At 42.6% G+C, this 549,518-nt stretch overlaps 5 protein-coding genes, 2 long non-coding RNA genes and 1 other non-coding gene across 22 annotated transcripts; 3 read left to right on the plus strand and 5 right to left on the minus strand.

Moving 5' to 3' along the window:
- Positions 1–841: 841 nt before the first annotated feature.
- Positions 842–102,651, minus strand: LOC129011950 (phospholipid-transporting ATPase IB-like). 2 transcript variants are annotated; one of them, XM_054447357.2, is made up of 14 exons: positions 101,795–102,521; positions 97,568–97,902; positions 97,287–97,431; positions 41,121–41,220; positions 40,558–40,656; positions 39,222–39,267; positions 38,222–38,262; positions 33,486–33,559; positions 31,184–31,253; positions 29,519–29,646; positions 28,163–28,274; positions 20,055–20,220; positions 17,631–17,758; positions 842–1,972 (listed from the first exon to the last, which is right to left on the minus strand). In XM_054447357.2, exons 1-14 carry the CDS (start codon positions 101,932–101,934, stop codon positions 1,883–1,885), a joined length of 1,674 nt encoding a protein of 557 aa, XP_054303332.2. In that variant the 5' UTR covers positions 101,935–102,521; the 3' UTR covers positions 842–1,882. The 2 variants fall into 2 exon arrangements, with proteins under 2 accessions (XP_054303332.2, XP_063506726.1); XM_063650656.1 differs by lacking the exon at positions 97,568–97,902 and having other exon boundaries at positions 102,507–102,651.
- LOC134738082 (U6 spliceosomal RNA) lies at positions 53,452–53,558 on the minus strand. The gene has a single exon (XR_010123623.1). It is a non-coding gene; the product is annotated as a U6 spliceosomal RNA (small nuclear RNA).
- Positions 102,507–277,119, minus strand: LOC129011234 (VPS10 domain-containing receptor SorCS3-like). Its single transcript, XM_054445986.2, has 2 exons — positions 275,849–277,119; positions 102,507–104,610 (listed from the first exon to the last, which is right to left on the minus strand). The coding sequence occupies exons 1-2, from the start codon at positions 276,473–276,475 to the stop codon at positions 104,452–104,454; spliced, it is 786 nt and encodes a 261-aa protein (XP_054301961.1). The 5' UTR covers positions 276,476–277,119; the 3' UTR covers positions 102,507–104,451.
- On the plus strand, positions 251,594–253,305 carry LOC129011235 (uncharacterized). Its single transcript, XR_008493283.1, has 2 exons — positions 251,594–252,464; positions 252,780–253,305. It is a non-coding gene; the product is annotated as an uncharacterized LOC129011235 (long non-coding RNA).
- Positions 277,120–359,138: 82,019 nt separating the features above from the next.
- LOC129011936 (group 10 secretory phospholipase A2-like) lies at positions 359,139–376,883 on the minus strand. Its single transcript, XM_054447348.2, has 3 exons — positions 375,298–376,883; positions 370,971–371,121; positions 359,139–361,513 (listed from the first exon to the last, which is right to left on the minus strand). The coding sequence occupies exons 1-3, from the start codon at positions 375,392–375,394 to the stop codon at positions 361,435–361,437; spliced, it is 327 nt and encodes a 108-aa protein (XP_054303323.1). The 5' UTR covers positions 375,395–376,883; the 3' UTR covers positions 359,139–361,434.
- A 10,106-nt stretch (positions 376,884–386,989) lies between these two features.
- LOC129011430 (nuclear pore complex-interacting protein family member B13-like) lies at positions 386,990–406,734 on the plus strand. 5 transcript variants are annotated; one of them, XM_054446357.2, is made up of 12 exons: positions 386,990–387,427; positions 388,006–388,135; positions 388,264–389,153; positions 392,684–392,812; positions 396,200–396,299; positions 396,463–396,601; positions 400,710–400,770; positions 400,880–400,915; positions 400,991–401,052; positions 401,170–401,264; positions 402,430–402,503; positions 404,270–406,734. In XM_054446357.2, exons 3-12 carry the CDS (start codon positions 389,088–389,090, stop codon positions 405,569–405,571), a joined length of 2,064 nt encoding a protein of 687 aa, XP_054302332.2. In that variant the 5' UTR covers positions 386,990–387,427; positions 388,006–388,135; positions 388,264–389,087; the 3' UTR covers positions 405,572–406,734. The 5 variants fall into 5 exon arrangements, with proteins under 5 accessions (XP_054302332.2, XP_054302333.2, XP_054302331.2 ...); XM_054446356.2 differs by lacking the exons at positions 386,990–387,427; positions 388,006–388,135 and having other exon boundaries at positions 388,720–389,153; positions 396,412–396,601; positions 402,433–402,503; XM_054446358.2 differs by lacking the exons at positions 386,990–387,427; positions 388,006–388,135; positions 392,684–392,812 and having other exon boundaries at positions 388,640–389,153.
- A 16,046-nt stretch (positions 406,735–422,780) lies between these two features.
- On the minus strand, positions 422,781–433,496 carry LOC129011428 (uncharacterized). Of its 10 annotated transcripts, none has more exons than XR_010123531.1 (7): positions 432,841–433,496; positions 431,792–431,952; positions 429,660–429,877; positions 428,830–428,988; positions 426,419–426,590; positions 425,324–425,441; positions 422,781–423,770 (listed from the first exon to the last, which is right to left on the minus strand). It is a non-coding gene; the product is annotated as an uncharacterized LOC129011428 (long non-coding RNA). The 10 variants fall into 10 exon arrangements; XR_010123529.1 differs by having other exon boundaries at positions 426,328–426,590; XR_008493325.2 differs by having other exon boundaries at positions 426,328–426,590; positions 428,830–428,983; positions 432,841–433,388.
- A 49,666-nt stretch (positions 433,497–483,162) lies between these two features.
- PABPC3 (poly(A) binding protein cytoplasmic 3) lies at positions 483,163–485,329 on the plus strand. The gene has a single exon (XM_054446355.2). The coding sequence runs from the start codon at positions 483,293–483,295 to the stop codon at positions 485,201–485,203; it is 1,911 nt and encodes a 636-aa protein (XP_054302330.1). The 5' UTR covers positions 483,163–483,292; the 3' UTR covers positions 485,204–485,329.
- Positions 485,330–549,518: the final 64,189 nt, after the last annotated feature.

A 549,518-nucleotide genomic window follows, 5' to 3' on the forward strand; every position in this document is an offset into this window, starting at 1 on the left:
GCACCTGCTGTTCACTTTCCATCTCCTCGGCAACTCGGAAATGTAGACGGTTCCTGTTTCTCATGTGAGACACGTAGGACTAGGAGAAGTGAATTCACTCCCCTACTCACAAAGCTGGAAAGCGGCAGAGCCAAGCTTCCAACTAAGGCACGTCTGATCATAAAGCCCGCAGTCTTTCTGCTGCAGCACCTGTCTTCCAGCTCCCTGCCCACCTGTCCCAGTCCTTGCCGTCCTTGCTTTGTAATCCTGAATGGCTTGGCCTAGGGAGCTCCTGCACTCACACTGCCAAATCACTGCTCTGCAGCTGCTGCGGTCACACAGACACACAGTCAGGCATGCACAGAGGAACCTGTAACTATTGCTTAGTCCTGAAGCTCACACAGTAGATGCACCTACCTGTATGTAAAATGGAGTGTACAAAAAGCTTACCTGTAGAACTTTCACTGTCACCATTGTGATCCTTCCATCTGATAAGGTTTCTGGAAGTAAGAGAAAGAGCTATGTTGCAATGTACAGTGTGTGCCCTAGCTTATCCTGACCTTTGCCTTCAGGGTGCAATCACAAACCTTTAATGGTCCTGGCAATTTGGCATTATGGTGGAGCCGCTGATTAGTGATTTTGTCTTTAAATTTTACTCTCTTCAACTTGGCCTGGAAATGGATACATCTGACAGGGAAGAAGGCAAGTTATACACAGTGTCTGTCAGGTTACACTATGTACCTAGAGGTGGTAGCATTTTGGTTGTAAAACATCAGTGTCAATGTTGTATCTGGGCAAAGTAATACAGTACACAGTTCTATTTCAGTTTCCAAACCAGAGGAATACAAAGAGCCTATGCAAGTCAATTGTAAAAACACTATTTATTTTAGCAAATGCTTAAAAATGTGTGAATTCTGGATATTATAACAGTAAAATGAAGTTCATTTCTGGCTCATTCTTTTGTAAGACATACTTGCTCACCTTACAAAAGGAATAGAGGTCTGGAGACGTTGACACTTAGAAATATAAATTTAATTAACACCACCTTTATTTTTCACTGTAAATGACAATCTCTTCCCCTTGTAGCACAGCAAATGCAGGCACCCACAGAAATTCAGGGCTATGGATTGCTTTGCTAATCCTGGTATGTCCATGGGCAGGTCTTGCATGTGAGTGAGCGTTGCTCAAGGTGCAAAGAACACCACTAAGCAGCACCGCAGAGCTTTCAAAGAGGGCTTTGCATATTTGCACAGGCTGTTGCAGACATGAGGGTGGTGCTTTGAGCGGGAGCCCCGGGATGATTTGGCCCAGGTGTAACATGGCCCCTCCCCAGCCAAGTGGCAGCCCCAGAGAGCAGAGTGGAAGAGCATATTGCTGTCTTGCTCTACCATGTTTTCCAAAGACATGAAATTTAGTCCATATGTTTAAATCTCTCTTTGGCTGATTGCCTTGTGCAGTTGATACATACAGTACAACAAAATAAAAATTAGAAAATAAATCTGTTTGGGAGCAAACTTGAAGGGGAGAAAATGATGTAGCCCTGTGCAGAAAGCACATGTGAGCATCTAAACACGCCATTGTGTGTGTGTGTGTGAGCATGTGTGTGTTGAGCTGTGCTTCCACTGATGAGGTTCAAAAAGATCCTTTGTTATTGACAAGGAGCCAAAGCACTTTCCTAATTTAGGAGGCCCTCCTTGGGTTGCAAGAGTGAGGACCCAGGCAGATGGCGATGTTGGGATCCAGGGGAGAGTGGGCAGGTCTGGTAATGTCAGGAACAGCATGCAGCTGCCTCCAGGTTGAGCCAGTCTTCAATGGCATCACCAATGGGAGGGGTCTGGAAGGACAATCCGTGGGATTTATTATCCTTTGCTGTCCCCATATGTGTGGCCCTGGGATGGAGGAGTCAGGCCCTCTGGCACAGAGTCCATGAATGTGGCTCAGTTGGTCTCCTTCTTCCATCTCTTGCTGCTGCTCCTACATTTTCATCTATAGCCTAAAATCAAAGAGAAAACAAACTTACTAAGTCACAAAAAACAGAACCTTTTGAAGATAATGCCTTGGTAAGGAGCATCATAAACACTAAAAAGGTCAGAGCCAACAAAGGAAGACTTTTGTGAGCCCTTACTAGGTGTCCCTCACGACTGTGGTTCTGAGGGAGATGCTGAAGAAATGGGCACTCCTGAAGGAGCCGAGCCAAAGCAAGCAGATGAGAGTAACAAAACTTCACATCTGGCCGGATGTGGTGGCTCATGCCTGTAATCCCAACACTTTGGGAGGCCGAAGTGGGTGGATCACCTGAGGTCAGGAGCTCAAGACCACTCTGGCTAACATGGTAAAACCCTGTGTCTACTAAAAATACAAAAATTAGCTGGGTGTGGTGGTGGGCACCTGTAATCCCAGCTGCTGGGGAGGCTGAGATGGGAGAGTCGCTTGAACCCAAGAGGTAGAGTTTGCAGTGAGCCGAGATCACGCCACTGCACTCTAGCCTGGGCGACAGAGTGAGATTTTGTCTCAAAAATAGAAAAATAAAAACAACTTGATGTCCAGTGGACATTTTACATGTGCAGGGCACTGTTCTATGTGCATTAAATATATCAACTTCATTTAACTTGTGCACGCCTATATCACTATCCTCATGTTACATTTGAGGGAACTAAGGTTCAAACTCGTTAAATATCTTGCCCAAGGTCACACGGCTCATAAGTTTGAGAGTGAGGATTTGATCCGGGGGGTCTGATGATAAAGCCTACACATTTAAAAACTTTCAACACATGGCATGTTATATTTCACCTGTACCCCTGCCCACACCCTCCCCAGCGTGCTTTTTTCAAAGCATACAATTCACTGGCTTTTCGTATAGTCACAGAGTTGTGCATTCATCACCACGGCTGATTTTAAAATGTTTTCATTACCCCCAAAAGAAACCCAAGACCCCTTAGCAATCACCGTCCTTTCCCTGCCACTGCCCCCAGTCTCCTTTTTCCTGACACCGCAGCCCTAGGAAACCCTGATCTACTTTCTGTTTCTACAACTTACCTGTTCTGGACATTCATATATAAGGAATCATATAATATGTGGTGTCTTGTGACTGGTTTCTTTTACTCAGCATAATGATGTCAAGGTTCATTTATATTACAGCGTGTATCAATATGTCATTTCTTTATATTGTGGTGTAGTAGTTTATTGTATGAATAAGCCATACTTATCCATTCATTATTTGATGGACATTTGGACTGCTTTCACATTTTGGCCATTTATAATTCTGCTATGAACATTTATATGTGTTTTTCTGTAGACTCATTTTAATTTCTCTTGGGTGTACACCTAGGAGTGCAATTGCTGAGTTACACATGATAACTGTGTTTAACCATTTAAGGAATTACCAAACTGTTTTCCAAAGTGGCCACAGCGTTGTACATTTGTACTAGAGTGTATGAGGGTTCAAATTTCTCCACATCCTCACCAACACTTGTTATTATCTCTTTTTTTTATAGCCATCCTTGTTGGTACAAAGTGCTACCTCATTCTAATTTTGATTTGCATTTCCCTGATGGCCAGTAATATTGAGCATTTTTCATGTGCTTATTTTTCCAGCTATTCTTTTGAAACTAATTTGGGATGTCATTTCATCAATAAATACTCATATAGTATACCTATAGCAGGATAAAGACACTTTTAAAGAACATAACCACAATATTGCTATCACTACCTAAAAAATGTCTTTAATTATTACATATAGAGTCCTCAGATTTTCTTGTTTTCCATGTTTGTCTCATGCTTAAAAAAATTAATTGGTTTAATCTAGATCCAAAGAAGGCCCACACTTACATTTGGTTAATATTTCTCTTGGGGGTCTTGTTTGTTTTTTTCCAGCTCAGGGAAATGGATGATGGGGGGACCCATTCCCCTGAGCTGGAAAAAAAGAAAACAAATCCCGAAATGTTGTTCCTCTGCTCTCATTCCACAACAATCAACACAGAAGACTTCTGTGGCTAGATGTGCAGGGATTTCTCCTCACCAACAAGCAAGGAATCAGTTCTGCAGCAGACACCAGCAGGTGTCCTCCAATTCAGTTCTGACACTGTCTACCTGGAGAGCCCACAGGTTGAGGGCTCCATCTCACCAGACTGCTTCCACTTAAGATGCTTTCACAAGCCTCAGCCAGCTATAATTCAGGGAACCCACAACTCCCTCCTTGGGTTTGATTAATTTGCTAGAGCAGCTCACAGAACTCAGAAACATGTGCCGACATCTACCGATTTATTATGAAGGATATAACAAAGGATACAGATGAAGAAGTGCAGAGGGAAAAATATGGGGGAGGGGGAATGGGGCTTCCATGCCCTTCCTGGGTGCACTACCCTCCAGGAGCCTCCACATGCTCAGCTCTCTGGAGGCTCTCTATACACTGTTCTCCTAAAGCTTGTATGGAGACTTCATTGGATAGGCATTTTGAAGCATGGACAACCATGTAGATATGTGTTTGGACAAAAAGGGTATGATCTAATACTAATAGACTGAGTGGGGAACCCAGCAAGTCCTGTCTCTTCAGATTCTTCTTGGTCTCTCTGTACAGCATTCCTTCCTCCTGGGATGAGGCAGGGCCCCTTCAGAAATGGGGAACTTAGGACCTACCGTCAGACAAGGTAGATCAGAGAAACGTGGGGAAGATTAGAGTCCTGCATTGGGGACAAAAAGGAGCAGGGGAAAAGAAGGTAGGAGAAGGTCAGAAAGAGATTCTGTTTTCTGAGGCCTGCTTCTGAGACCTAAAGTGCCCCCAAAGTTGTAACAAAAGAGTGTAACAAAGGTCATGGGAGTTATGAGCCAGGAACTGTGGATAGAAACATACATATGTACATATGTGTATGTGTGTGTGTCTATGTATATCTCTCTCACAACCCCCTCTCTGGTCATTCTGTTGTTTTTGAAGAAACTGGGTTGTTGGCCCTGTGCAATTTCCCATGTTTGGAATTTTGCCAGTTGTATCCCCATGGTGTCATTTAACATGTTCTTCTGTCCTCTGTATTTCCTGAAAACTAGTAGCTGAATCTAGAGGATTGATCAGATTTAAGTTCATTTGGTTTGGGTTTTGGCAAGACTACTTCATGAGTGGTGCCTCTACTTACTTCCACATGTCTCTCCTTTCATGCTATTGAGATTGATCAATAGATTCAGGTGTTGTTAACTGAATATATATAATTATAAAATTCCCCCATCAGCTTTTTACCTAATACATTCCATAGCCATTGATGAGCACTGCCTAAGTCCATTATCCATCAAGGAGCTGGCTTTCCTCATAACTCTAGTAAATGCCTCTTAAGAGTGCAACAGTGCTTCTTCTATCACGCCCTACTTCCCTCATGTTGCAAAGTCATGAAAATGAGAAGGTATCGGCTATTTTTTTTTTTGAGACGGAGTCTCACTCTGTCACCCAGGCTGGAGTGCAGTGATGCGATTTCTGCTCACTGCAACCTCCATCTCCCAGGTTCAAGTGATTCTCACACCTCAGCCTCCCCAGTAATGGGATTACAAGCGTGTACCACCACGCCTGGCTAATTTTTGTATTTTTAGTAAAGATGAGGTTTCACCATGTTGGCGAGGTTGGTCTTGAACTCCTGACCTCAAGAGATCCTCCTGCCTCAGCCTCCCAAAGTGCTGGGATTACAGGTGTGAGCCACCCTGCCTGGCCAGTATCAGCTATTAAAGGGCCATTTTATTTTTGTATTAATTATGTAATAAGGTACTTAATCCTTCCATGCTAGACTGAAAACTTCCCAAGGGCAGGCACTAAGTCTATTTTGCTAGTTCTCAGTGCCCCCCCACCCCCAACTGGGTCCATGGTAGGATCTTGGTAAGCAGTTGTTCAGTAAGTGAATGACTATCAGGAACTTGTTACAGTATACACTCTTTGAAGATTTCCTGTGATACAAGTGTTGGTGGCATTTTTGCTTATAGCTTTTCAACAACTTCCCTATTTTCAGACGATGCCACTGTTCAACAGTAAACTAGGTGAAACAGGCCGTAACTTAGATATACACACAAGAGACATTTGAAATATCAAATTCAAGCCTGGCAATTCAGAATGCAAGCTCATTTTTTTTTTTTTTTAAACAAAGCCTCTTTTCCCTAATTGAACCAGAAAATATGTGGCCCTTTTCCCTCCCAATGTGTAGCTCCAGTTCTCCTTGACTAACTGAGTAGCTAATGGAAGATGGGGCCTGTTCCTGCTCAGCTTGTGAAATCTGACTCTCAGCCCAAGGCTGTGTGGCTTCATATTTTGGATCTGAAAAGAAAATGCTTTTATTTAATCCTGATTTATTAAATTCAGGTTAGATGTGTTGCAAAACAGGGAAATGTTATCTAGCATCTTCCTGCTAATACTGAATCTTTGGTTCTTCTGAGCCACTGTGTCTCACCAGTCTTCCTATGGAAGATGGCGGGAATGTTTCTAATCCCATTTTGAGCCTGAGTGCTTGCAGCTTATGCAGAAAAAATCACAATTCATATCATAGTCACCATCTGAGATTCACCTCTCATCTCACTCCCTCTCCTACTGATTTAGTTATGCTCATCTGAAGTAAAGCCTGCCTGACTGGGTGCAGTGGCTCATGCCTATAATCCCAGCACTTTGGGAGGCTGAGGCAAGAGGACGGCTTGAGCCCAGGAGTTCAAGACCAGCCCCGGCAACAAGATGAGATCCCCTCTCTACAAAAAACTTAAAAATTAGCTGGGCCTGGAGGCACACACCTATGGTCCCAGCTACTTGGGAGGCTGAGGTGGGGGGATCTCTTGAGCTGAATTGTCAAGGCTGCAGTGAGCTGTCATCACACCACTGCACTACAGCCTGGGTGACAGAGTGAGGCAAGATCATGTCTCAGAAAAAGAAAAAAGAAGAAAGAAGAAAGAAAAAGAAAGGAAAGAAAGAGAGAAAGGAAGCAAAAGAGAAAGAAAGAAGAGAAAGAAAGAGAAGAAAGAAAGAAAGGAAGAAAGAAAGAAAGAAAGAAAGAAAAGAAAAGAAAGGAAGAAGGAAAGAAAAGAAAAGAAAGGAAGAAGGAAAGAAAAGAAAAGAGCTGCCCGCTGTAGCTGAAAGATAGCACTTAGATGCTAACGTGGAATTTTGAAAGCAGGAGACCTTTTTTCAGAAAACTCAGGCAAGGCAGTTGCGAGGGCACAACTCAATGCCCTCGTGAGGCCTCAAATCTCTGGGGCCTCACACAAAGATGAGCTTTATGTGGACTTTACCAGAAGTTCTGGGGATGTGGCCAGCTAAGAGCTGTGGCTGTCACCAATTTGTCATTGATGTGACACTAACAGAGAGAATGTACATCTTACCAAGACAAGGTAGTTCCAAGTTCAGGTTCTGTAGCATCATTCAGCTCATCTGAAAGCTTGTAGTTGATTTTACATATTGCAGCCCATTCAAAAATAATCTTGTAAAGCATAGTGTTTGCTTAAACATGAGACAGCTTCCAATGTGGCTTCCGTTTAGTGTGACACAAACCCGTTGTGGACTCTCTATTTTACCACAGAAATTGTTATAACCACGTCTATTGTCTTCCAGAAGGACACTTAAGAGTCACTTTTAAAACTTGGCCTGTGCTTTCCTATTAAAAACCACTGTTTAAATGGTGGTTTAGGCTCCTGTTTGGTATGCAGTGCAGCTAGATCACCCTGCATTCACAATGCTTAACAGTAAAAAAAAAAAAAAAAAAAAAACAACACTGCTGCAATACCAACAGTTAAAATAAAAGCAATTGCATGAAACACACTGCAAACTAGTTTTAAATTTTTATCTTGATGTAGGCACTTAAGAAAAAGGAAAGGATAAAAAATAGTTGGAGACACAGTGATTCTGAGGGTAACGTCTGAGTTCTGGGGCTTGCACTCTAGTCATTAGGTCTTCATCTAAGCAGCGCTACTCGAACATGTATGAACCACAGTTAAAGCACTATGGCTCCCAAGAAAATAAAACAAACAGATCAGTTTTCCAGATGTTAATTGGAGATGTTTTGAAAGACAGAAGCTTCAGAAGGCAGACAAATGTTAAAGAGAATGTGTCTTTACAACATTCACTCAGCACTTAGTGAGTACCTAGCATGCACTAGGCACTACAGCAGCATTCTCAGACCACTAGTTTTCTAGATCCCCTTTCCATTCATAATAGTCTCAAGATTATTAAATTTAAATAGCCTCAAGATCCCCTTTACATTCTTAAAAATTATTGAGGACCCCAGAGAGTTTTTGTTTATTTGGGGTTATATCTACTGATATTGACCATATTAAAAATTAAAACTGTATATAAATGTTTAAATGTTTTGGCTGGGCATAGTAGCTCATGCCTATAATCCCAGAACTTTGGGAGGTGGAGGCAGAAGAACTGCTTGAGGCTAGGAGTTCAAGACCAGCCTGGGCGACATAGCAAGACCCCCATATCAATAAAAAAAAATTTTTTTAATTAGCTGAACATGGTAGCACACGCCTGTAGTACCAGTCACTCAGGAGGCTGAGGTGAAAGGATTGGTTGAGCCTAGGAGGTCAAGGCTGCAGTGAGCTGTGATTATACCACTACACTCCAGCCTGGGTGACATAGTGAAACCTGTCTCTTTAAAAAAAAATAAAGTTAAATGTTTTAAGTAAAACATTTTAAAAGATTTTATTAATTTATTTAAACACTTCAATAATAAAACCATTGTATGTTAACCTAATATAATTTTATGAAAAATAGCTATAAAAACTTTTATGAAAGGAACGGCATTGATTTACGTTTTTGCAAATCTTTTGTCGGGTCTGGTCTAAGAAGACAGCTAGCTTCTTATATCAGCTTCTGTATTCAATCTGATGCTCTAAGTTGTTTCGGTTACCCCAGATATTTTGTTAGAAAAGGAAAAAGTGTGTTAATAGCCTTTGGAGAAAATCGTGCCTATTCATTCTTTGACATTCTACCAAAACTGGACCAGTAGTAGTTTTTTAAAAGTTAGTTGCATTGTGAAATCTGAAATTATATCAATGACTGATATAATTTTTCACTTGTTACATTGAAATCCATTAGTCTTACTCTTGCATGATTGTGTGAAATCATGCATCATTCAATTAGAACTATTGGTTCACTGAGTTATGTAACTCTTTTGAGCGTTGACACATTTCATTATCTAAGATAAAAAAACCACATTCATTAGTGTCATCACCAATCCTATCAGGAATGCCTTAAGTACTGGGAAATATGTAGACACATTTTCCAACGCTGAGAATTTTCCAAATTTGCTTGAATTTTATCATTGGCCAAAAATACTGTCAGTTCTTGAACCGTCAGGCTCACTGCATTTATTATCTCTGCCATCTTTGGTCTGTCAGCACTTCTTTCATGTAAAGATAACGTTCCATGAAAAAGAGTTGCTGGTTCAGCTCACAGTTGAATCTCAGATGCACATTTCATTGGGAAAACCTTGTGCTTCAGTGTGTACCATGGGTTCTCTGTGTGTGTTTCCCACTGAGTCACACAGAATATAAAAAAGACATACTCAAGGGTTGAAACTTAGTAACGGTAATAATTTTTAGTGCTTTTTAATGACTTTTTAAATATTCTCTTTTTTTCCAGCTTTAATGGATGAAACAAATTATTGCTTTTTTCCCTGCAAGTGTGAGATGGTAAAGAAAATGCAGTGACTACCAGTATAAGCTGATGCCACTACCTTGATCCCGGCTAAGGCACCCGCAGTTTTACCCACTGTTGCTTTTGCACCAAAGGTATAAGTGTCAATACAACAAAGAGGGGCAAATAAAGTCTTAATAGTATGAAAATGATTTGACCTTACAAATCCCTGAAGGAGTTTGGGAGACCCCCACAGGTCTGTAGAACAGTCTTTTAAAACTCCCCACTAGATATACAGTTTGACATAGACCAGACTTTTTTCTTGCAAAGGTGGAAGACAGATAATAAATAAAATACACCGGGGGTGCTGTAACCAAAATAAAGCAGTGCACTGTGACAGAGGGGCTATTTCAGGTTGGATGGCCATGAAAGGCTGTGGAGGCAGTGACGTTGAAGCTGAAACTTAAGAGCAGGTCGACTGGGATAGCCAGCCCAGGCTTGACGGCAAGAGCTCACAGGGAATGTTCTGGGGATGGCAGGAGAAGCCCCTTGCTGGGCATAGTGAGGAGGGGGAGTGCAGGGAAAGAAAAGGTCAGTGAGGCCGTCAAGGTGGGAGCTGGATTTTATTCAAAGTGCAACGAGGATGCCTCTGTAGGGGTGTGAACCAAGGTGAAAGGTGATGTCCATCTTGTAGCCTTAGGACATCTCCCCTCACCCCACTTCCACCTCCATTCTTCTCTAGGGGACCACAACTGGGTTTGAAATTCTAAACCCTAGTTGTAAATATAAGTGAAAAAGAAAATCCCAAAAGATTATATACAGCATGAACCTGGGGGGCGGAGCTTGCAGTGAGCTGAGATAGCGCCACTGCACTCCAGCCTGGGCGACAGAGCGAGACTGTCTCAAAAAGAAAAGAAAAGAAAAGAAACAAGAAAAGAAAAGAAATGCTAATTTTAAATTTTGGGTGAAAAACAGTGGCAACTAGGATAGAGAAGCCCAGTGATTTGAGGGGAAGCATAGAATTAATATACAGAAAATTGGCTGGGCACAGTGGCTCATGCCTGTAATCCCAGCATTTTGGGAGGCCGAGGTGGGCAGATCACTTGAAGTCAGGAGTTCGAGACCAGCCTGGCCAACATGGTGAAACCCTGTCTTTACTCAAAATACAGAAATTAGCCAGCCATGGTGGTGCATGTCTGTAATCCCAGCTACTCAGAGAGGCTGACATGAGAATCGCTTGAACCCAAGAGATGGAGGTTGCAGTGAGCTGAGATCACATCACTTCACTCCAGCCTGGGTGACAGCACAAGACTTCATCTCAAAAAAGAAATATATATATACACACACATATACACACGCATATATATATACATACACACACACGATTTATATTTATATATATATGATTTGATTTCAAGATAATCATTTCACAACCTAGACTAACTCACGATTCTGACCTTGCTGACGGGATTGCTGTGAAGATCAAATAAAAATGCACATCAAAGTGCCTGGTCTACAAATACTGGCTGCTGAAGTCCACCGCTTAAGAGCCATGGCAGTCCTTCAAAAATCTTATCTCCACCCTTACAATCAAATCCAAGTTGACTATCACAATGAATTTTCATATGCGAGTGACCACTATAGTAAACACACCCAAGAGGCCTTTTCTTCAGCCCTAATTAGATGTTAAAAGCGTGAATAGCAGGTGCAGCCAGATGACAGGCACCGGCTCAGCATTCCACCCCATTCTCTGACCAATCCTCACAACAACCCCTTGAATAGGTACCACTGCCCTTCCATTCCCCAAAAACACCCTCACTGGTGATCCCTGGCCAGTTCTTTGTATGGCCAGTTTAAGCCCCTGGACCTAACGGTAAATGAATATAGTTCTTTTTTTTTTTTTCTTATTATTATTATTTTTTTATTTATTATTATTATTTTTTATTATTATACTTTAGGTTTTATGGTACATGTGCGCAATGTGCAGGTAAGTTACATATGTATACATGTGCCATGCTGGTGCGCTGCACCCACTAACTCGTCATCTAGCATTAGGTATATCTCCCAATGCTATCCCTCCCCCCTCCCCCCACCCCACAACAGTCCCCGAAGTGTGATGTTCCCCTTCCTGTGTCCATGTGTTCTCATTGTTCAATTCCCACCTATGAGTGAGAATATGAGGTGTTTGGTTTTTTGTTCTTGTGATAGTTTACTGAGAATGATGCTTTCCAATTTCATCCATGTCCCTACAAAGGACATGAACTCATCATTTTTGATGGCTGCATAGTATTCCATGGTGTATATGTGCCACATTTTCTTAATCCAGTCTATCATTGTTGGACATTTGGGTTGGTTCCAAGTCTTTGCTATTGTGAATAATGCCGCAATAAACATACGTGTGCATGTGTCTTTATAGCAGCATGATTTATAGTCCTTTGGGTATATACCCAGTAATGGGATGGCTGGGTTGAATGGAATTTCTAGTTCCAGATCCCTGAGGAATCGCCACACTGACTTCCACAAGGGTTGAACTAGTTTACAGTCCCACCAACAGTGTAAAAGTGTTCCTATTTCTCCACATCCTCTCCAGCACCTGTTGTTTCCTGACTTTTTAATGATTGCCATTCTAACTGGTGTGAGATGGTATCTCATTGTGGTTTTGATTTGCATTTCTCTGATGGCCAGTGATGGTGAGCATTTTTTCATGTGTTTTTTGGCTGCATAAATGTCTTCTTTTGAGAAGTGTCTGTTCATGTCCTTCGCCCACTTTTTGATGGGGTTGTTTGTTTTTTTCTTGTAAATTTGTTGGAGTTCATTGTAGATTCTGGATATTAGCCCTTTTTCAGATGAGTAGGTTGCGAAAATTTTCTCCCATTTTGTAGGTTGCCTGTTCACTCTGATGGTAGTTTCCTTTGCTGTGCAGAAGCTCTTTAGTTTAATTAGATCCCATTTGTCAATTTTGGCTTTTGTTGCCATTGCTTTTGGTGTTTTAGACATGAAGTCCTTGCCCATGCCTATGTCCTGAATGGTAATGCCTAGGTTTTCTTCTAGGGTTTTTATGGTTTTAGGTCTAACATTTAAGTCTTTAATCCATCTTGAATTGATTTTTGTATGAGGTGTAAGGAAGGGATCCAGTTTCAGCTTTCTCCATATGGCTAGCCAGTTTTCCCAGCACCATTTATTAAATAGGGAATCCTTTCCCTATTTCTTGTTTTTCTCAGGTTTGTCAAAGATCAGATAGTTGTAGATATGTGACATTATTTCTGACGGCTCTGTTCTGTTCCATTGATCTATATCTCTGTTTTGGTACCAGTATCATGCTGTTTTGGTTACTGTAGCCTTGTAGTATAGTTTGAAGTCAGGTAGTGTGATGCCTCCAGCTTTGTTCTTTTGGCTTAGGATTGACTTGGCGATGCGGGCTCTTTTTTGGTTCCATATGAACTTTAAAGTAGTTTTTTCCAATTCTGTGAAGAAAGTCATTGGTAGCTTGATGGGGATGGCATTGAATCTGTAAATTACCTTGGGAAGGATGGCCATTTTCACGATATTGATTCTTCCTACCCATGAGCATGGAATGTTCTTCCATTTCTTTGTATCCTCTTTTATTTCCTTGAGCAGTGGTTTGTAGTTCTCCTTGAAGAGGTCCTTCACATCCCTTGTAAGTTGGATTCCTAGGTATTTTATTCTCTTTGAAGCAATTGTGAATGGGAGTTCACTCATGATTTGGCTCTCTGTTTGTCTGTTATTGATGTATAAGAATGCTTGTGATTTTTGTACATTGATTTTGTATCCTGAGACTTTGCTGAAGTTGCTTATCAGCTTAAGGAGATTTTGGGCTGAGACAATGGGGTTTTCTAGATATACAATCATGTCGTCTGCAAACAGGGACAATTTGACTTCCTTTTTTCCTAATTGAATACCCTTGATTTCCTTCTCCTGCCTGATTGCCCTGTCCAGAACTTCCAACACTATGTTGAATAGGAGTGGTGAGAGAGGGCATCCCTGTCTCGTGCCAGTTTTCAAAGGGAATGCTTCCAGTTTTTGCCCATTCAGTATGATATTGGCTGTGGGTTTGTCATAGATAGCTCTTATTATTTTGAGATACGTCCCATCAGTACCTAATTTATTGAGAGTTTTTAGCATGAAGGGTTGTTGAATTTTGTCAAAGGCCTTTTCTGCATCTATTGAGATAATCATGTGGTTTTTGTCTTTGGTTCTGTTTATATGCTGGATTACATTGATTGATTTGCGTATATTGAACCAGCCTTGCATCCCAGGGATGAAGCCCACTTGATCATGGTGGATAAGCTTTTTGATGTGTTGCTGGATTCTGTTTGCCAGTATTTTATTGAGGATTTTTGCATCAATGTTCATCAAGGATATTGGTCTAAAATTCTCTTTTTTTGTTGTGTCTCTGCCCGGCTTTGGTATCAGGATGATGCTGGCCTCATAAAATGAGTTAGGGAGGATTCCCTCTTTTTCTATTGATTGGAATAGTTTCAGAAGGAATGGTACCAGCTCCTCCTTGCACCTCTGGTAGAATTCGGCTGTGAACCCATCTGGTCCTGGACTTTTTTTGGTTGGTAAGCTATTGATTATTGCCACAATTTCAGCTCCTGTTATTGGTCTATTCAGAGATTCAACTTCTTCCTGGTTTAGTCTTGGGAGGGTGTATGTGTTGAGGAATTTATCCATTTCTTCTAGATTTTCTAGTTTATTTGCATAGAGGTGTTTGTAATATTCTCTGATGGTAGTTTGTATTTCTGTGGGATCGGTGGTGATATCCCCTTTATCATTTTTTATTGCGTCTATTTGATTCTTCTCTCTTTTTTTCTTTATTAATCTTGCTAGCAGTCTATCAATTTTGTTGATCCTTTCAAAAAGCCAGCTCCTGGATTCATTAATTTTTTGAAGGGTTTTTTGTGTCTCTATTTCCTTCAGTTCTGCTCTGATTTTAGTTATTTCTTGCCTTCTGCTAGCTTTTGAATGTGTTTGCTCTTGCTTTTCTAGTTCTTTTAATTGTGATGTTAGGGTGTCAATTTTGGATCTTTCCTGCTTTCTCTTGTGGGCATTTAGTGCTATAAATTTCCCTCTACACACTGCTTTGAATGCATCCCAGAGATTCTGGTATGTTGTGTCTTGGTTCTCGTTGGTTTCAAAGAACATCTTTATTTCTGCCTTCATTTCGTTATGTACCCAGTAGTCATTCAGGAGCAGGTTGTTCAGTTTCCATGTAGTTGAGTGGTTTTGAGTGAGATTCTTAATCCTGAGTTCTAGCTTGATTGCACTGTGATCTGAGAGATAGTTTGTTATAATTTCTGTTCTTTTACATTTACTGAGGAGAGCTTTACTTCCAAGTATGTGGTCAATTTTGGAATAGGTGTGGTGTGGTGCTGAAAAAAATGTATATTCTGTTGATTTGGGGTGGAGAGTTCTGTAGATGTCTATTAGGTCTGCTTGGTGCAGAGCTGAGTTCAATTCCTGGGTATCCTTGTTGACTTTCTGTCTCGTTGATCTGTCTAATGTTGACAGTGGGGTGTTAAAGTCTCCCATTATTAATGTGTGGGAGTCTAAGTCTCTTTGTAGGTCACTCAGGACTTGCTTTATGAATCTGGGTGCTCCTGTATTGGGTGCATATATATTTAGGATAGTTAGCTCTTCTTGTTGAATTAATCCCTTTACCATTATGTAATGGCCTTCTTTGTCTCTTTTGGTCTTTGTTGGTTTAAAGTCTGTTTTATCAGAGACTAGGATTGCACCCCCTGCCTTTTTTTGTTTTCCATTTTCTTGGTAGATCTTCCTCCATCCTTTTATTTTGAGCCTATGTGTGTCTCTGCACGTGAGATGGGTTTCCTGAATACAGCACACTGATGGGTCTTGAGTCTTTATCCAATTTGCCAGTCTGTGTCTTTTAATTGGAGCATTTAGTCCATTTACATTTAAACTTAATATTGTTATGTGTGAATTTGATCCTGTCATTATGATGTTAGCTGGTTATTTTGCTCATTAGTTGATGCAGTCTCTTCCTAGTCTCGATGGTCTTTACATTTTGGCATGATTTTGCAGTGGCTGGTACTGGTTGTGCCTTTCCATGTTTAGAGCTTCCTTCAGGAGCTCTTTTAGGGCAGATCTGGTGGTGACAAAATCTCTCAGCATTTGCTTGTCTGTAAAGGATTTTATTTCTCCTTCACTTATGAAGCTTAGTTTGGCTGGATATGAAATTCTGGATTGAAAATTCTTTTCTTTAAGAATGTTGAATATTGGCCCCCACTCTCTTCTGGCTTGTAGGGTTTCTGCCGAGAGATCCGCTGTTAGTCTGATGGGCTTCCCTTTGATGGTAACCCAACCTTTCTCTCTGGCTGCCCTTAACATTTTTTCCTTCATTTCAACTTTGGTGAATCTGACAATTATGTGTCTTGGAGTTGCTCTTCTCGAGGAGTATCTTTGTGGCGTTCTCTGTATTTCCTGAATCTGAATGTTGGCCTGCCTTGCTAGATTGGGGAAGTTCTCCTGGATAATATCCTGCAGAGTGTTTTCCAACTTGTTTCCATTCTCCCCTTCACTTTCAGGTACACCAATCAGACGTAGATTTGGTCTTTTCACACAGCCCCACATTTCTTGGAGGCTTTGCTCGTTTCTTTCTATTCTTTTCTCTCTAAACTTCCCTTCTTGCTTCATTTCATTCATTTCATCTTCCAGGGCTGACACCCTTTCTTCCATTTGATCGCATGGGCTCCTGAGGCTTCTGCATTCTTCACGTAGTTCTCGAGCCTTGGTTTTCAGCTCCATCAGCTCCTTTAAGCACTTCTCTGTATTGGTTATTCTAGTTATACAATCTTCTAAATTTTTTTTCAAGGTTTTCAACTTCTTTGCCTTTGGTTTGAATATCCTCCCGTAGCTCGGAGTAATTTGATCGTCTGAAGCCTTCTTCTCTCAGCTCGTCAAAGTCATTCTTCGTCCAGCTTTGTTCCGTTGCTGGTGAGGAACTGCGTTCCTTTGGAGGAGGAGAGGTACTCTGCTTTTTAGAGTTTCCAGTTTTTCTGCTCTGTTTTTTCCCCATCTTTGTGGTTTTATCTACTTTTGGTCTTTGATGATGGTGATGTACAGATGGGTTTTTGGTGTGGATGTCCTTTCTGTTAGTTTTCCTTCTAACAGACAGGATCTTCAGCTGCAGGTCTGTTGGAGTACCTGGCCGGCCGTGTGAGGTGTCAGTCTGCCCCTGCTGGGGGGTGCCTCCCAGTTAGGCTGCTTGGGGGTCAGGGGTCAGGGACCCACTTGAAGAGGCAGTCTGCCCGTTCTCAGATCTCCAGCTGTGTGCTGGGAGAACCACTGCTCTCCTCAAAGCTGTCAGACAGGGACATTTAAGTCTGCAGAGGTTACTGCTGTCTTTTTGTTTGTCTGTGCCCTGCCCCCAGAGGTGGAGCCTACAGAGGCAGGCAGGCCTCCTTGAGCTGTGGTGGGCTCCACCCAGTTCAAGCTTCCCGGCTGCTTTGTTTACCTAAGTGAGCCTGGGCAATGGCGGGCGCCCCTCCCCCAGCCTCGCTGCCGACTTGCTGTTTGATCTCAGACTGCTGTGCTAGCAAACAGGGAGACCCCGTGGGCGTAGGACCGTCTGAGCCAGATGCGGGCTATAATCTCCTGGGGCACCGTTTCCTAAGCCCGTCGGAAAAGCACAGTATTTGGGTGGGAGTGGCCCGATTTTCCAGGTGCCGTCTGTCACCCCTGGAAAGGGAACTCCCTGACCCCTTGCGCTTCCCGAGTGAGGCAATGCCTCGCCCCTGCTTTGGCTGGCGCGCGGTGCACTCACCCACTGACCTGCGCCCACTGACCTGCGCCCACTGTCTGCTACTCCCTAGTGAGATGAACACGGTACCTCAGATGGAAATGCAGAAATCACCCGTCTTCTGCGTCGCTCACGCGGGGAGCTGTAGACCGGAGCTGTTCCTATTCGGCCATCTTGGCTCCTCCCCCCGAATATAGTTCTTTTTTGAGCACTCAATTAAATGCCAAAGGCTCTGAAATAGCATTGGAAAATAGTGATTCAACTCACTTTAATACTCACCCAGTTTATGAAAAGGGCTTGGGTATACTTCACAACCTCAAGAGTCACCAGCAGACTGATGGGAATAAGATTGTTGTATAAGATGATGAACGTCAGCAGGTTGTATCCAAAATTATCTGAGGTGGTGTCTGTGGAAGGAAACCAGAGTATCTGAAAGGTGTTCACAACCAAAGTCTATTGGCTCATTTAGAGATTCATGTTAAAATAGTTATTGAGCACCTCCTGTATGTCAGGAACTGTGAGTTCAAAGGCTGCTTTCTGTAGGAGGCACACAGGCCCCACAATGCAACTGCACAGCAGGATGCGTCTACTAAAGAGAGGCTCACAAGACGTAGCGGGAACCAACACAGAAGGCTTTCTAATGGGAAAGTATGGTCATTGAAGGCAATCCAGAAGAAGAAATGCTGGTTTCAAGTTTTGAAGAACAGAGAAAAGAAGCAAACTTTAAAGAATGTAGAAAAGAAGACAGGCCTTTGAAATGGTTGTAAGGAACACTTACAAGCTCACTAAGGTAACATGTATATTGGGGATACTCCAAAGAGCTGGAAAGATGGACAAAAGTGTGAACAAGAGAAGCAGACCAAGAGAGAGAAGGCTTGAGCCCAACTAAAGATAAGAGAAGGGTTATCTGGAGGGAACAAGATCCCTAAGGATGGAACAGGACCCTAGGGGATGAAATCCACAGCAGAGGAAGCATCAGCTCCAGGAGGAACAGAGAATGGGGGAGGGAGAGGGGGACAAGGTCTGGGGGTATCAAAGGGAAAGTTCTTTCCTTGACAGCCATGATCTTCTGCTTGAAGGGTAAAGTAGTGAGATCTTCTTAACTCAGCAAGAGGCTTAAGGAGAAGGCTGCAACAGGGTTTAACTGATATTAAAGCTGTCTGTGAAGGGAACCAGAATGAGAATAAAGATAGCAGAAGGCTAGGATTGGAGGGAGATTGAGAATTTGTAATGGCTCCAAACCATAGTTATTAGGTTTTTTCCCAGGAAATTACATCAAATGGTGGTAGTCTGATTCCGATTTAGAGTTCTGAAGCGTGGCTGTGATGGAAAGACAAGAAGCAGGGAACGTACAGGGGGAGCAGGCATATGCTGGCCAGTAATTTTACCTTTCCACAATCCCTTCACTTCCTACTCACTACCAACCCTTCCACTTTTCCTGTTGGTTGCTTTTCTTCCTGACATATTACTTTGCTCTCCTGTTCTCCTGTAGAATTAAGGAGTTTCTACATAGGATCTCTAAGTTCCAATAGTTACAAATATCTCTAAGGTACAAACAAATATCTACCTGACAATTACAAATACAAGAAATACTAAAGAAGTTCTCCAGGATGAAAGAGATACCAGACAGTAATTAAAATCCACATAAACAAAGGACACTAGTAATAATTCTGTAGGATTTATAAAAGATAGTATAATTATATATTCTCAATTTTAAAAAAGCAATTGCTAAAAGCATCATAAAATTGCATTGTTGAACTTATATACTTGTAACATATACGACAGTGCAAAGGAGTGAGGAGAGAATGAAGATACATGAAGCAAAGAAATGACACTGCTGTTAAATCCAAAGGAAGAAATGAAGAGCAAGACCTGGAAATGGTAAGTAAATATGTTAATATAAAACAACCCTGGCCAGGCGTGGTGACTCACGCCTGTAATCCTAGCACTTCGGGAGGCCAAGGCGGGTGGATTGCCTGAGGTCAGGAGTTCGAGGCTAGCCTGTCCAGCATGGTGAAACCCCGTCTCTACTAAATATACAAAAATTAGCCAGGCATGTTAGCACATACCTGTAGTCCCAGCTACTCAGGAGGCTGAGGCAGGAGAATTGCTTGAACCCAGAAGGTGGAGGGTACAGTGAGCCGAGATCACGCCACTGCACTCCAGCCTGGGCGACAGAGCAAGACTCCATCTCAAAACAACAACGACAACAACAAAAAACACTATCAATATACTTTTTTTCTTTTTTCCTTTAGCTTCTTTAAGAGACACAGATTATTATAACACTGTATTTTGGAGCTGACAACACAGATAAATGGAATGTAACAATGACAGCACCAAGCAGGAGATGAAATGGAGGTACACTGGAGTGACATTTCTGTGTTTGACTAGAATTGTTAGTATTAATCAAAAGTAGATTTGGATAAATTGGGAAATACATTGTAATTCCTAGGGCAACCACTAAGAAAATACTTTAACAAAGAGTTTAAAAATAACTATTTGAGTATAAAACAATTCCCAAATGTTCCCATCTTCGCTTGATCACATGATCCTAATCTCAATTCTCCTTGAGAAGCTGGCATTATGTACAGTAACCAAAGGGAACAGAAGGACGGCAGGGACACCACACATCAACCATGCCTGCAAGAACGTATCAAGAATGGTTTTCTTCCACTGGAACAAGCAACTCACCCCGACACTTACCCATCTTCTTGATGTACCAGTTCTTTTCGCTGTGAGACCTGTTCCAGTACAGGGCCCCCGCCGAGCTCACCAAGGCCATGACCAAGAGGATGACAAACAACACCAGGATCTGCACGTTAGTCACCTTCTCAACGTTTGATCTCTTGAGAGGTGCTTTGGTTGAATTCTACACAACAGCATTGAAAGTCAGTAAGGGTCACAGAACAGATTTGGGGCAAGGGGTTGGGGGGAAGGAGGTAAAACAACCATATTTAACAACCAACAAGTAAAAGACTATTTTTTTTGCCAAATAATCAATGCAATTCAAAAGTGTACCATGCTCCTGAATCAATAGCTAGTTTTAAGTAATGAAGAAAGATGACACACTCTACCAGTTTAAAGAACACATTCCAACATTACATGATTCATTCTGTCCTTCTTATGATTATATCTTAGCATAAAATTGTCACTCTCCTTATCTTAGAACACAACAGGTTCTAAATATAGTCCAGTTTCAAAGAAATCAGAACACTCGTAATCCAAGAGAAACTTAGACATTCCATACCATAAAAATCTAGAGAAGACCTTCACGGTAATAGCACAGCTCTACAATAAATATACAGAGATATTTCTAAAGCACATATTTTTCCTCCTGGAGCTCAGAATTTGAGGAATAAAAAAGACATACACAAACACATACATATCAATAATGCAAAACAGAACATTAATGGGTTTCAAAATAAGTGGATGGATAAAAAGTTCATTTGGAGAACTGTGAACAAGAAGCAGGACCAGGAAGAGTCAGGAAGGGCCTGGGCAGGAGAAAGCTGAGTGGCATCCTGAATGATGGAGACAGCAAAGGAGAAATGGAAGGAGAACGGCAACCTTATCACAGGCTTAGCACCTGCCTTCTCACTGCTGGGGGGAAACCAGCCCAGCTGGAGCCGAGGCCAGTGTTAGCAGGAGAGTATAGAAAGATTCATTAAAGCTGGATTCAAGAATCACTCCAGTTCAGGTGGAACATTTGGGACTAGATCCTCTCAGCCATGGGAAAGTCAACAGAACTGTCTGAGCAAGGCAGTTATGCACCTGAAGTCATTTTATTAAAAAATATCTGAAGGTACTTATGGTGGGCAAACTAATGACTACCCCTCCGCCCAACCAGTAATGCCCACATCCTACTTGTGGGGCACTGCAAGTATGTTATTTTATTTTTTGAGATGGAGTCTCACTCTCTCGCCCAGGCTGGAGTCCAGTGGCGTGATCTCAGCTCACTGCAACCTCCGCCCGGGTTCAAGCAATTCTCGTGCCTCGCCTCCCAAGTAGCTGGGACTACAGGCGCCCACCATCACGCCCGGCTAATTTTTTGTATTTTTAGTAGAGATGGGGTTTCACCATGTTGGCCAGGCTGGTCTCAAACTCCTGACCTCAGGTGATCCACCCTCCTCGGCCTCCCAAAGTGCTGGGATTACAGGCGTGAGCCACCATGCCTGGCCTGAGTGTGCTATTTTATACAGCAAAAGGGACTTTGCGGATGGGATTAAATTAAATTAACAACTGTGAGACAGGGAGAGATTATTCTGGATTACCCAAATGGACCCAATCTAACCACAAGGGTCATCAAAAGGGAGAACCTTTCCGAATTGTGCTCAGAGGGAGAGGTGGAGACAGAGAAATGATCAGAGTCCCCTCTGAAGCCTGCAGAAAAGAGCAGCCAACATCTCGAGTTTTAGTGTAGGGAGTCTACCACTCATAGTAGACTTCTCACCTATAGAACTGCAGCATAATAACTCATGTTTTTTTAAGTCACTAAAACTGTGGAAATCTGTCCCAGCAGCCAGAGGAAACCAGTACAGTAATAACAGCAGGTGGGGGAAGGAGACACTGAAGAGGGGAAAGCCACAGGGGAATTATTTGTAATCCATTCCTGGAGGTGAAATAATTCCTGACTTAAATCAGAAGTCAGGAATTGGACAGGGAGAGGCTCACACAGGAGTGTCAGCCTGCAGGTCTCCTTCCATGAGTCATGGGCCCAGGCTTTTTTTTTTCAGACAGAGTCTCACTGTGTTGCCCAGGCTGGAGTGCAGTGGCATGATCTCAGCTCACTGCAACCTCTGCCTCCTGGATTCAAGTGATTCTCCTGCCTCAGCCTCCCGAGTAGCTGGGATTACAAGTGTGTGCCACCATGCCTGACTAATTTTTTTGTATTTTTAGTAGAGATGGGGTTTCACCATGTTAGCCAGGATGGTCTCAATCTCCTGACCTCGTGATCTGCCCGTCTTGGCCTCCCAAAGTGGGAGGATTACAGGCGTGAGCCACCATGCCCGGCTGGGCCCGGACTTTTAAGAGACAACACCGATTTGCCAAGTTTGGATAATCTGAGAGTTTGTAAGGCACTAACCATAAAAATGGTACCTTGTGCCAAACTTAAGTCAGCATTCTCCTTCACTAGTCTCCATTGATCTGATCATTAAAAGAGCTAGGATGAAAATGTCTCCAAAGATAAGAATACAAATAAAGTCACAATGTGAAAATAAAACTGAGATGAAAACATAAGGCAATTCACTCCTAAGCTCCAAGAAAAATTTATACCACATCACTGAAATTGTTATTTGAATTCTATTGGCAAACCAAAAATACTATTTCCCCACAGTTTTCTTTGGGGGCAGAGGAGTTGGGGGATTGTACTGGTGATTTTGAAAAGCTAAGTCCTTTAAATATCTAAACAACACAGCAGCTTTTTCCTTTATTTCCATTTTTTTCCCTTTTACTTTATTTCTCTAAATTATTCATCCTTTATGGACTTAAAAATCCTCAGGAGTCTAAATGGAAATCCATTAGTAAAGGCCAGCTTATCATCAATCAAATACTGTATCAAGGACAACTGAGACGACACATCCAGGTCTGGCCTCATCGTAAGGGCCAGCAGGCCAGGTCCAGGACTGGTCATCCTAACTCTTAAAAACTAAGCATGATCTCATCATTCTTAATAAATATTCACTAAATGTACAGGCAGGAAAAAAATTATCATAAACCTCATTTCTATACCCCATTTGTTATTGACTTCTGATCTTTTTCAGTGGCTGAATTCTGGCCAATTAGGAGGATTAGAAAACTTTATCTTTCATCTAACAGAGGAGGAACAATCCCAAAACTTCAAACTTCAACATGTGCACTTTGTGGAAAGCCAACCTTGGCCTACTGACTCCCACCCCCTGAACATTTTTACTTGCAATGATCAATGATGAGTTTTCTTTTGTTTTGTTTGTTTGTTTGTTTGTTTTTTGGAGACAGAGTCTCACTCTGTCACCTGGGCTGGAGTGCAGTGGCATGATCTTGGTTTACTGCAACCTCCGACTCCCAGGTTCAAGTGATTCTTGTGCCTCAGCCTCCATAGTAGCTGGAACCACAGGTGCACACCACCACGCCCAGCTAATTTTTTGTATTTTTAGTAGAGACAGGGGTCTCACCATGTTGCCCAGGGTGGTCCTGAACTCCTGAGGTCAGGCAATCTGCCCACCTCGGCCTCCCAATGTGCTAGGATTACAGGTGTGAGCCACCACACCAGGCCCAATGATGAGCTTTTAATGTTAAATTCCTACAGGCATTATAAATTCTTCCATTAAATTCTTAAAGAACCCAGCTACTTCAGTGTAATGGACTTATAAATAGAAACAGGTCAAAATGTCAGATTTTGAAAAAGCTGAAATCAGACCTGTATCTTAGATATTTTATTCCCTCCTGAGAAAACAGGCCATGGAATTCTAGTTAGAGCAGCTGTGCCTAACCTTTTTGGCACCAGGTAATGGTTTCGTGGAAGACAATTTTTCCACAGACTTGGGTGGGGATGGTTTTGGGGTGACTCAAGTGCATTACATTTATTGTGTACTTTAATTCTATTACTCTTACATTGTAGTGTGTAATGAAATAATTATACAACTCACCATAACGTAGAATCAGTGGGAGCCCTGACCTTGTTTTCCTGCAACTAGACAGTCCCATCTGCGGGTGATGGGAGACAGTGGCAGATCACTGGGCATTAGATTCTCATAAGGAATGAGCAACCTACATCCGTTGTATGCGCAGTTCACAACTGAGTTCACGCTCCTATGAGAATCTAATGCCACCGCTGATTGACAGGAGGCGGAGCTCAGGCAGTAATGTGAGGGATGAGGAGCTGTTGTAAATACAGATGAAGCTTCGCTAGCTTGCTTGGCTCTCTCCTCCTGCTGTAGGGCCTGGTTCTTCACAGCCACTGACTGGTACCAGTCTGTGGCTTGGGGCTTGGGGACCCCTGGGTTACATTGACTCTGGAGTTTGACTGCCTGTGTTTTGTTTATTTGTTCTTTTTTTTTATTTTTAATTAATTAATTTATTTATTTTGAGACGGAGTCTGGCTCTGTCACCCAGGCTGGAGGGCAGCAGCACAATCTTGGCTCACTGCAACTTCTGCCTCCTGGGTTCAGGCAATTCTCCTGCCTCAGCCTCCTGAGTAGCTGGGATTACAGGCGTGCATCACCATGCTCAGCTAATTTTTGTAGTTTTAGTAGAGATGGGGTTTCACCATGTTGGCCAGGCTGGTCTCAAACTCCTGACCTCAAGTGATCCACCCGCCTCGGCCTCCCAAAGTGCTGGGATTACAGGCGTGAGCCACTGCCCCTGGCCGGACTGGCTGTGTTTTGAATCCTACTGGTTTTGTAAGCTTGGGTTACTAGGACACTCTATGCCGCAAACCTCCTCATCCGTAAAATGAGCACATACTACCCAGCCGTTGTGAGGAATCATGAGTTGATACATGTGCATCACTCAGAATAGTGCATGATTTGTTGTAATTATGTTTGCTGTAATTAGTGTGATAATCTCTCTTTTTCCCATTAAATCAACCAATAGAAATAATAGACATAAATATTTCTACAAGCAAGTAAACTAAACATGAACTGAAGGAACCTTGAAGGGCAAAAAGCATTGAGGTGAGAGACTTTAAAAAAAAAAAAAAAAAGGTAGAAGAACCCGACAGCAATTGAGTCTCCTCTCTGTGGTCAAGCAGCACAAGCACAGACAAACAATGTTATTTCACAAACAGGATGGCTTCCAGCTATGTGTGTTATATTCCTTTTGAAAGCTCATTATTTTTACCTGTTGTTTCAGCCCTAAAGGCACAGCAGGTCTAGCACAGATGTTTCTGGGGTTTTCCATCATTTTACACGTGAGCAGTCAACAAGCAAGAAGCCTTGCAAAGAGGTTTCTCACACCTAGGGGCAAGGAAAAGTGCCTCTCACACTCACATAATGCAAACTCAGTGCATGCCTTACTCACTGAAGAGAAGACTGGAGCGTTTTAAAGGATAGTTTAATTAACTCATGTAATATTGGTTTTCTAGAGCAAAAGCTATATTACCAATGTATGCTCTAGAAAAACAATATTACAATCTGTAAAAAAAAAAAAAAAAAAAAAAAAACCCAGTGTATAAGAAACATTGGAAAGTGCTTAAATTTATAATATGCACAATCTTAAAACTAGTTTTGGGGCCTTGACCAAATGTGAGCTAGCTACCCATGATCTGTCTGCCACTTCATCATAAAAAACAGAAGTAGGCTGGGAACTGTGGCTCATGCCTGTAATCCCAACACTTTGGGAAGCCGAGGTGGGTGGATCGCTTGAGTTCAGAAGTTCAAGACCAGCCTGGGCAACATGGTGAAACCCCGTCTCTACAAAAAATACAAAAATTAGCCGGGCATGGTGGCGTGTGACTACAGTCCCAGCTACTCAGGAGGCTGAGGTGGGAGGATGGCTTGAGCCTGGGAGGCTGAGGTTGCAGTGAGCCAAGAGTTCACCACCACACTCCAGCCTGGGCAACAAAGCCAGACCCTGTCTCAAAAAAAAAAAAAAAAAACAAAAGCCAGAAGTAGTGATTTGTGGTTAGTGGAGCTCCCAAAGCGTTCAACAAGGGTTACTGACACTGCACTATGGGAGTTAAAGGATACTTTCTAGGTGGCAGGGTACTAAACTATTTTTTTTTTTTTGAAATGGGGTCTCACTATGTCACCCAGGCTGGTCTCAAACTCCTGGTCCCAAGTGATCCACCCATCTCAGCCTCCTGAGTTCTTGCATGGCTAGAGCACTAAACTATTCATCAAGATAAAGTCTTCATATGCAGGCTGCTCAGAAACAATAAACTTACAGCATTGCAGTCAGCCCTTGTGAATGGATAAGGACCTAGCAGGGGGGATGGATAAGGCACACCTCAGATACACTAAATAATCCTGATCCACCCAAGACCTGCCTCTCAGCATTCACCAACTCTTCATTTTTCTAGCTGCCATGGAGCCCTCCCACCTTGCTTCAACACACAAGCTCTGCAACAGGCCACTGCACCTGGGCCCCTACCTTTCCAGCTCCTGAACTTCCCTCTGTACTCCCACTCCCTCAAGAGCTCTCTCCTCCTTGCCTCACACAGTCAAGGACACAACTCCCTTGAGTACCCCCAAGCAGAGGGTGCGCCAGTAGACATCTGCATCCTTTGGCCTCTGAAGGTAGCATTACTGGATGTATATTCAAGACCTGGTAATACTTCTGGACCTTTATTCCTTGGATGCCATGTTAAAAAAAAAAAAAAAACTCACTCATAAAATTCACGCCTTTTGGCTACACTACCTTCTGTCCCTCCCCTGTAGCCAGGCCACCGACCTCTCGGTTGCTCCCTGTCACTCACTGAAGACTTGACAACTGGCTCATGGCATTCCTCTCTGGCCCAGCCTCACCATTATGGTATCTTCAAAATCACAGCGCTGGCCCATCAAATGCCTTAATCTCTCAGTTCCTTACTTGTCAACGTCGAATGGCCTTCAACAGCTCTGCCTTTGTCTTCCTACTCGCACGGGTCACTCCCAGGTCTCCCATGCTAGAAACTCTCTACCCCAGAAATACAAAGACGAGACTCCACCCACTGATCAGCCTGTCACTCAGCAACTCCAACAATCCTCTTCAACTTCAGGGAGTCTCTCAACCCTTCTAATCCCATCTCTCCTCTCTGTCTCCAATGTGTTTACTAGCTGGGATGGCCACCAAGGTCTACTGCTTCAACTCCTCTAATACTTACCTCTTTCATCTGACTATCATTTGACCTCAAAGAGGAGACCAACACAACAGTCTCCTTTCCCTAGCTCAATATCTAAAATGTGCTTCTGCCAGGGGAATCATTCTTAGCATGTAGTCGACTGGCTTCCAGCCTAGGTTGAATGACCCTCCTATAGACACTGACAGCGCTTAGTAATGACACACATTCCAGTATCTCTCTCTCTCTATTTTGTCATTCTATATTACTCCTTAGCCTGACTGGCTCCCTGAGGATAAGCCTGGGCCTTTCACTATTGCAACCATGTGGTCTAGCACTAGACTTGGTACGTGGTCACTAAATATTTTTAAATCAAGAAATACAGCCAAATGTGCATTTTAGAAGTTATACAAAAGAACAGACAAGCTGAAAATCCAATTCTCATTAATAGCCACCATTAGCAAAAATAAGATGCCAAGTGATACCAAACAAATGTAAGAAATGACATACAGGCACACTGATTTCTGTAGAATTTCAAAAGCTGTCTGGCAAAATATGTCATAATAGCAATGTGACTTATAAATTCACAAACAATTATTTAAAAAACATTAACAGGAAAAAGAGCAAAATCATTTTAACTTCACTTTTTTCTTCAGTCTATGAAAACTAAACAGTTCAAAAATAACTGATTTTAAAGTGTCTAAAGTTCAGTTAAATAAGATAATTTGTTATAAAATCCTAATTAATGGGATAAAGAGGAGAAGTAGAAAGAGAAATTTAAAAGTTAGAACTAATTCCCGCTTAAGTCCAGAAGATAGAATAAGTTAGAATTGATTGTTCCCCTAATCCAGAAAACAAAGGCCATTTGTAGTTCAGGCATACGGTAACAAATATCAGATAACAGAACAGAAATCTAGAAAAAACTACCTAAGGAACTAAAATAAAGGCAGTTCTTTCCAAATTTAGGTTCATAGACAAACTTGAACTTCCTAAATGCAACATCTGCATTTTCCACCTTCTAGTCAATAAAAGCAGAAAGAAAAAAAAGACTGAAATCAGCATAGAAATGTTTTACCTGCATGAGTTTGGTGTCATGTCCAGTATAAACAACTATGCCAAAGACCCACTGAGTATTTCTAAGCTGTGTGCCTCTTAATAAGATCTGGTCAGGCCCAAGGGCAAAAAGGCTAAAAATAAAAAACAACAATGATATTTAATGATAGTCTGGAAAATAAGCATGAGTTTTTCCCTTAAACACGAACCCACAATAAATCAAATGTTCCCTTTCCTCCAATTTGAACTACTTCACTGAGAAACACAGACAACAAAGGTTACCATTGGCTTAATCTACCCCAAAAGAACCCACAGAAAGCTTTATTTTACACTCATCACTACAGAAAAAAATGCTTTTTCTATAAAATGTTACAGGGGATTATATCTCTCATGATCCTGTTATGAAAATACCCAGAAAGGAAGTTGCTAAAATAACAACCGAAGCTTACTCATTTGTAGTAAGTATTATTATTGGAAGTATTATTATTATTGTTATTTGTAAAATAAATCTAGTGTATTTTACAGACTATTAGAAAGGAGTAAAATTTTAAAAAGCAGCAACCTATTATATGAATTTTTTTAAGGATGACTTAATGAGTAAATAAAGACCTGAGTGACAATTTAGAAATTCAAAATGGGGAGCCTGTAGTATAGCTATGTATGCTAAATGAAACCAAGAAGCAGTCACACTTAGTTGTCATATTTATAATAATTTGGGTTGATTCCTATGATCAGGTCCTTCCAAGCCTTGGGTCGTCAAAATATAAAGGACATTGCAAGAGGCTGGGTTACAGGGTTGGAGGGGGCATTGGCAAGAGGCTCAAGACAAACATGGCCAGAAGGTAGAAACTGCTCTCCAACATCAGAACAAAAGACAACTCCAGAACAACATAATAAATGCCAGAAGAACAAAGATAACAGAATATAGACAGGAGGGCACTGAATATTCTAAAGGAAGAATAAGTGTTCATTTCATTCAACTTTCTAAAAACAAACAAATGCTTCTTAGAAGTAGGTTAGCAAAAAAAAAAAAAAAAACATACACACGCACACATTTCTGTAACAAGTGTATTAGCTTGTATACACCTCAGATAACTCTCCTCTGCTTTTCTGGACAATTTTATGCAGCTAAAACCATTTCTCCTGCCTGGCAGAGAGTAGGCACAGAAAGAATATGCCACATGCTTTGAGCCTCATCTGAGGCCCTTGGGCTCAGGGTTTTTTTCTTAAATCTAAGGAAGGCTTTAAATTAATTGAAAGGGTATGAAATTTCACTGTTTTAAAATATTACAAAACTAGGAAACAAACATATTTTCCAAAGCTCCAGTAATTCTTAGTCACATAGTTTAAAAGACAGTGAAGAAAAGGCATATAATACCTTTTCCCATCTAAGTTCAAGTTTCCAGTGAAGTCATAGAGGTGGCGGTTGGGCCCTTCACACTCTATAGTTCCAGATAACTTCATCAGAACTTCACGTGTTTGCATGTCAGCAGTGTGACTCAAACCCTGAAAGATTAAACCAAAAGAGGAAGTCAAACACAATCTTCTGTGCTTAGGGACACCATTCAGCATCCCTATGGTTAATCAAAAGGAAAAATAAGGCATCTCTAGTACAATAATTTGGGGGGCTAACAAGTCAAACTGTCAGCCCCTCAAGGCAGACTTTTCCAGTAGCTTTTGCCACAACGATCTAATGCGAAAGTGGCAAAAGAATGTAATGAAGCTAAAAGTTAAGATTCCACCACTGTACTGGAAACATCCGTGCATAAGTAATAATTAACATACCCCAGCACCTTACAGCAAGCATAATCCACTAGCTGTACTCTAACACTGGTCATAAAGATAGAATAGAGTAGCCCTTCAATATTTTACATTATCTAGCGCTCTTCACTTTTTCTTTAAGAGACAGGGTCTTACTCCGTCCTCCAGGCTGGAGTGCAGTGGTGCAATCATGGTTCACTGAAGCCTCAAAATCCTGAGCTCAAGTGATCCTCCCACCTCAGCCTCCTAAGTAGCTGGGACTAGAGGTATGTGCCATCATGCCCAGCTATTTTTTAAGTTTTTTGTAGAGATAGGGTCTTGCTATGTTGCCCAGGCTGTAACTGTTCTTTTAATGGAAAAAAAGTCTAAAGCAAATATCTACAGTAGAAAAGAAAGAATACGGACAGAATTGCTGAATTCAACTTTAAGCAGCAAAAATTTTTTTAAGTGTCAAAATGCTTAAAATGTTTATATGTTAAAGACCATTCTTCATTCTTGGCCGGGTGCAGTGACTCATGCCTGTAATCCCAGCACTTTGGGAGGCCAAAGCAAGCAGATAACTTGAGTTCAGGAGTTTGAGACCAGCCTGGCCAACATGGTGAAACCCCATCTCTACTTTAAAAATATAAAAATTAAGCCAGGTGTAGTAGCATGCACCTGTAGTCCCAGCTACTCGGGAGGCTAAGGTGGGAGAATCGCCTGAACCCGGGAGGCAGAGGTTGTAGTGAGCCGAGATCGCATCACTGCACTCCAGCCTGGGCAACAGAGCAAGGCTCCATCTCAAAAAAAAAAAAAAAAAACCAAAAAAAACAAAAAAGACTATTCTTCATCCTAGAATTAAATATATGGTAAGAATAGTTTTCTTTAAGGCATGGAAGTTTTGTGTCTAATTATATCACCCTCTAGGATTAGAATCTTTATTACAACAATGATGTAAACTGGGGTACCTGGAGCTTTTCTGCTCCATTTGTCCGCTAAGCTGTGTCCTTCCCAGCCACTCAGCTTCATCAAGATGTCCCCTCTCTCCAGCATCACAGCAGAGAGCACAATAAGATGCTATATGAAGGCCTGGCACCCTGCATGACCTAGAGTTTGCTGCAGCCTGCTTTTTCCAGATACATTCTCCCTCATCATAAATGGCATATTCTTCCCACAGATTCCATTAGGGCTAAGGCATAACCCTTTGTGGCTGAATATTTTATTTCTCTAGAAAAAGATATGTGGGGACCACATTTGCAGTTGTGTCTACCGTAACAACACAAGTCATCAGAGGTGACTTTACCTGACGTATTTTAAGGTTCGTCTCCCCATCCAGATTAGCTGTTTCAACATAACACATTGCCTGAGGTTCACTAAGGAGAGAGAAAAAAAGAGCCAAGTTTCATAAGGTCCTTTCCACAAGTTCACAGCTTAGAAAATCTCTATTATGGAATCTGTGTCTGCTGATTGGCCCTTCAAAATAAATTGTTATAAATAACCACGATAGTAGAGTAGTGGATGAAAAAGGAAACACACACTCATCTTTGGGACTCAGCACCAGTAGAGAGTGATTTGCCCAGATGATCTGCCTTTGTAAGCCCCACATAATGACTGCTGAACCTCAAGAAGACAGGAATGAACTGAAGATGAAAGAGAAGGGGAAACATGTGATGTCCCCACTCAGACCCAACTACTGGGTTCAGGCAGTCCTTCAAGTCTGGGGCTGGGCCTGACCAAAAAGGCTGCCCAAGGCATGGCCAGTAGAAACACACATTTTTTGAAGAAAACAACAGCCAGAGGAGTTGAAGGATCGAGGCACAGGCTTGGCAAGGCTTTAATTCTCTGCCATTTTTACAATCTCAAGGCCAACTTTCTAATCAAAACACCTAGCATTAAGGACAGAAAACTCGAAGAATAAAAATAAGCATAACAGATATTATAATCCTATTTCTAATCTTTGAGTTTAGCTAAGTTCACACAGTTAGTGATTAACCGCCCCCTGACTCTTCCAACTAAAAAACCACTAGTTTAGGTAAAAATCCCCTAGCACTACCTTTATGGGCTATATGGCCTTGGCAAATTGTTTAGTCTCTCCGTATCTCAATCTTGTCATGTACAAAGGAAGGCTATCCAGGGTTATTGGGAAGATTAAGTGGGACAACCTCCTCAACACGTTGTTCGGCACACAGCACATACTCAGACACTAATAATGAGCACGCTGGAAACATGACGTCAGCTAAAGCAATCCGGTATTAAGACCAAGTTAAAAAAAAAAACTGGCTGGGCACTGTGGCTCACGCTTGTAACCCCAGCACTTTGAGACGCCGAGGCGGGAGGATTGCTTGAGGCCAGGAGTTCCAGAACCAGCTTGGGCAACATCTACAAAAAAATTTTAAAAATTAGCCTCTACAAAAAAATTTTAAAAATTAGCCAGGCATGGTGGCATGCACCTGTAGTCCCAGCTACTCAGGAGGCTGAGATGGGAGGATCACTTGAGCCCAGGAGTTTGAACTTACAGTGAGCTATGATTGAGCCACTGCACTCCAGCCTGGGTGACAGAGTAAGACCTTGTCTCCAAAACAACACACACACACACACACACACACACACACACTCAATTTTCTAGGGTCACAGCCAAGACTTAAAGCCTGAACTATCAAGTGATCAATATTTTAATATTTCTAAGAGTTTCTTTGTTGTCAATCAATATGGACAAACATAAATCTTGCCCTGTGTTATTGGTTCTTTTTCCCCCTCCATAGGCCTGGAGTCCTATTTTTAAATCTATTATCTCAAGCAGAAAATTAATGCTTAGGCTTAAAATCCAATGAGTGATTAACTTCAATACAAGAAACGCTGTCTGCAATCAAAGAAAATGCAAACAGCATGCATATCTATGATTCCCAACAGTGTATAAATATAGGAAGTTATAGTCCTAACGTCATACAATTTAATCTTGAATTCAAGAATAGATGTCAATTCTTGCCCTAATTTTGGTTTTCTTTCCTAGCTATGTACTTTCGTGTACCAAGCCCAAAAAAAGTCAAGAACTGCACTGAGTGATGATTCCTTCCTAGAATAAAACTACCTAGAGAATGTGAAAATGATACTTGGACAGAAAAGGGGCAAAACATGGGTGGATGAAGAGCAAACACCATCTGCTGGTCACGATTACGCTGAGAAAACACCTGTGGTTCTTGAACAGCTATCAACGTGTAGCACTGGGTTCTGCAGGACAGACTGCTGGCAGGGCCCATCAGGATACAGATTCTGAAATCTCAGATATTCTGCAACCTGACATTAATGAATGGACCACTCCACTGCTCTTGACTCAGTATCCCTATAAATAAGAAAAACCCCCCAAATAGCCAGGAGAGTAAGTGGAGTCAATACACATAAAAGAGTTCAGAAAAAGCACAAAGGAATGAATGTGAGAAAGAAACCAAGGGTCACGGCAGGAGAAGGCAAATGACAAGAAATGGAAGAATGGGACAGAGAGAAGATGGTAGAAGGGAAGAGGCTGCTCAAGATTGCCCCAGGCGCTGCTTAATATTTTATTGTTCTTAACATTGATTGCAAAAAAGGTGCCCACTAGCACAGCTAACCTGGAGGACAGCAGGACCACATCTGCTGGAAGATACTGCCCATTGACGACCTTCACAATGTCTCCCACTGCCACCTAGAGAGACAGGGACGAGGACAGAGGGGCACGAAAGAAAAGAAACAAAACACACATGGTGAAAAAGGTGCTTAAATATTTGGAGAAAAAATTATTATATAACTAAGCCATGAAGTTTAAGATGGAGAAGCCCAAATTATTTTCCTTGACAAGAACAAAAGGAAAGTGCTTCCATGCAGACACTGGTAATGTTGCCTTTTTTTGCAATGATGTTTAATAAAAAAGGAAAGGGAGAGGGAGAAAAGGGCTAAGTCAGAACAGCTACAAAGATCTCGTTTTCTTACAGTTATCCATCCATTTACAAATACTTGAGCATTTCCATAGCTGCACACAGTAGGGTAGAAGGGTCATGCACACACCACCAGAGCCAGCCTAATGCCTGGGCTCAATCCCCACTGCACCCCTGACGAGCTGTGTAACGATGAACGTTATGTAAACTCTGTGTGCCTCAGTTTCCTCATCTATATAATGAGGATAAAGGCACATATTTCATAGAGTGACTACAAGGATATCAACTGAGTTAACACACATAAATTTTTCTCTGTTTCACAAATTGAGGTGCAGAAAACAAAATAACTTGATCACAGTAATACAGCCACTGAGTGTTAGAACCAGGATTCAAAACTGGGCAAGCTGCACAGAAGGCCAATCCTCTGATTAAAAGGCAACAGTAAATTCACCCATGAAAAGTGCACCTAAAAGTCCCCCTGGAAATATACCACATAAAATGGAGAAGATTTGTACAGCCTCAAGAAATTCCCAGAAAAAGGATCATGGCCAAAGTCAGAGAGCACCTTGGGGAACAGACTCCACTAGACAGAAGATCTCAAGCCAAGGAAAAGGGCTGTAGTCTCCAAAATGGCACCATGGCCAAGTGTCCACAGATCCTTTCAGTAACATCGCAGAAAGCACTAGGGTGGAAAGAACGGGGGCTTTCAAATCAGGCAAGCCTAACTCCAATCCTAGCTTTATAGCCGTGTACTAGCTTTGTGATCTCGGCAAGCTGCTTCGCCTCTCAGCGCCCCAGCGTCTCACGTCTGAAACAGGAAAACAGTGCCACCGGCCTTGTAAGGTGAACGCAGTGACTAAGGAAGTATACATGGCACCTGGCATAAAACAGGGCCATATAAATGTCAGTCTCCATCAGTGGGAGTATAATTGAAAGGACATCATGAGTGTGAAGGTCAAGGACATTAGAATTCTCTGATGATACCAGAAGACCATTCCTAGTACAGTAATAATTGCAAAGTTCAAAGTGGGCATTTATGCTTTCTATTTCCTATTCTAACCATGTTACTGTTCTCTTAGAAACCAGGAATTTCAAGTGATACGATACTTGTGAAAAACTGCCGGATCTTATAAGCTAGCAGGTGCCCATGTTTAATTTTCTGTTGGGAAAAAGGTAAATCTACTGAAAAGTATCCTATTGGTGCTTTACGTTGTTTATTAAAGTGTCTGGGGAAAATGCCACAAAGCTGTTTTAACAACCACCAGTACAAAAGCAATGGATGTTATGTGAATTGAAAGTGTTTTTTAAAAGTAAAAAATATTTTGGCCAGGTGCAGTGGCTCATGCCTATAATCCCAACACTTTGGGAGGCCAAAGCAGGCAGATCACTTGAGGTCAGGAGTTCAAGACCAGCCTGGCCAACACGGTGAAATTCCCAACTCACTAAAAAAAAAAAAAAAAAAATTAACGGGGCGTGGTGGTGGGTACCTGTAGTCCCAGCTACTTGGGAGGCTGAGGCAGGAGAATCACTTGAACCCAGGAGGCAGAGGTTGCAGTGAGCCAAGATGGCACCACTGCACTCCAGCCTGGGCAACAGAGCGAGACTCCATCTAAAAAGAATAAAATTAAATTAAAACTATTTCATATGAATAGTTTAATTACATATAAAAATCAGAAGAAGTAATTAGTAAAGAAAAAACACTAGACAAGAAAATTTGTCATGTTTTCAAATTAAAAAAGGCAGTGGATTTTTTTAAATTCAAAGTGGGAGGAGAAGAGAAATTATGGCTTTCTCTCATCTTTACTCTCTAAATAAAGAAACATTCCTATCCCAGTAACCAAGTACTGAGAAGTTTTGTGTACATAAGAAACGACTTACTTGGATTTTGCTTGAAAAAAAAAATTTTTTTTTTGGTTATTTGTTTTCTGTTTTTGAGACAGGGTCTCGCTCTGTCACCCAGGCTGGAGTGCAGTGGCGCGATCAAGGCTCACTGCAACCTCCACCTCCCACCCTCAAGTGATCCTCCCACCTCATCCTCCTGAGTAGCTGGGATTACAGACATGCACCACCACGCCCGGCTGATTTTTGTATTTTTTTGTAGAGATGGGTTTTGGCCATGTTGCCCAGGCTGATCTTGAGCTACTTGAGCTAAAGTGATCCAGCCGCCTCAGCCTCCCACAGTGCTAGGATTGCAGGCATGAGCGTGCCCGGCCTGGAAATGGTTTTAATGTTCTTACATGATTGTTCCTTGTGTGTGCAATACTCCCTCAAAGAATTAGTACAGTGGGAACAGAAATTCTCCAGATCCCTGAATCCACTCTAGCCTCAGAGAGTTCCTCAAGTCTCTTAATTTTGAAGAAGTAGCTGAAAGATCTTCTCGAAGTCAATCAAAGCCACCGAGATCCACCTGAGAGCTGCCTCTTGGCGCTCACCAGTGACTCAGCTACAGCCCAGGGGACAGCAGATCTGAGCTTCAGCACTTCAGATTAGATTATTATCATTTTGGGGACCTTAAGGACAGCCAGCTTCCCCTTGCCTGACATCTCTGCCCTCTCCTGTATTCTCATCCTCACACTGAACTACTCACAGTTCCGCAGCTAGTTACCCCCGATTCACCCTTCAAGAGAGCAATAGAGCATCTCTGGAGGGCAGACTTTCCTGATCTGAACCACTGGGTCTAGGTAGGTGGCCCCTCCCAGTTCTTCCCAAAGTGGAAGCTTTCTCCTACACAAAGCTCAGCAACTGCACTGTATTAGGTTAGTTGCCTCTCTCTCCCAGGACAACTGTGGTTCTTGAGAGTGCTCCCTACACCATCGGCATCAGCCTCAACTAATAATTTGCTTAAACGTGCAAATTCTAGGGCCCCCACCTGAGACCCAGTGAATCAGATAGCCTGGGAGTGGACCCAGCCATCTGGGTTCTAGCAGCCCTGTGGACGGTGACTGGGATGCCCACTGAAGTTTGAAACTCCTTCAGGGAAGCGCTGCGCTTCATTCTTCCCATGCCTAGTACAATCCCTGGCACATGCCAGGAGCTCCACTGAAATAAACCAAGTAAATACATTTTAAATGGAAATAAAAATGCGTGTGGTACAGTATATAACCGGTGTTTCTTTGTTATTGTTGTTTTTCTCCCAAATGAACAATGGAAACAGTCATGAGTTTTAGGAGTCTGCAAAGCCGTCAGCTCCTGGACCACAGAAGACCATCAATCAGAGACCATCACTCCATTTTCTGCTGTTTCAAGTAACGTCAGGCCCTCTGAATCCAAATCATTCTTCACTCTAGCTGATACTGATACCTTTCTGGGGAGTGAGTAACAAGAGGCACCCTAGAGAAATAGAGGGGCAATTTCCCACTGGGAGAACCTCTGAATTCCTTCAGCATTGGGACCATTTCTCCCACTGTGAGTCAAGAATTCCCAACCTCCTGACCAAGAACCATGACCTTTCCAAATGTGCAGTTGATGAACGTTTGCAGCATAGGACTTTAAGATTGCGGCAAAGGTTAAGGCGTTACTGTAAAACACTGTAAAGGAGAAATTTCTTTAAAGGGTGGCGGATTCTCCTAAAACAAAGTAAAGTAAAACGAAAACTAAAGCAAATGCTGCAGTTACCATATCACGGGCATTTTTCAGATGTAAAAGACTGCAAGAGGCATTTAAAAACATTGTTTACTAAATGTTTAGCAAGAAAAGCTATTTCAAGTTACCCTTCTAAAAAGCCGTTTTCTTTTAAAATCATATTAATCAGCTTTGAATGCTGGACTAATGAGAGTCATCCCCCAACACATCTTGTGTCCATTAAGAAGGTCCAGCTAAAACACTCATTTAAAAAGCTAATTTTATCAGATATAAAATACCTAGATGGTATGGCAGATCTCTTCTAAATTTTCTACTCATCACCATAAACAACCAAAAAACCACACCATTCTTCAAACTTCTAAACCTCATACTTCCAGGGACGTGGAAGCAAAGCTTTCCTTGCTACTATTAAGAGCAGCTAACTGCTGTGCTAGAACAGAAAGAAACGGGGTGGTTTCTTACCCCCTTTCCACCACTCTGTAGTTAATGACCTTTCCACCCAAAAATGTTAAAAGTGAGAATCACAAATGCTAAAAACAAAAATAAACTTTAACTTAGGTTAAGACAACAGAGGACCAGGGAAAATGTTTCTCAAATTGGATTTAGAAACTAGAAAATACTTTGAGATTTCAGAAATGTCAATCAGGAGCAATGAAGTTCATAGCTTGAAGTGACACATTGGGCCCTTACTAGAAGGGGCAAGGGACAGAATAAACATGCATCAGGTCTCAGCAGACCTCATAGAAAACTCTACTATGACTAACACAATCTTTATACTGCAATCAAGACCAGCAATTCATTACACGTCTTCAAACCAATAGTACTGGTACATCTTTAAAATTAGTTTTTACCTCTTTCCACATAATGGTATGCCACATACCATTTCTTAACACTGAAAAAGAGAAAAATAAAATATTCGTTAATACTGGTAATAAATTGAATCAGCTTCCTAAAATCCAAAAGCTTTCTTTTAGAATTCCATTTATTAATTCTAACATACCCTATCTTTAGCCACGATGGCATAACATCAGCACCCCTACCTCAAAATGGAACACCAATGTATGGTATGTACCTCTGTAACATACATACATTAATGCATACACATAAATGTTTATGTATGTATGTAAGTGAAATCTACTTATTTTCAGTCCAGAAGAAAAAAAAAGCCTGCTGTTCCACAATTTAAAAAAAACTGAACAGCTGGGCGCAGTGGCTCATACCTGTAATCCTAACACTTTGGGAAGCCAAGGCAGGCAGATTGCTTGAGCCCAGAAGTTTGAGACTAGCCTGGGCAACAAGGTGAAACCTATCTTTACCAAAAATACAAAAATTAGTCGGGGGTGGTGGTGCGTGCCTGTAGCCCCAGCTACTCAAGAGCCTGAGGTGGGAGGATCACCTGAGCCTGGGAGGTCAAAGCTACAGTGAGCCATGATCATGCCACTGCACTCCAGCCTGGGCAACAGGAGTGAGACCCTGTCTCAAAAAATTAAACAAACAAACAAAAAATTGATGTTGTAGAAATAAAACAATGAAAACTAAAAGAGGGAAGTAAGGAGAGATTATAAATGAAGGACGTGAATGCTTAGACTTTTTATGGACATAAAAACTGTCTAGTTCCTGAAAATTACAACCTTTTCTAACATTCTAAAATGCACAAATGCTGTTCAAACTTAATTATTAGAACTAAAATTACGTTCAATTTTTTTGTTATTTTACTATTTCTTTAAAGTATTTTATAGATCATCTTGCCAATTTATCTCAATACCATTCACTACTTATTTAAAATTCCTTAAATGCAGACCTTATTCTTAAGTTTTCCACTGGAAAAAGTGATTCAACCTGGGAGCTTACCTATTGTTTTCTTTTTGTTAACTGCATTGTCTGCCTTGTGTCGCTTCTGTTACAGAAAGAAAAAAAAGTTCTAACATTCAAAAGTTCCACATGAATAATTGAAATAGCAAACAAAACAATCAGGAAATTACAGGGGACAAGGAAACTAACTGCCAATAATGCTCATGCTGTAAAATTCAGTTAGATAATTTTGTGATCTATCAGCACTCCCTAAGTTTAGAAGTGGTCTCCTCCAGTTTCAATTATTTTATTTTGGTTCTAGCACTTGGAAGTACAAAACTTTTTACTCCTTGCTTTAGATCAGACTGAAATGATTATTCAGTGTGATAAACCCAGCAAAAAACAGCCAACTTCATTTTACTGATAAAGTAAATTCGCTTTGACGTGTACAGGTTGAAGATCCCTTATCTGACATGCTCAGGACCAGAAGTGTTTCATATTTCAGATTGTTTCAGATCTTGGAGTATTTGCATATACCCAATGAGGTATCTCCAGGATGGGACCGAAGTCTAAACATGAAATTTATTTATGTTTCATATTCACTTTATGCACATAACCTGAAGGTAACTTCATACAGTGTTTATAATAATTTTGTGCAGCCATCACATGAGGTCAGGTGTGGAGTTTTCCACTTGTGGCATCATGTCGGCATGTAAAAAGTTTTGGATTTTGAAGCATTTCAGATTTGGGGTTTTTGGATTTAGGGATGCTTAACTTGTATTATATTTATTTACATACCTATTCCCAGAAAGATGCATATATGTTTGTGAAATCAAGGTGTGTGTGTATGTAAGGGAGGAGAGGAAGATCCAGAGACAGAGAGACAGCACACGCAAACATATATATATATACACACACACACATACACACAAATATATATGGGGAGACAGAGCAAGAAAGAGAGGGAAAAGGAATATAGTTGTTGAAGCCAGTGAACATGGAGATACACTAGGATGATTGTGAGGGGAGAAGATTCTTGTAAAGTTGCCTCAGGCAGAGCGAGACAATGCTGCCATCCTAGACAACATAGCAATCCTTCATTTGCTGCCCAAATTGGCAAGCTCTAAAGCAGGCTATAAGGAACATCAGTGATAAAAATCAATGGGCCTCCAGAGACCTAATATTTGAAAACAAAGTTTGAACTGTTTAGTGTCACTGTACAGGTATTTAGGACACTCTGAGTATACATTCCCTCCCCGCAAAAATACCATCAGGCATCTAAAGAGGCTGGTTAAACTATAGCCCAATTTCCTGCCTTGAGTATATCACCCGAGGCAACACATAAGTTATTATCTACTGCATACAATGATTTCATTATCCAAAAGCAAAAACTTACAAAATCTTCTACAATCTCTTTGATGCCTGCAATTGTTAAAATAATGATCAATGGCACCAGGGTGGTATATCTTCCTGTTGGAGATACATCTGGAATTTGCTGGAAGATAAGAGACCACAAGTAGGAAGTTGGCACATTAAAAATCCTCTCCATGAACAGAAAATTATGGCAGTCACGCACGGTTCACACTTTTGCAGTTCTGTTCCATTTCTGTTACTCAAAAATAATTACCTTACTTTAAAAACTAGCTATATATTTTACATATTTTTAAAAATTTTATCCAACATTGGTTATGTGTTTGGAACAGAAAAAGGCTTAAAAGTATGGCCCTAAGGCCACTTTTCAATGCCTCTTTCAGTCACTGCAATCATCCTTAAGGCCATACCAAAAGAAATCTCCCTGTATACAAAGTCAGGCTTGTTCACTCTATCAAACAATGACTGGAGGAGGGAAACAAACTATATTCCAAGATTATAACACTTTAGCAGTTAAGGAACTTTTAGCAAAATCTCATTTTACATGTAATTAAAGTGAATTCCAAGGAACTGTTAAAAAACCATTACCTGTAATAAGGCAATGAAGAGAAAGAAGGCATTAGCAGCTCTTCTAATCTGCTCATACAAGAATGGAGGTAGAAATGTCAACACGCTGTACTTGGCCGTACTGTAAGTGCAAAGAAAAATAATACTATCAGTTATAGATTTAAACTCTAAAACACAAAAACAAGACAAGAAGTTTAGAAAGTTTTACAAATGGTTTAAAAAAAAAATGTTTCAAAACTCGAGACAAGGAAATTGCTGTGTCTCTTCTCCTAAAGAGCTTTAGTTTGTAAAATGGCGCCCCGATGAGAAAATCTTCCAATGTGGTCTTTGTTTTCCACATTGGAAGATATACATGTGCTTCTTTAATTTTCACACAACATAAGCAGAGACATCTACCCACCTTCTAGGAGCTATATGCTATGAACAGCAGGCATGTGAATAACAATTCGATGTTCCCTCTGGGTACCCACCACAGACGTTTCATGCTTCAACCACACCCAAATAAATTCCATTCCTTCCACACACCCTTTATTTGATCATGTTTGCTCACACTTTTGCTTCCACCTAGGACATCCTCTCCCTTACACCCTACCTGTCTCTCCATGACTAAAGTGTCCTTCTTTCCACCCAATCTTACATCTTTCAGTAAGTCTGGTCAAATTTATAATGACATTCCTCATGCAAGCCTACAGTACAGTGTTTACACCTATATCATATAGGTGTAATGCTTTGCTTAGTATTTTATCTATCCCCAGAACAGATTATGGGAACAACAAGAATGTTTACTTCAATTCCATATGTTCCTAGCACATAGCAGATAGTGAGTGAACAGTGAAATAACCCAAAGGCAAAATGAACCAAACCAGCTGTGGCTGCTCACACGTTTCATTCAAGTTTGCACCATAAAAGTACCTATATGATTCCTAGCTCACCCTCTGAAGACATCACTCTGAGCCTATTCTTAATTATAATATATTGTAGCAAGATTATCCAGCAGGTTTTCATCATTCTGAGCAAACTATAGCAAGGACAGAAAACCAAACACCGCATGTTCTCACTCATAGGTGGGAATTGAACAATGAGAACACATGGACACAGGAAGGGGAACATCACACACTGGGGCCTATTGTGGGGTGGGGGAAGGGGGGAGGGATAGCATTAGGAGATACACCTAATATAAATGATGAGTTAATGGGTGCAGCACACTACATGCAGCACACTACATATGTATACATATGTATACACCTTCTACCTAAGGTGCTAAAAATGTATGTGATATTATACAAAGACCACTTTTTAAAGAGTCAAAACTTAAACAATATATAACTTGAAAGACTATCCCTGAATTAGCTAGAAATTTGCTGACATGGATCTCCTCCTTGTTTACATGGACCTGTGGCGTAACAGGATGTCACTGTGAAATTTGGCCAGAATCAACAGCTGACATTAAGCTCATTAAAAAGTAGGGAAAATACACAAAACTCATGTATGTGATAGCTCACAATACAAAGTCTTCTTAACTATGGCTTAGGGGACAAAATCAAATGGAATATCATGCATACCTCTATAGCAATCCTGACCACTGAAATAAAGCAACCAACATTTGTCAGCAAAAAACAAAAAGAAAGTTCACATACTGTAAAATAAGAGTGTAGAAACTATCTTGCAAGATAGCTTGATTATAAAATTTGAACCTGAGATTCCATCTGTATAAACCAGATACACATGCACACAGTTGGCACATTACCCCAGCTATATATGAACGTTTTCCACTTGAGCAAAATGCTGACTGTGCTTAAGGACCTACATATCCCTGAGAACCATGAAGATGGAGAGTTGAGGAGGAAAGGAATCTTGCTTGTGGCAAGAAATGAAATATAAGAGGGTAGAAGTGTAGAGGGAAATGCATGCTAACTTTTACTCTACTAGAACTAGAAAAATGAGCCCAGATGCTTGCATCCTGAGATAGAGTAAGCATGATCAATAATTCAGAGAAATTAACATTCATCCAGGAAAAGGTTATTGTGTGGCATTAAAATAATTGCCAAAATATATAGCCATTAGCTGTCATGTTACAGAATTAAAGATATAACACTACAAACAGCTAAAGGCAGCACCTATCAAAATGAGTCTACCAGAATATTGCAGGACAGTACTTCTCGAACACACCAGTCTCCTGGAGAGCTTATTAAAATGCAGATTCTGATTCAGTAGGTCTGGGGTGGGCCTGAGATTCCACATTTCTAACAAGTTCCCAGGTGAGTTCAATGCTACTGGTACAATGACCACACTTTGAGTAGCAGGGATTTAGGATAATTGCTGAGGAGGTAAATTTGTTCAAACTTCCTATTTGAATTTAATTCAGCAGAGCACTATAAGGTGTAATACAATGAGGTTTCTGGTTCCAAAATGGTGGCATGGAAGCAAGCTGGCTTCATTCCCCACACAGAAAACAAAAACCAAATTTACAGCACTAAGGTTATCACCACAAATATTCCAAAACTAAAATATGAGGATGAGACAGTTCTCAGTGCCACAGAGAAGTAAAAAAGCTCCAAGTAGATGGTAAGAGAAGGGGACATCCACAGCCAAGACACCCCTCTCCCCAATCTGCCGGCACCAAACATGTGGAAAATCTCCCCCGACTCTTAGTTTAACACTGGAAAAAGGGAAATCAAGGTGACAGGCAGCTTCCCCATCATCTTGAGTTCCCTGGCAGGATACCTGTTCCTACCTCAACTCACAAGAAGCATGGGGAGTGCCTGAAGGAAGAAATATCCCTGGGGACAGCCAGAGCCAAAGTGAGGAGGCAGGACTACTATCCCCAACTCTGGAAACTTTGCTCTATAAGTTGGCCAAAAGAGATACCAAATTGGAGTGTCTGCTTAGCAGCACCATGCTGTAGGAGGTTCATCCCACAGGTCCCCTGAGCACAAACCCCTAATTCACCTTCCCACACTGCTAGGCTATCCCCTTTGGCACCATTTCTATTTGGGATGGGCAGTGCTCCAATCGTTTATTAGAGTGGAGACAAACCTGGGCTTAAGGCACCATCTAATGCTGAAAAGGAGGCAGTGACCTAATGGGAAAAGAAAGAAATTCAACAGGTAAATTACAATGAATCTCTAAGCAAACATATCCAATAAAAAACAAAAGAATCCAGACAGAGAAGACTGAAATAACTAATTCTCCAATGCAAACATATATACATACATTCATAAGTGACAGCAGCAAACAGGGAACCATGACTTCCCTGAACAAGTGAAGCAAGGATCCAGTGACTAACCCTAACAAGATGTTGATATGTGAGCTCTCTGAACAAGAATTCAAAATAGCAGTTTTAAGGGAACTCAGTGATTTTCAAGATAACACAGAAAAGCAACTCAAAAATGTATCAGAGAAATTTCATGAAGAGATTGAAATAATAATAAAAACAAACAGAAATCTTCAAACTGAGAAATGTATTTGAGGAACTGAAAAACTCATTAGAGGCTGTCAGTAGGAGAATGAATCAAGCAGAAGTAAGAATAAATGAGCTCAAAGACAGGCAATTTGAAAATACACAGAGAAGAAAAAAGAATAAAAAGGAACAAAGATTGTCAACAAGATAAAGGAAATTACCTCAAAAGACAAAGTCTAAGAATCACTGGTGTTCAAGAGGGAGTTAAACAAGAGCAAGGAGTAGAAAGCTTACTCAAAAAAATAACAGAAAACTTTCCAAAACTTGAGAAAGAGATAAACATCCAGGTACAGGAATGTCAGAGAACAACAAACAGATCTGACCCAAATAAGACTTCCCGAAGGCATGTAATAATCACATTCTCAAAGATCAAAGACAAAGAGGATCCTAAAAGCAGCAAAAGAAAAGAAGCAAATAACGTATAAAGAACCTCCAATTCATCTGGCAACAGACTTATCAATGGAAACCAAACAGGCCAGAAGGGAGTGGAACAAAATTTTCAAAGTGCTAAAAGAAAAAAATTTTCATCCAAGAATACTGTATCCAGCAAAGCTGTCCTTCAACTATGAAGGAGAAATAAAGGCTTTCCCAGAAAAACAAAAGCTGAGAGAATTTACCATCACCAGATCCATCTTACAAGAAATACCAAAAGAGGTTCTTCAATTTGAAAGAAAAAAAAAACACTAACATGCAAATAGAAAACATTTGAAGGTATAAAATCCACGAGTAAAATTAAGCATATAGACATACCCAGAATACTCTAATACTGTAATTGTGGTGTGCAATCCACTCATAACTCTAGTATGAAGCCCAAAAGACAAATCTATCAAAAACAAAAACACATACAGCAACCTGCTAAGAAATAGGCAGTATAAATATATCCAAATTGAAGTAACAAAAAAATCAATATGTAGGGGAGATGGAGTTAAAACACAGAGGTTTTTTTAGTTTATTGTTTCTATTCCTTTCTGTGATCTAAGATAAGTTGTCATCTCTTTAAAAATAACTTGTTATATCTACAAGATGTTTTTGCAAGCCTTGTGATGACCACAATGCAAAAACCTATAATAGATACACTAAAAATAAAAAACAACAAATTAAAACCTATTACCTGAGAAAATCACTTAACCACAAAGGAAGATGGAAAAAAGAAAAGAAGGACTGAAAGAAGGAAGGCAAGAAGGAAGGAAGTTACCAAACAATGAGAAAACAAGCAGAAAAATGGCAGTAGTAAGTCCTTACTTATCAATGATAATGCTGCATGTAAATGAACTTAATTCTCTAATTAAAAAATATATATAGCTGAATGGATAAAGAAACAAGACTCAGCTATATGCTGCCTACAAGAAACTGATATCACCTATACAGACACACATAGAATGAAAGAGATGGAAGAAGATATTCCATGCAAGTGAAAACCAAAAAATAGTAGGATTGTCTATTCTTATACTACACAAAACAGACTACAAGTCAAAGACAAAGAAGGTCATTTTATAATGATAAAGGCAATTATAAATATCTATGCACTCAACACCAGAGCACCCAAAAATATAAAGCAAATATTAATATATCTAAAGCAAGAGATAGACTGCAATACAATAGTAGTAGGGGACCTCAGCTTCCCACTGTCAGTAATGGACAGATCATCTAGACAGAAAATCAGCAAAGGAACACCGGAGTTAAATTGTATACTAGACAAAACAAGACTAACTCACATTTACAGAATATTTCACCCAACTGCTACAGAATGCATGTTCTTTTCATTGGTATACAGAACATTCTTTAGAATAGACCATATCTTAGGCTATAAATCAAGTCCCAGCACATTCAAAAAGGTAGAAATCATATCAACTATTTTTTTCTGACCACAATGAAATAAACTAGAAATCAATAACAATAAGAACCCTGGAAACTACACAAACCCATGGAAATTAAATAATATGTTCCTCAACAACTGATAGGTCAATGAAGAAATTAAGAAGGAAAATTTTAAATTTCTTGAAACAAATGGATATGGAAATATAACATACCAAAATCTATGGGATACAGCAAAAGCAATGGTAAGAGGGAAAGTTTGTAGTAATAAACACCTACATCAAAAAAGTAGAAAGACTTCAAATAACTTAATAAAGCACCTTAAGAGATCAGAAAAACAAGAACAAATGAAACCCAAAATTAGTAGAAGAAAAGAAATAATAAAGGTAAGAGCAGAAATAAAATTGAGACTAAAAAAAGTACAAAAGATCAATGAAACAAAAACTTGAATTTTTGAAAAGATAAGCAAAATTGGCAAACCCTTAGCTAACTAGGAAGAAAAGAGAAGACTCAAATAAAACCAGGAATGAAAATGCAACATAAAAACTAAGACCACAGAAATACAAAAAAAAAAAAATCATTAGAGACTACTATGAACAATTATGCACCAACAAATTGGAAACCAAGAAGAAATGAAAAAATTCTCGGGCACATAAAACCTACCAAGACTGAACCGTAAAGAGACAGAAAATCTCAACCAATCAATAACAAGTAACTAAATCAAAGCCATAATAAGAAGCCTCCCATTAAAGAAAAGTCCAGGACCAGATGGTTTCACTGCTGATTTCTATGAAACATTTAAAGAAGAACTAATACCTAGCCAGGCAAGGTGGTGTGTACCTGAAGTCTTAGCTACTCAGGACATTGCTGAGGTGGAAGAATCTAAGCCCCAGAAGTCAAGGTTGCCGTGAGCCAAGATTGCGGCACTGCACTCCAGCCTGGGCAATGAGAGTGAAACTCTGGCTCAAAAAAAAAAAAAAAAAAGTTCCCCTAAAGCCTTGAGAAAAAATTGAAGATCACGGAATACTTCCAAACTCATTCTATGAGGCCAGCATTACCCTGATAATAAAACCAGGCAAGAAAATTATAGGCCAATATCACTGATGAACATAGATAAAAAAATTCTTTTTTTTTTTTTTTTTTTTTTGAGACAGAGTCTAGCCCTGTTGCCCAGGCTGGAGGGCAGTACTGTGATCTCAGCTCACCACAACTTGCGCCTCTTGGGTTCAAGGTAGTCTCAGCCTCCAGAGTAACTGGGATTACAGGCATGTGCCACTACGCCTGGCTATCTTTTTGTATTTTTAGTAGAGATGGGGTTTCACCATGTTGGCCAAGCTGGTCTTGAACTCCTGACCTCAAGTGATTCATCCACCTTGGCCTCCCAAAGTGCTGGGATTACAGGCATGAGCCACCATGCCCAGCTAGTAGATGCAAAAATTCTTAACCAAATACTAGCAAAATGAATTCACCAACATATTAAAAAGATCATTCACCATGATCAAGTGGAATTCTTCTCAGGGATGTAAGGATGGTTCAACATATACAAATCTATAAATGTGATATATGACATTAACAGAACCAAGAACAAAAACCATGTGATCATTTTAGTAGACGCTGAAAAAAGTATTTGACAAAATTCAATATCTCTTTATGATAAAGATCCTCAACAAACTAGATATAGATGGAACGTACTTCAAAATAATAATGGCCATACATGACAAACCCACAACCAACATCATACTCAATTGGGAAAAATTGAAAGCCTTTCCTCTAAGATCTGGAACATGATAAGGATGCCCACTTTCACCACTGTTATTAAACATAGTATTGGAAGTCCTGGATAGTGAAATTAGGCAAGAGAAATAAATAAAGGGCATCCAAACTGGAAAGGAAAAAGTCAAATTAGCCTTGTTCACAAAGGACATGATTGTAAGTTGCAGGATACAAAATCAACATATAAAAATCAGTAGCATTTCTATATGCCAACAGCAAACAATCTGAAAAAAGAAATCAAGAAAACAATCTCATTTACAATAGCTACAAAGAACGTAAAATACCTAGGAATCAATTTCACCAGAGAAGTGAAAGATCTATATAAGAAAAACTATTAATACACTGATGAAATAAATTGAAGAGGACACCAAAGAATGGAAAGATATTCCATGCTCATGGATTAGAATTAATATTATTCAAGTGACAACACTACCCAAAGCAAATTACAGATTCAATATAATCCCTATAAAAATACCAATGATATTCTTCACAGAAACAGAAAAAGTTTATATGGAACCACAAATCTTGAATAGCCAAAGCAATCCCGAGCAAAAAGAACAAAGCTGGAGGCATTACACTACCTGACTTCAAAACACACTACAAAGCTGTAGTAATCAAATCAGCATGGTACTGGCATAAAAATAGACACACAGACCAATGGAACAGAATAGAGAAGTCATTGGGAGGCCAAGGTGGGAGAACCACTTGAAGCCTGGAGTTTGAGATCAGCAACATTGTGAGACCCCTATCTCTTAAAAAAAAAAGAAATAGAGAGAACCCAGATATAAAGCCATGCATTTATAGTCAATTCATTTTAACAAAGTCGCTAAGAACATACAGTGGGGAAAGGACAGTTTCTTCAATAAATGATGCTGGGAAAACTGGTAATTACATATCAAAGAATAAATGTAGACCCCTATCTCTCATTATACAAAAATCAAATAAAAATAGATTAAAGGCTCAAATCTAAGACCTGAAACTGGGAATTATTAAAATAAGACATTGGGGAAATACTCCAGGACATTGGTCTAGACAAAGATTTTTTTGTATAAGACCTTAAAAGCAAGGTTTTTACATCAAGCTAAAAACCTTCTGCAGAATGAAGAAAACATCAACAAAGAGACAACCCAGAGAATGGGAGAAAATACTTACAAGCTATCCATCTGACAAGGGATATATAAGGAGAATATAACCAGAATATAATAAGGATCTCAAACAACTCAACAGCAAAAATAAATAAATAAATAAAATAATATGTTTTAAAAACGCATAAAATATCTGAATAGACATTTCTCAAAAGAGACATACAAATGACCAACAGGAAAATGCGCAACATAACTAATTATCAGAAAAATGTAAATCAAAACCATAATGAGATATCATCTCACTGCAGTGTAAATGGCTATTATAAAAAAGACAGGAAAGATTGAATGTTGGCAAGGATATGCAAAAAGCAGAAGCCTTGTACACTGATGGTGGGAAAGTAAATTAGTACAGCCAGTATAGAAAACAGCATGGAGGTTCCTCAAAAAATTAAAAATAGGGCCAGCACGGTGGCTCATGCCCGTGATCCCAACACTTTGGGAGGCCGAGGTGGGTAAATCACGAGGTCAGGAGATCGAGACCATCCTGGCTAACATGGTGAAACCTCATCTCTACTAAAAAAAAAAAAATATATATATATATATACACACAAAAAATTAGCCAGGCGTGGTGGCGGGCACCTGTAGTCCCAGCTACTTGGGAGACTGAGGCAGGAGAATGGTGTGGAACCTGAGAGGTGGAGCTTGCAGTGAGCCGAGATCGTGCCACTGCACTCCAGCCTGGGAGACAGAGCAAGACTCCATCCCCAAAAAAAAAAAACAAACTAAAAATAGGAATGCCATATAATCCAGCAATTTCACTGCTGGCTATAGATCCAAAAGAAAGAAAATCAATACGTCAAAGAGATATCTGTCTGCACTGTCATATTTATTGCAGCACTATTCAGAATATTTACAATAGCCAAAATATAGAATCAACCTAAGTGGCCATCAGTGAATGAATGGATAAAGAAAATGTGTCATATATACACAATGGAGTACTTATTCAGCCACAAAAAATGAATGAGATTCTGTCATTTGCAGCAACATAAATGGAACTGGAGGTCATTATATTAAGTGAAATAAGCCAGGCATAAAAAGACTAATATCACATGTTCTCACTCATATGTGAGAGCCAGAAAAGTGGATCTCATGAAGAGAGAGGGCAGACTGGTGGTTACCAGAGGCTAGGAGTGGTAGCACGGAGGAAGAGATGAAGAGAGGTTGATTAATGGGTACAAATACACAGTTAGGTAGAGAAAATAAGAGCTGGTATTTGAAAGATCAGCAGGGTGACTATAGTTTACAATAATCTGTTGTACACTTCAAAATATCTAGAAGAGATTTAAGGCATTGGATAGCCCAATTACCTTGATTTGACCCTTACACATTATATGAATGTATCAAATTATCACATGTACCTTTAAAATATGTGTTAATACAACTATTATGTAGCAACTTTTTAAAAATGTAATAAGATGGGAGATGTTTTACCATTCACTCTGCCAGGGGAAAAACATCTCCAGGGGTAAATGGGTGAATGACAGAACTTTCCAACAGGAGAGTTTATTCACCCAAGTAAATAAGCCACCCCTCCCCTAAAGACATTCCTACTCATGGGATGAAATGCATGTGCCAGCATCACTGTCCTCCTGGCTAGTCACAGCAAGGAGGGGCTTTAGCTGCATGGAAACCGAAGACCTTAGAGCTTGGGTGCTGGAGATAAGTGACCAGGAACAAACAGGAACATTTCTCTATGATTCACTCAGTCTTCCTCTAAACATGAGGCCAGTGTTTTCTGAAACTGGGTGACAGGAAGATGACTGGGATTTATCAAAAATCCATCCATCCATCCATCCACCCATCCATCCATCCATCCATCCATCATGTGCAATAGATACTTCCTCAGCCCTAATTATGCACTAGGGCAGTGTGCCAGGCCCTGGAGATACTGAAGGGAACCAGGTGGTCAAAAACGCACACCCTCAAGGAAATTGCACTCTAGAGGAGAAACGAGATTAAAAAAAAAAAATAGAACACATACCAGCATAGATGGTGATGAACACTGCAGAGGAAAACAGATCAGGGAAGGAGGATACAGAAGGGTACACTGGCTGGGGCTGGGAGAAGGATTATTTTCAACAGAGTGGCGAGGGAAAGTTTCACTGAGAAGGTGACCTGTGAACTAAGCCCTAAAGGAGGTGAAGGAGCAGGAGCAAGTCTCACAGATACACAGGGGAAGAGCTTTGCAGAGGGAGGGGACAGCAAGTGCAGAAACGCCCAGGTGGGAGAGCTCCTGTTGCTCCACCTGTAGGAGGGACAGTAAAGAGCCCAATTTGGGCAAACAGAGGTGGAGAAGTATGAAGAGAACTGAAATGAACATGGCAAAGGGCCAACGCATTGGCCTTGTCACTCATGTTGACACACTGGCCTTTTTCCTTTCGAGAGATGGGAAGATCTGGAGGCTTCCCAGGAGAGGACAAAACCTGACAATAATATCTATTCGCAAACGCTCCTCTGAGGAGCCCGACTCACGGGGTGGATCTTGTTACATGTATGTTGGACACGCTCCACTCCATAACTCATAATTAGGCGCATACGGGAAACAATCCATTAGAAAATAGGGTCTGGCAAAATATGGATCTGGGTCTACCTGATCCTCACAAATCACAAGGCACCACAGGAGTCTGACCTCCAGAAATGTGGCAGAAAGCAAGAACCCACAGACAACGCCAGAGTCTGATTTTCCAGCTATGAGAAAAATTGAAGTTGACAGCTCTTCTCCAGAGACCGATCTAAAAGAGGCAAAGTTCAGTAGCTGCTCAAAGTGTAACTTCCCCTTCAAGCAAGCCTCCAGAAACACAGAAATTAAGCTAAAGCTTAACACTCATCACCAAAATGGAAACAGTAAATCCATGTTAAGGTGTAAAGACAGTTAAAAACAATTGCCTTATTCTACTGCTTTCCATGGAAAAACAAATTTCTTATATCTTCCCAACATACAGTAAGCATTCAATATTTACTGAAAGAATAAAGGAGGCTTTAAGCCTCCCCACTGGAAGCTGACTTTGTGAACAGGGCCAGCATTCCATGACCATGTTCTGGAAGCCTTCCATCCTAGCAGGCTCCCAATAGGATATCATTCACCTTCCTCCTCCCAAATAGTCACTCAGCAAGGAGTTCTAGATGATTGGAAGTTGAGGACAAGATGATAACACTAAACATTAAGCAGTTTAATTCACTGATTCCTTAGCAGTGCATTCAACCAATCAAGGGAAAGAACAAGAGCAACACCACCAAATTCAAAAGCCCTCCCCAGTGGCCCTCTGCCATTTCTCTTGATGGACATCATTGCATACCTGGGAGCCACCCCAGAGGACATTCCAATGGATGGCAAAGCCCATGGCCTTCCACATCTGGCATCAATTCCTGAGGCTTTGCCAACCATCCCTCCCAAATTGTATTCTGGAAATAACCTTAAATACAAGAATTCCCACTGATAAATAGAGCCTGTCAGTGGTAACATATGAGCACCTTACAAGAAATTTTCACTTCATTTTATTAATGCTAAACTACTGAAATCTCACCAGTTACAAATAAAAGGTCAATAAGTTCATTTTAAAACACTGCCATTTATATTTTAAACATGTTCCTAATTCTTAGTCTACAGCAGGAAAAATGGGTGTCAGATACTGCTTTATCTCATAGCCTGTTCCCAGAATGTAGTAATTGGACCAGGAGAGGTATTAGTGCTATAACTCTATACAGCCCTTTATTATGGCTCACATAGGCTCTTTTAGACTATCTGTCACAAAACACATCCAAGGAGTGAAATAGAAGTTGACTGCTGACCAATCAACTTACAATACACCTTTGAAGGTAAGTTCATAAATTAGAGTCTACCTATAATTCCTATTAAATAGTGCAACTGTCCTGCTCCTATCAGATTTCCAAATCTGTTCTATTACTCAATGCATTATTCAATAAATAACTATGGACATGAAACACTTTATCTCAACACCTAAATGGAAACATGAGCTGAGGAGAAGATAACATTTTGACCACTGAGCATGCTGCCAGGAAGATCTTCTAGTGAGAACAACTCTTAGATAACCAATTCCAAATGCAAGACATCAGATATTTATGGCTAATATAATTAAATGTGACATTATTGAAAAGCAGGTTTTACCCAGGTGATTTATTCTTTCTTTTTTTTAACTTTAAAAACATAGAACACTTCATGAATGTGTGTGTCATCCTTGCGGAGGGATCATCCTAACTTTCTCTGTATCATTCCAATTGTAGTCTGTGTGCTGCCAAAGTAAGCATGCCCAGGTGCTTTATGAAAAAAAAAAAAAAAATTGTGGCCAGGCACGGTGGCTCATGCCTGTAATCCCAGAACTTTGGGAGGGCGAGGTGGGTGGATTGCTTGAGGTCAGCAGTTCGATGCCAGCCTGACCAACATGGTGAAACCCTGTCTCTATTAAAAATACAAAAATTGGCCAGGCATGGTGGCTCACGCCTGTAATCCCAGTACTTTGGGAGGCCGAGGCAGGCGGATCACGAGGTCAGGAGATCGAGACCATGGTGAAACTCCGTCTCTACTAAAAATACAAAAAATTAGCCGGGCGTGGTGGCGGGCGCCTGTAGTCGCAGCTACTTGGGAGGCTGAGGCAAGAGAATGGCGTGAACCCAGGAGGCGGAGCTTTCAGTGAGCCGAGGTCGTGCCACTGCACTCCAGCCTGGGTGACAGAGCAAGACTCCGTCTCAAAATAAATAAATAAATAAATAAATAAAATACAAAAATTAGCTGAGCGTGGTAGCAGGCACCTGTAATCCGAGCTACCTGGAAGGCTGAGGCGGGAGAATCTCTTGAACCCAGAAAGCAGAGGTTGCAGTGAGCTGAGATTGCTCCACTGCACTTCAGCCTGGGCGAGAGAGTGAAACTCCATCTCAAAAAAAAAAAAAAAAAAAAGAAAGAAAAAATGATGTGAACTTTATGGTACAAAAACAAAAAAAAATGAGTTATGAGATTTATTTAATTTTGCACTGCAAGGGAAGGATCATTTTTAATGAGATTCTTCTCAATTTTCAATTAAAAGAAAGAACAACTATTTGTTATAAAAATATCTGGCCTCAACAAGTACAGGAATCATTACAATTCAGGCCCCATGCAGCCATTGCCCCAAAAGAAATGCAACAGGTCAGTGTGTGAAACTCTAATACTAAAACGTATTGCATTTAAGTATACCACATTTGGCCTTTCATTCAGAACTCAGTATATTCTTTCCAAACAGAGGGAAATAATCCCTACTACAAGGAAAGGTTTAAGGCTGTCCTAAGTGTTGGCATGCTGCAAACCAAGTAAGGAGCAGCAGCCACCCTGAGATCGAGTTATCCAAATGCAAGGGCCTAAACCCATCCTTTTCAGGTCCCAAACGCCTCTGCCCTCAGTCAAGGGTGCACTGGCTCTTGGGGAGGACATACCTTGTCAGAAAAGACACTTCCCAAGGAGACAGGTTCAGGAACTACAACATCAAACATCTGGATGGAAAGCTAAACCGAAGTAGTCAAGCTGGGAGAACATCGGGAGCTGAGATGATTGGTACACAGAGATTTCTAGTATGGAAAACACAAATGTTTGATTTAGGTCTGGGTAGAAAGCCATATCTATCCGTCCCTCATGTTGTAGAGTTAAAAATCTGGGGCGAGCTATATTATTCTATCTTTCTGGATTTCTCACATAATTGTCAAACTTTATTCAAGTGTTTAATTCTAACTGACATTTTTATGTTTATCACGCATATAGAGCAAAGTGCACAAAACCAAAGTGTACAGCTCACATTTTCATCAAGTGGACCCATCCCTGTAGGTGTCTAACTGAAATCCAACATAGAGACATGAGTTAAATAGGTCTGTTATGTGCAGGATTCTAACAGCAGTAAAGACCCGATCTAAAGGCTGCCTAGCTTCAGACGACAATTGTAAAATGTAAACACATTTACCGCTTCTGCCTACAGGGACACCACTACCATACTAGAAAGGAATGTAAAAATATGCAGTCAGTTTAAAACACACACACACACACACAACTAGGAATTGAATCATTAGCTAAGATGTGGGGTTGTCTTTTTTCTAAAATAGACTTCTTTCTGCTTTCGCCAGACAAGTTGAACGTGCCTCCAAGACGCCTTCCGAGTATGAGCTGCAGAGAGAGAGAAGCCCACAAGAGGGGCTGCCGCCTAAGCAAGGGCCCTGGCCTGCGAGGCAGGAAGAACGGGCTCTACCTTCACAAATGGTATCTCAGAAGATATGTCAATCCATTTTTAAAATAATAATGCAGTTGTAATAAGTGTCATTGTGTCAAAGAAACAGAGCCACTAGGTGACATATTTATGATAAGGAATTGGCTCACACAACTATGGAGTCTGGCAAACCCCAACACCAGCAGTGGGAATGGGCAAGAGGGCCAATGGTATGGTTCCAGTCCAAAGGCCGGCGGGTTGGAAACTCAGGAAGAGACTTTGCTTCAGTAGCCCTGAAGGCGGGAAAAGCTAATGTGCCAGTTTGAAGCTTGTCGGGCAGGAGGAGCTCCCTCTTACTCGGCAGAGGGTTGTTCTGGTCAGGACTTCAACTGTTTGATGGGGCCGCCCACACTAGGAAGGCCACCTGCTTTCCTCACTCTACTGATACAGATGCTAACCTCATCCAGAAATGCCCTCGCGGACACTCAGAATAATGTTCAACCGGATGCTTGGGCACCCCATAGCCCTGTCGAGTTGACACATTAACTTGACTATCACAATCATATATTAGGCAGGGCAGAGGCAGGCACAAGCCCAGTGCATTGGAGACAGGGGAGCCTGTGGACAGGAGGGGAACAGTTTCAGCCTGCAGAGTTCAGGAGACTCATGAGACACCAATGATGGAAAAGGGTCTGCGGCAAGCATAGAAAGCAAAAGGAGGTATTTGAAGTCCATACACAGAGGAGCTCACACAGGAAATCAGGGCTAGGAGTCTGGAGGAACCACACAAGATAAACTATAAAGAGTTCAAAGCAAAAGGCTTCATAAAAGAAACATGGTTCCTCTCTCACAAGCCCCCTTCTTCTGGTTACACCAAAATCTTACACAGCCAGGCTGCTACACCCACAGCCAAGGAGTATTCCCAGGGCACCCATACAAACCTCATACACTCATGTCTAAAAGTCCTTCACCGAGAAGTGAGTCTTGCTATCTGGCCTGCACTCACAGAGCACCCCATCATCCTGCTACACTTCCTCTTTGAAAAATTACCAAATATGTGTAGAAAGCCTCCACCACGAAAAAGAGACTTTAAATGAATACAGAAGAAAGGGGAGACCTGAGGAAACAGTACAGCAAACTTTAAAAGAATATTTTAGAGTTTGGAGTAATGCTAATGCTAATATCCTCAGAGTCATAAGATGATAACACATTCACATGAAACAAGAATAAGATGGTATTTCTAAAAAGGAAACGGAATAAAATAGCTATTGGCAATTGAAAGTATGCTAGCCTAACTAAAATATTGCAAAAAAAAAGGAAGTGAAGAATAAAGCTAAGCAAATTTCCCAAAAAGTAAAACCAAAAACACAAGATGCAAAATAAAAGAGACTTAATAGTACAAATACAAGACCAAAATACAAGACTATTAAGAGTTCCACAGAAACCAGAGAAAGATAATATTAACAAGTTATACAGAAAAAGTTGCTAGAACTCTAAGAACAAAGATTTCTGATTGAAAGGGTACACCAAGTACCCAAAACAATGAGACACATACCAAAATTTTTCATTATAGAATACTAAATATTTTTCATTATAGAATGCTAGCTATTTCTAAACCATAAAGATATTAAAAAGAGCCTATTTATAAAGAGAAAAAAATCAAGATGAAATTGAGCCTCTTAATAGCAACACAGACCACTAAAGTGACACTTTAGATTTCTATACCCAGCCAAGCTATCAGACACTCAAATCTACTTTTCACATAAGCTTTTCTAGGAAGCCTCTTACTGCAAGACGTTCTTCAACAATACAAAACAGTAATCAAGAAAGCAACCCCCCACCCCACTCCCCGACAGTGTCTAAATATCAGGGAATACAACTCAAGAAAGCAGTGAGAAAGTTCTGGGATGACCACTTTACAGCAACACATCTACAAGGCAGCCAGTTTATCTGGCAAGAAGATGGCGGGGTGTGGAGGGGAAGGGGTAAAACCAAGAGATTATTCTGGGATATTTATTTTAAAATATATAGAGAGGTTATATAATATAAATGTGTATTGATCTAACGGAAACGATAAAAATTAATATGCAAAAAAATTATTTAAGGAGAAGAACAAGGCAGGAAAAGCAAGTTATACTAGAAAAGAGGCAAACATGATATACTGCCTCACTACTTGGACCTGAAGTAAATAACTGAAATCTGCATCTATAAGAGAGTTCAGAGAGATCATTTCTAAACTGTATTTCACAATGTCGAGAAAACCACATTTCTAAACTTAATTTTGAAATATGGTAGAAACCTCCAAAGAATGAAAAACACACAGAGTTGAAAGTAGTTGCCTTTGGTGGAACAGGACTGGGATGGGAGAGAGGGGCAGAAGAGTATTGATTTTCACGAGAAGCAACTTCTAAACTATTTGAACTTTTAACTACCTACATGTGTTGTTGTAATAATACTTTAATATAAAAAAGTAGTATCCAGATATAACTGTCAAGGGACAGCTGATTATTTTAGCTAAGTTTAGGACTGGTCATACATAAGGAGCTTTTTTTTAGAACATGAAATCAGACTAAAGACCCAGTTTGTTTCTATACTGCTTCCACCACAAAAGAGCTAGTAACTGCTCATATCTGATATCACTCCCCACGATCACTTCCTTTTGCCAGCGGCAATTGACACCTAGATCATGGATAAAAGAAGGGGAAACTGTCATCTGCCCCGTAAGAGTCTAACAAGAAACAAACATGAGTACAGCACTCAGAGTGCAACATTTGTATGTATTCCTTTGAGATGAGCAGGCTGGCTTTCAGCACAGGAGTCTTTACCCTAAAACTCACCCCACAGGGAAATCGAACAGTCCAGTTCTCCCCCTTTAAATAGAAATCACTTTATTCTAAAAAGTATTTGCTCTTATTAAGTTCTCTTGCTTCCTTTCATCCTCTGCCAAATTCCTAGAACATCTTTCTTTCTTCTTTTCATCAAACCACATCCTTCTCCTTTTCTGAGCCAATAGCCCAAGGGGTCATCTTCTTTAACAAGCTTTTCTCTATTCATGTCTACCCAAAGTGTACAATCTGTAATCCATCCATTTATTTCAACATTCTGTGTGTGTGTGTGTGTGTGTGTGTGTGTGTGTGTTTGTGAGAGAGACAGAGAGTGTGTTAGAGACAGAGAGACGGGGACAGACAAAGGCAGGGAGTCAGAGAGAGAAAGAAATTTCTTGTCTTGTACTGTGAGCTCTAGGCTGGTCACATAAAATATTTATTATCTTAACCACCTCTCCACGCCTTGCAGGTTGAACGCTCGTTGTACAACTCACACCAACAACACAGTGCCCTCTACTGGCCAGCCAGCATAGCAGTGTTTTCTGCAAAGTAAACAACATTTGGGGCGTGTGCCAGATGAAGTTCAAGTTCTTTATCAATTATCTAATAAGAATCTTCAGAGAACCGATGTCTAAGGAAGAACTGTAATAGCCGTATTGCATTTGGTTCTTGCATATTCACTTATATCCATTTAATATAAAAACACAAAGTACTAGTATTCATTCCTAAGCAATTCTAAAATGTTTAGTCATCTTTTCATTTAATTTACTCATTAGTTTACCCAGAAATCAGAGAAGGAGAATATTAAATTTTGTGGGGACTGGATGCAATTTGTATACAACACGTATACAATTTGGGAATCTTGCTTTAAGAAAAATACAGTATTACGAAAACAAAATTGGGCACAGAAGTGAAGTTTACTTATAATGAAGAAAACACAACATATTACAAATTCATGAAGGCTGAAAAATACATCATGTTATTCAGAAAACATACTATTTTTATTAAATACTATAATATTAATATTAACAGTCTATAATACTTTCCCCTCCATATTTTTAATTTTATTTGTGTGGATAGTTTCTTAGAAAGTTTTGTAAATAGTTTGTATAGAAAGAACAGATAATTTATTTTTCCTCTAGCTATAATTGATCAATTATTTTTAATTGATCTTTTGGTAAAGCTTCTTTCAGCTCCACAACTTATCAATATATGTCATGTAAATTTTTATGATGGTTGTCAAATTTAGAGGAATTGCCATGAAATTTCCTTCATAAGTGAAACTTAAAATCTAGCTTCTGGCTCCACACATTTCAAACACTGTCTCTCCAATATGACTCACATACTTCAAGCATAATATACCACACTGATATTTTGATACTTCTAGAAATGCTACACCATATCATAACCTCAGGTGCAGAGGTGGCCAGGAAGAATATTTCTGGTCCTTATTTCTATGCTGGGAGAGCTAAAAATTTACCTGTTCACAAAAGTGACTGCACACCATGTAAATACATCTCTATTATTTCCAACTCAACTTTCCCTTACCCAGGTCCCCAAAACATGCCTCCTAACAGAAGAAGGGCGAGAGGGTGGAAGTTTGGGTGAAAAGACACTGTGTTCTTACCCCAAGCAAGGCTCAAGTCTATTAAATTATGCAAAAATAATTGGCCATGTCTACATTGGTAGGGTCCTCCCTGGGGCCCTGGGGCAGACGTTCTGAAGCGTAAATACCATTAGCTCCCAGAAAATCTGCTTCTGTGGATATATGCATCATCTAATACAAATATGTAAGTGATTTACACATGGTTGTTTTAATAACAACCTATATATGTTTCCAAACTTTTCTCCAAGTTTATACAATCTTACATAGATGTCTCAACACACATATTCACAATCAGAGGGTTGCCAAAGTTCCACAAGTATTAGACATTATGCCATTTTCTGAATTTTTTTTCTTTCTCAATAATATTGCAAAATCCTTGCAACCCAATTGTATAATTCTAATTCATCCTTTTTAATGGTGATATAATATTCCATAATTTATTCAGCCATTCTTCTATGATAAGCATTTACTTTATTTCCAGGCTTTGTATGCTATGAGACATGTCACAATAAAGACCCATGTTCATATGTCCATGAATACTGGTGAGTTTAATTCTAGGAGATCGATTGCCTGAAGTGGAATTAATGAGTCTAAGGGTCACGTGGTTGTTAAAAATTAAACTAAAGTCCACACTGCATTCAGATTTCCTAAGTTCCTACCTAATGTCTTGTTTCTGTTCCTAGAGGAGCATAAATTTTAATATATAGTAGACAACATGCTAAAAGGATTTTCAAACTTCACATTCCAACCAGCAATGTGTTGGTGTATTATTTGCATGCATATTCCTGCCAGCAACAGATATTAACAGTTTTTTTTTTTTTACAGTACTCAGTCTTATGTCAAGTAAGACATCACTGTCACATTAATTTGCATTTCCTTGACTGCTAATCAAGTTAAATATATTTTCATACATTTGTGAGCCATATCATCTCCTCATATACTTTGCCCATTTTCCTACTGGTTTGTTGATCTTTCCAGTGTCCCTTTGAAAAGCCTCTTGGAATTGTCTGTTAACTCTATTTTATATTATGTAGTTTACATTTAGTAGTTTTCTAGACTATTCATTTGTATAGCAAGTTTTTAATGGCACCTTTGACATACAAAGAGGTCCTGGACATTGGAAATGTTCCAAAATATTTATAGCACCTTGGTTTAGTATTAAGAAGTTCTTCACCAACCTCATCATATATGTAATGGCTAAGATTGTCTTTACTGACTTTTTTATGTCAGTCTTTAATTTCTGCAATCAGAATTTATTTTCACATGTGATAAAGGATAGAGTTCAGTTCTGTGTTCATCCTGACACATAGCCACTTATTTAAAAATGGTACCAGCATAGCCGGGTGCAGTGGCTGACACCTGTAATCCTAGCACTTTGGGAGGCCAAGGAGGGAGGATCACCTCAGGTCAGGAGTTCGTGACCAGCCTGGCCAACATGGTGAAACTCTGTCTCTACTAAAAATACAAAAATTAGCCGGGCATGGTGGCACATGCCTGTAATCCCAGCTACCCAGGAGGCTGGAGCAGGAGAATCACTGGAACCTGGGAGGCAGAGGCTGCAGTGAGCCAAGATCGCACCACTACACTCCAGCCTGGGTAACAGAACAAAACTCCTTCTCAAAAAAACAACAACAGCAAAACACACACACACACACACACACGAAGAATGGTACCAGCACAATTATCCACTCCACTTAACTGAGATATCACTCTTCAATATATTGGCATATATTTAGTTCTATGTCAATTCCCAACCAATTGATTTACAGTAGTTTTATACCTGTTCTGACTCTTGGTAAGGTAATATCTCCCTCTACACAGTATTATTCCTTACCAAAATTTATATAGAGATATATAGATATACAGATATACACACTCACATTTAGTTTCCTATTTATAAGTTTTATATGTAAAATAAGATATATATATATATATACACATATATATATATATATACTGTACTGTATATATACACACGCAGGTTAAATATCCCTAATCCAAAAATCTGAAATTTGAACTGCTCTAAAATCCAAACCTTTTTGAGCACTGACATGACACCTCTGCTTTCTGATGGTTCAATGTACACAAACTTTGTTTTATGTACAAAATTATTGAAAATATTGTATAAAATAACCTTCAGGCCAGGCATGGTGGCTCACACCTATAATCCCAGCATTTTGGGATTATAGCGTCACAGTGTCACAGATGCTGCTCCCCTTCAGATCCACAGCCGTGTTCCACACGAGGAGAAACAGAGAACTAGGCACCTCAATACGGGAAGTGGGGCTTCCTCAGATGCCCTCAGCTCCTGTCTCATTGGCCAGAACTCTATCTCATGAATGTTTCTAGTTTCAAGGGTTTCCAACTGGGCACATCTGGAACAAAATTGGTGGGCAATATCTGCCTTGATGGCTTTTTCTGAAATAAGCAAATGTCCAAGACATGGCCTCCTGGTTCCCATACGGGAGGTCGGCCAGATGGTACATTTGGCCCTAATCCACCCCTGTAAGGGAGTCAAACTGGGACTATTCTATACCTTGCATAAATAGGAAAGAGCAGAAATATTAATGGTTTGTGTCTGAGGCATGACAAAAAAAGCATGTACCCATTATAGCATCCATAGAAATGAATGACCTAGAATCAGGAGCTAAAAATCCGTCAGCTCCCCTCAAATGAGCCCCGCTCAACTAGAAAATCAACAACTTTCAGCAGGGAGAGCGGAAGAGCTCTCTCATCATTCGGTATTATCTAGGAGAAATATAAAATTGGATTTTCAACAAAGCTAAACATAACGGTCTTTATAGGAAGCTGTAACCAAACACTTGTTAGATCCAATTTCCTCAGAATAACCAAAGCCTGGTCGGGGACACAGAAAGCTGGTTTGTAATCCCAGTGTCAGCTTGGAGAAGCTGCTTGACCTTTCCACACCTCTAGCTCTACACTCTGCAGTGGAGGCCATCATTTTCCTTTCTCTATCACAGATCTTGCGAAGTTGCAGTTAATTTATAATTCTAGAGCAAGAAAGAATGCCTGTATAGGAGAATATAAAGGAAGGCAAGAATATGTCAGATATTAATAATACCTCATTAATATTTAATATTATCATAGAATATGATATAGCATATATTGTATATAATAATAATGTTAAGTCATGTAGAGACATCAACATGGTAGCCAGCTGGCAACAGTTTTGAAAGGGAAATAAGTGAGCAGGCTCTCCTGGTAATGTCCACCAGACCTGCGGAGCGAAACAGGGATGTGTATGTCTTTCTGGATACAGATTCAGAACTATAATATCTCTAGAGAGATAGAGTCTCTAGGTCAGATACACTGAGAATAAAAAATATAAAGGGTTGAGGATGTGATAAAAAGTGAAGGCACTTATATCAGGTCGTGTTTTAAGAAGTCTATGAAGTTAAATTATACATGTGAAGGTGACTTTAACACGTATAACAGTTATAAAACACAAAATGATTTTACTAATCAGACTTTAAAACTAATATCAGACATTAAGGTTATATGAAAAGCAAGAAAGAAAATAATGGTCTTATAAAAGGAAAAATAAATCAAGGGGGTTTATGTGGTTTTGAGAAAAGAAACTGGAAGAATAAAGGGTATATGTCAATAGATCTCTTGAGAGAGAGAGAGAGAGAGAGAGAGACTGATTAACAGGTATTTCCAATGAGTTGTGACCACCACCCCCCCCCCGAAAAAACAAATCCTACTTAACAAGTCTAATAGAAGTTTTATCATCAGCAAACTTGAGACTGGAGTCAAAGCAATTTCAGACCCATTCAATCCAATAATTCTAAAACCAACACATACACTATTTTTGGTAAAGTGACTACTATCAAGATATCTCACATAAGAAAGAGGAAGACAGGTAAGAGCAGTAATTTCCCCAACAACTAAACAATAACTGTAAATTCTCACTAAAAAAATACAATTCTGAGAATACAAACCAAAGTTAATAGCATCCGATGGCCTCAAGCCCGCTGACCCAAGCAAAGATTTAGAAGTAATGAGAACAACAGCCTGGTTTAGGGGTATGCACTCACTAGCAAGGGGACCATAGATCATTATATGTGACCTTTCCCATCACACTATAAAGTGACTCTGTCTGAGAACTGTATACTTTTTTTTTTTTAAAAAAAAAAAAAAAGGAAAGGATTTTTAAAAATTGTTCTCAATAAACAATCTAACTACAACTTCTGAAAAAAACATACGAAATAGATGTTAGATGAAAAACGATTTTAAAATAATAGGGTACCAATCAGTTCTATCTCTTCAAAATCCTATACCAATTACCAATCCACAAATAATTCTATCAACATAATACCTAATCCTCATACCATTTATATAGACAATACTGAATACTAACGGTATTCAATGCAAAACTGAACTGGGGTAGCAGGGTAGTGGGGCACAAAAATACCAATGTGCAACTTTCCACTGGAATGAGGCAGAGGGAAGTGGACTGCAAGCCCCCACTAGATTCCTTCCAACGTGCTCTCCAGTGCACTGCATACCCGTGTACATGACAGAATCATCTCTTGCAGCTCGAGGAGTTCAGACATAGAATGTTACTTTACAGTGCTTGTAAACATTTGGATAACCATTAGCAAAGGACAATCTCCAAATCCTACTGGAGAAGTTTTATTTAAAGATCTACATACCTTGTTTGGCTCTGAGCTGCTATCTTGCACCCAGTGTGTGTGCACACACATCTTTATGCCTCTACCTACCGAATGCCGGCAACAGGCTCAGAGTCACATGCCACACCAAACTTGCCATTAAGGATTCAGGCTTTATCCTGTGGCTTGTTTTTTTAACCCAAGGACCTTAATTTTCTTCACAAATGACTGTATGACTATCCTTTTCAGCATCAGAGTATATGGCACCTAATCAAACTGAAAGATCCACAAGAGAAAATATACAGAGTGTTTAATTATTTTTCCAACATCTTACTCCTTCCAAGAAGGAGTTATTTCTTTCTACTGAGCACATGAGGTCTTGTCCTGGCCCCATGTGCAAATGGAGGCTGAGTTCTTGTGGATTTGGATCCTCCAAATGCCCAAGGGTAGCACCAGTGCCAAGCGTCTCACCCAGAATGCAAATTCCCATCTCAGCACAACTTCTGCAGCTGGAAAGTTCTGTATGAACGCCGCTTCATGGCTTTGTTCCTTGTCAGCATGCTGACCACCCTTTCCAACCTCACGAATAGTAGGGCCATTTCCCTTTTCATTCAGCTCTCTAATAGGCTTCTCTGCTTGGGTATGTCATTGATTTCTTCTCAACCAGTACCCATTTCCACAGAAGGAGACTTGGACTAGGTCTCGATGCTGCACAGGGCAACCAGCAGTCACCAACTCATCACACAACTTTGCGTAAGTCCCTGTTTCAACTATACAGTGAGGGGTGAGGAGCGAAGCCAAGTGGCAGCTCATGTCTCTTCTAGACCCAATATCAGAGAGGCGCTTCCACCCAAGCAGCACACTGATCCCACCTGCCTAGTCCTGGACATTCTGCCCCCGCTTGGACACCTCCACGACAGCACTCTCACCTGGACAGCTCTCAATGCCCAAAAGCTCGGTCAAGTCTTCCCCAAGTGGTCTCTTCTCAAGCTAATAAACAAAACCACCACTCGGGTTTGACAATGCCTCTTAAAATACATAGCAAAACAACATCCATGAAACACCCACCATACCTACAGACTAGAAACCAGAACCCACACAATGCCAGCCTCCAGGTGTGTCAGTCTAGAGCACGGCACACAGACCATGACACCGTGCAGTGCCAAGCACGACAGCCATAACAAGCAGGTGATACGACACGCGCACACAGTCATATCTGAGTCCAAAGGACAAGTAGGAGTGAATTCGTCAGTGTTCTAGGTAGAGGATCCACCTGCTACCACTGTTCTTCTGAATATTATCATAGCAGTTACTATTTGTAGCTTACTATTAGCAGCTTAAAAAGTTAACTTGCCCTGTATCACCCAAAAAGCAAGTGACAGAGGCATGCTTCACACTCCTGTTTGCCCTACCCCAGACTCTAAATCATTTTCGTTGGGTTCTAGTACCCTGTGGGAATCAGATGACAATAATGGACACCCTCCACAGAAGAAATGAACATATGCCCACTGGCAGCATTCTAAGCTTCAATACTTGACAGTAAATTCATTTTCCCAATGACATGATGATGAGGTTATAATGAGGCTCAATGAGGATTTTTCTGAATTAAACTACATAGCCAAATAGCTCCCGTTTATTTCTCCTTTTTCATTGCCAGTGCCATCATGGCTTATTGGAAATCCTCACCACATCACACCTCCTAATTGCCTGAATCTATCCACAATGACACATGACTGCTGTCTGACATGCCACACACCCCGTGATCCAAATCATAGCCAGCATTTGAGAATTTATTTTTGAGGCACTTGACATTACTTCAGAGGGTTGCTTTCTAACTAAGAGTTAGGAAGCGAAGACAGGGTATGGGATCTGAACTTGCATTGTTAATAAATTCATAATGCCTCTCTTGAGCTCCCCAGCCTGTAATTAAAGGGTTCAACATTTGCTTCCACGCATGTCTTTCCAATGGTTCCTCCCCCTCCAGTGCAAACCTCTGCTTCAGACACGCATGTCTTTCTGTGTCCTGAACTCACCCTCCTTTCTTCTAGTCCTACTCCTTTCTGGAAAACCTGGGCTGTTCTACCATCCACTAAGACATCTCCTCAGAGCTCCAGGGGACAAACCCTCCCTTCCCTGAAGTCTGGGAAAATTACCTCGCCCTTCAGCATTGAGCTTTATGCTACCTTCCATTACAAGTTAACCATGGATGTGTGTCTTGTCTGCATTTGATTATAAATAACAGAAGACTTCCCATAACATATTATAGTGTAATAACTATGTTTTCTTATTTTCCCTACCCTACACTCTGGCCCCTGGGGCTTCACTGACCCTGGGAGGGCACTGCCCCTTCTAGGGCTAATTCCTAGAAATAGCAAACAACTTGCCAGGGAATATGTCTTTCACATGCAAACCAAACAATCCAGTCTGTGCTGTGCCTCCCAGCTGCCTCCCTTAAGAAACTCTCACTCATCAAGCCTGCCCTGATCATTCCAGAGCCAGATGCCAGACAACCAGAGAAGCCCTTATGTCCAGAGCTCACTGAAATTATCCGTACCAGCCAATTCTAAACCTGCTCATCCCGCCTTGCCCTTCTCATGGAAACCACAGGGAAGGCCACTGTCCACGCTTCCTAAGCCACCTGGAGCTTCCGTGTGTGGCCCTGGGTGGTGTGCCAGCCTCCTGTTTCTAGGGAACTGTGAGTACAAACTTCTTGATGATGCTCCTTTCTGTGTCTGCAGGTCTTACCATCCTTGATTAAAACCAATCCCAGGTACATTTTTAAACACATGACCTCTGCATCTCTTTCATGCCTCCCGCTTTCTGCCCAACCATACTTCTAAAATAGTATTACATCATCGAGTAGAAGTCAAGTATGTCAAAGAAATACAAACATGGGTTGAAGAAGACAGGCATTCAGGTTTAGTTTTTCAAAAGTGAAAAAATACATAAGGCGTACAAATAAAAAAATGCACAGGGAATATATTTACATGCCTCAAAAATGTAAAAATACACAAACAAGTTTTAACTTAAAATTATATATATTGGTGCCAGGTGGCTCATGCCTGTAATCCCAGCACTTTGAGAGGCTAGGGCAGGTGGATCACTTGAGTCCAGGAGTTTGAGGACAGCTGGTGCAATGTGGCAAAACCCCACCTCTACAAAAAGGACAAAAAAAATTAGTCGAGTGTGGTGATGCATGCCTGTGGTCCCAGCTACTCGGGAGGCTGAGGTGGGAGGATCACCTGAGCCGTGGAGGTTGTGGTAAGCCAAGATCGCACCACTGCACTCCAGACTGGGCAACAAGTGAGACCCTGTCTCAAAAAAAAAATTATATATTGGGCCTCAGTTTACCACTGTTATTAATCTCATGGTCTTTATATTCTGCTTTAATTTCATTTCACTTTAGTTCATTTCTCTAACACTGTATGAGCACTCCACACAATATTATGGAGTTAATCCATGTCTGCAGTGTAACACTAATGCATTGTTTTAATTGACTAAGACATTTAAAACCTTCAGTAAGTTTAAAGGTGTTATTTTAATGAGACAAATCTTACCTGCATATCCTATGATGTTACACCTGAATGTTTCAATTACACCTTCAGAAAAGCTCTACAATAACATAATTGAGTTCACTTGAATTCTCTAGGGCAAACAAGAGCCCTCTCTCCCCAGCAGTTTCTAATAACTTGTGTGGCACCTCGCTCACCCTATTGTGCCTTCCTTCCAAGTCCAGGGAAACAGGAATCTTAGTGATCTATACCATACTTCAAGATAAGAAGGGAGCAGGCAATACATTTATGGAGGGCACTTTGGTAACTATAAAATGAAGGATTTATGAGGAAATAATCTACTCTTCCCCCATGACACACACGCCTTGGTGAACTGTGGGGTTGTCATGTTTGGGGAGTTTCAGCTGTGCTACCCTAGGACTAGAGGGTAGCATAGCTGTCCTCTGCCCTTGCTGTCTTCTCTGCCTGGTATCTTCCTCCCACCCTGCTCTACCTCCTCTTTCTCACACCTTAACACATCATCACTTCCACAGTGAGTTGCCCGTTGGTCTTCCCCCACCCTATCCCAACTTTTCCTTATGTCTCCTGTTTATTTTAACAGCCCTTATTATAATCTGAAGTTATCTAGTTCTTGTGTTTACTGTCTGTTTTCCTAACTGAACCAGCTCAGGTAAGTACTCCACAAATATTAAATAAAAGAGTACACTGGAGAGGAGAACCAGTACGTGTCTTGGCAGAGTTTGAGGTAATAGCCACACCATTCCTGAATGAATAGAATATGATGTCCCCAACGAGAAATTATTGGCATCCAACCTGGTAATTAATATATGTCAGGCAATTGACCTTTAAACAAATCTGCTAGATAAGCACCAACTTACAGAGGTGGAAACGCTCTCGAAGAAGGTGCTGACCGGCCCAGGCTCACGTAGCTAGGCAATAGCTAAACCAAGATTCAACCCCCCAAACATGACAACACATGGTTCACCAAGGTGTCTGTGTCATCAGGGCCAAGTGTGTCTGGCTCCAGATCTCATGTTCTGAAACATTCCACCGGATACAGATTCAGAACTAGGCATTATTTGTGAAGTAGGGTCTTATATATAGCTCTACCTGCAAGTCACACTCAAGACTCACCTCCCTCTAGGTTTGTTTCTGTGAGTAACACATTCACCTTTGCCAAGTCTTCCTTAAATGCTGCACTCAATTTAGTGAGGGTTACTATACACTAGGGTCTGGGCCCATAGTTGGCCTGAGGGAGTACTAACAGGTAATTAGGCCAGAATATAGGGCAACAATGGGCTCAGGACAGAGAATGGATCTTGGGGGCAGTTATCCCCTGCCACACGGAGATTCTATTTTATTGTCAAATATAAGGAATCTCGGTTTTACTTTCCTTAACCAAAGTGTCCATTTCCTCCTATGTACTGATTAGGAAAACACATTAGCACTATTCTGTATATAAACAGTCTCCGGGTACAGGACTCAGTATCCTGCCACCGAAGATGAAGCACAGTGGCTAAAGCATGAGCTCTGCCACTGCACTCTTGGGTCTGCCATGAGCCCCAGGCTTGTTATTTAATCAGTCCATGCTTCACTTTCATCATCTGCAAAACGGAAGTCAAATATTGAGTTAATAGAAATAAAATGTTTATAATGGCATTGGGGACATAGTATGTTCTCAACAAATGTTAGCTCTTCCTAATATTATTTAAACCCCTACCTTCATTTTTACTTGAATACATCTGCAGGGTGTTAAAAAAAAAACTTTTCAGACTAGATTCATGCTATCTAATATCATCCTATGAGCTTGGTGGAGGTAGGGTATTAACAGGATTATCCACATTGGCCAATTCCATGACCAAAAAGACGAGCTTACCTGTTAAGCACATCATCAGTAGCAAGAAAAAGGTAGACTCCACGTCTGACAGACTGAATGTGTAGTATCATTGGAGAATTTGTGACAACCAGAAATAGATGTGCACATGTAAAACAAGCATTCTGTAGAATGGGTGATCATGGAAGGACTCGAGTCCCTTTATAAGGCAGAGCTTACTGATTTATTTCTATCATGAGAAATTTTAAAGGTGAAATATCAAATTCTATTAGTGAGAATCCACTATGTGAAAATCCAAGCAGGCACACAAATATTGCTGCTGTATTTACTGCCTTGATACTGATGTTTTCCTCACAAATATGCATCATTCATAGTATGAGCACCTGTTCATGTCTCCAGCACTGCAAGTCTCACCCTATTGACCATTAAATCCTAACAACGAGCATGACACCTGCCCCGTATTGGGTGCCCAAAATTTTCAACTCATATCTGGAGCACGTGTGTCCACATATATGGGTATACAGCATACGGATCAGGTGAGACAGGCAACAATTATAATGAACAAGTGCTAGACAATGAAAATCTTACTTTTATTATTATTATTATTATTATTATTATTTTGAGACGGAGTCTCTCTCTCTGTTGCCCAGGCTGGAGTGCAGTGGCGCGATCTCGGCTCACTGCAACCTCTGCCTCCCGGGTTCATGCCATTCTCCTGCCTCAGCCTCCCAAGTAGCTGGGACTACAGGCACCCGCCACCATGCCCGGCTAATATATATATATATTTTTTGTATTTTTAGTAGAGACGGGGTTTCACCGTGTTAGCCAGATGGTCTCGATCTCCTGACCTCGTGATCCGCCTGCCTCGGCCTCCCAAAGTGCTGCAATTACAGGCGTGAGCCACCGTGCCCGGCTGAAAATCCTATTTTTAAATAGTTATCTTCAAGAGGGAGATACACTAGGAAAAAGCAGTGGTCTAAATGATAGATATTTGCTTAGGTTGGCTTAAAACACCTTCAAATTCTCCCATTAACAGAAAAATAAACTAACACTGCAGAATCAAATAAACATTCATGCGCATTCATACATTAAAACAGCCTTTATTTTCCCCTGAAATCTGAAAAAGTGTTATCTAAACCAAATTAGATAGTGCAAACTCAATTTTCATTCAGCTATTAAACGTTTTATTTCCCTCAATAGTCAGGAATTTAATAGGCAATCAGTCCTAAAACTAACCATTCTTTTGAATGGTTAAATTAAACCTAAAAACTACTCTGTGTTTAACTCAGTCTAAAATGTGTTGGAGTAAAATATGAAGCCTACAAATTTCACAGAAATAATAGCTCCTTTCACGACTTTAATCACACATAATATTCCTTCTGTTTTTGATACTACTAATGGCCCACCTCAAACTTCAAAGAATTTCTCAAATCAGGTGATTAACCTGTGTTGATCATGATACATCACATATTGTGGACGCCCCACCACCTGTTCACATGAAGAACACGCACCTGCAGGAGGTGACTGGTCCTCTGAGGGCCCCGCAGCCTGCCGAGGGAGTCAGACCCTGCACCTTGGTCTCATTAGCACGATGGTCTCAACACTTCAGCACTGTGCCAGCCAAACATAAGCCATGCCCAGAGCAGCTTTACATCCAAAGGGCTGAATTAACACATCAACCCATGCAAGCAGATTATAATACTGAGATTTCCCATTTCCTCCTGATATTTTAATAAGAATATTAAATACTCTAGTACAAAAGCACAGCAATGCATTAATCCAAAATGTGACCTGCATACAAAGGTCAACTCCACCTGTGCCTCTCTAAGAGAACAAAGTGTTCCTCTAGTAAACAGGATTTTTCTTTAAAATCCTGGGCTATTAGAGATCAGAGCACCTGATAATCATCAAGCCCTGTTACCTTTCAATTTACTGATAAGGAAGACAACATTTCCTGAAAACCCGAAGTGTTCTGGGCACTACGCTCACCATGTGTTTGTTCACATGTATTTTGTTTTTTTGCATCCTTTATTTAGCCTTCAAATATCCACTCCTTTTTGCCAGTGAGGAAATCGAGGCCCATTTAGATTAAGTCACTATTTATTTTTTTCAAATTTCCTAACTAAACTGTTTCTTTCAGCAATTAACTATAATGTGAAAAGAAAGAAAGTACTCTCTCCTCTTCAATGTAGATTTCATGCAGGGGTTCAAAATAAGCCAGACGCAATAGGAAAATGATCAGGTGGTCTAACATCCAAGCTGGAGGTGGCACATGAGCCAGGGGTGTGAGACTCTCAGTTTCCCAAGAGCTGCTTCCATGTGCCAAGATGCTCCCAATCCTTTTTTTCCCACCCAGTCTCCTCTTCAACAATGATTCATTTTAATTACATAATTACATAAAGTCATCAATTGCAGGAATGGCTTCCTACAATTAAACTTGATAAAATAGTCAAGCAAAGAAAGCCCACACCCTCACTCCTTCCACAGGACAGCACCTTTCAAAGAAGTCAGACAATACAGCCAGGTTACCCTCGGGTGTTTCACGGGGAACATCTAGTGTTGGAGCATCCAGCCTGAATGTGCATGAGCCCCAGTGATGACAGTTCTGGTGGATAAACTGCTCAGTTAGTGCTGCCTGTATAAAGATGAACAAGAATCCTGTTCTCTTTGTTCAAAGGGTTTTAATCCAGAAAGATGAAATATATTCAAACCAAGCAGCTTGAGGTGTACAGCTCAGATCAAGGTATACACAGTATGAAACTGTCAGAACAGCCATGGGAAGTACAAAAGTGACTTTAAGCTATAAAAATAGACAGGGGTCTAGAGCAGTGGCTCATGTCTATAATCCCAGCAATTTCAGAGGCCAAGGCAAGAGGATCTCCTGAAGTCAGGAGTTTGAGACCAGACTGGGCAACACAGTGAGACCCCATCTCTTAAAAAAAAAAAAAAAAAAAAAAAGGAAGGCATGCATGGTGGTGCATGCCTGTGGTCCCAGCTTCTTGGGAGGCTGAAGCAGGAGGAGGGCTTGAAGCCAGGAGTTGGAGCCTGCAATGAGCTATGATCATGCCACTGCACTCCAGCCTGGGTAACAGAGCAAGACTCTGTCTCTTAAAAAGCAAAAATAAAACCAAAAAACCAGATAGGTGGGAAGAGAGAGCAGAGAAAAGGTAAGAAAGGGTCCCTCCACCTCCATCTGTGCTTTCCAGCTCTTTCCACACAAGACTCACAACCCCACAACACCTCACCCAGTCCTCATCAACCCTTCCAGATCCAATTCTGCTGCTTCTTGGACTCATTCAAACCCCTTCTCAGCCTCTTACACAGGCCATTTCCAAGGCAATGGCACACTCTGGCCTTTCCTGAACAAAGACAGGTGGTAAAGTGGGTTGGAAGAAGTCCAGCCCCACCCTGGAAGGACAGCAGCAGGAGGTTATAACTGGAACGTTGTCGACTTCCTGTTCTTGTTGCGTTTGCCCAAATGTCCTCAACGTGCTCAGGAACAACAACCAAGGTGGGCTTACATAGGTGTTTGGTTTGGGAGGTAGTTGGCCACAGGGAAATCTGCAGAGACACCTAATTCAGACAGTTTAAGAAGCAGAATCTTAAACAGATTTGAGAGGCAAGAGATGTGAAGAGAAAGCAAGCTGTCACCCAAGGGCTGCTAGCCAGCAGAGGGCCTCCAGGGAACTAGAAGGATATTGCAAAGCTCCGGGCTAGACCCCTAGGTCTGTGTGATTTTGCTGACATCACTGTGAAAAAAGAAATTATTACAAAGTCGAATTCGCTCACAGCTAGAAGGATTCGGACAGAAGGTGTCCAAAACAGTAAAAGGGAAGATGCTGTTAACTGCGTTTGAAAACAATTATAAAAATGTCAGAAGCTTCAAATCAGTTTTTATCCTTATGTTTTCAGTTTTTTAAACACAGATGATGGCCCTGTGAATATCAGAACAACAGCAAAGCACTTCTAAAATATAGATGCAGATACCACAGAGCCTGCCCCTCATAAAAACAAACAAGCAGGCAAACAAACAGAAAAGCGGGCTGTGTCCCCACAGTCTCCTCTCTTTTCATATAATCCTTCCTACCTTCATCCCTGCCAAACAGGCTTTCATACACTTTGCAGCATGGCTTTGTTCCCAGGAAACCTAATAAGATATTTATGAATGTTTCAATATTGGCAGCAGAGTTGGCAGCAGGAGTCTCTGCAGTGGCAGAAAGGTCAAAGCGATCCCTCCAACTACCCCCACCGCCCGCCTTGGAGATTACATCTACTATACACACAATTAAATGCAGCAGACCCAGACTGATCTTTTCCTTGTAATTTTTTTAATCACCAAAGGATTAAGAAACAGAAGTACATTATTCAACACAGCAATTCTAAGTGGGTCCCTTAACAGACATTGACCCACATGTGTTTTCTGATGTCACCTAGGTTCTCGTTGCCACAGACCTTGGACAGCTCCCTCTCCCATGCACCACCCTGGCTCTTCTAACCCTTCTCTCTCCTCAAACTCTCCACCCTACCCCAGCCCCTTCACTTTGAGCACTCTGCCTCCTCCCCATTTCATGGGGTACACTGAAGCTTTAGAGTGGACGTGATTCACCTTGACACCCACACACACAAACCGACTCCCAAAGCTCTTTCCACCCTATTGACAAAGAAGTCTCTCTTATTCTTGCCCAAATCAATAAACATTGCACCTGAGCTCACCTACTGGCAGCCCTCCTTTCCTGGTTAGCCCCTACACCTCCCAAGGCCCCTGTGCAACCTCCCCTCCACATTCCTTTTCCTGACCCTGAAACAGAGATCATCCCTGAGGTTTTCTGCCTTTGGTCTTTATTCAATGCACTGAACCATCTTTTCCATGTATGGCTGAAATTAGCACCAGTGTACTCATCAAATGGGTTATCAAATTCACCCCCAGCTTGGATGTCTACCACAAGCTCTGTCTAGACCAACATATTTAACTTCTCTGGATACACCTACCTGAATGTCCACAGACTCTGCAAGATCAACGTGATGACAACTGATGTCTTCACTTCCGGTTCCTGCGTATGTTTAGTAATCCCACAATGAGCTTTCTCAACCAAGCCAAAGAGTTGAGAAAACACCAAGGAAGCAAAAATAAGAAGCATAAAACAAAAAATATCCTACCAAAAAGTTACACCAACAAATGGTTTAAGCGTCCCCATCAAATGAAAAAGGATCTCTGTGGGGATTTTCTTATGTAACTTCAAAAAATTAAAAACAAAGTTATGAGTAGTCATATAACACAAACATGAGCAAAAAGAAAGGAAAGGCTAAAATAGTAACATCACCACCAAGTTTAAGACAGAAATAATTAATGAGCATAAGGCCAGAGTAAAAATTACAGCCACATTACCACCAGTGTGGTACACTTTATTTTACATAAAATTAAATTTTACTCAAAATGTAAATTATGTTTTACATGAAAACATGTAAAACAACATTCACAAGCAAATGGACCAAGAAAGCTGTAACAGGAGATTGATGCTATTATCAAACTGACTAATTGGACAGGCTAAAAATACAGATTCAAAAAATGTAATTAAAATGTCTAAACAAATGAATTTTGGAGCCTATGGAGAATACATCTTCCTTCCAAGCACAAAGGGAAACCTGGAATAAGTCCCTCGCTCCTCGTGCAGGCACTGAAGCAACAGGGAATGGACCCCACATCCTTGGACCACCTCCATGTCTTGCCAGTTTCTTCTTTTGCCAAAGGAAACTGGGCCCCACCTGCCTCAGACACTTCAAACAGCAGGGGCTGCGGTCACTGTAATAATGAGCCAACAGGTAATGGAAACACTTTCCCCACCACGATCAGAGCACAGCTTAGGGTCCATTCAACCACAGGATTTCAGAATTGAGGGAAACCTTGAAAACTCTCATTAAAGCCCTTCCCTTCACACAGTAGGAAACTGAGGGCTTGTAAGACACAGTGCTACATCTACAGAAACACGACTACACAGGGTGGGAGGAGCTGCACTCAAAGGTTAGAAACAGTGGGAGGGTCCAGACGGGGTCAAGGCTGGGCATCTTGTGATGATGGCTGAGGGCGGTGATGTCCCCAGTGTGTTTCACACCAAGAGAATTTTTTTTGTAAGCAACCCCCTTCTCTATGTGGCAAAATTTCTTTCAGTGATAACTATAAAGAACATAAAATTGACCAAAAAAGAAACAAACAGCAAAAATAGTCTTTATTGAACTTGCATCTAGGCCAGGCACGGTGGCTCATGCCTGTAATCCCAGCACTCTGGGAGGCTGAGGCGGGTGGATCACCTGAAGTCAGGAGTTCAAGACCAGCCTGGCCAACATGGTGAAACCCCATCTCTACAAAAATACAAAAATTAGCCAGGCATGGTGGCAGGTGCCTGTAAACCCAGTTACTTGGGAGGCTGAGGCAGGAGAATCGCTTGAACCCAGGAGGCAAAGGTTGCAGTGAGCCGAAATCACACTACGGCACTCCAGCCTGGAAAACAGAGTGAGACTCCGTCTCAAAAACAAAAAAATAAAACTGCATCTAATCATGCCAGTAAATAAAATAATAAAAATTTTTACAGTCCAAAAAAAAGAGAAAAAAGCACAAGTATTTATTCAATGGTTTTCATATCTATCTATGTAACAACTTGAATTTTGATCCTTTGGTTACAGACTGATACAATATTTATGTCATTAATTGGCAAGTAACTAATAAGTGAAATTTAACAAAACCAATGCTCTGTCAAAGGTATAAACATCTACTAAATCATACCACTAATGTCACATTTTCTTTTCTTGACTTGGTCTTCAATTTTAAAACAATGAATAATTATGAATGAATTTCAATTTTAAGAATCTAGGAAAAATTTACCAAACTAAAATGTGAGCTTACCAAACAAAATATCATACCCTGCAGTTCATATTCTGTTTTGCTGTCTTAAATGTTAGATGTAAAAACCCCCACGTGGTCACATAAAATGACAGAATCGAAGTCACTCAAGTTCTACTTTCTTAGTGTTTATAAACGCTGTACTGTCACTATTTCATCGCTATTATTTAAACTCAAGCACTGGGCATGGTGACTCACACTTGTAATCCCGGCACTTTGAGAGTCTCTGCTGGAAGGATCACTTGAGGCCAGGAGTTCAAGACCAGCCTGGGCAACATAGCGAGACCCCATCTCTACGAAATAATCATAAATAAGTACATAAACTAACTAACTCCAGAATATGTAGCACCATGGGGCTCCTGGAGAGCACTGTGTCCAAAGGGAACTCCGGAGCTGTCCTAACTCTTAGGACCTTGCTCTCAAAATGCACACATACAGTTCAGTTGGTTGTGGGCAATGGAGACAGAGGGTTAACTGGGAGTGCTCCTAATGAATTTCCATGTAGAATATAATGGTCACTTAAAAGAAATAAATCAAGTCCAACAGCACTTTAAAAAAAAAGAAAACGTAAATAAAATAAATATGTGCTACATTGAAGAATATGTGTATATTTTATATATATACACACTATATCTGCTATATACATATGTGAAATCTTTAAAAGTAGCCAGGCTTGTGACTGTAATCCCAGCAACTTGGGAGGCTGAGGTGGGAGGATCACTTAGGGGCAGGAGTTTGAGACCAGCCTGGGCAACACAGCAACACAGCAAGACCCTGTCTCTAAATTTTTTTTTAATTAGTCACGCATGGTGACGTGTGCCTATATTCCCAGCTACTTGCGAGGCTGAGGTGGGAGAATCTGAGGCTGTAATGAACTATGATTGTACCACTGCACTCCAGCCTGGCCCACAGAGTAAGACCTCCGCTCTAAAAAAAAAAAAAAAAAACAACAACAACAACTAAATAGTAGTCATGGCAATTATTTAGAATTTAGTCCAAATGAAGGCTTTTGCAGGGAAGAGAATGTTACTGCTGGTACATGGGGATGATTAAAAGCAGATGGACTTTTAGTGGGTTTAATTGTGTGGACCTTCTTATTGCCTGCACCTCAGGCAGATCACTCCCCAATGCATCCCACACAGCCTGTGATGCTCACCGACTGTACGAACTCAGGCAAGTTATGTAACTCTCTCTGGTGTGTGTCCTTATCTGTGCCATGGAGATGCCAGCTGGGACTGGCTCTGCCTCACATCTGAGGCTCCTGGAGGACTGCAGCCTCAGGTGTGGGAGCCCCGGCTCCTGGTCCGTCCGTGGTGTGCTCTGCGAGGAGAGCTTCTAAGGAAAGTGCTGTGGGAATTAAAGCTATACGGTGGCAGCCCTATGAAGAGTGAAGCACCCACCTTATGGCTCAGGAAAAACAGGTCAGGAGGCTGCTCAGAGTTTCTCTCCCGTAGCTCTTCTTTAAGAGGCTAAGGACATGAGCCAGAGAGCAGGGAGGAAAAAGGGGCCACGAACTTAGCCATGGAAATGGATCGTTCAACATGTGTGTTCTACTACACTTCCCTTGCTCAAATATACCCGAAAAGCTAAGGAGTAACCTTGCAGGCAGAGCCCTCGATTTTCTACCACTGTGCCGCAACACCAAGCACCAAGACAGTATACACCAGCTACTACAAATGAATTTGTCTGACACACAAGTTTTAAACCTTGACCAACATAAATGACTAAGGATGCCAGCTGTCACATTAAATCCCAAATGTACCTCCATTTGAGGGCAGACATCCATCTGCCAAGTCTGAAGAAATTGGCATTAAAAGCATTTACCTCGGCAGCCCCCTTTTAGGAGTAGTTTACATATGAAAGTACAATATCAACACTACACAATACATCAATTTCCGAGGCATAAGTAACTGCACATCACCATGGAGGTTCTACTTTGTTCAATAAGCAATTAAGTGTGAAGGGATATCTGAGAACAACACATTAAGCCAATTCGCATTTTCTGTTCAATTCTGACCTTCGCTTGCAGAGCGCAGTCCTTCAGCAAAGGTTTTCCACTTCCCATTGGCAGGAATTGTGCGTCGTGCTGGGGAGGATGCGAGGGGAAACAGACAGACTTTGTCATCAAGGATGACACAGCAGAGTAGGAGAGTCAGAGATGGATAAAAATAGATGTGGTGCAGCATGCTAAGTTCCAGAGCAAAAGAGTCTGAGAAATGCTGCGGCACAGAGGGGTTGCCTCCGCCTGCAAATGGTGGAGATGCAGGATGAGGAAGAAAATGCTTGCTTACAGAGATGCGACCTGAGCCTGAAAAACAGGGCCCTCCAGGAGGACAAACTTGAGTAGGTTAGGAGACAGTGTTCCAGGGAAAGTGCCATGATTAAAGGCTGCAGCCAGACACAGGAAGAGGAGCCTGGGGAGATGGTGCGGTAAGCCGGGAATAGAACGAGAGTGGCCTTGTGTATCTTACTGGAGACAAAAGAGAAGTAGCGATGGTCCCTCAACAGGGAGAATCACAGTGCCTTGGCTGTTTTAGAACGATAACCACCAGCAATCGGGAAGGTGAAAGGGAAACCCTGTTACAGGTGGAGACAAGAGAGACTGAACCAGCACCAGTGCCATGAAAATGATCCACTCAACAAAAAAGTAGATCTGGTTTAAAATCTATACCCACCCCACCAAGCATCCTCCTGGGCACTATGACTCTGTACCCTGGTCCTGGTGTATCCCAACCTAGCCAGGGTTGTCAGGGAAAGATGCAAATGGTAAAGTCAACCAGACAGCAAAAATGGGGGGTGGGGGGTGGGGGAGTCATCTGAATTTCCTTTAAACGTTTATACCTATTTTTTAAAAAGTGGTGCTTACTGTGGTACACAGCAAGACATGAGATAAAGCATAGAAAAAGGACAAAAACACCACCAAAAATGACCGTGTGATAGAGTACTAAGACTCCTTTTGGTTTTTTTCTTCTTGAGACGGGTATGGCTCTGATGCCCAGGCTGGAGTGCAGTGGCATGATTTTGGCTCACTGCAACCTCCACCTCCCAAGTAGCTGGGACTACAGGCGCATGCCACCACATCTGGCTAATTTTTGTATTTTTCATAAAGAAAGGGTTTTGCCATGTTGCCCTGGTCTCAAACTCCTGAGCTCAAGCAATCCTCCCACCTCAGCCTCCCAGAGTGCTGGGATTACAGGCATGAGCCACCATGCCCAGGCAAGACTCCTTGTAATGGTAAAGTTGTAATTACTATATCAACGAGCAATAAGACTATTACATGAGGGACCTGGAGAAGTCAAATACACAGGGACAGAAAGTAGAATGGTGATTCTCAGGGGCAGGGGCAGGAAGAACAGGGAGTTGTTTAACAGGGACAGAGTTTCAGTTTTGCAAGATGAAAAGCTTTCTGGAGACTGGTTGCACACCAGTGTGACTATCCTTAACACTACTGACTCGTATACTTAAATATAATAAAGAAGATAAATTTCATGTTGTGTATTTTACCACAAAAAAAGAGAAAAAAGAAAGAAAAAAGAGCAACAAGCCTACCCAACCTGTCAAACAGGATGGGATATATGATGTCTACGGCCACTGTACTGTGTCCTAGGCATTTTTGCATCTGAAATCTCATTTAGCTTCCCGACATGCTTTCTAGGGAAGTGTGTTTCCATCAAACAAACAAGGAAAGTCAGGCTCAGCGAAATCATGTACTTGACCTAAGGTCATTCAGTTGGTCCCTGGTAGAGCCAAGACTCGTGTACTTGTTATGTTTTGTTCCTTATACTATAGCTAATTACCCTCCCACTCAGGCTATTACAAAAAAAATAAAAAAGAAAGAGAAAGATTACACTGCAAGTTTTTTCCATTACATGTTTAATAATTTAAAGTTCTCCATGATAACCTCAGGCAAACTAGAATTAATCTTCAAAATCAGGTTAGTGCAAAAAGAAAACATTTCTAGTTTGTTCCTAAAACGCATTCTTCCTATTCGATATGCACCTTACCTTTTAATCTCTACTAATGCAAGTCAAAACCTGTTGTTTTTTTTTTTGTAAAACCCAAGTGGTACATTCCAAAATTGATGGGAGAGTTATTGTCAAACACACTATCTAAAATGCAATAACAGCAACGCAAAATTTATAAATCACTCAGTGAGGTGCTGTTTAAAGTGCCTCATGCATATTAACTCATTTAATCTTCAAAAAATTCCTATGAACTATACATTGTTGCATGAGGGTGACAAATGAGGACCATCTTCAACAAAATCCCCAGGAGTGCTGGCTGCAAACAGAAATCAGAGCCTGCCCCAGACGAAATGAACCTAGATTTTTCTTATGCAATGTAAGGCTAAAACTAAAATACCTGATCTATATATCATGGATTCGCCAACCAAGTTACCTTTATATGCACAAAACAGGAAATGAGAGGTACATGACAGCCTGTGGAATACAAACATGCCAAGAACGAGAACTGGAAAGCACAAGTAAATACTACCACTGACATCATTCTGCAAAGACTCCGCAAAATTGTATTTGAGAATTTTACGGAGAACATAAACCTTGGCAAAAAGGTTTTACAAAACAATTCACCTTTTTAGTTAGAGACTGTCTTTCAAGTCTTACTAAGCAGATCATACATCTTAGCTCATCACTTCTGCAGAACTCAACCACAGCTCTATTCGTTATATTATTACTATTAATATTTTTAATTGAGACAGGGTTTTGCTCCATCACACAGGCTGGAGTGCGGCGGTGCAATCTCAGCTCACTTTAACCTCCACCTCCCAGGCTCAAGCGATCCTCCACCTCAGCTTCCCAAGTAGCTGGGACCACAGGCATGCATCACCATGCTCAGCTAATTTTTTGCACTTTTGATAGAGATGGGGTTTCACCATGCTGCCCTCCGCTGGTCTCGAACTCCTGAGCTCAGGCGAAGCACCTGCCTCAGCCTCCCAAAGTGATGGAATTACAGGTGTGAGCTACCACGCTCAGCCTCTATTTGTTGTAACAATTATTCCACGGGTATATGTGCAGCCATGTTGATGCTGTCCTAATTTTAAAATATTCAATGTATTTCAAACAGTAAGCAGCACATAAGTTTCTTTTAAAGGACTACATATTCTGACGTCTTCATTTTTTTCTAATGGTAGTATCTCAAAATATCAAAATTCATCATGCCCCTTAACATAATAGTTCAAAAAAATGACGCATAATCAATTTATCTTCAGGGTATATAAGAAAACATACTTGGCTGTGAAGAATGCTAAATCAATATCTTTAAACTATTTATATAAAAAGTACTATGGTTTAAAATCCAAGTCAGTTAAATGTCTTATAATCTACTATTCTAAATCTTTAAAAATATCACAGGTTGATTTCTATAAAAAAAGTATTTAACTCTATAGCAAACACCAGCACTGAATTGAGAATAGCTTCTTGTCTACTTAAGTGCATGACACATGATAAAAAAAAAATGTTTGGAATACTGCATTGCACATTGCACCCATCAACCATCCATACAAAATACTAGCAAAGGGACCATAAAACTAGACATAGAAGGACCTCAGAAAGTGAACTAGACACAGGAAAAGACTGTCAGCAGGTAACAGATAGTCCCCAGCTTTCTCAGCATTTCCTTAGAGTTCGTACATACTAATATGGAGTATTGGAGTTTGGGGGTACAATTTTAGGGGCAAAAAATTGAAAGCTTTTCCGACCCTCATTTAAATTTTTGTTGAGTATAGGAGCAATGTTGTCAATTGGTGAAATAAGAAAATTCACTCTTTCCCAACGATGTGATAGAAGACCCAACAACATATGAAGAGGCCACATATGCTCCCTGGGACAGCCCTGAAGAGTCATCTCTATAAATGGGTCTGTGACTATCAAACTAAACATGAAGAGAACTACTAAATTCCTGACAGTCCAATACTAACTCAAATATAATGTGAGAATTAACGTTTTGTTATAGTGATTAAACATGTTTGCAGTTGTTATGGGTCGACTGCCGCTTATGTGTTGGCCACAGTCTAGAACCATTGTCTGGGACTCACAGGAAGCCTCGATTCAGAGGAAGAACTTTCAACACCAGCTCACTGTGGACTAGAATGGTTTCCAGGTGAAATGGTGTGTCCCCCAGGAAGACAGATGTTCATGTGTAGGCCCAGTGAATTATAAGCGTTAAAATATATGGCATGCGCCTATGTGTGTACACATTTAGACAAGCAGTGGAAGGAGGCTGGTAAAAGTACGAAAAGAAATCTTCCCTTATGTTATTTTCTGTCTTGGAGTTTTTTGACTTTCCAATGTCCACAATGTTTGGCTTACAAATATGACTAACCCATGTACAGAGAATAATGGTGGTACCTCCCCAACACACACACACACGCACTATCCTGTACTTAAAATTACTTCCTCTGCTATGTCTAATCTTATACAGTGAACAAAACTTTGTTGAAATAGGTGTAGTGTTGAAACTGCATGACAGCTGACAGTCAAAACAGTGATACTGAGAGAAGTTCACGTTTCTGCCTTACCAAGGCATCGTCATTATGTGAAATTATTCAATTTACTCTGGTACATCGATGTTAGAACGGTTAATGCATTCTAATTTGTAAAGGTAACAGTAAAAAATGACTATGAGGCAGTTTTAACAAAGCTGAGTATTAGAGAAATAATTGTGACACTATTCAGCAAATGGCCTTACTGTTTTAAAATAAAGAGCTCTATTTTTAAACTATCAGAGCTTGGTAACATGTTTCATATGCTAGACAGCAATACTTTCAAAACTTCCACCTTTCACTGGAATAAAAACAAAAGAGTCATATTTTTTATTCAATAATTTAAAGAATATTCCTGCCGGGTGCAGTGGCTCATGCCTGTAATCCCAACACTTTGGGAGGCTGAGGCAAGCGGATCACTTGAGGTCAGGAGTTCGAGACTAGCCTGGCCAACATAGCGAAATCCCATCTCTACTAAAAACACAAAAAAAATTAGCCAGGCCTGCTGGTGGGTGCCTGCAGTCCCAGCTACACAGGAAGCTGAGGCAGGAGAATCACCTGAACCTGGGAGTGCGAGGTTGCAGTAAGCCAAGATCACGCCACTGCACTCCAGCCTGGGCAACGGCGAGACTCTGTCTCAAAAAAAGAAAAAAATTTTAAAAAATAAATAAATAAAAAATATTCCTTTATATCATTGAATCTACAGTTAAGTATTCAGTTTCCATATTATGCACAGTGCCAAGTTCCTCAGAGATATTCAAAGCAGAGCCCCACAGAGCCAAAAAGTTGATGGTCTCAAACAAGATGGAAGGGAAAAAAGGAGGGAGGGTAGAAAGATACAGATGCAGACTTTATAGTCACAATTCAGTACAACTCTAGTCACACATGTGGACCAAGTTTAACGTTTTAACCATTCTATGGTAAAGAATCTTGGTGTTTGTTTGCAGGAGGAGGTGTCAGTGAATTTAATGTGAATTTATATGCAACTGTGTTCTTTCACGACACCAAAAGGAGAAGCCAGTTTCTTGATTTAACACCAATCCACACATGCACACTCTCAAACACGTTTTAGACTCGTCTTATGCTCGCAGTCCAGCCTGCTTGTCCCTAGCAGTTACAGGCTAGAAAACATATATGTACAAAAGACCCTAATGCCCAAAACGTACCTTGTGATTCTTCAGCCTGCACATTTCTCCCCTTGGCAATGTGTAACTCTTGGGCAGAGTAATACACAAGTCCACTTCCCTTTTCCCCAAGTTACAGCTTATAATTGATTGTTTTGGTTATCAAAGAATTAGAAAGCAAAATGAGTGGCAAAGAAGAACAACATCCGTAATAACCAGATAACTGGTGTCAATGAGCAACTCTGTGTGAGTCTGTGAGCTCTTATACAGTGTGGCCTTAAACAGGTACATTCTCATCTAATTATTTTTTTCTTGTAGAGATAGGGTCTCACTATGTTGCCCAGGCTGGTTTCAAACTCCTGGCCTCAAACAATCTTCCTGCCTTGGCCTCCCAAAGTGCTGGGATTACAGGCATGAGCCACTGTGCCCAGCTGTTCTCATCTAATTCTCATCATGCTATAAGCTATGACATTATTCTACTTCCAGTTTACTAACTGCAGTATCTTGAAACCAAACAGATCTAGAGGTAGGGAAAGATCTGTCAAAAGTTTGGTGTCTCTCCAAGACAGCCAGTGTTGCCCCCACCTTGCTGGAGGAAGGAGCTCCATCATGACGCAACCAACAGAGATCACCCCCTACATGTGTATCTCTGCTCCTCTGGGGTGGTCTCATACTGGGGTGAAAGGGGCTTTCTGCTATTCTGAGGTCAATCACCTTGCCCCAATCCACAGTTCAAAATAGTTCAAAACAAAACTCAGAAATACAAGAAATAGCATCAACACCTTCTCCGTCACTAACACTGGAACCTGGAAATCACACTTGCCTAGTGCTCTGTCCACTTACAGCTCCACTGCTAACCATCCCAAGTGCTTCTCTTCTCCTGCAGCAGTATAGCCCTGCACCTCTTCCTGGGCAATGACGGCAGCCTCATGTGCTTATTCTAAATGCAGAGCAGGTGGCTGTGCACATCAAACCCAAGTACTATGCCTTTGTCACTTGGCCCATAAAAGCTTTTCCCGACTACAGCAGCCCGTCTCCAGTAGCCTGGCCTTTCACAGCACTTTGTCCATCATCCCCCTTCTGTATTAGTCCGTTTTCACGCTGCTGATAAAGACATACCCCAGACTGGGCAATTTACAAAAGAAAGAGATTTAATTGGATTACAGTTCCACATGGCTGAGGAAGCCTCACAATCATGGTGGAAGGCAAGGAGGAGCAAGTCCCGTCTTACACGGACGGCAGCAGGCAAAGAGAGAATGAGGAAGATGCAAAACTGGAACCCCTGATAAAACCATCAGCTCTCATAAGATTTATTCACTGCCACAAGAACAGTATGGGGGAAACCAATCATCTCCCACCAGGTCCCTCCCACAACACATGGGAATTATGGGAGCTACAATTCAAGATGAGATTTGGGTAGGGACCCAGAGCCAAACCACATCACTTTCTTCTTCCACATCTTTTCTGGAAAGACACACACCTGGCCATTACACTCTTCTGCACCTCTGCACATGGGGTTCCCCATGTCTGGCCTGCCCTCCCCACCAAGCCTCACCCAAGTTTCCAGGCTGACTCCTACTCATCTTTCAGGCCCAGCTTATTGGTCTCTACCAGCAGCTTTGCCCCATCCTTCTACTTTTCCTGCAGTGCTGCCACTAACCACGCACCCCCAATTCTTGACAGAGAGGGACTGCAATGCTTACCTCACATATACCAAATATACGATTATGAATAGTACTGATCACGATCAGTCTCAGAGTTCCTAGGGCCTAAAGTAAAAGTCAGACTGGGTCTGACCAGATGGCTTTCCTCTAAGGCGGGCCCTAATCAACTGAATTTAAAGCAGGTAGCTCCCAAGTGGGGTTTGGGAAGACACTATCAGAGCTTATATTTATATATACCTCCAAAAAATAAGCTTTCAGAAACATTTATTAAATGCACTGACACTGGTGTCCCAACATAATTCTACGTAATGTGGCTGGAGAGGAACCTCCTTAAATGGGAAGGGTGGGTGGTGCTATGGACTGAACTGTGTCCTTCCTAAAATTCATATGTTGAAGCCCTAACCCCCAATGTGATGGGATGCCACTGTTGGGCCCTTTTGCAGATAATTAGGATCAGATGAGGTCATGAGGGTGGGACCCTCAAGATGGGATTAGTGCCCTTATTAGAGACAGAGAGCTCTCACTCTGTCACTCCCTCACTCTCGCTCTTGCTCTTGCTCTTGCTCACTCTCTCTGTTCTGGGAGGACATAGCAAGAAGGCAGCTATCTGCAAGCCAGGGGAGAGCCCACACCAGAACCGGATCATGCTGGCACCCTGATCTTGGACTTCCAGCCTCTAGAACTATGAGAAGATGAACACCTGCTTATGCCCACTGGTCTACGTATTTTGCTATGGCAGCCTGAGCTAATACAGGGATAACAGTGGTACCCTCCCTGTCTGTCTCTCTCCTTACTACTACACATTTCAATTTCCAGGTCCCAGCTAGGTGGAGTCATGGATCACTTTATCTAATTTAAACTAAATTAACCCTCCCAAAAGAAAAAAATGGCTTAAGAATCATACAACAAAACCACAAATTGGAAATTATACTTATTAATAATGCAATTACAAGAGAATAAAAAGCAGCAGAATTGACACATTCCTAGTAAAAGCTCTTTAAAACCATTTTACTAGGTTAAACATTAGGGTAATTTAATCAAATCTGACAAATCGGCCAAAAGCATTCAAAATAATAGAGAAGACTGTGAACAATATGTACTTACATCCACAACTCTTAACGGAGAATCTTGGTAAATACATACTGGGTCTTCAGATAATAACTAACAATGATAGCACATGTATACGAATGTTTTAAATATACATATCAAAGGTTCACGCTAAAAAATTTTATGGGCTGAGTGTGGTGGCTCATGCCTGTAACCCCAGCACTTTGGGAGGCCGAGGAGGGCAGATCATGGGGTCAGGAGATCGAGACCATCCTGGCCAAAATGGTGAAACCCTGTCTCTACTAAAATACAAAAAATTAGCCGGGCATGGTGGCACGTGCCTGTAGTCCCAGCTACTTGGGAGGCTGAGGCAGGGGAATCACTTGAACCCAGGAGGCAGAGGTTGCAGTGAGCCGAGATCACGCCACTACACTCCAGCCTGGCGACACAGCAAGACTCCAAAAAGAAAAAAAAAAAAAAAGTGTTACAAATGGGACATCCAATGAAAAAGTTTTGGAGACCACTGATATAGACAGAGAACTTACATGAGAGTTAGGTCCACTCTCAAGCCGAAGTCTTTTCTAAGCTGAAACCTGCCAACACTCTCCAAAAGCCTTTCATATGGTATACGTTATACATAGACTGAAGATACATAGAATAATCCATCAGAGTGACTAACACCATCCCAAACTCAACCCAAATCATTTTTAATGACATCTAATAGAAAATAGTAAAGGCTTAAAACCTGTGATTTCAGTTTTGAAGAGCTGGCTTTCATTTAAGAGAAAAGAATGGGTCAGCATTTGAATGACCAAACCCAACCTCATGGATTTCAGGAAATTTCTTTGTTAAACATCCCTACATCCCCACAATGGTCAGACCTCTCCTTTTGTTCTCTCTAAGCATTGTTCCTCTTGAAAGGGTTGCTGATTAGCATTTCTGAGTAAGCTTTTGCTGTCTGTTGAGTGACTCAGCTATAAGTAGTAGAACAAACACTTAGATGCAACTTTCTGGATAAGGACACAGAAGTTCACATGACTAAACTGAGCAGAAACAGCTACCTACTTTTTCAATTTAAGCAACTAGATCAGACATTATGCAAACAAACCCTTGGTGCTGTTTGTGAGCATAGGGAATGTTCTTTGATGCCCCGAGAGCAAGGGTTTTCCCATCTACTCATTACAACAAACATATGAAGATATTGATCCTTTTTTCCTCTGACCATCCTCCCTTCAAAATCATGTCTGTTTCCAATTAAAGACCCAAACATTTACTAAAGTACTCAACAGAAAAACAAGAGTTTAGCATTTTGTTCCTATTCTCAGATACTTCTAGTTGATTTTAAGATTTGTTTAATTTTGAGAAAATAGTATACTTATTTCTTTTTTGAGATGGAGTTTCACTCTCTTCACCCAGGCTGGAGCGCAATGGTGCGATCTCTGCTGATTGCAACCTCCGCCTCCTGGGTTCAAGCGATTCTCCATCCTCAGCCTCCTGAGTAGCTGGGATTACAGGCACCCGCCACCGCGCCTGGCTAACTTTTGTATTTTTAGTAGAGATGGGGTTTCAGCATGTTCGCCAGGCTGGTCTGGAACTCCTGACCTCAGGTGATCTGCCTGCCTTGGCCTCCCAAAGTGCTGGGATTACAGGTGTGAGCCACCACACTTGGCCAAAAATTGTATACTTATAGAAGAGTTGCAAAAATAATAGAGTTGACATCTATCCTTCACCCAGTTTCCCCACAATGTTAGCATCTTACATCACCACAGCACAATTCTCAAAACTAAGAAAGTAATACTGGCACAACACTAATCCAATTACAGACTTTATTCAAGATTCACCAGTTTTTCCACCAATGTATCTTTTCTGTTCCAGAATCCAATTCAGGGACCAACACAGTACTTACTTGTCACGTCTTGGGTCTCTTCCAATTCTGGTTGAATTTTAATTTGTCTCACAAATCCTGATGCTTAATTCTTTTTAATCAAAGAATCATCAATGCTTCCAAGTTCACAGCAGACAATAAGAGTTAACAGAATTTGGGAAGAGGAGAGAGGAGAAATAAATTACTGACCAAAATTCTCAAACCAAATGCCTTTACCTACTTTAAACAGGGGGAATGGCACAGATGTTTTTTTGGTCAAATTCAAACTGGGCTCCATTATCCACCCACACAGGGGTCAACTTGATAAAGAAATCACCATGAAAGTCTGTCCTCTTAGACATTTGCCGTTTCCTTAGAAACACCAAATATAAAACTGGCCCAATGCTGACAGGCTTTTCTGTTTCTAAAAATACTCTTCAAGAAAGCTCACACATTCAATGGTTACCTGGAATGTACTATGCCAAAGCTCCCCCAATTCCAATATTTTCGTCTGCAGGATTCCTCAAAAGACTTGTCCAGGGGTGTAAAGCTGATAACAGTTCTCATTACAAGACTCTTCTATGGCATTAATTGCTGCTGGTACATCGAAAATAAGAACTCAGGATTGTTGTGCCATTCACGTTCAGAAAATACAGTGCCTGGCTTGGAAATTAACCAAGTATATCTGCTTCTAAACAAAAAGCAGCACACCCAGAAGGAAAATCTTGAGATTGTTTTCAACATCAGCAATTACTCTTGATAAGGAATACTTTTACCTTTGCCAAACTTGATAAAGACAGCAGTCTCAAATCAGAGATTATGTAACCTTGGTTTTTAAGATAATGATCTTTACATAAACCAAAAAAAGTTATGATTCTGCCAGGCGTCATGGCTGATGCCTATAATCCCAGCACTTTGGGAGGCCAGGGCAGATGGATCACTTGAGGTCAGGAGTTCAAGACCACCTGGCCCATGTGGTGAAACCCCGTTCTCTACCAAAAATTCAAAAATTAGCTGGCCGTGGTGGCGGGTGCCTATAATCCCAGCTACTCGAGAGTCTGAGGGGCAGGAGAATCGCTTGAACCCAGGAGGCAGAGGTTTGCAGTGAGTGGAGTTCACGCCACTGCACTCTAGCCTGGCCAATAGAGTGAGACTCCATCTCAAAAAAAAAAAAAGTTATGATTCTAGCTAGGATGCTGGTATTGCTTGTTTGCTAAATTGTAAGCAGCTTGTGCATTAAGACCAGATCCTACATAAATTCTGTAGCATTAAAACATTTAGAGGAGAATTCTTCATCCTCACAGTACTCAATGACATTGGATCTAGTACCACATATATAATCTCTCCCCACTATTCATGGACAAATTGGTTATTGAAGATTATTTTGTTCTTTTTATTCTTTAAGACAAAAATATTCTTTTAGAATTATGATCCCATCTAATTAAACTTAAGGGCTTCTGCACAGCAAAATAAACTATCAACAGAGTGAACAGACAACCTGCAGAATGGGAGAAAATACATGCAAACTATGCATCTGACAAAGGTCTAATATCCAGCACCTATAAGGAACTGAAACAAATTTATAAGAACAAAATACTAACAACCACATTAAAAAGTGGACAAAAGATATGAACAAACACTTTTCTAAAGAAGACACACATGCCGCCAACAAACATATGAAAAAAATGCTCACTATCACTAATCATTAGAGAAACGCAAATTAAAACCACAATGAGATACTATCTCACACCACCACCATGGCTATTTAAAAAGCCAAAATATAACATACGCTGGTGAGGTTGCAGAGAAAAGGGAACAATTAAACACTGTTGGTGAGAGCGTAAATTAGTTCAACTATGGTGAAAAGCAGTTTGGAAGTTTTTCAAAGAGCTAATAACCGAACTACCATTCAACTCAGCAATCCTATTACTGGGTATACACCAAGAGGAACATAAGTCCTACTACCATAAAGGCATATGGACTCGAATGCTCACTGAAGCACTATTCACAATAGCAATGACATGGAATCAACCTAAATGTCCATCAACAACAGACTGGATAAAGAAAATGTACATATACACTATGGAATACTATGCAGCCATAAAAAAGAATGAGATCATGTCTTTTGTGGGAACATGGAATGAGGGGGAGACCATTATCCTTAGCAAACTAACAGGAACAGAAAATCAAATACCGCACATTCTCACTTACAAGAGGGAGCTAAATGATGAGAACTCACGAACACAAAGAAGGAAACAACAGACACTGAGGCCTACTTGAGGGTGGAGGGTGGGAGAAGGAAGAGGTGCAGAAAAAACAACTACTGAGGCCGGGCACAGTGGCTCACACCTGTAATCTCAGCACTTTGGGAGGCCAAGGCGGGTGGATCACCTGAGGTCAGGAGTTTGAGACCAGCCTGGCGAACATGGTGAAACCCCATCTCTACTAAAAATACAAAAATTAGCCAGGCATGGTGGCACATGCCTGCAATCCTAGCTACTCAGGAGGCTGAGGCTTGAACCCAGGAGGCAGAGGTTGCAGTGAGCTGAGATTGCACCACTGCACTCCAGGCTGGGCGACAGAGTGAGACTATGTCTCAGATAATAATAATAATAATGATAACTATTGAGTACTAGGCTTAGTATCTGGGTGATGAAATAATCTGTACAACAAACCCCTATGACATGAGTTTACCTATATAACAAACCTGAACACACACCCCGAACCTAAAATATAAGTTAAAACAAAACAACCAAAAAACAAGGTTAAAAAAAATTAGGATCTCAGCATTAATATTATAAACAATGATACTGTACCAACCTAGCATACAGTGCTCAATTCCTTTTTCTGTAAAGGTAATATTCTTTTTTTTTTTTTTTGAGACAGAGTCTTGCTCTGTCGCCCAGGCTGGAGTGCAGTGGCACGATCTCGGCTCACTGCAAGCTCCGCCTCCCGGGTTCACGCCATTCTCCTGCCTCAGCGTCCCGAGTAGCTGGGACTACAGGCGCCCACCACCACGCCCAGCTAATTTTTTGTATTTTTAGTAGAGACGGGGTTTCACCGTGTTAGCCAGGACAGTCTCGATCTCCTGACCTCGTGATCTGCCCACCTCGGCCTCCCAAAGTGCTGGGATTACAGGCGTGAGCCACCGCGCCCGGCCCTGTAAAGGTAATATTCTATTTAAAATTTACCTTGGCAAAGCCAACAAAAATGTATCAAAAATTTATATGAAGTAATTTTCCTTTAAGGCAAACCAACCTGAAGAAATGCAGTAACTTGACAAAGCTCGAGTTATCACTGTAATGAAGTTTTTGCTAGCTAAAACGCCCACCTGAAATGAATGAGTCATTCAAAACTGAGTAACTGTAAACATTCCTAACTAGCTTTGAAGATCTCATTTCAAATATTGAAGAAAACTGCCTTATGGCTTTGAAATTCACTATTTCAAATGGTATGCTGATAATCACATAGAAAGATTACATATGTCTGATAGTGATGACATAAGTATTGCTCATTCCTTTGATCAGCACATTATTTCAAGATTTTTCTGGGGGAAAAAAACATTATAACTTTAAACATTTTTGAAAATTTAGATATATAAAATTAAAAATTCACCACCAGTTTCCTCTAAATAGTGAGCTTTTGTAAGTATTTAATATTTAACTTAAAAGGATATGAGGCTATTTATACAAAATGTCCAGGGAAATCTACAGAAATACAAAGTAAATTTGTGGTTCCTTAGGGGTGGGTGGAGGAAGGGATGGGAGATGATAGCTAGAGTATAATATTTCTTTTGGAGGTGATGAAAATGTTCCAAAATTGACTGTGATAATAGTTGCACAACTCTATGAATATATTAAAAATCACTGAATTGTATACTTTAGATGGCTGAATTATGCACTAAAACCTTTAAAACATTTGAAAGGAGATAAGATTGTACACTTCAGGAAAAGGAGATCTTGTTAGGTGGACACATACATAATCTTACATATGTATATAAACATTGAATCCCATTAATTACTATTCATTTCTAGAGGATGAAGGAAGTTATTATCCTCATTGTTAAGGTCCTAGAAAATCAATCCCTAGTAGAAAAAGACTACTTCATAATTCTCCATCATGATGGTAATCTGAATTCATTGACTTCAATAATGAAAGACTTAATAAACCTACCACAGACTTCAGATCAAACACTGGTGGTATTTTCAGTGTCAAGAACAAGAACAAGGTTTGGTGAGACATCTATATACATAGCACAGTCCCTCCCAAAAATTCAACGAATTGGCCAGAATTTGGAGTTCTCATGTAGTGCATTCCCCTGGGGGTGCTAAGGCCACAGTGGACCCCAGAGGGGACCTCACTCCTGCTTTCTAGGCATTTCCCAGACCCACCCTCTTTCTTCAGTCACGTCAATTCCATTCCAGTAACCTTGGCCCATAGAATTCCTGTCCTGAATGATAGCATGCCGCCCCTCACTGCCCTCCCTTCCTCTGCTTCAAACTCCCACTCCTAGTCAAACGCCAGCTGCCCAGAAAGGCAAGCACAGAGCAACTGCTATAATCCAGAGGGTTTCAAACCAAAACTGGCTTAGGGTTGAGGAAAGTAGGGGAGAGAACTCTGTTCCAGAGAGGACAGGCCTGCCAAGGGGTACAACAAGGTAAGTCAGACAGCCTTGAGTCAGCAGACTAGTCTGAGCCTCATCTATCCCATGTGGTCCCTTCTTTTCCAAAAGCTCAATTTAGGGGCAAAGGAACTGGGATAAACTCTCCATGCCCCTGACTCTAACAAAACCATTAACCTTTTCTCCAGAAAAATTATATTAAAAAACAAATTATTTATCCTTTTATAAAAATATTCCTTTGAATAGCTTCACTAACTTTTAGCAAACATTCATGGCCAAGATAAAAGGCCTTATTTTTAAAAATCAATATTGTCATAAAACTTGAGTTTGGTAACATTAAAGTGCTAAAATAACATGGCTTGACGTTTTCTAAAATCCTTAAACCATAATGCTAAGAAGCTTTACAATCAATTTTTTTTTTGAGACGGAGTCTTGCTCTGTCACCCAGGCTAGAGTGCAGTGGTGTGATTTGGGCTCATTGCAATCTCTGCCTCCTGGACTCAAGCGATTCTTGTGCCTCAGTCTCTCGAGTAGCTGGGACTACAGGCAAGCACCACCACGCCTGGCTAATTTTTGTATTTTTGGTAGAGATGGGGTTTTGCCATGTTGGCCAGGCTGGTCTCAAACTCCTGGCCTCAAGTGATCCACCCACCTTGGCCTCCCAAAGTGCTGGGATTACAGGTGTTAGCCACTGCATCTGGCCTATAATGGATTTTTTAATGAACTACAAGTCACTGATAACCATTAGTAATTCCTATTTAGACACAGAGTCAAGGCGAACCAAATACTGAAAGGCCATTTTAAAGAACATCAAGGACCACATTTTAATTTTTTAGACCCTATCCAGTGCATGCGGAAACTTACACTCACAGTATAAGCCATGAACTCAGAAATTATATGAATTTTAATGTATTTCAACTAATTCAATTATATACTTATATAAAGCTTTAAATACAATAGTTGGTAACTGCCTACTTTATTCCTCACCAACCCACTGTACATCCCCAACTTACTCTGCCTCTCTCAAAACAGTACAGATGAAACCGCACAGCAGGCAGCTACTCGGAATCCCTCTGACTAATAATACAATCAGTCTGGGTCAGCTTTCAGTCTTGATTACAGAACAGGTAGTAAAGCTCCATTATCAGTGCTCTTAAAAATCTTTACCTTCCAGCTGGGCATGGTGGTTCATGCCTGTAATTCCAGCATTTTGGGAGGCTGAGGCAGGTGGATCGCCTGAGGTCAGTAGTTTGAGACCAGCCTGGCCAACATGGCAAAGCCCCGTCTCTACTAAAAATACAAAAATTAGCTGGGCAGGCGCCTGTAATCCCAGCTATCTGGGAGGCTGAAGCAGGAGAATCACTTGAACCCAGGAGGCGGAGGGTGCAGTTAGCCAAGATCATACCACTGCACTCCAGCCTGGGGGACAGAGCAAGACTCCATCTCCAAAAAAAAAAAATACTTTACCTTCCATTAAAACAAAAGAATTTAGAGAAAAACAAAGGCCTCTATTTTTTTTCTCCCAGTCTTAAGCATGCACAAATGGATAACAAAATTAAAGGAATTAATAGAAATTAAGCAAAAATACAACTTGAAAACACACTAAAGTTTAAAAAGAAAAGTAGCTCTTCAAATCCCATATCCTTATACAGTACATATCTTTTAGAAAATCATCTTTTTGAAAGCAATTCAATAGAAACACATATGAGAAGGTGTGAAGAAATGGAACTACATGAGCAGTGCAGGATTCCAAATGGTTTAGGTAAATTCACAGTTGTGCAACCATCACCCCAAATGAAACCCCATCCACATTCACAGTCATTCCCCATTTCCCTCCAACCTTTTCTCTCTTCCTCAGCCCCAGGAACCACTAATCTACCTCATAACTCTATAAATTTGCCTCTTCTGGATACTTCATATAAATGGAATCATGTACTGTGAGGCCTTTTGTGACTGGCTTCTTCCACTTAGCATAATGCTTTCAAGTCTCATCCATGTTGTAGAATGTGTCAATATTTCATTCCTTTTTATGGCCCAATAATATTCCACTGTATGGATATACTTCATCTTATTTATTCATTCATCAGCTGATGGACATTTAGATTATTTCTACTTTGGGGCTATTCATAATAATGCTGCTGTGAAATATATGTGTACAAGTTTTTGTGTGGAGGTAGGTTTTCATTTCTCTTGGGGAGATATACCCAGGAGTAGAATGGCTAGGTCATATGGTAACTTTACATTGAACCTTTTGAAGAACTATCAAACTGTTTCCCAAGGCAGCTCCATCATTTTTACTGTTTTCCAAAGCAGCTCCATCGTTTTTCATCCCCATCAGCAATGCATGAGGGTACCAAGTTCTCTAAATCATTGCCAATACTTGTTATTTGTCTTTTTGATTGGAGCCACCCTAGTTTGTGAAGTGGTAACTCACTGTGGCTGATGCTCTGTATCTTAAACGAAGCCCACACATTCTGAAATGGGGACTCAGCTATTCTTCCAAGTTACACTTTTAAGTATAAAATATGCCCAACTGTCATTCTTAAAACCCAAAATAAAGCTGCATAATCTAACACTCCTTTAATAAGTGAAAATTCCACCTCCATATAATATGCACCATTATTATACCCCAATAATGTCCAACAGCCTGACCTTTCTAAATAAAGATGTCAGGCTAAGTCATTTGTACAAGTGTTAGTGCAGTAGTGGAATACTTAAACATATAACAACAAAGTTTTTGTCTTCCAAAAAAGAACACTGGATTGGAACTCAGGTTTGTCAATAATCTATGTGTAACCTGATAAATCACTGAACTTCTCTATACCCAAGCATGGTGTTCTGAGCAGCTCACAGAACTACATCCTCTGAAGTCTCTCCCAGATACAAAGTTGTTTAAGCCTGAAAGTTTAATGAAATTTGAAAATGTACGAACACCCGTGCTAAAGAACTAGCTTTGCACAGCAGAAAAAAATTTTACCCTTAGTAGTCAGATGGGCTGGGTTCAATTTCCAGCCCTGCCATTTAGGAGCTGTATGACGATAGGTACATTATTTAGCATCTCTATATTCCAGTCTCCTGGCCTGCTTCAAGAGGTTATGAAGATTCACTAAGCTGCTATAGTTAGGGTGTGTGACATAGCGGCCAGCAAAAGTAGACATTTAAACGCTAGCTTCTGTCCATCTTTCTGCTAACTCTGGGCAAAATTTCCCAGCAAATGAAGACCTCTTAACAATTGTGGACCACTGAGAACTGAATGTGAGTCCTTGTGACTTGTGGGATTCCCTTATGAAGCACGTCCCCCATAGTATGGTCTAAAAATTGCTAAAGAGGGCTATCAACTGGCTTAAAACAAGGCTAGAAGGGGGTTCCGGGAAGGAAGCCCAGGGATGAAAAGAGCAGAGACCTCATTTTTGTCGGTGACATTAGAGTGAAAACTTCTCAGGGCTCAGAGGCAGGCTGGGCGCAGAACGGATGCGCAGGAGAGGACGGTGAGGGCTGCATTCGCATGACCCTACTGGAAGCGCGGGGCTGCACCGCGGGCTAGTGGGGTGGGGAGGGGGCAGGCGAAGGCTCTGGGGGAGATGGATGGGGGCCGGCCAGGTGCGCGGCCAAGCCCCGCGCACGAGGACGAGCCCCTTCCCAGCTGTGACTCCACCGCCTTCCGCGCGAGCGGCCGCCTTCTCCTACCTGATCTGGTTGTCGCGGAATTTGTTGAGATGCGGTTGGTTGAGGTAAATGGTGCGGGCGGGTGCCTCCAGCTGGTCTCCAACAGACGTGGCCCTGGACATCTCATCCTCTGCCTTCTTATAGCCCAAAGAAGAACGAACAGGTCCTGCAGAGACAGGGCGCAGGCAGAGAATACGACACAAAGAAGTCAACCGCCAGGCGGGAGGCTGCGAGCGCGGGCCGCGGGCGGGCGGCCACCGGCGGGGAAGGATGCTCGGGTGAGGCGGGCGCCGCCTACGTACCTTGGCTCCCCCTGGAGACGCCGCCGCCGCCCCCGCCGCAGCCACGGCCGGCCCCGCCCCCGGCCCCGCCCACGCCCACGTCCACGCCCCTCGCCGCCCCGGCGCTTGTGGAGCGAGCCCCGCCCCGGGAGAGCGGCCCCCAGCTCCTGCGCTCCCTCCCTGCAGGGACTGGGCCGGGCTGGACGCCCAAGCTGCTTGCCGGGCTGGGGAGGGCGACCGCGCGGGGACGGCGGGGTCGCCAAGGCCAGCGGCACCCCCAGCCATCTGGCCGAGCGTACCCTCTAGTCCCGGGAACTGAGCTCTGGAACTGGGTTTTCTGGGATCCTTTGATCTTCCTTAGGAACAGAGACAGCAGCAATGGGAATGCGCCCTGCAAGCAGCCACCGCAGAAGGAGATGGCGAAAGCACACCTCTGGGCGCTAAAAATGGGCTTCCCAGACCCCAGGGTGAAGAGCTCGCTCCCACCATTGTCTGCAAGGGATCCGCCGCTCTTCTCCCTACATGCACCTGGAGACCTGAGTGCAGTAGCTGTCCCAACCCCAGCTCTGGACCAGCGCGCGAGCTTTCGTTTTATTGCTTAAATTACTGTTTCAGTGGTTACGTGGCAAGCCAGCCTAGCTCAAGATTTGATTTCAGTCCTATGGGTCAAGACTTTTTGGGTGGACCCAAACCCCTGCCCCCCAATAACCTTCACTTGAGACATTCCAGCCTAGACCTAGAGAAGGATCCAGTTATTACTGAAACTGGTACCCGCACATAGATCTTAACCTCATCTCCAACTCCAAGGCAGCATCCCTTGTTAGAAGGGGCTGCCCAGCTTGAGAAGTGACCTTCAGAGGAGAGGCGTCTGAGGTAAAAGATCACAGAAAAATTAATACTCTACAGATGAAGCCTTATCTTGTTTTTCTTAAATAGACATTCGCCCTCTAATACCTGCCGCGCTTTCCAACTATCAAAGAAACGGACGTTGCACATCATTAAAAAACTGACGTCTTGGCCGGGCACGGTGGCTCACGCCTGTAATCCCAGCACTCTGGGAGGCCAAGGCGGGCGGATCACGAGGTCAGGAGATCGAGACCATCCTGGCTAACACGGTGAAACCCCATCTCTACTAAAAATACAAAAAATTAGCCGGGCAAGGTGGAGGGCGCCTGTAGGCCCAGCTACGCGGGAAGCTGAGGCAGGAGAATGGCGAGAACCCCGGGGGTTGGAGCCTGCAGTGAGCTGAGATCGCGCCACTGCACTCCAGCCTGGGCGACAGCGAGACTCGTCTCAAAAAAAAAAAACAAAAAAAAAACTAACATCTTACGCCAAGTAAACCTTCACTTCCCTCTTACAAAGAATACTTTTCACTGTCATAGAGAAACACTTTTAAAGAGAAAGTTTTGGCTACATCATCTTTTTAAAGTGATTAGAAGGATGATAATCCTTATCCTAAGAAAGGGACAAGCAAAATGTAAACTGGTTTACTGAAAGCTGACATATTATTCTGAATATTAAGTAAGAGTTAAGTCTGAAGTGGGCTAAGGCTTCTCCCTTCACCTAGATGGGGACGCCTAGTGGGTGCAGGCTCCGGGGCTCAAGCCAGGTCCCTGGTCACAGGTCAGGCACACTCCAGTTTTCCTCTTGCTTTTTGCGTGTGCCCACAGCACCCTGGCTATTCCTCAGTCAGACAGGATCCCTCATCTCCTTCCCTCCAACCTCCCACTCTCTGGGGTCTTTCTGGCTCCATGGGACACTGCTTGGTCGTCTACTCAACAACAAGTGGCAGCAGAGAGCCAGAATCCCTTCTTCCAGACTGTCTGGCCCACCAGCTGGGGCTCCCGGACTTCAATCAGGGAAGGCCAGGTGTTGGAGCATTTGCTGATGTAAGACAGATGGAGAATATTTTTGAAACTAGCCTATATGGAAGTACTGCTTTTCTCTCTGCCCACTTACCCTGCCTTGTCGTCCTCCACAGTACCAGATATCATCATTACCTGATTTTATTTATGGAGGCTCTGTCTCACTGCACCCAGGAGCCCAAGCTCCAGGACAGTAGGGACAGGCTGGGTTCACTGAACAGTGCATGGTCAAAGTGGTCCATTGCTCACCTAGTGGCTCTCAGTTCCCCTGTGCATTAGTATTACCAGTGCAACTTTCACAATGTATTAGTTCCTGGGCCCTACCCTCTCAGATTCTGTGGTCACTGTGTTTTGTTTCTAAAGCTCACTAAGTGATGCTGATGAGCACCCAGTCAGGATCACTTGTTAGATGCCACTGAGAACACAAAAACAAAAGATCAGGTTCCTGCCCTTGAAAATGTTCCCTCAATTAAGGCATGAAGGTGTAACCATGGTTACTTACCAGTGTGTGACTAAGAGTGGGCCCAAAGGTGCTAAGGAGGCTCAGAGGTCAGCAGCCTCTTTGTGCTGGGAGGGCAGGTGGTGGAATAGATTCTGAGTACAGACAGAAGAGCCTGGCAATGTGGGTGAGGTGTGGACTAGGAAAGGGAAGGGCATTGGAGGAAAGGGAAGGGCATTGTGGGCAAGGGCAAGAAGAGCTTAAGCAAAGGCCCAAGCAGACAAAATTGTATCGGGGCCAACTAAAAAAACGAATCAACCCTGAGGGTCCAAATTGGGAAAAAGTAGAAAAAAAGTTCACCAAAAAAATAGCCTGTGGCCAGACTGTGGATGACTATGCCAAGCAAAGAAGCTTGAACTTCATCCTGAAGGTCACAGGAGGTCGCAGGAAGTTTCTGAGCAGGAGAGAAGAGCATCTGACAGTGACGGCAAAGGGGCAACAGCAGGAGAGAATTTTTAGATAAGGGGACCAGGTAGGAAATTAATTCTACAATCTAGAAGCAAGATGATAAAAGCCTGAATTAAATGGAAGTTGGGATAAAAGGATGGACATGAGAAACATCTGAAGAGAAAACCCTGAGCTGGGCATGGTGGCTCATGCCTGTAATCCCAACACTTTGGGAGGCCAAGTTGGGAGGATGCCTTGAGCCCAGGAGTTCGAGTCCAGCCTAGGCAACATAGCAAGACCTCAGCCCTACCAAAAAAAAAAAAAAAAAAAAAAAAAATAGAAAGAAAGAAAACTCTGCAAGATTTCTGGGGAGGTGAGGTTTAAATGTGTGCACCAGAAAAGGAAGAAACACGAGACCACTGAGGTTTGAAGAAGACTGGGACAGAAAAAAAAAATCACTGATAGAAATAATAACCAGAACAATAACTTTTCCAAACAAGAATTTAGATGTTGGATAACAAATATTGGAGTGAAAAAAATTATTGACACGAGTAAATAGTGATGACAGAATGAAGTGGAATAATGTCTCCCACTTACCTACCTAGCATGCTTCAGGCCAACACAGCTTTCTATACCACAACAGGGAAAACCTTGGGATTTTCTTCCTGGGTAGAAATAGTTATACCACCCCGCACCTGTCCCTAAGATTCAGATAAATTTTTTCTACCTCAGTGGCCTCATCTCGACCTAACCCTGTATTAGAAAAAAAATATTTTCCAAAAAAATTTGTGGAAAACATATTGCCTAAGGAAACATTATACCATCTACAGCAAAGCACATTATGACTAAGGTTTCATGAGATAATTGTGAGTTAATGCATTTTGCAAATACTACCACAGAAAATGAGTATATGCTTACACCTCCACCATTTAAACAGGCGCTGTGTCAGCAGAGAGTGGGAGTTCAATAAATATCTATTAGTTGAGAAAGAAACCAAAGGGAAGGGAAAGAACTGAGAGAACAAGAGTAAGCAAAGAGAAAAGCACTAAATTTGCCCCCACCCTGCAAAGTGGAAATGCAGACAAGACAGTGGAAGGTCAAGGCCGTGAGGGCAGAGACTTCCTCTTGTTCACAGCTCTATCCCTGGATAGAGTGCCCTGGATCATGCCTAGCACACAGTAGACAGTCTGAAAGAATATGTCAAATGAATACATAAGAGGCTAATGTAGTAGGTGCCTTTTAAAGGCACCTACCCAGCCGCTGAACCAGCTGCTCCCTTGTCTGTCTCCCTTGAACCAGACCTCTTTCCTCATACAAGCCAGGGAGCCCATCAGCTGGGTCATACCGTGCAATCCCATCTACTTGTTACAGCTCTTTGGACCAGGGATGGTTACTTGGTCCAAATTGGGCCACCAAGGGTCTCTCTTCTGGGAACTTTGACATGGGAACTAGTAGGGACCATTTCTGCATGTGGCTGGCCTATTAACATATACACACCAGGTCTCTAGATGGCCGTCTTCTACCCTCTGAGTGGACCAGGACACAGAGAAAGGATATTTTTTTTTTTTTTTGAGATAGAGATGAGGCAGCAGTTTTTTGGGTCCTAGGTCCAGTCCTCTCCGAGATCCCAGCTGCATTAGGGGGTTTGGGTTCCATGAGCCACCACTGGATCATTCTATAAACTTCTCATAACCACGTATCTTAACTAGTATGGTAAAGCAGTATGCAGAGAACCTGTTTTTCCCTATAAGATGGAAAAGCAAGAAGGGTTAAAGAGGAGGGACAAACTCCTATTCATCTGTAGATCACCACCAGGTGCCCAGGATTTTAGATAATCTAGCACAGATGCTGTTAAATGCTACAACCCAGACCCAGGAGGCTGAATCTGGCAGAGGAAAGTCTTCACAGCAACATCTGGGCCAGTAGGTTTTGATGAAGCCCCAAAGTGGGTGGGAAGTGCAGGACTAATGAGATAAGCACCCCTGTCCTCCTCCTCCTGCCTTCAGAGTTTCTGCCCAGGGTTGGAGAAAGAACAGAATGTTAGGAAATGAAGAGAGATGGTAGAGAACGCCCACCAGAGACCAGCAATAAGAGGACAGGTGAAGAACAGGGAAGGGCAGAGGAGAGCAGATCAGTTACAGTAGATACACCAGTGACCCACAGAAGCATGAGGGGGTGGAAGGGGAGGGACACGCACTCAGCAGCTCACCTTCCACCAGCTCTAGCTCTCTGGTTGATGTCTCCTCCATGCACTTTGTTCACTTCATTGTACAAAACGTATATTTTCATATTTTCAACCCTCTAACCACATGATTGGTCATGTTTTTCATTTTACTGAATGACTCAAATTCCTCATCGTTTCACTCACTTGGAATGTGTGTGTGGCAATAAGAATGTGGAAGTCACTGGTGAGGAAGCAAGGACAATGATGGACCTCACATTGTCAGGGGAGCAGGTAAAAGTGAGGACAACACCTAATTTCTATCCATTACATAAACAAATTCCATGGAGATGGTTTTGGGGAAGAAAATGAAAAATGCTGACAGGTTTTTGAAATTTGTTCCAATATATTAAATATTATAATAATATGTATGTATTTATTTATGATAACTTTTATGTAACATACATAAATAAAAGCATAAACTAAAAAGGTCAGGGAGTTAAGAACTTCAAATAAGGGAGTAAACACGAAAGAAGGGTTAACATAAGGGCAAATTATTATTGTTTCATTGCCTTAAGTAACACAGAAACAAAATCCTTCACTCCAAACTGCAGTATTTTCACCCTAACTTAATTCAAAATGTTTAAAACTCCAAAAGATGCTTGAGACATATCTAGTCCATTTCCCTGGCAAAGAAGTTTCACTATCTCAAAAAAAAAAAAAAAAACAACTTCGGAAAGAAATACCTTCATCTTCCTTCCTACACCAGCCACACAGGCCACCCTCATCATCCTCCCAATGCCAGTCACACAGGCCACCCTCATCTTCCTCTCGACACCAGTCACACAGGCCACCTTCATCTTCTTCCCAATGCCAGTCACACAGGCCACCCTCGTCTTCCTCCCAACGCCAGTCACACAGGCCGTCCCACGTCAGTCAGTCTGTAACTGTGCTCCATACGCACAGAATGAAAAGTCAAGGTGGAGTCAGACCCGGCTCGGACACTTGTGCAATAATATGTCTGGTCTTTGTCTTCAGTTTCTGTAAGGGAGCCTCTAAATCCCTGGAATTTCGCAGTGATAGGAGCATCTTTGCTATTCATGGTGGGTCCCTCTGTGCGCTCCTGAGTTCCTGCTAAGATGATGACTCATGGTGGATTGCTAGATGGTTTAAGAATGGGGTCCAGCCATCCCAGAAAGGCCAATAATGTGGTTAGAGGGTTGGGGGTTTCAGCCGGGTGATTCAGCCTGACCTTCCAACCTCTGGGGAGGGGAAAGGGGGATGGAGGTTGAATTCATGTGACTGATGATCCAATTAATAATGCCTACATAATGAAACCCCAATAAAAAACTTGTGGACACTGAAACTCAGGGGAGCCTCCCAGGTTGGTGATTCACATCAATATGCCAGGAAGTGACACATCTTGAAGACACAGAAGCTTCATGTTCAGGACCTTCCCAGATCTCAACCTCTGTGTCTCCAATTGGCTGGTCCTGACTTGTATCCTTTGTAATAAAACTGTAACCATAAGTGTAGCATTTTTTCTGAGTTCTTTGAGGAGTAGTAGGAACCTTTGAATGTGTAGCCAGTTGGTCAGATGTGCAGGTGGTCTGGGAACCCCACAGCCTGCAGCTGGTTGTTGAAGCATGGACAGTCTTCTAGAGGACTGCGCCCTTAACCTGTAAAGTCTGACCTCACTCCAGGTAGTTGGTGTTAGAACTGCATTGCACACATTTCTCTGTGAACTCTAGAATGATAGAGCCAAAAGGGAAACCTTATTATCAGTCACAAAACCATATTAGCTCAAATGAAAGATATGATTAGAAGCCAGATCTGCAGAAACTTGAATCCGATTCTCCTTTAATAGAACAGGCTGCTTCTTGTGAGCTTAGGTAAGCAGGCTACCATCTGAGCCTTGGTTTCTTCATCTGCAAAATAGAAATCGATTACATAAATCAAGGGTTGGCAAATTTTTCTGTAAAGTGTCAGTTGGTTAATATTTTAGGCTTTGTGGGCCACATATGGTCTCTGTCTCATAGTCTCCTTCTTCTTTCCCCTCCTCCTCCTCCTCTTCTTCGTCTTCTTCTTCTTCTTCTTCTTCTTCCTCTTCCTCTTCCTCTTCTTCTTCTCCTTCTTCTCCTTCCTCACACATCTTTAAAAACGTAAAAACCAGTCTTACTTTACAGGCCATGGTTTGCTGAGCCCTTATATAAACGAAGTTCTTTTGCAGTTCACAACCTGATTATATCCCAACTCCCATCTCAAGGAAATAATCACTTAAATTTCTATTAGCTGAAATTTCCTGGTAAACATAGGTATTCAAACTGTTACTACATGAGTTAAGAAGTTAGTTATGTCTTTTTCTAATGTTTTAGGTACTTGAAAAGTATGTAAAGGTAGTTTTCTCCTTGCCCCCAGAAAAATCTCTAGGAAAACAGTGCAGTCATTGCAAAACCTTCATAACATGAAGCACGTGTGCATGCATATACCCATACGTTCCGCTCCTCAAGAGTTTCAAGTTCAACTATGGCCTCTACCCCATATTTACAAAGATGTTTTATAATCCTTCAGAACACAGGCACATCAAAAGCAGTTCAGCCACTGGGGAAGCACTGGGCTGATTATTTCTCCTAATCAAACAGACACAATGAAAATGCTGTGTAAATGCAAAATGTGATTATTTTAGCCTTGGCAGACACATTTCGAAGGCCTTTTCAAGACCCTCCTTTGCACAAACCGCATCTCTCCAAATATAGCATCTGCAATCCACTTCTATCCAAGAATTCAAAAGAAATAAACACAAAGGGAAAGCGACACTGATGGGTCAAGATTTCTTATTACTGCAAATACTTGTTGGTTTCTTTCTTTTTTTCAGATCAGAGAAGATGAAAAGAGAAGTAACAGGCCATGGATTCTTTATGATTTAAAATATTGTTGGGTATGGAATGCATTCAGTTATTGAGCACCTCCTAGATAGAAGGCATTTTGTGAAGTAGTGGGTAGGGAGAGGGGCATAAGCTTCCATTTTTACAGCAAAAGAGAGCAAGAAATGTGGAAATTCAAAGCACAAAAGATGGCTGCCAGTCTCAATGGGGGCCAAAGAAACAGGGCGATTTCATTCAGGAAGCCATTTGAAGTAGGCTTATAAGAATGATTATGATTTGGCTGTGCAGAGAAAGAGCAGAGCATTGCAGGTGTAATTGTGTGTGAGCAGGGACACGTGCTGGTGATACTTTATTTACAACCTAGTTGGCTCTAGCACAGTGGGTGAAAGTTGAGCCACTGTAATTTGAAGCCTTGTTTCCAATAAGTACAGCAATATACACTGGCTTCTGTTCCTCAAAACCCATTTTATACCTTAGATGTATTAAATTTATCCTGTAAATTAAATGAAGACAAATGTGCTTTTAAGGAAATGTATTTCATATCTAAAACCAAAAAAAAGAAAAGCTATGTCTCAAACACTCAACTCAGAGTAATTTTTCATGTGAATTGGATTGGTCAAGGTTTAAAAATACAAGTCCAGTTACTTCTCCTTAGCAACTTCCTCTGTTGCTAGGATAGACATTCTCCATTGCTCCTAGGACCCCAACACTGGCCCAAGTTAGGGACACCAATTTTAAAATCTCATTGCTGATTCAATATCCATGAACACCATCTTTGAACAGCTAATCTAGGAGAGGCGCGATTTCCTTTGAAGTTGTGGTTTGCCTGTCCTAAGCATATTTTGTTTGTTTGTTTTTGTTTGTTTGAGACAGAGTCTCACCCCGTTGCCCAGGCTAGAGTGCAATGGTGCAATCTAGGCTCACTGCAACCTCTGCCTCCCAGATTCAAGCAATTCTCCCACCTCAGCCTCCCAAGTAGCTGGGATTATAGGCACCCACCATCATGCCCGGCTAATTTTTGTATTTTTGTAGAGATGGGGTTTCACCATATTGGCCAGGCTGGTCTTGAACTCCTGACCTCAGGTGATCCGCCCACCTCAGCTTCCCAAAGTGCTGGGATTACAGGCATGAGCCACTGCATCCAGCCTTGTCCTAAGCATTTTGAAGACCCACACAGCTTGGCCAAAGGCACATGGCTTCACTGCAACCAACCCCATAGCCAGCCCACCTCCTCAGTGACATCAGTGACCCCTCTCCTGCTGCTCCTGAACCCCACCCATGATGACCTTCTTTCCTCAAGATGTCAGCTCTGTTCCTTCTCCAGAGACCTGGTACTTGCTTTTCCTTCACCTAGACTGTCATTCCCTAGTCTTTGCTAACTCACTTCTTCCTGTCACTCAGGCATCAGCTTAAATGTCACTTCCCCACAGAAGCACTTTGTGACCACGCCCTAGCTACAGCATTCCCCTTCTCACTTATTCCCTAACACCACACATTATTTCTTCCATGGCACATACCACTCCATAAAATGTGTCTGTTCATTTTCTGTCTTCCAGCATTCTCTAGGAGCTCCAGGAGGGCAGGACCCATGCTCATCTTCATCACCTCTGTATCCCCAGGAAATGGGATGCAGAAGTCATTCAGTAAACATGTTTGATGAGTGAATCAAGCGAACACAAAATTTCACATTCTGTCTTAAGTGGACAGAGAAAAATGCAATTCTTTAAATTTAGTCTGCAACTAATCTGACCCACCTCTTAAGGCATCATCCTGTATAGATAGCTGGGAAAAAATGGAAATGTCCAGTTTTGTTTGCAGCTCAGTCCAATGTGAAAAGTTTAAGTAAGGGGTATTCAGTCTTCCTTGAATAAGGACACTTTAGCTCCCAAATCACTTCATCCTCCTCTGGTTTCTCTCTTGAAAATGGTGCTGGATCCATGGAGGGTAGAGATGGGGGCATGGGGAATAGTTGGGATCCTTACACATAAATGCCTTCTGCCTCCTCTGGTCTGCAGAATGACATCCCTAGTCCCCTTGCTGGCATTTGGGTTATGTCTGTGACTGGTCTGGCTTGGCTTTGTCAAAGGGCATCTGTGTTCCCTAGATGGCTCTGCCTCACCTGGGCTCCCTCTGCAGAGACTACAGCATCTGCTGTGCTCTCTCTGCCACCTTCTGTCAGCCTCATTCCACAACCCTACCAAGCCAGGCCCCAGAGAGGCCCCAGGAGCTTTCAGATTAGCTCCTAGACCACATGGGAAGCACAAGTGGGCAGTTCAAAAAAACGGGACCTCCCTGTTGCTCCTCAGTATTATCGTCACTTATCCCACACACCTCATCTCTCCGACTGGGAAAACTTTCCCCAGGGAGAGAAACATCAAGGCGTATCTCATTACATTGCTTTCTTTCCTCCTTCTGCCTTCCACTCCATCTTCTGGAAATCAAAAACAGGCAAGTGTTTTAATGCACTTCCCTCATGCCATTCTTCCGGATTCCAAACACTCCTTAAAATTACAGTGGCTGGAATTGCAGGTGCACCCCAACACATGCAGCTTCTGCAGGGCATGGTGAGTGCACCTATAAATTCCAGCTACTCAGGAGGCTGAGGCGGGAGGATTGCTTGAGCCCAAGAGTTTAAGGCCAGCATGGGCAACATAGCAAGACCCTCATCTCAAAATCAAAAAACCTGCTCAGGTATCTCTTCTTCAATGTGGAAAATGTTGAGAGTCAAGCCATCCAACTCTTGTAAGTGTGAGATATTTATAATATAACTATATAATGCAGATTAATATATACAATTAAGTATTGTATGTATTACAAAGAAGAATTAGTCTACAAAGTCTCCTAGTAAACAAAAGGCTGGCTTGCCTAATCCTGCTATTTTTGAAAGACAAACAATGAAAACGTCTTGATGTTTCTCTTGACATTCCTTCTAATCTTTCTTGGGGAGGTGGAGGCTCCAAGCAGATGGAAGTCAGCAGTCAAGTACAAGAGAAAAACACATTCATTTGCTTCAACTATCGCCCCAGTTTCTCATGCCAATCAGCCTGTCCTGTTTGCTTACAATCACTGGTCATATGAACCCAATGCTCTACTTCCATCAGCAGTCTTAACCCACTAAATACATGCAGTCAGATTTGAGCAAGTCACTACGGAGGCCAGCTCATTCACTTTTGTTCCCAACTCCACTGACACAAAATAGACTTCCCCAGTAGGATGGCTTTTCCTGACTCTCTTGTTGAGTTGACATTTTGTGTATCACGTTTTCTTCTCAGACACAGAAATGAGAAAGTTTAAAATATGAGAAAATCTTTAAAAAGCAAGAGCACTGCCAAAGAGATGCATATGCAATCATCTGAATCCAAGGCCTCCACAACCGACTCAGGGTTGCCAGGTCGATTTGTTGTCTTTGCCATGTCACTAAGGTGCCATAGACAAGTGTGATAAAAAGCACAACTATTGTTGAGCCTACCACTGTTCTAAGCATTCTGTATGTGTAAATCCATCCAATCCTCAGAACAATCATATGAGGAGCATGCTTATTTTTACAGATAATTTTTTAAAGATAATAAAAATGGGGCAAGGAGTAATTAAGCAACCAGCTCAATGCCCACAGGTGCATTTTTTTTTTGTTTGTTACTATAAGAATCATTAATATAACCCTTATCTATATGATCATCGATATGACCTTTTACCTACATAAATCATCTATCTGACCTTTATATAAATGAGAGTGGCATTTCAAAGAGTTTCCTGAAATAGACAATAAAATATCTGTTGACTAACTGAATCTTTTATCTTTATTAGGTTTTGTGGGGTTGTTAAAAATAAAAGTATACTCCTAGAGTCTATGCATTAAAAAGAAATCCCAATAGCCATTCCAGACTCACAGGCTTTAGCGGTGGTAGCAGTGATGGTACCGGGTGCTTAAGCCAGGAAAAGCCAAGTCCCAAATACTAAAGATTAACATATTCTAGAGCAAGCTTGTCCAACTCGTGGCCCACAAGCCACATGCAGCCCAGAATGGCTTTGAACGTGGCCCTACACAAATTTGTAAACTTTCTTAAAACATGATGAGTTTTTGGGGGATTATTTTCTTTTTTCAGCTCATCAGCTACCGTTAGTGTTAGTGTATTTTATGGGTGGCCCAAGATGGTCCTTCTCTTTCCAATGTGGCCCAGGGAAGCCAAAAGATTGGACACCCCAGTTTAAGATAGGAACATGTATAAGAATTCAGTAAGTCAAGGAGGCAGGCAAAAAGGCTAAAGCAGACAGGAAGTCATTCCATCACCAAAAATTTTGGGCATTCTGTGTGCATAACGCAGAAGTTAAAAAACCCTCTCCCTGCCTTCAAAGCACCTGTAGTCTGGAGAGGAAACAGACCAATGTGGAAATAACTAAGACAGCTTCGAATGTGGAGTGTTTCCTTTCACCTGGACTTGCTTCCTCTCCGCCAGTTCTCTGCCTGCCTACTACTCACCCCTTAAGACACAGCCCAGGCTTTCTCTCCTCTGAGATGTCTTCCCTCGTCGCACACTCTCGGGTTGAGTTAGATCCCCCTCCTCTATGCATAGGGCCCCCAGGCACAGGTGGGCAGACAGCAATTCCAGAAAGCACATTTCTTAGTCTCACACGACCAACGTAACCACGTGCAGTGGTCCAGTCTGTGCATTTTCCACATTAGAATTATTCTGCTTTTGTGTCTGCCTTCCCAGTTAACAAGGTGTCCACTTGTGTAAGTGTGGACCGTGCCCTACTGATATTACCATTCTCAGCACCTGTGAGAGTGGAAGAAGTGGAGACAGTGAGAGCTATGGATGTTCAGAGTCTAAGAGAAAGACGAGTACTTCCAGCTGGGGAAAAGGGTGATTGGTTGGAGAGATTTAAGATGCCTTCCTCTGTAAAGTCAGCAGCTGGGATTCATCTAAAAGCTTCCAAAGCAGAGGGTAAAGATGGAGAAGAACATCCCGTGCAGTGAGACAAAGCCATGAGCACATATGCTGCAACATGAACAGCTATGGTCTGGACTTCCCAGAGTGCCCCCTCCTTTGAGTTTGTGCTCTCCTCCACCCCATAGCCAGATAGACACACAATAAAGACAAACCCTCCTAGCTCTGCTTCCCTGCATGACACTTCTCTGAAGAGGAGCGCAAAGAGTAGAGAATGGAAAAACTATATTGATAGACCAACTATAACAAGCCAAAATGATCTAGTAGTGGAAACTTGTACAAAATTACAAGAAAGTAGAATAAGATGTGTTATAACAGATACAAATCAGGTAAGGTGTTCCCACAAAGGAAGGGTCTCTAATTATGAGTCAGAGGGTCTGGGATGCCAAGGGGGCAGCAATTGACCTCAGAGGCAGATCAAAGGAATGAACGAACGGAGTCTGGCAGGTGACTGCTTGGCAGGGATAGGAAAGACAAGAGGCCTGGCATTCTTGGCACTCTTCCTGAATTTATTGAATTTCTAGCTGCCTAAATTATTAGCTCTCCCCTTGAATGAAAGGCTTTTAATATCAATGAGCTATGAAATGAAATGTATAAGTTAATACAACCAAATATACTACCTGTACAGTGTGATATCCTTATGACCCATAATTCCATGAAGATAAGGTATTATAGGCCTAAGTAATAAAAGCATTGTGCTGCTCCTGGGCAGAGCTCACCATCCTGCCAAAGGCACTGCTTACAAATGAGCCAAGTATTACAGAACCCTCATGGAACTGTGCCAAGCTCTCAGTAATGTCTGACATACAATCTTGAATCATAGCTGAGTGTCTATGGCACACTCGACTGTACACATGCTGCCAACGCACTAGCAGCAAGGAGGGCCACAATCAAGGAGTCTCATACTAGGTCCAGAGCTCCCTTTTTCTGTGCTGACAGTCAGATGCTGGGCCACACCCCTGTATCAGGAGACATTGCTGTGGGGGACAGTGAGGGGGAGAAGCAGTAATCAAGGGATTATATCCCTCCAGAGTTTAGGAACACCCTCTGAAACTGAACTCCATGCAAACAACAGACAAAATGGATTTGCTTATAAAATGCGAAACACCAGCCACTCTAACAGAAGATCAGTAAATGTGATGCTCCTAAGACCAGAGTATCTCTTAAAATTCTACAAGTAGTTAAAGCCATTGTTTTGTTTGTTTTTGTTTTTTGAGATGGAGTCTCACTCTGTCGGCCAGGCTGGAGTACAGTGGCATGATCTCGGCTCACTGCAACCTTCAAGCGATTCTCCTGCCTCAGCCTCCCGAGTAGCTGGGATTACAGGTATGTGCCACCACGCCTGGCTAATTTTTGTATTTTTAGTAGAGACGGGGTTTCACCATGTTGGTCAGGCTGGTCTCGATCTCATGACCTCGTGATTCACCCACCTCGGCCTCCCAAAGTGCTGGGATTACAGGCATGAGCCACCTCGCCCAGCCAAAGCCATTGTTAAGAAGGCAACTGGGCCACTGGCTCTACGCTGCCAACCCCAGTATGAGAGGGTCCCATCCGATGGGCAGTGCGGTCTGAGACCTGCCCTGCCCAGCTCTGCTTGCTTCTCTCGTTTCTGTCACAGCCGTCAGATCCACATCGCCACATGAAGGCTTTCTGGGCCCAATCCCAGCCCCTCCCCATCTTCGTCGTTCAGAGAGGTTGTCCCCAGTAAACCTCTCTTACTCCTAACTCCATCTCTGTCTGCTCGGCAGAGGACCTGAGTTGATGCTTCTCCTCTAGCTCCGGCTGACATGTTCACATTCATGAAAAGACAGTTTCTAGTTTGATTTGAATAATGACAACAGCACTTGAGCAACTGCTAGATGGTGGGTTGATGACAGCCATGCCGATGGCAAAGCAAGTAAAGTACACATCACTTCTGCCAAGAGAGAGCCCAGCCACAAACAACACAGGGAGCCAGACGCAAAGAGACCACGCAGTTCACCCCTGAGTGACACATTCCACAGTGCCAGTTTAGCAGTCACAACCTCATTATGACTAACCATCCTACCGCTCATCTATTTCTTTGCTGCCAACTACCAAACCAGTTCCTTTCCTCCCGCCACAGCCCTCCCCACTCATCAGTGAAACCCATAGCTTGTACCTAAACAAGGAAACAGAATTTCAATACCAGCTTCAGGAAAATCTATCAAAAAACACAGATCCGTACCCAAATTCACTGTACCCTAAAGCTAAGTATTAACACCTCACCTGCCTATTTCTTAGCCCTCTGGCAAACTTTCCCCAACCTCCTGGGACTTAGGAATCAAAACCCTGTAGAGAAATTTAGTTCATTTCAGAAAGTTCTTCACAAAATCAAAACACTTTCTTATAGAACATTAGTCTTTCTTTAGAAGCAAAGCACATATTTAGTTTACACTTGTTTCTAATAAGATTAATAGGCTAGATACAACCCCACCTCAGATTAGGGATGAATAGAGGAAAATAAATGGCTGCAGGCAGGCACACTAGTCACTAGTCAGAAATGACAACTCAGGCAAGAACCAGCACAGAAGAACAAAAGCGCACAAGCAAATCCCGAGGCCATAAGCCCTAAAACCCCAGCCATGAAGGCAGCCCTGCTTAGACACAATGTAATCCCTGGCATTCACACTTACCATCTTGAGTCATTAAGAAAAGTTCTCCCAGTACTTTGGGAGGCCGAGGCGGATGGATCGCTTGAGGTCAGGAGTTTGAGACCAGTCTGGCCAACGTAAGGAAACCCCTCTCTACTAAAAATACAAAAATTAGCTGGGCGTGGTGGCGGGCGCCTGTAATCCCAGCTACTCGGGAGGCTGAGGCAGGAGAATCATTTGAACCCAGGAGGTGGAGGTTGCAGTGAGCCGAGATCACACCATTGCACTCCAGCCTGGGCAACAAGAGCGAAAACTCTGTCTCAGAAAGAAAAGAAAAGAAAAGTTCATATAACATCATTTTTTGTTTTTTAAAGACAGAGTCTCACTCTGTCACCCAGGCTGGAGTGCAGTGGCATGATCTCGGCTACTGCAACCTCCGCCTCCTGGGTTCAAGCGATTCTCCTGCCTCAGCCTCTTGAGTAGCTGGAATTACCGGCACCCACCACCATGCATGGCTAATTTTTGTATTTTTAGTACAGACAAGGTTTCCCCCTGTTGCCCAGGCTGGTCTCAAACACCTGGCCTCAAGTGAACCTCCTGCCTCAGCCTCCCAAAGTGCTGGGATTACAGATGTGAGCGATCCTCCCAGCCTACCCTAAGTTATTTTTAATTCAAAAGTTTCCTCTTATGTTTTTAAAAATTAAACATTTAATTTCAAAAGTTTAAAGTTGCATTTTCAAGCCTCAACCTTACCTACTTAATTCAGTACCTATTGATGAAGCTAAAAAATATATTTACTGTTTCAAATATTTGAGATCTTCCCAGAAATATAAAATGTCTGATATAACATACAATGATGTATCTTAAATACATCTGTGTCTATAAGTGCTTTTATAGCCAGTGAATTACTAATGTATACTTAATACAGCCTGAAACAGGGTATCAATCTTTAACAGCGCTTTTCTCAAGAAAACTATATTGATATTTGACTTACACAAAAATATCACAACAAAGTGGAAATAAAAAACAGTCATAATGTTACAAGGAGGGGAAAGCATCTAAATAGAAAAAGAAGTATTTTGGTGAAGGAGAGATTGAGAATCCTTCAACCCTGTTGCACCTAAGGAACAGAACATGACTTCCTCTCGGTGTGCGCTCAGCCCGTGGTGGTGGGACGATGCCAGAGGGGAATGTGGATGGTCACCTGCTTTTCCATTCCCTGTGTCCACCATCTGAGCTGGGTTGTGACCTTCCTGCTCTCCAAGTTCTCTCACTCAAACCTGTGGACTTTTTTAAACTCATGGAGGTTAGGCCGGACACAGTGGCTCACGCCTGTAATCCCAGCACTTTGGGAGGCTGAGGTGGGCGGATCACGAGGTCAGGAGATCGAGACCATCCTGGCTAACACGGTAAAACCCCATCTCTACTAAAAATACAAAAAATAACCAGGTGTGGTGGTGGGTGCCTGTAATCCCAGCTACTTGGGAGGCTGAGGCAGGAGAATGGCGTGAACCCAGGAGGCGGAGGTTGCAGTGAGCCGAGATCGCGCCACTGCACTCCAGCCTGGGCAAAAGAGTGAGACTCCATCTCAAAAAACAAAACAAAACAAAACAAAAAAACAAACCACGAAGGTATATTTGCTTTTAGGAAAGGATATCTTTTCCCCTTTTAAACTCTACATTGAGATTCTGAAAACTGAACTCAGTGGGACACCTGTGGTTTTGGTCTGGGGTGACTTTTCGCTATTGTAAAACAAAACAAAACAAAACAAAACTCCATGTTAGGTGACATCCAAGCAACTGACTCCCTCAACCTATACTGTGGTGAACCTACGAAGTCTAAGCTAACTTAAAAGACAAAAAAAAATTGCACATCAATTACCAAGGAAATAGAAATTAAAATGACATGATCTTACCACACAAATCGACAAAGTAAATACTGATTGGATTTCTGTTTCTGACCATGAGGGTGTAAGGAGGTATAGACTAGCCATTCCACTCTAACAACTAGAAAACACAAAAAGGGATAGGAAACAACTATTTTCTGATATCAAACAATAGGCAGGATAGAAAAGCAATCCCCGATAGGAGAAACAAACAAAATGACCACTAGGATTGCACTCTCTTTCTAGCTGAAAATGATTTCTGAGCCAAAGTACAGTGAGCAGGGAACTCAAACAAAAGCCTCGCAGTCTTGCTGAATTGAATTTGTAATGGAAACTAGAACACCTGAAATGAAAATGACACTAGGTGGGATTAATAGCAGATTAGGCACTGCAAAGGGAAGGATGCATGAATTTGAAGACAGCAATAGAAACTCTCCAAAAAGAAGCACAAGAAGAAAAATAGTAACAGAGCATCCGTGACCTATGAGACAACCTCATGGGGGTCTAATGCATTACATAATTGAAGTCCCAAGGGAAAAAGGGGTTAGAGAGGAAAAGGACATAAATATCTGAAGAAGCAATGTGGAAAAATATTTCCAAATTTGCTGAAACCCATAAACCCAAAGGTCCAGAAGCTCCAAGAGGAAAAGGATATAAATATCTGAAGAAGAAATGTGGAAAAATACTTCCAAATTTGCTGAAAACCATAAACCCAAAGGTCCAGAAGCTCAATGATCACCAAACAAAATATTTTTTAAAAACACATCAAGGCCCAGCACAGTGGCTCAAACCTATAATCTCAGCACTTTGGGAGGCTGACGCAGGAGGATCACTTGAGCCCAGGGGTTTAAGACCAGTCAGGGCCGGGCGCGGTGGCTCAAGCCTGTAATCCTAGCACTTTGGGAGGCCGAGGTGGGCGGATTACGAGGTCAGGAGATTGAGACCGTCCTGGCTAACACGGTGAAACCCCGTCTCTACTAAAAATACAAAAAATTAGCTGGGTGTGGTGGCTGGCACCTGTAGTCCCAGCTACTTGGGAGGCTGAGGCAGGAGAATGGCATGAACCCAGGAGGCGGAGCTTGCAGTGAGCCGAGATCATGCCACTGCACTCCAGCCTGTGCGACAGAGCAAGACTCCGTCTGAAAAAAAAAAAATAAAAAGGACCAGTCAGAATGGCTCTTGGTAAAAAGTAAAAAAATAACAGATCCTTGCAAAGTTGTGGAGAAGAAGGAACACTTATACACTTTTGGTTGAAGTGTAAATTAGTTCAGCCATTGTGGAAGCCAGTGTCGTGATTCCTCAAAGAACTAAAGACAGAAATACCATTCAACCAAGAAATCCCATTACTGGGTATATACCCAACGGAATTTATATCATTTTATTATGAAGACACATGCACGCATGTTCACGCATTAGAAAGACACATGCAGCACTGTTCACAATAGTAAAGATATGGAATCAACCTAAATGCTCATCAATAGTAGAATGGATAAAGAAAATGTGGTACATATATACCATGAAATACTATGCACCACCAAAAAATTAGATCATGTCTTTTGCAGGAACATGGATAGAGCTTGAGCCCATTATCCTTAGCAAACTAACACAAGAACAGAAAACCAAATACTGCATGTTCTCACTTATAAGTGGGAGCTAAATGATGAGAACACATGGACACAGAGAGGAACAGCACACACTGGGGCCTTTAGGAGGGTGGAGGGTGGGAGGAGAGACAGGATCAGGAAAAATAGCTAGTGGGTACTAGGCTTAATACCTGGGTGATAAAATAATCTGTACAACAATCTCCCATGACACAAGTTTACCTATGTAACAAACCTGCACTTGTACCCCTGAATTTAAAATAAAAGTTTAAAAAAACAGAAATATTACAAGGGTAAAAAAGCACATTTCATAATGATAAAGGGGTCAACTCACCAACAGGAATTGACAACCCTAAGCATTTATGCATTTAATAACAGATATATAATGGAAAACTAACAGATCTGCAAGTTGAAATAGAAAAATCTGCAATTATACTTGGAGACTTCAATACTTCTTTCTCAGTAATTGATACAACACGGAGAAAGAAAATAATGATATACAAGATGTGAGCAAGACTCTGAAGCCCCTGGACACAGCTGACACTTAGGGAACACTCCATCCCACAAGTGAAGATGCACATGGACCCCTCCACAAGATACACCACAATCTATAGCATACAGCAAGTCTCAGCACATTTAAAGGAACTGAAATAACATATGGCCTCTAACCACAATCACAAATCAATAGTAGAAAGCTCTCTGGAGAATCTCCGTCCTTTGAAAATTAAACAACACGTTTCTAAACTGTAGGGTAAACAAAGAGGATTTTTAAAAATCAGGAAATATTTCAAACTGAGTAAAAATAAATATCAAAATTTTGTGTGATATAACTTAGAAATCTATAGCTTAAATGCTTACATTAGAGAAATAGAAAGGTCTAAAATAAAGATGCTTTCTTTAAAAACTAGAAAAAGAAGAACAAATTATAAACACAAAGGAGAGCAAAAAGAGAGAAAGATGAGAAGGGAAGCCAGTAAGAAAAGGAGCAAACAAGAAAATTAAAGTCAGAATTGGTTCTTTGAAAAGATCTTTCTAAATAGATTTATCTTAGGGAAATCATGAGGATTTTTTTGGCAGTATTGTTTATAATAGCAAAAAGGCAGAAATTACTAAGAACTTTAAGAACTTTATTGGCTGGGCACGGTGGCTCATGCCTGTAGTCCCAGCACTTTGGGAGGCTGAAGCAGGTGGCTCACCTGAGGTCAGGAATTTGAGACCAGCCTGACCAACATGGTGAAATCCCTTCTCTACTAAAAATAAAAATTAAAAAAATACAAAAATTAGCCAGGGGTGGTGGCAGGTGCCTGTATTCCTGGCTACTCAGGAGGCTGAGAAAGGACAATCACATGAACCTGGGAGGCAGAGGTGGCAGTGAGCCAAGATCATGCCACTGCACTCCAGCCTGGGTAACAGAGTGAGACTCTGTCTCAAAAAAATAAATAAAATAAAAAGAACTTTATTAAATTATCCTCTGTCTTCATGAGACTACTATGCAGCTATTTAAAATGTTACAAAAGAATATGTAATAAACTTGGAAAATATTCATGAGACTGTAGACAAATAAAACAGGTTATAAAATATGACACCATTTCCCCCACTTTTACAAAAAGGTTATTTGGGCAGATTAAATATCAGAATGATCTAGGCTTATTCAGAGTGATTTATTTTCCTTATGTGTATCTCCCTCAGTTTTTTTCTGTTGACTTTATGTGTATTTTTAAATTACAAAATTAACTTTACTCTAAATATTAGTCAAAACTCTTCAAACAAAAACTAAGCTTTAAGTTTCCCTCTGAAGTGTTCCATTAAAATGAGCTCTAGTGTTTGACAGCACAGTAGGGTGACTATAGTTAACAATAATTTATTGTATATTTCAAAATAGCTAGAAGAGTAGATTTTGAAGGTTCCCAATAATACGGACAGGAAGCAGGGGAATACTAGGTAGAAAAGGACAGAGTCCCTGGCAAGGGTTCCACCCTCAAGCCTGGACCCGTGGCCCTAAATGAGGGCTTCACATACCCGTTTTCCAGCCCAAATGTCATCTTTTGGCACACCACACCCCATCCTGTGCCCATAAAGTCCCCAAGATCCACTGGTAGAGGAACAAAACAGCATGGCAGAGAAGGCAAGAAAAGAAGCATCTGAACGTTGAGAGGCAGCTGGACATCAAAGACTACGGTTGGAGAGGAGTTTGGCTAGGGATAGTCTGAGAGGACTTCTTCCCTCTCCAGGGGAAAATTATCTTCCCACTCCATCCCCTCTCCAGCTCCCCATACCACTGAGAGCCACTTCCACTGCTCAGTAAAATCTCCACATTCACCATCCTTCGAGTTCATGTGACCTGATTCTTCCTGGACACTGGACAAGAACCCATGTACTGAAATGGCAGGGTATAAAAGGCTGTCACCCTGATCCTCCACTGAGCTGATTTAACACTTAGCCATCTGTGGACAGCAAGTGCTAAAAGAGCACTGATTGTAACACACGCCCTCTGGTGCTCCAGAGGTTGCAGGTGACCCCTAGACACTGCCATGGCTGGTACTGGATTTGTTCCTACTGGTGCCCAAAGGCACTCACCCCAGCTCCTGCACCTGCTCCCTGTGTGCTTCCCATTCTGCAAGGGGCTTCAGCATGGCAGCCAAGTAAATGAGCCACCCCCATCACAAGTCCCATGAGGGGGTCAAGGGAGCTCTCCCATCTCACCAACACAGAGAAATGATAAATGTTAGAGGTGATAGATATGTTAATTACCATGATTTGTTCATTACCCATTGTGTGCATATATCAAAATAACATGTACCCCATAAATACGTACAATTATGTATCGATTAAAAAAAGAAAAAAAGTTTTAACCATTAAGGTGAGATGATCTAGCGTGCAAACTCCAGGTTAACCCCCCAAAAATTATTTATTTGTCAAAATCTAAATATCTCTGCTATTTTACTGAGAAGGAAAGATATTATTTAGAACAAAGATGAAAATTTTAGTTTGTTTGCTTAGTCTAAAAAGCAATTTGAAGTTAACATTTAACACAATTAGTAATGTTCTAATTGTTTTATTGTTCTTAAGAACTAGGTTTAAGGCCAGGTGTGGTGGTTCACGCCTGTAATCCCAACACTTTGGGTGGCTGAGGTGGGAAGACTGCTTGAGCATGGGAGGTCAAGGGTGCCATGAGCCATGATTGTGCCATTGCACTCCAGCCTGGGTGACAGAGCAAGACCTTGCCTCAACAAAACAAAACAAAACAAAATGCTAGGTTTATAAAAATCAAAGTTCTCTTATATAAACCTCTAAGACTTCTGTATGACATTTACGGGAAATTTTTATTATTCTTTTCCGCTTAGCAAAAAATATTTTGCTCAGCTGTAGCCAGATTTATTTTAGATAAACTTTGGATTTGTAATGTTCTTCTCACAATAAATATTTCATTCAACAAGAAACTTCATAAAAATACCAAATGATTCAGTACTGCAGTCTCATTAGAAGAAGATCTGGGGTTGGCAAAGTGATTTAGTTCCAAAAAAGATAATGGAATGAACAAAAAACTCAATGTACTGCGGGCGTGGTTCCAGGCTTTGGAACCCTAGGCAGAAGCATTTGTCCTGATCAGTTACACAAGTTATAAATTAACTTACTCAGCATATCTGAATGCCTATGACAGTGAACTAATCCTCTCATTTGAGGGTGAGGGAGGGGCAGGCAGCAGTCTGAGGAGCAGATACATAAAGATATTTAAAACAAATTCTGCGCTCATTTGGGGAAGAGGGGGCTAGGTGAAAGATAAGTGGTATACGTAAATATACATTATTTGTGGCATTCCAAGCACCATTAGAGTTATGAGCCATGCATTCAGAAATAGCACAGCTGGTCTTTCTCTGAATTGGGGGTGGACAGGAGACAATGATGGCAGGCCTGGACGGACAGCCAGGGGAGCAGAGACTGATAGGACAGCCCCAAAGGGTGAAACTGAAGTCTCAGGAAGACCATCACTGACATTCAGAGCATTTACGGCACTCTATGGATAATTCCACGTCCCATATCTCTCTCTGTCTCACTGTTTCTCTCACGCACACTCCACACAAGCTATCATTTACAGAAATCCCATGGTGTACACATAAACTTCATTTCATAGATAGGAATCTGTAAGTTGATTAACCGGTCCAGGTTCCCAATAAGTAGTAGTGCTGTGAAGGAGGTCAGTCTTCAAGCTCCTCATCACTGCCTGTCTTGTACCCTCATTGGATGACCACCACTGGGTTCTCATCTGCAGGCATCAATCTCACCCCATTACACTTCTTGGTCTTCGCTAATCCACCAAGCCCATGCATGCATTTACTCCTACTCTGCCCAAAGTCTCCTCCCCACACCCAGCCACCAACTATAAGAATCTTCATCATTATTTGATGCCAATGAGTCCTCCTCTATAACCTTCTCTGCAGCTCCTGTAAAATTCAAATGGTATTTTTCTCACATAGTCTCTATTTAAGAAGCATAGTAAGAGTTTACATCAGGACATAAAGAGGTATATTTTGGCTAAAATTTTTTTAAAAAATCAATATTTGAGTAAAGTCAGCATTCCTGAATTCAGTCAATAAAACCACTGGCTACTTTGTGCTAGGAATAGTGTAGCGCCTGAAGACAAAGATGAATGAGACGGCTGCTGTCCTTCACCGATCCTTCAGGGCAGGGATAAAGGAGACAAGGCTGCAAGTAATTTCCAAAGAGAACGCCAGGTGCTACCAGGAGCTTAGGTACCACAGGAGGGGTTTAGATTTCAAAGTTGTTTAGACTTAATGCTTTTATTCTTTCAAATAAAAGCATTTAATTCAACCTATTTTAATTGAGCTAACTGTATTGATGCCTTTAAAATCATTCCAAGGGAGGCAAAGTTTTCTTAAACACAACACAAAAGCAATAAAGAAAGAATATTTGATACATTTGACTTCATTAAAATCAAAAACTTCTGTTTGTTGAAAGATATTAGGAAGAGGAGTAGGGAAATCACAGGCTGGAAAAAGATATTTGCAATATATGTATCTGATGCTTGCATCCACAATAAAGAACACATGTAAAACAATAAAGAATGTGAAAAGCAAATGTGCAAAAGGGTTCAACGTGTTCTTCACAAGAAGATAGCCAAATGACCAACAAACACATGAAAAGATGCTCGGGGCCGGGTGTGGTGGCTCACACCTGTAATCCCAGCACTTTGGGAGGCCAAGGCAGGTGGATCATCTGAGTTCAGGAGTTCGAGACCAGCCTGACCAATATGGTGAAACCCCATCTTTACTAAAAATACAAAAATTAGCCAGTTATGGTGGCAGGTGCCTGTAATCCAAGCTACTTGGGAGGCTGAGACAGGAGAATTGCTTGAACCCAGGAGACAGATGTTGCAGTGAGCTGAGATCACACCATTGCACTCCACCCTGGGCAACAGAGTGAGAGTCTGTCTCAAAAAAAAAAATGCACGTTGAAGCTATAAAGAGATACCACTGCATACCCATAAGTATGGCTTAAAAAGAAGAGCAACTCCTCACGTTCTCCAGAATGTGCAACAGATGCTGGAGAGAATATAAATTAGTTCAGCCACTTTAGAACACTCTTTGGCAGTTTCTAAGAGTTAAGTGTACATCTACCTTATGATTGAGTTAATTCTACTTCTAGGTGTTTTATCCAAGGTAAACTAAAAGTTACATCCACAAAAATTCATACAAGAACTTTATTCACATTAGCAAAGAAAAAAAAAAGGAAGCAACCTACATGTCCATCAGCAGGGGAATGGATAAACAGGTGGGGATCAATCACGCAGCAGAATACCACACGCCACTGATCTCACAGAATGAATCTGCTGACCAAAAGAAGTCAGACCAAAAAAGTGCATATTGTACAATTCCATTTATATGACGTTCAAAGGAAAACTAATCTATGGATGAGAAAAATCGGAACAGTGATTGCACTTGGCAGGAAGGGGATTGTCTGGGAAGGAGCAAGAGAGATCTAGAAGATCTAACCTAGAAGGGATAAATGGAACTAGGCTATATTTTTATTTGGGTGTTAGTCACAGGTATATAAAAATTCATTCAAGTATGTACCTTACATTTATATAGTTTATGCTAATCTCAAAAATAAAAGACATTTAAAAATAAAAATAAAATATGTCAAATGCATTTGTCATTTAAGTGGCTTATTTTACTTACAATAGTCTATCACTCAATGGATATTTGTTAATCACCTACTGGGTGCCAGGCACCCTTCTAGGCATGAGAGCTACAGCAGGCAACAAAACAGATATAATTCCCTGCCCTCATATAGCTTATGTTTTAGGGAGGAAAGAGAGACAATAAACAAAATAAACAAATAATTTATGCAGTATTTTATAAAGAGAAAAGTAAAGAACAAAAAATCCCAAAAGGGAATGGGGATAGGGAATGTAGACTGCAATCTCAGCATTGCCCACGTAAATGGCTGTTTAACTTGAATCATGATAGGCGCATACAACACATTCCACGTGTAGTTTGCTTTTTAAAATTGCATTTCTATTTGACCATTGTGAAATATGATCCACTCACATTACATACTTAGAACAGCAGTTGTCTCACGTTCCATATTACCTTTATCTAAAATTAACTTACTATCCTTCTTTCTTTTTTACTTTGTAAGACAGAGTTTCTATTATTTATGAAGCACTCAAGGGAGGAAAAATCCAATAAAGCTCATGTTTACCCTTCACCATATCTCAAGGAGATGGCAATACTTCTTCCTAGGAAACTTTTCATGTTAAAGTAAATATAAAATTCCATCTGAAGTTAAGATTAATCACCATAGATTGCTATCACTTCAAACTCAACTTTTATTCAGTAGGTTTCATTTGCTATACATAATGGCACGACAAGAAAAATAATCCATCTCATAGTTATAAGGATGAAATTAAACTGTAAAAAATAGTCTATTGAATTTGGCAATGATTTCTTAGATATGATACAAAAGGCACAGTCAACAAAAGAAAAATAGACAAATTGGACTTCATCAAAGTTCAAAAAATTGTGCATCGATTAATACTATAAACAGAAGAAAAAGGCAACCCCAGAATGAGAGAAAATATTTGCAAATCCCACATCTGATAAAGGATTAGTATCTAGACTATACAGAGAACTCCTAAAAAGTAACAACAACAACAACAAATTGGCAGAATCTTGCTCTGTCACAATACTTGAATGGTCAAATATTTCACAGTAGATTTTAAAATGGGCAAAGGACTTGCATAGACATTTTTACAAAGAAGATATGCAAGTAAATGGCCAAAAAGCACATGAAAAGATGCTCAACATGAACTAATAATCAGGGAAATGCAAGTCAAAACTACAATGAGATACCACCTCACACCCACAGCACTTAGGGACGCCAAGGCTGGAGGACCACTTGAGCCTAGGAGTTCAAGAACAGTCTGGACAACATAGCAAGACTCCTCCCATCTCTACAAAAAAATTATTTAATTAGGCAGGTATGGTGGTGTGCACCTGTAGTCCCAGCTACTCAGGAGGCTGAGGCAGGGAGATCACATGAGCCCAGGAGTTTGAGGCTGCAGCCAGTTATAATTGCACCGCTGCACTTCAACGTGGGTGACAGAGCAAGACTCTGTCAAAAAGAAAAAAATAGAAAACAACAAGTGTTGTGTAGGATGTGGTGAGAGTGGAACCTTTGGGCACTGTTGGTGGGAATATAAAATGGTGCAGCTGCTATGGAAAACAGTATGGCAGTTCCTTAAAAAAATAAAAGTAGAGTTATCATCTGATCCAGCAATTTCACTTCTGAGTATATATGTACCCAAAAGAATTGAAAGCAGGGTTCAAAGATACATTTGTACACCCATGTTTAGAGCAGCACTATTCAAACAGCAGCTACGACGTGGAAGCAACCCAAGTTGGTTTGCTTATCCATGGATAAATGGATAAGCAAAATGTGGTCTATACATACAATGAAACATTATTCAGCCTTAAAGGAAAAGAAATTCTGACAAATGCTTCCACATGGATGAAGCTGGAGGACATTGTGCTAAGTGAAACAAGCAAAAAGTGATTCCACTTCTAAGAGGTACTTAGAGTAGTCAAAATCTTAGAGACAGAAAGTGGAATTCTGGTTGGCAAAGGCTGGGAGAAGACAGGAATGGAGAGCTGGTGTTAAATGGGCACAGAGTTTTAGTTTTACAGATGAAAAAAGTCCTGGAGGTGGATGGTGGTGATAGTTACACAACAATGGGAAGGTACTTCAGTCCACTGAACTGTATACCTGAAAATGATGAGAGAGTAAATTCTATGTTATGTGTATTTTACTGCAATAAAAATTTGAGGAAAAAGCAAACAGTCTAATTGTTAAACTATATATGCAAATCAGGATGTTGTAGGGTTGGGTGTTTGTTTACTATGGCAATTTTCCTGGAAATACAACAATGTTTATAAAAAGTATATCTAAAAGAATCATAATTTGTATCTAGATTGCAAAAACCTGAGCCTCAAGTTATAGGTAGGTTGATAAATGAATGAATTGAGAGGCCAGGAGAAGCCCAGAACGGTCAAGTATTTCACAGTCCACGCCGCACTGACTTCCTCAAGCCTTCCTCTCATGACATGGATTTGATATAAATCACTGTCAGTTCTTCTGTGCTCAAGTCTGTGACATTGTTTTTCCAACGGTAAGGTTGGGACAAAAGCATTCAATCGCCAAAAGCAATACCTCTTGACACACAGTGCTTTAGATTTTTCTCCTAACTAGAATTTTCATCAGTTACGACTTTCACCAAGTACAAGAAGTTGTCTAGAAATTCAGAATTCCATTTATGTTCTTTGGATTTCTATACTTTAGCAGCCATTTTATCACTGTTCTAAGCTGTAAGAGCAAATTAAATACCTAACAAAAATTAAGCGGGGTATTTAAACTGAAATAAATAGCCTGAAAACAAACTGGGGGGGAGAAAAATAATTTTAAAGTAACAGAAACATCCTGATCGCCAATCAGGAGCTTATAGTTTTCCTTTTGATGACTCCTGAGGCAGAGAACCTTTTCCAAGACCATAGAATACTATTAGACCATTTTCACATATAATTGCTGGATTTCCTGCTGTCTACATATCATTTAATCCTTTTAAGTATTCTTCTAAATAATTTTAATGCCAAAAGCTACGTCAAGGGTCTCAACATATTGAAAATATATCTGGCTAACATTTACAATCTGAAAAAGAACTCCATAAATAATCATCTAGGCTGTTTTTGCTTTTTTCTAAGCTATATGACCTATAATCCATATCTAGAATGCATCGGATTGAAAAATTGTTAGCTATAGGTAACTATCTGCTCAAAAAAATCACTGCTTGTCACATTATCCTCTTTCACCCATGCCTTGTGTGGGTTGCATCTATATATTTTTTAAAACTTTGTAGACGTGTCTATTACCTGTGGTGCAATATCTTCTCCAGCCGTGGGTGAGAGGCATGGTGTTCGGTCCTTTACACCCTTTACATGAAGACAAAGCAGCAGTGATGTTTCTAAGTATTAAGAGATCTGAAGGCTGATCCTGTGATAATCTGGGGGAATTACATTATGCCCTGCGACTGCCCTGTTCTAGTTCACCTGGCATAGTTCTTGAGTACAAGTAACATAGGATGGATGGTAGAGAGTTATACAGGACGAGGGAGAGCAATGTCTAATGGCAGGGAGGGGCTTTCACCTACCAAATTAGCAAAGGAAAAAGGGGAAGGAAGAAACACTCAGTGGTATATCCTGACAGCACAATTTCTAAACTAATGGGACCTCTCCTTGGCTTGCTTACTTTCCCAGTAACACCAGATGATTCATTCCTAGAGCCTGTGAGAAAATTACTGGAGAGAACCACCTCTGAGAGCCAGGCTTCCCCAGCATCTGTGTAGAGCTCTTTCTGCTGACCCGCATCTTCATGCAGAATTAAGTTACGCCAACACTAGCAACCCCCTCCAGATCATATAAGAAGAAGGACAGATGGATGGCACATGCACCCCACAGAACTTCTCCCTTGCTAACCTTCTCTCATAAAATGACCTTTGGATTTTAATACTCAAACTCCATAGACTGCAATGACCTCTCAATATGATAACTTTTGGTTAACTTTTAATTTTTTTTTTTTAGAGACAGGGTTTTGCCCTACTGCCCAGGCTGGAGTACAGTGGCACAATCATAGCTTACCATAACCACAAACTCCTGGGCCCAAGCAATCCTCCTGCCTCAGCTTCCCAAGTAGCTGAGGACTACAGGTGCACACCATCATGACCGGCTAATTTTTGAAAAAAATTAGACAAAGTCTCACAATGTTTCCCAGGCTGATCTCAAACTTCTGGGCTCAAGCGACCCTTCTGCCCTTGGCCTCTCAGAGCACTGGGATTACAGGCATGAGCCGCTGTGCCTGGCCTTGGTTAACATTTACATAGAAAACATATATAAGTCCCCAAACTCAGTATGTTTAACAAAACCATATGTGGCAAATGTGTCTAGTTAAAACCAACAAAACAAGTGGTAGAAACTTTAAAAGTCTGACAAGCAGCAAAGAGGTGTGCAAAGCTGACGACATACATTATCCTTGAACGTGATGGCAAAATAACAGACTCTTTTTTCTTTTAAAATGCCCTAATAGAGTCTGGAGCCCCCATACAAAGACATTTATGGAGATCTACAGGAGGGTGAGCAAAGCTCCATGATGTCCTTTTTTTCATCCTGAAGCATTTCCTGCCTCCTGGGAAGATTTCAGGCGCCTCCCTATTAGGGAGACCCTGCAGGCACCAAGGCCACCAGCCTGGCTGACAGCCCCTGAGTTGAAACACTGGCAGGAATTGCCCGGAACTGCCCTTGCCAGGTCCTGTGGCACGCCCCAGGCAGGCTGTCGCTAGGTTTTCTTCAGGGATGTTGTGGGAGATGTGGTCCTGTATCACGGCACCTTTTTGGATTCCTAAGGGAGAAGTTCAATACTGGGCTCAGTATCAGAAATAGCTCGATGTCTCTGGAGCAGAATTTATCTCCTCTAATGGACACTAATTCTCGTGAGGGATCATGCCTCCTTTCCATTTTGAATTCTTAAAGGGTCTGAGCCAAATATATTCTCTCTGACCTCTGATTTTGTCTTCCTGTCCTTTACTCCTATTTTCTCCTATCCTTTGTTTTCTCATTTATTTTCATTTATGACATACTGTGTCACACAGGTATATGGGGTAAAAAATTCTTCCATAAAAAGGTCTAGAGTGAAATAAAATAAAACAAGTAACATAGAAATAAAAACCCAGCCAACTAGGCTGAATTTACTAACAAACTTGGTTCAAAGCTGGGAAATGGGGATTGTATGTTCTTTTCTTTCTCTTTTCTTTTCTTCTTTTCTTATCTCTCTTTTTTTTTTCTTTTCTTTTGGAGACAGGATCTTGCTCTGTTGCCCAGGCTGGAGTGCACTGGTGCAACCATAGCTCATTGTAGCCTCCAAATCCTGGGCTCAAGTGAACCGCCCACCTCAGCCTCCAGAGTAGCTAGGACTACAGGTGCACAGCACCATGCCAAGCTAATTTTTGTATTTTTTTGTAGAGATGCAGGTCTCTGTTGCTCAGGCTCATCTAAACTCCTGGCCTCAAGCAATCCTCCCTCCTTGGCCTCTCAAAGTGCTGGGATTGCAAGAGTGAGCCACGGTGCCCAGCAGAGATTACATTTTCTAATTCATCTCTTACTGTCTTTGATCATTTGTAGAAAGTGAAAATCTTTCTATGGAAATCATCATGAATGGTTGATAATATATTTTAAAGCTTTTTTGAAAATAAGAGAAGGCGGTTTTTAGAGGTAGGCTCCTCTCTCACATTCACTGGACATCTCTGGCTTGTCAACCTCCTACCCAGACCCTTCCTCATTTCTCCTCTGCCCTCATAGTTGAACCATCTCACAATTAAAAATCTACTAAAGGTCACAGAACGCCCTAAGGACATTCACTGATTTAAGACTTTAAAACAATACAAACACAATAAAAATAATTATGAACATAGTTTGTAATTAGAAAAAGACTAAAAGGGAAAGGGTTGTTTTCTAAAGGTTGTTTTCTAAAGCCTTAATAAATAAGGCTGCCTTATCTAATCATCAACATATAGTATTATATCTAAACTGGAGGTTGTCCAGTGGCAAAGAATCCTTTTGGGTATTATAAAGATTCCAGGATATCAATTTGTTTAAAACTTGTCTGACTCCTTCTCCAAAGCAGCGTATACATGCTCTCACCCTTTCTCCCTACTTATTCTTTAGACTTCAGATAAAGCAGGAGCTTCCCTTAACATATTTTATTTAAAATCCATTTGTAATACTGACTCTAAAAGATACATGACTCTTTAAGTCTGTTTGATGGTAAGGTGTTACCATCAAGAATCTTTTAGAAATGCTAAATACAATCTCCAGCAATACAAGGAAAAGCTTTATTTTAAAATAGTCATATTGATTTTATTTACATTGATTTCCTGAACCTAACACAGCTTCAAAAGCTTTGAAAACTGACTTTATATAAGAGCTTTGATCTGTTGAAAAGTCATCAGATTTCCTAGCAAGAACATATCCCTGGAGGAGGAGGGAGCAAAATATGTAAACATTAGGGTTTCTATTGAAGTAGCAATGTCAAGACCATGGAAACCTCGTTCCGAATCCATCAATTGATTAATTCTGAATCTGATTGAGAAGGTTATGGGCACACCTTCCAAGTCATCTTGGAATTTGACTTAAGGCATCTTTGAAAGCTCTGGTGCTAAGATGAAGTATTCCAAATAACCTCATTAAAAAGTGGTCAAAGAACATGAACAGAAACTTCTCAAAAGAAGACATATAAGTAGCAAACGAGCATATGAAAAAATGCTCATTATCACTAATCATCAGAGAAATGCAAATCAAAACCACAATAAGATACTATCTCACACTAGTCAGAATGGCTATTACTAAAGAGGCAAAAAACAGCTGGGCATGGTGGCTCACTCCTATAATTCCAGCACTTTGGGAAGCCAAGGCTGGTGAGTCACTTGAGCTTAGGAATTAAAGACCAGCCTGGGCAACACGGTGAAACCTCATCTCTACAAAAAATACAAAAATTAGCTGGGCGTGGTGGTGGGCACCTGCAATCCCAGCTACTCAGGAGGCTGAGGTGGGAGGATCACCTAACCCTCAGAGGCCAAGGCTGCAGTGGAGCTGTGATTGTGCCACTGGACTCCAGCCTAGGTGACAGAGTGAGACTCTGTTCCAAAAAAAAAAAAAACAGTCAAAAAACAACAGATGTTGGCAAGGCTGCAGAAAAAGGGGAGTGCTTATACACTGCTGGAGGGAATGTAAATTAGTTCAGCCACTATGGAAAGCAGTTTGGAGATTTCTCAAAGAGCTTAAAACAGAACTACCATTCAACCCAACAATCCCATTAGTGAGTATATACCCCAAGGAAAATAAATCATTCTACCAAACAGACACATACACACTTATGTTCATCACAGTACTATTTACATGGAAATAGTTTTATAACATGGAATAATTTCCAGCAAAGACATGGAATCAACCTAAATGCCCATCAACGGTGGCCTGGATAAAGAAAATGTGATACATATACACCACGGAATACTACGTAGCCATAAAAAAGAATGAGATAATGTTCTTTGCAGCAACATGGATGCAGCTGGAGGCCCTTATCTGAAGTGAATTAACCAGGAACAGAAAACCAATTACCATACCTTCTCATTTATAAGGGAGAGCTAAACATTGAGTACACGTGGACATAAATATGGGAGCAATGGATACTGGGACTGCTGGATGGGGGATGGGGTAGGGGCTGAGGGACTGCCTAATGGGTGCTGTGCTCACTGTCTGGGTAACAGGATCATCCATACCCCAAACCTCAGCTTCACACAGTGTTCCCATGTGACAGACCTGCACATATACCCCCTGAGTCTAAAATAAAAGTTGAAATTATTTTTTTAAATAAAAAATAAAAGTAAAATCTATTAACAAGCCAAAAAAAAAAAAGATAAAGCTTTATGGCTATAACCCAATAAAAAGATTGCCAGTGGCTTAAATTTAGTCCGAAAGACACATACACACACACACACACGCTGCTTTTTCTTAACTGTGCAACATTTTTCATAAGATCTTTTCAGTCTACAGTTTAAAATAAAATTTAGGGGAAGCATAAATAAGATTCTTGTTCCATGATTGCTTCTAAAATTAATAGTCTACATTATATTTTCCTTATGCAGGCCTCTTGAAGAAGAGCAGGGACATAAATCAATATAATACAATAACTGTATATCTCAGTGGAGAAAAAAAACCACAAGATCCGTTAACTGTGCAAATAAGGCAAAAAAAAAAAAGAAAGAAAATAAAAAGAACAACAAGTAAAACCCAACAAAAAACAAGAAGTAACTTATGCCATCAATTCCAGTGACATTTACACCCAAGAAGTACTACATTGCACTTGAGGCTAGATGATTCCAGAAGAAAGAACCTACGAAGATTATGTTGATAAAAACAAAACTTAAGCTTTACTGGCTTTCTCTCCCTGCAGATATAGCCCACATCATTTAATTGATTGTATAATCAAAGATTTCCAGCCGGGCACAGTGGCTCATGCCTGTAATCTCAGGACTTCGGGAGGCCGAGGCAAGCAGATCACGAAGTTAGGAGTTCGAGACCAGCCTGACCAACATGGTGAAACTCCGTCTCTACTGAAAATACAAAAATTACCCAGGTATGGTGGCGGGTGCCTGTAATCCCAGCTACTTGGGAGGTTGAGGCAGGAGAATCACTTGAAACTGGGAGGTGGAGGTTGCAGTGAGCCGAGATTGTGCCACTGCACTCCGGACTGGGCAAAAGAGCAAAATTCCATCTCAAAAAAAAAAAAAAAAAAAGTTTTCCTATGCTCAGGAACTCCTAGAGTTCAGAAGGCTTCTGCTGTTTTCTATCAGGCTCCAGCAGATGAACACAGAAGAACTCAAGGTGCCCCAGCACAGAATGGATGCATAGATCCCAAGAAAAGCAGAGGGCAAGAAGCACTTCTGTGGTTTCTTTCTGATTAACGCCATCATCACCCAGGGATGAGACAAGATGAGGTGTAAAATGCTACACAAGCCATACTTGCGTCAGTAATGCAGTGATATGTCCATACCAATAGAACACGTGCATGCTGGAGAAAATACCAAGTATGCAGCAAGCCCATTTGCACTTCATACCTCTTATTGCATGTGGTGCAAAAATGAAAAAGGAGTGAGAGACAAGTCATCAATAAAATGCACGGGGCTGGGTGCTGAGGAACATAGGGGAAAATAAAAAACAATTGTATTTTAATTCTGTGATGGGGCAGCTACTGTGCTTGAAAAGAAAGTGGGGCCAGGCACAGTGGCTCATGCCTGTAATCCCAGCACTTTGGAAGGCTGAAGCAGGTGGATCACTTGAGGCCAGGAGTTCGAGACCAGACTGGCCAACATGGCAAAACCCTACCTCTACTAAAAATACAAAAATTAGCCAGGTGTGGTGACACTTGCCTGTAATCCCAACTACTTGGATGGCTGAGGCACGAGAAACACTTGAACCTGGGAGGCAGAGGTTGCAGTGAGCCAAGATAATGCCTTTGCATTCCAACCTGGGCAACACAGAGAGACACTGTCTCAAAAAAAAAAAAAAAAAAAGAGAAAAGAAAAAAGTGGTTAAGAAAAAGAGGCTCATGCTTCTCATCACACCTTAGGCAGGGAGCCCAGGTATGAGTCCTGAATAAATGACAAACTGTGGGTCGTGTCCTGAATGCAACCTACAGGCACCAAGAGCCTCAGTGCTAACCATCTCTGAAGAATTCCTTGCACCACAGAGTGGATGACCAATATTCCCCTTCTGCTCCCAACAAGCACGAGATTTCTTCTTTTTTAGATTCGGGGGTACATGTGCTTGTCTGTTACATGGGTATATTGCATCCTGGTGGGGACTGGGTTCCTAGTATACCCATTACCCAAATAGTAAACATTGTACTTGACAGGAACTCTCTCAAGCCTCAGCACTCCCACTCTTTTGGAGCCCCCAGAATCTATTATTTCCATCTTTATGTCCATGCGTACCCACTGTTTAGCTCCCGCTTGTCAGTGAGAACATGCAATATTTTCTGTTTCTGAGTTAGTTTGCTTAGGATAATGGTTTCCAGCTCCATTCATGTTGCTGCAAAAGACATGATGTCATTGTGTTTTATGGCTGTGTAGTATTCCATGGTGTATAAATACCACATTTCCTTTTCCAGTCAACCGCTGATGGGCACTTAGGTTGGTTCTATGACTTTGCTACTGTGAACAAGAAGCATGTGATTTCTAATGCAGGATAGTCGTGTGTGGAACTAAGCATTTCATCTGAAACACAAGAATGAAGTATGTGCACTCACTTCCATGTATACAAACAACACTTGAAAAACAGACCTGAGGTCAGGATCCGTGGCTCACACCTGTAATCCCAACATTTTGGGAGGCTGAGGCAGGAGGATTGCTCGAGCCCAGAAGCTCAAGACCAGCCTCAGCAACAAAGCAAGACCCCCGTCTCTACAGAAAATACAAAAATTAGCCAGGAGTGGTGGCACACGCCTGCAGTCCCAGCTACTTGGGAAGCTGAGGTGAGAAGATCAGTTGAGCCCAGGAATTCAAGGTTGCAGTGAGCTATGATCACACCACTGCACTCCAGCCTGGGAGACAGAAAGAAAGCCTGTCTCAAAAACAAAACAAAACAAAAGGAAAAGAAAAACAGACCTGAAATGAATTTCAGGACACAACTGTGATTTTCAGAGATAGTCCGTAACACTTCCTTCTCTCCTTTCCCATCCCCTACTCATCCAGGAAGAAACCTGTGGGAAAATGCCTTTGACTTGTGATCGTGGAAAGACACACTGCCAAGGCTTACGAGCACAGACAGACCTTGCAACAACTCAACTCCCACAGATCAGATTTAAAAGAAATAGAAGCCATTCTGCAGACTAACTCAGATTTCTCCAAACTGTGGAAAAGTACATAAGGAGCCTCACTGAAGCTAACTACTCCCCATTCCACACAGAACCAAGAAAACCCCATGTGTGGCTGTGTCTCTTTAGACAACACATGTGCACGGGTCACAGACTGACCCACTCATGAACTCTGTTCTAGTAGAAATAAAACGCATACATTGAAAAAAACAGCCAGGCTCCATGAAAGAACATCTACCACTTAAGAACATGTAAACATCCAGGAGTTCACCTAGTTATGCATCCTAAGGGAGTTTTTTCTGGGACTGCTTCCCTTTGAGAAGTGTAAACATGGTTGTATCATCTGCAGAAAAAAAAATGACAGGAAGAAAATGAGCAGGCTAGATGCTTGCAGCAATTCGTGGAACATCACAAAACTGGGGTGCCCTGCCTAGGAGCTCTGAGCCCTCTCACTAGCCCACAAGCACACCCCTAGGATTTTGGTAGAAACCATCAAAGCCCCCAAACTAAAGAAGTCAGGTTTTAGAAGAAGAAAACGCTCACTCCATGTTTATGCAAATCTAAAGATCCCCAAGGAAAGAATGTCACCTGACATGCAGTGGCTGGGGTTTCTGTTCTATGCTGGGGTCCCCAGAGACATCCTATTCCCTAGGGGAGCACTGTAGATGAGGCACAAAAGTTGTCTTCTGGCCATGAGCACCCAAACACGTGGACACACAAGGACCTCCGAGGTAAACTGGCAAACTCCCCAGTGCCGTCCCTGCCCTGGCTCCTGTGCTGAATGAGGTGGGCTCATACTGGCTACCATAGCGTTCTTCATGCACAAATCAAGCCCCAGATCTTTAAAATGAAAATGTTAAAAAGCAATTATGGTCATTAATTGATGCATGGATTAAAAAAATGTGGGATATTTGTAAAATGGAATATTATTCAGAAGTAAATAAAAGAATAAGGTTCTAATGCAAGCTACTACACAGATGATCCCTGAAAAGATTGTGCTAGTAAAAGAAACCAAGCACAAAGGCCACACAGCATATGACTCAATTCAAAGGAAATGCCCAGAATAGGTAAATCCTTAGAGACAGACAGTTGGTTAGTGATTTTCAGGAGCTGGGAGACAGGGAGAAGGAGAGTGACTGTTAACAGGTATGGGGTTATTTTGAGGGGTGAGGAAAATGTTCTGGAATTAGATAATTGTGATGGCTGCACAACTTTGTGAATATACTAAAATGAATTTAATGTATATAATTTATAGCTCAGTAAACAAAAAAAAATAATTCTTGTAATTTTCTGTATGTAGCTTATATTTTAATCAAGAGGTAAGCTTTAAAAAATAATACAAGCCCACACTTTACAGAGAAGAATTCATATTAATTTTTTCATATTAAAAAAAAAAGTTTGCTTAGTTAGAAGAAATCAAGCTAGTACTAGAACTTTATAATCTCAAATTGTTTTCCAGAGCTCAGGGGAAAGAAAATCAATTTCCATTCCATCATAATTGTATGAGATTCCCCCCCACGCCAAAGTAAAAGTTACTATTAGAATTCATCAACTAAAATCTGTTAAGAGAAGCCGGGTGCGGTGGCTCACGCCTGTAATCCCAGCACTTTGGGAGGCCAAGGCGAGCAGATCACTTGAGGTCGGGAGTTCGAGACCAGCCTGACCAACATGGAGAAACCCCATCTCTACTAAAAAATATAAAATTAGCCAGGCATGGTGGCGCATGCCTCTAATCCCAGCTACTCGGGAGGCTGAGGCAGAAGAATCACTTGAATCTGGGAGGCAGAGGTTGCGGTGAGCTGAGATCACGCCATTGCACTCTAGCCTGGGCAACAAGAGTGAAACTCAGTCTCAAAAAAAAAAAAAATAAATAAAATAAAATAAAATCTGTTTAGAGAAAGCATATGTACTTAACAATGCTGAGGTTTTCTAATCCATTCAAAGGCTATGTTATCAAAATAACCAGAAGACAGACCATATACACACACTCATTATGTGTGTGTGTATGTGTGTGTGTGTGTGTGTGTGTATGTGTGTGTTTTAGGAAGCAATAGCCACTTAAACAAGGAGTGACAATATTAACCAGTTTCTTCTCTTGACTTATAATCATGCTTAAGAGACCATTATAAACTACCTTGGCAGGGTGTAGTGTCTCATGACTGTAATCCCAGCACTTTGGGAGGCCGAGGCGGATGGATCATCTAAGGTCAGGAGTTTGAGACCAGCCTTACCAACATGGTGAAACCCTGTCTCTACTAAAAATACAAAAATTTACTGGGCATGGTGGTGGGCGCCTGTAATCCCAGCTACTCAGGAGGCTGAGGTAGGAGAATCGCTTGAACCCGGGAGGCGGAGGTTACAGTGAGCCAAGATTTTGCTGCTTCACTCCAGTCTGGGCAACAGTGAGACTATGTCTCAAAAAAACAAACAAAACAAAGAAACAACAACAACAAAAACCTATCCCCTCATTTGCCTCTCAAAACATCTCAAACTGTCCTCTAGTCTGATCATCATTCATTCCTCAGTCGATTACAGTGGCCTTCTGCTACCATCTTCTGAAATTGCTCTGCCGAGGTCAATGAAAAGTCTTTGCCAAATCCAGCCGTGCACAACCACTCCTGCTCCTACAAAACTCCTGCAGCATCTGGCATCCCCCATTCTTGCAGCAATCCCTATTTGGGCTTCTAGGAATTCACGCTATGGTTGTTTCCTTCCTGTGCCTCCACACAGGCTCCCCCATGTCTATCCCTTACCGGAGACCCCCCCACAGTTGCATTTCAGCCCCCTGCTCAGGCTGCACATTCGCCCAAGGTCACAGCCTCCTTTTCTGAGGTAGGCTGGGGCCTGGACCTCTCTCATGGACCCGAGCCCACATTTATAGCTGTTTACTAGACATCTCCACCTGGAGGTCCTGACTGCTTCTCCAGCTCTCTAAAACTGGAATGGAATTGTTTACCTTTCTGCAAATCTACTATTTATCTAAGGGCTCAAAACCCAAACATCAGAGCGATGACTAATTTTCTCCCTCTGTGATAACTGGCTCCTAAACCTTCCTTGTTTCACTGCCAAACTGTCTAAACACCCAACCCCTCCTCAAAATCCCCACAGCCATCCCTCTCCTCCAGAACCTCATCCTCCCAGCCTGGACCACTGCACCCTGCTGACTCCTGCCCAGGCCACCTCCCTGTCACCAATGCCTTACCCCTGGCTCCAAGCCCTGGAGAGTGCTCCCTGCCCAGTGCTGTGGCCTCCTCCTGGCCCACACGAGGAAGCCTAAATGCCTCAGTGCATCAGACAAGGCCTTTCCTAGCCAGGCTCAAAGGGGCATCTCCTGCCTCCTGAAATAACAATTTCACCCAAGCTTGTGAGGAATATGTATCTCCCCACTGGTACCCCGTGCCTGAGGAACCACCAGGTTTCCCACACGTTATGTGGCAGTCTATTAAGGTGACTCATTTCTTTAATAATTAATACACTTGAAAGGGAAACATTCAAGGGTACAAATGACTGCAGCATGAAGAACTATCCCACTCCACCCACCCAGCCATCCAGCTGACCATTTTCCTTCTTGGGGAGAATGGGGTGAATCCCCCAGAATTGGGAGAGTCCTTCCAAAGAGTGAACATGCAAGATTACTTCTTTTTTTTTCTTTTTTTTTTTTAAGATGGAGTCACACTGTTATGGGCTCAGGCTGGAGTGCAATGGCTCAATCTCGGCACACTGCAACCTCCGCCTCCCAGGTTCCAGCAATTCTCCTGCCTCAGCCTCCCGAATTGCTAAGATTACAGATACCCGCCACCACACCGGACTAATTTTTTGTATTTTTAGTAGAGACGAGGTTTCACTATGTTGGCCAGCCTGGTCTCGAACACGTGACCTCAGGTGATCCAACCGCCTCGGCCTCCCAAAGTGCTGGGATTACAGGCATGAGCCACGGTGCCCGGCCACTAGATTATTTCTTTAGACTTAACTCTCTACTTCCCCTGGTATGGCAGGGAGCACTCACTATCTCTTAAGAACCTTCAGCCTCCCTTTCCATGGCCTGGAGCAGTGTCACCAGCTGCCTAGCTGGGGGGCATTTCCCAGACCTGTTCTGGTGTCATGCTATGAGCTCTTGCTAAGGGGACTTGAGCAGAAGTGGCACGTGTCCAGGCTGGACAGAGGCCATCAAGCCTCTGTGCTGCCTCCACTTCTCTCCCTTTTTCTCCAGCTGATGCAGAGAAATGAGGCAACATTGGAAGGACCCTGGGGTCCCAAATCCTTCTTCCAAGTGGGCTGCCTGCTGAGCCATTCTATGAGCAACATGTAAGGCTGCCGTGTTTGAGCCATTATATATTTGGGAGTTTGTTATACTTGCGAGCAGTGCCCCAACAAACACACACCTTGCCACCTCCTCACACTTAAAACACACCTAGGTCAGACATGCCCTCCTCTCAGAGGCTCCTCTTGACTCCTGCAGGGAGGGTGAGACAGTGTTCCCTGTGGTCCCACAGCACTTTGTTCATATCTTTAAATATCACACCCAGGGGTTTAAGTGCCATTCATCTGTTCATATGTCTCTTTCCCACAATAGACTAAGATCTCAAGGAGTAGACACTATGGCTCATCCTCGAACCCAGCACATCTAGCATTAGGTGCTCCATTCGCATTTACTGAAAGAACAAGTTAACACCAAGAAGTAGTGGTCGGTGTCGTAAATGGTGGCACCAAGTGTGCAGAACTCTGTAGGAAGTAAAGATTGGAAACTGAGGCATGCTTCATAAATATTTTTGTCACAGGACCAGTTAAATGTGCCCACTTCTTTTAAGTTTTAATTTTGTTAATTAACAGACTTTTTTTTCTTGAGATGGGGTCTTACTCTGTCACCCAGGCTGAAGTGCAGTGGTACCATCACAGCTGACTGCAGGCTCAACCTCCCAGGTTCAAGCGATCCTCCCACCTAAGCCTGCTGAGTAGCTGGGACTACAGTCGCCCATCACCATGCCTGGCTAATTTTTGTAATTTTTGTAGAGATGGGGTTTTGCCATGCTGCCAAGGACTAGGCTGAAGTGATTTGCTTTCCTCTGCCCCTCAAGTGCTGGAATTACAGGCATGAGCCACTGCACCCTGCCAACTTGCTTTTTCTTTTTTTTTTGAGACAGAGCCTCACTCTGTCATCAGGCTGGAGTGCAGTGGCTCGATCTCGGCTCACTGCAACCTCTGCCTCTCAGGTTCAAACGATTCACCTGCCTCAGTCTCCCAAGTAGCTGGGACTACAGGCGCCCACCACCACACTCAACTAATTTTCACATTTTTAGCAGAGATGGGGTTTCACCATGTTGGCCAGCATGGTCTCGATCTCTTGACCTCATGTTCCACCTGCCTTAGCCTCCCAAAGTGCTGGGATTACAGGCATGAGCCACTGAGCTCAGCTGTTTTTTTTTTTAGAGAACTTTTAGGCTCCCAGGAAAATGAGCAGTTAGTGTAGAGTAGTAGTTGCCCACCTTTTTGGCACCAGGGACCAGTTTCATGGAAGACAATTTTCCCATGGCCCAGGGGTGGAGGGATAGTTTCAGGATGATTCAAGCACATTACATTTATTGTGCACCTTATTTCTATTATTATTACATTGTGCTATATAATGAATTAATTATACAAATCACCATAATGTAGAATCAGTGGGAGCCTTGAGCTTGCTTTCCTGCAACTAGATGGTCCCATCTGGCAGTGATGGGAGACAGTGACAGATCATCAGGCATTAGATTTTCATAAGGTGCACACAACCTAGATCCCTCACATGCACAGTCTAATGCTGCTGCTGATCTGACAGGAGGCGGAGCTCAGGCAGTAATGGGGAGCTATGGGGAGTGGCTGTAAATACAGATAAAGCTTCACTTGCTAGCTCGCCCACTGCTCACCTCCTGCTCTGCAGCCTGGTTCCTATGTTGGGGGAACCCCTGGTGTAGAGAGTTCCCACATACTCCCTCACACCCCCTCTGGCTTTCCCCCTTTATTAACATCTTGCACTGGTGTTTTACATTTGTTACAAGTGATGAACTGATACTGATATATTATTATTGTTATTATTATTATTTTCCTAGAGGGAGTCTGGCTCTGTCGCCCAGGCTAGAGTGCAGTGGAGTGATCTCACCTCATTGCAACCTCTGCCTCCCAGATTCAATCGATTCTCCTCTCTCAGCCTCCCGAGTAGCTGGGATTACAGGCATGTGCCATTGTGCCCAGCTAATTTTTTTAATATTTTTGGTAGAGACAGGGCTTCACCATGTTGGCCAGGCTGGTCTCAAACTCTTGACCTCAGGTGATCCACCCACATCAGCCTCCCAAAGTACTGGGATTACAGGCATGAGCCACCATGCCTGGCCCTGATACATTATTATTAACTGAAGTCCACAGTTGGCATTAGGGTTCACTCTATGTTTTACAGGCTATGGTCTGAACAAGTGTATAATGACATGTAGCCACCATAATGGTATCACACAGAGTAGTTCTACTGCTCTCAAAATCCTCCATGCTTGATAAAGTTTGGATATTTGTCCCCTCAAATCTCATGTTGAAATACAATCCCCAGTGCTGGAGGTGGGGCCTGGCGGGAAGCCTTTGGGTCTGGGGGTGCGGATCTCTCATAGCTTGGTGCTGCCCTCATGCTAATGAGCGAGTTCATGTGAAACTAGTCGTTTAAACGTGTGTGGCACCTCCCCCACCACTCTGTCTCTTGCTCCTACTCTTGTCATGTGATGGGCAAGCTCCTGCTCCTCCTTCTGCCATAAGTCACAGATCCCTGAGGCCTCACCAGAAGCAGATGCTGGCACCATGCTTCTAGTACTGTGTGCAGATCTGTGAGCCAGTTAAACCTCTTTTATCTATAAATTACCCAGTCTCAGGTGTTTCTTTATAGCAACACCAGAACAGCCTAACACAATGCTCCACCCATTCGTCTCTCCCTCCCCCAACCCCTGGCAACCACTGATCTTTCTACAGTCTACATGGTGTTGCTTCTTGCAAGATGTCCTTCAGTAGGTGAATGGATAAACAAACTGTCATCCATTCAGACAAAGAAGTACTAGTCCACAATAAAAAGACTGAGCTATCAAGCTATGAAAAGACATAGGGGAACCTTAAATGCATGGTGCTAAGTGAAAGAAGCCAATCTGAAAAGGCTGCATACTGTATGATTTCAAATGTATGACATCTTGCAAGTACTAGAGATCTAGTACTAGAAGCTGATGTTGTTTCCTAGTTAATTTTTGTCAGGCGTTGGGGGTTGCTGGGGGGAGCTTCTAGCATTAAAATAGGAGCAAATTGATCTTGAGCAGTAGTTGGAGGCACTGTAAAAAGCAAAATGTATATACAAAACACAGGAGTAATGGAACCCAAGTGCTCTAATGATAGTGGTAGCCCATGTGCTGAGACTTACACACAGAGTATATATTTCAGGGTGTGTACTTCAGTCAATTGCTTCATTTTTAAGTCAGGTGCCATGTCGTTACCTCTTTAAAAAACCACTAGTAGCTAGAAAACAAAATGAATCTCCACTATCATCACTGAAATGCACATGATCTATCAGGAAAACTTGCAGGAAACATCTTTAATGACATAAATCAAGCCATCTTTATTTATTTATTTATTTGAGAACAAGTTTTGCTCTTGTCGCCCAGGCTGGAGTGTAATGGTGTAATCTTGGCTCACTACAACCTCTGCCTCCCATGTTCAAGCAGTTCTCCTGCCTCAGCTTCCCAAGTAGCTGGGACTACAGGCACCCACCACCACGCCTGGCTAATTTTTGTATTTTTAGTAGAGACAGGGTTTCACCATGTTGGCCAGGATGGTCTTGAACTCCTGACCTCAGGTGATCTGCTCACCTGCACTTCCCAAAATGCTGGGATTATAGGCATGAGCCACCACACCTGGCCAAGCCATCTTTATTGAATAGCTTAAGTGAACTTGTTTCCAAAAAGAAGTTTGGCTGAGTGTTTTATCACTATGTTTCAAAGGAACCCTGTGAATATTTTAATGTGTTTTACAAGCCACTTTCTATTAAGCATAACGGCAGTTAGACTTAAATATATGCCTATGACTGAGACATCCTGCTCAGAGGTCCCTGCAGAGATCATGAGCAGTACTCAGAGAAGAGAAGAAGGGAATCACCAATTAACTTCCTCCTATATTGGAAGGTGGCTGGAACGCCAACCCACCTGTGTTGATGATGTGATTACAGAGAACCTAAGGCTGAAACAACATTGCCACGTGTTAGAATGATCTTCTACAGAAGAAAGGTCACAAGAATGGGAAGAAAGGATATTGGGCCAAGCAGGTAAGTGAAAACATGGAACCATTACCTTCAGTCAACACATATTTATAACAGATAATAATAAGCATTTTATGCAGTGAGAACAGGATTCCCAGACCCTCTGCTGGGCCCATGGAAGAGGTTTCTTCTGAGCATGTCACAGAAGGTCCACGATCCCCTTCCCAGCTCCATTTCCCACACCAAGCCCTGCAGGACAACTTGCCTTTCTAAGACACCGTGTGCCAACAATTTCACATTATTGATGGCCCTCCCCATCTGCCACCTGGGGAAATCTTCAAACCTGGCTCAAACCTGACCCTCTGAAATCCTCATCCTCACATCCCTCTTTAAACTTTGCCCACGCCGTCAACGGACACAACTCACATTGTTAGGATTATTTGTGCACACCTCACTGCTGTTCACTAGCTTGTTGATTCCTTAAAGGGAGACATTTAACCTCCTTAATCTCTAAATCCCAAGCACTGACTAGTCCTTAGTAGACTTTAAATTATATTGTTGTAAGGAAAGATCTGTGCCAAACATCTGATCTCCAACTAATAAAATTGACCAAGAACTTATAAAAAGATGCACAACTTAATAGTAGTCAGTAATACACAAATTATAAGAATTAAAAACACATTTGACATCCTTTAGATTGCACAACCTAAAAAGACTGATGATATTCATTGCTGCTTTGTCTAAGTGGAAATGGGTACTCTCATAGATTGTCATGTAAATATAGACTGGTACAGCTTTTAGAAAAAAATCACATGGAAGTGTACTACAAAATTCAAAACCCGATTCCACCCTTAGAATTCTATCATACAAAAATATTCGAAAATGTACACAAAAATGCACATGGCCAAGGATCACTCAGCAAGCTTTGTAAAAGCCAGACATCCTAAAAGTTTATTAATGCAGATTCATTTCATTGCCTTGGTACACACATACTATGAGATATATTACACTGCTTTAAGATAGGGTAGACTTATACAAATAAGGAAAGCTATCGAAGATACATTAAGAGAAAAAGGAAGTTGCTAATAATGTTTAATCTGATCTAATTATTTTTTTTTTAAAAAAGGAAGGAAGGCTATGTGTGGGTAAAAAGGCCTAGAAAGAGCACTGAAAGTGAAGCTCAAGTGATGCCAGTGCCCATCTGTCCAAGAGTCAGAGGGTGGAAGTTGATGCCTTCTGTCACAATGCTATGGTGGGGGTAGAGGAGTGAAAGAAGATGAGTGAAAGTTGTCGGAACCAAAATGGAGTCACTAATGTTAAGATAACCCTGACAAATAGAGCCAAGGAAGGCCATGAAGAGAGGGCTGTCATTCATGTACGCCTGATAACAAAAATGATTACCAAAAACTGTAAAAACCACAACCATGCACAAAGGCTATCAAAACCTGACACAACAAATACTTTTGTAAGGACATTTGCCCCAGCAACAGCCTGTGCAACCTCAGACTGGTAGCACTCTTGTTACTGATCTTTGTAGCCAAGGATAACTATTTCAAACAATTATGTAATCCTCCTCATTTTTTCCTTTAAAAACTTTGGTTTCCCTTTACCTCTCTGAATACACACACAGTTTTCACTATGGCATGTACATCCCCACTGCAATGCCTATTTCTAAATAAACATCCTTCCTTGTAGAGAGCCTCTCTGTGTGTGTTATGCAGGTTGACTCGTGTGAAAGTCAAGTTCATTGTTTTATTAAAAGCATGAATAGTAATGGGAGTTTCTTATGACAATATATGCAAGTATCTTTTGGTAATTTTTTAAAAAGGCTGTACTGAGAACAAAACAGGGAAGGCAAGGATGTTTATTGACAGAAGACTACAATGACAATGGGGATTTTAACTCATTGGTCTAATGGGGACCTTTTAAAAATCTCTAAATAGAGCCAGTGGAGCCTTCCAAGTGTGTGCTCTCAAACCTCACATTTGGCCTGACATGAAGCCTTACAAACAGGTCAATGATTTAAAAATAAACACTTCTTAGTCTATTAAGCAAATGCTTGTGCCAAAATATATTACTAAGGTCAATCATACTTGCTTTCAAAAATGCCTCTGTATGTATTTACTAAGTCCTTAAGAAATTATTTATATTATTACTCTTGATTCATAAGTGTTTTTGTCTGTTTAAACAATACTATAGGAACAAGCCAGAAAAAAAAGAGGGGGCAATGATACTGCTTTGTCTTTTCTGAAAACCAGAGCTCAGGGTTTGAGCCCTATGCCTCTTTTTATCACTTTCAAGCGTTGTTTCTTATCACCATTTCATAACTGGTGGAACTGAGGTAGAGAGGATGTAACGAGCAGATCTGTTCTAGGTACTGCACGATATGGAAAAATGCTGATGAATTTAGGAGAAGCAAAAAAAGGAAAGAAATGGAAATATCCTCAAACGGAACTTTCATCAGATGTTGCCTTTATCAGTCCTGCCAAGCTGCGGAATTTGGCATCAAATACATACACACGGTTGCTTCATCTGCAGCAATTTGCATGGCACCACGTAGAGCCACTGCAGGCTATATAGATCAAACTCCATGTTTGTTTTCTTTTCTCTAGTGTCTACTTCCAGTCCTGTACAAGTAAAAACTAATAGTTGCTTGTGTAATTTTCAAGTTTCCATATAGTTTACTTCTCTTTTAAAAGGAGAAAAGGGCCAGGCACGGTGGTTCATCCCTGTAATCCCAGTCCTTGGGAGGCTGAGGCAGGAGAATCACTTGAGCCCTGGAGTTCAAGACCAGCCTGGGCAACACATTGAGACCCTGTCTCTACAAAAAATTTTTAAAATACCCAGGTGCAGTGGCACGGGCATGTAGTCCTAGCTACTTGGGGGGCTGAGGTGGGAGGATGATTTGAGTCCAGAAGTTCGAGGCTACAGTGAGCTATGATCATGCCACCGCACTTGAGCCTGGGCAACAGAGAGAGACCCTGACTCTAAAAAAAATTTAAAAGAGGAGAGACTACAAGTTTTAGAGAAACATGTTTAAAAATGTGAAAAGGACAGTTTCTGTGTCTCACACATAGTAAAGAATGGAGCTCTGGAAGGACCTAGAAGACAAAATGTACTCTTAAGTAAGTATCTGGATATCCACTGCAATGCTAGAACCACTATGGGAATACTCTATGAGAAATGATTTTTAATCTGTGCTTTCTATGTCAAAGTGATTAGTAATATTTCTAAAGAATGTGAGCTCTCTGTTGATCTAGAGTTATGTCACACTTTACACAACAGACAAAATCCTAAATATTTCATGTGCAGTCTTAGAACCTCAATCAAAGCTTTAGAAATAAAGGGAAGGCATGGTTGAAGCAAAATAACCTCGGGAAGACATCCCATGGAAGTAATTTTTTAAAGTAGGTGGAGGTTTGTACAGAGCTGTTTATAGCCACACCAGTTAAATTTGTCATTTAATGCTTGAGCTTACGAAGAACAGAACAGGGTCTTCAAATCAAGCTGAGCTTCTTGTGTTCAAGTTGTCTGCTTGGATATCGATTCCTGCCATCAATATTCCGGAAATATTTATAGGTAACTATCTGTGACCATGCGAATGAGAGCATTGAACTCTTTTCTTTTTTAAGTTCTGCGATACATGTGCAGGATGTGCAGGCTTGTTACACAGGTAAACATGTGCCATGATGTTTTGCTGCACAGATCAACCCATCACCTAGGTATTAAGCCCTGCATGCATTAGCTATTGAAAGCATTGAATTTTACAAATCAAATATGAAGCTCATTTCAATTATCACCAAAAATTTTATTTTGTAGTCACCAAATTGCATCTAAAAGCCTGTCTATTGTTCAATGTAATAAGCTCAAGGATGTCACATTTCCCAGAGAACAGTTTTTAAAATGCTAACCAGGGAGGCATAGCCTCTTCCAAAGCTTTGAGTCTGCTCTAGCCAAAACCACTCCTGGCCACCTGGTCCCACTTCATCTTTGTCTTTGATGGCAACAGAGCCCCGCTGTGCCACCTTCCTGTCTGTATTAACCTTCTTCTGGCCAATTCATTCTAAAATGGTTCTTTTCAAGTGGTTTTTTAAAAAAATACAAGTGAAGAATTTGTAAATTACAGAAAGAAATAAGCCTGAAAGGACAAGGAGGATTCCCTTTGGGCCCTCTCCCTATCTTTCCAAACGAAATCACAATCTGAGATGCTCCCAATCTTAAGTCTGAACGCTGAGTCTGTGACTGATTTTACACAGAAACCCTTCAATAAAAGCGCCTAGAGTTCTGGGAAGATAATGTACCCACCATCAGTATACACATTTTTCCATGAAGTACGTATCGTATTCCTTTCTAGAACTATTCATCCACCTGCCTCAATTCTCTGTTCCTTTCAATTGTCAGCAGAATCAGAGCCACAACTGCCTGCATGTGCATTGTCAGAAAATATAAATTAAGGGCCAGGGTTCTTTGCAGAGCACTGTTTCCTGACGACTTAGAGCAATGATCATCTATTCACATTGCACCACTTAATAGCCCTTGATTATATTTCACTCTCACACTTGCTGTTTCCTAATCATTAATCTTATATTTCCAATTTGATATAAATTCCCTAAAGCAAGATATTATATCAATTCTTTAGATGCCTGCACAGAATCAACACTTGTACTAAAACATTATGGTTGATGAAAACAAATAAAAACCTCACTGCTGGTTCTCAGGGGCTCTTCCCTGTTTGCATCATGGCACTTCTTGTGTTCCTGGAAACTCCAGCTGCCCAGTGAGTGAGTGCATTGGGCATTAGTCAAAATGGCCTAAAAATAGCATAAAAAATGCTAAAACAGCATAAAAATATATTTCCTTGTTTCTTTGGGTCTTCACTCCTGAAAGTTCCCAGGTTACAGAAAACTTACATGAAACATGTATGCTTTTCTCTTATTAATCTGCCTTTCGTTACAGATAGGGGCCTCAGCCATGAGCCTAGTGATGGGGGAGGAAAAGAAAGTAGATTTACTCCCCTACAATAGCAACATCAGTATTTCTCCATGTTTTAGATGAGGGTATTTGGAGTTAAGTGATTAGACCAAAGCCCCAAGGGTGCAAGTCACTGACCAAGACTAGAACTAAAGTTTCCAGGGCCAAGTGCCTGGAGTCACTGCACTGAATGATGACGATGGGAACCTAAAACTTCAGAGCAGTCATATATCTCAGAAAGGGTATGTGGAGCTTTTCCTAAACACATGCGTGCACACACATGCACGCAGACACACACACACACGCACACATATGGCCCTGGTTCTAAGATGATTCTGACACATCCTTCTTCCCCCTCCCTTCTCTTCCTTTTTCCCCCTCTTCCAGCCAACTACCTTAAGAATCCCTTCATTTGAGGATGTGGTTCTGTTTTTGATACAAAGACCCAGATGAGAAATCTCAGAGCAGCCGAACTTAGGATGAATTCCTTCTTACAAACTGACTGTTAAACACAAGTACATACAGTCAAGGCAAGGAAAATTGGTGCTTCAAAAGAAAATGATGAACTGTTGAACTCACACCCTTCTGAGATATTTGATTCTAGCATTTCATTGTCTGAGCTCTGTGAATTGTGGATCTCGGAAGGCGATACAAAATCATCCTTGTCTGTAGACATGGAAATGCTGTCAGGTAGCAGCTCAGCTCATTGCTCCCACCATACTATGGAAGATGCCAGTTCGGCCTCTATTTGCACATTCATTTCATTCTTTTTGATCTACAAATGCATCTGCTCTTTGCATTCTGCCTGGAATCGATTGTAACATCTTCCCAGTTCTCTCTTTAACACTATGTCTATGAGAGTTATGATTTAACTTTTTGAAAAAAAAAAATCCTTTAACATGGTACTAGATCTAGAGGAGGCAGAGTAGCCTTGTCCCCAAGGAGACCACAGTTTCTCAGTGAAGGTCTGGCACTGCAAGGCTTAAAACCCTATTTGTTACCTTCTATAGGGTACTGCAAGGCTTAAAACCCTATTTGTTACCTTCTATAGGGTACTGCCATTTATCCATAGACTTTAAAAGACTGCAAGAAAACGTCAGCTGATGCCGCTTTAACACAGAGCCTCTCCTAGTTCCGTGCAAATGTTAGGGGCATTATTACAGGACAGTGGGGATCTTTTGACACAGGGTCCCGATATTCCACATCTGAGGGTATGTATTCATTGGGAGCTATGTCCTGGTCAGGGAGACACCTTGGCTCCCTAATTGCTAATGGGAGAATTAATGGGCTTCCTGAAGCAAGCCACTGAAGGAAAAGGTGGGTTGAGAGAGTCTGTTAACAGGGGGAAATGAGAGTTTATTGGACATATGGGTATGAGAAGTGTAAGAGGTAAAATCTGAAGCTTACAGCATTAACAAGGAGACCTGGGAGCATGGTACATAGAGCACCAGTTAATTTTACTTTCAGACACTTGAGTGCCAATCAACCGATTCCACAGTAAAACTGACTGCATATTGTGTCCATTGTATATCTGTTTATGCTTAAAGGTTTTAATACTGACTTGAGATTTGCTACGCATAAGTTAAGTCAATGAACATTTGGTGAACATCCCTGCTGAGGCAGGCACTGTGTAAGCACAGAGGCGTAGACAGCAGCCTCCTGATCAGAATCGTGCTATTCCTTGTGAGAAATGCAGATTCCTGGGCTCCACCCCAAATATAGTGAGTCAGAAATCTCTACTGTAAACAAATTTCCAGTCCTATGCACCAAAGTTTCAGAATCAGTGAGCTAGAATAATTATCCTAACAAGTCTAAATTGAACAACTGGGCTACAGAATTATCAAATTTGGAGTGTTAAAGAGGCTTTAATCCCATCTGTACCATGAAGTTAATAATATCAGACTTTCACCTGTCTCACAGGACTATTAGGATAATCAAATGGTATAATACATGCTAAAGTGCTTTGTAAGCTAATGAAGTAAAAAATTATCCAGCTGTCTTAAATTCTTTCTGAAACAAATTAGAGTATGGGTCCACGAATCAAAGAAAACTTATCCAGCATCTGAGATGACAGTCCATAAGTATCAGCTCATAAATGAATAGACTTACAGGTTGTCCAATACAACTATCTCATCTATGGATGAAGAAGACGGAACCCAAAATGGTAAAGAAACTGGCCAGTGTCAAGCCCAGACCAAAAAGGCAGGACTTAGAAGCCAGGCATTTGGGGAAATGGGAGAAATGAAGTCAAATAAGAGCAAACGTTCCTGGGTAGTTAGGACCCAGCTTTGTAGAGGGTAGGGACTCAGTTACACCAACAGGCTGAAGAGGAATGAAACACCTGGCTCAGCCTAAACTGGGGGAAACTAAACCACACCTGTCTCCATAAATGGCCAAGAATTAATGGGAAACTGGGGACAAAAGAAGGTCTCAGGATGCAAAGATGACAAGCAAGTGAAAGAAACTCAATACCTCAGTACTTCATAATTAAAGTTCTGATAAATGGCTTGACTTGATCTGGAATCCAGTGTTCTAAACCACCCCCGAGATAGCCCAAGTTTTCAACCACATGGCAATTTCAAGCAGCAAAAGTGCTCAAGACTGTACGTCACTCATGAAGAAACACAAGTCACAAGCACAAAATATGGTTTGGCTTATTGCTCCATTCAAATATCTTTACTTTGTATATGCCTTAGTATTTTCAACCTGAAAAGAAGTTGCTTTGTGTATCTCCCATGAACAAAAGAAAGTCAAAAAGCTGAACGATACCATTCAGAGGCTAATCATAAATATTAATAAAGTTAATCCTTCTGGAAGTAGTATTGACAATTTATGCTTCTCCTGGGCAATTTGTAAGTCATGTGATACAACAAATTACAGCTAATGTTTCCTGAGGGCTTTGGAATTTGTCCATTTTGAGATGACTGGGTGGGAGAGTAACACGGGTTCTTGAATTTCTGTAAAGGAGATAAATATGCAGACATTAATGCCGTCCAGAATCTATGCACACTGTCTGCGCTTGCCCTGAAAACACATCATCTAGGGCTCTCATCTTCTAACCCTGGTGCCAGGACTAATCTGGAGTCTTCCAAGAGACTTTCAAGTGAAATCTATTGATAACATTTTATTTTAAATGGGGGTAGGGGTGAGAGCAGGGGAACAGCAGCACAAACAAGTCCAATGGCAATGACAGGACAAGCCCTAGTGTCTTACCATCTGCAGGCTGCCAACGCCCTTTCAGTTTTATGGGTTTTAACAGGAATTTTAATCACTGAAATACAGTTCTCAGACAATCCCAGTAATTCATACAACAAATGTTTATTTTCTATAGTAGAAACAGTGAAACCCAATGCCTGTCTCATGGAGGCTGCAGTCTAGGGGGTGGGTGGGGGTGGGCGCATGATAAATGAATGAATGTATAACGTATTCAACAAAGAAAAAGAGGCCAGGTGTAGTGGCTCATGCCTGCTATCCCAACACTTTGGGAGTCCAAGGAAGGAGGACTGCTTGAGGCTGGAAGTTTGAGACGAGCCCAGGCAACTCAACTTTGTGAGACCCCATCTCTACAAAAAATTTTAAAAATAGCCAGAGTGGTGGTGAACACCTGTGGTCTCAACTACTTGAGAGGCTGAAGCAGGAGGATCCCTTGAGCCCAGGAGTCTGAGGCTGCAGTGAGCTACAATTGGGCCTCTACACTCCAGCCTGGGTGGCAGAGCGAGATCCTGTCTCAGAAAAAAAACATAGGGGGATAGAGAGGGACCAAGTGATTAAGGAGATCACCTTTAGATGTGGAGGCCAAGTAGGCATTTCTGAAGAGGTGACATTTGATCAGATAATTGATTGAGATGAGGAGACAAACCCAATGAGAGTACTGAGACAGGGATGTGCTCACTGCTTTTGAAGAACAGCAGGAAGCCAGTGTGCGTGTGTGCAAGTCAAGAGGTAGAGACTCAGGATGTCAGTTAGGGCTCAAGAGCTGGACCACATAGAGCATTTACCCTGTTGAGCTCTGGTTTATGTCTACATAGAACTAAAAAAGCCACTTTGCAATTCCAGTGGGAGTGTCATTTGATCTGATGAAATCTTCAAAGGCTCAATCTGCTGTAGGCTAGAGAATAAACGGTTGAGGAAGGGAGCAGGGTAGAGGATCAGTGCAGACTCCAGTTGAGTGATGACAGTGGCTTGGCCCAGGGCCTTAGTTGTGCAGATGGTGGGAAGTGGTTCTATTGGGGACCTGTTTCAAAGGCAGAGGCAGCAGGATTTGCTGAAGGACGAGGTGAGAGAAAGGGCAGTCAAGCATTGCCCCAAGATTTGGGGCCACATACTGGATGCATGGAGAGTACATGGGGAGGAGGATATGCTAACTGTAATATACCCACAAGACATCCAACAATGTTCATAGGCAAACGTGACAGTGAATAACATTCTGTGCTATTGGATCTGTAGTGGTGAAAATGTTATTCTAATGCAAAAGCTTAGAAACTCTCATAGCTGTCACAGTCTCAGTTGGCTTTCAGTGCCACTTTTCTCCGAAACCATCTCTCTATACCATCTCCCTGAGCAAAAGCACCATGCTCTTTTGCTTCTTCTCTGGCAAATGGGCAACGTGTGTGCTCCCCTGGTAAAGTATTTATCCAGCACCTGCTCTGCATGACCCTGTGCCACAAGCACGGGACAGGAACTAATGAAGAGATGAATGATAGCTGGGTTATGGGGCGAGCACAAAAGAAGGGAAAATAAGCAAATAGCAATGAAGGGCAATTCTCTCAGAATGAAGTATACATTAGGTAATTAACCACAACTTGGGCAATGAAATTCAGCATCATGTGTGCTTCTGAGACTTTGCAGCTTGGAATTAATACTATGAGTGGGATTATTAATATGTAAGAAGCCTCAGTTGAATAGATGAAGGCACTCAACTTGTGGGAAAGTGACACACACATAAAGTACATCCAGGGACTGGTTAGTATGACGTTCCAGACTAGGTCCTCTAGTTGAGAACAGCCAACTTAATCTCCTAAAATTTATTACATTTACTTATATAGTTTATTATGATGGGTACTTCTGTTTAAGAAACACAGCCTGGCTGGGCACGGTGGCTCAGACCTGTAATCCCAGCACTTTGGGAGGCCAAGGAGTTCAAGACCAGCCTGGCCAACATGGTGAAACCCTATCTCTACTAAAAATACAAAAAATTAGCTGAGTGTGGTGGCACATACTTGTAATCCCAGCTGCTCGGGAGGCTGGGGCAGGAAAATCGCTTGAACCCAGGAGGCAGAGATTGCAGTGAGCTGAGATTGCATCACTGCACTCCAGCCTGGGTGACAGAGCGAGACTCCGACTCAAAAAAAAAAAAACAAACAAACCAAAAAAAAACAAAACAAAACCACAGCCCTTGTGATAAGATAGTCACGGAGTCAAGTGCCAAGTTGTAATCACGATTCTAGTTATTGACAAGTCATCTGATCTCTGTGGGTCCCAGTTTCCTAATCTGGGAATGAAAGTCAGGCTTAGGGATCACCAAGGTTCCTCCATGGTTCTACTCTCTGATCATCATCACCCCACATGGCAGATACTGACCACGCCTCACGCTCGCTCTGCTCCCCTCATGAAGGCAAGAAAAGAGCCACCAACTATTAAAGATTTTCAGTCAATCCATGGAAAAATGATAAACCTCATTAGTCATCAAAGAAATAAAAAAACAGGGGATTGTTAAAGAATAAAACAGAGCAGCTTTTAAGGGAATAAAGAGCCCTCCTGAAATGATGACAAGTTCTTTGGCCAGCGATGGAAGACAGACTCCAGAGAAGAAGACCTTTGCCCTGCACCTGCTTGGCCTCTAAATCACTGGTAACTTACCCTTCTAGCCTCTAGATTCCCATTAAAAAGGAAAAAACAGAATGGCTTGAACTCCACACTACACTTAAGCATAAATTAGAATCAGAAATAGCAACTAGGCTCACTTAGATTTTAACTTAGGTTATCATATTATCAATAAAGGTTGTAAGCCTTTGGAAAAATAACACTTTGGGAGGCTGAGGCGGGCAGATCACCTGAGGTCAGGAGTTCGAGACCAGCCTGGCCAACATGGCAAAACCCCATCTCTACTAGAAATACAAAAATTAGCCAGGTGTGGGGGCGGGTGCCTATAATCCCAGCTACCCGGGAGGCTGAGGCAGGAGAATCACTTGAACCTGGGAGGTGGACATTGCAGTGAGTCAAGACCGTGCCAATGTACTCCAGCCAAGGCGACAAGAGTGAAACTCCATCTCAAAAAAAAAAAAAAAAAAAAAAAAGAGAAAGAAAAAGAAAAAGAAGTCTGACTACAAGTATAAAAGATGTTCTAACCAAAACTAATAGAAGAATTACTTCTATTGCAGTACTGCAACAAAAAATTAAGCACAAAATTAGATTTTTGTTTTGGTTTACTGAATTTACAAACTGATCCCTTTGGGGCCAGCACGGTGGCTCACGCCTGTAATCCCAGCACTTTGGGAGATCGAGGTGGGTGGATCACTTGAGGTAAGAAGTTCAAGACCAGCCTGGCCAACATGGTGAAACCCCGTCTCCACTGAAAATACAAAAATTATTCAGGTGTGGTGGCACACACCTGTATTCCCAGCTACTCAGGAGGCTGAGGCAGAATTGCTTGAACCTGGGAGGTGGAGGTTGCAGTGAGCCAAGATCATGGTACTGCACTCCAGCCTGGGCAACAGAGCAAGACTCCATCTCAAAAAAAAAAAAAACAAAAAAAACTGATCCATTTGGTATTACTGGGGCATGCCCATGTAGGTCCTACCTGGACACTGTGGGGTCAGATAAGGAACAGGCTGGTGGGTGACAAGCTGGCTTTGCTGTTCTGTGATGAATCTATGATTCCCCTATTTCCTAGGCCCCTACCTCCTTCTTACCATTATAACTAGATGCACGAGGCCTAAGGGGAGATGTTCTCCACCTTTTGCTCCCAAAGAAGTCTTCCAAGAAGACTGAAGGCCCTTCTTATAAGTCCTTCGGCAGCCACCTGGCCAGTGGTTCTGTGGATAGCAGGTGTTTTGAGCTCTGCTTTCCTTAACTGGATTATTTTAGCATCTAATATAGTTTGAGCACAGCCTGTGGCTATAGAAGACAGATGATCTCCAAACAATCAGATGTGTGCCCTCCATCAGAAACAAAGTTATTGCTTGGAAGATAAATCCCTTTAGCCTCCTGTCCCCAAATATGGTCGCCTAAGCTGTAGACCTTACAGAATAAGCAATTTCTCACTCTTGAACACTGCTTTATGGCATCCTAGGTGTCCTGCAGGAATCATTAGATAAACTGCTGCCCATCATTAAATAACTCCCTGGTACTTCTGCCACTGAAGCATCCCTATATAAAGTTGTTCATTTACATGATCCAAGCAGCTCAACCCAGCCTATACCTGTCCCCCTCCTGGAGGATGCCTGCCTGTCTCTGAGAGGGGCACCCACCACCCCCTGCCAAAGGAACTTTCTGTTTACAAAGTAGTCTGTATTTTCATCCAGACTATTGCCAACATTCCCTACAAATCTTTACAGCTAAAAAGAAATCTGTACGGGTCTGATGCAGGAAGAGACAGAACTACAGGCAGACAAAAACTGCATTTTTATTTAGATAGTTTTAGGAGGAAAAGAGTTTGGACAGGAAGATTTAAAGTTCTTTTTATTAATTTGTTTTCAATACTGCAAAAGAAAAAGTAAAAGTCACCCAGAATCCCACCACTTAGAGAAATGTAGATATCAGAAATGAGATGAAATGATATTAACTCTCCAATTACATTGCACCCACAGTTATGTGTGCTGCCTTCCAGTATCAGCCACTTTTTAATGCATGTACGTATATATAAATATGTATATGTATATGTATACACAAATAAACATGCACTTTTTAACATAAAATGGAATTATGCAGTATTTTTTTAAAATATTACATTCTGAGCATCTTCCCAGAGCAGTGAACTACAGAGCTATGCCACCTCATTATATGGCTACACTTAATTTGTTAAGCCAGTCTTCTCAGTCTCCTGATAACAGTATAAAACATTTTTGCTGACAAGATAGACAACTCTCTGAGATTGGCAGGGACTATTATTCCTGCTTTATGTATCAGAAAATTAAGGCTCTGAGAAAGCTAAGTGATTTGTGAAAACTCATGTAATCTGATAAGTGGGGAGCCATGAAGCAAACATTAGATTCTCCCTCTTCATCCAGGTCTCCTCTCACAGTACTAGCCACCTCTCAGGAACCAGCAACCATGTGGAAACACACCTGATAGTCTCCTTCTGGCTGAGTAGGACAAAGCACGAGCTGCCGCAGGGGAAAAACCTTTAGTCTTTGCAAAAGAGATCACCCTCCTTAAAACTTATGAATAGTATGGTATATCCCTAGTATAGAGCTAGTTTTAAAAGAAGATTGTAAAAATTGTATAAGTTTGACAACATTATAAATAAACCATCATCTTTTGCTAATATTGTCGTAATGAATTGCTTCCAGGAGAAAGGAAGAGGGAAGGATCTACCTGAGAGATTAAGAGCCCAGAACTCCTGGAGTACAGTTAGTAGGAGAACAGAGATGTTAAAAACAGAGCAGAAAAACTGGATGAACATAACAGGATTGGTTATATGAAGGTTTTGATAGCAAGAACAAAGGAAAATGGTTAAAGGAGTGGTTGTGAAAACTTGGAAGCAGGCTGCAGGCCTAGAAGGGAGTAGAACCAGTTCAGAGAAACTCTCAAAGTGAAATTCCAGGGATGATGTTGGCTCAGTCAACAGCCAACAGAGAAATTTCCAAGTGATAGCTATGGTTACTGTAGACTGAGCACCTATCCCACATTAGACACTGAACATACAAGTGACTTGATCTTCAGACCATCCCATTTACGGATGAGGAAGCTTTCTGTGCACGTTCTTCCAGCCCTTACTGCAAAGCTTAGCAGAACACCTGACCCTTATGCAGGGCCTTGCTCACAGGAGTGCTGAAAAACTGTGTTGATTTAAAGAGATCTGCTGTACAAGGTACTAATCCTTTTACTTTGTTTAGAATGAATTGACATGCACCATGCACAGTGTTGTGCACTGAGATTACAAATAAGAATAAGATATGGTCACTGAGTTCAAATAACTTAAAATTCAGTGAGAGAAGCAGGTATGTAATGACAGCAGAAGAAAGTGAATTAACTTCTGTGTAGGAATAGACACCACTGGGGCTTTGAGGAAATGTTAAATTCATTCTGACAGAACACAAGGTGAAAACCTTCCCAGAACAAATAGCATTTGATGAAGGTCTTAAAGACAAACATGAATTCAATAATCAGAAACCGGAGGGAGAACATTTTACCATAAGGGGAAAAAAAACCACTAAGGACTGTCTACACAAATTCATTTACACTTGTAAGTGCCATGGCTGATGGGAGAAGCTAATGGGGTTTATGTGGTAAACCAAACCACTACAGCAAGAGCCGTGCAGAAGGCTGAGCACACGTTGTATGGGCTGACCCCATTAGGAGAATGATTTTCTGAATACATGACATACAAAAATATGTATATTTGTGTATACAAATACATGCACATATATATTTATATATACATACAAACATTAAAAAGCGACTGATACTGGAAGGCAGCACACACAACTGTGAGTGCAATGTCATTGGAGAGTTAATATCATTTCATCTCATTTCTGATATCTACATTTCTCTAATGGCTGATTGGAGTCAGACTACACCCTAAATACGACTACCGGCCATAAAAGTAATTATGGTGTCATTGCAGTACAAAATTAGGTGTCATTGCAATACAAAAATTCTATTACCTCTACTGGCAAAACTTGAAAGGCAGGTGATCCTTTCTGACTGCAAGGCTGTATCTCCTGTTTCATTGATGTACATCAACTTTTTAAAGATTCTCAATATTTTCCCTAGTTATCCTCACTGGGGAGGTACCACACTTGACTAAGCTTCATGGTGCCTGATACAGTGTTTTTGCTCTGTCTGAAGCTCATGATGAATCCATAGAAGAATCTGAAAGAAGATATTATCATTCTCTTGAATCACTTTTTCCATGTACTCTTCCAAGTTACCTGTTTTGCCCAGTCTTTCGTATTTTGGCTTGGCTATTTGCTGTGATATTTGGAATATTACATCTTAGATCTTGAGCCCTGGATGTCCAGGATCTCGTCTTTTTGTTTTCTATTTTTCCTGCTTCAACACAATTATGCTCAGGGTGATATATAAATGTCCATAATTATTCCCTTTCTCCCTGAAAGGAAATGAGGTCGAGAAAATTCATTTTCCATAAATAGACACAATAGACATTATTACTGAGCCTGCAGACTTTAAGTCAATACTCAGTAGACAGCATGTACCAGGGCTGAGAAGAGATGAAAGCAGGCCTGCTGGTCTCACCAATAGTGTTATTTTCAGAAGTTGTTGTTTGCAGAAAAAGAGGGCTTTACAGAAAGATCAAAATAGAAAAGGGCATACACTAATACAGAAAAATAAAGAAGAAAGATGTTCAAATAACAATTCCATGAAATGACCTATGAATTTGCAAACTATAATTGAAGGTACTAAAATCAAGCATCACAACAATGCTTTATTTCTCTAAGTATTATTATAATTCTTTGCATGTTTGCAGAACACTCATTATTTCCATATTTAAGCTGCTCCTTTCGCAGCATTCCAAGAGGATCATAATATTGTTCTGCATCTACAACCAGAAATTAAAATTATTGGATGTAAAATTAGTTTCCTTAAACTAGCTGAGCAAGGAACCAAGAAAGTGGTCCCAAAGCATAAGAGATCTGAGGAGTCTCTAACTATAAACAGTCTTTTAAAATAAGGCCAAGATTATTTTGGGAAAGTAAAGAGTTGAAGGTAAGGGCTTAGTGTAGATCACCTATAAATAGAACTCATTAATAAGACATTACTACGATACTTTGCAAATTTTTACCTCATTATATTAAAACCTAGTTACCGAATAAACACCCACTGTCAGAAGACAGAAGAAAAGCATCTTTCAACAAGATTAACACAACACTGTGCATGAGCCTGCCACAGTGAACTGTGTACGAGTCTTCACTGCTCACCATCCTGTCTGTGGGAACCCAGAAGGGCAGGGCCAACTCACCTGGGATCCTGCACAAGTTTTTTTTTTTTTAGATGGAGTCTTGCTCTGTCACCAGGCTGGAGTGCAGTGGCACAATCTCGGCTCACTGCAACCTCCGCCTCCTGGGTTCAAGCAAACCCCCTGCCTCAGCCTCCCAAGTAGCTAGGACTGCAGGAGCGAGCCACCATGCCCGGTTAATTTTTTGTATTTTAATAGAGACGGGGTTTCACCATGTTGGCCAGAATTGTCTTGGTCTCCTGACTTCGTCATCTGCCTGCCTTGGCCTCCCAAAGTGCTGGGATTACAGGCATGAGCCACTGCGCCCAGCCACATTTTTTTTTTAAATGTCAAATATACTTTTTTTTTTTTTACTTTAAGTTCCAGGACACATGTGCAGAATGTGCAGGCTTGTTACATAGGTATACATGTGCTGTGGTGGTTTGCTGCACTGACCAACCCATCATCTAGGTTTTAAGCCCCACATGCATTATGTATTTGTCCTAATGCTGTCCCTCCCCTTGCCTCCCGTAGGTGGGAGTTCATGTCTTATGCTCCCTGGCATCTCCCACAGAACTGATGTGATGCCATCCAAGGCATGTTTGCTGATTTATTCAACTTACAGGAGGACAGACTGCAATCGCCTTTGGAAACCCATGTAGATCTCCCCAGCAAAACCCAGGGAGGGAGTCTTTCTTAACCCCTCAAATATCCTCTTCAGTTTTAATCCACTTTCTTCTAGGTCTTTCCATTGTTTCCTCATGTGCAGTCTCTTAATAGCTGCTCATCATTTTCCTCATAAAGCTCTTTTATAATCCTCCTAAAAATCAAATAATCCCTACTTGTCAAGCTCATAACCACTTCCCTAGGCCTCAATATGGAGGAAAATTCTAGGCAGTGAGATGATAGAACTTTTTACTTACTTTTTACTGACTTCACTGAATATTTGGGATATGAGTTTCTCATTTAGATTATGTTTCATTATTACCATAACTGACGCAAATTGCACTTTCCAAAATACATACAGTTGGAAGAGTTTGGCTTTTTAAAATTGCTTCCTTGTCTGCTGGGTTTTAACTCTTACTAGTGAGGAAGGGTCTTCATAGGGAGCAAAAATTCAATTAGCCTTTTTCTTCCTCAAGATTCTGGGTACAGGCTGGGAAAGAAGCCAAATGATGAAGCTTTAAGAATTCATCTGTCTTGCCTCCCCCAAACTGCACAGCTTTCCTCCTTGGCTTGCAGGCCTTGGTACTTACCAGTGCGACACATTCCCGGAGAGTCCTCTGAGTTACAACCAACTGATCTGTGCTGAAGTGGGACCGATTCTTTCAGAAGTACTTGCATTTCCATAAGAAACCCTGGATCTAAAAGAATGCCGAGAAGAAGCCCAGCCTGTCCTCTGGCCACACCAACGCTTGATCAGGACATTGGCCTGTCTGGACATCAGCGTCCCCCAAAGCTTCTTGTGAAACAGGGTGTTTCCTCTCTTCATGGGGACCAGTTCCTAAACTATCAGCGTGCACACCAGGCAAATACAGCCTGAAAGAAGAAGCCAGAGTTGCATCTAAATGGACAGGAAGAGAGTCTAGATTTCTCACTGGGGGTTTCCTTCGGTTACTTGAGGATGTACGATTTCCAGATATTTCTGGGTAGTGAAAATAATCAATCCTGTCTACAAAGACAGATTTCACTAAGTCCTAAGATGAGAAGAATAGTTAAAATTGAAGAAGAGGGGACATCAGCAGCTGCTGCTCAGTTTATTTATTGTACTTTTGTAAGTACTAATTGAGAGAGACAGTCCCCAGCCTTAACTCAAAAGCAGAAAACTGCAACTGCTACAGTAACCTTAAACTTTCACAGTAATGTGGTCATTGCAATCAGAGGGAAACTTCTGTTTATTCTTTCCTTCATTTATGCGTATAACGAATATTTATCGTGCACCTGTTATGTCCTGAAATCCTTACACGCATGGGCAATGCAACGGCTTACAAATTACCTTTTGTGAAAATCCATTTCTCTCCTCATTGAAACAAACACGCAAAATATAGTCTAGAAACAAGCCCCTATATCAGAATTCAAAGACATTCTTCCTTTTATCTGAAATATACCATCCAGAAAGAATGCCTAAGTTTTGTTTTCTCTTTAAATTACCCTGTAAGGAAAAATATATATTCAGGATGATAGGACATCCATTCTCTTCTCAAGTCAGCAGTTTTCCTAGTTTGATTACATTTAATGATAGAATCTTTTCTTTCATGAAACCTTGGGTGGACACTGAGACTCTCATCACAACATCTGAGATCTAGGCAGTCTCTTCTGTGGTTCTTAATTCAACCCAATCATGGTATCTTTAAGTGGCCCTTAAAATCACCACTGCCAGGTAAGTGTCCTTTCTCAGCAATGCTGTTGCTGTCTCCAGAATCTGGAAGCAGCGGTAACAGGCTGGAGCCAATGGAGAGGGGACGCTATCTTGGTGTCCTGATGATCTGAGAGACATGGCCATCTGCCAGCCTAAGAACGTGGCCCACATGAAAGCCACCACTTGGGCTGAGGCATTAGCTATACAGTGGTTTGTGAAATAAAAATATCTGACCTGGAAGAGATAACATATTTTCTGGGAAGAGTAACAAAACTGGTTCAGCAATCCCTAACCAAGAGCTGGCCTTCTGGAAGTGAGGTGGGTCCCCAGGAGGGAGATGAGGCAGGAGATTCCAACCCCAAACATGGTCTCAATGCCAGCCACCTGGAGAGAGCCAACTCCAGGCTAGACTCAGATGTCACCTCCTCTGTGAGCCCTCCTTGTCCTTTCTGCATTCCCAGGCAGATATATGAGTGCCCTCTGTTGGGCTCTCACTGTAGTATATGCACAGTCCTGTGAGAGCATTGGCCATTTATGGAAGCAAAAGCAACTCCAACTCCACCTTGGGAGCTAACCTACCATGTTGGCTTTTGATTAACTCCTGTTCAGGCAAGGCCTCTAAGATTTCCAGTTTACCTGTTGTTTCTTCTGTAAGAGCAGGTAGTTACCATAAATCTTGCCCTTAGGTCAAAGCAACCTTATGTTATCATACTTCAATTGTCTACACCTCCCTTCTGAACCACCACTCCCCTATAGTGTGTAAGCCCTGGATTTGAAGGGTAATAGCACCAGGATTCCACCATCTCTCTGCCAGCTGAGACAGAGGCATGGCTCCTGTTCGTAAGTCCCTGTGAAATGTTTCTTTCTGAGAAACTGTGTATGTCAGCCTCTTTCTTCAGCCTCTCTGCTTCCTCAGAATTTGGGGGTAGGTTTGCATAGACCTGACCACTGGAACAGGTCATATTGCCCTTATCAGGCAAAACTCTTGGTTTACCCATCTTTGAGTTCTTAGTGCCAATCACGTCCTGGAAGGTGAGTCCTCAAAATATGTTTGATGAATGAATAAATGAATGAGTGAATGGACGAATGACTCAACATGCCAGAAGCTAGGTTGAGAGAAGACGGGGTAGGAGAATAAAAAAAGAGTTAAAGGTGAAGCAGAGAAGGCTGTGTGCCTGTGGATAAATCACTTTTTCCATTTCCCCCAGAATGTTCCTGCCTAGGACGTGCACTTTGAAGTGCAAGGCACTGTCTAGCCTAAAAACATAGCACGATAGTGTATATAATGCTATATCTTAACGCTTCATTTCTATCTAATACATGATATCTAGGATTTTGTCCATTTTTTCAAAACTCATGATCTGGAAGGTGTGGTGCTGAATGAGCTTTATTTGTTGGTTTGTCAAACTCTCCTGGAGTGGCAGGTTACAAGTTTGGGCAGTACCTCACTGCCCAGGGAGCCGGTCCTGTATAAGCTCTTTAGGGTCTCAAGAGAGCACGCTGGGAGTGCCCCAAGGAGAGAGGTCCGAAGCAAAGGAGGATACACTTGCTGGGAAGCTGAGATATGTGGGCCATACTCAGAAAGAAGACCTGGGGGAGTCCTAGAAAAAAATGAATGAAGGGAGATGGGCTTTAATGCTAAATGTCTGTGTATTCTAATTTAACTGGATACGTAAGGGCATCCATGACTCATCATATACGGTAGATCACATTTCTCTTCAGGATTCCATTTGCTGGACTCAGATCAACTTTTCAGCAGCCTCTTCCCACCCCTCTCCTTGAAGCTGAGCTTTTGGAAAGTGCTGTCTACACTTTCGCGTCTGCGCCTTCCCTCCTCTTCTCCTTCTGCACTGCAATCAGGCCTCTGTCCTGAGCCTTCCATGGAGCTGCTCTCGTCAAGGTCTCCAACAGCCTCTTGCTGCTGAACCCAAACACCCTTTGCCAGACTTCATCTGACGAGCCCAGCAGCATTTGGCCCTGCTGAGCACAATCGACTTGAAATTCGGCCATCCCTGTGCTTCCGAGAGACAACCCTCTTCTGCTTTCCCCCAGCGCTCTGGCCACTTCTCAGTGGCATTTCTAGCTTTCTCCTCCGCTCTCTGCTTGTCCCCTAGATGTTGACGTTTCACCGAATTCTGGTCAGGGCACTTTTTCCTCGCCTCCCCTGTTCCCAGAACTACTCCTCCATCACTAGAACATCAGTTCCCACGAGTGCCCATTGATGACTCTCCAGTCTCTCACCTTCCAGCACCACACCCTCAGATCCAGCTGCCTGCTGGGCACCTGCCCTCCCCCACACAGACACCTCAATCAACACAGCCAAAAAAGAAAAATGATTATCCCTACACAACCCTGCTCTTCCTCCCACGTTCTGCACCCACCCAGTTGCGCAAACCAGAAATCTGAGCAGCACACTCGCCTCCTCTTTCTCCCTCCTTTCTACATGGATCAAGTTTCTCAGATGCACATCCACTGCCCAACACCCTCACTGCCACTCCCCTGGGTGTTTCCCCGCTTATTCCTCTCCTCGAATGCTTTCCTCACTGTGACCACTCTCCTCTCCAAGCCACTCTCCACAGTGAACCAGGGCCAAAATCCTCAAGTGTGAATCTCACTGTGGCATAGTCACATCCTCCAAAGGATCTCCACCACCCTGCAGGTGAAGTTCAAATCCTTTAACCAGGCTGAGCTTTTCAGTCAATTCTGCCTCGCTCCACAAATGCCAGCCAGGTGGATGCTTCCAGCTCTCCTCCCCAGCTCTCACACATCTCCAGGCTTCTGGTCACCTTGGCTTTGGTCATGCTTGCCACCCCCAGCTTCCTTATCTGCATAACTGAGGCTTCAGTCTTAAGACCACTCCCCTCAAGAAGCCTGCTCTGGCCTCTGAGTCTGGGTGATTTTCCTATGTGCTTCTTCTACTTTCCCTACCGAAGCACTTACCAATCAGCCTATGTCTCCCACTGAGCCATAAGTTCCATGAGAGCAAGGATTATACCTAATGCACCAGTACATCTTCAGCACTTAACACGGTGCCTGGCATAGAACAGGTATTCAATAAACATTCAAATGGATGGATGAGTGAATGAATGCATGGATCCCTTCCTGCAGCCCCCTCCCTCCTTCATACTTCTAGGATTTATCTTACCTGGGATAAATAAAGCAAACTGATAATTTTTGTATTGATTATAGCAACTATCTGCATTGGATTTTCATGGACAGTCCCAACTTCAAGTCATCTACTCTTTTAAACCACTGATCTCCAAGTGCCATAGCTGCAACGAGGGACCAAGGAATTAAGTTGGCAGGCAACATTCCATTCAAAATAAATATACGTTAGAAAAAATATTTCAAGACCATATGTTCCTATTGTATTCTAGAAAAAGTATGGCTGCCACACAGATAGAGGCAACCACCTAATCTCCTGATCTGGAAAGCTGGCCTAGAATGAAAAGTCTGGATGCAGAGGAATTGAAAATGTATTTGAGGTCATTCACTGAGGTCCCAGTGAAGCTGGAGATAGGATCCACAACTCAACTTGGATTCTCTTTTTAAAGAATTTTCTGTACTTTTCTCTAGCACAGTACGTTACTGTACTTTCCAAGCCTGATTTAACTCAATATTATAAACTAAGCTGGGCTGGCCTGGGAACAACCATTTTCCCAGGCAAACCCATCTGGGACCTTTGTCTTAGTCTCTTCCTCCTGCTCTAACAAAATACCACAGGCTGGGTAATTTACAAATAGAAACCTAGGTCTCACAGTAATGGAGGCAGGGAAGATCAAGATCAAGGCACCTGCAGATTCAGTGTCTGGTGAGGGCTGCTCTCTGCTTCCAAGGTGGTGCCTTGTTTGCCACATCCTCTCATGATGGAAAGGCAAAAAGAGGTGCTGTGGTTGGAATGTTTGTGTCCCCTCCACAATTCATATTGAAATGTAATCCCCAATGCAGCAGTATTAAAAGGTGGGGCCTGTAGGAGATAGTTAGGTCATGAGGTCTCTGTTCTCATGGAGAGGATTGGTGCCCTTATAAAAGGGATTCAGGGAATGAGTCCATCCTATTTTCCTTTCTATCTCTTTCATGTGATGACATGGCAATGAGGCACCATCTTTGAAGCAGACACAGGGACCTCATCGGAAACTGAATCTGGCTGTGCCTTGATCTGGGACTTCCTAGCTTCCAGAACTGTGGGAAATTAATTTCTATTACTTATAAATTACTTAGTCTAAGGTATTTCATTATAGCAGCTCAACCAGACTAAGACAGGGCAAACTTGCTCCCTCAAGCCATTTCATAAGGGCACTAATCCCATTCTCAAAGGTGGAGCCTTCAGGGCCAAATCATCTCCTAAATATCCCACCTCTTAATACTGTTGCACTGGGGACACAAATATTCAAACTATAGCAACCATATTTCCATGAGGGTCTTTTTCACTGGAGCCCAGCCTGACTCAGCTATACCCTGCTGAACAGGCAAAAAAAGAATTAGACTGAACGAATAAATCATATGTTTGATTTGGTGCTGACCCAGGAGCCAGTGCCAGGGCACACCAGCACAGAATAAAAGAAACGATGCTATTTTTAAAGGACCTTTAAAATCATCCTGTCCTTTCATCCATGCAGAAAGACACTCACACCCTAACACACGCAGGGCCAGGTGTCCATGAAGCCTGTTTGTGTCTGACACCTTGTTCTCATATACAAGAGCCTCCTTGACCCACCGTTTTGCTTTCTGCAGTTTCAGTTCCTTGCAGTAAACCATGGTCTGAAACTATTAAATGAAAAATGCCAGAAATAAACAACTCATAAGTTTTAAACTGCATGCTGTTCTGAGTGGCATGATGAAACCTCGCACCATCCTGCTCCTTCCCACCTAGGGTGTGAATCATCCCTTTATCCAGCGAATTCACCATAAGGATGCTCCCAGCCAGCCCATTTAGTCACTTAGGAGTCTTCTTGGCGGATTGAGTGTCGTGGTATCACAGTGCTCGGATTCAAGTAGCCCTTATTTGACTTACTAATGGCCCCAGGCTGGGTGCAGTGGCTCATGTTCGTATTCTGTATTTTGGGAGGCTGAGGAGGGAGGATTGTTTGAGCCCAGGAGTTCAAGGCTACAGAGAGCTATGATCATGCCACTGCACTCCAGCCTGGGCGACAGAGTGAAATAATAATAATAGCCCCAAAGCACAACAGTAGTGATGTTGGTTAATTATTATTAATCTCTTATTATTATTAATCTCTTAATTATTATTTCTTGTTATTAATCTCTTAATTATTATTACTCTCTTATTATTATTAATCTCTTAATTATTATTTCTCTAAATAATAATAATAGCCCCAAAGTACAACAGTAGTGATGCTGGTATATTATTATCATTGTTCTATTTTATTATTGTTGTTATTAATCTCTTAATGTGCCTAATTTATAAATTAAACTTTATCATAGGTATGTATGTACAGGAAAAAGCATAGTGTTTATAGATTTCGGTACCATCCGAGGTTTCCGGTACCTACTGAGTGTCTTGGAATGTGCACCCCATGAATACTGGACACGTCTACTGCTTTTTCCCTCCTGAACAAACAAGCACTTATTTCTGTCACTCACAACCTAGCCTGATCGTATTCATTGCTAAAAAAAAGAACAGCTTGAAGCAGGAGAATAATAATGAAAAATGGTTATTTTCAGAGAAAAAAAGTTTTGGCTGCCACTCAAAGGAAACAAGAGCCTTCTTACCACAGCCCGAGAACAAACATTTATTAGTAATCTTGCTGCTAGCTCTTTCTTCAGATTCAATTTATAACTCGATTGATATCAGCATTTGCTACAGTATACTATTTCAGGTTGAAAATATTTAAGAAATGCCACTTCTTTTTAACACCTTCAGCAAAAATCATAACAATCCTTTCCATTTGCCCAATACTCATTTTAAATGGCACATTTTAAAGGGCTTTTGCATCGTCTTTCACTTCTATCCGCACTATGCTGCAATATTGGAAGGACAAGAATGTATTCAAATTTTACTGAGAGTGCTGCGTCTCGGAGGAGTTAAGGACCGTGTCTCATTTCCGAGCTGTGCCGCACACTCACTGCACATCTGGTTCATTTTCCTCTAAACCCAGAGTGCCTGGCAGTTATTCTATGAATGAAGAGAAGAAGTTAGCTATAAGTGATTCCCCAGGACTTGGTAATAAAGAAACACTAGACAAAAACTTCCTGTTAAGTGGGCAGTCACAGAACCGATGTGTATTCAGGGTTGACATCCATAATACATCCTTCCTGTTGTTGAAATATCAAAATGCTTCCACTTAGTGATAAATAGCCACTGTCCCAAGGGCTTCTGTGGCCCCACAATGCCGGCCTTCTCAGACCCTTTCCCACAACCCTCAAGGCCTTCCTGTAAGCCAGTAACTGCCACAGCATAGGAGGCCCGAGAACCTTTCTGCACCATTACAGCAAGAGTCTGTGTTCACTGGTGTGACCTCATGCTGTCTGGTGTTAAATGGTTTAAATACCCACCCTATGTATTACTGTGCAGAACCATAATGGATGTGCATTAGAATAATCCAGAGTCATCGGGAAAGGATTCAATGGTGTTCAGAATCCTCTGGTTAAGAAAGCAAAGAAGTGTTAGCAACAATATTGTGTATATTTCAAAATAACTAGAGAGGACTTGAAATGATACTAACACATAGAAATGACAAACATTCAAGGTGTTGAAGAACCCAAATGCCCTGACTTGATCATTACACATTCTTTTTTTTTTTTAATTATTATTATACTTTAAGTTTTAGGGCACATGTGCACAATGTGCAGGTTAGTTACATATGTATACATGTGCCATGCTGGTGTGCTGCACCCATTAACTCGTCATTTAGCATTAGATATATCTCCTAATGCTATCCCTCTCCCCTCCCCCCACCCCACAACAGTCCCCAGAGTGTGATGTTCCCCTTCCTGTGTCCATGTGTTCTCGTTGTTCAATTCCCACCTATGAGTGAGAATATGCGGTGTTTGGTTTTTTGTTCTTGCAATAGTTTACTGAGAATGATGATTTCCAATTTCATCCATGTCCCTACAAAGGACATGAACTCATCGTTTTTTATGGCTGCATAGTATTCCATGGTGTATATGTGCCACATTTTCTTAATCCAGTCTATCATTGTTGGACATTTGGGTTAGTTCCAAACAGAGATCATCACACATTCTATGCAAGTAACAAACACTCGCATGTACCCCATAAATATGTAAAATATTATGTATCAATAAAAGAAAAAAAGAAAGCAAAGAAGTGGAAAATTTATTTCAGTAAATGTTCTTTTAATATGACCCGAAGAAACAAAGATTTGGCATTTGGAGAGATAACCTTTAGTTATCCAGATAAGTCATTTATGTGGACTGCTGTGTTCCTCAGAAGCACCAAGAAACCAGGTGTGGTGGCTCACACCTCTCATCCCAGCCACTTTGGGAGGCTGACGTGGGAGAATCTCTTGAGCCCAGGAGTTCACACACTATCCTGGGCAACATAGGAACACCCTATCTCTACAGAAAAATTAAAATTAGCTGGGCGTGGCAGTGTGTGCCTGTAGACCCAGCTACTTGGGAGGCTGAGGTGGGAGGATGGCTTAAGCTCAAGAGTTCAATGCTGCAGTGAGCTGTGGTGGCACCACTGCACTCCAGCCTGGCTGAAAGAGCAAGATCCAGTCTCAAAAAAGGAAGAAGAAAGAAGAAAAGGAAAAAGGAGAAAGAGAAGAAGAAGGAGAAAAGGAAGAAGAAAAAGGAGGAGAAGAAGAAGGAGGAGAAGAATAAGAGGAGGAGGAAGAGGAAGAAGAAGAAGATGAAGGAGGAGGGGGAAGAAAGAGAAGAAGAGGAAGAGTAAGAAAGAGAAGAAGAAAGAAGAAGAAGAAGGAGAAAAGGAGAAGGAAGAGGAGGGAGAAGGAGGGGGGGAGGAAGGGGAAGAAGAAGAAAGAGAAGAAGGAGAACAAGAAGAAGAAAAAGAGGAGGAGGAGGAAGAGAAGGAGGAAGAGGAGAAGGAGGAAGAGGAAGGACAAGAAAAAGAAGAACCACTAAGAAATCAGGATCTTACTATACACCAGTGATTCTCAAAGTGTGCCACAGACCAGCAACAGTAGCAGCAGCATCCCCTGAGAATTTGTGAGAAATGCGAATACTTGGTCCCATCCCAGACTTCCTGAATCAGAACTTCTGAGGGTGGGAAACAGCCACCTGCATGTTAATAAGCCTCCAAGTGACTCCAGTGCATGCTTCAGTGTAAGAACCACTGCCATGCCCAGCAGTCCCCACACTGGGTGGTATATCACATCCTCCTGAGAGCTGGTTACACATGCAGATTAGATACCCAGGTTCTGCCTTCTGGGATCGTGCCTCTGCCAGTCCACAAATTGGCATTTGGTGATCACTGTTGTAAACTGCAGCAAATTTTCAAGTAGAGGAAAAGAGTAATAATAGTAAAAATATCTTATTATACGTATGTACAGAGCCTGAAATTTATAATGTCTGCCACCTGTCTTATTTTTTTTCATATGCATTACTTCAGTTATGGATGCACATTTTATGGCAGACAGCACCCTTTTCTCTCATGAAGTCTTTCTTGGTCACCCTCATACCTGGTGAGAAGGATGCTCTTCTCTTTCCTGCCACTTCTCAATCTCACTCATAGCTCTTAACAGAGCTTATCATGTTGTATTGGAAATAATTCTGCAGACACCTTCCTCCCCTCCTGAGTTCCTCAAGGACAGGGACTAAGTCTCATTCAAATTTGTGTTTCCAGAAGTTTTAGCACAGGGCATGTAGTCAACGATGTTTATTAGCATCTACTGTATGTCTAGCACTAGGGACACAGCAGTGAGCCAGAGGGGGCAAGGGCTGCCCCCATGTACCAGATGGCCCACAGTGATGACAACTGGGTAATTGTACATATGAAAGCTGTAACCCCAAAATAAAATTATAAGTTCCCCGACCGACTGAATGGATCCCCTCCAAACCAAGGGGATTCCAAAGAAGTCCTGAAAAACTAGCTCAGGCCACAATAGGAAGGAGAGGGGTCAGACATACCTCATTATACATTCTCTCTTTTGATGTTTAGGCGCAATTGACCATCATTAACATTAAAGTAGAGATCCGAAGACTGACAAAATAGACTCTTTGTAGCAATAAGACCCCAACTCCGGTCTGCTCTGGTGTAGCATCACATGACAGATAACAGGCTCTAAAGGAAATCAAAGTATTTACCCCAAAATGTGTTTATTTGACATATTTTGGAATGGCCCTGCAAAGCCATCTCATGTGGGGAAAATTTACATTCTGTAAGGAATCTCCTTCCATTTCCAGGTCTTTTCCTGATCCAAGAGATTAACTAAGAGTCTGACACCTTTTAAGTTCTGATAAGAGACATTTACCATCTATTCTCCCTGAAGGCTGCTACCTGGAGGCTTCATCTACATAACAGGACCTTGGCTTCCACGATCCCCCTTATCTTAACCCATGCATTTCTTCCTGCTGCCTTCAACAGTTCAGGCAAAGCTTAACTCTTTCAACCAATTGCCAATCAGGAAATCTTTGAATCCACCTATGACTTGGAAGCCCCCACTTTGAGATGTCCCAGCTTTCTTGGCCAAACCGATGTACACCTTATATGTATTGGTTTATGCCTTTGCCTATATCTTCTAGCTCCCTAAAATGCATAAAATCAAGCTGTAACCCAGCCACCTTGGGCACATGTTCTCAGGACCTGATGAGGCTGTCACAGGTCATGATCCTCACATTTGGCTCAGAATAAACCTTTTCAAATATTTTAGAGTCTGGCTTTTTTCCTCAACAAAGTATAATGACTAATAGTAAAGGAAAATTCTCAGGGTTTCCCAATGAAGAGAAAAATTGTTCCCCAGAAATGGACCCATATTGCAAGCGGCCGGTCCTGGAGTGTGACTATGCACTGAGTCAAGGTGGGTGAGGAGCAGAGAGGACCCCTCCACACCTTATTAGGAAGTTGCGGTCATGGGCCAGCGGCAGCAGAGTAGGCAGGCTGAAAGGGACCTGAGCATCACAGGATTTCAACCACTTGTTCATAGAGGCTGGTGTTTTATGACTTGATAGAAAAATATCAGTATATTGATGGTTTTGATAATTCAAGTGGACTTTCACAAGGTCCTATAAGAAGGAGACAAGCCTTTTTCTAAGGTGCTATAGGACAACTGTCTGGAGGGCCTTGGAGACCCACCTCTTCCCCTCCTTCTCACTGGTAGTTCCTAAGGACAACTGGAGAATGTGCTGGGAATGTGACAACCTGAGATAAGGAGGCACTGACCATAACAGCCTAGGCTCTGTTCCCATCTTCCTGGAACAGGATGTCCAGCAAGGCTTTATTTAACCCAGTGAAATCAGCCACCCCCACCCCCACCAAGGAGCACACCTTTGGTGCCAAAGACAAGACTCCATCTGCCTTGGGCCGCTTTCCTGAACCGTGAGGGACTGGCCCGCCATGGGCCCAGGCTTCTACCATCTCTTGCTGCCTATCTGTGAGTAATAAAGCTGCTTTGCTGAAAGCTTGCTGTGTGAGTGTTCTGTCTCACCACAGTCATGCCAGTGGATTGATAACATTGCATATATTGGCAAAGTTTTTAGAGTCCTCCCCACGATAGATGTGTCTGAGAAGCCTGAAAGTAGAAAGGAAAGGAAATGCATACTTGCTAGTGGCAGGCGCTCATCGACAACTAAGAGTCAGTGTTAAAAACATGAAATTTCCAGCCCCAAAATAGAGTTCGTGAGAGCAAAGATTGGGAACATGAAGATAATAATGCCCCCAAGAGCATCCTCATGATTGCAGGCTACCCGGAGTCAAGGGCAAATTAGGCCATGTTCCTAGAGGCAAGAGGACAGAAGCTGGCTGGGACTGAGAAAACAATACCCTAAAATCAAGGCCTCAGAAGCAAAAGTTTCTCTCTGACCTTCTTTTGCCCTATTGTCTCTCAGTCCCATTATCCCCCAGGCTAGCCATAAAAACTAGAATCCCTCTTCTTCAAGGCAGGTCATAGAAATTAGAACCCCTTTTCCCCAAGGCCAGCCATAAAACCTAAAAAAAGCACTCTAATAACTTTTCCTCTTTCTGTGTAAAAACTGGCCATAAAAAAGTTATCTGACCTACCTTGTTTGACTGTAGGCCCTAAGTTCCTCATTGCAGAGAGGATCCCACTCCACACCAAGAAGGAAGATAGGCTGCTCCAAGAGGCCGAGAAGAATCCAGAGAGACAGGCCTTGCTGGGTTTCCCCCACTCAGTCTGTTAACATTGGATCAGGGCTGGGCACAGTGGCTCACGCCTGTAATCTCAGCACTTTGGGAGGCCAAGGCAGGCAGGCCACGAGGTCAGGAGATCAAGACCATCCTGGCCAACATGGTGAAACCCCCTCTCTACTAAAAATAAAAAAATTAGCTGGGCATGATGATGCACACCTGTAGTCCCAGCTACTCAGGAAGCTGAGGCAGGAAAATCTCTTGAACCCAGGAGATGGAGGTAGCAGTGAGCTGAGATTACGACACTGCACTCCAGCCTGGGGACTGAGTGAGACTCCGTCAAAAAAAAAGAAAGAAAAATTGGATCAGCCAGACACAGTGGCTCCTGCCTGTAATTCTAGCACTTTTGAAGACTGAGGCAGGGCGATCACTTGAGGCCAGGGGTTTGAGACACCCCTGAGCAACATAGCAAGACCTCATCTCTACAAAAAAATTCAAAAATCAGCCAAGCATGGTGGCACATGCCTGTAGTTCTAGCTACTCAGTAGACTGAGCTGGGAGGATCGTTTGAGCCCAGGAGTTCAAGGCTGCAGTGAGCTATGATTACACCTTTTCTGTCCAATCATCTGTTCCTGGCTCTCCATACTTTGTTAAACCTAAGCATAAAAATGGACAATTTTCCTTTGTCTTTTGGTCTTTATTCTCAAGGCTCCCATGTATACGTTAATAAATGTGTATGCCTTTTCTCCAAGTAATCTGGCTTTTCTGAGTAGATTTTTTCAGCAAACTTTCAGAGGGCGAAGGGAAAGCTTTCCCTTGACACCTACAAGCCACAGAACTGAAGGTGAGGATGACAAGCAGAGTCTCAAGGCCTTTTTTTAAAAAGACAGAAGCCCTCTCAGGCCTAAGACAAGATCTCTGGCTTTGGTAACTAAGTGGACACATTGCAGATGGACCAGCAGCCTACTGAGGGATGACCAGAAGATGCCAATAGTGGGTGAAAAACCCTGCCCCTCTACTATCCTAGGTTCAGCAGCAAGGGCCCTGCTAATCAAACTGACAAAAGACAAATGAAGAGAAGAAAAGACATGCAAATTTTATTTGATGGTCATAGTTTTAGGAAGACATAGAATCTTTGTATGTATATATAGAGAGACCCAAAGAAGTACATAGGCTAGAGAGCTTACATACTACTTCAACAAAGAATGATAAATTGTGAAGCCATGACAAGACAAAGGAAAAGGGAAGGCTTCTAAGGGCAGTAAATTGCGGGAGGGTAAATATGTGGGGAAATTAATGGAAGATAAGGCTGCTTTTGTAAGGCTTGTCATGCAGGCTCCACTCAGTGCTCTGGGCTGATAAGACTCTAGTCATCTTAGGTGACGAAGAGTTATTTTGCTTTTTCTGGTATGGGAGAGGGAGACACTTTTACAAATGGAAATTTATGTTCTGTTTTTAGCCAGATAGGGGAAGGACAGTAAGCCTTTTTTTTTTCTTTCTGCATCTGATGTTTCTTAATTGCCTTCAGCTCACAATAACCCTTAGTCCAAAAGGCATATTTCAGGGTGACATATTATGGTCCCCTTCACAGGCCTGGCAAGCCTAGATCTGACCTATGTCATCAACCTGGCCAGCAATTGGTCCCTGCCACCTCCTGCTTTGTCTTTATCTTCCTCTTCTGATTGGTTGCCCCTCAGGCTCAGGGGCACAGCCTGGATTCAGCCTGCCACATCCTAGTTAGACTTGGAGTTTTATTTTGTCTTGGTTTTCAGATTGCTTCTTTTATTTTGTTTTCTATTGTTAAGTAAAACACAGATACCAAAAATTACACAAAGCAACTTTATGTCTTAATGAGTTATCTTGAGCAACATCTTTGTTGATGCCTGCCTGAATCCAACTTCCCTGCATCACCACTAGCCAGTAATGAGCTCTCCTTCCAATAGACTCTCAGTCTACCAATGGCCAAAACAGGCAGACATGTCTAATCACACTATAGAGAACAAGCCAAGCTCATCTACAGCCTGTAAACTCCACCTAAAATACTGAAACCATCCATCAGAATCTTTACAACCTGTTTTAAAGATGCACTTACAAGGTGATGACAGTTACAGTGATCATTCACTTCATTTTTTAAAACAACCAGGACAATAAAAAAGTACTTATAGAATAACTATCAAAAGCTAGGCAGTTTGCAGTTCCTCTCATTGATCCTAAGATAATATTCCTGTTTTATAGGTTACTACACCGAGTCTTGGATAAGTTTCATAGTTTTCCCAAGATCCCATGATCAGTGTTCAAGATTCAACCTCAGTCTACCTGATGCAGAACTCTGGACCCTTCCCAGCTAACCCCACTGTCTTATGTCAGATAGTCAATAAATGTGTACTTAGCATGTGTTATAGTCAAGGCATGCACAACATAAAATGAACCTCAGATTCTTAAGATGCTGAAAGTTATGTAGAGGAGTCAAAAAGTATGTAAATAGGGGCTGGGCACAGTGGCTCATGCCTTTAATCCCAGCACTTTAGGAAGCTGAGGCAGGCAGATCACCTGAGGTCAGGAGTTCAAGACCAGCCTGGCCAACATGGTGAAACCCCATCTCTACTAAAAATACAAAAGGTAGCTGGGCATGGTGGTACATGCCTGTAATCCCAGCTACTCAGGAGGCTGACGCAGGAGAATCACTTGAACCCAGGAGGCAGAGGTTGCAGTGAGCTGAGATTGCACCACTGCACTCCAGCCTGGGTGACAGAGTGAGACCATGTCTCAAAAAACAACAACAAAAAAGGTATGTAAATAGGTTGGGTGAGGTGGCTCACACCTGTAATCCCAGTAGTTAGCCAGGAGTTTGAAATTAGCCTGGGCAACACAGTGAGATCCCATCTCTACAAAAAATAAAAGATAATTAGCCAAGCATGGTGGCACGTGCCTGTAGCCCCAGATACTCAGGAGGCTGAAGCAAGAGGATTTTTTGAGCTTAGGAAGTTGAGGCTGCAGTGAGTTGTGATCATGCCACTGTACTCCAGCCTGGGTGACAGAGCAAGACTCTGTCTTAAAAAAAAAAAAAAAGTATGTAAATAAATTTGAGGAGGTTAAAAAAAAGTATCCATGAACTAAAAAGTGGTACAGATGGCTCTCCCTCTCCCTCTCCCTCTCCCTCTCCCTCTCCCTCTCCCTCTCCCTCTCCCTCTCCCTCTCCCCTTTCTTCGGTCTCCCTCTCCCCTTTCTTCGGTCTCCCTCTCCCACTTTTTTCGGTCTCCCTCTGTTGCCCAAGCTGGACTGTACTGCCATGATCTCGGCTCGCTGCAACCTCCCTGCCTCGGGCTCCTGTGATTCTCCTGCCTCGGCCTGCCGAGTGCCTGGGATTGCAGGCGAGCGCCGCCACGCCTGAATGGTTTTTGTATTTTTGGTGGAGACGGGGTTTCGCCGTGTTGACCGGGCTGGTCTCCAGCTCCCGGCCTCTAGTGATCTGCCTGCCTCGGCCTCCCGAGGTGCTGGGATTGCAGACGGAGTCTCGCTAACTCAACGCTCAATGGTGCTCAGGCTGGAGTGCAGTGGTGTGATCTCGGCTCGCTGCAACCTCCACCTACCAGCCTCCTGCCTTGGCCTCTTAAAGTGCTAAAATTACAGCCTCTGCCCCGCCGCCACCCCGTCTAGGAAGTGAGGAGCGTCTCTGCCTGGCCGCCCATCGTCTGGGATGTGAGGAGCCCGTCTGCCCGGCCGCCCTATCTGGGAAGTGAGGAGCGCCTCTGCCCGGCCGCTCATCGTCTGGGATGTGAGGAGCACCTCTGCCCGGCTGCCACCCCGTCTGGGAGGAAGTGAGGAGCGCCTCTGCCCGGCTGCCCCGTCTGGGAGATGAGGAGCACCTCTGCCCGGCCGCCCCGTCTGGGAGGTGAGGAGCGCCTCTGCCTGGCCGCCACCCCGTCTGGGAGGAAGTGAGGAGCGCCTCTGCCCGGTTGCCCCATCTGGGAAGTAAGGAGCGCCTCTGCCTGGCCGCCACCCCGTCTGGGAAGTGAGGAGCGCCTCTGCCCGGCTGCCACCCCATGTGGGAAGTGAGGAGCGCCTCTGCCCAGCCACCCCTTCTGGGAGGTGAGGAGCGCCTCTGCCCAGCCGCCCCGTCTGGGAGGTGAGGAGTGCCTCTGCCCGGCCGCCCCGCCTGGGAGGTGAGGAGCGCCTCTGCCTGGCCACCACCCCGTCTGGGAGGAAGTGAGGAGCACCTCTGCCCAGCTGCCCCATCTGGGAAGTGAGGAGCGCCTCTGCCCGGCTGCCACCCCCTATGGGAAGTGATGAGCGCCTCTGCCCGGCCGCCCACTCTGGGAAGTGAGGAGCGCCTCTGCCTGGCCGCCCACTCTGGGAAGTGAGGAGCGCCTCTGCCCGGCCGCCCACTCTGGGAGGTGAGGAGTGCCTCTGCCCGGCCGCCCCGTCAGGGTGGTGAGGAGCGCCTCTGCCTGGCCGCCACCCCATCTGGGAGGAAGTGAGGAGCATCTCTGCCCAGCTGCCCCATCTGGGAAGTGAGGAGCGCCTCTGCCCGGCTGCCACCCCCTATGGGAAGTGAGGAGCGCCTCTGCCCGGCCTCCCACTCTGGGAGGTGAGGAGTGCCTCTGCCCGGCCGCCCCGTCTGGGAGGTGAGGAGCGCCTCTGCCTGGCCGCCACCCCGTCTGGGAGGAAGTGAGGAGCGCCTCTGCCCGGCCGCCCACTCTGGGAAGTGAGGAGCGCCTCTGCCCGGCCGCCCACTCTGGGAGGTGAGGAGCGCCTCTGCCTGGCCACTCCGTCTGGGAAGGGAGGAGCGCCTCTGCCCGGCCGCCCCGTCTGGGAGGTGAGGAGCACCTCTGCCCGGCCGCCACCCCGTCTGGGAGGAAGTGAGGAGCACCTCTGCCCGGCCGCCCCGTCTGGGAGGTGAGGAGTGCCTCTGCCTGGCCACCCCGTCTGGGTAGTGAGGAGCGCCTCTGCCCGGCCACCCCGTCTGGGAAGTGAGGAGCGCCTCTGCCTGGCTGCCACCCCGTCTGGGAGGAAGTGAGGAGCGCCTCTGCCCGGCTGCCACCCCGTATGGGAAGTGAGGAGCGCCTCTGCCCGGCCGCCCCGTCTGGGAGGTGAGGAGTGCCTCTGTCCGGCTGCCACCCCGTCTGGGAGGAAGTGAGGAGCACCTCTGCCCGGCTGCCCCATCTGGGAGATGAGGAGCACCTCTGCCCGGCCGCCCCGTCTGGGAGGTGAGGAGTGCCTCTGCCTGGCCGCCACCCCATCTGGGAGGAAGTGAGGAGCGCCTCTGCCCGGCTGCCCCATCTGGGAAGTGAGGAGCGCCTCTGCCCGGCCGCCACCCCATATGGGAAGTGAGGAGCGCCTCTGCCTGACCACTCCGTCTGGGAGGTGAGGAGCACCTCTGCCCGGCCGCCCCGTCTGGGAGGTGAGGAGTGCCTCTGCCCGGCCGTCACCCCGTCTGGGAGGAAGTGTGGAGCACCTCTGCCCGGCTGCCCTGTCTGGGAGATGAGGAGCACCTCTGCCCGGCCGCCCCGTCTGGGAGATGAGGAGCACCTCTGCCCGGCTGCCCCGTCTGGGAGGTGAGGAGTGCCTCTGCCCGGCTGCCACCCCGTCTGGGAGGAAGTGAGGAGCACCTCTGCCCGGCCGCCCCCTCTGGGAAGTGAGGAGCGCCTCTGCCTGGCCGCCACCCCGTCTGGGAGGAAGTGGGGAGCCCCTCTGCCTGGCTGCCCCATCTGGGAAGGGAGGAGCGCCTCTGCCCAGCCGCCACACCGTCTGGGAAGTGAGGAGCGCCTCTGCCCGGCCGCCCCCTCTGGGAGGTGAGGAGCGCCTCTGCCCGGCCGCCCCGTCTGGGAGGTGAGGAGCACCTCTGCCCGGCTGCCACCCGGTCTGGGAGGAAGTGAGGAGCGCCTCTGCCCGGGCGGCCCCGTCTGGGAAGTGAGGAGCACCTCTGCCCGGGCAGCCCCGTCTGGGAAGCGAGGAGCGCCTCTGCCCGGGCGGCCCCTTCTGGGAAACGAGGAGCGCCTCTGCCCGGGCGGCCCCGTCGGGGAAGTGAGGAGCGCCTCTGCCCGGCCGCTCCGTCTGGGAGGAGAGGAGCGCCTCTGCCCGGGCGGCCCCGTCTGGGAAGCGAGGAGCGCCTCTGCCCGGCCGCCCTGTCTGGGACGTGAGGAGCGCCTCTGCCCGGCTGCCCTGTCTGGGAGGTGTACCCAACAGCTCCAAAGAGACAGCGACCATCGGGAGCGGGCCATGAGGACGATGGCGGTTTTGTTGAAGAGAAGGGGAGGAAGTGTGGGGAAAGGAAGGAGAGATCAGATTGTTGCTGTGTCTGTGTAGAATGGGGTGGGCATAGGAGACTCCATTTTGTTCTGACTAGGAGAAATTCTTCTGCCTTGGGGTGCTGTTGATCTATGGCCTTTCCCCCAGCCCCCTGCTCTCTGAAACATATGCTGTGTCAACTTAGGGTTAAATGGATTAAGGGCGGTGCAAGATGTGCTTTGTTAAACAGATGCTTGAAGGCAGCATGCCCTTTAAGAGTCATCACCACTCCCTAATCTCAAGTACCCAGGGGCACAAACACTGCAGAAGGCCGCAGGGACCTCTGCCTAGGAAAACCAGAGACCTTTGTTCATGTGTTTATCTCCTGACCTTCTCTCCGCTATTATCCTATGACCCTCCCATATCCCCCTCTCCGAGAAACACCCAAGAACGATCAATAAATACTTCATAAATTAAAAAAAAAAAAAAAAAAAAACCTGGAGCTTCCCAGAGGAAAGCTGAGGGAAAAACACTCCAAAGCTGCTTTATTTAAACACATAAACTATAGGGATCACTTTGAAGGCAAGTCTCTGATCTCTGTATTTCTTAAACCTAACTCAGTGCTTGGCATCAAAAATAATGGCTCAAAGCGTTTGGTCAACATAGCGAGACCTTATTTCTACAAAAAAAAAAAAAAATTTAATCATCAGGGCATGGTGATGCGCATCTGTAGTCCCAGCTACTTGGGATGCTGTGGCAGGAAGACCACTTCAACCTAGGAGTTCAAGGCTGCAGTGAGCTCTGATCTCGCCACTGTACTCCAGTCTGGGCAAGAGTAAGACCCTGTCTCTAAAAAATAAAAAAAAAATTTCTCAAAGATTTGATGAATGAGTGAATGCACAAATGAAGAAATCACAGAAATTAGTATGGACATCAGGTCCAGCTATTTGAGAACTAGCTTGGTGGCCTTGTGCAGGTCCCTTGACCCTCTGCACCTCTGCTAAGGGAGAGTAGTACCTGCCTTCCCCACTTCTCGGGGCTCCTGGGGGCATCAGAGGAACTCATGGGCCCCAGAGCATTTTCAGCAGCATAAAGCATTCTGTAAGTTCACGGGTTATTATTTTTTTGCTTATGCCCATGACATCAGTTCCTGCATGGAAATCAAATCTATCACTGATTTATCAGCTTATGTACTGCAAGCTGATTGCCCCGACTCTGCCTCTGGGCTCCCACCTCCACTGTTTGCTCAGCCCCTTGACCTTCAGATACCAGAGACCATGAATGGAGCCTGAAAGAGGCCCTCCTTCTCCCCTGAGGACTGAGCCTACATGGGTCCAGCTACCCCCACCCCTAGGCTGACCCTCATTCTAGATACACCAGGCTATACCCAGCACACATACACAAGCTCCCCAGCTAAACAGGCCATCTAGATGTTAAAGCACAGATGTGGCAGACCCCTTTCCCATCCCTGCCTGTTAGCATGGTGATTTTTTTCAGCGAAGTGGAGATAGCTCTGCCCACAATATGCACATTTTAGCCCAAGATAAAGGCTTTTAAACAGCAGCAGCAGCATGCACGCGTGCAAGAGCAGAAGCTCATCCCATTTAAGGAGACTGACATGGGAGTTCATCTTTCTAGTAAATTTCATACTGCCCCCACCCCCTTGGGGGCACAGCAAAGGCACTGGCATTTGGCATTTTTAACTTTCTGCAGCAGAGCCTGGTTCTGAGTGTTCTTCTCTTGCCAGCATCTATTATAATCTTTAAAAGCAGTGTCGTCCTAGAGTGACCTGCCTTTCAAACGCAAGCACCACGGTTTAGGAACATCGTGTTCAAAGACAACAGAGAACACTGATGTAACAATGGCCCTGACCTCGTACTTCTGTTTCTCATTTTGTACACAAAATGTCTGCTATTAAGCCTCCAAGCTAGCACGATCCTGTTTTATTATAAATGTGGCAGCCCCCTTGCCTAAGCCCCTTCTTGCTTACTTTGCACATGTTGGAGCTCTTATCCAATAAGCACTCAAGATGGACTTAACTGAGGGCCAATTAAACACCAAACCAGCAGCAGTAATATAAGATGATGTTCTGTCCTCCAGATATTTACATGAGAGCTAACGCATATTTCTGGAATGTTTGTTGTGATCAGTAAGAGTACTGTGTCCATAATCTCATTTATTCCTTCTAACCCTATGAGACATTCCTCAGTGTTAAAGAAACTGAAGTTTAGAGAATTTACCAAGTGTTCCCAAGTTATTGGAAGGGCTGAGATTTGAAACCAGGCCTCTGACTTCTGAGCCCATAGCTGGAAGGTGGGATCAATAAGTCACCACCATGAAACAACCAGAGATGAATGAAGGGCTAAATGGTGCCAACTGATGTTCCTCCCTTCATTTGTCCTCACTCATGCTTTGAACAGTGTCTACTGAGCATCAGGCAAATTCTAGATACAGGGATGAGTGTTCCTGTCCTTAAGTTACTCACAGCTCGGTAAATCTACACAGGCTCAATAACCTGGGCAGCTCCGTGGAGCAGGGTTGATTTGTAAACTGGAAAAGCATGTAAGTTCCAGATGTACAGAGGACATACAGACACATCACAGTGGGCAACGCAGTGTGATCCAAAGCCTAGAGTCTGGAAGGTAGACTAAACGTGACAGGGAAACTGAGGGTCCCAAGAAAGTTGAAGGGGAATGTCAGAGTGGGGACAGTCAGGGATTAGGTAGCCTCTTCTGGAAGTGTCCCCAGCAGTGACTTCTGGGATAGAGATGATTTAGAGTTAAATCACAAGCCCTGCTCTTTCTCCCAGAAGGAACATGACTCAGTAAATGAAGATGCAGATTAAGAAGACACATCAATTTGCATCTCTGCCTCGGGCTGGGATCTAAGAAAAACCTTGGAAAAGATAGCCATGATATCCCCAAAGATCATTTATTTTGCCCCATGCCAGAGAAGTAGCCGTCTGGAGCAGATGTGAATGAATGGAGAGTGATGGTGTTTCTCAAAAGTTCCCTCCAGGGTCCTCAGAAGAAGGTCATGTCAGCAGAAACTAGGCAAGGGAATGTGGGCTCAGCGGAGACACCAGACAACCAGACAGATTCTGGCTCTCTTTGGAAATGCATTCACTCACACAGTTAAACCCTACTCAGTCCCTGCCCTTCCAACCATGATAAATACACTCTGCATCCAATTCAACCTCGGCCCCCTGGCCCCAGACCATAGGGTGATACACAGGGTAGAACAGAAAGCCTAAACTCAGCATTTGGCTCTGTGTCCCCACCCAAACCTCACCTCGAATTGTAATAATCCCCATGTATCAAGGGCAGGACCAGGTGGAGATAATGGAATCATGGGGTCGGTTTCCCCCAAATTGTTCTGGCAATAGTGAGTGAGTTCTCAAGAGATCTGGTGGTTTTATAGGGGGATTCCCCCTTCGCTTGGCTCTCATTATCTCTCCTGCCTGCCCTGTGAAGAGGTGCCTTCTAACATGATTATAAGTTTCCTGAGGCCTCCCCAGCCACGTGGAACTGTGAGTCAATTAAACCTCTTTTCTGTTCATAGCAGCGTGAGAAAAGACTAATATAGCAGTTGTTCACGAAAATGCCCTAAGGGCCCAGCTGAGGACAACATGGAGAGAAAAGTGGGAGATAGAAGCAGGGAATGAAAAGAGATGTCCCATCTGGTCAGTGGCTGGTATAAGACTTACACTGACAGCTCCTAGGAACCAACCCAGTTGGAGCCCTCCATTCACCACAAACACCTCCTCTAACACTTGCCAATTTTCAATATTCTTCTAGAATGCAAGAGATGCAGCATAGTAGTACAGACGGGGAGGCAGAAGATCAGGTTCTGGTCCCAGCTGTGTCCCTGATTAGCTGTGATGCCTTGTTCTACACACAGATTCCCTGAGCCTCAGTTTCCTAATCCGTAAAACGCCAACACAAACAGTATCTACTTCATTGGACTATTCAGAAAGGTAAATGAGAGAATCATATAAATTGTTCAGAACAATGTCTGGCAGAGTATATGCATACATCTCACATGCTCCGACGTCCACTCTTCTCCAGACTGCAAATCTTCACTTAACATGAATTTCGACTCTTCTTAGAATCTTGTTCATTCCCGATAGCAGGGACAACCAAAAGAAATTCAAGATTTGCTGAGCACCAAGTCTGAGCAAGGTGATTTTCTAAGCAATGCTCATAAATTACATAATTCTCAGAAAACTTGATAAAGTCAAGTTCTCTTGGCCCATTTTACTGATAAGAAAACTGATGCTCAGAGAGATTAAGTACACTCACTCCCCAAGCTACACATAGTCTGTTGGCAGATTTGGAAGTTGTCATGTGCTTTCCCCTACAGCACACTGTCTGCCTTTTGTTTTATCTCCAAGTTCTGGGCCCAAAACGAGTCACCTCCTGACAGGCGCGGTAGAAGCAGTGCCAGGGCAGGACTCTCTATCATGACAGGTTCTATAGTTCCACTCGTGCAGCCTGACACATACAGCACTTGACACTTAATATTTTCTGAAATATGGATACGCCAAACCTCCCTATCACACATTTGTGTGGTTGTTTTACTTTTTTAACGCAAGGATAAAACCTAGCATATGACCCTATTAACCACCATTTTGATAAATTAAGTTCATTTCTTCAAGCCTGAACTAATCATTTTGGATCTGAAGTCTTTCATCCAGCATATCCATTGTCTCTCCCATCTTCATGTCACCTACATATTTCTTTCTTTGTCACTGATTAAAGGAAATGTTAACAATGCAGGATCAAGAATAGAACTTTATAACTCTGGAAACCTGTAGCTGGCTTAAGAATGCTTCATTAAAAATGTACTCTGGGCATATCATTCCATGAATAACTGATCCAGCCCAAAGGTCTCAGTCTTGAGCCTGGGGTAATCTAGAGAGACTTTTCAAATGCCTTGCTGAAAGTAGGATACACACGTGTACCACAAAACAGAAAATGAGGTTAGCTGAACAACATGTGCTTCTTGTTTATCCCATGATGATTCCTAGTGACTACTATTTGCTTTTCCAAAGTTACACATACCATTTTTTAAATAATCTATTATAGAATCTTTCGCCCAGGATTTTAAACCAGCTCATGAATCTGAGTTCATAAAACTATTTTGAAAATAGGAATAATTGCTTGTCTCCAGGCTTCCAGAACATTCCCACTCTGCAATGATTTCCTCAAATATTACTAGCAATATTATATTACATTATGGTGTGACATCTGGCCTGGGATGTAATTGTTGAGATTAAGAGACTTAAGGCAGATGGAGTCCTCTTATAACTGGGTCACCAGAACTGGTCATTTGTACTCATTATTCCTAATCTACCCCAGGTTTGTGACTTATAGAACTAGTCTCCCAGTGAGCCTGGACTTCCACCATCATTTGCTGAACTCAGAAAATCTAGAGCTAGAAAAGATTAGCCAGATACTAGGATTTTTCCAGGGGTTATATAGAGATGCTCTTTGGGTCTGCAGGCCCTAGGAGAGCCCCATCACAGAAATTAGCCTTTGATTTCTGGTAGGTCAAGTGTAAAAGGCCTTGAGACTGAGGCAGGATTTATCCCAGCTTCAAGGTCCTCATATTTAGTGCAGTATATCCCCAGGTCTTTGTCCTGACATCACCTAATCTTTCTACTCCCACTGCCCTAACCTGGTTCCCAACCATTTTCTTGGCTTCAATCAACTTCCTATTATCATCCCTGACACAGACAAACTCCCAGAATCCAGATCAACCATAAACCAAGTTAATTCTCAGTCTTGCCTAGGTTTTCTCAGCCCTGCAGTAGAACTAAGTCTCCTCAAACCTCCACTGCCCAAGTCTTAGAACAGCACCAGAATTGCAAGATCACAGGTTAAGCTGACCTGCAAAATACAAGCAGCATCCTGACTCTTAAAAATCACTCAGAAGCCTTTAATCTTAGAAGCAGAAATTCTACTTCTAAGAATTTATCTTAAGGAAATAATAAGGGATGGAATAAAGAGCCATAAGAGCAAAATTTCTGAAACAAACTTAAATGTTCAACAATGGTGGATTGGTTAAAAAAGAAAAAAACCTGATGGTATGGACACAAATGGAAAAAAATAGATGACAGATAGATTAGATAGATGATAGATAGATAGATAGATAGATAGATAGATAGATAGATAGATAGATAGATAGAACTGTTATATATATAAAGCAGTGGTCCCCAGTCTTTTTGGCACCAGGGACCGGTTTTGTGGAAGACAATTTTTCCATCGATGGGGAGGTGGGGTGGCGGATGGTTTCAGGATGAAACTAGTCCATCTCAGATCATTAGGCATTAGATTCTCATAAGAAGGATGCAACCTAAATCCCTTGCCTGCACAGTTCACAATGAGGTTCATGCTCCTATAATAATCTAATGCCACTGCTGATCTGACTGAAGGCAGAGCTCAGGCAGTAATGCTCTCTTGCACACTGCTCACCTACCTCCTGCTATCTGGCCCAGTTCCTAACAGGCCACGGACTGATACTGGTCTACAGCCCAGGGGTTGGAGTCCCCTAAAAAGGAGATACACACACACACATACACACACACACACACACACACACGTATATTCTTAGAAGGGATATATGTATATATATAAGTATATGCATATATAGGTGAGCGTGTGTGCATCTTTTACATATATATATACACACACACATATATCCCTTCTAAGAATATACAAAACTATATGTACTATAAGATCCAAGTTTTTTTAAAGACATGGAAATATGCAGATGATGACTGGACAGACAGCTAGATAGGAAGGAGGGAAGATGTTGGAGGGACGCACACAAAGATATTAATAGTAGTTATGTATTTCTGGATAGTGGGTTTACAAGAGATATATGTATGCTTTTCTATTTTTCCCAAACTTTCCACAAAAGTACAATGAATGTTTATTCTTTTGCAATCAATAAAACAATAAAAATCCATCAACATAGTTACAATACATTCTCTCATTACAACTATGTAATTTATTCAATGGTGATTTATTCACCATTCCTTCATGCTGCAAATAATATCTCAACATCTACCACATGAAAGGCCTGTGCTAGGTGTTTGAAAGGATCCACAGAATATGACATGATCCTCATCCTCAAATTAATTACAATTCAGATTGGGAGACAATAAGTGAACACAAATACTTATGGCAACAGGCAATGCCTGCACCATATGGATGGACAGACAATCAGAGCTAAAGCTCAGAGGCCCAACAGGGAGTTCAGCAGTACCCTAAAAACAGGCAAATGTCAATAACTAGAGATGGTATTGGAGCAGGGAACATACCAGATTGAACACTGGAAGTCTTGCATCCCAAGCAGCACTAGTCCCAGGTCAACTGGGACTGCTGGTCCTATTCTGGGGAAGAAGCACTGGAGGGAAAAGGGTAGAGGAATGGAGATGGGGCAGGCAAGGCTCATTCAGTGGGAAGAGGGCAGTTTTTTACCCACAGGATGTATAAATAGGAACCAGACTACAGATGCCTCTGAAGTCCCAGTGACAACAGAGAGCTATTGAAGATTTCAGAGGAGGAGCAACTTTGGAACAGCAATTGAGCAAACTAGATGGGGAGAAAAGGAATAAAGGGGTGTCCAAGGGAGAGACCCCTGGGGGCCGTGATATGGTGGGATGGCACAAATGCCTTCCACATGGAACATGCATGAGACAGGAGAAGCTTGGGTTGGTCCTGGGGTTTAGGTCAGACTTCCCCACTCTCATGGCACACGCAGGCTCTACCCAACCCTCATCACCCACCATGTCAGCCTACAGCATTAATCCAGGTAAATTAGCACAAGTTTAGTTCCAAGCAAAAACTGATTGTTTAATAAAGTGTAAAACCATCTATAAACAAGTGCCCTCATAGTCAGGAAGAAAGGCCAAGCATGAACACTCAGGAGAAGACAAGACCAGATGTTCCTCTAAGGCTCCCAGAGGGGAAGGCGTCCGTTCTCCTGGGTACAGGTTAATAACACAATGCCGTGAGCTCTTGGAATTCAGAGCCACTGAACACTTGGATAAGGGGAATTTGCCTCTGATGCCAGACTTGTTTACTTTAAAGACCTATGAGCAGAGTGGGGTGGATCCAAGATGGCCGAATAGGAACAGCTCCAGTCTACAGCACCCAGCGTGAGCGACACAGAAGACGGGTGATTCTGCATTTCCAACTGAGGTACTGGGTTCATCTCACTGGGGAGTGTCGGACAATGGGTGCAGGACAGTGGGTGCAGTGCACTGAGCATGAGCTGAAGCAGGGCGAGGCATCGCCTCACCCGGGAAGCACAAGGGGTCAGGGAATTCCCTTTCCTAGTCAAAGAAAGGGGTGACAGCCAGCACCTGGAAAACCGGGTCACTCCTACCCTAATACTGCGCTTTTCCAAAGGTCTTAGCAAACGGCACACCAGATTATATCCCACGCCTGGCTCAGAGGGTCCTATGCCCATGGAGCCTCACTCATTGCTAGCACAGCAGTCTGAGATCAAACTGCAAGGTGGCAGCGAGGCTGGGGGAGGGGCGCCCACCATTGCCAAGGCTTGAGTAGGTAAACAAAGCAGCCAGGAAGCTCGAACTGGGTGGAGCACACCTCAGCTCAAGGAGGCCTGCCTGCCTCTGTAGACTCCACCTCTGGGGGCAGGGCATAGCCAAAAAAAGGCAGCAGAAACCTCTGCAGACTTAAATGTCCCTGTCTGACAGCTTTGAAGAGAGTAGTGGTACTCCCAGCATGCAGCTGGAGATCTGAGAACGGACAGACTGCCTCCTCAAGTGGGTCCCCGATCCCCAAGTAGCCTAACTGGGAGGCAACCCCCAGTAGGGGCAGACTGACACCTCACATGGCCGGGTACTCCTCTGAGACAAAACTTCCACAGGAATGATCAGGCAGCAACATTTGCTGTTCACCAATATCTGCCGTTCTGCAGCCTCTGCTGCTGATACCCAGGCAAACAGGGTCTGGAGTGGACCTCTAGCAAACTCCAACAGACCTGCAGCTGAGGGTCCTGACTGTTAGAAAGGAAACTAACAAACAGAAAGGACATCCACACCAAAACTCCATCTGTACGTCACCATCATCAAAGACCAAAGGTAGATAAAACCACAAAGATGGGGAAAAAAACAGAGCAGAAAAACTGGAAACTAAAAAGCAGAGCACCTCTCCTCCTCCAAAGGAACGCAGCTCCTCACCAGCAACGGAACAAAGCTGGATGGAGAATGACTTTGACGAGTTGAGAGAAGAAGGCTTCAGACGATCAAACTACTCCGAGCTAAAGGAGGAAGTTCGAATTCATGGCAAAGAAGTTAAAAACCTTGAAAAAAAATTAGACGAATGGCTAACTAGAATAACCAATGCAAAGAAGTCCTTAAAGGACCTGATGGAGCTGAAAACCATGGCACGAGAACTACGGGATGAATGCACAAGCCTCAGTAGCTGATTCGATCAACTGGAAGAAAGGGTATCAGTGATGGAAGATCAAATAAATGAAATGAAGCAAGAAGCTTAGAGAAAAAAGAATAAAAAGAAATGAACAAAACTTCCAAGAAATATGGGACTATGTGAAAAGACCAAATCTACGTCTGATTGGTGTACCTGAAAGTGATGGGGAGAATGGAACCAACTTGGAAAACACTCTGCAGGATATTATCCAGGAGAACTTCCCCAATCTAGCAAGGCAGGCCAACATTCAAATTCAGGAAATACAGAGAATGCCACAAAGATACTCCTCGAGAACGGCAACTCCAAGACACATAATTGTCAGATTCACCAAAGTCGTAATGAAGGAAAAAGTGTTAAGGGCAGCCAGAGAGAAAGGTCGGGTTACCCACAAAGGGAAGCCCATCAGACTAACAGTTGATCTCTCAGCAGAAACTCTACAAGCCAGAAAAGAGTAGGGGTCAATATTCAACATTCTTAAAGAAAAGAATTTTCAAACCAGAATTTCATATCCAGCCAAACTAAGCTTCAGAAGTGAAGGAGAAATAAAATCCTTTACAGACAAGCAAATGCTGAGAGATTCTGTCACCACCAGGCCTGCCCTAAAGGAGCTCCTGAAGGAGGCACTAAACATGGAAAGGAACAACCGGTACCAGCCACTGCAAAAACATGCCAAATTGTAAAGACTATCGAGGCTAGGAAGAAACTGCATCAACTAACGAGCAAAATAACCAGCTAACACGATAATGACAGGATCAAATTCACACATAACAATATTAACCTTAAATGTAAATGGACTAAATGCTCCAATTAAAAGACATAGACTGGCAAATTGGATAGAGTCAAGACCCATCAGTATGCTGTATTCAGGAAACACATCTCACGTTCACAGACACACATAGGCTCCAAATAAAGGGATGGAGGAAGATCTACCAAGCAAATGGAAAACAAAAAAAGGCAGGGGTTGCAATCCTAGTCTCTGATAAAACAGACTTTAAACAAACAAAGATCAAAAGAGACAAAGAAAGCCATTACACAATGGTAAAGGGATCAATTCAACAAGAAGCGCTAACTATCCTAAATATATATCCACCTAATACAGAAACACCCAGATTCATAAAGCAAGTCTTTAGAGACCTACAAAGAGACTTAGACTCCCACACAATAATAATGGGAGATTTTAACATCCCACTGTCAACATTAGACAGATCAATGAGACAGAAAGTTAACAAGGATATACAGGAATTGAACTCAGCTCTGCACCAAGCGGACCTAATAGACATCTACAGAACTCTCCACCCCAAATCAACAGAATATACATTCTTCTCAGCACCACACCACACCTATTCCAAAACTGACCATATAGTGGGAAGTAAAACACTCCTCAGCAAATGTAAAAGAAAAGAAATTATAACTAACTATCTGTCAGACCACAGTGCAATCAAACTAGAACTCAGAATTAAGAAACTCACTCAAAACCGCTGAACTACATAGAAACTGAACAACCTGCTCCTGAATGACTACTGGGTACATAATGAAATGAAGGCAGAAATAAAGATGTTCTTTGAAACCAACGAGAACAAAGACACAACATACCAGAATCTCTGGGACACATTCAAAGCAGTGTGTAGAGGGAAATTTATAGCACTGAATGCCCACAAGAGAAAGCAGGAAAGATCTAAAATTGATACCCTAACATCACCATTAAAAGAAGTAGAGAAGAATGAGCAATCACATTCAAAAGCTAGCAGAAGGCAAGAAATAACTAAGATCAGAGCAGAACTGAAGGAAATAGAGACACAAAAAACCCTTCAAAAAATAAATGAATCCAGGAGCTGGTTTTTTGAAAAGATCAACAAAATTGATAGACTGCTAGCAAGATTAATAAAGAAGAAAAGAGAGAAGAATCAAATAGATGCAATAAAAAATGATAAAGGGGATATCACCACCAATCCCACAGAAATACAAACTACCATCAGAAAATACTATAAACACTATGCAAATAAATACTATGCAAATAAACCAGAAAACCTAGAAGAAATGGATAAATTCCTAGAAACATACACCCTCCCAAGACTAAACCAGGAAGAAGTTGAATCTCTGAATAGACCAATAACAGGAGCTGAAATTGAGGCAATAATTAATAGCTTACCAACCAAAAAAAGTCCAGGACCAGATGGATTCACAGCTGAATTCTACCAGAGGTACAAGGAGGAGCTGGTACCATTCCTTCTGAAACTATTCCAATCAACAGAAAAAGAGGGAATCCTCCCTAACTCATTTTATGATGCCAGCATCATCCTGATACCAAAGCCTGGCAGAGACACAACAAAAAAAGAGAATTTTAGACCAATATCCCTGATGAACGTCAATGCAAAAATCCTCAATAAAATACTGGCAAACTGAATCCAGCAGCACATCAAAAAGCTTATCCACCATGATCAAGTGGGCTTCATCCCTGGGATGCAAGGCTGGTTCAACATACACAAATCAATAAACATAATCCAGCATATAAACACAACCAAGGACAAAAACCACATGATTATCTCAATAGATGCAGAAAAGGCCTTTGACAAAATTCAACAACACTTCACACTAAAAACTCTCAATAAATTAGGTATTGATAGGACGTATCTCCTAAGAGCTATCTATGACAGACCCACAGCCAATATCATACTGAATGGGCAAAAACTGGAAGCATTCCCTTTGAAAACTGGCACAAGACAGGGATGCCCTCTCTCACCACTCCTATTCAACACAGTGTTGGAAGTTCTGGCCAGGGCAATCAGGAAGGAGAAGGAAATAAAGGGTATTCAATTAGGAAAAGAGGAAGTCAAATTGTTCCTGTTTGTAGATGACATGACTGTATGTCTAGAAAACCCAGTCTCAGCCCAAAATCTCCTTAAGCTGATAAGCAACTTCAGCGAAGTCTCAGGATACAAAATCAATGTGCAAAAATCACAAGCATTCTTATACACCAATAACAGACAAACACAGAGCCAAATCACGAGTGAACTCCCATTCACAATTGCTTCAAAGAGAATAAAATACCTAGGAATCCAACTTAACAAGGGACGTGAAGGATCTCTTCAAGGAGAACTACAAACCACTGCTCAATGAAATAAAAGAGGATACAAACAAATGGAAGAACATTCCATGCTCATGGGTAGGAAGAATCAATATCGTGAAAATGGCCATACTGCCCAGGGTAATTTATAGATTTAATGCCATCCCCATCAAGCTACCAATGACTTTCTTCACAGAATTGGAAAAAACTACTTTCAAGTTCATATGGAACCAAAAAAGAGCCCGCATCGCCAAGTCAATCCTAAGCCAAAAGAACAAAGCTGGAGGCATCACACTACCTGACTTCAAACTATACTACAAGGCTACAGTAACCAAAACAGCATGGTACTGGTACCAAAACAGAGATATAGATCAATGGAACAGAACAGAGCCCTCAGAAATAACGCCGCATATCCACAACTATCTCATCTTTGAGAAACCTGAGAAAAACAAGCAATGGGGAAAGGATTCCCTATTTAATAAATGGTGCTGGGAAAACTGGCTAGCCATTATGTAGAAAGCTGAAACTGGATCCCTTCCTTACACCTTACACAAAAATTAATTCAAGATGGATTAAAGACTTAAATGTTAGACCTAAAACCATCAAAACCCTAGAAGAAAACCTAGGCAATACCATTCAGGACATAGGCATGGGCAAAGACTTCATGTCTAAAACACCAAAAGCAATGGCAACAAAAGCCAAAATTGACAAATGGGATCTAATTAAACTAAAGAGCTTCTGCACAGCAAAAGAAACTACCATCAGAGTGAACAGGCAACCTACAAAATGGGAGAAAATTTTCGCAGCCTACTCATCTGACAAAGGGCTAATATCCAGAATCTACAATGAACTCAAACAAATTTACAAGAAAAAAACAAATAACCCCATCAACAAGTGGGCAAAGGATATGAACGGACATTTCTCAAAAGAAGACATTTATGCAGCCAAAAGACACATGAAAAAATGCTCACCATCACTGGCCATCAGAGAAATGCAAATCAAAACCACAATGAGATACCATCTCACACCAGTTAGAATGGCGATCATTAAAAAGTCAGGAAACAACAGGTGCTGGAGAGGATGTGGAGAAATAGGAACACTTTTACAATGTTGGTGGGACTGTAAACTAGTTCAACCATTGTGGAAGTCAGTGTGGCCATTCCTCAGGGATCTAGAACTAGAAATACCATTTGACCCAGCCATCCCATTACTCGGTATATACCCAAAGGATTATAAATCATGCTGCTATAAAGACACATGCACACATATGTTTATTGCGGCACTATTCATAATAGCAAAGACTTGGAACCAACCCAAATGTCCAACAATGATAGACTGGATTAAGAAAATGTGGCACATATACACCATGGAATACTATGCAGCCAGAAAAAATGATGAGTTCATATCCTTTGTAGGGCATGGATGAAGCTGGAAATCACCATTCTCAGCAAACTATCTCAAGGACAAAAAACCAAACACCCCATGTTCTCACTCATAGGTGGGAATTGAACAATGAGAACACATGGACACAGGAAGGGGAACATCACACACCGGGGCCCGTTGTGGGGTGGGGGGAGTGGGGAGGGATAGCATTAGGAGATATACCTATCGTTAAATGACCAGTTAATTGGTGCAGCACACCAACATGGCACATGTATACATATGTAACAAGCCTGCACGTTGTGCACATTTACCCTAAAACTTAAAGTATAAAAAAAAAAACACAAAAAAAAACCTATAAGCAGAAAGCTCACCTGGCTTTCTAATTAGCTTTCCAACATGGACTTACACACAAAGTGGGGAAATCTTTCATCAGACAACTTTCAGATCCATATCCATTTGTTCCCCCTCACCCCAACACATATATAAACACACCCTTCCAATCTCGGCAAGAGCATAATTCTCATTCACATAATTCTCATGGTTTCCTGCTGGCAAATAAATTACCGTCACATGAAGAGAGACAGACAAACCAGCTGATTTCAATGATCTTAAAGTAATAAATACATCCTCACATACATGCATGGTGTTTTTCCAAGTGTCTTTTATATTCAGTGTTCCTTTAGCCTCAAAACAATTCTGGAGGCAGGTATAAATGATCCCACGATTCCCATTTAACGGAGAAGGAGAGGAGCAGAGAAGCGAAGCAATTTAGTCTAAGATCAGATAGAGATACGGAGTAATGTCTTTCCCTGGGCATCCACCATCCATTCTCCACAACCTTTCCATTCTTTCAGAGGAATACAGAAGTCGAGGAATTCTTTCAGAGTCAAGGAATACGGAAGTAAAAAGACATAGCTCCATTCTCGAATTACTTATATTCAATCACATTGACAAACCTATACCCCTAAAACCATTAACCAAAGACACATGCAGCACAGACACGCTAGACACTGAAGCATGAAGGACAAGAAAAACCAGGGTATGCTTATAATGAGGAAGGAATAAAATAATCAGAATTTTAGAAAAGAAAAAAGGACCTTCTAGACCCGTGCTGTCCAATACGGCAGCCATTAGCTACGTGTAATTACGGAGCACTTGGAAGGTGGCTAGTCAGAATTGAGATGGGCTTAGGTGTCAAATACAGGATTTCAAATACTTAGTATGGAAAATATATATATTATTATTTTTATAGTAATTACACATTCAAATAAGATTTGGATATACTGAATAAATTAAAATATATCATTCAAATTAATTTCACTTGTTTCTTTTTCCTTTTTTAACTTGGCTATGAGAAACTTTAAATTGCAGATGTGGCTCATGTTATATTTCAATTGTACAGCACTGTCTTAGTTTCCTTCTTTATTTTTATGAAATAAAACTAGACTTTTTCTTTTTTCCAACATTCTTAATAACTGTAGGTAAATAGTCATTTCCATAATGGCATATTCCTGACATTTCTCCCACTTTCCTGGACTTCCCCCAGTCCCTCGGGCCTACTTTGCTTATCACATTGACCTCAGAACTGAGTTTCCTTCTGTTATGGTCTTTACCGAAATTCTCACACTCAACACACCTAATTCCTCAAAGCAGGGGCCCATTACTGAAGTCTATTCCTCCTTGGATAGCCTCCAGATTTATTTCCTGCAGTAGATGCCACAGGGAAGGGTCAGGGTGGGATCAGATTTCTCAGACTCTAATTATACTTCAGAGGCACCCCCCTACACAAATCTTTCTTCTACAGTGCTGCAGTTTGAACGTGTCTCCCAAAGCACATGTGTTGGAAACTTAACCCCCAATACGACAGTGTTGAGAGGTGGTTATCTTTAAGAGGTGATTATGTCATGAAGGTCAGAGCCCTCATGAATGGATGAATGTCGTTATGGAGGGAACGGGTTCATCACTGTAAGGGTGAGTTTGTTATAAAGGCAAGTTTCGCCCTCTCTTGCTCTCTCATGCTATCTTGCCTTTCCACCTTCTGCCATAGGATGACACAGCAAAAAGGCCCACACCAGGTAGGGGCCCCTTGATCTTGAGCTTTTCAGCCTCCAAAACTTGAGCCAAATACACTTCTTTCTCTTATTTATTTATTTATTTATTTATTTATTTTTATTTTATTTATTTTTTTTTTTTTGAGGACGGAGTCTCACTCTGTCGCCCAGGCTGGAATGCAGTGGTGCAATCTCAGCTCACCACAACTTCTGCCTCCCAGGTTCAAGCAATTCTCCTGCCTCAGTCTCCTGAGTAGCTGGGATTACAGGCACCTGCCACCATGCCTGGCTAATTTTATTTTTGTGTTTTTAATAGAGATAGGGTTTCACCATGTTGGACAGGTTGGTCTCGAACTCCTGACCTCAGATGATCCACCTGCCTCAGCCTCTCAAAGTGCTGGGATTACAGGCGTGAGCCACCATGCCCGGCCCAAATACACTTTTTTTGCTTTTTTATAAATTACTCAGTCTGTGGTATACTGTTATAGCAGCCCAAATGGACTAAGACTTATGATTAACACAATTCAATATCCTGAGGCTTTTTAAATCTTAAATTTCATCAAACTGCCCAGCTCTGACCCTCTGTTTTCTGCTATAATTGTTTTCCTTGGATGATGTGACTATCTCACAAGCACAATATGCAAGTGGTGCCCTCAGAGGTCTCCTACTTGTCACTGCCCCAGGGTTTTGTATGTGATCATCAGGTAGAAGACACTCATAAACAAAGGTAGCAACTGAAAGGGAAAAAGAGAAGGACCCACAAAGAGCCCATGGAGAGGATCAGCTCTCACAGACAGCAGGCAACAATGCTGGGCGCTTTGTGGGTGAGCTCTAGGTGTCCAGGACTGGAAAGGAAGAAATAATGCTCTGAGTAGGAATAGGAACTGGAGAACAGAAGGACACCTGAAGGAGGTCAAAACAGACCATCTTTCTTTTTGTTTTACTGCATGCTGACATCATTTTCTTTTTCTTTTTTTTTTCTTTTTTTTTACATTTTCTTTTCTTACAGGTAGGGTCTCCCCTCTGTCACCCAGGCTGGACTGCAGTGGTACATACAATCACAATTCAATGCAGCCTCAAACTCCTAGGCTCAAGTGATACTCCCATCTCAGCCTTCTAAGAAACTGGGATTACAAGTGTGAGCCACCATGCCTGACTCATTTGTTTTTTATAGAGAAGAGGCCTTGCTATGCTGCCTGGGCTGGTCCTGAAATCTTGGTCTCAAGATATTCTTCTGCCTTGGCCTTCCAAAGGTGGGAATTACAGGCATGAGCCACTGTGCCTGGCCCATGCTGCCATTTTCAAGGCTAGAATATACTTCTTTTTTGGTGGAGAAGACAATTAGAAAGATGATTTCTCCTTCAATGGTAGGGAAGCTCTTCAAGTGCTTTCTCTCTTCCAGTCAGAACTGCAGTGCCAGCTGACATCCAACTCACTAAGTGAAACCCTACAAATAGAGATGACAATGGTCCACCATGGAGGGAGATCTGTCTCCACTGACCTGAGACTCAACTTCAGGGAACTTGGGGGAGATAAAGAAACTCTCCCTCAACCCCAAAACATTCCACAGACAACCAGATCTTAAAGGTCCTGGAGGAATTATGATGACTTCTTGTCCCAAAAGGACTGCCTGCTGACTAAATGTGGGTCCTATTTGCTCTCCTTGGTTCTAATGATTTCTTTTAAGTTCAATTCTTATTCTCATTCATATTCTCATCCTCATTCTTCTCTCTCCCCCTCTCCTTGTCTCCCTGTCTCTCTCTCTCTCTCTCTTGCCCCCCCCCACCCCCCTGGCATCTTGGGTTAGTGTGAGCTTTGGCATCAGGAAGCCCTGAATTTGAAACTCAGCTCTCCCTCTTTTCTAGCAGCAGCATGAACTCAGCCTTACTTCTCTGAGACTACCTAATGTTTTCATTATGCACCCCATCACTCAACAAAGTTTAACATCTCCTGCAATATTTATTCTTTCATGTAGTCAACAAATGTTCACTGAGGACCTTCCGTGTAGATATCAGACTCCAGAAATGCAGCAGTACCAAAACAAAAACCTTGTCCTCGTGTATCTTATATTCTAGTTCGGGAAAGATAATCAATACATAAAATAAATAAGTAAATTACGTGTCCGACAGTGAAAATGTTATGAGAAAAAAATCATGCAGGAAGGGGGACTGGGAAATGCAGCAGGGTACAAATTTAAAAGACTTGAAGAAATTGAGGAAGCAAGTTGAATAGATTTGGGGAAAGAGGATTCAGGCAGAGGGAACTCCACTGCAAGAGCTCTGAGGTGGAAGCAGCAAGGAGACTCCTGTAAATGGGTGGTCAGGAGAGAGGTGAGAGCAGCACGGGAAAAGATAAGCAGTAAGAACTTTGGCTCTACTTGGCATACACCAGAAAGCCAGAGAAGAGGGTGGCATGGCCTGACCTGTGTGTAAGAGAATCACCTGGTGTGATCACACTGCAAGAAGGCTGAAATCAGGGAGAATAGATCTAAGGCTACTGCAATAATACTAGTGAGAGATCAAGGTGACTACACCAGGGTTTTACCAGTGGAGGTGATAAGAACTAGTCCTTATCTGCTTTATAGTTTTCTACTACTATGTTCCATACATTTTAAAATACACCTAGAAACAGGAATAGTAAAAAGATGTGATTCAAAAACAAAAACAGAAGATCTAGTATTTCACCTACCCCTTCGATGTACTGTACTGTATTAGAGTTCTCCAGACAAACAGAAACAATAGGATATACAGAGATATACAAAAAGAGATTTATTATGAGAATTGGCTCACGCAATTATGGAGGCTGAGAAGTCCCATGATCTGCCGTCTGCAAGATGAAGAACCAGGAAAGCCAATAGGTAATTCAGTCCAAGTCTGATGGCCTGATAACCAGGGGAGCTGATGGTGTAACTCCTGGAATCCAAAGGCTCGAGAACCAGAAACTCCAACGTCCAAAGACAGGAGAAGATGGATGTCCCAGCTTTAAGAAGAGAGAGAGTGAATTCTCCCTTCCTCCTCCTTTTTGTTCTATTTGGGCCTGCAACAGATTGGATGATGCCCATCCACCGTGGTGAGGGTGGATCTTCCTTACTCAGTCTACTGATTCAAATGCTGGTCCCTTCCAGAAACACCCTCACAGACACACCCAGAAATAATGTTTTCCCAGCTATCTGGGCATCCCTTAACCCAGTCAAGTTGACACACAAAATTAGCCATCCCACCTACTTTGGAGTGTACTAAGGTAGCTTACACAAAATAATTGGTGTAGAGTACCAAGCACAGGTGGTAATACAACACGAGCTTAAATTATACTCATTCCTGCCAACCCCACATATAATTTAGCCTATGACCCATCACCCAGCTCCTCCCTGTCCTCTTGACTCTGGTCTTCCTAATAATGCCTGTAACGTGGTTGCTTGTCTGATTGAAAGTTACCCTCATTTAACTTTCAGCCATGCTGGAAGCTTCCCTACTGGGAAGGCAGCATTGTATGGGCTCAGAGAGAAAGGTGGGGAAGTCTGTGGTCTTGATCTGAATCTAAAACCGCCATGAAACTCCAAAATCCACCATCTAACAACAGCAGAATATGTGTTTCTTCTCAAGCTGGCATGGAATATTCACCAAGATAGACCACATTTTGAGCAATAAAATACATCTTCACAAGTTTAAAAGAATAGAAATCCTTCAAAGTATGTCCTCAGACCACAATGGAATTAGACTAGAAACCAATAACCAAAAAAACATAGTTGTAAAAATTCCCAAATATTTGGAAATTAAACAACACATTTCTAAATAACTTTGGGTCAAAAATGAAGACAAGTTTTTAAATATTTCTAACAAAATTAAAATTAAAACACAACTTATCAAAATATGTCAGATGCAGAAAAATAGTGCCTAACAGGAAAAGTATAGCATTAAATGCATATGTTAGAAAATAAGAAAGCTATAAAATCAATAAACCTAAGATTACACCTTAGGGAACTAGAGGAAAAATAGTAATTTAAGCTTAAAGCAGGTGAGAAAAAAAGAAAGAAAAAAAATTTGAGCAAAATTCAGTGAACTTGAAAACAGAAAAAAAATAGAGAAAATTAATTAAACCTAATGCTGGTTCTTTGAAAAGATCAATAAAAATGACAAATATCTCATGAAGATAACCAGGAAAAAAAGAAAAAAGACACGAATTACCAATATCGGAAATAAAAGACTAGTCATCATTATGGATTCTGCTGACATTAAAAGGATAATAAATTACTACTACAGATAACTATGCTTACAAATTTGATACTTCATATAAAATGGACCAATTCATTGAACGACACAAACTAGCATAACTCACACAAGGAGAAATAAATAACTTGAATATCCCTATTTCTGTTAAAGAAATTGAGTCAATAATAAACCTTCCAAAAAAGAAATCACCAGGCCTCATGCTTTCACCTATGAATTCTACCAATCACTGAAGAAAGAAATGATTCCAATTTTCTACAATCTCTTCTAGAAAACAGAAGCATTCCATAATATCCCCAAACCAGATAACAGCATTGTAAGACAGGAAAACTACAGACGAATTATCTCTCATGAACACACATGTAAAAATCCTCAACCAATATTAGCAAATCAAACCCAACAATATATAAAAAGAATTATATAATGCAACCAAATGGGATTTATCCCAGATATGCAAGGTTGGTTCAATATGAAAATCAACCAGTGTAAGCCGCTACATCAACAGACTATAGAAGAAAACCCCTATATTGATCACATTAATCAATGGGGGAAAAGGACTTGACAAAATCCAACATCTACCATGATAAAAACTCTCAGCAAACTAGAAACAGAGGGGAACTTCCTCAGTTTAGTAAAGAATATCCACCCAAAAAACGTACAGCTAGCATATGACATGAGCTAAGAAAAAGAGAAACATCCTACAGAACAGGACAAAAGGTGAAAGCTGATTTTTCCCTCAGGTTTACAGGAGGGTGCTGAGGTTGAGGAGGGTTGGGACTTCTTCTTTGTTATCACCACCCACATGCAACAAAGATGACAACCTTGTGTTAAGAGCACAGATGAGGAAAGGTGACATAGCACCTGCCTGGAGTAAAAGCTTTCTTGTCACTTTGAAGTTTCATTTTATATGCACGCATGCACACACACTACACACACACACACACACACACACACACTTGAGAAAGGCTGGTATATTGCACTGCCTGGCCCTGTGCAAATTTTGGTGTTTGGGGTTTTTTAATAAACTGAATGCACATCTTGAAAATAAATAAAATCTGCCCAGTTACTTTAAATCCTGTTTATCTGAAATCCCACCCATAGCACATCCCATACCCTGTTTTATTTTTCTCCATAGCATTTTCTAACATACTGAATAATTTATTTTGTTTACTGACTATCACCCACTGGAAAGCAAACCCCTTAAGACCATAGGTTATAAATTGCTAGATCCCCATCACACAGTAGGTGCTTGTTAATTTTCCTTGACTGAATTATCCAGTTTGTTCTCATCTGGGTTACTTAGGGGCCAAGAACACTTGGAAAGAGGGTTCCTATGTTGGAAGCAGTAGGTCCACAGCTATCCTTCAGCTGTGAGCATTTTCTCAGCAAGAGGGACACTTACTGTTGTTACAAGATGGAGGCCTCCTCTGTCTCTTCCTTCCCTAGACATACTGGCCCTTCAAGGAACACGCTGCCAGGCTCTGGGAATTCTAACTAGCTCACCTACGACAAGAAAGGAATCCCATCCCTCCTCAGCTTCTACAGCTCTCCCCCAACCTGGATTGGCTTCCCGAGCCAAGAGACCCATATGTGAGGATGGCTTAGAAAACAGCATCATGCAAATGTTTTCATTCAGCAGTAAAATCATTTGATTTCACTCAAGCTTGTCTTTGCAAGGGCAACTGAAGCCAGCTTGACAGAGAATCATTAAATAGACTAATTAGGAAATTATTTGGAGAGGCTGCATGGCAGAGAGGGGAAGAGTTAAGCAACTAGAATTGGGCTCTGGCAGTTACTTAGTAGCTGTGTGGCAACAGGCAGGTCAAGGAACCTTTCTGAATCCCCATTTCCTCATACTGGTACAGGTCTGAAATAATGATATATCACAAGGTTGTTAACTGGATTCAAGGAGATGATGCATACATAAAGTACTTTGTAAAGTGGGAAGAATGAGCCAAATTATTTGTTGCTACTTTTGATTGTTGTTATTATCTGGAAGAATCATGAGAGTAGGAAAGGAGAGAAACTTGCGTGTTGAGGATGCAGTACATTAAGAACAAAAACCTAAAAACTAATGGTAACTTGGTTATTGGAAGGGTGCCATAGAAACATCATGAGAGATATGGAAAAGCAGGGCAGGCAGTGGTGATTAACTTGGCCTAAACTAGTTCCGTCCTCCTTCCCTTCCCTTCCCTTCCCTTCCCTTCCCTTCCCTTCCCTTCCCATGTCCTCCAGGCACAGAACTCACAGGACAACACCCTTAGCTCAAATATCCCCAACTCTGAACTTTCCTCAAGGTATCCCAGAGCCACAATACCCTGGACTCAGTAGCCTGTGATGCTTCCAAAAGTCCTTCCAGTACAACTTCACCATCACCCCCAGAGGCCAGTTCTCACCTTGAATCTGTCTCTACAGAAATGCAAGGCAGAGGAAGGGCCACAACTTGGTGCTGGGAAACTGCCCAAGGCAGGAGCTAGCTCTGGTCCTCCCTGCACTCCCAGAAAGTGAGTGTGGCCTGAGCTGGATTGCTAGGAAGGGTAGCTTAACAGAGCCCTTAAAACACAGCCTTATGGCCAGAAAGATTAGATTTCATGTCAGATTCTGGATTCTGCAGCTGCCCAACTATGTGGCCTCCAGTAAGACGCTTGACCCTTCCAGCCTCAGTTTTCTCATGTAAAGATAAGCGCACTAAGCTGACAGCTGTTACCACTTAAAAGCACTAAGCTGACAGCTCTCACCACAGTGCATGGCCCACAGTAAATTACAGATATTCATTCCCAGACTGTCCAAGTTTAAAACCTGGATCAGACATCAATGTGCAGCCCTGGGCAATTATCAACCTCTCTGTGCTTCCTCTTTCTCAATCATAAAACATGGACAATAAAAGAAGCTAGGCTTGTTGTGAGGATTAAATTAGTTAATTCATGTAAAGTGGTTAGAACAGTACCTGGCGTATTGTAAGTGCTCAAGAATAATGATAGCTAAGATTTGTTCAATAAAAATAAATAACAATAATAAATTATTGATGAAGGGATTTGCATACCAAAGTGGTTCCACCCCATCTCACAGGCTCTAGCACATAATAAGAAATTGATAAATATTTGCAATGGATGATCCTGGAAATTTCCATCTAATCTCCCAACATTTTGTTCCATCTACTCACAGATGCCGCTACTTGGCCAACAGAGGCAGAAATCGCAAATCCATGTTACTGTCCCCTCCTCCTCATGCTTCACATGTTGCCTTTTTATGGTGATGCTGTCTACTTTTCCCTAAACTTCTTAATGAGAGAGGAACGCAGATGAAATAAGCATTTTCCAAAGGAGTTGGTCTGGAGGAAGCTCTTATGTGCCACAAGAATGGACAACTACAGAATATTCAGTTCAGGACAGTTCATTGCTCTAGATGGGGTGGGGGTGGGGGTTTGATCTGAAGATGAGCATAAACCTCATGGATGTGCTGTTCCCTCTGGCTGAAATGTTCTTCCTCACTTCATTCTGGCTTTTCTCAAATATCACCTCCCCAGAGAAGCCCTCTCAAACAGCAACCCCAGCGTTCTGTATGTATTATGTTGCTTTGCTTTTCTTCATAGGATTGTACATTGCATTTGTTCATTAGTTTATCCTCTGCCTCCCCCGAGAGAACAGCAAAGAAACTTGCCCGTTTTGTTCACTACTGAGCCAGAACAGTGCCTGGGACATACATAGTAGACACCTAAGAAATATGTGATACATGAATAAATGAAGCAAAGGTCTTTCCCCAGCACAGGCGACTGCCAGCACTTTGGCTGGATTGCAGGTTTGACAGCCTCAGCCAAATGACTTTTCTCAAGCTCAGGAGGATGAGCTGGGTTGGGCTATAGGGCAAAGGAAAATGCAGACTCAGGTCTCAGCTCTGTTTTTTCTGAAAGATGGGAAGATGTTGGCTGTCTTTGATCTGTAAAATACACTCAGTGACATTCCATCATTCAATTAGAATGTTAAAGAGTTGCAACAAAATTAATTTGCTTATCACCAGGGAAATTAAAATGTTTGCAAATAAATTCTACCCCTGCAGCCCAGTTTCAGGTGGTTGATACATCTGATGTGTTGGCAGCAGTAAGAACCAAGACAGTACTGGGAAAACTAGTTTCTAGCTAGAAGGGAAAATTCAGCAAAGGTTAAAAACAATTTTTTTGGTTAAAAACAATTTTTTTAATTAAAAAAAAAAAAACAACCAACACCGCTGCCTGAGTTTGTGTTTTTAATGCCTTCACCAAATTGGACACATTATTTAAAGAACCAGAGTGCAGGCTATACAGATAACATCTCACTCTCAAGCAAAGAACAATTCAGACATTAATTGTATCCCAAAATTACTTGAGTCCTGCAATTTAGCACAGAGTTTCAGAGTATGGGCTTTGCAATTAGTTAAGCCTAGGTGTGGCTCCATCTTTGCCACATACTAGCTGTTGTGACCTTGTAATGTTTCCTAAACTTCTCTGAATCTGAGTTCCTCAGCTGTCAAATGGACATCATAAGATTAATCTCATGGGGTGCTGAAAAGATATATAATTGTACATAAAGCAGAGTAGGTGCTCAGTATAGGAAATGTACTTTTATTATTATATGAATGATGTTAAATATTAATGTAAAAAAATACTAACAATAAATATAAAAGATAATGTATCCCATGCCTATAAAGGGATGGTACATATCAAAAAAACAGGGGAGAATTGGCACAAAATCCCACCCAGACTTCAACTTCTTCTGGAGCTTTCCTTGGAGACCTCTGTTCAATGCCCAATATGACACTCCTGCTATGCAGGGACACAGTGAGGTGGCCTGGAAGGATCTCCAGGAGATGAATGAATTCCATGTGACGCATTCCCAGATCCAAACACCCAACCCAAATCTCCCCCTCTACCTCACTATTTCCAACTCCCTCTCTACCCGCCTCCTCCCAAACACACAGAAGGTGGATGCAATAAAAAAGGAAAGAAGTAACCTGGGAAAGCTTCCAGGGAGTGTGAGGCTGGAGAATGAGTGTGAGAGACTGGAGGGCTAGACAGAATTGCTGTGTAACCAAAAGCAAAAGCAAGGAGATGGGCCAGGTGGCCAAGGCAGAGGAGGAAAAGAAGTGGCTCCACTGCACGCTAATGAGCCTCCATCATAATGGCATAATAGCAGGCGCAGCCCTCTTGCCACTTTCCCTTTTGCAATAGTACTCTGTTTTCCTGAAGTCTCTAGCAATTAAAAAACAAAATCTATATGCCTCAAAAGGGCTTTGTGATTGCCTGAGGAACAGGAGCAACGCATGAGCTGGCAAAGGCACCCAATGCAGCCTGAGGCCTGGAAGAAATATTATCCAAAGGAAAGAGAGATTAAAATATGGCTGCTAAAAGGAATCCCAAGTTAATGCCGGAGGCCAAAAAACTGATGATGGGGGGAAAAAATGTGGCCAGCCCAGAGTTAGCAAGTTTCGGGAGATGTACAGAAAAACAGGATTTATGACCCAACTCCCCAGCCCAGATCCAAACATGAATTTTTGCTGGCTATATGCACCAAACAATTTATCAGAGGCAATTTAGCAATCAGCTAAGCGAAGATACATGGACTTTCTCTTCTTTACCAACTTCTTTGGCCTAACATCTCTCATTGTACAATGACAGCTGGAAGAACAGGGAACCTCACTTACCTTGCTAGTCTGGGTCTCTTGGGAGAAAGAAGGGCCAGGACTAGGGCTGGTAAAATTCTGCGCTTAATTGCAAGACTGTGGTGGCATGCAGTGCCATCAGGAAGGCTGCACCAGGTGACATTCATGCAGCCCATATTCATTCACAGCTGTGGGTGGGCTGATCCGGGGCACCAATTATCTAATTGCTGCTAATGTTCCGTATATTTACTCAGCTGCAAATTTGCAAGATGGGGCCTGACTCACAAGAAGGGGATAATAATGGGAGAGATATTTCCATTTGAAAATTCATGAATAAACAGCAAGAGCCCTGTTTATTAAAATTCAGATGCAGATAAACAATGAGTGTAGTTCCAGGAATAATTGCAGGGTTTCCACAGTTACAGAAAACCAGCCCCTTTGTCAACACTCCATTGTTCTATTTATACCTTGAGAGATATTGCACTGAGTTTCTATAAATACAATGGAAACTCATTCATCTCAACCCCTCTCACGTGTCAAGTCCAGCCTTCTCTGCAATAAAAGATCTGCATCCCAAGTGTTTCTGACATTAGGTCTCAAGACTGTCATGGGCAAATCCTTCCTAATATAAGGGATAAAGAAGAGCAGGCTTGGAGTGGGCTGGTGATGGGGGAAGGGAAGCAACAGGCATTCTATTCTGGTTTCCGAAATAGGCAGGAGGCAGATACACTTTAACTAGCTCTCAGCCTTTGAGTGTTAATTGCAGTGATTAAAGGCAGGTGAAACAAACTGCCCAGGGTATCTCAACCCCTGCATGGGATAGGATCTCATCACTGATATTCATTTATATATTTTCCTCGAATGTGACTCAGGTCCTCCTCCATGGATGTTGGCCACCTCTCTCCTATTATATGCAAACCTGCATTGCGGTGGTCCAGAAATCTACTTCGTTGATTCCCCCTTGCCCCAAAGTACCTAGAAATACACTTTACTACACAGTGTTAATCAGAGAGTCTGGTTCAGTGAAGGTCTTTTGATCTCAATTAGTGCCGAAAAGTACCCCCATAGCAGGTTCCTGTGCTGTCCCCAGATACAATTATATTTATAAGAATATCACATTTTTAAGTGTCTTACTGAATGGCTGGCACTGTGTATATTACTTTACATATAAAATCTAATTATCATACCAGCCCTGTGAAGGAAGTCCTATTATTCTCTTTCTTATGGACTAAAGTATGAAGCCCTAAGGCAAGTTGCCTAGATATACAGCTAGTAAGTAGCAGAGCCAGATTTTGTACCCAGAACTATTTGAAACTAGGAAACGTGCTCTTAGCCACTACATCAGTATGTTTTTCTGGCTCTTGGACTCAATTCCCACTGCTCCTTCTTGCGGATAAGCCTGACTGCCCTGTCTCTGTGCGATGCCTCAGATAGCTCACACTTCTCTCCATTAACTTATTAATTTAAGCAACCCCCACTCCAATACCACACACACACGAAAAACTTTAGTCTCTGTCTCTCTCCACAGTTCCTAGATTGCAAGAGCTGACCTGGTAACCACAGCAATCTTCCACATGCCCACACTTAACGTTTAAAAGAAAAGATCATTTTTCTTCTCACGTTTAGAAGAAAAAGTCATTATAGACCTATAGCTTATAGATGTACATGTATACATTATGTATGTGTGCATATACATGTTTATGTAGGTATAAACACATAAATGTACATATGTGTATGTGTGTGTGTATAAGCTTCTTGTGAGTGCCTCCCTATAGGTAAGGTAAAATTATCCACAGGGAAGTGGGACTATACCAGGAGAGGGACACTGATGCATACATTGCACCCCTTACCATCTGACTTCCCATATGCTATGGTGGAACCGGGTTCATTAAAGTAGTTTACACATACTGAATTTTAATACAGATAGCTTCTTTCAGTCGTATATCTCTCAAGAAACTCTAGTCTCTGGCCCGGGCACAGTGGCTCACACCTGTAATCCCAGCACTTTGGGAGGCCGAGGTGGGCGGATCACGAGGTCAAGAGATGGAGACCATCCCGGCCAAAATGGTGAAAGCCCGTCTCTACTAAAAATACAAAAATTACCTGGGCATGGTGGTGCACGCCTGTAGTCCCAGCTACTCCGGAGGCTGAGACAGGAGAATCACCTGAACCCGGGAGGCAGGGGTTGCAGTGAGCTGAGATGGTGCCACTGCACTCCAGCCTGGCCACAGAGCAAGACTCCTTCTCAGAAAAAAAAAAAGAAGAAAAGAAACTCTAGTCTCCAAACATTTCACAGGTTTCAGAGCCAAAGAAGGGGAGCTTAAACAAGACGGAATGGCAAAGAGGTCACCCAGGGAGCAAGGAGGGAGACTTTCATACTCACTCGTCAGCAACAGCTGGCAGCCTCGGCAAGAAATCTGCGCCCTGTTATTGGAGAGAGATTTCTCTTCACAGTCTCATTTTGCAGACAGTGGTTAAGTTCTACTCTTTTCACTCGGGCCCAGCACCCCTCTAGGTAGAGGAGATGGCCAATTATGAGTTCAACTCCAGTGGTCCTGAAGCTCATATCCCCAAAAGTTCTCGACTTCCTGGACAGTTCTCACATTTATTTAACAAATTATTGAACATCCACTCGAACAGGCACTGGGCTAGCTCAATCTATGTTGCTCCCTTAACTTGTGCTCCACTGAGCTGCTGGATTAACTGGGATTCTCCATTGCTTCTGATGCCTACTCCATGCTACTCCTACCAGTCGGGTCACCTGTTATTCCATTCTCGTATACACAAGCACTGCTTCTCCCACAGCTGAGGTATGTGTTTACAGGAGCCAACAGTGTCCATTCTCAAAACCATTTATCATTGTCATTACATGTCATTATAGTTACATTGTTTAATTAAGTAATATGTAAATCAACAGAAGATGAGTACCAAAAAAAGTTTGTCAAAGTTTAGTTAAATGTTTTGCAAAGACCTGATAAAGGTAAGTCACTTAAAAATGTAGTTGAACCTAATTCGGTGTGAGTGGGAAAAGTATAAAATACAGGGAGTAGGGAGAATCTAGAGTCTTTAAATTGCTTTCCCAGTTGGTTTCTACTCCATGAAAAAAAAAATCAGGCACTGGAAATCATAGATGATGTATTACGGATGTGAGTTAAACAAGAAAGATAATCCGGAACTCTAATCAGCAGACCAATATGGAAAAAAAAAAAAAAAAAACAACCTAGGGCCTGCCCATATCAAAAGATGAGCAAATAAATACACATCTCTAAACTTTAAGTTAAAATAACATGTCCAGGGCATTATGTATTTTTTAATGATTCCCCTAAAGTTCAGACAAATTTTTCAATTACCAAGAATTGGTCTCCATCATAAAATACAAACGACTACAATTTATTGAGACATGGGCTATAATAGACATATCTGGCGTTGGGAAATGAGGGAAGAGGGGGTTAAGGTGGAGCATTTGAACCAGACTTGTGGTGGAGGAGGAGAGAATAAAACCTCCAGGAAGGAAAGGGCACCTGTGTACACTCTTAGAGAGGATGCAAGAGCTAGCAAGGCAAAGTAGAGGGGGAGAGTAGGCCAAGCACCAAAACAGCATCTATAAAGGCACATAGTGCATTTGGGGATCTGCAAATGAGTTGGTATGGCTGGGACACTGAACGTATGGCAAAGGTGATCCTTTCCACAGCTACTTGCATGTTTGCTATTTTACAGTCACCATGCAAGGATCTGCATGGATAGAACACACATTCCCTAGAGCACTAGGGAAAAATTGGTCCATTACACTTTACAAAACCTTTTCACATTCATTCTGCAGAAAGTCTACCTTCAGAAGGCCGTAAGCAGGTCTGCCTCTGATTTGTTGACCCCTTTACCCATCCCTACCCCATCCCCAGTTTCCCTCCTCACCCAGGACCCAAAGATCTCCCTCTGTAAATATTGTAGTTGAACCTGTAGAAGTCAGCTGGGGCATGGTGACTCATTCCTGTAATCCCAGCTTTTTGGGAGGCTGAAGCCAGAGGATTGCTTGAGCCCAGGAGTTTGAGACTAGCCTGGGCAACATAGGGAGATATCATGCCTACAAAAATTAAAACAAACAAACAAAAATAGCTGGGCATGGTGGTGCACACCTGTGGTCTCAGCAACTCAGTAAGCTGAGGTGGGAGGATCACTTGAGTCTAGGAAGTCAAGGCTGCACTGAGCCAGGATCATTGCCACTGCACTCCAGCCTGGGCGACAGTGAGAGACCTCGTCCAAAAAAAAAAGTCATAGAAGGAAACTGGGATGAGCTATCAGGTCTGGCTGACAACAAATCCAAAACTGGCCAAAAGGCCTCAGAGTTTTAAATAACCATGTTATTCTCCCTCCTGTTCAGTGATATTTACTTCTAAACTGAAATGCTTATCCAACCACCCAAAGGCCACTGAAGTAGGTGACAGATTACCTGATACACTTCTACACCCTCCAAGAAATTTCCTAGTAATCACAGTCGCTGCTATTTTTTTCCAGCTGGTTGCTGACAATGTTTCAAAATGAATCCTCCTACACTCTAATTTTTACCCTTGACTAGCTGACTTTAATGGTAATCTCCTCAGGTTTGGAACCCTGATGGAGACAAAAACCTCTCTGATTTCTTTCAGAAGTGAACTTCAGTAGAAAGCAGCTCTATAAGGCCACTTTTTTTTCTTTATTTCTTCTTAAAAAAAAAAAACAGGATACATGTGCAGAATGTGCAGGTTTGTTACATAGGTATACGTTTGCCATGGTGATTTGATGCACCTATTTACCCATCCTCTAAGTTCCCTCCCCTCACCCCCCACCCTCCAGCAGGGCCCGGTGTATTGTTCTTCTCTCTGTGTCCATGTGTTTTCAATGTTCAACTCCTACTTATGAGTGAGAACATGCGGTGTTTGGTTTTCTGTTCCTGTGTTAGTTTGCTGAGGATGATGGCACTGATCATCAGAGAAATGCAAATCAAAAACACAATGAGATACGATCTCACACCAGTCAGAATGGCCATTATTAAAAATTCAGGAAACAATAGATGCTGGCGAGGCTGTGTAGAAATAGGAATGCTTGTACACTGTTGTTGGGAATGTAAATTAGTTCAACCATTGTGGAAGATAGTATGATGATTCCTCGAGGATCTAGAACCAGAAATACCATTTGACCTATCAGGCCACTTTTAAACTTGGTTTTCATTCCTTCCCTGCCCTGGCCCTCAACCCTAATCATTTTATCTAAACTGCCATCCAACTGGCTTTCTTGAGAATTCAACTTCTTAATAAAATGACCAAAATTTCCTTTGGACTTTGGGATGCTATTTGTTTAAAATGGTCAGGAAATCTAATCTCTTGTATAATCAATCAATTTGAAGTGTTCTCTCCCTTACGTCAACAAATTTGATCACTTGAAAGTAAGCTCTATAAGGGTAGGCCTTTCCCTGTTTTGTTTGCCATTATTTCTCCAATGCCTAGCAAAAGCCAGGGTAGGAAGTAGGTGCTCACTAAAGAGAAACTGAATGAATGAATGATCCTCACAACAACCCTGTGGAATGAGCAAGCTAGATATTCTTACAGTTGAGACCAGACTCAGTGAGATTAAGTGGTTTGCTCAGGGTCACCCAGTCTAGCACTCTATTATCGTTTGTCTAGTGCCATTTCACTAGACCATGTACCTGAATCCCAGCACCAGAACAGGAAGATTTTTACAGTCTTTGCTTCTGAAGAACTAAAATCAGGCCCCTGAGTAGAGTCCAAGGTCCATAGCTCTTAAGATGAAAATGCAAACATTGGAAATGGAGCTCTTGGAAACACCACTTAAAAATTGTATCCTGCCAGGCGCAGTGGCTCACACTTGTAATTCCAACACTTTGGAAGGCCAAGGCAGGCGGATCACTTGAGGTCAGGAGTTTAAGACCAGCCTGGCCAACATGGTAAAACCCCGTCTCTACTAAAAATATAAAAATTTGCCGGGCATGGTGGTGGGCAAGTACCTGTATTCCCAGCTACTCAGGAAGCTGAGGCAGCAGAATCACTTTAACTTGGGAGGCAGAGGTTGCAGTGAGCTGAAATCGTGCCACTGAACTCTAGCCTGGGCGACAAAGAGAGACTAGGTCTCAAAAAGCAATAGTGATATTAATTGTATCCTGTAACACAGGTCTGAAGGGAAATGGAAAGGAACTGATGGCAGCTGCAGAAACCATATGAAAACACAGTGTGTTTCCATTGTGCTCAAACAGAGCAGTCAGAATCCAATAGCCTGTATACACCAGCAGTCTGCACACTACTGCCCATGAGCCAAGTCTGACCCTCCATCTGTTTCAGTAAATAAAGCTTTATTGGAACACAGGCCCACTCATTCATGTATGCATTGTGTATGGTTGCTTTCACACAATAGCAGAGTCCAGTAGCTCACCCGGTGGCTCACAAAACCAAAATATTTACAATATGCCCTTTTACAAAAGAAATTTACCAGCTCCTCGCACAAACTCACATAATAACAACATGAGCATCAACAATAGCAGCCGAAATTAAATAAAATATTACTGATGTTCAGAAAGCTGGAAAGGATAATTTTTCTACCCAATACCGAAAAAAAATCACAAAACAAATTTATTCAATACTTGATACCTGCTTAGAAGCCTCTTGTCAATAATATCTACTCTTGCCTGAACTCTTGAACCAGACAGCTACTCCCTTCATTACCACTGCACTTAGGATTAGCAATCAGTGAGAAAGCTACAGAAAACAAAGTTTTTTCACTCTATTTTGAAAGAAAAATCAGAGAAATGCACATTGAATGCTGTGCTACAATAAATGGAAACTCAGCATGCCTTGTAAAATGGTCTAGATCTCATTAAATGATTTCTAGGCTACGATCCATTCAGCTCACCAATGGATTTGAATGGGCTCTCCAGTGAAAGTGACTGTTGAAGGCGCCACCGTTTTGAAAGGAAATAACATACTAGAATCAGAAAAGACAAAGACCGATTGTTAAGAAAACTGATTTGTAATTAAGAGTGCCATTTTCTGTCTTTCAGTTTTGCCACTAATATTCCTTTGAAAATCTCTTAACCCTCTTATGTACTACTTCCTGTATAGACCAAATGGAGAAAATCGGATCCATCTCCTACCCCTTGTCCTCTTTCTCCAAACCAATGATTTGGAAAGGATGTATTAACCACACTTGCTATGAGATTTTTATAAGACCCTAACAGGTAAATGCTAAACATTGCTTATGTATATTTTCTCCAAGCCCAGATTGTTTTCCAGAGAGGTGGAACTCACAGTAAATAGGAACAAAAGCCAGGGGTTTTATCTCCTACAAGAGCCTTAGTCCAAGTACAGCAAATGCAAGATGGAAAACTTTCCACGAATTAAATTCTGGTAACTTCTAAGGGAAGAACTTCAACCTCTTCTTCTGAAGGCTAAGCAATAATAGTCTTCTATCAGTATGAATAACTTTAACTGGAATTTGGAATAAAAACTCAAAGAGGTAAGTCACTTTCTACAGACTTAAAAAGCTTGGGTTATGGTTGGCTGTGAGATCCAATAGGTCCCTGTCTCTGATATTCACATCCTTTGTTGTACTCCACGCTAAGGCTGAGCCCCTGCCTTTTATTCTAGGCATGAGGCTGGCTGTGTGGACCGGAGAGCACCTAAAGCCAAAAGACCATAAAGCCCCACCCTGTGACAGTCAGCATCAGTTGGTATCACACTTTGATCTCTCCCTCCCTACCCACCCCCACTTTAGTCTGGCCCATGTCCCTTCCTTCGGAAACTGCTCTCCTGACTCCATTTTATTCTGATGAGGCTGTCAATTAGAGAGTTCTGCCTCCTCAAGCTGACCAGTAATTGGTCCAGAGGTGGGGTACACACATGATCCAAGTGGGGTCAACAATTTCAGGGATAAAATGAAGAAAGGAAGAGAAAGAGAAGAGATACCTACTCTCCTTTGGTCAATGCAAGCTCTAAATTGCCAGAACACACGTTTCCCATCACATGGAGTCTGCTGGAACATGAATCTAACAATGAGGAAAGCAGCATTGGAAACAGAGAGAGAAAAAGCCAGACTCATAACCACACTGAGCCTCTGGCTCCAGCCATGACTGAAGCTACTTCCATGCTGGATTTTTAGTTAAGTTTTTCATTTGGTTAAGGTTTGAGTTTCATTTCTTTCACTTGTCACTCAAAGCTTCCTGACCAGTACAGGGAATGCACACCTCAGGCCACCTTATTTTCCTACACAAAGTGATCAGGAAGCAGAATGCCGATGGCTCAGGGCAAACCAACCACTCCTAAAATCACAGCTCAGTGTCCAAGCAACCACTTGTGACTCTGAAGCCCAACCTTAGGCAATGCTTTGACTTAATTCTGGTCTGTGGCATATTACGTTTGCAATTTGTCAACAGCCCCTTGGATGGGTATTTATTACATTTTTATTCGAGACTAGGTGAGAAAATAATCTGTAAGTATCTCATAATGAATTGCTACTAGAACAAAGCTCACATTGCATCCAGATGCAGTTACCATAACGGGTAACAGCAAATCATCCATCTTTTAAAATCATTCATATTTTAAAAAATCTATTAGCTCCTATGATTTTCCGACAATCTAGAATTTCCTGATTACTTTTGTGGTTTTTTAATACTTTGTATCTAAATTCTTAGAGATTTCAAACTGACATTAAAGACCCCATATCATAGCCCCTTTCTCCTCCTTTTACCTAATAACCCACAAGGACCCGGCTCTTCAAAAAAGCTGGTCTACCCTTTCCCAAACATGCCATCATATTCCTACTTCCACACATCTCCAAAGGTAGTTTTCTAAGGTCTTTTCAAAGATCTGCAATGGTCTTGCCATTCATCTTCTACTCATTCATCTAACATGCTGAGCCCACATACTTGTCAAAAGCCAGTTGGGTCCCATCTCATCTTTGAAACCATCCTAGATATCTTAGCCCAAAGTTAACTCTTCCCTCTGAGCTCATACTTGTCTTCTGTTTGGCAATTACTTGGTAAAATACTGATTCATATTTAGGATCAGTTTTATATTCTTAAGGAGACTCCAGGGAAACAAGTTTTCTAATACCACCAGAACCTCCCCCGTCAAGAGCTCTGCAAACATGTCACATGGGGATAATGATGATGGTGATGACATAGCAATGACAACTAGGAAATCTGGGACACCCACAGCTAACGTCCAAAGTATTGAGTCTGCAAGACATTTGGTGGTCCAGGCTTTTATCCTTTTATACCTAAACCCTTGGGACTTTTCTTTGCAAAACGTCCCAGGAATCAGTGATTTGGGCACTCTGTAAGTTCCTCTGGAAACTAACAAATATAATCAGAAGATGATGGATCCCTTCTGTTTACAGCTATCTGATGTTTCCTCTCTGAACCCAAATTTTTTGAGCTTATAGTGTGATAGAATCGTCTTCCTTTTCCCATTCCCTTCATCCAAATTCCACCTAGCACCTAAGATCCTTTGTTACGAGAACTTAAGGACCCATGCTGCTTCCTTGACTCCTCCATCCCGCAGTGACAGTGACTACTTTCCCCAAAATCCTAGGGAAATAAAGGTTTTCATAGCTCATGATGGACAACTGATTAGACACTTCCCTGTGTTATCTAATTGCATCTTCTCATCTCCCCAACTATAATGCCAGCTTCTCAGGGTAGGGACAATTCTTTTGCAAAGTTCTGTCCTTCTCTATGTCCAGCCTAGAGTTACACAAGATAGCCATTTGTTCAATAATGGGTCTAATTATGAATGAAATCATCCCTCTTTCTTCCAAAATAACTTTTTATTTAATTTGTGGGAGCGCTGTGATCATCCTTAAATGCATATTTGTGTGTGTGTGCCTCTGTTAAAGAGAACGGTCAGCAACAGGTTGAAACATGGGTGTGGCAGTAAAGAGGGCTGTTGAGTATCAAATCAAAACTAAATCCTAACAACTCTTACTCAGGAATTTGCACATATTAAACTCATTGTGTGCTCAGTGTGCTATATGTAAGTGTACTCAGTCTGTGTGTACACCACTTTGACATGTCCATTGAGTTGTTATTTGCAAAAAAGAGTGCAATGACCACAAAACAGGAAATCTGGGCTTGGGTCTCAGGCCTTGGGTCTCAGGGCCCATGTGACTCTGTACAAGCCACTAAACTCTGATTCTCAGATTCCACATCTGTAAAATGGGACTGGGAATGCCTGCCTTCCTTACTTCACAAGAATGCTATACAAAAGAAATGAGAGAGTGCTTTGAAAAAATAAGAATGCTACAGAATGAACTCACGTGGTCCATGACTTCCTAGAAAGAGTTGTTCCAATTATTCCACGGCCCTCATGAAAACTTCCTTCTCTGAACATTTGGTAATATAGTACAAAAAACTTTAAAGTCACTCTTTAATAAAGCACAACAGGTGCAGGCAGCATCCATGGTGCTGGGCTTGCTTGGATTCCTGAGTGACAGAATTAAATCAGAGGCAGGACCATGAATATGCTGAATAGCCTCATTAAACCAGACCCTTCACTTAGATGCATTAATGGGTCTGTGGATCAACTACTATGTCATAGAGCATGTTCTAGATGCAACATAAAATTAACTATTCATAAGTGATCATATTCAATGCTTATTTACATGTTGGAGGCTCAGCACCAGCCAAATGTTATCTTTGAATAGGCCCCCTTGTCATGTAAAGCCAGAAGCACCTGCGAACATTTTAACAGGCTTGGGCGACAGCCCTGTGATCATCCATAAATGCACTCAGATCAAAGCCCATGCCCCAAAACTACAAAGGAAGAAAACACCAACTCTCCTAGCATCAGTGCACAGGCTAACTCCGATGTAAAGAAAAGGTCTTCTGTGACATGAAGAATGACAAGAAGACCCAGTAAGTACACCATCAGACCTAAGCAATTTCTCACCCAGGAGAACTTCAGTGCACCAGGCCCTTTCCTCGTCCAAATCTACATGATAGTCAATCTCTCCTGAAAAATTAGCCTCTAGTGGTGTGCTAAGCAGAGATATGCCTCTTTGGTCTCTCAGCAAGCTGCATGCACATAGCCTTCAATCCAATTTAACAATTATTGACTCCACACCTACTGTGCATCCAACCCTATGCAAGTCACGGTCATATGTTTAAATGGTATCATGGATGTGTGAACAAGGATATTCACTTGCAGCATTGTTTACAACATCAAACAGCTGGAAACAACGTGGATATCTATCAGGGATAGTTTATTTATTTATTCATTTATTTATTTTAAAATACTTGTCAAACAAAAATTGAATATTTTCAAGGTGTTCAATGTGATGATTACCAAAATCAAATTAATACATCCATCACCACCCATGCTGGACATTAGATCCCCAGAAATCGTTCAGCTTATAACTGAAATTTTGTATACTTTGTGCAACGTATCTCCATATCCTCCACCCGCCAGTCCCTGGTACTCCTTGCTTCTATGAGTTCAACTTTTTTAGATTCCACATGTAAGTGAGATTATGCAGTATTTGTCTTTCTGTGTCCAGCTTATTTCACTCGGTATAACGTCCTCCAGGTTATCCATGCTGTCACAAATAGCAGGATTTCCTTCCATTTTATAGCTGAATAATATTCCATTTTATATATATATATATATGATATATATACATCACAATTTCTTTATCCATTCAGCCACCATTGGACACTGAAGCTGTTTCAATATTTTGACTATTGTGAATTAATGCAATGGTGGTCATTTTGAATAAATTTGAGTGCAGCTATTTAATGGAGTATTATGCACAAATATTAAAAAGGATGAAGTTGATCTATATATACGGATCTAGAAAAATATCCAATACAGTGGGTGAAAAAAAAGCAAATTACACAGTAGAATGCATGATGGAACCCATTTATTTTCAAAAAGGTATATATGTACATACCCATATTACAAATTTGCATGCATATGATCACACATGTAGAGAGGAAAGCTGAGGGAGATAAGCACTAAACTTGTGAGGGTGGTTACCTCTGAGGAATGGAACTCATGTTGGGAGGCAGGGATAAAGAATGGCCTTTCATTTTTTATCTTATCCATTTCAGTAATATGTGCATTTCTTCCCATTTCTTTTCTACTTCTTTTATAACCACCTACAAGAAATGTTCTTTTTAAATGGTATACTAGATCCTCTTCCCTCCATGGAGCCTCCAATATCCTGACCACTCCCACTGGTAACCATTGACTAAGTTTCCTAACCCCCCAGCAAATAACAAACCACCAATACATCCTTAGGGACACACACACACCCCTCCCCACTACTGGATTTACAACATTTCTTCTCCCCATTAATTCCTCACTAAAAGATTGAGTTTGCTTAATCTCCTCCTATAAGTGAAAATATCTCTGGGAAGATTCTCCTTCAGAGAGTATATGATTTCTTGTAAAATAGACAAAAATCATCATGATAAAATTCCATTACACAAAGCTGATCTGAATGTCCCAAACCACTTCTGATAATGAAGTTTGACATGAATCGACAGGAGGCCTTCCATCATAGCTCCAAAAGATTCCTATTTTCGCTGAAATTTATCGAGCCCTGATCATGACTGCATACTCAATACTTTCCCAAAATACAGAAAAGCTGTTTGGTCTAAGAGTTTCTATGAAATTTTAAAACTAATAAAATACAAGCTACATTTTCAGAGGACTACTGTATTCCAAGACCTACAGTAGGCACTTATATCAATAATCTCATATAATCATCACAAAATCTTGTAAGTGAGGTGTCTTCAGTTGCGTATGCAGGACTCTGAGACAGAAATGTGCATGTAGGAGGTAAATTAGTGTGGGAGTATCTGAAGGACAAACTCCTGTGTGGGAATGAAGGCTAGGCAGAAGGAGTTAAGCTATGATGCAGCCATAACAGAGGCACATGCCCACCTATGGGGAGCTCTGCATCCATCCTGCCTTAAGACAAGATGGCCAGGCCTTTTCACCTTTGACATGGACACAGGCTGCCCCAGGGAGTGGGATAACTTTGGGCTACGCAACCCTTTATATCTGAGTGTAATTCCTAGGGAGAAGCTTAGCTGCCAATACTTAAAGCAGCTGGGGAATGAAGGCTCGTCCTGAGGAAGGGATCCTGGGGATGTACCTCAGCATCCACTACCTTCAAAACCCTAATATCCATGTTCTAGGAATCAGGACACAGCAACTGAGAGAAATAAAGTAACTGGCCCAAGGTGAGCTGGAGAGGTAGGATTTGAACCATCTGCTTCCAAAGCTCCTTCCCTAATAACCTGTCACTTCCCCAAACCAACAACAGCTCACTCGGGGGCCTGTCTCAGAGAAGGGCAGTTTCTGGCTCTGCATCTCACCTTTAAAACTTGGGCTAAATTTTATGTTGGTAAGCATGTCCCTCTGTCCACCAAGAAGAAGGGGAGAAAAGAATTCTTGAATCTAATGTGAAAAGGAATCTATCAAGCAGAAGACATCTCTCACAATCACAGGAGAGGGGCTTTGCTAACAACCACACAAATCAAGGCTCTGTTGTTCTGTAATGATGTCAGCTATCAAGTGTCCTGCATAGAAACCTGTACTCATCCTATGTGTCTTGCTGAAGAGAGGTTTGGTTTCAAATGGATGCTTTAAAAAAATCTATTTTCTATTACATTTCCACTCCCCATGTCCTATAACAAACTACCAAAAATAGAAGCTATATAGGATAAATTGGATGAGAGAGGAGTGCACATTTTGGCACATGGGGGAAGAGAACAAGAGAGAGAGAAGGGAGGTAAATAAAAGAATCTCCTCCTTGGATAATGTTTCCAACCTAGGGACTGAGAGCAAATCTTGGATCCATCAATTACCAGCTATAGATCCCTGGACATGTTATTCCTGAAGCCTCAGTTTCCTCAACTGTTAAATGGAGAGTGGTGGTACACAGACATCACAGGGTCCTTGCGAAGATTAGATGAGACAAGGAGTATTCAGGGCTTAGCACTGTGTCCGTATGGAGTCAGCTCTTGGTTATTACTGTCAGGGTTGCTGTCATAATCCTCAACACCCACCCAAGAGCCAAAACGCAGCAGGAAAAGTCAGAATGAAAGAAAGTGCAGTATATTGGTTGGGTTTTTCTGAATTCTCTGCAAAGTATGTTGGCTTATAAATAGTTTTGCTTTCCTGTCTTTAAAGACATCCCCTAACATGGCAAGTCATCTCTCGGATACTCTCTATCCTCTGGTGCATTTCACAGCTCCCATGGTGTGGCTTGCTGAAATGCCAGCTCACCCTCATCACCTGTGTGTAAACCTCACACATCCGTGAGGGCATCCTCACTTTCCATTCCATACACTGGAGCTCAGCCAATCTGCCTCCTGGCTGCACAAGTGAAGGATAACGAAAGACTAGATTGATGCTTTCTCTTCTGCTGGGGAAAGCAAGGTTCCTGGATCTGCCAGCCCCACAGAGGCTACCTCACTGCTATTAAAACTAGTTGTGAATCCCCTAAGAATTGCAATCCCTGAAGCTTATGTGGCTCAAAGAGTCTTCACTGTATGAGGAATGCCCCTGGGGTAGACTAGTGTTTCTAAGTGTGTAGTCCCCAAGGGACTCCCATCAAAAGTATATGGGTAGCTTGTTAAAAATGCAGATTTCCAGGACTGCTGAATCAGATCTTTGGGCCAGCCCTCAGCAGCTGCAGATTTAAACAGATTTCCAGATGATTCTGATTCAACTGAAGTTTGAGGCCCCCAGAGATACAGAGTTTTCTCACTGGGCTGCAATGACAGCCCTGCTTAGAGAAGACAGACATGCTTTTTCTTTATAGCCTAGACCACCAACCTTGGCTACCATGAATTGTTTCTGAACTTCCCCAACCCTAAGCCCTACTGCCAAATATTTACTCAATGGTCAATAAATTCTTATGTAACACTCGAAAATGTGTAGTCTATTAATGTCTCTGAAGTTTGGTGATCCATGGAGAAATATTTCATTTTCCCAGTTAGAGTGTAAGCTGGACAAAGACAAGAATGATGACTTATTCAACAAATATGGAGCACCTACTGTATGCCCATCCCAGTGCAGGCACCATGGAGGATAGAGAAGTATTAGGCTGGTGCAAGAGTAATTGCAGTTTTTGCCATTGAAAGTAATATAAGCCATGGTCCAACTTTGTAGGAACTGATTGTGTATATACAGAAAACTCAGTCCATCTTTTGCCCCAAAGCCTCAGAGACATTCTGCATCTAAAGCTGCCCTTGACCACTGAGGCACTGTGGCACAGACACATGACGAGAAGGCTGACAGCCAGTTTCTTTCCTCTGCTGCTGCAGGCACAGATCTCCCTCATCCATTCTTCCCTCTGTTACTTCTCCCCAAGGCCTCCCACACTCTGCATCCCCCCTTCCCTTCCCTTCCCCAACTGAGAAGGGAGGAGGAAAAAGGCTCAATCCCTTCCCCGGATCCTTGTTGAGATGATCCCATCTCAGAAAGGCTGCCAGGTTGCTGACAGACACCAGCCACAAGAGCCTATAGACAGTTACCTAACCCCAAATCAAGTCCTGATCAGCTCATGAATACCTGTATGTGTCCACATTGCAGGGTAAAAAAAAACATACCCTTGTCTGGGGTGGAAGGTAAAATATAAAAGGAAATCAAGCTTGGACAACATAGCAAGATCTCATCTCAACAATAACAAAAAATTAGCCAGGTGTGGTGGTCCACACCTATAGTCCTAGCTACTCAGGAGGCTGAGGTGGGAGGATCACTTGAGCCCAGGAGTTTGAAGTTATGGTGAGCTATGATCACACTACTGCACTCCAGCCTGGGTGGCAGAGCAAGACCCTGCCTCAAAAAAGAAAAAGAAAAAAGGAAATCAAACACACATTATATAGTTCATTTAATTAACCAAAATGGACACATAAACAATTACATGCCACACAATAAGAATATAGATGGTGAGGGAGGGACAGAGCAGCCAATTATTATTTTAGCATCTGCTCCATGTCTTGAGTTAGCAAAAGGAACAGAGAAAAACAAAGGAGGAGAACTGGAAGTGAATGTTGTCCCCAGAGCCAGGGTCAAATGGTCCAGACCAGACAGGGAAGATGAAAACTAAATGGCCCACACTGGGAGAATGAATCCGGAAACACTTCCCAGAAGAGGTGATTTAAAGCTTGGCCTGATTTTTTTTCTCTTTAGTTGGTGCTAATCCAGCAAAGACTTCTCTATTTCTGTCTCTTTTAATAATTTTGTTTTTAAGTTTTCTAAACCCTCACAAACAACTTCTTCCAATCCTCCCACGGTAGTCTTTTTCATTTTCCTCCCACCCTCACCCCCATCATAGGGGGCCCAGCCTGGTTGCTAATGCAGTGGGCTGGTCTGAGTCTGATAGGTCCAGGGGTCTCCTTGTCACCATGTGGATGGAATTCCTCCATTTGGTTGCTATGACACCATGGTGCTAGAGCTCTTCAGCCTTGTTACCATGGAATCCTTCCTTCCCCATCTTTTATTGCATGTCAGGAGGGCAACAGCACTGCAGGACAAGCTGCCCACGGGTGCTGGCAAAGCCCATCCCCCTGGACACTGTCCTAAAGTATGCAATGGTCTGAGCCTGAGCCAGCTGTAATCACACACCTGAACTAAGCCAAGCTGCAGAAGAGTTTTCCAGTGGACCCTTCAAAAGGTCAAACACATAGAAACAGCTTTGTAAAATCTGTATCCAAACACAAAGTGCTCTGAACACACATGGGGGCTCTCTTCCATAAAGGAAGCACTGAGTTATTGCTATCAGGGTCTTGCCTGGTCCCTCGATGCACAGTCAGGGGTCAGCAGACCTTCTTTGGATCATGGATCCATAGGAGAATGCCTGTTGTCCACTACCCTGAAACCCAAGACCTTGTCCTCATCAACTCAATGTTCTCATGATGATGAACAAGGAGGGAAAAGGAGGAAGTGAAAAAAAAGAGGGCTTCTGTTTGTACAGTGAACATAAATATAAAGGTTCCTGCAACACAAAAGTCCACACCTCTGAATCTACCTTCTGGATTACATGAAGGTCTGCCTATGCCTGAGGGTGAAGCACTCCAGGTGAAGTGGTAGGAAACCTGGGTTCCAGTCTTGCCTCGACCCTGTGACTTTGGGCAAAGCATTTCTTCTCCATGAGCCTTGGTTTTCTCATCTGTAAAGTATGGGGCTCTGAGAAGATCATCTCTCCAGGCTGTTTCCAAACTGACATTCTTCACCGCTCAGTGGGAGACTCCAGGGATGGGGACTTCTGAGTCATCACTCCTGAGAGGAGCACAGCAGCAGAATATGGGTTACTGAGGACTGAACCCTCAAATCCACATCCCACTCCCCCACCTTGAGGAGTCCCAGGGTCCAGAGAAGTGCTTCAACCCCAAGAATTTGCCTTTGCAGGTACTGCCACGCAGGCCAGATCTATGCATAAGGGAGTCTCCCAGCTTCCCAGCTACAGGCAAGGGATAAAGAAAACTTCAGTTCCTCGGTGAGCCAGACCCAGAGCCGACCCAGGCACTGCAGCCGCTCTCCCTTAAACATCCCTCATGCTTCCAGAAAATGAACCCTCCTGTTGGTTGGACAGCAACCAAACTGAAGAATTTCAAATATAAACATACATTAAGATTAAAGCATGCCAAAAGAGAGGCTGATGATGCTACACAATGGAAGTACCTGCTCTGTAATTAACCAGTTAGCCACAGACAAGATGGGATGGTACAGTTTACAGAGAAATCAGTCTGCAAGTTCAGAAAATCCCGAGCTGGAATTCCTTTTATCCAGGCCTTCAGTGTTTCTGTTCTCCATGCCTCACTGTCCAGCCCATCAGGAAATGGCACTGGGACAGGTGTTGGGTATATGATGATGAAGCAGCTGATAAGCCACCTGCCCTCCAAGATGTTATGATCCAGTGGTGAAGACTGACAAAATGAAAAAAATGTCAAGTTGTAATAAACCACTGAGAGATAAAACAGGTGCTAATATAAATAAAGTAGTTTTCCAGTGTAAGGGGAGTCAAGGAGGGCTACTCTGAAAAGGTGACATTTAAGCTGAGATCTCGTGAACAGTGAGAAGATGAAAGTGTCCCATGTAGCACCAACAGCTTGTGCAAAGGCCCTGAGGCATGAATGATTAAAAGATATAATTCATGGAACTTCTAGTCTACATGAAGAGACAGACAAGCAAACAAACAACCACAAGTCCACACATCGTGGAATGTGAATGGCAACACGGACAAAGTAAGCAGAACTTAAGAGAAAGAGTCCTGAAGGCGAAGTTGGCCAGTGGCTGTCAGGAGGGCTTCCTGGAGGAAGAGGTATCTGAGCTGCACACTGAAGGATGAGTGGATCTTGCTGAGTCAGGAGAGACACAGAAGGTACACAGTCCTGGAGGTGTGCAGGGCACAGAGCTTTCTTGAAACTACAAGCAGTTTTATTTACTTGGAGCTCTAGGTGGGAGGAGAGGAGTGATAGAAAGTGAAGCAAGAATGCCTAAAGAGGGCAAGTCATGCAGGGCCTCATATGCCAAGGCAAGAAGAACAGGAGCCAAAGTGTGAGTGCCCTAAGTAGGTGGAGCAGCAGGGTGTTAACTGAGTAAGAGGCCACTCTGAGCTATACTCTACCTCAGGCACTTCTGGGTGGCACATTCTCACTTCCTTGGCATGCATGCCCATCTGAAGGGGCCAGGGCTCATCTCCCACGGGTCACACAGAACCTGCCCTGGGCATCTCCTTGTCAGTGAGGACTCAAGGACTTACTGCCAATAACTGGCCACGTTGGGCAGGTTCCTGGGAGACGGCACGTGGAGGGAATAGAGCCTGCGGGTATGGAACAGCAGGTAACTAAGGATGCGTCAGAATCCCACCCACAGAGGCACTTCCTGAATGGCTGGTGTGGAAGGAATCTGAGAGAGAGGGTGAAAAGAAGAGAAGAAAATGATAGGGGAGGAAAAAAAGAGGAAAGAGAGTAGAGAAAAAGAGCAAGAAAGGGAGAAAACTGGAGTTGAGGCCGAACAATCCACCCATTAGGGGTGAGAATGCTCAGAGCTCCGCAGGCTGCTTCTTTCAAGAAGAAAACAGAAGCGGTCCCCACCGCTGCGCTCCTGCACGTATCCACACACGCTGCTACTCTCTCTGCCCACGGCTGGCTGGCAGGCGCTGGAGTCAACGTGCTCTGATTCACAATGCCCTCTGCATCCACCAAGCTCAAAGCTTCTGCACCATGGCTGGGTTCCCCCCTCCAACTGCCCCCACACACATGTAGCCTCTGCCTGGGCAGCTCCCTTCACCTGAATCGTCCCTCCTTCAGAGCTTTCAGCCTCCAAGCTACTGGGCGAGTGGCCAGCCAGGGTGCAGGGCTTCCTTGCCCCCGCAACCCTGCTTCCTTGGAGACCTCCCTGACCCTGCAACTGTTCTAGTTTGGGACCAAGATGGAGGAGGCAATCCAGACCCGCTTCTGGGAGACTCCATAGGGTTGCCATACTAAGTGCAGGAGACCCAGTTAAATTTGAATTTCAGATAAACAACACATAAATGTATTTGTATTTTCATTTGCTAAATCTGACAATGCTATGATTTATGGTCAAAGTATGAAAATCCCTCTTCTTTTTGCTCCAAATCCTTCTCTCAAAGCTAGAGATGTGGATGATGATGATCACTAAAGTCTTGGGCTGTTACGTGCCAGGCACTGTGAAAGCAAAGCACAGGCTTTATTTCAGCAAATCCTCATGAAAACCACATGTTTTCAGTACTATTATTGTCCCCCCTTTACAGATGAAGAAGTTGAGGCTTAGAACTTAGGGCACACAGTTAGGAAGCGGGGACTGAGACTGGAACCACCAGAGTCTGACTGCAGAGCCTGTGCCTTCCAGCCCTCCACTCCCCACCACCCTCTCAAAACAGGCAGTGGATCCAGACATACCAGTGCAACAGAGTTCTCATGCTCAAATTATTGCCCTTCAGCTTGAAACCTGAGGGCTTCTTCTCTTCTACCCTGCTCCTGCATGGTACTCACCCACACTTCAGGCTCTCTCCTATCCCCTACCCCCAGTGCACAAACACACTCAGGGAAGAAATTCACATAGATCATTTACACCTTAGTGTGTATTTATGTTTGGGGTGGCCTCTCCCAGGCATTTGAATGTGGGGTTGTCTTATTTTAGAGAATAAAGACATTGCTCATCATTAAAGGAAGCTCAGTCACTGGTATTTGGTATCAGGAAAGGGTTTTTCCATTCATCCAGTTGCCCTCTGCATGGAGGCAGCTGCAAGAGGTAAGGAGCTCAGAAAGCATCAAAGTATATTAGGCAGCATCCCATTCTCCAAGCCAGATTGGTTGGATGATTTTTTAAAAGTCTGAGTCATGAGCCCTGATCTAAGGAGCTTACTGTCCAGCTGGAAAGACAAGGCCACCTTGGTGGACAGGGGATGTAAGGCAGGGCTGGAATGGATGGATGCATGGATGAATGCATGGATGTATGGATGGGTGGATAAATGGATGGAAAGATGAATGCATGGATGCACGGATGGATGACTGGATGGATGCATAGATGGATGGATGAATTCATGCATGGATGCATGGATGGATGAATAGATAGATGGAAGGATGGGTACATGGATGGATGGATAGATGAATGGAAAGATGAATGCATGGATACATGGATGGATGGATGGATGGATGGATGGATGGATGGATGGATGGATGGATAGATGGATTGATAGATGGATTGACAGATGGAAAGACAGATGCATGGATGGATGCATGGGTGGACTGACAAATGGATGCAGGGATGGGTACATGGACGAATGAATGGATACATGGACAAACAGATGTATGAGGATCCTGAGAAGGGGTGGGTTTGTGGTTCTAAGAGGGACCACCAACTACACAGGGCTCCTCCCAGGATCCTGGATCTTTTCCATCATGTGGAGTGAGAGATTTTGATGACAAGGAGGGAAGAGGGAAGGATGGGTACTGGACAGATAGGAATGGGTAAGGAGAAAGAGCAAAGGAGGAAAAAATGGGGGAGAGGGAAGAGTCGTGTGGACTTCTGAATCCAAATGGCTCTCCCCCAGGGTTCGTGAGTCTTCCTGGCTATTACCTCAGAGTAGAAATGGTCTCACAGGGACCCTGGCTTTTCAAATCTGCAATTTACCAACTGTGGGTGTCCAGAGCTCACGACGATTGGTTATTTGTTACTTTATTTATCCAGGAGACTGGTGCAGGGGTGAGTCAGGAGGCTGAAGTCACTCCAGTCTGAGCCTGCAGCAGTTGGTGACTCCCTTCCACCATTCCCTGTGCTCCCGCCCCCATGCCCCAGCTGGTCACCACTGCTCCTGTTGTCCCACTCCCCCAACAAAAATTACCACCCTCCCAAAACCAAGACCAGAGAACATACCTACAGAGCTCCTGGTTGCCTCAAGGAAAGCCAAACCCCTGCTCAGAGCCTCACTTCCAAAGAACAGGCCATACCTTCCAACCTGACCTTCTGCCACCACAGAGATACTGATGGTGGCCTGCAAGAGAAATTACAGTAGATGTCCCTAAAGAGATGCCTGTGCTACCTATTTTCATTCCACTTCACTCACTTCCCCTACCACACCATTCCTCCCATGAGTTCCCTCTCTCCCACCCCAGGACTGCAGGATCTTACTGCCAGTAAGGGGCAGACAAAAGGGTTAGGCAAGAGGGAGCCAGGCAATCCCAAAGTGGAAGGAATGTCAGCAAAGAAACTCAGAATAGACACAAAAACTTATCCTATCTCAGCTCTACTGGGTCTCACCAGGGGATGTTCCACTCCCTAGAAAACATTTGTGGGGAAAAAGGGAAGACGGAACCAATGACATTTAAAGGGTAGAACTAGGGATGCTAAGTCCTACAATGCACATGATAGTCATGCACCACAAAGAATGTTCTACCTTCCCAAAACACTAATCGTTGCTCCTACTGGAAATCACCATACAGAACTGGGCCTTAGTTCCAAGCATATGTAAGTTTTTTTTTAAGGGCTTAAAGATGGGCACGTGGGCCAGGGCTTGGGCCAGAAAACTAACGCAATTCAATAAACTGGGAGAGGCACTGCTTGGCTGAGGGGTTTAGAAACTGTTCAAACAGACAGGAGGGATGTGACCTGGGTCAGGATATGCTAGGGCACCTCATGCAGGCAACGTTTGCAGCTGCTGCCTCTTCCTCCTGGATGGGCAGGGAGAGCTGATCCCAGCTTCGTGGCCCCATGATCTCACTCCAGAAGAACACTGGTAGATGGTCCTAGGAGCTCCTGCCCACTGCAGGATTCCAGTGGAACCAGGGAGTAGCAGCCTGGGTGTTAGAAGCAACCCAGGGTGACCAATGAGCTCATTCTTGGACACAGAGCAGCATCCTTTCTCTCTGCCTTGTAGGAAGGGTCTGTGCTTCCTCTGTGCTCCTACAATGCTTAGTTCAGTCTTCTTTCAGGGCTTTTTGCATTGCATGTCTGCTATCTATTTATTTGTCTGTATTCCAACTATTCATCAACATCAATATCTATTGAGTACTTTCAGGCCAGGCTTGGTGGTACACACCTGTAATCCCAGCACTTTTGGAGGCCAAGGCAGGTGGATCACTTGAGGCCAGGAGTTTGAGACTAGCCTTGCCAATATGACAAAACCCTGTCTCTACTAAAAATACAAAAATTAGCCAGGTGTGGTGATAGCCACCTGTAGTTCCAGCTACTCAGGAGGCTGAGGCAGGAGAATTGCTGAAACCCAGGAGGCAGAGGTTGCAGTGAGCTGAGATCATGCCACTGCACTGCAGCCTGGGTGACAGAGTGAGACTCTGTCTCACAAAAAAAAAAAAAAAACAACAACACTGAGGACTTTCCAACCAATGCCTGACATTGTGTTCTTTATATTTAGTAGCTCATTTAATCCCCTCAACTATATCATAAAACTGATATTATCATTATCCTCATTCTTCAGTTGAGATACCTGAAGAACAGAAGCAGTGAAAAAAAACTGCCCACAGATCCCACGAGTGGGCCAGTGGTGGAACAGGCCTGAGCAACAGCAGGGTCCAGTGAGGAGCCACAAACACACCGCAGCCCCTGCCAATGTTCAAGGGCAAGGAGTCAGCCTTACCTACATCTGTGTCCCAGGGGTGGCTCCCGTGCCGGGCACACAGTGGGTGCTCAAAAACTGTTGAACAATTGGAGGAATTAACTGAATGAATGAATGGGATTCCCCTATTCTGTGTGTCACTATTCCAGAGAATGCAACCAAATCACCAACTAAAGATAGGAACAAGAAATGAAGCAAAGCACCATAGTGCTTAGAGAATGATAACAGCTCCATTCCCTGCCACATGCCAGGCATGCTTTATGAATGGCACCTCCTTTAATCCTCGCAGCCACCCTATAAGGTGGTACCATGCTTCCTGGGTTAGAGCTGAGGAAGCTGAGACTCACAGCCCTTTACCAGTCCAGGGTCACATCCCTGGAGAGTGTCAAGACCAGGGGTGCCTCGTGCCAGAGCCATTCCTGAGCCATAGCAGAATTACCACCTTGATTCCTGGAACCTTCAAGATACAGTTCCTGTGTCACTTCTGTGAACTCTCCTGGTGGAGGTGATAGCATGTAAATGTAGACAACATTCTCTGTTACTATAGAACTTTCTATAGACCCCTATTAGAGAGCTCTGCAGGCTTTCTAAGGCTCTCCTCTGAGATGGTTATAACTCAATGAGAGGGCCTTGGTCTTACTATCTTGTTTCCCCAGCATAGAGCCCTGAGCCCAGCATATAGAAGGTGCTCATCAAACACATGCAGCAGGAATAAGCAAATTGTTTGGTTGGCTGGACAATAAGACTTTTCATGGATGTGGTGGGACCCATTCCAGGCCTTGCCAGCCACTGGTGCTGCCAGTGAGCCAACCAGCGAGCCTGTCACTTCTAAGTCCTAAGGCCAATCCCTCCCATACCTAGCTTCCCCTCTCCAAGCTGCTGTTTGGCTGGGACAAAAATCAGGTGACAAATACCACCTGGCACTAAAAATTACCCACAGCATCTATACAATGAGCCATCAAGATAGCATCAAGGCAAGAGAGTAAAAATACCTTTCTCTCCTGCTCACGCCTCTCTTACTCAAGGCTTCATGCTGAGGGCAAAAATCATCCTGGAAGATACACTGACTCACCAGATAGGTCTTAGCTGGCAACTTCTTTTATCTTCCCCATAAAGAACAATTATGAGGAACAGAAGTGGGCAGTGAGGATTCATTTCCAAGCATCTGCTTTCTCTGAATCCAAAGTACCCGGAGTCTTGGGCACTCTAGCCCTGAGAAGTGTATCCTGTCTCTAAGACCAAGAGGCAAACACAGACTTGTACTCATACTTCCTATTTGAGTACTGTGCCCCAAATTTAAAAAGGCTTTCTCCTTCTCAAAGTCTTCTTTTGTTCCCTGGACTCTTCACGACCCAAGTCCAATGTTACCTTGACTTGAATGGTCCACAGTAAAGTTGGCTGGGGATGCACCAGGTTGAGGACAAGTGTCCCTACTCCTAGGACATTTAGGGCCTGCTTCTGAGGTCTGTGAGGCCCTGAGCCAAAGCACGCTTAGATATCAAGGGTAGGTAGAGGTCCCAGAGTACTGGCTAAAAGCCAATGGCCCCCACAATGGCCATGATGCTAGGGAAGAGCTGAATAACTAGATAAAATCCTGGACCAGGACTAAGCAAGACTCAGGAGCAGAAAGCAGAGAGCTTCAGAGGCTGCCGCATCTGCCCTCAAGAGCAGTTCATGGTTTGCTTCAGGAGCCAGGACCAGACCCATCCATCCCAACCTTCCTCCTGGTACCAGACCCACAGCCTCCAAGTTTCCTAACGCAGGTGTCATTTTGGAATACTTTTCTGCCTAGATGTGTTTCTTCAATGATTTTAGCAAATAAATATGCTGGAGAAAGCTGCATCTCCTGCAATTTGACCAGCAGCCCCCAACCTCTTCCAGAGCAGCCTGGGAGGCAGGATGCATTAACCATCCTATTGCCTACAGAAGTCATTCCTTAAGGACTTGACCCAAGTTCCATAGGAGGCACCCCTCTGCCTGGAATTAGAATATTAGAGCTGAAAGTACTTTTAAAAATAAAAGCTAACCTGCTGAGGACTTATAAGGTTCAGGCCTTATTCAGATTCACACAGACTCCTCCAACAACCTTACAAGGTAGTTACATCATTAACCCCTTTCTGCAGGAAAGGGAGCCAAAGCCAGAGAGGCTAAGAAACTGGCCCAGCTTCACAAAGGTGATAGGTGCAAGAGTCCAGGCCATGCAGCCCCAGGACCTGGCCTCATATTCATTCATTCACCAACTATTAGACACCTACTTTGGGCCAGGTGTGCCAGGTGAGATGCTCATGAACTAGCATGAAGATTTCTTCCAAGTAAACAAACTGCTTTCTGGAGAGGCCACTAAATTTCACAGCTCTGGAAATAAAAGAGCCAGAAAGCACACAATCGCAAAATGTTTCTACAACCTTGCCTTGCTAAGTTTCCCCCCTCTATAATACTCCCTCCACCAGCCCCTTCACAGTATCACATGGCAGCGTGGAAACAAAACAGACAAAATCTGTCTTCATGGAGACTGCATTCCCACCAGAGGACAGGCAATCAATAGATAAATCATTAAAATATACAATATGAAGGACATTTACAGAAGGAAAACTAAGGCAGGGAAAAAAGGGAAGTTATGTGGAGGGGAACACAATATTAGACTGGGTGGCCAGGACAGGACTGAGAAGACACATTTAAGTAAAAACCAGAAGAGGAGAGAATGAACCATGCAGCTATCAGGCGACAGAGCATTCCAAGAAAGGGAGCCGTCCATGCAAAGGCCTGGGGCAGGAGCTTCACTGGGGTATTGGAGAACAGAGAGGCTGGTGTAGATGGACCCAGGAAGCTAAAGGAGCAGACAGGAATGAGGTGAGGGTGCAACTGGCCATGGGAAAGACTCTGGCTTCAACTCTGATCAATCCCCTAGTGATGGAGAAAGAACCTAGGCTCAGAAAGGGCTGGTGATTCCCTAAAAGCCGCACAGGGCTAAAGTGCAAACCAAGGCCCCTAAGCAAAATCAACCTGAACTGTTCATCCCAGCAAGCAGTGCCCCAGAGCCTCTTCCTCAGCCCACAGCCCCTGGCAGCCCATCTTGGACTTCAAACAGCTACGGGGTGAACTGACGCAAAAAGACGAGCCTGGTGGTGTTCCGTGGGAGGGCTGGGGCCTGGGTTCGCTCAGCAGCCCCCACACTGCAGGCAAGGGCGGGGGAGGATGACGGAGTCGGCCCGGGAAGGGACTCCAGGGTGCCAGGAACCCTGCGGCGCTGCTGCGCTCTCCAGCTCTCCCTCATCTCTCAGGCTGGAAAAAGCAACCGCCTCTCCAGAAAGTGGGTTTGTTTACTTGGAGAAAATTCCCATGCTGATTCATGAGCGTCTCCCCATGCCTGCGCTGCAAATAAATAACGTACATTTCCCGTTTTAAAGTGGGAAAGCAGGGAGACCGGCGCATGCGCGAGCTCGTCTGCTTCCCAGGAGAGAAGGGAACCAAGGCGGAGCTCTGCGGAAGGTGGGGTCGTAGGGAGTTTGCCCTCTGCCCTGGTGCCTGTCCCTCCTGCTCTCTGTTCCCCGCAGGGCCTGCCTGGCCTCCTGCTCCTTCTGAAGGCTGGTGGTCTGGGAGGTATTTGCTAAGGCTTTTCCTACCCTCCTTCTTGCTGGTGCTTGAGAGAAGCTCTCAGGAGCGATTCAGAACTCTCCACAAGGGCACACCTGCAGCTTGCCTGCTTCCTACAGAGCAAAACCTCACAAGAGCCCTCCAGAGAACCTGGAAGTCATGGGCCAAGGCCTCGGCACAAATAATAATAACGCGTGTCAGCATTTTGGCACTTCGAGTGTGCCAGACACTGGTCTGTGCCCCTCACGTGCTGTTACTAGTTTAGCCCTCACAACAATCCTGTACACTAGGTTCTATGAATTATCCCCATTTTACAGATAAGGAAACTAAGGCATGGAGAGGTTAAATGACTCACCCAAGGTTATGCAGTTGGGAAGTGGCAGAGCTGGGATTTGAACCCATGCAGCCTGACTTCAGAGTCCACACGGGCGACAGCCTCTCCAGGGGAAGAGGAGAAGGTCGGTGGCCTGCTTCTGGCACACGCCTAGAGATGAGACTCACTAGGTTGAGAAAAGATGCACTGAAGGCAGGACTAATAAAGTATTAAGTCCTGATGGGGACCACCACCTCTGCAACACCACATCTACCACCCCAGGCAGCTGATGACTGACCCCATGTGAATGCTGTTTTATGTGCTTACTTGTATTTACTATGCAACTCTGGCATGGCTGATTCATGTAGCTGCCTCATCTAGGACTCAACAGTGAGCTCCTTGGGGTCCCTGTTCTAGTCTATTTGTATCCCTCTAAGAGGCACTAGGAAGGCTCATGGTAGCAATCAGTAAACGTGTGTTGAGTGAATTAATGAATAAATGTGTGAATGAATGAATAAATCCAGCCGGTCCAGATGTTTTAGAGGTCTCCTTTACATACTTTAGGACAGAACACTGCAGCACCCAGGTCAAGGTTTCCTATCTGCCTCCCATGCAGTCTCACAGCAGGACTGAAATAGATAACAATATATGCTCTCTCTTTTTTTCGTTTTATTGCATTTAATCCCATGTTTCAGTTTAAATAAAAAAACACAATAGCTTAAAGTGTTGGATCTTGATACACTGTACTTTTCATGAATATTTATCACTGTGGGCTATATAAAATTGTATAATTATTAGCAATTAAAAGAAGGTCAACAGAAGGCTCTCTGAAACCCTCCACCAAGGCAGAGGGAAAGAAATGGAATGCTGCAATCAAGAGCCCTCGGCAAGGACTCTGCAGGAAAGAGAAGAAGGTCTTGACTGACAAGGCAAAATCCAGTGCTTAGAAGGCCATCCAAGTCCCTGAAGAAAGTTCCAGAACAGTTTGAGGCAGGGTTGTTCTACCCACAAGTCATTTATTTAGATGAAGAAAAAGTGGATTTGGTGTAAAGGGGATCCAATTGACAACACAGTGTTTCAGGAGAGGATTAAGACAGGAAAAGTGAGCCCTGGACTGGTTACTCTACCTCTGTGAGTATGTTTCCTTCAATACTAACCTCCCAGTGTTATGAGATGAGTAACTCTATGTAAAGAAAGCATCTGGTAATATTCCTGATTCATAGTAACTGGTGGGTCCCTTCATTTCTCTTTCAAAGTGGACAACGTTCTCAGCAGCCCTAATTGGTCTACCTGGGCCACTACAACAGCTTTTACTTCCCTCCCCACAAGAAAGAGACCCCAGTTCTCATCTTATTTAATTTCTACTTTATAAGAAATTCTGAAGGTAGATTCCAAAGTCCTGCACACACATTAACCACTCAGCAGGTGCCCAAACAGATCCCAGGACTCTGCCAACCACTTCTCTCCATGGCATAGTTCCTCTTTATGGTGCAAGAAAGTCTACCTCCTTGCAACTTCTCATCCACATTCTAACTTTTGTCCTCTGAGGCCAGAGAGAACAATTTCTATCCTTCTTCTGTATAAAAGCCCTTCAAATGTTTAGAACTTTCATTCCCAAAGTCTTCTCTCCTCCAGAGAAAATGAACCTATATTTGTAATGGTTTATTTTACAATAGGGTGCCAGTATCCTTCCCTATCCTGCTCTCCCTCAGTGAATGATTCTCTTGTTTGGCTTGGGCTCCAAGACCTGAACATAACACTGGGAGGGGAGGAAACAGAGCAGGGCTTTGTGATGGGCATGTTCCTATTATTTCTTTAAACCTCCATAGTATCAACTATGAGGGATACCACAGATGTCGCTGACTCATTTTGAAAATATCATTCAATTATTGCAACAATATATTTTGAGCATATCATACTCTACTGGCTAGGAACTACTGGGACAGATGTGGTCCCTGCCCTCAGGAGGCTAACAGTAGGGGCAGCAAGTCCTGAGCACATGCCCCATTAGGTTAGGCCAAGAAGAATAATCAAAGAGGCAGGTAAAACATTTACAAACATGTGGACACATCCAGTCTAACTCACTTTCCAGCACTGGCCAGTGTCTTTTATCCTAAATGAAAGAAACTCTGACCCTAGGGATTTGGTTACCAGACTCAGATGGTTTTTAATCTTTACTTCTGTTTCATCAATAATAGTCATATTCACTAATATTGACAGAACACTTACTGTGTGTCAGGGATGTGTATGTGCTTACACATAGGAATACACTTAACAGCTGCTTTCTCAGCTCTGAACTCTCTATAAGTCACGTGTGTGAACTGGGTCTAGTTCACCCAACCAGTCAATACCAAATAACGAGAACCTCCTTGATTAAACAGGGCTTTTTATTACTAAAGCCTAAAGATGTCTTCCATGTGTATTCTTAAAGTACACTCTCTTTATTGTTGATTCAATGGGTCTATGCCCAGGTAAGAAATTTAACTCTGGCGGAGGAGCCAAGATGGCCGAATAGGAACAGCTCCGGTCTACAGCTCCCAGCGCGAGGGACGGAGAAGACGGGTGATTTCTGCATTTCCATCTGAGGTACCGTGTTCATCTCACTAGGGAGTGCCAGACAGTGGGCGCAGGTCAGTGGGTGAGTGCACCGTGCGCCAGCCGAAGCAGGGGCGAGGCATTGCCTCACTCGGGAAGCGCAAGGGGTCAGGGAGTTCCCTTTCCAGGGGTGACAGACGGCACCTGGAAAATCGGGACACTCCCACCCGAATACTGTGCTTTTCCGACGGGCTTAGGAAATGGTGCCCCAGGAGAGTATAGCCCACACCTGGTTCAGAGGGTCCTACGCCCACGGAGTCTCGCTGATTGCTAGCACAGCAGTCTGAGATCAAACAGCAAGTCGGCAGCGAGGCTGGGGGAGGGGCGCCCGCCATTGCCCAGGCTCGCTTAGGTAAACAAAGCAGCGTGGAAGCTTGAACTGGGTGGAGGCCACCACAGCTCAAGGAGGCCTGCCTGCCTCTGTAGGCTCCACCTCTGGGGGCAGGACACAGACAAACAAAAAGACAGCAGTAACCTCTGCAGACTTAAATGTCCCTGTCTGACAGCTGTGAGGAGAGAAGTGGTTCTCCCAGCACGCAGCTGGAGATCTGAGAACGGGCTGACTGCCTCCTCAAGTGGGTCCCCGACCCCTGACCCCCGAGCAGCCTAACAGGGAGGCACCCCCCAGCAGGGGCAGACTGACACCTCACACAGCCGGCCAGGTACTCCAACAGACCTGCAGCTGAGGGTCCTGTCTGTTAGAAGGAAAACTAACAGAAAGGACATCCATACCCAAAACCCATCTGTACATCACCATCATCAAAGACCAAAAGTAGATAAAACCACAAAGATGGGGAAAAAACAGAGCAGAAAAACTGGAAGCTCTAAAAAGCAGAATACCTCTCCTCCTCCAAAGGAACGCAGTTCCTCACCAGCAACGGAACAAAGCTGGACGGAGAATGACTTTGACGAGCTGAGAGAAGAAGGCTTCAGACGATCAAATTACTCCGAGCTACGGGAGGATATTCAAACCAAAGGCAAAGAAGTTGAAAACTTTGAAAAAAATTTAGAAGAATGTATAACTAGAATAACCAATACAGAGAAGTGCTTAAAGGAGCTGATGGAGCTGAAAACCAAGGCTCGAGAACTACGTGAAGAATGCAGAAGCCTCAGGAGCCGATGCGATCAAATGGAAGAAAGGGTATCAGCCCTGGAAGATGAAATGAATGAAATGAAGCGAGAAGGGAAGTTTAGAGAAAAAAGAATAAAAAGAAACGAGCAAAGCCTCCAAGAAATGTGGGACTATGTGAAAAGACCAAATCTACGTCTTATTGGTGTACCTGAAAGTGACGGGGAGAATGGAAACAAGTTGGAAAACACTCTGCAGGATATTATCCAGGAGAACTTCCCCAATCTAGCAAGGCAGGCCAACATTCAGATTCAGGAAATACAGAGAACGCCACAAAGATACTCCTCGAGAAGAGCAACTCCAAGACACATAATTGTCAGATTCACCAAAGTTGAAATAAAGGAAAAAATGTTCAGGGCAGCCAGAGAGAAAGGTCGGGTTACCATCAAAGGGAAGCCCATCAGACTAACAGCGGATCTCTCGGCAGAAACCCTACAAGCCAGAAGAGAGTGGGGGCCAATATTCAACATTCTTAAAGAAAAGAATTTTCAACCCAGAATTTCATATCCAGCCAAACTAAGCTTCATAAGTGAAGGAAAAATAAAATACTTTACAGACAAGCAAATGCTGAGAGATTTTGTCACCACCAGGCCTGCCCTAAAAGAGCTCCTGAAGGAAGCGCTAAACATGGAAAGGCACAACCGGTACCAGCCACTGCAAAATCATACCGAAATGTAAAGACCATCGAGACTAGGAAGAGACTGCATCAACTAACGAGCAAAATATCCAGCTAACATCATAATGACAGGATCAAATGCACACATAACAATATTAACTTTAAATGTAAATGGACTAAATGCTCCAATTAAAAGACACAGACTGGCAAATTGGATAAAGACTCAAGACCCATCAGTGTGCTGTATTCAGGAAACCCATCTCACATGCAGAGACACACATAGGCTCAAAATAAAAGGATGGAGGAAGATCTACCAAGAAAATGGAAAACAAAAAAAGGCAGGGGTTGCAATCCTAGTCTCTGATAAAACAGACTTTAAACCAACAAAGATCAAAAGAGACAAAGAAGGCCATTACATAATGGTAAAGGGATTAATTCAACAAGAAGAGCTAACTATCCTAAATATATATGCACCCAATACAGGAGCACCCAGATTCATAAAGCAAGTCCTGAGTGACTACAAAGAGACTTAGACTCCCACACATTAATAATGGGAGACTTTAACACCCCACTGTCAACATTAGACAGATCAACAAGACAGAAAGTCAACAAGGATACCCAGGAATTAAACTCAGCTCTGCACCAAGCGGACCTAATAGACATCTACAGAACTCTCCACCCCAAATCAACAGAATATACATTTTTTTCAGCACCACACCACACCTATTCCAAAATTGACCATATACTTGGAAGTAAAGCTCTCCTCAATAAATGTAAAAGAACAGAAATTATAACAAACTATCTCTCAGATCACAGTGCAATCAAGCTAGAACTCAGGATTAAGAATCTCACTCAAAACCACTCAACTACATGGAAACTGAACAACCTGCTCCTGAATGACTACTGGGTACATAACGAAATGAAGGCAGAAATAAAGATGTTCTTTGAAACCAATGAGAACCAAGACACAACATACCAGAATCTCTGGGATGCATTCAAAGCAGTGTGTAGAGGGAAATTTATAGCACTAAATGCCCACAAGAGAAAGCAGGAAAGATCCAAAATTGACACCCTAACATCACAATTAAAAGAACTAGAAAAGCAAGAGCAAACACATTCAAAAGCTAGCAGAAGGCAAGAAATAACTAAAATCAGAGCAGAACTGAAGGAAATAGAGACACAAAAAACCCTTCAAAAAATAAATGAATCCAGGAGCTGGTTTTTTGAAAGGATCAACAAAATTGATAGACTGCTAGCAAGATTAATAAAGAAAAAAAGAGAGAAGAATCAAATAGATGCAATAAAAAATGATAAAGGGGATATCACCACCGATCCCACAGAAATACAAACTACCATCAGAGAATATTACAAACACCTCTACGCAAATAAACTAGAAAATCTAGAAGAAATGGATATATTCCTGAACACATACACCCTCCCAAGACTAAACCAGGAAGAAGTTGAATCTCTGAATAGACCAATAACAGGAGCTGAAATTGTGGCAATAATCAATAGCTTACCAACCAAAAAAAGTCCAGGACCAGATGGGTTCACAGCCGAATTCTACCAGAGGTACAAGGAGGAGCTGGTACCATTCCTTCTGAAACTATTCCAATCAATAGAAAAAGAGGGAATCCTCCCTAACTCATTTTATGAGGCCAGCATCATCCTGATACCAAAGCCTGGCAGAGACACAACAAAAAAAGATAATTTTAGACCAATATCCCTGATGAACGTCAATGCAAAAATCCTCAATAAAATACTGGCAAACTGAATCCAGCAGCACATCAAAAAGCTTATCCACCATGATCAAGTGGGCTTCATCCCTGGGATGCAAGGCTGGTTCAATATACACAAATCAATAAATGTAATCCAGCATATAAACAGGACCAAAGAAAAAAACCACATGATTATCTCAATAGATGCAGAAAAGGCCTTTGACAAAATTCAGCAACCTTCATGCTAAAAACTCTCAATAAATTAGGTATTAATGGGACGTATCTCAAAATAATAAGAGCTATCTATGACAAACCCACAGCCAATATCATACTGAATGGGCAAAAACTGGAAGCATTCCCTTTGAAAACTGGCACAAGACAGGGATGCCCTCTCTCACCACTTCTATTCAACATAGTGTTGGAAGTTCTGGCCAGGGCAATTAGGCAGGAGAAGGAAATCAAGGGTATTCAAGTAGGAAAAGAGGAAGTCAAATTGTCCCTGTTTGCAGATGACATGATAGTATATCTAGAAAACCCCATTGTCTCAGCCAAAAATCTCCTTAAGCTGATAAGCAACTTCAGCAAAGTCTCAGGATACAAAATCAATGTACAAAAATCACAAGCATTCTTATACATCAATAACAGACAAACAGAGAGCCAAATCATGAGTGAACTCCCATTCACAATTGCTTCAAAGAGAAAAAAATACCTAGGAATCCAACTTACAAGGGATGTGAAGGACCTCTTCAAGGAGAACTACAAACCACTGCTCAAGTAAATAAAAGAGGATACAAACAAATGGAAGAACATTCCATGCTCATGGGTAGGAAGAATCAATATCGTGAAAATGGCCATACTGCCCAAGGTCATTTACAGATTCAATGCCATCCCCATCAAGCTACCAATGACTTTCTTCACAGAATTGAAAAAAACTACTTTCAAGTTCATATGGAACCAAAAAAGAGCCCGCATTGCCAAGTCAATCCTAAGCCAAAAGAACAAAGCTGGAGGCATCACACTACCTGACTTCAAACTATACTACAAGGCTACAGTAACCAAAACAGCATGGTACTGGTACCAAAACAGAGATATAGATCAATGGAACAGAACAGAGCTGTCAGAAATAATGCCACATATCTACAACTATCTGATCTTTGACAAACCTGACAAAAACAAGAAATGGGGAAAGGATTCCCTATTTAATAAATGGTGCTGGGAAAACTGGCTAGCCATATGTAGAAAGCTGAAACTGGATCCCTTCCTTACACCTTATACAAAAATTAATTCAAGATGGATTAAAGACTTAAATGTTAGACCTAAAACCATAAAAACCCTAGAAGAAAACCTAGGCATTACCATTCAGGACATAGGCATGGGCAAAGACTTCATGTCTAAAACACCAAAAGCAATGGCAACAAAAGCCAAAATTGACAAATGGGATCTCATTAAACTAAAGAGCTTCTGCACAGCAAAGGAAACTACCATCAGAGTGAACAGGCAACCTACAAAATGGGAGAAAATTTTCGCAACCTACTCATCTGACAAAGGGCTAATATCCAGAATCTACAATGAACTCAAACAAATTTACAAGAAAAAAACAAACAACCCCATCAAAAAGTGGGCGAAGGACATGAACAGACACTTCTCAAAAGAAGACATTTATGCAGCCAAAAAACACATGAAAAAATGCTCACCATCACTGGCCATCAGAGAAATGCAAATCAAAACCACAATGAGATACCATCTCACACCAGTTAGAATGGCAATCATTCAAAAGTCAGGAAACAACAGGTGCTGGAGAGGATGTGGAGAAATAGGAACACTTTTACACTGTTGGTGGGACTGTAAACTAGTTCAACCATTGTGGAAGTCAGTGTGGCGATTCCTCAGGGATCTAGAACTAGAAATTCCATTTGACCCAGCCATCCCATTACTGGGTATATACCCAAAGGACTATAAATCATGCTGCTATAAAGACACATGCACACGTATGTTTATTGCGGCATTATTCACAATAGCAAAGACTTGGAACCAACCCAAATGTCCAACAATGATAGACTGGATTAAGAAAATGTGGCACATATACACCATGGAATACTATGCAGCCATAAAAAATGATGAGTTCATGTCCTTTGTAGGGACATGGATGAAATTGGAAATCATCATTCTCAGTAAACTATCGCAAGAACAAAAAACCAAACACCGCATATTCTCACTCATAGGTGGGAATTGAACAATGAGAACACATGGACACAGGAAGGGGAACATCACACTTTGGGGACTGTTGTGGGGTGGGGGGAGGGGGGAGGGATAGCATTGGGAGATATACCTAATGCTAGATGACGAGTTGGTGGGTGCACGCACCAGCATGGCACATGTATACATATGTAACTTACTGGCACGTTGCGCATATGTACCATAGAGCCTAAAGTATGATAATAATAATAATAATAATAATAATAATAATAATAATAATAAAGAAAAAAAAGAAATTTAACTTTGGCATCCTCACAATTGTTTAATTGTTTGAAGGCCAGACCATGCACACATGTGTCTAATATTGACATGGACTCTGTCATCACTAGAATGCAAGCTCCTGGGAAGTGGGTGTGCCTCCTGCTTTAAACAAATGTCTGGTCATCATCCTTCATACTTTAAAACACTGCAAAAGAGAGGAAACAAATATTTTAAATGTAATAATGAGATTGGTCCTCTTTGCTAAGCATATGCAGTCAGTCTCTCTCTCTCTCTCTCCCCACCCCCTATGTTTCAAGGAATGAAGATGGATGATCTTGATTTATCCACACTTTCTCCAGAAAGTCACACTCAGAAACAACTGGCTACTGGGGTGGGATATAGGTGGGATATAGGGATATCTTACAGAACAACAGGATAATGGCAGATAATGGCCTCATTCCTGCCACATTTCATCCTCTGAGCCAACTGCTCTGATAGCAAGCCCTGGGGACAAAAGGGTGTTTAATGTTTCAATAATGAAGATGATGGTTCAGGAGGCCTCAGGCAACTTCTCAGCCCAAACCTCAGCCTCTTCTTCAGCAACCTTTTCTGCCACACAACAAATGCACCAGGTTCCTGGGCAGGCTGCGACAGGCTGGCTAATGTTAGAGGAACATCCCGAATACATTAAAACACTGCAAAACACATTTGCATTCAACCTCTCTTTATTCTGTTTCTTCTTCAGTCCTTTTTTAAGGTTGTGTTATATTGTTTTCACTTTAAATGGAACCATCCTAATTCAGTCAAGACTAGAAAACCAAATAATAGCCTCAGGATAGACTTTGCAAAAGAGAAAGCAAACCCGACAGGGGAGCTGGCCCAGCTGCCAAAAGCTCAGGCAACAGGGGAGCAGCCTCTCTCCCAAACATGCCCAGATTGGGTTTGAAATGGAGGCCACAGCCACAGGAGATAAATGTCACTTGTCACCACAAAAGGTTGGACTTCTCAGGGGTAGTTACAGCCTTCACTGCAGCCTGAACCTTGCTCAACCCGCTTATTCTGTGTGTCCCAGTGACCACTGGATAACCATGATTTGCAGAGTGCTAACAATGACACCAAAGAGGATCCAGACATGACCATTAATCTCATGCCCCAGCCATTGCGATCTGAGTGACCAGGGTCAACTGGCATTATGTAATGGGTGTCTCAAAAGCTGAATTAAAATAAGAGATGTCTCAGAGCACAAGAACCTCATATGATCTGGATGGAAGTGGAGAGAAGGCACACACTACCATTCGGCCACTGGAGACAGAATGAAATCAAGTTAAAATTCAAGATCAAGGTCAAGACCTAGAAATCACGTGACTGAGAAAGAAACATTAAAAAAAGGGGATGAAAGAGACAGAAAAAAGACACAATTCCCTAGGCTTACAGGAGGATTTGGGAGTAACTGTTCTCTTCCTTACAAATCTTCCCCTTTGTTTACTCTCCCTCTGAGTGCAGTAGAAAGAATAAGCCCTGATTCTCAGAAGATCTGGGTTCTCCTCCAGCCGCCAGTCCTCACTAGCCCTGTGCCCTATCACAAGTTAACTTGGCTCTCAGAGCACCTGGAACATAGGAGGCACCCAAGAAATTCTTCTTTTATTCTCCTGTTTTACATACTCCTTTACCTCATTTTCTCTCTTGCTTCTCTTGTTCTTACCCATGTTATCATCATTATTCCTTCTACATATTAGCTTTTCCTTTTTTCCATACAATTAGAGGATGTCAACGAAAGTTAGACTTGAAAAAGAGGCTTTTATCCATAACCTAGTAAAAAGTATCCGTAACCACCTATAGCAAACACGATGATTCATAGAGAAATATTGAATGTTTTCACCTGAACTCAGGAACAAGAGAATTATGTCTACCACCACTTCTATTCAACACTGTGGGTAGGTCATAACCTGTGCAATAAGGCAAGAAAATGAAATAAAAGGTATTAAATAAAAGATATGAAGACACAAAACACCTTTGTTCACAGATGACATAATGAAAATCCAATTTAAAGATTATACTAGGAACAAAAATTAGAAAATGAAAAATTTTAAATTCCCACTTAAGGTATCACAAAGCATCAGATCCCTGGGAATAAATCTATTGAAAGATGTACAAGACCTTTCAACTGAAAAGTATGAAACACTGCTGAGAGAAATTAAGGAAAATTTTAAAAGGTTCATCTTCCTCAAGCTTACTGACTGATATAATCCTACCCTAAAATCCTAGCAGGATTTTTTGTGGAAACTGGCAAGTGATTCTAAAATGTTTATGAAAACACAAACAGTCCAAAAGAGCTAAGACAATCATGAGGGAAAAAAAGATAAGATTGGCAAACTTAGATTACCAAATAATAAGATTGATTATAAAGCTACAGTATTAATACAGTGTGATGTTGGTATTAGGATAGGAAAATAGACCAATGGAACCAAATAGAAAGTTCACAAATGGACACACAAGTAAGACGCCTGATTTGCAACAAAGACATCTTTCCAGTAAATAGTGCTGGGCCATTTGGAATTCTATATGAGAAAAGAAAATGAAATTGGCCCCCTTCGTCACACCAGATACTCAACACATAAAACAAATTCTGGAAGAATCACAGGCCTAAATGTGAACATTAAAACAATAAAACTTCTAGAATAAAACATAGGAGACTATCTCCCTGACCTTGGAATAGACAAAGATTTTATTTATTTTATTTATTTATTATTATTATACTTTAGGTATATCTCCCAATGCTATCCCTCCCCCCTCCCCCTACCCCACAACAGTCCCCAGAGTGTGATGTTCCCCTTCCTGTGTCCATGTGTTCTCATTGTTCACTTCCCACCTATGAGAGAGAATATGCGGTGTTTGGTTTTTTGTTCTTGCAATAGTTTACTGAGAATGATGATTTCCAATTTCATCCATGTCCCTACAAAGGACATGAACTCATCATTTTTTATGGCTGCATAGTATTCCATGGTGTATATGTGCCACATTTTCTTAATCCAGTCTATCATTGTTGGACATTTGAGTTGGTTCCAAATCTTTTGCTATTGTGAATAATGCCGCAATAAACATACGTGTGCATGTGTCTTTATAGCAGCATGATTTATAGTCCTTTGGGTATATACCCAGTAATGGGATGGCTGGGTCAAATGGTATTTCTAGTTCTAGATCCCTGAGGAATCGCCACACTGACTTCCACAATGGTTGAACTAGTTTACAGTCCCACCAACAGTGTAAAAGTGTTCCTATTTCTCCACATCCTCTCCAGCACCTGTTGTTTCCTGACTTTTGAATGATTGCCATTCTAACTGGTGTGAGATGGTATCTCATTGTGGTTTTGATTTGCATTTCTCTGATGGCCAGTGATGGTGAGCATTTTTTCATGTGTTTTTTGGCTGCATAAATGTCTTCTTTTGAGAAGTGTCTGTTCATGTCCTTCGCCCACTTTTTGACGGGGTTGTTTGTTTTTTTCTTGTAAATTTGTTGGAGTTCATTGTAGATTCTGGATATTAGCCCTTTGATAGACAAAGATTTTATAATCTTAAAAGAAAAAAATACTCAATTGTATTTCATTAAAATTAAGAACAGACTGTAAGAAGATATCTACAATAAATATATCTGACAAAGAAGTCAAGTCCAGAAAATAAGGAACTTACAAATCTAACTTAAAAATACACAATGCAATATAAAATGGACAAAATACTTGAACAGGCATTTTACTAAAGAATATATCCAAATGGCCATTAGGCATATGAAAAATGCTCAGCATCTCAGTAATTGAATTAAAAACCACAATGGGATTTATCACCATACCCAACAGAATGACTAAAATGAAAAATGTTAAAAAAAAATTAGGCATTGGCAAGGAAGTGAAATGATTAGAAATCTCATCCATTGCTGGAGGGAGTAGAATCGGTACAACCACTCTGGAAAATTACTTGGTGGTATCTACTAAAATCTACTTTGTGACCCAGCTAGTCTACCCTTGGGTATATACGCCAAAGAAATGAGTACATATATCCAAAAAATACACAGGAATGTTCATATAGCCAAAAACTGGAAACAAGTCAGATGTCCATGAATTACAGAATAGATAGATAATTTGGATATATTCCTGTACTATGGAGAAATAAAAAGAACAAACTAAAGTTACATATATCCACAGTGTTAAATCTCACAGACATAATGTTAACTGAAAAAAAAAACTTAACAAAAAAGAGAATACAAGGATTACACATATTAGCTATCTATTGCTGTGTAACAAATTATTCCAAAACTGAACAGTTTAAAACAACAGATATTTATTGTTTCACAATTTTTGTGGGTCAGGAATGCAGGTACATCTTACCTGGGTCTTCCACCTCACAATTTTTCACAAGGCATTACAAAAGATGTCAGCCAGGCTACAGTAATCTCAAGGCTCAACTGAGGGAAGATTTGCTTCCCTCACTCACTACAGATATAGGGCCAAGGGCCTTAATTCTTCATTGGTTGTTGCCAATAAGGCAGCTAAAAACACAAAGGCTTTTCATCAGAGCAAATGAGGAGAGCCAGAGACCACGAAATCAAAATGATAGCCAAAGTCTTTTGTAACCTAATCTTAGAAGTGATACCCCATCACTTTTGCCGAATACTATTCACTACAAGCAAGTTACTGAGTCCAGTCCACACCCCAGGGGAGGAGACTGTACAAGGATAGGAATATTAGAAGGCAAAGGCTGCTAGAACCACATTAGAGCTGCATATAGTGGCCATCTACCATGCTATCTTATTCCATTTATATGATTTTCAAGAACAGGCAAAACTTAATAGAAGTAAGAACATTGATTATTCCCAGGGGGAGAGACTACTGGTCTACAGGGAACATAAAGGAGCTTTCTGCGGTGCTATAAATGTTCTATGTCTTGATCTTGTTTGGGTGGTGAGTAACATCAGTGTAATCATGTGTTGAAACTTCATTGAAATGGACACTGAAAATGTATGCTAGCTAGCTAATGTATTTCAAAGAATTATTAATTTACATTTTTGGGCACACGATGTATAAAGATGTAATTATGGCATCACCAACCAAAAGGGATGAAGATAGAGCTGTTAAAGGAGCAGAGTTTTTTATGTTATTGAAGTTAGGCTGGTATAAATTTAAGTTAGTTGTTATAACTTTAAGATGTTAAATATAATCCCTATGGTAACCACAAAGAAAATAGCTATAGAATATATACAAAAGGAGACTGGGTGCAGTGGCTCATGCCTGTAGTCTCAACACTATAGAGGCCAAGGCAGGAGGACTGCTTGAGCCCAGGAATTTGAGATCAGCCTGGGCAACATAGCAAGACCCTGTGTCTACCAAAAAAATTTAAAAATTAGCTGGGCATCGTGGCACGCACCTAGGAGGTTGAGGCAGGAGGATCACTTGTCCCCAGGAATTCAAGGCTGCAGTGAGCTATGATCACACCACTGCACTCCAGCCTGGGCAACACAGTGAGACTCTGCCTCAAAAACACATGAACAAACAACAACATCAAAAAATACACACACACACACACACACACACACACAAAAGGAAATAAGAAATAAACTTACATTTTTTTACTACAAAAAATATCAACTAAACACACACAAAAGAGAACAGTAATGCAGGAAATGGGGGACAAAAAGACTGTAAGGCATATATAGAAAACAAATATCAACACGTCAGAAGTAAGTACCTCCTTATCAGTAATTAACTATAAATGTAAATGGACTAAATTCTCCAGTCAAAAGCAGAGATTGGAAGAATGGATTGTTAAAAGACATGATCCAATTATATGCTGTCTATAAGAGACTCAGTTTAGATCCAAACATGCAAACACATTGAAAGTGAAAAGATGAGAAAAATATTCCATGCAAACATTAACCAAAAGCGAACAAAGGTGACTATACTAATATCTAACAAAATCGACTTTAAATCAAAAAAAGTTGCAAACAAGAGACAAAGAAGGACAATATACATTAATAAAAGGTTCAAAACAGCAGGAAAATGCAACAGTTATGAATACTTAATGACAGACCATGAAAATATATCAAGTAAAAGCATTACAAAATTGAAGGGAGAAATAGCTTCATAATAACAGTTGAAGATTTTAATACTTTACCCTCAAAAAATGGATAAAACAACTAGACCAAATATAAGGAAATAAAAGAATTAATACAATAAACCACTTAGATATAAACATATACAGAACATTCTATTCAGCAACAATGAAAATTAAACAGCACACTCTTAAACAAACAATGCAGCAAAGAAAACATCAAAACAGGAATTAGAAAATACTTAGAGATGAGTGAAAACAAAAACACAAAATACCAAATCTTATGGGATGCAGCAAAAGCAGTCCTAAGGGGGAAATTTATAGCTATAAACACTTACAATTAAAAAACAGGAAAGATCTCAAATCAATAACCTAACTTAAGAATCTAGAAAAATAAGAAAACTAAACCCAAAGCTAGCAGACAGGAAAAAAAAAAGGTCAGAACAGAGATCAGAGAACAGAAAAACACTAGAGAAAATCAATGAAACCAAAAGTTGGTTATTTGAAAAGATCAATGAGATTGACAAATATTTACCTCACTAGACTAAGAAAAAAAGAGAGAAGACTCAAATCACTAAAATAAAAAATGAAACTGGAAACATTACTATTGATTCTACAGAAATAAAAAGGACTATAAATGAGTACTATGAACAATTGTATGCCAACAAGTTGGAAAACTTAGATAAAATGGACAAATTCCTAGAAACACAAAACCTACCAACACCAAATGATGAAGAAGTAGATAATCAGAATAGACCTATAACAGTAAGGAAATTAAGTAGCCAAAAATCTTCCAAAAAATAAAAACCCTGGACCTGATGGTTTCACCAGTGAATTCTACCAAATATTTAAAGAACAATCACCAATCCTTCTTAAACTTTTCCAAAAAACTGAAGAGGAGGAGAAGCTCTTTAACTCATTTTATGAAGCCAGTATTAATTACCTTGATACCAAAGCCAGTCAAAGACACTATAAGAAAAGAAAACTATAGACCAGTATTCCTTATTGACACAGCTGGAAAAATCCTCAACAAAATACAAGTAAACCAAATTTGGCAGCATCTTAGCAGGATTATACGCCATGACAAGTGGTATTTATTCCTGGAATACAAGGATGGTTCAACATATGAAAATTGACCAGTATACCACATTAACAGAATGAAACAGAAAAAAACACATGATCATCTTAGTTGATGCAGAAAAAGCATTTGACAAAATCCACCAACCCTTTCATGATAAAAACACTCAACAAACTAGGAATAGAAGGAAACTACCCTAGCCAGGCATGGTGGCTCACACCTGTGATCCCAGCACTTTGAGAGCCTGAGGCAGAAAAAATGAGCCCAGGAGTTCAAGATCATGGGCAATATAGTAAGACCTCATCTCTACAAAAAAAAAATATATATATATATTTAAGTTAGCCAAGCATGGTGGCACACACCTGTAGTCCCAGATACTTGGGAGACTGAGGTAGGAGGATTGCTTGAACCTGGAAGGCGGAGGCTGCAATGAGCTGAGATTGTGCCACTGTACTCCAGCCTGGGCAACAGAACAAGACTCTGTCTCGAAAAAAAGAAAAAAAAAAAAAGTAAAAGAATGAAACTACCTTAACACAATAGGAGCCATATAAAAAAAAAAAACCCCACAGTTAACATCATACTCAATCATAAAAGACTGAAAACTTTTCCTCTAGGATCAGGAACAAGTCAAGGAAGCTGGCTTTTACCAATACTGTTCAACACAGTACTGAAAGTTCTGACCAGAGCAATTAGGCAAGAAAAAAAAAGGCATACAAATTGGAAAGAAAGAAGTAAATTATTTCATTTACAGATGATATGATGTAGTATGTAGAACACTCTAAAGTTTAAAAAAAGATTGGAACTAATAAATTCAGCAAAGTAGCAGGATACAGACAATAATCAGTTGCATATCATTACATTAACAAGGAACAATTGGAAAAGAAAATTATAAAAATAATTTCATTTATAATAGCAGTAAAAATAATAAAATACTTAGGAATTATCAAAGGACAGAAAAGAGTTGTCAATGAAAATTATAAAATACTGCTGAAAGAAATTAAAGACATAAATAAATGGAAACACCGCATGTTCATGAACGAGAGACTTAATATTGTCAAAATGTCAATACTATCCAAAGCAACCTACAGATTCAATGCAATCTCTATCAAAATCCCAATGATGTTTTTTGCAGAAATAGAAAGGCCCATCCTAAAATTCATATGGAATCTCAAGGGAGCCTGAATAGCTAAAATGGCCCTGAAAAAGCAAAACAAATCTAGAAGACTTATACTTCCTGAATAAAATCTTACTACAAAGCTACAGTAATCAAAACAGTGTGGCACTAGCCTAAAGACAGATGCATAAACCAATAGAATAGAACCCAGAAATAAACCTTCATATAAATGGTCAAATGAATTTTGACAAAGGTGCCAAGACCATTCAATGGAGAAAGGACGGTCTTTTCAATAAACGGTGCTGAGAAAACTTGATAGAAAACAATTAAATACCTAACACCATATATAAAAATTAACTCAAAATGAATAAAAGACCTAAATGTAAGACCTAAAACCATAATGCTCTTAGAAGAAAATTTATGGGAAAAGTTTCACTACATTGGATTTCTTAGATACAACACCAAAGGCATAGCCAACAAAAGAGAAAAATTGGAGTTCATGAAAATTAAAAAATTTTATATATCAAAAGATTCCATCAGCCAAGTAAAAAGGCAACCTGCAGAATGGAAGAAAATATTTGCAAATCATACATCTGATAAGGAGTTGGCATGCAGAATATATAGAGAACTCCCAAAACTCAACAACAAAACAAGCAACTCAATTTCAAAAATGGGCAAAGGACTTGAATAAACATTTCTCCAAAGGAGATATACAAATGACTAATAAGCACATGAAAAGATGTTCAATATCACTAATCACTAGAGGAATAAAAATAAAAACTACGATGAGCTACTACTTCTTCCATTCAGATGACTACTATAAAAAAAAACAACAAAGTGTTGGTGAGGACATGGAGAAATTGGAAGACTTGTGTTCTATTGGTACAGCTACTATTGAAAACAATGTGATGTTTCCTCAAAAAACTAAACGTAGAATTACAACATAATATAGCAATTCCACTTATGGGCATTTCCCCAAAAGAAGTGAAAGCAGGATCTCAAAGAGATACTGGTATACCATATACCCATGTTCATAGCAACATTATTCCAAATAGCTGAAATATGAAAGCAACCCAAGCGTTCATCAACAGACAAATGGATAAACAAAACATGGTAAATACATACAATGGAATATTATTCAGCTTTGAAAAGGGAGGACATTCTGACGCATATTACAACATGGATGAACCTTGAGGACATCACGCTAAGTGAAATATTCCAAAGGCAAATGCTATATGATTCCACTTATTAAGGTAGCTAGAGTAATCAACATCATAGAGACACAAAGTAGAACGACAGTTGTCAGGGCTGGAAGCAGGGTAGAATGGGGAGTAATTATTTAATGGGTGCGGAGTTTGTTTTGCAACCTGAAAAGTGTTCTGGAGATGAATGGCAGTGACGCTGGTACAACATTATGAATGTACTTAAAGCTACTGAACTGTACACTTTAAAATGGTTAAGATGGTAAACTTTTATGTTATGTGTATTTTGCCACAATAAAAATAATAAATGTTTTAAACCTGTGCACTCTAGTACATGTATATTATATATCAATAAACATGCTGAAGGGAAAAAGGATATAGTAGCTACTAACCTTTCTCCTTCTATACTAAAGATTTGGAGGCCCAGAAAGATGAACTGACTTCCTAAAGTCACAGAGCCACTTTTGAGTGGCAGTGCTTGTTCTTAACACTTCTCTCTGCTGAAGTGTATTGCATATGAACACAGACACATGTCCAGCTGAACTAACTTCCCCGCTGCAAGATAACTCTTTGCTCTCAGAGGGAGGGGACTGCACCTGTTTAATTTGCTTTAACAGTCCTAATGTCAGAATCACACTTGGGGAAAATATCTCTAATATCTGATAAAGCTCTCGGGAATTAGTTCCAACTAAGAGTTATTCTTCCTAGACTCCCTTCACCTATGGTGCCTGTAAATGGTGAACAATTAAAATGCCAATTATTCTGACCCTTCTAATTCAAACATGAGAAAGTCTAGATATGATCTGTGCTATAGTTAAAGTTTTATGCTGAGTTCAAAAAGTATTTGCATAATTTTGGGGGAAAATATGCAAATGGTACATTTGGCCCACTTAATCATAGTTAACTTTGGTGAGACAGACATCATGGTAAGACAATACAAGTGTATCTCACTGAATCTGAACATCAACATTATGAAGTAGGTACTAATATATATTCATACCTATTTTGTAAATGAAGACATTTAAATGTAGGGAATATAAGTAACTTGCCCAAGACCATATAGCTAGTAAGAGGCTAAACCAGGATCAAACTCTTGTCTCTCTCACTCCAAACCCTGTGATCTTAATTAATTCACTATTCACTCCCCATGTAACATTCAACAAAGAAAAAGAGGAAAAAAAGGCACTTAGTAGTTCTAGATGTGCCCGTCATAAATGGTTCTGACAGAATCAACAAAGCAGGTCCAGAAGGGCCCCCTTAGAAGTCAGATCAAGTTACTGTAGGCCCTGGAAAGAACAAGGTTGGATAGTAAAGGCACTTTATATGGTTTACTAATGCGTGTGCACACACACGCACGTGCGCGCACACACACACAGCTGTTCCAATAAAGTCTAATTCCAGACCTCCAACCAGTAAGGTGCTCATCTGAGTTGGGCAGCCCAGACACTGGAGACCAAATTGAGACCAACCTGCCCACTTTAAATCCTAGGAGTGCCATGAAGGCGCCTTGAACTCAAGTGGCAAACACTCCTGAAACTCAGATGAATCAAGGAAAGCTCAGCAAGGTGACACAAATGGAAAGTATGAGGCTTCCTTACGTCCATCTATTGCCAGATGGGGCACCAGGACAGCAGCTCCCAGAGGAGGTCCGTGGCTAAGCACCCCCAGCTCTTAGAACCCTGTGAAGCACTAAGCTGACACCATCCTACAGACTAGGACCAGTTGTATTAAGAGAAAAGGTGGCTAGATCACATGAATACAACTTGAAATCACAATCAGAATGAACCTATGCAAACAACAATGGCAAACAAGCTGTAGAACAACACAGGATTGGCCATTTACTCTGGGGTTTTGTTCCCTTTTAATGCTCACTTGTTACTTGTTCATTCATTTATCAGCCGGCGTTTGTTAAGAAAAGTCTACTAGACAATATTTTTTAACTGTGAAAAATGTAGTCATTTTTTTTTCTTTAAAAAGGGACATTGCTCATTTATTTCTGTAGCAGACCATAGAAGCAGACCTAGATCAGGCTACAGCCTGATCCTTGGGTAAACCAAGATATAAAACAGGGGAACAGTTTTCTCTCTCTTGAGGAGTTTATAGTCTAGAGAAAGAGAAGATCAGAGATCAGTAGGAAGAAACAGGATCAAGAGAGGAGGGCAGGCAGGAAGATCTCAGGAGAAGGGAGAAGACAAATGGAGAAGCAAGAAGATGGGGCATAGGCAGAGAAAAGCAGCTGAGGAGAAGGGTATTGGTTGTGGGGCCCAGCAGGTGAGCTCGGGAAAGTCAGTACCTATGTGAGCACAGCGCTTTGCCTGGCTAAGTCCATACCAACTAGGTTCAGAGCCTTGTCTCAAATTTAATAACATACAAACACAAGTAGTTCCTATGCACACTCCAGTATCTCCTTACTGAAAGCATCATGTCTGTTCTCTTCATGACACCTACCACAGTTTTAACTATGTATATGTTATTAACTTGATAATTGTCTCCAACATACTCTCTCTCTTCTCTCTTCTCTCTCTCTCTCTCTCCCAACGCTAAGCTGCAAGAGAACACAGTTTACATCTTATGCCCCTAATAATTTTCAGCTCTGCCATTTTCTAGCCGTGTTACCTTAGGCAGGTTATTTAACCTCTCTGATCCAATAGTCCAAAGAGACTTTGTGAGGATCAAATAAGAAATGCTTATAAAATACAGGATAGACCAGCCTGAGAAACACAGTGAGACCCCATCTCTATAAAAAATTAAAAAAAATAGTTGGGTATGGAGGCATGCACCTATAGTCCCAGCTACTTAGGAAACTGAGGCAGAAGGATCACTTGAGCCCAGGAGTTTGAGGTTACAATGAGCTATGATCACATCACTGCACTCCAGTCTGGGCATCAGAGCAAGACCCTGTCTCTAAAATAAAACAAAATACAGGATAGCTCTCATTAAAATTATTCCATTTCCCTGAAGAAATACTGCACAGGAACAAAAGGTCCCAGGTCTACATTCCACAAAAGCTCTTCCTCCTTATGCTAGATAAGGTTTATTCCTGCGGCCCATGGTTAGATTCTCCATTCAAGGATCCAGACAGAAAAATCCTATTTCTGTGACTGCATCCTATTTTATTGGTATTTCATCCCTCCAGGCAGTTTCAATCCTCTCCCCTTTCCTCTTCTCCTCCTCCTGCCTGATGCTATGATGCCACAATCCAGTCTCTGTGACTCGGAGGAAATGTTTCCATGGTGATGAGCAATGATGTCATAAAGGGGGGATTGTTACAGGGTTGAATAAAATCTGGCACTAGATGCACCCTGCCTCCTTATATAAGAGGGGGCGGGAGACAAGCCCTATCAGCACATCCCAGAAAATGGGAAACCGAATCACCCAGGGGATGGCAAGGAATGACCAGAGGGAAAGTTCCAGTTCTGTCCACCATGCACTACCAGCCCCATTTTGGAAAAGAACAGATTTAATAGACCTCACCAAGACAAGAATTGTTTTTCGTCAAAGGAAATCAAAGGAACAAACAAGAGGCAGTGACCACCGGAGACTTCACCTTTTGGTCTAGGAAAACCCAAGCAGGCAGTGTCTACATCCATCAAAGCCCAGTGTATCAAATACTTATTGAATAAGAACCCACGGACTTTTCCTTACCAGAGCCTTAGATTGCCATGTGTGTCTGATTGCTCCAAAGACAGACTATTGTGATTTCGACCCTGTATGCATTTTAGAGTAACAAGTCTTACCAGAAAAATAATAGCCAGCCCCAGCTTAATTCCTAGAGAAACTCAAACCACCTTGTTAAGAACATTCCCAGAGAAGAGTTTATACTAAGGAGCACTGCACAATGCTGTTTGCCATCTCTGGGCCCTCTAAAAGCAAGCCCAACCTTGGAAAAGGAATGTCTGCCACCAGGGAAACGTGGCTGCACTGCTGGAGGAAGAACTTGATCATGACGGGCAATGCTTGGAAGTAAAGAAGCATCTGCTGCCTTGGAAAGGCTTGGTCAGGGCAATCATTGTCACAGGCCACTTTTTTTCTCTGACTATCTCTTGGAATTTCAGAGTGACTAAGTGATTGCTACAATTGTGAGTGCCATGGAATAGACCCTGTTCCATAAAAGGTCTCCCTTGGTCCTGCAGGAGGCTCTGGGAGCCCATGCTTTAGCGAATGTATAGTCCCTCATTCTTTCTCTGGGCAGCTGGTTTTCCTAAAGGCTCTGCTCCCAGCGAGCACAGTCCACAGCAGTAGCTAAATGTGTGCAGTGCATGTGTACTTTTATGGTCTTCATCATTATTTATGAACTAACTTAAAAGGGAAGTCATTTCCATCCAGGAAACCTGGCATATGCTTTTTCATACTGACACATACGTAGAGATAACTGTGCTTTCTTATTATTCCAGAGAGCAAGACGCAGTATCTTCCAGAAGTTGGTGTGGGCAGCACCAAACCATCCACCATGTATCAGAGAAAAGCCAGACAGCTAGAAGGCTCCATTCCCAGCCCACTCTCCAGTCCCCAAACATGTCACCATCTCTCATGCCTCCTTACTGGGCCCATGCTGTCCCCTTGCCCAGGAATGTCCTCCACCCCCATCCCATCCCCATAGCCCCCTTCACTGTAAGGTCTGGGCCCAGCAAATTGCCCAGCTCCTCTTCTCTGAATGCTTCTTTTATGTCTCTGAGAAGGAGTTCCTTCCTCCTTTACTGTCCATCTCTTCCACCACATGAGGGGTTTGGGGGAGCTCTTTGAAGACAAGGGACTCTTCCTCATTCATATTTGAATACTGGGCCCAAGCACGTGCCCCTAGCATCTGCAATACACACATGTCAAGGTGAATGGGGAGACAGATGCCAAGATCCTTGAGCGCTGCAAATCTTCACTGCCAACTTCAACTACTCCAAAATAAAGTCAAAATTTTAAAAGTAAGCTTTGATGACTCAAGTGACTAATTTTATGGACAAGGAACCCTTAATGAAATCTAGGAGGAATGTGGTGACATAAGCAGGACAGGGCTGTGAGACACTGAGCAAACAGTTTATCCTCCCTGAGCTTCAATTTTCTCATCTGTAAAAATGAAGAATGGTGGAAGTTTGAGCTCAAAGTCCATCTCTAACATTCTAACTCAGTGAAGCAGCCTGTGGCATTTTCACATCCTTAAACGGAAATGTGTTACACTTCAAGGATGATTCCTCAAGGCACTTTGCTGCCCTCCTGGGTTGATATTTTTCCTTTCATTTTCACCTTAAGCCCCGCTCCTGTTTATTGCTCACAATGCACTCCAGACTGGGGATGGCTGACAATTCCCCCATGAAGGACACACTATAAAAACAGATGGAACTGCTGCCTAGTCAAGCTGCACTTAATGCAACGTCACCCCAAGACAGACTGCACCCTCTTCCCCAATGCGTCTGAGCCTACCCTTAGCCAGCCCTCACCCCTGCCTCCCCCAACAACCAGCAAAGCTCTTCCCAAGTCATGCCTGAGCCCAGATAATTTCATTATTTTACAAAGGCATCTCTGTGTGCCCATATATCCTGTCATTCTCCTTGTCCATGACAAATGCTTGGCATAAAAGTTACCTTTGGAAATGTGTTAAGGCAGGCAGCATGCACATTCAGAGAGGCCGGCGGGGGGGAAGTCGAGAAGGATGGGGGATGATAGAGATGTTCTTTACTGTGCGTCAGAAAAATAAAAGAAGAAAGAGGAGTGGGGGGCTACCAGGGTGAAGGAAAAAGCTCCTGGTTCATTCAGCAGCAGCATGCATGTGTTCGAAGTCTGTCCTAGTTGCTCAGCAACCCAGAAAAAGCATTTCAGAGAGCAAGAGGCTAATTGGATAAATGAATTAATTAGACATTTCTGAAGTCATTGCCGTAAATGATAACAGGCTTGTGCGGCCAGTATTTTGCTAGTGAAAATGTCTTCCCATCCCTACCTGAGCTTTGATCCAGAAAATGTGGGGAGCTGGGGAGCGAGGGAGCCACCACGTAACAACGTATCAGAGGTGCTATGTGGAGAGAGGAAAGCAATGGAGGAAGCCCTGCCTTAGAGGAAAAGTTGAACTAAATGGCCTTCGAAGTCTCTTTCAACTTTTAATATTTGATCAGTTTTGCACTGCAGGGTAGGGAGGACAAGAAAAGGAGTAAATCCCCACTCTGCCAGCCTGAAGGCAACTTAATAACCTGCTTTCCCACACCATCCTATGGGGTTTCCCTCTGCTGTATTTAAAGCAAGCAAGTGCCCATGAAAGGCGATAGACAGCACTTGTTAGGGAGTTTGTGTGGTGTTGGTGGTTGCTTTTTTCCCTTGCTCTGTTTTCCTTCTCCCTGTTGGCTTCCTTTAATTACAACAGAACCCCACTGGCTGCTCTAATGATGGAGAGGACTCCACTGTGCCAGGAGGGAGCAGGCAAGAGGTGGGAAGGGAACAGGCAGAGTGAAAGGAAGGCAGCCGGCAGCTCCCAGAGCTGGAAGGAGAGACGGCAGTGTGGGCTTCTGCTGCTCCTTCCACTAACAAGTTGCTGAGTGACTCCAGGCAAAAACTCAGCCTCTCTGAGCCTTTCTTTTTCCTCCCATGAAGTAGGGAGAATGGATTTTGTGGTGTTTTGAGGACAATTGATGCCATTGCTAATTACATGTTTCTCTTGCTCAAAATTACTAAGGGTTCCCAGTGCCTATAAAAATAGCATGCAAGTTTGCCAGTGGGCTATGCAATGCCTGTGTGATCTGGACCTATCTCTTCCTGCCTCTCCTAGTTCCCAAAAACACCCTATTACTTCTCATCTCCAAGCCTTTACTCATCTTGCTCTTTGCCTGGAAACACCAGAGCTTAAGTACAAATATTCAATGAAGGCTTCTAGAAAAGAACGTGCCAGCCTAATTGAAAAAAGGCCCAGAAGTTGAAAACCCATCTTAGCCCTCATGGGGTCAGCAGTTCAACCTTGTATTGCTGAGGCCTTGCTTCCCTTGCTGGTATGAATTGGAGAAGTGGGCTCTGTAACTCATCAAGTGAGGAGCTCTCAAGTCAGATGGTCCACGTGGGACTTGCAGATCTGTCACTCACCAGCTTTGTGACCTGGGTCAGGTATTGAACCCCACCATGCTTTTATTTACTCATCTTTACAATGTGGCTCGTAATAGTAGAAACTTCATCAAGTCACCATGAAGATTAAACAAGATGCTGAATGCAAAGGTTACAGCTCAGTGTTTGGCACACAGTAAGAGTATCCTAATTGTGGTCTATTATTTTTGCAAAATTATGTAATTTTAAAATGAAATAAAAGCTGATGTCTTTACCTTCTCCCACCCTTTTGCTGTGATACTCTCAGCCTATCCGCACTCACAAACTCTGTAATATCCTGATTTCAACATTAATAATACAGTAGACTCAACTACCTTATATCTGTATTTTCCTCTATTTCATTACCCACTCCGAAGCTTATTAGCCATGTGAGCTTGATAATCTAACTTCTCTTCATCACAGTTTTCTGTTAAAGAGAGATAATAATAACCTCCAACTCATAAAGTTATGAGGGGAAAATGAAATGACACAAATAAAGCACCCAAGACTGGCACCCGGCACACAGCAGATCTTCAGTAAATGCTGGATCCCATCCCCAGAGGCTTCACTTTTGATTCCAATATTGATTTGGATTTCCATCCTTCCACCTACACATACTTCTCTTAGATTTTAAGTTCCCAGAAGGCCGAGATCAAGTCTGAACTGTTTCTTGTTCATCATCAATCACAGTACTGAAGTGCAATCAGGAATTTGTTCAAGATATTTTTAAAACTATTTATTGCAGGATGATATGTATCTATCTATCTATCTATCTATATTCCCAAATCATACTACCTTAAATAACAATGATATTAATAAATATATAGGTAATAACAACTCAACTATGAAGTGTGTTTGATCTCAGCTATGTACAAGCAAGTCTCCTCTTAAAAAGGCTTAGCCAAGACTAAGTCACAATGTCAAGACTGTACTGGACAAAGGCAGCTTGCCTGTTGAGGTATGTCACTGATTGCTAGGATGCCCATGATGGTCAAGGAGCAGATAATTTGGCATTACCATCCCTGCTTCAGGAGAACAAGTTAGGGTGGTGGAGCAAGACACATATCTTTCTCTGGGTGATAGCAGGTATGATTATCTTTACAAATAAATAACATAGCTGTCAAGGGGGAGATGAAAAATACTCCCGTATTTCTTATCCCTGAAGATTACAAGACTCGTCCTCATTCCCAACTCCATGGGCCCCTGTTCTGGGAAGAAAGAAGAGAAAATTGTTAGAGATGGGACAGGAGAAGGCAGAAGAGGGGAATAAACTAGAAATCCCCATATTTGCTCAGATGCTGAAGAAGAGAATTTAATTGTGTGAAGAACAGAGCAAGAGGAAGTCACTGTTTAAGTGGTTCTTCATTAATATGCACTGAGTTGTAGCAGTAAAAATGATTCTAATGGCAAATTTCATGTCATATGTATTTTAAATAAATAAATAAAATTTAAAAAGGAAAAAAAAGGTACAGAGCAAAGCTCTCCCCAATTGCCCCTCCGCTTAAACCAAGAAAAATCCATCACTGTAAGTACTTGACCAACACAGAGAGAAGAGCCAGTCTTTGGCCAGAGCCCATGGCTCTCATCTCATGGGAGCTTTTTGAGGCTCAGGCATGAGTCAGACAGGAAATAGGCGTCTCTGGACCAGAAAGATGTCTGGACTGGCCTACCTCTCCCTGATGCCAGCCCTAAAAATTGGAAAAATTAGGCAAACAGCACAGGCTCTGATTTCAAGAGTCACCATCCCTAAAACGCCTTCCCAAACCATCCCCAACTCATTCACCATTAGGATATCAGATTTAAAATGTGAAGTGCTCAGAAAAAAAAGTGAAGACACAAAGGACCAGTATTAGACCATTTTCCCTAGGTCAGAAGGAAAGTGGAGGGTGCTGGGTAGAGGGGAGAGTGAGGGCCACAGGAGCTCGCTTCCCTTCATCCCTTGCTCTTATTTTATTTCAGGTAAAGGCTGACCCAGCCCCCATACCTGAGAAGGGACTCAGACTCTGGGGTGTTTCCTGTTTTCTTCTGTTCCTAGAAGTTCCTCCTCTACCTAAATGTTAACCCATAGGTGGTCATGCTTTACTTGCTGTAAGTTCACTAGAAACAATAGGTCCTACCCAGCTCACAGATCGGCAGCACGCACAGTTACATGCAGGATAATAAACTCTCAGTTAAAAAATTGAAACCCACTTTTCAGGAAGCCACCTTAGTAACTTAAAATAAGAAGCAGAGCCACCTAAGACACAGCAATGTGCAGCTATAGATGCAGGTGCTTTGATTTGTCTCATTTTTAGAGTCACCTGCCGTTCTTTGAAGACGCACATCTCCACCCTCCTATCATCCTCAGCTCCTTTAAAGGAAATTTAAATCAGGCTGGAGCTGCTGCTGTCTGAGAAAAAAAGAGAAAGGAAGGGCTATTACTAAGTCCCAGCTCATCCTCTGGCCAGTGCAGGAGTGTCCCCCACTGTGCAGGCATCTCTGCAGGAGCCTTTCACATAGTCCTCCCTCCCCCATCCTGGGGAAGGGAACCAGCAATGTTGGAGGGTGCAGCTTCCTCTCCTCTTAAAAAACACACACCCTCACAGGGGGGTGAAAGAATGGCTGGCAGAAGGCAGACCAGCTGTGAGGGAGATCAAGCTAATCTCCAGGACCTCTTATCTAACAATAACCATTTCCTACTCATTTTAGAGTATCTTCTACCACAGGACAGGCACCTTGGCAAGCACTTTAAACTCACTAAATCCTCACAAAGACCAGGCAAAATGGGATTATATCCTGATTTTATAAAGGAGAGAAGTAGGTCTCAGAAAAGTACCTTGCCCAGGTCACAGCTACCTAGTCAGGGGTGGAGCTAAGATTCAAGACCAGGTCCTTCCGACCCAAGCACTACTCTTCCACCTAAAGGGATCCCAAACCTGATATCTCCCCACTAGTCATCTATTTATTTATTCTTCCCAAGGCTACATTCTGGGGGGAAATTCTCTGGACTAATGGAATACTAATGGGCATCAGAGTGTTACAGAAAGAGCACTGGACTAAAAGTCAGAGAACTGGACATTGATGCGGGTGTTTCTACTATCTGGATGAATTTGGGCACTATACAATCTCTCTTGCCCACATTTTCTACGTCAGAAAAAAGATGTAGTTAGGTCATTATGTGTTCTTTCCAGCTCTAAATATTGTCTCTGAATTATTTATATTTTAAGAGGACCTCAGAGGGAACAATGTTCAACATGAAAAATGGTCCTCTAATTGTGAAGATTCTGGAAAGGAAAAAATAAAATCAAGAAAAAAGTCCTCCTTGCTCCCCTTCAAAATCACAACATGAGTATGAGCAACTTCTTCCACAATTTAATTACAATGATATTTCCTTAAAAATATCTGTACATTTATAGTTTATAATGCCCTTTCAAAACATGATTTCATTTTGATCCTTGCAACTATTAAACAGATGAGGAAACTTAAGTCTCAGATGTTGACTGACTTACACCATTTCATAAAGCTGGCAGATATTCATGTGAAGTCTAGTCCTGCAATTTCAATTTAGCCACAACCAAAAAACAAACAAACAACAACAACAAAAAAAGTGCTTATTTATAACCCTGCACTCCATCCAGAGTCCTATTGCAGCATGAGCCCACTCAGGTAACAACCTGTAAGCTATGACCATCATCATCATCATCATCATCATCATGCACAATAATCTCATTTGAGCACATAATAGACACTAAGTAATCACTGTCAAGGCAATTAAGAAAGGGGACTTGAGGTCAGGCGCTGTGGCTCACACCTGTAATCCCACCACTTTGGGAGGCCAAGGTGGGTGGATCACCTGAAGTCAGGAGTTCGAGACCACCATGGCCAACATAATGAAATGTTGCCTATACTAAAAATACAAATACAAACTGAGCCAAGTGAGCCAAGATCATGCCATTGCATACTCCAGCCTGAGCAACAAGAGTGAACTCCATCTCAAAATAAAAAAGGAGACTTGTGCTGTTTCATCACACATGCCTAAACACCTACCAATTTCATCTACAGGTAGGACCAGCTCTGCTTAGAAGCATGAAGACAAAATACTCATGTGCATACATGTGACCTCTCTGCTATTTTTCTCTCCTCATCTCAGCTCCTGAAAAAAACACACGGATGAGCCCTTTCTCCCCAGACATGATTCTTTCAGCATCCCTCAATCTGCCACTGCAAACCGGTTTGGAAGAAGCATATATTCAGTTAGCATGTGACAACAGTGTTTCATACAATATAATTAACACTGCCCTACCCCATTTCTTTAAAAATTAGTAAGTGCACAAGAAACAAAACACAAAACAAAACCAGAAGGGAGAAAGGCAATTTTAAAATGAATTCGACTGCAGAATCTTATGTTCCTGTAGGCATAGTAGATATTAATAATTCAACAAAATATTACAGTAATTACTATACTTTGCAAAATCACCACAGTGCCCTTTAGCACAACTCCTACCAATCTCCCTGCAACTTCCATTAACAAATAAAGTACAATTCCCTATATTAAATTTGTTGTTTAAAAGCTCAATATTTTATCAGAACTAATATATTTTAAATAATCAGTCAAAACCAAGAAAATCCCTGGCCCTGTATTTCTCACCCCTTCAAGTGAAATTCCATCTTCACAGTTAGAGCTAAAATTGATTTCAACTCCAACAAGAATACACTAAATGTTAGGGTCTGAAGGCCCCTATTGAGGGAACTGAGGATTACTCAGCTCTCAGGCTCTGCTGGAATCTGATTAGCCTGCCAGAAGGAGAGTGAGAAGGAAAAAGAGTAGACAATTAATTCTTTCGGACTATAAATCTGGCCTACCGCATTCAGCTCCAGAAAAAGAAACCATGAATTGTAAAGAGAGGCAAGGGGCAGGCAACCACCAAAAAAACACTCCTAAGTCCATCCCTGAGCATGTATGTAGCAGGCTAATGATCTCGAAATATAGGTGAACCTCACTTTATACTATAATTATGTTCCCACAAATTTGCTACATCCAATCTCTCAAGTTCTATTGATTTTACCTGCTGCAAAAATGCTGCAAAATAAACCACCTAAATCTCAATCACTTATTCTCACAACAATCAATCACTTTATTCTCAGAAATATTCAGGGCAGCTTGGGGTTGGCTGATCATAACTGGGCTCAGCTAGGTGGTTCTAGCTGGGCTGGGCTGGTCTAGCGTGGGCTTGGCTGGGAATGGCTATGTACTAGTTGTCTCTCATCCTCTTCCTGAGACCAATAGGCTATGTTTTTCTCATGGCCACCCCAAAGGCACAAGAAAACAGGTAGAAACACACATCCTTCTTGATAACTGAGCTTAGAACTGGCACACTATCACTTCCAACTCTCTATTGGCCAAGCAAGTCACAAGGCCAAACCAAAAGTTAGAAGATGGGGAAGAAGGTCCCATTCAGAGAGAGGGCACTGCAAAGGTCCCATACAAAGGGAGTTATAAAGAGAAATTAAGAACAGGAGCTAACGACACAATCAACTACATCTGCCAAATATTTCTTCAGTGGACTCCTTCTTATCTACCCCCACTGCCACCATCCAAGCCATCATCCTCTTCAGCTACATCCTCTTAGCATTCATCCTTTTTTCCCTTTAACCCACAGGGTGATCAGAGTGATTTTTTAATATACATTTAATTTTATCATTTTATCACTCTCCTACTATAAAACTTTTCATGGCTCACCTCTTTTTTTTCTTTTTCTTTTTTTTTTTTTTTTTGACAAGGTCTCACTCTGTCATCCAGGTTAGAGTGCAGTGAGTGGCATGATCACAGCGCACTGCAGCCTCAATCTCCTGGGCTCAAGTGATCCTCCCACCTCAGCCTCAGCCACCTGAGTAGCTGGGACCACAGGTGCATGCCACCATGCCCAGCTAATTTTGTTTGTGTGTGTATTTTTTGTAGAGACGGAGTTTCTCCATGTTGCCTTTCAAACTCCTGGGCTCAGGGGATCTGCCTTCCTCAGCCTCCCAAAGTGCTAGAATTGCACGCATAAGCCACCAAGACAGGCCATCCCTTTGCTGTTGGGATAAAGAACTAAACCCTTGCTTAGTCCTGCCCATGCCTGCCTGTCTAGCTTCATCTCATCTCTCACCATCCCCCAGCCTCTCTGCTCCAGCCACACTGTCCTTCCTTTCCACTTGCTCCTCCCTGCCACAGAAGCCCTATGCCCAGAACACTATGCCCTCTCCTCTGCACCTAATCCACCCCACACATCTTTGCAATCTCCACTCATCTGCATCTCCCTCTCTGCCCTTCCTAAGTTAAATGTCCCTAGTGTTGTCATGCACTGCTCACCATTACAGACTCAGAATCCAGCAGCACCTGGCACATAGAGGGGACTCCACAAATATATATTGAATACTGATGTGTTAGTCCATTCTCACATTGCTATAAAGAAATACCTAGGACAGTGTATTTTATATTTAATAAAAGAAGTTTAATTGGCTCATGGTTCTGCAGGCTGTACAGGAAACACATTGGCTTCTGCTTCTGGGGAGACCTCAGGAAACTTCCAATCATGGCAGAAGGCAAAGGGGGAGCAGATGTCTTACACGGCAGGAGCAGGAGCAAGGCGGGGTGGGGGCAGGAGGCACGGCACACTTTTAACCAACCAGATCTTATGAGAACTCACTCACTGTCACAAGGACAGTACCAAGAGGATGGTGCTAAACCACTCATGAGAAATCTGTCTCCACAATCCCATCACCTCCCACCATGCCTCACCTCCAACAATGGGGATTACAATTTAACATGAGATTTGGGCAAGAACACAGTTCCAAACCATATTAATTGGCTATTGCTGTGGTTTTTAAAAATGATTTTAAATTTTTTTAAATAAAAAGAAACCAAATATCACATGTCCTCACTTACAAGTGGGAGCTAAATGATGAGAACTCATGAACACAAAGGAAGGAACAACAGACACTGGGGGCTATTTGAGAGTGGAGGATGGCAGCAGCAGAAAAAATAACTATTGAGTACTAGGCTTAAATACCTGAGTGACAAAATAATCTGTACAACAAGCCCCCATGAAATGAGTTTACCTACATAACAAACCTTCACATGTACCCCCGAAGCTAAAATTAAATAAATAAAACTACTCCTTTTTTTTTTTTTTTTTGAGACAGAGCTCTGTTAACCAAGCTGGAGTGCAGTGATGTGATCTCTGCTCACTGCAACCTCTGCCTCCCCGGTTCAAGTGATTCTCCTGCCTCAGCCTCCCAAGTAGCTGGGACTACAGGTGTGTGCCACCACACCTGGCTAATTTTTGAATTTTTACTAGAGACAAGGTTCCACCATGTTGGTCAGGCTGGTCTCAAACTCCCAACCTCAGGTAATCTGCCTGCCTCGGTCTCCCAAAGTGCTGGGATTACAGGCATGAGCCACCGCACCCTGCCTAAAACTACTTCTTTTGGTTGAGTTTTACATTGAAGGTATTTGTATAATGAGTGTCAATAGCAAATGGTTCTGCAGAGCGTTTAATCCCCCACCTTATACTACCGATTTTGTGTAAATCCAGTTTTAATGCATCAGGCTTCCTCAAGGGTTGCACATCACTAATTTGAACAAAGTCACAGGTATCTGATGTTATGTACCTCCTTTTCCCACCTTCATCAGTCCATGAGTAGAAGGGGAGACACATATAATGCCAAACAGCACATGATACAAAATCATCAAGTAACCTAAGTACTTCCCAAATCCAAGAAAAACTTTTTTTGACCCTAGATTTCTATGTCCAGAGGAACCACCATGCCAATGTGAGAGCAAAACAAAATTTTAGACATGCCAAGAATCTTTTTAAAAAGTGGATCTCCTGATCATCAGAGAAATGCAAATCAAAACTACAATAACATATCATCTCACCCCAGTTATAATGGCTTATATCCAAAAGACAGGCAATAACAAATGCTGGTGAGGACATGGAGAAAAGGGAACCCTTGTACACTGTTGGTGGGAATGTAAATTAGTGCAACTACTATGGAGAACAGTTTGGAGGTTTCTCAAAAAACTAAAAATAGAGCTATCATACAATCCAGCAATCCCACTGCTGGGTATATACTCAAAGAAAGGAAATCAATATATCAAAGAGATATCTGCACTCCCATGTTTGCTGCAGTACTATTCACAATAGCCAAGATTTGGAAGCAACCTAACTGTCCATCAACAGATGAATGGATAAAGAAAATGTGGTACATATACACAATGGAGTACTATTCAGCCATAAAAACGAATGAGATTCAGTCATTTGCAAAAACATGGATGGAAGTAGAGGTCATTATGTTAAGTGAAATAAGCCAGGCACCAAAAGACACACATGGCAGGTTCTCACTTATTTGTGGGATCTAAAAATGAAAACAACTGAACCCATGGGCATAGAGTAAAAGAATGATTACCAGAGGCAGGAAGGGTAGTGGGGGAGAGGGGGAGGTGGGGATTATTAATGGGTACAAAAAGTAAGATGAATGAATAACGCCTAGTATTTGATAGCACAAAAGGGTGACTAGGGTCAATAATAATTTTAATTGTACATTTTAAAATAACTAAAAGAGTATAATCTGGATTATTTGTAACACAAATGATAAGTGCTTGAATGGATAGATATCCCATCTTCCATGATGTGATTATTATGCAATGCATATCTGTACCAAAACATCTCATGTACCCCATAAATATATACACCTACTATGCACCCACAAAAAATTTTTTAAATTAAAAATTTTTAAAGCATTAATATCTCCCAAGCACTGGGTGATCATATGATTCATCATCTAAGCCTGGATCTTTTGAGAGTCAAAATACATCTATTCATATTCTATCAGGACAAGAGGTATAAACCAAGACATTCCCATGCATTCTCTGAGAAAGATTACTTGAGGATATGCCACAGAAAAATGAAAAGCAGCCCACAACAGAGGAATGGGATCCAAAAAACAGAGGCACTAATCCAAGAGTAAAATAAATAGAAATCTCAAGATGACAGAAGGGAAACAGGCCTAGAAAGAAAGAAATCAGTACAAATTAGAATATCTAATAATAATACAACTAAAAAGTTGGAATATCATAGTACTATGGTGAAATAGCATATTCTTTATCTTCCTATAAAAAAAAAATAAAACAAGTAGAAACACATGGTAAAACAGAGTTCTCTACAAGAAATTTACACACCACACTGACATAGCAGAATTCTGAACAATTGCTAGAACAACAGGTAATCTATTTGACCTCAAAGCTCAGAACATTCCTTGTCAAGTGACCCAGGTTTGGTGATAGAGTACGACATCTATTTCTTATTGTGCTAGTAGATTTTGTTGCAGATAATAAAAACAACCAGAATTTTTTAATAATTTCATTAATTTTCATTCACTGTGGTCTTATGTTCAAGTTATTTCCTAAGCATGCTCCAATTAGCACGTCTTATGCTATCTCACACTGTTCTCTGCAATAGCTGTCCAATATATGTTTACCACACACAAAATTGTAAGTTTTCTTGGGTGTCTAGTCTGCATCACATAGATTTTTTTGCACATGCTGCCTCACTAGGCATATACTAGGTGCTCTCTAAACACTTCACATGATCTGAAAAGAGTAAGGCACAGCAATCAATACAGGTCATGACCTGGGGCAAATGTTCTGTTAAAACATCCAAATTACCCTCCCATCTGAGAATTTTATTATATCAGACGTGCCTTGAAATAAATTGCACATCATGCCTGGAATAAGAATCTTGGGTTTACTACCATGGTATGCGTGTTAATGGAAGTGTTCATTTGTACTGAGAGAAGGCAGAAGAAGGCAAGAGCTGCACCTGGTCTCAAATCTGTTGTCAAAGGGTCTCTAGCTCCTTAAGGAATAAAGGAGAGGTGAGGTAAACTAACAACTTGAGTTCATATCACCCCCTATTCTTTTCAAAATGCTTCCATGTGCACCATCTCATTTTTTAACTGTGACATAAAGGGAGCAAATAGGATTATGCCCATTTCACCCACCAAGAAATGACTGACCTAATACCACATCTACTTTGTGGTGAGATGGGCTGCACCAATTTTTGCAACTTTTTCATTTTACAGGTGAGGAAACTGAATCCCAGAAAATTCAAATAACTTAACTGGCATCATACTAAGCAAACAAATTATTGAATGAATGAGTGAAAGAATGAATGAAAATACATGTGCTTGAAGTAAGACCAAATCTAGGCATGCTTGAAAGAAGCATTTTCCATTTTTTAAAATCATACTTGCAGGCTCTCTCCTTACTAATAATGCACCCATTTAAAACACAAACACACACATTTAAAATATATTTAAAACTGGGGTTTAATCCCACGGGGAGCTCTGGGAAACCATGAAAGAAACATGTCTCAGAGTTAGCCAACCCCAGTGGTCAAGGGGGCTGGATATTTATCCATCAACTCCTACCAGTCATTGGTAGTGGCTGCTCCCTGCACCCTCACAGGCACTAATTCCTTGACTCTTCCAGCCTGTAGCTTGTGTGATCAAAGCAAGCTACAGTGGCCAGGGAAAGCTGGTCCCTGGTGCTGGTGGTTGGAAATCAAGCCAGCATGCAGAGCAAAGGAACATCCCGGGAATGCGGATAGAGTACCAACAGATCTCCAAATAAGAATTAACATTCTTTTTTTTTGAGACGGAGTCTCACTCTGTCACCCAGGCTGGGGAATGCAGTGGCACCATCTTGGCTCACTGCAACCCCTGCCTCCTGAGTTCAAGAGATTCTCCAGCCTCAGCCTCCCGTGTAGCTGGGATTAAAGGCATGTGCCACCAGCTAATTTTTGTATTTTTTTTTTTAGTAGAGCCCAGAGGTTTCACTGTGTTGGCCAGGCTGGTCTCGAACTCCTGACCTCAAGTGATCTGCCCGCCTCAGCCTCCCAAAGTACTGGAATTACAAAAATTAACATTCTTATGTTAAAATAGCCTATTATGCTAGGCCCTTTATAGGCATCATCTCTAAGATTCACAACAATCCTGCAAGTCCAGTATTATCATCATTTTACAGGCAGTGAAACTAAGGCTTAGAGACTTGTTCAAGGTTGCTGTGGCTTAGGGACCTTCTCATGACAGAAAAGACGCTTTAGAGTTTTGAGAAATCTTTCAAACAAAAGTTTGCTTTCAAGCATGAATAACACTGAAAGCAACACAGTGAGATAAGCAACTCTTTCACCAGTAAGGATACCCTCCTCTTCCACCACCACTCTGGAAAACAAGTTTCTCTGTGTCACCAGCTTCATTGTCTCAGAACTCTTATTGTAGACAAGTTCCCCCACTATGTGTAATCACATTCAGATATGGCAGCTTGAGCTATTTTTCTAGTCTTGAAAATGTTCAACTCAGTAATTGTTCTTCATCTCCCACTGAGAACAGATTTTTAAAAGAAAAAGTTTATTTCTTATGCAGCAGTGTAATCTTTAACCTGATTCTAACCATCTGAATGAGAAACTGCCTACCTCACCATAGATGTCAAAAAGGCTTTTGGGAGGATGTCAGGCATGTGGGACCTGAGAGCCTGTGAGAGACAACTGCAATGTCCCAGGGTGCAGACCCCAGGCCAGCAACAGCAGGCCAGACACTACTCCATCCCCAAGACACCTGTTCTTTACCCAGGCACTTTTAAGTATTTAAGCAAGTATTTATTCTGTTCAACTCAATAAGCACATATTGACTAACCACCAGAAACAAGAGAGCAAGGAAGCAAAAAGGAAGGAAATACAGAAGAGATGTGAGAACCCAGCCTAAGCATCACTTCCAGCTGAATCTATTTGTAGAGTGTTAGTTCAGTCATTAATGGTCTGAGTATCTAACTGCTGAATGAACGTGTTTGTATCTACTCCCCTTTTTTCTGTAGGAAGAGGCTGAATGATCAGCCCCCAAGGATTGAAAACTGTCCTGCTGCCAAATGACTATTCATCTATGGATCATCATACAACCCCTACACAATTCACTTACAGGCTACTTTTCATCTTCCCTCCTTCAGAACAATTCCTGGTACAGCATTGTCTTGTTATTTCATCCTATTTATTTTCACTTCTTTCCCAGGGCAACACTCCCTCTAGTGTCTACGTAGGGCTCTCAGGTTCCAGTCTTGGTACATAGGGTGAAGGCAAAAAGGGAACTCAAGCCTACAACTCTATGGGTATAGATCACCACAAAGTAGTGGATTGTACCAGTGTGATAATTCTGGGGAACAGGCTGCAGATATTCTACAGATAGCTCCAATCCATGTGATATGCCCATTTCACAGCAGGCACAAATACAGAAGAGGAGAGGAAAAATGTAACATTGAGGTCTAGGCCATGACTTTGGCATAGATGAGTTTTTGGCACAATGGGATCTGCTTGTCAACCAGCCCCAGCAACCCAGTGTTCTCCAATGTTCTAGAAGCTACACACTTTACTCACTTCCCTCAAGAAGTCTCCCTTGATTAGCTGTGAGTTGTATCATGGATGCCCAATCTGAGAGAAGCTACTCTTCATCTTTCTGGATCCCTTAACTCTCCATGCAATAAAAGCCCTGTAATAATGTTAAACTTATTCATAGCTTATTAGTGTAATCATCTAACGAATATGATTCTGTTTCTATTACAAATTCTGAGTATGAATTTCAAGAATACAGGTCCCCAGTTATTCAATTCTAGATCCTTTTCAACATCTACTTTAGCATGACATAAAAGGTAGACATGGCAAAAACTCATTGACTGGGGACATGAACTATGGGAGGTGGTTGAAATGAGCATCTTGATGAGAACTGGGTTCTAGCCAAGGCCTTGCCATCAGCTCACTGGGAAACTTTGAGCAAGTGCCTCCTTCCTCTGCTTCAACATTTCCATCTGAAAATTAAGGGAAGGCCCCTTCCAGATATAAAAATAATAACTAAACTAAAGTATCTTGAGTGCTTGCTACAAATGGGTCAGGCACTTCTTTTAAGCGCTCTGCCCTGTACAGTCTCACTTAATTCTTACAACAGCCCAAGGTAGAGATACTATATCATCACCCCCTTTTTTCAGATGAAGAAACAGCAGAGAGGGTAACAACTTGCCCAATGTCACACAGCTATTAAGAAACAGAGGCAGGACTTGAACCCAGGCACCTGGCTGCAAAATCCATGATCTTATTTAGTATGTGGCCTGTTTCAGGTTCCCAGTCTATCTGTTCTCAACAAATCCGGAAGAGGATTGCATTCATGATGAAATCTCTCCACAAATACGAATTCACACAAGTTGTACCATACACCCATACTAAATAATCCCACAACCCAATAGAATCCTTGATTATCCTACATAGCTTTATTTCCAGTTTTTCCCCTAATTAGGTTTTTTCTCTCTCCAATGCATGCCAAGTAACAGTCCCCTACCTAGCCAAGGGCACAGTTTTACTGACCAAGAACCCTGCTGGCCCCACTCTGCTGCAGGTCCCTCTCATCTCAACCAAGCAGGGATGGCTTCCTCTGATTCCCTGCATGCACTCAATAGCAGAAAACAATCTGTGCAATCCTGAGGTTCTTAGACTCCATTATTTTTTCCAAATTTACTATAGAACATTTATTAGTGTACTATAAACAACAGTATTTCCATAAATAATTAAATCCAAACTACACTGATCAAAATAAATGAGCAAAATATTCCTGGTTGTGATGTAACCAGGCTTGATTCACTCACTAACTCAAATAACAAGGTGACTCACAAGAGGCCCCCATTAACAATGGTTAGTAAGATACAGCTTGTCCAACATTAACTAGCTTGTTATTCATTGTCTGCAGCCACCGCGGTGGATGGGCAGGGTGACTATAGAGCATGGCCCCAGAACAGAAGGAAAGAATCTATTCCTAAATCTCTCTGACTAGCCTCATATGATACCCATCCTGGGGCCTCAGTCTACCCTACCTATAAAATGGGCACCTCACCAGAGTGAAAACACACAAATCCTCTTAGAAGGAAAATGCTCTATTAACCTGAGAAGAAAGGAGAAAAATGGGTGGGAAGAGGGGATGGCTCTTCCAAGAGAAAAAACATAAGCAGGGTCCAAGGTCGGCTGCCACGTTTCTGTCTGAGCCTCATATCCTCATCTCTATCATGAGTGATTTGATGAAGACAATTCCCAAGTGCACTTCCAGCCTTGACATTCTGCAAGTCTCAAATTCCTGTAGTATGTCCCACAGGGATCCTCTCTTCTGTGAGCTCATAGCCTGAAACGATCACTTGACAATTAACCACATATCACCCCATGGCATCTGTCGTCTTGTCATGTGTTATTTAACTTTACAGAAGAGCAGTCTCACATCCAAAGCATGTCAGCACGACTACGAGGCAAATGCTGTCTCATCCTTCTTTGTCTCCTCTCCATCACACTTCTACCAACCCCACAGTTTCTAGGAGAATGCCACATACATAGGAAACACTCAGAAAATGGATGAATGTCTTATGGGGGTGTCCATCTGATCTTTGAAGTGCATGAGAAGCCAGGATTGTTAACTAGTCCTTATTTCTATCCTCTTACTAAGTAGCATAGAGATCCCTCTGAATCTTATGGTAACATTCATACATTAAATAATACACCAGTTGTCTAAACTCAGTGTTATTAAGAGACAGTGTTAACCTGCTACTTATCTTAGGGCAAAATGATCTTCTTTCCTCTCCTCTTACCCTGCAGCTAAGGCACGGTCCAACTCCCCAGGTGAGTTCAGTATTACTGAGCTATGTACTACCCTACGGCACATGCTGCCAGGCATGGATGAGAAGAACAGAACTCACACTTGATGGTGATTGGAGGGAGGGGGTGCTGTTTTAATTATTTCAGCTCTTACCCTCAAAACACTCACCAAATAATATAAGACTAAAGTAAGTACTAAACTAAATATGACCAAATGTGTGGTGCATTCTGCAAATTCTATAAACAAGTAGGGGAAAAGAGAAATAAATGCTTCCAAGGAAAGTTTCACAGAGCCACTGAGTCTGAATGTTGAACTGAGCTATGAATAACAGGTGCCCTTTCATCAAGAAAGAAGGGTACCCCAAGTGGAACAGACCTCAAGGTGCTTGGGACAATGAAGGCGCTGCCCCGGCCAGAATGCAGGACTCAATCAGGGAAGAGTCAAATCCAAAGTTGGAGAAGTAGACCCGGGACATACATAGCCTTGAATGCCAGGCTAATGGACTCTGGATCTGAATTTAAGAAACCAAAGTTCCTCAAGCCAGAATGCAGACACACCAGATGAAACACTCCTGGCTACAGTAGCTGTCAAGTTCTGAAATCATTGCTATCCCAGGCAACAACAATTTCTAATTCCTTTATAGCTTCTGCTTGATGAGACTTGAGACTGTCTTTCATTCACTCAGTCAAACATTATCAAGTGCCAACCATGTGTAAGGCAAAGCTCCCTCATCTCCAGTGACTACCAACAAAGTCAGAGCCCTATCCAGAGCCTTTTCTCAGTTACCCACAACACCAGGAGAATAAACTTGGTTAGCCAAATTCGATCCATCCCACAGAGCCAGTTCTGCTTACCAGAACTGCCTAGTGACCCACTAGGCATTCACATTCTATATTTCCCACCTCCTCCTCCACAAGGCCTCTTTTCTCCTTCAAACTTACTGCAGAATCATCCTTTGACATTTTCTCCCTTTAAGGGAAGTATCTCAAACCAGCCAAGAGGCCAAAAAAGGCAGAAAGCAGGAAATCAACAGGTAGGTCAAGCCACAGGCCTTAAGTGACTTAGCCAATCTGTACCTAGCCTTGGATAAACCACTAGTCTCCAGCCAAATCTTTCTATCACAGAGTGTCTGCTTTGTCGCACCTCTCTGCTCCTTATGAGATGATTCAGGGCCCACAGATCATCCAGTTCCAGGATTCCTTCACTGACAATAGATTTACACAGTCCAAGGAAAAAGCAATTTTCCCTTCTGTCCACTGAGCCTTCCTGCCACTGAAGTCACCAACTCCCTTTCCCTTAAATCCAGCACCACTGGAGAAGCTGCTTCTGGGCATTCCTTCTTTGCCAGCTACAAAGCAAGTTCCAGCCACTGCATCTCTGTAATCACTAAATCAGACCTCCCAATTAAGGAGTCTGCAACTTCTGCTCACCTTGGAAATCACTGAAGGATCTGAGAAGGAAATCACACCCTGTAATCCAGCCATCAGAGAAATCACAGAGCAGATAAATAACCTGTGCCCAGCTCCTCCTCTCCCCACGGCCCCTCAGACCAACAATGACCAGGAGCAATTAGTGCTGTTATGTCCCCATGCATTTCCCAGCTACATCTCAAGTGAGATGGTTTCCCCATGTAATACTAATTGAAAACAATTTTTTTTTGCAAAACCCTGAAGAATGGCTTCTGTGGCAGGCTTCTTTATTAAGCCTCGAAAAAGGCAGAATGCATTAAGATATTGTGACACAGGAACTGTGAGCAGGGACGATGAAGACAAGGCAATCCAGCCAAAAGCTATTTGAAAAATCTGTTTGGGAGCCACAATTAGATGATCCAGTGAGTGAAATACAATTAATGTGATCAAATCTGTCACTATTTTGCACATTAGGAGTAAATATTTTAGAACACAGTCCAGCTGAATTAGTTAAGGGTAGGAAATCCTGCCTGGGATAATCTCTGTGTTACACCTACTGGTATGCTCAGGGCAGGGTGATCTGGGAGGGCCTAGAAATATCAGCATCTCCCCATTTCTCTTCACCAAGATGCAGTGTTGGGCACATTAATTGAGAACTACCTGGCAAGTATTCCAAGCAGACACACTGCAGGGGCAGCAGCCTGCAAACTGCTGCCACTTCGAGTGCGCTGCTGGAAGGAAATGAAGATCAATGTTAGGGCAGATGCAGTGTTTTCACCTCGGCACCAGGAATGGGGGGCCCCATGAAGGGTTAATCCAAGGAGGAGGGGGTGTGGAGAAGTGGACTGTGCCTTCACAACTTTCCACTCTCCAGAGCCATTTGCCAACTCACTGAGCAAGCAGGGAGGCTTCTTCTTTCATTTGAAGGAAAAGGACAGAATAATGTGTTTTTCTGTTTCCCTGTAAGCCACGGGGACTGGGCTCCCTCTGGGTGTTTGTGAAACACTCTCTAACCCATTAATCACCAGGATTCCAGCTGGAGGCAACTGGAGAGAAAAAATAGCAAATCGCTCCTCCAGAGTAAAGGCTCCAAGGCCAAGTCCACTCACTTTCCAGCCAGAACACCTGGCAGGCAACATGGTCAGAGGTGGTGCCCAGACCCCATGCCCTCCTGATTCCTTTGCCCAAAGCCAGTTGCACTCCTTCTCCTTTGCCCCCAAAGCCATCTCTTCTCAGTCCTGGGACCAAGGCAAATACCCACCCGAAGCCTTGGTCAAGGGTCTCCTCCTGTACCTTCAACCACCTGGGGCACACACTGGACCAATGGGGTGGGCTGAGGGCCCTTCTCCTTCATGTCCCACCCTGCATCTCTGACTGTAAACTCAGTCAGAATGGAGTTCAATTTTCAATTTCATAGGGTTACTGAAAACGCTCCCCAAAAGGGAACTCATATCAAGTAATCAGGTGCATCAGAGACACTTGGAAGAAGAGCAAGGAAACCCTCATTGTGTTAAAAATTAAACTGGTGGCCTCCTGAAGAAGGACATGCCTAATACTCCAGAAGCCAGAAGAAAAGATAAAATTCTCTTTCCATGTCAGAAGAGCCTGGAGCTAGGCCCCATGTTCTCTGTTTTATGGACATTTCCCTCCACTTTGAAACCAACGATGAAAGAATCTTCCCAAAGTGTTCTCATCCCCATCACTCTTCACCCTGTCTTATTTACAACACCTTCTTTTCCTGCCATCAGGAAAGGGGGACAGGAGAAAAACCAACTGGGTAAATGTTGCTGAAACTGGTTTCCCAGTGACTCTCCAGGAGATTTCCTTAAAGTCTCAAAGACAGGGCCATGTGAGTATGCCTCTCCATCTTCTTTACAGAGGCTCACAGACCTGATAATCAAGGATGTCTCTCTCGTATTGCCTACAAAATGTGGTCAGAAAAGACAGGTCCAGCCTAGGGGCTAAAGAGGCAGTTCTTCCCCAGATTGGAGAGAGAGGACAGTGTGTGGCCCTACATCCACCTGTGGTGCTCTTGCACGGGCAGTAAGGCTGGCCAAGAGCACAACCAATAAGTCCCTGTGGGCTGTTCATACATTGTCCAATCTCATTGCTGTCACCAAGGTCTCCAAGCCCAACTGCTCCAGTCCCCAAGCCCCTTTGGCCGTCATTTGACTGAAGAGTCATTTCCCCAGGGAGCACAGGCCAGACCTGCCCCTCACCTCTTCTGCTGCACAACTGCTTTGAAGATGAGCAAAGAAGGCCATGCACAGTTAACTGCTATTTGCAGGAAGCATTTTCTCTAAAGTCCCATCTTCAGAGGCTTTGTAAATACTCAAAAATAATCCTTAAAATAAAAGCAGAGACACAGAAAAACTCTTCAGGGAGGGTGAATTTATATTGTCCTAATGAGGCAGTAGTGAAGCCACAGATGTAAAGACATTACATCCTCCTCTTCCTAGGATATATTTACTTCCACACATCCTATCCATCCATCCATCCTCCTCACCAAGTAAGAACCCCAACACACACACACACACACACACACACACACACACCCTAATTATCAAACTAAAATGAAGTTGGGATTCACAACCCCTGCTGTCAGAGAATCAACCCTGAGGTCAGAGAATCTCCCCCCAGCACACACATATCCAAGTCCTCTTGGAAGGGACTTGAAGTCTTCAACCACCCAGCCCTGCAAAGGCACACATTGTCCACCCCTCTCGCCAGAGCTGTCAGCCCGAGGCTATGGGGGTCTTCATCCAAGGCAGATGAAGCCCGCCATCGCGCTGCTGCGAAGCTGGTCTTCACTGGTCCTTCAAGCCCAGCATGGGCTACCCAGGCTGGGCTGCCCGAGCTGTGCATCATTAGAAACCAAGAAATCTGCACTTTGGTATTGCTTATGTGCTACCTTCTGTGGACCCCTCGCTTTCCTCTTATTAGATACCCAATCCTGGACATCCCAGGCTCTGTTAAAATAAGGCAAAAATTTCCCAGAGAAATTTTGTCAAACACCGGTCATGAAGAGAAATACAAAACGGCAGGGAGTTGCGGGGTGAGTTCCTATCAAATCAATTCCCCAAGGCTGCTTGTACAGACACCCGTCATCCTCCGCCTGGAGCGTGCACCCTACCCAACGCCAGGTTCTGATCCGAACCATGGAGCCAGAGAAGAGGAAAAGATTTTCCAAATCTGGCTCAGGTAGGGACCGGGGGAAGGAGGGAAGTGGGGGAGATGGTGGAAACCTGTCCCCCGCCTTTTCTTTGCTTGGCTGCACAGCGCTGGGTGCAGGCGAGGTAGGGGGAGCCCCTCCGGGCACGCGCTGCGGGCCGCTGCTGCTGCCAGGCAGGCGCGATGCTCAGTCGGGCGCCCAGTCCGGAACGCCGGAGTCTGCCAGACCGGGCTCAACGACGCCACCTCTCGGTACATCCTTGTCCAGGAGAACCCGGTGGCGGGGAAAAGCGGGGGGAGAGGTGTGCAGGAAGCTCAGGCACCCAACTCCGCTCAGGGAGCCGTTTGTGGCGCAGGACGCAATGTTGAAGGCGAGAGTTTTCTGCTCAGCGACTTCCGTGTGCCTGTGCGTGCGTGAGGGCGAGCGGTGTGGCATGGGCGCTGGATGGGTGTGGAATTTCGCTTCACGCTTTAAACTTTTTTTTACGGCCTCTGCTACGGCTTTCCAGGGCCGCTCCCTGGACTTTGAAGGAGGAACCGGGGTTACCTGAAGGCCAAGGCTGGGGGCCGACTTGGCCGAGCCTCCCTCTTGGGCTGGAGGACTGCGCGCCTGGAGCGGAAAGCAGCGACCCCGAGGCGAGCAGGAGGCTGCGAGTTCGAATGGCCTTCCGGGTTCCCTTTCGCGTGACGGGAGCGGGGGAGGGGGGGTGGGGGTAGGGGGAGCCCGGGCAGTCGGAGGAATCGGTCTGTTCTGCGGCTTCCGCCCCAAGTCAGCCCTTTTTCTCATCCGAGAATTCAGGCACCCCGCAAAGAGGAAAACTGACCCTCCAAGCCAAGTATGGGAGAAAGCGAGCATAGATCCCTCCCCCACTCATCTTTAAGAAGCCCCTTCCTCCACTCCCCTCCCGGGGGCCCGAAGCCTAGGGTCTCCAGTAAATAAACGCACACAGCGTCTAACAACAAACTCCGTTAACCTGTTGGGGGCGTGGGGGGAATCGGACAAACCTGTTATCTCGAAAAGTCGAGTCGTCCCCCGCCTCGACCCCCGAGCAACTATCTGTCCCTCGCTCCCACCCGCCCCCCGCGATTCCCCTTCGGTGTCAGGAAACAGGTGGACCCGCCGCCGGGTGGGTACTCACGCTGCTGTTGTGTCCCGACCAGTGCACCATGGCTTGGTTGTGGGCCGAGTCGCCGGTCAGCGCGAAGGAGGTGCTGGGCAGCCGGAGGTCTTCAGTCGCCGACCCCCCAGCCCGCGGCGCCTTCACCTCCTCCCGGGAACCCTTAGCCAGGGGACGGCTTCCTCTGGAACCATCTGCCGGAGCAGTGGCCCAGGCGTCCCCGCGTTCCTGGGTGCTTGGGGGCTGCGCCCGGCGACTCCTCCTCGCGCCGCCAAGCTTGGCAGGAGCTGGGATGCCCCGGCCCCGCCGCTCGCCTGCCGGCGATGTCTCTCCGGCTTCAACCTGCATCTCACCGCCTCTGCCGCCGCCCTGCTGGGGCAGCAGCTCTGGTCCGGCCCGGCGCCCCAGCACGGCGGCTCTCCGCGCCGTCGCCAGCTCCTCCGGCCACTGGCTGGCCACTGCCCGCGGCGAGAGTGGAGACAACGCCGGTGGCCGGGAAGCCGGGGCCGCCGGGCGTCCGGGACCGCCTGTCGCGTCCCAAGTGATCTCGGCGCCTGCCAGGACCCACGTCGACAAGAGTAGGAGCCCCGTCCGGACAAGCGGCGTCCCCGGCCAGCCTGCGGGGCGCTCCGTGCGCGCCGCCTCCATCCCGCTGCGGCTACCGCGGCTCGGGCTGCCGAGTGTGTGGCGCCCGCCGAGGTGCGGGTCCGGCGCGGGGGGTGTGCGCGCGCCGGCGAGCGAGCGAGCGTGTGTAGGGGGAGTGGGGAGGGGGCGGCCGGGAAGGAGGTGGCTCCGGCTGGCGCGCCTCGCCGGTCCTCTCCAGTCTTCCCTCCTAGCTCCCGCTCGCCCGTTCTCTCGTCCAGAGGGTGATTCCAAACCCGAGGAAAATTAATAATTGCCCCTTCGGTGCTTTCTTTCTTAAAATCAGATTCCCCCCATTCCTCCCCACTGAGTTCCTCCAGAAATTTGGTAAAAAGGAGTAATCAAAGGTAATAAGAAAATCTTCTTAAAATATGAAAATCAAGCCGGATCCAGGAGGGGCCGGCAATAGACCCCAATCCCGAGTCTCTCCGAAATCCAGCCTCCAACGTGCTCCCGGCGAAGAGTTGGGAGCCGCTTCTGGACGCGTTTGGGGGTTTACTCTTCGGGCCTATTATGAGGGGCGGGAGATGGCGCGCGGGGAGGGTACAGGGGTCTCGGGGGAGAAGGAGGAGGAGTTGTGTGCTCAACGCCAACTGTTTGCGTTCTAGAGCCGAGGGGGAGCCAGGTGCCTCCGCGCGGGGAGGCTGCGCACGGAAGCCAAGCGCGGGATGCACCCGGGACTCTGCTCGCTGCTCCCCGGCCCGGCCGGCTCCCGGCCAAACCCCGCCACCCGAGGCCTGCGCCCCCGCGCGGGGGCGTGGGGAATGCGTGCGTGCGCGTGCGTGCGCGCAGGCAGGCGGGCGTGAGGCGAGGGGTTCGCAGGGGGCTGGCGGGCCGACCGGGCGCTGCCGCGTGGGGGCACCTGGCTGAGCCGGGCCGGGAGCGCGGCTGGATGTGAGGGGGCGCGCGGTTCCGTGCGTGCGCGTTTGCACGAGCATGTGTGCGTGTTAGTGTGAGCGATGGCAAGTGGGGCGGGGGCGGGAGGTGTGCGCTCGGCTTTTGGTAGCGCGCGGATCACGCACGGGCTGTGTTTGCATTTCCAGGAGCCTGCGAGTGGTCAAAGAGGCAATGCTGAGAACCAGGCAGGCCGCTCTCGGCAGCCCCCTCCTCTTGGCGCCCCGAGCACCCACGGCCCCCACTACTAGCGGTTAGAACCTGATAAAGCCTCCTAGGGGATGAGGGAAAAGAGGCGGAAGGCCCCGGTGGGATCGGGGACTTGCCAGATCTTCTCGGTTGAGGGATGCTCCTTGCCCGGACCTCCCGACCAGAGGTGGGGCGAGAGAGTAGTCGAGATGTCTGCTCTTCCAGGGAGGATCCGGACCTCATTTTGCTGCTAGGATTTTGAGGTCGTGCCCTCACTCTCCCCAGTCCGTTTCTGAACGGACTCAATTGTTTCAAAGTGTCGGCCGCCAGTTAAGAGGGTACTCGGGCGGGAGCCGCGTGGGCTTATCTGGTCCCCAATCCGCGACTGCAGGAGTGTAGCCTGCGCGCTTGCTGCAGCTGAGACCCTTCGTGACCGTAGGAAGACGGAGACTTTAGGTGGGCTGAAGGGAAGTGAGCTAAACCCAAAGACGACCTCCAGCTGCGGTTTACAGGCCCCAGGACATGTGGTGTAGCCCGCCGCCTCCGAGAAGCCCCTGGGATTTCTGGGGGTTGAAAAGTCTGAGACTAGAGGAGCTAGAGGAGGAGCTATTAAGAAAGGAGCAGGCAGGAGGGAGGAGGCTTAGGGAGAGAGAGACAGCCTCCAGCCCTGCTCGTCCCCTTCGGGAGTAGATAGAGTTCCTCCTCTCTGGAAGATGGTTAAAGTGGATCGAGAGTGAGGGGAATGCGCGGAGAGGAAAGAAAGGTGAGAGGAAGGAATGAAGGAGAAAATAGAGGGAAAGGGGGAGAGGGAGAAGAGAGGAAAGACAAGATGAAGGAGAAAAGGGGCGAGAGAATGGTGCAAAAGGAAGAGGGAGATAGAAGAGGAGGCGAAAGGGCGCCAGGTAAGAGCCAAGAGGGCTGGAGGAGGCAGAAGAGGCGCCTGAGAATCTAAGCTGGCCAAAGAGGAAGACATCCAGCGATTCCCGAGAGCCCCCGCCCTCTTGAACTTGCCTTTCCACCCGGTGCCAAAATGGCAATTAGCAGCGGGGAAGGCTGGGCCGAAGAACCAAGCCAGCGACAACGTCCGGCCCAGAATGGGGCGGGTCCTGGCATCTGTGGGTTTCCAAAGACAGGGCGTAGCGGGTAGTCCCAAGAAAAGTTCCAGCGCCGCAGGCCCAGGTGGGCGCGGGACCGGGCGCTGGACGAGAGCCGGCTATCCGCGAGTTCCCAGCGCCCCTGCCGGAGGAGGCCTGGCGCTGCAGCCCGAGCCGAAGCTCGGGATTTGGGAGGGACGCGGTGCTGCTCTTCTCTTCAGGCTCTGGGCGGAGGTGCCACAGTATTAGAGATCTGGGCGGACCCGAGGCTCACACAGCCCGGAGGAGTGTGGTCTCCCAAGTCCTATGCGCCCTGGGGAGGTGCACCATCCGGTCTCCGCAGCTTCCCGCGGCCTCTGAGCAGGAGCAGTCGGGTGCAAAAGAGGCAGACGCTCTGAGAGGGGCCTCCTTCTCTCTCTCCTGTCTGAAGAAGGCCCTACCCAGATGGAACCCGGGCAGAGCTGGATCCTTGGGATGGGCTTGAGGAGATGTAGCTTAAAAGCTTTTGTTTGAAAACAAACAAAAAAGGAAAGACTCCCGCAAGTGTGACATTTTCACATGCCTCCTGCACCAGTCCGTTTTCGTGGCCTTGCTCCCATCAATTATAGTCTTCTTCCACCTGCAGCCTCTCCCTCCTTTACCCTTTGCCTGAAAATCCTTGCCCTCAGCCCTGAGCTGCCTCTGTCCCCGCCCCCACCCCCAGCCCCCTGCCTCCAACCCCCTGCTTCTGAGTCCCCATTAGCCTTCTCTAGTGCCCAAACTTCTCCCAGTAGTTCTCACCTGTACCCACAGTATCCTCTTCCTCACTCCTGGACTTTTTGCAATTTGACATCTGCTTTTAGGCGACTCAGTCAAAGGCCTACCCCAACACGCCTGACAGCCTCACTCAACAACCTCTTCTTCCTGCATGTGTAAACTTGTCCCATCTGAAAAGGTCTCCTTTGGTCTACATGGTACCAGGATCTTCTGGGTCCTCCCTGGCCAGCCTCAGTCAAGCTTGTCTTCTTTTATCCACATCTTAAATTCTGAGCCCCAACCTCCATCATTTCCCCCAGTTCTCCGTGCTTGGCTCTCATTCTGTTTTCCCTTTCTCCTTGTCTGAATGAGCCCAGTGATCAGGCCCATTTCTGTCCTTCTATACCGTTTCCTGCTGTTGACTCCTGGATCTACACCTTCACCACATCCCCTCTTGAGCTTCACACCTGACTTCCTCATTGCTTCATACGTGTTATGTGTTCACCTTGAAACCCATATGCAGCAAAACCTAAAACCATCACCCCAACATCTTCTTAGTCACCTAGACACTTGACTTGCAAGCTTGACTCCCTCTTTTGGATCCACACACCCCTAAAAACTCTTGTCTCGTCCTATTTTTAAAAGCCTTTTTTTTTTTTTTTTTTTTTTTTTTGTTACCACTCCTCTCCTGTTCATTCCTAGAGCCACTGCCTTAGATCTGACCCTCAACATCTCTTGCCTAAGGTTTTGCAATAGTTTCCTCTCTTCTCCTGGTCTTCGTTTCTTTCCTTCTCCTAGCCAGCCTCCACACTGGCACCTTCAAATAGAAATGTAATGTAAGCCACATAGGAAATTTTAAACTTTCTAGTAGCTTTATTGAAATAAAAAGGAACCAATGAAATTAACTTTAATTTTTATTGAACTGAAGATACCAAAAATAGTTTCAATTTGTAATCAACATAAAAATTATTGATGTATTTTTACATATTTTTGCACCAAGTCTTCAAAATCCAGTGTGTATTTTATACTTACAGCACATTTCCATTCAGACCACCCACATTTTTTCACTACCACATTTCACAACCACATGTGACTAGTGGCTACTGTTTTAAACAACACAGCTCCACACTGTTGACAGAAATAGCCTCTTAGAACATAAGGAAGATTATATCATGAATTGCCCTCCTCAAAATTTTTCAACGACCTACCATTTTTATAAAATCCAAACAGAATGGTATCCAAAGCTCCATGTACTTGCCCCACCTCCATGAACTTTCTTACTGTATTTCTTAAGCCTTGAATGTGTCCTCTGCCACAGTTTTCAACATGGAAGGAGCTTCATGGTAAGAACCCTTCTTCATGGAAGAATCCTCTTCCATGGAGCTTGCCTCCACAGCCTCGTAGTACTTGTTATTATATCATTATTATCACCATCATCATGTCATCATCAAATTCTTTGTTTTCCTATAAGATAGGAGCTGTCCCATGTCAATTTGGAACTTAAAAGAGAGGACTAAGGTTAAAGGGGGCTTCGATTTCCCTTGCTGACATAATACCTACTTCAGCTGGGAAAGGCAGGTTGAGAGTGAGGATTAGCCCTCACACAGTCCCCATAGGGTTGGCAACAAATGCCCACTGGGAATGCATTTTCTCACCAGGGCTTCTGTCCCTGTTAAAAACAACTGGAGAAAGCAAACTGTATACTGTAAGTTATCCATGAGATTACACTAAATGTCACCCAAATAAATCTTTCCGGTTGCTTTTTTTTTTTTTTTTTTTTACCATCACAGTGAAATAACACTTTGGGAAACTGCTTCTTCTCCCTGACATCACAAATACACACAGACACAGACAGACACACACACACACACACACACACACACACACACACCCCCTTACCCTTCCAGACCCTCAATAATCTAATAGATATTTTGCCATCAGCACTCACAGCAGGCACAGATAGAGAAGCATTCAAATGATGCCTATTTCCTTTCCTTTTTTTTTTGAGATGGAGTCTCGCTCTGTCGCCCACGCTGGAGTGCAGTGGTGCAATCTCGGCTCACTGCAACTTCCGCCTCCCGGGTTCAATCGATTCTCCTGCCTCAGCCTCCTGAGTAGCTGGGATTACAGGTGCACGCCACCATGCCCAGCTAATTTTTGTATTTTTTTTTTAGTAAAGGCGGGATTTCCCCATGTTGGTCAGGCTGGTCTCAAACTCCTGATCTCAGATGATCCGACCCCCTCGGCCTCCCAAAGTGCTGGGATTACAGGTGTGAGCCACCACGCCCAGCCCTATTTCCATATTTTATAAAATGTTCAGCACCTCTTACATGAGGACCTAAAAGCAAATTTCTCTTAAAACTTGTATTTCTCCTGTGAAACTGACATCCTTTCTTAAAGGCTCTTTTAACTGGCTCTGTCTTCTCACTTTGTCTTCCTCTTGTCTCAATAGTCACGCTGAGTACCGAGTTAACTTGTTCTAATGGTCTTCAGTCAAGATTTTTATCCTCTGCTCCCTTTTTACTAAATGCTGTTTTCATTGTTTGATACTCTTTGATCTTACTATATCTGTATATTTTTGATAAGCCACTTCACATTCTTTTTAGAACTAAATAGGAAATTAATTAATTGATTAACATCAAACAACAGTCTACATTGTAACTCTCTGAATTTCTAAGGAGGCAAATGATTATGAAACAAAACCTGAAATGCGGACAAAACCAGCCAGATGATCACTGCAATTAGGACTTCCTGTCACTGTGTGTCCGTGAAGTGTCTGTTTTGCTCAATACTGTATCCTTAGCACCTGGCCCAATGCCTGGCACAGCGATGACCCTCAATAAATGTGCAATAAAAAACAAAACAGATGAATGTAAATAATAATACCTCCGCTGCAGCTACTAACCACCTGTTCTTTTTAGCATGTCAACTTTCTAAAGAGGCAAAAGCTCTAGGACTTGATTGACACTACTTTCCACCACACCTTATTGCATGGTATCAATGTTCTTATTGTAAGCCACAGAAAACAATTCTCCAACACAAATTTGGAGAAAATTATCTTATGAAAAGCAGCCGGGCATGATGGCTCATGCCTGTAATCCCAGCACTTTGGAAGGTCAAGGCAGGCAGATCACTTGAACTCAGGAGTTCCAGACCAGCCTGGCCAACATGGCGAAACCCAGTCTCTACTAAAAATACAAAAAATTAGCCAGATGTTGTGGTGAGCGCCTGTAATCCCAGCTACTCAGGAGGCTGAGGTAGGAGAATTGCTTGAACCCAGGAGGCAGAGGCTGCAGTGAGCCAAGATCACACTACTGCACTACAGCCTGGGTGACAGAGTGAGACTCTGTGTCAAAAAAAAAAAAGAAAATTATCTTATGAAAATGATATTGAGTAACTCTCAAAATTGCTGGGCGGGCTGGAAAGCTAGGCTCAGGGGTTCTGCAGGCAGAATGACTCCTGAAATCACACCACGGAATTGGTCCTATAAGGACCCTATTACCAGCATCACTAAGCCTAGATGCTACAGCTTTAACAAGCACCACAAGAGTTGAATGCTGAATGTTGCTGCCACCTCCATTGTCACCAGCTAGCCTTCTGCTTGCTTTTTTGTATCACTAGCATTGATTGGCCAAGCCTAGATCACTAACCCCTACTCTAGAGATGCAATGAGGAAGCAGATCTGCCTCCTGAGGTGGGAAAGTCTCCCACACACACAGAAGGGAGTTCAGATGTTGGGTAGCCACAGGATGAAGCAAGATAAATGTCCACTACACCCATCACCAAAAAAAATATTTCTTAGAGAAAGAAAGCGACACTGTTTGCCTTCATCTTGAACTTCTTGTAGAAAACCAAACTAAAACAAAATCCTGACGAGGCAACATTTCACACAACACCTATGTGGAATTGGATGCTTAACTAGGGAAACACTTCTCCCATGGAGAAGGGGAGAATAGGGGAGGGGTGACCATCTGCCCAGTGGTTATAGGTATAGGAAGTAACATTAAGAATCCTGTCCACAAGGCGCCAAATACTTCATGATGAAGGAAAAGTGGAAGAAAAAAAGGCAGCAGAAAGAAGAGGAGAGCAGGAAATAGCTACCTGGAAAACACACTTAATAAGGACTTCCTTTAAGTCAGGCAATACGTCTTCTATGGCCATTGCATCACTTAATCCAGACAAAGTCATTTCTTGGTTCCAATCAGTAGATTAAGAAACAAATATATACAGTTGAAGCAGTGATGCTAGGGGAGATAATGTAGGAGATAATGATGAGTGATAATTTATGCTGTGCACTAACTCTTGACTAGAAATATGGTAAGGACCCACCATCATGCTATTGGAGTGACTGGGAGTCCACACTTTAGAGAAAAATTACCTATGTTTCAATTCCAGCCCTACCAACTACCAGTTGTGTGACCTTCGATAAATCAATCTCTCTATACTTCAATTCCTCATGGGTAAATGGAGATGGTGACAATACTTAATATAGGGGGTCACAATTAAGATTAAATGAATCAATGGCATAAAGCACTTGGAACAAGGTCTAGCGAAGATTAAGTGCTAGATAAATTTGGCTATAAATGTTCTTATTCTCCTGAACAGTCCTGTGGAGGCTGGTACTTTGTCCCCATTTTACAGATGAGGAAACTTTGAGTGAGAGAGGTTGGATTGCATAGCTTGCGAGTAACCAAACTAAAGGATCTGTCTGATCCAGACAGACAGCTCTCACACAGTGGTCTACACTGTCTTCCTGACCTACATCCCACAGCATGCCCCAGGTAATATTTACATTTTGGTCTATTTGGCTCTGAAGTCAGAGTTCTTCCTGCTGCATCCTCTGTCTTGCCACCCAGGAACTTATCACCAGGACTAATGCTGATGGCTGGTCCTCGCTGGGCACATGGCTTCCACAACATGCCTTACAATTTGGGAAGAGGTTGATGATTTAGTTGGTGACATCCTTCTCTTTAGATGCCATTTACCTCCTAAAGAAAAGAAAATTATGGTTGGTGAATTCCAGACCTGTGTTCAAGTTGCGAGGTTGGGCTAAAGAAGTAAAGTCAACAATGGAAACTTAACAAGCTCTGGGAAAGAACATACTCATTAAGCTGCCGAAAGTCATCAGCAACTTAGTTGACATTTTCCCTCTAGTCACATCTCCAAAAGAAAAGGAAGACATCAATCTAATGAGGTGGAGGTAGTTGGGAAAGAAGTTTTGCAGGAAAATAGTTTTTCATTTTATTCTTCTCCCTAATGATTCACAATGCAAAGCCGCATTTCTTAGAGAAAAGTCTGTCTTTTACAGCATGGCTCTTAAATTATAATGGATTTCCAGGAAGTTCTAAGAAAGTTTGGCAAAGCTAACGGGAAGTTCTTGAGTCAAAGTCATTTACTATCCAAGGAGTCCCCTTCTGAGTCAAAGTCACTATCGGAAAAGTCCCCTGTCCTCCACGAATGGGCCTTCCTGGTATCCCTACTACACTCCATCGCTGGCTAAGGAAAGCATGGCCTTGATACTAATGGTGATGGTCTTCAGAGGTTCACAGTGGGAGACATTGGTCAGTCAGGCAGAGAGAGATACATTATTCCATTTTCCCATACTAAAAGAAAGCATTGTAACATCTTCCCCATAATGTCGTTTTCAAGAAGTAAATGAAGAATATATGCAAAAGCTTAACCTAATGACAGATCCTCAATAAGTGCTTGTCAACTGAATGAAAGAGTAATGGAAAGAATGAACTTGTACAGAAAACAGAAAGAAGATTTGGGCAATTTAGTTAGAATATCCTTAATAAAAAGCAGGAGGTTATCTAGAAGAGGTGAATATGAAGAGAGGGAAGTCTAGTCCTGGCTTCACCGGTGTTACTTGAGAGGTTCTAACAAGTCTTATTGTTGTAACAGGGTTGTAACTGGGCTTGAGGATTAAAGGAGGCAGTTTACAAGGAAACGCTAAGCAAACTTTAAAGAGCTACATAAAAGAAGGCATGGGTGTGTTGTTTTAGTTGCCATCAGTATAGTTACACATTTCATCTCCTTTGATTTGGCATCTTCCTAACCCAAGCAAGCTACAGTTCTGATTTCTAGAAGCCAGTATACACTGAAAGTGAGTCTGTTGCACCCAATCTCCCTTTCCTGTTCACACTCTTTATTCTGTGCTTCCCCATTGAAGTTCATAGACAAGGAAGCATCTAATTCATACCTAAATGGTGACGCCTTAATGTACCCTTCCCCAGGAGTACAATATTTGCATTTAAAAAGGCATCACCAACTTGCTACACCAAGTTTAACAAAGAGATTAGACAACCATGGGCAACTCCAGGCAGCAATGACAGTGAGACCCAAGCAGAATTGACCTCTTCCCCCCAGGTGCCAGTGGCAGGTTAAGGCCTGCATAACAGAGAAGAAAATACAACTGGGGGGAAAAGTGGTTAAAGCAAAAGGAAGAAGAGAGAGGGATGAGAGAAGGAGAAAGAGTAGAGGTGCCTAGGTGGTAGTTATAGTTGTGTCGGGCAGAAGAGAGAAAATGCAGACAGATGTGTTTTCAGGGCGTAGAAATGAGACATGATCTCCAGGGAGACTGCAGAGCCTAGTGGTCAAACACAAAGATTCTGGATTCAGAAAGAGTGGTGTTCAAATCCTAGTTCTGCCTTACCAGCTATGTTACCTGGTGTCTAACCCATCTGAGCGTCAGTTTCCCCACCTGTAAAATGAAGATATCGGTTGTCCCTCTCTCAAAGAGTTTTTTGAGGATCCAATGACAGAATGTTTGAATAGTGTCTGGTACATAAGAAAGACTTAATAAATAATTATTAGACCCCCTTTTACCATCCATCCCTAACTCCACCACCCCCCAAAAGAAGTGTCTTCCTCTGCCCAATGATGCAGGATTTCCTTCATGAGAGAGCAAAGCTTTTAATTTCCCCAGGTGGGATTAGCCTTCAAGAGCAAATAACTTCATAGAAATCGCCTTGATGCCTGGCTTCAATGCTATGGCTCTGAACAAGAGGTGAATATGTGTCCATCTCCTCCATTTAATCTTCCCAGTGTCCTGGAGAAGCGCAGCGCCCGGGCCAGTATCTCTATTCTACAGGCTGAGACTCTGATGCTCAGAGAGTTAAACCCACCGTCCAGGGCGAATGATGTGGCAGGGGACGTTCCTAAGAGCAAGAAAGAGGACCCGGGGTCGAGAAACCAAGAGGAAGGAGGAGCTCCCCAGAGGAGCAAGAACAGCCAAGTAAAGATGGGGCTGCAGCTCAGAAGAAGCGTGGGACTGGGCAAAGGAACAGGAGAAAACCTTCAGGAATGGCCCGAGGCCACTTCAGCAGCTGCAGGATGGAGAGGAAGATGTATCGTGGACGCGTCTGTGACCAGCCGCTCACGCAGGTTCCGCGACCCGGACCCGTTCGCCCGAATGAGTCAGCATCTGGAGCACCATGGCGGACCTAAGAGAGACGGCATCCTTGGCAAGTTGTTCAAGCGTGGCAGAGAGAGCAAAGAGGAAACTAAATATAGCCTCAAAACAAACACGCGGTCTACGACGGAACACCCCCTAGTCAGGGCAGCAGAAGGGAGAGTGCGGCCAGGTCACAGAAATCAGAGCCAGAGCCCGGATGAGGGCTTTCCTGCTGGAAACCACGCAGGGGCTTCTCGGCCCTGGGAGTCGGGCAGAATCCATCAGCAGCTCCAACTCCAAACTCCTCTTTCCACAGGTCCGGGTGCCCCTCTGGCATGGGACTTTTGCTTGTATTGCTCTTCTCCTCCACCTTGCCTGATTCACTGTTATCTTCCTTCCCGTCCTCAGTCTATCTTCACCTCCTTCAGGGAGCCTCCCTTGGCCCCACTGAATGAGTCAGGACGCATTCTCCTCCCCTGTTATTAAGGTGACTGCATGTCCCAGTTTAGGTTCATTTTCCCAGTGTACTTACTAATGGCATCCCCTTTCACTCTCAACAGTATCCCATTTTGAGCACTAAATTATGTGATCACCCCATCTACTATATGTTCTCCTGGTACCATACACCTCTTCTTAAAAGCATTCTTATAGTTGAATTTCTAAATATGTTTGCCTAGAGGTTTAATTAATGCCTCTCTCCTCCAGTCTATTATAAACTTCATCGGCAAAGAGGTCATACCTATTTTAATTAAACTTCTTATTTTGAAATAATTGTTGATTCACATGCAGTTTATATCTAGAAAACCCCATTGTCTCAGCCAAAAATCTCCTTAAGCTGATAAGCAACTTCAGCAAAGTCTCAGGATACAAAATCAATGTACAAAAATCACAAGCATTCTTATACACCAATAACAGACAAACAGAGAGCCAAATCATGAGTGAACTCCCATTCACAATTGCTTCAAAGAGAATAAAATACCTAGGAATCCAACTTACAAGGGACGTGAAGGACCTCTTCACGGAGAACAACAAACCACTGCTCAATGAAATAAAAGAGGATACAAACAAATGGAAGAACATTCCATGCTCATGGGTAGGAAGAATCAATATCGTGAAAATGGCCATACTGCCCAAGGTAATTTATAGATTCAATGCCATCCCCATCAAGCTACCAATGACTTTCTTCACAGAATTGGAAAAAACTACTTTAAAGTTCATATGGAACCAGAAAAGAGCCCGCATCACCAAGTCAATCCTAAGCCAAAAGAACAAAGCTGGAGGTGTCACGCTACCTGACTTCAAACTATACCACAAGGCTATAGTAACCAAAACAGCATGGTACTGGTACCCAAACAGAGATATAGATCAATGGAACAGAACAGAGCCGTCAGAAATAATGCCTTATATCTACAACTATCTGATCTTTGACAAACCTGAGAAAAACAAGCAATGGGGAAAGGATTCCCTGTTTAATAAATGGTGCTGGGAAAACTGGCTAGCCATATGTAGAAAGCTGAAACTGGATCCCTTCCTTACACCTTATACAAAAATTAATTCAAGATGGATTAAAGACTTAAACATTAGACCTAAAATCATAAAAACCCTAGAAGAGAACCTAGGCATTACCATTCAGGACATAGGCATGGGCAAGGACTTCATGTCTAAAACACCAAAAGCAATGGCAACAAAAGCCAAAATTGACAAATGGGATCTAATTAAACTAAAGAGCTTCTGCACAGCAAAAGAAACTACCATCAGAGTGAACAGGCAACCTACAAAATGGGAGAAAATCTTCGCAACCTACTTATCTGACAAAGGGCTAATATCCAGAATCTACAATGAACTCCAACAAACTTACAAGAAAAAAACAAACAACCCCATCAAAAAGTGGGCAAAGGACATGAACAGACACTTCTCAAAAGAAGACATTTATGCAGCCAAAAAACACATGAACAAATGCTCACCATCACTGGCCATCAGAGAAATGCAAATCAAAACCACAATGAGATACCATCTCACACCAGTTAGAATGGCAATCATTCAAAAGTCAGGAAACAACAGGTGCTGGAGAGGATGTGGAGAAATAGGAACACTTTTACACTGTTGGTGGGACTGTAAACTAGTTCAACCATTGTGGAAGTCAGTGTGGCCATTCCTCAGGGATCTAGAACTAGAAATACTATTTGACCCAGCCATCCCATTACTGGGTATATACCCAAAGGACTATAAATCATGCTGCTATAAAGACACATGCACACGTATGTTTATTGCGGCATTATTCACAATAGCAAAGACTTGGAACCAACTCAAATGTCCAACAATGATAGACTGGATTAAGAAAATGTGGCACATATACACCATGGAATACTATGCAGCCAGAAAAAAATGATGAGTTCATGTCCTTTGTAGGGACATGGATGAAATTGGAAATCATCATTCTCAGTAAACTATCACAAGAACAAAAAACCAAACACTGCATATTCTCACTCATAGGAGGGAATTGAACAATGAGAACTCATGGTCACAGGAAGGGGAACATCACACTCTGGGGACTGTTGTGGGGTTGGGGGAGGGGGGAGGGATAGCATTAGGAGATATACCTAATGCTAAATGACGAGTTAATGGGTGCAGCACACAAGCATGGCACATGTATACATATGTAACTAACCTGCACATTGTGCACATGTACCCTAAAACTTAAAGTATAATAATAATAAAATAAAATAAAATAAAGAAATACAAAAAGGCCAGGCATGGTGGCTCACACCTTAATCTCAGCCCTTTGGGAGTCCAAGACAGGAGGATCGCTTGAGTCCAGGAGTTGGAGATCAGCCTAGACAACCTAGCAAGTCCCCATCTCTACAAAAAATAAAATTAAAAAATTAGCCAGACGTGCTGATGCATGCCTGTAGTTCTAGCTACTTGGAGACTAGGTGGGAGTATGGCTTGAGCTCAGGAGTTCAAGGTTGCAATGAGCTACGATGGTGCCACTGCACTCCAGCCTCAGCAACAGAGCAAGACCGTGTCTCTTAAAGGGAAAGAAAGGGAAGAAAGAAAGAAAGAAAGAGAGAGAGAGAGAGAGAGAGAGAGAAAGGAAAGGAAAAGAAAAGAAAAGAAACAAAGAGATCAGATGTACCATTTATCATTTCCTCCAGTGGTAACATCTTGCAGAAATACAGCACAATGTCACAACCAGAATATTGACAAAGCTACAGAGCCCTCCCATCATTTCAAGAATCCCTCATATGACCCTTTTATAGCCATGCCCATTTCCCACCTTTCCCCTTCTCCTTAATCTCTGGCAACCACTAATCTGTTCTCCATTTCTATAATTTTGCCATTTCAAGAATGTTATATAAAAAGAATCATACAGTTTATAACCTTTTGGCGTTGGCTTTTCTCGCTCAGCATAATTCTCTGGAGATTCATCTAGGTTGCGTGTATCATTAATCTGTTCTACGCTATTGCTGAGCTGGATTTTATGGTACAGATGTTTACCTGTTGAGGGACATCTGAGATGTTTCCAGTTTTTAACTGTTATGAACAAAGTTGCCATAAACATTTACAGACAGGTGTTTCCATGAATATGTTTTTATTTCTCTAGCATAAATATCCAAGAGTGTAATTGCTAGGTGATATGGTAGTTCCCTGTTTAGTTTTTTTAACAAACTGCCAAACTATTTTTTTCAGAGTGGCTGTACCATTTTGCATTCCCATCAGCAAAGTATTAGTGGTCAAATTTCTCTGAATCGTCTTCAGAATTTAGTGTTATTACTTTTCTTCAATTTTAGCCATTCTGATAGGTGTGTAGTGAAATTTCATTGTGGCTTTAATTTGCATTGTCCCATTGGCTAATGAAGTTGAACGTCTTTTCATGTCTATTTGCCATCCATATATCCTCTTAGAGTAAAATGCCTCTTCATATATTTGACCAATGTTCTGATTGGGTTGTTTTTTCTGTTGAGTTTGACAGTGCTTTATATATTCTAAAAAATAGTCCTTGTTGGGTTTTTGGTTTGAAAATATTTTCTCCAGGTGATAACTTGTTTCTTCTTCCTCTTAATGGGGTTTCTCACAGAGCAGAATTTTTTAATTGTGATGAAGTCCAATTTATAAATTTTACCTTTTATAGATCAATGTTTGGGTGTCATTAAGTACATTTTGCGGCCTGGCACGGTGGCTCACACCTGTAATCCCAGCACTTTGGGAGGCTGAGGCAGGCAGATCACAAGGTTAGGAGATCGAGACCATCCTGGCTAACATGGTGAAACCCCGTCTTTACTAAAAATTAAAAAAAAAAATTAGCTGGGCATGGTGGTAGGTGCCTGTAGTCCTAGCTACTAGGGAGGCTGAGGCAGGAGAATGGCATAAACCCAGGAGGCAGAGCTTGCACTAAGCCGAGATCATGCCACTACACTCCAGCCTGGACAACAGAGCGAGACTCCGTCTCAAACAAAACAAAACAAAACAAAAACCATTTTGCCTAGCTCTAAATCTCGACAATTTTCACCTATGATTTTTTTCTATACGTTTTAGAGTTTACATTTTACATTTAAGCCCATGAACCATTTTGACTTAATTTTTATATTAGGTGTAAGTCAGGTCAAGGTTTATTTTCTTGGCCTATAGATTTCCAATTACTCCAGTACCATTTGTTGAACAAGCTATCTTTTGTCCGTTGAATTGCATTTGTACCTTCATCAACAATCAGTTGGACATATTTGTGATTTTGTGTGAGTTTATGCCTGAGTTCCCCTTTCTGTTGCCTTGATCTATAGTTCTGCCCCTCTACCAAGACAACACAGATTTCATTATAGTAGCTATATATTAAATCTTGAAATTGGGTAGACTAGTTCCTTCCACTTTATTTCTCTTTTCAAAATTGTTTTGGCTATTTTAATTCTTTTGAAATAAATGTTTTGCCTTTTGATATAAATTTTAGAGTAAACTTGTCAATACCTATAAAGAAAATCTTGTTGTTGTTTTGATAAGAGTTGTGTTGAACCTGTACATCAATTTGGAGAGAACTGACTTATTTACTATGATGAATCTACCATTCCATGAACAAAGTATGTCTCTTAAATATTTATAGCTCTGTTGTGTTTTTTATCAGTGTGGTGTGATTTTTAACATGCAAATCCTATACATGTTTTGTTAGATTTACACCTAAGCATTTCATTTTTTGAGTGATTGTAAATGGTATTATAGTTTTAAATTTTTGTGCCCACGAGTTCATCACTAGCATATAGAAATACAATTGAATTTTATATATTTATCTTTTATATCTTGTATCCTGTGACCTTGCTGAACTCACTTATTCCAGGATTATTTTTGTATAACATTTTGGGATTTTGTATGTAATGGTCATGTCCTCTGCAAATAGGGACAGTTTTATCTCTTCCTTTTCAAACTGTATTCGTATTATTTACCTTACTTTCTAAATTGCACTAGCAAGAAATTCCAAAATACGTTGAATAAAAGTAGTGAGTGGATATCTTTGCATTGTTCCTGATCTTAGGGGGAAAGCACTCAGTTTTTCACCAGTAGGTATCATGTAAATTGTTGCTTTTTCGTAGGTACTCTTTACTAAGTAATAAAGGTCTCCTCTATTCCTATTTTTCTGATTTTTTTTACCATAAATTGGTGTTAAATTTTGTCAAATTATTTTTCTGCTCCAATTGACATATCAGTTGATTGTTATTCTTTAACTTATTGATATGGATTGGCTTCCTAATATTACACCAGCCTTGCATTCCTGCAATAAACCCCACTTAGTCATGGTATATAAAATCCTTTTCATATATTGCTGAATTCTATTTGCTAATATTTTGTTAAAGATTTTTGTGTCTATATTCATGAGTAATATTGGCCTGTGGTTTCCTTCCTGCCTGCCTGCCATCTTTCCCTGCTTTCCTTCTTTCTTTCTTTCCTTTCCTATCTATGCAGTTTTACTATTATGATAATCCAAACATCATAAAATGAATTGGGCTATATTATATTCCCTCCTCTTATTCTGTCTGCAAGAGATTGCATAGAATTTTTGTTTGTTTGTTTGTTTGTTTGTTTTCAGACGGAGTCTCACTCTGTCGCCAGGCTGGAGTGCACTGGCGCGATTGTCTCCAGGCTGGAGTGCAGTGGCGCGATCCCGGCCCACTGCAACTTCTGACTCCCGGGTTCAAGTGATTCTCCTGCCTCAGCGTCCCAAGTGGCTGGGATTACAGGCGCATGCCACAACGCCCAGCTAATTTTTGTGTTTTTTTTTAGTAGAGATGGGGTTTCACCATGTTGGCCAGGATGGTCTCGATCTCCTGACCTTGTGATCTGCCCACCTCAGCCTCCCAAAAGAATTGGTCTTAATTCATTAAATATTTTATAAAATTCTCCAGTGAAACCATTTGGGCCTGGAAATTTGTTTTGTGGGTTTTTTCAGTTATCAATTTAATTTTTTAATCATTATACTACTATTCAAATTATCCATTTCATATTGGGTAAGTTGAAGTCACTGGTGTTTTTTTTTTTAAAGAAAATTGGTCTATTTTGTGTATGTTGTCAAATCTGTGGTGTAAAATGCCCTAATTATCCTTTTGATGTCTGCAGAATGTGCAGTGATATCCTCCATTCCAAATATTGCTATCTTCTTTTTATTTTGTCAGTCATGCTAGAAGTTTGTCAACTTTATTTCTCATTTCAAAGAACCAGCTCTTCATTTCAATGATTTTCTCATTTGTTTTTCTGTTTTCAGTTTCATTGATTTCAGCTGTTTTCTTTATTATTTCTTTCCTCCTGCTTGCTTTAGGTTTATTTTGCTCTTCTTTTTCTAGATTCTGAAGGTAGGAGCTTAAATTATTGACTTGAGACCTTTCCTCTTTTGTAACATATGCATTTTGTGCTATAAATTGCTCTCCCAGCATTACTTTAGCTGTATCCCACAAATTTTGATACGTTGTTTTCACTTTCATTCAGCTGAAACTTTTTTTTAATTTCCCATGAGACTCCCTCTTTGACCCATGAATTATTTTGGAGTATGTCTTTTTGTTGCCAAGTGTTTAGAGATTTTCCTATTGTCTTTCTGTTATTGATTTCTAGTGTGATTCCATTGCTATGGGAGAATAAATTTTGTATGCTTTCCGTTTTTTAATGTGTTGAGGTTTGTTGTGTAGCTGAGGATATGGTCTATCTTGCATATGTTCTGTGAGCACTTGGAAACAAAATATATTCTACTATTGTTGGTTTGGATATTCTGTAAGTATTGACTAGATCCTGTTGGTTGATGGTGGTGTTGAGTTCCTCTATATTCTTGCTAATTTTCTGTCTAGTTATTCTATTATTTGTCAAGAGAGGGGTTGATGTGTCTAACTATACTTGTGGACTTTTTAAAATTTCTCCCTTCAATTGTATCAGTTTTTGCTTCACATGCTTTGCAGCTTTTTTGTTTGATGCATACACATTTAAAATTGCTATTCTTAATAGATTGACCCTTTTGTCATTATATAATATCTCGATCTCTGGTAATTGTCTTTGTTCTGAAGTATACTTTATCTACCATTGATATAGTTACTCTTGTTTTCTTTTGATTAATATTTGCATAATATATCCTTTATCATACATTTACAATTCTATTTGAAGAGAGTTTCCTTCAGATAGAATATAGTTTAGTAATGTTTGTTAAACAACCCTGCCAATCTCTTTTATTTTGTATATCTAGACCATTTATAGTTAATGTAATTAATTATGTGTTAGAGCTTAGTTCTGCCATTTTCTTTTTTGTTTTCTATTTATCCTCTTTGCTTTCCATTTTTCTGTTTGGTTTTTCTTACCTCCCTATGGCTTTCTTGAACATTTTTTAAATTTCATTTTTATTTTTCCATAGCATTTGAGTGTATCTCTTTGCATAGCTTTTTTTTTTTTAGTGATTGCTCTGGGTATCGCATTAAATACATGTAATTTATCACAACCTGCCAGTTTTTCATTTACCAGTTTGAGTAAAGTACAGAAACCTTACTTTCCTTTATGTTCTTTTACCCTCCCCCACTTATGATATAGTTATCTTGAGTATTTCCTGTACATACGTTTAGAACCGCATCAGATAGTGTTACAATTTTTGTTTCAACCAACAAAGATAATAGAGAAAACTAAAGAAGATAAAAAAATTTATTTTATTTACCCATATTTTTGTTTACTGGTGTTCTTCCTTCTTTCTTGATGTTACAAAGTTTCTTCTTTTATCATTTCCTTTATTTGTATAGTATTTCCTGTAGCCATTTATTTAGAGTAAGTCTGCTGGCAAATCCTGTTAGTTTCTCTTCATCTGAAAATGCCTCCATGTCCTCTTCATTCTGTTTTTAATTGAATATTGACAAATTATAATTGTATATATTTATGAAGTACAAAGTGATGCTATGATGTATGTATACAATATGGAATGATTGAGTTAAGCTAATTAATATATTCATCACCTCAAATACTTATTATTTATTCCTCCTAACTGAACCATTGTATGTTTTAACCAACATCTTCCCATATTCCCAAACCGCAGACTCTGATAACTATCATTCTGCTCTCTATTCCTATTATTTTAATTGTTTTAGATTCCACATATAAATGAGAATATGCAGTAGTTGTATTTCTGTGTCTGGCTTATCCCCTTCATTCTTGAAGGATATTTTTATTGATGATGGAATTCTAGCTTGGCATTTCTTTGTATTCAGCACTTGAAATACATTGTGCTGGTTTCTTATGTGCAGACAATGAGAAATCAGTTGTCATTTGAATCATTTTCTTCCCATAGGTAATGCATCATTTCCTTCTTCCTGCTTTAAAGATATTTCTGGCCAGTTGCGGTGGCTCACGGCTATAATCCCAGCACCTTGGGAGGCCAAGTTGGGAAGATTGCTTGCATCCAGGAGTTCGAGACCAGCAGTGAGATCCTGTCTCCGCAAAAAAAAAAAAAAATCAGCTGGGTGTGGTTGTGTGTGCCTGTGGTCCTTGCTACTCAGGAGGCTGGGGCAGGAGGATGGCTTGAGTCCAAGAGTTTGAGGTTACAGTGAGCTATGATACATCACTGTACTCCAACCTGGGCAACAGAGTGAGACTCTGTCTCTTCAAAACAAAAGCAAACAAAAAAAAGGAGATCTTCTGTGTTAAGTTTTCAGAAGTTTGCTTGTGACGTGCCTTGCTATAGATTTTTGGAGAGATTATTCTATTTTGGAGATTTATAGATTTTGGGGGAGATGATTTCTATTATTAACTCAGCTTCTTGAATATGTAAGTATGTCTTTTTTAAACTAATTTTTCAAATTGAAGTATATTTGACAAAGACTGTATACATTTAAGGATTTAATATATATGTGTGTATATATATATAAATTCACCTTAAACTAATTAACATATTCCTCATTTCAGATAGTTACCCCTGTCTTTCTTTTTTGTAGGTATGTGGTTTGCCAAATTTGGGAAGGTTTCAGCCATTATTTTTCCAAGTACTTTTCCATTCCTGTCCTTTCTCTTTCTTCTTCTGGGACTCCTAGAACATTTATGCTAGATCATTGTTACAATCCCACAAGCACCTGAGACTGTTCTCTTTATTGGTTTCAGTCAACTTTCTCTCTGTTTTTCAAATTGGGTAATTTCTACTTTTCAACCTGCAAGTTCAATGAATCTTTCCTCTGTCCCTCTGTTTTGTTGTTGAATATATCCTCTGAGATTTTTATTTTCAGTGATTACGCTTTTCATGTCTAAAACTTCCATTTGGCTCTTCTTTATATCTTTAATTTTCTTGCTTGAACTTTCTATATTTTCATTTGTTTCAAGCACATTTGTAATTACTCTTTGAAGTATTTTTACAATAACTGCTTAAAACTCTTCATCAGGTATTTCTAACATCTCTGTCTTCTCGGTGTTGGTATCTATTAATTGTCTTTTTGCATTTCATTAGGTATCTTCCTGGCTCTTAGTGTGTCAAATGGGTTCTGGTTAAAACCTGGATATACTTAGTATATAAGATGCTGGATCTTATTTGAGCCTTCTGTTTCAGCTGAATTCTGTTCAGCTCTGGCAGGGGAAGGGGAGGGTGTCACCTTGTTACCACCAGGTGGGGGTATATGTCCACATTGCCTCCTGGGCCTCCATTGGCACCTAGGTAGGTGGGGCTGGACAGAGGTGAGAGTCCTCTGTCCCCACCAAACCTCCATTCATAACTTTCTGGCTGGGAGGGGTAGAAAGGTGCTCATTACTGCTTCCCAATTGGCCTCCACTGACACAAATGGGTAGAAGTGGGGGCTGGGGGGGCACTGACACAAACGGGTAGAAAGTGGCAGGGGGCGTTGGTTTCATTACCACTGGGCAGGTGTGAATGTCCTGACTCTCCACCAGGCCTCCTCTGACACCACCCCAGCAGGGATGCACAGGGTGGCTTCATTATTGCTGGGTGGGAGTACAGGAGCTTTCTACTGACACTGCAGGCAGGGATGCCTCATCACCACCTGGAGCAGAAGAAAGTCTCAGCTTTCTACCTGGTCCTCTCTGACACCATTCCTGCAGAGGAGTGCAGCACCTCCTTACAGCCTCAAGAGGGTGGAGGTCTAGCCTCCCATGTAGCCATTGCAAGTATGGGGGTTGGGGGTAGCCACAGTTTTTTCTGTGGTGTTTGGCTAGAGTAGAGCCATTAGTGTCTGAAAGTCCCCTGTCTTGTTAGGCTGCCTCTTTCCTGGTCCTTTGGCTACAGAGAGCAGGAATTGTATTGTCTGCACCCATTGGCATTTCTTGGTCACTGGTTTCTTCATCTCTAAGAAAACCCAGGGAACTCACCACTGTGTCATTTCATTGGGTCTTAAGGTCCCCAGAAAATCTGCCTTCTTTCCATTTTTCAGAGTCCTTTTATGTTTGTTTTATAGACAATGTCCGGGGGTTTATTGTACATAGCAGAAGGAGTAAAGAAAAGTACATCTATTCCATCTTCCCAGAACTGATCATATCTATTTTTGTTTACCATTATATCTTCAACAGCAAACCAAGTTTCTGGTGCAGAGTAGAAGACCCTGTGTAAATAGTTGTTAGATTCATTAGAATCAATGAACACAACTAAATCCAAATTCTCCCAGGATTTAAGTAAGCCTCTTCCGCATGTAAGCTTTTTGGTGGATCTAGGCTCTCTCCTAGTCTATAAAGGGGCTCCTTTAAGAATTAAGTGACTTTCATTTTCTGTAGCAGGTGCATCCCTGAAGATTTGTGTATCTGTCAAGTTGAGGCAATCATAGAACCAACATCATAGGTTGTGGTAAGGATTAAATAAGGAATCCACATAAGCACTTGGAAATACCTCTGTCAAGTTGTAAGCTCTCAATAAATACCATTATTGTACAAAAAGCTGAATTTTTGTCAGTTGGATTCCATTTCTTACTGATTTGTCTTATCATTCTAGAGGTGATGTCACTTCATTTCTGACTCATTTTCAACTTAGCATGGTCCCCAATGCTTAGTTTCTCAGCCTTCCTCATGGCCTTTGTGACAAGCCATCGGTAATCTACAAATGGACTGGCAGTTGGTGCAGCTAAGGGTCTTTAGAATTCATTGAATTCTGTTGTTCTTTCTTTTGTTCAGCACTTACATCACCCCCTAATTGTTCCATTTTATAAACTCACATATTTGTTTCTTGAATTCTGCATGTTTGGAATTGAGCATAATTAGCTCTTACATCTACATGCTACATTTTATACAAGCTTTCCATTGGATCATTGTAGGTGGCACAGGTATAATAATATCCCTTTTCTCTGTTGATAACTATCATCATAATAATAACAAAAGTGTCTGTTTGCGGAGCATTTACTATATACCGGCCCTTTTTCCAAAGCTTTACCAGCATTTTCTCAATTAATCCTTATGAAAGAGCTGACATACAGGCCCTCTCACTATTCCCATTTTTCTAATGAGAAAACTAAGGTTTAGAGAATTCCATAACTTGATTAAGGTTATAAGGCTACACTGTGTTGGAGCCAGCATTCCAACCCAGGCCTGTTGGAGGCCCAGCCCAGGGCTCTTGCCTGGGGAGTGGGGCCACCTTCTTCAGCAGCAACCACCACCACACAAATCAATAAGATTTCCCCAGAGACACCCTCTTTCTAGAGGTAAAGCAGTTTAAATCCTGAGGAAATCTGGCTCATGGAAATAAAAAATTCAGAAGGGCTAACAGGAGGAGGTCTGAGTTCTGCTTAATTGACCTGGTGTAATTATTTCCATTGAATTGCTCTACATCTGGGGACAGATATTTATTTACTAAGCAGACTGGCCCAGTAGTTCCCTTCAGCACCTGCTTTAGTCTGGAAGAAGTTAATTGCATGGAAAGTTTTCATCTAAATCACTGAGTTTCTTATCCCCAACAATGCCAGGAAAACACACACACACACACACACACACACACACACACACACACACACACACACACACATAAACTGTCTTATGCCAATAAGAGCTTTGCCAGAAGGACTTTCCCTTAGCTCATGGCTGCTCCTGAATGGAAAGACAACCCATTTGGGTCTCAGTACCACAGTTATTCCAAATAGCCAGAACAGGCCTCTGCACTATAGAAAGTGCAGTGCAATAAGCAGTGTGATCTCTGGACCACCCAGACCAAAGAAAGACGCCCCCATCTCCACCACCAAAAGAAACAAACCAGGAATAAGAGTCAGGGAAAACATGCTTGGCCAAAGTTGCCTTTTCCTGTTTGTGAACACAAGGAGAAGATAAATTATAGCTTCTGTTAGTAACATAATTACTTTAATTAAAATTTAGGGGGTTGGAAATGTTAGTTCTGAATGTCAGATTTCCAGTGACGTGTGTGAAGCCTGGGAGAATAGAAATACAGCCCTGTAAATAAGTAGCATATTATAACTGGAGCAGTGTGTGCTCTTGTATTCACTTAGAGTTAGAGCAGCAATTAAATGATAACCAGGATTCCATTCTCTGCTCTCCCTTGTCTCTGCCCTCATTTCACGCCCAGGTAACAATTGTATGCACAAGACTATGGTGGCTTTCCCCATTCCCCATAAGCAATAGTCATCCTCCAAAGCTCTTCTCAAATTATTCTTTGAATCCTTTCCTGAAGACTCTGTCCCACAGAAATCCTCCCATCCTAATCAGCCACTGTACAGTACTTGTTTTCTGCACCAAGTGTTTTCTCTCTTAATTGGACTGATTTCAGCTTTGTGCTCCGGTCTGTCATATACAGCCTTCTAATTGTGTTGTGTCCCCCTAACAAGATTATAAGCTCTCAGGAGGCACTGAACATGTGATATGAAAGCGCAGCCATTTAGAGCTGGAGGGATCTCAGATACTATACTGCAGATGAGAAAACAGGTTACACAGCTAGTCGGGGGCTAAGCTGGCACTAGTGCTCAAGAATTCTAACTCTTAGTTCATTGTGGGTTCCAACCCTGTCCCAGGTCTGTGGAATTGTTGTTGTTGTTGTTGTTGATGATTTTGTTTGTTTTTTTATTTTTGTAGAGACAGGGTGTTGTTTTGTTCCCCAGTCTGGAGGTGCAATCCTGGCTCACTGCAGCCTCAAATTCCTGGGCTCAAGCAATCCTGTTGCCACAGCCTCCCAAGTAGTTAGGACTACAGGTGCAGGCCACCATGCCTTGCTTTTTTTTTTTTTTTTTTTTTTTTTTTGGTAGAGACAGGTTCTCATTATGTTTCCCAGGCTGGTATTGAACTCCTATCCTGGAGTGATCCTCCTGCACTGGTCTCCCAAAACACTAGGATTACAGGTGTGAGCTTCTGCATCTGCTCTGGGAGATTTTGAATGAGTTCTATCAAGTATCATTTTAGTCAGGCATGAGTGAGAGAGTGTTAGGAGGAGTAAGTTGTGGGGGACTTACCCTCAGACCACCGCCCTCCTTTAAGTAGCTTGGGTCCAATCTCCATTCCAGGGAGCCGGTACCACTAACAGGGTGGGAGGCAAGTGTGTCCATAGAAGGAAGGTTACACTGAAAATTGAGGAGAGACTCCTCAATTGAGGCTGACAGGTGACTGGCCACTGCTGTTATAAGGGCAGGAAGTGGTTCTACTCTCTGACGCACAGTGAGAATGGCCAGGCTGGCTCGACTTCCCTGTAGCCCCCTGATCTGGCACAGGACCTGGCCTGTACTGAAGAAGTTTCTCCAGCACCTCCCTCCTCTCTTTTCCCATCCTTGATGTCTTAGCTCAGGCTCCTCAGAAGCAGGCTCTAAGTGGCTTGCCAAAGATGGTGCAACCAGAGAAACCCATAAGGGAGGCAGGGAATCACGGGAAAGAAGGGGAGGAAGCTGATCAAAGGTGCAGTTTCATGAAAAGTCCCACAGAGGGGAGCTTCTCCCAATCCCACAGGAATGCTCTGGAGGGTGTCACCCACAGAGTTGTCCCAACCAGACGATGGGCAGCTGAACCCTCACACTCCCACACCCTCACGCACTGGCTAAGGACCAGCCAGGGAGGCCTAAGTGCCCAGGCTCCTTATCTTCTCATGTGGTTGGGCAGAGTGGACTCAAACATATGCAAAAAGGAGCCACAGGTGCTGCCTGTTAGAAGCTCAGGAACACTGATGGGGTTGGGGCATACAATGGTGACAAGGGATCCAGGGGCACCTGGGCAAAGCATCAAGAGACTGTCCAAGTGTCAGTCTCACTAGGACAGTTTTATGGAGTCAAAAAGCAGTTTAGACACTTAATAAACAAGTAGCTTTGGCCTTTGCTTTCTGGTTTTATAAATTGGTGGCTCATGTCTCATTATCTGGACCAGAGGAGGCAGGAAGCAGGCAGGGTATCCATGAGGGAAAGACCCTCGGGGCACAAGTAAAAGAATGTGATGGTTTAAGGAGGAAGGCATGCTGGTTAATACTTTGAAATATTCTCCCACCACACTTACTATGTATGGTAACGTGGGAGTCACTAAGAAGACTGACTGACAGGCTTCCAGTAACTTCCCAGCGTGGCATTTACCTCGGTGTGTCAGGAGGCAGTGGAGTGTACTGTTTAAGAATGTACATTGATTTCGAAACCCAACCTTACAACTAGAGGACTGCAAGTCCCTGGACAAATGACCTAACCTCTCTGAGCCTCAGTTTCATCATCTGTAAAAATGGGGAATGATAAGAATTACCTCACTGATCTGTCGTGAGGAATTAATAAGGTCTGTGTGTGTGAGGGAGAGAGAGAGAGATTTAGTAAAGGCATTGCATATAAGCAGTGCTTGCAGCAGGTTGTATTTCCAAACTCCAAAACATTATCTCCCATCCCATACGTTCTTTAAAACTTTGGCATTTTCTTGCCAAGAGGTGAAGTCTATTTCCCTTCCCTTTGAAGCTGAGGATAAACCAGAAAATTTGATAGATCTTACACCTGGTTCACTTGGAATCTTGCTTTTGGAGTCTTAGGGCCGTCATATTTGGAGGAAGCCCTAACCAGCTCACATGGAGGGAACATATGGAGGCCTCAAGTCTACAATGGAGAGAGAGATGCCAGTAGCCCTCAGCTGCTCCAGTCATTGTCTGACTGCAACCCAAGCCAGAAGTGCTCAGCCAAAGCCCTTCTCAAACTCCTGATCCACAGAAACAGTGGGAAATAATAAAATGATTGTTTCTGATTTAGGCCACTAAGTGGTGATTTGCTATCCAGCAACAGATAACCAAAGCGATGCTTTATGAATGCTAGTTATTGCCATTATTATTATTCGCCACAGTAATAGGATATCATTCACAGCCTCACAGGTTGTGAAATATGATTTTGTTTTGTTCCACTAAGAATGAATAAGGATCTCAGGGATGGAGTCTCACTAATCAAGGTCACAGGGGACTGATGTACAGCCCAGAATGCCAATTTATTACCTTACTAGAACTGCAAGGGGTTTAAACATCCCATCCTGAGGCCAGATTATTTCCTTCATGTAAGAAATTTACTTCCAAAACTAAAGTATAATCAGGTTGTCTAGCAAGCATGAAATGAGAATAAGGAAAGTTACTTGTCCTACTAAAGTGATTTGATGGTATCAGGTCAAGGAATGTCTCTGGAAGGAATCTACCTGCTGGCAGGACCTGACAGCCCAGACCTCCTTCCAGGACATCTTTAAATGGCCCTTGGATGGACTCTGACAGCATTGGCTCCTCTGATTTTCTTTTTTCCAGCTTCAATACAGACCAATTCCTTTTCTGCTTAGTAGAGAATTTCTTTAGTCCAGTAGATATTGACAATGTCCTATGAAAAAAATAAAAGTTTCACAGTGTTCTATGAAAAATAAAAGAATGTCATAAATTTAAGAAATATTAGATTCAAAAAAGTGAAAAGGGCTCATTATTACAGCACTTCTCAGAGCCTTGAATATGCTAACTCATCATGCAAACCAACAAAGGGAAGATATGACAGGATAATGAACTCTTCCAAACAAACACACCTCCCTCACCTCTAGATTACAGGGTGATGAATGCTGCTTTAAAAACAACTTAAATCAAGTTGCACTCTGAACCAAGAATTATTCTGACTACTTAAGTGGTCTTTGTATATGACTTTTCTGGCCTATTGAGTTGATTTGATAATTTAACACTGAGAAGATTCACCTCATTTTCCTCTTGTCCAAATTCTCTTGTAGGGGATGGCTCTGTGGCCCTTGAGAAGTATTGGTTCTAGTCGGGGAAGTGGAGCATGCACACAGTAATTCAGGGAAGGTGCTAGGATAGAGATCCAAAGTACTGCAATACCTACTGGAAATGCCAGTGATGGCTTTAGAGACAAGCAGCATTCAAGGTGGGCTTTGATGTCAAAATCGGAGTTTGGCAGGAGTTCAACAAGCAGAACAGAAAAAGAAAAGGAACTCAGGCTGGAGGAGCAGGGTAAACAGAGACCTGGAAAGAAGCAGGGAACAGAATATTTGGGAAATTGGACAGAGCACATGGTGATGGAGAGATGAAGCTGGCAATGCAGGAAGAGTCTCGAATGCCAGAATGCCCTGTCAAAGAGTCCAGGCTCCAGAGGAAGGCATGGGACCCAGAGATAGACTATAAATGAGTGAAGCATGATTAGGCTCAGGATCTGGGAAAATAACTCTGAAGGTAGTGCATGGGCTGGGCTATGCAGATAAAATAAAGGCAGCCTTAGGAGTTACTGCAGCATCCCCCAGGAATGTCAGCAGAAATTTGGAAATATATGGTGGCTCCATCACTTCCTTTGTACTTTCCCATGCAATAAGAGACAGGCTATTAGAGCATCTGCTCTTAACAAACATAAAAACAACAACAACAAAAAAAGCAGCTCTGTACTGAAGGCTTTTTGAAAAATCATCATCAGATCATTTCAGACATGCAGCTTCATACGATGACAAAACAAAGAGAAACTGTTCCTTGGTGACAGCACATAAGCAAACACATGCAGCCAGCCCTTCAGATGGGAGGATGGGATTCATCCCAGCTCTCGCTATAGGTAGGCATGAGGAGTGATGGTTAATTTCATATGTCAACTTGACTGGGCCACAGGGAGCCCAAGATATGTGGTGAAGCATTATTCTGGGTGTGTCTGTGAGAGTGTTTCTGGATGAGATTAACATTTAAATCAGTAGACTGAGTAAAGCAGTTTCTTCCCCAAAGTAGGTGGGCCTCATTCAATTCATTGAAGGCCTGAATATAACAAAAGGCTGAGTAAGAAAGAATTCGCTCTCTATGCCTAATGGTCTTTGAGATAGGACATGGGTCTTCTGCTTTTGGCTGTAGACTCTAGCTCCAACTCAGACTCAGACAGTAGTTATTCATTGTCTCTCCCAGGTCTCCGGCATCTCTCTAGACAGAAAGACTGGATGGATGGATGGATAGATAGATAGACAGATAGGTAGATAGATAGACACAGATACCTAGATAGATTGACTGATTCTGTTGGTTCTGTTTCCCAGAAGAACTGTGACTAATAGCTGAAGGCACAGCCAAACATCTTTCCAGCTATTATATAACTGTGTCTGTATATTAATATTATGTCTCTTAATCAATACTTTTCTCTGAACTCTCTCCCACATTGCGGGAGGGATATTCAGTTCTATAATCCTATAAGCCTGCCTTCTAATGCTGTTCAAAAGCACTAGGGTTCTTGCACACCCTAAATTTTTAGAGAGAAATCCCCATGTCTTCTGTCTTCATTTATTACAGCTGAGTGATCCTGGTCTAAGCTAGTCTGGTCCTTTGAGGGAGACGATCCAGGCTTGAGCCCAGAGATCTTCTATCACAACAACCAAGAGCGCAGTATCTGGTCTCCCAGTCATCCACAAGTCACCTCACAGAAGTACCAAAGTGGGGAGTTGGACTCTTCCCCTCACAGGGCCCACAAAAATCAGTGGCTTGTAGAAAAATAGTGGCTATTTTCTCCCTAGCTGCGTCTAGCCTGAGTCAGAAACTTAAATACCTAAGATGCCCAGCAGGTGGTGCCAATGAGCAGCACCTGCCCACTGGACAACATGATTAAATGGCAACTGACTCTCAAGTCTGGGTCAGCAAGACAAGAGAGAGTGGTAAAGACTGTGGCTAACCAGAAATGCATGCTTTTTTTTTTTTTTTTTTTGAGTCTTGCTCTGTTGTCCAGGCTGAGTGCAGTGGCGCAATCTCAGCTCACTGCAACCTCTGCCTCCTGGGTTCAAGTGGTTCTCCTGCCTCAGCCTCCCAAGTAGCTGGGACTACAGGTGCACGCCACCATGCCCGGCTAATTTTTGTATTTTTAGTAGAGATGGGGTTTCACCATATTGGTCAGGCTGGTCTTGAACTCCTGACCTCGTGATCTGCCGGTCTCATCCTCCCAAAGTGTTGGAATTACAGGTGTGAGCCACCACGCCTGGCCAAATGCATGCTTTCTAAAGGGGACAACACCATTGTTGGCACTGCAATGTGGAACCAGTATTGACTAAGCATTCAATTTTCTGGTAAAACCCTGAAATCTGGGTTTATTTGTCGAATGTCTTCATTTTTAAATGTTAGCAACATTTAGACTTAAACTCTGTACTGACTAATACTGTTCAAGACCAAACCAGACACATCTCTTTTCTGCTTTCAGCCCTGGGCTGCTTGTGAGGCACCTCTAACATTCCCCTTTCAGAGAGCCTGGGCTTTCCAATACAAGAGTCTGCTTTATTTTGGCAACACAAAAGTTCCTGAGGCAAAGGAACTCAAAGAGTTGGCTATGTGTTCTTGAAAGAGGTTTTTGGATGCTCTGTGGTAAGATATAACTACAACATGAAGCACAAATTGAACTCTCAGTAAATAATCCCAACACAAGTGATTTCACAGAGCAGCCTTGGATCTAGTAGAATGTCTGTGGGTCGCCAAAATGTCTGAAGAATTCCTGGAGAAGGAGGATTATGAGCAGAGCTGACACTCAATTAAAACATACCAGTTTGGTGATGCCAGCTATTGAAATGTTGAATTACAGGATTCTTTCACTGTTCAGACTCTTGCTATACTGCACTCAAAAATAAAAAAGACAATTCTGTTCCCCCTCGTTACCTGAACCCACTATATAACTCACACTATTCACACTCAGGAACCAAGTCAAGACTTGCACTTCTGTTTTAGAAGATAAAATGCCCCTTCCCTGAGCACCCCAAGTAGACCTCCATCACCACAGCTGGCTTGACCTTTCCTTCAGGACCCCTCAGACCTTTCCATGCTCTAAGAAACAAAACAGTCACTCCTGGACCACCAGTAGTGTTGCAGGACTTTTCCTTAGTTCAGCTAAAGACAGGGTTCTTTGTCCCACAGCCGTGAAAATTCAGGCTCTCAGACAATTTGAATGGTGAGTAAGACAGGGTTTTACTAGGTGAAAAGGAAGAAACGGGGAAACAGGGACTCTCACTAGGCCAGAGACCCTGCTAGAGCACTTCCCACCAGCCTTTCAAATCCCAGGTTCCACACAGGAAGAGGAGGGGCTATGCTCCTTCCCACTGCAAACAGCATAAACTTCGTGAAGCTCCACCCCAGTGCTCAGGCTGGCTGGAGTTTCTCTGGGGACCCCCTCCCACCTGGCTGTCTCATTACCCACCCTAAAGAAGTACATCTAACTGCTGTTAGATTAAGGATAAGGATGAAGTCCAATCTTAACTGCTTCCTGCTGATAGAGGGCTCTGTTTTGGGGAAATGGCAGTCAGAGCTTCCCTAGAGGCCTATCTAAGGGTTCCCAGCAGAAGGGGCCATCATCAGAGGCTCCAGTTGCATGACTGTTCAGAGTTTGATGGCCTGAAGGCAAGGACAGACAAACCAGGTTATTAGAACACATGTATCAAAATGAAACAAGGAGCAGGGTAAAGACAGCTCAAAAATTCTGAGGCCTTTTACCAGTTTGCACAGGGAGAGGGCAGCCAAAAGCCTGACTGTCAAAAAAAACTTTACCCTTTTGCTGGAATGTTGGGCTTCCAGATTCCCTTCCTCTGAGCCAAATCCTAAGCCAATCAGTTTAAGGTTTGGAAAATTAACTCTTTCCAATTTGGAGGATGCATCTGAGGGGAGTGTCCCATAGTATAGAGACACAATTACCTATCTGTGAAGAGAGGACAGAGGAAGAGAGAGGGGAAAAAGGGTATTTTTTCAAAGGAGCCCCAGGGGTTCAGGATGCATTCTAAAGGGGTACAGACTGAAGATGAATGGCTACCTATCTAGAAAGAGGGGGGCAGGCGTCCCTGGTTTCCTTTTCTCCCTAGCAGATACTCCTAGCAGATACCCAGGGTACATGAGGGAGAGAGGAAAGAGCATCCTCTTTCACTCTCCCATCTTTGCATCCCTGAGTCCTGGTGACCTTGGCTGGTCCCGTCATGAGTGCTAAAGTGGCTTGCACTCATGAAGCAGGGAGGGCCTTGAGAATAGGAATTATTGGCTCTCACTTGTGCCTCTATCCCGCCTACTGTCAGTAGCCTTGGAGTTCCCTAGACCTCATTTATGCCATGGATATTAACATGGCCTTTAGCCATGAAGCAGGAAGCTTGGGCTTGGCTTAATCGGCAGCAATCAGCCACACTCACCTGCACTGTGCCTTTTAACCTCTGTTGTCATCTGCCTCTGGATCCCTTAGATCCAGTTATCCTTCCTAGGGTTTTGACCCGAAGCTTGGAATTAAGTTTGGGACAAAAATGTGCCTCTAAGGGGGTTGCGTGGACTCCTTGTCATAAGCCAAATGCGAAGGTGAAACTGTGGAAGTGAGTCCTCCTCCAACAAGGGAGAGGAAAGGATGCCTTGTGATATACCCAGATAATTGGTGGCTATAGTTATGCTTGCTAAGATTTGGGTGCATGGTGCTTGGCTTTGATTAGCTCCCTTGGTCTTACTTTCCGAAAAAGGAAACCTCCGAGTGATGGGTATCCTATTTATTCCCATCACCTGGCAGGATTTGCATGATAATTGCTCAGAACTAGAATATTGACCCAGATTTTTGCATTACCCATCCTTTTTGTTATTTTTGAGCTGCAGCCAGGGATTGCTGGTTGGTTCACAGGACAAGCAGGGTTAGGCTAAAATGTAGGTGAAAACTTACAAACAACTAATTAGTTTAGGATTTAATGACAAATGTGTGGTAAGTTTTGGAACATAATTTCTCTCTCTACAGTCCTCATGTTTGTTAAAAACACAAATCATCATAGAACTGAGTGGTTTGAAAAATAGACATTAGTCTTATACTTGGCCTGATTATTTGAATAAAGTGCAGCAAGAACAATTATTTCTACATAGGCCTTTTGGATTGGCTTTAATGGAAATTTGTTCCACAAGGAATCTCAGATAAGACCTTTTAAAGCTGAGCCCAACCATGGGTTTGCATCCTCAAACACCTATGAGTGGGTGTTTCTCTTCTCTTAAGGTCCCAAGATAAAATTGGAGCTCCTAGACCTGTTAGAAAGTGACATTCTTTACAGATCACAGGTCAGGAACCCTGTACAGGGACTCTGTAGGCAAGAGTATGAGGTCAATTTCCCCACAGGGCTTTTATCAGCTCTGAAAGTCAAGCTTGACTCCTTAAAGGGAAGCATACCCTTCCAGTAAAAGCCTTGGCAAAATAACCACTTTCTCCAACTGTGTTCTGTTGCAAAAGAAAAATGGATTCTTATTGCACTGAGGCAAACAACTACATTGCCATAAGAATACTCACAAATAGTTTCCAAATTCTAGAGAAACCAGGAAGAGAGAAAGAAAGATGCTCCAAATTTTAATTGCAGGAGTGTATATACATTACTTATTAAAGGCCATAAATAATTCAAAATAGGTTTCTTTGACTCTGAAAAACAAAACAAGGATCAGCAATATTCTAAGCAAAAGTCAAAAAGATTTGCTTCAGCTTCCTGAGTTCAGTCCATTTAGTTAAATCTTGTTTTGCTTGATATTTGTGAACATTTCAGCTCTTTATGAGGCCTGTACATTTTCCTTTATTCCAATGTTACAATCTCTAAAGTTATCAGAAGCCTGTACTTGACAGCACCTGTTAAAGTTCTATAGCTCATTATAAACCATCTTCAAAAAGGATTAAAACAAGACAACAATTGTATATGAATAGCAAAATGTCCAGGGTAGTTACAGTTAGAAACACAATTGACAAAGAAGTTTGGTTATCTCCATGGTTTACAATAACTTAACATAACAACCTTAATTATGATTGACAGCACATACTTTGGACATTAGAATTTTTTAAATCCCATAAAATTTTGGAACATATATTAGCCTTACTCACAAAAATACAGCCTAAAGAAGATTGAGCATCATTTTGGCAATCCCGTGTACCTAAACATGTCAAATAATCCTGTTTACCTCTTTTTTCTGAATGTTTCAGGGGCCCTCTGAAACATCCAAACAGCCAGGCATCAGGAAAGACAATTTTGAAACTGAAGTTTGATTTGGGGAAGCCTGTTAAATATCTTTGAAGTTTAAAACACTTGATATTATGAAATAGAATTACAGATTACCATAAGTTATTTATTTTGCCAAAATGATGACTCAGAAATTTTAAAGAAGAAAAAACCTTTTATAACCCTTTACAAATTTTGCCAAAGAGCAGGTTAGCACCTTAAGAAAACCTCATTATGCGTTTACTTTAATGTTCAATTAACAGAAAAACCATATAATAGCCCTTTTTGAATTTAGTCAATATCTTCACACAGAGAACCTCTTCCGTAAGATTAATTTCCACAATTCTTCCACTACTTCTTTGAACCTTCAGCTTTTTCCTAATTTAACTCAAAACAATCCTTTAACCCTAGGCAATAGTTTACATTTCCATGCCTTCTTATAACTGTTTACTAAAAAACACATTTTACTGCTCTTACACACCTTGCATGTAAATCTATTTCTAGTAGTTTTAATTAACTCCTAGCAATTTTTAACTTTAAGGTAAAACTTGGTAAGTTGCTTTAATTGTGTGCTAACTGCAGCCAAGGTTTGCCTTCTTAGTTAAGGGCATGGTTAATTCCATATGTCCCCAAGCCTTACCATCTGTGAAGTCCACAAGTCAAATAGTTCTCAAAACCCAAAAAGCAGTTTGTAACCTCAAAACCTTGCATCTGACCTGCGTTTTACCGATAGTCTTTAGTGCTGCTTTTATTTCTCAAAATTTAAAGTCACATGAACTGAAAGGTACCACATATTTTATATTCCCTTTAAAAAATATTAGATCCAAGCACTTGTTTTCCTTTAGGCCAAATTATTAAAGCTCTTTTCACAGACATCACACACAGTACATACACAGTCAGGCAGAAGAAAACCCAGTCACTGGGTGGGTTCCCTTAAGAGACAGAGCTAGGAAAACATGCAGATATCGAACCAGAAAGAAACTTATTCCCTAAGGCAGAATTGCTAAACAAAGCCTTGCCACAGGAATTACAAGCCATGCCCTCAGGATGTAAAACAAGATGGAGGCTTGATTTCACAACCAAAACTTTGCAGAGACTACACACAGTGATAGTTGATGAGAGCTGGCCAGTAAAACATCTCCTAAAAAAAAATCTAAAAGTTAACTGCCGACAGGGTGGAAAAGAGGAAAGAAAAGAAACAGTTTAAAAATGCCTGGGGAAGAACCTCTTATACTTATGCAACAGGTTCCTCCACCAGGGAGAAAAGTTTAAGCTTAATTACTGTCTGATGGAGTAAAACCCGTTGACTGGGGAAGGGGTAGGCTCTGGCAGCTTGTGGCTGGGAACCAGCCAGCCAACTGTGTGGGACCCTTGGGCCATGTGTCCCTGCACTGGCAGGGAGTGGGAAGTGGCGGGGAGCTGCTGCTTGCTGGTTAGCTCCTGAAAAAGGAAGGAAAAGGCCATGAAAAGGCCCAGGAGTGACAGGGGGTGGGGGCATGGTTCCCTCACGTTCAGAAGTCTGAGGATGAAAAGGTTTAGAAGCAACAGTGAGAGGTTTTGAGTCCCCATTTCACTCACCGCTTCTCGAGTCCCACATTGGGTGCCAAAAATGTTGCAGGACTTTTCCTTAGTTCAGCTAAAAATAGGGTTCTTTGTCCCACAGCCATGAAAATTCAGGCTTGCAGACAATTTGAATGGTGAGTAAGACAGGGCTTTATTGAGTGAAAAGGAAGAAAGGGGGAAACAAGGACTCTCACTAGGCCAGAGTCCCTGCTAGAGCACTTCCTGTCAGCTGTTCTAATCCCAGGTTCCACACAGGAAGAGGAGCAGCCAGGCTCCTTCCTGCTGCAAGCTGCAAACTTCCTGAGGCTCCATCGCAGTGCACAAGCTGGCTGGAGTTTCTCTGGGGACCCCCTCCCACCTGGCTGTCTCAGTAGCCTCTAGGACCTATGGCCAAAATCTGGAAAACTGAGCCTCCGTTTCCTCAATAGCAGAAAGGCTTCAAATTCTTCTACTATAGCAAAGAAAAGGATCAAGATGAAGCTGTTAATTTTCCATGGGAAAGTAATCTCAATCTTTATTTCTTGCTACAAGGAGGGTGTCATTCATTTGCCTCCTTGGTGTCAGATACATTCCTCTCTTTTGTCCTGAATATGACATTTTCCAGACTTCTTGCCAGCTGCCTTCTGGACTAGCCAATGAGAGGCAATATTGGGAGATTGGAGGACTAAGAGACAGCAGTCAGGGAATTTCTCCCCTTATTTCTGCTTTGATTGGCATCTCCTCCATGGTCCTAGTTCACAGTAGGCAGTTTCTGTTGTCCATCCAGTTCCTCTTTGTTGTTCATCCAGTTCACTCTCTCACTATTCTTTATTGTGGAGTTCATTGTAGCCCAAGCACTATGGTAGGCAAGTGACCAAGGTCAGGCCAATCAGAGAGTAACAAGCTCAGGGTCATGGTGATTGGCTCAGGAATGGCCACATGACATAATTCAAGCCAATGGAGTCAAATAGAGCTGACCCTGGGACTTGTGCTTGGGCAACCAAGTAAGAATAATTTTGTTTTTCCCAGGGCTTGGCACTGTGAAGATATAATTCTGGAGCTCCTATGTGGAGGGAGACTTTCTCCAAGTGAAATCAGAGGGAGATGCACTTTAGAGAGATGGAGAGAGAGAATCCAAGTCCTGATGGTGTTATTTGCATCTCTACAGCTAGCTGGATTGAAAGCTTGTCTGATATTGAATCAAGTTGCTGTATACTTCTGTTTCTAAAAGGTTTTCTGGTTTCAGCAAGTTTGAGTTGGATTTCTGTCCCTTGCAACAAAAAGAGTTCTAATACACCTATAACAAGTAAGGCAAGATGTTAGTCACTCTGGAGAATCTCAAGATGTGTGAGCTCTCAGGTAGTATAGAGAGGGAAAAAAATGGATCCATTACTTGAAGCAGAGGGTGTAATAGGAACAGGAGATAGAGAGAAAACACAACTACTCTACTTCTTCAACTTCTATTTTGCCTTGACCCTTTCAGTGAAAATAACCTTCATACAAAGAGGGTAGAACAAATGTTTTTGCAGGGTTCAGAAATCTGAGATAAATAAGATAGAAGAAAGCTCATCACTGCTTTGAGTGAGTCCAAATCGCTTGACTGAGCCACATTGAAGTGAACTTAAAGGACTTAAGGATGAGAATGTCAAGCCACAGGGGGTACACTTTGAAGGATTATGGGTAATTGGAAATGCATCTGGATTTTTAAAAATAGGTTTTGTTATCTATAGTCCAAGGATATATATTTAATCATTGAAAAATTAAACTGTTGGTTGTTAAACACAATAGAAAAAGACAACAGCATGGATCCAAAAAGAAGTTAGGACAAACCACTCCAATCTGTTTTCTTTAATAAAATTATGAGATGGACATAAAAGGGAATGTGACAGATAGAATGTATTCAAATGGCAAAATGGTTGGCAGTCTTTTCTCCTAGTGTTGAAAATTCTCGTTTTCAAATGGAGAAACAAGTCACATGATAGTACTACTCAGATGATTAATTGATCAGAGCCAAAGAGTGTTTGATCAATGGAGTAATGAAACTTGGAGGGCAGTCTCCAGGGAAATGCTAGGAGGCTCTATCCTATTTTTAATTATATAGCAGTGATTATAATACTTACTGATTTTTAAATTACATAAATCTGGGAAAGCTTTGTTGATAAAATCAGAACTTAAAAGGTTATAACCGGCTGTAATAATTTACCTTAAAAGCAACAATATAATTTTTAACAAAAAAAAGGTAAAGTCATACATTTAGGTTAATTTTTAAAACTACACAAGTACAGAATGAAGACAATCTGGATTAACTGCATTTCAACCAAAAAAGATGTAAGTGTTTCACTTGACCGCAAAATATGATATAATGCCGCCACTACAGAGGACAATGTAGATTTACTCATGTGAGGAAAATGCCCATACTATTTTGTTAAGTGGATAACAACCAGGGCACAGAATACACACACTTATGCACAGATATTAATAGGAAAAAAGGCCAGAGAGGTAGCAGTGGTTAATTCTCAGTGGTGAGAATACAGATGATCTTATTTTTCTTTGTGTTGTTTCATATTTTACATGTTTGCTGCAATTACTTTTTATAATTAAAATGTCATTTTAGCTTGATATGGATCAAAACTATAACATAGCTAATAAAAACAAAAGAAATGCAAACTTAGGCTGCATACATAGAATTATATTTTCCAGAAAAGAGATGTTGATCAGTTCATTCCTCTGTACTAGAACAACTACATCAGGGATAATGAATCAAGACCTGAAAACCATGTTTTACATGGGACTTTGACAATTTGGAACGCATATGGGAGTTGGCAAGGATGTGAAGGATCTGAAGGTTAAAGGAACTGGTGAGTATGGCCTGTAAAGAAAAAATATAATGGTCTACATTTGCTTTCTTCATATGCATTAAAGGCTCTCGTATAAAAGGAGCAATAGGTTTGTGACAGATTGACGATGGCCACAAATTCTTTGACACTCATTCCCTTAAAAGGTGAGAATATATATCCCCTCCCTTTGAATGTGAATGGTCTCTGATCAACAGACTGTGACACAAGTGACCTTATGCCAGTTTCCAGGCCCAGGCCTTAAGAGACTGGCAGCTTCCATATTCCATATTCCATATTCACTGGCAACACCAATTCTGATGCAGCCAGTGGCCATATTAGAAGCCTGCCTACACTATGACCACCATGCTATGAGGATGCCTATGCTAGCCACATAGAGGTGCTGCATAAAGTAACTGATGTCTGACCAGCCCCAGATGATCCAGCCATCCTAGTCCAGGCACCAGACGTGTGAGTGAAGAAGCTTTCAGATGACAACTTCTGGGTGGACCCATATAAAGGATTACAAACAAGAACAACCCAGCTGAGCCCATCAATTCCAGAATCATGAGATATAATAATAAATCATTATTTTAAGTTACTGAGTTTTAGGATAGTTTGTTACAGAGCAGTAGAAAATTGAAACTCTTGTTATATCTAGCTTGATCTTAGTATAACAAGTTATAGGAGACCCTTGATGGGGTTTTATGTAAGAGAATAACCATTGCTCTTGTGTGATAAGCACTCTGACAATACAACATGGGATTTATGAGGGGTTTGTGGCACCTGAGTCAGTTCAGGGATGACACCTCAAAGTTTTGTAACAAGCTGCTAGAAACTACCACCTGCAAAATAAGACCAAACCACAAAGATAATAGAAGTGAGCTCCATCCTTAGGGATTCCCTCATGGAAAGAGAATCATGAGCAGAAACAGGAAACGTAGGGAAATTGTGGGTGAGTCTTCACTAGTGAATTGAGACTAGTCACTGAGCTAGTGTACCTGCTGAGGAAAGTGATGGAGCACTTCTTCCTACTTTGTCAGGAGCATGCTATCCTACTTTTCTACATCTATGGATATTTCTTCTCCTGGATATTGAGTCTAAGAGGCATCAGATCGCAAGTTTAGGGGACTTATCTACCCAATGCATGAAAATGAGTTTCACTGTAAGAATTCGGAGTTAGCGTCTAGGAGAAGGGAGAAGAACTCCATGCTTCCACAGCATCCTGGCCATAGCAATCCAAAAAAGAGTACCAGAATGTTTTTTAGCATTTTCCCAGGAACGTATTCTGTACACATATTAACTGTATACATATCACATATCTTCAAGACAAATTCTCTCAGAAAATTCACTACAAGAGTACGGTATATTTTACTGCTATATCTACTAGCATATTGTTGAAGAAGCAGCACCTGCTTCAACTGTGGGTTGGCCAAACACGTGGGCGTTATGTCTGACCTTTTTTTTCATCCACAACACTAAGTTTTGGAGTTGAGTCATCATGGAGCATTCTCTAAGTTTTTCCTCCATAATTTTCTTTTGCAATACCCCTGCTTTTTTCATTCTAAGCATTTATTGCAATGTATAAAATGTATATGTCTTTTCTTGTTCTTTCATTGGCTTTTGCCCCACTAGCATGTAAGTTTGTGAGGACAAAGACTATGTCCTTGTTCACTGCTATACTCTCAGCACATTGGGCTATACCTAAGACAGTTAAGACATTCAGTAACTATTTGTTAAATTAATAACCAGACTTTTTTTCTTGCTCTGCCTGTTTTTGAGTCCAAGATTCATTTACTGGACACGTATTTGAGAAACTTTCCACACACATCAAACTCATAGAGAAGGGAGAAATAATGAAACTGCAAGAAACCAATCATCAAATTTTCAAAGTTTGGGCTTGATACGTATTCACAAATAACCAAGGGACAGCCACAGAATGGTAGATTAATAATAAATCACTTTCACTGTGATTAATGTTGCTATTTTACCAAACGTTGTCATTTAGTCTCTTTTGCCGGGACATCACCAAATAGAGGAGAACAATATGACCACTGTGTAGCTGGACAAACTGTAACAAGGTTACAATCTTTTGAGTGCTGGATATTTCTGTTCTAGGAATTCATATTTAAATCAGATTTTGAACAGATGAAAGGAATGTACAATTAAAGTTAGCTTGAAGAGAGAGACAGGCAATTTTGCCCCCATGGAAAACAACTGGGCCTTTGGCAGATGCCAGTATTTTGGGAAAGAGGGGCTAAAATTGGGAGGGAAGAGCTGTCAGTCTTTGTACCACTTTCAGATCATCAGTAAGTGCGATTCTGTGGGCTTATTACAGCCCAGAGGAGCCATGTAGCTCAAGATGAAGATTTCCATATGGTGATGCAAATTAAAACCCTTCTGCAGAGGTGTCTGAAAAGAGCCAATCACTTGGAGAAGTGCTCGGAAACTGTTTGAAGAAAGGAAAGTTCGGTGAGAGGAAGGAGGTAAAATGTCTTTGGCTAAAATGAAGTTGCTACTGTTGTTGCTGAAGACATTTTAACAGCATTGGGTTCTGAGCCGTGGTCACAGAGAACAAAGTGCTGGGTCTGTTGCTTTTATCACTTAGCACATTTAGCACTAAAAGATAAATGTTCCCTTCTTCCACTCTGTCTGTTTTTAAGATCCCACCTGATTTTCCTTTGCATCTCTACTGTTTTATCTCCTCACTGCAAGGGTGTGGGTCTGTCTTCTGCACCTCAAATGCAAGGTGAGGTTCTTCCAGTTTCCCCTCTAGTTCTTGAATCTAATTTACAAACGACAGCTTGTATGGTGCTTTATAGTTTGCTAAACATACCCACATACCTTGTCTCACTGAGCCTTCATGATAATCTTTTAGGAAACTCAATGAGGAAAGAGAAAAAACACGAATAACTCCTAAGGGTACAGTCATTGGACCTAGAAAGAGCTGAGTTTGATTCCCTGCTCCCTTGCTTCTTAGCTGTGTGACTTCAGCAAGTTACTTAACCTTTCTGTGTCTCAATCTCCCTATCCCAGGCTTTAAGTCTAGAAAGAGATACGGAATTTGGCTAAAAAGAATTAGACTCTAGCACGTGACTTCTTGGGCAGAATCTCTACCATTGGCCAGACATTGATCTTGGGCAAGTTATTAATAGTCAACATTTCTGTGCCACAGTATCCATATCTGAAAACTGGAGATAATGATAGTATCTTTTAACCAGAATCTGGTTGTTAGGATTAAAGAAGTTAATATGTAGGAAGAATTTTTTTAAAAAATCTGGCATGCAATAATCACTGTGTAAGTTTTACTGTGATAGTCATTATTTCTAAAAATATATTTTTTGATCTGCTAATAAAATTAACACATCAGCATTGTAGAAATCCTGGGAAATCTCTATCTTTCCCTTTCTAGTTAATTGTTTTTTTAATGAGTTATAGTGAACACAGCTCTAAAATATTCAACCAATGCCTCCTCTCAATAGTACCATGCTCCCTCTCACCAGGCTGTCATAAAGTTGTACAAGTTAGAACACAGGGACAGATACACACTTCTCCATCAACAACAACACACAACCAATGGAGAACAGAATTGAAATTAAGGTGAGAGTTTTTTCTGTGGCACTGGTTGGTTGCTTGTTTTCTGGGGCGGGGGTGGTTGTTGTTGTTTTAATTTGGCCTCTCTGTGCTGCTCTCTCTCAGTAAATAGCCACTCACTTTCAGAGTCTTCAAAGATGACAAAGTTTCTATAAAGTGTGATGACCTGGAAAAAGACAGAAAGAAATAAACACCTATAACTTTTCCAGGAGAAGGAAGGAGAGTTTTCTCCCTGGCCTTCCCTGTGTGACACCCCCTGACAACACCAGAGAGGCCCCCTTGCCTTCTCAATCCACAAGGTGCCAGGCACCCTTCCCAAATGCGAGACGTAGCCAAATGGCACTTGCAGCCACATTCCTTTGAGCTAGAGGGGAGTGTTTGTCTTAAGGAAATCAAGTATCAGGAACCATATAATTTAACATCTAGCCCAGGACAGTTTTCAGGGGAAAGGGGGGCACAGTTAAGAATATTGCCAGATGGCATTCAAAGACTGGGATGGGTGGCTACCCCAGAGGTGATTGTGGCCACTTGTCCATCAGCTGCAGTCCCAGGTCCTGGGTATGCAAATGCTTTGTTGCTGGGGCTTCTTCATGAGTGTGGTGACTCCTAGAGCCAAATCCCTGTAGGGGATTCCCCACCCCTTACCCTCCTCCAGATTTTTGTACAATATTACAATGCTTTTGATTATGATAGAGGAAGTAAATGTTCCTCCCAAACAGAAAAGATGTGAACATTTCCTCATTAAAGAAGGAAGAAATTTTATTCCGGTACCAAGCCTACACTCAGCACAGGCTTCAGAAATATTTGATGAATGAATAGTGTTCTCAAGATCATAAAACAGATAACGTCGATGAAGTGCTTTCTCTGTGATGGATACCATGCTAAGTGCTTTGCACATATTGTCTCATTTGATCCTCACAGTAACCCCAGGAAGTAAGAGACATCCTCAAATAACAGATGAGGAAATAGAGGCTTTGAAAAGTTGAGAGACTGTCCAAGGTGACAAAGTTAGTGGTAAGTGGCAACGCCAAGACTCAAACCAAAGTCTACACTTTTAACCACTAAGAACAATAATAAGTAAATGGTAATGACAATAATAACAACAACAACAAACACTGTGCACCAGGCACAGTTCCAAGCATTTTATATATATTCTATAGACCTATATTGTCCCTGGGGCATTAGTGTTACCATTCTATCCCCTTTACAGGTGAAGAGACCACAGCTCAGAGAGGCTAATTGACATGTCCAAGGTCACACAACTCTTAAATACCTGAGTGAGATACCAACCCAAGCAGTTGGGTTTGGAGACTCATCCTATGCCACCCTTCTGCTGTCTCTCAACCTTGCTGCTCTGTTACTTATGATGAACCAAGACAACATTGTTTGGCTGGGAATTCTCTGGCAGGACTCTGATCAAATTAACATTCAAGCAGACACTGTCTTTCATTCAATGTAATAAACTCTTATTTTACTATTACTTATTTGGTCCATGGCTTCGTAGGAATTGTCAGGGACATAGCAGGAGACAGGTACCTTAGCCTTTTAGAACCTTAAAGTCCATTCAGGGCTGAGATTCTGTAAGTGCTACATGTCTACTGAATACCAGCTAGACCCTAGTAACTATGCAGGGTCCTTCCACATTCCCTGCTTCCTTTGATCTGCACATTTATCCTGAGATTTAGTATTATTTTCCCCTATATTCAAATAAAGAAACAGTGACTTTCAGCAGAGAAAGAGATCCCTCAGCCATTGGCCCTAGTTCTACCTGACCAGGAATTCTCTCCAGGCCACATATATGGGTTAACCAGCTTCACACATCACAGAAGCACTCACCTTTAATTTTTTTCTTAATATTCTGTATGCGCATACATGCGCGTGAGCGCGCACACACACACACGGCCTAGCTATTAAGAACTAAATATAGAACTGATTACTGGGTTCAGTGTTTATTCTAATTCGTGCAGGTTCATAAAGTCCACTTTAGACAAAAATAAGGCTGACTCACATATGTAAAAGAAAATCAGTTCATATTTACAAGCTCCATAAAGCCTGCTGGAAATACTTAGGCAAAAAGATACAGCAAATGCATTTACAACTTTACCCAAATGTCTCACTAGCAGTGATCTGAAGGAGGTTCAGAGAGGGCTAAAAACCAGGAGCTCAAATAATCTATGAGGATAATATATTCTAACTACCAAATGAACAGGGCAATCTGAGAATATTGGATTCAAATGGATTTTTCTGTGTTTGCAAAACTGCTGCAGAACACACCATAAATGGGGCTTATGACATATTTAAAGGACCAGCCTTTCTGCTTCCAATATTCTGGCAATTCTTGAAATTTCTGGGGGCAGACACTCTCCTTGCACCCAGCGCAGTGCTACTCAGGCACATTATTCATTAAATCAACAAATACTATGCCTCCAGCATTACTTGTGTGTTCAGGGGAAGATAAGAACAGAAATGTGGTTCCACTCTCAAAAAACTTACCATGTGACCCCAATGGATTTAAAACAGAAGTTAGTTGGAGCCTATTTATTGACAGGCACCAAGGCCCACCCCAATTGATTCAAGGAGAAAGAAGATTTGTTGTCAGGAAGGGAAGAATCTTAAGGAACTTAGGTGCAGGGAGCACAGCCAGGCTTTTATCCACTTTTCCCTCTCTCTGGGAGCACCCTCATCTCCATTCTCAAGGCTTCTCTCACCACTTCTTTCTCCCTCCACCTGCCCCCTCTGCATCAATACAACCAATTGGGCATAAAGGGAGCAGGTGCTCTTGATCTGACAACAAAACCTTCTGCAAAGGAATCAAGAGACTGCCCAAATGCTAAGAAACACTGAAAGTCACTCAAAATTATGGCTTCCCTGGGAAGGAAGGAGATGCAGCCCTGGGGGCTCTTGCCCCATTGACTGTGCCCACAGGGATGGAGCAGACTGGCTCATTTTGCATGGGCTTTGAAGTTGGTTCCCTGAATCTTATTCCCTCTTGGGAGAAGGGCCTTCTGCAAAGAGGCTACTTTCCAAAGAGGGATCATCATTTATAGAAATGTCAGGCCAGGCGCGATGGCTCATGCCTGTAATCCCAGTGCTTTGGGAGGCTGAGGCAGGAGAGTCACAAGATCAGGAATTTGAGACCAGCCTGGCCAACATGGAGAACCCTGTCTCTACTAAAAATACACAAATTAGCCGGGTGTGCTGGCGTGCGCCCGTAATCCTAGCTACTCAGGAGGCTGAGGCAGGAGAATCACTTGAACCTGGGAGGCGGAGGTTGCAGTGAGCAGAGATCATGCCACTGCACTCCAGCCTGAGTGACAAAGTGAGACTCCGTCTCAAAAAAAAAAAAGTCCACCTGTATGGAGGTCAGAGCTGCAGTCACTATGCCTCCCAGGACACAGAAGAAAAAAGGCCCCGAGGACCTGTAACCTTGAGCCTGCAAGAGAGTACATGGCCATTACACACCTGCCTCAGACCAGAACTTAATGACTTACAATATTATCTACTTTACAAGCACTAATGGAGAGCCTGCAGCAAGCCTATGCCTGGCACAGGGGGATCCCGAATTAGGAAACATAGTCACCAACCTAAGGATTCTGGATCCTACTGAAGAGCACAAACATGCCTGGAACCAACCACAATGTAAGGCAGAAGGTGGAGCATGCCTCTAAACAAAGACAGGAAACTAGCATTTGTTAAAAGACAGCTCTATGCAGGCATTTAAGACTCCCACTCTCCCTGAAAGACACATGTTAGCGCAAAGAGTTAACTCAGGCTCAGAGAGGCAAAGGACTTTGTCCACAGCCACACTGTTAGTAACAGGATTTGGGCCCTGCTCTTTGCAAAACAGTAGGTGGCTTCCTCCTAGAACAATGCATTGTCCACAAGGGATACAGAAGGTCCAGAGAATGCGGAAGAGAAAGTGGCTCCTCAGGGGGAGCGGGCAAGACTGCATTGGCAAGATTTCTAGCAAGTTGGAAGAAGTGTTACATAAAATTAAATTACTAATGTACTTTCAACAGTGTGTGGGGAAGCAGATGTTGGAAGATTTGTTTGAAGCAGGCACAGTAGGTGATTGACGATGATAAAGACAGCCTAGGAAGTACCAAGAGCAGACCCCAAAATAGCACTAAATGAGGCCACTTAGTGTAGAAGCAAATAGATCTATATCCTCACCCAGCCCCATATTACAGTGTTATATGGTTAGTGTTTCTAATGATACTTCTGGATTATCAAGAAATTGATGAATTGCACTGACATGTTGTCTAAGGTAACTAGAATGTACTGTCAGGACTCTCTTTCTTGGTTCTGAATGGATCTTGGGCTAGCTGTGTGGTCTTGCACAAGTCAGTTAATTCCTCTGGACTTCAATCACCTCACTGAAAAAATAAGAGCTGTGACAAGTCTAAAAGTCTTTCATTGGAAACAGAGTGATCCTGGAGGGAGAAATCATTCCTGCCCATCCCACCACAGCAGTGCCGACAGCCCTTGTGGAAGGTTGCCACATTCTTCCTTCTGGACCACCCAATCCATATATGGTTGTAGGCTCTAAAGACAATATCTTACTGCTTCCTCTTTCTGCTCCATTTCCCTAAAGGCCCTTCTTCTTTGCAATAGCTCTCTTTTGCCCAGGTTGTCACTCTTGATATCATGACCATACATGTTTCAAAATCAGGGGTACTTTGCCACTTACTAAAAAGGAAAAATATATATTACTATGAGAATTATTATTTTTTTTTTTAGATAGAGTTTCCCTCTTGTTGCCCAGGCTGGAGTGCAATGGCGCAACCTCGGCTCACTGCAACCTCCACCTCCCAGGTTCAAGCAACTCCCCTGCCTCAGCCTCCCAAGTAGCTGGGATCACAGGCATGCACCACCACACTTGGCTAATTTTTTTGTATTTTAAATAGAGACGGGGTTTCGCCATGGTTGGCCAGGCTGGTCTCAAACTCCTGACTTCAGGTGATCCACCCACCTCGGCCTCCCAAAATGCTGGGATTACAGGAGTGAGCCACAGCACCTGGCTGGCAAATTATTTTTACTTAATATTTTTAAGGGCACAAGTCATGCTGTTTTTATACTAAGCTAGTTTTGCCATCTATAGGCAACGTGATTTCTACAAAAATGAAAACATGTAGCAGAGAAACCATTGACGCCCCTGGCTTCTACACTGCAGAATGTCAAGACTGAATGCAGGCCTGAACAAGCCATCCCTGTTGTGCTAGAAGCCTTGGCAATGCGGGGAGGGTCTTAGGGTTCATTTTAGTGCCTATCCCCATTGATTGCCCTATCTCATGTTCAAAGGTCAGGGCCAATCCAGATCACGAACTGTGATTTGGCCTCAGCCCCCAGTTCTGTCCAAGGAGGGTACTTGAAGTTACAGCAGTAGAAGTCCAGTTCCTGGAGCCCTGGAGGTTCTTTAACCTTCAGAGCACACTGTTTATAACCAAATATCCCTAAGGGAGATAAGACCTTAATCCAGGGGTGATAAATAGGTTTCATCTAAACTACCAACTTTGATCAATTCAGTAATGTCTGCCTGGAGCCTTGTACTGAGAAAGATTCTTAAACTGTTCCCCAGAGTGATATTCAAAACGGTTAACAATCCACCAATCAGCACAAATGGCCAGCTGCAGTGCTGGCCAACCCTGCCCTGCCCAACCCTCACCCTCACCCCAACTCTTCTGGGATCTTCCAGGTGCCCTGATGGTTTGGGTGTTAACTCTTTAGTTGCTGGGTCAGCGTAGGGAGGTCCAAAAGGAGCCCACCAGGCCACAGCTGTTTACCAACTGATGCAGAAATGGTTCGATGTCTGAACCATCTGATTCTAAGCTCAATATCAGCTACAGCTGTCTCCCAATCCATGGGAAGTGCCAGCAGTGAATTAGTACTGTCAGCCTTTGAGGGGGGAGGGGAAGAGAGTGCAGCATCATGTTGAATATGTATTTTACCTTTTAAAGAATCCGTGTTTTTCTCAGTGGATCATGGGACTAGAAACTATTGTGTTGTTGGCATTGCAAATTTTGACTGGACACAGAGAGTTGAGAGGGTGAACCTCAAACATATTCATTATCATTATCAGTAAAACTTACTAAAGAATCATATGTCTGAAAAAATTTAAATTTGCAAAATCAAGCCTAAGGAAATTGAACTTAAAAACGTCATTATGGAAAAAAAAATACCTTGAGTGATGACTGAATTCTACCAAAAATTTGAAGAACTAATCCTTCTCAAACTCTTCCAAAAAAAACTGGTTATATGGAATAGAATTTCTCATAATGAAAATGGAAATGAAAACCAAAATGATTGAATTTTTTTTAAGAGACAGGGTCTTGTTCTGTCACCCAAGCTGGAGTGCAGTGGCACAATCATAGCTCACTGTAGCCTCCAACTTCTGGACTCAAGCAATCCTCCTACCTCAGCCTTCTGAGTAGCTGGGACTACAGGCTCATGCCACTGTACCCAGCTAATTTTTAAAATTTTTGCAGTCATGGGGTCTCACTATGTTGCCCAGGCTAGTCTCAAACTCCTGGCCTCAAGAGATTCTCCCACCTCAGCCTCCCAAAGTGCTGAGATTGCAGGCATGAGCCACCAGGTCCAGTTTTGGCTGGAAATTTTTAGGTGCATCAGATAAAAAATGATCAAAGAATTAAATTTACTTATTAGAATTTGCTCTATAAAATCATCTTAACAAAAAAAAATGTTTTTATTATTCTAATACAAATAATTTTATTTACAAACCTGAAATCAAAATGTACTTGGGGTCAAAATAGCAAGGAACAAGCTTTCAATAAGTCAAAGTGGGCTGGGATTTGTCAATGTTTCCTATCATTTCGAGCAGCTACCCTGGGTCCTCTCTCAAAATTAGGATTTGTGTCATAGTCATGACATAAACCTTGTGGCAATTGCTGGGGTGCATGCGTAGGGCATGCCCCCCACATTCCTCCAGCAACAATATGCTGTCACACCTTCCAGGAGAACCCCCATTGAGAATCACCATTGAATTGATACACTGTTCTTGCTAGTGCATGATTTTCCCACTAGAGCAGGAAAAAATGTTTAAGAAACTTTGCTTTAAATATTGAGCCTTTCCCTTATCTCCTTGTGTGCCTCTCCCCCACCCTCTCTACCCTGAGTGATTAAACACCTGTGCCTGTTCCCTACCTGCTCCCTCACTAGTCTGCTCCATCACTGTCTCTCATTGGACCATTCTGCAATAACATCCTCCAGGCCTCCTATTTCCACTCACCCTCTTTACAATCATTCTTCATTCTGTAGATGGAGCGATCCTCAAAAACCTAAGTCAAATCATGTTGTTCCTCTTCTTAAAGCCATTCAATGGTTCCCTATTGCACATAGAATTAAGCATAAAATATAAAATCCTTATTCTGGTTTATGAAGCGTTTTACAATCTTACCCCTGCCTACTGTACCAGATATATCTTGTACCCTCTCCTGCCTTTCTCCCTTCTTCTCCTGCGTTCCTTTCATTCCTGTAAATTCCCACCGTAGATACTCAGCACTGGCAGTTTCCTCTACCTGAAGCATTCTTTCCCTGATCGTGCCCTGTTTGGCTTCTTCTTGACTTTCAGGTCACAGCTTCTCAGTCTTCTGAGAGATCTTTTCTGACCATCACCCCCAAACCGAAGAAACCACAGTTCCTATTTCATCCTGCTTTAATTCTCTTCATAGCATTACATCACTTTGTTTAATCTGTTTAATATTTGTCATATCCTTCATTACAATGTTAAGCTCTCTAAGAGTAGGGACTAATTTGATCTTGTTCACCATATGTAAGCACCCAATATATGTTCATGGATAGATAATGAATGAATGAATGAATGAGCAAATGAACATAGGTAGTACCTTAAAGACTGCTGAAATTGTAGGAGCCAGTGCTGGGACTATCAAAGAGAAAAGATGATAAGCTGACTCTTCCTTCTCTCAACCTAAGACGCTGCTCAAATTTGCCCTTTCCCTCAGGAAGCTTATGCTATCCACAGAGGCTTCACTTCACTGCTTCTATAGCAGTAATACACATTTGCAGTTAACTGTTTTCTCCACGGTGATATCACTGATGCCACCGTACTGTATTATCTTCCACGTTGTATTGCTCTGCCTCTTCATCTGGTTTGAATCTTCCCAACAAGAGTAATCTCCTTGCAGGCTTGAACTATATCTTTTGTGACCTTCAGTTCCTAGTAGGCACCCAGTAAGTGTTTTATAAACCATACAAATTCAGGCTTGGGGGTAATCTTAGAGATCACTTTCTCACAATTCCTATTGTGGCGATAAAAGAGAGCAGAGACCTAGAGACTGAAGTGACTTTCCCAAGATTATGTGGCCAGCTAGAAACAGGACTGGTCCTCAAACTTGGGTTTCCTGTTCCCAGGCCGGTGTTCTTTCTACTGTGTCAGTGGAGACCTTGTTAGAAATGCAGATTTCTAGGCACTCCTCTCAGATCTTCTTTAGGGACCTGGAATCAGGTGCCCAAAGTAACTGTGGTGATTGTGACTCCAGGGACCCAAAGATGACACTGCTTCTGTGCAGGTTGAATCGTATGAAACACCTGACAGTTTTTGACCTCCAAAACCACAATTTCATATTCGATGCAATAATATTCTCTTGGGTATAAAGCACTAAGTATGAAAGAGGAAGAGATCCAGGGAAGAGATGATAGCTCTCCAAAAAAAAAAAAAAATTAAAATCTGAACAGAAGGATAATCAATGGATGCCCAAGTGGAAATTTCATGAAGACAGAGAGAGCTTCCTTTTCTGGACCAAAGCTGCCCTGAGGTGCCAGGGAGGTTACAGGGTGTAACCAGCCATAGCTTTGTCCTCGGCCCTGAAAAGGTTATAGCAATAATAATCATGTTTAAAGTTGGTATTTTTTTTGAGAGGTTGCACTTTCCAAAGACCACTTTAGGCACAGGTATTAACTCGTCCTTAGAGTAATCCTACTATCATTGTTCTCACTTTACAGTTGAGGGAACTGAGGCAGGGAGAGGCTAAGGAACTAGCCCAGGGTTAGGGTTAGGAAGTGGTGGAGACTATTTCTGCACCCACTACACTATTTTGAAGATGTTCCAGGGAAAATTGGATGACATTTGGCAAGGACTTTGGAAAGTTATCCCCTGCATGAAGTGAACAGTTGAATAAAAGACCTCCAAAGAAACTTCCAAGCCTGGTGTTTTAGGAGTCTAGGATTCTGAGAGAGGGGCTCCAGTAGAGGAATGCTTCACCACAGTGTCTTTTTACCCAAGCACTCTCCTCCCTGCCTTCCTCCTACCTGCCTTTTATTCAGGCACACAGTGTTCTTGGGTGGACTTACAGGGGTTGATCCAGGAATGAGGGGTTATGAATTCCCATTTATTCTACAGCTAATACTGTGCTAGGCACTACTGTACCCACACAAGGCATCATGTGTATATACTCCTCCTAACACCTCTGAAGTAGGTACATGCCCTCATTTTACAGACAAGGAGACTAAGACATAAGAGAGGGCTCTGGCCTTAGCTCGTCAGTGTCAGAGCCAGGATCGGGAACATGGGTCTGTTTCCAGAAGCCTTTGCTCTTTCAGCAAAACCACGGAATGCCTAGGAAGGTGGCTGCAGAAAAGAGCTGTTTCTTCCCTGTTCTTCTCCAGTGGGGCCTGAGAGCCCAGTGGAGCTAAAGGCAAGGAACGGAGTTTTTAAATTATTTGTTCAGGCTGCTGCAAAAGGCAGGTACCTTCCGCACCCTCAGCCCCTACATCAGCTAAGCCCACAATCAGATAAACTTATCCCTGGATGTTTCAACATACTATGCCCTATCAGAAGGCATGCGGTGGGATAAACCATGTGTCTTCTCCAACTTTAATTGATCAACAAACCTGGAAAATCACAAGAGTCTGTCCAGACAGTCCAACAACAAATAAAAGGAAGATTAAGATGTGCATTAAACATTTAAAATCGGGACCTAGCCCAGTCCTCCCGAACTGTTCTTCTCTTCAGGTGGGATTAATAGAGCATTTGCTGAGCCGTCAGCTCCGCTTGCCACTGAGTGAGAACCACTTCCCCGCAAGGCCCAGGGAGCAGGCACCTCTCCAGCATCCTAGCTCTGGTTCCTGCCACAGCAGGGACAGATGCTGTTTCCTTTACCTCCCTTATAATGATAACATTTACCTTGCGGGTTCCTTTGGCTGGTTTTTGTTTTATATGCTACAGGAGTTCTCAATTAGCCTCTCTCCTCTACCATCTGCTGATGAGAATGACGACATTTGTGAAAAGCAGCTACATAGCCTCTTTTCCCTCTTTACTTAAAACCAATGAGAAGGAGATGTAGGACCTGGGCTCCAGACCAGACTCACTGCTTCTTCACCATAGGGGACCCGGGCTAACTAGCATCTGGGGTTTTACTATTATATAAGAAAAGATACCACAGTCCTGAGGCCAACTCCACTCACTGGCTTCAGCTCCTGAGTCCCCTCTCCAGCTGAGCTCTGTCTGACAAGGCCATGGCCACCCCATTCCCCCTTTCAAATGTCTGCAGAGCAAGGGGCCTGGCACCATAAGCTTGGCATTTGCCCAAGGACAGTGAGGGTGGCGGCCTGGATGGTGTTGACAGGCCCAATATTTTAGCCATGTTTTCCAAATTGTGTTTTTCAGAATATTCATTAACAGATGTTCAGTTTAAGTGTCCCTTGATCAAATAAAATTAAGCAATTCCACTCATACTTGTTTACCCAAGGGAAACGAAAATACACAGCCACACAAGCACTTGTACACAAATATTCATAGTGGTTTTATTCTTGATCACCTAAAACTGGAAACCACTCAGACTTGGGGAGTGGATTCACAGTGACACATCCGTGCAGTGAAATACTACTTGGCAATAAAAAGGAAGAAACTACTGATAAACACAACACAGCTCAACTTCAGAAAACATCATGCTAAGGAAAGAAACCAGAGACACAAAAGACAACCTCCTGGATGACTCCAATTGTTGTGAAATTCTAGAAAAGGCTCAACTCTAGTTATAGGATACAGATCAGTGGCTGCCAGAGGTTGCACGTTGAGAAAGAGAATTGACTATGAAGGGTCATGAGGGAGTTTTTGAGCTGATAGAAATGTCCTAGACCTCAATTGTCATGTTGGTTACCTGAGTGTGTACATCAAAACTGATTAGACTGCACCATTAAAATGAGCAAGTTTTATTGTATGTAAACCATACCTCAATAAGACTTATTTTTTAAAAATCCAACAGGTTAAAACTCACAGGACCTCCTAGGGCCTTTAATATGACATTATGCATTTTACTTATTTAATTATTTATTTATATTTATTTTGAGACAGAGTCTCACTCTATTGCCCAGGCTGGAGTGCAGTGGCATGAGATTGGCCCACTGCAATCTCCACCTCCCAGGTTCAAGCGATTCTCATGCTTCAGCCTCCCAAGTAGGTGGGACTACAGGCACCTACCACGTCCAGCTAATTTTTGTATTTTTAGTAGAGACAGTGTTTCTCCATGTTGGCCAGGATTGTCTCGAACTCCTGACTTCAAGTGATCTGCCTGCTTCAGCCTCCCAAAGTGCTGGGATTACAGGCATGAGCCACCATGCTTGGCCAACATTGTGCATTTTAAATCTTTGAGGAGGAGCTATAACATCCAAGATTTCCCAAATTCACTTGACAAAGAATTTAATAAAGAATTTTACAAAACATCTGTTACATTCTTGGGGAAACAGGTAAAAACACGCATTAGAGAATCGCCAATTTGGATAAAGCATTGCCCTCCTTATTGTTTCCTTTAAAATTCAAGTATCCTTAACACAGGAGCACATTCAGCCTGACACCTTCGTAGGAACTTGTTTAGGAGGCAATTTCTTGCAGATCGGAGGGCCACGTGTTAGCAGGAGCACACTGGGTGAGGAAGAGGGTACTGGGAAGGGAAGGGGGAGCCAGAACCTGATTGGGCTCCCTGCAAGCTGCGGTTATCCATCCTGAGAGGCAGTCCACCAGACGCCAGGGAAATGAGTCAGAGATGAGTATTCTCCCTGCCCTCCAGGAGCTCAAAGCCTCACTTACTCTTGTCAGGAGTCATTTGGTCCCAGGATCCCATTGCCCACGCTGTTGTCTATGATTTTTCTCTCTGGCTTCTCATTGCCTCTTCCTAGGAGAAGGGGATGATTCTCTGGCTCTTGGGTCCTGTAAACTCCTGCATACCTCCAGCCAAAGTGGTCACCAGCTCTAACTGGCGGGCTGTCCCCAGGCTCACTGATCACCAGAAGGGATACAGCACTGGCCTGGGGAGTTGTGGTGGGTGGCAGCAAAGGGAGAGAGTCTTCTACCTCATTTCATCTCAAACCATGTCCAAATCCAAATTCTCCCTACTGCTGGAGGGGCCTGCCCTGTGGCTCTGAGTCATGAGAAAACCAGACATAGGCGAGCATCACAGGGACAGCTGCAAGGAACATGCCTGCTTTATCAAGTGGACAAAGCTCTGTCCAGCCAGCTCTGCTCCTGCTGCCTCCTGTCTCCTTCCTCCCTCTCTCATGTCTCCCTGACGTGGCCCGCTGGCCCCTGTCCAGAAACAGCTGTCTCCAGGGAGGCAGAATGCACCTCCAAGATTGGGACCCCTAAACTGTCTGATTCCAGAAACTGAGCTCTTAATTGCTGCACTATACTCTTAAGTTCCATCCTCCCCCTCACTGAGGAAGGAGGCAGACCCAGGAGTATAACAGACTCTCCTTACCTCTTTCTATATTCCATGCACCTTGCCATCATCCAGCCACAAAAGATCCCTAAGCTTCCGAGGCTTAGCAACAAAAGTACACAGGAGACTGAGCCAGAAGCAGTAACACTGACTGCCCTCCATCTCTAGCTCCCCTGATTTCTCAAGGGATGTGGTTAGAAAGGGCAAACAGAGCCCCAGGACATTCTCTGAAACATACCAGGTTGAAGGGAACTTTGTCAGGCTGCCCATCACTTTCTACATCTGGCTCTGGGTGAGAGATTGGGCCCACCTCCCTCTGCAGGAGCCCACACAGTCACACTGATTTCCCTCGGCTCTGTGGCTGCCAGGCCTTGGACCATGACCTAGGCCCACAGTGAGATGTATCCATCCCAGACCTCATACGTGAGCCGGGAACAAAAAGAATCAGGACTGGCAGAGGGTTTGGCGGCAGGAGCAGCCTCTAGTTTCCGGGGTGGTGGTGCCTCCAGGGTTAGCGAGGAGAAACTGTGGTGTCCTGTGCTCAGCAGTGCACAGTGGTGTCCTCACCAGCCTGGTTCTGTGACATTGGCAGCAACTGACCTCCTAGTTTTCCTAGATCCTGGTAGCTTTCTGAGGCTGGTTCTAGAGCCTCCTTACAGTTCTTTCTCTAATATGCCTTAAATCAATTTCATTGCTACTGAGAATGCTGACTCCCATCACATGCAATACCCATTGCCTCTAAATTAGCAGTTGTCAAACTTTTTGGTCTCAAGACCCCTTTACACTCTTGTTTTTTTGAGACATAATCTGGCTCTGTCGCCCAGGCTGGAGTGCAGTGGCGCAATCTCACTGCAACCTCCACCTCCTGGTTTCCAGCGATCCTCCTGCCTCAGCCTCCTGAGTAGCTGGGATTACAGGCACCCGCCACCACGCCTGGCTAATTTTTGTTTTTTTAGTAGAGACGGTGTTTCACCATGTTGGCCAGGCTAGTCTCAAACTCCTGACCTCAGGTGATCCACCTGCCTTGGCTTCCCAAAGTGCTGGGATCACAGCCATGAGCTACTGTGCCCAGGCCCCTTTACACTCTTAAAAATTAAGAACCTCAAAGAATTTTGTGTGGATTATATCTATTGATATTTACCATATTTGAAATTAAAACTGAAGCATTTTTAGAAGACATTAATTCATTAAAAACAATAAACTTATTGTACCTTAACATAAACATGTAACATGTTAATATAAATTAGGTGTTTTTTTAAAAAATAACTATATTTTCAAAAATTTAAAAAACTAGTGAATTGAGTAGCATTGTTTTGTTATTTGCAAATCTCTTTATTGGCTGGCTTAATAGAAGTCAATTGGAGTCATATGCCTGCTTCTCCATTCAATCTGTTTTGATTTCACACATCGTGTAGCCTTTGGATAACTCCACTCTTCACTCATGACAGAGATTTTTAAAAGACAAGTGTTTTGGCATTATGATAAAAAATAACCCATATGAGTTTCCAGAACACACTTTAAGAATCACTACTTGAAACCTTCCAAACTAATTTAAAGGACTGACAAGCCTGTTAAAGATCAGGGCTGAGCTTGTTGAGGAGTCAAATGGCCATGGCACTTTACTGCTGATGAGAAAGTGGGAATACCGGCATCAAGCAGAAGCAATCACACCCCATCCCCACCAGTTAGTTCCAGGAGAACAGCGCACCAATTCTGTTTTGTTCACTGCTCTATCTCCAGAGCCTGGAACCCCTGGTAGGCACTCAATAAGTATGTGTCGAACAAATGGCTGAAATAAATGCATCAATGTATATCTGTGTGTGTGTGTGTGTGTGTGTGTGTGTGTGTGTGTGTGTGTATGTATGAATATATAAAGATTCTATCAAAAAAATTTTAATAGAAAGATAAAAGGAAAGTACAGAGACCTTGAGTGAAAAACTACATCCTGGAACACCCAGCCTCCAGAATAGCAACCAGACAGGCGGCACCTTCACAGCCATTGCTGTACCTTGCTCATCTGTTACCCTTGCGACCCTCAGCTGCTCCCCTTTGTTGGGTAAATGATCACAGAGTGAAGAAATAGCTTATTCTTCAAGCACCGCTCCTGTCACTTGTGACTATCAAGTGGCTGTAATCCTCAAAGCTATACAATTTGTGAAGAGGCCAAGAAATTATCTAGTTATTTCCAATTTCTTTCTTCACCACAAAACCATTATTTCAAATGGAACCCTTACACCCTTGCAGGAGAAAGTGAGGTCTTGCCCTAGATGAGGCAGGAAGAGAAGACCAGAGCTGGATAGAATCCACCTCCTCCTCATCTTCCCCGTCTCCCCACTAGGCCCAGCCCCATCCCAGGAGCCACTAGCAGCCACAGCCCACCCCAGACACACCCGGGAGGCACACATGCATGGCAGCCCCTGCTTCCAGGTGGGCTAAGGTTCGACCTCATTCCCATCCCCTGACTCTGTAAGATATCCTTTGTGTCCTTAAACATTTCCTATTTGTTGCTTAAGCCAATTTGAGAAGGGTTTTGTCACTTGCAGCCAAAGTGGCCTTAATCTAGTTACTGGGCTCTCCCAGGTCCCCTAAGCCAGATGAGCCCTGCTGGGAGCCTGTGAGCTGAGGATGGAGGAAAAGACAACAACAACAACCCATGACCTCTAGCTGACCAGCGTGTTCCAGCCTATAGGGCAGGGGTCTTTCACACTAGATGAAATCAAAGTTAACCCCCTTACCTTTCTTCCAGCAAATGAAAGAGATGGAGAAAATTTAAAAAAAGAACACTTTCATTTTTGGCAAGATCTAAATGCAATTATAGCTCAGTAGATCCACAAGAAAATTGACAAGAGCCAATCCTTTGCACAAGGCATGCTCTGATTTCATGCCGTCAAATTATTTTTTAAAGGGCATTAATATTGCAGGCTGATGACTTTTAGCCCTGAGCAAATGATGCATTTTAATGTTTCTTTACACATAGCTCTCAGCCCAAGTGAAGCTGTCTTCGGCAAAGCATTAGCAAACATTTACATTTCAAAACTCAACAGAAGGGTTGTTGTTAGATATTTCTCTTCATTTTTTTCATATATGCCCTGACAGATAAATCATATTTCACATGTTAAGTGGTGTGTAGCATTCCGTTTCTAACCGATGGCAGATCATTAGAAGATAGTGGCACCTACTTTTCAGGCCTAAAATCTAAAGATTGATTTTGAAAGGGAGGAAGAAATACAATGGCATCATCGAACACTGTTACTTTCGTGGCAGGCAGGCTCTTTTTGAAATGATAGTGTGTTTTCAGGTTTCTTTATTCCTCTGCACAAGGGAGGGCGCCAGACATTTGGTGCCTCGTGCTATGTGAGGGTCAGAGCAGGATCATCAGAGCAAACAAAGCCCAGTGGTTAATGTTTTGTTTTCCAGGTGGAGCCTAAGCCAAAATGAGCGAAACTAGGGATGAGTGAGGATTAGGATCAATAGGGAGTAGGGGCTCATTTTTCATTTTATAAACTCAAATGGATTCAGAGTTGCAGAAATCAAGGTCTTGAGCATGCAGTCAGGAGCTGCTGCATTGTAAGTCATCTTACAGTACAGTCTAGACTCTGGAGCAAAGTTGTCAAACGTATCCTAGTGTAATGGTTTGAGCATGCAAATTCTGCAGTTGGAAAGGTATGGGTTCAGAGAGACCTTGTAGAAGCCACTGCACCTCTGTAAACTTCCATTTTTCCATCTGTAAAATGGGAATAACATGTTTACCTGTCACTTTGGCTTACTGTTAAAATCCAAGGTGATAATCCATGTGATGGGGTTGGCATGGCCCCTGACTCATTTTACCTACACAATAAGAACTGCGGGCTCTTGTCATCCTTCCTTTGTAAAAGAAGCTTCCCGTCCAGGCCACTCCACTATCTTCATTGCTTGTGTTTACTTCTCTCCCAGATTGACTGTGCACCCTCCTGCAAACCTTGTAAGCCCTTCCAAGAAGAATTTGAGCTAATCCTTTGGAGAAGAGAAACAATAATAACAACTGTTCTAAAATAGGATTGGAGTCATGGGTTGTATAATTCTATACCTTTACTAAAACTCGCTGAATCGTACATGCACAGTGGAGGAATTTTATGGGTATGTGAAGTATACCTCATTAAAAATAAGAACAGAAAACGGAAAGTTGCAAAGATTCGAAGAGATTAGTTGATAAAAATTAACAAATGGGTTGAAATCCCCCATTCTTGACTGCTCCTTTTTTTTTTTTTTTTTTTTTTGAGACAGAGTCTCGCTCTGTCGCCCAGGCTGGAGTGCAGTGGCATGATCTCAGCTCACTGCAAGCTCTACCTCCCTGGCTAATTTTCTTTTTTTTAAGTAGAGACGGGGTTTCACCATGTTAGCCAGGATGGTCTCAATCTCCTGACCTCGTGATCCACCCACCTCGGCTCCCAAAGTGCTGGGATTACAGGTGTGAGCCACCGCACCCAGCCCATATCTTCTATACAAAGGCCACCTGATATGTCTGCTTATCTCCCTTAACCCTTCTGCTCTGTGTCCCTTAGATGGGACAGCCCATCGAGACTCGTAAAGCAGGAGACCCACCTCGTCTCCCTCAACAGAGGAAATCTGCTATCCTGCTCTGGCTCACCTTTCCCTCCCCAGGTGACATTGATTAGCAGGAACTCAGTGGACATGGATGAGCTGGGGAGTTTCATGAAACTCAGACTTGGGTCTTGTTACTGAGTTGGGGGAGAACCATGAGCAACACAAGGTCCATTTTACCCAATGTTTGTGTGACCTGCCCACTTATCTCCCACACACTCATTCCTCCAAAATATTTATCCTCCTTACTTCTTCTTTGGGTGCACGATGGGCCCCAGTTAGCAGTAATGGAGATGACATTCTCTTGAAAAAAATGCCATTTGCTGTGATGTTTGCTGCTCCCATTCTTTTGAGAGCAGCAGACATCTGGATGTGGCTGCAAGATGGCTCTTTGACATCCCCAAGTCATCTTTCAGGTGCAGAGTGTCTCTGCTCCCTCTTCAGTCTCCATCACTGACCCACTGAGGTGGGCGCAAACCAGCTTGTATCAAGGTGACCATAAATGGAAAGAGAAGACAGCCCTCCTAGGTATTTGCAGAGGACACACCAACCTTCCCACCTTTCTAAAAGCTGCCCATGGCTCTGCTCTCTACTCTGGAACCCCACTACAGGTCCTCTCCCTTGCATTCAAATTGTACCCTGGACTCCAATTCCCACTTCCCACAGCTTTGCTCCTTGCTTGTGTCCTACTGAGTGTTCTCAGGATAAACAAGGTAGTTTCTTGCTGGGGTTTTTTTAACAGCCCCATCAGCGAATATAAAACAAGGCAAAGGAAAATCACCAACCCAACATTGCAAATAGAAAGAGCCTAGGAAACTTCTCCCGGATTCTGTCTAAAGTTTCCTTCCCTGTGTGACTTCTTGATGAATGGACACCTATCTCCTATAGACCTCTGTCTGATCCTCCTCTTCTCCCTCCAGCCAGGGCTCTCTTCCCAACAAACCCCCTCTCCACCTAATTGTTAGCCCATAATGAGAATAAGTGTCTAAGGAGTTTCTGGCCTCTGTGCCCTCTAACTAGGGCTTTTCTGCCTTTGTTGATACCTCCAGCTCCATGCCTCCATCCCCATTACCCAGAACCCTCTGACTGGGAGGCATGGCAACCATCTCTGGAATACCAGGGGCCAGTCCTGCACCCCTGCTGTATTAGTCCATTTTCATGCTGCTGATAAAGACATACCTGAGACTGGGTATTTATAAAGAAAAACAGGTTTAATGGACTCACAGTTCCACATGGCTAGGGAGGCCTGACAATCACAGCGGAGAGGGAAAGGAATGTTTTACATGGTGGCAGGCAAGCAAAGAATGAGAACAAAGTGAAAGGGGTTTCCCCTTATAAAACCATCAGATCTCATGAGATTTATTCACTACCACGAGAACAGTATGGGGGAAACTGCCCCCATGATGCAATTATCTCTCACTGGATCCCTCCCACAACACAAGGGAATTATGGGAGCTACAATTCAAGATGAGATTTGGGTGGGGACACAGCCAAACCATATCACCTGCTTTCTCCAAACTGATGACAGCCCCATCTGATGTTCAGGTGTCCAAAACAGCTCCTACCCTTGTTGAGAGTGTGCCCATTACCCCATCACCCTGGTACCACCAAGGAGTACCTGTCTGGGTTCTCAGCAGGCTGGAGGAGGCCCTCCAGTCACACAAGCAGTGAGCACAGTGAGCAGTTTTCCTTCAGCGTCTCATCATCTCAGCTCTCCTCCAGAACAGCTTAGAACAAAGCCCAGGGTGATCTGAGCATGCCCTACCAGTCTCCCTCATGCCTTCCACTTCCAGCCAGCCGTGGACCAGCTCACTCATAGCCCTCTGCCTCCCTCTCAGGTCTCCCCTTCTGGGGAGCTGCTGTCTGTTCCTGCAGCTGCCTCAGCAACTCCTGGAGAGTGGTTTGTAGCCAGCACCTGCAATCGCTCAAGACGGGTCTGCCCTGAAGGCCCATTCTCACAGCAGGTGCAGGGGAGGCTGACTCACCCATAACTCCCGCTAATTGAGCCTCTGCACTCCCCTGGTTTCATTGGGTTCTGAGTAATTATGAAAGGAAGACCTCAAGCCCTTGCTGTGGAGTCTCCATTGACTGGTGAGTTGTGAATGGGGAGGGTCTTATTGATCAGGTTCTAATTGGAGCCCTGATTTCTCCTTTGACTGAAGGATCTGTCTCAGGAATGGCGAGTATAGGATTCAGAGGCTGCCTCTCACCCCTCCAGTGCCTGAAACAGACATCACTAATGGATCTCAGCACATTCTCCTAGCTCAGTATTCTTTCCGGCACTGCACTCCTGGCAGCCGCTATGACGGTGGCTGGCACTCAGTGGGTGACCTCACTGGCCTCCCTGCCTGGGTGTGAGGTGCTCTACCATATGTTGCCTGGGATCTGCATGATTTTTTTTCTTCCCTCAGAGAATCTATTATTTAGTTGGAAAAAAAAAAAAACAAGATCTATTGGATTAAAATGATTTTTTAAAGAACTAGACACTTGGGTTGACTAATGCTTTTTTTTTCATAAGGGAAGGAAGGCTAAAGTATAATGGGGTAACCAGGGATGACCAATACTTAATGAATGCCTGTATGAGGCAGGATAAGACCTAGATTTTTCCCTAATGGTAATCAGTTAAGAATGTGGGAGACACCTTGGAAACAGCGACTGAATCACACAGACCCAGTTTAAATTTCAGCTCTACTACTTTCGAGCCACGTTACCTCCTCTTTCCTAAGTCTCAGTTTCCCTGACTATGAAATGGGAGCAACAATATCTGAAACATAGGGCTGATGTGAGTATTAAATGAAAAAAAAAATGAAAGTGCCAAATTCCTACCTGTAGCCCTGGCCTCTCCCCTGAGCTCTGACTGGTAAATCCAGCTGCCTGCCAGGCCTCCCCAGGTGGGAGCCTGCAGCATCACACACTTGCCATGGCCAAAAGAGATGCCAGTTTCCTTCTGAGCCTGGTCCTCCCACAACCCTTCTCCTCTCATTCAGTCTCATCACCATCCACACCCCAAACCTGAGGGTCCTTTGATTCCCCCCTTTCTCACCCACATTGCCAGTATCAGTCCACTAGTAGCCCTGCCAGTCCCAACTCCAATGATGTCCTAAGTCCATTTGCTTCCTTCCATCTCCACCAAGGCCACCCTAGGCTCTCTGGACTTTGCAATGGCCCCTCCCTCTACTGCACCCACACCTATGCTCCATGGCCTGTTTCTCACAGAGCATCCCAATGTAAGACAGGTAACACTACCCGCTGGCTTGGACTCCTCATGGCACTTGGAATAAAACCCAGACCCCCTTCCGTGACCTCCACAGTCCTACCGAGGTCCTACTAAGCCTCAGCCTAACTTCCAGACTTGATGTCCTGCCACACACTCCGTGAAGGACTGATTAAACAAATGCCTGCCTAACACGCATTAGTTTCCATCTTCCTTTGCTTTCTCGAAGAAAAATGAAAACATTCATATGGCACCTCAGGGTTGTCCTGATAGGGATCTGAAGTTTATCCCACCCTGCGACACTTCCCCACCTCCCTGATCAATGGAAAAATTAGGGTCATCGCCACCACTGCTAGTCACAGTTTTCTACCTAGGGCTTAAGCTTTGTCTTCCAACATCGTCCGTTCTTCTAAGTTCACACTGTTTTCTTTTCATTGTGCACCTATGTGCCACCACACCGCAGAAAAAGCAGGCAAAGCAAGACCTGCGGAAGTAATGAAAACTCTTTGGTGCCCCCTTGTGGTCATGTCTAGTTAGCCTGCGGAGACGGGACTGTAGGCTGCTCTAGGGTCTCTGCAGAGCGGTGCCTGAAGCTGGAAAAAGAAGTCCTTCCAGGTGCCAGTCTTAGAGATGTACATCCTCCACACCCAGGAAGAGGCATCCAGGTAGAAATGCTTGACAGTCAACTTCTCTAAGTCTCAGATTCCTGATTGTTAAAATGAGTATAATGATTCCTGCCCAGCCATCCGAGGAAGGGTATTGTGAAGCTATACCATGAGATCTGTACTTTTTCTGTTGCTTTAAAAAAAAAAAAAGTGTATTCCAGTACTCAGTCTTCACAAATTCTACAATGTTTCTCCTGCCTCTGCACCCTTGTCTGTTCCTACGAACTTTCTGTAATCCCCAAATGAGTCAGGCAGGATGGGAGTGAGGACGTGCTTGAGATAATGTGTCTGACAAAGAGGTGCCATATGCTGCTCGGCGTCATACGAAAATGTACCGGAGAAAATGTCAGCGGCAAGACTCGGCAAGTGATGAGGCAGAAAGTGGGGGTGCTGCCATCTCCTCCTCCCTCACACCGCGCCGGAAAGCTCGAGAGCAGACACTGGCTTCTGGCATCGACAAAGGAATGGGAGGCCGGGTGAAAAGTCAAGTATCTGTGATTACGAAAATTAACCCTAATCTCCTGAGTTTCCAACTCTTTTAGAATTCCTATCTGGAAGACATATTCACCTTTGCACCCAAGCCTACCGAAGTGTTTGTACCAAAGAGGTACTTAATAAAGAGGCAATGTATGAATGAATGAGTTAATAAATGAGTGTATAAACCTGATTTCAAGGAAAGGTTGGCGATGTCTACAGCCTCCCACTCTGAAGCTGCTTATTTCTTTTTCTTTCTTTTTTTCTTTTTTTTTTTTTTTTTTTTTTTTGGAGTCTCTGTCACCCAGTCTGGAGTGCAGTGGCATGATCTCAGCTCACTGCAACTTCCGGCTCCAGGGTTCAAGCAATTCTCCTGCCTCAACCTCCCAAGAAGCTGGGATTACAGGCACTTGCCATCACACCTGGCTAATTTTTGTATTTTTAATAGAGATGGGGTTTCACCATGTTGGCCAGGCTGGCCTCGAACTCCTGACCTGAAGTGATCTGCCTGCCTTGGCCTCCCAAAGTTCTGGGATTACAGGCGTGAGCTACTGCACCTGGCCCTGAAGCTGCTTACTTTCTAGCCCTACCCAAGCCCAAGGACACTGTATCTGTCTCCTGTAAGGCTCAGCTTTTTCTATATGTCTTATTTTGAGTACAGTAAAAAAAGGATCATGACTGATTTTGTCATAAATGCCTGGAACCTTTAAATCCCTCTCTCTGCATAGCTAATTTTGCATTGTCTGCCTATCACATGGTTTTAATCTGATTAAAGAAATCTGCCTAACAGTAACAGTGAAAATGGACAACTTTTTCTTCCAAATAAGTAGTTCTTAACTCTGGCCGACCGTTACAATGGGCTGGAAAGCTTGTACCACATAAACACACACACACATACACACACACACACACACACACACACACACCCCAACAGCCAGGCCCCATCCCAGACCTATTAAATTAAAATCTCTATGGCTCAGGACCTGGGCATCGGCATTTTTGAAATCTCCTTAGCTTGTTCTAATGTGCATCCAGGATTAAAAACCCCTTCCAAGAATGCGCTGGCCTTTGCCCAGAGAGCACAGACTCACCAATTATAAATGAAACAAAAGCAAGATTTTATGTTGCCTCCTAGGCAACCTCAGGCCCAAGCAAAGAAAAAAAGGAAGATTCTCTATCCCAGGAGTGATAAAGAGTTCGGTGTTCACTCCTTCTTGGATATCTTGCTTGTTAATGGCCAAGAAGGGGAGGGGACCCCAAAAAGCTGGATCTGCCTTGACCAGGTTGAACAGAGACAGTAATTTGGGAGCAGGTTCCAGCAGATGTGATGGCGTCAGCATAGGCTTCAGTGTGGTCGTGACAGTGCAGTCTGGCTTGCGTCATGGCGATGGGGAAGGGAGGGTGGGTGTGGGGGCACTAACTGGGTGGAGACTGGGCTTTCAACGCAAATAGCCAGACATTCAGGGGATGCTGCCTGTGCATAAGGAACCCACTGTTCATTTACAATTATGCTTTCAAAAGCCACTCATATATTTCACACATGGCACATAAACCTAAATTCAATCTGCTACATTGTAATTTCTTGCTTTTAATTTAGGGCCTCGGGGCTTTAGCTAATTTAAGGGACAATCTGGTGATGAAGAGGAGACCATCTTTTTACAAAAACATCATTAGCATAAGGCACTGCTCCCCAAATTTAGAGCCCAGTGGTGACTTTCCAAATCTTACCTGTACTTGAAGAGCCTTCTAAGCTCTGCACCTGAACCACATAAAATAAAGTCCATCTACCAGGTAGCAAATCATGGCAACGTCCATCTCCTATTTTCCACCAAACCGTTTGTTCATTTAAAGTCTCTGTGCTCTTAAACATTAGATGGCAGCCTTTGAAATTGCAGAATAAACATGAGCACGATTCATCCCTTTACTGTGCTCAGTGATCTGAGCGGCGTCCTGGTGGTGCTCCGAAAGAACAGCAGTCCCCGCTTCATCAACAAGCCCCAAGCCGAGATCAAAAGTCCCACCCCAGGCTCGGGTACCAATTGCTTGTCACTGACAGACAGGAGTATCGACAGACCGGTCCTTTGTGTCTGATGGAAACATGAAGGAGACAGGCTCACGGAAGTGGAGGCACTGGCTCAAAGGGAGAGAACGCTGACTGGAGTTTCTTGTGATTGCATCAGCCAGATCCAAGCAAGTGCTCTGAGCCTGAGTGTCCCACACAGGGCAAGGCCTTCAGACGAACTTTTGACCACAGCGAAGAGTAAGTTACAGTCACTAACACTGATTTTCTGAGAGCTCGTCACTGGGATCTACTGCAAAATAGCCTGGGCTTTCAAAAAGCATCACTTCCCTCTGTCTCACCCTCAACTCCCCATCCTCACCTACTTCCCCCTCTGTCCTTCACAAGTGCCTGACACATAGAGGACACTCAATAAACATTTGTAGCAAAGTTCCCAAATCGCAAATAAACAACCCTCCATTAGAAAGCTAACCCAGACAGGGTGCGGTGGTTCACACCTGTAATCCCAGCACTTTGGGAGGCCAAGGAGGGCAGATTGCTTGAAACCAGGAGTTCAAGACCAGCCTGGGCAACATGTTAAGACTCTGTCTCTTCAAAAAATACAAAAATTAGCCAGGCGTGGTGGTGCACACCGACTACTCAGTAGACTGAGGTGAGAGGATCGTTTGAGCCCAGGAGGTCAAAGCCACAGTGAGTTGTGATGGTGCCACTGCACTCCAGCCTGGGAGACAGAGACCCTGTTTTAAAATAAAAAAAGAAAGAAATCTAACCCATAAAACAAGAGAGAAAGAAATGCAGCATACATTCTCTTCTTTTATGGGAAGATTTTTTGTCCAGAACGCTTTTACTCACTGTAAGCACTCAATCTTAAACAATCACAAACTCCCTAAAGAGTGAAGAAAACAGGCATTGCTGAAGCACTGTCTGCACATGGCTGAATGGCCCTGAGGCCCCAGAGTGGGGAGCAGGAGTCTTGGCACCGCCCTCGTGATTAAACGGTTCAGTGAGTGAAAGCCTCCTATGTGTAAGTCCTGGTAATTCTTCCACTTCCTTCTTCTACCAAAGAATGGGATTTAGTGAAGAAATCTCTAAGACAGGAAGACAAAGATGAACAGGAGGTGGTCTCTACTTTGGAAGAACTAACGTGGAGACGGAAAAGATGGGTGTTTGTTTATTTGCTCAATAAAGCACCTACCGAATATCTGCTGTGTGCCAGGCACAAAACAGACACGGTCTCTACCACATCAAATTTAGAATTTATGGAAACACAAAGGAATCCACTCATCTCACAGACAACTGTGAAACTGCTTCCGAGGCAAATGTGAAAAGGGAGATGCACCCGGTTAGAAGCGCCCATGACAGGCAGATGGAGCCAGGTAAGAAGTGTCCATGACACGGAGCTGGGGCCCAGTGAGAGGTGCCCATGACACGGACATGGGGCCTGGCCAGGCGCTCAGCAGAACCCCAGGCAAAGGACACTTGAACAAAGGTCTAAAGGATGAAATGGAGATAATATGGTGAGAGGGATTGAGACGATGTTCCAGGCAGTGGGAACCATCTACACCGGAACTTGGGGCACTATGCAGAGGGGCCGCCAGTGAGGCAAGGAAAGCTGGTGAGACCCGGACCCCGAAGGCCCTTACAAGTCTTGTAAAAGTAGTTGGGGATTCTCTCCTAAGGGAATAACGTTAGGTTTTTATTGGGGAAAAGGTGCAGAAGTGGGTATTGGAGGTAACCTAATCAGAACTGTTTTTAGAAAAGATGACTCTGCTGCTTGGAGAGTGGATGGGAAGAGGCCACAATGATGTGGGCCAGCCAGGACAGGGGTTCCATTTATGTAACCATTAAGTGGAGTTGGGAGCTGGCCTTTTAGGTAATCACTGAAGATGAAAATCACACATAATTAACATTATCCTCAAAAATTCCTTAGCCATTAAAAATCAGTAAAGTGACATCTCCAGTAGGCCCAGGCCAGCCAGCATTGGAATCGATCACCGATTCTTTGATGGAGCCCCCGATTAAGGTATCTGCGTTTGGGGTCGAGGTTGTAAGATATAGATTAGATAAGCTAGCTAGCTAATGGTTGAACACTTGGTTCTCATCCAGCTTGGAGAGATGATCCCCCGCCTGGAAGGCTGTGGGAACCAAGCCTGAGCAAGGAACAGCAGATTCACACCTTTGATTTCACATTCACTGCAGGGTACATTCTCTGTGAGTGCATTAATCGGCTTGGGCTGTCATCACAAAATGCCAGGACTGGGTGGCTTACACAACAGAAATCTCTTCATTCACCATTCTGGAAGCCTAAGACAAAGGTGTCAGCAGGGTTTGTTTCTCCTGAGGCCTCTCTCCTTGGCTTGCAGATGGCTGCCCTCTCACTGTGTGCTCACCTGGTCTTTTGTCTGTCCACATGCATCCCTGGTATCTCTTTGTGTGTCCAAATATCCTCTTCTTATAAGGGCACCTGTCAGGGTGCATTAGAGCTCACCCTAAGGACCTCATTTTAACTGAATTGCCTCTTTAATGCCTTGCCTCCAAATGGAGTCACATTCTAATATACTGAGGTTAGGGTTTCAATTTACAAATTTTGGGGAGATAGACAAAAATCTCTCTCTCCCCCTCTCCTCTTCCCTCTCCCTCTTCTCTCTCTCCAGCAGGTAGCATTGCATTGCTGAAAGGTCAATGCACACACCAAAAATATGGGCTATTTCAAGGCACAAGGCCCATGCTGACTAGACGGCAGGTATGGTAAATGGCTCACATTCAGAGGACGGTGAGTGCACAGAGAACCGAGAAGGCCGACTGGTAGGCACAACGGCAGGTGTGACTTCTGAGGGCACATATGAGAAAGGTGTAGACCTCCTACCAGAGTGGACAGTGCATAGAGGAGCAGAAATTATTGAGTGCCTGGGATGTGCCCAGGTGTGTGTGTGCTCAGAAGCTAGAGCTACTGATAGCAGCAGAGCGTTCATACCGTGGAAGCAGGAGACAGATTGGCTGGAGGCAAAGTTGGATTGGGTCAGTCCTTAGAAGGCCTCCAATGCTAGAGCAGGGAGCATGGGCTTCACCATGTAGATATTGTTAATACATTCAGAACTTTAGAGTCTAGGGATGGCACAGTGAGGGAGGAGAAGGGGACTGCTTAATACAAGCAGTCAATCAGAGATATCAGAAGGTTGCAAATAGCTGGAGACTTCAGGGTGACATAAGACTTCCTGCAACGTTCTGCTCAAAGTCAAGGTCAGAAATAGCTATTATGATCTCAGTCTGAATACCCTGCCCCAAAACACCAGCACTGTCACATGACTCACCACCAGCTTCAAGCCACTAATCAGAGTACAAAAAAACGACCTCATGCTGACAAAAATCAATTTCTCTTTTGCCCTTTGCTTTTTACAAACGATCTAGATTTTTCAAGTGCAGTAGAAGAAATAAGGTAACTTTTCCAATAAGATTATTCCATGCAAGAAACAGTCTCCTTTTCAATAAATAGTTTTAAACCATTCTCCCTGGTTTCTGAATCACACTACTCTCTGAAGATATATAAATATCAGGTAGCAGTTTTATTTCCTGGGAGTGGGGAGCTTTGGTTTAATAAGGAGGAGAGAGGCAGGGTGACAGACTTCTAGAGATGAAGCAAGATCTATTAGATCATCTTGGCCATTTCACTGGGCCTGCCTAAGATTGCTCCCAGCTGCATTGGCATATTCACTGCTGCTCAGGCTAGTCCAGTTTTAAATGATTTAAGGGTAATATATTAAAGACTCATGACTGGCTATAAAGAGGTGCTTCTTCCTGAGACACTAGCAAGGGTTTCACTGTAATTGTAGATGGATGCTCATCCTACCAGACGTCGGAGGGCACCTTGCTGTCCTTCAGGCCGTACCACATCAGGGCCACAGAAGTCATGACCATCTGGACAGTGGTCAGCATCCAAGGAAAAGTACAATGCCATGTGCATTTATCAAAACCTGAAAGCAACCATGGGCTGTGCTGCTGAATAAAGACCTGCTTTCTTAGTGTAACAGCACTCAGTACATATATTGTCATTCTGTTTTGTTTTAAGCCTGATTTGTATACTAGGTGGGATGCAGACCTCAAGCAGCTGGGCCTGGTGTTAGGGTAGCAGGGTGGAGTAGGACAGACATAGTCACCTTCTCCTCTTCCCTATCAAGCGTGCATATTGCCCCCTGTGAGTCCTGGGAGCGATCCATCACAGGCCTGGGTTCTCCAGAACTAGGAAGATCCTAAGTTTCACACACCCCCCCACTCCACCTTGGTTCACAGGATCAAAATGCAGTGAGTACATTTTAACCATTTGAAAGCCTTGGTGGTATGACCCAGGGTTAGAAATAGAACAGGCAAAAAGAAACAGGCTTACTCAACTAAGGAACTAGAGGCCATCAATAGTCTCTATACAAACCTTGGAATTATAATAATCACTAGATTTAGCAAGCACTTATTACACACGAGACACATACACAATCTCTCCTTTATTGGTAGTATCCTAGGGTAATTGCTTTTATTCTTATTTTACTGGTAGAAAAACTGAGGTTTAGGGCAGTTAATTTATTCACCCTTATTTTCATAGCCCTCTCCCTGACCCACTCAAATAGCAGTGCTTCAGCCACTCTTAGACTTGCTGTCACTACTCTTCATTTGGATCACTGTGGCAGTGGCATCCCATGATATATGCAGATAGGAAGACCTGGACTCTGCTGTGGTATTTATCTGCTACAGGAGAAGTTAAAAGTCACATCTCCCACTACCTTCAGTAAGGCCTTCTTTATAGTAAGAATAGGAGAAATTCTTTCCAGCCTCAGTACCTAATATAGCTGCATGTCTATTGAGCAATTAGTTTCTTTTTTATCTTCAGAATTACAAAAACCTAAAACTGATGAGATTTTCCTTTTTGCATTAGCAGCTAGGAAACTTAGGGATAAACTTCTATCCCACTTCTTCTAGCAAAGTGTGCAAGACATTCTGCCATGTAATTGCCATGTAACAAAAATAGAAAACTGGTTTTTCTTTTTACTTTTATTACTTCCCTCCTCCTACCCCTACTTTCCTCACTTAAAATATTTTTTCTCTTATTGGCATAATATGCATTTTTGTAAGTCACAACAAGTAATTTTTGAAATGAGATACAAATGTTTTAAAAAATAAAAATATTTAGAGAGTGGTCACAAAGGTGTGTATGCCTTATGAAATGCAGAAATTCATACAGCTACACACTTATGAATTATATACCTTTATGAATGCATGTTATACTTCAATTTAAACATTTATTAAAAAGCAAAACTGATGGAGTAGGTATCTCTAAGAGCTCATCCCTCTACAGAAATATCAAAAAAATCAAGGAAAAACCATTAGAGTTATTTTGTTAGAAAGTTGAAAAACAATCCAAACTTTATAGCAACCAGGTAAATGTGGAATAAAGAGAAAGGCAATTTTAAAGTTGCAGAAAGGCCTTGTGATTTTTTTTTTTTTGAGACGGAGCCTCACTCTGTTGCCCAGGCTGGAGGGTTCAAGCGATTCTCTTGCCTCAGCCTCCCGAGTAGTGGGAATACAGGCACATGCCACCACACCTGGCTAATTTTTGTATTTTTAGTAGAGACAGGGTTTCGCCATGTTGGCCATGCTGGTCTCAAGCTCCTGACCTCGGGTGATGTGCCTGCCTCAGCCTCCCAAAGTGCTAGGATTACAGGCATGAGCCACCACACCTAGCCAGCTTTGTGACTTTTTACTTGTGCTTGCTCCACCCTCTCCCCAGCTTGGCAGCGATCCTGAAGACATTAGTTCTGTGTTCCCGGTATGGGGCCCTAGTCCCTGGTTCTGAGGGAGGAGAGCAGACCTTACTCACAAAGAACCGTGTTTGTCTCTTCTATCCTGTCTCGGAGCTACATGAAGGACTGAAGCAAGGTGCTTGTCTTTGTTTAGCCTAACTTGGAACTCACTCAGTGTGGAAAAGACAGTGGTCATTTACTGGAAATATTGTAAGACAAATGAAGAACCTGCAGCCACCTGGGGCAAAAGATTTCAGTTGATGCATACAACAGAGTGCCTAAAGCCTGGAAAGAAAAGCTGGGGAGAGCATTTCTCTGGGAAATTAGGACATTCAAAAGCTCCATGCGTATTGGGTATTTAAGAAAACCACACACGTTCCCAGAGTAAAACTCATGCTCAGAAAAAACCTGAGAAGACCCTAAGTTTTTATTTTGGCCAGTCTCTTAAGATCAGTGCAGGCAAGTACTTAAGGCTAATGTAAAATTTTAAATGGCCTGACTAAACATTGAAGGAATGTCCTAGTACAGAAACAATCTGCAAAGAATAGGAGAGATATTTTTTATTTTTTGTTTCTTTGCTTTTCTCTTCTCTCCCGCTCCCTGTCTCTCCCTCATGCCCTTTCTCTCCTTCTCTCTTGCCCCTCCCTTCACACCTTTTGGCTCCTGGCATTCAAGGAAATCTTTATCAAAACACTAGCTCAATGCAAGCAAGGAACAAAGACTTCAGAGACCATACATGACAAAGAATACAAACTTTACAAAAATAGTTTAGAAAAATCACTGAACAAATAGCTAAAGCCTACAACAAGCAATAAAAACAAATTCTAAGGAGAATTAAGATTGAGATTTCCAGAATTACCAGATTACAGTATTCAAATTGTCCAGTTTTAACTAAAAATTATGAGACATTTAAGGAAACAAGTATGGCCCACTTACAAAAGAAATGAGCAGCAACTTTCCCTGAGGCAAAGACATTGAACTTATTAGACAAAGACTTTAAAGCAACTGTGTTAAATATGCTCAAAGAACTAAAGGAATTAATAGACAAAGAGCTAAAGGAAACTAGGAGAACAATGCATGAAAGAGAAATCAATAGAGACAGAAATTATAAAAAGGAACCAAAAAGAAATTCTGGAGCTGAAAAGTGCAATAATTAAAACAAAAAACATACTAGAGGGTTTCAATAGCAGGTTTCAGCAAGCAAAAGGAAGAATTAGCAAACTTGAAGATAGATCATTTGAAATTATCTAGTTTAAAAAGCAAGAAAAAAATTGGAAAAAAAAATTAACAGAGCCTAAGAGAAATATTCAAGTGCAACAATATACACAAAATAGAAATTCCATGAGAAAAGAGAAAAAAAGGCAGCTGAAAGTATATTTAAGGAAATAACATCCCAAAACATTCCAAAATTGGTAAAAAGACAAAAATCTACATGTTTAAGAAGCTCGGTGAATCTAAGAAGGATAAATGCAAAGAGATTCCCACTAAGATACACTATAATCAAATTGCCAAAGATAGACAAGGAGAGAATCTTAAAAGCAGAAAGAGAAAAGTGACTCATCATGTACAATATATCCTCAGTAGAATTAACACGTAATTTCTTATTAGAAGCTAGGGAGATCAGAAGGGAATGAAATAACTTTTTTTTAATGCTGAAAGGAAAAAAAAAAAAAAATCCCCTATCAACCAAGAATTCTATATCCAGCAATGAAAAATTAAGGCATTCTCTGATAACCAAAATCTGAGAGGGTTTGTTGCTAGCAGAGTTGCCCTTTAAGAAATGATGAAGGTAGATCTTGAGGCTTAAATGAAAGGGCACTAGACAGTAACTCAAAGCAGTATGAAAAGGTAAGGAACTGCAGAAAAGTTAACTAGAAAGTAAATATAAAAGCCAATATACTGGATTTTGGTTTATAACCCCTCTTTTTATTTCCTACATAATTTAAAAGACAAACGCATAAAACAATAATTATAAATCTACATTATTGAACACACCAAATGAATGTAATGAATAAAAAATGTATTTAGTGACAACAACAACATAAGGTGGGGACAGAGATGTTTAGAAGCAGAGATTTTATATTCTATTGAAGCTAAGTTGATATCAATTTTAACCATACTGTTACTATATTTTTATAAATGTATAATGTTAATCATAATTCTATGGTAATCACTCAGAAAATATCTTTTTTAAAATACACAAAAAGAAATGTGAAGGGGATCAAAATGTTACAGTGTAAAGAATCAATTAAACACAAAAGAAGACAGTAATAAAGAAAATGAGGAACCACAAAGACATAAGACATACAGAAAAATAGCAAATTGGCAGAAGTAGGTCCTCCCTTGTAGTTAATTACTTTAAATATAAATGGGTTAAATTCTATAATCAAAAGGCAGAGATTGACCAAATAGATTTTTTTTAAAAAATCCAACTATATGCTGTCTACAAGTGACTCACTTTAGATTCAAAGACACAAATAGCTTGAAAGTGAAAGGATGGAAAAATAATATTTTAAGCAAATAGTAACCAAAAGAAAGTTAAGGAGGTTATACTAATATCTAACAAAATAGATTTTAAGTCAAAAACCATTACAAGAGACAAAGAAGGACATTATATATTGATAAAGGAGTCAATGCATCAAGAATACGTAGCAATTATAAACATACACACACCAAACAACAGAGCTCCAAAATACATGACCAAGCATTGACAGAATGAGAAGAAATAGACAATCCTACAATAATAGTAGGAGACATCAATATACCATTTTCAGTAGTGAATGGAACAGCTAGACATAAAATCAGTAAGAAAATAGGGGGCTTAAACAAAACTACAAAGAGCTCGACTGAATAGACGCGGATAGAACGCTTCCCTCAACAACAGCAAAATGTATCATCTTCTCAAGTGCACATAGAAAATTCTCAAGTATAGACCACATGTTGGGCCACAAAACAAGTCTCAATAAATTTATAAGGATTGAAATCATACAAAATATTGTTTCTAACCACAATGAAATGATGCCAGAATAACAGAAAGAAACCTGGAAAATTCACAAATACGTGGAAAACAACATACCCTTAACCAATAGGCCAAAGAAGAAATAACAAGAGAAATTAGAAAACACTTACAGTTAAATTAAAATGGAAAGACAACTTACCCAAACTTATAGGATATAGTTAAGCAGTGCTCAACAGGAAATTTATAGCTGTAAGTGTTTACATTAAAAAAAGAAACATCTCAAATCAATAACCTAAATTTACATCTTAAGTAACTAGAAAAAGAAGAGAACACTAAACCCCAAACCAGAAAGAAGTAAAGATTAAAGTTAAGATAAACAACATAGAGAATAGAAAAATAAGAGAGAATCAGCAAAACCAAAAATTGGTTTTTGAAAACATCAACAAAATTGACAATCTTTCAGCTAGACCAACTAAAAGGAAAGAAGAGAAGACCCAAATAACTGAAAATAGAAAGTAAAGACATTACCACAGACCTTATGGAAATAAAAAAAAATACTATGAACAATTTGATACCAACAAATAGATAAACTTAACATAAAGGACAAATTCTTAGAAACACACAAATTGCCAAAACTGACTCCAGAAGAAATAGAATCTAATCAGACCTATAAAAAGTAAAAATTGAATCAGTAATTTTAAAGGAATAAATAAAACAATACTCCCCAGAAGAAAAATTCAGGACCAGATGGGCTTTGCTTGTCAATTCAATCAAACATTTAAAAAAGAATTAACAGCAATCTTTCTCAAACATCTATAGAAAATACAAGAGGAGAGACCACTTTCTAACTCATTCTATGAGGCTAGCATTACCCTTATACCAAAGTCAGAAAGACACCACAAGAAAACTATAGACTAATAACTCTTATGAACATAGATTCAAAAATCTTTAAGATACTATCAAACTGAATCAAATAGCATATTTAAATAATTATAAAAATTCCATGACCAAATGGGATTTATCCCAGGAATACAAAGGTGATTCAACATAAGAAAATCAATCAATGTAATACACATTAATAGAACAACAACAAAAAAACTGAACCATTTAGTCATCCTAACTGATGCAGAAAAAGTAGTTGACAAAATCTAACATTTTTGATTTTTAAGAAAATACTCACAGAAAAGTAGGAATAGAAAGAACATCCTCAACATAATAAAGGGCATTTATGAGAAAACCACAGCTAACATCATACTCAATGACGAGAAACTGAAATCTTTACTCCTAAGATCAAGAACAATACAAAGACTCCTACTTTTACTACTGTCATTTGATATTGTACTGGAAGTTCTATACACACCAATTATAAAAGAAATAAAGCATAACCATCAATAGCAGTTCTATACACTAACAATGAACTTTCCAAGAAATAAATCAAGAGGGCAATCCCCTTTATAATAGTTACAAAATAAAATATAATACCTAAGAAAAAATTTAACCAAAGAAGTGAATTATTCACTGAAAACTATCAAACATTGATGAAAGAAATTGAAGAAGGCACAAATAAATGGAAAGATATCCTATGTCCATGGATTGGAAGAATTAATATTGTTAAAATGTGCATGCTGTAATACCCAAAGCAATCTACAGATTTAGTGCAGTTCATATCAAAATACCAATGACATTCTTCACAGGAATAGAAACAAAAGTTCTAAAATGTATATTGAACCACAAAAGAGCCTGAATAACCAAAGCAATGTTGAGCACAATAAACAAAGCTGGAGGCATCACACTACCTGACTTTAAAATATACTACAAAGCTATAGTAGTCAAAACAGCATAGTACTAGTGTAAAAACTGACAAATAGATAACTGAAGCAGAATTAGATAATCCAGAAATAAATCCACATATGTATGGTCAATTAATTTTTGACAAAGGTGCCAAGAACACACAGTGGGAAACGACAGACCTTTCAATAAGTGGTGTTGTCACAAGAGCATAGCCACATGCAGAAGAATGAAATTAGATCCTATCTTATACCATATATAAAAACTAACTGAAAATGGATTAAGACTTAATCATAAGACTTGAAACTGTAAGACTACTAGATGAAAACATAGGGGTAGAATTTCATGACATCAGCATGGGCAATTATATTTTACATATGACCCTAAAAGCACAGGCAACAAAAGCAAAAATAGACAGGATTACATCAAACTAAAAAGTTTCTGCACAGCTAAGGAAACAATCAACAGAGTGATGAGACAACCCATGAATTGGAAGAATGTATTTGCAAACCGTACACCTGATAAGGAATTGACATCCCAAATATATAAAAAACTCAAACAACTCTATAGTAAGAGAACCAGTGACTGATTTTAAAGTGAGCCAAAGGACCTAAATAGACATTTCTCAAAATAAGACATATGAATGGTCAACATGTATATGAAAAACATGTTCAACATCAGTAATCATTAGATGTCTTAGTCTGTTCCTACTGCTGTAACAGAATACCTTAGACTGAATAATTTATAAACAACAGAAATGTATGGCTCACAGTTCATAAGACTGGAAAGTCCAAAATCCTGGTGCCAGCAAATTCTGTGTCTGATGAAGACTTGTTCTCTGCTTCAAAAATGGCACCTTTTCTTGCTGTGTGCTCACATGAAGAAAGGGGTAAGGGCGGTCCTTTGATTCTCTTTTATGAGGCCACTAATCCCATTCATGAGGGTGAAGCCCTCATGACTTACTCATTTCCCAAAAACCCCACTTCTTAATACTATCACAGTGGGTTTTAGATTCTAACATATAAATGTTGGGGCACACATGAACATTCAGACCATAGCATCAGCAAAATACAAATTAAAACCACAATGAGATATCACCTCACACCTGTTAGAATGATTATATCAAAAAGATAAAAGATAACAAGTGCTGGCAAGGATGTGGAGAAAAGAAAACCTCTGTATACTGCTGGTAAGAATGTACATTAGTACAGATATTATGGAAAATAGTATGGAGGTTCCCCAAAAAATTAAAAATAGAATTACTCTATAATCCAACCACTCCACTGCCAGGTATATATCCAAAGGAAATAAAATCAGTATGTTGAAGAGATATCTGTACTCCTATGTTCACTGCAGCATTATTCACAACAGCCAAGATATGGAATTAACCTACATGTTCATCAACGGATAAATAAAATGTGGTATATATATACATGATGGAATACTATTCAGCCTTTAAAAAGAAAAAAATCCTGTCATTTGTGATGACATGAATGAATCCGGAGGATATTATGTTAAGTGAAATAAGCCAGGCACAGAAAGACAAATACGGCATAATCTCACTTACATGTAGAATCTAAAAAAGTTAAACTCATAGAAGCAAAGAGTAGAATGGTAGCTACCAGGTGCTGTGGGGTAGGGATTGAGGAGATGTTGGTCAAAACATACAAAATGTCAGTTAGATGGGAGAAATAAGTTCAAGAGATTTATTGTACCACATGGTGATCATAATGAATAATAATGTACCCTTGAAACTTCCCAAGAGAGTAAATTTTAAGTGTTCTTACCATAAAAAAATAAGTTTGTATAGTACTGCATACACTAATTAGCTCAACTGAGCCATTCCACCATGTATACATATTTTTACATGTCATGTTGTACACAATAAATACATATAATTTTTATTTGTCAATTAAAATAAATAGATAAATTTGAATCTTTAAAAAAAGTATCCAAATTGGAAAAAAGAAGTAAACCTAGTTCTATTCACAGGTGACATTATCTTACATATAAGAAATCTCAGAGAATCCACAAAATAAACTAGTAGAGCTAATAAACCAATTCAACAATTTCAAAGTATAAGATACAAAAATCAGTTGTGCTTTGATACACCAGCAATAAACAATCTGAAAAGTGAATTAAGAAAAACAATTTCATTTACTATAGTGTGAAAAGAATAAAATACCTACAAATAAATTTAACCAGGACGGATAACCTGTATGCTGAAAACCACAAAACATTGTTGAAAGACCTAAATAAGTGTTAAGATACCTCATGTTCATGAGCTGGAAGACTTAATATTGTTAAGATGGCAATACTACTCGAAGTGATCTACAAATGAAATCTTTATCGAAATTCTAGCAGCTTTTTCACAGAAATGAAAATGCCGGCCAGGCACAGTAGCTTATTGTGTGATTCCATTTATATGAAATATCTAGAATAGGTAAATCCATAGAAACAGAAAGCACATTGGTGGTTGCCAAGGGCTGGGGGAGGGAGGAATAGGGAGTAACTACTTTCTTTACTTTACTTTCATAGGGGATGAGGCAAATGTTTTAGAACTAGGCAGAGGTAGGCGGTGTTTACACAACATTGTGAATGTACTAAATGCCAGTGAATTGTTCACTTTAAAATGGTTAATTTTATGTCGTGTGGATTTCATCTCAATTAAAAAGAAAGAATAAACCAGAAAAGCCACTTAAAAAAAAAAAAAAAGAAGTTTGTTAAAAAACGAAGTTACCTGGAAATAGAAATCAAATGTCAATCATCCTTATACACCCTTGCTCCCATGACCTTTAGCACAGGATGACACATAAAGACAGAAAATGAATAGTGTTTGCCTGGATGGATGAATAACCTACCCAAAGTGATCTACAAATGCAATCCTTATCAAAATTCTAACAGCCTTTTTTACAGAAACGAAAATGTCAGCTGGGGTGGTGGCTCACGCCTGTAATCCTAACACTTTGGGAGGCCAAGGCAAGCAGATTGCCTGAGTTCAGGAATTTGAGAACAGCCTGGGCAACATGGTGAAACCCTGTCTCTACTAAAAACACACACACACACACAAAATAGCTGGGCATGGTGGCACGCCTGTAGTCCCAGCTACTCGGGAAGCTGAGGCATGAGAATTGCTTGAACCTGGGAGGCAGAGGTTGCAGTGAGCTGAGATCATGACACCACACTCCAGCAGCCTGGGCAACAGAGTGAGACTCCATCTCAAAGAGAAGAAAAAGCCAGTCCTCAAACTCATATGAAATTTTCCAAGGTCCTTGAATAGCCAAAATTATATTGAAAAACAAGAGCAAAGTTGGTGTACTCACATTTTCCAATTTCAAAACTTGCTACAAAAGTACAGTCATCAAAATAGTATGGAACTTGTATAAGGAAAGACATACTTGCCAGTGGAATAGAATTGAGAATCCAGAAATAAACCCATACATCTAAAGAAAAGCTACATATAAATTTGAGGGATTTAGAAATCCTAGAAGATCTTCATCTTTCATTCGCCCCTATTGTTTCTTTAAATGCTTCCTTGGATTTTCTTTTTCCAACTAGAAAAGCAATACTCACTACTTCCTACAAGCCAGTAGCAGACAAGTAGACAAAGAATTCCCAGCAACTGCCCTCTCCACTCCCAACGCCACACCGCTGCACTCTCACAACTGAGGTTCCGATATTAACAGATTAACAGTCTGGTGTGTATCTTTTCCCTCTTTTTTTCATACTTATTCAAATATCCTCCAAATGATGTGTGCAATCCACCTCGTGGTTACTATCCCACAATTAGTATTCCTAAGGTGAATTACTCCCATGTGTTTTTACTCTTTGATATTCTCCCCTGAGATGCTGGGGGCCAGAGGGCATGATTAAGAGGCATTTTCCCAGGTTAAAGGAATGACATTTCAACTGCTATATGCATTGTCTAATTACAAAGAGTAGGAGTTTGATTTGAAACTTAAAATGAGAAAGCTTCAGTGGGTGAGACATTTGGCAACACCCATACTCCCGCCCCTAATGTATGCTATGTGTTATTTTGTAACCATCCCCATTCATCAGCAGAGACCATCTGCCTCCCAGCAGGGATTTTATCAGAAAGCATTTCAACTTTTACCAGTTCAAAGATGGAATTTCATCACCTTCAAATATTTACTTAATTTATGTACTTATTTTGTTTACTGTCTGCCTCCTTCACTAACATATTACCTCCAAGGGCCAGAGATTTTGGTCTATTCCTTCACTCACAGGTGCCCAGCCCTTGAATGTGCGTGGTACACAGCGGGTGGTCAAAAATACTTGTTGAATGAAATTCTACAAGATCTTTTCTTTTAGGCTTTTAGATAAGGCTGGGGTAGAAATCTGGAACATTTTTTCTCTCTCCTCTCCTTCCTGGTTTCTCATGAAGATGACAGCTAATTAAGAGGGATGGGGAGTTGATTGACCAACAAGGCTCTGGCTTGCCTGGGTCTCCCAGCTTCTCATCTTGTTGGATCGCTGGTGGAGTTGAGAGATAAGACCCTCCATGAGCATCACCCCTTGAGAATCACTAAGCCCCTCCACACAGCATCACCGGGTCCTTAGGCCATCCTTTGGGAGAGATAAGAAAGGGTCATTCCATTTTACAGGAAGGCATTGGGGAGCCCTCTGTGTGACATGAGGGAGCTGAGATCAGAATTCATGTCTTCAACTGCTTGCTCAAGACTGTCTCCATGGCCAGAGAGAAGCACCATTTTTCCCTCATGAGGTTACATTTTAAAACCCTAATTTTCTACCTCAGCAGGCAGTTTTCCCCAAGCTATTTTAGGAACAATAGAATACAAAAGCAGATGCTCGAGTTTTCTTCAAAAAATGTTGGTTGATCAGCCGTTTTGTTGAATGTCCCTCTATTTGGGTTTGTCTGATGTTTTCTCATGACTGAACTGAAGTTATGCATTTTGGGGGAAAAATACCACAGCTGTGAAGTTGTATTCTTAGTGCAATAATCTTTAAAAGTGTCATGGTCATAAAAGACAAGAAAAGACTAAGGAATTGTTAGAGACTGCAGAAGATGAAGAAATAACAACTAAATATAATATGGGACCCTGGATAGAGTGCTGGAACTGAGAAAGAATATTAATACTGTTAGTGGGAATGTAAATTAGTTCAGCCACTATGAAGAGCAGTTTGCAGATTTCTCAAAGAACTAAGAGCAGGACTACCATTTGACCCAGCAATGCCATTACTGGGTATGTACCCAAAGGAAAATTAATAGTCCTACTAAAAAGTCACTTGCACCCATATCTTCATCACAGCACTATTCACAATAGCTAAGACATGGAATTGACCCAGGTGCCTTTATCCAACAGTGGGTTGGATAAAGAAAATGTGGGACATATATACCATGGAATACTACACAGCTATAAAAAAGGAATGAAATTATGTCTTTTGCACCAACATGTATGCAGCTAGAGGTCATCATGCTAAGCAAACTAGCACAGAAACAGAAAACCAAATACTGCATGTTCTCACTTAAAAGTGGGAGTTAAATATTGGGTACACATGGACATAAAGACGGGAACAATAGACACTGAGGGATACAAAAAGAGGGAGGGAAGGAGGAGCGCAAGGATTGAAAAACTGCTTTATCAGGTTCTATGCTCAGTACCTGGATAAAAAATTCATTCGTACTCCAAACTTGAGTATCACACAATATACCTTTGTAACAAACCTGCACATGTACCACTGATTCTAAAATAAAAGTTGGGGAATAAAAAAAGAAAGAACATTAGTGAAAAAACAACATTCAAAGTCTATAGTTTAGTTAATAGTATTATATCAATGTTAGTTTCTTAGTTGTGATAATTGTTCTATGACTATGAAATTTGTTGATATTAAAAAAACTATAAGAGTACAGAAAAACTCTACTATTTTTGTAATTTTTTCTGTAAGTCTAAAGTTAGTTTAAAATTAAAGGTTAAAAAAATGATGTGTGTTTTCCTTGTTCTCCCCACCTCTATTTACCTGGAAAGGGAGAGAGGAAAAGACACAGAATCTTTCTAGCTCCTTTAGAGTTACAAAGATAGAAGCAACCAACCCTAAAGCAAAGTGGATCTGGACAGCTCCAAGTAGCTTTAGGGGCTCAGAGCCAGATGACCAGCAGAGAGTGAGCTCTTCTTGGAATTCCAAGATGCTCCATCTTGAATAGTTGGCTGAAATTCACGTTCCCATGGATTTAGCTGTATCCTGATATAGGAACATGGACAATTGGTCTCATTGGTCAAACTCGCCATGCACGTGGGGAGCCCTTGCTCTCCTGTCTGTCTACATAGCCAATCACTCATCCTCTCTGTATGCAGGGGCCCTACTAGGCACACAGTTCTTAGTGTTTCAGAAGACTTATTCCTCCTTCCTGTTCCAACCCTAACACTGCCGAACTTAAGCTTGACATTTTCTGCCGTCATCCCAGATGGCAGTGGTGTACTTTGTGTACCACATGTGTGCGTGTGCACACGTGTGTGCATGCATGCACCAATACAAGTAATTTTCTACTTAGACTGTTCAATTTTTATATCAACAAGCCATATTCAAGCTAATGTTTTGATGATATTTGTTAAGTTGAAATCAAGTTAATTGTGGGTAGCAAAAAGCAAGGGACTTCCAACAAACTCCTATCTCCCACATCTCATTCATTCAATAAATACGTATTGAAAACTTCTGTGTGTCAGGCAATGTGGAGCAATGCAAATGATTTATTTCCAATCCTGCCTTCTATGGCACAGAGTAGGTGAACCGTCTTTGATGCCATTCCATGACCCATCAAGGCATCTGGTTTTACTCTCAACCCACAGGATTACTGTGCACGCACAGATACACGGAGAGCAAAGGTTAGGACTGATGTCAGAGAGATTTTAGAGGAATGAACAAAAACATAGTTATTAATCGGATATTCCAGATAAGGTGTCTGGAAGGAGAATAGGAGAGAATCATGGAGTCCATCCTCTGGTCCTGCTTTTAAATACCTGAGTTCAGATTCCAGCAGGAACCCCAGATCTGACACCAAGGAGGCTTTTTCACCAACCAAACTCAGTTCCTGTTTCTTCCTGTAAGAGATTAAATCTTGTACCCATCCATAGGTAGAGATTAAAAATAGCAATGATTTGGGTCCAACCTGACATGTAACTTTTTTTTATTTCTGTAGGAGAGAAGAATGAGGAACACATCAGCTTAGAGACAGACCCATGGACCCAGAGAAAGCTGTCAGATCTCACCCCACTTTTGTGATATAACCATGGTGCTTCAGAGGTCATGGACCACTCTTTCATCCCCACTCCTCCACTGTCCCCCAGACCGTTTGGGTTGCAGAGCTGGGACAGTGATGATCTACAGCACTCAAAACCACTTTCCCTGGGAGCCAAGACAGCTATTTTTCATTTAGTCCCTTAAATGTCTCTCTGTGTGAGTGAGACGCAGCCAGCTACCTTGTTGCCCAACACGTCAGAGAAGTGGGACTGTCCCACATTCGCTCTGCTCATATTTTTAATTGCTTAATAATAGTGAGTGGGCTTCCCTCCTCCCCTCCAGCATAGCAGCGTGGGGGACTTTGACATTCAGGCCTTGACGTGTGGGCAGCAAACACAGATGAGGCTGGGAAAATGTCAGCCTCCTACAGCTTCTCTCCCAGTGAATCACCATACATTATGACAGGGCACACCTCGTATCAGGAGCACCGGGCTGGCAGTCCAGGGAGCTCAGTTTCAGCCCCAGCTCCACTACTAAATTAACTGTGTGACGTAGAGCAAGTGGCCCACCCTGTGGGAGCCTCAAGCTCCTACTGCTTTGAAACATTTAAATGGCAATGAGAATTGGCAAAGAGGATATTTATGGAATACAGATCATAGGCACAGGCTCAGGATCCAGACCTCCTGGAGCCACTCCTGAATCCACTGCTTGCCAGTAGCAGGAACTCAGGAGAGTTACTTAATCTGTCTATGCCATGATACTCTCAATTGCAAAGCAAGCATAATAGTACCTACACAACACAGTTGTTGGAAGGACTTAGAACTGTGCATAGCATGTTGTATGCATTCAATACCTGTTTGTTGTTATTATTCCAATTCTAGCCATCTAACTGACTATATTTAAAGTTCCTAGGGAAGTATTTTCAAAGAGGAATAAAACATGAAAATTTCCCCCAGATACAGACTTATGGGGAAGATGAATACATGCATAAAATATTGGGGAGAGGAAAGTGGGCGCTGCCTGTGATGCACTGTGTAACAGAAGTGAGTGATGATACCATGTGTTCAGCATGTGCCAGAGGATGTGCAAAGGGCTCTGCCTGCATTCCCCATGGAATCATTACAGCTGCCCATGAGGCTGATCCCACTTTATAAAGTGGGAAGCAGTCTCAGAGAATCTGCCTTCAATCTCATAGCTTCTAAGTGGCAGAGACAGGATTCAAACCCGGGACTTAAGTCATTGCTCTTAACTCCATGTAAGTTATTGAACCTCTCTGAAGACTCTGAGGTGTCTTCATTTCTGAATAACAAGAGTGCCCACCAACAGAGCTGATGGGAGTAGATGAGCTTGTAGATGTAAACTGTTTTTGTTTGTTTGTTTCTGAGATGAAGTCTCACTCTGTTGCCCAGGCTGGAGTGCAATGGCGCAATCTCAGCTCACAGCAAGCTCCACCTCTTGGGTTCATGCCATTCTCCTGCCTCAGCCTCCCGAGTAGCTGGGACTACAGGCGCCCGCCACCACGCCCGGCTAATTTTTTGTATTTTTAGTAGAGATGGGGTTTCACCGTGTTAGCCAGGATGGTCTCAATCTCTTGATCTCATGATCCACCCGCCTTGGCCTCCCAAATTGCTGGGATTACAGGCGTGAACCACTGCGCCCATGTAGATGTAAACTCTTAATGTCGTGCCTGGTGTTTGGCAAGCACTTGTCAGACGTTAGCTTGTATCATCATCTCGTCATCATCATTGCTGTCACTGTTTCTTCATCATCATCATCATCATCCTCATCATCATCATCTATACTCAGTTTCCTTTCAGCTGATGGTCAGGACCACTTATCGATAAATGGATGATGGAACTTCCATTTTCAAAAGGGCTGTCAAGACGCCTTCCAAACCACCTCCTAGTAGGTGCTTGAAACATGACAATCAAACATTTATTCCTTAGGTTTTTCCCAGGCATTTGTCTTATGCCTGGGGTCTCCTTGTAAATATAACAGCCACCAGGAGGAATGAAGAACACATGATGCAATACTCAACCACATTCATTTAGTTATTTGAGAGAGGCCATACCCTAGGCAAGGAATTAAGAAGATGATGCAGAGGCAGAGGAAGATAGCAGAAGCGCCACTCCAAATGAGGACTGGAGAGTAGGGAGGAGATACAGCTGAGCGCGGTCTCCTTCATAGTTCCTCCAAGGACTACTCTGTCTCTGTCTGCTGAAAGGCTGGGCCCCAGCTTTTGGGCAGGGGTTGTATATGACCTGGGATCTCATTAGCATTGGCCACCAGAGTGCAGAGAGGTGAGTGATGGCTCCCCTAGAATGGAGGCTTGTTTGATGTAGGTTTGTCAACCCCACCATCCTTCACCAGCACCTGCAGCCAAGATTCATATCCTCTGTCAGAGGCTCATCCAACACCCCAAGCTGGCCTCCACCAGGGTCTAATTTTTATACCCTCTCTCTGAGAATGGCAAGCAATCTTTCAGGTCCTGGAAATGGGAAGACACACCGTAATGCTCCATTTTTCCTGGGAATTTCTTAGAGGTTGGAGGCAGAATAAACTAAGAAGAGGGAAACAGAGAGGAGGATTTAGAAGGAATGCATTAACTACAGTCTTTTACCTATTTTCTACCATTCTTGCTCATGCCATCACTCCCCCCAGCCCCATGCCAGGTTTCTAGGCAATATCACCTTGAATAATGGTATATTATTTAGTATCAGTTCAGGATACTGCTCTATCACAAGAGAAAATGCTCACCGAGAGAAAATGATGCCATGACATGCAAGACGAGATTCATATGAGGAATAAAATTCTTACATTGAGATGAAACTATTTGAATGGTTTAGTTGGAAGGTCTGTATTGCCTCTCCTTCATTTTGTGTCACCTGTGTTGCCATGTTTATATTCAATTTGTTAAGTCCCGGTTACATGCTGGGCAGATTGCTGAGGGCTGGGAGACACTCAATGCAGAGTATGGCTGAGTTCCTTCTCTAGGAGCTCATAGTCTTGAGCCTGTGACTATAAGCCTACCAAGGATAGGAACTAGGTCATGGGTTCCACAGTGGCTGGTATACAGCTTCTCAAGAACTGTCTTTTCAGATCTAAATTTCACAAGCATCTTTCATACAAAAATGATGTGGAAACCAACAGGAGTGAATTTTTTTATTCTTTTCCCTTATCTAATCCATTCTGAAGGGAATGGTGTTTTCCTCATTTTTCATTAAGCTTGGACAACAGTAAAGATCAATAGAAATTGGCACCATGCCCTTAGTCAGTATCACCATTCATTGTGTGGAACTAGCAAAACGGATTCTGGGCCAGAGGCTACAAGTTCATGCTGGCTCTCTCCTAGGTCACTGTGTGATTGTGAGGCCCCTGGGCCTCTCTGATCCTGGTGCCACGTAAAGCTGGCTCCTCTACCTGACAGATCAGGACCCGAGAGGCAGCAAGAGCTCCATGAGGCTTTAAAATCAGGGTTCTGAGCTGGGATCTGTGGGTTCAGCTCTCAAAGTCTACAACAGAGGAAACAAAATGGTGGCCCCCAGACATGGGTTTTGGCCCACATACGGTTTTAAAGAAAATTGAATTCATTCCAATTTTTAAAAATTAAGATACTATATACATTTTAAAATCTAGATGTCCAGCTCCCTTTGAAAACTATCAGAAAATCTGACAATGCTGGATCAGAAGCTGAACATGAAAACAGTCTTTTGCCATTGAAGATTGGCTGCATCCTTTAGACTGGGCCTGTGCTCTCTGGTCACCACAGTTCCTACCATAACCAGCTTTCCTCATTTAGGCCAACTCTCTGGAGCCTGTAGGCATCTGGCTGGTTAATAAACCTGACCAGGTTAACCAGTGGTCCAAGGCAGCGTGTGCCCGACAGTGCTGTGAGATTTACAGGTATAGGCACAAGATGGAACCCAAGAATCCAGAGGAAAGAGAGCTCCAGGGCATTGGGAAGGAAGCTGTTCAGGAAGTGAGTGAGAAATGTGTGTAGTCCTACTGCGGGCCCATGAGTAAACCTTTCTGGCTAGAGTGCGAGTTTGTGCAGGTGAACTGGTGGGGACAAGGCTGAGAATGGTAAGTTGAGCTCAAACTGTGGGAAGAAGGGCCCTCAATGCCAGGTAATATTTTTCTCTGCTTTCACACCAGAAACTCCAGATGTAATGTGGGGTTTAGGGACTAAGGCTGCCAAGCTCATCCCTGCATACACTTCCACCCTCACCTTCATAACAGGAGTTGGAGTGAAGATCTAGGCCTCAGGAAATACAAGGCTAAGTACAAAGTTCTGAAAGCCACCCTCAGCCTTCACAAAGTCCTCATCATGCAGGTTTCCTAAAGCAGCCAGAGGCATCCTACAAAGACCCAGTGGCAGCAGGAGACAAACACCCAGGGCAAATTCTCTCAAGGAAAAGAATGGGAGAAAGAAAGAAGGGAAAAACCTTCCTTTTGGCTTCATTAGAGCTCTTGCTTAACTGAGCTAAAAATAAAACTAATTGCTTTTGCTATTCTAATGTGAGAAATCAGTTTTTAAAGGATCAAGATTCTCTCCCTGGCTGGAGGAATCATTGAATCTGTAATAGACTGACTGCCAATGAATTATGAATGTCATAATCAAGCCTTCTTGGAAGGCCAAAGTATTGGTTACAAATGGGCACTATAATTAGAAATATACTGAAGCTGCCTAAAGCAGACCCCTCTCCCTACCCTTTGTCTTTTTTTTTAGGAGGGAAGAGGCATAGACTGCTCTTCATCAGGTATCTGGCTTGTTCTTGAACAATGCCCTGTTCTCACCGTTTGAGGAGACATTACAAGTGAGCATAGGAATAGCCACTCCTTCCCCCCCTTCTCCCTTTAAAAAGCCCCACCAAACTCCCCCAGCTGTGATCAGGAGAATGGTTCAATTCTCTTCATCTATTACCTGGAATTCTATATACTAAAGATACTTGGACAACAAGCAGCCTCTTTTTAAATCCAAGAGGACTAGGGTAGGGGCAAGTGTCAGTTGTCCACACCTTAATGGGAATCAGTTTGATCAAAACTTTTTGTCTGAACTAGCTGAGCTCTGCAGAACTGGAACCTGGAGGGCAGGAGGTGTGCATTTCAAAAAAGCAAATGAGAGGAGAAGGGCCATATTGAAGACTGAGAATCAAGGGAACATAAATGTGAACAGGGCTGCTGCCCTGCTCCAACCCCTCAACCAGGAAGGAGAGGAGATCCCCGCCCCCCAACACAAAAGCTAGACAATGTGAAAAAACCAATCTAGATTGACAGAGCCAATAACATCCCTCCAAGAAATTATCATGTTCGAAAAGAGGTTGCCTTACCTATTTTTTTTTTTTTTTGAAGGTGAAGCCATTTTGAGCAAAAAATGGCTGGGGGTTGCTGTCCTTCTTCAAACCTTCTACCTTTAACTTGGTCCCTAGAGATAGAATCAGTTCTAGCCAGAAAACTCTTTCAGCAGGAGCTACTTCCAAGTGCTTATCTCAGCCATGGAAGTGGCCAGTTAGGGGAAGGGAGTAAGGGCTCTGCTTCTCTCTGAGCCCTGTGAATTGAAAAATGAAGCAAGCACCTCAGTGCCTCACCACTTGCTAAGTGTGTCTGGATGGGCCAAATGACTGGTTCTCATCCCCAATTGCACATTAGATTCACCTGGGAGATTTTTAAATGTTAATGCCTGGTCATTCCCCAGCCCAATTGAATGTAATATCTAGGGGTGGCTTCAAGCATTACTATTCATTAAAACTTTCTGGTAATTCTAAAGCGCAGACATGGTTGAGAACCACTGAGCTAATCACTCCATTCCAGCACCTGTTCTCAATCTTCCTGCCTCTCCTCTCATTTCCCAGACCTAGACCAAGGGGCTTTTCTAGCACAAGAGGTTCTGGAGGCACCCTTCATCTCTCAGGGCAGGTGCCAGGTTTGGGGGCATCTCTATGCAGTGCCAAGGATGGCTCCCTGCCAACCCCCCAATTATTCCATTAGAAAAGAGCTTAAGGTATATTTTGTCCAGAGTAGCAAATAGGATTCATCTTCCAAGCCAACTCTGTTGGGCCAGAAGTGGGTCCTCACGGTACTGTATTGAGAAATCCTTCTCAACAGGTCATGTCCAAGCTCAGTGGGAAAAAATACCATGCTCAATTATCAATGTTAGCTCAGGGAGAAGAAGAGAGAAATGATGATACAGAAGCCTAGCATTTGTCAGTCCTAAAAAAAATTTCCTCATCTGGACTATGAGAAAAAAAGACCCAGAGAAAGGACATGATGTGCCCATTAACCAGTTCAATAAATCCACAAGTTAGCTTAGAAGATTTGATTTGTGTTTAATACTACAGAACCTTGCCACACAAAGTGAGGTCCACAGACCAACAGGGTCAGCATCTGCTGGAATATTGTTAGAAATTCAGAACCTCAGACTCCACACAAGACTTATTGAATCCAAGTCTGCATTTTAACAAGTTCCCCAGGTGATTCGTTTTTACAATGACCTTGAAAAGTGCTGCTAGAAAGTAGACAGAAGATGGGAATAGCAGTAAGCTCTGCCACAATCCAAATGAGGAATACATGGGGGGAAATCAAGCAAAGAACAATGCTAAGGCACGTAAGAGACAGAAACGTCTGCTGCCAGAAAGTAGAGAGATCCACATACGTGCAAAAGCACAGAAGGCTTTGGAAATCAGGAGGCCTATGGGTCAGGTCCTAGCAGACTGGTAGAATGGACAGAAAGGCACCTGCCACTCTCCAGCAGCTTTCTCTCACCCCAAGAGCCTGCTGTCTCTCACTCTCTGCCCTGACACAGCTCTGGACATCAATCCATTGCTTCTGCTGTGAGTCTTCTCTCCCCAACAGGCCTGTAAGCTCTTCGAGGCCAGAAATGGCATCTTCTCCCTGTCCTGATTCCTGTACCTATCCACACAGGATAAGGCTTGTAAGGACCACTCAAAACATTTTTGAATACATGAGTGATTGATGTGATGAATGATTTCAGCAAGAAATGACTGAAGCCAGGGCGGTAAGAACACAGAGGCCAGCTCCATTCCGCCCCTCTCCATCAAGTTGCCACTCCAACTTGACCCAGTGGAATTTAGGCTGGTACCAAAATGATCAGACTATGACTTTTTTAAAATGAACACTTAACCTAAAATCCCAAACCTCCCTTAGCTCTGGCTTGGCTGCTAATCATCTGGGGTCCCTTTATCCTGGAAGGAAACTCTCTAGGCTCTGGTCCACATGCATAGCTGAACCCCAGAGGGAGAGAAATGGATGATGAGGCTTGGGGAAAGCGTGTGGAGGCCTCCTAAAATGCTATGGGACAGGGGTAACACTCCCTCTGGAGGGTCAGCTGTCCTTTAGTGAAGATGTTCCTTCTGATAGTACAGAATTCAAAGGCCCAAAGGATTCAAAGGGTCCAGCAAGTTCTGTAGACCCTACCCACTCCCAGCCCATCCCACAAAGTCAGTGTATGTGGAAATACTTTAAAGAGATGTGAAATGCAAGGTATCATCATTACTGTATGAAGGAAAGCCTCAAATAGAATATTATAGTCATAGGTATTTTCCATACATTTATTTATTCACACAGTCCTGCATTTGTGAACTTTGCAGAAAAAGATAGTGCAGGCTCTGGGGTGACAGTGCCTGTGTTTGAATCCTGACCCTGGCACTTTTTAGTTGTATGACCTTGAGCAAGTTATTTAATTTCTCCATGCCTCACGATATGCATTAATAAAATGGAGATAATAGTAGTACTGCTTCTGTCACAGAAGTGCTCTGGGAATTAAATGAGCAAATGTATATATGAGTGTGTGGTTTAGTTCCTAGACACATTACATATTCAATAAATGTCAGCAATTACCCACCTTACCTTCATGGCCCATCCACTGCACATCTCTCCCCCATGCCCACACAATTAATGTTGCCACTAGTTGCCCAGATTCTCCATGAATACCACCAGGCCTGGTACAGAGCAGCATTTCATGCTGCAAAGAGATCGGTGCCCTCTGACATTTGACTCTTTACAATTACTATTCTCTTGGGGCACATTCTCAGCAAGCCAGAAAAAAGTACTTGATAATCTAATTTATGTGGAAGTGTTATAGACTTATAAATGTCTATATTCCTTTTGAGGTACAGAATATTTTGTCTTTAAAAAGGAACCTAAAGCTAGCAATGCCTCAACAAAAAGAGATTAAGGCAAGAGCAATGGAATTTCAGGAACAGTTATAGATCAGGCCGTTAGGTGTTTTTAAATTGAATGAGGAGAGAATCCTGAGTGCCCAACTCCATGGACAATCCTCTTTCTAATTCAATACAAGAAGGCAAGAAGATTCTAGAAAGAATTTCAAGGTAGGTGGATGATCTAGTTGGTTCACTGTTCCTGAAATTGGAGTCATTCTTTGTAAGGTAAGAGTATACAGGTACATCTGTATCTCTGTTATCCCCATCCTACAACTGAAGACTGCAGGGACTCCCTCTGCCCTGAACATCGAGGTCCCCATTGGGCCAAGGAACCTCAAGCTCATCCTTCCTGAGCACTCTTCAGGCACAAACCTGCAGAAATCTCCACCATTTTCTCACCTCTATCCAAGGAAAACATCCTCCAACCAGGTGCAGCGAAACATGGTGCTAACAGCAGGAAGGCTTAACAGAGTTGTGCCTCCTTCTCTAGAGCTGATCATGTATGTACAGGAAACGTAAGAGGCCAGAGAAAATGGTACAGGAATGGTTGCAGGTCTATCCCTACCTCTAAGCCGCATCTCAGGCCCCATGCAAGGGTATTTCAGGCATCCAGAGAGAAGAGCTGGAACTTTGTTTTCTAGCTCTTCCTACTCACTTGGCTTCCAGAAGCTTTGGTATAACTTTCCTACCTTCATCATGTCGTATAACTTCACATGCATGCAACACACACAACCAAGACAATCATAGTAGACACAACAAATGCACAGCATGGGGCAGCAGCAGTTCTCGCCCCTGAATGGTGTAGATTTCACCTTTGCAGTAAAAAGGTATGAGCAAGCTGGGTGTGGTGGTGCATGCCTGTAGTCCCAGCTACTCAGGAGGCTGAGGCAAAAGGATCACTTGAGCCTGTGAGTCCGAGGCTGCAGTGAGCTATGATCATGCCACTGCCCTCCAGCCTGAGCAACAGAGCAAGACCCTGTCTCCTAAAAAAAAAAAAAAAAAAAAAAAAAAAAAAAAAAAAAAAAGATCAAAAAAGGCCCAGCTGGCCAACTCCCTCTTTTTGCAGAGAACTACACTGAGTTTTAGCAGAAGGGCATTTCTTGCCCTAGGTCAGAGAGAGAGGCTGTAACTGAATCAGGACTAAAACTCAATTCCTTTTTACTACCTTCTGCTAAGAGCTCCCTTTTACCGGGTGACTTCACACAGGTAATTTCTGGTGGTGGTTAACAGCAGATATCCAAAATACAGATAAGACTACAGTTGGAGGGTTCTTCCTGTCTTGACTTTATCCTGAGCCTCCGGAACAATGAAGTCTTGGTTATGTGCAGGATCCCAGCCTGCTTTGGTACTGCTAGCAATACCTTTTTTATTTAAGGGACAGGGTCTTTCTTTGCCACCCAGGTTGGAGTGCAGTGGCACATTCATAGCTCACGGCAGCCTTGAAATCCTGGGCTCAAGCGATCCTCCCACCTCAGTGTCCCAAGTAGCTGAGACTACAGGCACACTCCAGCAAGCCCAGCTGGATTTTTAATTTATATTTCCTTTGAGACAGCATATCTCTCTGCCACTCAGGCTGGAGTGCAATGGCTCAATCATCTCACTTTAGCCTTGAACTCCCGGGCTCAAATGATACTGCCACCTCAACCTCCCAAGTATGCTACTACAGGAACACAAACTCCTTTTTTAAAGTTTTTGTAGATATGGGGTCTCACTATGTTGCCTAGGCTGGTCTTGAACTCCCAGGCTCAAGCAGTCCTCCTACCTCAGCCTCCCCAAATGCTGGGATTACAGGTGGGAGCTACTGTACGCCTGGCCTTATCTAAGCTGTTTCCCTGAAAATCCCCGTCTTGGGTAATGATTCCATTGGCCCCACCATGCCCTGTCCTGCCTCCCTGGCTGTGCCCAAACTTGGTCCCTGCCTGCCTGCCTCACTGTCTGGGTCTCGAGCTCCTGTGACACGACTCCTCTCTCTTCCTGGAGTGATCCAAGCCCTGCCACTTCCTGACTTTGCCCACACTGTGCCCTCTGCCTGGGGCAACTTCATGTCTGCCCTTTGTCCCTTAGGTCTCAGCCCAGGCACAAGCCCCTACCTCCAGAGGTCATCCAGGCCTCACCAGGCTATACCCTCTCGTAAAATCAGATTCCCTCCCTTCAGGGTAGGTTTATAATGAAACCCTCCTTAAAGGCCAGGTGCGGTGACACCCATCTGTAATCCCAGCACTTTGGGAGGCTGAGGTGGATGATCACTTGAGGCCAGGGGGTCGAGACCAGCCTGGGCAACATAAGGAGACTCTTGTCTCTCTTGTCTCTATAACAAATTTAAAAATTAGCTCACCAGGCCAGGCTCAGTGGCTCATGCCTGTAATCCCAACACTTTGAGAGGCCGAGGCAGGTGGATCACAAGGTCAGGAGTTCGAGAACAGCCTGGCCAACACGGCAAAACCCTGTCTCTACTAAAAATACAAAATTAGCCAGGCATGGTGGTGCATGCCTGTAATCCCAGCTACTTGGGAGGCTGAGGCAGGAGAATCACTTGAACCCAGGAGATGGAGGTTGCAGTGAGCCAAGTTTGTGCCATTGCACTCCAGCCTGAGCAACAGAGCAAGACTCTGTCTCGAGAAAATAAAAACACACAAAAAATTAGCTCACCATGATGGCACATGCCTATAGTCCTAGCTACTTGGGAGGCTGAGGTGGGAGGATTCCCTTCAGCCCAAGAATTTGAGGCTGCAGTGAGCCACTATGATTATGCCACTGCACTCTAACCTGGGCAAAAGTGAGACCCCAGGCTAGAGTGCAGTGGCGTGATTTCAGGTTACTGCAACCTCCGCCTCCCAGGTTCAAGCGATTCTCCTGCCTCAGCTTCCTGAGTAGCTGGGACTACAGGTGCCTGCCACCACACCCAGCTAATTTTTGTATTTTTGGTAGAGACAGGGTTTCACCATGTTGGCCAGGATGGTCTCGAACTCCTGACCTCATGATCTGCCTGCCTCAGCCTCCCAAAGTACTGGGATTACAGGCGTGAGCCCCCACACCTGGACACATTACTTAATATTTCTGTGCCTTGGTTTCTTCATCTGCGAAATGGGATTCTTGTGAGAATGCAAAGGGATTCCCAGGGCAGTTCCTAGTGCATAGTCTGGCTGCCTTTGTGTGTGTGTTTGTGTGTGTGTTTAATATAGAGACAGGGTCTCACTATGTTGCCTAGGCTGGTTTCAAACTCCTGGTCTCCAGTGATCCTCCTGCTTCGGCCCAAAGTGGTGGCATTACAGGTGTGAGTCACCACACCTGGTCACTTTATATTATTATTATTTTTTTCTTTTGAGACAGGGTCTCGCACTGTCGCCCAGGTTGGAATGCAGTGGTGCAATCTCAACTCACTGCAAACTCCGCCTCCTGGGTTCAAGCAATTCTCCTGCCTCAGTCTCCCGAGTAGCTGGGATTACAGATGCCTGCCACCACACACAGCTAATTTTTGCATTTTTAGTAGAGATGGGGTTTCACCATATTGGCCAGGCTGGTCTTGAACTCCTGACCTCAAGTGATCTGCCCGCCTCGGCCTCCTGAAGTGCTGGGATTAGAGGAGTAAGCCACTGCTCCTGGCCAATTTTTTAAGGCAATGTAATCAGCCCAAGTCCAGGGCAAGGGGCAGCTGGTACCAAGATCTGGCCTCATTGGCCATGTTATCCAAGAGGCCTCTGCCTGCCTGCAAAGTAGTACTGCACACTGGGATCTCCCTGGACCAAATCCCAGCTTCAGTTTTGGGTACTTCCTCATAAGCGTTGACTACCCCAGAGTGTGAGGGATTTTGTGGCCTGGTCCCAGGCATGCACTCACCAGTCAATGGCATCACGGGGCTGGCCATGGCCTCCCAAGCCACAAAAGCAACCATATTTCATATAGGCGATGGGGGTTCGGGGACCAACACAACCCACAGTTCCTGCCAGTTCCAGGATCCCACGCCGGTACACATGTAATGTCCTGGAGGCTGGGGGGTAAACAAAGGTGACAGGCTGCAGGTCAGGGCTTCCCAGACCCCTGGGAAGGGCATTAGCCTGAGACGAGCCTAGGTGTTACAGCCTGGCTGTCTGGGTTTGAATCCTACTTCCTAGCTGTGTGACCTTGGACAAATTCCTAACCTCTCTGGGCCTTGGTTTCCTCACTGTGAAATGGCAGATAAGCTGACTTCAACTCATATGAACGAAATGAGATAATGAGTATAAAGCCCCTGGTGCATGAAAAGGCTATTATAATCCAGCTGGGCTCAGTGGCTCACACCTGTAATCCCAACATTTTGGAAGGCCCAGGCGGGCAGATCACCTGAGGTCAGGAGTTCAAGATCAGCCTGGCCAACATGGTGAAACCCCGCCTGTAGTAAAAATACAAAAATTAGCCGAGCATAGTGGTGCACACCTGTAATCCCAGCTACTAGGGAGGCTGAGGAAGAAGAGTCACTTGAACCTGAGAGGGGAAGGTTGCAGTGAGCCAAGATTTTGCCACTGCATTCCAACCTGGGCGACAGAGCAAGACTTTCAAAAAAAGAAAAAAAAAAAGGCTAACTATTATAATCAACGTCCTCAAGGTAGCCAAGAAGGGAAAAAAGAGTCATGCATGAAACGTTTGTCCAGTTCCCTGTGTTGGGCACTGGGCATCACGGATGACCCTACAGGTGTCTGTCACCAAGGTGGGCTCCTCTGTGGCAGCTCCCGGGCCCTGGCACTGCCCTGTGCTCATGACTTCCCCTCCAGACTCAGGCTCAGGGCCCTTGGTATCTCCTCTTATTTTCACTGCCAGACAAGAAGGCCCCTTGGCCTGAGCCCAGCCATTTTTCTAGATCTTGGCACAGCTCGGACATGTAATGGTGCCTAATGCATGTGACTGGAACCCCTGCACTGGACATGTAGGAAAGGAGGCCAGCCGGGAAATGTAACCCCACATTCCCACAGCCAGCAGGATCTCAAGCAGAGGCTTCAACCCAGGCTTCTGACTTGCAAACCAGTGCTTCTTCCTCCTTACACAGTAACATTAGGGGAAGGTGGCCTTCGGGGTTGCCAGAGCCGAGTGGTACCAGCAATAGAGTGGAAACACTCACACACAGGCTTGCCTGCTTCCTGGGTTAGGGTTAGGGTTTATACGGCTCCGGGAAGTTGATGCATTGTGTTTGATCATTTTTTTTTTTTTTTTTTTTTTTTAGGCAGAGTCTCATTCTTGTTGCTCAGGCTGGAGCATAGTGGTGTAATCTTGCTCGCAGCAACTTCTGCCTCCCAGGTTCAAGCACTTCTCCTGCCTTAGCCTCCCAAGTAGCTGGGATCACAGGCGTGCACCACCACGCCCAGCTAATTTTTGTATTTTTAGTAGAAACGGGGTTTCACCATCTTGGCCAGGCTGGTCTCAAACTCCTGACCTCATATGATCCACTGCTTTGGCCTCCCAAAGTGCTAGGATTATAGGCATGAGCCACTACACTCATCCTGATCATCTTGTCTCTCTTTTTTTTTAGAGACAGGGTCTTACTTTGTCACCAACACTGGAGGGCAGTGGCACAATCATAGTTCACTGCAGCCTCCAAATCCTGGGCTCAAGCGATCCTCCTGCCTCAGCCTCCAGACATACAGGCATGCACCACCATGCCCAGCTAATTTTTAAATTTTTAGTAGATACGGGGTCTCACTATGTTGCCCAGGCTGTTCACAAACTCCTGGCCTCAAGTGATTCTCCTGCCTTGGCCTCCCAAGGTGCTGGGATTCCAGGCATGAACCACCATGCTCAGTCTCATTTCTGTTTTATCTTGAACAGTTTTCATCACACTGACTTTTTTGAGAAGTCCAGGCCAGATTTAAATTCCATTTTGTTTTTTAATCAGTGGAAAAAGTAGCATATTTATGTTGGAGGACAAAGATGAATCAAAGAGGAAGAAAATGTAAAACACATTTGGGGCCAGGCGCGGTGGCTCATGCCTCTAATCCCAGCACTTTGGGAGGCTGAGGCAGGCAGATCACCTGAAGTGAGCAGTTCCAGACCAACCTGACCAACATGGAGAAACCTTTTTCTACTAAAAATACAAAATTAGCTGGGCACGGTGGTGCATGCCTGTAATCCCAGCTACTTGGGAGGCTGAGGCAGGAGACTCGCTTGAACCCGGGAGGCAGAGGTTGCAGTGAGCCGAGATCGTGCCGTTGCACTCCAGCCTGGGCAACAAGAGTGAAACTCCGTCTCAAAAAACAAAAACAAAAACAAAAACAAAAAAAACACATGAAAATAAAATGGCATTTGCAGTTGAAAGCTTTGCCTTCCTCTCTGGATCGTCACTCTCCCAGCAGCCCACGCCTCTGCCTCAAACCTCCATGGCTCCCACGAGTCTGGATAAAGCTAAGGAGTCTCAATGCACCCCAAGTCCTGGGGGTAGTCAGCCCCTCTCACCCCTCCCTCATCCTCTCACACAAGAGTCATTTACTCTTCCTCCAGTTATGCCCCCTCACGCAGACACTCTGCTGCTCAAATGCCCTCACCCCATCCTCAGCCTGCTCCCAGGCCACCTCCCTTCAGAATCCACCTTGCCTGCCAGGTGGCCATAGGGACCCTCGCCATACTGTCTGCTTGTGGCAGTGCCCTCCAGCATGGGGTGTCTTCCAGAGCAGATCTCTGGCCAAGCGCAGTGGCTCATGCCTGTAATCTCAGCACAATCGGAGGCCAAGGCAGGTGGATCACCTGAGGTCAGGAGTTCGAGACCAGTCTTGCTAACATGGTGAAACCCTGTCTCTACTAAAAATACAAAAATTAGCCAGGTGTGGTGGCGCATGCCTGTAGTCCCAGCTACTCAGGAGGCTGAGGCAGGAGAATCTCTTGAACCCGGGAGGTGGAGGTTGCAGTGAGCCGAAATCGTGCCACTGCACTCCAGCCTGGGCAAGAGTGAGACTCTGTCTCAAAAAAAAAAAAAAAAAAAAAAAATGCTGAGCTCTGATATAAGCTGCCCTGGCACACAGTGAGCTTCCAGAAATGGTCCCTTGACCTCTAAATCCATCAAGACCCAGGGAACACACCCTCTCTGAGCACCCTGACAATGTCCCAGTCCCAACACCGTACCCTGAAGCTGTCCCCAAAGGTTCCCCTGCCACCCTCCCTGACCACTCTCTGGTATCTCAGAGCCCTAGCAACAGCCCTATAGAGGGAGGGTTCTAGGCACGGGGCGGGCATCCAGCACTGTGCTTATAACCAAGCCAAACACTCCCTCTGTGCCAACATAGGTGGGGCAGGTCACGCTAGGGTCTGTTTGCCCTGTCTGCCCGCTGCAGCCTCCTCGGGGAGGGCCAGGGTTGTCTGTGCATCCTGTGAGCCCCTGGGTCTATGTGCACATATGTGTGTCTGTGCGGCTCTGTGTGTGTGTGTGTGTGCCTGTGTGTACACGGCTCATCTGAATTGTCCTGAGTGCGGTCCCGGGTATCCTTGAGCTGTGTGTGCTTGTGTCCCCCTAGCGGTATCTCAGTATTTTTGCCTGTGGGAGCCGCACACAGCGAGCTGCACACCTGAGGGCCAGGTGAGTCTGGGGCTGGTGCTGTGCCTCCGCATCTGTGTGCTGGCAGTGTCTGCATAGTACTCTGCAGGTACATGTATCTGTGCACCCCAGAAATAGGCAGTCACCCAGGGGACCTCTCTACAGTGACCCCAAAGGATGGATAGTGAGATAGGGGCAGTATGTTCTATTTTTTTTTTTTTTTTTTTTGTCACAGGGGTTTCTTGTACAGGGGCACGATATATTCTCCCACCACCAAGCCGGGCCTTTCTGCCCCTGCTCCTCCCACCCTCTGGTGTCTCACATCTCAGGGACAGGTGAAATGAAGGATAAGTTCACGGACCCCAGATCAGGACAACCGGGAGGCTTCCGGGCTGCCGGAGAGGGTCACAGCCGGTTAGGGGAGGGAGCCAGGAGAGGACTCTGCACCCCTGGGGAAGGACTGGGCTAGTTCTGGGTCCCTGGGAGGAGTGAGTGGGGCGCCCTGCAGAAGGCTGGGGCGCACAGTGTGGGTGAGCATTAGAAGAGCGAGCTGGGGGCTCTAGGGCAACTAGGAACTTGGAGAGGGATGGGAGGCAGGGCTGCTGGGTCCCTAGGAAGGGCTGGAGGAATCCCGGAACGCCTGAGTTCCGGGAAAGCCCCTTCCTCACTCACCCTCGCCGGACCCGGGGCCAGGTCGAAGCAGCAGCAGCAGCAGCGACGGCAGCAGCAGGAGCAGCATGATTGGCAGGCACACAGGTAGCGGCCCCATCGGAGGGTGGCAGAGGTGGGACGGTGCTGCCGGGCCACCGGAGGCACCAAGCTCAGGGTACACACACCCCGGCTGCCACGCCCTGGCCCGGCCCCCGACCTCACCTTCCGTCGGGGCCCAGGCGGAGGCAGCTAGGGGCGGGCACCTGGGGCGGCGCAAAGGCGTCCTGATCTCTGCATCTTGGCCACTGAAGGGGCTGGAGAGGCCGCGGGGCGCTGAGGACAGGACCGGGAGTCAGGCTCAGGGAAGTCTCCTCGGAATAAGGGAGGAAAAGGCGCTCTTTTGATGTTATTATTCCCCCAGCCCCTCCCCCGCTCACGTGGGCGCCCAAAGGGGACAGAAGACTTGGAGGAGGGGTAGTCCTGAATTTACTTTAACATTTTATTTTATTTGGCCGGGCGCGGTGACTCACGCCTGTAATCCCAGCACTTTGGAAGGCGCAGGCTGGCGGATCACCTGAGGTCAGGAGTTCAAAACCAGCCTGGCCAATATGGCAAAGCCGTCTCTACTAAAAATACAAAAATTAGCCGGGCATGGTGGTGCGGACCTACAATCCCAGCTACTTGGGAGGCTGAGACACAGGAATCGCTTGAACACGGAAGGCGGAGGTTGCAGTGAGCCAAGATCACACCACTGCATTCCAGCCTGGGTGAGAGCCAGACTCTGTCTCTTTCTCGCTCTCTCTCTCTCTCCCTCTCTCTCTCTGTCAGTCTGGAGAGAGTTGATTGTCCCCGGTCAGTCTCTCTAGTCGAGAGAGAGAGAGAGAGACAGAGGCTGGGCACAGGTCTCACGCCTGTAATCCCAGCACTTTGGGACACCGAGGCGGGTGGATCACCTGAGGTCAGGAGTTCAAGACCAGCCTGGCCAACATGATGAAACTCCGTCTCTACTAAAAATACAAAAAATTCCCCGGGTATGGTGTTGGGTGCCTATAATCCCAACTACTCAGGAGCCCGAGGCAGGAGAATCGCTTGAACCCAGGAGGCAGATGTTGCAGTGAGCGAAGATTGCACCACTGCACTCCAGCCTGGGCAACAAGAGCGAAACTCCATCACACACAAACACATACACACACACACACACACACAAAAAATTAACCAGGCACGGTGGCACGTGCCTGTAGTCTCAGTGGCTCAGGAGGCTGAGGTACAAGAATCGCTTGAATCTGGGAGGCGAAGGTTGCAGTGAGCCAAGATTGCACCACTGCACTCCAGCCTGGGTGACAGAGTAAGACACTATCACAAGGCCGGGCACGGTGACGCATGCCTGTAATCCTAGCGATTTGGGAGGCCGAGGTAGGTGGATCACCTGAGGTCAGGAGTTCAAAACCAGCCTGGCCAACATGGTGAAACCCTGTCTCCACTAAAAATACAAAAAAATTAGCTGGGCATGGTGGTGGGCACCTGTAATCCCAGCTACTCAGGAGGCTGAGTCAGCAGAATTATTTGAACCCAGGAGGTGGAGGTTGCATTGAGCCAAGATCGCGCTATTCCACTCCAACCTGAGCAACAAGACCGAGACTCTGTCTCAAAAAAAAAAAAAAAAAGACTCTGTCTCAAAAAAAAAAACGAGAAGTCTTCATCTGTGATCTTGGGAAAAGCTGCTCACATCAAGGATGCCATCTTCTTCCGGTGAAAAACTTCCCTTTTGTGAGATTATGAACCCAAAGTTCAAGGTCCTAAAGTTTTGCTGTAGTGTGGATGGCAAGGACATTCTTTCTCTGATGTTCTCAGAAGATCCAATCTTCAGGTTCTAGATTGTGAAGGAATTGATTGTCCCCAGTCAGTGAGCCATAAAAAGCTTTCAGTACCTGGTGAAAATACTCTGTACCATAATGATCTACTGTTGTAATATCAGCCCTCCTGCATGGGAAAGCAACCAGAAAACATGCATCGAAAATGACAATTGACAACTGAAATGTTCAAACGGCCCATGAGGTAGCCAAATGCACCTGAAGCTTTGATTGTCTTCCCAGGAACATGGATTTGACAAACGAAACATTGGTTGTGAACTATTTTAGCAATTTATAAGTCAGCACACTGATACATACTTAATTTAGATCATTTTATCTTTTCCATGATGAGTCATGGAAGGCAGAGCCCTTTGTTTTTTGTTTTTAGACAGAGTTTCATTCTTGTTGCCCAGGTTGGAGTGCAATGATGCTATCTCGGCTCACCACAACCTCCGCCTCCTGGGTTCAAGCGACTCTCCTGCTTCAGCCTCCCGAGTAGCTGGGATTACAGGCATGAGCCACCACAACCGGCTAATTTTTTGTATTTTTAGTAGAGATGGGGTTTCTCCATGTTGGTGAGGCTGATATCGAACTCCCGACCTCAGGTGATTCACCCGCCTCGGCCTCCCAAAGTGCTGGGATTACAGGTGTGAGCCATCACGCCCAACTGCAGAACCTTTAATAACAAACACTTTAAGGAGTCAGGAAGGACAAGGTGACCATCTTGATTCTCCATGAGTCCATGGTTAACATCGGACTTACGTGCTCTTGAATATCAGTTGTTTCTCCAGTTTACGTACATAGCACTGATACCTAATGGGTAATCATAGGTAATTTGACTTAGACCTTGGAGTTCATTCAAATTGTATATCTAGGCTGGGCAAGCCCACAAAAAATTAGCTGGGCATGGTGGCACAAGCCTGTAATCCCAGTTACTTGGGAGGAGATGGGAGAATCCCTTGAACCCAGGAGGAGGAGGTTGCAGTGAGGGGAGATTGCTCCACTGCACTCCAGCCTGGGCGACAGAGTGAGACCCTGTTTCAAAAACAACAAAAAAGGCGTGGTGGCTCATGCCTGTAATCCCAGCACTTTGGGAGGCCGAGGCTGGCAGATCAACTGAGGTGGGGATTTCCAGAGCAGCCTGACCAACATGGAGAAACCCTGTCTCTACTAAAAAATACAAAATTAGCAGGGAATGGTGGCTCATGCCTGTAATCCCAGCACTTTGGGAGGCTGAGGCAGGTGGATCACCTGAGGTTGGGAGTTCAAGACCAGCCTTACCAACATGGTGAAACCCCGTCTCTACTAAAAATTCAAAAAAATTAGCCAGGCATAGTGGTGGGCGCCTGTAATCCCAGCTACTTAGAAGGCTGAGGTACGAGAATCACTTGAACCCGGGAGGCAGAGGTTGCAGTGAGCCAAAATCACGCCATTGCACTCCAGCCTGGGTGACAGATTGAGACTCCGTCTCAAAAAAGCAATAAGCAAATAACAAAAACAAACAACAACAACAAAAACCAAACTGTTTATCTAAACAATTTCGGTATCAGCTGTTTTAACATAAAAATTTAGCAAAGTATTTTTTTGGTATTCAATTAATTTTTTGTCTCGCTTGGGTTAGCACTGATACTTTTCTTTCTTTCTCTCTTTCTCCCCTTCCTTCCTTCCTTTCTTCTTTCTTTCTTTCTTTATTTCTTTCTGTCACCCAGGCTGAAGTGCAATGGCACGATCCTGGCTCACTGCAATCTCCGCCTCCCGAGTTCAACTGGTTCTCCTGCCTCAGGCTCCCAAGTAGCTGGGATTAGAGGTGCCCGCCACCATGCTCAGCTAATTTTGTATTTTTTTAGTAGAGACAGGATTTCACCATGTTGGTCAATTACAATTCACCTGTCTTCATGAATCGGCTCTGTCTAGGCAGTGGGCAATGTCAACCCCTTGAGCAGTTACAGTAGTGCTAACATGTCAAGTTTCTGGGCTCTCTCTCCCTGATTGGCCCTGGGGACCCTGTTCAACTGTATGCCAACAAACACATTGTCATGAATTAAGAATATTCACAAATAGTTTACAAATTTTGGAGAAATTAGGCGGAGACAGAAATATGACTCAAATTCTATTTATGAAAGTATACTCGCTGGATGGGGTGGCTCATGCCTGTACTCCCAGCACTTTGGGAGGCCAAGGCAGATGGATCACCTGAGGTCAGGAGTTTGAGACCAGCTTGGCCAACATGATGAAACCCCATCTCCACTAAAAATACAAAAAGTTAGCCAGGTGTGGTAGTGGGCACCTGTAGTCCCAGCTGTTCCAGAGGCTGAGGCAAGAGAATCACTTGAACCTCTGAGGCAGAGGCTGCAGTGAGCTGAGATCGCACCATTGCACTCCAGCCTGGGCGGCAGAGTGAGACTCTGTCTCAAAAAATAAATATAAAAAATAAAAAGCTGCTATGCTCCATTAATTCCTGCAGGCCCGACAAAGGCAGCCTAGGAATTCTAGATCAATGGAATGAATACAACTTGCTAGAAATACATAGGAAATAAAATGACTATTCACAGAACCAAATAAAAGCCTTCCACTAGAAACTAAAAATAATAATAATAATAATGGTTTTATATATATGCATACACAAGCAAAGCCAGAAGAGAATAAATAGCAAATGAATGAAAATTAGAAGCAAAAACAAGTAACTAGGAAACCATCTCTACATTTTTTTTACTCAATCTACCCTGAATGCTACAGCATTATTCAGGACCCCAGAAAACACAATAATACTTTATTCCTGATAAACAATTCAATGTCCTTAAGTCCACCAATATCACCATACATTCTGTGCAATCAAGAAATTTACTCAGCTGGGTGCAGTGGCTCACACCTGTAATTCCAGCACTTTGGGAGGCCAAGGCGGGTGGATCACCTGAGGTCAGGAGTTCAAAAACAGCCTGGCCAACATGGCAAAACCCCATCTGTACTAAAAATACAAAAATTAGCCCAGTGTGGAGGCACATGCCCATAATCCCAGCTACTCGGGTGGCTGAGGCAAGAGAATTGCTTGAGCCTGAGAGGCAGAGTTTGCAGTGAGCCCAGATTGCGCAACTACACTCCAGCCTGGGTGACAGAGGGAGACTCCATCTGAAAGAAAAAAAAAGTTTGTAGACCTAACATTAACATTGTCATGTCCTTGATTATAGGAGGCCAACACATAATTTACTTATGAATGATCTATGGGGTGCAGCCTTTCCCAGATGCCTGAGGCCTTTTCTTGCTGAGTAGACATCTATCTGGCTGTTACATGATCTTAGGAACAGCTATTCATTTGGAAAAGGGTGTTGCAATGACTTTCTCTTTTGCATAAGAAGATGGGGGGCTGGGATCCTGAGATTTTAAAATTTCCTTTACAGCATACCCATATGTGCTCAATATTGAAAAGAGATGACAATTGGCCAGGCATGATGGCTCACACCTGTAATCCCAGCACTTTGGGAGGATGAAGTGGGCAGATCAGAAGGTCAAGAGATCAAGACAATCCTAACTGAAATGGTGAAACCCTGTGTCTACTAAAAATAAAAAAATTAGCTGGACATGGGGGCATGTGCTTGTAGTGTCAGCTATTTGGGAGGCTAAGGCAGGAGAATCGCTTGAACCCGGGAGGCAGAGGTTGCAGTGAGCCGAGATCACACCACTGTATTCCAGCCTGGCAACAGAAGGAGATTCCATCTCAAAAAAAAAAAAAAAGAAAAGAAATGAGATGACAATTGCAGTGCAAAATATCTGTTCCCTTTTGTTCCCCAGTGCCACTGCTACCCCATTCATCACCAATTTTTGTTGATGTCTCTTCCTGACTACTTTTTTTTTTTTTTGGAGATAAGAGTCTCACTCTGATGCCCAGGCTAGAGTGCAGTGGTGTGATCTCAGCTCATTGCAACCTCTGCCTCCAGGTTCAAGCAATTCTCCTGCCTCAGCCTCCCAAGTAGCTGGGACTACAGGCACGTGCCACCATGTCCAGCCAGTTTTTGTATTTTTAGTAGAGATAGGATTTTACCATGTTGGCCAGGCTCGTCTCGAACTCCTGACCTCAGGTGATCCACCCGCCTTGGCTTCCCAAAGTGCTGGGATTACAGGTGTGAGCCACCGTGCCTGGCCTTTTTTTTTTTTTTGAGATGGGGTCTCCCTATGTTGCCCAGGCTAAGCTTGAATTTATTTTTATTTTTATTTTTATTTTTATTTTATTTTTTCATTTATTTTATTTATTTTTTTTATTTTTTGAGATGGAGTTTTGCTCTTGTCGCCCAGGCTGCAGTGCAGTGGCACGATCTCGGCTCACTGCAACCTCTGCCTCCCAGGTTGGGAGTAGCTGGGACTACAGCTGCCCGCCACTATGCGCAGCTACTTTGTGTATGTTTAGTAGAGCTGGAATTTCACCACGTTGGCCAGGCTGGTCTCAAACTCCTGACCTTAGGTGATCTGCCCACCTCGGCCTCCCAAAGTGCTAGGATTACAGTCGTGTGCCACTGCGCCCGGCCTGGGCTGGAATTTCTGACCTCAAGCAGTCCTCCCTCCTCAGGCTCCTGAGTTGCTGATATTACAGGTGCATATCACCTTGCCCAGCACTAGAAACATGATTTTGTCACAACCCCAGACCCCTCTCATTCCCTTTCATAGGAAGACACTGGGCACCAAAGAAGCTTGAGCCAAGAACCAGGGGAACCAAGATTTAAACTCATTTCTGTTGGGTGCCAAACCTCTCTCTGCCTCCTTCTATTGGAGACGGCTAGGCACGGTGGCTCACACCTGTGATCCCAGCACTTTAGGAGGCCTAGGTGGGTGGATCACCTGAGGTCAGGAGTTTGAGACCAGCCTGGGCAATATGGTGAAACCCTGTCTCTACTCAAAATACAAAAAATTAGCTGAGTGTGGTGGCGGGTGCCTGTAATCCCAGCTACATGGGAGGCTGAGGCAGGAGAATTGCTTGAATCCAGGAGGCGGAGGTTGCAGTGAGCTGAGATCATGCCATTGCACTCCAGCCTGGGAAACAAGAGTGAAACTCCACCTCAAAAAAATTAGAAAAACAAAAGAAAAGAAAATCAGAGGCTTTGGTCCCTTTGTCTGCGACACTCTGGAGTAATTCTGTCCCTGGCTGAATGTGATCTCCTCAAGGCAAAGTCTGGGTCTCCTTCCTCTTGCGTGCTCAGCCCTGGCCTATCTGTCCCACCCTAGGTGCTCAGTGAAGGCTTGCTCTTGTGGAGTATGGGTTTCAGGCATACCAAGACTTGGAGTTGCAGAGGCTGTGAGTGACAAGCCTTGGAGTGCTATGCCCACCAGGAAATGGGTCTATCTCTGAGTTGGGCCAATAAGCTGGGCTCCCTCCGACACCAGTGCTCACATCTCCCCTACCCGGGGTGGACCCCTGCAGATAGTCAAGTATGTTGGCTCCATATTTGCCTTGAGTAGCTGGGTGCAGTAGCAGGGCATGGTGGCTCAGGCCTGTAATCTCAGCACTTTGGGAGGCTGAGGCAGGTGCATCCCTTGAGGTCAGGAGTTTGAGACCAGCCTGGCCAATATGGCAAAACCCCATCTCTACTAAAAATACAAAAATTAGCTGGGCGTGATGGTGCACGCCTGTAATCTCAGCTACTCTGGAAGCTGAGGCAGGAGAATCACTTGAACCCGGGAGTCAAAGGTTGCGGTGAACCCAAGATTGCGCCACTGCACACCAGTGTGGGGCACAGAGGCAGACTGTGTCTCAGAAATAAATAAATAAAATAGATGGAGAGGCTGGGTGTGTGTGGTGGCTCATACCTGTAATCTCTGCACTTTGGGAGGCTTAGGTGGGAGGATCAGTGGAGCCCAGGAGTTTGAGACCAGCCTGGGCAACATCTCTACCATCTCTACCAAACACACACACACAAATTAAAAAACTAGTTGGGTGTGGTGACGCATACCTACTTGGGAGGCTGAGACGGGAGGATTTCTTGAGCCCAGGAATTTGAGGCTGCACTCAACAGTGACCATGCCACTGCATTCCAGCCTGGGTGGCAAAGTCAGACACTTTCTCAAACAATAAAAATAAATAAATAAATAAATAAAGCGGGAGGATAACGGTGAGACATGGAGAGAAGGCGTGCTAGGCAGAGAGACCTCCATAGGCAAAGTCCAAGAGACATGAAAGAGCCAGTGTGCAAGAGTAAATTCCTAGAACTCTGGGAGATGGGAGCAGAGGGAGCTGGTACAGGTCTCCACCTGGTGTAAAATCTTGGCATAAATCTCCTACCATGAAAATAAATGACATTTTCTTCTTCCGGCTTGTGTAAGTTGGAAGAAAGCATTTTTTCTGAGATGGAGTCTCATTCTGCCTCCCAGGCTGAAGTGCAGTAGCGCAGTCTCGGCTCACCGCAACCTCCGTCCCCCTGGTTCAAGCGATTCTCTTGCCTCAGCCTCTCGAGTAGCTGGGACTACAGGCACATGCCAACACGCCCGGCTAATTTTTGTTTTTGTTTTTTCGGAGACGGGAGTCTTGCTCTGTCACCCAGGCTGGAGTGCAGTGGCGCGATCTCAGCTCACTGCAAGCTCTACCTCCCGGGTTCATGCCATTCTCCTGCCTCAGCCTCCTGAGTAGCTGGGACTACAGGCATCTGCCACCGCGCCTGGCTAATTTTTTGTATTTTTAGTAGAGACGGGGTTTCACTGTGTTAGCCAGGATGATCTCGATCTCCTGACCTCGTGATCTCTCCACCTCGGCCTCCCAAAGTGCTGGGATTACAGGCGTGAGCCACCACGACCAGCCTGAACCCGTGTCATTATTTAGCAGAAACTTTCAGAGTCAGTAAGTGGCTGGGCATGTCTCTTTTCTTTGTGCCACAGGACTCTGGATGTTTCCAGTGCAGACTAATCCAAGGCTGTTGTGGATGCGTTGTGTTGATTTCTCTATGGAGAACGGGGAGTGCACCAGGCAGAATGACTCATGCCTGTAATTCCAGCACTTTGGGAGCCCAAGGCTGGTGGATCACTTCAGGCCAGGAGTTCAAGACCAGCCTGGCTAACATAGCGAAACCCCGTCTCTACTAAAAATACAAAAATTAGCCAGGTGTGGTGGGCATGCCTGTAATCCCAGCTACTCAGGAGGCTGAGGCAGGAAAATTGCTTGAACCAAGAGGCAGAGGTTGTAGTGAGCCAAGGTCACACAACTGCCCTCCTGCCTGGGCAACAGAGCAAGATTCTTATCTCCAAAAAACAAAACAAAACAAAGAGAGGGAGAATGGAGGTTGCTTGTTATTGCATCATAATCTTGTTTATCCTGACTGATGCATTAGAGGTACTAATGGCATGAGAGGAACAATTTCCTGAGACACAGTTTACTGACCATGAATTTCCTCAAAACCCCTGAAAGCAGGCTTCTCAGGAGGAGACTCAGTGTGGAATCCCTTGCCAAGGTAGATCCTGGTTCTGTAGCAGGACGAGCCACAGACAAATCTCCTCAGACACCGGATTAAAGAAGCAAAAGGCTTATTTGTCCGGGAGCACTGGCAGATTTGTGTCTTAAGAGCCAAGCTCCCCGAAAAAGAAATTCTTGGCCTTTTTAAAGGCTTACAACTTTAAAGGATCCACGTGAAAGGGTCATGATAAATCGAGCAAGCATGGGGAACATGACTGGGGGCTACATGCATCAGCTAACAGAACAGAAAGTTTTGCAATGCTTTTTCATACAATGTCTGGAATTTACAGATAACACAAGTAGTTTAGGTCCGGGGTTGATGTCATTATTATTATTTTTAACTCCTCTGGCAGGTGGTGGTGCCAAGGTTGTCTGGCTGTTTATCTCACTTTTGTTTCTAAATTTTTGCTTTCTCTCTTTCCTCCTGTCTTGTGAACTAGGCAAGATGGTGGAAGGAGGGCAGCAGTAGTAGTGGTCTCCTTCCTTAATTCAGGTTCCAGCTACAAACATTCACCACCTGTGAGACCTTGGGCAGTTCACATCCCCTCTCTGTGGCTCAGTCTGCTCAACTGTAAAATAGGTTAAATCCTGAAAGATCAAAATCCCTCACATCTAAAATCTCAAAAATCACAATCCCAAAGTGATCGCTCTTGTTGCCCAGGCTGAAGTGCAATGGTGCGATCTCAGCTCACTGCAACCTCTGCCTCCCAGGTTCAAGCGCTTCTCCTGCCTCAGCCTCACGAGTAGCTGGGATTACAGGTGTGCACCACCATGCCTGATTTATTTTTTGTCTTTTTAGTAGAGACAGGGTTTCACCCTGTTGCTCAGGCTGGTCTCCAACTCCTGACCTCAGATGATCCACCTACTACAGCTTCCCAAATTGCTGGGATTATAGGCATGAGTCATGGTGCCCGGCCCCTTATTTTATTTATTTATTTTTTTGAATTTTGCTCTGTCACCCAGACTGGATTGTAGTGGCACGATCTCAGCTCACTGAAACCTTTGCCTCCTGGGTTCAAGCAATTCTCTGTCTCAGCCTCCTGAGTAGCTGGAATTACAGGCGTCTGCCACTACGCTGGCTAATTTTGCATTTTTAGTAGAGATGGGGTTTCACTATCTTGGCCAGGCTGGTCTTGAACTCCTGACCTCATAATCCACTCGCCTCGGCCTCTCAAAGTGCTGTGATTACAGGCATGAGCCATTGTGTCCAACTGCCAGAGGCCTGAGTGAGTTTGGGCACACTCTGTGTGATTGGGCAGAAGAAGGCCTTTGGGAAGTTTAGCTGAGGACAGGGCCTGCAAAGGTGATGGATAGTGGGGGTCTGTCCTGGTCACCAGGCCCTGGGTCCTGCCCACCTGCTTGGTGCTCCCCACCCATCACTCATGATGCTGCCAAGCCCACTGGGTATTGTGGCCAAATACCCTAGGAGAGAAGCTGATGAACTTTGTTTCTTGAAATGCAGATTTCTTGGACATCCCTGAAAGGTCAATCATGAAAGTCAACTTGGTTTTCTCCCCCTCATTTGGGTTCAGAATTTAAAGTCCACGCACACAGGCAGTAAGATGATATAGATAAGTGACCTCATCACTCTGTTTCAGATGTTAACATGTCTAGGTGGGTTAGGGGTGATGTGAGATCACACAACCTTGTGCCACAAAGTGGAATTCCCAGGCCAGAGGGAGACATTTTCTTGCCATGTTATGATCTTATCATTGAGTTTAAAGGCAATCTTGTTTCATTTTGGATTCTTTCTTATATTTATATCTTATAAGGGCACTTTGAATTTCCAAGCAAATAATAATTTTGAGTTAGCTTTTAATCATTGACTTCTAGCACAGTTATATGATCAGAAACATGCTGTGTGATTTAATTGCTCTAAAATATATTGAGATTTGCTGGAACAAAATAAGTCAGGTTAATTTTTGTAAATGTACCATGCATGCTTAAAATGAGTGTATCTACAACATTTGTCCCTGAGATACAGGTTGATGGCCTGATGGCTACATGGATGTGATGGAGATGGTTTACTATTGGGACCTTCCACATCCTGCTGATGTTTTGTTGCTTAGGATATGAATGGCTGAGCGGGGGTTGTAAAACCTAGCACTCTGCTTGGGTATGAGGTTCTTCCTGCCATCCTGCCATCATTTGTTTTTTATGTTTTGTCGCCAAGAGTGACCTTGAGGAATCCTGGGAGCTCAGGAAGGAAGGAGTGCCCAGAAGCAGGGACAGGGAGCTGGTTGGGGAGGACCAGAAATCAGGTTTGTGAAGGTTCCAGAGAGGACCTGTCCTTGGGAGGAGTGTTGGGGGCTGAGATGGGGGAGGGGGCATTGGCATGTTGGGGCACTCATGGGATGTCCATTGTGAGGCCGCACCACCGGCATCAGGGATTGGTGGAGAGGGAGTACAAAATCCCGGGGTTGCTAAGAGAGGGCCCAGACCAAAGAAGGTTTGGTGGAAAGCAGAACCTTGGTCTCCATCTAACTGCTCCTAAGCCTCATGTTCCCTTGCCCTGCGCATCCTGTTGCTTCCCTGACTGACCTTCTCCGTGACCTGTAGCTAAACCTTCCACCAGCGCTTGAGAACTTAATTTGAACCGGATCCTTTCCCAGACCCCTTTCTCCTCCTCCTCCTCCTCCTCTTCCACCTCCAGGTGCCCAACAGCCCCCTTCTCCTCCTTTCCCTTCCCTTCCCTTCCCTCCCCTCCCCTCCCCCTTCCCTCCGCCTCCCCATCCACTTCCCTCCCCCCACCCTAAGCCACCCCCGCCTCTGTCCTGGCCGCCTCAGGGCGCCCTGAGAGGACCAGGACATGCCAGTGTGGTGGCTGCTCTTTTGGCTCCTCCTGCTGGGATTTATCAGCCATCACCCCACCTATGTGAGTAGACGCTGGACCCGCGGGGTTTCTTCCTTGTTACCAGGCTGTGTCACACGGCATGAAATTACACAGCTCAGGCCTGTAATCCCAGCACTTTAGGGGGCCGAGGTGGGCAGATCACTTGAGTCCAGGAGTTGAAGACTAGCTGGGACATCATAGCGAAACCCCATCTCTACAAAAAATTCCAAAAAAGATTAGTCGGGCCTGGTGGTGCGTACCTGTTATCCCAGTTACTGGAGAGGCTGAGGTGGGAGGATCACTTGGGCCTAAGAGCTGCAAGTTGCAGTTAGCCGAGATGGCCCCGCTGCACTCTTGTCTCAAAAAAACAAAATGGACCAAAACAAAGTGAAATATCATTTGATTTGTGTCATCTGGTTTGACGACTTTTTTTTTTTTTTTTTTTTTTTTTAAGACAGAGTCTCACTCTGTCGCCCAGGCTGGAGTGCAGTGGCAAGATCTCGGCTCACTGCAACCTCTGCTTCTGGGGTTCAAGCAATTGTCCTGCCTCAGCCTCCTGAGTAGCTGGGATTACAAGCGCAGACCACCACGCCTGGCTAATTTTAGTATTTTTAGTATAGACGGGGTTTCACCATGTTCGCCAGGATAGTCTCCATCTCTTGACCTCGTGATCCGCCTGCCTCAGTCTCCCAAAGTCCTGGGATTACAGGCATGAGCCACCGCTCCCAGCCAAAATATATAACCTTAAGTGTAAGTTTACTAACTTTGGAAAGTACATACCCCAGCATAACCCAACCCCCGTTCAAGATCTACATTATTTTATTTTTATTTTATTATTATTATTATTTTTGAGACAGAGTTTTTCCCTTGTTGCCCAGGGTGGAGTGCAATGGCAAAATATCCCTTGTTGCCCATTGGAGTGCAGTGGCACAATATCAGGTCACCGCAACCTCTGCTTCACAGGTTCGAGCAATTCTCCTGCCTCAGCCTCCCGAGTGGCTGGGATTACAGCCGTGTGCCACCACGCCCAGTTAATTTTGTATTTTTAGTAGAGATAGGGTTTCTCCATGTTTGACCTTGAGGAACCCTGTGAGCTCAGGAAGGAAGGAGTGCCCAGAAGCAGGGACTGGGAGCTGGTTGGGGAGGACCAGAAATCAGGTTTGTGAAGGTTCCAGAGAGGACCTGTCCTTGGGAGGAGTGTTGGGGGCTGAGATGGGGGAGGGGGCATTGGCATGGTGGGGCACTCATGGAATGTCCATTGTGAGGCCGCACCACTGGCATCAGGGATTGGTGGAGAGGGAGTATAAAATCTCAGGGTTGCTAAGAGAGGGCCCAGACCAAAGAAGGTTTGGTGGAAAGCAGAACCTTGGTCTCCAACTAACTGCTCCTAAGCCTCACGCTCCCTTGCCCTGCGCGTCCTGTTGCTTCCCTGATTGACTTTCTCCGTGACCTGTAGCTAAACCTTTCAACAGCACTTGAGAACTTAATTTGAACCGGATCCTTTCCCAGACCCCTTTCTCCTCCTCCTCCTCCTCCTCTTCCACCTCCAGGTGCCCAACAGCCCCCTTCTCCTCCTTTCCCTTCCCTTCCCTCCCCTCCCCCTTCCCTCCACCTCCCCATCCCCGTCCACTTCCCTCCCCCTGCCCTAAGCCACCCCCGCCTCTGTCCTGGCCACCTCAGGGCGCCCTGAGAGGACCAGGACATGCCGGTGTGGTGGCTGCTCTTTTGGCTCCTCCTGCTGGGATTTATCAGCCATCACCCCACCTATGTGAGTAGACGCTGGACCCGCGGGGTTTCTTCCTTGTTACCGGGCTGTGTCATGCGGCATGAAATTACACAGCTCAGGCCTGTAATCCCAGCACTTTAGGGGGCCGAGGTGGGCAGATCACTTGAGTCCAGGAGTTGAAGACTAGCCAGGGCATCATAGCGAAACCCCATCTCTACAAAAAATTCCAAAAAAGATTAGTCGGGCCTGGTGGTGCGTACCTGTTATCCCAGTTACCGGAGAGGCTGAGGTGGGAGGATCGCTTGGGCCTAAGAGCTGGAAGTTGCAGTTAGCTGAGATGGCCCCGCTGCACTCTTGTCTCAAAAAAACAAAATGGACCAAAACAAAGTGAAATATCATTTGATTTGTGTCATCTGGTTTGACTTTTTTTTTTTTTTTTTTTTTAAGACAGAGTCTCACTCTGTCACCCAGGCTGGAGTGCAGTGGCAAGATCTCGGCTCACTGCAACCTCCGCTTCCGGGGTTCAAGCAATTGTCCTGCCTCAGCCTCCTGAGTAGCTGGGATTACAAGCACAGACCACCACGCCTGGCTAATTTTTGTATTTTTAGTATAGACAGGGTTTCACCATGTTCGCCAGGATAGTCTCCATCTCTCGACCTCGTGATCTGCCTGCCTCAGTCTCCCAAAGTGCTGGGATTACAGGCGTGAGCCACCGCGCCTGGCCAAAATATGTAACCTTAAGTGTAAGTTTACTAACTTTGGAAAGTACATACCCCAGCATAACCCAACCCCCGTTCAAGATCTACATTATTTTATTTTTATTTTTATTTTATTATTATTTTTGAGACAGAGTTTCTCCCTTGTTGCCCAGGCTGGAGTGCAATGGCACAATATCCCTTGTTGCCCATTGGAGTGCAGTGGCACAATATCAGGTCACCGCAACCTCTGCTTCCCAGGTTCGAGCAATTCTCCTGCCTCAGCCTCCCGAGTGGCTGGGATTACAGCCGTGTGCCACCACGCCCAGCTAATTTTGTATTTTTAGTAGAGATAGGGTTTCTCCATGTTGGTCAGGCTGGTTTTGAACTCCTGACCTCAGGTGATCTGCCCGCCTCCACCTCCCAAAGCGTTGGGATTACAGGCGTAAACCACCGTGCCCAGCCAAGATCTAACTATTATGTCACCCCAGAAAGTGAACTCTCACTCTTCCCGGCCAGTCTCTTTCTTATCATGGGTTAGCTTGTTTATTCTGGAATTTCACGTATACAGATGCATGCCATGCCATAGGTACTCTTTTGTGTCTGCCTTATTCTGCTCAACACCATGTTTCTGAATCATTACCATTGTTGTATGGTTCTCTAACTCCATCATTTGCATTTCAGACTCAGCATATGCTGAGTTCAACCTGTTGAAGGGCTATCTCTGTTTAATTCACCATCTTGAAAGAAACATTTAAAATTGAGATGTTTTCAAAAATATATAGTTAAATCCTGAGGAATCGATGTAGAAACGCTATCACAAACTGTCTGAACTTACTCAGGGGAAGTCTTCGTCTTCACTCACATAAGAGTCTAATGGAATTAATATCAACAATCTTAGAGAAATCCCACATTATTCGTGCCATTTTCATGATCTCCATGGTAATTTTTTTTTTTTTTTTGAGATGGAGTCTCACTCTGTCACCCAGGCTGAAGTGCAGTGGTGTGATCTCGGCTCACTGCAACATCTGCCTCCCCGGTATAAGTGATTCTTCTGCCTCAGCCTCCTGAATAGCTAGAACTATAGGCACGTGCAACCAGGCCCTGCTAATTTTTTGTATTTTTAGTAGAGATGGGGTTTCACCGTGTTAGCCAGGATGGTCTCAATCTCCTGATCTCATGATCCACCCACCTCGGCTTCCCAAATTGCTGGGATTACAAGCATGAGCCACTGTGCCCGGCCCACCTTGTTAATTTTTAAGCACTAAAATTTGATACTTATTTGTGAATGAAGTAATCCCTTCATTTTTTTTTCTTTTTTTTTTTTTTTACTTATGCTGAGCTTTAAATGACAAAGATTCACATAATCCAAGAGGGAAGTATTATTTAGAGAGATTCTTTTACCATGTGATATATAATAAATGCATCCAATGTTACACATCAATTTAAAAAACAAGTAAATAACTTTAAAGAAAAGATAACTACTGGCCAGGCCCAGTGGCTCACACCTGTATTCCCAGCACTTTGGGAGGCCCAGGCAGGTAGATCATGAGGTCAGGAGTTGGAGACCAGCCTGGCCAAGATGGTGAAACCCTGTCTCTACTAAAAATACAAAAATTAGCCAAGCACGGTGGCAGGCACCTGTAATCCCAGTTACTCAGTAGGCTGAGGCAGGAGAATCGCTTGAACCCGGGAGGCAGAGGTTGCAGTGACCTGAGATCATGCCACTGCAATCTAGCCTGGGTAACAGAGCAAGACTTTGTCTCAAAACAGAAAAGAAAAGATAAGATAATTACTTTATACTTAGCTTGTCTTACCCATGAGTGATGGGCTGCGTGTGGCCCAGGACAGTTTTGAATGCAGTTCAACACAAATTTGTAAACTTTCTTAAAACATTATGAGATTTTGGCCAGGCGCAGTGGCTCTTGCCTGTAATCCCAGCACTTTGGGAGGCTGAGGCGGGCAGATTACCTGAGGTCAGGAGTTTGAGACCACCCTGGCCAACATGGCAAAATCCTATCTCCACAAAAAATACAAAAATTTGCTGAGTGCACTGTCAGGCACCTGTACTCCCAGCTACTCAGGAGGCTGAGGCAGGAGAATCACTTGAACCTGAGAGGCAGAGGTTGCAATGAGCCGAGAGCACACCACTGCACTCCAGCCTGGGTGACAGAGTGAGACCCCATCTCAAAAACAAACAACAAACAAAAACAAAAGCAAAAAAATGGCCGGGCATGGTGGCTCACACCTGTATTCCCTCCAGCAGTTTGGGAGGCCGAGGCAGGCAGATCGCCTGTCAGGAGTTTGAGACCAGCCTGGCCAACATGGTGAAACCTCATTTCTACTAAAAATACAAAAATTAGTCGGGCATGGTGGCAGAGACCTGTAATCTCAGCTACTCGGGAGGCTGAGGGAGGAGAATGGCTTGAGCCCAGGAGCTGGAGGTTGCAGTGAGCCGAGATTGCACCACTGCACTCCAGCCTGGACGACTGAGCGGAGCGGAACACTGTCTCCAAAAAAAAAAGGGAGATTTTTTTAGATCATCAGCTATTGTTAGTGTTAGTGTATGTTATGTGTGGCTCAAGACAACTTTGCTTCTTTTAATATAGCCAGGGAAGCCAAAAGATTGGATATCCCTGCTTTATACCAAGAAAGATGACACCCCACATTTGCAATGCCTAAAAACACTACCAGCCATCTGAAAAACACGAGACTTCTAACTTCTGTTCTTTTTTGTAGCAATGGAATCCCACGGTGATATCTGAGGGATGTGGTTACCTTTTGGAGGAGGTTGACGGTTTCTAAGGATGATTCTTTCTGAGTGAAATATTGTCAGTGTCATTGACCTTTTCATTATTTCAACTATTATTATTCCAGGTTATCAATTCTCCACCTGATCATTTTCATCCTGGGACTGACTTTTGTGGAATTCCTTGGATAGTTATCATTATTGTGTTTCTGGGAATTTCTACACTTGCTATTTTCCTCTGGAAAACTAGCCTTTGTGTGAGTATACTAACTTTCTGTAGAGGTATACTTGTAATCAAAAATAAGAAGAAATTATTTAAAACAATTCACGTTTCTGGACTTCATTATGAATATGTGGTTTTACCCAAAAAATCAGGGAAATGATCTATTAGCATAAGAATTATGAAAATATCTGCCATTTACATTATGAAAATTAAATAGGTTGGTGTTTGTTTAATAAAATGTCAACAGAGCTTTTGGTCAAAAATAACTTTTTTTAACCTTAGTGTTATTTATCAGAAATGGAGTATGAGGTTTCATCACTTAAATAGGAAATTCTTTCTAAACTCTTCCGCTCTATAGTTCTACCATAAGGGTGGAAGGAAAGCTTCCAGTCTCCTCTCTGAAGATTCACTGCAGAAATGAGCTGACAACAGACAGCTTAACAGGAGAAGAAAAACATAGAACAGGCATAAACATGGGAACCAGCTGAAAAATGAGACTGCTAGAAGGGCTGGATGGTTGATGCTTAAAGAGCACCCTCTTCTGAGGGAAGAGGGAGATAGATGAGATGTAGGCCATTTAGAGGGGCAGCAAATGATTTTTAGGGGAAATGGAAGAGCTCAAGGAACAAACAATTGGCCTGAGACAAAGTTCCTCTGAGGTCATAGGGATGAGGTGACAAACTGCCAGAAGGTGAAGGGCAGAACTGCACTGCATCTCATGATGCAGAGAAAGCCCCAGAGAATCTCTTAGAACTGCCCTCCAGAGAATCAATGAAAAGTGTGTCTGGGCAGGGTAATTTTGAATGACATCATTCAAGGTGCATGTTCCCAGTTGCAACTGGAGAGAGATCAGTATGTCAAAAGTCTGTACTTGGTAAGAATTTGGCTGCTAAGTTGTGCCATAATTTGTCTTTTGAGCCTTTTTTCCATTGGGTAAGTTGAGCTCTACATTTTCTCTTGCCATTGATGGCAGTAAAAATGTGGTTGTCTGGGGGCTGAACCTCCTTCTGAACAATGATCCAAGATAAAAGTACTAATACCACAATGCTTTTTTATATTCAAGGGAAGAGGAAGTATGTTTCAGTTTTACCACCTAGATAATTACACGTCATTTGGCACTGCCTTTCAAGATATGTAGAAAACAGAAAATATATGAGTTATGAAGATATCGAGGAACGTTTAACATTCTCTATGCCACTTAGTCCTGAAGAGGGAATTTTTGGTATAAATTGGAGGAAGATTTTTTTTTTTCCCCAGCCCCAAGACGAGTCTCCCTGTGTTGCCCAGGCTGGAGTATAATGGTGTGATCTTGGCTCACTGCAACCTCCACCTCCTGGCTTCAAGTGATTCCCCTGCCTCAGCCTCTCAGGTAGCTGGGATTACAGGTGCCCACCACCATGCCCAGCTAATTTTTGTATTTTTAGTAGAGTCGGGGTTTTACCATGTTGGCCAGGCTAGTCTCAAAACCCGACCTCAAATGATCCGCCCGCCTCAGCCTCCCAAAGTGCTGGGATTACAAGCGTCAGCCACCACGTGAGCCGGGGAAAGTTTTTAAATTCACCACTTTTTAAAAATTCCATTTAGGAAAGTTCAGTTGAGCTGTTGGACTTGGACAACTTCACACCTTCTCATCTTTGTCCTTATCATCTAGTCATCTATACCACTACCTCCTAAGCAGGGACATCATGGGTGCCATGAAGCATTCATGCATGATGGCATTTCCTTGCTTCTCATTTCTTCATGTGTTTGACATTCCTCCTAGCTCCAAACTGGGCCAGCTACCTTTCCTATGAAATCTAGCAGTAGCTGTGGGATAGATGTGGTTGCTCTTTCATCTTTTTAGATTACCCATGCTTCTCTCGAAATCCTAGTACATGTTTTGTTTTTTATCCTATGTGCAGAAATCAGAAAAGAACAAATTCTGCAAAGAATTTGAAAGGTATTATTTCAGGCCAGGTGTGGTGGCTCATGCCTGTAATCCCAGCACTTTGGGAGGCTGAGGCAGGTGGATCACTTGAGGTCAGGAGTTCAAGACCAGATGGGCCAACATGGTGAAACCCCATCTCTACTAAAAAGACAAAAATTAGCCAGGCATGGTAGCGGGCACCCGTAATCCCAGCTACTTGGGAGGCTGAGGCACAAGAACCGCTTGAATCTGGGAGGTGGAGGTTGCCATGAGCCAAGGTAGCGCCACTGCACTTCAGCATGGGTGAGAGTGACACTCCGTCTCAAAAAAAAAAAAGTTATTTCAATGACTACCTCAGGAGATTCATAGGTATCTGACCCACATCTGAGATGAGATTTTCATTGCATTTTAGCTATGATGAGAACAAATATTTAATATCTTAGAAGATTAAAAGCATACTGTGATAATATGGAAATCTTCGTGGGAATTCAGTCGTTATTGAGAATGTTTTGCGTTAGGTTCAAACCAGCCTCAATGAAGCTGATGTGAGGGAAGGGAAAGTGGACTCTGAGTAGAGCAGGGATAGAAGGAAGATGCTCCAGTGCAGATCAGGAAGGAGCAGGGGGTGAAATGTTACAAATTCTAGAACTCGGAGATCTAAAGGTAATTACTTCCTTTTCAAGTTGTGAAACATGTTAACCTGTGGTAAAATACTTACAACATGATAATTACCATCTAACCGTGTTGAAGTGTACAGTTCAGTTGTGTGAAGTATATTCATGTCTTTTTTTTTTTTTTTTTTTTTTTTGAGACGGAGTCTCACTCTGTCACCAGGCTGGAGTGCAGTGGTGTGATCTCGACTTACTGCAACCTCTGCCTCCCGGGTTCAAGCAGTTCTCCTGCCTCAGCCTCCGGAGTAGCTGGGACTACAGGCATGCACCACCATGCTCAGCTAATTTTTGCATTTTTAGTAGAGACGGGGTTTCACCATGTTGGCCAGGATGGTCACCATCTCTTGATCTTGTGATTCACCTGCCTCGGCCTCCCAAAGTGCTGGGATTACAGGCGTGAGCTACCGCACCTGGCCTATTTTTTTTTTTTTTTTTTTTTGAGACAGAGTTTCAATCTTGTTGCCCAGGTTGGAGTGCAATGGCACAATCTCAGCTCACTACAACACTTTCCTCCTGGGTTCAAGTGATTCTCCTGCCTTAGCCTCCCGACTAGTTGGGATTACAGGCATGCACCACCTCTTGGTGATCTCGGCTCACTGCAACCTCCGCCTCCCGGCTTCAAATGGTTCTCTGCCTCAGCCTCCCGAGTAGCTCGGATTACAGGCGCCAGCTGCCATGCCCGGCTAATTTTGGTATTTTTAGTAGAGACGGGGTTTCACCATCTTGGCCAGGCTGGTCTTGAACTCCTGACCCCGTGGTCCACCCGCCTCGGCCTCCCAAAGTGCTGGGATTATAGGCATGAGCCAGCGTGCCCAGCCATCATTCTTAAATTATTATTTCCTAGGTGTCTTTCCTCAAGACTGTCTTAAAGTCACAAAATGTACATGACGGATCCACGGATGTACAGCGGAAAGCCTGGAGGTCCAATAGCCATAGCCAGGAAGGTATGGCTCTGTTGGAGTCCCCATAGTGTGGAAATGAGTTTGCCCTGGAAAGGGAAAGAACAGCTTCTTGCCCTCAGGTTTCTCACCTTCTCCTCTCCTCACTCTCACCAAGGGCCGAGGTCCATCTGTATGCACACAAAGAAAAGGGTTTCTTCCTTTCCAGGAATTAAAATTGGCCTAGAAGACCTCTTTACTTCACAGAGACATATGGAAGCCAAAGTTCGAGCTGAAGTCCATAAGGTGACAAAGAATGTCAACAGTCATTACAAAATCAATGGACATAGGAAGACTGCCAAAAAAAAGTAAGATGTGCCTTGACAGAAATACTGTTGTATGAACCATGTGCCAATCAAAGTAGACAACTGTAAAGTCCTTGAGAATATTTTCTACAATATTTGTGGCAAATTCAGTGGGTTCAAAATTGAGTTTGTCCTTTCTGCTTGATTAGTTTAATCTGTATAATTCCTTTCCCTTCCTACATTCTTGTTTGTAATTTTTTCGGGGGAAGAGGAGGTGCTAGTACTGGCATTGGTTTTCCTTTCTCTCTCTTTTTTTTTTTTTTTCCTGAGACGGAGCTTTGCTCTTGTTGCCCAGGCTGTAGTGCAATGGCACAATCTCAGCTCACTGCCTTTTGGGTTCAAGCAATTCTCCTGCCTCAGCCTCCCAAGTAGCTGGGATTACAGGAGCCCACCACCACACCCAGCTAATTTTTGTATTTTTACTAGAGATGGGGTTTCGCCATGTTGTTCAGGCTGGTCTCGAACTTCTGACCTCAGGTGATCCACCTGCCTCAGCCTCCCAAAGTGCTGGGATTAGAGGTGTGAGCCACCACACCCAGCCTTTTTTTTTTTTTTTTTTAATTTTGAGATAGAGTCTCGCTCTGTTGCCCAGGCTGGAGTGCTATGGCACAATCTTGGCTCACTGCAACCTCTGCCTCTCAGGTTGAAGCAATTCTGCCTCAGCCTCCCAAGTAGCTTGGATTACAGGTGTGTGCCACCACACTCAGCCAATTTTTTTTTTTGTTTTTGAGACAGAGTCTCACTCTGTCACCCAGGCTAGAGTGCAGTGGGGTGATCTTGGCTCACTGCAACCTCCGCCTCCCAGGTTCAAGCGATTCTTATCCCTTAGCCTCTTGAGTAGCTGGGACTACAGGCATATGCCACCACGCCCGGATAATTTTTGTATTTTTAGTAGAGGCGGAGTTTCACCATATTGGCCAGGCTGGTCTAGAACTCCTGACGTCATGATCCACACACCTCGGCCTCCCAATGTGCTGGGATTACAGGCGTGAGCCACTGTGCCCAGCCCAATTTTTGTATTTTTAGTAGAGACAGGGGTTCACCATGTTGGCCAGGCTAGTCTTGAACTCCTGACCTCAGGTGATCCGCCTGCCTCAGCCTCCCAGCGTGAGCCACCGCACCCAGCCTAGATTGTTGAATTCAATGCTTGGGTCACCTCCAGATTCATTTTCACAGTCTTTCACATTTTGGTCATATTACATTGTATTTTGCTGCCATATGACTGATCTTTTTTTGTTAAATGTGAGATACTTGTTAAAAAATATTTAGCAATGAATTGAGACCTAGTAGCATGTTATCTTGCTGCAGAAGAGATGGGAGTCTACTTCTGGGGGATGGTCAGGGGTCCTCCATACAGGCTGCAATTGAGGTCATCAGTGCAGGCTCAGTCCCTACAAAGGCCAGGTATTTCCTATCCACCTCTGTTCTGATGTGTGACTCTTCTGGGTCTCAACCAGAGCCAGTGGACTTCAGTACGGGTCGCTTTCATTGGCAGACCCTCAATCCACTTGGTTTTCATCTAATCGCATGCATGTGTGCAAAAGCTGCTCTGCTTCTTTGCATCTCAGTAGTCCCTTCTGGAATTCAGCAATGAAACTCAGGGAAATGGGTTCCAAATGCGAGGATGTCTTTCGTCCTGGGTTTCCTTCTTCTCCATCTTGACCTCATGTCTGTTTACTGCCATGTTAGCAATTTGATGTATTCAATCATGGGTTTTATATTCTGTTTGGTGTCCCCCATTGTTCTCATCGGAGATTGGAAGCTTCAGATGCACTTATGCCAACTCAAGATTAGAATGCTTCCTTAGCTTCCCTCCAGAGTCAGGTTTTGTGTTTGTAGTTCCCAAGTGCACAGCAGGAGTAGTGAGGTCCTCACTGGCTTCTCATTTGCATTAATCTGTGAGCTCATTTAGCGTGGGGACAGGACCCTGCTCCCATTGCATTCTCAGCGCCTCACCACACACTCCTTGTTTGAGGCCACTCCAGACAGCATGTGCTGAAGGATGCCCTGTGGTCAGAAACAAGTTTATTAACTTTCTCTTTGAAGTGTTTTTGTCCCTGTTTCCTAGCATTCTGGGAATTTTACACATCCTTCCTATAAAACCAAGCATCAGGTGAGGTCCTTAGGATCAGGACCATGAATCAAGTGGTGTGAGGGCAACACAGCAAGCTTGCCTTTTTAGGTCATTTCCTTTTTCTGCCCTCACTCTCTGTGAACGGAAGCTTGTTACAGTCGGTCAACACCAGGGTGGTTGGTTTGCAGTTGTCATCTATTTTCAGGACATAACACCCTGACTTAGGAGCCATTCTGATCATTTCTAATTCAATAGCTGTGCCCAGCATTCAGATTGCCTTTTCTCTCAACCAGGATCTTTAAAGTCGATGACAAGTGTTCCAGTCCTGAATCATGGCAAAGTGCAGTAGTGAACTGCAGGGTTAATGACACCATATTCCGGAAGGATCTCTCTATGTCTGATGGTCTCAGTTCTGGCATCATCCTCTGACTGAGGATCAGGTCTCCCACAGGAGGAGTCAGATGAGGAGCAATCCTCTGCTTCCGATGGAGTTAGTTGTGATGAGTTGGTGAGGTCTGGTTTTTCACACTGAAGTAAAATGAGCTTTTGCTGTGTCAAGCACAAGACTGACCCCAGAGACACACATAGTGCACCTCATAGAAGCTTTTAATAGTCTTTATTTACTAAAGAATAGGACTAACTATAGAACTATGAAGATGAGCTGGAAATGACAGGTGACTTGCCAGCAGGCCAGAGTGTGATTTTTCTTTGTCCCTCAATGGGAGGTGTCAATTCTCCCTTTGGTTGTGAGAATCAGTTGGTTCATTTATGGGAAGGTTGCAGGGGGGATCTTTGAATCACAGCCTTCGGATGCCAGAAGGGCAGAGGGAATCCCACATGGGCTGGTGGATCTTGTGTGTGCATTTCCCTCCCTTGTAATCTCAGGAAACAAAACATGAAAGAATGTGAGCAAGCAGAAAATGAGAGGCAGCTATCAGAGGCAGAGGAGAATGGGAAATTGGAGATGAAAGACATACATACCTACCTTGAGTTCAGAAACTGAACCCCACCCTCTTGGGAAACCCCCCTCTTGGGAACCCCCCCTCTTGGGAAACCCCCATTGGAATGTTGTTTTTAACCTTTGTACAATGTTTAGACCCAGTAAATGCAGAAATAGAAACAAATGGTCAGAAGACATATCGAGAGAGAGAGAGAGAGAGTTGACAAAACAGAAAACAAAGTACCTTAAGATTTACCAGTGACCAAAAGATGTGAAGTAGCAAAACGTCTCCTGACCCCATTGCCAGCTAGACTGTGTGGAAACTCAGTTACCAGCCATTCTAGGGGTGGAGTGAGTTGTTGTCATCCTTAGGAAAGTGTGTTGTTGTAGGATCAACCACATCCTTCAAAAGGACTATGCCTGTTTATAAGCCCAGCTGTTTCTGCCCTGTGAAACATGGCAAGGATATTAATACAAAGAGAATAGAGCTTTCTGATAAAAGATGCTCAATGAAGGATGAATTAGGGATATACTGAGAATGGGGAAGGAAATTGTCAACTCAGAAGTCAGCAGGCAGTAAGCAAAAGAGGACGAATCAATACAGCAACAGTTTGGATCAGACTGTACTGTTTTTGTTTTTGTTTTTGTTTTTGTTATTTTTTCTGAGGTGGAGTCTCACTCTGTCACCCAGCCTGGAGTGCAATGATGTGATCTTGGCTCACTGCAACCTCCGCCTCCCAGGTTCAAGTGATTCCCCTGCCTCAGCCTCCCGAGTAGCTGGGATGACAGGTGCCTGCCACCATGCCCGGCTAATATTTTTATTTTTAGTAGAGATGGGGTTTCACCATATTAGCCACGATGTTCTCAATCTCCTGACCTCATGATCCACCCGCCTTGGCCTCCCAGAGTGCTGGGATTACAGGCGTCAGCCACCGCGACCGGCTCAGACTGTACTCTTATAGCCATCTGAAATACGTTTTCTAGGTATAGATAGATTGTGTAAGGGTACAGTTGTGAGGATAACAGAAACATGGCAGATTATTTAAAATCATCCTGAAAGTGGTGCTTTATCTGATGAAAGTGATTGTAATCCATAGGAAACTGTTTCAACGCATGCAAGAGTGGCGGCGGCGGGCAGAGGACTACTACAGATGCAAAGTAAGGAGCTTCCTCCCCGCAGTTGCACGATAGTTCAGTGCTGATGCAGATGATGCCATGGCCCTTAGACTCTCTCAACATTCAATTTCTCATGTGTTGGCTTTTTCAGATCACCCCTTCTGCAAGAAAGCCTCTTGCCAACTCAGTAAGTTTGTTTGTTTTCCTTGCCTTTGGACATAGTCTGCCAGGTCAGGACATGGATGTATTTTTCTCCCCACAGCTCTGTGCTCAAGCCTTGCAAAGGGGGAAGGCAGAGAGGAAGGCTGCCTACAAGCAGCACAGGTAGGTCATTGTGATGGACATTTTAAAGGATGTTTTTGTTTTGAGATAAAGCTTTGAGCATCTAGTAAAGAACTTGGTGTTTTAATTCTTCAAGTCAATTCTTTCTCTGTCTTCTAGGTGTCAAATGAGGCAAAAGCAGAGAGTCCCAGAGAGACACATGAGTCAGGAGCCAGTCCAGGGACGACCGGGCCTAGAGAACCCTTTCTGGATGGGTAGGAGCTTGCTGTGAAGGCAGCCGCTTAATTTCTGCTGCACAATCCACACACCCTGCTTCTCCTTTTGGGGATGAGGGCTCGGGTGGGGTGATTGTTATGTTTCCTGGAAACAATTCCAAGCACTTATAAAGAGAACAGTTGTCTCGCTGGGTGGCAGGACCGTATTTTTCTCAGGTGCCCGAGCTGAATGGCTCTTGGCTAGTCCCTTGTGAATGGTGGAGCTCAGGCCGCTCCACTGACTGTGGACGTTGCCCCACCCTGATGTCTTGTTTACTTTTAACTGAGGAGATGAACCCAGAAGGCAGATGGGCCAGCTCCCGTTTCCACCTTGTCTCAGTGTGAAGGATTTATTTTTCTTTCACTTGAGAAAACAACAATAGCACTTTAGAATGGGAGCCACATGTGCTGATGAGAGCAGAGATTTTCTGGCCATGTCTTCATGGATCAATATTGTAGCTTGAGATCTGCTTTAAGAAAAGAAGCGTTTATTTACACTTTTTGGAACTTCCTTCATTCTTTTTGTTTAAGTTGTTTATTGTCAACTATATAACTCCATTAGTAAGTTAAATTTCTATGTAATCCTACTCCTCTAACATTTGAAGTGTAACCCTAAAACTTTCCAGTTAATTTCTGTAGCTCTTACCTTTTCTCATGACTGTTCATCTCTTTATGTCCATTTCTGTTCATAAGTATTGATAATACCTGGCCAGCTATGAAAGTTAGATTAACTATGAATCCACAGAATTTTAAATGTCCCTATGGCTTGAAGAAGAGGAGGAGTGCTGTTCCTGTCCAGGGTTTATTGATATTCTTCCAACCATGGCTGTTCCTATTTTAATTTTGAGTCTGTGCTCACATGATGAGTGATTTCCTCTGATATGTACTGATTTAGAGCTCATTTCCAGCTGGTTAGAGCCCGACCTGTTCACAGCCTGTTGAGAGTTAAGAATACCCCTGGACCAGGGCTCTGTGGTATCTTCCTCAAGGATGAGGCTCCAGAGGGCTCCAGAGTCCTCTGAGGCATGTGGTCAATAAACCCTGTGCCTCTGGTAAGGGACCTGTGTGGCAGAGAGTGAGATGGCAGCGGAGGGTGTGGAGGGTTTGTTATTCTGCACAGAACATGCAAGCCAGATTTAGCCCCATTCCCTTCTCTGGCCCTTAGCAGATTCAGGACCTCATTCGGTTCCCATGAGGAACAGCAACGGCATCCCAGCTGAAAACACAGAGAAGACAAAGGTAAATGCTGGGGACGTTTTCACTCTTCTTATATCAGGACACTTTGGTCTTTTCCGACAACGCCCTCTCCTGGCCTGGCCTCTGCTCTGTGGGTTCTGTGGTGTCTTTTCTGTCTCGACTTCTTGAGAAGCAAAATCTTCTCCATGAGCTTTCAGGCTTCTCCATTCCCAGCTGATCATCGTTGGTGGCACCTCCAGAATCCATAAAAGCTCAGGGACCGAGGGCTGAAGGGCTTTTACTGTTCTGTTTCCAGAAATAACACGAGGAGGCACCACTGACCTCCAGTACTGTAGGTCTCATGGCGCAGTGAACTCTGACTGATCCACCTTACCCAAGATGTTGTGGGGTCTCATTTCCGAAATATGTGGGATTTTCTTTTGCTGTGATTTTGTTTGCATTCTGCTATAATGTAGGTGATTAACGTTTGAAATATCTGCTGTATTCCCAGAAGTGAAAATAGTGAAAATGCATTAATCTAACATTAATTTGTGCTTTGTGCAATTTTGAATGCTCTTTGACAAGGCCAATTCCATAGTTCATCACAGTCCCATCCCTGTTACTAACCGTGTTGTGCAAAAACACCTTCATACCCACCCAATGGGGCCCCGATCTAATATTCTAAGTGTCAGAGGTTCCATATTTGTAATAGCAAATAGGCCCTGACTGTAAATTAGTGAAGAGTGAATGTAACTTATTACCTACAGGGACAATTCCAAATGAAGGCCTTAAATGATGCTCAGCTAAGCTGGTTCTTCTGTGGCCTCTGTACCTTGAAAAGCTGCCGAGTCTTATGATTACACATGATGGGACTTGTACACTTGAAGTGAAACACAGTTTTCAAACTTGCTTTGTTTAGAATTCTCACTCATTTTTCCATGGAAAAAAGTATTCTTTATGTCCTAGTGCACTTACAATTTGGTATTACCTGGGAGTGAAAAGAAATATTACAGCCATGTCTAACTGACTTCTTGAGGTAAGATTGTTCTGTCAGAAATCCCTCTCCCAGCTCCCCTGAAGCTCTTCAGGAATCCACATCTCTCCAGAGCTCTTTATTCTCATGGGTGGCACCTCCAGAGTGAAGAAGATCCTTTGTCAGAAGGGAAACAGAGGGGAAATGAGAGGGTCCCACAGGCAGAGCTGGAATCTACTTCCACTCTGCCTCTTGCAAGCTGTGTGACCCTGGGCACAAATTCTCCTTCCTCTGGAAACCTCTGTTTTCTTAGATTTGGAGCAGGGTGGTCACACTGACCTTGCAGAGTTCTGAGAATCAGAGACAGAACATAAAAGGCCTGGAAAACATTCTCCAAAAAGAAGCTGCAACATGTGTGGACAATGGGCTTTTCATGCCTCTCTTACTCTCTGTTGACCTGGTGTAAGAAACATGCTCTGGTGCTGGCTGTGAGGGAGGAATGAGGATAGACATAGACACTCCTGTGTCTCAAACATGCTTCTTTGTTAATCTGTTATGAATCTGTCATGACTCTGTCTTCCCTGGGGCAGGACCCCAGCCTGCCTACATTTGCAAACAGACACAGTGGCATGTGGAGACAACAGTGTGTCCCAATGACTTTTCTTTACTCCCCAGCTGTGGGCAGTACTCAGTGGAAGGGTGATATTATGACACTGATACTGCTATTTTGAAACCTGGAGGGTGGAAAGGTGCAAAAATCTATCACCAGCAACAGAAGGTGCAGCCTGTGTTGGTGGCGGTAATTTTGTCCATCAAATGAATATGTGTGAAAACATTTCCTCCTTTGGCCCTACAGGTCAGGATGGCGGCAGTGGAGCACCATCATTCCTCAGGATTGCGCTACCGGCCCTACCTCCCGGCTGAAACTTTAAGAAAAAGGATAGGCCGCAAGCCACGTCCTTCTATTCAGTGTGATCTGAGAGGTCAACCACGTCCATCAGTTAAAGGATGTCTGAGACCGCTGACTCTTTCTCGACTACAGTGTCCACTAGGACCTCAACCACATTCTACAACTGATGATTTTCTGAGAAGAGAGACACCTCAAGACGAGTGTGCCCTGGGACCTGATCCACTTCCTCGAGCTGATGATTTTCCGAGACTCAAGACACCTCCGGAGGGTCTTTTCATACCAGTTTCCCCTTCTCCAGTTGATGATTCTCTGAGCCTCAAGACACCTCCCGAGTGTCTTCTAGTACCCCTTCCACCTTCTCCAGTTGATGATTTTCTCACACCACAGGCACCTCCCATCAAGCGTTGTCGCCTGGGACCTGTAGCATTTCCTCGAGCTAATGATTTTAGGAGACCCAAGGAACCTCCTGACTGTTTTTTTGTACCACTTCCACCTTCTCCAGTTGATGATTCTCTGAGCCTCAAGACACCTCCCGAGTGTCTTCTGGTACCCCTTCCACCTTCTCCAGTTGATGATTTTCTCACACCACAGGCACCTCCCATCAAGCGTCGTCGCCTGGCACCTGTAGCATTTCCTCGAGCTGATGATTTTAGGAGACCCAAGGAACCTCCCGACTGTTTTTTTGTACCACTTCCACCTTCTCCAGTTGATGATTCTCTGAGCCTCAAGACACCTCCCGAGTGTCTTCTGGTACCCCTTCCACCTCCAGTTGATGATTTTCTCACACCACAGGCACCTCCCATCAAGCGTCGTCGCCTGGGACCTGTAGCATTTCCTCGAGCTGATGATTTTAGGAGACCCAAGGAACCTCCCGACTATTTTTTTGTACCACTTCCACCTTCTCCAGTTGATGATTCTCTGAGCTTCAAGACACCTCCCGAGTGTCTTCTGGTACCCCTTCCACCTTCTCCAGTTGATGATTTTCTCACACCACAGGCACCTCCCATCAAGCGTCGTCGCCTGGGACCTGTAGCATTTCCTCGAGCTGATGATTTTAGGAGACCCAAGGAACCTCCCGACTGTTTTTTTGCACCCCTTCCACCTCCTCCAGTTGATGATTCTCTGAGCCTCAAGACACCTCCCGCGTGTCTTCTGGTACCTGTTCCACCTTCTCCAGTTGATGATTTTCTCCCACCACAGGCACCTCCCATCAAGCGTCGTCGCCTGGGACCTGTAGCATTTCCTTGAGCTGATGATTTTAGGAGACCCAAGGAACCTCCCGAGTGTTTTTTCGCACCCCTTCCACCTTCTCCAGTTGATGATTCTCTGAGCCTGAAGACATCTCCCGAGTGTCTTCTGGTACCCCTTCCACCTTCTCCAGTTGATGATTTTCTCACACCACAGGCACCTCCCATTGAGCGTCACCTGGGACCTGTAGCATTTCCTCAAGCTGATGATTTTAGGAGACCCAAGGAACCTCCTGAGTGTTTTTTCACACCCCTTCCACCTTCTCCAGTTGATGATTCTCTGAGCCTCAAGACACCTCCCGAGTGTCTTCTGGTACCTGTTCCACCTTCTCCAGTTGATGATTTTCTGAGACCACAAACACCTCCCGTCCAGTGTCACCTGAGACCTGTACCATTTCATCGAGCTGATGATATCAGGAGACTCAAGAAACCTCCTGACTGTTTTGACTGTTTTTTGTTTTGTTTTGTTGTTTTTGTTTTTTTGTTTTTTGTTTTTTTTATTCTGTGGCAGGAAGGGGCCTGGTGTGTTGTTGATTCAATTTATTGATCATTTTTACAACACATAAATTCATTTAAGTATTGATTGTGCACCTAACATATGATACGCATTTTTTCATCACTCCCCCACTCCCAGAACCCTAAGCTTTTCTCACTGTTAGAACTGCTAGTTTATTTGTATTTCAGTCACTTTGACTGTAAACTCCTTTAGTGTAGGTGCTTAGATTTTTTTCACTGCTTAGCCCCCAATGCCTGTATAGAGTAAGCTTTTTTTTTTTTTTGTACCAAATGCCCAATGGCCAATTTATTCTGTTTCAATAACAACTAGGCATCATTTTCAAAGGGCCATATACTGACAACAGACTGCCCAGAAATTATCTCCCTATGTAGGAAAACTACAGAAGACAAGTTCTTAGACTTTTAATGCCCAATACAGTAGCCATTAATGACAGGTGACTACCGGGCCTTGAAATGCGATAGTCCAAATTGAGATGTGCTATAAGCTTAAATTACACACCACGTTTCAAAGCCATAAGACCAAGAACTGTAAAATAGTCTAGTAATTTTATATTTATTATATATTGAAATGATATTTGGTATTTTGGATATATTGAGTTAAATAAAAGTTAAATTCACCTGTTTGGTTTTTTACTTTTAAAATGTGAATTCCAGAAAAAAATTTTTTTTATGAAGTATTTATTGATGATTCTTGGGTGTTTTTCAGAGAGGGGGATATGGGAGGGTCATAGGATGATAGTGGAGAGAAGGTCAGGAGATAAACACATGAACAAAGGTCTCTGGTTTTCCTAGGCAGAGGTCCCTGCGGCCTTCTGCAGTGTTTGTGTCCCTGGGTACTTGAGATTAGGGAGTGGTGATGACTCTTAAAGAGCATGCTGCCTTCAAGCATCTGTTTAACAAAGCACATCTTGCACCGCCCTTAATCCATTTAACCCTGAGTTGACACAGCACATGTTTCAGAGAGCATGGGGCTGGGGGAAAGGCCATAGATCAACAGCATCCCAAGGCAGAAGAATTTCTCCTAGTCAGAACAAAATGGAGTCTCCTATGCCCACCTCTTTCTACACAGACACAGCAACAATCTGATCTCTCCTTCCTTTCCCCACACTTCCCCCCCTTCTCTTCAACAAAACTGCCATCGTCCTCATGGCCCGCTCCCGATGGTTGCTGTCTCTTCGGAGTTGTTTGGTACACCTCCCAGACAGGGTGGCTGGGCAGAGGCGCTCCTCACCTCCCAGACAGGGCGGCCAGGCAGAGGCGCTCCTCACCTCCCAGACAGGGCGGCTGGGCAGAGGGGCTCCTCACTTCCCAGGCGGGGAGGCCGGGCAGAGGCGCTCCTCACTTCCCAGACAGGGCGGCCGGGCAGAGGCGCTCCTCACTTGCCAGATGGGGCGGCGGGACAGAGGCGCTCCTCACATCCCAGACGGGGCGGCCGGGCAGAGGCGCTCCTCACATCCCAGATGGGGCGGCCGGGCAGAGGCGCTCCTCACCTCCCAGATGGGGCAGCCGGGCAGAGGCACTCCTCACTTCCCAGACGGGGCGGCCGGGCAGAGGCGCTCCTTGCTTCCCAGATGGGGCGGCCAGGCAGAGGCACTCCTCACTTCCTCCCAGACAGGGTGGTGGCGGGGCAGAGGCGCTCCTCACCTCCCAGATGGGGCGGCTGGGCAGAGGTGCTCCTCACCTCCCAGACGGAGCGACCGGGTAGAGGCGCTCCTCACTTCCCAGACGGGGCGGCTGGGCAGAAGTGCTCCTCACATCCCAGACGATGGGCAGCCAGGCAGAGACGCTCCTCACTTCCTAGATGGGGTGGCAGCGGGGCAGAGGCTGTATGTAATCTTAGCACTTTAGGAGGCCAAGGCAGGTGGTTGGGAGGTGGAGATTGTAGCGAGCCGAGATCACACCACTGCACTCCAGCCTGAGCAACACTGAGCACTGAGTGAGCGAGACTCCGTCTGCAATCCCAGCACCTCGGGAGGCCGAGGTGGGCAGATCACTCGAGGCCAGGAGCTGGAGACCAGACCGGTCAACAGGGCGAAACCGTGTCTCCACCAAAAACACAAAAACCAGTCAGGTGTGGTGGCACACGCGTGCAATCCCAGGCACTCGGCAGGCCGAGGCAGGAGAATCACAGGAGCCCGAGGCAGGGAGGCTGCAGCGAGCCGAGATCACTGCAGTACATTCCAGCTTCAGCAACAGAGGGAGATCGAAAAAAGGAGAGGGAGACTGAAGGATGGAGAGGGAGAGGGAGAGGGAGAGGGAGAGGGAGAGGGAGACCGAAGGAGAGAGAGGGAGAGGGAGAGGGAGAGGGAGAGGGAGAGGGAGACCGAAGGAGGGAGACGGAGAGGGGAGAGGGGAGAGGGAGAGGGAGAGGGAGAGGAATATTTTTCTTTTCCTGAGTGTAGGGAGTGAACAGAGAAAATTACTATCATTTCTTCTTCTGTTAATTCTCCTATGTCAGGCCAGGAGTATACGGGTAGACAGTTCCCTGTGGCTGTTGGCTCAGTCTTCCAAACTACAGCATTTGCACTTTTATTCAAAATCCCATCTGTCTGGTTTTCGATGGTTCTGTCTGTAGCATTTTCCCTACACTGGTCTATAAATGCAGATATGTGTGTGCGTTTCTTTGTATGGATGCTTACATGTACATGCATAGGTAGAGAGGAGAGTGCCTAGGCCAGATCACTCAGAGAAGGTGTTGAATTAAGCCATTTTGATGTTTCAGTTACAGAAATCTTAAACTAAGCACAGCTTCTCTGACACCGGTATCAATTTCATTACTGAGCCGTGAGATAACAGCAGGTTTACAAGAGAAGATGGTGAAAAGATTGAGAATTCAAATAATGAATGGGATGCACACAGGAAAGACAGCACTGTGTGTGTCTTCATGAGGAAACTGAATTGAGACTGCTGTGCCACAAATCAAGTAATGTGTAATTTTTCTTTGGAAGCATGTAGAAGCTTTAAAGATAACAACTAGCTTTTAAGAAAACCTAGGATTAAAAAAAATAGAATAAGATTAGAATCTTCATCATGTATTCAGTACTTTACATGCTATATTAATAGTGAACTAATACAGATTGAATTGTATATAATGCATTCAAACAATTTGGGATTGAAGCAGAATATTAATATGACTACAGAAAGTCAGTCCATTTTTTTACTAATGCAAAATATTTGAAAAAATATTTACATTATATATCAGCCATTATCCATTCATTACATTAATGATTTTTAGTAATATATTTTTAGATATGTATTTAACTTATAAATTTAACACAATATTAGAGACATGCAAAAACATATTAGAAAAAACACAATATACATTGGCAAATACAGAACCATTAACCAAAAACCAGTAGAGCGGAAGCCCCTTCTCAGCCACACTCCCATTTCCCCCATGGCATCATTTTGTGTGCTTGCTGTACATATGTATATGCACATAAACAGTACTTACTATTTATTTATTTATTTATTTATTTTTGAGATGGAGTCTCGCTCTGTCACCCAGGCTGGAGTGCAGTGGCATAATCTCGCCTCACTGCAACCTCCACCTCCTGGGTTCAAGCAATTCTCTTGCCTCAGCCACCGGTGTAGCTGGGATTACAGGGGCTCACCACCACGCCCAGCTAATTTTTGTATTTTTAGTAGAGATGGGGTTTCACCATGTTGGCCAGGCTGGTCTTCAACTCCTGGCCTCAGGTGATCCGCCCACCTCAGCCTCCCAAAATGCTGAGATTACAGGTGTGAGCCACCGCGCCGGCCAATAGTACTTATTACTATGGTATTTTTGATATAGAAGTTGACTCTTGTCTGTTACATAGTTCCTGGTGGGCACTCCTGGGCTCTCGTCTGTCCTCAAGGTCTTTCAGGGACCTGGATTCCTCCCTAGGGCAGCACGTCTCTGTCTTTGGTAAAACACTGCTTTTAAAAATCTTCAAAGTATTGTGAACCCCGAATTTGTAAATTTCATAAAGAAAGATGAATTATTAGAAAGATGAAATTAAAAAGCAGATACACAATTTTGCTCTGCAGTCATCAGTCAATAAAGAGTCAGCAGTGAAATCCCGGTTCTTGTACCAACACCTATCTGCACACTTTGAACAGATACCGTTTACGACAGTGTTGACAGTTAACGTGGCAACTGTTTCCTTCTTGTTAAATTTCTCTCATCTACATTGGATGGACCACAGTGTATTCGTTTGTTCTCTGGCTCTGGAGTTCTCTAGGAAAATCAAGAGGTTTTCTTAGCTCCGTGGCCATCCAGGAGGTGCAGACGGGACTCAGGGAAGATGGGGCCGCTCCCCACCTCCCACCCCAGTGAAGGTGTTCCTTCCCTTGGGAAGGAAGCTCCAGGGTGTCCTGGAGCTGGCTGTGGGCAACAGACCTTGCCCCAAGAAGATCTGGGAATGGTCAGCAGAGTGCATCAATTAAATCAATTCCAAGACTGCTCCATACACACAGGGCTGAAAGGTTACTTTCCATATGATTTATCTTCCCAAATTATGTTCAGTCACAGTAACTGTGAAAGCTGTGGGAGAGTCTACAGTGACATTAGGCTACTAGTAAGACACAAAAGGACACTCAGATAACAAAATGCCAACCACCCAAGACCTCCACATTAAACTACAAACTCTTCCCATTATCAGATTTGCAGCAAAAGCTTAAAGTGCACATCTTGGCTTTAGCTGTCCTATTATCACTGTCTGTGAGAATAAATCAAATGAATTAATTGATATGCATTTGAAAATGAATCTACGTTCCCTTTTACATGGCTACTTTTTCATGACATATAGGTTATCTTCACCACATTGCTTTCCATTTTAAAAGAGCTAAGAGTTCCTCAAAGTAAGTACTTTTCTGAGAGTCCTTAATTTGGAAGAACTCTGCTTTCTCTGAGTCGCTAGGGGAGAAGTTAACAGATGCTGGAAGATGACATCAGCATTTAATTGCAAATAAATTCTGTTCTCTGGCAGCCTGGCTATTGTGCTCACATTTCAAAATTGTTTTAGTTCTTACATTTTTACCATGTTTACTAAATCTGGATGGATTATGGCTAGGTGCTGGTTCATGCCTGTAATCCCAGCACTTTGGGAGGCTGAGGCAGGCAGATCATTTGAGATCAGGAGTTCGAGACCAGCCTGACCAACATGCTGAAACCCCTTCTCTACTAAAAATACAAAAACTTAGCCCAGCATGGTAGTGCACTCCTGTAATCTCACTTACTTGGGAGGATGAGGCAGGAGAATTGCTTGAAGCTGGGAGGCGATTGCAGTGAGTCGAGATTGTACCACTGCACTCCAGCATGGGCAACACAGCAAGACTCCATTTCAAAAAAAAAAAAAAAAAAAACTGGATGGATTATGAAGCCATATTCCTAAAAGATACTCATATGTTTAGAGGTGAGAATCGGGGCTCTTCAATGGACTAGAAGATTGCCTTTCTTCTTAGACCACAGAAGCAGCTCAGGAATATGGTCACCTGGTGCCTAGCAGGGTAAGCCCAGGACAGGAGCTCATATTTAAGTATGAGAAATGGAGTGTATGCAGGGAGAAAATGGAAACTATAATTTTAAGGATGCTTTGGGGAATATGGAATCCTTGATGAAAAGGTGACATTATACAGCTTTCCTGGCTGGTGAAAGAAATGAACAACACAGGTCTTATTTGTGTAAACTCAGTCTTAGAAAATTTCAATTCATTACACACAAAAATATTTATGAAACAGTTTGGGACCAAAGAGGTAGTATGGTAGACGAGTGTCTTATAGAGCCTGTGTGGGAAGCAAAAGGCGAGGGCGTAGTTCACAGGCAGAAGCGAGCTGTGACATTGTCAGTGCAGCGTGTAAGTGTGGCTCCTCACAGGCGGCCATTGATTGTGAGACCTCATCTTGCTCTGAAGATTTCCCGGTGGCTGTCAGGCATTGCTTCTCAAAAGCCTTGCACTGTGATAAGGTTTAAGGAGACAGATTGTTGCAACAATAGCCACTTCTAAGGAATGTTATTATGTCACTGCAGATGATGTTTTTAAGAGGTGATTCAGAATGATAGTTTCATGATTATGGAAAGTAGTTCCCTCTCAAACTGCAAAAGGAAAGATGAAAATAGTCATGAGGCCTCCAGAACTGAAATTGGGGATCTTTTATGATGGATATTTACTTTAATTCAATGCAACACATATTTATGGGGCATAGACTGTATGTAATACTTAATAAAACCCATTCAGTTTGGAGCTCACACCTAAGCTGTGCTGTAACTGGATTTTCTTAATATTCATTAAAAACAGAAACAAAATTCATTTCACCTGTTTTTGGTATTTGCATTTGTTGCTTATAATTTGTGGGGTGGAGCAGAGGGGTGTGAGGTTGAAGAAAGGCACTATGAATTAAGCCACACAAATGCCTCTAAAAAAAATAGTAAATATAACAATGGTTAACATTCGTTGAATACGTACTACGTATCAGGCGCTGCTAGGAGATTTAGAAATAATTACTTAGTCCTCTTAACAGCCATATGGGGTAGATAATATTATCTCTCCAGCATGACAGCTTTAATTCATCCTTTTTGTTTCTATCCCTTTCCTTCTCTGTCTGTCTCTCTCTCTCTTTTCCCCTACTCTCTAGGACAGGGATATAAACTCTTCAGTGATTTTCAGTAATAGAAGAGCTAAGTACTGTTTAGTGTCATTGTCAGCTCACTTCTAATAGAAAGAGCTAACCCATGTCCACACAGCTGAAAATTAGTTTTATGTCTGAGATGATGGTGCTCACAGTCATATACAGGGAACCCTGCCACTGTGCTACGCTGAGTAGGCAAACATTGGCCTTCCCTTGGAGGGATCCTCTTCTCTTAGGATTAATGTGGGAAGTACAGACAGAAATCTCTTCTGTTGTCATGGCGATACTACTTCCCTGATACGATTTCAGCCATTCCAAGCGTGTTTGTTTCATTTGTTTTTTTTTTTTTCCTACCTTAAGCCCAGTCTAGGCGAGTTCTGGGTGTGTGTGTGTGTGTGTGTGTGTGTGTGTGTGTGTGTGTGTTTTAATTGTGGTAATAATATTGAATATGAGATCTACCCTCTTTGATTTTTTTTTTGAGATGGAGTCTCACTCTGTCACCTAGGCTGGAGTGCAGTGGCGTGGTACTGACTCACTGCAACCTCCACCTCCTGGGTTCAAGTGATTCTCCTGCCTCAGCCACTCAAGTAGCTGGAACTACAGGCGTGCACCACCAAGATCGGCTAATTTTTGTATTTTTAGTAGAGACAGGGTTTCACCATGTTGGCCAGGCTTGTCTCAGACTCCTGACCTCAAGTGATCTGCCCACCGCCACCTACAAAGCATTGGGATTACAGGCATGAGCCACCACACTTGCCCTACGTTCTTTAATTTTTAAGTACACAATACAGTATTGTTAACTATAGCCACAGTGTTATACAGCAAAACTCTCTAACCTATGCATCCTGCGTAACTGAAACTCTGTGCCCGTTGAACAGCAGCTCCTCATTTCCTCCCCCATCAGCCCCTGGCAGCCATCATTCTACTCTCTGCTTCTGTGAGTCTGGCTATTTTAGATCCCTTATAGAAGTGGAAACGCGCAGTATTTGTCCTTCTGTGACTGGCTTATTTCATTGAGCATAACGTCCCCCAAGTTTAGCCATGTTGTTGCTTATGGCAGGATTTCCTTCTTTTTTCAGGCTGAATAATATTTCCTTATATGTATATGCTGCATTTTTAAAAACGCTTTCATATACTGACAGACGTTTAGATTATTTCCACATCTTGGCTATTGTGAGTAATGCTACAATGAACAAGGGAGTGAAAATATCTCTTTAAGATCCTGATTTCAGTTTTTTTGAATAAATATCCAGAAGTGGAATGACTGAGTCATTCATATGGTAATTCTAACATAGAATTATTTTTAATTTTTTGAGAAACTTCTGTGCTGCTTTCCACAGTGGTTGCATCTGTTTACATACTTAGCAATGGTGCACAAGGGTTCCAGTTTCTCCACATCTTTGCCAACTTGTTATCTGTGTTTGTTTAAATGACAGCTGTATGAGTTGTCCCTTGCCTCCATGCAATTCTGAACTTCAGAAATAAGCACTTGGCTCCTTTAATAGCTGTCCGTCCTGTGTTGCGTCTACAGCCACTGAATCCTGTCCTACATTTTCTGGTTCATTAACTCATTCAACTAACAGCTATTGACCTTCAATAAGTCAGTCACCGTGAAGATAAGTATTTTATATTGACTTCTACTAACATATCCGGTATGTTTACTATGGTGCCAGAGAGGATGCTGTGTGCTTTTCTCACACTGTTATCTTTACTGTTCACAAGAACCATGTCAGGTAGGTATTGGTAAAATGGGGTAATTTTGGAAATGCTTCAATAGTCGAGTAGAATAATTTTCTGTTCTATGTGAGAAGATATGTTTTAAATAAGATATGGCTTAGGTTTCTGGTTACTTGAGACATACTATACCTTCTCAGACACTCTCAGACCTGAATCATTTAACAAACTAAAGCAGAAATACTAAAAATATCTGGTTCAATAGCATAGGGGCATGGAGTAGACATGCAGAAAATGCTTGTTCACTTGCCTTGAAATGGCTCCAGGTGGCCTGAAGGAATCAATGAATCTTCTCAAATATCTACATTACAACCATTGGTCCCCACTACACATTTATTTCTAAATAAAGGAGGAGAAACTCTAGCAAAGTAGTTTTTAACATTTTCATTGCTTCCAGGATAAAGCTTATGGAACATGGAGGATCTGATAGTGGTAGGTGTATCAGGAATATCAGGGAAAATGCTTTCGATGTAGGCAAAGTCAATTCCTATCATTTGTACTTGACACCAGCTACCTAGCAGGCTCATTGTGAGCTTCAGGTTTTGCCCACGTTGTTTATATAAAGTTTCTCAGTGTAATATAGGGAGTTGCTGGTTATTTCAAAATAGTAACAAAGATAACCCAAACGAGAAACTCCGTTTCTATAATTAGTTTTCCTGAAAGTCAGGCAAGTGTTTGAGGACGGGCTTTTGGCAGTATTATTTTTGTGCACAGAAGGAAAATTGTTAGTAGGTTTATAGATATTATTTTTATAATAGAATGTTAAACCCCTGAAAAACATCAAAAATTGTCTCCTAGAACTAATTCTATGTTTTAAAAACTTGTTTTAAAAAGGGATTCTAAATAGCAATAGGGTCTTTTCTCCTTTCTCCACTCCAATGGTTTAATGGGATAGAGGAATCAATGTTTATATTTTTAAACCTGTAAATATTTTATTTTGGGTATTTTGTATGTTTGTTGATATAATTCCATTTTGTGCATATGTACCATTGTGCATGTTGCTGTTTTTGATAGTCACTCTTTTAATGAATGTAAGAAGCTTGGGCTAATAGCACTTTTCTTGTTCCATTCAAACATCTGAAAATGAAACTATAACACTGTCATTTTAACTGTTGTGTTTAATTCAGTCAATAAATTTTGTTGCTCCTTTGCATTTAAAGTGAATTCTGTTGGTTGCTATTTCTCCAGGATCAATTTTATTTCCAGTCTTTTCAATTTTTATAAATTATGCTAATGATGGTGATAATGAGGAGGTGATGTGTGTGTGACTGTCTGGTGGAAAGACCAATGGGAGGCCCATTTTTCTCTCCACACTTTGTAAACAAGTGAAAAATTCCTTGTTTGGTTTGGGCAGCTGCCTTTTGAAAAGCTCATTTGTTATTCTGACTCTGATCTGAATTCTGAGCCTTTTACTCAGAAAATCTCCATTCCTTATCATCTCTCAAGAGGCCGGCTAATCCGCACTGACTGTCGGGTAGCGGCAACACTAGGGCCACTGGAGTCTTTCTAAAGAGTTGCTTTCTGGTTCTTGTTTATTTTGTTTTTGGTGGTAGGTTTTCATTTTCTATGTGTAACAGGTAGGGAAGCCTCTCAAGGAAGGGAGGCCGGAAACCATCAGATGTAGCTACTGATCCCTGGAGGCCGACAGCTTTCCATTCAGTGGTCCAAGAATGGGCTGAGAACCCCAAGGGGAGGTGCACGCATCCACAGCAAGGGGGGAAGGACTGTTTCCTAGATATTTTTTGGTAACTGATAGATCAAGCAGGCAGAAAATCAGTCAGAATAAAGATTTGAGCAACACATTTGGCCACATATTATAACAACTAGAGAATCCATGTTCTTTTCAAAAGCAAATGAAACATTTGTGAATATTGATTACATCCTAGACCATGAAGTAAGTCTTGACACATTTCAAAAAATGGTTCCTCACAGAATGTGTTCTCTTACCACAACACACCTGCAGTAGAAATTAGTATTAAAAAGATAATTAAAATCACTCCATACATTTGGACATTTGAAAAAATACACCTTTTAATAGCTCATCGATCAGAGAATAAATGAGTAAGGATATTAGAAAGCAATTAGATGTGCATAATTATGAAAAGGATCTATATTAAGAAGTGAAATATAACCCAATCTGTACTTAGGAGACATTTTATAGCTTCAAATGATTAGATTATAAAAGATAAGGAGCTGAAGATTAATAAGCTGAGAATCCATCTTAATTAAATGTAAGAAGTTAAGAAAAGAATAACAGGATAAATACATAGAAAGTTTAATTAAGAATTAATATGAATAAGAGCAGAAAGCAATAAAGCAGAAAACAAAGACACCCTAAAGTAGATCAACAAAGATGAATCATTTTTTTGAAAACCATCTAACAATATTTTTAAAGAAAATAATAGAAAGATACAAATATGGTTCAGAATTAGATGAGCATAACTACAGTTACAGTAGAGATTAAAAATGTAATGAAAGAATGTTACAAATATTATGGCAATAATTTTTTTTTGAGACAGGGTCTAGCTCTGTTGTCCATTCTGGAGTGCAGTGGCATGGTCATGGCTTACTGCAGCCTTTACCCTTTGGGCTCAAGCAATCCTCTCTACCTCAGTCTCCCGAGTAGCTGGGACTACAGGCCCACGCCACCACGCTGGATCTTACAAAAAAAATGAAGGTGCCTTTTTCTATTGCTAAATGCGCTGGTCTGAAATGCAATGAAAGGACAAGGGTGACATTCAAGGGAAGATTAAAGAAAGACTCCTAACTATTCCAGAGGCAAACTCTGTGTGGCTAAGAGTTAGAGTCATAGAGAGATCCTCTTGACAAAATGCTAAAAAAGAACAAACAAACAAAAGGCCTAAAGGTTGTGAGGACCATGGCTATTCCTTTAGCAAACTGAGAACAAGACAAGATTTCTGGCATTGGATACAAGATCCTAAATACAATTGTTAAGAAACTAGTTACAGTTTCAAGGAAGTTGTACCATCAAAAAAAATCCCTAGCCTGTGGTACAGAGACCTGTGACCGTCTAGCAGTATGGTAGACCCTGAACCAAACCCCAACATTGAAGTGCCAAGATCAAAGCCATTCACTAGCATCTCCTCAAACACCTGCCTGCCATCACCACCACAAGCACCAGTAGGAAATCCTCTCTGTGCCTTTTATGAAGGTGGTTCCAACAATTTATTCTACATCCAGAGAAGTGAGACAACAAAGAGAATGCTCATGAGACCCATTGTTTCTATCATTCATCCTGCTAAGCTTGCTCAGCGAGATATGCTATTATATAATCTGTACCAGTAATCAATGTATGGCACTTCTTTCTCCGTTTTTGGTTTGATTTTTATTCCATTTCACTCTATCGGGTAGGCAGGAAAAGCTACTTTCATCATTTATGCCATAATCTGCAGAATGGTGAGAAGTCACAAATCTGATCAAATCCAAGCTAATGGAGGAATTGACACTACCTAGAAAACCTGAACTCAGAGGGGCTAAATTGTGTCACTTCACAGTAGAGAAGCTGTATGTGATTTTGGATTGTTACCCACTGGGGAGAAAGTGAACACATTTGGAATTGCACAGAAGGTGGCTGGATTAGGATTAAGTAGGAGTATTTTTACAATTAAATGTGTGAGAAGATGTGAGATATATATATATATATATATATTAGGTAGCCAAGAGGTTACTCCATCTTCACATAAGACATTAATGCAATAGAGGAAAAATATGTCTGACCATCCTTCCCACAACCACACCCCGGTCTCGTCTTCTGAAATCGCTGCGAATCTATGGGGTCAGCGCTGGAGCCTCTCCCAGCAGATTGCAGATCGCTTGCTCAGTCAGCCCTCACCACTGCTCTTTCAACTCCCGGACCTCCCGTGCTGACCCCTTTACTTTTTCCAACCCACTGGATCCCCTTTCTTCTAAGATCCCTCCCGTTTTTAAAAGCCTCTCCCTCCCCAAGCCCATGCGCCTTCTGGCAGCCGGTCTACCCTCTTCCAACCCTTAAGCAGGCCCGGAGCCTGGCTCCACTCCTTCCCCTCTTCCCCTCTGGCTGGCTGCTTCCTCAGCCAGGCTCATCTACACCACAGCAGTTCAGGCACAGGGCACAGGGCACAGGTGATGCCTGACTATGAAATCCGATGGCATGTTTTAGCCTTCAAATTACTGCAACATACTTAACCTTTTAGCAGCATTTGAGACTATACCTCACCCTCCTTCACAGCCTCTCCTCCTCCGAGCTCTGGGCCACCGCCTCTGTGTTTCCCTGCTGCCCGCTCCCCTCACCTCTCTCCTCTCTCCCCTCCTTGGCCACTGTTATTATGCACTCACACAGTTCTTCCAGGCTGGGCACGTGGCCTCTTCTGCTCTGACCCCTAACTCTCTCCAGGTGATGTCACCCAGGCTCACAGCTGCATCACCATCTGCTACAGGTAGAATTGTGTCCCCCAAAAGACGTTGAAGTCCTGGCCCGCAGTACCTATCCATGCGGCCTTATTTAGAAAAAAGGTATCTGCAGAGGATGCAGTTAAGCTTTAGGTGATTCGGGTGGGGCATAATCCAGGGTCCTCACAGAACAGGGACATTTGGACGCAGAGGCAGAACCACACAGAGGAAGACGACATAATGACCCAGGGAGAAGTTGGCCACCTACAAGCTCAGGAGTGCCCAAGGCTGCCGGAAGTGAGGATAGAGGCCTGGAGCAGGTCCCCTCACAGCCCTAGGAGAAGCCACCGGCCTGATGACACCTCACCCGCAGGCTTTCTGCCTCCGGAGACATGAAGGAGACAGCATCTGTTGCTCCAGCCACTGTGCTGTGGACCTTTGTTACAGCAACCACAGGAAAGGAACCCACCACCAAGTCCTGAATTCACACCAATAACCCAGGGCTCTCCCACAGGCTGCAGATCCACAATTGTAATTGGCTGCCTCACATCTTCAACCAGACATCACAAAAATACTACAAATCCAACATTTCCAAAACCTCACTCTGTTCTTTTGCACACTCTGCCACCAAGTTTGACAAAAATAAAACAAAAAGAATTTCAGCCGGGCGCGGTGGCTCATGCCTGTACTCCCAGCACTTTGGGAGGCTGAGGCGGGTGGATCACCTGAGGCCAGGAGTTCGAGACTAGCCTGGCCAACGTGGCGAAACCCCATCTCTACTAAAAATACAAAAATTAGCTGGGCATGGTGGCAGGCACCTGTAATTCCAGCTACTTGGGAGGTTGGGGCAGGAGAATTGCTTGAACCCAGCAGATGGAGGATGCAGTGAGCTGAGATCATACCATTGCACTCCAGCCTGGGTGACAAGAGCGAAACTCCATCTAAAAAAAAAAAAAAAAGAATTTCAGAGTTTTCTATCTCAGTAAGTCATTTTCCTATATACTGGAAACAGGGTGGTCATTCCTAAAACCTCTGAGTCTGTTCCCACTACTGCCTAACTTCCTAGCCAAATCCAAGCCTTGAGAAAATCCCCTGGAACTGCCTGCTATTTCCCCACTGTGCTGACAACTTCATGGTAAAAGATGCCATTGCAGCCGGGCGCAGTGGCTCACGCCTGTAATCCCAGCACTTTGGGAGGCCGAGGCAGGCGGATCACGAGGTCAGGAGATCGAGACCATCCTGGCCAACATAGTGAAATCCCGTCTCTACTAAAAATATAAAAAATTAGCCGGGCGTGGTGGTGGGCACCTGTAATCCCAGCTACTCGGGAGGCTGAGGCAGGAGAATGGTGTGAACCCAGGAGGTGGAGCTTGCAGTGAGCCGAGATGGCGGATGGTGCCACTGCACTCCAGCCTGGACGACAGAGCAAGACTCCGTCTCAAAAAAAAAAAAAAAAGATGCCATTGCTTCCTGCCTAGTGGAGAGGGGCCAGGAGGACCATTGAGGAGGTAGGGCACAAGCAGGACCCCCAGAAGCGAAGCCTGTGTCTGTGCTGTCTCATCCCTTCATTCTCCCCGGCTCGCCACAGCTCAGCTACCTGGGCTTTCATTTCCTAAACACAAAACCTCTTCCTTGCCCAGCAGGGCTTCTGCATGTCCAGCCACCTCACCTAGAACCCTCCTGGGGTTTCTTCTCCACCACTGCCCGCTGGTTTCTGTGGCCAGGTGGTTTTGGGGTAAAAGTTAATATTGTTTTTTGTTTTTTTTCTTTTGGATTCAGGAGCTACATGAGTGGTTTGTTACAAGGATTTATTGCATGACGGTGAGGTTTGGGCTTCAACTGATCCCATCACCCAGATAGTGAACACAGTGCCCAATAGGTAGGTTTTCAACCCTCTCCCTTCCTCCTGCCTTTTGGAATCCCCAGTGTCTGTTTTCCCATCTTTACGTCCCTGTGCACCCAATGCTTACTCCCACTTATAAGTGAGAACATGTGGTATTTGGATTTCTATTTTTGCATTAATTCACTTAGGGTAATTGGCGTGGCTAGGTTTTTTGTACAATTCAGTTCTCAGCTTAAATGTCACATTCCAGAACATGCTTCCTAGCCCATGCTGTCTAGAGGGAAGCCCGTCATAGTCCCTGAAGAAGCGATCTTGAAAGACACAATCCCAGATCTTAAAATTCTGAAAGATCAAAATCTCTAAAATCCAAAATCCTGAAAATATAATTCTGGAAAAATAATTTTTAAAATTCCTTAAGATATTTACTTACAGTTTAAGGGGGGTGGGTGTGGGCACAGCAGCTCACTCCTGTAATCCCAGCACTTTGGGAGGCTGAGGCAGGTAGATCACCTGAGGTCAGGAGTTCAAGACCAGCCTGGCCAACATGGCGAAACCCCATCTCTACTAAAAATACAAAAATTAGCCGGGCATGGTGGTGCATGCCTGTAATCCCAGCTATTCAGGAGGCTGAGGCAGGATAATCGCTTGAATCCAGGAGATGGAGTTTGCAGTGAGCTGAGATCACACCACTACATTCCAGCCTTGGCAAAAACTTGAGACTCCATCTCAAAAAAAAAGGGGGGGGGATTTATTTGAGAAACATACAAAAACACAACAGAACACTTCATAGGCCACTTTACACAATAAAATAATCAATAATAGCATACATGTTTTTGCAAGAATAAATACTCAGGTATACGACTATACCTGGCACAGATATAGCATTTATGAGCAGATAAACTGTATTCCTAAAGAAGTAGGTCAAAAGGAAAACGTTTAAACACATATCACTATGATTGGTAATTGTGTGCACCCAGCTTTGTAAATGTGCTCATCTGAAATACTGTGATAAAAAACCAAAGTCTTTTGACAAGATTGATCAAAAACCACAATGGATTACCACTGCATATGCAATCACCCAAAGAGCTGAGATCTCAAAAAATGTTGCCTTTTACAAATGCAGGTGTACAAAAAGGACATCACTGAGGAAGTTTCAATGTTTTCATGTACATACACAATGTTTATACACAAAGTCAACATTGAGATAATGAACTTTCATGGAGTCACATTTGCAAAAAATGCATGAAACAAATTAGGACTCTAGATCTAAACGTCTCTGCACGACCTATACTTCAAGTTTTGGAAATGATGCAACGATGAAATACATAGCATAGTGAATTGTTTTGCTATTTAAAATAGTGAAAAAAATTGAAGAAAAGGAAAAAAACCCTATCCTGTGATTGTGGTTTTCAGAATTTTAGACTTTAGAGATTTATACTTTAGGATCTTTGATCTTTTGGGATTTTAGCATTCAGGATTATGGTATTTGGAATTTTGTCTTATTTTCAATAAAAATGCAAAAGTAATTCAATGGAAAAGTATCTTTTTTTCACCAAATGGTGCTGGAACAGATGGATGTTCATGTGCCAAAAAATGAACCTGAATCCATATCTCATGCCCTATATGAAAATTAACTGAAATTGATCATAGACCTAAACGTAAAACATAGATATATACAACTTCTGTAAGAACACATGGAAAAAAAATATTGCAATCTTAGGTTAGGCAAAGATTTCATACATGTAACAACAAAAACACTATCCATAGCAGAAAACAATTGGTAAACTAGATTTCATCAAAATAAAAAACCTCTGTTTTTTGAAGGGCACTATTAAGAAAATTAAAAGGTGGGGAGAAAACCACTACACACCTTTAGAATGGCTGAAACTCTTTAAGGTGATGATAACAAGTGCTGATGATAACAAGTGCTGTTGAGAATGCAGAGTTTGGAACACTCATTCACTGCTGGTGGGAAAGTGAAATGGTGCAAAGACTATGGAAAACAGTTTGGTAGTTTTTTAAAAAGTTAAAAATACCTACCATATGACCCAGTCATTTGTACGTAGATATTACCTCAGGAGAAAAGAGCACATTTGTCCACACAGAGTCCTGTACCTGTTATTTAGGCAGTAAACTTTTATTGCATCAAACCACAGAAATGTTGGGGTCTGGACAAGGCATGGTAATGGGGACTCAGGATGGTGGACACATGGAGGGACTGTTTAGGTAGAACTGGTTGGCAGTCTTCTTACTTGGTTTGGGCTGCTATAACAAAATGCCATAAACTGGGTGGCTTATAAACAACAGACATTTATCTCTGACAGTTCTAAAGGCTGGGAAGTCCATGTGAAAGGAAAATATCTTGGGACCCCAAAATCACTAAGGAAAACTCAAGCCGGGAACTGCTTAGGGCAAACCTGCCTCCCATTCTATTCAAAGTCACTCCTCTCCTCACTGAGATAGATGCGTATCTGATTTGCCACCTTTGGAAAGGCTAATGAGAAACTCAAAAGGATGTAACCATTTGTGTATCACCTACCTGTGACCTGGAAGCTCCCTCCCCGCTTCCATTCTTCCTGCCTTTGCTTCATGTTGTCCCACCTTTCCAGACCGAACCAATGTACTTCTTACATATATTGATTGATGCCTCATGTCTCCCTAAATGTATAAAACCAGGCTGTGCCCTGACCACCTTGGGCACATGTCATCAGGATTTCCTGAGGCTGTGTCACAAGCACGTCCTCAACCTTGGCAAAATAAACTTTCTAAATTAACTAAGACCTGTCTCAGACTTTCTGGTTCACATCCGAGAGCACTGCATCAGCAGATTCAATGTCTGGTGAGCGCCACCTTCTGGTTCACAGGTGGTGCTGTCTCTCTGCGTTCTCACATGGTAGAAGGGATGGGACAGCTCTCTGAGGCCTCTTTTCTAAAGGCACCAACCCCGTTCATCAGGCCTCTGTCTTCATGGCTTAACCACCTGCCAAATCCCTCATCTCTGATACCATCATCTTGGTGCTTAGAGTGCAACACAGAAATTTGCGGGGACACAAACATTCAGTCCATGGCGGTGATGTACCGGATGCGGAGGAGAGTGGAGAGATATCTGGAAAAGCAAGACAGAAAATTCAGGGACTGGGAAGTTACTCTGCGGGTCAAAGGAACAAATTCAGTGGGATATGTTGAGTTTGAGTTTTCCAGTATGCAGTTAGCTGTATGGGCTTAGCAAAATGAAATTTAACAACATGCTATTACTAAGTTATTTGTTATCTGGAGTTTACACATTCAACTTTTAAAAGATAAGTAAATCTTAACATTAAAACAATTATGAGAATAGAGATTGTTATAACTTTCTCACAAAGATATTCTTCCTTCTGAATATGAATCACTTCAGTAAGGCCTCCTACGGCACTGGACTCTCCCCTGAATAAAACCTACTGTCACCGAGCCAGTATTCCATCAACGGTGTTGAAAAGTAGGTTTTACTAATTCTCAGACAATCTCCTGTTTCACAGCAGAGCCCCAAAGACTCCTACAGGCTGCACAAACAAATAAAAGCACATTTTGTAACAACAGCCAATATAAAGAAGAAGGAGGGGAAAAACCCAAGCGCCTACCTGAAAAGTGAACAAAGGAAATGAACAGATAGTTGCAGTAAAAGAAATACAATGGCCCTGAAACATTCAGAGACCACTCAAAATAGGAGAAATGTAAACTAAAACCACACTGAGACACCATTTTCCATCATGAGATGAGCAAACATGAAGGAATTTGTTCACATGCTGTGTTGGTGAAGGCTTGGGAGACAGGTTCCATCTACAGGAGACATAAATTGGTATAATCTCCACAGAAGGCAATTCATCAACATCCCAATATTTAATATGCCCAAAACATTTCTTTCTAACAAATCAATATCAATATATTTGATTGACAAACATGCTTGTATATGTGTGAAATGGTTTAAGTTTACAGTTATTCACGGAAGCATGGAAAAAACTGAAAGCCTATCCACAGAGAACTGGTTTATGTCATATGTTATCACCATAGAACAGAATACCATGCAGCCATTGAAAAGAATGAAAACGGTGGAAACAACCCAAATTTCCATCAACACGTGAATGAATAAACAAAATATAGTACATACACATTATGGAATATTACTCAACCTTAAAAAGGAACACAATTCTGACATATGCCACAACATAGATGGAACTTAAGGACAATAAGTTATGTGAAATAAGCCAGACACAAAAGGACAATACTGTAGAATACACATATAAGAGGTACCTAGAGCAGGCAAATTCAGAGACAGGAAGTAGAACGGTGGTTGCCAGGGGCCTGGGAGGGCGAGTGGGGAGTTATTGTTTAACGGATACAAAATTCCAGTTTTGCAAAATGAAAAGAGTTCTGCAGATGGATGGTGGTGAAGGTTGCAAAACAATGTGAATGTGCTGAATGCCACTGAAGTGTACACTTAAAAATGGTAAGTAAGGCCAGGCACAGTGGCTTACACCTGTAATCCCAACACTTTGGGAGGCTGAGGCGAGAGGATCACCTGAGGTCAGGAGTTCGAGACCAGCCGGGCCACCATGCTGAAACCCCATCTCCACTGGAAAAAAAAAAAAAAAAAAAAAAAAAGCCATGTGTTGTGGTGCACACCTGTAGTCCCAGCTACTAGAGAGGTTGAGGCAGGAGAATCGCTTGAATCCGGGAGGCAGAGGCTGCAGTGAGCCAAGATCGTGCCACTGCACTCCAGCTTGGGTGACAGAGTGAGAATCTGTCTCAAAAAAAAAAAAAAAAAAGAGTAAATAAAACACAAAACTTTTAGAATCCAGGGCTTTACCTTCTAATTGGTCAACATATAATTGCATAACCAAATTCTTACGGCCAAATCAGGTCTTTTAGAGAAGAAAAAAATAAAGTTTAATTCAGTGGAATTAACACAATTGGAAAAATGATTTGTTTGGGCAGATTCCCAGAGCTAATAGTAATAAACATAATACTTAACTTTAAAAATGCTTAAACTTTTCTCCAAAGAACATATTTCTACCATCAGGGGAAGTGTTGATTTTCATATTATTCAAGCTATCTTTTATCCCTCTAAATATGAACATTTTGCAAGTAGTGTGGCTACTCATTTCCTGGTAATAGACGTATTCTAATAGCTAGACACGGAAGTATTTTCTAAAATGCCACATTTGCTATCTAGAGACACAACCACTGAAAGGAAGCCTGCTAATTAAGACCCCAAGATGATAGATTCTATAAACTAACAGACCTACTTTCATCATAAATTAGGCTGGGCGCGGCGGCTCATGCCTGTAATCCCAGCACTTTGGGAGGCCAAGGCGGGCGGATCACCTGAGGTCAGGAGTTTGAGACCAGCTTGGCCAACATGGCAAAACCCTGTCTCTACTAAAAATACAAAAAATAGCCGGGCGTGGTGGTGGGCGCCTGTAATCCCAGCTACTCGGGTCGGGGAGGCAAGGGAATTGCTTGAACCCAGGAGGTGGAGGTTGCAGTGAGCCGAGATCGCGCCACTGTACTCCAGCTTGGGCAACAGAGTGAGACTGTGTCTCAAAAATTAATTAATTAATTAATGTTTCATTTTACTAAGATGCTCAGCATAGTTTTCAATCCCCTACTTCATTTAAAATACAAACCCAAAATATCAAAATTTGAAACTTGTTGAGATTTTCCATGTAGTGTAAAATGACCAGTGACTGTGCTTCACTCTGGATATGCTGGACTCACTGCACCAGGAGATCCCTTGATGTTTTCAATCCGAGGAAACTGCAGGCATCTAGGTCTGAGATGGAATACAACAGCAGAAACAGCCTTCAGTGACGGACATCCCTGTGGCCAAATGACCGCTGAATGGCCCCGCTGCTCTCTCAAGGCTAAGACATCGAAGCTGAAGACAATGCTGTTTCACAAAGGAACAAACCAAAGAGAATAAATTAGAGTTGAGAAATCCTCCCCTCTAAAAGTTTTCTCAGAGAGACCTTCCCCACCTCGTGTATGAAAAGGAGAAAATACCATTATTCTTGCAGCCTCATAGGAACACAGAGGACGCATGGATAAAAGGGGTTGATACTTGAGAGGCATTTGGGATTCTTAGAGAAGACATGTTCCATTTTAGGCTGGTTTTTAGAAAGAACAGAGAGGGCCTTAGAAACTAATCAAAACCCTCTTCCTGCAGATAACACATCTATATATTTGGGAATTTGGCTTGATAAGCATTTGTGCATTTGTGCAAGACTTGCACCCAGGTCCCCTGATGCTCCTCAGGCCCATTTTATTCTGTGCCTCGCCATCCAAATAAAATTCTCAGATGCCCTAATCTTCGTGTTACAAAGGCTTCGTGCAACAAAAATATACTTCACTTGTTTGGAATTTGGCATGTATTTTCCTTAGAAACAGGGTGTATGATGACTAGGTCCCCAAACCAGCCCAAACACCTAATGTGTACATGTGAGACCTTGGTATGCTAAAAACACCTGCAAACCTAACACCCTGGAACTGAATTTGTCATTCCAACTTGAAATGCCAGGAAGGATGGAATGAGCGACAGCTGCACTTCCTTCTGGGGACCCCTCCAGCTCCATATCACTGCTGATATCATGAAGAGGGGAGCTGAACTCCATGGGTGAGAAGCAGGGCACTTGGAGGTAATCCAAGGACACTCGGTCCCCAGGCTGGCTTCCTCGTCCCTGTGTGTCTCTTCCTCCATCCGTCTCAGCGTATGGACCGCTGGCTGTTGTCCTCTCTTGAGTCACCATCTAGAGTTGTGACCAGCAGTTTTCTCCTCTGCCCTGCTGTTGCCCTCAACACGGTCTTATATTCTTACGTTGCCTGTGTATCCTTCTGTCCTGGAAATGAACACTCAGGCAGTCTTTTAGGACTTTCCAATGATTTATGACTATCAATAATGAAGAAAGAACAGCCCTCTCTTCCCCTCCTGCAGCCCAGTCCCTCTTTTATTTCCTTCAGACCCTGATGAAATTCCTCCGGGAAGGTAAGGCTTGAAACCCCACAGCCAGACTCACCCTGGTATAGACACATCCAGAGCTAGGATTTCCTGAGCCGTCCTCATTGGACTGGAGGAAGACCCTGGGCTGAAAAGCGTGACAGAGCCTGGATTGGGGTTGGGGTGATGAGAATGTGCAGGAGACAGGCATAAGGAAAGAAGCCACAGCAGGGGAGGATCTGGGCCTCTGGCCACTGAGCCCCCACAACAGGCATTCCTGGGGTGGCCATGCCATGACACAACTTTTCCCACGATTCCCTGTGCGCATGGCCGCTCACCCTCAGCCGGATCATAAACTACTCAGGAAGAAAGGTGGTGACACATCTTGTGCCCCTGTCAGCACTGAGTATACAGGGAGTGACTGATCAATATTTGTTGAGTGGCTTGAACTTCCAAGCCACTCAATGTCATTACCATCTTCAGTAGCAGAGGGGAAGAAAGGGCATTTCACTATGCCTACACCTGAGGAAATCATCAACAGCCGGAACAATCATTTTTCCTCAGTCTTTATACATTTGTGTTTGCTTGTTCTGTTCCTTAATTTCAGGGGAATGTGTCTGTGGTGAGCAAAAGCACCAACTTAAGAGACCGGCTCACCTCCCGACTCTGTGCCATATGATGTGCACAGCCGGCCAGTTACACAGATGTCTGGCTCAAATAAAGAGAAACAGACCATTCGGTATACCTTGCAGGGACTTGCACTCACTTTCAAAGCTGACTTTTCAAACTCCAAGTGCTGGCACCGATCCCTGTATGCACGGCTCTGAGAAATAGGCAGCCTTTTTTGGCTGGGATACCAGTAACTGTTCCACACAAGAACATGTTTCTGAAAGCACCTATCAAGGAAAGCTACTGGATCTTGTTCAAGCAGTGCATTCTGAACGCTGTGTTCCTTGGGAAAGCTCCACTGGCCGGGAGTATTGGAGCCCTGCTCTTTGGCAGGGATACTGCAGAATTTAGTCCAGGGCCTCACAGTTAGAAGTAAAGAGGTTGGTCCTCAAGTGGGAATGACTGGGAGAAATGAGAGGAGGACACAGACCGCAACTCCACCACTCACCATGGGAAGGGCAGGTGCTGCAGGGCTGTGATAGAAACAGGCTTCTAGAACAATGCACATTGTTTCTATTCAACTTACAGATAGAGGCCAAGAAGAGACCTCTTAAAACTCTTTCAGCAGGCTGGGCGTGGTGGCTCATGCTTGTAATCCCAGCACTTTGGGAGGCTGAGGCAGGCAGATCAGTTGAGGCCAGGAGTTTGAGACCAGCCTGGTCAACATGGTGAAACCCCATCTGTACTAAAAATACAAAAAAAAATTAGCCAGGTGTGGTGGCAGGCATATATAATCCCAGCAACTCAGTAGGCTGAGGCAAGAGAATCATTTGAACCTGGAAGGCAGAGGTTATAGTGAGCTGAGACTGCACCATGCACTCCAGCCTGGGCAACAGAGTGAGACTCTGTCTCTCTCAAACAAACAAATAAGCCTCTTTCAGCAGATGACAAGACATTAAATGAATAAAGTAGACAACTACTCTCCCTCCCTTTGAAGGCAGAATATGAAGTAATGAAGGAAGTTAAGGACACAAAGCCAAGTACTTTGAAACTCTGATGACTGGAGAATACCAAAATTTCTATGGCAGAAGACACTAGAACTTTCTTCTCTAGCCAACTTGAAACAGTATTGATTCCTATTGCAAAGCAGGCGCTGTGTAGTCCAGGCAAGGTCAAGGCACTGACCACAAGACCTGCAGGCTTTGCTCTGGACCCTGTTATTTTATGACCACATATTTTAATAATTTGAATCTTTTCCACACATTCCAATTATAACCTTGTTAGTTGCTCAATGCCTCAGAGAAAACCTTCAAATTCTACTGTCTGCCCTTCACAAACAGCCTGAGATACTCACAGGTATCTTGTTGGAAATAAGCATGTATATTGCCATGCAGGCAGAAGGTTGCCCTGACTTACCTTCGTGGCCAGGACACTTGTGAGACCTATGCTTCGCCATCTGCATGGTGTTGCCCTTTCATTTTCATCAGGCCTGTGGTGCTGCACAGGCAGCAAATATGACTCCAATCACTCCACAGCTCAAAAAAGGCAGACAGACAGGTCACCCCTAGCTGGAACTGGAGCTGTCATCAGCTTCATCTGCCCTCCTCAAAACTTGACAGGGTTTGAAGCTGGCCCTGCAGAGGTGAGAGTGAAAATAAAGTACAAAGCAAGATAAATATAGAATTCAGTTCTGGATTTTTTTTTTTAAACAACCAACAGAATATACTAATGTAAAAATAAATGGCCACAACTCACTCAACCATTTATTTGTGCTAGGAGAGAGTACTAATGGGAATAACGAAGCAATTGAAACAGGTCAACAGGTCTTGTCTTCAAAGTCATAGACCAGTGTCACCTTTTTTATTCTGTTATGGGCTCAAAATTCACATGGTGAAGTCCTAACCCCAGGGCCTCAGAATCAGACTATATTTGGAGATAGGGTCGTGATAGAGGTACTTAAAGTATAATGAGGTTATATAGGTGAGCACTAATCCAATATGACTGGTGTCCTTATAAGGGGAGATTAGGTCACAGACAATACAGACAGAGGGACGACCGTGTGAGGACTCAGTGAGAAGGTGGCCATCGGCAAGCCAAAGAGCCAGGCCTCAGAAGAAACCATCCCTGCGGACTCACTGGTCTCATGCTCCCAGCCCCCAGCACTGGGAGACAATCAATGTCTGTTGCTTAAGCCCTCAGGCTGTGGTATTTTGTGATGGCAGCCCAAACAAAAACATTCTCTCTCGTCCCCTGAATCCCATTTTTGAACAATGACTGGTTTTCGATCCACTTCACTTGACTCTTTTTTCTTACCCTCACTTCCTTTTGCTCCGTGGAGCCCCTCTCCAGCTCCTCCTTTCACCTGCTCTGCCTCTTTCTTTGTCTTTTAAAAGAGTTTCTCTTGGGAGGCCAGGCGGGCGGATCACAAGGTCAGGAGATCGAGATCATCCTGGCTAACTCGGTGAAACCCCATCTCTACTAAAAATACAAAAAATTAGCCGGGTGCGGTGGCAGGCGCCTGTGGTCCCAGCTACTCAGGAGGCTGAGGCAGGAGAATGGTGTGAACCTGGGAGGCAGAGCTTGCAGTGAGCCGAGATCGCGCCACTGCACTCCAGCCTGGGCAACAAGAGCGAGACTCCATCTCCAAGAAAAAAAAAGAAAGAAAAAATTGCATTTGAATTCCTGAATGGTTGTTGTGAGGTTCAATTAAGATAATGCAGTGGAAAATGCTTTGTATATTAATCACCATAGCTCAGTTTTTCTACCTGTAAAATAGATACTGCCTAGCATTTTACAGTATAGCCGTCATGAAAAAAAAAATCAGCCAATAAATAAAACTTCTGTGACTCCGAATAGTATATATTAAAGGATTAATTCTACTGTGATTTTCATCAGACTGGTAAAGTTTATTTTTGTTTTTTCTGCCAGTTAACATTTATGAAGAGTGTTGTATTTTGTATTAGGAAGAGGATTCTAAAGACACAAAAGACCTGGTTCTTGCCTTCAGGGATTCTGTAATCTATTTGAAAAAATTAAATTTTAACAGTGAAATCACTGATAAAATCAGTTTGAAGAGGTTTTCAGCATTGGGGCACACATAGCTAAATTTCTATGCAGGACCAGCCAGGTCCATACCTGAACTTTCCAGGACAACTTTCCGGATGGAGATTTCTCCTATCACCTGTCTAATGTAACTTGTTAGTGGAAACTAACAAATCTGACACAACATTTAAAAAGTCAATAAAATTTTCAGTAATAACTGGTGTGTTTGCTTCAAACAAATCTAATACTATAGCAACTTATAGCATACTTTAAAATACAAGTGCCTCTAAATGTCTTAAAATCATAAATAACTAAATTTTAATTTTCTCAACAACTTCTCAGAAACCCTGGGGAAAAAAAGGTTATGGACAACAGCAACATTCCAGTAGGAAAAACACATATTCTTCAGAAATGCAATTGATATCTAACTTTAGAAATATGTGACTTTAGAAACATCTCAACCAAAAATAAAATTGCATTATTATTATTTAGAAATTTGCACTCACCATTAAGAATGATCAAAATATAGTCCTTCAGGTAGTGAGGTTGTAGGGATCAAATGGCAGAATGTCCCGAAGTGCGGGTCACAGCAGTGGCTTCTGGATTAGGAGCCTGACTGGCTGTGAGACATGAGGCTCATCGCTGCACTTTTAGTGTTGGCCTCCTCCTGTTGTAAATGGAACCAATAATGGCTACCTTGAAAGAGCAAAGGCCACCACGCAGATGAACCCCGAAGCTCAGCTGTGGTCAGTGTACCTCTCCTGGCCATTAGCAGGGGCTGTCCTGGTGGCATCTCACGACAAGAATGTATCATAGTGGTTTACAACTGCTTCCTAGCATTTCCAGTTCCCTAAACTGTGAATTTTTCTAATTCAATTTTGTATGTCCCTCTCACCACTTATCCCTCTTCTCCCAAGTCTAGCACTGTACACAGCACATAGAAGAGCCTTAATAAATGTTTGGTGAATGAATATATGAGTGAATGACTAACATAGAGAATTTGTAAAATGGAAGTTCTACTGTAGCTACCAAAAACTGCTCTGGAAACGATCATTCAAACCCCTTGCCATTTTTTTTCCTCATGGTGTATGGTTGAAACAAGTAATCTTTGAGATAATAAGACAAAATTATCTGGCATAGCTAGAAAATACCCATCGAAATAGAATGAAGTTGATTCTCTCTCATCCTTTATGAAAGTCACACCCTTCTAATATATTTTAAGATCCAACAGTAAAACTGTCTGAATTTTTAATACTGTGCCTGCTACCTGATGCCTGTGTTTTTCTTTTGCAAATTTTTTTGGCCAGTGTTGGAAAGGCTGAGGACCAATTCGTTTTCATGGATCCAAACCTGGTTCTGTATTTTTTTAAATGATAATAATTAAGAAATTCCCATCAGTAGATGCTACTTGTAAACGAAGAAACTTTTTTTTTCCTTTGGAATCTAGCAGTATTCTAACTTTTTCGTGTCTTCTATCAGACCACAATTCAAATATTTTCCAAAGCAGAGGACGACTGCATTAAGCAGCTGATAGCTCAGAAGCCTGATTCCCTACCCAAGGGACAGAGGCTGTGAGATGACATTGAGAAGGAGACCCGGGTCCAGTGAAGCATCGGACACGCTGGCGCATGGGGACGAGGAGCCCTGGAGACTCAGGGCCCGTCTGGTGAGGCCCGGGCTTTGCTCCGCGCTCGCCCCCTGCAGCTGCCCGGGGCCGCCGCAACTTTTCAAACCTCACCGCACCGACAGCTCTGTCCCTTCTTTTATCTGGAGATGCTGAGCCTCATCAACTGTCACCTGCGTTTCAGGAAAAATAATAATAATAAATGTTCCACGGACACAGGATTTCTGCCAAATGCTGCTTAGCTCTATCTTCTCCAAAAGGGCGAGAGGGGTGGCAACCGGTAGCGAAACCCCGCTGGCCTGTCTCAGCATGTCTCCCACGTCCGCAGGAGGCCTTGCGGGGATCCGAGCATCCCGCTCCGAGATGGAAGTGGTAGGACAGTCCGGGAGAAGCCGACGGGAAACTGTCCCGGGCGCGCGCCGCCCCCCGTGCCCTGCGCCCTCCTCATTTGCTCCGCCAGCGCGGGACCTCCCAGCCGCTGGGACCAGGACCGCGGCGAATCAGTCTCCGCCTCCCCGCCCAGCAGAGCTCAGATCGGCTCTGGAGGGCTCTCGGGATGCCGCTTTTCCCTGGCGATGAGCAGTTCTGAGTCACCCTCCGTGGCCAGCGCGGCTTCCTGGGCTGGGCTGTGCTATTGTTTGCTGTTCTTGAAAGTACGTGGGGAGCGTAGGAGGGACGGGGCTGAGCCGGGGCAGGCAGACCTAGGGTGGATTCCTTGCAGGGATTTTCTCTCCTGCTTCTCCCAGTCCCTTGCTGTCGCATATTCATAAGAAGGCGGGGTCGCTTCCCATCTCCTTTGAATCTTCCAGGCTTGAGGGTGAGAAGAAAAGATTTGGGGGCAGACATAGTTTGGGAGGGATCACTAGGAAAAGAATAGGGTGGTAGAAAGAGTGGTGATACAGACAAATAAGCAAACATAGGGTTTCTGTTCACAATTTCTTCCTCCACTCTCAGGCAGCGTGCGCGCGCGCGCACACACACACACTTATTTTTTCTTTAATTTTTATTTTAGATTCAGGGGTACATGTGGAGGTTTGTTATATAGGTAAACTCGTGTTACAGGAGTTTGTTGTACACGTTATATCATCACCCAGATAGTAAGCCTAGCACTCAAGTTCCTTTTCCTGATGCTCTCCCTCCTCTCACCCTCCACCCTCCAGTAGGTCCCAGTGTGTCTTGTTCCCCTCTATGTGTCCATGTGTTCTCATCATTTAGTTCCCACTTATAAGTGAGAATATGCAGTATTTGGTTTTCTCTTCCTGCGGTTAGTTTGCTAAGGATAATGGCCTCCAGCTGTATGTGCCTGCAAAGGACATGATTTCCTTCCTTGTTATGGCTGCGTATTCCAAGGTGCATATGTACCACATTTTCTTTCTCCAGTCTACCATCGATGGGCATTTAGGTTGGCTCTATGTCTTTGTTATTGTGAATAGTGCTGCAGTGAACCTGCGACACACACCATTTCTTAATGCCTGAATTGAGCACAAGAAATTTTGAGGAAGTCCTGACTAAGCCCCTTTGTCCTAATTATAGTATTAGACTTAGATGGGGACATTTTTTTTTAACCAAGGATTTTTAACCATGATTTGAACTATGTGCTCCTCATCCATAAAGAAAGCAGTTAAAAAAATATATATGCAGTCTTTGCTAGCTGCACTGATTTTTGCATTAATTTATTGAATTTCATCGTAATTGATTAGTCCTTTGCATTTTAATGTAGTGCAGCCCTTCATTATATCATAATCCAAATAACCCAGTCTTTCTGATGTATAAATAGTCAAGTTGCTACTGGAATCCCATTTTCAGAAAATAAAAGGAAACAGTGTAAGAAAAATGACAGGCTGATAGCTCCAGACAGAGCAGCGTGCAGATATTCGCATTGTGAATTTAAGCTCCAGATCGACTGCAAGAACAAACCAGCAATCCTGAGAGGACCTAAGATCCTCTGAAGGAAGCAGACTGCTCCTGCAGGACCTGGAAGACACACCAAATTCTGTGAGTGCCCCAACAGCGGAAGTGGGAAAGGGAGACCCTCCTCACCCAAACACACACTCCCACTGGAGAAACTGAAGGTCCGTTTGCAGAAGAAGTTTCCGACCTTACCTGTAGCTTAGTCAATTTAGAGAGCTGAGTGAAATACAGGGGTAGAGGAAGCAGCAGAAAGGTCCTGGGGGCCCGCTGGGTCCCCAAGCAACCCATTCCTGCCTGGCACCACAGGAATTCATAGGAAGGGCGGCCAGAAGAGCAGGGGGTAAAAAGCCACAGGGAGAAGGAAATCTCTAGCTGAACTTTATAACAATTTGAGAGGAGCAAGAAGCCTCCTGGCCAGAACTCAGGGGAGGGCACAAATCTGGTGTGCAGACTCCACAGGCAGGGGAAGAACCAAGCCCTTTTCTTTCGCAGCTGGGAGGCAGGTAGCCTGGGGCAAGTTTTCAAGCCCCTCTTGCTCACAGCCTGGAAACAGACTGGGGGCTGTTAAAGGGGGTGCACGGTAGAAGTGAGACCAGCCCTTCAGTTCGCATGGGAGCTGGGTGAGGCCTGTGTCTGCTGGCCTTCTCCCACTTCCCTGAAAATCTGCATGATTCAGCAGAGGCAGCCATAATCCTCCTAGGTATACAACTCCAGTGACCTGGGAATCCCATCCATCCCCCACAACAGCCGCAGCAAGACCCACCCAAGGAGAGTCTGAGCTCAGACACACCTAGCTCTGCCCCCATCTGATGGGTCTTCCCTACCCACCCTGGTAGCTGAAGAAAAAGGGCATATAATCTTGGGAATTCTAGGACCCTGCCCACCACCAGTTCTACTCCATACTACCACAGCTGATATTATCTGGAAAGTGCCACCTCCTGGCAGGAGGCCAACCAGCAAAACCAGCACAAAAATAGAACATTAAATCACCAAAGCTAAGGATCCTCACAGAGTCCACTGCATCTACCCCCTCCCCAACCCCACCACCTCCACCAGAACAGGTGCTGGTATCCATGGCTGAGAGACCCATAGACAGCTCACATCACAGGACTCTATGCAGACAACCCCCAGTACCAGCTTGGAGCCTGGTAGACTTGCTGGGTTGCTGGACCCAGAAGAGGGACAACAATCACAGCAGTTTGGCTCACGGAAAGCCACATCCATAGGAAAAGGGGGAGAGTACTACATCAAGAGAACACCCCACGTGACAGTAATCTGAACAACAGCCTTCAGCCCTAGACCTTCCCTCTGACAGACCCTGTCCAAATGAGAAAGAACCAGAAACCCAATCCTAGTAATATGACAAAACAAGTCTCTTTAACACCAGCCAAAAATCATACTAGTTCACCAGCAATGGACTGAAACCAAGAAGAAATCCCTGATTTACCTGAAAAAGAATTCAGGAGGTTAGTTATTAAGCTAATCAGGGAGTTACCAGAGAAAGGTGAAGCCCAGTGGAAAGAAATTTAAAAAAACAATATAAGAAGTGAAGGGTGAAATATTCAAGGAAATAGATACCTTAAAGAAAAAACAATAAAATATGCAGGAAACTTTGGACACACTTTTAGAAATGAGAAATGCTCTGGAAAGTCTCAGCAATAGAATTGAACAAGTAGAAGAAAGAAATTCAGAGCTTGAAGACAAGGTCTTCAAATTTACCCAATCAAACAAAGACCAAAAAAAAAAAAAAAAAAAAGAGTAAGAAAATATGAACAAAGCCTCCAAGAAGTCTGGGATTATGTTAAACAACCAAACCTAAGAATAATCAGTGTTCCTGAAGAAGAAGGAAATTCTAAAAGCTTGGAAAACATATTTAGGGGAATAACCGAGGGAAATTTCCACAGCCTTGCTAGACACCTAGACATCCAAACACAAGAAGCTAAAGAACACCCAGGAAATTCATCACAAAATATCACCTAGGCACATTGTCATCAGGTTATCCAAAGTTAAGATGAAGGAAAGAATCTTAAGAGCTGTGAGACAAAGCACCAGGTAACCTGTAAAAGAAAACCTATCAGATGAATAGCAAATTTCTCAGCAGAAACCTTATAAGCTAGAAGGGGTTGGGACCCTATCTTCAGCCTCCTCAATCAAAACAATTTATCAGCCAAGAATTTTCTAACCAGCGAAACTAAGCATCATTTATGAAGGAAAGATACAGTCTTTTTCAGACAAACAAAGGCTGAGAGAATTCACCATTACCAAGCCACCACTACAAGAACTACTAAAATTTCGAGCTCTAAATCTTGAAACAAATCCTGGAAACACATCCAAACAGAACCTCTTTAAAGCATAAATCACACCAGACCTATAAAAGAAAAATACAAGTTAAAAAGCAAAAACAAGAAAATTAAAGTACACAGTATACAAAGAACATGAAGAATGCAACAGTATCTCACATTTCAATACTAACATTAAATGTAAATGGCCTAAATGTTTCACTTAAAAGATATAGAACTGCAGAATAGACACGAACTCACCAACCAACTACCTGCTGCCTTCAAGAAACAAAACTAACACATAAGGACTCACATACACTTGAACTAAAGGAGTGAGAAAAGGCATTTCATGCAAATGGACACCAAAAGTGAGCAGGAGTATTCTTATATCAGACAAAACAAACTTTAAAGCAACAGCAGTTAAATGAGACAAAAGAAGACATTGTATAAGGCTAAAAGGCCTTGTCCAACAGGAAAATATCACAGTACTAAACATATATGCATCTAACACTGGAGGTCCCAAATTTATAAAACAATTACTAATAGACCTAAGAAATGAGATAGACAGCAACACAATAATAGTGGGGGACACTACTGACAGCACTAGACAGATCATCAAGACAGAAAGTCAACAAGGAAACTATCAGGGAACCTGCCCCGATATTCACGTAGGTTCTTTTCTATTTTTCTTAAGCATCGGCCAGCTTGAGAAATAAAGGGACAGAGTACAAAAGAGAGAAATTTTAAAGCCAGGTATCTGGGGGAGACATCACATGTCAGTAGGTTCTGTGATGCCCCACAAGCCACAAAAACCAGCAAGTTTTTACTAGGGAGTTTCAAAAGGGGAAGGAGTGTGCGAATAGGTGTGGGTCACGTCACAGACATTAAGTACTTTACAAGGTAATAGAATATCACAAGGCAAGTGGAGGCAGGGTGAGATCACAGGACCACAGGACTGAGGCGAAATTAAAATTGCTAATGAAGTTTCGGGCACCATCGTCATTGATAACATGTTATCAGGAGACAGGGTTTTGAGATCAACCAGTCTGACCAAAATTTATTAGGCGGGAATTTCCTCTTCCTAATAAGCCTGGGAGCGCTATGGGAGACTGGAGTCTATTTCACCCCTGCAGTCTCGACCATAAGAGACGACCACGTCCAGGGGGGCCAGTTCAGAGACCCACCCCCCGGTGCGCATTCTCTTTCTCAGGGATGTTCCATGCTGAGAAAAAGAATTCAGCAATATTTCTCCCATTTGCCTTTGAAAGAAGAGAAATATGGCTCTGTTCCACCTGGCTCACCAGCAGTCAGAGTTTAAGGTTATATCTGTTATTCCCTGAGCAATTGCTGTTATCCTGTTCTTTTTTCAAGGTGCCCACATTTCATATTGCTCAAACACACATGCTGTACAATTTGTGCAGTTAGTGCGATTATTACAGGGTCCTGAGGCGATATACATCCTCCTCAGCTGACAGGATCAAGAGATTAAAGTAAAGACAGGCATAGGAAATCACAAGGGTATTGATTGGGGAAGTGATAAGTGTCCATGAAATCTTTACAATTTATGTTTAGAGATTGCAGTGAAGACAGGCATAAGAAATTATAAAAGTATTAATTTGGGGAACGAATAAATGTCCATGAAATCTTCACAATCCATGTTCTTCTGCCATGGCTTCAGCCAGTCCCTCTGTTTGGGGTCCCTGACTTCCCGCAACAGGAAACAATGGATTTAAACTATATCTTGGAACAAATGGACTTAGCAGTTATATACAGAACATTTCATCCAACAACCACAGAATACACATTCTATTCAACAGTGCATGGAACTTTCTCCAAGACAGATCATGTGATAGGCCATAAAACAGGCCTCAGTAAATTTAAGAAAACTGAAATTATATCAAGCACTCTATCAGACAACAGTAGAATAAAACTGGAAATCAACTCCAAAAGGAACCTTCAAAACCATGCAAATACAAGGAAATTAAATAACTTGCTCCTGAATGAACATTGAGTCAAAAATGAAATCAAGATAGAAATTAAAAAATTATTGGCCAGGCATGGTGGCTCATTCCTGTAATCCCAGCACTTTGGGAGGCCGAGGTGGGCGGATCACGAGGTCAAGAGATCGAGACCATCCTGGCCAACATGGTGAAACCTCATCTCTACTAAAAATACAAAAATTAGCTGGGCATGGTGGCACATGCCTATAATCCCAGCTACTCGGGAGGCTGAGGCAGGAGAATCGCTTGAACACTTGAACCCAGGAGGCAGAGGTTGCAGTGAGCCAAGATCATGCCACTGCACTCCAGCCTGACGACAGAGCGAGACTCCATCAAAAAAAAAAAAGAAAAAAAAAAAGTTCCTCAAACTGAATGACAATAATGACAAAACCTGCTAAAGCCTCTGGGATACAGCAAAGGCGGTGCTAAGAGGAAAGTTTATAGCCCTAAACACCTACATCAAAAAGACTGAAAGAGCACAAACTGACATTTTAAGGTCACACCTCAAGAAACAAACAAAACAAGAACAAACCAAAACCAAACCCAGTAGAAGAAAGGAGATAACCAAGATCAGAGCATAATTAAAGGAAATTGAAACAAAAAAAAATGAAAGATAAATTAAACAAAAGCTAGTTCTTTGAAAAGATAAATAAAATTGATAGACCATTAGCAAGATTAACCAAGAAAAGAAGAGAGAAAATCCAAATAACCTCACTAAGAAGCAAAACAGGAGATATTACAACTGACATTACTGAAATACAATAGATCATTCAAGGCCACTATGAACACCTTTACACACATAAACTAGAAACCTAGAAGACATGGATAAATTCCTGGGAAAAAAACAACCCTCCTACCTTAAATCAGGAAGAATTAGATACACTGCACAAAACAATAATAAGCAGCAAGATTTAAATGGTAATTTAAAAATTACCAATAAAAAAAATGTCCAGGACCAGATGGATTCACAGCAGAATTCCAACAGACATTCAAAGAATTGGTACAATTCTTTTGACACTATTCCACAAGGCAGAGAAAAAAGGAACCCTCCCTAATTCATTCTATGAAGCCAGTGTTGCCTTAATATCAAAACCAGGGAAGGACATAAACAAAAAAGAAAACTACAGACCAATATCCTTGATGAACATAGATGCTAAAATTCTTAACAAAATACTAGCTAACTGAATCCAACAACATATCAAAAAGATAATCCACCATGATCAAGTGGGTTTCATACCAGGGATGCAGGGATGGTTTAACATATGCAAGTCAATAAATGTGATACATCACATAAACAGAATTAAAAACAAAAATACATGATCATCTCAATAGATGTAGAAAAAGCATTCAACAAAATGCAGCATCCCTTTATGCTTAAAACTCTCAGCAAAATCGTCATACAAGGGACATACCTTAATGCAATAAAAGCCGTCTATGACAAACCCACAGCCAACATAATACTGAATGGGGAAAAGTTGAAAGCATTCCCTCTGGGAACTGGAACAAAACAAGGATGCCCACTCTTACCACTCCTCTTCAACATAGTACTGAAGTCCTAGCCAAATCCATCAGACAAGAGAAAGAAAGAAAGGGCATCCAATCTGTAACGAGGAAGTCAAACTGTCCTTGTTTGCAGGCAATATGATCGTTTACCTTGAAAACCCCAAAGACTCCTCCAGAAAGCCCCTAGAACTGATAAAATAATTCAGCAAAGTTTCCGGATATAAGATTAATGTACACAAGTAAGTAGCTCTTCTATACACCAACAGCAACCAAGTGGAGAATCAAATCAAGAACTCAATCCCTTTTACAATAGCCGAAAACAAAACAAAACAAAACAAAAAACTTAGGAATATACCTAACAAAAGAGTTGAAGGAACTCTCCAAAGAAAACTACAAAACGCTGCTGAAAGAAATCATAGAGGACACGAACAAATGGAAACACATCCCATGCTCAAGGATGGGTAGAATCAATACTGTTGAAAATGACCGTACTGCCAATAGCAATGTACATATTCAATGCAATCCCCATCAAAATACCACCATCATTCTTCACTGAATTAGAAAAAAACAATTCTAAAATTCATATGGAACCAAAAAAGAGCCCACATAGCTAAAGCAAGACTAAGCAAAAAGAACAAATCTGGAGGCATCACTCTACCCGATTTCGAATTATATTGTAAGGCCATAGTCAGCAAAACAATGTGAAACTTGTAAAAAAATAAGCATGTAGACCAATGGAACAGAGGAGAGAACCCAGAAATAAGCCCAAATACTTATAGCCAACTGATCTTTGGCAAAGCAAACAAAAACAAAGTAGGGAAAGGACACCCTTTTCAACAAATGGTGCTGGGATAATTGGCTAGCCACATGTAAGAGACTGAAACTGGATCCTCATCTCTCATCTTATACAATAATCAACACAAGATAGATTAAGGACTTAAACCTAAGACCTGAAATTATAAAAATTCTAGAAGATTCCATTGAAAAAACCCTTCTATACATTGGCTTAGGCAAGGATTTCATGAGCAAGAACCCAAAAGCAAATGCAATAAAAACAAAGATAAATGGCTGGGACCTAAGTAAACTAAAGAGCTTTTGCATGGCAAAAGGAATAGTCAGCAGAGTAAACGGACAACCTACCGAGTGGGAGAAAATCTTCACAATCTATACATCTGACAAAGGACTAATATCCAGAATCTACAGCAAACTCAAACAAATGATTAAGAAAAAATAAAAAAAAAACTCATCAAAAAGTGGGCTAAGGACATGAATAGACAATTCTTAAAAGAAGATATACAAATGGCCAAAAAACATGTGTAAAAATGCTCAGCCTTACTAATGATCAGGGAAATGCAAATCAAAACCACAATGCGATACCACCTCACTCCTGCAAGAATGGCCATAATCAGAAAATAAAAAAACTGTAGATGTTGGCATGGATGCGGTGATCAGGGAACACTTTCACACCGCTGCTGGGAAAGTAAACTAGTACAGCTGCTATGGAAAACAGTGTGGAGATTCCTAAAAGTAGGGCTATCACTTGATCCAGCAATCCCACTACTGGGTATCTACCCAGAGGAAAAGAAGTCATTATTCGAAAAAGATACTTGCACACGCATGTTTGTAGCAACACAATTCACAATTGCAAAGTCATGGAACCAACCCGAATGCCCATCAATCAATGAGTGGATAAAGAAACTGTGGCATATATATATATACACGATGGACTACTACACCACACAGCCATAAAAAGGAATGAATTAACGCATTTTCAGTGACCTGGATGAGATTGCAGACTATTGTTCTAAGTGAAGTAACTCAGGAATGGAAAACCAAACATCGTATATTCTCACTGATATGTGGGAGGTAAGCTATGAGGACGCAAAGGCATAAGAATGACACAATGGACTTTGGGGATTTGTGGGGAAGAGTGGGAGTAGAACGAGGGATAAAAGACTACAAATATGGTGCAGTATATACTGCTCAGGTGATGGGTGCATCAAAATCTCACAAATCACCACTAAACAGCTGACTTGTGTAACCAAATACCACCTGTACCCCAATAACTTATGGAAAAACAAAAAATAAAAATAAAAAGGATAAAAAAGAAAAAAATGGCAGGCCTAAGGAAGTCCACACAGGGGACAAGGGTAGTCTGCCAGGGAGGACGAGTGGTGTGATCATGGCTCACTGTACCCTCGGCCTCTTGAGTACCTGGGACTACAGGCATGCGCCACTGGCAGTGAGCTGTTTTCCAGGGTCATAACAAGTGGTCCTCCAGAAGTTTCTGTTTCCTTTCTGAAGTTCCCAGCATTAGAATCATCACTAAATTACATCATGACTTCAGGTCCAGTCTTCCACTTAACAGTTCACAGGTGGCGATCTGAGAAGGGTGATTTGAAGGGGTACAGAGATTCTTCTATCCCATATTCCGCAAACAACCTGCCACGATGCTTTCCCTGTAGGATTTGCTCTTCAAAGTCTCTGTCAAGATATACACTTGTTATCCAAAAGAGGTGATCTGTACCCATTACCCCTCACTACTTACAGGTAGTTAGACTTACAGACTTTAGAAATCCACTCATTAGGCCCGGCATGGTGGCTCAGCCTGTAATCCCAGCACTTTGGGAGGCCGAGTCAGGCAGATCACTTGAGGTCAGGAGTTCGAGAAATCCACTCATTCCACAAATCCGTGCTGGTCCCTGTCTTCTAGGTGCCAGGGAGACAACCAACAACCAAACAGCCCAGGTCCCCTGCCCTCAGGGAGCTTGCCTTGTAGTGCGATACAGAGCACAAACAAATGAGGAGTCAGGGAGTCACCATCCCTATAAAGAAAAATACAGCCATTTAGAAAGTCAGGTGCTTGAAGCGCAGAAGGCATAGAGATACCCTGACCTCCCTGAGGAAGAAACTGAGACTAAGTCCAGGTTTTCTGACTGGATTTAAGTCCAGCTGTGTGACCTTAGCTATATGGGTGCTTTTCTGGGTTTCAGTGTCCTCATCAAGCAAACAAACTGGGTTATGTGGGGTTTTAGCAGTTTTTAGAGTAGGCAGGGAAAGTTGCAGCATGCGTTGTGTGCACAGGAGGCTCAGAGGGCCCCACACAGTGGCTGAATGGTCAGTGTGTGGATGCTGATGTCAGCCTGGGCTCCAGATGCATTTGCTGGGCAAGGTGCTTCTTCTCTGCATCTGGGCTCCCCAGCTGCAGCATGGGTGATCATCCCCACCTCCGAAGTTGCTGGGAATGCTAAATGAGAGAACTTCAAAAGCACAGGGCTAGCGGTTACAATCATTTCCCACCCAAGTCCTGGGGCGTTCTGGAGAGCAGACCTGCCCTGTGGCAGTGTCCTTTGAAAGTGTTAGTTGCTGGATTATGAGCACTAACTTTGCTTTCTTATTTATTTATTTATTTATTTATTTATTTATTTATTTTTTGAGATGGAGTCTCCCTTTGTCGCCAGGCTGGAGTGCAGTGGCGTGATCTCAGCTCTCTGCATCCTCTGCCTGCTGGGTTCAAGCAATTCTCCCGCCTCAGCCTCTGGAGTAGCTGGGGCTATAGGCGCCCACCACCACACCCAGCTAATTTTTTGTATTTTTAGTAGATATGGTGTTTCACCATGTTGGCCAGGATGGTCTCGATCTCTTAACCTTGTGATCCACCTGCCTTGGCCTCTCAAAGTGCTGGGATTACAGGCATGAGCCACCACGCCTGGCCTATTTATTTATTTTTGAGAGACAGAGTCTGCTCCCAGGTTCAAGCAATTCTCATGCCTCAGCCTCCTGAGTAGCAGGGATTACAGGCACATGCCACCAATCCCAGCTAATTTTTTGTATTTTAGTAGAGATGGGGTTTCACTATCTTGGTCAGGCTAGTCTGAAACTCCTGAGCTCAAGTAATGATCCCGCCTTGGCCTCCAAAATTGCTGGGATTATAGGCATGAGCCACTGCACTGGGCCTATGAGCACTAACTTTGCTTTCTAACGCTTACTGCCCGCTCATAATTCTTTCCCTGCAAAGGGAGGTAGGGTGCAAGGGAAGGCTAAGGTCTGCAGAGGCATCTGCTGGCCCTCTGTGTACACCAGCTCACTGTCGTAGCTACCACTAGAGCATCTGCAGATCCAAAGAGGATCCCAGGAGATCCATTTCCTTGCCACCAACATACAGCATGTTGCACAATGGGACTAGGGTTTTTTTTTTTAAATTATTATTTACTATTGACTTTTTAGAGACAAGATTTCATTCTGTCACCCGGGCTGAAATGCAGTGGCATGACCATGGTTCACTACAGCCTCAGCATCTTGGGTAGCTGGGACTACAGGCATGCACCACTGCACCTGGCTAATTAAAAAAATTTTTTTGTAGAGATGGAATCTCACTATGTAGCCCAGGCTGGTCTTGAACTCCTGGCTTCAATCGATCCTCCCACCTTGGCCTCCCAAAGTTTTAGGACTGTAGGCATAAACCATTGTGTTACAGGGACTAGGATTTAAATGCCTCTTTTGCAACACGGTGGTATTTCTTATAGCCCTGGCATCCTTCAGGGCATCTGCTATTTTTAACAGCAACAAACCATTATGAATTCTCATTGTTTGCTGATTCTTTAATAATAGAATAGTAAGCACATTATTCTTGTCTTATACAAAAATAAGAGGGAGGTATGCATGTCTTCTAGCTCCAAGAATGTGTCTCGAAATCACTCCAGAGCCACAGCAATGAGTGACAGAGAAGAGAAGAGCTGCACAGAGCCACCTGCCTCCCCACTGGGAGCCTCCTGATTATGCTGGGCTGGGGATCCTAGCCAGGGCCGCCCACTGGGCAGCAGGGAATAGAGACTACCCTAGGTCCTCCCTGGCAAACTGCTTCCTGGAGGGCCCTGGCCAGTCTCTCAGCAGGACGCCCCTTGAAGACTGCATCCCTCGTAGTAACTCACCCTGTTGCCCACTTTCCAAATGCAAGAACATGGAAGACAAGCAGATGTCTTTATACCAGACATTGTCAGGTTCCAATGCCTAGAAATAGGTCTTTCTGAGTAAGAATCCAGAAGAAGCAATCATCAAAATATTACAAGGTTTCAAAGGCAGTTATTAGAGCAATCCCTCAATATCAAAAAAACCTTTAAAATGCATAACAACAGCTGGACATAAGATGCATAGGGGAATAGGAAAAATGCAATGGTAGGGCAATGAAAAGAAGGGAAAAAGAACAGTTTGGAGGATGAAAGTGCCCAGAGTGAAAAATGTACTTAAATAATATGTGCAGACCCAAAAACAAGCCTTTTTAAAGTTCCCCTTAGATTGGGGAAGAATTTAATTTGCTGCCTTCTTTTCTAGGTTGGATGCCACACCTGTGGTTCACTTCTCTAAGGATCCATACCTTCTTTATGGGGAGATGTTGCTTAAAGTGTGTTATCTTCTGCTACACATATTGGAATCCATTTTTACTTGAAATTTTTGGAAATGCTAACGATAGTTGTCAGCATATCTTTATGCTTATTGTTTTATTTATATCATCGTTTGGTCCAGAAAGAATTTTAGATGGCATATATAAATACATAAAATCCAATAGCAAAAGAAAAGAATTGAAAATAGGCAGATGAAGAAAATAAGACAGAGGGGAAATGAAAATAGAAAAGATTGGCAGGCATTCCTATATTTACATCTATGTAAATTCATATGTATCAGTTTATATCAAGAAACTTTTAGTACTAACTCTGAAAGTGACATACACAAATCATGCAAAAATTAATATTTAGCACATTTAAAATGAAAAGACATGGTACAGTTTGTAAAAAAAAGTACACTGTGTTTAAGGGAGAAGGATGGTGTTGTGATGAGGCAGGGAGGCTTTGAAGTTTCTGGGGCTGCAAACAATTATAATTATCTTTTATAGTGTATATATTTGTTTGTGTACTTGTTAGACATTTATCATGCTTAGTTTACTATGATAGAAGAAAAAAGCAATCTATTGTTAAAGAAAAACTTTAAGGAAAATAAATTTAACAGACTTGGAGTAAAGCACCATGCATGAATCAGGCAGCACTCCAGACCAGAGGAGGTTCTAACAGCTCCACTGCAACAGCACATGCAGTGAACTTTTGTAGCTGATGCAGACAGAAGACAAAGAAAATGTATTTGATTGGTTAGAATGGAAATGCGAGGTTAGTTGGTGGCTTCTGATTAGCTAAGCCTCTACATTCATTTTACTGTTTATATTGGTACCGTTTATGTTGGGCTGGGGGTTGCTTCCATAGGAATTTAAAGGGCTAGAGCTGCTCCAGCCTAATGGCCTCCCAGTTAAAAAAATTTTGACCCCATATTGGTGGTGTATGGTTCTGTTTTCCCTTAGTGAGACAGTATAGGGAAGAGATTCAGTCCTGGCAGACAACAGACACGGTGATTAGGCTCCCACTAGGCCTCACACAACCAGGCATCTTTCTTCCCGTACCTTCTTGCCTCCTTTAATAAGCTGACCCAAGTCACAGAGCAGAAACTCAGCTGACCGGGCTGAATTCCTAAGCGTAAAAGGAAGAACCTTACCATTTTTGCCCCTGAGGAATATCTGCCAAGGTTGTGGAAGCAAGACTCTGACCTTCCTGATAAGAATGTGGCAAGATCCAGCTGGCCATAAGATGGACTCCAGCGCTTTCACTGACTTTTGCCTCATTATAATTTCATGATAATACTAAAATCTCCACCCAAAGAAAGACTTATCTGCCATTTTCTGTACATGGAACACAGGTTAGGGCATGATGCCCCACTATGCTGCTGCAGAGGAAACCCCGCCTAAACATGCTTGGGTACCACTCCCTTTTCGCACCTCTACTTCCTTAAAATGACAAGCACCAAGCCCCTTGGCGAGCTAGCACCAGGGTCCCTTTCCTGTACATGCCTCCCCTGTGCTCGAGCCACAAGCCTAACCCTTGCCTGAGAAAATTCCCCATTTTGCCTGGTGGTAATCTCTACTTATGCAAAAGCCAAAGAGGTCCAGGGTACAGTAGCCTTAGTGCTCTAATCACATCTGAAGAGTTAGTAAAGTTATTTGAGAGGTAGAATTAAACAAGTGTCTACATTCCCTCTGGTTTCGTGTCATTCAGCACTCCACCCTCTGTCAGTGCAGCCTGTGCTTGGTGGCCGACTTGTTGGCCAGCCTCTCTGCTTCCTCTGCCCATTCCTGTGTGTGACTTTCTTGTGTGTTTCCTGGGTCCTTGTTTCTCCCATCTCTGCTCAGGACTGTCTTCGGGTGTGCACTGAGGAACATTTCTGATGTTAGCCACAAATTTGTCTGAGATGGCATTTTGGTAGCACTTCTCAATTTGACCTGGACCTTCACACACACAGTTAGGAAGAGGCTGACATGGAAGAAGAGGTGAGGGTGGGGGAGACTGGCGGCCCCACAAATCAGGAGTGCCTGGGTCTCCAGAAAAGGCAATTGAGCATTCAGTCACACATGAAGGTGTCAGCTACTTCTCAAGTAAATAGCTCACACGGGCTGGCGGAACACAGATGGTGCCTCGTACCAACACGCAGCACATATAGTAAGATCTGTGTTCACTGGTCTGGATATTCAAGAATCTCGTGGATGCTCCACTTGATTAGATATTGCTATCCATAAGATTTAACTCAACATCACCCTAGCCAACTAATTTCTCAGCTTCTGTGTTCATTTATGGTCAACTAATTTGGTTAAAAATTTCTTCTGCCTTTGAAATACACAGAAATGCATTGTGTTCCCATCCTGAGTCCCAAGCTAATACACTCCAAAAATATTAGGCTAATTATGTGCGAAGTTCTTAATTCTAAGCTGTACAGACAAAAATACATACTTCAAAATCTCTCCAAGTTTTCTAATATAATATTGTTCCCACGAATTGCTCTAGTGCCTTATTCCTCCTTGAATTAAATGAAAGGAAATTGAGGGGTAGTAAGGATTCACTCCCATCTACTGCACTAAATCCTTTTAAGCATCAAACAAGTGTTTCTCACGCCTGTAATCTCAGCACTTTGGGAGGCCGAGGTGGGCGGATCACGAGGTCAGGAGATCGAGACCATCCTGGCTAACATGGTAAAACCTCGTCTCTACTAAAAATATAAAAAATCAGCCGGGAGTGGTGGCAGGCGCCTATAGTCCCAGCTACTCGGGAGGCTGAGGCAGGAGAATGGCGTGAACCCGGGAAGCAGAGGTTGCAGTGAGCTGAGATCGCACCACTGCACTCCAGCCTGGGCGACAGAGCAAGACTCTATCTCAAAAAAAAAACACACACACACAAAAAAAACAAGCATTTCACCTTGGGACCCTAACTAAAGTTACTTCCTCTCATTTTCATTGTGGGCCCCAGAGAAACAGATGTGCAAACAAAACTGACAATATCTGGCAGTTAGTAACCATCAATGCCAAACCTGGGCATCCTAACACAGAATCCCATCATGATGTGCTGTGCACACAAAGCCCATCCTCAATCCACCAGGTGGATGTGGAGAGTGGAGAAATTATGTTGAAAGTGAGGTGTCCGAGTAAATTGACTCCTTAGTAGGCCCTTAAGTGTTAGATTTTTCCCTAAAGCATTCATTGTGGCCAATTGTGCATACGGCTCTGTTGTTATTGAAGAAATGGTAACAAATTGTTATTCCCCATTTTGACTCTTGTTCATTCATTCATTCGGCAACTATTTATCTAGTAACTATGTATAAGGCAAGATGCTAGGCTCCTAGGGAATTTTAAAAAAAGAATTGCTGTCCGGGCACAGTGACTCACACCTGTAATCCCAGCACTTTGGGAGGCCGAGGCAGGTGGATCACCTGAGGTCAAGAGATTGAGACCATCCTGGCCAACATGGTGAAACCCCGTCTCTACTAAAAATACAAAAATTAGCTGGGCGTGGTGGCACACGCCTGTAATCCCAGCTACTTGGGAGGCTGAGGCAGGAGAACTGCTTGGACCCTGGAGGCAGAGGTTGCAGTGAGCCAAGATTGCGCCATTGCACTCCAGCCTGGGTAACAAGAGTGAAACTCTGTCTCAAAAAAAAAAAAAAAAAGAGTTGCCCATGAGCGCATCAACATATAGGGGAAAGATAAAGTATGTGTTAATCTAATTCCTGGAAATTAAATTTGGTTCAACTGTGGTTTCAAAAGACACAACTTTAAGAATACTGTGGCAAATTCTTTTAAAAAGCAAGGAACCCAACTGTAATTTTTTTTTTTTTTAAAGGCAGCCTTTACTTACTTTGTAAATTGGAATTTTGATATAAAGAAAACGGCTTCTAAGGGTGAGAGGTCGCTGAAGCATGGTAGATTTCTTCCTGCAGTTCACTAGAGGGCGTACGTGGTGAGAAGGGCATTGAAGACGGGGAGAGACTTGGACAAGAAAACGGGATAGAGTGCATGAGGGGAAGAAGGAGAATGGGGACCCCCAGAAGAGTGGGAAGAGGTAATAGTACCGCTTTAGGGGATGTCTCTAAATTAAGGCAGAGAAGATGAGATGGACTTACCGCCCACTGTCATCCTCAAGAAGCTGGTGACATGGTGAAAACTGTGCTCATGTGAGGACTATCATCTTGGCTGCTGTGTGGCTGAAAGTGGTAAAACAAGCAAAACTGAGTAATCCAGGAATTGGGACCTTAATGCCCTTTTTTTTTTTTTAACCCCCTCAGTGGCTGAGGTCAGGCAGAGGAAGCGTTATCAGGCAGATTCAAAGAATCTTGAGGAGAAAGAACAAGTGACCTCAGGAGATTGATGTGGAGGAACATGGAGGCCCCCTGAGCCCACCTCAGTTTTCTCTATGTGGCTCTTCATGCAACCCTGTTATCTATCTGACTCAGTTAGTTCTCCTTGTGTCATGAAGGTAACAGCCGGCTGCCAAACACTCCAAAGAGGCAGCCTCTGAGAAAGCAGCTGCTTCTCTGGTGTAAAATAGCGGATCTTTGCACTGCTAAGAACAGCCCAATTCACCCACAACTGTTTGCTCTTTAATAACAAAAGAAGGAGGAAAGATTGTTGTTGAGGACTGTCCACATGCCTGACACCATCACTTTGGCTCAGTTCTCTGGATATACATTATCTCAGTGACATCATTGACCTTTTCAATTCCTAGATTCCTTCAAATAATCCATTTGGAACCATTATCCGACAGCTTATTTCAATCTTTTTGAACGTCTTCTATTTTCAACCTGTGCACGTTCTCATGAACAATCAGAGGCATCTAATTCAAAATCATTGCATAAACGGTACTTTGGTTTTTGCTTGCCTTGCAAGGATACTAAGGTGTTGTAGCAGGACGAGCCATGGACAAAACTCCTCAGACACCAGGTTAAAGAAGGAAGTGGCTTTATTTGGCTGGGAGAGTTGGCAGACTTGTGTCTCAAGAACCGAGCTCCCTGAAGAAAGAGTTCCTGGCCCTTTTAAGGGTTCACAACTCTAAGGGGTCCATATGACAGGGTGGTGATAGATTGAGCAAGCATGGAGTACATGACTAGGTGGGGGTAAGCAAGGCAAGTATTTCTCCATACCATTGTCTGTGATCTATAGATAGCACAAGCGATTAGGGTGGGGGTTAATCTTTACCCTACAGGCCTGACCAGTGGCACTGATCAGTGTGTTATTCTTCGGTTTTTACTTCCTCCTTCTTTGGAGACAGGAGACAGTAAGAGAAATGGCCTCTCTCCTTAGTGTCACAGGGCGGAACCTCATTCCATGCTTTTGCTCATGGCCCTTTGTTCATTCATTTGCTCCATAAGCACTGATTTAGCTTAAACCATATGCTAGGCTCTGTTTCAGGCACAGAAGAAACAAAACAATGTGCTTTCTGTCCTGGAGGAATTCATGGTGTAATGGTGGAGACAGACTGAGAAAAGGATCTTACAGCTAGAATGCAAGGAAAAGTCTCTGAGCGAGAAAGATGTCATAGAAACACCAAAGAGAAAAGCCAACTCAAAAATGTGAAATGCTTCAGGAGTGTGCTTGTCACTTCCAATTTATAGAATTTTATAGATTTTGTAGAACTTCAGAATCCTCCCTTTTAGCATCACCTTTTGAAATTAAACATCACCTTTTTAGCCAGTCCTTTATGGAAGCCTCCTTTGACTCTTGACTTTTCAAATTTAAGATTTGTTCTATCTTTCTTAGCATTTGACCTGCCCTTAAAATAGTCTTTCAATTGTGGACACAACATTATAAAAAGATTGTGCCCTCAGGCTACCTTGCTGTTAGATGTCAATTGTGTAAACAATTTAGCAGCATGCACTCTAGGTCTGGTTATTGTTTCTTTTGAAATTCACTTTAACTGTAAGCATTGAGAACCTCCCCCTCTGGAAGAGGCCTGTTCTCCTCATGGACTGATCATGTATGTGAGTCTGCATATGTCTTTCTGTTTTTCTCTTTTATTTGCTGATGCTGAAGTTGCTTAAATTCTTCCATAAATACTAAACTGCCTGTCCAGAATGTGTAATGCAAGGATGTAGTTTTACATTACACGCAGCTGAAAGGATACAAGTATTTTCACATAAGAGATTTGAGTGGATATAAAGAATGTCAGCTACAGCACCAGTGAGAAAAATCCCAGGTTCACCCGTAACCATGCAGTCCAGTGTCAGCAACTAGTTGACTTCAACTTTTGAAAAATGAACACCCACTCTAAACTCTGCAATTCCAGTTCATGGATGCTGAACGTTCTTTGGCCACCGTGACAAGAGGAAGCTCTCAAAAGCTTTCCTTGGAGCACTTTCACAATCACCCGAGACCCTCACTCAGAAAGCATGAAAGTGGAAGAGGCTTTCCTGCTGTTCCCTGTGGGTGTGTCATGAGATTCCTTCTGGAAGTTGGCAAATCAAACGTGAGAAGTCCACCCTCACATCCTGACAGGTACGTGTCTAGTTAAAAGGCACTTATGGCCTGAAGAAACACAAAACAATAGAAACATAAAATTAAGTAGTATCTTAAGTTTGTTCACACTACTTTAACAAAATACCTTAGACTAAATGGCTTATAAACAATGGAAATTTATTTCTCATAGTTCTGGAAGCTGGGAAGTCCAAGATTAAGTTGCCAGCAGATTTGGTGTCTGGTGAGGGCTGACTTCCTGAGTCAAAGACAGCACCTTCTAGCTGTGTCTTCACATGGTGGATGATATGGTCTGGCTCTGTCTCCATCCAAATCTCATCTTGAATTGTAGTTCCCACAATCCCCACGTGTTGTGGGAGGGACCCAGTGGGAGGTAATTTAATCATGGGGGCAGTTACCCTCATGCTGTTCTCCTGATAGTGAGTTCTCACAAGATCTGATGGTTTTATAAGGGTTTTTCCTCCTTTTGCTTGGCACTTCTCCTTCTGGCCATGATGTGAAGAAAGACATGTTTGCTTCCCCTTCTGCCATGATTGTTAGTTTCCTGAGGCTTCCTCAGCCCTGTGGAACTGCAAGTCAATTAAAGCTCCTTCCCTTATAAATTGCCCAGTCTGGGGGAGTTCTTTATAGCAGTGTGAGAACAGACCAATACAGTGGAAGAGAAAAAATTCCTCTCTATTTAGCCACTTATAAGGCCACTAATCCCATTCATGAGGGCTCCACTTTCATGATCTAATCATCTCCCAAAGACCCTTCCCTCCTAATACTGTCACATTGGGGGTTAGGTTTCAACATATACATTGAGGGGGGATGCAAACATTTATATAGTCCATAGCAAATACATTGATTTATACCATTTAACTAGCAATCTTGATGCTTTTAATCCATTGAACTGCTCATCTCTGGCCTCACAGCCTGTGCACTTGTGGGTTCTCCTGCTGGAACTCTCTCCGCACAGCTGCCTGGCTCATCTCTTGCTTCCTTCAGGCCACTTCCCCATTGTCACTCAAGTAGGGGGAACTCTGATTAACCAATGTAAAATAGCAACACAGGCTCAACACACACACACACACACACACACACCACTGCATGTTGATATTTATATTTTCCATCCCATGTATCACCGTTTGACTATCTATTTACTTGTTTGTTCATTGCCTTTTCCCTCCCACTAGAATGTAAGCACCACAAAGACAAGGTCTTTGCCTATTTTATTCCCTGTTATATTCCCAGCTCCTACAACACTTGATAGATGCTCCCACAATATTTACTGAATGAATTATGCCATTCAAAATATAGGACTTGCTTTTTAATATTCATCAATCTGAAATGAAGAAGTTACTATATGTCTGTGAGTTTCCCCGTGATTTTAGAAGGTGTTCAGAGAGTAAGAGGTTGAGCAAGTGAGAGATGTGCACTTCTGTTTTCTATCTATTGTTACTCATTTAAATAAAAATAAGAAACTAAAATATATATGCAAAGTTCTCAGAACATAAAACACACTGAGACTGCTCTGTGTCCCAGAACCAGGTTGAAAATCAGTATAGCTTAACGCCAGATCCAATTCCACTATTAAGTCATCACATGTGACCTATCTTTAGAGAAAATGGTCAGAATGCAATAATGTTGTAGAGAGTGGGAGAATGTTAGCTGGAGCAAATGTCACCACTCTTAAATGTTGTGATTTAGATTCCCAGATCAAATCCCCTCAGATTTGACCTAGCGCTCTGAAACAAGCGTGAATATTGCTGTGGCCCCTGTTGCCACCGCCTCCACCATTGCCGCCATTTCCCCGCTGAGCCCTGCAGTTCTGAAGCCCCCTGATGCTCAGTGTTGGGGGAGAATGAGCAGAGTGGCTATTGCTCTCATGGCGCCCCCCACCGCACCCTGGCTAAGATGGGAGAAGCTGCGCCTGGGAGGGAACCAAAGGTGCTGGTGGAGAGGGAAGCGGAGATGAAGCCGCTGGTTTTTGCAAACACGGCATTCCTTGATGTAGACAGCCTCAGGCACTCTGAGTCCAGGGAGTAGGAGGGGATGGATTAACATCAGAGTACACAGACTCCAGAGGGAATTGAGTAACAAAAGACACCCAGACAGGCCCTTCTCACCACCCGGACCAGAAATCCCAGGTCAGCCTGTATCCCTAAATTGTCCCCAAGCCCCTCCCTGTCTGGTTCTCAGCCAAGAAGAGGACCAGGTGGCTTGGCTTCCTGCTCTCTGGAGATTTTTGTCCTGAGTAAAGCTCCACGAGGTCAGTGAAGCCAAGTGGCAGCCAGTCCCGGTACCAGCCACAGGTGCCAGAATGTGCAATGATTACCAGCTTAGAATCTCACCCTGAACCTCACTAGGCTGAACTCACTGCAGTTTCCCAAGGTTCCCTGTTTGAAGGTTGCAAACCCTCTGCCAAGAAAACCCTTTTGCTCCCAACTGGTTGGCTTGGCTAAGCTTGGAACTCAGCTAAAGCAACACCACCTCCAGGAAACCTCTAGACACCCACAGCCTGGGACCTCCTGCGCATCCACAGCATCTTATGCAGAGCTCCAGTGCCACACAAATCCGAATGGAGAATGTCCTGTTGGCTCAGCTGTCACCTCCCTAGACTGTGAGCTACTTGAGGGCAGGAACTACCCAGGGGTCACAGGTCTGGAATACACGAGGCACTTAATAGATGTGTATTGAATGAATCTGTGAAAAGAGAAAGAGGTAGGTACAGGTAAATGTTAAGAAAATGCAGAGAATGAAGCACTTATTTCCACCAAATTCCTTGGGGAAGAAATATTTGAATAACTCCATGAAAGGCAAGATTGAATTTAGCAGGTAGAAGCTGGGCAGAGGGAGGACCCTCCAAAGTGCAGGAAGTGCAGGAGGGATGGATGGGTAAGGCAGTGCTGGTGGCCTCTGCCACCTGCCTGCCACTGTGGCCTTGAGCAATCTACCAAGCCCTGTACATCTCATTCCTCATTAAGAAGGTGGGAATAATAACTGTACCCATTTCACAGGTTCTAAGGACCAGATGAACTAACACACTCTCAGGGCTCAGAACAGGGCTTGACATGTATAACCATCCATAGGCATATCAGTTGCTATCAACACTGCTATCATTATAAGTACAAATAACAAAAGTAGCAGACATTCTTAGACAGAAAAATGGAAAATGGTCTGCGTTAGATGCCCTTTTGTTCGGTAGCCCCTATTCTAGATTTACCTGACAGCACCACTTTCAAATAGAGCATTCCAAAATTTTCAGTTTGACTCACTATTTTGTTGTCAGTGCACCCTCAGAAAGAGGTCACTGAATCTTTTTATTTGGGGATCTAAAATGATCTGGATTTTAACACTAGATAAGATTCCTCTCAATTTCACTCCAAATTGAAAAAAATGGCAGAGTATGGATAAATTAGATAAGCAGTGAGAACACACACACACACAGGCACACACGCATGAACGCACACACTCGGACATGCTTGCATGCACGTGGACACGGGCACACACGCACGCACACGGACACACACACATGCACACACGCACACACACGTCACACGCACACAGACACGCGCACGCACAGGCACACAAGCAAGAGTTCAAAGCTGCAGTGAGCTGTGATTGTGCCACTACACTCCAGACTGGGCGAAACAGCGATTCCCTGACTACTGAAAAAAAAAAAAGTCTGCAGATGGTTTTGGGTGGGCCACGGTTTACCGGGAACAGCGACTGGCCGGTTTGTAGATGTCGAAGCACCAATTTCCAGTAATTAAAAGCATGGCTCCCGCAGCTGGGCGTGGGGTGAGCTGGGGAGGCGCAGCCCCGAAGTCCGCGTGCTCCAGATCCGCCTGTCAGCTCAGGGACTCTTTGAAGGGAACCCAGTCGGGGTGGGGGCAGCGGCACACGTTTGTACTTTGAAAGCAACCGTCCGGCAGCCGTGTAAACAGGGGCAGGGAGGTTGTGAGGAGACCCCGGAGGAGTTTTGCAAACTTTCCAGAAGGAAACTTCACTCCTCGCCCTTTGCGGAGCCCCACACAAAGAGGGGCCACCACTTCCTGCGAAGACAACTCCAGGAGCGGACAGAACATCCGTGTCTGCATGAGAGTCCATTCGGATGCAGGCCGGGGTTCTTCAGCCCAGGGCCCACCCTCCGGAGGTGAAGAAACGCACAGTGCTGTGCCCGCCGGGCCCGGGCTGGCCACCTGCGTGGGCAGGCGTGGTTAGGCAGCGCTCGTGGCCTCTGCCACCTGCCCCCACACTGTGGCCTTGAGCAATCTACCAAGCCTTGTGCATCTCATTCCCCGTCGGGAAGGTGGGAATAATAGCAGCATCCATATCACAGGTTCTGAGGACCAGATGAGCTAACACACTCGCATGGCTCAAAACAGCAGCTCCGGGCGCACCGCAGCCCGGCCGGACTTGTGGGTTCCTTGGGTCACGTGCGCAGAAACCACGGCTCTGGAGGTTCAGTGACGCCGGCCAGGTGCACACACCTCGCTGAAACCGGCTGGTGCACCTCCATACTTAAACATTTTCCGTGACCTCTCCATGGATTAGTACTGATAAGACACATTACATTAAAAGCGTCTCTCAGAGGAAAACTGTGCTCTTACCAAAGCACTTCCTAGTTAACTTGAAACTCCCTGATAAAGCCTTAAGGGAACTGAAGTAATGAATAAATCATCTTCTTTAAAAAAAAATTGTGGTATAATTGTATACAGTAAAACATGCAAATCTTAAAAGTATAGTTTCATAAGCTTTCAAAAAGGTATAGACCCGGCTAATTAACTACCTTCATAGAGAACATTCCCCTCAGCTCAGAAAGTTTTCTCCCCCACCCCTTTCCAGTCCTTCCTCCTCACCCGGCAACCAGGGCCTTTGGTTCCTATTTTATAGGTGAGCGCTGTGGCTGCAGCGCTTTACACACAGGGAACCCTGAGGAGGGCCTCTCTGGTGTCTGGCTTCTGCTGAGTGTGATGCTTTTGAGATTCATCCATGCTATGTGTGTACTGGAAGTTTACTCCATTTCACTGCCTAGCGGTAATCATCTTTAAGTGGATGATTGATGTATTTCAGCAGGCTTTGCCATATCATTATTCATTAATATTTTCTCCATTGAAAGAATATTCATATTTTAAAATTTACATTTCTCACGTTTACCGTGATCTTATTTCTTCTATAGAATTAAGATATAAACTATCTTCTTCCAGTAACACATTAATAGATTGACAATATCCTAGGCTAGAATCGCTAAACACTAATTGATGGGCTCAGCGCCCCATTGTTGATAACTAAGGCCATCTGCTTCAAATTGTCATCGTAGAGGGAAACAAAATCCCAGTTACAAGGTAAAGCTTCTATAAGTTTAGCTGATGTTGACAGATTGTGGAGGTGAGGAAGTGTTTCTGTGGATGAATTGCAAATGAAGGCAGCTGCACCCTGAGAAAAACTGAAACATTTTGCCCTAAAAAAAGAGAAAGGAATGTGTCTTCTGGAAATAGTGTAGCTATTTGAGCATTGTGACCCGGAACATGATAGCTCCACCACAACACCAACTAGCCAGTGCCAAGTAAAGGTAAAATCTAAGAAGACTGGGTGGTCAGGAGGAGGGCATAGAAGCTCCAGGATGTCACCAGAGATGATAAAGGGAGGTGGAAATCATAGTTTTAGCTCCATTTTATAGTTGTAGGTAGAAGCGAATATTGCCACCGTCTCTGTGCTCTGTTGCCTTCACAAAAAGAAAGATTGTTCAGAGGAAATTATGAGAAAATTCACTGAGTTTGTTGCAAATGTGTAGCTACTGAGAGTGCGAGTAACTAGGATTGTAGTGGGCATGTTTCCTTCACAGGCTGCTTTACAAAATCTTGGGCGTCTGATAGGAACATTTCTGTACAACTTAGTATATGTCCAGTCCTTCAAATGCCTAGCCAAGGACAATGCAGTGTATTCAATTATGAGTGAGGTTTAAGAAAAGAAAAAGGAAAAGACACCCAGTTTCAATACAAAGAAGCTATTTAAACCGTGCGAAACAGAGCACCAGAACTTACCAACAAATGAAAAATGTGAATTTAATTACCATTAAATTAAAATAATGCATGGAGGGGCTGGGTGTGGTGGCTCACGCCTGTAATCCCAGAACTTTGGGAGACCAAGGCAGGTGGATCACCTGAGGTCAGGAGTTTGAGACCAGCCTTACCAACATGGTGAAACCTGTCTCTACTAAAAATACAAAAATTAGCTGGGCACGGTGCTGCATGCCTGTAATCCCAACTACTCAGGAGGCTGAGCCAGGAGAATCGCTTGAACCCAGGAGGCAGAGATTGCAGTGAGCCAAAATTGTGCCATTGCACTCCAGCCTGGGCAACAAGAGTGAAACTGCGTCTCAAAATAAATAAAACAAAATATTGCAAGGAGCAAACAAAAAATGTGACCAAACATCACCATAAATTCAGAAAATTTATGGAAGCAATTGACACATTTGGAAAAATCACAGTTGGCAAAGTCATATAAACAGGTCTCATTTCCAGCAGATAATTAACAGTATAAAAGTAAACAGCAAGGGAGAGAATATTACTAACTAAAAATTTGATTGGTGGATAATAATAATAATAATATTAATATTATTTTTGAAACCGAGTCTTGCTGTGTTGCCCAGGCTGGAGTAGAGTGGCATGATCACAGCTCACTGCAGCTGTAGCTGAGACTACAGGTGCATGCCACTGCACCCAACAAAATTTTTTTTTTTTTTTTTTTGATAGTAACAGGTTCTCGCTATGTTGCCCAGGCTGGTCTCAAACTCCTAACCTCGAGTGATCCTTCCACTTTGACCTCCCAAAGTGCTGGGATTACAGGCAAGAGCTACTATGCCTGATCAGATAATATTATTAACAAAAAATTTCTCATAGCAGGGAACTAGTATATACCATATGAAGAAACACAGGAAATAGGGTATTATATAAAGTGATAATTATAAAGATATTTTCTAGACCAGAAATATAAACCTTTCTGAATTTTATAAGAACATCACGGAAAGTACAAAATAGGAAAAACAAATGACTTAGTGAAAGATTTTAAAAAACTATAAAAATAGAAAATAAATGAAAATGATGCAATCAGCCTAAGAAGCAACATATTGGCCACAACTGTCAATGCAAATGGGCTGACTCACTTTTTAAAAGAGTGTTAAACTAGGTGAAAAAGCATATCCCAATTCCACGCTATCTACAATAGACGTACCTAAAATGTGTGATTCAGGAAGGTTGAAAATAAGAGAATTAGCATAGATATTCCAGGAAAATACAAACAAAAATCAAGGTCACAAACTCAATATGAGATGTGATGAAATTCAGATGAAATGTATTACACAGGAACCAAAAAAAAGGCAATTTATGATACACCAAGGAATATAATTCATAATTTAGATATAACAGTTATGAATACCTAAGTACCAATAATATTCATAAAGCTGAAATTACAGGCATTACAAGAAGGTAAGGAAGAAATAACACTACTCATAGCAGACTTCAATTCACTTCGTTCAGCCAATGGCAGATCATGTAGAAAAAAATAAATGTAAATATACAGAATATTTCTGTAAACTCTGTAATCTGAAGACATAAGTCTTTCTTCAAATGTTCATGAAATGGCAACAAAAATAACCACTTATTAGACCACAAAAAAATCCAGTAAGTCCCAAAATGTAGGAAAAAAGACAAATATGATTTTTTGATCACAGTATCAATAAACTAGTAATGAGTAGGAAAACCAGACATTTAAAAATACTCTTTTAACTAGACACTTTTAAAACTCTCTTAAATAATTCTCCATTAAAAAACAAATAGAATCCATAGTTGCAGAATTCTGAGAAACCAACAAAATGAGAATGCTACATATTGGAGTCTACAGGATTGAACTGAAGCAGAGTCCAGAATAAAATTCTGACTTTAATAATAATATAAATCTAAACAAGGGAAAGAATGAAAGTACTCAAATGTTTAAGAGAGAGCGAGAAAAGAAAAGCAAAAACAAAACAAAACAAAACAATAACAACAACCAAAAAAAGAAAAAAACAAAACAAGCCCTAAGGATTAAAAATAGAAACTAAAGTGTTTTTTTGACTGGGGCAGTAATAAAGAAGTAAATGAATTTCAAAGTAGAAAAACTCTAAAACTAATAATACATAAAACCAGAAGTTGATCATTTTAAATAAACCAACAAAATAGACAAAACATTAACTAACCCCCCAAAAAAGAGGAAGGAATAAAAGAAGAAAGGGGAAAATAATAAACAAACCAGACAACATGATGTCAAAACCTGAAAATAATGCACAAAAGAGAAAAATCAGACACACTTCTCACTTACAAATACTGACTTCAAAATTTTAAAATAAGAACCTACTAGAAAAATCTAGCACCACATTAAAAGAGTAACATAACACAACTGTTTGGGCTTTATTTCAGCATTGAAGGTTGAATATTAGAAATACTTTAATATAATACACTAATTTATCATATATTTATCTTAATGAATTCTGAAAATGATTTTGAAATAACCACTATTTCTTATTTTAAAAATAATAAGACATAAATAGATATTTTCTTTTTTTTTTTTTGAGTCAGAGTCTTGCTCTGTCACCCAGGCTGGAGTGCAGTGGTGCAATCTCGGGTCACCACAAGCTCTGCCTCCCGGGTTCACTCCATTCTCCTGCCTCAGCCTCCCGAGTAGCTGGGACTACAGGTGCCCACCACCACACCTGGCTAATTTTTTGTATTTTTAGTAGAGACAGGGTTTCACCATGTTAGCCAGGATGGTCTCGATCTCCTGACCTCAGGATCCACCTGCCTCAGCCTCCCAAAGTGCTGGGATTACAGGTGTGAGCCACGGCCCCTGGCCATAGATATTTTCTTAATATGATAAAGGATATTTCTATCTTAGCTTAAACAATAGCACCAGGATTTCTGGAGACACACTAGTGATATCCTAACCAATTTCAGAATAAATCATGGATGCCCATACTTACCACTGTTATTAGTGGAAATCTTAGTGCATTTAGACAAGAGAAAGAAATCAGATACATAAACATTGTAAAGATGATGTCTTAGTCCCTTTTGTACTGTTAGAACAGAATACCACAGATTAGATAGCTTATAAACAATAAAAAATTATTTTTCATGGTTCTGGAGGCTGGAAAGTGCAAGATCAAGGGACCTGCATTGGTGGGGGTCTTCTTGCTGTGTCATCCCATAGCAAAAGGTAAAAGGACAAAGAGAGGGCAAGAGAGAGGGCAAGAAAATGTTGAACTCATCCTTTTATAAGGAACCCAACCTATAGTAATGAACCCATTCCTGTGACAACATCATTAATTCATTCATAAGGGCATGAACCAAACACCTCCCATTAGGCCTCACTGCCCAACACTGCCACATTAGGGATCAAGTTTCCAACACATGAACTGTGGGGGACGCATTCAAACTATAGCAGATGGTAAAAATATCACAGTTGGAAGATGATATAATTATATCCCAAGATAATCAATTTTTAAGCTATTAGAAACAAGAAAATTCAGGAAATAATAATGTAAACAATTACTATACAAAGAGGGAGGCTGGGCACGGTGGCTCACATCTGTAATCCCAGCACTTTGGGAGGCCAAGCAGGCAGATCACTTGAGATCGGGAGTTCAAGACCAGCCTGGCCAATATGGTGAAACCCCATCTCTACTAAAAATACAAAAATTAGCCGGGTGGGGTGGCAGGTGCCTGTAGTCATAGCTACTTGGGAGGCTGAGGCAGGAGAATAACTTGAACCTGGGAAGCAGAGGTTGCAGTGAGCCAAGATTGTGTCATTGCACTCCAGCCTAGTCATCACAGCGAGACTCTGTCTCAAAAAAAAAAAAAAAAAAAGTAGGGAGACATTTTTGGTGATGCAGGTATGAAGAGGATGACAATTCTTTCCACAGACAATGACAAAAACTAAGCAAAGTTATTAAAAGGCAACTATTTGCAAGCCCTGAAAAATGACCAAAGATAGACAAAAGCTTGAGAAGAGTTTACAATAACTGAAATAAAAGACCACCATGTGGGCTCAATGGCAGAATGTAGGTGACAGAAAAATCAGCCAGTGAATTTGAAGATAGAGCTATAGAAATTATTCAATTGAAAAATAAAGATAGAGCTACAGAAATTATTCAATTGAAAAATAAAGAATAAAATATTGAAAAAAATGAGCAATGCCAAGAGACCCGAGGAGCAATATCAAGCAGTCCAACATACCCATAATTGGAATCACAGAGAGGAAAGAGAGAGAGAGAATATTTGAAGAAATAATAACAAAAAGAGATCTCAAATTTGATTCATAAAAGTCAGCAAAACTCAATAAAAACACATTTGGACACATCATATCCAAACTACAAAAAGCCAAATATAAAGAAAAAATGTTGAAAGCAACAAAATAAAAATTACATGGAATGGAGAAAGGAAATGACGACTGACTTCCCATCAGACAATGGATGCCAGAAGACACTGGTGTTTATATTCAAACTGCTGAAAGAAAAAACATGTCAAAAAAGAATTTTAGGCCGGGCACAGTGGTTCACACCTGTAACCCTAGCATTTTGAGAGGCCAAGGTGGAAGCATCACTGGAGGTCAGGAGTTTGAGACCTGGGTAGGCAACATAGTGAAACCCTGTCTCTACAAAAAATACAAAAATTAGCCATGTGTGGTGGCGCACACCTGTAGTCCCAGCTACTCTGGAGACTGAGGTGAGAGGATTGCTCGAAACCAGGAGGTTGAGGCTGTAGTGAGCCATGGTCACACCACTGCATTCAAGCCTGGGCAACAGAGTGAGACCCTGTCTCAAAAGAATTTTATATCCTAGAAGACTATGCTTCAAGTATATAGGTAAATTAAGGACATTTTCAGATAAAAGAAAACAGAAAATTTGGTATAAGAGACTTGTACAATTGATAATTGAGCAACACAGGAGTTAGGGACCCCAACCCCTACCCCACAGCAGTTGAAAATCTGTGTATAACTTTTGACTCCCTAGAAACTTAACTCCTAATAGCTTACTTTTGACTGGAAACCTTACTGATAACATAAACGATTGATGAACACATATTTTATACATTGTATGTGTTATATACTGTATTTTTACAATAAAGTAAGCTAGGGAAAATGTTATTAAGAAAATCATAAAGAAGAGAAAATGTATTTACTATTCACTGAGTAGACATGGATCATCATAAAGGTCTTCATCTTCATTGTTTTCACTTTGAATAGACTGAGGAGGAGAAGGAGGGGTTGGTCTTGCTGTCTCAGGAGTGGCAGAGGTGGAAGAAAATCTACATATAAGTGGGTCTCCACAGTTCAAGCCCATGTTGTTCAAGGATTAACTGTACTATTACAAATTCCAAAGGAAGTCCTCAGGCTAAAGGAGAATGATACCAGGTGGTAACTCAGATATATAGGAAGAAATGAAGAGCACCAAAAATGTAGGTAAATATACAAGACTTTACACACATACATGCAACTGGATAAAACGTAAATTAGAACACTGTGTTGTCAGGTTAATAAACTGTACAGGAGTAATATGTATGACAACAGTAGCACAAAGGCTAGGTAGTAAACAGAACTACACTGTTGGAAGATTCTTGTGTATTAACAGAAGTAATTCCACATTCACTTTAAGTAAAGTCTGATCAGTTAAAGATGCATATTGTAATCCTAGGACAACTGCCAAAAGATTATGCAAAGAAATTAGCTAAAAAGCCAATAGGTTAATTAAATAGTACACTAAAATATATCTGTTTAACACATGAAAGGCAGGAAAAAAGAACTAAAGTGATTTTTTTTTTTGGAGACAGAGTCTCGCTTTGTTGCCCAGGCTGGAGGACAGTGGTGTGATCTTGGCTCACTGCAACCTCTGCCTCCCAGGTTCAAGCAATTCTCCTGCCTCAGCCTCCTGAGTAGCTGGGACTACAGGTGTGCGTCACCACACCCAGCTAATTTTTGTATTTTTAGTAGAGATGGGGTTTTACCATGTTGGTCAGGCTGGTCTCGAACTCCTGACCTCAAGAGATCCACCCACCTCGGCCTCCCAAAGTGTTGGGATTATAGGCGTGAGCCATTGCACCTGGCTAGAGTGATTTTTTTTAAGATATGACAAATAATGAACAAAAAGTAAAAAGTCTGACTTAACAGAAATCATATCAATAATTTAATATAAATGGACTAAACACTCCAACCAAAAGACAGAGATTGGCAGTTGAAATACAAGAGCAAGACTCACCTATGTGTTGTCTACAAAAGATGCTGTTTAAATGCAAAGATGCAAATGAGTTGAAAGTAAAAGAATGGAAAAAGACATACCATGGACACATAAGAAAGCATGAGAAAGCTGGAGTAGCTATATGCTCACAGGCACAAAGATTTTATGAAAGAAGTAGTGCTAGAGATAAATGGAAACTTCATAATAATACAAACCCAAAGTAAGTACAAGGAAAGAAATAATAAGGATATCAGTGGAAATCAATGAACTAGAAAATGGACAAACTAAAGAGAAAATCAATGAAATGAAAAACTTGCCCTCTGAAAATATCAACTAATTTGATAAATCTGTAGCTGAACTGGTCAATTAAAAATGCACAAATTATCAATATCAGAAATGGAAGAGGATTATCAATATAGTTCTTGTAGTCATTAAAAGAATAATAAAAAACACTGTGAACAACATTATGATAAAAAATTTGAGGATTTAGATGAAATAGATTCCAAAAACAGACTCAAGAAAAACAGAAGACCTAAATTGTCCTATAACATATAAAAATTATTTTTAATTAAAAACCTTCCTACAGAGACAATACCAGTCCCACATGACTTCACGGTGAATTCTATCAAATATTTAAGTTTTTTTTTTTTTTTAATTTGAGATGGAGTCTCATTCTGTCACCCAGGCTGGAGTGCAGTGGCGTTATCTCGGCTCACTGCAACCTCCGCCTCCCAGGTTCATGCGATTCTCCTGCCTCAGCCTCCCAAGTAGCTGGGATTACAGGCACACAGCACCATGCCTGGCTAATTTTTTTTGTATTTTTAGTAGAGACGGGGTTTCACTATGTTGGCCAGACTGGTCTCAAACTCCTGACCTCATGATCCACCCGCCTCAGCCTCCCAAAGTGCTGGGATTACAGGCATGAGCCACCACGCCTGGTCCAAACATTTAAGTTTTAACATTAACTTAAAACATTAAGTTTAAATCTCTCCCAAACTATGTCAGGAAAAAGGAGTTGGAATACTGCTGTATTCATATTATTAGGCCTGCATTACCCTGATTTAATACTGACAAAGACATAACAAGAAAACCATAGACCGATATCCCTCATGGACATACATGCAAAAATGTTTAAGAAAATATTAGGAAATCTAGTAATATAATAAAAGAATAATGTATCATGATCAAATGGTGTTTATGTAAGAAATGCAATATTGCAATATATGAAAACCAATTAACATAATTCTCCATATTAATAGAATAGAGGAGAAAAAACGTAATCGTCTCGACAGATGTAGAATAAACTATTTGACAAACTTCAACACCTATTCATGATAAAACTTTGAGCAAGTTCAGAATAGAATGAAATTTCTGCAACCTGAAAAAATACATCTATAAAAAACTCAGAGCTAACATCATACTAAATTGTGAAAAACCAAGTGCTTTCAACCTTAGAACAGAAACAAGAGAAAAATATTCACTCTTATAAAGATAGTTCAATAAGACAAAAAAAAGCATAGAGTTTGTAAAAGAAGAAATAAAACTGTCTTTATTTGCAGTCAATATAAGTACATGTATAAAACAATCCTAAGGGAATATACAAAATCTACTAAAACTAATAAGTGATTAAAGCAAGATCACAGGAAAAAAGATCAATATGCAATCATCACTTTTATTTCTATATATAAACAGCAAGCAATTAAAAAGGACATTTAAAATACAAATATGTTCACAATAACATAAAAAAATTATGAATAAATTTAGCAAAAGGTGTGAAGGATCTATACCCTGATAAATAATGCTGTTAAAATAAAGAAAGCCTAAATAAATGGAAAGCTAGGTAATGTTCATGAACTGGAAGACTCAATATTGTTACGGTATCAATAGATTCAATGTAATTTAATCAGAATTACAGCAAGCATTTTTCTTTTAGAAATTGACAAGGGGATTCTAAAATTGATATAAAAATGAGAAGGATCTAAAGTAGCTGAACAATTTTAAAAAGAAGAGAAAAGTCGGCCAGGCACAGTGGCTCACACCTATAATCCCAGCACTTTGGGAGGCTGAAGCAGGCAGATCATGAGGTCAGGAGTTTGAGACCAGCCTGGCCAATATGATGAAACTCCATCTCTGCTAATAATACAAAAAAAATAACTGGGTGTAGTGGTGTGCACCTGTAGTCCCAGCTACTCGGGAGGCTGAGGCAGGAGAATCACTTGAACCCAGAAGGTGGAGATTGCAGTGAGCTGAGTTCATACCACTGCACTCCAACCTGGGTGACAGAGTAAGACTCCGTCTCAAAAATAAATAAATAAATAAATAAATAAATGAAGAGAAAAGTCAAAGGACTTAAAGTACCTGATATGAAGACTGACTATAACACTGCAGTAACCAAGAGAGTGTGGTATGGGGATAAGGAAAGGCACACCAACTGCTGGGACAGAGTCCAGTCCAGAAGTAGACTGACATATGCATAGTCAACTGATCTTTATCAAAGTGCCAAACTAATTAAGTAATGAAAGGATGGTGTTTTCAACAAACAGCACTAAAATAGTTTCCATACTGTTGGGGGAAAGGGTCTGGACCCTTTTCTTTTACTGTATACCAAAATTAACTCAAAAATGGGTCATAGACCTACATTTAAGAGCTAAAATCTTAAAACTTCAAGGAGGAGAAAAATAGAAGGACTGATTTTTGATATTTGGTTAGACAAAAGAAAAATATTAGCAAATTAAATTTCATTAAAATGAAAAATATTTGTTCTTCAAACGACCCTCTTCAGAAAACAAAATTGGAAAAAAAAATTTGTAAAACACGTATCCAACAAAGGCCTTGTGTCCTGCATATATAAAAAACTTACTAATAAGAAGACAAAAGATTTAAACAGACACTTCACAAAAGAATATATGTAAGTAGCCAATAAGTCATTTAAAAGATGCTCAACATTAGTGTCAAAGAAACCAAAGTAATGCAAATTAAAACAACAAGGAGAGACCAGTATACAAGGAGAGACACTGGGATGGCAGAAATTTGAAAAGCCTGACAACACCAAGCATTGATTGGTATCCACACGAAGGTGGAACAGTTGGAACACTCATAATTGCTAGTGGTTAGTTACACAGTTTTCCATATCCATTTTGAAAAAGAAGTTGCAAGTTTCTTATCACATGAAACACACACCACATGTGACTCAGCAATTCCACTTCTAGTTATATAACCAAGAATACATACATACCTATATATACATCTCCACACAAAGACGTTGGAGGCCAAAGTTCATAGCAACATTATTCTTCATGGCTCCAAGCTGGAAATAACCCAAATATTTATAAACTAGTGAAAAGATGAACTAGTTGTTGTGTATCCGGACAATGGAATACTGCTCAGCAAAAAGATGGAATGAACTGCTGATACCTGCAACATGGATCAAACTAAAATATCACACAAAGTGAAAGAAGCCAGACACGGAAGACAACATATTATTCCATTTACACCAAATTCTGGAAAACACAAAATTACAGTGAAAAAAAGAAGATCAGTGGTTGTCTTAGGCCTGAGTTGGAGAGAAAAGATTGGCTACAGGGGAGCACATAGGAATTTTGATGTTGGTGGGGCCTTGCATATTTGTATTTATTTGCCAAACTAACTGTACTAACCTTTTTTTTTTTTTTTTTTTTTTTTTGAGTCAGAGTCTTGCTCTGTCACCCAGGCTGGAGTGCAGTGGCGCGATCTCGGCACTGCAAGCTCCGCCTCCCGGGTTCACGCCATTCTCCTGCCTCAGCCTCCCGAGCAGCTGGGACTACAGGCGCCTGCCACCACGCCCAGCTAATTTTTTGTGTTTTTAGTAGAGACGGGGTTTCACCGTGTTAGCCAAGATGGTCTCGATCTCCTGACCTCGTGATCCACCCACCTCGGCCTCCCAAAGTGCTGGGATTACAGGCCTAAGCCACCATGCCAGGACAATTGTACTATATTCTTAAAATCTGTGAATTTAATTGAATGCAAATTGTGCCATAAAAATGCAAAAAAAAAAAAAAAAGTAAAAATCAGTATCTTACAAATATAAAAAATAATGGCCAGTAGAAAATTGAGTGGGAGAAAGGACACAGCGTTCGGTGTCCTCTGTTTGCCTCCAGATTCACTCTCACCGTACTCCCTCCTGCTCTCCCCTGAGCAAGGCTTGACAGTGTTGATTCTATCAATGGACCCTCTTGCCCTCTTGCCTCTGGTTGGCTTTGGCCACTGGGAATTTCTAGCAGGAGATCTAAGGAATGGAGGAGAATTGGGGAGCATACTTATTTCCTCTTTTACTCGTATTCTGTCTGGAGGGATCACAGTGGGCTAGGACAAGGTTATAGCTCCTATCAGATGGCCTCTCCGATAAGAGTGCTGTCTCTGGATTTCAGCAACCACTCCTTCAAACCCTTCATGCCTATGTGTGAAAATGAGGGACCTAGGACTTCTATTACTAGCCCAAAGGTACCACTCCATCCCTTTGGTTTTTCTGTACTTTGTTCACATTTTGGCTAATATCCCCTTTATCTCCTCTAGTTAGCCAATTTAAATAGAGTCATTTGTTTCCTATTGGAACTCCTACTGATAGAGCCCACTTACCACGATAGTAGCAACAAAAAAATTCATTGGAATTAATAAGTGAGAAATCACAGGAGCTATATAAAGAACATCAAAATCAACATAAAAAGACATAAACAAATGCAAAGACATTCATGTACTTGTACAGGAAGTTTCAACATCCCAAAGATGGCAATTCTTCCTTAGCTCATTCACAAATCAAATACCAACAGACATTTTATTGTTTTGTTGCTGTTGTTGTTCTTGCATTATTAAACAAACTAGTTTTAACATTCATGTTGAAAATGAAACAAACAAGAATAGTTAGAAAAACTCTGAAAAAGAGTAAATATTAAAACAAAATTGCAATAGTTATGAATTGAAGGAAAGACATGTTATCAAACAAAAAGCCTGGAAACATAGCCAAATACTCACAAAAATTTACAACAAAAATTACATCTGAAATCAGTGGGGGAAAAGATAGACTAATAAATGGTTTAGGGACAATAGGTAGCATTCTAGAAATAAAAATACAATTGAATTTGTATCTTATTCAACAGGAAAACGTCAAAACAAATCAAAGATTTAAATGTCAAAAATGGAATCGAAAGTATTAGAAGTAAACACAAGAAAATTTGTTGTAATTTTAGAGTGGTGTCTTTGTTTCGTGCTGTTATAACAGAATGCCTGAGACTGAGTAATTTATAATAGACAGAAATGTATTTGGCTCATGCTTCTGAAAGCTGAGAAGTCCGGGATCAGGGAGCTGCATCTGGCTAGGGCCTTCTTACTGTGTCATCCCATGGTGGAAGGACAGAAGGGCCCAAGAGCACACATGAGACAGCAAGAGGAGAAGGAGGCTGAACTCATCTATTTATCAAGAACTCAATCCCCCAAACAGCATTAATTCATTCATGAGGGCAGAGTTATCATGGCCTTATCACCTCTTAAAGGTCCCACCTCTCAACACTGTTGCACTGGGGATTAAGTTTCCAACACATAAACTGGGAGGGATACATTCAAACTACAGCAAGAGGTAAAAGCCTTTCTAATTACAGTTGTTCCTCTGTATAGTTGGGGGATTTATTCCAAGACCTCCCTCAGATATCAAAGCCCATGAATGCTCAAGTCTGTTATATAAAATGGTGTATTATTTGCATATAACCTATGCACATTCTCCTGTATACTTTAAATCATCTCTATGCTTATAAGGATTACTTATAACACCTAATACAATGTAAATACTATGTAAATAGTGGTCATATTTTTTAAAATTTGCATTATATTTATTACTGTATTTTTTATTCTTTTTTTTCTTAACATTTTCAATCCATGGTTTGGGTGCAGAACTCACAGATACTGATAGCCAACTGCATAACACAAAATCCAGAAGTTATTTAAAAAAAATTTTTTAAACCTATATGACAAAAATAACATTATAAATAACATTCATCAAAAGATGAACTATGAATAAAATAATGTGCTCCTAGAAATCCATAGGGAAAAAACCAACAATCCAATAGAAAAATGACCAGAACAGACAATTAACAGAAAAGGAAATACAAAAGAATTTAAGCATAAGATGCTCAACTTTTTTCATAATAAATGAAAAGCAAATTAAAACAACACTGAGAAATTACTACTCACTTCTCAAGTAGGAAAACTGAAAAATATGATAAAGTATTTCTGGCGAGGCTGTGGGAAAATAGGTTCTATCATACACAGCTCTTAGAAGTGTAAATTAGTACCAGCTCTAAGGAGGGCTGTTGACAACTTATTAGAATTTCAAATGTGTTTACTTCTTGATCTAGCTTTCTATTCCTAGATATTTACTCTGCAGAAATATTTGCACAGTTGCAAAACTATGTCTATACAAGCTGTGAGAATTGCAGATACCAGGATGAAATCACTCTTGTCAGACCCTGACAAACTAGGGCTGGGAATGCAGAAAGGAGGGGGTTCATGCTAGCATGTCTGAGATAAGAACTGTTTCAAAGGACTTTCTAAAAATCTGACAAGAAATCCTTTCACATCCTTCGCACAGCCTGGGCAACATAGCCAGACCCTGACTCTACAAATAAAATAAAATAAAAATTAGCCAGTTGTGGTGGTGTCTGTCTGTAGTACTACCTACACAGGAGGCTGAGGTGAGAAGACCTCTTGAACCCAGGAGTTCAAGATTACAGTGAGCTACGACCCTACCACTGCAATCCAGCCTGGGCAACACAGTGAGGCACTGTTCTTAAAAAAGAGACAGAGAGAGAGAGAAAGCAAAGCTTACACATTTCACCCACATACATGTATTTCTATGACAAGGTGCATCACCAGATATTCTTTAGGACTGCAGCAACTCATATAAGATGCTCTGAAAACAACACTTGCCCAGTAACAGCATCTCCACCAATAAACTGATGACAGTTCTGACTTTGAGCCACTGGAACCAATGAATTCTGCTTCTAAATGGCTTATGTTGAACCTCTCTTTTTGCCAGTAAAAGCTTTCCTTTACCCTTCTCTCACTTGTGGTTTGTCATTCCATGAATCCCAGATTATAATTCTCTTTTTCCATTCCCGAATAAATTCAATATATTTCGGGATAGTTTTCTCTAATGTCTTATCTTTAGGTTGACATAATCTGGTGTCAGAAGTGGGATGAAACAATTACCTTTGGAAGGGATCAGCGACCTTTGGGACAAGGCGAGGTACACACAATTGGGCCTTTTGTGCACTCCACCTCCACAGATTACCTTTTTTTTCCCTCCCCAGATACAGCTTCTCTCAGGTCAAGCTCCCTTCCTTTGGTAGCAGTTATCTGTTGACCTTATTCAGGACCTGGTTGGGTTAAGGGACCTTAGTAAAGGCTCCTGCTTCTGGGAATATAAAAGACTTTTTGTCTTTTCTGCCAAATCTTTTCTGGTACAAAGACAGTTTGTCTTTCTGGTTCTGGTAATGCACTTTTGGTTTCTGAGTATTTGCATACATTTACAGTTTTGTTTGCTGCTTGATTTTTTCCTTCTGTTTCCAAACATCTTTTGAGAACAAAATTTACTTTCTAAAAGGGTGGGCACAGTTGACCCTTTAAAAGCCATTAGGGCATTTGCCACCTTTCTGCCAGGGATATCAGTCTCCAAAGAGAAGTCTCCTGCGTCAGGATAAACCGGGACACAGACAGAGAAGATTACCACTAGGGGGCCTGCCAGTTTCAAGAAAAGATGTATGCATCTAGAGAAAACTTGGTCACAGGTGGGGCGATTAGTGCACAGGCTCCAGCCATGTCAAACAAAACCCTGGGCCAGGCACACTAAAACAAACCCCTAAAATTCCATGACAGGGCTTATAGATTTTTCTTTTGTTCTCAAGAGATTAATAAGAAGCAGAATGGGATCCCAAAATTCCAAAGGAGACAATAACGGTTCCCCTTCTTAGAATGCTGCAGGCTATATGTCAAAAAATTATCCTCCCAATGGAAAGAGTACACCAAAACTAATTTGGAGCTTCAATAACCATCATGAGGGTCTTTTGAGTTCCTCCAAACTTATCTTTCTTAGGACAAAATTAGAAGACTCTGGTCCTAAAAGTAAACAACCCAAATGGGAGACCTACTTCAACTGGCACCTAAAAGGCTCTAAGCACATTCAGGATTCTTATATAGCCTCCCTACAAGATACTGTCCCCAAATTAACTGAGACAAACAGTTAGGGAAAGATGACAAAGCCTTGGAGGCCCAGACTCTTTCCTCCCTGAAGGGGACCTCCCTTCTCTCTCCTCTGTCCGCTCTCTCCATCCTCCTTTGGCTGAAATGCCTTTCCCTCTAGATTCCTCAGCTCTTTCTACCCTGAACCTGATCCTGTTAAAACCTGTCCTTCTAAAGTTAAGCTCACTAATGATTCCTCTAACCCCCACATTTCTCGTGTTCCTTGGTGCAAGGCTGAACTACAAGTCGCTGAAAGGAATTCCCAAAGTCGCTGAGGACCCTCACCAGCTTGCTGATGAATTCAACGTGGTAATTCAAGTGGATTAACCAGGACTTCTCATCTACGCCAGCAGTTCACATGCCTGTTGGTGAAGGTAAGGCCCAATGCTGGATGGCCTGGGCTCGTTGACATGGCCCTGAGAAGGATTTAGATAAATATACATCCAAAGACTGTGAAAAAGCCCAAGGCATGGCAAAAAAGAAACCTTCACAAGGCTATTCTGGAGGCTTTTCCTAAAACCTTAGGCTGAGATAAAATCCAGGCCTGTACCCAAGATCATAATGAGCCAGTTTATAATTACTATAGTCAGCCTCAGGTTGCATTTTTTTAAAATTCTGAATTACCTGTAGATGTAGATTCTACTCAAGTAGTCTTTCATTTTATGTTGTGAAGGCCTTTTCTCAAGAACTTCCCCAGCTTGTTGAAAAAGCCCATGTAGGACTGGGCACAGTGGCTCATGCCTGTAATTCCAGCACTTTGAGAGGCTAAGATGAGAGGATTGCTTAAGGCCAGGAGTTTGAAACCAGCCTGGACAACATAGTGAGACCCAATCTCTACAAAAAAAATTTTTAAATTAGCTGGATATGGTGGTACACACCTGTAGTCCCAGCTACTCGGGAGGCTGAAGTTGGAGGGTCACTGGAGCCTGGGAGTTGGAGGCTCCAGTAAGCTATGATCAGGCCACTGTAATCCAGCCTGAGCAACAGAGTGAGACCCTGTCACACACACACAAAAAAAGGGGAGAGAGCCCACATAAAATAGAAAACTATGCTCACTTCTGGTAGAGCTAATTTGACAAATCAGCTTGCCCACACACTTCAGGACATTAACAAAAATAAAACCACTAAAATTCTTTTGTTTTAAAACTTTTATTTTAGGTTCAGGGTACATGTGCAGGTTTGTTATATAGTAAACTCATGTCACAGGGGTTGGTTGTACAGATTATTTTGTCACCAGGTACTAAGCCTAGTACCCAATAGTTATTTTTTCTGATCCTCTCCCTCTGCCACCCTCCAGCCTCAAGAAGGATCCAGTATCTGTCGTTCCCCTCTTGTGTCCATGTGTTCTCATCATTTATCTCCCACTTACAAGTGAGAACATGTGGTATTTGGTTTTCTGTTCCTGCATTAGTTTGCTAAGGATGATGGCATCCAGCTCCATCCATGTTCCTGCAAAAGATATGATCTTGTTCTTTTTTACGGTTACATGATATTTCGTGGTGTATATGTGCTGCAGTTTCTTTATCCAATCTGCCATTGATGGACATTTAGCTTGAATCCATGTCTTTGCTATTGTGAATAGTGCTACAGTGAACATATGCATGCATGTGTCTTTATGGTAGAACAACTTATATTCCTTTGGGTATATACCCAGTAATGGGATGGCTGGGTTGAATGGTAGTTCTGTTTTTAGCTCTTTGAGGAATCTTCACACTGCTTTCCACAATGGTTGAACTAATTTACACTCCCACCAATAGTGTATAAGCATTCCCTTTTCTCCACAACCTTGCCAGCACCTGTTATTTTTTGACTTTTTAGTAATAGCCATTCTGACTGGTGTGAGATGATATCTCACTGTGGTTTTGATTTGCATTTCTTTAATGATCAAAATGACTAAAATTCCTAATCTCCAATTACAACAGGTGGAGGCTCCCAGACGTAACACTAGGTGGAGACCCCCTGAGCTGGGCCATTTCTGTAAGAAGCCGGGCCACTGGAAAAGAGATTGGTGCAAAAGAAAAATGGAATCTCTTTCTCAACTCCTTCTCCTCCACCACCTACACTTAGAGACCGCTCTCAATGACGGGGCTTCAAGAACTCATAGGGACTTTTTCCAGTTCTTACTTCCTCATCTGGGTGAAATGATCCTTCAAGGTGGGAATGAGATACAGGACTAACACTATCAGTCCTTCACCCCACCAGCCTCAGTCAGCTCCTGCCTGGGAGTAATAGGAAGACAAACGGTGGGGCTTTCCCAGGAGGCTTTACCTGCTTTGTTTAGCAGCCCATTCCATTCTGCGTTGGCCCTCTCCAGGACACCCATCCCTCTCCAGGACACCCATCCCATTTTGCTTGTTCATTCTGCCCCTGTCCACCTCTTTAGATGTGATTTTCTGAAAAGATTACCACACTATTTTTTTTTTTTTTTTTTTCTGAAAGGGGAAAACTGTTTTAGAATTTGACACACCAAACTGTGCTGACTCAGCCTGGCAGTCTTCTGCCTCCCTGACTTCTCTCATGTGTTATATTGTTCAGAAAACAAAACTAATGTCACCCCTTCACTGCTGGACCAAATACCTGGCTCTTTATGGGCAAAATAACTGACGTTGGCACAATTCATAGCACCCTTCCTCTGAAAATCCAGATTGATCCATCCAAACCCCTGCCTAACATTAAACAATATCCACTCCACCAGATGGTTCCAAACCTATTATAGAAGAACACAAAAAAGGGGCTCATTTTTCTATGAACTGGTCCTGGTAATACCCCAATTCTACCTAATAAAAAAACCAAACAACTGTGGGTAGAGGTTTGCTCAGGGCCTCTGAGGAACAAACCCATTGTTGTTCCAAGGCATACAGTGGTTTCAGCCACCACACTGTACTAAAGCCAGCACTCACTGACAGCAGAACTTTCACCATCGTTGATCCGTGAAGTGCATATGCTGGATCCGGCCAGCTGAGAGCTTTTTCCCTTTACCTGGGAAGGCCGACAATTCACCAGGACAGGAAGGCCCCAGGATTTTACTGAAAGCCCTTCCTATTTTTCTCAAATATTAAAGGCAGACTTGAAGGATGTGGGTTTTCCCCAAGCCTCCACTTTACCACCATATGCAGACAACATCCTTCTTTGCTCGCCTTCAGAGGTAGCCTGTGAGAAAGACTGCACATCTGTCAAAGCATCTGGCTGCCAAAGGTCAAAAAGCCTCTCAAGAAACCTGAAGCTTGGCCAGGCGTGGTGGCTCATGCCTGCAACCTGAGCACTTTGGGAGGCCAAGGTGGGAGGACTGCTTGAGGCCAGAAGTTCAAAAACAGCCTGGTTAACATAGCGAGAGCCTGTCTCTATAATTTAACAATTTAAAAATTAGCCAGGTGTGGTGGTGCACTTGTAGTCCCAGCTACTTGAGAGGCTAAGGTGGGAGAATCACTTGAGCCCAGGGGGCTGAGGCTGCAGTGAGCAGTGATTGAACCTCTGCCCTCCAGCCTGGGTGACAGAGAGAGACCCTTTCTTAAAACAAACAAAAACTGCCGTTAGTAAAAACTTGGGTGAAATATTTGGGCTGTTCAATTTCAGAGAATGGATTTTAGATTCATTTAGATCCTGAGTTCAACATGTTTTGCAATTTCCTCAGCAAAAGCCAAATGCCAACTCTGTGGTTTCTCGGACTTGCTGGTTACTGTCGTAGCTGAGTCCCTGGCTTTTCTTTTCTGGTCCAATTGCTGTATGCTTTACGTAAGTTACCAAACCTGCCCCCATTACTGGGACAGGATCTGAAGAGCAAGTTTCCAACAAACTGAAGAAGAAGCTGGCAAATCTTCCAGCTCTGGTTCATCCTAATGAGAAATTCCCCTTTTCCCTCTTTGTGTATGAAAAGAAAGGCAGTGCTTTGGGGATCTTAAGCCACAAGCATGGAGGCCAATGCCACCCTCTGGGACACTGTAGTCAACACCTGGATCCCATTGCCGGTGGAGTCCCTTCTGCCTGAGAGCAGTCCCCGCTGCAGCCCTGTTAGTCAAGGCAACTGAGGGATAGCTGTGGGACCCCCAAGTGTATGTGAGCCTCGAGCTGTGGATGCTCTCACACCTGCACCAGGCCTGGCAGCTTCCTGCCTACTCCCTCACTCCCTGCAGCCCCTGCGGCCCCTGCTCCTCCCAGTCTCGCACCTGTAGTAACCTTACTCATGCAACTCTCCTGCCCTCTCCTTCAGGCCAGACTCCGCACACCTGCCTCACTCTGAGACCTCTTATCCCCTTGGTAGGGTCTGCAAGAGGCTCCCCTGGACAATGCTGAGCTGTCCTGGTTTACAGATGGCTCACATTTAAAGATCAGCTCTGGTCGGTATTACGCAGGCCATGCAATCACTACTGCCTTTGAAGTCGTGGAAGTGGCTGGTTTCTCTGTAGCCACTTCAGCCCAGGAGGCAAAGCTCTTTTACCTCCCCAAGCCTGTCTCCTTGCTGAGGAAAGACTGCTAAGGCTTGTACAGACAGCAGGGATACTCTTGGAGTTGCTTGTGATTTTAGAATGCTGTGGAAGCAAGGAGACTTCCTCGCTTCCAACAGAGACAAAATAAAGAATGGGTCTTGTGTACAAAAATTATTAAATACAACACAGCTACCTGCTGCCCTAGCCATTATCAAAGCTCGGGGCCATTCAAAACTAGACTCTGGGCCAGGTGCGGTGACTCATGCCTGTAATTCCAGCACTTTAAGAGGCTGAGGCTGGGTGGATCACCTGAGGTCAGGAGTTTGAGACCAGCCTGGCCAACATAGTGAAACCCCATCTCTACTAAAAAACACAAAAATTAGCTGGGCGTGGTGGCGGATGCCTGTAATCCCAGGTATTCAGGAGGCTGAGGCAGGAGAATCACTTGAACCTGGGAGGCAGAGGTTGCAGTGAGCTGAGATCATGACACTGTATTCCAGCTTGGGTGACTGAGGGAGATTTGGTCTCGAAACAAAACAAAACAATACAAAACTACACTCTCTGGGAATAATGGACACTGGAGACTACAAAAGGTGGAAGGGTGGGAGGGAGGTCAAGTTCGAAAAATTACCTATTTGGTACAATGTTCGCCATTCTGGTGATGGGTACACTTAAAGGTCCAGACTTTACCACTACACAATATGTGCATGTAAGAAACCTGCACTTGTACCTCCTGAATATGTTGAAATAAAAATTAATTTTTTAAAAAAGAAACTAGGCTCCATGAAAGCTAGAGGAAATCACCTTGCTGGTCACGCAGCAAAGGATGCTGCCCTTAAAGGGCCTATTGACAAATCTCTGTCATGGCCCAGCTAAAAAGGTTCCTGAAAGATAATCTTAAAATAATTACTAAAAATGCACAGAATCAGGCACCAGAGGCCAAAAAATAAAACTGGGAAAATAATGTCTCTTGGTTCAATGATCAAGAGGAACTCTGGTTTTGGACAAATGAAGACCCTGTCCCACACAACACTCTATGAGATTTCCATTATTAACTACTGTACATGATTTAAGTCACTGGCTACAGAAAAGATGATGACCTTTATGAGACAATACTGGTAGAGTAATATCAATGAAGTGGCCAAGGCCGAGTGCGGTGGCTCACACTTGTAATGCCAACACTTTGGGAGGCTGAGGAGGGCGGATCACCTGAGGTCAGGAGTTTGAGACCAGCCGGCCAACATAGCGAAACCCTGTCTCTACTAAAAATACAAAAATTAGCTGGGCGTGATGGGTGCCTGTGATCCCAGCTACTCAGGAGGCTGAGGCAGGAGAATCTCTTGAACCCAGGAGGTGGAGGTTGCAGTGAGCTGAGATCGTGCCATTGCACTTCAGCCTGGGCGACAGAGTGAAACAAACAAACAAAAAAAAATGAAGTGGCCAAAAATGCTTAGTTGGCCTGCCCCACTCATCCTAAGCTCAATCCTGGAAAGCCAGTGCACACAATCCCCGCCATTTTCACCACCCTCAGAGCTCCACAGAACTCCACAGCCACCAAGGAACTGTAACTGTATCCTCTGTTCAAAAATTTAAAAACATAAAAATACATGAAAAGCAAGAAAAAATACATGTTTAAAACAAACATGTTTAATACATGTTTAATATTCACCAGAGTGGTGAATATTAGTGTGTTACCTGAGAAATACTCCCTATCTTAGAATTAGAATGAGTTCCTCACGCCCGTTAACACCCATGTTGTAAGATGAACATTTGCTAGCCTCATCCAGACAGAATGGACCAAAAGCAGGTGTGTGTCTTTGTTGGCCAGCTTGGTTAATGAGATGAGATTAGACATGCTCCTTCTTCACCTCTTCACCAGACTCACAGACTCTGACCAATGAAAATGGTCTTAATTATGATTTTCTTTCTATTCATTGTCTTTTGGGTTCCTAACTATGCTGATTTTCATAGTCTTGAAAGTGTATATTTTTTTTCAAAACTTTTTTAAATTTCCAACTTTTATTTCAAGTTCAGGGGTACATGTGCAGGATGTGCAGGCTTGTTACATAGGTAAACGTGTGTCATAGTAGTTTGCTGCAAAGATCATCCCATCACCCAGGTATTAAGCCAGCATCCATTAGCAATTCTTCCTGATGCTCTCCCTCCTCCCCCTGCACCCTCCAGCAGACCCCAGTGTGTGTTGTTCTCCCCCTGCGTGTTCATGTGTTCTCGTCATTTAGCTACCACTTATAAGTGAGAGCATGTGGTATTTGGTTTTCTGTCCCTGCGTTAGTTTGCTAAAGATAATGGTCTCCACCTTCATCCATGTCCCTGTAAAGAACATGATCTCGTTTCTTTTTGTGGCTGTATAGTATTCCATGGTATATATGTATCACATTTTCTTTATCCAGTCTATCATTGATGGGGATTTATGTTGATTCCATGTCTTTGCTATTGTGAACAGTGCTGCAATGAACATATGCATGCATGTATCTTTTAATGGAATGATTATATTCCTTTGGGTATATACCCAGTAATGGGATTGCTGGGTCAAATGGTATTTCTTTCTCTAGATCTTTGAGGAACCACCACACTGTCTTCCACAATGGTTGAACTAATTTACACTCCCACCAACAGTGTAAAAGTGTTTGTTTTGCTCCACAACCTCGCCAGCATCTGTTGTCTTTTGACTTTTTAGTAATAGTCATTCTGACTGATGTGAGATGGTACCTCATTCTGGTTTTGATTTGCGTTTCTATAGTGATCAGTGATGTTGAGCTTTTTTTCATGTTCATTGGTCACATGTATGTCTTCTTTTGAGAAGTGTCTATTCATGTTCTTTGCCCAAAAGTGTGTATTTTTGTACTTCTCTATTTGGACAAGTACAAAAGTGTCATTTTGTATGTTTCTATTTGGACAATATGTGTAGGTGCAACATTTACAACCCCACTGTACAATCTGACACCATTGTCCACAATAATATGTCAACAGGGTAGCCTGACAGCCCATATTTGAGGCTTTCCATTTTTAATTCTTTTTTAAACATAAGAACCGACTTTTTTCTGCCTTATTTGTGCATAAGACTACCTTCAGTTTTATCTGACAACAAACCAAAGACTAGATGTTTTCTACAGATTACCAACTCTCCAGAAGAGAAGCAGTCAAACTTATAATTGCTAAAAATCATGAAATGAAAAGGAAGCTCCACAAAAGGGAAGAGGGAAAGTGTAGGAATTAGACATGGGGATTTCCATTCCCTGTTACTCCGGAAACCATGGTGACTGAGAGCTGTGATTAAACCATATAATATGCCGATATAAACTTAGAAGGATCTGGGAAAGAATAAATTTCTCTGGCCAGGTGTGGTGGCTCACGCCTGCAATCCCAGCACTTTGGGAGGCCGAGGTGGGCGGATTGCTTGAGCTCAGGAGTTGGAGAGCTCAGGAGTTCCAGACCAGCCTGGGCAATATGGCAAAACCCCATCTCTACAAATTAGAGATGTAGTTAGCTGGGTGTGGTGGCATGTGCCTCTAGTCCCAGCTACTTGGGAGGCTGAGGTGGGAGGATCTCCTAAGCCTGGGAGGTGAAGGCTGCAGTGAGCTGTGGCCACTGCACTCCAGCCTGGGCAACAGAGTGAGGCCCTGTCTTCAAAATAAAAAAATAATAATAATAATAAATAAATCCCTTCTATCTATTCAGTCCCTTTTCCTTCTAGACAAAATTTTTCCACACAAATCAATTTGTTTGCTAACTGCATCAGGATTTTCTCTAAACCATAATACAATCGGCAGATTAGTTGTCCAGTGGAAATAACCTTCTCCTGTATGGTCTAGGCTTGTTTTAAATGCTCTACCATCACTGGGCTTGGGATTGCAATCCTCAAAACTTCTGGGAAATCTGAAAATGAAGTTACAAATTAAATCATAGGTCTCCAAGAAGCCTGGAATTTTGATACATTCATCCTGGTTTTCTTCCACCCAAGTGTATATTCCATGGGCTGCATCTGTCGGGAATCTGCTTTCCTGCCCATGAACACACTGAAATGGTTCTGCAAAGCTGCCTTTCTCTGGAAGACCATTTTGCTTTTGTTAATGAGGCAGAAAATCGATCTCATACTGTTGAGGAATCACACCCTTCCTAGCACTTGGTTTTTACAAGCCTACATTGTTGAAATGATGGATGTGCTCCTAAAATGCTGTGTATCAACTTAATTTTTAAACTTTTAATTGCATTTTATATTAGTGGCAACCACTATTTAAAGAAACGCTCCACTCTAGGCCAGGCGCGGTGGCTCACGCCTGTAATCCCAGAGCTTTGGGAGGCAGAGGTGGGCGGATCACCTGAGGTCAGGAATTCTAGACCAGCCTAGCCAACAAGGCGAAACCCCCTTTCTACTAAAAACAATACAAAAATTAGCCAGCCATTGTAGTGCTTGCCTGTAATCCCAGCTATCTGGGAGGCTGAGGCGCAAGAATCCCTTGAACCCGGGAGGTGGAGGTTGTGGTGAACCAAGATCGCACCACTGCACTACAGCCTGGGGGACAGAACGAGACTCTATCTTAAAAAAACAAAATAAAACAAAACAAAACAAAAAACCCTAAAATAAATTATTTGTAACATGAACAGAATGAACAGATCCTCCCCTCAACTGATATTTTTTGTGGGACTGGACCTTTCTTAAAGGATTTTCTTAAATAGAATTATTTCAGATCATCACTTACTTAGATATGCAGCTATATTAGGTCACAAGATTGTGTACTTAGGATTATAAAATGTATACTTAACAATGAATCCCAATCTGACCTCAAGAGACTATATCATATATAATACTATATTAACATTACATATTTATTGGTGGGGCACGGTGGCTCACACCTGTAATCCCAGCACTTTGGGAGTCCGAGGTGGGTGGATCACGAGGTCAGGAGTTCAAGATCAGCCTGGCCAAGATGGTGAAACCCCGTCTCTACTAAAAATACAAAAAAGTAGCCAGGCTTGGTGGTGGGTGCCTGTAATCCCGGCTACTCGAGAGGCTGAGGCAGGAGAATCGCTTGAACCTGGGAGGTGGAGGTTGCAGTGAGCCAAGATCGCACCACTGCACTCCAGCCTGGGCGACAGAGTGAAACTCCGTCTCAAAAATAAATAAATAAAAATAAATAATAAATAAATGAAAAATAAAATTACATATTTATTACGTTTTATATTGTTATATAAAAAGTCGGTTTTTCGGGGTTTTTTTTTTTTTTTTTTTTTTTTGGAGACAATCTCGCTCTGTCACCCAGACTAGAGGGCGGTGGCGCGATCTCTGCTCACTGCAACCTCCACCTCCCGGGTTCAAGCGGTACTCGTGCCTAGGCCTCCGGAGTAGCTCGGATTATAGGTGAGCACACCACGCCCAGCTATTTTTTTGTATTTTTAGTGGAGACGAGGTAAAAAGTAGAAAACATTTTATAAAAATATATTTGTGTAAAGTAGAACATATATGAAAACATACTAAAGGAGAAACGAGAAAAAAATTCTTTCATTTATTTTTTCCTAGGCATTTTAAATTTGGATTATAAAAATCATCTTAGAAAAATCATTAATGCTCTTTTACAAAATAACCCGGTGAAGCAGCTGAGCCCGAGCCGCCCGCCAGCGGCCCCGCAGCAGCTCCAAGAAGGAACCAAGAGACCAAGGCCTTCCTGCTGCCCGGACCCGACACCGCCAGCCTGGCTCCCCGCGGGCAGCCGGCAGCCAGCGGCAGCGGATCGACCCCGTTCTGCGGCCGTTGAGTAGTTTTCGATTTCGGCTGATTTTTGTCCCTCTGCGCTTGCCCCCGCTCCCCTCCCTCCGGCTACGGCCCCCGGCCCCGGCACTCGCTCTACTCCTGTAACGGAAAGGTCGAGTCCTGTGTCCCTGCGGGCAGCCGTGCCGAGAATGAACCCCAGCACCCCCAGCTACCCAACGGCCTCGCTCTACGTGGGGGACCTCCACCCCGACGTGACTGAGGCGATGCTCTACGAGAAGTTCAGTCCGGCTGGGCCCATCCTCTCCATCCGGGTCTGCAGGGACTTGATCACCCGCCGCTCCTCCAACTACGCGTATGTGAACTTCCAGCACCCGAAGGACGCGGAGCATGCTCTGGACACCATGAATTTTGATGTTATAAAGGGCAAACCAGTACGCATCATGTGGTCTCAGCATGATCCATCACTTCGCAAAAGTGGAGTGGGCAACATATTCGTTAAAAATTTGGATAAATCCATTAATAATAAAGCACTGTATGATACAGTTTCTGCTTTTGGTAACATCCTTTCATGTAAGGTGGTTTGTGATGAAAATGGTTCCAAGGGCTATGGATTTGTACACTTTGAGACACACGAAGCAGCTGAAAGAGCTATTGAAAAAATGAATGGAATGCTCCTAAATGATCGCAAAGTATTTGTTGGACGATTTAAGTCTCGTAAAGAACGAGAGGCTGAACTTGGAGCTAAGGCAAAAGAGTTCCCCAATGTTTACATCAAGAATTTTGGAGAAGACATGGACGATGAGCGCCTTAAGGATCTCTTTGGCAAGTTCGGGCCTGCCTTAAGTGTAAAAGTAATGACTGATGAAAGTGGAAAATCCAAAGGATTTGGATTTGTAAGCTTTGAAAAGCATGAAGATGCGCAGAAAGCTGTAGATGAGATGAATGGAAAGGAGCTCAGTGGAAAACAAATTTACGTTGGTCGAGCTCAGAAAAAAGTGGAACGGCAGACGGAACTTAAGCGCAAATTTGAACAGATGAAGCAAGATAGGATCACCAGATACCAGGTTGTTAATCTTTATGTGAAAAATCTTGATGATGATATTGATGATGAACGTCTCCGGAAAGCGTTTTCTCCATTTGGTACAATCACTAGTGCAAAGGTTATGATGGAAGGTGGTCGCAGCAAAGGGTTTGGTTTCGTATGTTTCTCTTCCCCAGAAGAAGCCACTAAAGCAGTTACAGAAATGAACGGTAGAATTGTGGCCACAAAGCCATTGTATGTAGCTTTAGCTCAGCGCAAAGAAGAGCGCCAGGCTTACCTCACTAACGAGTATATGCAGAGAATGGCAAGTGTACGAGCTGTGCCCAACCCTGTAATCAACCCCTACCAGCCAGCACCTCCTTCAGGTTACTTCATGGCAGCTGTCCCACAGACTCAGAACCATGCTGCATACTATCCTCCTAGCCAAATTGCTCAACTAAGACCAAGTCCTTGTTGGACTGCTCAGGGTGCCAGACCTCATCCATTCCAAAATAAGCCCAGTGCTATCTGCCCAGCTGCTCCTAGAGTACCGTTTAGTCCTATGAGACCAGCTTCTTCACAGATTCCACGAGTCATGTCAACGCAGCGTGTTGCTAACACATCAACACAGACAGTGGGTCCACGTCCTGCAGCTGCTGCTGCTGCAGCTACCCCTGCTGTGCGCACGGTTCCACGGTATAAATATGCTGCGGGAGTTCGCAATCCTCAGCAACATCTTAATGCACAGCCGGAAGTTACAATGCAACAGCCTGCTGTTCATGTACAAGGTCAGGAAACTTTGACTGCTTCCATGTTGGCATCTGCCCCTCCTCAAAAGCAAAAGCAAATGTTGGGTGAACGGCTCTTTCCTCTTATTGAAGCCATGCGCCCTACTCTTGCTGGTAAAATCACTGGCATGTTGTTGGAGATTGATAATTCAGAACTTCTTCATATGCTCGAGTCTCCAGAGTCACTCGGTTCTAAGGTTGATGAAGCTGTAGCTGTACTACAAGCCCACCAAGCTAAAGAGGCTACCCAGAAAGCAGTTAACAGTGCTACCGGTGTTCCAACTGTTTAAAATTGATCAGAGACCACGAAAAGAAATTTGTGCTTCACCGAAGAAAAATATCTAAACATCGAGAAACTTAAATACTATGGGAAAAAAAATTGCAAAATCTAAAATAAATAAAAAATGGAAAGGAAACTTTGAACCTTATGTACCGAGCAAATGCCAGGTCTAGCAAATATAATGCTAGTCCTAGATTACTTATTGATTTAAAACCAAAAAAAAAGATTACTTAATTGATTTAAAAACAAAAAAATAGTAAAATATAAAAACAAGTTAATGTTTTGTAGACCCTGGGGAAAAGAATTTTCAGCAAAGTACAAAAATTTAAAGCATTTCTTTTATTTTTTAATTCTTTACTGTGGAATAGCTCAAAATGTCAATTATGTTTTAAGTAACAGAATTGATAACTGAGCAAGGAAACATGGTTTGGATTATAAAATTCTTGCTTTAATAAAAATTTCTTAAACAGTGAAAAAAAAGAAAAATCAATTTTACTAATAGTCTTTCTTTACATTTCCTATTATTGTATCTCCCACTATATTTCAAATATGAAAATCACTTTTTCACCAAAATTTTAGGTCTTTACATAATAGTGTTTATTTTTAATATTCTTAAATGAAAATATGCAATGACAAAATAGTAATTATAAATTCAGTAACATTTGTTCAAAATTGTAAGAATTATTAATTTATACTGCATTATTTTTAAATAAAAAATACATACATAGTTTTAAAAATCTAATTGAACAGGAGGCTAAACTTGGTTCTGATCACAGAGATAATCACTTTTAATCATTTGGTTTTAGTGTTTCTGGTAGTTGATATTCTTCAATAATAATTGTACATAGTTATTTCTTCGTTTATCAATTTTGTAATTTAACTATTGACTTCCTGATGTAACAAATAAGGATATGTTTTATCTACCCTTCCCACCATCCCTCCTCCTCCTCCCAATATAATTTATCACTACTTGTAGCTCCTTTATTGGTAATATTAATTAATATAAATATTTATAATTAATGTTACACCTAGTGAATTGTATAAAAGGACAGCCCATTTGAGCATTCTCCTTTAAGATGAGTAGAGGCTGTGACATTGCACTACATAGAAATATAATTATACCATATTACTTTGCAATAAACTATGTATATATAGAGAGATGGTCACTATATAATGTGGGTATAGCTATACACACACATACAAACATATAAATAATGTGTGTGTGCATATATATAATATATATACACACATGTATGTTATATACACACACATATACATGTATGTATGTGTATATATATATATAATACATGCAGTTTATTCATCCCCATTTTGGGGGCCTGTAGGTAAATTATGGAGAAATCCATTATGGTTAAAGTTAAATGATTTTCATAACTCATAAAATTAGAATGTTCATATTTGAAAAAATATAAAGATGTTTTGGGGTATATTATTTACTCACTGACAATGTCTGATGTATACGTGGTGCATACAGCAGGGCTTCAGTCCTCAGATGTTGCCAGTTTCCAGGTTGTTAAATACAAGTCTGCTGAAGGTCTTGTCATAAGTACCCCAATAGTTTAAATAGTTTCTTCTTCTTTTTTGTTTTATTTATTTTATTTAGAGACAGGTCTCACTGTCACCCACACTGGAGTGCAGAGGTGCGATCTTGGCTCACTGCAATCTCTGCCTCCTGGGCTCAAGCAATTCTCCCACCTCAGCCTCACAAGTAGCTGGGAATACAGGCGTGCATCACCACACCAGGCTAATTTTTTGTATTTTTTGTAGAGACAGGGTTTTGCCATGTTGCCAGGCTGGTTTCGAACTCCTGAGCTCAAGGGATCCACCCACCTTTGCCTTCCAAAGTACTGGGATTACAGGTGTGAGCCACCACGCCCGGCCTTCTTTTTAAAAATGGGTTATTCTCGGTTTAGCAATCTTTCTTTTTTTTTTTTTTTGAGAAGGAGTCTCTCCCTGTCGCCCAGGCTGGAGTGTGGTGGCGTGATCTCCTCTCACTGCAAGCTCCGCCTCCTGGGCTTACGCCATTCTCCTGCCTCAGCCTCCCAAGTAGCTAGGACTACAGGTGCCTGCCACCACACCTGGCTAATTTTTTTTTTTTTTTGTATTTTTAGTAGAGATGGGGTTTCACCATGTTAGCCAGGATGGTCTCGATCTCCTGACCTTGTGATCTGCCCACCTTGGCCTCCCAAAGTGCTGGGATTACAGGCGTGAGCCACCATGCCTGGCCAGCAATCTTACAATTTAACCTTCTATTGACTCCCTGCCAAATTAGATTATAACTTCCTAAATACAGAAACTGGGTTTGCATAGCAGACAATTAAATGCTTGTTGATAGGTCAACATCATATGTCCTGAAGAATTTCATATACTTAACAATCAAGTGCTTAAATTCTCATAACACTTCTCAGAATAGCTGAGGGAATATTGGTGTGAGTGTGCAGTGCTATTCTAGATGATGTGGGACAAACAGAAAGAAATGATCTCCAGTCCACACTCTTGAGAAGTGCCCCCTATCCTGGAGGACACACATGTCCACAAGTAGCTCCCGGCCATATGGAAGGATGAGCAAAGTATAGGGGGAAGCACAATGTACCCCAGCAGAGAGATCTCGGAAGACCTTGTGCATAAGATGGCTTGTAAGCCGAGCTTTCAAAGATGAGTGGGATTTTGAGGATAGTCAAGAAGAGAAGAGGAGTCCGAGGCCAAGGGAATTTGAGTAAAGGTAGATGTTTCACCAGATTTGACAATGCATTCCATGGAGTAGTGTTGTCTCTGAGAAGCAGCTGCTTGTTTAGAGGCTGTGTGTCCCAGCTCCTTTCTGCATCAGGACAGGGCATGTCACTAGCCTTTACCCAGGGGATGTTAGTGGAAGTGATGCGTGTCTTTCAAGGCAAGGCAGTTAAGAAACTGATGGGCTCTCCAATGTCACTTTCCCCATCCGCTGGGTGAAGAACATTGCAATTCCTTGAGAGAGGAGCCACAGGACAGAGGGAGTGTGCGTGTGTGTGTGTGTGTGTGTGTGTGTGTGCATACATATATATATGTATGCACACACACACACACACACATATATATATATATATATATAGAGAGAGAGAGAGAGAGAGAGAGATACGGTCTTGTTTTGTCTCCCATATTGGAGTACAGAGGTGGGATCATAGCTCACTGTAGTCTTGAACTCCTAGGCTCAAGCAATCGTCCCACCTCAACCTCCCAAGTAGCTAGGAGTAAAAGCACACACCACCATGACTGGCTAATTTATTTTATTTATTTAGTTTGTAGAGACAGGAGCCTGGCTGTGTTGCCTGGGCTGTTTTTGAACTCCTGGCCTTAAGCAATCCTTCTGCCTCAAGCCTCCCAAAGCACTAGGATTACAGGTGTGAGTCATCACACCCAGCCTAGGTATATTTTATTTTACATAAAATTACGATGTTTTATATAAAATATGTACATTACTGTATTTGACTTGAATGTTATGACAGTCAATTATTCAAACTTGAATTAAGTCCAACTGCCTGATCAGTGATACATTAAAATATAATATTTACTTATCCAGCAATCTCAACTCTTTTCGTCCCTTCAGGCTGTTATAACAAAATGCCATAAACTGGGTGGCTTGTAAACAACAGAAATTTATTTCTCACTGTTCTGGAGACCAGGAAGTCCAAGATCAAGGTGCCAGTAGATTTAGCATCTGGTGCCTGGTGAGGGTCTGCTTTCTGGTTCATAGAGTCTGTCTTTTCACTGTATCCCCACATAGGAGGAATCAGCTCTACTGGGCCTCTTCTATAAGGGTATTAATCTTTTCCCCGAGGGTTTCACTCTCATGACCTGATGACTACCCAAAGACACAACCTCTTATCATCGTATTGGGGGTTAGGACTCAGCATAGGAGCTTCTAGGGAACATAAAGATTCAGTCCGCTGCATCGACTACCTAATACAGAAGGGAAAACACATATGCAAACAGGGCCTTTAGCCAGCCGCAATTAGTAATACGAAGAGCACACATTTTCTTCTTCCTAGAACATCCAAAATGCCCTCACTCACAAACAAGCTACTCTTATTTTATATAAATTTAAATGTGTATATATATATGTTAATATATATAAATCTAACACGGATAGTTATTTCCTTCTTACTAGAAAATCAAATTGAGAGAGAACAGAAATAAATGCACTAAAAGCAGCAAGAAGTAATACTTGGTACTCAAATATCAAGAAACAGGAAAAAAGCAATATAAGTACTCAACAATAATAGCATCAGCAGGCCAGGCAAGGTGGCTCACGCCAGTAATCCTAGCACTTTGAGAGGTTGAGGCAGGCAGATCCCTTGAGCCCAGGAGTTCGAGATCAGCCTGGCCAACATGGCGAAACCCTGTCTCTGCCAAAAAACATATATATACAAAAATGGAACAAATGTCAGTGACAATGGCAACTGTGAGTCCACAGGAGAAAGCAGGATTGTCCTCAATTTATTGTCACTAAAAAGGCATGTAAGCAGGCAAAACCATGTAGACATATCCTTCCCCAAAGAAAAGTTTTAAAGAAGAGTTTTCTCCTTAAGGTGATAATAAACTTTCTTGGCCAGGCGTGGTGGCTCACGCCTGTAATCCCAGCACTCTGGAAGGCCAAGGCAGGCAGATCACCTGAGGTCAGAAGTTCAAGACCAGCCTGGCCATGGTGAAACCCTGTCTCTACTAAAAATAAAAAAAATGAGCCGGGCGTGGTGGTGCGCACCTGTAATCCCAGCTACTCGGGAGGCTGAGGGAGAAGAATCGCTTGAACCCGAGAGGCGGAGGTTGCAATCAGCCGAGATTGTACCACTGCACTCCAGCCTGGGCAACAAGAGCGAAACTCCATCTCAAAAAAAAAAAAAAAAAAAGATGATAATAAACTTTCTTTATGTGGAAACCTTCTTTTCCTAGGAATGCTGTCAACATGAAACATTACTGGGGTTTATTCCAGAAATGCAAAGTTAGTTAACATTTAAAAATCAATCAATGTAATTCATCATATTAATCGAATAAAAGAGAAAACCCCTATGGTCATCTCAGTAATATTAAAAAACTATTTTATAAAATTTGAGGTCTAGTCATAAAATGCAAAAGCTCAGTAAACTAGGAATAGATAAGCTCAGTCAACTAGGAATAGATAAGCTCAGTAAACTAGGAATAAAGTATATTTACAAAACATCTAGAAAAACATCATGTTGTTCTAATGGTGAAATATTGAATGTGTTCCCTGTCAAGGAATAAGAAAAGAAAATCCATGATCAACATTTCTATTCAACATTGGACTAAAAAACCTAACCAGTACAGTAGGCAAGAAAGACAAATTAAAGCAGAAAGACAGGAAAGAAAAAGTAAGCTGTCATTATTCATAAATGACAGGAGTGCCTACATAGAAAAGCCCAAAGAATCTATTAATAAATTGAAAGGATGAGTAAACTTAGTAGGTCACTGGATTCAAGGTCAATATACTGGAAATAAATTGTATTTCTACATACTCACACAAACCAATTCAAATATAAAATTTAAAAACCAATATCAATACAATCCCCTTGGAAAATAGTTTAGCATTTTCTTAAAAAGTTAAACCTATACCTACCAGAAGATCCAGGTATTTTGCTCTTGGTATTTTACCCAAGAGAAAAAAAACCATATGTTTATATAAAGACTTGTACAAATGTTCACAGCAGCTTCATTTGTAATATCCCCAAACTGAAAAAACCCAAGGGCCCATCGAAAGGCTAAACAAATTGTGATATAGTCATACAATAGAACACTACCAGACTATGAAAAGACTGAACTAGTGATATGTACAAAAACACAGAGAAATCTCAGGATAATTATGCTGAGTGGGAAAAAAAACCAAGCCAAAGAAAAGAATACATAAAAATTCTAGAAAAGTTCAAACTAATCTATAATGTTAGAAAGGAGATCAGTGGTTGCTGGAGGGTGGGAAGGTCAGGTCAGGCAGAGAGCAGCCGCAAGAGAGGATTCCACAGGGGCAGGAGAAAACTTTTGAAAGTGATATGTTTGTTTGTTTATTTATTTATTTTGAGACAGAGTCTCGCTCTGTCACCCAGGCTGGAATGCAGTGGTGTAATCTCAGCTCACTGCAACCTCCACCTCCTGGGTTCAAGCGATTCTCCTGCCTCAGCCTCCTGAGTGGCTGGGACTACAGGTGCCCGCCACCGCGCCTGGTTAATTTTTGTATTTTTAGTAGAGATGGGATTTCATCAAGTTGGCCAAGCTGGTCTCGAACTGACCTCAGGTGATCTGCCCACCTCAGCCTCTCAAAATGATATGTTTGTTATCTTAATTGTGGTGATGGTTTGATGGTGTATACATTTGTCAAAACCTATCAAATTTTACACTTAAATAAGTGCAATATATAACATATCAATAAAGCTCTTTAATTTTTTAAAATAAAGAAATGAATGGATTGTGCAGAAAAAAATATAATTTCTGACAGCATAAACAACCCCCATTTCATCAAGTATCTAGGAATGCATCTAACAAGAGATGTGCAAAAATGCTACATTGAAAGTTACAAAACACTGTAGCAAGAAATCTTAACCTAAATAAATGGAGGGATATGCCATGTTCATGGACTGGAAAACTCACTATGACAAGATGGCAGTTCCTTTCAAATTTTTCTACACATTGAATGAAATCCCAAATAAAATCTCAGCAGGATTTTTAATGAACAAACCAAATGTAAAATTTATATGAAAATACAAAGAACCAGCTGGGTACAGTGGCTCATGGCTGTAATCCCAGCATTTTGGAAGGCTGAGGCGGGCAGATCACCTGAAGTCAGGAGTTTGAGACCAGCCTGGTCAACCTGGTGAAACCCCGTCTCTACTAAAAATACAAAAATTTGCCGGGCGTGATAGTGGGTTCCTGTAATCCCAGCTACACAGGAGGCTGAGGCAGGAAAATCGCTTGAACCTGGGAGGTGGAGGTTGCAGTGAGCAGAGATCATCGCCACTGTACTCCAGCCTGGGCAGCATAGCAAGAATCCATCTCAAAAAAAAAAAGAAAAAGAAAAGAAAAGAAAAATACAAAGAACCTAAACTAGCCAAATAATCTTGAAAAAAAACAGAGTTGGAGATTGACACTGCTAGATATCAAGACCTACTGTAAAGCTACAGCAATAATTAAGACTATGGTATTTGTGCAAGGATAAACAAATAGAATAATAAGCAAATTAGAGTATCCAGAACAGACACACATAGAGTCACTTGATTTACAATAAAGTAAGACACTGGCTCAATTGGACATCCAATGACGTTGACCTCCACCTCACAGCATACACAAAACATAATCTGAGATAGACCATTGACTCAAAAGTGTAAGATAAGACAATAAACTTCTAGAAAAAATATAGAATACTTTAAAAACCACGGGTAGGCACACATTTTTTAAACAGGACACAAAAGCAGTAGCCATAATAGAAAAGATGGATAAATTGGTCTTTATTAAAATTAAGAACTTTTGTTCAATAAAAGACAACACTGAAAGTAAAAAAGCAAGCCACGGACTGGGAGAAGACATTTGCCATCCCCATGTCTGGCAAAGGACTCATTCTGAATATTCAAAGAACTCTGACAAAACACCACCACCCAGTGCAACTTGAATTTATCTATTATTTTTTACTAAATGAGAAAAAGACTCAAATGGACAGTGAACAAATTAAAATACCCGAATAGCCAGTAAGTATTTAAAAAGATGTTCAGCAGGATTCACTACCTGTACAGTACAAATTAAAACCACAATGAGGCCGGGCCCGGTCACTCACACCTGTAATCCCAGCACTTTGGGAGGCTAGGCAGGTGGGTCACTTGAGGTCAGGAGTTCAAGACCAGCTTGGCCATCATGGCGAAACCCCATCTCTACTAAAAATACAACAATTAGCCGGGTGTGGTACCGGGTGCCTGTAATCCCAGCTACTCGGGAGGCTGAGGCAGGAGAATCACTTGAACCTGGGAGGTGGAGGTTGCAATGAGGAGAGATTACGCTACTGCACTCCAGCTTGGGTGACAGAGCGAGACTCCATCTCAAAAAAAAAAAAAGAAAAAGAAAAAGAAAACAACAACAACAACAACACAGTGAGCTATTACTACACCCCCACTAGGATGGCTAAAATTAAGACTAACAATACCAAGTGATGGAGAGGACATGAAACAACCGAAAGTTGCATATATTGCCCGTGGGATGTAAATGGTTCCTTTGGAAAACTGGCATTCTACAAAAATGGAATGTACGTACATCCTAAGATTTTCACTCATAGGTATATATTCAACAGAAGTGAGGCCTTAACAGAAAAACATGTACAAGAATGCTCACAGCACCTTTATTCATAATACCCTCAAACTAGAAAATCTAAATTTCTATCAACTAAAGAACAGAAAAATGAATACATATGGAAATATTAAAGAATGGAGCACTACACTGCAACGAGAAAAAGCAAACTACTGAAGAACACACTGCATGGATGACTCGCAGACATTATGATAAACAAAAGGAATCGGACCTGACAGGGCACATGATGACTGACCCATTTTATATGAAGATCAAGGACAGACAACGCTAATCGTGATGGTAGAAAAAGAACAGGTGCTCGACTTTGCCAGTGGTGGGGGCATTGACTGGAAAGAGGCAAGAAGGAACCATTTGGGGTGCTGGTAACTTTCTATACCTTCACCTGGGTGGTTGGTAAATGAGTTTATTCATGTGTGAAAACTCACCAACCTGCACAGTTATAGATCAACTTTTAAAAATTAAAGAAGGTGGAAGAGAAGCTGAAGCAACACATTCCCCTGAGAGTTGCTAAACAAAGTTCCTGCCCTAGTGTCAGAATGATTTTGAGGTAGACAGAGGAAACTTTCTTAGTAAGGAGAAAGTCACACTCCGTAGACAGCATTCCTAATTAATTGCCTCCATGGGTGAAGACACACTGCTAATTAAGCTTTTGATTGAAATTTTCAGAAAATCCAACTCAAACTGGTTTAAAGAAATGTATGACTACGCTAAAGGGAAGTCTAGAGATTCGTGGTTGGTTGACCCAACTGCTCAGTCCCAGCTCTACATCTCCGCTGTCTGTCTCACTCCTGTACTGTACACAGTGTGGGATTCAGCGTCAGCTGGATCCCTTTGTTGGAGGACCAGGGAGACCATTGCAGTCCAGGCTACATCCATCTTCATTTTTGCCTGGAGAATTACTACTAGATCTCCCCGGAGAGTGAGGAAGGATGTCCCCAGAACCTCTAGCAAACCACTTCTTACGTGTCATAGGCCCAAATTTAGTCACAGTTCTGTCTAAACCTATCACTGGCAGTGAGAACACAAAGATTGGTTTAGTCTAATGAAGGCGATCCTAGGGCTGATAATAGGGTGCATACTGGAACAAAATCAGGGTTCTGTTTAGAACGAGGAAGTGGGGGCTGGGAAATTGATGCTGGGTTGGCAACCAACAATATCCAATACAATTTCCTCAAGAAGATTGAAAGTACCTGGGTGGCAGGGACTGTGTTTTAGACCTCTCCCTTATCTTCACAACCTGTTACTGTCTGGGGGCTATGAGATTATGGGGTCCTGCTAGGGACTGGGGAATATGTAGGACCCCAGAGTCACATACATTAGAGGAATAGTGGCTGATGCCACTAAGTGGTTAACTGCCCAAAAATGTGGCTAAGCTTCCCAAGGACCCTCAATGTTTAGAAAACTTTGGAAGAGATGAACTCCTACTTGGTAGAAACTTTTGTGGCCACTACCTGTCTATATTAAGCCTGTACAGGCAATGAGCTAGAACAAAAGTCATGGCCAATCAAGGAGCACACAGCCACCTGCAAGGCACAGTCAAGCGAGAAGGCAGCCGTCTTTTCTCTTCTCCCTCCCCTCACAGCAAAGAACATGGAACAGGGTAGAAGGAGAGAACATAAGTCTAGTGGGGGTATTGGAGTAGAGATAGGAATTGAACATGAGGTTGAAGCTTAGAAATGAACAAATCAATTGATTACATAGGTGTATACATTTTTATAACAGCTCTATTGAGATATAATCACATACTGTGCCATAAACTTCACTCTTTTCAAAAAGTATACAATTCAGTAATTTGTAATCTATTCCAAGAGTTGTGCAACCACCATCACAATCTAATTCCTGAACCCTTTTGTCACTGCAGAAAAAAACCCCATACTCATTAGCTGCCACTCCTCCCCTGCTCCTCAGGCCCTGGCAATCACTCATCTACCTTCTGTCTCTATAGATTTGCCTATTCTAGACCATTTGTAAATGGAATCAAAATATGAGGCCTTTGTTTGTTTGCTTGGGTTTTTAATTTTTTTATTTTTGTGGGTACATAGTAGGTGTATATATGTATGGGGTACATAAGATATTTTGATACAGAAGTAAATGCATAATAATTACATCAGAGTAAATGGGGTATCCATCACCTCAAGCATTTATCTTTTCTTTGTTTTACAAACAATCCCATTATACTCTTTTAGTTATTTTTAAATATACAATAAATTACTGCTGACTGTAGTCACCCTGTTATGCTGTCAAATACTAGGTTTTATTCATTCTACCTTATTATAAGTTTTGTACCGATTAACAATCACCACTCCCCCCTCCACTACCCTTCCCAGCCTCTGCTATCCATCATTCTACTGTCTATCTCCATGAGTTCAATTGTTTTAATTTTTAGCTCCCACAAATAAATGAGAACATGTGAAGTTTGTCTTTCTGTGCCTGGCTTATTTCACTTAACATAATGACCTCCAGTTCCATCCATGTTTTTGCAAATGACAAAATCTCATTCTTTTTTATGGCTGAATAGCACTCCATTGTGTATATATACCACATTTTCTTTATCCTTTTGTCTGTTGATGGACACTTAGGTTGCTTCCAAATCTTGGCTACTGTGAATAGTGCTGCAGTAAACATGGGAGTGCAGGTGTTTCTTCAATATACTAATCTTTTGGTTATATACCCAGCAATGGGATTGCTGGATCATAAGGTGGCTCTATTTTTAGTTTTTTAAGAAACCTCCATATTGTTCTCCATAGTGGCTGTACTAATTTACATTCCCACGAACAGTGTATGAAGATTCCCTTTACTCCACATACTTGCAAGCATTTGTTACTGCCTGTCTTTTGGATAAAAGCCATTTTAACTGGGGTGAGATGATATCTCATTGCAGTTTTCACCTGCATTTCTCTGATGATCAATGATGTTGTGTACCTTTTCGTATACCTATTTGCCATTTATATGTCTCTTTTGAGAAATGCTTATTCAGATCTTTTGCCCATTTAAAAAATCAGATTATGACTTTTTTTCATATAGAGTTGTTTGAACTCCTTACATAGTCTGGTTATGAATCTCTTATCAGATGGATAGTTTGCAAATATTTTCTCCCATTCTGTGGGTTTTTCTCTTCACTTTGTTGAAGCCTTTTGTGACTCGCCTCTTTCACCTAGCATGATGTTTTCAAGATTTATGCATGTTGTAGCATGAATCAGTCCTCCTTATGCTGAAGAATGTTCCATTGTGTAGATACACCACATTTTAAAAACCCATTCATCAGTTGATGAACAATTGGGTTGTTTCCACTTTTTGACTATTTGGAACAATGCTGCTATGAACATTTATGTACAGGTTATTGTATAGATATATGTTTTCAACCCTCTAGGAGTAGAATGGCTGGGTTACATGGTAACTATATGTTTAGCTATTTGAGGAACTGACAAATGGCTGCACCATTTGAAAATCCCACTAGCAATGTACAGGGACTGTAGTTTCTCCATATTCTCATCAACACTTGTTATTGTCTCTTTTTTATATTAATTACTCCAGTGTGTGAGAAGTGGTGCTTTGTTATGATTTTGATTTGGATTTCCTTAATGACTTAATGATGTTGAGTATCTTTTCATGTATTTATTGTTCATTTGTATATTTTTTTACAAATGTCTACTCAAATTTTATTGTTGAGTTGTAAAAGAGTCTACATATTTTGGCACAAGTCTCTTATCAGATATAATTTGCAAATATTTTTACCATTCTATTTATTATCTTTTCACTTTTTTGATGGTATTCTTTAAAGCCAAACATTTTTGCTTTTGATGAAACCCAATTCATCTGTTTTTCTCTTTTGAAGTTTGTGCTTTTTTGTGTCATATCTAAGAAATTATTGCCTAATTCAAGGTAGATATTATTTTACTTTGAATTACGCAATGGTTTCTTAGATATGGCACAATAAAGCAAAAAAGTTTTCTTGTAAGAGTTTTCTTCTAAGACTTCTAGTTCTTACATGTAGTTCTGTGACCCATTTTGAGTTAATTTTTGTATATGGTGTGAGGTAAAGATCAAACTTTACTTTTTGTGTTTGTGGATATCCAGTTGTCCCACTACCATTTGTTGAAAAGACTATTCTTTCCACATTGACTGATGTTGGCAACCTTGTCAAAAATCAACTAATCATAAATGTAAGGCTTCATTTCCAGACTCTGAATTCAATTCCATTAATCTATGTCTATCCTCATGTCAACCCTATAGTACCTTGATTTCTGGATCTTTGACATATATTTTAAAATTGGGAGGTAAATGTCCTCCATCTTTATTCTTCTTTTTCAAGATTGTTTGGCTATTGTTAGTTTTATAAATTTCCATGTGAATTTTAGAACAGCTTGTCAAGTTCTGCAAAAGAAAGGCAGCCTGGATTTCAACAGAGGTCATGTTAAATCTGTAGATCAATTTGGGGAGTATTACTATCTTAACAGTATGAAGTCTTCTAATCCATGAACATGAATGTATTTCCTTTTATTTATATCTTTATATTCTTTCAGCAAGGTTTTCTAGTTTTCAATATATACCTCAATTAAAAAATGAATGTCTTTCTTTAAAAAAATGGACTGGAGTAGTTATTTTTAGAATGAAAATAATAACTGAATTTTCAGTTCTAATAACTGAAAATACTAAGGTTTATATGATTGGACTGATATGTCATTAAGAAGATTCCACTCTGAGAGAATGGAGTGGTGGTGTTTAACAGAGTGCAGCTAATGGTTGTTAATGGGAAAATAAAGCCCTTCAATGTTGATGCTCTGAAAAGTTAAGATGACTCACTAAAAGTAACTATGGTGATAGAGAATAGAATAGGCTATAACTTGCATTACACTGACATTTACTTTGTCAGAGCAATCTTACAAATGAAAAGGCATTTGTTTTTCTTTAAAAAAAAATACTGTGCTTTTGTCAAATGTTTGTTGAATTTGCATCTGTCATAATCAATGAGCACCTGTCTTAGGATCCTGGTGCTCAGCACTGCTCCCTGTCTGGTTCACATCCGCAGGCACCTGAGAATGAATAGAGCTCCTCTGCTCTCTCGTTAGCCCCATCCCAAAGGCTGAGCCTCTACTGTTTGGGAACTATCAAGAGAAGGCACAGCTATCAAGCCAGGAGGTAGGTCTCTGTTTGTGCAGAGCTTCTTGTGAAACTGTAGCAACCACTAGCAAGTTTTCCCAACTACAAAGACAGGTGGGCCCATCCCTTGCAGGAATAAAACACATTCTACTTCTTCTAGAGAGAAGAGATTTTGTACCTGAACTTAAGGGAAAACAGACCAGAAAGGACGCAATGGGCTACCCGAGCCAAGTTCATTTTCTTACTAACAGGATGATTCATCTTCAAAGGTATTAGGTCTCAGCCAACCCTGGTCTAAGAAAACCCTGAGTGAAACTAGCCAACAATCTGCTTATCATAATCTCTTCATATGAACTGTTATCATGCAAATAATCTAGATGTTCCTGAGATGATTACAAATAATCACCCTTCAAGTACATGTTGTAAAAAATGGTATTAACATTCGCTGAGTGACTGTGCCCCATGCATTGATCTGGTGCTTTTATATATAATTCTCAGTTTAATGAAATTTGATAAATATGATTTAAAAATCACTACCTTCCAAATCAATTCAATAAACTTGTGTTCACTAAACAGACAAGTAAAACATCATCCATGTGTATATATATATATATATATAAAATGTGTATATATATATAATGTGTGTATATATATAATGTGTATATATATATAATGTGTATATATATATAATGTCTATATATATATAATGTCTATATATATAATGTGTATATATATATACACACACGGATGATGGATATATATCCTTATATATTTTTTCTTAATATTTTTTCTTAATATTTTCAGAACCACTATTTTTTTCTTAATATTGTTTTGATCATTCTCTTTCCAAAAATTTGATCTTTCTCTTTCCAAAATTACTATAAGACGACCAGCAAAAAAAAAAAAAAATAAGCATCAGAGTTCTTTCTATCTTTCTGATTTTCCCACTGAAGGGTGAGAGAAAAGAAAGGTCCTATCTGTCATCTAAAATCTGTTAGTAAGTGCTTTAGCTAAGTCTGGAAACTAAGATGTCACATGTCAATTACACAGGAATGAGCTGACATTCATTTCCTGCCAGGAGCAATACACAGATTCAGAGAACTGCTACTCTGAACATAGTTACAGAAAATAAAATATTTACCTTTGCAGGGATCTGGGACTTACGAAGCTAGTATTAAAAAGCTGTATGTTACAAATGAGGACTTAGATTTCAGAGAGTCCGTGGAAGTCCTAGGCTTTTTCAGCGTGGGATCTCATTAGCCAGCCTGTGTGAATGTGCTGAAACAAAGAGAGGATGCTTTCCCTTACTTCTAGCAGAGTTAGACAGAAGTAATGAAGGAGGTGGTGATAAATAATTAATTCTCTCCTAATACCTCCAGAATAAGACTGAAATGTTAATACTGAAAGGGCTCGTAGATGCCATGTCTCTCCAGTTCTTATTTTACAAACAAGAAACTGAGGAAAGGCAGACTGTGCCTTTGGTGAGAGCTTCTAGTCCCTTTGTCATCCCTCCTGTATGCCATTTGGAGATGCTGTCTGCCTAGAGTAGTTTTGCTGGTGGGGCTGTGATTTAGATTCTCTGCAGCTGAGTCAAAGCAAATGTAAAAATGACAGAGGATTATTGAGAGTAAGAGTGTATCCCACTCTCAGAGAACAGCTGATCCTTTCCATCATGGCCTCTAAGGAATTTCAGGTAATCCAGATGAACTGGCATTCATCCCAAGTGCAATTTCCATCATTCAGGACAATCTGCTAACATAAGGTGCCCTGTGCTTCAGAATTAGCTTCCGGCTTTGCCAGCTAGAAACAGCCAGCCATAGACTGGCTTGCTTTTAAAAATATCACTTGGCTACAATACAGACCTCTAATATAACAGTTGTCTACAGTCTTAATATAAAATGAAATTAAGTTGAAAGAACTTTCCTACTATGTGAGATCTGTGATCCATATTTATATATCAGATGTTTATAGTATATATAATTTATTCTTAAAATATAAACAATATATTAAACTATAAATATATATTTACATATACAGACATTCTAATACAGGCATGCATTTAATAAGCTTTGCATTTTTGTACAGTAATTACTATACAAAATATACTTCTCATTAATATAAATAGACTTCGGTCTATTTATATTAATGAGAAGAGCATATGCAATCCTACTGAATGACATCTTTCTAGGAATAAAATTAACTCTTAAACTATCACTAAAACTACTGAATTAAAGCTTCCCTCGTCTAAGAAAAAGACAAGTGTCAGCCAGGCGCAGGGTCTCACGCCTGTAATCCCAGCACTTTGGGAGGCCAAGGCAGGCAGATCACGAGGTCAGGAGTTTGAGACCATCTTGGGCAACATGGTGAAACCGTGTCTCTACTAAAAATACAAAAATTAGCCAGGCATGGTGTTGCACACCTGTAATCCCAGCTACTTGGGAGGCTGAGGCAGGAGAATTGCTTGAACTCGGGAGGCCGAGGTTTCAGTGAGCTGAGATCATGCCACTGCACACCAGCCTGGGTGACAGAGCGAGGCTCTGCCAAAAAAAAAAAAAAAAAAGCAAAAACAACAACAACGAAAAACAAGTGTCTTTCTGAGACAAAATATTAAGAACTTTTCCTCCTTACTGACAGTCTACAGTAGACATGAGAAAACCCAAATTGCAGTTTCACAGCTCTTGTAGCAAAAGCAAGTTTTCAAGCAGCAGATCTTATTCATTATTGAAGCAAAGATTTCCAACAGCATATGCAAGATGTATTTTCTGGAAATTGGGACATAACACCCAGCACTTGAATTAGAGACCGACCACAGGAAAAGTGTTTTTTTCTGTTTCTCCACCATACGATTCAATCATATTGAACAAAAGCCTCATCCTGTTGTTACTGTTCTATATACAGTGAATATTTTTACTGGTAGTGCGAAGTAATACAGGCTCCAGTAAGAAGAATTAGTCCCGCCAAAGCCTGGGTGACAGTGTCCCACTGCTGCCATCTTCTGGAGAGTCCAGGCTCAGCGGCAGTGAGCAGATGGTTTTAAAATTCAGATCACCTCCAGCTGATTCACCTCACTGACTGACAAAACCAGCTCTGCTGCATTTGCGGGTGTGGATGTGGTTACAGGAGGAAAAGCCTTCCTGAAGTGGGCTGAAATAATGAAGGCTTGATCTAGGAGGCAAGGCATCCTTCCTGATCTGTATTATAAGTGACTACAATAGCTAATGAGTGGAACCCGTCTTAGATATCAAAACCCTGACTTGTCTCCCTCTTTCCTTCCGCCATTGAAAACAGAAATAGGTGCGGAGCCCACAGTATCCTCTCCTGGGGCCCCAGGCCTGCCTCTGCATGTTTTCAAGCACAGTGGCAGAAGCACGAGGCCACCCGCCCACCCGCAACTAGAGGGAGCCGGCTGGGGCCCCAGGACCCCAACCAGGATGGCATCTGATCACCAGAGGGCTGGGTGTCTTCCCTGCCCAGTCTCATGATGTCAGGGTGCTTGATAGCATTGTTGTCCAAAAATAAACTAATAATAATCAGCGCTGCTTCCTCTTCCTCCCTCTGTGCAGTTTCAGAGCCCACTTCCTGAGAGCTCCCTGGGCAAAGGCTCCATGCCCTCTCCAAGGGTTGGCGCTGATCAGCCCTCTGTTCTGTTTGGGCTCTCTCAACTCAGTAACCCCACAGAAGATGGTGTCCTCAGAGGCCCAGGGAGTGGTCCCAACCCACTTTGTAAACCCTGGGCAGTTGCTGAAGGCAGATCTTCCGTCAAAGGTAAATACTGGGTGGAATTCCCAACACAGGAGGTCGCCCGGGTGCAAACTTGCCCTGGAAATACATGGAAATGCTCCCTGATCTATCAAGTCACCCTTCTCAAGATTCAGAAAGCTTCAGTGACCCAGAGGAATACCAAGGGGGAAATGGTGAGATGGCGGGGCTGTCTGCTGTCCTCCTGCATCTCCTCACAGTCTAGTCTCATCTTCTCTCTAAGCACCCACCACAGGTACGCGCACGCGCGCACACACACACGAACTCAGAGACACCCCCCAACACACACACACACACCGCCCTCTCTTCTGCCTTGGATGACACAGAAAGGATTTATTTAACAGGAGACTGAACATTTTGAACATGGAAATGTGAATATCTGTGAACACTGAATAGGCTAGATTAGTAAGAGCAGAGACTGGAAGAAAGGCCAGGTGGGTGTCTTCTCCTGTCTTTTCCTTCTAATTAGCATTCAGTCAGACTTTATAGAGGACGTGCTACATCCTGGGGATGATTCACACATTGTCCCTGCCTCCCAGTTACTCCTCCTCTGATGAGGGTTTGCAAACGAACTTTCTTCCATCATTTCTCCCCCAAAACATGTATCAATTGATATCGTTACTTGCCAAACATGAAATAACATAAGGACATGAATTCTAGAGGAATTTTGTTTTGAGAAATGAAAATATAGATTTCAGAAACCACTGGGAAAGGAAGATTTACAGGACCAAATAACTGACAAAAATGTTAACTTGCCAGAGAAGAAAGACTCAAAAATATTCCATTGGCATAAACCTAGATAACAGGAGAATGAGGGTGCCTGTGTAGGGGAGTGAAAATAATTTTCTCCTCCACTCTTCATAGGTTTCTAGCTAGGTCTCCCTGTTAGGGGCGTTCAAACCAGAGCGACTCCATCTTGAGTGAGGGCTAGGAAAAATGAGGCTGGGACCTGCTGGGCTGCATTCCCAGAAAGTTAGGTATTCTTAGCCTCTAGGTGTTTACGGTTAAGGGAACAGGTTGATAATGTTTACTAAACAGACCCAGACTTGGGAGTGTCCTGATATCCCAATATCTTGAGAACAGAAGCATTCTTAATTTTGCTTTAAAGATGACATCAATTCTTGCAAAATAAAGTAATTAAGAAAATTAACCCTTTATCATAAACCCTTGTAGCAGAGTACATCTCCCCACGATCTTTTTTTTTATCCTATATATAAACAGGATTTATCCTATATATACCTAGGGAGGACATGTTTCCCCTCTTACTTTCGAGAACGCCCTGCTCTGTCTATGAGTAGCTATCCTTTCACCACTTTAATTCCTTAATAAACTTACTTTTGCTTTGCACTGTGGACTCGCCCTGAATTCTTTCTTGCGCGAGATCCAAGAACCCTCTCTTGGTGTCCGGATAGAGACTCCTTTCTGGTAACATCACTATGTTGCCCAGGCTGGTCTTGAACTCCTGGCCTCAAACCATCCTATAGATTCGACCTCCAAAAGTGCTGGGGTTACAGGCATGAGCCACTGTGCCCAGCTGGAACAGTCTTTATGAAGGTGAATTAAAGCTGTGAGACATGAGACCAGAAAAGAGGCACCAGGATTAATGGATTTTGGTGGAGAATGAGCCACAGAAACGCCATCATGAGGCAAATGGTGAGGCCTAACCCTGCCTTCTCAGTCCTCGGGATGGGAGACCGGGCTAGAGAAGAGAAGGCTGGTGTGAAAACGCCGGGAGGGTGAGTTTTGGCAAAAATGGGGGCATCTTCAATTTCACTTGGCACCAAAAGGAAAATTCAATGCACATTCTTTCCTGGATGTCCAAAAGCCTAATGAGGTTTTGCTTTCTTTGTCTTCTCTTTCCGGAGCCCTCATCGAGCCTCATTCTCACATCGTAAGGATTTAGAGGCCCTAAGCACTGAGGACGCTGTGGTGCCACAAAAATAGACAAGCAGGGCATGTGCACTGAAGCTGGAAGAGCCTTCTTCTGTGTTTTCATTGCAAAATCAGAACTTTGGTGAGTTTTTTAAAAATGTTTTTAAATGTTTGTGCCCCTGTTTTGCTGATGCCCTGGGAATCCCAGCACGGCCTTTTCACCGAGCGCTGCTTCTCAGTCTTCATGAGAGCCTGGAGCTCTGTGCTCGGCTCTTTCCTGTCCTCCTGGGCTGGCCTTGTGCTTTCGTGACTGGGTCAGGCTCCTGGGCTCTGTGTCTGATGCAATCAGTGCCACCTGAATGCCTGGGCGGCCTCAGCATACGGCACTAGACACCGGACCGGGCCCTCGCGTGTGACACCATGGCCGTTTCAGATCCGCCGCAAACCCCCGGCCCCAGTGCTGCCCCCGGTCCCCTCACACTCTGGAAAGATTTGCTGGAGCCACTCTGTCCTTTTCTTTAGTGCAGCTGTTGGCTGATAAACCTGCTCCTGCTCTCTCTAAGGCAAGGCCAAGCACAGCTCCTGTCCCCTGAGGGCATGTGCTTTTGCACTGCCCGAGGCTGCTCCTTGGCCCCAAGTCCATAGTGCTTTGCTTCTCAGGACAGTTTTCCATTCTCAGGTGAGCACTCAGAGGAGCTCTCCCAGTGGCACAGTTCCAGGTCCACCTGAATCCTTTCAGGGAGGACCTCATCCCTCTGAATGCTGGTGATCACATTTCAACACAATTTATGAAGCGTACTTCATAGGAAAAACTTAGAAAACTTTTCCAGAACCACCAGGCTTAGGCACTCTTCTTTCTTTGCTTCAAAGAAACAAAGATGGTATTTAAGCATGACGTTTAAACTCTTTGGGATCCACTCTAGAGAATTCCTCATTGTTCTGGGTCATCACCCAGGTATCCAGGAGATACACATATTGTTAAACTTCTGTTTGTTTTTCTTTTGTTAATTTGCCTTTTGTTACAGAGAGACTCCCAGCTGGGAACCCATGAAGTTGGAGGTTTATGGGAATGTCTAGATATATTTAGAAATCATAAAATTGTTATTTTGCTACTCAACTTGTTCAAGAGAAGAAACAGTGTCACAGAAAGAGGCCCAGACTGGGGACAGCAATCCCAATTCTGCAACCAATGGGCTCTGTCACTGTGGGGCCTTTCCATGCCTCTGCTTCCTCATCTGAAAATGAGCGGGTTGGACTAGATTTTTCACTACAATTCCTTTAAGTTCTACCATGCGGAGGTTTTTTAATTGCTACCTTCTTAAGTGACATAGTTTTGCAATTAAGAACTCCCAAGTTCCTCTTTGCCGTTGGTATTTGAGATGTTAAGAATGGAAACGCTGATCCCCTCAGACCCGCTTTGCAGATAACCCTGCATTTTACGGAGATGTCAAAGCAGGAAGTGCTTGGTTGGAACATCTGCTGACAGCCTCATCTCTTTTTGCAAGATCATGATGTTCTGCATGCTCCTGTGGCCCCTTATTTCATGTTAGTAAGAATTTTATATTTATTTATTAACCTAAGGTAATGTGGTAAATTCCATGGTGGCTTACCTAACTTCTGAGTAAGCTTTATTTTTATTTTTATTTTTTTTCCATGTTTCCTCCTGGCAAGCTCTCCCTGCAAATTTTGAAACAACTTTAAAGATGAATAAAAAGCAGCTCAGCAAGTGAATCCCAGACCCCAGTAAGAGAGTGTCTCCCCCAACTCACATAGTGAAGGGCCAGTAGTGCGCATCATCCCCAGAACCACCGTGAGAGTGAGGCTGGTAGCGGGTAGCACCCTGCCTGTGATGAAGCCAGCACACTATGACGAGCAGCAGCTTCTAGACCCGTGGACCATGTGCACTGCCAACACCCTCCCTCCGGGGACTCCTCCTGCCTCCCATACAGGGCCAAACTCTGACGCCCATGAGCTCGCTCAGAATTGGCTCAGGCTGCAATCACTTCTCTTCTCCTATCTCCACACCATTCCCTGGTGGTGGACAGCTTCTCCTTTGAGAACCACACCTGCCTTGTCACACAAAAGGAGACACCACCCACCCTCCTGCTGAGGGCTGCTCCCCTGGGGCCTTCTCAGCACACCTCTTTCTCTAGGTCAAAAAACAAACGTCACATGCTGAATTTTTACCTTTTTTAAAGTGACTCCGAATTTTGGCACCAGCAATTCAACACTTGAATAAGATTTGAAAACCTCACAACAAATCACAAATATATTATGGGCCCTGTTGAAGGTGGTATTGTGGTTAATGTATTTCTCTCTCTCTCTCTCTCTTTCTGTGTGTGTGTGTGTGTGTGTGTGTCTGTGTGTGTGTGTGTGTGTGTGTGTGTGTGTGTGTGTCTGGCTGGCTGGCTGTCTCTTCTGAGACAGGATCTTGCTCTGTCACCCAGGCTGGAGAACAGTGGTGCAATCACAGCTCACTGTGCCCTTGAACTCCTGGGCTCAAGCAATCCTCCCACCTCAGCCTCCCAAAGTGCTGGAATTACAGGTGTGCACCACCTTTCCCAAGACCTTTCTATCTTTCTTTTCATATTCATTTATTCATCCAACAAATATTTACTGAATCATTACTGTGTGTTACACACTGAGATTTCAAAGCCAGAGAAGAGTTGATTTTCGTGGGAGAAATAGGAATATAAATAACTTACACCACAAACAAAGTCCTGGCTGTGCCCCGGCACTATCAGGCAAAAATACAAAAATTCTTACTGGCAAGAAATAAGAGGCCATAGTCCCAGGGCACTGGCTTAGTGTACTCCTCCCCATACTCTACAATTATAAAGGAATTATTGTCTCATTTTACAGAAGAGCAAGTTGAGGCTCAATGGGACTAATTCACTCAGTGAATTCTTCCTCCTGAAAGAAGAAAGTGGTAAAGTTGGTCTTGTCCTTTTGGCTGCAGCTAACACCCTGTCTCTCCTGACTCTCCATAATGGGAAAGGGTTGCTTGACCCTTGAAGCCATGTCCCAAGGTTCCTTGTGGCATGTTCCTAATGACCTCATGACAGCTGAATCTCCTGATCCTGCCCAGGGTCAACACAGAGAAAGGAGAGAAACCTAGGATGTCTAGGCTGCAACTCAGGGACCTGTGGCTCCTGTGCCAAGCATATGAAGCACCCCTTGGACAATCGTTTCCTAAGAAAATCTGCCCCGTTCATGCATTATTTAAAAAGCAAAGGAAAGAAAACAAAGAAACCCCTTAAAGCTCTTGTAATAAATTCACCATTCCTTTATTCTGTGAACTGTCATTTATTGAACACAGGCTTTGGGAATAGAGGGATCAATAAAACTCAGCTGAAATCCAAGGCAGAGCAAGATGTCTGAATAGAACCTTGCAGTGATCATGCCCCCACCCTCCCCTGCAGGATATTGAATTGAGTGCAAACACACGCAAGAAAACACCTTCACAAGAGCTAAAATATCAGGTGAGAGATCACAGGACCCGGTTTTAGCATAGTAACAAGAAAAGAGGCATTGAAGAGAGTAGGAAGGACAATCCAGCATTGCCCGCACTGTTCTTCCTGCAGGACCAGGCAGCTCAATGTGGAGAGAGAATCTTTGTGCTTGGGAAAGGGAGAGGGAGGTGACTGCGGCACTTTGCTTCAGAACTCACTGCCGGCCCCACCACAGTGGAACACAGCACTGGGCAGAATTCTATGCCCTTGATTCCAGGCCAGTGCTCACAAATGGAACACTTAGATTGGCCCCAGGCCAGAGAGGAATCCACCACCCCAGTGGGAGGAACCCAATTTCCAGCCTGCTTCATCACTGGCCGATTAAAGTGGCTGGTAGGCCTTAGTGACTGTGGTCTTTTGGCAAGCCCTAGTGCTGAACTAGTGTGAGAGGTTGTGGGCTTGGGGTGCAACCCAGCCTGACACCAGCTGCAGCCATGGGAGTGCTCACATCACACTTCTGTCAACTCCAAGCAGAACAGTGTGGAAAGAAACTTCTGCTCAGAAGAAGGAGAGAGAAGGTTACAGAAGATTTTGCCTTGGAACTTACTACCAGCCCTGCCGCAATAAAAGACAGCATTGGGGAAAACCTTGAAGCCCCCAGTTTTAAGCTGTTTCTCCTGGGCAATGTGTCTAAAGCCTCACTGGACCAGTAGGGAATCTGCTACAACAGTGAGACAGACCTCAGTCCTGGCCAACTTCACTCCTGGCTGACTAAAGTTGCCTTGTGCCTTGAATAAACATCAGCAGAAGTCAGGCAGTAGCTCTCTCAGGCCTTGACAAGCCCTGATACTGCACTGGTCTGGGAGGTCACGGGCTTCAAGTGTGATCCAGCATGGTGCCAGCTGCAGTGAACATGGGAGTGCTCTTGTCATCCCACCCCCAACTCCAGACTTACAGAATGGAGAGAGAATCCTTCTGCTTGGGAGAAAGAGAGGGAAGTGAATGAGGGACTTTGCCTGGAAACCCAGGGAATTTTCCCTAATCTTACCCAGGTACATCAGAACTAGGTGTTTAGCAATCTGCAAGAAAAATTACAGCATACCTGAGCTTAGGGTGTCTTCTTGGATTAAATAAGGCACCAGTGACCAACCCTGGAGAGATGAAGATGTGTGACCTCTCAGGGAATTCAAAACAGTTTTTATGAGGAAGCTCAATGAATTTCAAATAACACAGAGAAGCAATCAAAAAATGTATGAGTATTTAACAAAGAGATTGAAATAAATTTTAAAAATCAAACAGAAGCCCTGGAGCTGAGAAATTCAATTGATGAGCTGAAAAGTGCAATAGCATCTTAACAGTAAAATTGACCAAAAAGGAGAAAAAATCCATGAGCTCAAAGATAAGCTATTTGAAAATACACAGTCAGAGGAGGGAAAAGGGAACTAATTTTTAAAAGAAACAGAACACTTATAAGATCTAGAGAACAATCTCAGAAGAGCAAATCTGAGTCATTGGCCCTTAAAGAGGGGTAGAAATTTGATTCAAAGAAATGACAACAGAGAACTTTCCAAACCTAGACAAACATATGAATATCCAGGTACAAGAAGGTCAAAGGTCACCAAGCAGGTTTAACCAAAATAAGACTACCCCAAAGCATGTAATAATCAAACTCCCAACGGTCAAAGACAAAGAGAGGATCCTAAAAGCAACAAGGGAAAAGAAGCAAATAACACCTAAAGGAGCTCCAGTACATCTGGCCTCAGACTTCACAGTGAGAGCGTTACAGGCCAGAAGGAAGTGAGATGACATGTTCAAAGTGCTGAAGGAAAAAACTGCCAACCAAGAACTGTAACCAGCAAAGCTATCCTTCAAACATAAAGCAGAGTTAAAGACTTTCCTGGACAACAAAAGCTAATGGAATTCATCACCACCAGACATGTCTTACAAGAATGCTAAGGAAGTTCTTCAATCTGAAAGAAAAGGATACTAATTTGCAAAAGGCAGACGTGTATAAAAGTCACTGGTAAAAGTAAGTACACAGACAAATTCAGAATACTCTAATACTGTGATTGTGATGTAGAAATTCATATCTTTAGTATAAAAACTTAAAAAAATCCATTAAACATAATGGTAACTACCACAATGTGTTGAGAATTAGGCAAAATAAAAAGATGCAAATTAAGACAATAAAAGCTTAAATGTAGGTGGAAAGATGGAGTTAAAGTGCAGAGTTTTTCAGTTTTTCCTTACTTGTTTGTTTCTTTTCTCTTCTTTGCAGTCAAAGTTAAGTTGTCATCAGTTCAAAATAACTTGTTATAACTATAAGATGTTTTGAGTAAGCTTCATGGTAATCACAAAGCAAAACCTATAATAGTACGATACAAATAAAAGGCAAAGAATTAAAACATACCGCCAGAAAAAAATCACTCTCCACAAAGGAAGATATTAAGAATGGAAGGAAAAAAGAGGCATTATAAAACAGTCAGAGAATAAATAACAAAAAGGCAGTAGTAAATCTTTATAAATAATAACATTAAATGTAAATAAACTAAATTCTCCAATTAAAAGACATTGAGAGGCTGAATTTTTTTTTAAAACTCAACTATATGCTGCCTATAAGACATGCACTTCACCTATAAAGACACACATAGACTGACAGTGAAGAGATGGGAAAAGATGTTTCCTGTAAATAGAAACCATGAAAAAGAAGGAGTAGTTATGCTTTTATCACATAAAATAGACTTCAAGTCAAAAACTGTAAAAAGAGACAAAAAAGGTAATTATGTAATAACAAAAGGGTTAATTCAGCAAGATGATATGGCAATTATAAATATTTATGCACCCAACACTGGGTCACCAAAATATGTAATGCAAATATTAATAGATCTAAAAGAAAGGCAGACCTCAATACAATAAGAGTTGGATACTTCAACATGCCACTTTAGATCATTCAGACAGAAAATCAACAAAGAAACATTAGAATTAACTGACACTCTAAACCAATGGACCTGACATTTACAGAATATTTCATCCAACTTCTGCAAAATACACATTCTTTTCATCACATGGAATATTCTCCAGGATGGACCATATGTTAGGCCACAAAACAAGTTCTCAACAAATTCAAAAAAATCAAAATCATATCAAGTATCTTTTTGACCACAATGGAACAAAACTAAAAATTAATAACAAGACAAACTTTTGGAAATTTTACAAATACATGGAAATTGGCTGGGCACAGTAGCTCATGCCTGTAATCCCAGTTCTTTGCGAGGCTGAGGCAAAAGAGTTGCTTGAGCTAAGGAGTTTCAGACCAGCCTGAGCAACATGACAAAACCGCATCTCTACAAAAAATACAAAAATTAGCTGGGTATGGTGGCTCCTGCCTGTAGTCCCCGCTACACGGGAGGCTGAGGTAGGAGAGTCGCTTGAGCCCAGGAGGTCAAAGCTGCAGTGAGCCATGATCACACCATCACACTCTAGCCTGGGTGACAGAGTGAGGCCCTGTCTCAATAAATGAATAAATACATAAATAAATAAATGGAAATTAAACAATATACTCCTGAATGACCATTACGTCAATTAAGAAATCAAGAAGAAAATGTTAAAATTTCTTAAAACAAATGAAAGTGGAATTACAACATACCAAAACCTATGAGATACAGCAAAAGCAATATTAAAATAGAAGTTTATAGCAATAAATGCCTATATCAAAAAAGTAGAAAGACTTCAAATAAACCTAATGATGCACCTCAAGGAATTAGGAAAGCAAGAACAAACCAAACATAAAATTAGAAAGAAAGAAAAAATAAAGATTAGAGCATAAATAAATGAACTTGAGACTAAAAAATACAAAAGATCAAGAAAACAAAAACTTGGATTTTTGTAAAAACAAAAATCAATAAATGTTTAGCTATACTAAGAAAAGAAGAGAGAAAATCCAAATAAATAAAGTCAGAGACAAACAAGGAGTCATTACAACAGATACCACAGAAATACAAATACTCACTAGAGACTCTTATGAACAACTTTATACCAAAAAGTTGAAAAACCTAGAAGAAATGGATAAATTTCTAGACACATACAGCCTACCAAGATTGAACCATGAAGACATAGAAACTTGAACAGAACAATAATGAGTAATGAGAGTTGAAGCTGTAGCAAATAGTCTCCCATCAAAGCCCAGGACCTGATGTCTTCATTGCTAAATTCTACCAAACATTCAAAGAAGAATTAATGCCAATTCTACTCAAACCATTCCTAAAATTGTAGAGGAGGGAATACCTCTGAACTCATTCAATGAAGCCAACATTACTAATACCAAAACCAGACAAGAACACAAAAACAACAACAACAAAAAACTACAGGCCAATATCACTGATGAACATAGAAGCAAAAATCCTCAACAAAATACTAGCAAACAAAATTCAACAACACACTAAAAAGATTATTCACCATAATCAAGTGGGATTCATCTCAGGAATGCAAGGATGATTCAACATATACAAATCAATCAATGTGATACAATACAGTAACAGAATCAAGGACAAAACATATGATTATTTTAATAGGTACTGGAAAATCATTTGATAAAATTCAACTTGCTTCATGATAAAAATCCTCAACAAACTGGATATAGAAGGAACATGTCTGAAAACAATAAAGGCCATATGTGACAAACACATAGCTAACATCATAGTAAACTGGGAATAATTAAAACTTTTCCTCTAAGATCTAGAACAAGACAAGAATGCTTATTTTCACCACTTTTTTTCAACATAGTACTGAAATTCCTAGCCAGAACAATTAGGCAAGAGAAAGAAATAAAAGGCGTCCAAATTGGAAAGGACCAAGTCAAATTGTTCTTGTTTGCTGGTGACATGATTTTATATTTAGAAAACCCTAAAGACTCTACCAAAAAACTGTTAGAACTGACAAACAGATTCAATAAAGTTGCAGCATACTAAATCAACATGTAAAAACCAGTAGCATTTCTATACACCAACAGCACACAGCCTGAAAAATAAATCAAGAAAGCAATCCCATTTCTAATAGCTACAAAAAATTAAAATACCTAAGAATAAGTAGTGAAATTTCCAAAGAAATTTCAATTTTAATTCTAGAGATATTTCCCAAGAAGTATAATATCTCTACAATTAGAACTGTGAAACACTGGTGAAAGAAGTTGAAGAGGACACACACAAAAAGGAAAGATATCTCATGTTCATGGATTGGAAGAACCAATATTGTTAAAATGTCCATACTACCGAAAGCAATCTACAGATTCAATACAATCTCTATGAAAATAGCAATAATTGGCCAGGAGCAGTGGCTTATGCCTGTAATCCCAGCACTTTGGGAGGCCAAGGCAGGCAGATCACCTGAGGTCAGGAGTTCGAGACCAGCCTGGCCAACATAGTGAAACCATGTCTCTGCTAAAAATACAAAAAGTGGCCAGGTGTGGTGGCACATGCCTGTAGTCCCAGCTACTCAGGAGGCAGGAGAATCGCTTGAACCCAGGAGGCGGAGGTTGCAGTGAGCTGAGATGGTGCCGCTGCACTCCAGCCTAGGTGACAAAGCAAGACTCTGTCTCAAAAAAACAAATAGCAAAACAAAAAATCCAAGAGCATTCTTTACAGAAACAGAAAAAAAAATCCTAGAATTAATATGGAACCACAAAAGACTCCAAACAGCCAAAGCAATCCTGAGCAAAAAGAACAAAGCTGGTGGCATCACAATATCTGTCTTCAAATTGTACTACTAAGCTACAGTAACCAGAACAGCATGGTACTGGCATAAAAACAAATACCTAGACTAATGGAACAGGATAGAAAACTCAGAAATAAGTCCATGTATTTACAGCCCACTCATTTTTGACAAAGGTCCCAAGAATGTACATTAGGGAAAGGACAGTCTTAGTAATAAATAGTACTGGGAAAACTGGATATTGATATCCATATGCAGAAAAATGAAACTAGACCCCTATCTCTTGCCATATACAAAAATCAAATCAAAATGAATTAAAGACTTAAATGTAAGACTTAAAATTATGAAACTACTACAGGAAAACATTGGGGAAACACTCCAGTACATTGGTCTGGGCAAAGATTTTTTGAGTAAGACCTCAAAAGCACAGGCAACAAAAGCAAAATAGACAAATGGAATTAAGCTAAAAAACTTCTGCACACCAAAGGAAACAATCAACAGAGTGAAAAGACAACCCACAGAATGGGAGAAAATATTTCCAAACTATCCATCTGACAGAATATATGAGGAAATCAGGCAACTCAACAGAAAACAAAAACCCAAATAATACAATGAAAAGAGGCAAATGATCTAAATAGACATTTCTCAAAAGAAAATATGCAAATGACCAACAGATATATGAAAATATGCTTAACATCACTAGTCATAAGGGATATGTAAATCAAAACCACAATGAGATACCATCTCACCCCAGTAAAAGTGGCTGTAATCAAAAAGACGAAAAATAACAGATACTGGCAAACAAGCCAAGGAAGGCGAACTCTCATGCAATGTTGGTGGGAATGTAAATTAGTACAGCCATTGTGGAAAACAGTACGGAGTTTTCTTAAAAAACTAAAAATAAAACTACCCTATAATCCAGCAATTCCACTTCTGGGTATTTATATCTGAAACAAAGGAAATCCACATATCAAAGAGATATCTGCTCTCCCATGTTTATGGCAGCACCATTCACAATAGTCAAAATACGGACTCAACCCAATGTTCATGAACAGGTGAATGGATAAGGAAAATGTGGTATATATACACACAATGGAATATTATTCTGCCAAGAAAAGAATGAAATCCTGTCATTTGCAGCAACATGGATGGAACTGGAGGACATTATGTGAAGCGAAATAAGCCAGGCACAGAAAGACAAATATCGTATGTTCTCACTTGTGGGAGCTAAAAAAACAGCTAATCTCATGGATGTAGAGAATAGAATGACAGTTACCAGAAGCTGGGAAGGGGAAGAGAGTAGGGGGATGAAGAGAGGTTGGTGTATGGATACAAATATATAGTCAGATAAAAGAAATAAGTTTTAATGTTTGATAGCACAGTTAGGTGAATATAGTAAACAATAATTTATTGTATATTTTTAACTAGCTAGAAAATAATACTCAGAACATTCCCAGCAGAAAGCTATGATAAATGTTTGAGTTGAAGGCTATCTCAATTTCCTTGATTTGATCATTATATATTGTATGAACATACATATTTTGATACATAGTGTATCAAGATATTACATGTGCTCCATAAATATGTAAAATCATTATGTATCAATAAGGAAAATAAATAAAATAATAATAAAAGTTAAGTCTGAACATGTTTCTTTAGAAAAGCAAATTTAAAACTTGGCCACCATTAGATAGAAGACAGTTGCAATCACCTGTGAAGACACCTTCAAAGCCCAGTCAGACTCCTGGAACTCAGTTCACACAGTAGATGTCTCTTGTTCTGCATCTGAAGGTGAGAGCCTGGCCTACTCTCTAAGCCCTGAGGTGTTCTTCCAGGGAACTGTTTAGGATTGGAGTTCTTTGACAGCACCCCTGAATCCTCCATATCTTTCAAAGTCTTGGTCCCAGCATTCCTGGCTGACCAAGGAAACAGCCCCTTGAATCCTCCATGTCACCAGCACCCATCTGAGGAAGCACTCAGAGGATGTGTTCAGAAGGTGGGGAGGCGGCCAGGCATGGTGGCTCATGCCTGTAATCTCAGCACTTTGGGAGGCCAAGGCGGGCGGATCACGATGTCAGGAGTTCGAAACCAGCCTGACCAACATGGTGAAACCCCGTCTCTACTAAAAATACAAAAATTAGCTGGGCGTGGTGGTGTGTGCCTGTAATCTCAGCTACTTGGGAGGCTGAGGCAGGAGCATTGCTTGAAACCAGGAGGCGGAGGTTGTGGTGAGCTGAGATCATGCCATTGCACTCCAGCCTGGGCAATAAGAGCAAAACTCCGTCTCAAAAAAAAAAAAAAAAAAAAAGGTGGGGAGGCAAGGGGCCAGGAGTCCTCTGAAGGTACCTGCCATCTAAAAGCTCTGTCATCACCCCAGCCGACGCATATCAAGAATACTATCTCAGAGATAATATTTTCTTTTTTTTGAGACATTCTTGCTCTGTCTCCCAAGCTGGAAGTGGCTCACTCGGCTCACTGCAAGCTCTGCCATCCGGGTTCACGCCATTCTCCTGCCTCAGCCTCCCAAGTAGCTGGGACTACAGGTGCCTGCCACCACGCCCGACTAATTTTTTTTTTTGTATTTTTAGTAGAGACGGGGTTTCACCGTGTTAGCTAGGATGGTCTCGATCTCCTGACCTCATGATCCGCCCACCTCGGCCTCCCAAAGTGCTGGGATTATAGGTGTGAGCCACCACGCCTGGTCAGAGATAATATTTTCAAGAATATCAAGAAGATAAGCAGGAGAGAGAATGGGACCTATGCTCCCTGGGTCCTGGGTCACCTTTCCCCAATTCCCTGAGCTGAAAGATAAAGGTGATGGTCAGGCAGGGGTTGGCAAGGAAGAGAAAGAGGAAGAAAGACCAGCAGGATCAGAGAAGTGCACCTGGAATCCTGTTTCCACACCACTATGGGTGACTGCAGACTATTCTGCATTTGTGGAGTTGAGGCAATGCCTGGTTTTATTAATATTTTCATGGAAGGGATTGTAATCAAAACATAGGCACTGCTTGCACACTGTAGATTCTGAATAAGTATCTGTGAATAAAAGATTAAATGAGCATGTATCACAGATTAAAAGCATTGGCAAATTAACCAAGCAGAATTTACGTGCTCGGGGTCCAAGAGGTTGGAGAGATGATTTGCAATCTAGTTCAGGAAGGCTTCCTGGAAGACAGATGGCAGCTGAATAATGGCAGGACAGGCATTTCCAGGTCACACATTTCCTGCACACACATAGCATGTGCAGGGCTGTGAGCCACTGTGAGGGCTAGTTTATACCTTGGTGAGAAGTTTGCTATAATGAGACATAAAATATGAGATGGGGAGAAGTGGAAAGTGATATTTAAAAGGTTAAGATTTTAGTGAGAAATGTGGACTTGTTCTATAAAAGCTAGACATCAACTACAGTTTTTAAAGAAAATGGCGCAATTAGGATTTATTTTTAGAAAAACTATTTGGATAGCAATGTAAAGGAGCAGAAATTCGAGAAATTTCTAGAGCAGAAATTCTAGAAATTCTGGTGGTGGTGAGTCTAGCTAAAAGGCTACTGTCCTTGTGAGAGGTGGTCAGGTAATTACATGGAATAAAAAGTTGGGGTTGGCCAGGTGGCATGGTGGCTCACATCTGTAATCCCAGCACTTTGGGAGGCTGAAGTGGGGAGATCACGAGGTCAGGAGTTCGAGACCAGCCTGGCCAACATGGTGAAACCCTGTCTCTACTAAAAATACAAAAATTAGCCAGGCATGGTGGCACATACCTGTAATCCCAGTTACTCAGGAGGCAGAGGCAGAAGAATCACTTCAACCAGGGAGGCGGAGACTGCTGTGAGCCAAGATAGCACCACTGCACTCCAGCCTTGGCAACAGAGTGAGACTCTGTCTCAAAAAAAAAAAAAAAAAAAAAAAAAAAGTTGGAGTCAATTTGGGGAACAAATCTGAGATACACAGGCACTACTGACAAATTACTACTGACATAATAATTTGGAACAAGTTAGATACGGGAAGAGAGAAGGCTAGGCTGCTGTTTCCTAAGTCACCTATTAGGAATCCAGGGAGCTATGGGGCTTGCATTATGGTGCTTCCTCCACAAAAACATGGAACATCCCCAGTGAGACAGACCCTCATCCCAACTTATAATAAATACACAGGTTTCATAAGGAAAACAAGAGTTTCACCACAAACTTATAGCTTAACATCTATGTTAGGCCAGGCCCTTTCACTCTGAGGTGAAAGACAACAGGTGAGCAGGTTCTGAGGCATCAAAGGACAAAGTCCACAAGGAGCATCCCGAATAAACAGATTTGTCTTAGGAGAAACTCACCTTTTACATATGAGTAAAAACATCATCTGAATCCTGCTCTCCAAATAAAACGAGAGAATTTAGGCCAGGTGTGGTGCCTCACACCTATAATCCCAACACTTTGGGAGGCCGAGGCTGGAGGATCACTTCAGATCAGGAGTTTCAGACCAGCCTGGGCAATATGGCAAGACCCCATCTCTACAGAAAATACAAAAGTTAACCAGGCGTAGTGGTGTACATCTGTAATCCCAGCTACTCAGGAGGCTGAGGCATTCAAGGTTGCAGTGAGCTATGATCTTGACACTGCACTCCAGTCTGGGTGAAAGCACGAGACCCTGTCTCAAAAAAGAAAGAAAAGAAAGAAAGAGAGAAAGAAAGAAAGAGAGAGAGGGAGGGAGGGAGGAAGGAAGGAAGGAAGGAACAAAGGAAGGAAGGAAGGAAAAACAGAAAAGAAAATGATAGAATTTGAGTTCCTGATAAGCATCTTAGAATCTCCGTGGTGCAGACTGGTTGGTGATGGGTAACCATGTCAACTTAGTGGGACAGGGGTTTCATGGGAAGGACACTAGACTAGAAGAGCTGAATTCCAGTCTTAGCTCCACACGTGAGTGTGAGTAAGTGTGAGAGTGAGTGGGGAGGGTGTGAATCTGGGCAATTTCCTTAATCTCTGGGGCCCACATTCTCAAACTTGAATGCCTTTATAAGTCTCCTGAGGAGTTTGTTAAAAATGTAAGTTTCTTTGTGGTGATTATTTCACCATGTAGATGTATATCAAAACATTACATTGTGCACCTTAAGTTATACTTTTTATTTGTTAATTATACCTCACTAGAGATAAAAATAAAGAGTAAGATTTTTTAAAAAGCAAATTTCTGAGCTTCATCCTAGAAGTTCTTATTTCCTGTTCCAGGAGCAGAGATCAGAAACCCAATTTTTAAAATAAATGCTTCTGATGTGGATGATCTATGTATTATAATGTGAGAAAAACTTTGATTTCTCATGAATTAACTTAGAATAATTTTTTTCCTGTGTGTCTCCTGAGGTCTCAGCGAGCAGAAAAAAAGACAATCTATATAAAATAGTGTTGTAAACTTAAGATACTATACAACTGCAGAATGTTCTGTGAATAAGACTCCTATTACTCCCCATAAAACCTTTTGTATTCCCCACTAAAATAGTCCAGATTCTTTGCTAGGTATGTAGTATATTGGGCACAGAGTCTTTTATGATTTCTGGGTCACACTCTGCATTCTAACCTTCACCATCTTTATGTGTTTTTTTTTCTCTCCATTTTCCCCCCAAAGTCCAAGGCCTCCTCGAGTTTTGGGTTTTATACGATCTTTGTCAGTCAGTCTTAATCCAGTTGCATTTCATTTGCAACAGATTCTCTTCAAGCCCCTGCACTGTCAATCTTGTCATGAAAATCACTCACAGATGCAGAGCTGTCAGTAGCATAGGTTTGTGACAGATTTGGGACATCAGAGCCATACTGAGTCCCGTGAGACTTTACCCAGGCCCTGGGACTTGGTCCAACTTTGGTTGGCGATGCTTTTATTCCTGGCTTCACTGCTTCTGCACTCCCTGTCCAAAGCTGTCTCTGACCCTTTGTTGATACCCTCCGTTAACAGTCCCTCAATACACGACAAAGGGCTACACCTACATACTGGTCTTTCAGAGGCACCAGCCCCAAGGACTGGCTGGGGAGTGGGGTTTATACAGACCTCAGTTCTGTCCTTCCCAAACTCCCCGACACCCAACACACACACATCATCTGTGCTTTATTGAATTCTCATCCTTTCCTCTTGTTCTAACTCAAATAAGCTGTACTGTTCCTTCTGTTCTGGCCTGTCAGCCAGTGAGCAGGATGAAATGAATGTGAATCAATGAATAAATAAGTGATACAGATACAAGAGAGTCAGTGGTGTGATAGCTAACTCTTGGGGCTCTGTGGGCCAGGGTAAGGACAGAGCAAAACTCCACTGAGGGTGGCCTCTAAGGGTGGCCAAATACAAAGTATAAATGGCACCAGGGACTACTTACATGGCAACTTGGAAAGACTGTGTAACTCTATCATGCTTCCAGCTATTGTCATTTTTCCAACTTTAGGTTATTCTTTCTTTTAAGAATACTTTCTTCTGCTACTCTGCAGCTGGGATGCTTATAAGCCAGTTAATTGGTGCCAACATAAAGAAAGGCCCTTTGGTTCCATTTTCCCAGGTTTGGGGGGACATCTGAGCCAAGAGAACTGTGCCATCCTCATACATTAATGAGCTATCTGTGACTTGGGCATTTTGGAACAAAAGTGTGGTATGGAATGTGGCCAAATCACTCACACAGTGTGTAAATGCATTCACTTCCTCCTCATATATTATAGACTACAAGCAGGGGTCTAGCAGAGCGGGGTGGCGGGAGTCCAACAGTGAACAAGACATCCTGGCCTTTCTGAGATCATTTTCTCAAAAGAAAGACAGAGGAGTCAACAGGCAAGTAAAATAGGCTACAACAGAAGGTTCTGTTTGTTGTGTTTATTCTGGGGAAAAACTGCTCCCCTCACAGTGTATCTATAGTGTCGTGAAATTAGAAAACAATTTTGAAAACTCTGTTCATATTACATGCTTACCAGAACACTCCCATGGGAGGAGGTGTGTTCCTGAGTCATAGAGAAGCTGAGCAGACAGATGGAGCTGATATCATGAGCCAGAATATTTTGTAGGTGCAGGGTCCATCTTTCATCACTGCCATGTGAGTGAGCTGTGAAGTGGGAGGGGACCGTATATGGACTGGACCTCAGGTGCTAAAGGAGAATGAAGACTCTAGAAAGCAATATTTGGTGTAAAACTTGCTTTGGAAGAAGATGTCGAGGTAGCAGGTTCTTTGGCTCCTGGTTCCTTAAAGTTGGCAAGAACTAGGTGCTTGTTAGAAGTGTTGAATCTCAGGTTACACCCCAGATTTCCAGAATTAGGATATGCATTCAGGAAAATCTCCAGATGGTTCATAAGCACATAACAGTTTCAGAAGTGCTGATCTACAACGGGAAAGAAGGTACACCTTACAGCCTATCTCAGAACTCTAGACCTGGAAAAAAGATACAGCCTCGGATGGAGACAAGAGTTGGAGGAGACAGAGTAGGCACAATGCAAAGAAGCTCAAGAGGGTGCTGCTACCGAGGACTGCCCAGGGAATGAGCACATCTCGTACTGAATAAACTGCTCACTGCTTTTTCTGGGACCTCTCCTTACAACCTGAAATCATCTGCCTTAATAAAACCAATAGTAGCTAAGACTTTGATGGTGCCAGACACTCTTCCAAGCACTTTACCTGTATCAAGTCATTCAATCTTCACAACCCATAAGGGGGCTATGAATAGTCTCTTCATTCCACAGATGAGAAAATCGAGGCACTGAGGTGAAGTGGCTTCCCCTAAAAGCCCACACAGCTAGCAAGTACCAGACCAGGCTTCAAACCCAGGCAGTGCCATCCTTTACCACCATGCTCTTGTGCCTTGCAGGATCTTATGCTGTTTGTATTTGCATTTTGCTCTTTTTGTTTTCCTTGGTGCTATGGTTTGAATATGTCCCCCAAGAAAGCATGTGTTAGAAGCTTAATCTCCAATGCAACCGTGTTGGGAGGTGGGGCCTAATGGGAGGTGTTCAGGGTGTAAGGGCTACACTCTCATGGATGGATTCATGCCAATTACAATGGGACTTGAGGCTACAAGTTCAGTCTCTCACTTGCTCTCTTGTCATGCGATTCCTTCTGCCATGTTACGAAGATGCAAAGAAGGCCCTCACCAGATGCTGAGCAGATGTCAGCGCCATGCTCTTGGACTTCCCAGTCTCCAGAATCATAAGCCAAATGTCTTAGTCCATTTTGTGTTGCTATAACAAAATAACAGAGACTGGATAATTTCTAAACAAAAGAAGTTTATTTCTTATAGATCTGGAGGCTGGGAAGTCCAAGTTCAAGTGTCTCACATCTGGCAAGAGCCCTCATGCTGTGTGTCAACCCATGGCGGAAGGTGAGAGGGTAAGTGAAGGCAAAAGACAGAGGAGAGGAGGTCAAACTTACCCTTTTTTCAGAAGCTCCCTCCCACAATAACAACATTAATTCATTCATGAAGGTGGAGCCCTCATTACCTAATCACCTCTTAGAGGTCTCACCTCTCAACACTGTTGCATTGGGGATTAAGTTTCCAACACATCAACTTTAAGGGATACATTAAAACCACAGCACAAAATAAATTTCTCACTCCAGCCTGGGGGACAGAGCAAGACCCTGTCTTAAAAAAAAAAATAATAATAATAATAATTTTAAAGTTAATTAATTTCTTTTTTATATAAATTACCCAGTCCCTGCAGCACAAAGGAACTAAGATGCTTAGAGTGTCAGCTTTGGTTTGTTTATTTGATTTTATTATCCTAACTCTACAGTCCTAAAGAGAAATAAGAGGCAGAGACAGGTGTGTCCTAGGCTGTCCCCTCCTCTGGTCTCCTGTCCTGTCACCTTTCACCAGAGCATGCAAACTGGCAGCCCAGGGGCTGAATTCAGCCCACGGTGTGTTTTGCTTCACTGTAGGTGTTCTAAAAATCAGAAATTTTTATACAAAAATCTATATAATCACATTTGCTCTCTCTGGCTTGCCACAGTACCCACCATATTCGGAGGTCTTATTTCTGGCAGCTACATTTGTTCACACTCTGCCTCCATCACAAAATGATGTCTTTCTCCCATTTGTCTCCTCCTATAAACTATTAGCTCCACAAAAATGCTTGTCTTCGGCCGGGCATGGTGGCTCATGTCTGTAATCCCAGCACTTTGGGAGGCTAAGGCGAGCGGATCACCTGAGGTCAGGAGTTCGAGACCAGCCTGACCAACATGGAGAAACTCTGTCTCTACTAAAAACACAAAATTAGCCAGGCATGGTGGAGCATGCCTGTAATCCCAGCTACTCAGGAGCCTGAGGCAGGAGAATTGCTTGAACCTAGGAGGTGGAGTTTGTGGTGAGCCAAGATCAAACCATTGCGCTCCAGCCTGGACAACAAGAGTGAAACTCTGCCTCAAAAAAAAAACAAAAAAGAAAGAATGCATGTCTTCTAGTCATGAGTGTCCCCCTGAACCCAGCACTGTGCCTGGATTAATCAGCTGGATTGCTGATCCATGCTTATCACATTGTGTATTCTTGAGGAGAAGCAAAATGCAGAGCAGGTGGGAAGCAATGCCCCCGAGGAATGACTATGGAAGTGAGAACAGGGGAGTTAGCCTGAGTATCCTAGACTCGATGAAGAAGGCTTTTGTACAATCATTGTGGTTCATGGTGATCCAAGGACAAATCTTTCCTTCAAAGCAAGCTGTCGGGAAATCCCATTTCTCATTGAAAATTGTAGTATTCTGTGGAAACTTGCCATGTTATATCAAGTAGCTGATTGCTTAATAAGTGAATTCATCTCCTTTTCTACAGTAGCATTCTCTCGGCTTCATTCACCATCTGTCCTTTTGAATTTATATTAATGGATCCCTTCCAAGACACTCGCAGGTTCTGATGTGGGATAAATGTGTGCAAAAATGCTCCATTGCCAGGAAGGCTGTTCTGTTCTCCACCCTCACTGGTGCCAATAAAGATATTCTTCCCTGTGCTCTGCTTCTCAGAAGTGTAAGCATTTGTGACTCATCAACGCAACACTAAAATTCACTTTTTAAGAACATATAGTTGTGCTCTCTTAAAGGACAGTATCAATAAGGCCGCTGACTGTGGCTGACTGTTGAAAAAACCAAAGCCTCCATATTTTCCACTTGTCACTTCAACTCTGGAATACAGCCGTGACAATGAAAGATTTACCATTTTTGGCTACAAGCAACTAGGTTCAAAAAACAAATCTCCATCTAATGGAAGTGATTATTTTAGTCCATTTGAGAGAATCATGTAAGTATATTTTATATTCTTGTGATCGTTTTATCTACTGGAAAATATTCAAGGGGAAAATCAGACTCAGGTTATCATTTCTGGGAGGAGAAAAATGAATCTCTTTACTCAGCCCTCCTGGATATGAATGCTGGCCCCGAATTTACCACCTAGGTAGCCTTAGGCCAGTTACCTAACCTTTCTGGATCTTAGTTTTCTCATCTGTAAAATGGAAATAATAATAGCGACATCACAGAGTCATTATAAGAATAAGGTAAGTGAATACACGTGAAGTGTGTAAGCCCGCACGGAAAGCACCATACATTTGCCTTGTTGTGAATGTTGCAATGTTGTGAATGCCCTGATGACCTGTGACTGCCAGTCAGTGTTTGGCATAAAAGTCAGTGGCCACACCAGAAAGTCATACGATCGGGGGTCCATATCAAAATGACTAGGAAAAAAGAAAACTCAGCAGTGATTCTGGATATCAGTTTCCCTTCACTCTCTTTTAAATGCCACCCAGGCTGGAAGTAGCAGTGATTTGGGATTCAAATGTTTAAAAAGCGGCAGAGGGACTTCTGCCAATTGTTTTTGGAAATAGCGCACAGCTGGAAAGAGCATCCGTCACTGCAGGCCCTTATCTCCTGCAAGGGTAAGGAGCCCTCTGTCTCTCCTGGTCTCATCATTAGCAAGGGATAAAGGGCAGCAGTGGCTTACATTTCCACTTCAGCCTTCCCACACATAAAAATTAAATCTGATAAGGCAAAATGCTAACATATTTCAAAGCTCCCATTACATAATTCAAAGACAGTTTAGAAGCTTTCTTTATTTCTCTTAAATTATTCATACCATAAATCTTTAAAATGTTGAAACTCCTTTCCCTAGCAGTCAAAGGAGAACGCTGACGGCAAGCTCTCTGCGCGTGACTGAAAGAGACAAGATCGAACCTGGGGGCATAGGAAAAGGACTGCCGCGGGCAGGGGAATGGCCTCCCCATAGAATCTTCAAAGGATTTCCATTCAGCCTGCTCTGCTTTCTGGAACTAGGAATGTTTTTCTTTTGAGATCAAGATTTTACCAAATGGCATTTATTTTTTCAAATGTTGGTCTCAAGGAAGAGCCTTTAACAAGACACAAGCAAAGATGTGAAGAAGTAGAAATGTCCTCCTACAGCAAATGAAAAGTCGCTCATTAGCAAAACACCAGGGTGCTACTATCTAGACACTAGTGCAGCTGGCACCAATTCGGAGAGGAGAATGATTCATTACCATGGTTACTGATGCCAGAAATATTACCTTCTGCAATCAGCATACACAAAGATCCTTTAAAGAGAGTGTAAAAATTAGAGCACTGTAAACAATTTGTGAAAATTGCCAACAGCACGGAGGCTGAACTTACACAATTGCTGCCTTTGGGGCATAAAAACAGGGGATGCACCATTGCTGCACCAGCAAATCTTGCTGAGGGCAAAAAACAACACTCAAGCACAGGGAGCTTGCTGAAGACCCCCCAGCAGACATTTCCATACAAGTTTATTACCTGTCCCACTGGCAATTTTAGAGCAAGATATGGACGATTGGTAATATCAGCACGATCAAGTTCTGGTTCATTAAAGCCGTTAGTGAGATTTACAAAGAGTCTTGAAAAATGCAGTGTATTATAGTAATGGATTAGTATAGCCCAGCGCTGTTGCTTCTTGGAAACAAGACAGGAATAAAAGCTGGGCGTGATGGCTCACGCCTGTAATCCCAGCACTTTGAGAGGCCGAAGCGGGTGGATCACTTGAGGTCAGGAGTTAGAGACCAGTCTGGTCAAAATGGTGAAACCCTGCCTCTACTAAAAATACAAAAATTAGCCAGGCGTGGTGGCGCATGCCTGTAACCTCAGGTACTTGGGAGGCTGAGGCAGGAGAATCACTTGAATCTGGAAGGCGGAGGTTGCAGTGAGTCGAGGTTGCGCCACTGCATTGCAGCCTGGGTGACAGAAAGAGACTCCAAGTCAAAAACAACAACAACAACAATAACAAAAAAAAGAGAGATAGGAATAAAGAAGTTCTGCTGTTAAATGACACACAGTTTTTATTTTCAACTGCAGTCGATGATTTCCCAAGTTTTGAAATAGGAAAATAGATTAACACCCATGCCAAAGTTCTGCCTGAGTGGATGGGTTATTTCCATACTTATTTTATTCTGTTTAAAGACTGTCAATACCTTAAGGTAATCCACGGTACTTTCTGTATTTTTATTTTTATTTTTGAGACAGGGTCTTGCCCTGTTGCCCAGGCTGTAGTGCAGCGGCGTGATCTCAGTTCACTGCAACCTCTGCCTCCCGCGTTCAAACAACTCTTTCACCTCAGCCTCCCAGGCAGCTGGGATTACAGGCACCCACCACCACACTGGGCCAATCTCTGTGTTTTTAGTAGAGATGGGGTTTCACCATGTTGGCCAAGCTGGTCTTGAACTCCTGACCTCAAGTGATCCACCCACCTTGCCATGGTACTTTCAATAAACTCTAGTTCGAACTTGGCAAATTCTGCTGAAAATGACTACAGTAAAACTTGTTATTCAAAACTAATGTCTAAGTCACGAGCATTTGAGCAGATAATGAACTGACATTTACCTTGCCCAGCATAAGCTCTTCATAAAAAGGTTGTTAAATCAATTAGTGGTATAAACAAAATAACAGTAGAGAATATCTGATCTAATTACAAGAATAAAGTGTTTTTGTGTTTTGCAACATAATTTGCAAAGCTAATAAAAATGTTCTAGATTTCATGTTTGTCATTTATTCTTTAAAGAAAGAATAGCAGTTTATTAATACTTTTTTAGCCACAGTATGGGTTCAAGTGGACATGATTTGACAAATACATACATATGCACATTCATACACATACATATACTTGTAGATGTAATATAGATCTGTAGATGTAATGGAATCTCCATATGAGCAGGGTGTTTTGTTTACATTACTCATTGTTCTATCCCAAGCACCTAGAAAAGTGATAGGCACATATAAGATTATATACAGGTATAGCCTTCTTTTTTTTTTGAGACAGAGTCTCACTCTTGTCACCTAGGCTGGAGTGCAATGGTGTGATCTCGGCTCACTGCAAACTCCACCTCCCGGGCCCAAGAAATTCTCCTGCCTCAGCCTCCCTCCTGCCTCAGCCTGTAGCTGGGATTACAGGTATGCACCACCATGCCTGGCTAATTTTTGTATTTTTAGTAGAGACGGGGTTTCACCATGTTTGCCAGGCTGGTCTCAACCTCCTGACCTCAGGTGATCCACCCGCCTTGGCCTCCCAAAGGGCTGGGATTATAGGTGTGAGCCACTGTGCCTGGCCTAGCCACCACACCAGGCCTAGTCTTCTAATATCTATATAGTCTGCAGATACACACACACACACACACACAAATGAATACGAAGACTCTCTCTCTCTCAGAATTCAAAAAGGTTTTCATTGATCTTCTTCGTGAGCTTTCTTTGTTGGAGTCCACATGTCACCAGTGCTCCAGTTAGGTGGTGAGCGTGGGTCACAGGTCTGTGGGCTCTGAGCCTCCTGACATTTGGCAAGTGCTCCCCAGCTTGCTGCACTTGGCTTCTCCAGTTTGACTCTGGTCTACTAGGTTCATGGCCCAGCCCCATGCGCTGCTTCTGTCCCTGATCCTGTGTCCCCAAGCCCAACTAGGAAGGAGCGCCTGATTCTTCTTTGCTTCACCTTGGTATATTCCTTTCAGCCTCCAAATAGTAGCTGACAGGGACATCACTGACTTCTGGTCTCTTCTAAGCACGGCAGCATCCTTACTAGCTTTTCCTTTGTGCCAATGGTTGATATTCGACCATATGCCACCCACAGCTCTCAGAGAACAAAATCAGCTGCTGGAGAAGTCCCTTTGCACACCAAGGCATGGGCAGCAAAGGCAAGACTGGCCACAAGGCTGGGGATGGGCTAAAGTGATGGGCTTGCTGACATGGTAGCTCCCAGACAGATGCCCCCTGGAGGCAGTCACTAAACCCTGCTTTTTTCTCTTTGAAAGAATTACATACCTCCCTGAGATTATCAGCCGTGAGCACAATTATGTGTTTGCTGGGACCTTGGAGTAGAGAGGCTGAGAAGGCACTACAGAAATTGCAACAAGGCGCCTGTGATCCCAGCACTTTGGGAGGCTGAGGTGGGTGGATCACAAGGTCAGGAGATCAAGACCATCCTGGCTAACACGGTGAAACCCCATCTCTACTAAAAATACAAAAAATTAGCCGAGTGTGGTGGCGGGCGCCTGTAGTCCCAGCTACTCAGGAGGCTGAGGCAGAAGAATGGCGTGAACCCCGGAGGCAGAGCTTGCAGTGAGCCGAGACTGCGCCACTGAACTCCAGCCTGGGCGACAGAGCGAGACTATGTCTAAAAAAAAAAAAAAAAAATTGCAACAAGAAACTCCACAAGATGTGGGTGGATGGCGATGACTGTCTCTCCCAAAACCTACCCTATCTCCCATAAAGTGAGGCTGATAGGACCCAGCTGGTGTGGACCCCCTGTGAGGACCCTCACTCCTCTACCTCAATAGAGTATTCACTTCTGTCCAGCGAAGAAACCTAAGAACAGAGATATTTGAGAGTCTGCTCTTTCTCAGTAGGCGGTTTGATGGAGTAGGTCAGAGCCCCAGCTTAGAGCCCATCACAGATGGACTTCAATCTCTGCTCTGCTACTTACTACCTGCTTGATATTGGGAAAGTTGCATAACTTCTCTAAGCTTCAATTCCCGTAACTGTAACATGGCGGAAGCAGTCACCTACCTCATAAGTTGTGACGAGGACTGGTTGCCGGTGAGCCTGGAGTGTCTGGTGCTTAGGAAGACCCTGGTGACTCTGTTCCCACTCTTGCGATCATCAAAACAACCCCACATGAGCAGCCTCTGTTTTATCCTATGCCCACCCTGAGCAGGCTTAGCATTTGGACCCAACTCCCATCTGTGGCTAACCAACTCCATGATGCAATGATGGGAAATCCCTACTTTATTCAAGATTTCATGAGGATTCCATAGAGAGGACTCACAACACCTAACCCACAGTGGAAACAATAAAATTCCCCATTAAACACCTACTTCTCTCTTCCAACATGTTCCTTGCCTGTCAACCGCACACCTTCTCCTTATCTCCCCACAAGACAGAATCTAAATATCTTGCTTGATGCTCTGAGCAGTCCAGTCCACACCTTCAGCTTCAAACCCCATACTGAAAAACACAGGGCTGGGGTCAGCAAATGCCTGCCTGGCCTGACAGCTGGTGTGGTTCTGAAGCTCCACAACTCTGGCCGAATCATCTCTCCAGGGGTTCTCCTCTCCCCTGTCCTTGGGGAAGGAAACAAGACAAGTCAACCCCCCCGGTGTGAACAACGTCAAGTTTCATTCCTTTACTGTTTCTCTGGGATGCTCCAGTTTGCACAGCCAGGGGGATTTAAGAACCTCTGACTCCAAGGCTTTATCCTTCTCCATCCTCCACATGTGCTTCTCCTGGGGCTTACGCAGATGAAAGGTGTTACTGTCTCATCCTACCTTGGTGCAGTTTAACAAGAATATCGGAGATGCCCACCTCCACTCCTTCATCAGCCATGAAATGAAGCGAACCAGAGTACAAAGCCCTTGACATCCTTTCAGGAATTGAACAAAAAGCATGGTTTCCTGGCAGAACAGAAACCTTCTAGCCTTAGCCTTCTTCCTTCCCAGAAATGGGTGGGCAGCTTACCTCCACAGGGCCCTACCCTGCTTCTACCCGGAGGCCTGGATCACACATCACCCATCTCTGTGTAGTGATAGGAGGTAGAATATAAGATTTACCATCCTGCAGCTCGGAGTTTGAATCTTGGATTTCCCCACTTAATGGTGCATAAGTTACTTACCCTCTCTGGGCCTCAGTTTCCCCATCTACAGAACACAGATAATATTATCTTCCTCAGAAGATGACGGTTAAGACCCAGAGCCTGGCACAACACACATTCCCAGCAGAGAGTTGTGATTTGTTTCTAACATTGGCAGAGCTGAGTCTGGCGTTTCTGTGCCCACGTGGCTGGCTTCATGGTAAGCATCGGCCCAAGGAGGCTGGGATGCTGACCTCAGGGGCCAGCTGTCTTGCCACTTGGACTCACATTCTGCCTTCCTGCCTAGACCATGGGATTTCATTCTTATCGTTTGTTTTCCTCACATAAGAAAAAATAAACCAGTGGTCCTCAACTGGGGCAATTTTGCCATGTCTCCCACCCCCAGGAGACATTTGGCAATGTTTGTAGACGTTTTTGGCCATCACAACCGGAGTAAGGGTGCCACTGGCATTGGTGGGCAAAGGCCAGGAGTGCCGCAGATCACCCTGCGATGAACAGGACGGCCCCACAGCAAAAACCATGCAGCCCCACCGGCTGACAGTGCTGAGGTGGAAAACCCTGAACTAGACCAAACGGGTCATTTGGTTTCATCTGTGTCCAGAATATATAATACAAGAACATTTTTTTCTTAAGTAGGGGAATAAGTGGTTGGAGGTAACCATGTAAAAAATACATTTGTGGACAAATCCTTTGAAAAGGACAATAAGAATTGTTATCAAGAGAGTAAGATCTCAGATTATTTTTCTTGTATTTTAAATCTTCCTCTAATGTTATTCGGGCAACAAACAAAGAAAAAAAAATCATTCTGGGATGTGGCACAAGATTCAGCTGGTAATTTAAACAAGCAAATCAGCACTTAAAGACTCAACAACCTTCAAACCCTATTCACCCAATGAGCCAATTTGTCCACACCCAGTGCACTTTGAAAACACCTAAGATAGAATCAAAGTGAGCAAAATCAGCCTTGGGAGGGGTGAGAAAACCATCCACGTTAAAATAATTTAAGTAGGGCTTTTACATTCATTTAATTTTTACTTCACTGTTCATTAAACCAGAAAATGACAGCAATTGTCATGACTGGTTAGGTCAGTCGAGACAAAAAATTTCTGGTATGACTGGTTGTTTCTTTAAGTTATTATTATTATTTTTTTTTGCCAGAAACTATTTTGACCTGCCAAGTCATTAACAACTTCCAAGCCAATCTGTGTGTACAAATAGAGCCAAGGCAGAACAGTGGGGCACAGAGAAAAAAGCAGGCACTTAAAATATCTTTTACATTATTATAGGATCTATAGCTTCCATCATAATGAAGGAAAAAATATGACATTTATAATGAAATGAAGTGGCTGAACATCAGAAGATGTAATTAAAATGAGGAGGAAAAAGACCCCAATACGTAACCCTAAAGGTTCATCACGGCAAGATGGGTAAAGTCCTATTCATTTGAGGCCAGAGAATGGCATAGATCCAAAAATACTGTACTATTAAAGAATGAGTTACTCACCATATTTCTTGTGAGCCGAACATGTGAGATACAATAAATGCTTTTAGTCACTGTCAGCACAGTGGAGATAATTTGCATATGATTTACATATAATCTTTTTGCAGGCAGACTATGGCGTTCACAAGTCTAATCTTTTTTTTTTTTCAAAGAGAAGGAGCCATTGACTAATGGATTTCTTTCAGATAATGTTAGAGTTTTCCAGCTTTTGTTGTTCCTGCCTCTAACCACTGAATATTAGCAAGCTCATAAATTGTCCTTTTGATTTACATATTAACACTCTGATCAAGACAAGAAAGCATGACAATCTAACCTTTGAAATGGTTATATAGTATGGGGTTGGGCTTAGTTCCCTGGGAGAAATGCCAAAGTTATAAAATTATAAACTACATTATTTATGAAAGAGAAATGTGTCCTGACAAATTAGTTTAAAGGCAGAATTCTGTAATGGGTACAGCTTATTTGATCTGCCCATTCTTCCCTGTGTAGTCTTGCTGTACTAATCTGTTTATTTACTCACGAATACATTTATGCTGCACTCCACAAATGATTCTAGGAAGCACACACACATACATAAAATACACACACACAGAGAATAGTTGAGATGACAAAGAATTAAGCCAGGGAGACACTATCACACAAAATTCAAGCCATGCCGAGCTACAATTCCCAGAGTGAGCTATAAATTTGGTGCCAAGCTTCTTAGCAGCCAAAGCAAAAAGTGCACCCCAATTATTGCAAGGTTCACAGAAAACAAAATTTTTCAGAAGTAGAGCATTTCTTGACTGTGAGACTTGGAAAATTTTCTTTTTTTTTTTAAGTATTTTTATTTATTTATTTTATTATTATTATTTTTTGAGATGGAGTCTTGCTCTGTCGCCCAGGCTGGAGTACAGTGGCGCGATCTTGGCTCACTGCAAGCTCCACCTTCTGGGTTCACGCCATTCTCCTGCCTCAGCCTCCCGAGTAGCTGGGACTACAGGCGCCCGCCACCACGCCTGGCTGAGACTTGGAAAATTTTCTATTGTGTCTCATGACAGCAAGTTCTCAAAGGATTTGTTAAATAACAGTAAATTTTGTTTTCTGTTTCATTACTTTCTGCACTTATCTATATCATTTTTGAAATATGTGAATAGAACACAATTTTGAAAAAACACTACCCTAAAGAAACTCATATTACGGGCATAAGGAAACACGCATAAAGACATTTGTACAGCATTGTTTTATTACAGACTAGATTTTCATCAGTAGAAGAATGGCTCCCAGCATGCACAATATGACAAAACCCCATCTCTAATTTAAAAATATATAAAAATTAGCTGAGCATGGTGGTGCATCCCTATAGTCCTAGCTACTAGCGGGGCTGAGGCAGGAGCATCACCTGAGCCTTGGGAGGTCGAGGCTGCAGTGAGCCTTGATAATGCCACTGCACTCCAGCCTGGTCAGTAGAGCAAGATCCTGGCTCAAAAAAAAAAAAAAAAAATAGAGCGAGAATAGCTCTATAAATTTTGATATATCCATACATTGGGATATAATATGGCAGGTTAAAATAAACAAATTAGACCTGTATAGATAAATCTCAAAAACATTAAATAAAAAGTGAAATCACCTTTGCAAAAATTATAACAGTAAGAAAATAGGTCAGTGAAGGAGATTATATAACAAAAATATATACATATTTTTACATATGTATACATCCACATATGATTAACAAAAATATATAAACATGGATAAAAAGGATACATAACTTCAGGATAGCGATTCTCTCCAGGGCAGCAAAGAGAGGAATCTGGTGGCAGCCACATTGTGAATGCCAGATGGGGATGCAGAGCCGCAGAGACCCTCCACCAGATCTGTGATATTATGAAATATATACTTGGTCCCTATTTTCTGATAAAAGCTCCTAAAACCCTTGGAATTTCCAGTGACAAGAGTGGCTTTTGGCTGGGCGTGGTGGCTCATGCCTGTAATCCCAGCACTTTCGGAGGCCGAGACAGGCTGATCACCTGAGGTCGGGAGTTCAAGACCAACCTGACCAACATGGAGAAACCCTGTCTCTACTAAAAAAAAAAAAATTAGCTAGGTGTGGTGGCGCATGCCTGTAATCTCAGCTCCTCGGGAGGCTGAGGCAGGAGAATCACTTGAACCCGGGACGTGGAGGTTGTGGTGAGCCAAGATCCTGCCCTTGCACACCAGCCTGGGCAACAAAAGCGATAACTCTGTCTCAAAAAAAAAAAAAAAAAAAAAAAAAGAATGTCTTTTGTATGCTAATGAGATGACTGGTAGCTAGGGGCCTGTAGATAGCTTCAGAGTGGGGACTGGTCAATGGAAAGACCAAGGCATGATTAGAAGGTTGAGACTTTCAGCCCCATCCCCCAATCTCCAGGGAGGGGAGAGGGGCTAAAGGTTAAGTTGATCACCAATGGCCAATGATTCAATCAGTCATGTCCACATAATGACAGCTCATAAAAACCCCTAAAGGACTGGGTTTGGGCAGCTTCTGGGTTGCAGAACACATGGAGGTTCCTGGAGGATGGTGCCCCAAGAAAGGGCATGGAAGCTTCAGGGCCCTTCTCCCATACTTTACCCTATGCATCTCTCCATCTGGCTGTTCATGTGTATCCTTTGTAATAGCCTTCATAATAAATAGGCAATGGTAAGTAAAGTATTTCCTAAGTTCTGTGAGCCACTTTACCAAATTAGTCAAATACGAGGAGGAGCCACTGGAACCCCAATTTATAGCTGCTTGTACAGAAGCACGGGTCACAGATGAGCCTTATGATTGGCATCTGAAACAGGGGTGGGGGGGTGGGGAGGGCGGCAGCAGTCTTACGGAACTGAGCCTTTAACCTGTGGCATCTGAGGCTATCTCCAAGGAGGTAATGTCAGAACTGAATTGAATTGAATTACAGGATACCCAGCTGGTGTCCACTCTAGAATTGTTTGGTGTCTGGGAAAAAAACCCCACACATCTTGTATCAGGAGTATTGTGTTGAGTGGTGTGTGAGATTAGGAAAACTATCAAATACTTTAATATGAAACACCACCAAACATCTTGGTTGGGATTTTCCCCCCATCTCTAAGATTATCTGTAAGACTTTCTTTAAACAAAAATAGGAAACAAATATGGCAAACCAATTAACAGTCTAATCTTGGTTGTGAGCACTTGGATGTCTCTTATTCTTTCTGTTAACTTTTCAGTGTATTGAATCATTTAATATTTAAACATAAAAAATTAAAATAATAAAAGGGAAGTTTGAGGACAGATTTTAAAGGATCTAGAAGACCATAAAGATGCAACCTTTACTCTCAAAGCGATAAGGCTGTTTGATCAAGGCAAAGCCTTGTCAGAGCTGTTCTGGAGAAAGATGACTCTCCCAGCCACATACAATAGATACACAGAAGAGTTGGAAGCAAAGAGGTGTATTAGGAAGTTGTTGTGAAATTTCTATTATAAGAAATATGGTGCAACCTATATTACTTGGAAAATATACAAGTATTTGCTTAAAATATATAAGCAAATCTCTTGCTTTTAAATTCCTGTGATACATAATTAACTCCATCTCTGTACTTGAAAGTCATACTCTGAAAAGTTGTCCTATAGGGATTATTGGAGCCCTCACTGTCCCATCTCACCATCAGGCTCAACGTTTTTTCTGACTCAACTGTAGATTTGTGGAAAATATTTTGATTAATATGAAGAGTGAATGAGAAAAACTGAGACTGGGGGTGGGGAGGGAATCAGCAATCAAAAAAGATTATTGCTTCTATTAAGAATACCCTAAGGGGAGCAACATAAAATTAAAACTGAAAGCAGATTTTGTGCAAATCACATGCTAATTCACTGGTGGCCCATCTATTTTAAGTACTGGCTTAGTTACATGTGATTAACATGAGCACATCAAATCCAAGAAGGCACACAACACAACTCACAGTCCTCACAGCAACGCACCGTGTTTATCCCGCTGAGGGATCATTCCAAAGCATGTAGTTACATTTTTCTCGAGAGTAAATTCACCTATAGGAGAAGCTGAAGACCCACACTTGCTCCCTAGCCATAACTTGTTAACTTGTTGCATGATCTGTGCATGCCCCAGGAATTTCCCACAAATCAGTACATTGTGACTGATTCAGAGCACTTTCCATTCTAGTTATAACTCTGTCTACGTTGGGTATATGTCTATGGACATTTCTGCTTTCACACTGTAGGGCTGGCTACCAAGTGCTGCTTAAAAACAAAACAAAACAAAACAAAACACTCTCAGAATTGTGTTGACTGACTCATCTATGTATTTGTGCTATCTAACCTAGGGGTGGAGTGGTGCTTATAATCTTGTATTCATGTGTAAACTATCTCTTCTCAGTCCCCACGATGCTGTTTCAGACTTTGGCAGTCACCTTAAGTCCCTCTCACTTTCTGGCTTCCCTTTCCACTTTAAGAACGTGAGCCCTCCTGGACCTGAAGCAATGCCTGTGGTTCTCATGGATCGCCCTTGCTTGTCCTATGTGGATTTCCTCATCTTCTTCCACTTGGGGGAAATTTAGTTTGAGTGTGGCTCCTGCCCTGTGCTAAGGGATGGAACAGGTGACCCACATGTGGCTCTTCAGCACCCAGCAATGATTGGATCAGAGGTGATCACATGTCCCAGGGGCTGACCAATCACAGTAAGACAAATCCCTGGCCAGGATGATTGGTTCGAAGATGAGATTAAGACCCCAGTCAGTGGAATCCAGGTCAATGCCAAAATTTGCACCTGACCTCCAGGAGGAAACCTCCTTTTTCTTTCCTTGTGCTGGATCCTAAGAGGATGAGCCAGGGACTAAGCAGTGGCCCCTGAGAATTGGAACCAATGAAACAGAGAGGAAAAGAAACCAAGATCTGATGGCGCTGTTTGAATTCCTAGATACATGCCTCGCTGAAACCAGCCCTGCCCTTGGCCTTTCCATGAACCAGTGACTGCCCTCTTTGTTTCAGTCAGTCTGAGCAGGGTTTTCTGTCACCTGCTATTGGGAAGTCCTGACTAAACCAGTGCCCTGTTCTGTTCTCCAAAGCAGCCTCTGCATTACTTCTCCAGGCTATAGGCAGACCTTGTCCTCACACCCTCCACAGATGGCCTGCCTCTTATGTCACTGAGAAAAGAGAAGCCATCAGGGACATAGCCCCCAGCTTCTCTCTTCTGACTTCTCATCTATCTGCACCTCTGCCACTGTTGCAGTATCAGAAAAGGCGTCCTGTCCAAGGAAAGCCTGCCATCTCTGCTCCTGCCCCGCCTGCCTGCCCTCCTCTTACACTTAGCTTTATCAGTTACTCCCTTTTCTTTGTGTAGCTTCAGTCTCTCCTGCCGCATGGCTCTTGATCTTCAGCACATGAACTTACATGTCTCTCACTGTCAGAAGAAGAAAAAGGCCCAGCGCGGTGGTTCACACCCATAATCTCAGCACTTTGGGAGGCCAAGGCAGGCGGATTGCTTTGAGCCCAGGAGTTCTAGACCAGGCTGGGAAACATAGTGAGACCATGCCTCTAAAAAATAAAAACAAAAATTTGCTGGGCATGGTGGCATACGCCTGTAGTCCTAGCTATTCAGGAGGCTGAAGTGGGAGGGTCTCTTGAGCCCAGGAAGCTGAGGCTGCAGTGAGCTATGCTTGTGCCACTACACTCCAGCCTGGATGACAGAGTGAGATCCTATCTCTAAAATAAATAAAAATAAAATAGAAGAAAGGGAGGAACGGAGGGCAGAAAAAACTTTTCTTCTTCCAGAAAATCAATCTCTCATTCTTTTATTTTCTTTGCCTCAGAACATGTTTTGTTCAAACATCTCCTGTCCTCGCTCTACTCTCCCATCATTCACGGCAATTAGGATGCTGCCCCTCCGCATCCTAATTGGAGAACTCCGGAATCTGCCAAGTGCAGTGGCCTACTTTCAGCATTTTACTCCTCTTTCACAATTGGTTCTGCTGATTTATCCTCAGCATCCGTGAGGGCTCCCTCATGGATCTTATGCTCCTTTTCAGTGGTCCTTCCACCCCTTTCCATCCCTGAACCCAACCAGTTTTTTTGGATGACAAAACTTGTTGAAAATGTGACAAAGTCCACAGTTTGTTTCCCTAGAAACATGTACTTTGCATATCACTGTTCAAGTCTCTTAGTAACAAACTGCACAATACAGTACGGCAGTTTAAGTAGAAGGGGCTTTGCTCAGAGGACAGATAGCTCACACAATGGTGGGGAGCCTGCAGCCCTACAGTAGAACTGGACTGCCTCTGCCCAGCAAGGAAGCTTCCAAATCAAAAGCCACCACCAGCTACTGGCACAAAAGTGATCCACCTCCACCAGGATCTCTGCCAGCAAAACGGGAGCCCCACACCCAACTCTTCTCTCCTCCTGTGTAACTCCATCCCAGATCAAATCTCGCCTGAGGTTCACCGTCTCCAGGTGACCCTGTTTCTAATCAAGGTCTCGCACAAATTCATCTTACTGGCAGAATCTAAACCTTGTCCAGAGTCCCAGCTTCAAAGGGGGTGGGAATGTAGTTTCCAACTTTCCAACTTCTGCACTCTAGGAAGGGCTGGAATAAGAGCTACTAACCCATCTACTGTATCACCACCTACCCACAAACACAGAATCCAGGGACTGAAGTTCAAGGATCACGTTTTAAAGGTTAATGCTCCTAAGTGCTTTAGTAAGGATTTCTGTTGTTACAAGTGTTGAAAATTACACTTCAAATCACCTATAGTAGGAAAGGGAATTAATTGGCTCAGATAGTCAAAAAGTTCAAGAGCAGAGCTTGGTCACATTCATGTCAGGTGAGCGTGGGCATCAGGATCTGCTTGCCACTCCCTGACTCTCTTTCCAGCTCTCCACTCTGTTTGCCACCGCTTTTCTCTCAGGCAGGATCTCCCTGCAGGGACTGGGGGCCAAGAGCTACCAAAAGGCGGAGGCTCAATGCTGCGAAGGCAAATCAAGACTCTGTTATAGGCTGGGTGCGGTGGCTCACACTGTCATCCCAGCACTTTGGGAGGCCAAGGCAGGAGGTTCACTTGAGGCCAGGAGTTCAAGAGCAGCCTGGGCAACACAGGGAGATCCTGTTTCTACCAAAAAGAAAAAAAGACCATCCATTATACCAGAATACTCACAACAAGTAGTGTGATTTCAGCTACTGCCTTGACTTACCCCTTGACTTATTGGAGATAAATCTTACTTTGATTATTTCCATTCAGTGAAACAGAAATTTAAGGTCACCTGAAGACATGAACCAGCTGAAAGGAAATTTATAGAAGGAGAGGCATTCTCTTTTTATTCCTCATCCATTCCTCCAGAGTGGTAAACAATATTCTGAAGTGAATCACATTCCTTCTGTTTTTCCACTGAGAATGGAATTGTTTACTGTTGAATTATCCAGCTCACTTTGTCAGAATGATGGGCCAGAGACACTTCTGTCCACAGAAGGTTTTTTAAAACATATATACATATTATTACTTCCCCAGGAACAGAACTGTGAATCCTTATGACCTCCAAATCAGATGATTCCATTAGTCTTTCATCTCATGTAAGGAAAGCTCACAAGCCAACATGCCCTAATTAACTAATTTTCCTTCCAATATTTGCTTTTCATTCAAAATTTTTCCTGTTTCAATTAATCACCTTCTACCCTTTACTCAAATTAGAAACTTCGGAGTCATCTGCCATTTCTCTCTCTCTCTCTCTCCTTTCATACGAAGTTCTTTGTCAAGTACTGTTACCAGCTTCTAATCTCTCTCAAATATGTATCTTCCCCTCCTCCTCTCTACCTGCCTTAATTCACAAGGCCTGGAGGTGCAGCAAAAGCTTGAGAACAGGTTTCTCCCCTGCAGTCTGGCCCTTCTGCATTCCACCCCTTGCTGGAAAAGGGAAGCAGACACATAACCGACTGTAGAACCGCCCCTCGCTCCCCATGGAATCTTGAAAAAAGTCATTTCTCCTCCTTGGACTTGAGTTTCTTCATTTGTAAAATAAAAGAGTTGGGAGACTTAATGTCTGAGGCCCTTTTCAGCTCAAAACTCCTGGAATTCTAGTTCCAACAATTCTGCCCTACCCATCTCACTGGGTTATTGTGAAAATCAAGAGGTAATATGCATGAGCCTGCTGGAAACCTCCGACTTATTAGGTTTTAAATCTCTAGGCGTGTGATTAATTACCCTTAATTCATCACTGTCATCTCCACCTGGTGCTAAAGGTATGATAATAGCTAACATGTATTGAGCACTTACTGTGTGCCTGGTGTTTTGTGAAGCCTTTTGCACTCGTTATCTTATTCAGTTAACTCACATAAAAAGGGAACTCTGTCATCACTTACCAGGTCTTAGAATGTGGTCTACCTGTTATCAGATAAGCCATATTCGCTGCACTAGATCCCTAGGTGAGCAGAGCTAGGAAGTCAGAGCAGATAAAACAAAAACTGCCAGGAGAATGTCCGTACAGCAGCAGGACCACAGACTGTCAGGGACAAGTGGAGCAGGCACCCTACCTGGTGTTCTGAAACCAGGTCCCCAGGGGTCGAAACTAGTGCCCCACCCACAAATAACCAAGGACGTAGCCACAAACATCTCGGGCTCCATCAGAGGTCTTTCCGGCCACCTCCTTGGGCTCGGGAAAACAGTTCTCGGCAATTTTATTCCTCCCCGTAAGAGACACAGAATGTGTGCCTCTCCTAATTTCCTTTTTGCTCTCCTTTCTCAGCCCACATTGCTGCTTTTCAGCTAGACTGCCTCTCTCACATTCACGTGTACTCATATTGATTCCCTTGTCTTCACCACTCCCTCTCTCCGTGTCCTCCAATTCCAAATCTTACTCAGGAAATCTCAACCTCAGGAAAAATCCATCTTCCTCTTCCATGTCAGACTGGGTTCCCCAAAAGCATGGCCAGGTGGGACCCCTGGGCCTGTGTTTTATTCCAGGAGGGCTCCTAGGAGCATCTTGAAAGGGTGAGGAAAAGCAAGAGGAAGGGGGAGAAAGGATGCGGTTTCTGGGGAGATCTACCCTCTGCCAGACCCCACGGGCGTCCGGAGCAGAGATTCCACCTGAGAGCCTGACCTGCTTTCAGTCCAGGGAGCAGGGCCTCTGTCTCCCCTTTCCAGGCACAGGATGGGATGAGGGCGGCTTGCAGACACACCTAAAGAGGGAGTTCCAGCCAAGAGAAGGTCGCAGAGGTGAGTCTGTAGGGGCCAAAGGAAAGCTACCCCTTCACCCTCTGAAGGTTCACTGAAAAATCAACTCACAAAAGGAACATACATTTATTACATACACACAGGGGAGAACCAAAGAGCCATTGCCCCTACCTCCAATGGGGTTCAGAAGCTTATATACCATCTTGAGGTTACAGAAGAATGGGGGCTTGGATTGCGGCAAAACAGGTTATGGGAGCAGGGAGAAGAGGAGGCCTGGCCAGCAAAGGTGGTCTTGTTGTATAGGTAAAAGCAGCCTTCAGAGAGAACAAATGGTAAATTTTTTTTTAGACCTCTATTTTTATTTCTTTAGATTCACCTTTTATTTATTTCTTATTTTTTAAATTGACAACCAATAATTATATTCACGGGGCACACAGTGATGTATCAATACATATAATGTACGGCGATCAGAAAAGGGCAATTCGCATATCCATCATCTCAGACATTAATCGTTTCTCTGTGTTGGAACATTCAGTATCATCCTTCTAGCTATTTGAAACTATCTGATGTATTATTGCGAACTATAGTAACCCTACAGTGCTACAGAACCCTAGAGCTATTCCTCCTGTTTGGCTATAATTTTGTATCCTTTAACAAATCTTTTCCTGTTCTCCCTTCCCCCTAGGCTGCCCAGTCTCTAGTGTCCTCTATTCTACTTCTTACTTCTATGAGATCAACTTTTTTGGCTTCTACACATGAGTGAGAACATGCAGTGTTCAACTGTCAGCCTCTCAGTTCATTGTTCTTAGATGCAGACAAGGAAAGGCCTCAGAGAAACCAGGATGGCCTCAAGCCGGGTTTTCTCTACAGATGCAAATCTCCCTCACAAAAGGCAGCTTTGCAAGGCTAGTTCTGTTCACTGGTCCTCCGAACGGCCATCTCAAAATACGCCAAAGGATATTTTGGGGTGAAATGTTTTGTTTCCTTCAAGTTATTATTAGCACCAGCACCTGAGCCTCCCTGGAGACCTGGGCAGGGCTCCCCTAGTGTCTGTAGCAGAATTCCTCCTTCCTTCCATTCCATTGCCTTCACTGTTTTCTCTTTTATGTAATGACCTTGGTAGCAAGGGTGGAGAAATTATTTTTAAAGCTGGCATCAGACTTGCTACTAGGGAAACACCTGTTTAGGGAAACACTTGAATTGTCCTGTTATCTGGGCAGGTTGAGAGCAGAGGCTTTAGGGAGATGAGGAAACAAAGTGAAAACTACAAGCAGGTGGTGCTCAGAAAAAGAAATCCAAACGGCCAGAAAATATAAAAAAAAATGCTCAGTCTAAAAGCTAAAAGCTGGCTGGCACAGAGAAGAAAAGGCCCACTCACTTGTATCAAGGTGGCTTGGAGTTTGTGGTGAAATATATGCTCCAGAGCTCCTCTGAACCCACAGTTTTGCTCAACTGAATTGCCCACTCCTGTGGTTTGAGTATTGTCCCCTCCAAAACTCATGTTGAAGCTTCATCCCCAACATGGCACTATTCAGAGGTAGATTGGCAGAGCCCTCATGATGGCTTAGTCCATTCATGGATTCATGGATTGATGGGTTAATGGATTGATGGGTTATCGTGGGAGTGGGACTGATGGCTTTAGAAGAAGAAGAAGACAGACCTGAGCTAGCACGTGGGCACAATCAGCCCCCTGGCCATGTGAGGCCCTGTGCCACCTCAGGACTCCGCAGAGAATCCTCACCAGCAAGGTCCTCACCAGATGTGGTGCCTTGACCTTTGACTTCTCAGCCCCCATAACTGTAAGAAATAAATTTATTTTCTTTATAAATGACCCAGTTTCTGATATTCTGTTTTAAGCAACAGAAAATGGACTCAGACATCCACCATTTGAAGGACTACATTTAAATTCAAAGGACCAGGTTGTCATTTCTATTGTTTTCTGATTTTTTAAAGTGAAAAATTTATTAAACCTGTATACTTAAGTTTGTAATTGAATTTCATACTAGAATCCACTGAGATTCATTATGTTATTCATTGGTGCTATTGCTGCTATTATTTAACAGCTACTGAGAGAGGGAGAAATAGAAAGTCATTTTCTTCTGATGTAAAACGGGGAGAATAACTGAAATGACTGACTGCAGTCTGGAGTTTCCCTAAAAGGTGAGTGAATCTCACATGAGCTTGGAGACCTCACGACATTGAGAAGGGCAGGGCCCTCCCAAGCTTTTCCTGTCATGGCGCTCATAGAAAATGACAATATTTATACAGCACAGTGGGGATCTGGGGACAACCACATGGGACTTGGTAAACCACATTACATTTTCTTCATATTATATCATAATTGTGTCAAGAAAAATAAGTATCCAGGGAAATACTTAATATTAACTTTCTTAAAATTTTTCAATAAAATCTTTTTGAGAACTTTACTGAGAAATGTGGGCTTGCTGTCTTGGGCGTAGCTTGTCTCTTGGGTTTTGAGCCAAAAGTGGCTCTGCATTTTTTTTCTAACTCTCCATAGTCGCCATCCAGGAGAAAACGTGTTCACGCGAATGGGTGATAAGTTGGAAACCATCTTGCAAATCTTCCAAACATTTATAACACTTGAAATTAGATTTAAAGCATCTAACAACACTTTCTTTTCTTTCATGATGAAAGGTCTTACGATAGTGGCAAATAGATTTTGACTCCAATTGGACTTTTCGGCATCAAACATTTTGCAATGAAAAAGCTCTCCCTTTTTCATGTTTATCTTACTTGCTTTAGAGCAGTTATTTGAGGACAGAGACTCCACTCAAAGTGCCCATCAGCCAGAAACAGGCAAGCCTGATGAATGGGAAGGCAGAGATTGGGGCCTGGCCCACCTGGCACTCCCACCCCAAAAAAAGCTACACATTGAGCCACGGAAATCTGCTCCTTGGACATTTCCAACATAAACTCCACCAGCAGCTCCACCTGCTTGTCCACTAAATAAGGAGCAGATGGCTGAAGTCCATCTCCAGGTGCTGGGTCACCTTGGTTACCCCTCCTAATGCTGCAGGGAGTCCCAGTGTTCCTCATCCGTGCTCAGTCCTGGGGGTGCCATGGGATAGTGTTGGGTCCTCCACCTCCTTTCCAGCCAGTATCAGAGGAACGCCAAGCTAGCATGCTGGCCAGCCCATCCAGGCCCTGCCAGGCTGCCCTGAAGGCTGAGATCAGTTCCTCAAAGCACGCCTCTGAGGAGTATCCAGTGAAAGCCAAAAGCCGGGAGGGGAAAAGGATCTCTTCAGGGAGACAAAGTTTCATGAAATAGCTGGGAAACAAGTGTAGCTGGCAGAGCAATTGGACTTACAAGCTATAAGAACATACTATCAATTTTTACTTCTTTATCTATAGAAAATACAATGAAAACGATTTTTTTAAATACTTTATGTGGACCTGATAAAATTAAGCCTTTCTTTTCACTGTATTCTGCAATACTGCAATTCATTTCTGACGTTGGCCACTCAGGTTAGCATAAATTCCATGAGGTGAAGGGAACAAGAATGTCCTCATTTCAGATGGCAGCCACATATTCAGGGATCCCAGGTCACTTGCACAATTTGGGGGTTCCCATGACCCCCTTAGGTTTGATAATTTATTATAACCACTCAGAGAACTTAGGAAAGTGCTAAACTTACTGTTACAATTATTATAAAGGATACAACTCAGGGCCAGTCAAATGCAGAAACACATGGGGCAAGGTCTGGGAGGGTCCTGAACACAGAGCTTCATGCTCTCTGTCCTTGCAATTGGGACATGTCACCCTCTTGGCACATCAATGTGTTCACCAACCAAGAAGCTCATCCAAGAAGCCCCAGCGTCCAGAGATTCTATTAGGGTTTAATTCCATGAATCACTGGCCATGTACTTGAACTCAATCTCCAGCCCTCTTCCCCATTCTGGAATCCAGGAGTCAGGAAGCCATGGCTCAGAGCCCCAACATTTTAATCACAGAGTTGGTATTTCTGGTGTGACTAGCCCCAATCCTAAATCATCTCATTAGCATAAACTCAGGTGTGGTCCAGGAGCCCCCATGAATACTAAAGACAAGTTTATCACTCAGGAATTTCCAAGGATTTAGAGGTTATCTCCCAGGAAGAGGAACAAAGACCAGACAAATTACTTATTCTACAAAAATCCCAAAGAACACCAGCTCATCACAACATGATTCTCAAAACAAATTTCCCCCAAAAGCAAGAATTGTATGGATTTTCCCCCAAGGAAAAATAAATGAATTATTGGGAAGATAATGTTGGACTAAAGGTCAGTATGAAGAAAGGCAGTTAAGAGAATAAAAAATAATGATGTTAATGAGAAGGAAAGATTACAACCAAAAGTCTGAAAAGAAATGATCAATTAAAAGATGCAAGTCCTTGGGCGGGTAGCACCATAGACCATCTGCAAGAGTGCAGCCAAGTACAGTGTCATCTTTTATTGCTATTTAAAGACCTACAGGTTGGGATATCAATCTTGGTGGACCATCACTCCTTGAACCAAATGTTGAGCTTAGACTTACCAATGGATGGGGCACTCCCCTTAGGAGAGAAGAAATCCACCTGACATCTACCAGGCAGCCACTATTATTGGTTGTAGGCATGCATCAGACCTGGTGGTGCATTTCTGAAAGACTGAGAAAACAAGATGTGATGCGAGTCTTCTGAAATGCAGTCCCATGGGCAAAAGAAAGAATTAGAAGCTTGTTAAGAAACACATTACCATCTGGAAAGAAGTACCAGACATATATCTGTGAGAAATTGGTGTCTTCTGGGAAACACTGAGGTGCCAGCAGCTGACAGGGAAAGATAAAATAATGATCACTGTATTCTTCCTGCCAACTTGGGAGATCTTCTTGATGAAGAAAGATAAGAGGTAAAAATGTCAGGCATGCAGGCCTTCGCTTTCTTCAAAGTGAGAAGTTTGTAAAATAACCCTGAATACAAGTGAGTTTTTTCCATGCTCATTTCACAAAAAGTATGTAAAATTCTCTACAAAAAGGAATATACAATTTTCCTAAAGTCTGAGATCTTGTGTCTGCCTCATACATTCTTCACTAAATATTAATTGCGTCCAAATGTCTGGACACTTGGTATCTGTAGATAACTGTCTTTTTCAAGAAGAAATACAAAACAGAAAACCTTCCTTTCTCTAAGAGAAGAGGAAAAATATTATTGTTAAAACTTTTAACAAATACATCAATATTTCATCCATTCTAAGATGCACATTTTCACAATTTTACATCTCTGAAATTGGGTGCATCTTATAATTGGCAGCCTTTTTTTGTGACACATGAAAGAAGAGCGCATCTATAGTACCTTAAATTGAATGAAATGTGAGCAATTGCTTAAAATAATGTTGTTAGACAAAGTGTTTAAAGTTTAAAGAAACCCACTGTCCTGAAGAACTTAAGTACTCTTCAGGAATACGACAGGAATTAGGTATCCAACTTCTGGAATTGTTAGAGGAAACTAAGAACTGCTTCAGTCATGTGAATCTATCACTTTGAGATATCATATGTTTCTCCTTCAATCTCTTAAAGTAGTTAATAATATTTACAGGGATTTCATTTTAACAGGAAGCCATATTTGTATTCCTGGAATAAACCCAACGTAATCGTGATGTATGGTTGATTTTACAGACTACTGGATTCAGTTTTTTCTAATAGTTTATATAGAAATGTTGAATTTCACAGTACAGATATGTCTATAATTTTTAATAATTATATAAATTTCTATAAATTCTATAAATTTCTATAAATTTGGAATTGCCTGATCACTAGATTTTGCTGAAACATTAGTTCTGCTATCTGGTTTTACTGCTTTGCTTTGTTTTGTTTTGTCTGGAGCGGGAGAGAAAGAGTTTAACTACCAGTTCACTGTCTCTCATAGTTCTAGCACTCTTTAGGTTATCTATTTCTTCTCAAGTCACTTTTGGTTTTGTGTATATATATATATATATATACATAAAAAAAAATATATTCTCATATATATAATATATAATATATATTCTCATATATATGATATATATATTCTCATATATATGATATATGATATATATATTCTCATATATAATATATATGATATATAGTCTCATATATATAATATATATGATATATATATTCTCATATATAATATACATTATATATTCTCATATATATGATATACATATTCTCATATATATCATACATATGATACATATTCTCATATATATCATACATATGATACATATTCTCATATATATCATACGTATGATATATATATTCTCATATATATCATACGTATGATATATATATTCTCATATATATCATACGTATGATATATATTCTCATATATATCATACGTATGATATATATTCTCATATATATCATACGTATGATATATATTCTCATATATATCATACGTATGATATATATATTCTCATATATATCATACGTATGATATATATATTCTCATATATATCATACGTATGATATATATATTCTCATATATATCATACGTATGATATATATATTCTCTATATCATACGTATGATATATATTCTCATATATATCATACGTATGATATATATATTCTCATATATATCATACGTATGATATATATATTCTCATATATATCATACGTATGATATATATATTCTCATATATATCATACGTATGAGATATATTCTCATATATATCATACGTATGAGATATATTCTCATATATATCATACGTATGAGATATATTCTCATATATATATCATATGTATGAGATATATTCTCATATATATCATATGTATGAGATATATTCTCATATATATATCATATGTATGAGATATATTCTCATGTATCTCATATGTATGAGATATATATTCTCATGTATCTCATATGTATGAGATATATATTCTCCTGTATCTCATATGTATGAGATATATATTCTCCTGTATCTCATATGTATGAGATATATTTCTCATGTATCTCATATATATGAGATATATATTCTCCTGTATCTCATATATATGAGATATATATTCTCCTGTATCTCATATATATGAGATATATATTCTCCTGTATCTCATATATATGAGATATATATTCTCCTGTATCTCATATATATGAGATATATATTCTCCTGTATCTCATATATATGAGATATATATTCTCCTGTATCTCATATATATGAGATATATATTCTCCTGTATCTCATATATATGAGATATATATTCTCCTGTATCTCATATATATGAGATATATATTCTCCTGTATCTCATATATATGAGATATATATTCTCCTGTATCTCATATATATGAGATATATATTCTCCTGTATCTCATATATATGAGATATATATTCTCCTGTATCTCATATATATGAGATATATATTCTCCTGTATCTCATATATATGAGATATATATTCTCCTGTATCTCATATATATGAGATATATATTCTCCTGTATCTCATATATATGAGATATATATTCTCCTGTATCTCATATATATGAGATATATATTCTCCTGTATCTCATATATATGAGATATATATTCTCCTGTATCTCATATATATGAGATATATATTCTCCTGTATCTCATATATATGAGATATATATTCTCCTGTATCTCATATATATGAGATATATATTCTCCTGTATCTCATATATATGAGATATATATTCTCCTGTATCTCATATATATGAGATATATATTCTCCTGTATCTCATATATATGAGATATATATTCTCCTGTATCTCATATATATGAGATATATATTCTCCTGTATCTCATATATATGAGATATATATTCTCCTGTATCTCATATATATGAGATATATATTCTCCTGTATCTCATATATATGAGATATATATTCTCCTGTATCTCATATATATGAGATATATATTCTCCTGTATCTCATATATATGAGATATATATTCTCCTGTATCTCATATATATGAGATATATATTCTCCTGTATCTCATATATATGAGATATATATTCTCCTGTATCTCATATATATGAGATATATATTCTCCTGTATCTCATATATATGAGATATATATTCTCCTGTATCTCATATATATGAGATATATATTCTCCTGTATCTCATATATATGAGATATATATTCTCCTGTATCTCATATATATGATATATATATTCCATATATCTCATATATATTATATATTCTCATATATCTCATATATATGATATATATTCTCATATATAATATGTATGATATATATATTCTCATATATATTATGTATGATATATATATTCTCATATATATAATATATTATATATTCTCATATATAATGTATTATATATATTCTCATATATAATATATTATATATGTTCTCATATATAATATATTATATATGTTCTCATATATTATATATATTCTCATATATAATATATAATATATATTCTCATATATAAGATATATTCTCATATATATAATATATAATATATATATTCTCATATATATAATATATATACTCTCATATATAATATATATATGCTCATATATTCTTATGTTTTATATACACACACACATGAATTTGTATATTCTACCTTAGTTTTAAAAATCTATTGTCATAATAGGCCAGACATGGTGGTTCATACCTGTAATCCTAGCATTTTGGGAGGCCGAGGCAGGAAATTGCTTGATCCCAGGAATTTGAGACAAGCCTGGACAACGTGGTGAAAACCCATCTCTACAAAAAATAAAATAATTAGCTGGGCATGGTGGTGTGGGCCTGTAGTCCCAGCTAATTGGGAGGCTGAGGCAGGAGACTCGCTTAAGCCCAAGGGGTCCAGGCTGTGGTGAGCCATGATCATGCCACTGCGCTCCAGACTGGGCAACAGAGCTAGACCCTGTCTCAAAAAAAAATTCTTGCCATAATATTTATAACATTCTTTCATTATACTTTTTATCTCTACTGCAACTGTAGTTATGCCCATCTAATTTTGGACCATACCTTTTATCTTTTCTTTTTTCTCTTTAAAAATAAGTTAGATGGTTTTCAAAAAATTTTTATCTTTGTTGATCTACTTTAGGGTATCTTTGTTTTCTGTATTATTGCTTTCTGCTCTTATTAATATTAATTCTCTTTTCTCTTTCTTTTTTTTTTTTTTTTTGAGATGGAGTTTCATTCTTGTTGCCCAGGCTGGAGCACAATGGCCTGACCTCAGCTCACTGCAACCTCCGCCTCCTGGGTTCAAGCGACTCTCTTGCCTCAGCCTCCCAAGTAGCTGGGATTTACAGGCCTCAGCCACCATGCCCAGCTAATTTTGGATTTTTAGTAGAGACGGGGTTTCACCATGTGGGTCAGGTTGGTCTCGAAATCTTGACCTCAAGTGATCCACCCGCCTCAGCCTCCAAAAGTGA

Source organism: Pongo pygmaeus, chromosome 14 (genome assembly GCF_028885625.2).
Source record: "Pongo pygmaeus isolate AG05252 chromosome 14, NHGRI_mPonPyg2-v2.0_pri, whole genome shotgun sequence".
NCBI lineage: Eukaryota > Metazoa > Chordata > Mammalia > Primates > Hominidae > Pongo > Pongo pygmaeus.

Bases quoted from the DNA above. Each gene is read 5' to 3' on its own strand.
- LOC129011950 (XM_054447357.2), bottom strand. From the start codon at position 101,934: ATGCAGCTGGGATCTCGGAGAGGACTGGACCTAGGACCCAAAAAACTG. The intron at 97,903-101,794 runs GTGTGTATATGT...TCTGTTCCTAAG, and splicing joins GACGGCCATCTAGAGACCTG to GAAGATCAAAGGATCCCAGA. The intron at 97,432-97,567 runs GTACGTAGGCGG...CTGTCTCTGCAG, and splicing joins CGTCTCCAGGGGGAGCCAAG to GACCTGTTCGTTCTTCTTTG.
- LOC129011234 (XM_054445986.2), bottom strand. From the start codon at position 276,475: ATGGAGGCGGCGCGCACGGAGCGCCCCGCAGGCTGGCCGGGGACGCCG. The intron at 104,611-275,848 runs GTGAGTACCCAC...ACGTTTTTAAAG, and splicing joins GGTCGGGACACAACAGCAGC to ATGTGTGAGGAAGGAGAAGA.
- LOC129011936 (XM_054447348.2), bottom strand. From the start codon at position 375,394: ATGGGGCCGCTACCTGTGTGCCTGCCAATCATGCTGCTCCTGCTGCTG. The intron at 371,122-375,297 runs GTGAGTGAGGAA...TTTACCCCCCAG, and splicing joins TGGCCCCGGGTCCGGCGAGG to CCTCCAGGACATTACATGTG. The intron at 361,514-370,970 runs GTGAGTGCATGC...CCCTCTTCTTAG, and splicing joins CCCCGTGATGCCATTGACTG to TTTATTCTGCCTCCAACCTC.
- LOC129011430 (XM_054446356.2), top strand. From the start codon at position 389,088: ATGCCGGTGTGGTGGCTGCTCTTTTGGCTCCTCCTGCTGGGATTTATC. The intron at 389,154-392,683 runs GTGAGTAGACGC...TTATTATTCCAG, and splicing joins TCAGCCATCACCCCACCTAT to GTTATCAATTCTCCACCTGA. The intron at 396,300-396,411 runs GTATGGCTCTGT...ACTCTCACCAAG, and splicing joins CAATAGCCATAGCCAGGAAG to GGCCGAGGTCCATCTGTATG.
- PABPC3 (XM_054446355.2), top strand. From the start codon at position 483,293: ATGAACCCCAGCACCCCCAGCTACCCAACGGCCTCGCTCTACGTGGGG.